The sequence below is a fragment of the Hippocampus zosterae genome, chromosome 13 (assembly GCF_025434085.1).
Source record: "Hippocampus zosterae strain Florida chromosome 13, ASM2543408v3, whole genome shotgun sequence".
Classification (NCBI taxonomy): Eukaryota; Metazoa; Chordata; class Actinopteri; order Syngnathiformes; family Syngnathidae; genus Hippocampus; species Hippocampus zosterae.
In genome coordinates this window covers 1,227,018-1,803,733 of record NC_067463.1, presented here as the reverse complement: position 1 = coordinate 1,803,733, position 576,716 = coordinate 1,227,018, and the positions used below count along the sequence as shown (strand labels likewise).

Genomic DNA, 576,716 nt, shown 5'->3' with positions numbered 1-576,716 from the left:
TTAGGCGTGACACTCATTTTGAGTTTTTATTGCTTTAAATGCACTTTCAGGCCTAGTTGAGCACATTTTGTGACTTTGAATATATCTTCATAGGAATGAGTTGTATAGACAAAATAATGGTGATTTAGGCTTCAGGAGGTCAACCTGAACTAAATACACGTTGAAATGTGTGCATAAGTCCTTTGGTTTAGGCGTGACACTCATTTTGAGTTTTTATTGCTTTAAATGCACTTTCAGGCCTAGTTGAGCACGTTTTGTGACTTTGAATGTACCTTCATAGGAATGAGTTGTGTAGTCAAATTAATGCTCATTTAGGCTTCAGGAGGTCAACCTGAACTAAATACTGTACATGTTGAAATGTGTGCATAAGTCCTTTGGTTTAGGCGTGACACTCATTTTCAGTTTTTATTGCTTTAAATGCACTTTCAGTCCGAGTTGAGCCCGTTTTTTTCCTTTGAATGTTCCTTCATAGGAATGAGTTGTGTAGTCAAATTAATGCTCATTTAGGCTTCAGGAGGTCAACCTGAACTAAATACATGTTGAAATGTGTGCATAAGGCCTTTGGTTTAGGCGTGGCACTCATTTTGAGTTTTTATTGCTTTAAATGCATTTTCAGGCCGAGTAGAGCACGTTTTTTTACTTTAAATGTATCTTCATAGGAATAAGTTGTGTAGTCAAATTAATGCTCATTTAGGCTTCAGGACGTCATCCTGAACTAAGTACATGTTGAAATGTGTGCATAAGTCCTTTGGTTTAGGCGTGACACTCATTTTCAGTTTTTATTGCTTTAAATGCACTTTCAGTCCGAGTTGAGCCCGTTTTTTTACTTTGAATGTATCTTCATAGGAATAAGTTGTGTAGTCAAATTAATGCTCATTTAGGCTTCAGAATGTCAACCTGAACTAAATACATGTTGAAATTTGTGCATAAGTCCTTTGGTTTAGGCGTGACACTCATTTTGAGTTTTTATTGCTTTAAATGCACTTTCAGTCCGAGTTGAGCCCGTTTTTTTACTTTGAATGTATCTTCATAGGAATAAGTTGTGTAGTCAAATTAATGCTCATTTAGGCTTCAGAATGTCAACCTGAACTAAATACATGTTGAAATGTGTGCATAAGTCCTTTGGTTTAGGCGTGACACTCATTTTCAGTTTTTATTGCTTTAAATGTACTTTCTGTCCGAGTTGAGCCCGTTTTTTTCCTTTGAATGTTCCTTCATAGGAATGAGTTGTGTAGTCAAATTAATGCTCATTTAGGCTTCAGGAGGTCAACCTGAATTAAATACATGTTGAAATGTGTGCATAAGTCCTTTGGTTTAGGCGTGACAATCATTTTGAGATTTTATTGCTTTAAATGCACTTTCAGGCCTAGTTGAGAACGTTTTGTGACTTTGAATATACCTTCATAGGAATGATTTGTATTGACAAAATAATGCTCATTTAGGCTTCAGGAGGTCAACCTGAACTAAATACATGTTGAAATGTGTGCATAAGTCCTTTGGTTTAGGCGTGACACTCATTTTCAGTTTTTATTGCTTTAAATGCACTTTCAGTCCGAGTTGAGCCCGTTTTTTTACTTTGAATGTTCCTTCATAGGAATGAGTTGTGTAGTCAAATTAATGCTCATTTAGGCTTCAGGAGGTCAACCTGAACTAAATACGTGTTGAAATGTGTGCATAAGTCCTTTGGTTTAGGCGTGGCACTCATTTTCAGTTTTTATTGCTTTAAATGCATTTTCAGGCCGAGTAGAGCACGTTTCTGAGTTTGAATGTATCTTCATAGGAATGAGTTGTGTGATCAAATTAATGGTGATTTAGGCTTCAGGAGGTCAACCTGAACTAAATACATGTTGAAATGTGTGCATAAGTCCTTTGGTTTAGGCGTGACACTCATTTTGAGTTTTTATTGCTTTAAATGCACTTTCAGGCCTAGTTGAGCACGTTTTGTGACTTTTAATGTACCTTCATAGGAATGAGTTGTGTAGTCAAATTAATGCTCATTTAGGCTTCAGGAGGTCAACCTGAACTAAATACATGTTGAAATGTGTGCATAATCCTTTGGTTTAGGCGTGACACTCATTTTCAGTTTTTATTGCTTTAAATGCACTTTCAGGCCGAGTTGAGCACGTTTTGTGACTTTGAATATATCTTCATAGGAATGAGTTGTGTAGTCAAATTAATGCTCATTTAGGCTTCAGGAGGTCAACCTGAACTAAATACATGTTGAAATGTGTGCATAAGTCCTTTGGTTTAGGCGTGACACTCATTTTGAGTTTTTATTGCTTTAAATGCACTTTCAGGCCTAGTTGAGCACGTTTTGTGACTTTGAATATATCTTCATAGGAATGAGTTGTGTAGTCAAATTAATGCTCATTTAGGCTTCAGGAGGTCAACCTGAACTAAATACATGTTGAAATGTGTGCATAATCCTTTGGTTTAGGCGTGACACTCATTTTCAGTTTTTATTGCTTTAAATGCACTTTCAGTCCGAGTTGAGCCCGTTTTTTTACTTTGAATGTATCTTCATAGGAATAAGTTGTGTAGTCAAATTAATGCTCATTTAGGCTTCAGAATGTCAACCTGAACTAAATACATGTTGAAATTTGTGCATAAGTCCTTTGGTTTAGGCGTGACACTCATTTTGAGTTTTTATTGCTTTAAATGCACTTTCAGGCCTAGTTGAGCACGTTTTGTGACTTTGAATATATCTTCATAGGAATGAGTTGTGTAGTCAAATTAATGCTCATTTAGGCTTCAGGAGGTCAACCTGAACTAAATACATGTTGAAATGTGTGCATAAGTCCTTTGGTTTAGGCGTGACACTCATTTTCAGTTTTTATTGCTTTAAATGCACTTTCAGTCCGAGTTGAGCCCGTTTTTTTACTTTGAATGTATCTTCATAGGAATAAGTTGTGTAGTCAAATTAATGCTCATTTAGGCTTCAGGACGTCATCCTGAACTAAGTACATGTTGAAATGTGTGCATAAGTCCTTTGGTTTAGGCGTGACACTCATTTTGAGTTTTTATTGCTTTAAATGCACTTTCAGGCCTAGTTGAGCACGTTTTGTGACTTTGAATGTACCTTCATAGGAATGAGTTGTGTAGTCAAATTAATGCTCATTTAGGCTTCAGGAGGTCAACCTGAACTAAATACATGTTGAAATGTGTGCATAAGTCCTTTGGTTTAGGCGTGACACTCATTTTCAGTTTTTATTGCTTTAAATGTACTTTCTGTCCGAGTTGAGCCCGTTTTTTTCCTTTGAATGTTCCTTCATAGGAATGAGTTGTGTAGTCAAATTAATGCTCATTTAGGCTTCAGGAGGTCAACCTGAACTAAATACATGTTGAAATGTGTGCATAAGGCCTTTGGTTTAGGCGTGACACTCATTTTGAGTTTTTATTGCTTTAAATGCATTTTCAGGCCGAGTAGAGCACGTTTTTTTACTTTGAATGTATCTTCATAGGAATAAGTTGTGTAGTCAAATTAATGCTCATTTAGGCTTCAGGACGTCAACCTGAACTAAATACATGTTGAAATGTGTGCATAAGTCCTTTGGTTTAGGCGTGACACTCATTTTCAGTTTTTATTGCTTTAAATGCACTTTCAGTCCGAGTTGAGCCCGTTTTTTTACTTTGAATGTTCCTTCATAGGAATGAGTTGTGTGATCAAATTAATGCTCATTTAGGCTTCAGAATGTCAACCTGAACTAAATACATGTTGAAATGTGTGCATAAGTCCTTTGGTTTAGGCGTGACACTCATTTTCAGTTTTTATTGCTTTAAATGCACTTTCAGTCCGAGTTGAGCCCGTTTTTTTACTTTGAATGTATCTTCATAGGAATAAGTTGTGTAGTCAAATTAATGCTCATTTAGGCTTCAGAATGTCAACCTGAACTAAATACATGTTGAAATTTGTGCATAAGTCCTTTGGTTTAGGCGTGACACTCATTTTGAGTTTTTATTGCTTTAAATGCACTTTCAGGCCTAGTTGAGCACGTTTTGTGACTTTGAATGTACCTTCATAGGAATGAGTTGTGTAGTCAAATTAATGCTCATTTAGGCTTCAGGAGGTCAACCTGAACTAAATACATGTTGAAATGTGTGCATAAGTCCTTTGGTTTAGGCGTGACACTCATTTTCAGTTTTTATTGCTTTAAATGTACTTTCTGTCCGAGTTGAGCCCGTTTTTTTCCTTTGAATGTTCCTTCATAGGAATGAGTTGTGTAGTCAAATTAATGCTCATTTAGGCTTCAGGAGGTCAACCTGAACTAAATACATGTTGAAATGTGTGCATAAGGCCTTTGGTTTAGGCGTGACACTCATTTTGAGTTTTTATTGCTTTAAATGCATTTTCAGGCCGAGTAGAGCACGTTTTTTTACTTTGAATGTATCTTCATAGGAATAAGTTGTGTAGTCAAATTAATGCTCATTTAGGCTTCAGGACGTCAACCTGAACTAAATACATGTTGAAATGTGTGCATAAGTCCTTTGGTTTAGGCGTGACACTCATTTTCAGTTTTTATTGCTTTAAATGCACTTTCAGTCCGAGTTGAGCCCGTTTTTTTACTTTGAATGTTCCTTCATAGGAATGAGTTGTGTGATCAAATTAATGCTCATTTAGGCTTCAGAATGTCAACCTGAACTAAATACATGTTGAAATGTGTGCATAAGTCCTTTGGTTTAGGCGTGACACTCATTTTCAGTTTTTATTGCTTTAAATGCACTTTCAGTCCGAGTTGAGCCCGTTTTTTTACTTTGAATGTTCCTTCATAGGAATGAGTTGTGTGATCAAATTAATGCTCATTTAGGCTTCAGAATGTCAACCTGAACTAAATACATGTTGAAATGTGTGCATAAGTCCTTTGGTTTAGGCGTGACACTCATTTTCAGTTTTTATTGCTTTAAATGCACTTTCAGTCCGAGTTGAGCCCGTTTTTTTACTTTGAATGTTCCTTCATAGGAATGAGTTGTGTGGTCAAATTAACGCTCATTTAGGCTTCAGGAGGTCAACCTGAACTAAATAAATGTTGAAATGTGTGCATAAGTCATTTGGTCTAGGCGTGACACTCATTATGAACCATTGATGAAAATAAGTTTTATTTTTAAAAAAGCCAAAAAATGTGAAAGGGACGAAATTACAAATGTCCTGTGTGTTTCACATAGAGTACATACAGGCCAGCGATCCCGCTCCCTCTCTTTCTCTGTGACACACACGCTTCCGAGCGCGCCAGCACGCAGCAAGCACACACACAAAAGCACGCACACACCTCACACAAACGTACGCACAGACGAGCACGTATCGTAAACAACACACCAACGATGATTTAGATCAAAGAAACACTCACACATGTATGGGCACACGATCACGCGCGCGCAAACACACACACACACAAACTCATGAGAGGCACACACATCCGCACACGCTACGCATGTAAACAACATTTGGACACTGATTGAAGATCAAAGACTAACCCACGTGGAAGACTGAAAGATGCACAGCCAATCACCTAGGCTTTGCATCTTTTCACCTCCCCCTGCTCTCACACCACGTGGGCTAGATCCACTCGGGCTGTCATTGGTGGACGTCGTCGGTGTCAGAACAAATCAAGTGCAAGCAAAAGTTAAAACCTCTGAGTAATTCGTCATTTTTATCCGAATACAGTACTTTTTTTGGGGGGGGGGGGGGGGGGGGGGTTGGGGGTGCGCACAACACACACACGCACACACACACGCACGCACCCACACAAACACACGCACACACCTACACACTCTCACACACGCACGCACACATACACTAGCACGCATCGGAAACAACACTTTAGACGTTGAAATGTGTGCAGACGTCCTTTGGTTTAGGCATGACACTCAATTTTAGTTTGTATTGATTCAAATGCATTTTCAGACAGAGCAGGGCACTTACTGACTTTGAATGTATCTTCATGGGAATGAGTTGTCTGATCAAATTAATGCTCATTTAGGCTTCAGGAGGTCAACCTAAACTAAATACATGTTGAAATGTGTGCATAAGTCCTTTGATTTAGGCGTGAAACTCATTTTGAGATTTTATTGCTTTAAATGCACTTTCAGGCAGAGTTGAGCACGTTTTGTGACTTTGAATGTACCTTCATAGGAATGAGTTGTATAGACAAAATAATGCTCATTTAGGCTTCAGAATGTCAACCTGAACTAAATACATGTTGAAATGTGTGCATAAGTCCTTTGGTTTAGGCGTGACACTCAATTTGAGTTTTTATTGCTTTAAATGCATTTTCAGGCCGAGTAGAGCACATTTTTTTACTTTAAATGTAGGTTTAGGTGTGACACTCATTTTGATTTTTTCTTGCTTTAAATGCATTTTCAGGCCGAGTAGAGCACGTTTTGTGACTTTGAATGTACCTTCATAGGAATGAGTTGTGTAGTCAAATTAATGCTCATTTAGGCTTCAGGAGGTCAACCTGAACTAAATACATGTTGAAATGTGTGCATAAGTCCTTTGGTTTAGGCGTGACACTCATTTTCAGTTTTTATTGCTTTAAATGCACTTTCAGTCCGAGTTGAGCCCGTTTTTTTACTTTGAATGTATCTTCATAGGAATAAGTTGTGTAGTCAAATTAATGCTCATTTAGGCTTCAGAATGTTAACCTGAACTAAATACATGTTGAAATGTGTGCATAAGTCCTTTGGTTTAGGCGTGACACTCATTTTGAGTTTTTATTGCTTTAAATGCACTTTCAGGCCTAGTTGAGCACGTTTTGTGACTTTGAATGTACCTTCATAGGAATGATTTGTGTAGTCAAATTAATGCTCATTTAGGCTTCAGGAGGTCAACCTGAACTAAATACATGTTGAAATGTGTGCATAAGTCCTTTGGTTTAGGCATGACACTCATTTTCAGTTTTTATTGCTTTAAATGCACTTTCAGTCCGAGTTGAGCCCGTTTTTTTACTTTGAATGTATCTTCATAGGAATAAGTTGTGTAGTCAAATTAATGCTCATTTAGGCTTCAGAATGTCAACCTGAACTAAATACATGTTGAAATGTGTGCATAAGTCCTTTGGTTTAGGCGTGACACTCATTTTGAGTTTTTATTGCTTTAAATGCACTTTCAGGCCTAGTTGAGCACATTTTGTGACTTTGAATATATCTTCATAGGAATGAGTTGTATAGACAAAATAATGGTGATTTAGGCTTCAGGAGGTCAACCTGAACTAAATACACGTTGAAATGTGTGCATAAGTCCTTTGGTTTAGGCGTGACACTCATTTTGAGTTTTTATTGCTTTAAATGCACTTTCAGGCCTAGTTGAGCACGTTTTGTGACTTTGAATGTACCTTCATAGGAATGAGTTGTGTAGTCAAATTAATGCTCATTTAGGCTTCAGGAGGTCAACCTGAACTAAATACATGTTGAAATGTGTGCATAAGTCCTTTGGTTTAGGCGTGACACTCATTTTCAGTTTTTATTGCTTTAAATGCACTTTCAGTCCGAGTTGAGCCCGTTTTTTTACTTTGAATGTATCTTCATAGGAATAAGTTGTGTAGTCAAATTAATGCTCATTTAGGCTTCAGAATGTCAACCTGAACTAAATACATGTTGAAATGTGTGCATAAGTCCTTTGGTTTAGGCGTGACACTCATTTTGAGTTTTTATTGCTTTAAATGCACTTTCAGGCCTAGTTGAGCACGTTTTGTGACTTTGAATGTACCTTCATAGGAATGAGTTGTGTAGTCAAATTAATGCTCATTTAGGCTTCAGGAGGTCAACCTGAACTAAATACATGTTGAAATGTGTGCATAAGTCCTTTGGTTTAGGCGTGACACTATTTTGAGTTTTTATTGCTTTAAATGCATTTTCAGGCCGAGTAGAGCACGTTTTTTTACTTTGAATGTATCTTCATAGGAATAAGTTGTGTAGTCAAATTAATGCTCATTTAGGCTTCAGGACGTCATCCTGAACTAAATACATGTTGAAATGTGTGCATAAGTCCTTTGGTTTAGGCGTGACACTCAATTTGAGTTTTTATTGCTTTAAATGCATTTTCAGGCCGATTGGAGCACATTTTTTTACTTTAAATGTAGGTTTAGGTGTGACACTCATTTTGATTTTTTCTTGCTTTAAATGCATTTTCAGGCCGAGTAGAGCACGTTTTGTGACTTTGAATGTACCTTCATAGGAATGAGTTGTGTAGTCAAATTAATGCTCATTTAGGCTTCAGGAGGTCAACCTGAACTAAATACATGTTGAAATGTGTGCATAAGTCCTTTGGTTTAGGCGTGACACTCATTTTCAGTTTTTATTGCTTTAAATGCACTTTCAGTCCGAGTTGAGCCCGTTTTTTTACTTTGAATGTATCTTCATAGGAATAAGTTGTGTAGTCAAATTAATGCTCATTTAGGCTTCAGAATGTCAACCTGAACTAAATACATGTTGAAATGTGTGCATAAGTCCTTTGGTTTAGGCGTGACACTCATTTTGAGTTTTTATTGCTTTAAATGCACTTTCAGGCCTAGTTGAGCACGTTTTGTGACTTTGAATGTACCTTCATAGGAATGAGTTGTGTAGTCAAATTAATGCTCATTTAGGCTTCAGGAGGTCAACCTGAACTAAATACATGTTGAAATGTGTGCATAAGTCCTTTGGTTTAGGCGTGACACTCATTTTCAGTTTTTATTGCTTTAAATGCACTTTCAGTCCGAGTTGAGCCCGTTTTTTTACTTTGAATGTATCTTCATAGGAATAAGTTGTGTAGTCAAATTAATGCTCATTTAGGCTTCAGAATGTCAACCTGAACTAAATACATGTTGAAATGTGTGCATAAGTCCTTTGGTTTAGGCGTGACACTCATTTTGAGTTTTTATTGCTTTAAATGCACTTTCAGGCCTAGTTGAGCACGTTTTGTGACTTTGAATGTACCTTCATAGGAATGAGTTGTGTAGTCAAATTAATGCTCATTTAGGCTTCAGGAGGTCAACCTGAACTAAATACATGTTGAAATGTGTGCATAAGTCCTTTGGTTTAGGCGTGACACTATTTTGAGTTTTTATTGCTTTAAATGCATTTTCAGGCCGAGTAGAGCACGTTTTTTTACTTTGAATGTATCTTCATAGGAATACGTTGTGTAGTCAAATTAATGCTCATTTAGGCTTCAGGACGTCATCCTGAACTAAATACATGTTGAAATGTGTGCATAAGTCCTTTGGTTTAGGCGTGACACTCATTTTCAGTTTTTATTGCTTTAAATGCACTTTCAGTCCGAGTTGAGCCCGTTTTTTTACTTTGAATGTTCCTTCATAGGAATGAGTTGTGTGGTCAAATTAACGCTCATTTAGGCTTCAGGAGGTCAACCTGAACTAAATAAATGTTGAAATGTGTGCATAAGTCATTTGGTCTAGGCGTGACACTCATTATGAACCATTGATGAAAATAAGTTTTATTTTTAAAAAAGCCAAAAAATGTGAAAGGGACGAAATTACAAATGTCCTGTGTGTTTCACATAGAGTACATACAGGCCAGCGATCCCGCTCCCTCTCTTTCTCTGTGACACACACGCTTCCGAGCGCGCCAGCACGCAGCAAGCACACACACAAAAGCACGCACACACCTCACACAAACGTACGCACAGACGAGCACGTATCGTAAACAACACACCAACGATGATTTAGATCAAAGAAACACTCACACATGTATGGGCACACGATCACGCGCGCGCAAACACACACACAAACTCATGAGAGGCACACACATCCGCACACGCTACGCATGTAAACAACATTTGGACACTGATTGAAGATCAAAGACTAACCCACGTGGAAGACTGAAAGATGCACAGCCAATCACCTAGGCTTTGCATCTTTTCACCTCCCCCTGCTCTCACACCACGTGGGCTAGATCCACTCGGGCTGTCATTGGTGGACGTCGTCGGTGTCAGAACAAATCAAGTGCAAGCAAAAGTTAAAACCTCTGAGTAATTCGTCATTTTTATCCGAATACAGTACTTTTTTTGGGGGGGGGGGTGCGCACAACACACACGCACACACACACGCACGCACCCACACAAACACGCACAAACACACGCACACACCTACACACTCTCACACACGCACGCACACATACACTAGCACGCATCGGAAACAACACTTTAGACGTTGAAATGTGTGCAGACGTCCTTTGGTTTAGGCATGACACTCAATTTTAGTTTTTATTGATTCAAATGCATTTTCAGACAGAGCAGGGCACTTACTGACTTTGAATGTATCTTCATGGGAATGAGTTGTGTGATCAAATTAATGCTCATTTAGGCTTCAGGAGGTCAACCTAAACTAAATACATGTTGAAATGTGTGCATAAGTCCTTTGATTTAGGCGTGAAACTCATTTTGAGATTTTATTGCTTTAAATGCACTTTCAGGCCTAGTTGAGCACGTTTTGTGACTTTGAATCTACCTTCATAGGAATGAGTTGTATAGACAAAATAATGCTCATTTAGGCTTCAGAATGTCAACCTGAACTAAATACATGTTGAAATGTGTGCATAAGTCCTTTGGTTTAGGCGTGACACTCAATTTGAGTTTTTATTGCTTTAAATGCATTTTCAGGCCGATTGGAGCACATTTTTTTACTTTAAATGTAGGTTTAGGTGTGACACTCATTTTGATTTTTTCTTGCTTTAAATGCATTTTCAGGCCGAGTAGAGCACGTTTTGTGACTTTGAATGTACCTTCATAGGAATGAGTTGTGTAGTCAAATTAATGCTCATTTAGGCTTCAGGAGGTCAACCTGAACTAAATACATGTTGAAATGTGTGCATAAGTCCTTTGGTTTAGGCGTGACACTCATTTTCAGTTTTTATTGCTTTAAATGCACTTTCAGTCCGAGTTGAGCCCGTTTTTTTACTTTGAATGTATCTTCATAGGAATAAGTTGTGTAGTCAAATTAATGCTCATTTAGGCTTCAGAATGTCAACCTGAACTAAATACATGTTGAAATGTGTGCATAAGTCCTTTGGTTTAGGCGTGACACTCATTTTGAGTTTTTATTGCTTTAAATGCACTTTCAGTCCGAGTTGAGCCCGTTTTTTTACTTTGAATGTATCTTCATAGGAATAAGTTGTGTAGTCAAATTAATGGTGATTTAGGCTTCAGGAGGTCAACCTGAACTAAATACATGTTGAAATGTGTGCATAAGTCCTTTGGTTTAGGCGTGACACTCATTTTCAGTTTTTATTGCTTTAAATGCACTTTCAGTCCGAGTTGAGCCCGTTTTTTTACTTTGAATGTATCTTCATAGGAATAAGTTGTGTAGTCAAATTAATGCTCATTTAGGCTTCAGAATGTCAACCTGAACTAAATACATGTTGAAATGTGTGCATAAGTCCTTTGGTTTAGGCGTGACACTCATTTTGAGTTTTTATTGCTTTAAATGCACTTTCAGGTCTAGTTGAGCACGTTTTGTGACTTTGAATGTACCTTCATAGGAATGAGTTGTGTAGTCGAATTAATGCTCATTTAGGCTTCAGGAGGTCAACCTGAACTAAATACATGTTGAAATGTGTGCATAAGTCCTTTGGTTTAGGCGTGACACTCATTTTGAGTTTTTATTGCTTTAAATGCACTTTCAGGCCTAGTTGAGCACGTTTTGTGACTTTGAATATATCTTCATAGGAATGAGTTGTATAGACAAAATAATGGTGATTTAGGCTTCAGGAGGTCAACCTGAACTAAATACATGTTGAAATGTGTGCATAAGTCCTTTGGTTTAGGCGTGACACTCATTTTGAGTTTTTATTGCTTTAAATGTACTTTCAGTCCGAGTTGAGCCCGTTTTTTTCCTTTGAATGTTCCTTCATAGGAATGAGTTGTGTAGTCAAATTAATGCTCATTTAGGCTTCAGGAGGTCAACCTGAACTAAATACATGTTGAAATGTGTGCATAAGTCCTTTGGTTTAGGCGTGACACTATTTTGAGTTTTTATTGCTTTAAATGCATTTTCAGGCCGAGTAGAGCACGTTTTTTTACTTTGAATGTATCTTCATAGGAATAAGTTGTGTAGTCAAATTAATGCTCATTTAGGCTTCAGAATGTCAACCTGAACTAAATACATGTTGAAATGTGTGCATAAGTCCTTTGGTTTAGGCGTGACACTCATTTTGAGTTTTTATTGCTTTAAATGCACTTTCAGGCCTAGTTGAGCACATTTTGTGACTTTGAATATATCTTAGTAGGAATGAGTTGTATAGACAAAATAATGGTGATTTAGGCTTCAGGAGGTCAACCTGAACTAAATACATGTTGAAATGTGTGCATAAGTCCTTTGGTTTAGGCGTGACACTCATTTTGAGTTTTTATTGCTATAAATGCACTTTCAGGCCTAGTTGAGCACGTTTTGTGACTTTGAATGTACCTTCATAGGAATGAGTTGTGTAGTCAAATTAATGCTCATTTAGGCTTCAGGAGGTCAACCTGAACTAAATACATGTTGAAATGTGTGCATAAGTCCTTTGGTTTAGGCGTGACACTATTTTGAGTTTTTATTGCTTTAAATGCATTTTCAGGCCGAGTAGAGCACGTTTTTTTACTTTGAATGTATCTTCATAGGAATAAGTTGTGTAGTCAAATTAATGCTCATTTAGGCTTCAGAATGTCAACCTGAACTACATGTTGAAATGTGTGCATAAGTCCTTTGGTTTAGGCGTGACACTCATTTTGAGTTTTTATTGCTTTAAATGCACTTTCAGGCCTAGTTGAGCACATTTTGTGACTTTGAATATATCTTAGTAGGAATGAGTTGTATAGACAAAATAATGGTGATTTAGGCTTCAGGAGGTCAACCTGAACTAAATACATGTTGAAATGTGTGCATAAGTCCTTTGGTTTAGGCGTGACACTCATTTTGAGTTTTTATTGCTTTAAATGCACTTTCAGGCCTAGTTGAGCACGTTTTGTGACTTTGAATGTACCTTCATAGGAATGAGTTGTGTAGTCAAATTAATGCTCATTTAGGCTTCAGGAGGTCAACCTGAACTAAATACATGTTGAAATGTGTGCATAAGTCCTTTGGTTTAGGCGTGACCCTCATTTTCAGTTTTTATTGCTTTAAATGCACTTTCAGTCCGAGTTGAGCCCGTTTTTTTACTTTGAATGTATCTTCATAGGAATAAGTTGTGTAGTCAAATTAATGCTCATTTAGGCTTCAGAATGTCAACCTGAACTAAATACATGTTGAAATGTGTGCATAAGTCCTTTGGTTTAGGCGTGACACTCATTTTGAGTTTTTATTGCTTTAAATGCACTTTCAGGCCTAGTTGAGCACATTTTGTGACTTTGAATATATCTTCATAGGAATGAGTTGTATAGACAAAATAATGCTCATTTAGGCTTCAGAATGTCAACCTGAATTAAATACATGTTGAAATGTGTGCATAAGTCCTTTGGTTTAGGCGTGACACTCATTTTCAGTTTTTATTGCTTTAAATGCACTTTCAGTCCGAGTTGAGCCCGTTTTTTTACTTTGAATGTATCTTCATAGGAATGAGTTGTGTAGTCAAATTAATGCTCATTTAGGCTTCAGGAGGTCAACCTGAACTAAATACATGTTGAAATGTGTGCTTAAGTTATTTGGTTTAGGCGTGACACTCATTTTGAGTTTTTATTGCTTTAAATGCACTTTCAGGCCTAGTTGAGCACGTTTTGTGACTTTGAATGTACCTTCATAGGAATGAGTTGTGTAGTCAAATTAATGCTCATTTAGGCTTCAGGAGGTCAACCTGAACTAAATACATGTTGAAATGTGTGCATAAGTCCTTTGGTTTAGGCGTGACACTATTTTGAGTTTTTATTGCTTTAAATGCATTTTCAGGCCGAGTAGAGCACGTTTTTTTACTTTGAATGTATCTTCATAGGAATAAGTTGTGTAGTCAAATTAATGCTCATTTAGGCTTCAGAATGTCAACCTGAACTAAATACATGTTGAAATGTGTGCATAAGTCCTTTGGTTTAGGCGTGACACTCATTTTGAGTTTTTATTGCTTTAAATGCACTTTCAGGCCTAGTTGAGCACATTTTGTGACTTTGAATATATCTTAGTAGGAATGAGTTGTATAGACAAAATAATGGTGATTTAGGCTTCAGGAGGTCAACCTGAACTAAATACATGTTGAAATGTGTGCATAAGTCCTTTGGTTTAGGCGTGACACTCATTTTGAGTTTTTATTGCTTTAAATGCACTTTCAGGCCTAGTTGAGCACGTTTTGTGACTTTGAATGTACCTTCATAGGAATGAGTTGTGTAGTCAAATTAATGCTCATTTAGGCTTCAGGAGGTCAACCTGAACTAAATACATGTTGAAATGTGTGCATAAGTCCTTTGGTTTAGGCGTGACACTATTTTGAGTTTTTATTGCTTTAAATGCATTTTCAGGCCGAGTAGAGCACGTTTTTTTACTTTGAATGTATCTTCATAGGAATAAGTTGTGTAGTCAAATTAATGCTCATTTAGGCTTCAGAATGTCAACCTGAACTAAATACATGTTGAAATGTGTGCATAAGTCCTTTGGTTTAGGCGTGACACTCATTTTGAGTTTTTATTGCTTTAAATGCACTTTCAGGCCTAGTTGAGCACGTTTTGTGACTTTGAATGTACCTTCATAGGAATGAGTTGTGTAGTCAAATTAATGCTCATTTAGGCTTCAGGAGGTCAACCTGAACTAAATACATGTTGAAATGTGTGCATAAGTCCTTTGGTTTAGGCGTGACCCTCATTTTCAGTTTTTATTGCTTTAAATGCACTTTCAGTCCGAGTTGAGCCCGTTTTTTTACTTTGAATGTATCTTCATAGGAATAAGTTGTGTAGTCAAATTAATGCTCATTTAGGCTTCAGAATGTCAACCTGAACTAAATACATGTTGAAATGTGTGCATAAGTCCTTTGGTTTAGGCGTGACACTCATTTTGAGTTTTTATTGCTTTAAATGCACTTTCAGGCCTAGTTGAGCACATTTTGTGACTTTGAATATATCTTCATAGGAATGAGTTGTATAGACAAAATAATGGTGATTTAGGCTTCAGGAGGTCAACCTGAACTAAATACATGTTGAAATGTGTGCATAAGTCCTTTGGTTTAGGCGTGACACTCATTTTGAGTTTTTATTGCTTTAAATGCACTTTCAGGCCTAGTTGAGCACGTTTTGTGACTTTGAATGTACCTTCATAGGAATGAGTTGTGTAGTCAAATTAATGCTCATTTAGGCTTCAGGAGGTCAACCTGAACTAAATACATGTTGAAATGTGTGCATAAGTCCTTTGGTTTAGGCGTGACACTCATTTTCAGTTTTTATTGCTTTAAATGCACTTTCAGTCCGAGTTGAGCCCGTTTTTTTCCTTTGAATGTTCCTTCATAGGAATGAGTTGTGTAGTCAAATTAATGCTCATTTAGGCTTCAGGAGGTCAACCTGAACTAAATACATGTTGAAATGTGTGCATAAGGCCTTTGGTTTAGGCGTGGCACTCATTTTGAGTTTTTATTGCTTTAAATGCATTTTCAGGCCGAGTAGAGCACGTTTTTTTACTTTGAATGTATCTTCATAGGAATAAGTTGTGTAGTCAAATTAATGCTCATTTAGGCTTCAGGACGTCATCCTGAACTAAGTACATGTTGAAATGTGTGCATAAGTCCTTTGGTTTAGGCGTGACACTCATTTTCAGTTTTTATTGCTTTAAATGCACTTTCAGTCCGAGTTGAGCCCGTTTTTTTACTTTGAATGTATCTTCATAGGAATAAGTTGTGTAGTCAAATTAATGCTCATTTAGGCTTCAGAATGTCAACCTGAACTAAATACATGTTGAAATGTGTGCATAAGTCCTTTGGTTTAGGCGTGACACTCATTTTGAGTTTTTATTGCTTTAAATGCACTTTCAGGCCTAGTTGAGCACGTTTTGTGACTTTGAATGTACCTTCATAGGAATGAGTTGTGTAGTCAAATTAATGCTCATTTAGGCTTCAGGAGGTCAACCTGAACTAAATACATGTTGAAATGTGTGCATAAGTCCTTTGGTTTAGGCGTGACACTCATTTTGAGTTTTTATTGCTTTAAATGCACTTTCAGGCCTAGTTGAGCACGTTTTGTGACTTTGAATGTACCTTCATAGGAATGATTTGTATTGACAAAATAATGCTCATTTAGGCTTCAGGAGGTCAACCTGAACTAAATACATGTTGAAATGTGTGCATAAGGCCTTTGGTTTAGGCGTGACACTCATTTTCAGTTTTTATTGCTTTAAATGTATTTTCAGGCCGAGTAGAGCACGTTTTTTTACTTTGAATGTATCTTCATAGGAATAAGTTGTGTAGTCAAATTAATGCTCATTTAGGCTTCAGGACGTCAACCTGAACTAAATACATGTTGAAATGTGTGCATAAGTCCTTTGGTTTAGGCGTGACACTCATTTTCAGTTTTTATTGCTTTAAATGCACTTTCAGTCCGAGTTGAGCCCGTTTTTTTACTTTGAATGTTCCTTCATAGGAATGAGTTGTGTGATCAAATTAATGCTCATTTAGGCTTCAGAATGTCAACCTGAACTAAATACATGTTGAAATGTGTGCATAAGTCCTTTGGTTTAGGCGTGACACTCATTTTCAGTTTTTATTGCTTTAAATGCACTTTCAGTCCGAGTTGAGCCCGTTTTTTTACTTTGAATGTTCCTTCATAGGAATGAGTTGTGTGATCAAATTAATGCTCATTTAGGATTCAAAATGTCAACCTGAACTAAATACATGTTGAAATGTGTGCATAAGTCCTTTGGTTTAGGCGTGACACTCATTTTCAGTTTTTATTGCTTTAAATGCACTTTCAGTCCGAGTTGAGCCCGTTTTTTAACTTTGAATGTTCCTTCATAGGAATGAGTTGTGTGGTCAAATTAACGCTCATTTAGGCTTCAGGAGGTCAACCTGAACTAAATAAATGTTGAAATGTGTGCATAAGTCATTTGGTCTTGGCGTGACACTCATTATGAACCATTGATGAAAATAAGTTTTATTTTTAAAAAAGCCAAAAAATGTGAAAGGGACGAAATTACAAATGTCCTGTGTGTTTCACATAGAGTACATACAGGCCAGCGATCCCGCTCCCTCTCTTTCTCTGTGACACACACGCTTCCGAGCGCGCCAGCACGCAGCAAGCACACACACAAAAGCACGCACACACCTCACACAAACGTACGCACAGACGAGCACGTATCGTAAACAACACACCAACGATGATTTAGATCAAAGAAACACTCACACATGTATGGGCACACGATCACGCGCGCGCAAACACACACACAAACTCATGAGAGGCACACACATCCGCACACGCTACGCATGTAAACAACATTTGGACACTGATTGAAGATCAAAGACTAACCCACGTGGAAGACTGAAAGATGCACAGCCAATCACCTAGGCTTTGCATCTTTTCACCTCCCCCTGCTCTCACACCACGTGGGCTAGATCCACTCGGGCTGTCATTGGTGGACGTCGTCGGTGTCAGAACAAATCAAGTGCAAGCAAAAGTTAAAACCTCTGAGTAATTCGTCATTTTTATCCGAATACAGTACTTTTTTTGGGGGGGGGGTGCGCACAACACACACGCACACACACACGCACGCACCCACACAAACACGCACAAACACACGCACACACCTACACACTCTCACACACGCACGCACACATACACTAGCACGCATCGGAAACAACACTTTAGACGTTGAAATGTGTGCAGACGTCCTTTGGTTTAGGCATGACACTCAATTTTAGTTTTTATTGATTCAAATGCATTTTCAGACAGAGCAGGGCACTTACTGACTTTGAATGTATCTTCATGGGAATGAGTTGTGTGATCAAATTAATGCTCATTTAGGCTTCAGGAGGTCAACCTAAACTAAATACATGTTGAAATGTGTGCATAAGTCCTTTGATTTAGGCGTGAAACTCATTTTGAGATTTTATTGCTTTAAATGCACTTTCAGGCCTAGTTGAGCACGTTTTGTGACTTTGAATGTACCTTCATAGGAATGAGTTGTATAGACAAAATAATGCTCATTTAGGCTTCAGAATGTCAACCTGAACTAAATACATGTTGAAATGTGTGCATAAGTCCTTTGGTTTAGGCGTGACACTCAATTTGAGTTTTTATTGCTTTAAATGCATTTTCAGGCCGATTGGAGCACATTTTTTTACTTTAAATGTAGGTTTAGGTGTGACACTCATTTTGATTTTTTCTTGCTTTAAATGCATTTTCAGGCCGAGTAGAGCACGTTTTGTGACTTTGAATGTACCTTCATAGGAATGAGTTGTGTAGTCAAATTAATGCTCATTTAGGCTTCAGGAGGTCAACCTGAACTAAATACATGTTGAAATGTGTGCATAAGTCCTTTGGTTTAGGCGTGACACTCATTTTCAGTTTTTATTGCTTTAAATGCACTTTCAGTCCGAGTTGAGCCCGTTTTTTTACTTTGAATGTATCTTCATAGGAATAAGTTGTGTAGTCAAATTAATGCTCATTTAGGCTTCAGAATGTCAACCTGAACTAAATACATGTTGAAATGTGTGCATAAGTCCTTTGGTTTAGGCGTGACACTCATTTTGAGTTTTTATTGCTTTAAATGCACTTTCAGGCCTAGTTGAGCACGTTTTGTGACTTTGAATGTACCTTCATAGGAATGAGTTGTGTAGTCAAATTAATGCTCATTTAGGCTTCAGGAGGTCAACCTGAACTAAATACATGTTGAAATGTGTGCATAAGTCCTTTGGTTTAGGCGTGACACTCATTTTCAGTTTTTATTGCTTTAAATGCACTTTCAGTCCGAGTTGAGCCCGTTTTTTTACTTTGAATGTATCTTCATAGGAATAAGTTGTGTAGTCAAATTAATGCTCATTTAGGCTTCAGAATGTCAACCTGAACTAAATACATGTTGAAATGTGTGCATAAGTCCTTTGGTTTAGGCGTGACACTCATTTTGAGTTTTTATTGCTTTAAATGCACTTTCAGGCCTAGTTGAGCACGTTTTGTGACTTTGAATGTACCTTCATAGGAATGAGTTGTGTAGTCAAATTAATGCTCATTTAGGCTTCAGGAGGTCAACCTGAACTAAATACATGTTGAAATGTGTGCATAAGTCCTTTGGTTTAGGCGTGACACTATTTTGAGTTTTTATTGCTTTAAATGCATTTTCAGGCCGAGTAGAGCACGTTTTTTTACTTTGAATGTATCTTCATAGGAATAAGTTGTGTAGTCAAATTAATGCTCATTTAGGCTTCAGGACGTCATCCTGAACTAAATACATGTTGAAATGTGTGCATAAGTCCTTTGGTTTAGGCGTGACACTCATTTTCAGTTTTTATTGCTTTAAATGCACTTTCAGTCCGAGTTGAGCCCGTTTTTTTACTTTGAATGTATCTTCATAGGAATAAGTTGTGTAGTCAAATTAATGGTGATTTAGGCTTCAGGAGGTCAACCTGAACTAAATACATGTTGAAATGTGTGCATAAGTCCTTTGGTTTAGGCGTGACACTCATTTTCAGTTTTTATTGCTTTAAATGCACTTTCAGTCCGAGTTGAGCCCGTTTTTTTACTTTGAATGTATCTTCATAGGAATAAGTTGTGTAGTCAAATTAATGCTCATTTAGGCTTCAGAATGTCAACCTGAACTAAATACATGTTGAAATGTGTGCATAAGTCCTTTGGTTTAGGCGTGACACTCATTTTGAGTTTTTATTGCTTTAAATGCACTTTCAGGTCTAGTTGAGCACGTTTTGTGACTTTGAATGTACCTTCATAGGAATGAGTTGTGTAGTCGAATTAATGCTCATTTAGGCTTCAGGAGGTCAACCTGAACTAAATACATGTTGAAATGTGTGCATAAGTCCTTTGGTTTAGGCGTGACACTCATTTTGAGTTTTTATTGCTTTAAATGCACTTTCAGGCCTAGTTGAGCACGTTTTGTGACTTTGAATATATCTTCATAGGAATGAGTTGTATAGACAAAATAATGGTGATTTAGGCTTCAGGAGGTCAACCTGAACTAAATACATGTTGAAATGTGTGCATAAGTCCTTTGGTTTAGGCGTGACACTCATTTTGAGTTTTTATTGCTTTAAATGTACTTTCAGTCCGAGTTGAGCCCGTTTTTTTCCTTTGAATGTTCCTTCATAGGAATGAGTTGTGTAGTCAAATTAATGCTCATTTAGGCTTCAGGAGGTCAACCTGAACTAAATACATGTTGAAATGTGTGCATAAGTCCTTTGGTTTAGGCGTGACACTATTTTGAGTTTTTATTGCTTTAAATGCACTTTCAGTCCGAGTTGAGCCCGTTTTTTTACTTTGAATGTATCTTCATAGGAATGAGTTGTGTAGTCAAATTAATGCTCATTTAGGCTTCAGGAGGTCAACCTGAACTAAATACATGTTGAAATGTGTGCTTAAGTTATTTGGTTTAGGCGTGACACTCATTTTGAGTTTTTATTGCTTTAAATGCACTTTCAGGCCTAGTTGAGCACGTTTTGTGACTTTGAATGTACCTTCATAGGAATGAGTTGTGTAGTCAAATTAATGCTCATTTAGGCTTCAGGAGGTCAACCTGAACTAAATACATGTTGAAATGTGTGCATAAGTCCTTTGGTTTAGGCGTGACACTATTTTGAGTTTTTATTGCTTTAAATGCATTTTCAGGCCGAGTAGAGCACGTTTTTTTACTTTGAATGTATCTTCATAGGAATAAGTTGTGTAGTCAAATTAATGCTCATTTAGGCTTCAGAATGTCAACCTGAACTAAATACATGTTGAAATGTGTGCATAAGTCCTTTGGTTTAGGCGTGACACTCATTTTGAGTTTTTATTGCTTTAAATGCACTTTCAGGCCTAGTTGAGCACATTTTGTGACTTTGAATATATCTTAGTAGGAATGAGTTGTATAGACAAAATAATGGTGATTTAGGCTTCAGGAGGTCAACCTGAACTAAATACATGTTGAAATGTGTGCATAAGTCCTTTGGTTTAGGCGTGACACTCATTTTGAGTTTTTATTGCTTTAAATGCACTTTCAGGCCTAGTTGAGCACGTTTTGTGACTTTGAATGTACCTTCATAGGAATGAGTTGTATAGACAAAATAATGCTCATTTAGGCTTCAGAATGTCAACCTGAACTAAATACATGTTGAAATGTGTGCATAAGTCCTTTGGTTTAGGCGTGACACTCAATTTGAGTTTTTATTGCTTTAAATGCATTTTCAGGCCGATTGGAGCACATTTTTTTACTTTAAATGTAGGTTTAGGTGTGACACTCATTTTGATTTTTTCTTGCTTTAAATGCATTTTCAGGCCGAGTAGAGCACGTTTTGTGACTTTGAATGTACCTTCATAGGAATGAGTTGTGTAGTCAAATTAATGCTCATTTAGGCTTCAGGAGGTCAACCTGAACTAAATACATGTTGAAATGTGTGCATAAGTCCTTTGGTTTAGGCGTGACACTCATTTTCAGTTTTTATTGCTTTAAATGCACTTTCAGTCCGAGTTGAGCCCGTTTTTTTACTTTGAATGTATCTTCATAGGAATAAGTTGTGTAGTCAAATTAATGCTCATTTAGGCTTCAGAATGTCAACCTGAACTAAATACATGTTGAAATGTGTGCATAAGTCCTTTGGTTTAGGCGTGACACTCATTTTGAGTTTTTATTGCTTTAAATGCACTTTCAGTCCGAGTTGAGCCCGTTTTTTTACTTTGAATGTATCTTCATAGGAATAATTTGTGTAGTCAAATTAATGCTCATTTAGGCTTCAGAATGTCAACCTGAACTAAATACATGTTGAAATGTGTGCATAAGTCCTTTGGTTTAGGCGTGACACTCATTTTGAGTTTTTATTGCTTTAAATGCACTTTCAGGCCTAGTTGAGCACGTTTTGTGACTTTGAATGTACCTTCATAGGAATGAGTTGTGTAGTCAAATTAATGCTCATTTAGGCTTCAGGAGGTCAACCTGAACTAAATACATGTTGAAATGTGTGCATAAGTCCTTTGGTTTAGGCGTGACACTCATTTTCAGTTTTTATTGCTTTAAATGCACTTTCAGTCCGAGTTGAGCCCGTTTTTTTACTTTGAATGTATCTTCATAGGAATAAGTTGTGTAGTCAAATTAATGCTCATTTAGGCTTCAGAATGTCAACCTGAACTAAATACATGTTGAAATGTGTGCATAAGTCCTTTGGTTTAGGCGTGACACTCATTTTGAGTTTTTATTGCTTTAAATGCACTTTCAGGCCTAGTTGAGCACGTTTTGTGACTTTGAATGTACCTTCATAGGAATGAGTTGTGTAGTCAAATTAATGCTCATTTAGGCTTCAGGAGGTCAACCTGAACTAAATACATGTTGAAATGTGTGCATAAGTCCTTTGGTTTAGGCGTGACACTCATTTTCAGTTTTTATTGCTTTAAATGCACTTTCAGTCCGAGTTGAGCCCGTTTTTTTCCTTTGAATGTTCCTTCATAGGAATGAGTTGTGTAGTCAAATTAATGCTCATTTAGGCTTCAGGAGGTCAACCTGAACTAAATACATGTTGAAATGTGTGCATAAGGCCTTTGGTTTAGGCGTGGCACTCATTTTGAGTTTTTATTGCTTTAAATGCATTTTCAGGCCGAGTAGAGCACGTTTTTTTACTTTGAATGTATCTTCATAGGAATAAGTTGTGTAGTCAAATTAATGCTCATTTAGGCTTCAGGACGTCATCCTGAACTAAGTACATGTTGAAATGTGTGCATAAGTCCTTTGGTTTAGGCGTGACACTCATTTTCAGTTTTTATTGCTTTAAATGCACTTTCAGTCCGAGTTGAGCCCGTTTTTTTACTTTGAATGTATCTTCATAGGAATAAGTTGTGTAGTCAAATTAATGCTCATTTAGGCTTCAGAATGTCAACCTGAACTAAATACATGTTGAAATGTGTGCATAAGTCCTTTGGTTTAGGCGTGACACTCATTTTGAGTTTTTATTGCTTTAAATGCACTTTCAGGCCTAGTTGAGCACGTTTTGTGACTTTGAATGTACCTTCATAGGAATGAGTTGTGTAGTCAAATTAATGCTCATTTAGGCTTCAGGAGGTCAACCTGAACTAAATACATGTTGAAATGTGTGCATAAGTCCTTTGGTTTAGGCGTGACACTCATTTTGAGTTTTTATTGCTTTAAATGCACTTTCAGGCCTAGTTGAGCACGTTTTGTGACTTTGAATGTACCTTCATAGGAATGATTTGTATTGACAAAATAATGCTCATTTAGGCTTCAGGAGGTCAACCTGAACTAAATACATGTTGAAATGTGTGCATAAGGCCTTTGGTTTAGGCGTGACACTCATTTTCAGTTTTTATTGCTTTAAATGTATTTTCAGGCCGAGTAGAGCACGTTTTTTTACTTTGAATGTATCTTCATAGGAATAAGTTGTGTAGTCAAATTAATGCTCATTTAGGCTTCAGGACGTCAACCTGAACTAAATACATGTTGAAATGTGTGCATAAGTCCTTTGGTTTAGGCGTGACACTCATTTTCAGTTTTTATTGCTTTAAATGCACTTTCAGTCCGAGTTGAGCCCGTTTTTTTACTTTGAATGTTCCTTCATAGGAATGAGTTGTGTGATCAAATTAATGCTCATTTAGGCTTCAGAATGTCAACCTGAACTAAATACATGTTGAAATGTGTGCATAAGTCCTTTGGTTTAGGCGTGACACTCATTTTCAGTTTTTATTGCTTTAAATGCACTTTCAGTCCGAGTTGAGCCCGTTTTTTTACTTTGAATGTTCCTTCATAGGAATGAGTTGTGTGATCAAATTAATGCTCATTTAGGATTCAAAATGTCAACCTGAACTAAATACATGTTGAAATGTGTGCATAAGTCCTTTGGTTTAGGCGTGACACTCATTTTCAGTTTTTATTGCTTTAAATGCACTTTCAGTCCGAGTTGAGCCCGTTTTTTAACTTTGAATGTTCCTTCATAGGAATGAGTTGTGTGGTCAAATTAACGCTCATTTAGGCTTCAGGAGGTCAACCTGAACTAAATAAATGTTGAAATGTGTGCATAAGTCATTTGGTCTTGGCGTGACACTCATTATGAACCATTGATGAAAATAAGTTTTATTTTTAAAAAAGCCAAAAAATGTGAAAGGGACGAAATTACAAATGTCCTGTGTGTTTCACATAGAGTACATACAGGCCAGCGATCCCGCTCCCTCTCTTTCTCTGTGACACACACGCTTCCGAGCGCGCCAGCACGCAGCAAGCACACACACAAAAGCACGCACACACCTCACACAAACGTACGCACAGACGAGCACGTATCGTAAACAACACACCAACGATGATTTAGATCAAAGAAACACTCACACATGTATGGGCACACGATCACGCGCGCGCAAACACACACACAAACTCATGAGAGGCACACACATCCGCACACGCTACGCATGTAAACAACATTTGGACACTGATTGAAGATCAAAGACTAACCCACGTGGAAGACTGAAAGATGCACAGCCAATCACCTAGGCTTTGCATCTTTTCACCTCCCCCTGCTCTCACACCACGTGGGCTAGATCCACTCGGGCTGTCATTGGTGGACGTCGTCGGTGTCAGAACAAATCAAGTGCAAGCAAAAGTTAAAACCTCTGAGTAATTCGTCATTTTTATCCGAATACAGTACTTTTTTTGGGGGGGGGGTGCGCACAACACACACGCACACACACACGCACGCACCCACACAAACACGCACAAACACACGCACACACCTACACACTCTCACACACGCACGCACACATACACTAGCACGCATCGGAAACAACACTTTAGACGTTGAAATGTGTGCAGACGTCCTTTGGTTTAGGCATGACACTCAATTTTAGTTTTTATTGATTCAAATGCATTTTCAGACAGAGCAGGGCACTTACTGACTTTGAATGTATCTTCATGGGAATGAGTTGTGTGATCAAATTAATGCTCATTTAGGCTTCAGGAGGTCAACCTAAACTAAATACATGTTGAAATGTGTGCATAAGTCCTTTGATTTAGGCGTGAAACTCATTTTGAGATTTTATTGCTTTAAATGCACTTTCAGGCCTAGTTGAGCACGTTTTGTGACTTTGAATGTACCTTCATAGGAATGAGTTGTATAGACAAAATAATGCTCATTTAGGCTTCAGAATGTCAACCTGAACTAAATACATGTTGAAATGTGTGCATAAGTCCTTTGGTTTAGGCGTGACACTCAATTTGAGTTTTTATTGCTTTAAATGCATTTTCAGGCCGATTGGAGCACATTTTTTTACTTTAAATGTAGGTTTAGGTGTGACACTCATTTTGATTTTTTCTTGCTTTAAATGCATTTTCAGGCCGAGTAGAGCACGTTTTGTGACTTTGAATGTACCTTCATAGGAATGAGTTGTGTAGTCAAATTAATGCTCATTTAGGCTTCAGGAGGTCAACCTGAACTAAATACATGTTGAAATGTGTGCATAAGTCCTTTGGTTTAGGCGTGACACTCATTTTCAGTTTTTATTGCTTTAAATGCACTTTCAGTCCGAGTTGAGCCCGTTTTTTTACTTTGAATGTATCTTCATAGGAATAAGTTGTGTAGTCAAATTAATGCTCATTTAGGCTTCAGAATGTCAACCTGAACTAAATACATGTTGAAATGTGTGCATAAGTCCTTTGGTTTAGGCGTGACACTCATTTTGAGTTTTTATTGCTTTAAATGCACTTTCAGGCCTAGTTGAGCACGTTTTGTGACTTTGAATGTACCTTCATAGGAATGAGTTGTGTAGTCAAATTAATGCTCATTTAGGCTTCAGGAGGTCAACCTGAACTAAATACATGTTGAAATGTGTGCATAAGTCCTTTGGTTTAGGCGTGACACTCATTTTCAGTTTTTATTGCTTTAAATGCACTTTCAGTCCGAGTTGAGCCCGTTTTTTTACTTTGAATGTATCTTCATAGGAATAAGTTGTGTAGTCAAATTAATGCTCATTTAGGCTTCAGAATGTCAACCTGAACTAAATACATGTTGAAATGTGTGCATAAGTCCTTTGGTTTAGGCGTGACACTCATTTTGAGTTTTTATTGCTTTAAATGCACTTTCAGGCCTAGTTGAGCACGTTTTGTGACTTTGAATGTACCTTCATAGGAATGAGTTGTGTAGTCAAATTAATGCTCATTTAGGCTTCAGGAGGTCAACCTGAACTAAATACATGTTGAAATGTGTGCATAAGTCCTTTGGTTTAGGCGTGACACTATTTTGAGTTTTTATTGCTTTAAATGCATTTTCAGGCCGAGTAGAGCACGTTTTTTTACTTTGAATGTATCTTCATAGGAATAAGTTGTGTAGTCAAATTAATGCTCATTTAGGCTTCAGGACGTCATCCTGAACTAAATACATGTTGAAATGTGTGCATAAGTCCTTTGGTTTAGGCGTGACACTCATTTTCAGTTTTTATTGCTTTAAATGCACTTTCAGTCCGAGTTGAGCCCGTTTTTTTACTTTGAATGTATCTTCATAGGAATAAGTTGTGTAGTCAAATTAATGGTGATTTAGGCTTCAGGAGGTCAACCTGAACTAAATACATGTTGAAATGTGTGCATAAGTCCTTTGGTTTAGGCGTGACACTCATTTTCAGTTTTTATTGCTTTAAATGCACTTTCAGTCCGAGTTGAGCCCGTTTTTTTACTTTGAATGTATCTTCATAGGAATAAGTTGTGTAGTCAAATTAATGCTCATTTAGGCTTCAGAATGTCAACCTGAACTAAATACATGTTGAAATGTGTGCATAAGTCCTTTGGTTTAGGCGTGACACTCATTTTGAGTTTTTATTGCTTTAAATGCACTTTCAGGTCTAGTTGAGCACGTTTTGTGACTTTGAATGTACCTTCATAGGAATGAGTTGTGTAGTCGAATTAATGCTCATTTAGGCTTCAGGAGGTCAACCTGAACTAAATACATGTTGAAATGTGTGCATAAGTCCTTTGGTTTAGGCGTGACACTCATTTTGAGTTTTTATTGCTTTAAATGCACTTTCAGGCCTAGTTGAGCACGTTTTGTGACTTTGAATATATCTTCATAGGAATGAGTTGTATAGACAAAATAATGGTGATTTAGGCTTCAGGAGGTCAACCTGAACTAAATACATGTTGAAATGTGTGCATAAGTCCTTTGGTTTAGGCGTGACACTCATTTTGAGTTTTTATTGCTTTAAATGTACTTTCAGTCCGAGTTGAGCCCGTTTTTTTCCTTTGAATGTTCCTTCATAGGAATGAGTTGTGTAGTCAAATTAATGCTCATTTAGGCTTCAGGAGGTCAACCTGAACTAAATACATGTTGAAATGTGTGCATAAGTCCTTTGGTTTAGGCGTGACACTATTTTGAGTTTTTATTGCTTTAAATGCATTTTCAGGCCGAGTAGAGCACGTTTTTTTACTTTGAATGTATCTTCATAGGAATAAGTTGTGTAGTCAAATTAATGCTCATTTAGGCTTCAGAATGTCAACCTGAACTAAATACATGTTGAAATGTGTGCATAAGTCCTTTGGTTTAGGCGTGACACTATTTTGAGTTTTTATTGCTTTAAATGCATTTTCAGGCCGAGTAGAGCACGTTTTTTTACTTTGAATGTATCTTCATAGGAATAAGTTGTGTAGTCAAATTAATGCTCATTTAGGCTTCAGAATGTCAACCTGAACTAAATACATGTTGAAATGTGTGCATAAGTCCTTTGGTTTAGGCGTGACACTCATTTTGAGTTTTTATTGCTTTAAATGCACTTTCAGGCCTAGTTGAGCACATTTTGTGACTTTGAATATATCTTAGTAGGAATGAGTTGTATAGACAAAATAATGGTGATTTAGGCTTCAGGAGGTCAACCTGAACTAAATACATGTTGAAATGTGTGCATAAGTCCTTTGGTTTAGGCGTGACACTCATTTTGAGTTTTTATTGCTTTAAATGCACTTTCAGGCCTAGTTGAGCACGTTTTGTGACTTTGAATGTACCTTCATAGGAATGAGTTGTGTAGTCAAATTAATGCTCATTTAGGCTTCAGGAGGTCAACCTGAACTAAATACATGTTGAAATGTGTGCATAAGTCCTTTGGTTTAGGCGTGACACTATTTTGAGTTTTTATTGCTTTAAATGCATTTTCAGGCCGAGTAGAGCACGTTTTTTTACTTTGAATGTATCTTCATAGGAATAAGTTGTGTAGTCAAATTAATGCTCATTTAGGCTTCAGAATGTCAACCTGAACTAAATACATGTTGAAATGTGTGCATAAGTCCTTTGGTTTAGGCGTGACACTCATTTTGAGTTTTTATTGCTTTAAATGCACTTTCAGGCCTAGTTGAGCACATTTTGTGACTTTGAATATATCTTAGTAGGAATGAGTTGTATAGACAAAATAATGGTGATTTAGGCTTCAGGAGGTCAACCTGAACTAAATACATGTTGAAATGTGTGCATAAGTCCTTTGGTTTAGGCGTGACACTCATTTTGAGTTTTTATTGCTTTAAATGCACTTTCAGGCCTAGTTGAGCACGTTTTGTGACTTTGAATGTACCTTCATAGGAATGAGTTGTGTAGTCAAATTAATGCTCATTTAGGCTTCAGGAGGTCAACCTGAACTAAATACATGTTGAAATGTGTGCATAAGTCCTTTGGTTTAGGCGTGACCCTCATTTTCAGTTTTTATTGCTTTAAATGCACTTTCAGTCCGAGTTGAGCCCGTTTTTTTACTTTGAATGTATCTTCATAGGAATAAGTTGTGTAGTCAAATTAATGCTCATTTAGGCTTCAGAATGTCAACCTGAACTAAATACATGTTGAAATGTGTGCATAAGTCCTTTGGTTTAGGCGTGACACTCATTTTGAGTTTTTATTGCTTTAAATGCACTTTCAGGCCTAGTTGAGCACATTTTGTGACTTTGAATATATCTTCATAGGAATGAGTTGTATAGACAAAATAATGCTCATTTAGGCTTCAGAATGTCAACCTGAATTAAATACATGTTGAAATGTGTGCATAAGTCCTTTGGTTTAGGCGTGACACTCATTTTCAGTTTTTATTGCTTTAAATGCACTTTCAGTCCGAGTTGAGCCCGTTTTTTTACTTTGAATGTATCTTCATAGGAATGAGTTGTGTAGTCAAATTAATGCTCATTTAGGCTTCAGGAGGTCAACCTGAACTAAATACATGTTGAAATGTGTGCTTAAGTTATTTGGTTTAGGCGTGACACTCATTTTGAGTTTTTATTGCTTTAAATGCACTTTCAGGCCTAGTTGAGCACGTTTTGTGACTTTGAATGTACCTTCATAGGAATGAGTTGTGTAGTCAAATTAATGCTCATTTAGGCTTCAGGAGGTCAACCTGAACTAAATACATGTTGAAATGTGTGCATAAGTCCTTTGGTTTAGGCGTGACACTATTTTGAGTTTTTATTGCTTTAAATGCATTTTCAGGCCGAGTAGAGCACGTTTTTTTACTTTGAATGTATCTTCATAGGAATAAGTTGTGTAGTCAAATTAATGCTCATTTAGGCTTCAGAATGTCAACCTGAACTAAATACATGTTGAAATGTGTGCATAAGTCCTTTGGTTTAGGCGTGACACTCATTTTGAGTTTTTATTGCTTTAAATGCACTTTCAGGCCTAGTTGAGCACATTTTGTGACTTTGAATATATCTTAGTAGGAATGAGTTGTATAGACAAAATAATGGTGATTTAGGCTTCAGGAGGTCAACCTGAACTAAATACATGTTGAAATGTGTGCATAAGTCCTTTGGTTTAGGCGTGACACTCATTTTGAGTTTTTATTGCTTTAAATGCACTTTCAGGCCTAGTTGAGCACGTTTTGTGACTTTGAATGTACCTTCATAGGAATGAGTTGTGTAGTCAAATTAATGCTCATTTAGGCTTCAGGAGGTCAACCTGAACTAAATACATGTTGAAATGTGTGCATAAGTCCTTTGGTTTAGGCGTGACACTATTTTGAGTTTTTATTGCTTTAAATGCATTTTCAGGCCGAGTAGAGCACGTTTTTTTACTTTGAATGTATCTTCATAGGAATAAGTTGTGTAGTCAAATTAATGCTCATTTAGGCTTCAGAATGTCAACCTGAACTAAATACATGTTGAAATGTGTGCATAAGTCCTTTGGTTTAGGCGTGACACTCATTTTGAGTTTTTATTGCTTTAAATGCACTTTCAGGCCTAGTTGAGCACATTTTGTGACTTTGAATATATCTTAGTAGGAATGAGTTGTATAGACAAAATAATGGTGATTTAGGCTTCAGGAGGTCAACCTAAACTAAATACATGTTGAAATGTGTGCATAAGTCCTTTGGTTTAGGCGTGACACTCATTTTGAGTTTTTATTGCTTTAAATGCACTTTCAGGCCTAGTTGAGCACGTTTTGTGACTTTGAATGTACCTTCATAGGAATGAGTTGTGTAGTCAAATTAATGCTCATTTAGGCTTCAGGAGGTCAACCTGAACTAAATACATGTTGAAATGTGTGCATAAGTCCTTTGGTTTAGGCGTGACCCTCATTTTCAGTTTTTATTGCTTTAAATGCACTTTCAGTCCGAGTTGAGCCCGTTTTTTTACTTTGAATGTATCTTCATAGGAATAAGTTGTGTAGTCAAATTAATGCTCATTTAGGCTTCAGAATGTCAACCTGAACTAAATACATGTTGAAATGTGTGCATAAGTCCTTTGGTTTAGGCGTGACACTCATTTTGAGTTTTTATTGCTTTAAATGCACTTTCAGGCCTAGTTGAGCACATTTTGTGACTTTGAATATATCTTCATAGGAATGAGTTGTATAGACAAAATAATGGTGATTTAGGCTTCAGGAGGTCAACCTGAACTAAATACATGTTGAAATGTGTGCATAAGTCCTTTGGTTTAGGCGTGACACTCATTTTGAGTTTTTATTGCTTTAAATGCACTTTCAGGCCTAGTTGAGCACGTTTTGTGACTTTGAATGTACCTTCATAGGAATGAGTTGTGTAGTCAAATTAATGCTCATTTAGGCTTCAGGAGGTCAACCTGAACTAAATACATGTTGAAATGTGTGCATAAGTCCTTTGGTTTAGGCGTGACACTCATTTTCAGTTTTTATTGCTTTAAATGCACTTTCAGTCCGAGTTGAGCCCGTTTTTTTCCTTTGAATGTTCCTTCATAGGAATGAGTTGTGTAGTCAAATTAATGCTCATTTAGGCTTCAGGAGGTCAACCTGAACTAAATACATGTTGAAATGTGTGCATAAGGCCTTTGGTTTAGGCGTGGCACTCATTTTGAGTTTTTATTGCTTTAAATGCATTTTCAGGCCGAGTAGAGCACGTTTTTTTACTTTGAATGTATCTTCATAGGAATAAGTTGTGTAGTCAAATTAATGCTCATTTAGGCTTCAGGACGTCATCCTGAACTAAGTACATGTTGAAATGTGTGCATAAGTCCTTTGGTTTAGGCGTGACACTCATTTTCAGTTTTTATTGCTTTAAATGCACTTTCAGTCCGAGTTGAGCCCGTTTTTTTACTTTGAATGTATCTTCATAGGAATAAGTTGTGTAGTCAAATTAATGCTCATTTAGGCTTCAGAATGTCAACCTGAACTAAATACATGTTGAAATGTGTGCATAAGTCCTTTGGTTTAGGCGTGACACTCATTTTGAGTTTTTATTGCTTTAAATGCACTTTCAGGTCTAGTTGAGCACGTTTTGTGACTTTGAATGTACCTTCATAGGAATGAGTTGTGTAGTCGAATTAATGCTCATTTAGGCTTCAGGAGGTCAACCTGAACTAAATACATGTTGAAATGTGTGCATAAGTCCTTTGGTTTAGGCGTGACACTCATTTTGAGTTTTTATTGCTTTAAATGCACTTTCAGGCCTAGTTGAGCACGTTTTGTGACTTTGAATATATCTTCATAGGAATGAGTTGTATAGACAAAATAATGGTGATTTAGGCTTCAGGAGGTCAACCTGAACTAAATACATGTTGAAATGTGTGCATAAGTCCTTTGGTTTAGGCGTGACACTCATTTTGAGTTTTTATTGCTTTAAATGTACTTTCAGTCCGAGTTGAGCCCGTTTTTTTCCTTTGAATGTTCCTTCATAGGAATGAGTTGTGTAGTCAAATTAATGCTCATTTAGGCTTCAGGAGGTCAACCTGAACTAAATACATGTTGAAATGTGTGCATAAGTCCTTTGGTTTAGGCGTGACACTATTTTGAGTTTTTATTGCTTTAAATGCATTTTCAGGCCGAGTAGAGCACGTTTTTTTACTTTGAATGTATCTTCATAGGAATAAGTTGTGTAGTCAAATTAATGCTCATTTAGGCTTCAGAATGTCAACCTGAACTAAATACATGTTGAAATGTGTGCATAAGTCCTTTGGTTTAGGCGTGACACTATTTTGAGTTTTTATTGCTTTAAATGCATTTTCAGGCCGAGTAGAGCACGTTTTTTTACTTTGAATGTATCTTCATAGGAATAAGTTGTGTAGTCAAATTAATGCTCATTTAGGCTTCAGAATGTCAACCTGAACTAAATACATGTTGAAATGTGTGCATAAGTCCTTTGGTTTAGGCGTGACACTCATTTTGAGTTTTTATTGCTTTAAATGCACTTTCAGGCCTAGTTGAGCACATTTTGTGACTTTGAATATATCTTAGTAGGAATGAGTTGTATAGACAAAATAATGGTGATTTAGGCTTCAGGAGGTCAACCTGAACTAAATACATGTTGAAATGTGTGCATAAGTCCTTTGGTTTAGGCGTGACACTCATTTTGAGTTTTTATTGCTTTAAATGCACTTTCAGGCCTAGTTGAGCACGTTTTGTGACTTTGAATGTACCTTCATAGGAATGAGTTGTGTAGTCAAATTAATGCTCATTTAGGCTTCAGGAGGTCAACCTGAACTAAATACATGTTGAAATGTGTGCATAAGTCCTTTGGTTTAGGCGTGACACTATTTTGAGTTTTTATTGCTTTAAATGCATTTTCAGGCCGAGTAGAGCACGTTTTTTTACTTTGAATGTATCTTCATAGGAATAAGTTGTGTAGTCAAATTAATGCTCATTTAGGCTTCAGAATGTCAACCTGAACTAAATACATGTTGAAATGTGTGCATAAGTCCTTTGGTTTAGGCGTGACACTCATTTTGAGTTTTTATTGCTTTAAATGCACTTTCAGGCCTAGTTGAGCACATTTTGTGACTTTGAATATATCTTAGTAGGAATGAGTTGTATAGACAAAATAATGGTGATTTAGGCTTCAGGAGGTCAACCTGAACTAAATACATGTTGAAATGTGTGCATAAGTCCTTTGGTTTAGGCGTGACACTCATTTTGAGTTTTTATTGCTTTAAATGCACTTTCAGGCCTAGTTGAGCACGTTTTGTGACTTTGAATGTACCTTCATAGGAATGAGTTGTGTAGTCAAATTAATGCTCATTTAGGCTTCAGGAGATCAACCTGAACTAAATACATGTTGAAATGTGTGCATAAGTCCTTTGGTTTAGGCGTGACCCTCATTTTCAGTTTTTATTGCTTTAAATGCACTTTCAGTCCGAGTTGAGCCCGTTTTTTTACTTTGAATGTATCTTCATAGGAATAAGTTGTGTAGTCAAATTAATGCTCATTTAGGCTTCAGAATGTCAACCTGAACTAAATACATGTTGAAATGTGTGCATAAGTCCTTTGGTTTAGGCGTGACACTCATTTTGAGTTTTTATTGCTTTAAATGCACTTTCAGGCCTAGTTGAGCACATTTTGTGACTTTGAATATATCTTCATAGGAATGAGTTGTATAGACAAAATAATGCTCATTTAGGCTTCAGAATGTCAACCTGAATTAAATACATGTTGAAATGTGTGCATAAGTCCTTTGGTTTAGGCGTGACACTCATTTTCAGTTTTTATTGCTTTAAATGCACTTTCAGTCCGAGTTGAGCCCGTTTTTTTACTTTGAATGTATCTTCATAGGAATGAGTTGTGTAGTCAAATTAATGCTCATTTAGGCTTCAGGAGGTCAACCTGAACTAAATACATGTTGAAATGTGTGCTTAAGTTATTTGGTTTAGGCGTGACACTCATTTTGAGTTTTTATTGCTTTAAATGCACTTTCAGGCCTAGTTGAGCACGTTTTGTGACTTTGAATATATCTTCATAGGAATGAGTTGTATAGACAAAATAATGGTGATTTAGGCTTCAGGAGGTCAACCTGAACTAAATACATGTTGAAATGTGTGCATAAGTCCTTTGGTTTAGGCGTGACACTCATTTTGAGTTTTTATTGCTTTAAATGTACTTTCAGTCCGAGTTGAGCCCGTTTTTTTCCTTTGAATGTTCCTTCATAGGAATGAGTTGTGTAGTCAAATTAATGCTCATTTAGGCTTCAGGAGGTCAACCTGAACTAAATACATGTTGAAATGTGTGCATAAGTCCTTTGGTTTAGGCGTGACACTATTTTGAGTTTTTATTGCTTTAAATGCATTTTCAGGCCGAGTAGAGCACGTTTTTTTACTTTGAATGTATCTTCATAGGAATAAGTTGTGTAGTCAAATTAATGCTCATTTAGGCTTCAGAATGTCAACCTGAACTAAATACATGTTGAAATGTGTGCATAAGTCCTTTGGTTTAGGCGTGACACTATTTTGAGTTTTTATTGCTTTAAATGCATTTTCAGGCCGAGTAGAGCACGTTTTTTTACTTTGAATGTATCTTCATAGGAATAAGTTGTGTAGTCAAATTAATGCTCATTTAGGCTTCAGAATGTCAACCTGAACTAAATACATGTTGAAATGTGTGCATAAGTCCTTTGGTTTAGGCGTGACACTCATTTTGAGTTTTTATTGCTTTAAATGCACTTTCAGGCCTAGTTGAGCACATTTTGTGACTTTGAATATATCTTAGTAGGAATGAGTTGTATAGACAAAATAATGGTGATTTAGGCTTCAGGAGGTCAACCTGAACTAAATACATGTTGAAATGTGTGCATAAGTCCTTTGGTTTAGGCGTGACACTCATTTTGAGTTTTTATTGCTTTAAATGCACTTTCAGGCCTAGTTGAGCACGTTTTGTGACTTTGAATGTACCTTCATAGGAATGAGTTGTGTAGTCAAATTAATGCTCATTTAGGCTTCAGGAGGTCAACCTGAACTAAATACATGTTGAAATGTGTGCATAAGTCCTTTGGTTTAGGCGTGACACTATTTTGAGTTTTTATTGCTTTAAATGCATTTTCAGGCCGAGTAGAGCACGTTTTTTTACTTTGAATGTATCTTCATAGGAATAAGTTGTGTAGTCAAATTAATGCTCATTTAGGCTTCAGAATGTCAACCTGAACTAAATACATGTTGAAATGTGTGCATAAGTCCTTTGGTTTAGGCGTGACACTCATTTTGAGTTTTTATTGCTTTAAATGCACTTTCAGGCCTAGTTGAGCACATTTTGTGACTTTGAATATATCTTAGTAGGAATGAGTTGTATAGACAAAATAATGGTGATTTAGGCTTCAGGAGGTCAACCTGAACTAAATACATGTTGAAATGTGTGCATAAGTCCTTTGGTTTAGGCGTGACACTCATTTTGAGTTTTTATTGCTTTAAATGCACTTTCAGGCCTAGTTGAGCACGTTTTGTGACTTTGAATGTACCTTCATAGGAATGAGTTGTGTAGTCAAATTAATGCTCATTTAGGCTTCAGGAGATCAACCTGAACTAAATACATGTTGAAATGTGTGCATAAGTCCTTTGGTTTAGGCGTGACCCTCATTTTCAGTTTTTATTGCTTTAAATGCACTTTCAGTCCGAGTTGAGCCCGTTTTTTTACTTTGAATGTATCTTCATAGGAATAAGTTGTGTAGTCAAATTAATGCTCATTTAGGCTTCAGAATGTCAACCTGAACTAAATACATGTTGAAATGTGTGCATAAGTCCTTTGGTTTAGGCGTGACACTCATTTTGAGTTTTTATTGCTTTAAATGCACTTTCAGGCCTAGTTGAGCACATTTTGTGACTTTGAATATATCTTCATAGGAATGAGTTGTATAGACAAAATAATGCTCATTTAGGCTTCAGAATGTCAACCTGAATTAAATACATGTTGAAATGTGTGCATAAGTCCTTTGGTTTAGGCGTGACACTCATTTTCAGTTTTTATTGCTTTAAATGCACTTTCAGTCCGAGTTGAGCCCGTTTTTTTACTTTGAATGTATCTTCATAGGAATGAGTTGTGTAGTCAAATTAATGCTCATTTAGGCTTCAGGAGGTCAACCTGAACTAAATACATGTTGAAATGTGTGCTTAAGTTATTTGGTTTAGGCGTGACACTCATTTTGAGTTTTTATTGCTTTAAATGCACTTTCAGGCCTAGTTGAGCACGTTTTGTGACTTTGAATGTACCTTCATAGGAATGAGTTGTGTAGTCAAATTAATGCTCATTTAGGCTTCAGGAGGTCAACCTGAACTAAATACATGTTGAAATGTGTGCATAAGTCCTTTGGTTTAGGCGTGACACTATTTTGAGTTTTTATTGCTTTAAATGCATTTTCAGGCCGAGTAGAGCACGTTTTTTTACTTTGAATGTATCTTCATAGGAATAAGTTGTGTAGTCAAATTAATGCTCATTTAGGCTTCAGAATGTCAACCTGAACTAAATACATGTTGAAATGTGTGCATAAGTCCTTTGGTTTAGGCGTGACACTCATTTTGAGTTTTTATTGCTTTAAATGCACTTTCAGGCCTAGTTGAGCACATTTTGTGACTTTGAATATATCTTAGTAGGAATGAGTTGTATAGACAAAATAATGGTGATTTAGGCTTCAGGAGGTCAACCTGAACTAAATACATGTTGAAATGTGTGCATAAGTCCTTTGGTTTAGGCGTGACACTCATTTTGAGTTTTTATTGCTTTAAATGCACTTTCAGGCCTAGTTGAGCACGTTTTGTGACTTTGAATGTACCTTCATAGGAATGAGTTGTGTAGTCAAATTAATGCTCATTTAGGCTTCAGGAGGTCAACCTGAACTAAATACATGTTGAAATGTGTGCATAAGTCCTTTGGTTTAGGCGTGACACTATTTTGAGTTTTTATTGCTTTAAATGCATTTTCAGGCCGAGTAGAGCACGTTTTTTTACTTTGAATGTATCTTCATAGGAATAAGTTGTGTAGTCAAATTAATGCTCATTTAGGCTTCAGAATGTCAACCTGAACTAAATACATGTTGAAATGTGTGCATAAGTCCTTTGGTTTAGGCGTGACACTCATTTTGAGTTTTTATTGCTTTAAATGCACTTTCAGGCCTAGTTGAGCACATTTTGTGACTTTGAATATATCTTAGTAGGAATGAGTTGTATAGACAAAATAATGGTGATTTAGGCTTCAGGAGGTCAACCTAAACTAAATACATGTTGAAATGTGTGCATAAGTCCTTTGGTTTAGGCGTGACACTCATTTTGAGTTTTTATTGCTTTAAATGCACTTTCAGGCCTAGTTGAGCACGTTTTGTGACTTTGAATGTACCTTCATAGGAATGAGTTGTGTAGTCAAATTAATGCTCATTTAGGCTTCAGGAGGTCAACCTGAACTAAATACATGTTGAAATGTGTGCATAAGTCCTTTGGTTTAGGCGTGACCCTCATTTTCAGTTTTTATTGCTTTAAATGCACTTTCAGTCCGAGTTGAGCCCGTTTTTTTACTTTGAATGTATCTTCATAGGAATAAGTTGTGTAGTCAAATTAATGCTCATTTAGGCTTCAGAATGTCAACCTGAACTAAATACATGTTGAAATGTGTGCATAAGTCCTTTGGTTTAGGCGTGACACTCATTTTGAGTTTTTATTGCTTTAAATGCACTTTCAGGCCTAGTTGAGCACATTTTGTGACTTTGAATATATCTTCATAGGAATGAGTTGTATAGACAAAATAATGGTGATTTAGGCTTCAGGAGGTCAACCTGAACTAAATACATGTTGAAATGTGTGCATAAGTCCTTTGGTTTAGGCGTGACACTCATTTTGAGTTTTTATTGCTTTAAATGCACTTTCAGGCCTAGTTGAGCACGTTTTGTGACTTTGAATGTACCTTCATAGGAATGAGTTGTGTAGTCAAATTAATGCTCATTTAGGCTTCAGGAGGTCAACCTGAACTAAATACATGTTGAAATGTGTGCATAAGTCCTTTGGTTTAGGCGTGACACTCATTTTCAGTTTTTATTGCTTTAAATGCACTTTCAGTCCGAGTTGAGCCCGTTTTTTTCCTTTGAATGTTCCTTCATAGGAATGAGTTGTGTAGTCAAATTAATGCTCATTTAGGCTTCAGGAGGTCAACCTGAACTAAATACATGTTGAAATGTGTGCATAAGGCCTTTGGTTTAGGCGTGGCACTCATTTTGAGTTTTTATTGCTTTAAATGCATTTTCAGGCCGAGTAGAGCACGTTTTTTTACTTTGAATGTATCTTCATAGGAATAAGTTGTGTAGTCAAATTAATGCTCATTTAGGCTTCAGGACGTCATCCTGAACTAAGTACATGTTGAAATGTGTGCATAAGTCCTTTGGTTTAGGCGTGACACTCATTTTCAGTTTTTATTGCTTTAAATGCACTTTCAGTCCGAGTTGAGCCCGTTTTTTTACTTTGAATGTATCTTCATAGGAATAAGTTGTGTAGTCAAATTAATGCTCATTTAGGCTTCAGAATGTCAACCTGAACTAAATACATGTTGAAATGTGTGCATAAGTCCTTTGGTTTAGGCGTGACACTCATTTTGAGTTTTTATTGCTTTAAATGCACTTTCAGGCCTAGTTGAGCACGTTTTGTGACTTTGAATGTACCTTCATAGGAATGAGTTGTGTAGTCAAATTAATGCTCATTTAGGCTTCAGGAGGTCAACCTGAACTAAATACATGTTGAAATGTGTGCATAAGTCCTTTGGTTTAGGCGTGACACTCATTTTGAGTTTTTATTGCTTTAAATGCACTTTCAGGCCTAGTTGAGCACGTTTTGTGACTTTGAATGTACCTTCATAGGAATGATTTGTATTGACAAAATAATGCTCATTTAGGCTTCAGGAGGTCAACCTGAACTAAATACATGTTGAAATGTGTGCATAAGTCCTTTGGTTTAGGCGTGACACTCATTTTCAGTTTTTATTGCTTTAAATGCACTTTCAGTCCGAGTTGAGCCCGTTTTTTTACTTTGAATGTTCCTTCATAGGAATGAGTTGTGTAGTCAAATTAATGCTCATTTAGGCTTCAGGAGGTCAACCTGAACTAAATACGTGTTGAAATGTGTGCATAAGTCCTTTGGTTTAGGCGTGACACTCATTTTCAGTTTTTATTGCTTTAAATGCATTTTCAGGCCGAGTAGAGCACGTTTCTGAGTTTGAATGTATCTTCATAGGAATGAGTTGTGTGATCAAAATAATGCTCATTTAGGCTTCAGGAGGTCAACCTGAACTAAATACATGTTGAAATGTGTGCATAAGTCCTTTGGTTTAGGCGTGACACTCATTTTGAGTTTTTATTGCTTTAAATGCACTTTCAGGCCTAGTTGAGCACGTTTTGTGACTTTTAATGTACCTTCATAGGAATGAGTTGTGTAGTCAAATTAATGCTCATTTAGGCTTCAGGAGGTCAACCTGAACTAAATACATGTTGAAATGTGTGCATAAGTCCTTTGGTTTAGGCGTGACACTCATTTTCAGTTTTTATTGCTTTAAATGTACTTTCAGTCCGAGTTGAGCCCGTTTTTTTCCTTTGAATGTTCCTTCATAGGAATGAGTTGTGTAGTCAAATTAATGCTCATTTAGGCTTCAGGAGGTCAACCTGAACTAAATACATGTTGAAATGTGTGCATAAGGCCTTTGGTTTAGGCGTGACACTCATTTTGAGTTTTTATTGCTTTAAATGCATTTTCAGGCCGAGTAGAGCACGTTTTTTTACTTTGAATGTATCTTCATAGGAATAAGTTGTGTAGTCAAATTAATGCTCATTTAGGCTTCAGAATGTCAACCTGAACTAAATACATGTTGAAATGTGTGCATAAGTCCTTTGGTTTAGGCGTGACACTCATTTTCAGTTTTTATTGCTTTAAATGCACTTTCAGTCCGAGTTGAGCCCGTTTTTTTACTTTGAATGTTCCTTCATAGGAATGAGTTGTGTGATCAAATTAATGCTCATTTAGGCTTCAGAATGTCAACCTGAACTAAATACATGTTGAAATGTGTGCATAAGTCCTTTGGTTTAGGCGTGACACTCATTTTCAGTTTTTATTGCTTTAAATGCACTTTCAGTCCGAGTTGAGCCCGTTTCTGAGTTTGAATGTATCTTCATAGGAATGAGTTGTGTGATCAAATTAACGGTGATTTAGGCTTCAGGAGGTCAACCTGAACTAAATAAATGTTGAAATGTGTGCATAAGTCATTTGGTCTAGGCGTGACACTCATTATGAACCATTGATGAAAATAAGTTTTATTTTTAAAAAAGCCAAAAAATGTGAAAGGGACGAAATTACAAATGTCCTGTGTGTTTCACATAGAGTACATACAGGCCAGCGATCCCGCTCCCTCTCTTTCTCTGTGACACACACGCTTCCGAGCGCGCCAGCACGCAGCAAGCACACACACAAAAGCACGCACACACCTCACACAAACGTACGCACAGACGAGCACGTATCGTAAACAACACACCAACGATGATTTAGATCAAAGAAACACTCACACATGTATGGGCACACGATCACGCGCGCGCAAACACACACACAAACTCATGAGAGGCACACACATCCGCACACGCTACGCATGTAAACAACATTTGGACACTGATTGAAGATCAAAGACTAACCCACGTGGAAGACTGAAAGATGCACATCCAATCACCTAGGCTTTGCATCTTTTCACCTCCCCCTGCTCTCACACCACGTGGGCTAGATCCACTCGGGCTGTCATTGGTGGACGTCGTCGGCGTCAGAACAAATCAAGTGCAAGCAAAAGTTAAAACCTCTGAGTAATTCGTCATTTTTATCCGAATACAGTACTTTTTTTGGGGGGGGGGGTGCGCACAACACACACACGCACACACACACGCACGCACCCACACAAACACACACAAACACACGCACACACCTACACACTCTCACACACGCACGCACACATACACTAGCACGCATCGGAAACAACACTTTAGACGTTGAAATGTGTGCAGACGTCCTTCGGTTTAGGCATGACACTCAATTTTAGTTTTTATTGATTCAAATGCATTTTCAGACAGAGCAGGGCACTTACTGACTTTGAATGTATCTTCATGGGAATGAGTTGTGTGATCAAATTAATGCTCATTTAGGCTTCAGGAGGTCAACCTAAACTAAATACATGTTGAAATGTGTGCATAAGGCCTTTGGTTTAGGCGTGACACTCATTTTGATTTTTTCTTGCTTTAAATGCATTTTCAGGCCGAGTAGAGCACGTTTTGTGACTTTGAATGTACCTTCATAGGAATGGGTTGTGTAGTCAAATTAATGCTCATTTAGGCTTCAGGAGGTCAACCTGAACTAAATACATGTTGAAATGTGTGCATAAGTCCTTTGGTTTAGGCGTGACACTCATTTTCAGTTTTTATTGCTTTAAATGCACTTTCAGTCCGAGTTGAGCCCGTTTTTTTACTTTGAATGTATCTTCATAGGAATAAGTTGTGTAGTCAAATTAATGCTCATTTAGGCTTCAGAATGTCAACCTGAACTAAATACATGTTGAAATGTGTGCATAAGTCCTTTGGTTTAGGCGTGACACTCATTTTGAGTTTTTATTGCTTTAAATGCACTTTCAGGCCTAGTTGAGCACGTTTTGTGACTTTGAATGTACCTTCATAGGAATGAGTTGTGTAGTCAAATTAATGCTCATTTAGGCTTCAGGAGGTCAACCTGAACTAAATACATGTTGAAATGTGTGTATAAGTCCTTTGGTTTAGGCGTGACACTCATTTTCAGTTTTTATTGCTTTAAATGCACTTTCAGTCCGAGTTGAGCCCGTTTTTTTACTTTGAATGTATCTTCATAGGAATAAGTTGTGTAGTCAAATTAATGCTCATTTAGGCTTCAGAATGTCAACCTGAACTAAATACATGTTGAAATGTGTGCATAAGTCCTTTGGTTTAGGCGTGACACTCATTTTGAGTTTTTATTGCTTTAAATGCACTTTCAGGCCTAGTTGAGCACGTTTTGTGACTTTGAATATATCTTCATAGGAATGAGTTGTGTAGTCAAATTAATGCTCATTTAGGCTTCAGGAGGTCAACCTGAACTAAATACATGTTGAAATGTGTGCATAAGTCCTTTGGTTTAGGCGTGACACTCATTTTCAGTTTTTATTGCTTTAAATGCACTTTCAGTCCGAGTTGAGCCCGTTTTTTTTACTTTGAATGTATCTTCATAGGAATAAGTTGTGTAGTCAAATTAATGCTCATTTAGGCTTCAGAATGTCAACCTGAACTAAATACATGTTGAAATTTGTGCATAAGTCCTTTGGTTTAGGCGTGACACTCATTTTGAGTTTTTATTGCTTTAAATGCACTTTCAGGCCTAGTTGAGCACGTTTTGTGACTTTGAATATATCTTCATAGGAATGAGTTGTGTAGTCAAATTAATGCTCATTTAGGCTTCAGGAGGTCAACCTGAACTAAATACATGTTGAAATGTGTGCATAAGTCCTTTGGTTTAGGCGTGACACTCATTTTCAGTTTTTATTGCTTTAAATGCACTTTCAGTCCGAGTTGAGCCCGTTTTTTTACTTTGAATGTATCTTCATAGGAATAAGTTGTGTAGTCAAATTAATGCTCATTTAGGCTTCAGAATGTCAACCTGAACTAAATACATGTTGAAATTTGTGCATAAGTCCTTTGGTTTAGGCGTGACACTCATTTTGAGTTTTTATTGCTTTAAATGCACTTTCAGGCCTAGTTGAGCACGTTTTGTGACTTTGAATGTACCTTCATAGGAATGAGTTGTGTAGTCAAATTAATGCTCATTTAGGCTTCAGGAGGTCAACCTGAACTAAATACATGTTGAAATGTGTGCATAAGTCCTTTGGTTTAGGCGTGACACTCATTTTCAGTTTTTATTGCTTTAAATGTACTTTCTGTCCGAGTTGAGCCCGTTTTTTTCCTTTGAATGTTCCTTCATAGGAATGAGTTGTGTAGTCAAATTAATGCTCATTTAGGCTTCAGGAGGTCAACCTGAACTAAATACATGTTGAAATGTGTGCATAAGGCCTTTGGTTTAGGCGTGACACTCATTTTGAGTTTTTATTGCTTTAAATGCATTTTCAGGCCGAGTAGAGCACGTTTTTTTACTTTGAATGTATCTTCATAGGAATAAGTTGTGTAGTCAAATTAATGCTCATTTAGGCTTCAGGACGTCAACCTGAACTAAATACATGTTGAAATGTGTGCATAAGTCCTTTGGTTTAGGCGTGACACTCATTTTCAGTTTTTATTGCTTTAAATGCACTTTCAGTCCGAGTTGAGCCCGTTTTTTTACTTTGAATGTTCCTTCATAGGAATGAGTTGTGTGGTCAAATTAACGCTCATTTAGGCTTCAGGAGGTCAACCTGAACTAAATAAATGTTGAAATGTGTGCATAAGTCATTTGGTCTAGGCGTGACACTCATTATGAACCATTGATGAAAATAAGTTTTATTTTTAAAAAAGCCAAAAAATGTGAAAGGGACGAAATTACAAATGTCCTGTGTGTTTCACATAGAGTACATACAGGCCAGCGATCCCGCTCCCTCTCTTTCTCTGTGACACACACGCTTCCGAGCGCGCCAGCACGCAGCAAGCACACACACAAAAGCACGCACACACCTCACACAAACGTACGCACAGACGAGCACGTATCGTAAACAACACACCAACGATGTTTTAGATCAAAGAAACACTCACACATGTATGGGCACACGATCACGCGCGCGCAAACACACACACACACAAACTCATGAGAGGCACACACATCCGCACACGCTACGCATGTAAACAACATTTGGACACTGATTGAAGATCAAAGACTAACCCACGTGGAAGACTGAAAGATGCACAGCCAATCACCTAGGCTTTGCATCTTTTCACCTCCCCCTGCTCTCACACCACGTGGGCTAGATCCACTCGGGCTGTCATTGGTGGACGTCGTCGGTGTCAGAACAAATCAAGTGCAAGCAAAAGTTAAAACCTCTGAGTAATTCGTCATTTTTATCCGAATACAGTACTTTTTTTGGGGGGGAGGGGGGTGCGCACAACACACACACACGCACACACACACACGCACGCACACACGCACGCACCCACACAAACACACGCACACACCTACACACTCTCACACACGCACGCACACATACACTAGCACGCATCGGAAACAACACTTTAGACGTTGAAATGTGTGCAGACGTCCTTTGGTTTAGGCATGACACTCAATTTTAGTTTGTATTGATTCAAATGCATTTTCAGACAGAGCAGGGCACTTACTGACTTTGAATGTATCTTCATGGGAATGAGTTGTCTGATCAAATTAATGCTCATTTAGGCTTCAGGAGGTCAACCTAAACTAAATACATGTTGAAATGTGTGCATAAGTCCTTTGATTTAGGCGTGAAACTCATTTTGAGATTTTATTGCTTTAAATGCACTTTCAGGCCTAGTTGAGCACGTTTTGTGACTTTGAATGTACCTTCATAGGAATGAGTTGTATAGACAAAATAATGCTCATTTAGGCTTCAGAATGTCAACCTGAACTAAATACATGTTGAAATGTGTGCATAAGTCCTTTGGTTTAGGCGTGACACTCAATTTGAGTTTTTATTGCTTTAAATGCATTTTCAGGCCGAGTAGAGCACATTTTTTTACTTTAAATGTAGGTTTAGGTGTGACACTCATTTTGATTTTTTCTTGCTTTAAATGCATTTTCAGGCCGAGTAGAGCACGTTTTGTGACTTTGAATGTACCTTCATAGGAATGAGTTGTGTAGTCAAATTAATGCTCATTTAGGCTTCAGGAGGTCAACCTGAACTAAATACATGTTGAAATGTGTGCATAAGTCCTTTGGTTTAGGCGTGACACTCATTTTGAGTTTTTATTGCTTTAAATGCACTTTCAGGCCTAGTTGAGCACGTTTTGTGACTTTGAATGTACCTTCATAGGAATGAGTTGTGTAGTCAAATTAATGCTCATTTAGGCTTCAGGAGGTCAACCTGAACTAAATACATGTTGAAATGTGTGCATAAGTCCTTTGGTTTAGGCATGACACTCATTTTCAGTTTTTATTGCTTTAAATGCACTTTCAGTCCGAGTTGAGCCCGTTTTTTTACTTTGAATGTATCTTCATAGGAATAAGTTGTGTAGTCAAATTAATGCTCATTTAGGCTTCAGAATGTCAACCTGAACTAAATACATGTTGAAATGTGTGCATAAGTCCTTTGGTTTAGGCGTGACACTCATTTTGAGTTTTTATTGCTTTAAATGCACTTTCAGGCCTAGTTGAGCACATTTTGTGACTTTGAATATATCTTCATAGGAATGAGTTGTATAGACAAAATAATGGTGATTTAGGCTTCAGGAGGTCAACCTGAACTAAATACATGTTGAAATGTGTGCATAAGTCCTTTGGTTTAGGCGTGACACTCATTTTGAGTTTTTATTGCTTTAAATGCACTTTCAGGCCTAGTTGAGCACGTTTTGTGACTTTGAATGTACCTTCATAGGAATGAGTTGTGTAGTCAAATTAATGCTCATTTAGGCTTCAGAATGTCAACCTGAACTAAATACATGTTGAAATGTGTGCATAAGTCCTTTGGTTTAGGCGTGACACTCATTTTGAGTTTTTATTGCTTTAAATGCACTTTCAGGCCTAGTTGAGCACGTTTTGTGACTTTGAATGTACCTTCATAGGAATGAGTTGTGTAGTCAAATTAATGCTCATTTAGGCTTCAGGAGGTCAACCTGAACTAAATACATGTTGAAATGTGTGCATAAGTCCTTTGGTTTAGGCGTGACACTCATTTTCAGTTTTTATTGCTTTAAATGTACTTTCAGTCCGAGTTGAGCCCGTTTTTTTCCTTTGAATGTTCCTTCATAGGAATGAGTTGTGTAGTCAAATTAATGCTCATTTAGGCTTCAGGAGGTCAACCTGAACTAAATACATGTTGAAATGTGTGCATAAGGCCTTTGGTTTAGGCGTGACACTCATTTTGAGTTTTTATTGCTTTAAATGTATTTTCAGGCCGAGTAGAGCACGTTTTTTTACTTTGAATGTATCTTCATAGGAATAAGTTGTGTAGTCAAATTAATGCTCATTTAGGCTTCAGGACGTCAACCTGAACTAAATACATGTTGAAATGTGTGCATAAGTCCTTTGGTTTAGGCGTGACACTCATTTTCAGTTTTTATTGCTTTAAATGCACTTTCAGTCCGAGTTGAGCCCGTTTTTTTACTTTGAATGTTCCTTCATAGGAATGAGTTGTGTGATCAAATTAATGCTCATTTAGGCTTCAGAATGTCAACCTGAACTAAATACATGTTGAAATGTGTGCATAAGTCCTTTGGTTTAGGCGTGACACTCATTTTCAGTTTTTATTGCTTTAAATGCACTTTCAGTCCGAGTTGAGCCCGTTTTTTTACTTTGAATGTTCCTTCATAGGAATGAGTTGTGTGATCAAATTAATGCTCATTTAGGATTCAAAATGTCAACCTGAACTAAATACATGTTGAAATGTGTGCATAAGTCCTTTGGTTTAGGCGTGACACTCATTTTCAGTTTTTATTGCTTTAAATGCACTTTCAGTCCGAGTTGAGCCCGTTTTTTTACTTTGAATGTTCCTTCATAGGAATGAGTTGTGTGGTCAAATTAACGCTCATTTAGGCTTCAGGAGGTCAACCTGAACTAAATAAATGTTGAAATGTGTGCATAAGTCATTTGGTCTAGGCGTGACACTCATTATGAACCATTGATGAAAATAAGTTTTATTTTTAAAAAAGCCAAAAAATGTGAAAGGGACGAAATTACAAATGTCCTGTGTGTTTCACATAGAGTACATACAGGCCAGCGATCCCGCTCCCTCTCTTTCTCTGTGACACACACGCTTCCGAGCGCGCCAGCACGCAGCAAGCACACACACAAAAGCACGCACACACCTCACACAAACGTACGCACAGACGAGCACGTATCGTAAACAACACACCAACGATGATTTAGATCAAAGAAACACTCACACATGTATGGGCACACGATCACGCGCGCGCAAACACACACACAAACTCATGAGAGGCACACACATCCGCACACGCTACGCATGTAAACAACATTTGGACACTGATTGAAGATCAAAGACTAACCCACGTGGAAGACTGAAAGATGCACAGCCAATCACCTAGGCATTGCATCTTTTCACCTCCCCCTGCTCTCACACCACGTGGGCTAGATCCACTCGGGCTGTCATTGGTGGACGTCGTCGGTGTCAGAACAAATCAAGTGCAAGCAAAAGTTAAAACCTCTGAGTAATTCCTCATTTTTATCCGAATACAGTACTTTTTTTTGGGGGGGGGGGGTGCGCACAACACACACGCACACACACACGCACGCACCCACACAAACACACACAAACACACGCACACACCTACACACTCTCACACACGCACGCACACATACACTAGCACGCATCGGAAACAACACTTTAGACGTTGAAATGTGTGCAGACGTCCTTTGGTTTAGGCATGACACTCAATTTTAGTTTTTATTGATTCAAATGCATTTTCAGACAGAGCAGGGCACTTACTGACTTTGAATGTATCTTCATGGGAATGAGTTGTGTGATCAAATTAATGCTCATTTAGGCTTCAGGAGGTCAACCTAAACTAAATACATGTTGAAATGTGTGCATAAGTCCTTTGATTTAGGCGTGAAACTCATTTTGAGATTTTATTGCTTTAAATGCACTTTCAGGCCTAGTTGAGCACGTTTTGTGACTTTGAATGTACCTTCATAGGAATGAGTTGTATAGACAAAATAATGCTCATTTAGGCTTCAGAATGTCAACCTGAACTAAATACATGTTGAAATGTGTGCATAAGTCCTTTGGTTTAGGCGTGACACTCAATTTGAGTTTTTATTGCTTTAAATGCATTTTCAGGCCGATTGGAGCACATTTTTTTACTTTAAATGTAGGTTTAGGTGTGACACTCATTTTGATTTTTTCTTGCTTTAAATGCATTTTCAGGCCGAGTAGAGCACGTTTTGTGACTTTGAATGTTCCTTCATAGGAATGAGTTGTGTAGTCAAATTAATGCTCATTTAGGCTTCAGGAGGTCAACCCGAACTAAATACATGTTGAAATGTGTGCATAAGTCCTTTGGTTTAGGCGTGACACTCATTTTCAGTTTTTATTGCTTTAAATGCACTTTCAGTCCGAGTTGAGCCCGTTTTTTTACTTTGAATGTATCTTCATAGGAATAAGTTGTGTAGTCAAATTAATGGTGATTTAGGCTTCAGGAGGTCAATCTGAACTAAATACATGTTGAAATGTGTGCATAAGTCCTTTGGTTTAGGCGTGACACTCATTTTCAGTTTTTATTGCTTTAAATGCACTTTCAGGCCTAGTTGAGCACGTTTTGTGACTTTGAATGTACCTTCATAGGAATGAGTTGTATAGACAAAATAATGGTGATTTAGGCTTCAGGAGGTCAACCTGAACTAAATACATGTTGAAATGTGTGCATAAGTCCTTTGGTTTAGGCGTGACACTATTTTGAGTTTTTATTGCTTTAAATGCATTTTCAGGCCGAGTAGAGCACGTTTTTTTACTTTGAATGTATCTTCATAGGAATAAGTTGTGTAGTCAAATTAATGCTCATTTAGGCTTCAGGAGGTCAACCCGAACTAAATACATGTTGAAATGTGTGCATAAGTCCTTTGGTTTAGGCGTGACACTCATTTTCAGTTTTTATTGCTTTAAATGCACTTTCAGTCCGAGTTGAGCCAGTTTTTTTACTTTGAATGTATCTTCATAGGAATAAGTTGTGTAGTCAAATTAATGCTCATTTAGGCTTCAGAATGTCAACCTGAACTAAATACATGTTGAAATGTGTGCATAAGTCCTTTGGTTTAGGCGTGACACTCATTTTGAGTTTTTATTGCTTTAAATGCACTTTCAGGCCTAGTTGAGCACGTTTTGTGACTTTGAATGTACCTTCATAGGAATGAGTTGTGTAGTCAAATTAATGCTCATTTAGGCTTCAGGAGGTCAACCTGAACTAAATACATGTTGAAATGTGTGCATAAGTCCTTTGGTTTAGGCGTGACACTCATTTTCAGTTTTTATTGCTTTAAATGCACTTTCAGTCCGAGTTGAGCCCGTTTTTTTACTTTGAATGTATCTTCATAGGAATAAGTTGTGTAGTCAAATTAATGCTCATTTAGGCTTCAGAATGTCAACCTGAACTAAATACAAGTTGAAATGTGTGCATAAGTCCTTTGGTTTAGGCGTGACACTCATTTTGAGTTTTTATTGCTTTAAATGCACTTTCAGGCCTAGTTGAGCACGTTTTGTGACTTTGAATGTACCTTCATAGGAATGAGTTGTGTAGTCAAATTAATGCTCATTTAGGCTTCAGGAGGTCAACCTGAACTAAATACATGTTGAAATGTGTGCATAAGTCCTTTGGTTTAGGCGTGACACTATTTTGAGTTTTTATTGCTTTAAATGCATTTTCAGGCCGAGTAGAGCACGTTTTTTTACTTTGAATGTATCTTCATAGGAATAAGTTGTGTAGTCAAATTAATGCTCATTTAGGCTTCAGGACGTCATCCTGAACTAAATACATGTTGAAATGTGTGCATAAGTCCTTTGGTTTAGGCGTCACACTCATTTTCAGTTTTTATTGCTTTAAATGCACTTTCAGTCCGAGTTGAGCCCGTTTTTTTACTTTGAATGTATCTTCATAGGAATAAGTTGTGTAGTCAAATTAATGGTGATTTAGGCTTCAGGAGGTCAACCTGAACTAAATACATGTTGAAATGTGTGCATAAGTCCTTTGGTTTAGGTGTGACACTCATTTTCAGTTTTTATTGCTTTAAATGCACTTTCAGTCCGAGTTGAGCCCGTTTTTTTACTTTGAATGTATCTTCATAGGAATAAGTTGTGTAGTCAAATTAATGCTCATTTAGGCTTCAGAATGTCAACCTGAACTAAATACATGTTGAAATGTGTGCATAAGTCCTTTGGTTTAGGCGTGACACTCATTTTGAGTTTTTATTGCTTTAAATGCACTTTCAGGTCTAGTTGAGCACGTTTTGTGACTTTGAATGTACCTTCATAGGAATGAGTTGTGTAGTCGAATTAATGCTCATTTAGGCTTCAGGAGGTCAACCTGAACTAAATACATGTTGAAATGTGTGCATAAGTCCTTTGGTTTAGGCGTGACACTCATTTTCAGTTTTTATTGCTTTAAATGTACTTTCAGTCCGAGTTGAGCCCGTTTTTTTCCTTTGAATGTTCCTTCATAGGAATGAGTTGTGTAGTCAAATTAATGCTAATTTAGGCTTCAGGATGTCAACCTGAACTAAATACATGTTGAAATGTGTGCATAAGTCCTTTGGTTTAGGCGTGACACTCATTTTGAGTTTTTATTGCTTTAAATGCACTTTCAGGCCTAGTTGAGCACATTTTGTGACTTTGAATATATCTTAGTAGGAATGAGTTGTATAGACAAAATAATGGTGATTTAGGCTTCAGGAGGTCAACCTGAACTAAATACATGTTGAAATGTGTGCATAAGTCCTTTGGTTTAGGCGTGACACTCATTTTGAGTTTTTATTGCTTTAAATGCACTTTCAGGCCTAGTTGAGCACGTTTTGTGACTTTGAATGTACCTTCATAGGAATGAGTTGTGTAGTCAAATTAATGCTCATTTAGGCTTCAGGAGGTCAACCTGAACTAAATACATGTTGAAATGTGTGCATAAGTCCTTTGGTTTAGGCGTGACACTATTTTGAGTTTTTATTGCTTTAAATGCATTTTCAGGCCGAGTAGAGCACGTTTTTTTACTTTGAATGTATCTTCATAGGAATAAGTTGTGTAGTCAAATTAATGCTCATTTAGGCTTCAGAATGTCAACCTGAACTAAATACATGTTGAAATGTGTGCATAAGTCCTTTGGTTTAGGCGTGACACTCATTTTGAGTTTTTATTGCTTTAAATGCACTTTCAGGCCTAGTTGAGCACATTTTGTGACTTTAAATATATCTTAGTAGGAATGAGTTGTATAGACAAAATAATGGTGATTTAGGCTTCAGGAGGTCAACCTGAACTAAATACATGTTGAAATGTGTGCATAAGTCCTTTGGTTTAGGCGTGACACTCATTTTGAGTTTTTATTGCTTTAAATGCACTTTCAGGCCTAGTTTAGCACGTTTTGTGACTTTGAATGTACCTTCATAGGAATGAGTTGTGTAGTCAAATTAATGCTCATTTAGGCTTCAGGAGGTCAACCTGAACTAAATACATGTTGAAATGTGTGCATAAGTCCTTTGGTTTAGGCGTGACACTCATTTTGAGTTTTTATTGCTTTAAATGCACTTTCAGGCCTAGTTGAGCACGTTTTGTGACTTTGAATGTACCTTCATAGGAATGATTTGTATTGACAAAATAATGCTCATTTAGGCTTCAGGAGGTCAACCTGAACTAAATACATGTTGAAATGTGTGCATAAGTCCTTTGGTTTAGGCGTGACACTCATTTTCAGTTTTTATTGCTTTAAATGCACTTTCAGTCCGAGTTGAGCCCGTTTTTTTACTTTGAATGTTCCTTCATAGGAATGAGTTGTGTAGTCAAATTAATGCTCATTTAGGCTTCAGGAGGTCAACCTGAACTAAATACGTGTTGAAATGTGTGCATAAGTCCTTTGGTTTAGGCGTGACACTCATTTTCAGTTTTTATTGCTTTAAATGCATTTTCAGGCCGAGTAGAGCACGTTTCTGAGTTTGAATGTATCTTCATAGGAATGAGTTGTGTGATCAAAATAATGCTCATTTAGGCTTCAGGAGGTCAACCTGAACTAAATACATGTTGAAATGTGTGCATAAGTCCTTTGGTTTAGGCGTGACACTCATTTTGAGTTTTTATTGCTTTAAATGTACTTTCAGTCCGAGTTGAGCCCGTTTTTTTCCTTTGAATGTTCCTTCATAGGAATGAGTTGTGTAGTCAAATTAATGCTCATTTAGGCTTCAGGAGGTCAACCTGAACTAAATACATGTTGAAATGTGTGCATAAGGCCTTTGGTTTAGGCGTGACACTCATTTTGAGTTTTTATTGCTTTAAATGCATTTTCAGGCCGAGTAGAGCACGTTTTTTTACTTTGAATGTATCTTCATAGGAATAAGTTGTGTAGTCAAATTAATGCTCATTTAGGCTTCAGAATGTCAACCTGAACTAAATACATGTTGAAATGTGTGCATAAGTCCTTTGGTTTAGGCGTGACACTCATTTTCAGTTTTTATTGCTTTAAATGCACTTTCAGTCCGAGTTGAGCCCGTTTTTTTACTTTGAATGTTCCTTCATAGGAATGAGTTGTGTGATCAAATTAATGCTCATTTAGGCTTCAGAATGTCAACCTGAACTAAATACATGTTGAAATGTGTGCATAAGTCCTTTGGTTTAGGCGTGACACTCATTTTCAGTTTTTATTGCTTTAAATGCACTTTCAGTCCGAGTTGAGCCCGTTTCTGAGTTTGAATGTATCTTCATAGGAATGAGTTGTGTGATCAAATTAACGGTGATTTAGGCTTCAGGAGGTCAACCTGAACTAAATAAATGTTGAAATGTGTGCATAAGTCATTTGGTCTAGGCGTGACACTCATTATGAACCATTGATGAAAATAAGTTTTATTTTTAAAAAAGCCAAAAAATGTGAAAGGGACGAAATTACAAATGTCCTGTGTGTTTCACATAGAGTACATACAGGCCAGCGATCCCGATCCCTCTCTTTCTCTGTGACACACACGCTTCCGAGCGCGCCAGCACGCAGCAAGCACACACACAAAAGCACGCACACACCTCACACAAACGTACGCACAGACGAGCACGTATCGTAAACAACACACCAACGATGATTTAGATCAAAGAAACACTCACACATGTATGGGCACACGATCACGCGCGCGCAAACACACACACAAACTCATGTGAGGCACACACATCCGCACACGCTACGCATGTAAACAACATTTGGACACTGATTGAAGATCAAAGACTAACCCACGTGGAAGACTGAAAGATGCACATCCAATCACCTAGGCTTTGCATCTTTTCACCTCCCCCTGCTCTCACACCACGTGGGCTAGATCCACTCGGGCTGTCATTGGTGGACGTCGTCGGCGTCAGAACAAATCAAGTGCAAGCAAAAGTTAAAACCTCTGAGTAATTCGTCATTTTTATCCGAATACAGTACTTTTTTGGGGGGGGGGGTGCGCACAACACACACACGCACACACACACGCACGCACCCACACAAACACACACAAACACACGCACACACCTACACACTCTCACACACGCACGCACACATACACTAGCACGCATCGGAAACAACACTTTAGACGTTGAAATGTGTGCAGACGTCCTTCGGTTTAGGCATGACACTCAATTTTAGTTTTTATTGATTCAAATGCATTTTCAGACAGAGCAGGGCACTTACTGACTTTGAATGTATCTTCATGGGAATGAGTTGTGTGATCAAATTAATGCTCATTTAGGCTTCAGGAGGTCAACCTAAACTAAATACATGTTGAAATGTGTGCATAAGGCCTTTGGTTTAGGCGTGACACTCATTTTGATTTTTTCTTGCTTTAAATGCATTTTCAGGCCGAGTAGAGCACGTTTTGTGACTTTGAATGTACCTTCATAGGAATGGGTTGTGTAGTCAAATTAATGCTCATTTAGGCTTCAGGAGGTCAACCTGAACTAAATACATGTTGAAATGTGTGCATAAGTCCTTTGGTTTAGGCGTGACACTCATTTTCAGTTTTTATTGCTTTAAATGCACTTTCAGTCCGAGTTGAGCCCGTTTTTTTACTTTGAATGTATCTTCATAGGAATAAGTTGTGTAGTCAAATTAATGCTCATTTAGGCTTCAGAATGTCAACCTGAACTAAATACATGTTGAAATGTGTGCATAAGTCCTTTGGTTTAGGCGTGACACTCATTTTGAGTTTTTATTGCTTTAAATGCACTTTCAGGCCTAGTTGAGCACGTTTTGTGACTTTGAATGTACCTTCATAGGAATGAGTTGTGTAGTCAAATTAATGCTCATTTAGGCTTCAGGAGGTCAACCTGAACTAAATACATGTTGAAATGTGTGTATAAGTCCTTTGGTTTAGGCGTGACACTCATTTTCAGTTTTTATTGCTTTAAATGCACTTTCAGTCCGAGTTGAGCCCGTTTTTTTACTTTGAATGTATCTTCATAGGAATAAGTTGTGTAGTCAAATTAATGCTCATTTAGGCTTCAGAATGTCAACCTGAACTAAATACATGTTGAAATGTGTGCATAAGTCCTTTGGTTTAGGCGTGACACTATTTTGAGTTTTTATTGCTTTAAATGCATTTTCAGGCCGAGTAGAGCACGTTTTTTTACTTTGAATGTATCTTCATAGGAATAAGTTGTGTAGTCAAATTAATGCTCATTTAGGCTTCAGAATGTCAACCTGAACTAAATACATGTTGAAATGTGTGCATAAGTCCTTTGGTTTAGGCGTGACACTCATTTTGAGTTTTTATTGCTTTAAATGCACTTTCAGGCCTAGTTGAGCACATTTTGTGACTTTGAATATATCTTAGTAGGAATGAGTTGTATAGACAAAATAATGGTGATTTAGGCTTCAGGAGGTCAACCTGAACTAAATACATGTTGAAATGTGTGCATAAGTCCTTTGGTTTAGGCGTGACACTCATTTTGAGTTTTTATTGCTTTAAATGCACTTTCAGGCCTAGTTGAGCACGTTTTGTGACTTTGAATGTACCTTCATAGGAATGAGTTGTGTAGTCAAATTAATGCTCATTTAGGCTTCAGGAGGTCAACCTGAACTAAATACATGTTGAAATGTGTGCATAAGTCCTTTGGTTTAGGCGTGACACTATTTTGAGTTTTTATTGCTTTAAATGCATTTTCAGGCCGAGTAGAGCACGTTTTTTTACTTTGAATGTATCTTCATAGGAATAAGTTGTGTAGTCAAATTAATGCTCATTTAGGCTTCAGAATGTCAACCTGAACTAAATACATGTTGAAATGTGTGCATAAGTCCTTTGGTTTAGGCGTGACACTCATTTTGAGTTTTTATTGCTTTAAATGCACTTTCAGGCCTAGTTGACCACATTTTGTGACTTTAAATATATCTTAGTAGGAATGAGTTGTATAGACAAAATAATGGTGATTTAGGCTTCAGGAGGTCAACCTGAACTAAATACATGTTGAAATGTGTGCATAAGTCCTTTGGTTTAGGCGTGACACTCATTTTGAGTTTTTATTGCTTTAAATGCACTTTCAGGCCTAGTTGAGCACGTTTTGTGACTTTGAATGTACCTTCATAGGAATGAGTTGTGTAGTCAAATTAATGCTCATTTAGGCTTCAGGAGGTCAACCTGAACTAAATACATGTAGAAATGTGTGCATAAGTCCTTTGGTTTAGGCGTGACACTCATTTTGAGTTTTTATTGCTTTAAATGCACTTTCAGGCCTAGTTGAGCACGTTTTGTGACTTTGAATGTACCTTCATAGGAATGATTTGTATTGACAAAATAATGCTCATTTAGGCTTCAGGAGGTCAACCTGAACTAAATACATGTTGAAATGTGTGCATAAGTCCTTTGGTTTAGGCGTGACACTCATTTTCAGTTTTTATTGCTTTAAATGCACTTTCAGTCCGAGTTGAGCCCGTTTTTTTACTTTGAATGTTCCTTCATAGGAATGAGTTGTGTAGTCAAATTAATGCTCATTTAGGCTTCAGGAGGTCAACCTGAACTAAATACGTGTTGAAATGTGTGCATAAGTCCTTTGGTTTAGGCGTGACACTCATTTTCAGTTTTTATTGCTTTAAATGCATTTTCAGGCCGAGTAGAGCACGTTTCTGAGTTTGAATGTATCTTCATAGGAATGAGTTGTGTGATCAAAATAATGCTCATTTAGGCTTCAGGAGGTCAACCTGAACTAAATACATGTTGAAATGTGTGCATAAGTCCTTTGGTTTAGGCGTGACACTCATTTTGAGTTTTTATTGCTTTAAATGCACTTTCAAGCCTAGTTGAGCACGTTTTGTGACTTTTAATGTACCTTCATAGGAATGAGTTGTGTAGTCAAATTAATGCTCATTTAGGCTTCAGGAGGTCAACCTGAACTAAATACATGTTGAAATGTGTGCATAAGTCCTTTGGTTTAGGCGTGACACTCATTTTCAGTTTTTATTGCTTTAAATGTACTTTCAGTCCGAGTTGAGCCCGTTTTTTTCCTTTGAATGTTCCTTCATAGGAATGAGTTGTGTAGTCAAATTAATGCTCATTTAGGCTTCAGGAGGTCAACCTGAACTAAATACATGTTGAAATGTGTGCATAAGGCCTTTGGTTTAGGCGTGACACTCATTTTGAGTTTTTATTGCTTTAAATGCATTTTCAGGCCGAGTAGAGCACGTTTTTTTACTTTGAATGTATCTTCATAGGAATAAGTTGTGTAGTCAAATTAATGCTCATTTAGGCTTCAGAATGTCAACCTGAACTAAATACATGTTGAAATGTGTGCATAAGTCCTTTGGTTTAGGCGTGACACTCATTTTCAGTTTTTATTGCTTTAAATGCACTTTCAGTCCGAGTTGAGCCCGTTTTTTTACTTTGAATGTTCCTTCATAGGAATGAGTTGTGTGATCAAATTAATGCTCATTTAGGCTTCAGAATGTCAACCTGAACTAAATACATGTTGAAATGTGTGCATAAGTCCTTTGGTTTAGGCGTGACACTCATTTTCAGTTTTTATTGCTTTAAATGCACTTTCAGTCCGAGTTGAGCCCGTTTCTGAGTTTGAATGTATCTTCATAGGAATGAGTTGTGTGATCAAATTAACGGTGATTTAGGCTTCAGGAGGTCAACCTGAACTAAATAAATGTTGAAATGTGTGCATAAGTCATTTGGTCTAGGCGTGACACTCATTATGAACCATTGATGAAAATAAGTTTTATTTTTAAAAAAGCCAAAAAATGTGAAAGGGACGAAATTACAAATGTCCTGTGTGTTTCACATAGAGTACATACAGGCCAGCGATCCCGATCCCTCTCTTTCTCTGTGACACACACGCTTCCGAGCGCGCCAGCACGCAGCAAGCACACACACAAAAGCACGCACACACCTCACACAAACGTACGCACAGACGAGCACGTATCGTAAACAACACACCAACGATGATTTAGATCAAAGAAACACTCACACATGTATGGGCACACGATCACGCGCGCGCAAACACACACACAAACTCATGAGAGGCACACACATCCGCACACGCTACGCATGTAAACAACATTTGGACACTGATTGAAGATCAAAGACTAACCCACGTGGAAGACTGAAAGATGCACATCCAATCACCTAGGCTTTGCATCTTTTCACCTCCCCCTGCTCTCACACCACGTGGGCTAGATCCACTCGGGCTGTCATTGGTGGACGTCGTCGGCGTCAGAACAAATCAAGTGCAAGCAAAAGTTAAAACCTCTGAGTAATTCGTCATTTTTATCCGAATACAGTACTTTTTTTTGGGGGGGGGGGTGCGCACAACACACACACGCACACACACACGCACGCACCCACACAAACACACACAAACACACGCACACACCTACACACTCTCACACACGCACGCACACATACACTAGCACGCATCGGAAACAACACTTTAGACGTTGAAATGTGTGCAGACGTCCTTCGGTTTAGGCATGACACTCAATTTTAGTTTTTATTGATTCAAATGCATTTTCAGACAGAGCAGGGCACTTACTGACTTTGAATGTATCTTCATGGGAATGAGTTGTGTGATCAAATTAATGCTCATTTAGGCTTCAGGAGGTCAACCTAAACTAAATACATGTTGAAATGTGTGCATAAGGCCTTTGGTTTAGGCGTGACACTCATTTTGATTTTTTCTTGCTTTAAATGCATTTTCAGGCCGAGTAGAGCACGTTTTGTGACTTTGAATGTACCTTCATAGGAATGGGTTGTGTAGTCAAATTAATGCTCATTTAGGCTTCAGGAGGTCAACCTGAACTAAATACATGTTGAAATGTGTGCATAAGTCCTTTGGTTTAGGCGTGACACTCATTTTCAGTTTTTATTGCTTTAAATGCACTTTCAGTCCGAGTTGAGCCCGTTTTTTTACTTTGAATGTATCTTCATAGGAATAAGTTGTGTAGTCAAATTAATGCTCATTTAGGCTTCAGAATGTCAACCTGAACTAAATACATGTTGAAATGTGTGCATAAGTCCTTTGGTTTAGGCGTGACACTCATTTTGAGTTTTTATTGCTTTAAATGCACTTTCAGGCCTAGTTGAGCACGTTTTGTGACTTTGAATGTACCTTCATAGGAATGAGTTGTGTAGTCAAATTAATGCTCATTTAGGCTTCAGGAGGTCAACCTGAACTAAATACATGTTGAAATGTGTGTATAAGTCCTTTGGTTTAGGCGTGACACTCATTTTCAGTTTTTATTGCTTTAAATGCACTTTCAGTCCGAGTTGAGCCCGTTTTTTTACTTTGAATGTATCTTCATAGGAATAAGTTGTGTAGTCAAATTAATGCTCATTTAGGCTTCAGAATGTCAACCTGAACTAAATACATGTTGAAATGTGTGCATAAGTCCTTTGGTTTAGGCGTGACACTCATTTTGAGTTTTTATTGCTTTAAATGCACTTTCAGGCCTAGTTGAGCACGTTTTGTGACTTTGAATATATCTTCATAGGAATGAGTTGTGTAGTCAAATTAATGCTCATTTAGGCTTCAGGAGGTCAACCTGAACTAAATACATGTTGAAATGTGTGCATAAGTCCTTTGGTTTAGGCGTGACACTCATTTTCAATTTTTATTGCTTTAAATGTACTTTCAGTCCGAGTTGAGCCCGTTTTTTTCCTTTGAATGTTCCTTCATAGGAATGAGTTGTGTAGTCAAATTAATGCTCATTTAGGCTTCAGGAGGTCAACCTGAACTAAATACATGTTGAAATGTGTGCATAAGGCCTTTGGTTTAGGCGTGACACTCATTTTGAGTTTTTATTGCTTTAAATGTATTTTCAGGCCGAGTAGAGCACGTTTTTTTACTTTGAATGTATCTTCATAGGAATAAGTTGTGTAGTCAAATTAATGCTCATTTAGGCTTCAGGATGTCAACCTGAACTAAATACATGTTGAAATGTGTGCATAAGTCCTTTGGTTTAGGCGTGACACTCATTTTCAGTTTTTATTGCTTTAAATGCACTTTCAGTCCGAGTTGAGCCCGTTTTTTTACTTTGAATGTTCCTTCATAGGAATGAGTTGTGTGATCAAATTAATGCTCATTTAGGCTTCAGAATGTCAACCTGAACTAAATACATGTTGAAATGTGTGCATAAGTCCTTTGGTTTAGGCGTGACACTCATTTTCAGTTTTTATTGCTTTAAATGCACTTTCAGTCCGAGTTGAGCCCGTTTTTTTACTTTGAATGTTCCTTCATAGGAATGAGTTGTGTGATCAAATTAATGCTCATTTAGGATTCAAAATGTCAACCTGAACTAAATACATGTTGAAATGTGTGCATAAGTCCTTTGGTTTAGGCGTGACACTCATTTTCAGTTTTTATTGCTTTAAATGCACTTTCAGTCCGAGTTGAGCCCGTTTTTTTACTTTGAATGTTCCTTCATAGGAATGAGTTGTGTGGTCAAATTAACGCTCATTTAGGCTTCAGGAGGTCAACCTGAACTAAATAAATGTTGAAATGTGTGCATAAGTCATTTGGTCTAGGCGTGACACTCATTATGAACCATTGATGAAAATAAGTTTTATTTTTAAAAAAGCCAAAAAATGTGAAAGGGACGAAATTACAAATGTCCTGTGTGTTTCACATAGAGTACATACAGGCCAGCGATCCCGCTCCCTCTCTTTCTCTGTGACACACACGCTTCCGAGCGCGCCAGCACGCAGCAAGCACACACACAAAAGCACGCACACACCTCACACAAACGTACGCACAGACGAGCACGTATCGTAAACAACACACCAACGATGATTTAGATCAAAGAAACACCCACACATGTATGGGCACACGATCACGCGCGCGCAAACACACACACAAACTCATGAGAGGCACACACATCCGCACACGCTACGCATGTAAACAACATTTGGACACTGATTGAAGATCAAAGACTAACCCACGTGGAAGACTGAAAGATGCACAGCCAATCACCTAGGCATTGCATCTTTTCACCTCCCCCTGCTCTCACACCACGTGGGCTAGATCCACTCGGGCTGTCATTGGTGGACGTCGTCGGTGTCAGAACAAATCAAGTGCAAGCAAAAGTTAAAACCTCTGAGTAATTCCTCATTTTTATCCGAATACAGTACTTTTTTTGGGGGGGGGGTGCGCACAACACACACGCACACACACACGCACGCACCCACACAAACACACACAAACACACGCACACACCTACACACTCTCACACACGCACGCACACATACACTAGCACGCATCGGAAACAACACTTTAGACGTTGAAATGTGTGCAGACGTCCTTTGGTTTAGGCATGACACTCAATTTTAGTTTTTATTGATTCAAATGCATTTTCAGACAGAGCAGGGCACTTACTGACTTTGAATGTATCTTCATGGGAATGAGTTGTGTGATCAAATTAATGCTCATTTAGGCTTCAGGAGGTCAACCTAAACTAAATACATGTTGAAATGTGTGCATAAGTCCTTTGATTTAGGCGTGAAACTCATTTTGAGATTTTATTGCTTTAAATGCACTTTCAGGCCTAGTTGAGCACGTTTTGTGACTTTGAATGTACCTTCATAGGAATGAGTTGTATAGACAAAATAATGCTCATTTAGGCTTCAGAATGTCAACCTGAACTAAATACATGTTGAAATGTGTGCATAAGTCCTTTGGTTTAGGCGTGACACTCAATTTGAGTTTTTATTGCTTTAAATGCATTTTCAGGCCGATTGGAGCACATTTTTTTACTTTAAATGTAGGTTTAGGTGTGACACTCATTTTGATTTTTTCTTGCTTTAAATGCATTTTCAGGCCGAGTAGAGCACGTTTTGTGACTTTGAATGTTCCTTCATAGGAATGAGTTGTGTAGTCAAATTAATGCTCATTTAGGCTTCAGGAGGTCAACCCGAACTAAATACATGTTGAAATGTGTGCATAAGTCCTTTGGTTTAGGCGTGACACTCATTTTCAGTTTTTATTGCTTTAAATGCACTTTCAGTCCGAGTTGAGCCCGTTTTTTTACTTTGAATGTATCTTCATAGGAATAAGTTGTGTAGTCAAATTAATGGTGATTTAGGCTTCAGGAGGTCAACCTGAACTAAATACATGTTGAAATGTGTGCATAAGTCCTTTGGTTTAGGCGTGACACTCATTTTCAGTTTTTATTGCTTTAAATGCACTTTCAGGCCTAGTTGAGCACGTTTTGTGACTTTGAATGTACCTTCATAGGAATGAGTTGTATAGACAAAATAATGGTGATTTAGGCTTCAGGAGGTCAACCTGAACTAAATACATGTTGAAATGTGTGCATAAGTCCTTTGGTTTAGGCGTGACACTATTTTGAGTTTTTATTGCTTTAAATGCATTTTCAGGCCGAGTAGAGCACGTTTTTTTACTTTGAATGTATCTTCATAGGAATAAGTTGTGTAGTCAAATTAATGCTCATTTAGGCTTCAGGAGGTCAACCCGAACTAAATACATGTTGAAATGTGTGCATAAGTCCTTTGGTTTAGGCGTGACACTCATTTTCAGTTTTTATTGCTTTAAATGCACTTTCAGTCCGAGTTGAGCCCGTTTTTTTACTTTGAATGTATCTTCATAGGAATAAGTTGTGTAGTCAAATTAATGCTCATTTAGGCTTCAGAATGTCAACCTGAACTAAATACATGTTGAAATGTGTGCATAAGTCCTTTGGTTTAGGCGTGACACTCATTTTGAGTTTTTATTGCTTTAAATGCACTTTCAGGCCTAGTTGAGCACGTTTTGTGACTTTGAATGTACCTTCATAGGAATGAGTTGTGTAGTCAAATTAATGCTCATTTAGGCTTCAGGAGGTCAACCTGAACTAAATACATGTTGAAATGTGTGCATAAGTCCTTTGGTTTAGGCGTGACACTCATTTTCAGTTTTTATTGCTTTAAATGCACTTTCAGGTCTAGTTGAGCACGTTTTGTGACTTTGAATGTACCTTCATAGGAATGAGTTGTGTAGTCGAATTAATGCTCATTTAGGCTTCAGGAGGTCAACCTGAACTAAATACATGTTGAAATGTGTGCATAAGTCCTTTGGTTTAGGCGTGACACTCATTTTCAGTTTTTATTGCTTTAAATGTACTTTCAGTCCGAGTTGAGCCCGTTTTTTTCCTTTGAATGTTCCTTCATAGGAATAAGTTGTGTAGTCAAATTAATGCTCATTTAGGCTTCAGAATGTCAACCTTAACTAAATACATGTTGAAATGTGTGCATAAGTCCTTTGGTTTAGGCGTGACACTCATTTTGAGTTTTTATTGCTTTAAATGCACTTTCAGGCCTAGTTGAGCACGTTTTGTGACTTTGAATATATCTTCATAGGAATGAGTTGTATAGACAAAATAATGGTGATTTAGGCTTCAGGAGGTCAACCTGAACTAAATACATGTTGAAATGTGTGCATAAGTCCTTTGGTTTAGGCGTGACACTCATTTTGAGTTTTTATTGCTTTAAATGTACTTTCAGTCCGAGTTGAGCCCGTTTTTTTCCTTTGAATGTTCCTTCATAGGAATGAGTTGTGTAGTCAAATTAATGCTCATTTAGGCTTCAGGAGGTCAACCTGAACTAAATACATGTTGAAATGTGTGCATAAGTCCTTTGGTTTAGGCGTGACACTATTTTGAGTTTTTATTGCTTTAAATGCATTTTCAGGCCGAGTAGAGCACGTTTTTTTACTTTGAATGTATCTTCATAGGAATAAGTTGTGTAGTCAAATTAATGCTCATTTAGGCTTCAGAATGTCAACCTGAACTAAATACATGTTGAAATGTGTGCATAAGTCCTTTGGTTTAGGCGTGACACTATTTTGAGTTTTTATTGCTTTAAATGCATTTTCAGGCCGAGTAGAGCACGTTTTTTTACTTTGAATGTATCTTCATAGGAATAAGTTGTGTAGTCAAATTAATGCTCATTTAGGCTTCAGAATGTCAACCTGAACTAAATACATGTTGAAATGTGTGCATAAGTCCTTTGGTTTAGGCGTGACACTCATTTTGAGTTTTTATTGCTTTAAATGCACTTTCAGGCCTAGTTGAGCACATTTTGTGACTTTGAATATATCTTAGTAGGAATGAGTTGTATAGACAAAATAATGGTGATTTAGGCTTCAGGAGGTCAACCTGAACTAAATACATGTTGAAATGTGTGCATAAGTCCTTTGGTTTAGGCGTGACACTCATTTTTAGTTTTTATTGCTTTAAATGCACTTTCAGGCCTAGTTGAGCACGTTTTGTGACTTTGAATGTACCTTCATAGGAATGAGTTGTGTAGTCAAATTAATGCTCATTTAGGCTTCAGGAGGTCAACCTGAACTAAATACATGTTGAAATGTGTGCATAAGTCCTTTGGTTTAGGCGTGACACTATTTTGAGTTTTTATTGCTTTAAATGCATTTTCAGGCCGAGTAGAGCACGTTTTTTTACTTTGAATGTATCTTCATAGGAATAAGTTGTGTAGTCAAATTAATGGTGATTTAGGCTTCAGGAGGTCAACCTGAACTAAATACATGTTGAAATGGGTGCATAAGTCCTTTGGTTTAGGCGTGACACTCATTTTCAGTTTTTATTGCTTTAAATGCACTTTCAGTCCGAGTTGAGCCCGTTTTTTTACTTTGAATGTATCTTCATAGGAATAAGTTGTGTAGTCAAATTAATGCTCATTTAGGCTTCAGAATGTCAACCTGAACTAAATACATGTTGAAATGTGTGCATAAGTCCTTTGGTTTAGGCGTGACACTCATTTTGAGTTTTTATTGCTTTAAATGCACTTTCAGGTCTAGTTGAGCACGTTTTGTGACTTTGAATGTACCTTCATAGGAATGAGTTGTGTAGTCGAATTAATGCTCATTTAGGCTTCAGGAGGTCAACCTGAACTAAATACATGTTGAAATGTGTGCATAAGTCCTTTGGTTTAGGCGTGACACTCATTTTCAGTTTTTATTGCTTTAAATGTACTTTCAGTCCGAGTTGAGCCCGTTTTTTTCCTTTGAATGTTCCTTCATAGGAATGAGTTGTGTAGTCAAATTAATGCTCATTTAGGCTTCAGGAGGTCAACCCGAACTAAATACATGTTGAAATGTGTGCATAAGGCCTTTGGTTTAGGCGTGACACTCATTTTGAGTTTTTATTGCTTTAATAAATGCATTTTCAGGCCGAGTAGAGCACGTTTTTTTACTTTGAATGTATCTTCATAGGAATAAGTTGTGTAGTCAAATTAATGCTCATTTAGGCTTCAGAATGTCAACCTTAACTAAATACATGTTGAAATGTGTGCATAAGTCCTTTGGTTTAGGCGTGACACTCATTTTGAGTTTTTATTGCTTTAAATGCACTTTCAGGCCTAGTTGAGCACGTTTTGTGACTTTGAATATATCTTCATAGGAATGAGTTGTATAGACAAAATAATGGTGATTTAGGCTTCAGGAGGTCAACCTGAACTAAATACATGTTGAAATGTGTGCATAAGTCCTTTGGTTTAGGCGTGACACTCATTTTGAGTTTTTATTGCTTTAAATGTACTTTCAGTCCGAGTTGAGCCCGTTTTTTTCCTTTGAATGTTCCTTCATAGGAATGAGTTGTGTAGTCAAATTAATGCTCATTTAGGCTTCAGGAGGTCAACCTGAACTAAATACATGTTGAAATGTGTGCATAAGTCCTTTGGTTTAGGCGTGACACTATTTTGAGTTTTTATTGCTTTAAATGCATTTTCAGGCCGAGTAGAGCACGTTTTTTTACTTTGAATGTATCTTCATAGGAATAAGTTGTGTAGTCAAATTAATGCTCATTTAGGCTTCAGAATGTCAACCTTTACTAAATACATGTTGAAATGTGTGCATAAGTCCTTTGGTTTAGGCGTGACACTCATTTTGAGTTTTTATTGCTTTAAATGCACTTTCAGGCCTAGTTGAGCACATTTTGTGACTTTGAATATATCTTAGTAGGAATGAGTTGTATAGACAAAATAATGGTGATTTAGGCTTCAGGAGGTCAACCTGAACTAAATACATGTTGAAATGTGTGCATAAGTCCTTTGGTTTAGGCGTGACACTCATTTTGAGTTTTTATTGCTTTAAATGCACTTTCAGGCCTAGTTGAGCACATTTTGTGACTTTGAATATATCTTAGTAGGAATGAGTTGTATAGACAAAATAATGGTGATTTAGGCTTCAGGAGGTCAACCTGAACTAAATACATGTTGAAATGTGTGCATAAGTCCTTTGGTTTAGGCGTGACACTCATTTTTAGTTTTTATTGCTTTAAATGCACTTTCAGGCCTAGTTGAGCACGTTTTGTGACTTTGAATGTACCTTCATAGGAATGAGTTGTGTAGTCAAATTAATGCTCATTTAGGCTTCAGGAGGTCAACCTGAACTAAATACATGTTGAAATGTGTGCATAAGTCCTTTGGTTTAGGCGTGACACTATTTTGAGTTTTTATTGCTTTAAATGCATTTTCAGGCCGAGTAGAGCACGTTTTTTTACTTTGAATGTATCTTCATAGGAATAAGTTGTGTAGTCAAATTAATGGTGATTTAGGCTTCAGGAGGTCAACCTGAACTAAATACATGTTGAAATGGGTGCATAAGTCCTTTGGTTTAGGCGTGACACTCATTTTCAGTTTTTATTGCTTTAAATGCACTTTCAGTCCGAGTTGAGCCCGTTTTTTTACTTTGAATGTATCTTCATAGGAATAAGTTGTGTAGTCAAATTAATGCTCATTTAGGCTTCAGAATGTCAACCTGAACTAAATACATGTTGAAATGTGTGCATAAGTCCTTTGGTTTAGGCGTGACACTCATTTTGAGTTTTTATTGCTTTAAATGCACTTTCAGGTCTAGTTGAGCACGTTTTGTGACTTTGAATGTACCTTCATAGGAATGAGTTGTGTAGTCGAATTAATGCTCATTTAGGCTTCAGGAGGTCAACCTGAACTAAATACATGTTGAAATGTGTGCATAAGTCCTTTAGGCGTGACACTCATTTTCAGTTTTTATTGCTTTAAATGTACTTTCAGTCCGAGTTGAGCCCGTTTTTTTCCTTTGAATGTTCCTTCATAGGAATGAGTTGTGTAGTCAAATTAATGCTCATTTAGGCTTCAGGAGGTCAACCCGAACTAAATACATGTTGAAATGTGTGCATAAGGCCTTTGGTTTAGGCGTGACACTCATTTTGAGTTTTTATTGCTTTAATAAATGCATTTTCAGGCCGAGTAGAGCACGTTTTTTTACTTTGAATGTATCTTCATAGGAATAAGTTGTGTAGTCAAATTAATGCTCATTTAGGCTTCAGAATGTCAACCTTAACTAAATACATGTTGAAATGTGTGCATAAGTCCTTTGGTTTAGGCGTGACACTCATTTTGAGTTTTTATTGCTTTAAATGCACTTTCAGGCCTAGTTGAGCACGTTTTGTGACTTTGAATATATCTTCATAGGAATGAGTTGTATAGACAAAATAATGGTGATTTAGGCTTCAGGAGGTCAACCTGAACTAAATACATGTTGAAATGTGTGCATAAGTCCTTTGGTTTAGGCGTGACACTCATTTTGAGTTTTTATTGCTTTAAATGTACTTTCAGTCCGAGTTGAGCCCGTTTTTTTCCTTTGAATGTTCCTTCATAGGAATGAGTTGTGTAGTCAAATTAATGCTCATTTAGGCTTCAGGAGGTCAACCTGAACTAAATACATGTTGAAATGTGTGCATAAGTCCTTTGGTTTAGGCGTGACACTATTTTGAGTTTTTATTGCTTTAAATGCATTTTCAGGCCGAGTAGAGCACGTTTTTTTACTTTGAATGTATCTTCATAGGAATAAGTTGTGTAGTCAAATTAATGCTCATTTAGGCTTCAGAATGTCAACCTGAACTAAATACATGTTGAAATGTGTGCATAAGTCCTTTGGTTTAGGCGTGACACTATTTTGAGTTTTTATTGCTTTAAATGCATTTTCAGGCCGAGTAGAGCACGTTTTTTTACTTTGAATGTATCTTCATAGGAATAAGTTGTGTAGTCAAATTAATGCTCATTTAGGCTTCAGAATGTCAACCTGAACTAAATACATGTTGAAATGTGTGCATAAGTCCTTTGGTTTAGGCGTGACACTATTTTGAGTTTTTATTGCTTTAAATGCATTTTCAGGCCGAGTAGAGCACGTTTTTTTTACTTTGAATGTATCTTCATAGGAATAAGTTGTGTAGTCAAATTAATGCTCATTTAGGCTTCAGAATGTCAACCTGAACTAAATACATGTTGAAATGTGTGCATAAGTCCTTTGGTTTAGGCGTGACACTCATTTTGAGTTTTTATTGCTTTAAATGCACTTTCAGGCCTAGTTGAGCACATTTTGTGACTTTGAATATATCTTAGTAGGAATGAGTTGTATAGACAAAATAATGGTGATTTAGGCTTCAGGAGGTCAACCTGAACTAAATACATGTTGAAATGTGTGCATAAGTCCTTTGGTTTAGGCGTGACACTCATTTTTAGTTTTTATTGCTTTAAATGCACTTTCAGGCCTAGTTGAGCACGTTTTGTGACTTTGAATGTACCTTCATAGGAATGAGTTGTGTAGTCAAATTAATGCTCATTTAGGCTTCAGGAGGTCAACCTGAACTAAATACATGTTGAAATGTGTGCATAAGTCCTTTGGTTTAGGCGTGACACTATTTTGAGTTTTTATTGCTTTAAATGCATTTTCAGGCCGAGTAGAGCACGTTTTTTTACTTTGAATGTATCTTCATAGGAATAAGTTGTGTAGTCAAATTAATGCTCATTTAGGCTTCAGAATGTCAACCTGAACTAAATACATGTTGAAATGTGTGCATAAGTCCTTTGGTTTAGGCGTGACACTCATTTTGAGTTTTTATTGCTTTAAATGCACTTTCAGGCCTAGTTGAGCACATTTTGTGACTTTAAATATATCTTAGTAGGAATGAGTTGTATAGACAAAATAATGGTGATTTAGGCTTCAGGAGGTCAACCTGAACTAAATACATGTTGAAATGTGTGCATAAGTCCTTTGGTTTAGGCGTGACACTCATTTTGAGTTTTTATTGCTTTAAATGCACTTTCAGGCCTACTTGAGCATGTTTTGTGACTTTGAATGTACCTTCATAGGAATGAGTTGTGTAGTCAAATTAATGCTCATTTAGGCTTCAGGAGGTCAGCCTAGTTGAGCACATTTTGTGACTTTAAATATATCTTAGTAGGAATGAGTTGTATAGACAAAATAATGGTGATTTAGGCTTCAGGAGGTCAACCTGAACTAAATACATGTTGAAATGTGTGCATAAGTCCTTTGGTTTAGGCGTGACACTCATTTTGAGTTTTTATTGCTTTAAATGCACTTTCAGGCCTAGTTGAGCATGTTTTGTGACTTTGAATGTACCTTCATAGGAATGAGTTGTGTAGTCAAATTAATGCTCATTTAGGCTTCAGGAGGTCAACCTGAACTAAATACATGTTGAAATGTGTGCATAAGTCCTTTGGTTTAGGCGTGACACTATTTTGAGTTTTTATTGCTTTAAATGCATTTTCAGGCCGAGTAGAGCACGTTTTTTTACTTTGAATGTATCTTCATAGGAATAAGTTGTGTAGTCAAATTAATGCTCATTTAGGCTTCAGGACGTCATCCTGAACTAAATACATGTTGAAATGTGTGCATAAGTCCTTTGGTTTAGGCGTGACACTCATTTTCAGTTTTTATTGCTTTAAATGCACTTTCAGTCCGAGTTGAGCCCGTTTTTTTACTTTGAATGTATCTTCATAGGAATAAGTTGTGTAGTCAAATTAATGGTGATTTAGGCTTCAGGAGGTCAACCTGAACTAAATACATGTTGAAATGTGTGCATAAGTCCTTTGGTTTAGGCGTGACACTCATTTTCAGTTTTTATTGCTTTAAATGCACTTTCAGTCCGAGTTGAGCCCGTTTTTTTACTTTGAATGTATCTTCATAGGAATAAGTTGTGTAGTCAAATTAATGCTCATTTAGGCTTCAGAATGTCAACCTGAACTAAATACATGTTGAAATGTGTGCATAAGTCCTTTGGTTTAGGCGTGACACTCATTTTGAGTTTTTATTGCTTTAAATGCACTTTCAGGTCTAGTTGAGCACGTTTTGTGACTTTGAATGTACCTTCATAGGAATGAGTTGTGTAGTCGAATTAATGCTCATTTAGGTTTCAGGAGGTCAACCTGAACTAAATACATGTTGAAATGTGTGCATAAGTCCTTTGGTTTAGGCGTGACACTCATTTTCAGTTTTTATTGCTTTAAATGTACTTTCAGTCCGAGTTGAGCCCGTTTTTTTCCTTTGAATGTTCCTTCATAGGAATGAGTTGTGTAGTCAAATTAATGCTCATTTAGGCTTCAGGAGGTCAACCCGAACTAAATACATGTTGAAATGTGTGCATAAGGCCTTTGGTTTAGGCGTGACACTATTTTGAGTTTTTATTGCTTTAAATGCATTTTCAGGCCGAGTAGAGCACGTTTTTTTACTTTGAATGTATCTTCATAGGAATAAGTTGTGTAGTCAAATTAATGCTCATTTAGGCTTCAGAATGTCAACCTGAACTAAATACATGTTGAAATGTGTGCATAAGTCCTTTGGTTTAGGCGTGACACTATTTTGAGTTTTTATTGCTTTAAATGCATTTTCAGGCCGAGTAGAGCACGTTTTTTTACTTTGAATGTATCTTCATAGGAATAAGTTGTGTAGTCAAATTAATGCTCATTTAGGCTTCAGAATGTCAACCTGAACTAAATACATGTTGAAATGTGTGCATAAGTCCTTTGGTTTAGGCGTGACACTCATTTTGAGTTTTTATTGCTTTAAATGCACTTTCAGGCCTAGTTGAGCACATTTTGTGACTTTGAATATATCTTAGTAGGAATGAGTTGTATAGACAAAATAATGGTGATTTAGGCTTCAGGAGGTCAACCTGAACTAAATACATGTTGAAATGTGTGCATAAGTCCTTTGGTTTAGACGTGACACTCATTTTGAGTTTTTATTGCTTTAAATGCACTTTCAGGCCTAGTTGAGCACGTTTTGTGACTTTGAATGTACCTTCATAGGAATGAGTTGTGTAGTCAAATTAATGCTCATTTAGGCTTCAGGAGGTCAACCTGAACTAAATACATGTTGAAATGTGTGCAGAAGTCCTTTGGTTTAGGCGTGACACTATTTTGAGTTTTTATTGCTTTAAATGCATTTTCAGGCCGAGTAGAGCACGTTTTTTTACTTTGAATGTATCTTCATAGGAATAAGTTGTGTAGTCAAATTAATGCTCATTTAGGCTTCAGAATGTCAACCTGAACTAAATACATGTTGAAATGTGTGCATAAGTCCTTTGGTTTAGGCGTGACACTCATTTTGAGTTTTTATTGCTTTAAATGCACTTTCAGGCCTAGTTGAGCACATTTTGTGACTTTGAATATATCTTAGTAGGAATGAGTTGTATAGACAAAATAATGGTGATTTAGGCTTCAGGAGGTCAACCTGAACTAAATACATGTTGAAATGTGTGCATAAGTCCTTTGGTTTAGACGTGACACTCATTTTGAGTTTTTATTGCTTTAAATGCACTTTCAGGCCTAGTTGAGCACGTTTTGTGACTTTGAATGTACCTTCATAGGAATGAGTTGTGTAGTCAAATTAATGCTCATTTAGGCTTCAGGAGGTCAACCTGAACTAAATACATGTTGAAATGTGTGCATAAGTCCTTTGGTTTAGGCGTGACACTATTTTGAGTTTTTATTGCTTTAAATGCATTTTCAGGCCGAGTAGAGCACGTTTTTTTACTTTGAATGTATCTTCATAGGAATAAGTTGTGTAGTCAAATTAATGCTCATTTAGGCTTCAGAATGTCAACCTGAACTAAATACATGTTGAAATGTGTGCATAAGTCCTTTGGTTTAGGCGTGACACTCATTTTGAGTTTTTATTGCTTTAAATGCACTTTCAGGCCTAGTTGAGCACATTTTGTGACTTTGAATATATCTTAGTAGGAATGAGTTGTATAGACAAAATAATGGTGATATAGGCTTCAGGAGGTCAACCTGAACTAAATACATGTTGAAATGTGTGCATAAGTCCTTTGGTTTAGGCGTGACACTCATTTTGAGTTTTTATTGCTTTAAATGCACTTTCAGGCCTAGTTGAGCACGTTTTGTGACTTTGAATGTACCTTCATAGGAATGAGTTGTGTAGTCAAATTAATGCTCATTTAGGCTTCAGGAGGTCAACCTGAACTAAATACATGTTGAAATGTGTGCATAAGTCCTTTGGTTTAGGCGTGACACTATTTTGAGTTTTTATTACTTTAAATGCATTTTCAGGCCGAGTAGAGCACGTTTTTTTACTTTGAATGTATCTTCATAGGAATAAGTTGTGTAGTCAAATTAATGCTCATTTAGGCTTCAGGACGTCATCCTGAACTAAATACATGTTGAAATGTGTGCATAAGTCCTTTGGTTTAGGCGTGACACTCATTTTCAGTTTTTATTGCTTTAAATGCACTTTCAGTCCGAGTTGAGCCCGTTTTTTTACTTTGAATGTATCTTCATAGGAATAAGTTGTGTAGTCAAATTAATGGTGATTTAGGCTTCAGGAGGTCAACCTGAACTAAATACATGTTGAAATGTGTGCATAAGTCCTTTGGTTTAGGCGTGACACTCATTTTCAGTTTTTATTGCTTTAAATGCACTTTCAGTCCGAGTTGAGCCAGTTTTTTTACTTTGAATGTATCTTCATAGGAATAAGTTGTGTAGTCAAATTAATGCTCATTTAGGCTTCAGAATGTCAACCTGAACTAAATACATGTTGAAATGTGTGCATAAGTCCTTTGGTTTAGGCGTGACACTCATTTTGAGTTTTTATTGCTTTAAATGCACTTTCAGGCCTAGTTGAGCATGTTTTGTGACTTTGAATGTACCTTCATAGGAATGAGTTGTGTAGTCAAATTAATGCTCATTTAGGCTTCAGGAGGTCAACCTGAACTAAATACATGTTGAAATGTGTGCATAAGTCCTTTGGTTTAGGCGTGACACTATTTTGAGTTTTTATTGCTTTAAATGCATTTTCAGGCCGAGTAGAGCACGTTTTTTTACTTTGAATGTATCTTCATAGGAATAAGTTGTGTAGTCAAATTAATGCTCATTTAGGCTTCAGGACGTCATCCTGAACTAAATACATGTTGAAATGTGTGCATAAGTCCTTTGGTTTAGGCGTGACACTCATTTTCAGTTTTTATTGCTTTAAATGCACTTTCAGTCCGAGTTGAGCCCGTTTTTTTACTTTGAATGTATCTTCATAGGAATAAGTTGTGTAGTCAAATTAATGGTGATTTAGGCTTCAGGAGGTCAACCTGAACTAAATACATGTTGAAATGTGTGCATAAGTCCTTTGGTTTAGGCGTGACACTCATTTTCAGTTTTTATTGCTTTAAATGCACTTTCAGTCCGAGTTGAGCCCGTTTTTTTACTTTGAATGTATCTTCATAGGAATAAGTTGTGTAGTCAAATTAATGCTCATTTAGGCTTCAGAATGTCAACCTGAACTAAATACATGTTGAAATGTGTGCATAAGTCCTTTGGTTTAGGCGTGACACTCATTTTGAGTTTTTATTGCTTTAAATGCACTTTCAGGTCTAGTTGAGCACGTTTTGTGACTTTGAATGTACCTTCATAGGAATGAGTTGTGTAGTCGAATTAATGCTCATTTAGGCTTCAGGAGGTCAACCTGAACTAAATACATGTTGAAATGTGTGCATAAGTCCTTTGGTTTAGGCGTGACACTCATTTTCAGTTTTTATTGCTTTAAATGTACTTTCAGTCCGAGTTGAGCCCGTTTTTTTCCTTTGAATGTTCCTTCATAGGAATGAGTTGTGTAGTCAAATTAATGCTCATTTAGGCTTCAGGAGGTCAACCCGAACTAAATACATGTTGAAATGTGTGCATAAGGCCTTTGGTTTAGGCGTGACACTATTTTGAGTTTTTATTGCTTTAAATGCATTTTCAGGCCGAGTAGAGCACGTTTTTTTACTTTGAATATATCTTCATAGGAATAAGTTGTGTAGTCAAATTAATGCTCATTTAGGCTTCAGAATGTCAACCTGAACTAAATACATGTTGAAATGTGTGCATAAGTCCTTTGGTTTAGGCGTGACACTATTTTGAGTTTTTATTGCTTTAAATGCATTTTCAGGCCGAGTAGAGCACGTTTTTTTACTTTGAATGTATCTTCATAGGAATAAGTTGTGTAGTCAAATTAATGCTCATTTAGGCTTCAGAATGTCAACCTGAACTAAATACATGTTGAAATGTGTGCATAAGTCCTTTGGTTTAGGCGTGACACTCATTTTGAGTTTTTATTGCTTTAAATGCACTTTCAGGCCTAGTTGAGCACATTTTGTGACTTTGAATATATCTTAGTAGGAATGAGTTGTATAGACAAAATAATGGTGATTTAGGCTTCAGGAGGTCAACCTGAACTAAATACATGTTGAAATGTGTGCATAAGTCCTTTGGTTTAGGCGTGACACTCATTTTGAGTTTTTATTGCTTTAATAAATGCATTTTCAGGCCGAGTAGAGCACGTTTTTTTACTTTGAATGTATCTTCATAGGAATAAGTTGTGTAGTCAAATTAATGCTCATTTAGGCTTCAGAATGTCAACCTTAACTAAATACATGTTGAAATGTGTGCATAAGTCCTTTGGTTTAGGCGTGACACTCATTTTGAGTTTTTATTGCTTTAAATGCACTTTCAGGCCTAGTTGAGCACGTTTTGTGACTTTGAATATATCTTCATAGGAATGAGTTGTATAGACAAAATAATGGTGATTTAGGCTTCAGGAGGTCAACCTGAACTAAATACATGTTGAAATGTGTGCATAAGTCCTTTGGTTTAGGCGTGACACTCATTTTGAGTTTTTATTGCTTTAAATGTACTTTCAGTCCGAGTTGAGCCCGTTTTTTTCCTTTGAATGTTCCTTCATAGGAATGAGTTGTGTAGTCAAATTAATGCTCATTTAGGCTTCAGGAGGTCAACCTGAACTAAATACATGTTGAAATGTGTGCATAAGTCCTTTGGTTTAGGCGTGACACTATTTTGAGTTTTTATTGCTTTAAATGCACTTTCAGGCCTAGTTGAGCACATTTTGTGACTTTAAATATATCTTAGTAGGAATGAGTTGTATAGACAAAATAATGGTGATTTAGGCTTCAGGAGGTCAACCTGAACTAAATACATGTTGAAATGTGTGCATAAGTCCTTTGGTTTAGGCGTGACACTCATTTTGAGTTTTTATTGCTTTAAATGCACTTTCAGGCCTAGTTGAGCATGTTTTGTGACTTTGAATGTACCTTCATAGGAATGAGTTGTGTAGTCAAATTAATGCTCATTTAGGCTTCAGGAGGTCAGCCTAGTTGAGCACATTTTGTGACTTTAAATATATCTTAGTAGGAATGAGTTGTATAGACAAAATAATGGTGATTTAGGCTTCAGGAGGTCAACCTGAACTAAATACATGTTGAAATGTGTGCATAAGTCCTTTGGTTTAGGCGTGACACTCATTTTGAGTTTTTATTGCTTTAAATGCACTTTCAGGCCTAGTTGAGCATGTTTTGTGACTTTGAATGTACCTTCATAGGAATGAGTTGTGTAGTCAAATTAATGCTCATTTAGGCTTCAGGAGGTCAACCTGAACTAAATACATGTTGAAATGTGTGCATAAGTCCTTTGGTTTAGGCGTGACACTATTTTGAGTTTTTATTGCTTTAAATGCATTTTCAGGCCGAGTAGAGCACGTTTTTTTACTTTGAATGTATCTTCATAGGAATAAGTTGTGTAGTCAAATTAATGCTCATTTAGGCTTCAGGACGTCATCCTGAACTAAATACATGTTGAAATGTGTGCATAAGTCCTTTGGTTTAGGCGTGACACTCATTTTCAGTTTTTATTGCTTTAAATGCACTTTCAGTCCGAGTTGAGCCCGTTTTTTTACTTTGAATGTATCTTCATAGGAATAAGTTGTGTAGTCAAATTAATGGTGATTTAGGCTTCAGGAGGTCAACCTGAACTAAATACATGTTGAAATGTGTGCATAAGTCCTTTGGTTTAGGCGTGACACTCATTTTCAGTTTTTATTGCTTTAAATGCACTTTCAGTCCGAGTTGAGCCCGTTTTTTTACTTTGAATGTATCTTCATAGGAATAAGTTGTGTAGTCAAATTAATGCTCATTTAGGCTTCAGAATGTCAACCTGAACTAAATACATGTTGAAATGTGTGCATAAGTCCTTTGGTTTAGGCGTGACACTCATTTTGAGTTTTTATTGCTTTAAATGCACTTTCAGGTCTAGTTGAGCACGTTTTGTGACTTTGAATGTACCTTCATAGGAATGAGTTGTGTAGTCGAATTAATGCTCATTTAGGCTTCAGGAGGTCAACCTGAACTAAATACATGTTGAAATGTGTGCATAAGTCCTTTGGTTTAGGCGTGACACTCATTTTCAGTTTTTATTGCTTTAAATGTACTTTCAGTCCGAGTTGAGCCCGTTTTTTTCCTTTGAATGTTCCTTCATAGGAATGAGTTGTGTAGTCAAATTAATGCTCATTTAGGCTTCAGGAGGTCAACCCGAACTAAATACATGTTGAAATGTGTGCATAAGGCCTTTGGTTTAGGCGTGACACTATTTTGAGTTTTTATTGCTTTAAATGCATTTTCAGGCCGAGTAGAGCACGTTTTTTTACTTTGAATGTATCTTCATAGGAATAAGTTGTGTAGTCAAATTAATGCTCATTTAGGCTTCAGAATGTCAACCTGAACTAAATACATGTTGAAATGTGTGCATAAGTCCTTTGGTTTAGGCGTGACACTATTTTGAGTTTTTATTGCTTTAAATGCATTTTCAGGCCGAGTAGAGCACGTTTTTTTACTTTGAATGTATCTTCATAGGAATAAGTTGTGTAGTCAAATTAATGCTCATTTAGGCTTCAGAATGTCAACCTGAACTAAATACATGTTGAAATGTGTGCATAAGTCCTTTGGTTTAGGCGTGACACTCATTTTGAGTTTTTATTGCTTTAAATGCACTTTCAGGCCTAGTTGAGCACATTTTGTGACTTTGAATATATCTTAGTAGGAATGAGTTGTATAGACAAAATAATGGTGATTTAGGCTTCAGGAGGTCAACCTGAACTAAATACATGTTGAAATGTGTGCATAAGTCCTTTGGTTTAGACGTGACACTCATTTTGAGTTTTTATTGCTTTAAATGCACTTTCAGGCCTAGTTGAGCACGTTTTGTGACTTTGAATGTACCTTCATAGGAATGAGTTGTGTAGTCAAATTAATGCTCATTTAGGCTTCAGGAGGTCAACCTGAACTAAATACATGTTGAAATGTGTGCAGAAGTCCTTTGGTTTAGGCGTGACACTATTTTGAGTTTTTATTGCTTTAAATGCATTTTCAGGCCGAGTAGAGCACGTTTTTTTACTTTGAATGTATCTTCATAGGAATAAGTTGTGTAGTCAAATTAATGCTCATTTAGGCTTCAGAATGTCAACCTGAACTAAATACATGTTGAAATGTGTGCATAAGTCCTTTGGTTTAGGCGTGACACTCATTTTGAGTTTTTATTGCTTTAAATGCACTTTCAGGCCTAGTTGAGCACATTTTGTGACTTTGAATATATCTTAGTAGGAATGAGTTGTATAGACAAAATAATGGTGATTTAGGCTTCAGGAGGTCAACCTGAACTAAATACATGTTGAAATGTGTGCATAAGTCCTTTGGTTTAGACGTGACACTCATTTTGAGTTTTTATTGCTTTAAATGCACTTTCAGGCCTAGTTGAGCACGTTTTGTGACTTTGAATGTACCTTCATAGGAATGAGTTGTGTAGTCAAATTAATGCTCATTTAGGCTTCAGGAGGTCAACCTGAACTAAATACATGTTGAAATGTGTGCATAAGTCCTTTGGTTTAGGCGTGACACTATTTTGAGTTTTTATTGCTTTAAATGCATTTTCAGGCCGAGTAGAGCACGTTTTTTTACTTTGAATGTATCTTCATAGGAATAAGTTGTGTAGTCAAATTAATGCTCATTTAGGCTTCAGAATGTCAACCTGAACTAAATACATGTTGAAATGTGTGCATAAGTCCTTTGGTTTAGGCGTGACACTCATTTTGAGTTTTTATTGCTTTAAATGCACTTTCAGGCCTAGTTGAGCACATTTTGTGACTTTGAATATATCTTAGTAGGAATGAGTTGTATAGACAAAATAATGGTGATATAGGCTTCAGGAGGTCAACCTGAACTAAGTACATGTTGAAATGTGTGCATAAGTCCTTTGGTTTAGGCGTGACACTCATTTTGAGTTTTTATTGCTTTAAATGCACTTTCAGGCCTAGTTGAGCACGTTTTGTGACTTTGAATGTACCTTCATAGGAATGAGTTGTGTAGTCAAATTAATGCTCATTTAGGCTTCAGGAGGTCAACCTGAACTAAATACATGTTGAAATGTGTGCATAAGTCCTTTGGTTTAGGCGTGACACTATTTTGAGTTTTTATTACTTTAAATGCATTTTCAGGCCGAGTAGAGCACGTTTTTTTACTTTGAATGTATCTTCATAGGAATAAGTTGTGTAGTCAAATTAATGCTCATTTAGGCTTCAGGACGTCATCCTGAACTAAATACATGTTGAAATGTGTGCATAAGTCCTTTGGTTTAGGCGTGACACTCATTTTCAGTTTTTATTGCTTTAAATGCACTTTCAGTCCGAGTTGAGCCCGTTTTTTTACTTTGAATGTATCTTCATAGGAATAAGTTGTGTAGTCAAATTAATGGTGATTTAGGCTTCAGGAGGTCAACCTGAACTAAATACATGTTGAAATGTGTGCATAAGTCCTTTGGTTTAGGCGTGACACTCATTTTCAGTTTTTATTGCTTTAAATGCACTTTCAGTCCGAGTTGAGCCAGTTTTTTTACTTTGAATGTATCTTCATAGGAATAAGTTGTGTAGTCAAATTAATGCTCATTTAGGCTTCAGAATGTCAACCTGAACTAAATACATGTTGAAATGTGTGCATAAGTCCTTTGGTTTAGGCGTGACACTCATTTTGAGTTTTTATTGCTTTAAATGCACTTTCAGGCCTAGTTGAGCACGTTTTGTGACTTTGAATGTACCTTCATAGGAACGAGTTGTGTAGTCGAATTAATGCTCATTTAGGCTTCAGGAGGTCAACCTGAACTAAATACATGTTGAAATGTGTGCATAAGTCCTTTGGTTTAGGCGTGACACTCATTTTCAGTTTTTATTGCTTTAAATGTACTTTCAGTCCGAGTTGAGCCCGTTTTTTTCCTTTGAATGTTCCTTCATAGGAATGAGTTGTGTAGTCAAATTAATGCTCATTTAGGCTTCAGGAGGTCAACCCGAACTAAATACATGTTGAAATGTGTGCATAAGGCCTTTGGTTTAGGCGTGACACTCATTTTGAGTTTTTATTGCTTTAAATGCATTTTCAGGCCGAGTAGAGCACGTTTTTTTACTTTGAATGTATCTTCATAGGAATAAGTTGTGTAGTCAAATTAATGCTCATTTAGGCTTCAGGAGGTCAACCTGAACTAAATACATGTTGAAATGTGTGCATAAGTCCTTTGGTTTAGGCGTGACACTCATTTTCAGTTTTTATTGCTTTAAATGCACTTTCAGTCCGAGTTGAGCCCGTTTTTTTACTTTGAATGTATCTTCATAGGAATAAGTTGTGTAGTCAAATTAATGCTCATTTAGGCTTCAGAATGTCAACCTGAACTAAATACATGTTGAAATGTGTGCATAAGTCCTTTGGTTTAGGCGTGACACTCATTTTGAGTTTTTATTGCTTTAAATGCACTTTCAGGCCTAGTTGAGCACGTTTTGTGACTTTGAATGTACCTTCATAGGAATGAGTTGTGTAGTCAAATTAATGCTCATTTAGGTTTCAGGAGGTCAACCTGAACTAAATACATGTTGAAATGTGTGCATAAGTCCTTTGGTTTAGGCGTGACACTCATTTTCAGTTTTTATTGCTTTAAATGCACTTTCAGTCCGAGTTGAGCCCGTTTTTTTACTTTGAATGTATCTTCATAGGAATAAGTTGTGTAGTCAAATTAATGCTCATTTAGGCTTCAGAATGTCAACCTTAACTAAATACATGTTGAAATGTGTGCATAAGTCCTTTGGTTTAGGCGTGACACTCATTTTGAGTTTTTATTGCTTTAAATGCACTTTCAGGCCTAGTTGAGCACGTTTTGTGACTTTGAATATATCTTCATAGGAATGAGTTGTATAGACAAAATAATGGTGAGTTAGGCTTCAGGAGGTCAACCTGAACTAAATACATGTTAAAATGTGTCCATAAGTCCTTTGGTTTAGGCGTGACACTCATTTTCAGTTTTTATTGCTTTAAATGCACTTTCAGTCCGAGTTGAGCCCGTTTTTTTACTTTGAATGTATCTTCATAGGAATAAGTTGTGTAGTCAAATTAATGCTCATTTAGGCTTCAGAATGTCAACCTGAACTAAATACATGTTGAAATGTGTGCATAAGTCCTTTGGTTTAGACGTGACACTCATTTTCAGTTTTTATTGCTTTAAATGTACTTTCAGTCCGAGTTGAGCCCGTTTTTTTCCTTTGAATGTTCCTTCATAGGAATGAGTTGTGTAGTCAAATTAATGCTCATTTAGGCTTCAGGAGGTCAACCTGAACTAAATACATGTTGAAATGTGTGCATAAGGCCTTTGGTTTAGGCGTGGCACTCATTTTGAGTTTTTATTGCTTTAAATGCATTTTCAGGCCGAGTAGAGCACGTTTTTTTACTTTGAATGTATCTTCATAGGAATAAGTTGTGTAGTCAAATTAATGGTGATTTAGGCTTCAGGAGGTCAACCTGAACTAAATACATGTTGAAATGTGTGCATAAGTCCTTTGGTTTAGGCGTGACACTCATTTTCAGTTTTTATTGCTTTAAATGCACTTTCAGTCCGAGTTGAGCCCGTTTTTTTACTTTGAATGTATCTTCATAGGAATAAGTTGTGTAGTCAAATTAATGCTCATTTAGGCTTCAGAATGTCAACCTGAACTAAATACATGTTGAAATGTGTGCATAAGTCCTTTGGTTTAGGCGTGACACTCATTTTGAGTTTTTATTGCTTTAAATGCACTTTCAGGCCTAGTTGAGCACGTTTTGTGACTTTGAATGTACCTTCATAGGAATGAGTTGTGTAGTCGAATTAATGCTCATTTAGGCTTCAGGAGGTCAACCTGAACTAAATACATGTTGAAATGTGTGCATAAGTCCTTTGGTTTAGGCGTGACACTCATTTTCAGTTTTTATTGCTTTAAATGTACTTTCAGTCCGAGTTGAGCCCGTTTTTTTCCTTTGAATGTTCCTTCATAGGAATGAGTTGTGTAGTCAAATTAATGCTCATTTAGGCTTCAGGAGGTCAACCCGAACTAAATACATGTTGAAATGTGTGCATAAGGCCTTTGGTTTAGGCCTGACACTCATTTTGAGTTTTTATTGCTTTAAATGCACTTTCAGGCCTAGTTGAGCACGTTTTGTGACTTTGAATATATCTTCATAGGAATGAGTTGTATAGACAAAATAATGGTGAGTTAGGCTTCAGGAGGTCAACCTGAACTAAATACATGTTGAAATGTGTGCATAAGTCCTTTGGTTTAGGCGTGACACTCATTTTGAGTTTTTATTGCTTTAAATGCACTTTCAGGCCTAGTTGAGCACGTTTTGTGACTTTGAAGGTACCTTCATAGGAATGAGTTGTGTAGTCAAATTAATGCTCATTTAGGCTTCAGGAGGTCAACCTGAACTAAATACATGTTGAAATGTGTGCATAAGTCCTTTGGTTTAGGCGTGACACTCATTTTCAGTTTTTATTGCTTTAAATGCACTTTCAGTCCGAGTTGAGCCCGTTTTTTTACTTTGAATGTATCTTCATAGGAATAAGTTGTGTAGTCAAATTAATGCTCATTTAGGCTTCAGAATGTCAACCTGAACTAAATACATGTTGAAATGTGTGCATAAGTCCTTTGGTTTAGACGTGACACTCATTTTCAGTTTTTATTGCTTTAAATGTACTTTCAGTCCGAGTTGAGCCCGTTTTTTTCCTTTGAATGTTCCTTCATAGGAATGAGTTGTGTAGTCAAATTAATGCTCATTTAGGCTTCAGGAGGTCAACCTGAACTAAATACATGTTGAAATGTGTGCATAAGGCCTTTGGTTTAGGCGTGGCACTCATTTTGAGTTTTTATTGCTTTAAATGCATTTTCAGGCCGAGTAGAGCACGTTTTTTTACTTTGAATGTATCTTCATAGGAATAAGTTGTGTAGTCAAATTAATGCTCATTTAGGCTTCAGGACGTCATCCTGAACTAAATACATGTTGAAATGTGTGCATAAGTCCTTTGGTTTAGGCGTGACACTCATTTTCAGTTTTTATTGCTTTAAATGCACTTTCAGTCCGAGTTGAGCCCGTTTTTTTACTTTGAATGTATCTTCATAGGAATAAGTTGTGTAGTCAAATTAATGGTGATTTAGGCTTCAGGAGGTCAACCTGAACTAAATACATGTTGAAATGTGTGCATAAGTCCTTTGGTTTAGGCGTGACACTCATTTTCAGTTTTTATTGCTTTAAATGCACTTTCAGTCCGAGTTGAGCCCGTTTTTTTACTTTGAATGTATCTTCATAGGAATAAGTTGTGTAGTCAAATTAATGCTCATTTAGGCTTCAGAATATCAACCTGAACTAAATACATGTTGAAATGTGTGCATAAGTCCTTTGGTTTAGGCGTGACACTCATTTTGAGTTTTTATTGCTTTAAATGCACTTTCAGGCCTAGTTGAGCACGTTTTGTGACTTTGAATGTACCTTCATAGGAATGAGTTGTGTAGTCGAATTAATGCTCATTTAGGCTTCAGGAGGTCAACCTGAACTAAATACATGTTGAAATGTGTGCATAAGTCCTTTGGTTTAGGCGTGACACTCATTTTCAGTTTTTATTGCTTTAAATGTACTTTTAGTCCGAGTTGAGCCCGTTTTTTTCCTTTGAATGTTCCTTCATAGGAATGAGTTGTGTAGTCAAATTAATGCTCATTTAGGCTTCAGGAGGTCAACCCGAACTAAATACATGTTGAAATGTGTGCATAAGGCCTTTGGTTTAGGCGTGACACTCATTTTGAGTTTTTATTGCTTTAAATGCACTTTCAGGCCTAGTTGAGCACGTTTTGTGACTTTGAATATATCTTCATAGGAATGAGTTGTATAGACAAAATAATGGTGAGTTAGGCTTCAGGAGGTCAACCTGAACTAAATACATGTTGAAATGTGTGCATAAGTCCTTTGGTTTAGGCGTGACACTCATTTTCAGTTTTTATTGCTTTAAATGCACTTTCAGTCCGAGTTGAGCCCGTTTTTTTACTTTGAATGTATCTTCATAGGAATAAGTTGTGTAGTCAAATTAATGCTCATTTAGGCTTCAGAATGTCAACCTGAACTAAATACATGTTGAAATGTGTGCATAAGTCCTTTGGTTTAGGCGTGACACTCATTTTGAGTTTTTATTGCTTTAAATGCACTTTCAGGCCTAGTTGAGCACGTTTTGTGACTTTGAATATATCTTCATAGGAATGAGTTGTATAGACAAAATAATGGTGAGTTAGGCTTCAGGAGGTCAACCTGAACCAAATACATGTTGAAATGTGTGCATAAGTCCTTTGGTTTAGGCGTGACACTCATTTTGAGTTTTTATTGCTTTAAATGCACTTTCAGGCCTAGTTGAGCACGTTTTGTGACTTTGAAGGTACCTTCATAGGAATGAGTTGTGTAGTCAAATTAATGCTCATTTAGGCTTCAGGAGGTCAACCTGAACTAAATACATGTTGAAATGTGTGCATAAGTCCTTTGGTTTAGGCGTGACACTCATTTTCAGTTTTTATTGCTTTAAATGCACTTTCAGTCCGAGTTGAGCCCGTTTTTTTACTTTGAATGTATCTTCATAGGAATAAGTTGTGTAGTCAAATTAATGCTCATTTAGGCTTCAGAATGTCAACCTGAACTAAATACATGTTGAAATGTGTGCATAAGTCCTTTGGTTTAGGCGTGACACTCATTTTCAGTTTTTATTGCTTTAAATGTACTTTCAGTCCGAGTTGAGCCCGTTTTTTTCCTTTGAATGTTCCTTCATAGGAATGAGTTGTGTAGTCAAATTAATGCTCATTTAGGCTTCAGGATGTCAACCTGAACTAAATACATGTTGAAATGTGTGCATAAGGCCTTTGGTTTAGGCGTGGCACTCATTTTGAGTTTTTATTGCTTTAAATGCATTTTCAGGCCGAGTAGAGCACGTTTTTTTACTTTGAATGTATCTTCATAGGAATAAGTTGTGTAGTCAAATTAATGGTGATTTAGGCTTCAGGAGGTCAACCTGAACTAAATACATGTTGAAATGTGTGCATAAGTCCTTTGGTTTAGGCGTGACACTCATTTTGAGTTTTTATTGCTTTAAATGCACTTTCAGGCCTAGTTGAGCACGTTTTGTGACTTTGAAGGTACCTTCATAGGAATGAGTTGTGTAGTCAAATTAATGCTCATTTAGGCTTCAGGAGGTCAACCTGAACTAAATACATGTTGAAATGTGTGCATAAGTCCTTTGGTTTAGGCGTGACACTCATTTTCAGTTTTTATTGCTTTAAATGCACTTTCAGTCCGAGTTGAGCCCGTTTTTTTACTTTGAATGTATCTTCATAGGAATAAGTTGTGTAGTCAAATTAATGCTCATTTAGGCTTCAGAATGTCAACCTGAACTAAATACATGTTGAAATGTGTGCATAAGTCCTTTGGTTTAGGCGTGACACTCATTTTCAGTTTTTATTGCTTTAAATGTACTTTCAGTCCGAGTTGAGCCCGTTTTTTTCCTTTGAATGTTCCTTCATAGGAATGAGTTGTGTAGTCAAATTAATGCTCATTTAGGCTTCAGGAGGTCAACCTGAACTAAATACATGTTGAAATGTGTGCATAAGGCCTTTGGTTTAGGCGTGGCACTCATTTTGAGTTTTTATTGCTTTAAATGCATTTTCAGGCCGAGTAGAGCACGTTTTTTTACTTTGAATGTATCTTCATAGGAATAAGTTGTGTAGTCAAATTAATGCTCATTTAGGCTTCAGGACGTCATCCTGAACTAAATACATGTTGAAATGTGTGCATAAGTCCTTTGGTTTAGGCGTGACACTCATTTTCAGTTTTTATTGCTTTAAATGCACTTTCAGTCCGAGTTGAGCCCGTTTTTTTACTTTGAATGTATCTTCATAGGAATAAGTTGTGTAGTCAAATTAATGGTGATTTAGGCTTCAGGAGGTCAACCTGAACTAAATACATGTTGAAATGTGTGCATAAGTCCTTTGGTTTAGGCGTGACACTCATTTTCAGTTTTTATTGCTTTAAATGCACTTTCAGTCCGAGTTGAGCCCGTTTTTTTACTTTGAATGTATCTTCATAGGAATAAGTTGTGTAGTCAAATTAATGCTCATTTAGGCTTCAGAATGTCAACCTGAACTAAATACATGTTGAAATGTGTGCATAAGTCCTTTGGTTTAGGCGTGACACTCATTTTGAGTTTTTATTGCTTTAAATGCACTTTCAGGCCTAGTTGAGCACGTTTTGTGACTTTGAATGTACCTTCATAGGAATGAGTTGTGTAGTCGAATTAATGCTCATTTAGGCTTCAGGAGGTCAACCTGAACTAAATACATGTTGAAATGTGTGCATAAGTCCTTTGGTTTAGGCGTGACACTCATTTTCAGTTTTTATTGCTTTAAATGTACTTTTAGTCCGAGTTGAGCCCGTTTTTTTCCTTTGAATGTTCCTTCATAGGAATGAGTTGTGTAGTCAAATTAATGCTCATTTAGGCTTCAGGAGGTCAACCCGAACTAAATACATGTTGAAATGTGTGCATAAGGCCTTTGGTTTAGGCGTGACACTCATTTTGAGTTTTTATTGCTTTAAATGCACTTTCAGGCCTAGTTGAGCACGTTTTGTGACTTTGAATATATCTTCATAGGAATGAGTTGTATAGACAAAATAATGGTGAGTTAGGCTTCAGGAGGTCAACCTGAACTAAATACATGTTGAAATGTGTGCATAAGTCCTTTGGTTTAGGCGTGACACTCATTTTCAGTTTTTATTGCTTTAAATGCACTTTCAGTCCGAGTTGAGCCCGTTTTTTTACTTTGAATGTATCTTCATAGGAATAAGTTGTGTAGTCAAATTAATGCTCATTTAGGCTTCAGAATGTCAACCTGAACTAAATACATGTTGAAATGTGTGCATAAGTCCTTTGGTTTAGGCGTGACACTCATTTTGAGTTTTTATTGCTTTAAATGCACTTTCAGGCCTAGTTGAGCACGTTTTGTGACTTTGAATATATCTTCATAGGAATGAGTTGTATAGACAAAATAATGGTGAGTTAGGCTTCAGGAGGTCAACCTGAACTAAATACATGTTGAAATGTGTGCATAAGTCCTTTGGTTTAGGCGTGACACTCATTTTGAGTTTTTATTGCTTTAAATGCACTTTCAGGCCTAGTTGAGCACGTTTTGTGACTTTGAAGGTACCTTCATAGGAATGAGTTGTGTAGTCAAATTAATGCTCATTTAGGCTTCAGGAGGTCAACCTGAACTAAATACATGTTGAAATGTGTGCATAAGTCCTTTGGTTTAGGCGTGACACTCATTTTCAGTTTTTATTGCTTTAAATGCACTTTCAGTCCGAGTTGAGCCCGTTTTTTTACTTTGAATGTATCTTCATAGGAATAAGTTGTGTAGTCAAATTAATGCTCATTTAGGCTTCAGAATGTCAACCTGAACTAAATACATGTTGAAATGTGTGCATAAGTCCTTTGGTTTAGGCGTGACACTCATTTTCAGTTTTTATTGCTTTAAATGTACTTTCAGTCCGAGTTGAGCCCGTTTTTTTCCTTTGAATGTTCCTTCATAGGAATGAGTTGTGTAGTCAAATTAATGCTCATTTAGGCTTCAGGATGTCAACCTGAACTAAATACATGTTGAAATGTGTGCATAAGGCCTTTGGTTTAGGCGTGGCACTCATTTTGAGTTTTTATTGCTTTAAATGCATTTTCAGGCCGAGTAGAGCACGTTTTTTTACTTTGAATGTATCTTCATAGGAATAAGTTGTGTAGTCAAATTAATGGTGATTTAGGCTTCAGGAGGTCAACCTGAACTAAATACATGTTGAAATGTGTGCATAAGTCCTTTGGTTTAGGCGTGACACTCATTTTCAGTTTTTATTGCTTTAAATGCACTTTCAGTCCGAGTTGAGCCCGTTTTTTTACTTTGAATGTATCTTCATATGAATAAGTTGTGTAGTCAAATTAATGCTCATTTAGGCTTCAGAATGTCAACCTGAACTAAATACATGTTGAAATGTGTGCATAAGTCCTTTGGTTTAGGCGTGACACTCATTTTGAGTTTTTATTGCTTTAAATGCACTTTCAGGCCTAGTTGAGCACGTTTTGTGACTTTGAATGTACCTTCATAGGAATGAGTTGTGTAGTCGAATTAATGCTCATTTAGGCTTCAGGAGGTCAACCTGAACTAAATACATGTTGAAATGTGTGCATAAGTCCTTTGGTTTAGGCGTGACACTCATTTTCAGTTTTTATTGCTTTAAATGTACTTTCAGTCCGAGTTGAGCCCGTTTTTTTCCTTTGAATGTTCCTTCATAGGAATGAGTTGTGTAGTCAAATTAATGCTCATTTAGGCTTCAGGAGGTCAACCCGAACTAAATACATGTTGAAATGTGTGCATAAGGCCTTTGGTTTAGGCGTGACACTCATTTTGAGTTTTTATTGCTTTAAATGCACTTTCAGGCCTAGTTGAGCACGTTTTGTGACTTTGAATATATCTTCATAGGAATGAGTTGTATAGACAAAATAATGGTGAGTTAGGCTTCAGGAGGTCAACCTGAACTAAATACATGTTGAAATGTGTGCATAAGTCCTTTGGTTTAGGCGTGACACTCATTTTCAGTTTTTATTGCTTTAAATGCACTTTCAGTCCGAGTTGAGCCCGTTTTTTTACTTTGAATGTATCTTCATAGGAATAAGTTGTGTAGTCAAATTAATGCTCATTTAGGCTTCAGAATGTCAACCTGAACTAAATACATGTTGAAATGTGTGCATAAGTCCTTTGGTTTAGGCGTGACACTCATTTTGAGTTTTTATTGCTTTAAATGCACTTTCAGGCCTAGTTGAGCACGTTTTGTGACTTTGAATATATCTTCATAGGAATGAGTTGTATAGACAAAATAATGGTGAGTTAGGCTTCAGGAGGTCAACCTGAACTAAATACATGTTGAAATGTGTGCATAAGTCCTTTGGTTTAGGCGTGACACTCATTTTGAGTTTTTATTGCTTTAAATGCACTTTCAGGCCTAGTTGAGCACGTTTTGTGACTTTGAAGGTACCTTCATAGGAATGAGTTGTGTAGTCAAATTAATGCTCATTTAGGCTTCAGGAGGTCAACCTGAACTAAATACATGTTGAAATGTGTGCATAAGTCCTTTGGTTTAGGCGTGACACTCATTTTCAGTTTTTATTGCTTTAAATGCACTTTCAGTCCGAGTTGAGCCCGTTTTTTTACTTTGAATGTATCTTCATAGGAATAAGTTGTGTAGTCAAATTAATGCTCATTTAGGCTTCAGAATGTCAACCTGAACTAAATACATGTTGAAATGTGTGCATAAGTCCTTTGGTTTAGGCGTGACACTCATTTTCAGTTTTTATTGCTTTAAATGTACTTTCAGTCCGAGTTGAGCCCGTTTTTTTCCTTTGAATGTTCCTTCATAGGAATGAGTTGTGTAGTCAAATTAATGCTCATTTAGGCTTCAGGATGTCAACCTGAACTAAATACATGTTGAAATGTGTGCATAAGGCCTTTGGTTTAGGCGTGGCACTCATTTTGAGTTTTTATTGCTTTAAATGCATTTTCAGGCCGAGTAGAGCACGTTTTTTTACTTTGAATGTATCTTCATAGGAATAAGTTGTGTAGTCAAATTAATGGTGATTTAGGCTTCAGGAGGTCAACCTGAACTAAATACATGTTGAAATGTGTGCATAAGTCCTTTGGTTTAGGCGTGACACTCATTTTCAGTTTTTATTGCTTTAAATGCACTTTCAGTCCGAGTTGAGCCCGTTTTTTTACTTTGAATGTATCTTCATAGGAATAAGTTGTGTAGTCAAATTAATGCTCATTTAGGCTTCAGGAGGTCAACCTGAACTAAATACATGTTGAAATGTGTGCATAAGTCCTTTGGTTTAGGCGTGACACTCATTTTCAGTTTTTATTGCTTTAAATGCACTTTCAGTCCGAGTTGAGCCCGTTTTTTTCCTTTGAATGTTCCTTCATAGGAATGAGTTGTGTAGTCAAATTAATGCTCATTTAGGCTTCAGGAGGTCAACCCGAACTAAATACATGTTGAAATGTGTGCATAAGGCCTTTGGTTTAGGCGTGACACTCATTTTGAGTTTTTATTGCTTTAAATGCATTTTCAGGCCGAGTAGAGCATGTTTTTTTACTTTGAATGTATCTTCATAGGAATAAGTTGTGTAGTCAAATTAATGCTCATTTAGGCTTCAGGAGGTCAACCTGAACTAAATACATGTTGAAATGTGTGCATAAGTCCTTTGGTTTAGGCGTGACACTCATTTTCAGTTTTTATTGCTTTAAATGCACTTTCAGTCCGAGTTGAGCCCGTTTTTTTACTTTGAATGTATCTTCTTAGGAATAAGTTGTGTAGTCAAATTAATGCTCATTTAGGCTTCAGAATGTCAACCTGAACTAAATACATGTTGAAATGTGTGCATAAGTCCTTTGGTTTAGGCGTGACACTCATTTTGAGTTTTTATTGCTTTAAATGCACTTTCAGGCCTAGTTGAGCACGTTTTGTGACTTTGAATGTACCTTCATAGGAATGAGTTGTGTAGTCAAATTAATGCTCATTTAGGCTTCAGGAGGTCAACCTGAACTAAATACATGTAGAAATGTGTGCATAAGTCCTTTGGTTTAGGCGTGACACTCATTTTCAGTTTTTATTGCTTTAAATGCACTTTCAGTCCGAGTTGAGCCCGTTTTTTTACTTTGAATGTATCTTCATAGGAATAAGTTGTGTAGTCAAATTAATGCTCATTTAGGCTTCAGAATGTCAACCTGAACTAAATACATGTTGAAATGTGTGCATAAGGCCTTTGGTTTAGGCGTGACACTCATTTTCAGTTTTTATTGCTTTAAATGTACTTTCAGTCCGAGTTGAGCCCGTTTTTTTCCTTTGAATGTTCCTTCATAGGAATGAGTTGTGTAGTCAAATTAATGCTCATTTAGGCTTCAGGAGGTCAACCTGAACTAAAAACATGTTGAAATGTGTGCATAAGGCCTTTGGTTTAGGCGTGGCACTCATTTTGAGTTTTTATTGCTTTAAATGCATTTTCAGGCCGAGTAGAGCACGTTTTTTTACTTTGAATGTATCTTCATAGGAATAAGTTGTGTAGTCAAATTAATGCTCATTTAGGCTTCAGGACGTCATCCTGAACTAAATACATGTTGAAATGTGTGCATAAGTCCTTTGGTTTAGGCGTGACACTCATTTTCAGTTTTTATTGCTTTAAATGCACTTTCAGTCCGAGTTGAGCCCGTTTTTTTACTTTGAATGTATCTTCATAGGAATAAGTTGTGTAGTCAAATTAATGCTCATTTAGGCTTCAGGAGGTCAACCCGAACTAAATACATGTTGAAATGTGTGCATAAGGCCTTTGGTTTAGGCGTGACACTCATTTTGAGTTTTTATTGCTTTAAATGCATTTTCAGGCCGAGTAGAGCATGTTTTTTTACTTTGAATGTATCTTCATAGGAATAAGTTGTGTAGTCAAATTAATGCTCATTTCGGCTTCAGGAGGTCAACCTGAACTAAATACATGTTGAAATGTGTGCATAAGTCCTTTGGTTTAGGCGTGACACTCATTTTCAGTTTTTATTGCTTTAAATGCACTTTCAGTCCGAGTTGAGCCCGTTTTTTTACTTTGAATGTATCTTCATAGGAATAAGTTGTGTAGTCAAATTAATGCTCATTTAGGCTTCAGAATGTCAACCTGAACTAAATACATGTTGAAATGTGTGCATAAGTCCTTTGGTTTAGGCGTGACACTCATTTTCAGTTTTTATTGCTTTAAATGCACTTTCAGGCCTAGTTGAGCACGTTTTGTGACTTTGAATGTACCTTCATAGGAATAAGTTGTGTAGTCAAATTAATGCTCATTTAGGCTTCAGAATGTCAACCTGAACTAAATACATGTTGAAATGTGTGCATAAGTCCTTTGGTTTAGGCGTGACACTCATTTTCAGTTTTTATTGCTTTAAATGTACTTTCAGTCCGAGTTGAGCCCGTTTTTTTCCTTTGAATGTTCCTTCATAGGAATGAGTTGTGTAGTCAAATTAATGCTCATTTAGGCTTCAGGAGGTCAACCCGAACTAAATACATGTTGAAATGTGTGCATAAGGCCTTTGGTTTAGGCGTGACACTCATTTTGAGTTTTTATTGCTTTAAATGCATTTTCAGGCCGAGTAGAGCATGTTTTTTTACTTTGAATGTATCTTCATAGGAATAAGTTGTGTAGTCAAATTAATGCTCATTTCGGCTTCAGGAGGTCAACCTGAACTAAATACATGTTGAAATGTGTGCATAAGTCCTTTGGTTTAGGCGTGACACTCATTTTCAGTTTTTATTGCTTTAAATGCACTTTCAGTCCGAGTTGAGCCCGTTTTTTTACTTTGAATGTATCTTCATAGGAATAAGTTGTGTAGTCAAATTAATGCTCATTTAGGCTTCAGAATGTCAACCTGAACTAAATACATGTTGAAATGTGTGCATAAGTCCTTTGGTTTAGGCGTGACACTCATTTTCAGTTTTTATTGCTTTAAATGCACTTTCAGGCCTAGTTGAGCACGTTTTGTGACTTTGAATGTACCTTCATAGGAATGAGTTGTGTAGTCAAATTAATGCTCATTTAGGCTTCAGGAGGTCAACCTGAACTAAATACATGTTGAAATGTGTGCATAAGTCCTTTGGTTTAGGCGTGACACTCATTTTCAGTTTTTATTGCTTTAAATGCACTTTCAGTCCGAGTTGAGCCCGTTTTTTTACTTTGAATGTATCTTCATAGGAATAAGTTGTGTAGTCAAATTAATGGTGATTTAGGCTTCAGGAGGTCAACCTGAACTAAATACATGTTGAAATGTGTGCATAAGTCCTTTGGTTTAGGCGTGACACTCAATTTGAGTTTTTATTGCTTTAAATGCATTTTCAGGCCGAGTAGAGCATGTTTTTTTACTTTGAATGTATCTTCATAGGAATAAGTTGTGTAGTCAAATTAATGGTGATTTAGGCTTCAGGACGTCAACCTGAACTAAATGCATGTTGAAATGTGTGCATAAGTCCTTTGTTTTAGGCGTGACACTATTTTGAGTTTTTATTGCTTTAAATGCATTTTCAGGCCGAGTAGAGCACGTTTCTGACTTTGAATGTATCTTCATAGGAATGAGTTGTGTGATCAAATTAATGCTCATTTAGGCTTCAGAATGTCAACCTGAACTAAATACATGTTGAAATGTGTGCATAAGTCCTTTGGTTTAGGCGTGACACTCATTTTGAGTTTTTATTGCTTTAAATGCACTTTCAGGCCTAGTTGAGCACGTTTTGTGACTTTGAATGTACCTTCATAGGAATGAGTTGTGTAGTCAAATTAATGCTCATTTAGGCTTCAGGAGGTCAACCTGAACTAAATACATGTTGAAATGTGTGCATAAGTCCTTTGGTTTAGGCGTGACACTCATTTTCAGTTTTTATTGCTTTAAATGCACTTTCAGTCCGAGTTGAGCCCGTTTTTTTACTTTGAATGTATCTTCATAGGAATAAGTTGTGTAGTCAAATTAATGCTCATTTAGGCTTCAGAATGTCAACCTGAACTAAATACATGTTGAAATGTGTGCATAAGTCCTTTGGTTTAGGCGTGACACTCATTTTCAGTTTTTATTGCTTTAAATGTACTTTCAGTCCGAGTTGAGCCCGTTTTTTTCCTTTGAATGTTCCTTCATAGGAATGAGTTGTGTAGTCAAATTAATGCTCATTTAGGCTTCAGGAGGTCAACCTGAACTAAATACATGTTGAAATGTGTGCATAAGGCCTTTGGTTTAGGCGTGGCACTCATTTTGAGTTTTTATTGCTTTAAATGCATTTTCAGGCCGAGTAGAGCACGTTTTTTTACTTTGAATGTATCTTCATAGGAATAAGTTGTGTAGTCAAAATAATGCTCATTTAGGCTTCAGGACGTCATCCTGAACTAAATACATGTTGAAATGTCTGCATAAGTCCTTTGGTTTAGGCGTGACACTCATTTTCAGTTTTTATTGCTTTAAATGCACTTTCAGTCCGAGTTGAGCCCGTTTTTTTACTTTGAATGTATCTTCATAGGAATAAGTTGTGTAGTCAAATTAATGGTGATTTAGGCTTCAGGACGTCAACCTGAACTAAATACATGTTGAAATGTGTGCATAAGTCCTTTGGTTTAGGCGTGACACTCATTTTGAGTTTTTATTGCTTTAAATGCACTTTCAGGCCTAGTTGAGCACGTTTTGTGACTTTGAATATATCTTCATAGGAATGAGTTGTATAGACAAAATAATGGTGAGTTAGGCTTCAGGAGGTCAACCTGAACTAAATACATGTTGAAATGTGTGCATAAGTCCTTTGGTTTAGGCGTGACACTCATTTTGAGTTTTTATTGCTTTAAATGCACTTTCAGGCCTAGTTGAGCACGTTTTGTGACTTTGAAGGTACCTTCATAGGAATGAGTTGTGTAGTCAAATTAATGCTCATTTAGGCTTCAGGAGGTCAACCTGAACTAAATACATGTTGAAATGTGTGCATAAGTCCTTTGGTTTAGGCGTGACACTCATTTTCAGTTTTTATTGCTTTAAATGCACTTTCAGTCCGAGTTGAGCCCGTTTTTTTACTTTGAATGTATCTTCATAGGAATAAGTTGTGTAGTCAAATTAATGCTCATTTAGGCTTCAGAATGTCAACCTGAACTAAATACATGTTGAAATGTGTGCATAAGTCCTTTGGTTTAGGCGTGACACTCATTTTCAGTTTTTATTGCTTTAAATGTACTTTCAGTCCGAGTTGAGCCCGTTTTTTTCCTTTGAATGTTCCTTCATAGGAATGAGTTGTGTAGTCAAATTAATGCTCATTTAGGCTTCAGGATGTCAACCTGAACTAAATACATGTTGAAATGTGTGCATAAGGCCTTTGGTTTAGGCGTGGCACTCATTTTGAGTTTTTATTGCTTTAAATGCATTTTCAGGCCGAGTAGAGCACGTTTTTTTACTTTGAATGTATCTTCATAGGAATAAGTTGTGTAGTCAAATTAATGGTGATTTAGGCTTCAGGAGGTCAACCTGAACTAAATACATGTTGAAATGTGTGCATAAGTCCTTTGGTTTAGGCGTGACACTCATTTTCAGTTTTTATTGCTTTAAATGCACTTTCAGTCCGAGTTGAGCCCGTTTTTTTACTTTGAATGTATCTTCATAGGAATAAGTTGTGTAGTCAAATTAATGCTCATTTAGGCTTCAGGAGGTCAACCTGAACTAAATACATGTTGAAATGTGTGCATAAGTCCTTTGGTTTAGGCGTGACACTCATTTTCAGTTTTTATTGCTTTAAATGCACTTTCAGTCCGAGTTGAGCCCGTTTTTTTCCTTTGAATGTTCCTTCATAGGAATGAGTTGTGTAGTCAAATTAATGCTCATTTAGGCTTCAGGAGGTCAACCCGAACTAAATACATGTTGAAATGTGTGCATAAGGCCTTTGGTTTAGGCGTGACACTCATTTTGAGTTTTTATTGCTTTAAATGCATTTTCAGTCCGAGTTGAGCCCGTTTTTTTACTTTGAATGTATCTTCATAGGAATAAGTTGTGTAGTCAAATTAATGGTGATTTAGGCTTCAGGAGGTCAACCTGAACTAAATACATGTTGAAATGTGTGCATAAGTCCTTTGGTTTAGGCGTGACACTCAATTTGAGTTTTTATTGCTTTAAATGCATTTTCAGGCCGAGTAGAGCATGTTTTTTTACTTTGAATGTATCTTCATAGGAATAAGTTGTGTAGTCAAATTAATGGTGATTTAGGCTTCAGGACGTCAACCTGAACTAAATGCATGTTGAAATGTGTGCATAAGTCCTTTGTTTTAGGCGTGACACTATTTTGAGTTTTTATTGCTTTAAATGCATTTTCAGGCCGAGTAGAGCACGTTTCTGACTTTGAATGTATCTTCATAGGAATGAGTTGTGTGATCAAATTAATGCTCATTTAGGCTTCAGAATGTCAACCTGAACTAAATACATGTTGAAATGTGTGCATAAGTCCTTTGGTTTAGGCGTGACACTCATTTTGAGTTTTTATTGCTTTAAATGCACTTTCAGGCCTAGTTGAGCACGTTTTGTGACTTTGAATGTACCTTCATAGGAATGAGTTGTGTAGTCAAATTAATGCTCATTTAGGCTTCAGGAGGTCAACCTGAACTAAATACATGTTGAAATGTGTGCATAAGTCCTTTGGTTTAGGCGTGACACTCATTTTCAGTTTTTATTGCTTTAAATGCACTTTCAGTCCGAGTTGAGCCCGTTTTTTTACTTTGAATGTATCTTCATAGGAATAAGTTGTGTAGTCAAATTAATGCTCATTTAGGCTTCAGAATGTCAACCTGAACTAAATACATGTTGAAATGTGTGCATAAGTCCTTTGGTTTAGGCGTGACACTCATTTTCAGTTTTTATTGCTTTAAATGTACTTTCAGTCCGAGTTGAGCCCGTTTTTTTCCTTTGAATGTTCCTTCATAGGAATGAGTTGTGTAGTCAAATTAATGCTCATTTAGGCTTCAGGAGGTCAACCTGAACTAAATACATGTTGAAATGTGTGCATAAGGCCTTTGGTTTAGGCGTGGCACTCATTTTGAGTTTTTATTGCTTTAAATGCATTTTCAGGCCGAGTAGAGCACGTTTTTTTACTTTGAATGTATCTTCATAGGAATAAGTTGTGTAGTCAAAATAATGCTCATTTAGGCTTCAGGACGTCATCCTGAACTAAATACATGTTGAAATGTCTGCATAAGTCCTTTGGTTTAGGCGTGACACTCATTTTCAGTTTTTATTGCTTTAAATGCACTTTCAGTCCGAGTTGAGCCCGTTTTTTTACTTTGAATGTATCTTCATAGGAATAAGTTGTGTAGTCAAATTAATGGTGATTTAGGCTTCAGGACGTCAACCTGAACTAAATACATGTTGAAATGTGTGCATAAGTCCTTTGGTTTAGGCGTGACACTCATTTTGAGTTTTTATTGCTTTAAATGCACTTTCAGGCCTAGTTGAGCACGTTTTGTGACTTTGAATATATCTTCATAGGAATGAGTTGTATAGACAAAATAATGGTGAGTTAGGCTTCAGGAGGTCAACCTGAACTAAATACATGTTGAAATGTGTGCATAAGTCCTTTGGTTTAGGCGTGACACTCATTTTGAGTTTTTATTGCTTTAAATGCACTTTCAGGCCTAGTTGAGCACGTTTTGTGACTTTGAAGGTACCTTCATAGGAATGAGTTGTGTAGTCAAATTAATGCTCATTTAGGCTTCAGGAGGTCAACCTGAACTAAATACATGTTGAAATGTGTGCATAAGTCCTTTGGTTTAGGCGTGACACTCATTTTCAGTTTTTATTGCTTTAAATGCACTTTCAGTCCGAGTTGAGCCCGTTTTTTTACTTTGAATGTATCTTCATAGGAATAAGTTGTGTAGTCAAATTAATGCTCATTTAGGCTTCAGAATGTCAACCTGAACTAAATACATGTTGAAATGTGTGCATAAGTCCTTTGGTTTAGGCGTGACACTCATTTTCAGTTTTTATTGCTTTAAATGTACTTTCAGTCCGAGTTGAGCCCGTTTTTTTCCTTTGAATGTTCCTTCATAGGAATGAGTTGTGTAGTCAAATTAATGCTCATTTAGGCTTCAGGATGTCAACCTGAACTAAATACATGTTGAAATGTGTGCATAAGGCCTTTGGTTTAGGCGTGGCACTCATTTTGAGTTTTTATTGCTTTAAATGCATTTTCAGGCCGAGTAGAGCACGTTTTTTTACTTTGAATGTATCTTCATAGGAATAAGTTGTGTAGTCAAATTAATGGTGATTTAGGCTTCAGGAGGTCAACCTGAACTAAATACATGTTGAAATGTGTGCATAAGTCCTTTGGTTTAGGCGTGACACTCATTTTCAGTTTTTATTGCTTTAAATGCACTTTCAGTCCGAGTTGAGCCCGTTTTTTTACTTTGAATGTATCTTCATAGGAATAAGTTGTGTAGTCAAATTAATGCTCATTTAGGCTTCAGGAGGTCAACCTGAACTAAATACATGTTGAAATGTGTGCATAAGTCCTTTGGTTTAGGCGTGACACTCATTTTCAGTTTTTATTGCTTTAAATGCACTTTCAGTCCGAGTTGAGCCCGTTTTTTTCCTTTGAATGTTCCTTCATAGGAATGAGTTGTGTAGTCAAATTAATGCTCATTTAGGCTTCAGGAGGTCAACCCGAACTAAATACATGTTGAAATGTGTGCATAAGGCCTTTGGTTTAGGCGTGACACTCATTTTGAGTTTTTATTGCTTTAAATGCATTTTCAGGCCGAGTAGAGCATGTTTTTTTACTTTGAATGTATCTTCATAGGAATAAGTTGTGTAGTCAAATTAATGCTCATTTAGGCTTCAGGAGGTCAACCTGAACTAAATACATGTTGAAATGTGTGCATAAGTCCTTTGGTTTAGGCGTGACACTCATTTTCAGTTTTTATTGCTTTAAATGCACTTTCAGTCCGAGTTGAGCCCGTTTTTTTACTTTGAATGTATCTTCTTAGGAATAAGTTGTGTAGTCAAATTAATGCTCATTTAGGCTTCAGAATGTCAACCTGAACTAAATACATGTTGAAATGTGTGCATAAGTCCTTTGGTTTAGGCGTGACACTCATTTTGAGTTTTTATTGCTTTAAATGCACTTTCAGGCCTAGTTGAGCACGTTTTGTGACTTTGAATGTACCTTCATAGGAATGAGTTGTGTAGTCAAATTAATGCTCATTTAGGCTTCAGGAGGTCAACCTGAACTAAATACATGTAGAAATGTGTGCATAAGTCCTTTGGTTTAGGCGTGACACTCATTTTCAGTTTTTATTGCTTTAAATGCACTTTCAGTCCGAGTTGAGCCCGTTTTTTTACTTTGAATGTATCTTCATAGGAATAAGTTGTGTAGTCAAATTAATGCTCATTTAGGCTTCAGAATGTCAACCTGAACTAAATACATGTTGAAATGTGTGCATAAGGCCTTTGGTTTAGGCGTGACACTCATTTTCAGTTTTTATTGCTTTAAATGTACTTTCAGTCCGAGTTGAGCCCGTTTTTTTCCTTTGAATGTTCCTTCATAGGAATGAGTTGTGTAGTCAAATTAATGCTCATTTAGGCTTCAGGAGGTCAACCTGAACTAAAAACATGTTGAAATGTGTGCATAAGGCCTTTGGTTTAGGCGTGGCACTCATTTTGAGTTTTTATTGCTTTAAATGCATTTTCAGGCCGAGTAGAGCACGTTTTTTTACTTTGAATGTATCTTCATAGGAATAAGTTGTGTAGTCAAATTAATGCTCATTTAGGCTTCAGGACGTCATCCTGAACTAAATACATGTTGAAATGTGTGCATAAGTCCTTTGGTTTAGGCGTGACACTCATTTTCAGTTTTTATTGCTTTAAATGCACTTTCAGTCCGAGTTGAGCCCGTTTTTTTACTTTGAATGTATCTTCATAGGAATAAGTTGTGTAGTCAAATTAATGGTGATTTAGGCTTCAGGAGGTCAACCTGAACTAAATACATGTTGAAATGTGTGCATAAGTCCTTTGGTTTAGGCGTGACACTCATTTTCAGTTTTTATTGCTTTAAATGCACTTTCAGTCCGAGTTGAGCCCGTTTTTTTACTTTGAATGTATCTTCACAGGAATAAGTTGTGTAGTCAAATTAATGCTCATTTAGGCTTCAGAATGTCAACCTGAACTAAATACATGTTGAAATGTGTGCATAAGTCCTTTGGTTTAGGCGTGACACTCATTTTGAGTTTTTATTGCTTTAAATGCACTTTCAGGCCTAGTTGAGCACGTTTTGTGACTTTGAATGTACCTTCATAGGAATGAGTTGTGTAGTCGAATTAATGCTCAATTAGGCTTCAGGAGGTCAACCTGAACTAAATACATGTTGAAATGTGTGCATAAGTCCTTTGGTTTAGGCGTGACACTCATTTTCAGTTTTTATTGCTTTAAATGCACTTTCAGTCCGAGTTGAGCCCGTTTTTTTACTTTGAATGTATCTTCATAGGAATAAGTTGTGTAGTCAAATTAATGGTGATTTAGGCTTCAGGAGGTCAACCTGAACTAAATACATGTTGAAATGTGTGCATAAGTCCTTTGGTTTAGGCGTGACACTCAATTTGAGTTTTTATTGCTTTAAATGCATTTTCAGGCCGAGTAGAGCATGTTTTTTTACTTTGAATGTATCTTCATAGGAATAAGTTGTGTAGTCAAATTAATGGTGATTTAGGCTTCAGGACGTCAACCTGAACTAAATGCATGTTGAAATGTGTGCATAAGTCCTTTGTTTTAGGCGTGACACTATTTTGAGTTTTTATTGCTTTAAATGCATTTTCAGGCCGAGTAGAGCACGTTTCTGACTTTGAATGTATCTTCATAGGAATGAGTTGTGTGATCAAATTAATGCTCATTTAGGCTTCAGAATGTCAACCTGAACTAAATACATGTTGAAATGTGTGCATAAGTCCTTTGGTTTAGGCGTGACACTCATTTTGAGTTTTTATTGCTTTAAATGCACTTTCAGGCCTAGTTGAGCACGTTTTGTGACTTTGAATGTACCTTCATAGGAATGAGTTGTGTAGTCAAATTAATGCTCATTTAGGCTTCAGGAGGTCAACCTGAACTAAATACATGTTGAAATGTGTGCATAAGTCCTTTGGTTTAGGCGTGACACTCATTTTCAGTTTTTATTGCTTTAAATGCACTTTCAGTCCGAGTTGAGCCCGTTTTTTTACTTTGAATGTATCTTCATAGGAATAAGTTGTGTAGTCAAATTAATGCTCATTTAGGCTTCAGAATGTCAACCTGAACTAAATACATGTTGAAATGTGTGCATAAGTCCTTTGGTTTAGGCGTGACACTCATTTTCAGTTTTTATTGCTTTAAATGTACTTTCAGTCCGAGTTGAGCCCGTTTTTTTCCTTTGAATGTTCCTTCATAGGAATGAGTTGTGTAGTCAAATTAATGCTCATTTAGGCTTCAGGAGGTCAACCTGAACTAAATACATGTTGAAATGTGTGCATAAGGCCTTTGGTTTAGGCGTGGCACTCATTTTGAGTTTTTATTGCTTTAAATGCATTTTCAGGCCGAGTAGAGCACGTTTTTTTACTTTGAATGTATCTTCATAGGAATAAGTTGTGTAGTCAAAATAATGCTCATTTAGGCTTCAGGACGTCATCCTGAACTAAATACATGTTGAAATGTCTGCATAAGTCCTTTGGTTTAGGCGTGACACTCATTTTCAGTTTTTATTGCTTTAAATGCACTTTCAGTCCGAGTTGAGCCCGTTTTTTTACTTTGAATGTATCTTCATAGGAATAAGTTGTGTAGTCAAATTAATGGTGATTTAGGCTTCAGGAGGTCAACCTGAACTAAATACATGTTGAAATGTGTGCATAAGTCCTTTGGTTTAGGCGTGACACTCAATTTGAGTTTTTATTGCTTTAAATGCATTTTCAGGCCGAGTAGAGCATGTTTTTTTACTTTGAATGTATCTTCATAGGAATAAGTTGTGTAGTCAAATTAATGGTGATTTAGGCTTCAGGACGTCAACCTGAACTAAATGCATGTTGAAATGTGTGCATAAGTCCTTTGTTTTAGGCGTGACACTATTTTGAGTTTTTATTGCTTTAAATGCATTTTCAGGCCGAGTAGAGCACGTTTCTGACTTTGAATGTATCTTCATAGGAATGAGTTGTGTGATCAAATTAATGCTCATTTAGGCTTCAGAATGTCAACCTGAACTAAATACATGTTGAAATGTGTGCATAAGTCCTTTGGTTTAGGCGTGACACTCATTTTGAGTTTTTATTGCTTTAAATGCACTTTCAGGCCTAGTTGAGCACGTTTTGTGACTTTGAATGTACCTTCATAGGAATGAGTTGTGTAGTCAAATTAATGCTCATTTAGGCTTCAGGAGGTCAACCTGAACTAAATACATGTTGAAATGTGTGCATAAGTCCTTTGGTTTAGGCGTGACACTCATTTTCAGTTTTTATTGCTTTAAATGCACTTTCAGTCCGAGTTGAGCCCGTTTTTTTACTTTGAATGTATCTTCATAGGAATAAGTTGTGTAGTCAAATTAATGCTCATTTAGGCTTCAGAATGTCAACCTGAACTAAATACATGTTGAAATGTGTGCATAAGTCCTTTGGTTTAGGCGTGACACTCATTTTCAGTTTTTATTGCTTTAAATGTACTTTCAGTCCGAGTTGAGCCCGTTTTTTTCCTTTGAATGTTCCTTCATAGGAATGAGTTGTGTAGTCAAATTAATGCTCATTTAGGCTTCAGGAGGTCAACCTGAACTAAATACATGTTGAAATGTGTGCATAAGGCCTTTGGTTTAGGCGTGGCACTCATTTTGAGTTTTTATTGCTTTAAATGCATTTTCAGGCCGAGTAGAGCACGTTTTTTTACTTTGAATGTATCTTCATAGGAATAAGTTGTGTAGTCAAAATAATGCTCATTTAGGCTTCAGGACGTCATCCTGAACTAAATACATGTTGAAATGTCTGCATAAGTCCTTTGGTTTAGGCGTGACACTCATTTTCAGTTTTTATTGCTTTAAATGCACTTTCAGTCCGAGTTGAGCCCGTTTTTTTACTTTGAATGTATCTTCATAGGAATGAGTTGTGTAGTCAAATTAATGCTCATTTAGGCTTCAGGAGGTCAACCTGAACTAAATACATGTTGAAATGTGTGCATAAGGCCTTTGGTTTAGGCGTGGCACTCATTTTGAGTTTTTATTGCTTTAAATGCATTTTCAGGCCGAGTAGAGCACGTTTTTTTACTTTGAATGTATCTTCATAGGAATAAGTTGTGTAGTCAAAATAATGCTCATTTAGGCTTCAGGACGTCATCCTGAACTAAATACATGTTGAAATGTCTGCATAAGTCCTTTGGTTTAGGCGTGACACTCATTTTCAGTTTTTATTGCTTTAAATGCACTTTCAGTCCGAGTTGAGCCCGTTTTTTTACTTTGAATGTATCTTCATAGGAATAAGTTGTGTAGTCAAATTAATGCTCATTTAGGCTTCAGAATGTCAACCTGAACTAAATACATGTTGAAATGTGTGCATAAGTCCTTTGGTTTAGGCGTGACACTCATTTTCAGTTTTTATTGCTTTAAATGTACTTTCAGTCCGAGTTGAGCCCGTTTTTTTCCTTTGAATGTTCCTTCATAGGAATGAGTTGTGTAGTCAAATTAATGCTCATTTAGGCTTCAGGAGGTCAACCTGAACTAAATACATGTTGAAATGTGTGCATAAGGCCTTTGGTTTAGGCGTGGCACTCATTTTGAGTTTTTATTGCTTTAAATGCATTTTCAGGCCGAGTAGAGCACGTTTTTTTACTTTGAATGTATCTTCATAGGAATAAGTTGTGTAGTCAAAATAATGCTCATTTAGGCTTCAGGACGTCATCCTGAACTAAATACATGTTGAAATGTCTGCATAAGTCCTTTGGTTTAGGCGTGACACTCATTTTCAGTTTTTATTGCTTTAAATGCACTTTCAGTCCGAGTTGAGCCCGTTTTTTTACTTTGAATGTATCTTCATAGGAATAAGTTGTGTAGTCAAATTAATGGTGATTTAGGCTTCAGGAGGTCAACCTGAACTAAATACATGTTGAAATGTGTGCATAAGTCCTTTGGTTTAGGCGTGACACTCAATTTGAGTTTTTATTGCTTTAAATGCATTTTCAGGCCGAGTAGAGCATGTTTTTTTACTTTGAATGTATCTTCATAGGAATAAGTTGTGTAGTCAAATTAATGGTGATTTAGGCTTCAGGACGTCAACCTGAACTAAATGCATGTTGAAATGTGTGCATAAGTCCTTTGTTTTAGGCGTGACACTATTTTGAGTTTTTATTGCTTTAAATGCATTTTCAGGCCGAGTAGAGCACGTTTCTGACTTTGAATGTATCTTCATAGGAATGAGTTGTGTGATCAAATTAATGCTCATTTAGGCTTCAGAATGTCAACCTGAACTAAATACATGTTGAAATGTGTGCATAAGTCCTTTGGTTTAGGCGTGACACTCATTTTCAGTTTTTATTGCTTTAAATGCACTTTCAGGCCTAGTTGAGCACGTTTTGTGACTTTGAATGTACCTTCATAGGAATGAGTTGTGTAGTCAAATTAATGCTCATTTAGGCTTCAGAATGTCAACCTGAACTAAATACATGTTGAAATGTGTGCATAAGTCCTTTGGTTTAGGCGTGACACTCATTTTCAGTTTTTATTGCTTTAAATGTACTTTCAGTCCGAGTTGAGCCCGTTTTTTTCCTTTGAATGTTCCTTCATAGGAATGAGTTGTGTAGTCAAATTAATGCTCATTTAGGCTTCAGGAGGTCAACCTGAACTAAATACATGTTGAAATGTGTGCATAAGGCCTTTGGTTTAGGCGTGGCACTCATTTTGAGTTTTTATTGCTTTAAATGCATTTTCAGGCCGAGTAGAGCACGTTTTTTTACTTTGAATGTATCTTCATAGGAATAAGTTGTGTAGTCAAAATAATGCTCATTTAGGCTTCAGGACGTCATCCTGAACTAAATACATGTTGAAATGTCTGCATAAGTCCTTTGGTTTAGGCGTGACACTCATTTTCAGTTTTTATTGCTTTAAATGCACTTTCAGTCCGAGTTGAGCCCGTTTTTTTACTTTGAATGTATCTTCATAGGAATAAGTTGTGTAGTCAAATTAATGGTGATTTAGGCTTCAGGAGGTCAACCTGAACTAAATACATGTTGAAATGTGTGCATAAGTCCTTTGGTTTAGGCGTGACACTCAATTTGAGTTTTTATTGCTTTAAATGCATTTTCAGGCCGAGTAGAGCATGTTTTTTTACTTTGAATGTATCTTCATAGGAATAAGTTGTGTAGTCAAATTAATGGTGATTTAGGCTTCAGGACGTCAACCTGAACTAAATGCATGTTGAAATGTGTGCATAGGTCCTTTGTTTTAGGCGTGACACTATTTTGAGTTTTTATTGCTTTAAATGCATTTTCAGGCCGAGTAGAGCACGTTTCTGACTTTGAATGTATCTTCTTAGGAATGAGTTGTGTGGTCAAATTAATGCTCATTTAGGCTTCAGAATGTCAACCTGAACTAAATACATGTTGAAATGTGTGCACAAGTCCTTTGGTTTAGGCGTGACACTCATTTTGAGTTTTTATTGCTTTAAATGCACTTTCAGGCCTAGTTGAGCACGTTTTGTGACTTTGAATGTACCTTCATAGGAATGAGTTGTGTAGTCAAATTAATGCTCATTTAGGCTTCAGGAGGTCAACCTGAACTAAATACATGTTGAAATGTGTGCATAAGTCCTTTGGTTTAGGCGTGACACTCATTTTCAGTTTTTATTGCTTTAAATGCACTTTCAGTCCGAGTTGAGCCCGTTTTTTTACTTTGAATGTATCTTCATAGGAATAAGTTGTGTAGTCAAATTAATGCTCATTTAGGCTTCAGAATGTCAACCTGAACTAAATACATGTTGAAATGTGTGCATAAGTCCTTTGGTTTAGGCGTGACACTCATTTTCAGTTTTTATTGCTTTAAATGTACTTTCAGTCCGAGTTGAGCCCGTTTTTTTCCTTTGAATGTTCCTTCATAGGAATGAGTTGTGTAGTCAAATTAATGCTCATTTAGGCTTCAGGAGGTCAACCTGAACTAAATACATGTTGAAATGTGTGCATAAGGCCTTTGGTTTAGGCGTGGCACTCATTTTGAGTTTTTATTGCTTTAAATGCATTTTCAGGCCGAGTAGAGCACGTTTTTTTACTTTGAATATATCTTCATAGGAATAAGTTGTGTAGTCAAAATAATGCTCATTTAGGCTTCAGGACGTCATCCTGAACTAAATACATGTTGAAATGTCTGCATAAGTCCTTTGGTTTAGGCGTGACACTCATTTTCAGTTTTTATTGCTTTAAATGCACTTTCAGTCCGAGTTGAGCCCGTTTTTTTACTTTGAATGTATCTTCATAGGAATAAGTTGTGTAGTCAAATTAATGGTGATTTAGGCTTCAGGAGGTCAACCTGAACTAAATACATGTTGAAATGTGTGCATAAGTCCTTTGGTTTAGGCGTGACACTCATTTTCAGTTTTTATTGCTTTAAATGCACTTTCAGTCCGAGTTGAGCCCGTTTTTTTACTTTGAATGTATCTTCATAGGAATAAGTTGTGTAGTCAAATTAATGCTCATTTAGGCTTCAGAATGTCAACCTGAACTAAATACATGTTGAAATGTGTGCATAAGTCCTTTGGTTTAGGCGTGACACTCATTTTGAGTTTTTATTGCTTTAAATGCACTTTCAGGCCTAGTTGAGCACGTTTTGTGACTTTGAATGTACCTTCATAGGAATGAGTTGTGTAGTCGAATTAATGCTCATTTAGGCTTCAGGAGGTCAACCTGAACTAAATACATGTTGAAATGTGTGCATAAGTCCTTTGGTTTAGGCGTGACACTCATTTTCAGTTTTTATTGCTTTAAATGTACTTTCAGTCCGAGTTGAGCCCGTTTTTTTCCTTTGAATGTTCGTTCATAGGAATGAGTTGTGTAGTCAAATTAATGCTCATTTAGTCTTCAGGAGGTCAACCCGAACTAAATACATGTTGAAATGTGTGCATAAGGCCTTTGGTTTAGGCGTGACACTCATTTTGAGTTTTTATTGCTTTAAATGCATTTTCAGGCCGAGTAGAGCATGTTTTTTTTACTTTGAATGTATCTTCATAGGAATAAGTTGTGTAGTCAAATTAATGCTCATTTAGGCTTCAGGAGGTCAACCTGAACTAAATACATGTTGAAATGTGTGCATAAGTCCTTTGGTTTAGGCGTGACACTCATTTTCAGTTTTTATTGCTTTAAATGCACTTTCAGTCCGAGTTGAGCCCGTTTTTTTACTTTGAATGTATCTTCATAGGAATAAGTTGTGTAGTCAAATTAATGCTCATTTAGGCTTCAGAATGTCAACCTGAACTAAATACATGTTGAAATGTGTGCATAAGTCCTTTGGTTTAGGCGTGACACTCATTTTCAGTTTTTATTGCTTTAAATGCACTTTCAGGCATAGTTGAGCACGTTTTGTGACTTTGAATGTACCTTCATAGGAATGAGTTGTGTAGTCAAATTAATGCTCATTTAGGCTTCAGGAGGTCAACCTGAACTAAATACATGTTGAAATGTGTGCATAAGTCCTTTGGTTTAGGCGTGACACTCATTTTCAGTTTTTATTGCTTTAAATGCACTTTCAGTCCGAGTTGAGCCCGTTTTTTTACTTTGAATGTATCTTCATAGGAATAAGTTGTGTAGTCAAATTAATGGTGATTTAGGCTTCAGGAGGTCAACCTGAACTAAATACATGTTGAAATGTGTGCATAAGTCCTTTGGTTTAGGCGTGACACTCAATTTGAGTTTTTATTGCTTTAAATGCATTTTCAGGCCGAGTAGAGCATGTTTTTTTACTTTGAATGTATCTTCATAGGAATAAGTTGTGTAGTCAAATTAATGCTCATTTAGGCTTCAGGAGGTCAACCTGAACAAAATACATGTTGAAATGTGTGCATAAGTCCTTTGGTTTAGGCGTGACACTCATTTTCAGTTTTTATTGCTTTAAATGCACTTTCAGTCCGAGTTGAGCCCGTTTTTTTACTTTGAATGTATCTTCATAGGAATAAGTTGTGTAGTCAAATTAATGCTCATTTAGGCTTCAGAATGTCAACCTGAACTAAATACATGTTGAAATGTGTGCATAAGTCCTTTGGTTTAGGCGTGACACTCATTTTGAGTTTTTATTGCTTTAAATGCACTTTCAGGCCTAGTTGAGCACGTTTTGTGACTTTGAATGTACCTTCATAGGAATGAGTTGTGTAGTCAAATTAATGCTCATTTAGGCTTCAGGAGGTCAACCTGAACTAAATACATGTTGAAATGTGTGCATAAGTCCTTTGGTTTAGGCGTGACACTCATTTTCAGTTTTTATTGCTTTAAATGCACTTTCAGTCCGAGTTGAGCCCGTTTTTTTACTTTGAATGTATCTTCATAGGAATAAGTTGTGTAGTCAAATTAATGGTGATTTAGGCTTCAGGAGGTCAACCTGAACTAAATACATGTTGAAATGTGTGCATAAGTCCTTTGGTTTAGGCGTGACACTCAATTTGAGTTTTTATTGCTTTAAATGCATTTTCAGGCCGAGTAGAGCATGTTTTTTTACTTTGAATGTATCTTCATAGGAATAAGTTGTGTAGTCAAATTAATGGTGATTTAGGCTTCAGGACGTCAACCTGAACTAAATGCATGTTGAAATGTGTGCATAAGTCCTTTGTTTTAGGCGTGACACTATTTTGAGTTTTTATTGCTTTAAATGCATTTTCAGGCCGAGTAGAGCACGTTTCTGACTTTGAATGTATCTTCATAGGAATGAGTTGTGTGATCAAATTAATGCTCATTTAGGCTTCAGAATGTCAACCTGAACTAAATACATGTTGAAATGTGTGCATAAGTCCTTTGGTTTAGGCGTGACACTCATTTTGAGTTTTTATTGCTTTAAATGCACTTTCAGGCCTAGTTGAGCACGTTTTGTGACTTTGAATGTACCTTCATAGGAATGAGTTGTGTAGTCAAATTAATGCTCATTTAGGCTTCAGGAGGTCAACCTGAACTAAATACATGTTGAAATGTGTGCATAAGTCCTTTGGTTTAGGCGTGACACTCATTTTCAGTTTTTATTGCTTTAAATGCACTTTCAGTCCGAGTTGAGCCCGTTTTTTTACTTTGAATGTATCTTCATAGGAATAAGTTGTGTAGTCAAATTAATGCTCATTTAGGCTTCAGAATGTCAACCTGAACTAAATACATGTTGAAATGTGTGCATAAGTCCTTTGGTTTAGGCGTGACACTCATTTTCAGTTTTTATTGCTTTAAATGTACTTTCAGTCCGAGTTGAGCCCGTTTTTTTCCTTTGAATGTTCCTTCATAGGAATGAGTTGTGTAGTCAAATTAATGCTCATTTAGGCTTCAGGAGGTCAACCTGAACTAAATACATGTTGAAATGTGTGCATAAGGCCTTTGGTTTAGGCGTGGCACTCATTTTGAGTTTTTATTGCTTTAAATGCATTTTCAGGCCGAGTAGAGCACGTTTTTTTACTTTGAATGTATCTTCATAGGAATAAGTTGTGTAGTCAAAATAATGCTCATTTAGGCTTCAGGACGTCATCCTGAACTAAATACATGTTGAAATGTCTGCATAAGTCCTTTGGTTTAGGCGTGACACTCATTTTCAGTTTTTATTGCTTTAAATGCACTTTCAGTCCGAGTTGAGCCCGTTTTTTTACTTTGAATGTATCTTCATAGGAATAAGTTGTGTAGTCAAATTAATGGTGATTTAGGCTTCAGGACGTCAACCTGAACTAAATACATGTTGAAATGTGTGCATAAGTCCTTTGGTTTAGGCGTGACACTCATTTTGAGTTTTTATTGCTTTAAATGCACTTTCAGGCCTAGTTGAGCACGTTTTGTGACTTTGAATATATCTTCATAGGAATGAGTTGTATAGACAAAATAATGGTGAGTTAGGCTTCAGGAGGTCAACCTGAACTAAATACATGTTGAAATGTGTGCATAAGTCCTTTGGTTTAGGCGTGACACTCATTTTGAGTTTTTATTGCTTTAAATGCACTTTCAGGCCTAGTTGAGCACGTTTTGTGACTTTGAAGGTACCTTCATAGGAATGAGTTGTGTAGTCAAATTAATGCTCATTTAGGCTTCAGGAGGTCAACCTGAACTAAATACATGTTGAAATGTGTGCATAAGTCCTTTGGTTTAGGCGTGACACTCATTTTCAGTTTTTATTGCTTTAAATGCACTTTCAGTCCGAGTTGAGCCCGTTTTTTTACTTTGAATGTATCTTCATAGGAATAAGTTGTGTAGTCAAATTAATGCTCATTTAGGCTTCAGAATGTCAACCTGAACTAAATACATGTTGAAATGTGTGCATAAGTCCTTTGGTTTAGGCGTGACACTCATTTTCAGTTTTTATTGCTTTAAATGTACTTTCAGTCCGAGTTGAGCCCGTTTTTTTCCTTTGAATGTTCCTTCATAGGAATGAGTTGTGTAGTCAAATTAATGCTCATTTAGGCTTCAGGATGTCAACCTGAACTAAATACATGTTGAAATGTGTGCATAAGGCCTTTGGTTTAGGCGTGGCACTCATTTTGAGTTTTTATTGCTTTAAATGCATTTTCAGGCCGAGTAGAGCACGTTTTTTTACTTTGAATGTATCTTCATAGGAATAAGTTGTGTAGTCAAATTAATGGTGATTTAGGCTTCAGGAGGTCAACCTGAACTAAATACATGTTGAAATGTGTGCATAAGTCCTTTGGTTTAGGCGTGACACTCATTTTCAGTTTTTATTGCTTTAAATGCACTTTCAGTCCGAGTTGAGCCCGTTTTTTTACTTTGAATGTATCTTCATAGGAATAAGTTGTGTAGTCAAATTAATGCTCATTTAGGCTTCAGGAGGTCAACCTGAACTAAATACATGTTGAAATGTGTGCATAAGTCCTTTGGTTTAGGCGTGACACTCATTTTCAGTTTTTATTGCTTTAAATGCACTTTCAGTCCGAGTTGAGCCCGTTTTTTTCCTTTGAATGTTCCTTCATAGGAATGAGTTGTGTAGTCAAATTAATGCTCATTTAGGCTTCAGGAGGTCAACCCGAACTAAATACATGTTGAAATGTGTGCATAAGGCCTTTGGTTTAGGCGTGACACTCATTTTGAGTTTTTATTGCTTTAAATGCATTTTCAGGCCGAGTAGAGCATGTTTTTTTACTTTGAATGTATCTTCATAGGAATAAGTTGTGTAGTCAAATTAATGCTCATTTAGGCTTCAGGAGGTCAACCTGAACTAAATACATGTTGAAATGTGTGCATAAGTCCTTTGGTTTAGGCGTGACACTCATTTTCAGTTTTTATTGCTTTAAATGCACTTTCAGTCCGAGTTGAGCCCGTTTTTTTCCTTTGAATGTTCCTTCATAGGAATGAGTTGTGTAGTCAAATTAATGCTCATTTAGGCTTCAGGAGGTCAACCCGAACTAAATACATGTTGAAATGTGTGCATAAGGCCTTTGGTTTAGGCGTGACACTCATTTTGAGTTTTTATTGCTTTAAATGCATTTTCAGGCCGAGTAGAGCATGTTTTTTTACTTTGAATGTATCTTCATAGGAATAAGTTGTGTAGTCAAATTAATGCTCATTTAGGCTTCAGGAGGTCAACCTGAACTAAATACATGTTGAAATGTGTGCATAAGTCCTTTGGTTTAGGCGTGACACTCATTTTCAGTTTTTATTGCTTTAAATGCACTTTCAGTCCGAGTTGAGCCCGTTTTTTTACTTTGAATGTATCTTCTTAGGAATAAGTTGTGTAGTCAAATTAATGCTCATTTAGGCTTCAGAATGTCAACCTGAACTAAATACATGTTGAAATGTGTGCATAAGTCCTTTGGTTTAGGCGTGACACTCATTTTGAGTTTTTATTGCTTTAAATGCACTTTCAGGCCTAGTTGAGCACGTTTTGTGACTTTGAATGTACCTTCATAGGAATGAGTTGTGTAGTCAAATTAATGCTCATTTAGGCTTCAGGAGGTCAACCTGAACTAAATACATGTAGAAATGTGTGCATAAGTCCTTTGGTTTAGGCGTGACACTCATTTTCAGTTTTTATTGCTTTAAATGCACTTTCAGTCCGAGTTGAGCCCGTTTTTTTACTTTGAATGTATCTTCATAGGAATAAGTTGTGTAGTCAAATTAATGCTCATTTAGGCTTCAGAATGTCAACCTGAACTAAATACATGTTGAAATGTGTGCATAAGGCCTTTGGTTTAGGCGTGACACTCATTTTCAGTTTTTATTGCTTTAAATGTACTTTCAGTCCGAGTTGAGCCCGTTTTTTTCCTTTGAATGTTCCTTCATAGGAATGAGTTGTGTAGTCAAATTAATGCTCATTTAGGCTTCAGGAGGTCAACCTGAACTAAAAACATGTTGAAATGTGTGCATAAGGCCTTTGGTTTAGGCGTGGCACTCATTTTGAGTTTTTATTGCTTTAAATGCATTTTCAGGCCGAGTAGAGCACGTTTTTTTACTTTGAATGTATCTTCATAGGAATAAGTTGTGTAGTCAAATTAATGCTCATTTAGGCTTCAGGACGTCATCCTGAACTAAATACATGTTGAAATGTGTGCATAAGTCCTTTGGTTTAGGCGTGACACTCATTTTCAGTTTTTATTGCTTTAAATGCACTTTCAGTCCGAGTTGAGCCCGTTTTTTTACTTTGAATGTATCTTCATAGGAATAAGTTGTGTAGTCAAATTAATGGTGATTTAGGCTTCAGGAGGTCAACCTGAACTAAATACATGTTGAAATGTGTGCATAAGTCCTTTGGTTTAGGCGTGACACTCATTTTCAGTTTTTATTGCTTTAAATGCACTTTCAGTCCGAGTTGAGCCCGTTTTTTTACTTTGAATGTATCTTCACAGGAATAAGTTGTGTAGTCAAATTAATGCTCATTTAGGCTTCAGAATGTCAACCTGAACTAAATACATGTTGAAATGTGTGCATAAGTCCTTTGGTTTAGGCGTGACACTCATTTTGAGTTTTTATTGCTTTAAATGCACTTTCAGGCCTAGTTGAGCACGTTTTGTGACTTTGAATGTACCTTCATAGGAATGAGTTGTGTAGTCGAATTAATGCTCAATTAGGCTTCAGGAGGTCAACCTGAACTAAATACATGTTGAAATGTGTGCATAAGTCCTTTGGTTTAGGCGTGACACTCATTTTCAGTTTTTATTGCTTTAAATGCACTTTCAGTCCGAGTTGAGCCCGTTTTTTTACTTTGAATGTATCTTCATAGGAATAAGTTGTGTAGTCAAATTAATGGTGATTTAGGCTTCAGGAGGTCAACCTGAACTAAATACATGTTGAAATGTGTGCATAAGTCCTTTGGTTTAGGCGTGACACTCAATTTGAGTTTTTATTGCTTTAAATGCATTTTCAGGCCGAGTAGAGCATGTTTTTTTACTTTGAATGTATCTTCATAGGAATAAGTTGTGTAGTCAAATTAATGGTGATTTAGGCTTCAGGACGTCAACCTGAACTAAATGCATGTTGAAATGTGTGCATAAGTCCTTTGTTTTAGGCGTGACACTATTTTGAGTTTTTATTGCTTTAAATGCATTTTCAGGCCGAGTAGAGCACGTTTCTGACTTTGAATGTATCTTCATAGGAATGAGTTGTGTGATCAAATTAATGCTCATTTAGGCTTCAGAATGTCAACCTGAACTAAATACATGTTGAAATGTGTGCATAAGTCCTTTGGTTTAGGCGTGACACTCATTTTGAGTTTTTATTGCTTTAAATGCACTTTCAGGCCTAGTTGAGCACGTTTTGTGACTTTGAATGTACCTTCATAGGAATGAGTTGTGTAGTCAAATTAATGCTCATTTAGGCTTCAGGAGGTCAACCTGAACTAAATACATGTTGAAATGTGTGCATAAGTCCTTTGGTTTAGGCGTGACACTCATTTTCAGTTTTTATTGCTTTAAATGCACTTTCAGTCCGAGTTGAGCCCGTTTTTTTACTTTGAATGTATCTTCATAGGAATAAGTTGTGTAGTCAAATTAATGCTCATTTAGGCTTCAGAATGTCAACCTGAACTAAATACATGTTGAAATGTGTGCATAAGTCCTTTGGTTTAGGCGTGACACTCATTTTCAGTTTTTATTGCTTTAAATGTACTTTCAGTCCGAGTTGAGCCCGTTTTTTTCCTTTGAATGTTCCTTCATAGGAATGAGTTGTGTAGTCAAATTAATGCTCATTTAGGCTTCAGGAGGTCAACCTGAACTAAATACATGTTGAAATGTGTGCATAAGGCCTTTGGTTTAGGCGTGGCACTCATTTTGAGTTTTTATTGCTTTAAATGCATTTTCAGGCCGAGTAGAGCACGTTTTTTTACTTTGAATGTATCTTCATAGGAATAAGTTGTGTAGTCAAAATAATGCTCATTTAGGCTTCAGGACGTCATCCTGAACTAAATACATGTTGAAATGTCTGCATAAGTCCTTTGGTTTAGGCGTGACACTCATTTTCAGTTTTTATTGCTTTAAATGCACTTTCAGTCCGAGTTGAGCCCGTTTTTTTACTTTGAATGTATCTTCATAGGAATAAGTTGTGTAGTCAAATTAATGGTGATTTAGGCTTCAGGAGGTCAACCTGAACTAAATACATGTTGAAATGTGTGCATAAGTCCTTTGGTTTAGGCGTGACACTCAATTTGAGTTTTTATTGCTTTAAATGCATTTTCAGGCCGAGTAGAGCATGTTTTTTTACTTTGAATGTATCTTCATAGGAATAAGTTGTGTAGTCAAATTAATGGTGATTTAGGCTTCAGGACGTCAACCTGAACTAAATGCATGTTGAAATGTGTGCATAAGTCCTTTGTTTTAGGCGTGACACTATTTTGAGTTTTTATTGCTTTAAATGCATTTTCAGGCCGAGTAGAGCACGTTTCTGACTTTGAATGTATCTTCATAGGAATGAGTTGTGTGATCAAATTAATGCTCATTTAGGCTTCAGAATGTCAACCTGAACTAAATACATGTTGAAATGTGTGCATAAGTCCTTTGGTTTAGGCGTGACACTCATTTTGAGTTTTTATTGCTTTAAATGCACTTTCAGGCCTAGTTGAGCACGTTTTGTGACTTTGAATGTACCTTCATAGGAATGAGTTGTGTAGTCAAATTAATGCTCATTTAGGCTTCAGGAGGTCAACCTGAACTAAATACATGTTGAAATGTGTGCATAAGTCCTTTGGTTTAGGCGTGACACTCATTTTCAGTTTTTATTGCTTTAAATGCACTTTCAGTCCGAGTTGAGCCCGTTTTTTTACTTTGAATGTATCTTCATAGGAATAAGTTGTGTAGTCAAATTAATGCTCATTTAGGCTTCAGAATGTCAACCTGAACTAAATACATGTTGAAATGTGTGCATAAGTCCTTTGGTTTAGGCGTGACACTCATTTTCAGTTTTTATTGCTTTAAATGTACTTTCAGTCCGAGTTGAGCCCGTTTTTTTCCTTTGAATGTTCCTTCATAGGAATGAGTTGTGTAGTCAAATTAATGCTCATTTAGGCTTCAGGAGGTCAACCTGAACTAAATACATGTTGAAATGTGTGCATAAGGCCTTTGGTTTAGGCGTGGCACTCATTTTGAGTTTTTATTGCTTTAAATGCATTTTCAGGCCGAGTAGAGCACGTTTTTTTACTTTGAATGTATCTTCATAGGAATAAGTTGTGTAGTCAAAATAATGCTCATTTAGGCTTCAGGACGTCATCCTGAACTAAATACATGTTGAAATGTCTGCATAAGTCCTTTGGTTTAGGCGTGACACTCATTTTCAGTTTTTATTGCTTTAAATGCACTTTCAGTCCGAGTTGAGCCCGTTTTTTTACTTTGAATGTATCTTCATAGGAATGAGTTGTGTAGTCAAATTAATGCTCATTTAGGCTTCAGGAGGTCAACCTGAACTAAATACATGTTGAAATGTGTGCATAAGGCCTTTGGTTTAGGCGTGGCACTCATTTTGAGTTTTTATTGCTTTAAATGCATTTTCAGGCCGAGTAGAGCACGTTTTTTTACTTTGAATGTATCTTCATAGGAATAAGTTGTGTAGTCAAAATAATGCTCATTTAGGCTTCAGGACGTCATCCTGAACTAAATACATGTTGAAATGTCTGCATAAGTCCTTTGGTTTAGGCGTGACACTCATTTTCAGTTTTTATTGCTTTAAATGCACTTTCAGTCCGAGTTGAGCCCGTTTTTTTACTTTGAATGTATCTTCATAGGAATAAGTTGTGTAGTCAAATTAATGCTCATTTAGGCTTCAGAATGTCAACCTGAACTAAATACATGTTGAAATGTGTGCATAAGTCCTTTGGTTTAGGCGTGACACTCATTTTCAGTTTTTATTGCTTTAAATGTACTTTCAGTCCGAGTTGAGCCCGTTTTTTTCCTTTGAATGTTCCTTCATAGGAATGAGTTGTGTAGTCAAATTAATGCTCATTTAGGCTTCAGGAGGTCAACCTGAACTAAATACATGTTGAAATGTGTGCATAAGGCCTTTGGTTTAGGCGTGGCACTCATTTTGAGTTTTTATTGCTTTAAATGCATTTTCAGGCCGAGTAGAGCACGTTTTTTTACTTTGAATGTATCTTCATAGGAATAAGTTGTGTAGTCAAAATAATGCTCATTTAGGCTTCAGGACGTCATCCTGAACTAAATACATGTTGAAATGTCTGCATAAGTCCTTTGGTTTAGGCGTGACACTCATTTTCAGTTTTTATTGCTTTAAATGCACTTTCAGTCCGAGTTGAGCCCGTTTTTTTACTTTGAATGTATCTTCATAGGAATAAGTTGTGTAGTCAAATTAATGGTGATTTAGGCTTCAGGAGGTCAACCTGAACTAAATACATGTTGAAATGTGTGCATAAGTCCTTTGGTTTAGGCGTGACACTCAATTTGAGTTTTTATTGCTTTAAATGCATTTTCAGGCCGAGTAGAGCATGTTTTTTTACTTTGAATGTATCTTCATAGGAATAAGTTGTGTAGTCAAATTAATGGTGATTTAGGCTTCAGGACGTCAACCTGAACTAAATGCATGTTGAAATGTGTGCATAAGTCCTTTGTTTTAGGCGTGACACTATTTTGAGTTTTTATTGCTTTAAATGCATTTTCAGGCCGAGTAGAGCACGTTTCTGACTTTGAATGTATCTTCATAGGAATGAGTTGTGTGATCAAATTAATGCTCATTTAGGCTTCAGAATGTCAACCTGAACTAAATACATGTTGAAATGTGTGCATAAGTCCTTTGGTTTAGGCGTGACACTCATTTTCAGTTTTTATTGCTTTAAATGCACTTTCAGGCCTAGTTGAGCACGTTTTGTGACTTTGAATGTACCTTCATAGGAATGAGTTGTGTAGTCAAATTAATGCTCATTTAGGCTTCAGAATGTCAACCTGAACTAAATACATGTTGAAATGTGTGCATAAGTCCTTTGGTTTAGGCGTGACACTCATTTTCAGTTTTTATTGCTTTAAATGTACTTTCAGTCCGAGTTGAGCCCGTTTTTTTCCTTTGAATGTTCCTTCATAGGAATGAGTTGTGTAGTCAAATTAATGCTCATTTAGGCTTCAGGAGGTCAACCTGAACTAAATACATGTTGAAATGTGTGCATAAGGCCTTTGGTTTAGGCGTGGCACTCATTTTGAGTTTTTATTGCTTTAAATGCATTTTCAGGCCGAGTAGAGCACGTTTTTTTACTTTGAATGTATCTTCATAGGAATAAGTTGTGTAGTCAAAATAATGCTCATTTAGGCTTCAGGACGTCATCCTGAACTAAATACATGTTGAAATGTCTGCATAAGTCCTTTGGTTTAGGCGTGACACTCATTTTCAGTTTTTATTGCTTTAAATGCACTTTCAGTCCGAGTTGAGCCCGTTTTTTTACTTTGAATGTATCTTCATAGGAATAAGTTGTGTAGTCAAATTAATGGTGATTTAGGCTTCAGGAGGTCAACCTGAACTAAATACATGTTGAAATGTGTGCATAAGTCCTTTGGTTTAGGCGTGACACTCAATTTGAGTTTTTATTGCTTTAAATGCATTTTCAGGCCGAGTAGAGCATGTTTTTTTACTTTGAATGTATCTTCATAGGAATAAGTTGTGTAGTCAAATTAATGGTGATTTAGGCTTCAGGACGTCAACCTGAACTAAATGCATGTTGAAATGTGTGCATAGGTCCTTTGTTTTAGGCGTGACACTATTTTGAGTTTTTATTGCTTTAAATGCATTTTCAGGCCGAGTAGAGCACGTTTCTGACTTTGAATGTATCTTCTTAGGAATGAGTTGTGTGGTCAAATTAATGCTCATTTAGGCTTCAGAATGTCAACCTGAACTAAATACATGTTGAAATGTGTGCACAAGTCCTTTGGTTTAGGCGTGACACTCATTTTGAGTTTTTATTGCTTTAAATGCACTTTCAGGCCTAGTTGAGCACGTTTTGTGACTTTGAATGTACCTTCATAGGAATGAGTTGTGTAGTCAAATTAATGCTCATTTAGGCTTCAGGAGGTCAACCTGAACTAAATACATGTTGAAATGTGTGCATAAGTCCTTTGGTTTAGGCGTGACACTCATTTTCAGTTTTTATTGCTTTAAATGCACTTTCAGTCCGAGTTGAGCCCGTTTTTTTACTTTGAATGTATCTTCATAGGAATAAGTTGTGTAGTCAAATTAATGCTCATTTAGGCTTCAGAATGTCAACCTGAACTAAATACATGTTGAAATGTGTGCATAAGTCCTTTGGTTTAGGCGTGACACTCATTTTCAGTTTTTATTGCTTTAAATGTACTTTCAGTCCGAGTTGAGCCCGTTTTTTTCCTTTGAATGTTCCTTCATAGGAATGAGTTGTGTAGTCAAATTAATGCTCATTTAGGCTTCAGGAGGTCAACCTGAACTAAATACATGTTGAAATGTGTGCATAAGGCCTTTGGTTTAGGCGTGGCACTCATTTTGAGTTTTTATTGCTTTAAATGCATTTTCAGGCCGAGTAGAGCACGTTTTTTTACTTTGAATATATCTTCATAGGAATAAGTTGTGTAGTCAAAATAATGCTCATTTAGGCTTCAGGACGTCATCCTGAACTAAATACATGTTGAAATGTCTGCATAAGTCCTTTGGTTTAGGCGTGACACTCATTTTCAGTTTTTATTGCTTTAAATGCACTTTCAGTCCGAGTTGAGCCCGTTTTTTTACTTTGAATGTATCTTCATAGGAATAAGTTGTGTAGTCAAATTAATGGTGATTTAGGCTTCAGGAGGTCAACCTGAACTAAATACATGTTGAAATGTGTGCATAAGTCCTTTGGTTTAGGCGTGACACTCATTTTCAGTTTTTATTGCTTTAAATGCACTTTCAGTCCGAGTTGAGCCCGTTTTTTTACTTTGAATGTATCTTCATAGGAATAAGTTGTGTAGTCAAATTAATGCTCATTTAGGCTTCAGAATGTCAACCTGAACTAAATACATGTTGAAATGTGTGCATAAGTCCTTTGGTTTAGGCGTGACACTCATTTTGAGTTTTTATTGCTTTAAATGCACTTTCAGGCCTAGTTGAGCACGTTTTGTGACTTTGAATGTACCTTCATAGGAATGAGTTGTGTAGTCGAATTAATGCTCATTTAGGCTTCAGGAGGTCAACCTGAACTAAATACATGTTGAAATGTGTGCATAAGTCCTTTGGTTTAGGCGTGACACTCATTTTCAGTTTTTATTGCTTTAAATGTACTTTCAGTCCGAGTTGAGCCCGTTTTTTTCCTTTGAATGTTCGTTCATAGGAATGAGTTGTGTAGTCAAATTAATGCTCATTTAGTCTTCAGGAGGTCAACCCGAACTAAATACATGTTGAAATGTGTGCATAAGGCCTTTGGTTTAGGCGTGACACTCATTTTGAGTTTTTATTGCTTTAAATGCATTTTCAGGCCGAGTAGAGCATGTTTTTTTTACTTTGAATGTATCTTCATAGGAATAAGTTGTGTAGTCAAATTAATGCTCATTTAGGCTTCAGGAGGTCAACCTGAACTAAATACATGTTGAAATGTGTGCATAAGTCCTTTGGTTTAGGCGTGACACTCATTTTCAGTTTTTATTGCTTTAAATGCACTTTCAGTCCGAGTTGAGCCCGTTTTTTTACTTTGAATGTATCTTCATAGGAATAAGTTGTGTAGTCAAATTAATGCTCATTTAGGCTTCAGAATGTCAACCTGAACTAAATACATGTTGAAATGTGTGCATAAGTCCTTTGGTTTAGGCGTGACACTCATTTTCAGTTTTTATTGCTTTAAATGCACTTTCAGGCATAGTTGAGCACGTTTTGTGACTTTGAATGTACCTTCATAGGAATGAGTTGTGTAGTCAAATTAATGCTCATTTAGGCTTCAGGAGGTCAACCTGAACTAAATACATGTTGAAATGTGTGCATAAGTCCTTTGGTTTAGGCGTGACACTCATTTTCAGTTTTTATTGCTTTAAATGCACTTTCAGTCCGAGTTGAGCCCGTTTTTTTACTTTGAATGTATCTTCATAGGAATAAGTTGTGTAGTCAAATTAATGGTGATTTAGGCTTCAGGAGGTCAACCTGAACTAAATACATGTTGAAATGTGTGCATAAGTCCTTTGGTTTAGGCGTGACACTCAATTTGAGTTTTTATTGCTTTAAATGCATTTTCAGGCCGAGTAGAGCATGTTTTTTTACTTTGAATGTATCTTCATAGGAATAAGTTGTGTAGTCAAATTAATGCTCATTTAGGCTTCAGGAGGTCAACCTGAACAAAATACATGTTGAAATGTGTGCATAAGTCCTTTGGTTTAGGCGTGACACTCATTTTCAGTTTTTATTGCTTTAAATGCACTTTCAGTCCGAGTTGAGCCCGTTTTTTTACTTTGAATGTATCTTCATAGGAATAAGTTGTGTAGTCAAATTAATGCTCATTTAGGCTTCAGAATGTCAACCTGAACTAAATACATGTTGAAATGTGTGCATAAGTCCTTTGGTTTAGGCGTGACACTCATTTTGAGTTTTTATTGCTTTAAATGCACTTTCAGGCCTAGTTGAGCACGTTTTGTGACTTTGAATGTACCTTCATAGGAATGAGTTGTGTAGTCAAATTAATGCTCATTTAGGCTTCAGGAGGTCAACCTGAACTAAATACATGTTGAAATGTGTGCATAAGTCCTTTGGTTTAGGCGTGACACTCATTTTCAGTTTTTATTGCTTTAAATGCACTTTCAGTCCGAGTTGAGCCCGTTTTTTTACTTTGAATGTATCTTCATAGGAATAAGTTGTGTAGTCAAATTAATGGTGATTTAGGCTTCAGGAGGTCAACCTGAACTAAATACATGTTGAAATGTGTGCATAAGTCCTTTGGTTTAGGCGTGACACTCAATTTGAGTTTTTATTGCTTTAAATGCATTTTCAGGCCGAGTAGAGCATGTTTTTTTACTTTGAATGTATCTTCATAGGAATAAGTTGTGTAGTCAAATTAATGGTGATTTAGGCTTCAGGACGTCAACCTGAACTAAATGCATGTTGAAATGTGTGCATAAGTCCTTTGTTTTAGGCGTGACACTATTTTGAGTTTTTATTGCTTTAAATGCATTTTCAGGCCGAGTAGAGCACGTTTCTGACTTTGAATGTATCTTCATAGGAATGAGTTGTGTGATCAAATTAATGCTCATTTAGGCTTCAGAATGTCAACCTGAACTAAATACATGTTGAAATGTGTGCATAAGTCCTTTGGTTTAGGCGTGACACTCATTTTGAGTTTTTATTGCTTTAAATGCACTTTCAGGCCTAGTTGAGCACGTTTTGTGACTTTGAATGTACCTTCATAGGAATGAGTTGTGTAGTCAAATTAATGCTCATTTAGGCTTCAGGAGGTCAACCTGAACTAAATACATGTTGAAATGTGTGCATAAGTCCTTTGGTTTAGGCGTGACACTCATTTTCAGTTTTTATTGCTTTAAATGCACTTTCAGTCCGAGTTGAGCCCGTTTTTTTACTTTGAATGTATCTTCATAGGAATAAGTTGTGTAGTCAAATTAATGCTCATTTAGGCTTCAGAATGTCAACCTGAACTAAATACATGTTGAAATGTGTGCATAAGTCCTTTGGTTTAGGCGTGACACTCATTTTCAGTTTTTATTGCTTTAAATGTACTTTCAGTCCGAGTTGAGCCCGTTTTTTTCCTTTGAATGTTCCTTCATAGGAATGAGTTGTGTAGTCAAATTAATGCTCATTTAGGCTTCAGGAGGTCAACCTGAACTAAATACATGTTGAAATGTGTGCATAAGGCCTTTGGTTTAGGCGTGGCACTCATTTTGAGTTTTTATTGCTTTAAATGCATTTTCAGGCCGAGTAGAGCACGTTTTTTTACTTTGAATGTATCTTCATAGGAATAAGTTGTGTAGTCAAAATAATGCTCATTTAGGCTTCAGGACGTCATCCTGAACTAAATACATGTTGAAATGTCTGCATAAGTCCTTTGGTTTAGGCGTGACACTCATTTTCAGTTTTTATTGCTTTAAATGCACTTTCAGTCCGAGTTGAGCCCGTTTTTTTACTTTGAATGTATCTTCATAGGAATAAGTTGTGTAGTCAAATTAATGGTGATTTAGGCTTCAGGACGTCAACCTGAACTAAATACATGTTGAAATGTGTGCATAAGTCCTTTGGTTTAGGCGTGACACTCATTTTGAGTTTTTATTGCTTTAAATGCACTTTCAGGCCTAGTTGAGCACGTTTTGTGACTTTGAATATATCTTCATAGGAATGAGTTGTATAGACAAAATAATGGTGAGTTAGGCTTCAGGAGGTCAACCTGAACTAAATACATGTTGAAATGTGTGCATAAGTCCTTTGGTTTAGGCGTGACACTCATTTTGAGTTTTTATTGCTTTAAATGCACTTTCAGGCCTAGTTGAGCACGTTTTGTGACTTTGAAGGTACCTTCATAGGAATGAGTTGTGTAGTCAAATTAATGCTCATTTAGGCTTCAGGAGGTCAACCTGAACTAAATACATGTTGAAATGTGTGCATAAGTCCTTTGGTTTAGGCGTGACACTCATTTTCAGTTTTTATTGCTTTAAATGCACTTTCAGTCCGAGTTGAGCCCGTTTTTTTACTTTGAATGTATCTTCATAGGAATAAGTTGTGTAGTCAAATTAATGCTCATTTAGGCTTCAGAATGTCAACCTGAACTAAATACATGTTGAAATGTGTGCATAAGTCCTTTGGTTTAGGCGTGACACTCATTTTCAGTTTTTATTGCTTTAAATGTACTTTCAGTCCGAGTTGAGCCCGTTTTTTTCCTTTGAATGTTCCTTCATAGGAATGAGTTGTGTAGTCAAATTAATGCTCATTTAGGCTTCAGGATGTCAACCTGAACTAAATACATGTTGAAATGTGTGCATAAGGCCTTTGGTTTAGGCGTGGCACTCATTTTGAGTTTTTATTGCTTTAAATGCATTTTCAGGCCGAGTAGAGCACGTTTTTTTACTTTGAATGTATCTTCATAGGAATAAGTTGTGTAGTCAAATTAATGGTGATTTAGGCTTCAGGAGGTCAACCTGAACTAAATACATGTTGAAATGTGTGCATAAGTCCTTTGGTTTAGGCGTGACACTCATTTTCAGTTTTTATTGCTTTAAATGCACTTTCAGTCCGAGTTGAGCCCGTTTTTTTACTTTGAATGTATCTTCATAGGAATAAGTTGTGTAGTCAAATTAATGCTCATTTAGGCTTCAGGAGGTCAACCTGAACTAAATACATGTTGAAATGTGTGCATAAGTCCTTTGGTTTAGGCGTGACACTCATTTTCAGTTTTTATTGCTTTAAATGCACTTTCAGTCCGAGTTGAGCCCGTTTTTTTCCTTTGAATGTTCCTTCATAGGAATGAGTTGTGTAGTCAAATTAATGCTCATTTAGGCTTCAGGAGGTCAACCCGAACTAAATACATGTTGAAATGTGTGCATAAGGCCTTTGGTTTAGGCGTGACACTCATTTTGAGTTTTTATTGCTTTAAATGCATTTTCAGGCCGAGTAGAGCATGTTTTTTTACTTTGAATGTATCTTCATAGGAATAAGTTGTGTAGTCAAATTAATGCTCATTTAGGCTTCAGGAGGTCAACCTGAACTAAATACATGTTGAAATGTGTGCATAAGTCCTTTGGTTTAGGCGTGACACTCATTTTCAGTTTTTATTGCTTTAAATGCACTTTCAGGCCTAGTTGAGCACGTTTTGTGACTTTGAATGTACCTTCATAGGAATGAGTTGTGTAGTCAAATTAATGCTCATTTAGGCTTCAGGAGGTCAACCTGAACTAAATACATGTTGAAATGTGTGCATAAGTCCTTTGGTTTAGGCGTGACACTCATTTTCAGTTTTTATTGCTTTAAATGCACTTTCAGTCCGAGTTGAGCCCGTTTTTTTACTTTGAATGTATCTTCATAGGAATAAGTTGTGTAGTCAAATTAATGGTGATTTAGGCTTCAGGAGGTCAACCTGAACTAAATACATGTTGAAATGTGTGCATAAGTCCTTTGGTTTAGGCGTGACACTCAATTTGAGTTTTTATTGCTTTAAATGCATTTTCAGGCCGAGTAGAGCATGTTTTTTTACTTTGAATGTATCTTCATAGGAATGAGTTGTGTAGTCGAATTAATGCTCATTTAGGCTTCAGGAGGTCAACCTGAACTAAATACATGTTGAAATGTGTGCATAAGTCCTTTGGTTTAGGCGTGACACTCATTTTCAGTTTTTATTGCTTTAAATGTACTTTCAGTCCGAGTTGAGCCCGTTTTTTTCCTTTGAATGTTCGTTCATAGGAATGAGTTGTGTAGTCAAATTAATGCTCATTTAGTCTTCAGGAGGTCAACCCGAACTAAATACATGTTGAAATGTGTGCATAAGGCCTTTGGTTTAGGCGTGACACTCATTTTGAGTTTTTATTGCTTTAAATGCATTTTCAGGCCGAGTAGAGCATGTTTTTTTTACTTTGAATGTATCTTCATAGGAATAAGTTGTGTAGTCAAATTAATGCTCATTTAGGCTTCAGGAGGTCAACCTGAACTAAATACATGTTGAAATGTGTGCATAAGTCCTTTGGTTTAGGCGTGACACTCATTTTCAGTTTTTATTGCTTTAAATGCACTTTCAGTCCGAGTTGAGCCCGTTTTTTTACTTTGAATGTATCTTCATAGGAATAAGTTGTGTAGTCAAATTAATGCTCATTTAGGCTTCAGAATGTCAACCTGAACTAAATACATGTTGAAATGTGTGCATAAGTCCTTTGGTTTAGGCGTGACACTCATTTTCAGTTTTTATTGCTTTAAATGCACTTTCAGGCATAGTTGAGCACGTTTTGTGACTTTGAATGTACCTTCATAGGAATGAGTTGTGTAGTCAAATTAATGCTCATTTAGGCTTCAGGAGGTCAACCTGAACTAAATACATGTTGAAATGTGTGCATAAGTCCTTTGGTTTAGGCGTGACACTCATTTTCAGTTTTTATTGCTTTAAATGCACTTTCAGTCCGAGTTGAGCCCGTTTTTTTACTTTGAATGTATCTTCATAGGAATAAGTTGTGTAGTCAAATTAATGGTGATTTAGGCTTCAGGAGGTCAACCTGAACTAAATACATGTTGAAATGTGTGCATAAGTCCTTTGGTTTAGGCGTGACACTCAATTTGAGTTTTTATTGCTTTAAATGCATTTTCAGGCCGAGTAGAGCATGTTTTTTTACTTTGAATGTATCTTCATAGGAATAAGTTGTGTAGTCAAATTAATGCTCATTTAGGCTTCAGGAGGTCAACCTGAACAAAATACATGTTGAAATGTGTGCATAAGTCCTTTGGTTTAGGCGTGACACTCATTTTCAGTTTTTATTGCTTTAAATGCACTTTCAGTCCGAGTTGAGCCCGTTTTTTTACTTTGAATGTATCTTCATAGGAATAAGTTGTGTAGTCAAATTAATGGTGATTTAGGCTTCAGGAGGTCAACCTGAACTAAATACATGTTGAAATGTGTGCATAAGTCCTTTGGTTTAGGCGTGACACTCATTTTGAGTTTTTATTGCTTTAAATGCACTTTCAGGCCTAGTTGAGCACGTTTTGTGACTTTGAATGTACCTTCATAGGAATGAGTTGTGTAGTCAAATTAATGCTCATTTAGGCTTCAGGAGGTCAACCTGAACTAAATACATGTTGAAATGTGTGCATAAGTCCTTTGGTTTAGGCGTGACACTCATTTTCAGTTTTTATTGCTTTAAATGCACTTTCAGTCCGAGTTGAGCCCGTTTTTTTACTTTGAATGTATCTTCATAGGAATAAGTTGTGTAGTCAAATTAATGCTCATTTAGGCTTCAGAATGTCAACCTGAACTAAATACATGTTGAAATGTGTGCATAAGTCCTTTGGTTTAGGCGTGACACTCATTTTCAGTTTTTATTGCTTTAAATGTACTTTCAGTCCGAGTTGAGCCCGTTTTTTTCCTTTGAATGTTCCTTCATAGGAATGAGTTGTGTAGTCAAATTAATGCTCATTTAGGCTTCAGGAGGTCAACCTGAACTAAATACATGTTGAAATGTGTGCATAAGGCCTTTGGTTTAGGCGTGGCACTCATTTTGAGTTTTTATTGCTTTAAATGCATTTTCAGGCCGAGTAGAGCACGTTTTTTTACTTTGAATATATCTTCATAGGAATAAGTTGTGTAGTCAAAATAATGCTCATTTAGGCTTCAGGACGTCATCCTGAACTAAATACATGTTGAAATGTCTGCATAAGTCCTTTGGTTTAGGCGTGACACTCATTTTCAGTTTTTATTGCTTTAAATGCACTTTCAGTCCGAGTTGAGCCCGTTTTTTTACTTTGAATGTATCTTCATAGGAATAAGTTGTGTAGTCAAATTAATGGTGATTTAGGCTTCAGGAGGTCAACCTGAACTAAATACATGTTGAAATGTGTGCATAAGTCCTTTGGTTTAGGCGTGACACTCATTTTCAGTTTTTATTGCTTTAAATGCACTTTCAGTCCGAGTTGAGCCCGTTTTTTTACTTTGAATGTATCTTCATAGGAATAAGTTGTGTAGTCAAATTAATGCTCATTTAGGCTTCAGAATGTCAACCTGAACTAAATACATGTTGAAATGTGTGCATAAGTCCTTTGGTTTAGGCGTGACACTCATTTTGAGTTTTTATTGCTTTAAATGCACTTTCAGGCCTAGTTGAGCACGTTTTGTGACTTTGAATGTACCTTCATAGGAATGAGTTGTGTAGTCGAATTAATGCTCATTTAGGCTTCAGGAGGTCAACCTGAACTAAATACATGTTGAAATGTGTGCATAAGTCCTTTGGTTTAGGCGTGACACTCATTTTCAGTTTTTATTGCTTTAAATGTACTTTCAGTCCGAGTTGAGCCCGTTTTTTTCCTTTGAATGTTCGTTCATAGGAATGAGTTGTGTAGTCAAATTAATGCTCATTTAGTCTTCAGGAGGTCAACCCGAACTAAATACATGTTGAAATGTGTGCATAAGGCCTTTGGTTTAGGCGTGACACTCATTTTGAGTTTTTATTGCTTTAAATGCATTTTCAGGCCGAGTAGAGCATGTTTTTTTTACTTTGAATGTATCTTCATAGGAATAAGTTGTGTAGTCAAATTAATGCTCATTTAGGCTTCAGGAGGTCAACCTGAACTAAATACATGTTGAAATGTGTGCATAAGTCCTTTGGTTTAGGCGTGACACTCATTTTCAGTTTTTATTGCTTTAAATGCACTTTCAGTCCGAGTTGAGCCCGTTTTTTTACTTTGAATGTATCTTCATAGGAATAAGTTGTGTAGTCAAATTAATGCTCATTTAGGCTTCAGAATGTCAACCTGAACTAAATACATGTTGAAATGTGTGCATAAGTCCTTTGGTTTAGGCGTGACACTCATTTTCAGTTTTTATTGCTTTAAATGCACTTTCAGGCATAGTTGAGCACGTTTTGTGACTTTGAATGTACCTTCATAGGAATGAGTTGTGTAGTCAAATTAATGCTCATTTAGGCTTCAGGAGGTCAACCTGAACTAAATACATGTTGAAATGTGTGCATAAGTCCTTTGGTTTAGGCGTGACACTCATTTTCAGTTTTTATTGCTTTAAATGCACTTTCAGTCCGAGTTGAGCCCGTTTTTTTACTTTGAATGTATCTTCATAGGAATAAGTTGTGTAGTCAAATTAATGGTGATTTAGGCTTCAGGAGGTCAACCTGAACTAAATACATGTTGAAATGTGTGCATAAGTCCTTTGGTTTAGGCGTGACACTCAATTTGAGTTTTTATTGCTTTAAATGCATTTTCAGGCCGAGTAGAGCATGTTTTTTTACTTTGAATGTATCTTCATAGGAATAAGTTGTGTAGTCAAATTAATGCTCATTTAGGCTTCAGGAGGTCAACCTGAACAAAATACATGTTGAAATGTGTGCATAAGTCCTTTGGTTTAGGCGTGACACTCATTTTCAGTTTTTATTGCTTTAAATGCACTTTCAGTCCGAGTTGAGCCCGTTTTTTTACTTTGAATGTATCTTCATAGGAATAAGTTGTGTAGTCAAATTAATGCTCATTTAGGCTTCAGAATGTCAACCTGAACTAAATACATGTTGAAATGTGTGCATAAGTCCTTTGGTTTAGGCGTGACACTCATTTTGAGTTTTTATTGCTTTAAATGCACTTTCAGGCCTAGTTGAGCACGTTTTGTGACTTTGAATGTACCTTCATAGGAATGAGTTGTGTAGTCAAATTAATGCTCATTTAGGCTTCAGGAGGTCAACCTGAACTAAATACATGTTGAAATGTGTGCATAAGTCCTTTGGTTTAGGCGTGACACTCATTTTCAGTTTTTATTGCTTTAAATGCACTTTCAGTCCGAGTTGAGCCCGTTTTTTTACTTTGAATGTATCTTCATAGGAATAAGTTGTGTAGTCAAATTAATGGTGATTTAGGCTTCAGGAGGTCAACCTGAACTAAATACATGTTGAAATGTGTGCATAAGTCCTTTGGTTTAGGCGTGACACTCAATTTGAGTTTTTATTGCTTTAAATGCATTTTCAGGCCGAGTAGAGCATGTTTTTTTACTTTGAATGTATCTTCATAGGAATAAGTTGTGTAGTCAAATTAATGGTGATTTAGGCTTCAGGACGTCAACCTGAACTAAATGCATGTTGAAATGTGTGCATAAGTCCTTTGTTTTAGGCGTGACACTATTTTGAGTTTTTATTGCTTTAAATGCATTTTCAGGCCGAGTAGAGCACGTTTCTGACTTTGAATGTATCTTCATAGGAATGAGTTGTGTGATCAAATTAATGCTCATTTAGGCTTCAGAATGTCAACCTGAACTAAATACATGTTGAAATGTGTGCATAAGTCCTTTGGTTTAGGCGTGACACTCATTTTGAGTTTTTATTGCTTTAAATGCACTTTCAGGCCTAGTTGAGCACGTTTTGTGACTTTGAATGTACCTTCATAGGAATGAGTTGTGTAGTCAAATTAATGCTCATTTAGGCTTCAGGAGGTCAACCTGAACTAAATACATGTTGAAATGTGTGCATAAGTCCTTTGGTTTAGGCGTGACACTCATTTTCAGTTTTTATTGCTTTAAATGCACTTTCAGTCCGAGTTGAGCCCGTTTTTTTACTTTGAATGTATCTTCATAGGAATAAGTTGTGTAGTCAAATTAATGCTCATTTAGGCTTCAGAATGTCAACCTGAACTAAATACATGTTGAAATGTGTGCATAAGTCCTTTGGTTTAGGCGTGACACTCATTTTCAGTTTTTATTGCTTTAAATGTACTTTCAGTCCGAGTTGAGCCCGTTTTTTTCCTTTGAATGTTCCTTCATAGGAATGAGTTGTGTAGTCAAATTAATGCTCATTTAGGCTTCAGGAGGTCAACCTGAACTAAATACATGTTGAAATGTGTGCATAAGGCCTTTGGTTTAGGCGTGGCACTCATTTTGAGTTTTTATTGCTTTAAATGCATTTTCAGGCCGAGTAGAGCACGTTTTTTTACTTTGAATGTATCTTCATAGGAATAAGTTGTGTAGTCAAAATAATGCTCATTTAGGCTTCAGGACGTCATCCTGAACTAAATACATGTTGAAATGTCTGCATAAGTCCTTTGGTTTAGGCGTGACACTCATTTTCAGTTTTTATTGCTTTAAATGCACTTTCAGTCCGAGTTGAGCCCGTTTTTTTACTTTGAATGTATCTTCATAGGAATAAGTTGTGTAGTCAAATTAATGGTGATTTAGGCTTCAGGACGTCAACCTGAACTAAATACATGTTGAAATGTGTGCATAAGTCCTTTGGTTTAGGCGTGACACTCATTTTGAGTTTTTATTGCTTTAAATGCACTTTCAGGCCTAGTTGAGCACGTTTTGTGACTTTGAATATATCTTCATAGGAATGAGTTGTATAGACAAAATAATGGTGAGTTAGGCTTCAGGAGGTCAACCTGAACTAAATACATGTTGAAATGTGTGCATAAGTCCTTTGGTTTAGGCGTGACACTCATTTTGAGTTTTTATTGCTTTAAATGCACTTTCAGGCCTAGTTGAGCACGTTTTGTGACTTTGAAGGTACCTTCATAGGAATGAGTTGTGTAGTCAAATTAATGCTCATTTAGGCTTCAGGAGGTCAACCTGAACTAAATACATGTTGAAATGTGTGCATAAGTCCTTTGGTTTAGGCGTGACACTCATTTTCAGTTTTTATTGCTTTAAATGCACTTTCAGTCCGAGTTGAGCCCGTTTTTTTACTTTGAATGTATCTTCATAGGAATAAGTTGTGTAGTCAAATTAATGCTCATTTAGGCTTCAGAATGTCAACCTGAACTAAATACATGTTGAAATGTGTGCATAAGTCCTTTGGTTTAGGCGTGACACTCATTTTCAGTTTTTATTGCTTTAAATGTACTTTCAGTCCGAGTTGAGCCCGTTTTTTTCCTTTGAATGTTCCTTCATAGGAATGAGTTGTGTAGTCAAATTAATGCTCATTTAGGCTTCAGGATGTCAACCTGAACTAAATACATGTTGAAATGTGTGCATAAGGCCTTTGGTTTAGGCGTGGCACTCATTTTGAGTTTTTATTGCTTTAAATGCATTTTCAGGCCGAGTAGAGCACGTTTTTTTACTTTGAATGTATCTTCATAGGAATAAGTTGTGTAGTCAAATTAATGGTGATTTAGGCTTCAGGAGGTCAACCTGAACTAAATACATGTTGAAATGTGTGCATAAGTCCTTTGGTTTAGGCGTGACACTCATTTTCAGTTTTTATTGCTTTAAATGCACTTTCAGTCCGAGTTGAGCCCGTTTTTTTACTTTGAATGTATCTTCATAGGAATAAGTTGTGTAGTCAAATTAATGCTCATTTAGGCTTCAGGAGGTCAACCTGAACTAAATACATGTTGAAATGTGTGCATAAGTCCTTTGGTTTAGGCGTGACACTCATTTTCAGTTTTTATTGCTTTAAATGCACTTTCAGTCCGAGTTGAGCCCGTTTTTTTCCTTTGAATGTTCCTTCATAGGAATGAGTTGTGTAGTCAAATTAATGCTCATTTAGGCTTCAGGAGGTCAACCCGAACTAAATACATGTTGAAATGTGTGCATAAGGCCTTTGGTTTAGGCGTGACACTCATTTTGAGTTTTTATTGCTTTAAATGCATTTTCAGGCCGAGTAGAGCATGTTTTTTTACTTTGAATGTATCTTCATAGGAATAAGTTGTGTAGTCAAATTAATGCTCATTTAGGCTTCAGGAGGTCAACCTGAACTAAATACATGTTGAAATGTGTGCATAAGTCCTTTGGTTTAGGCGTGACACTCATTTTCAGTTTTTATTGCTTTAAATGCACTTTCAGGCCTAGTTGAGCACGTTTTGTGACTTTGAATGTACCTTCATAGGAATGAGTTGTGTAGTCAAATTAATGCTCATTTAGGCTTCAGGAGGTCAACCTGAACTAAATACATGTTGAAATGTGTGCATAAGTCCTTTGGTTTAGGCGTGACACTCATTTTCAGTTTTTATTGCTTTAAATGCACTTTCAGTCCGAGTTGAGCCCGTTTTTTTACTTTGAATGTATCTTCATAGGAATAAGTTGTGTAGTCAAATTAATGGTGATTTAGGCTTCAGGAGGTCAACCTGAACTAAATACATGTTGAAATGTGTGCATAAGTCCTTTGGTTTAGGCGTGACACTCAATTTGAGTTTTTATTGCTTTAAATGCATTTTCAGGCCGAGTAGAGCATGTTTTTTTACTTTGAATGTATCTTCATAGGAATAAGTTGTGTAGTCAAATTAATGGTGATTTAGGCTTCAGGACGTCAACCTGAACTAAATGCATGTTGAAATGTGTGCATAAGTCCTTTGTTTTAGGCGTGACACTATTTTGAGTTTTTATTGCTTTAAATGCATTTTCAGGCCGAGTAGAGCACGTTTCTGACTTTGAATGTATCTTCATAGGAATGAGTTGTGTGATCAAATTAATGCTCATTTAGGCTTCAGAATGTCAACCTGAACTAAATACATGTTGAAATGTGTGCATAAGTCCTTTGGTTTAGGCGTGACACTCATTTTGAGTTTTTATTGCTTTAAATGCACTTTCAGGCCTAGTTGAGCACGTTTTGTGACTTTGAATGTACCTTCATAGGAATGAGTTGTGTAGTCAAATTAATGCTCATTTAGGCTTCAGGAGGTCAACCTGAACTAAATACATGTTGAAATGTGTGCATAAGTCCTTTGGTTTAGGCGTGACACTCATTTTCAGTTTTTATTGCTTTAAATGCACTTTCAGTCCGAGTTGAGCCCGTTTTTTTACTTTGAATGTATCTTCATAGGAATAAGTTGTGTAGTCAAATTAATGCTCATTTAGGCTTCAGAATGTCAACCTGAACTAAATACATGTTGAAATGTGTGCATAAGTCCTTTGGTTTAGGCGTGACACTCATTTTCAGTTTTTATTGCTTTAAATGTACTTTCAGTCCGAGTTGAGCCCGTTTTTTTCCTTTGAATGTTCCTTCATAGGAATGAGTTGTGTAGTCAAATTAATGCTCATTTAGGCTTCAGGAGGTCAACCTGAACTAAATACATGTTGAAATGTGTGCATAAGGCCTTTGGTTTAGGCGTGGCACTCATTTTGAGTTTTTATTGCTTTAAATGCATTTTCAGGCCGAGTAGAGCACGTTTTTTTACTTTGAATGTATCTTCATAGGAATAAGTTGTGTAGTCAAAATAATGCTCATTTAGGCTTCAGGACGTCATCCTGAACTAAATACATGTTGAAATGTCTGCATAAGTCCTTTGGTTTAGGCGTGACACTCATTTTCAGTTTTTATTGCTTTAAATGCACTTTCAGTCCGAGTTGAGCCCGTTTTTTTACTTTGAATGTATCTTCATAGGAATAAGTTGTGTAGTCAAATTAATGGTGATTTAGGCTTCAGGACGTCAACCTGAACTAAATACATGTTGAAATGTGTGCATAAGTCCTTTGGTTTAGGCGTGACACTCATTTTGAGTTTTTATTGCTTTAAATGCACTTTCAGGCCTAGTTGAGCACGTTTTGTGACTTTGAATATATCTTCATAGGAATGAGTTGTATAGACAAAATAATGGTGAGTTAGGCTTCAGGAGGTCAACCTGAACTAAATACATGTTGAAATGTGTGCATAAGTCCTTTGGTTTAGGCGTGACACTCATTTTGAGTTTTTATTGCTTTAAATGCACTTTCAGGCCTAGTTGAGCACGTTTTGTGACTTTGAAGGTACCTTCATAGGAATGAGTTGTGTAGTCAAATTAATGCTCATTTAGGCTTCAGGAGGTCAACCTGAACTAAATACATGTTGAAATGTGTGCATAAGTCCTTTGGTTTAGGCGTGACACTCATTTTCAGTTTTTATTGCTTTAAATGCACTTTCAGTCCGAGTTGAGCCCGTTTTTTTACTTTGAATGTATCTTCATAGGAATAAGTTGTGTAGTCAAATTAATGCTCATTTAGGCTTCAGAATGTCAACCTGAACTAAATACATGTTGAAATGTGTGCATAAGTCCTTTGGTTTAGGCGTGACACTCATTTTCAGTTTTTATTGCTTTAAATGTACTTTCAGTCCGAGTTGAGCCCGTTTTTTTCCTTTGAATGTTCCTTCATAGGAATGAGTTGTGTAGTCAAATTAATGCTCATTTAGGCTTCAGGATGTCAACCTGAACTAAATACATGTTGAAATGTGTGCATAAGGCCTTTGGTTTAGGCGTGGCACTCATTTTGAGTTTTTATTGCTTTAAATGCATTTTCAGGCCGAGTAGAGCACGTTTTTTTACTTTGAATGTATCTTCATAGGAATAAGTTGTGTAGTCAAATTAATGGTGATTTAGGCTTCAGGAGGTCAACCTGAACTAAATACATGTTGAAATGTGTGCATAAGTCCTTTGGTTTAGGCGTGACACTCATTTTCAGTTTTTATTGCTTTAAATGCACTTTCAGTCCGAGTTGAGCCCGTTTTTTTACTTTGAATGTATCTTCATAGGAATAAGTTGTGTAGTCAAATTAATGCTCATTTAGGCTTCAGGAGGTCAACCTGAACTAAATACATGTTGAAATGTGTGCATAAGTCCTTTGGTTTAGGCGTGACACTCATTTTCAGTTTTTATTGCTTTAAATGCACTTTCAGTCCGAGTTGAGCCCGTTTTTTTCCTTTGAATGTTCCTTCATAGGAATGAGTTGTGTAGTCAAATTAATGCTCATTTAGGCTTCAGGAGGTCAACCCGAACTAAATACATGTTGAAATGTGTGCATAAGGCCTTTGGTTTAGGCGTGACACTCATTTTGAGTTTTTATTGCTTTAAATGCATTTTCAGGCCGAGTAGAGCATGTTTTTTTACTTTGAATGTATCTTCATAGGAATAAGTTGTGTAGTCAAATTAATGCTCATTTAGGCTTCAGGAGGTCAACCTGAACTAAATACATGTTGAAATGTGTGCATAAGTCCTTTGGTTTAGGCGTGACACTCATTTTCAGTTTTTATTGCTTTAAATGCACTTTCAGTCCGAGTTGAGCCCGTTTTTTTACTTTGAATGTATCTTCTTAGGAATAAGTTGTGTAGTCAAATTAATGCTCATTTAGGCTTCAGAATGTCAACCTGAACTAAATACATGTTGAAATGTGTGCATAAGTCCTTTGGTTTAGGCGTGACACTCATTTTGAGTTTTTATTGCTTTAAATGCACTTTCAGGCCTAGTTGAGCACGTTTTGTGACTTTGAATGTACCTTCATAGGAATGAGTTGTGTAGTCAAATTAATGCTCATTTAGGCTTCAGGAGGTCAACCTGAACTAAATACATGTAGAAATGTGTGCATAAGTCCTTTGGTTTAGGCGTGACACTCATTTTCAGTTTTTATTGCTTTAAATGCACTTTCAGTCCGAGTTGAGCCCGTTTTTTTACTTTGAATGTATCTTCATAGGAATAAGTTGTGTAGTCAAATTAATGCTCATTTAGGCTTCAGAATGTCAACCTGAACTAAATACATGTTGAAATGTGTGCATAAGGCCTTTGGTTTAGGCGTGACACTCATTTTCAGTTTTTATTGCTTTAAATGTACTTTCAGTCCGAGTTGAGCCCGTTTTTTTCCTTTGAATGTTCCTTCATAGGAATGAGTTGTGTAGTCAAATTAATGCTCATTTAGGCTTCAGGAGGTCAACCTGAACTAAAAACATGTTGAAATGTGTGCATAAGGCCTTTGGTTTAGGCGTGGCACTCATTTTGAGTTTTTATTGCTTTAAATGCATTTTCAGGCCGAGTAGAGCACGTTTTTTTACTTTGAATGTATCTTCATAGGAATAAGTTGTGTAGTCAAATTAATGCTCATTTAGGCTTCAGGACGTCATCCTGAACTAAATACATGTTGAAATGTGTGCATAAGTCCTTTGGTTTAGGCGTGACACTCATTTTCAGTTTTTATTGCTTTAAATGCACTTTCAGTCCGAGTTGAGCCCGTTTTTTTACTTTGAATGTATCTTCATAGGAATAAGTTGTGTAGTCAAATTAATGGTGATTTAGGCTTCAGGAGGTCAACCTGAACTAAATACATGTTGAAATGTGTGCATAAGTCCTTTGGTTTAGGCGTGACACTCATTTTCAGTTTTTATTGCTTTAAATGCACTTTCAGTCCGAGTTGAGCCCGTTTTTTTACTTTGAATGTATCTTCACAGGAATAAGTTGTGTAGTCAAATTAATGCTCATTTAGGCTTCAGAATGTCAACCTGAACTAAATACATGTTGAAATGTGTGCATAAGTCCTTTGGTTTAGGCGTGACACTCATTTTGAGTTTTTATTGCTTTAAATGCACTTTCAGGCCTAGTTGAGCACGTTTTGTGACTTTGAATGTACCTTCATAGGAATGAGTTGTGTAGTCGAATTAATGCTCAATTAGGCTTCAGGAGGTCAACCTGAACTAAATACATGTTGAAATGTGTGCATAAGTCCTTTGGTTTAGGCGTGACACTCATTTTCAGTTTTTATTGCTTTAAATGCACTTTCAGTCCGAGTTGAGCCCGTTTTTTTACTTTGAATGTATCTTCATAGGAATAAGTTGTGTAGTCAAATTAATGGTGATTTAGGCTTCAGGAGGTCAACCTGAACTAAATACATGTTGAAATGTGTGCATAAGTCCTTTGGTTTAGGCGTGACACTCAATTTGAGTTTTTATTGCTTTAAATGCATTTTCAGGCCGAGTAGAGCATGTTTTTTTACTTTGAATGTATCTTCATAGGAATAAGTTGTGTAGTCAAATTAATGGTGATTTAGGCTTCAGGACGTCAACCTGAACTAAATGCATGTTGAAATGTGTGCATAAGTCCTTTGTTTTAGGCGTGACACTATTTTGAGTTTTTATTGCTTTAAATGCATTTTCAGGCCGAGTAGAGCACGTTTCTGACTTTGAATGTATCTTCATAGGAATGAGTTGTGTGATCAAATTAATGCTCATTTAGGCTTCAGAATGTCAACCTGAACTAAATACATGTTGAAATGTGTGCATAAGTCCTTTGGTTTAGGCGTGACACTCATTTTGAGTTTTTATTGCTTTAAATGCACTTTCAGGCCTAGTTGAGCACGTTTTGTGACTTTGAATGTACCTTCATAGGAATGAGTTGTGTAGTCAAATTAATGCTCATTTAGGCTTCAGGAGGTCAACCTGAACTAAATACATGTTGAAATGTGTGCATAAGTCCTTTGGTTTAGGCGTGACACTCATTTTCAGTTTTTATTGCTTTAAATGCACTTTCAGTCCGAGTTGAGCCCGTTTTTTTACTTTGAATGTATCTTCATAGGAATAAGTTGTGTAGTCAAATTAATGCTCATTTAGGCTTCAGAATGTCAACCTGAACTAAATACATGTTGAAATGTGTGCATAAGTCCTTTGGTTTAGGCGTGACACTCATTTTCAGTTTTTATTGCTTTAAATGTACTTTCAGTCCGAGTTGAGCCCGTTTTTTTCCTTTGAATGTTCCTTCATAGGAATGAGTTGTGTAGTCAAATTAATGCTCATTTAGGCTTCAGGAGGTCAACCTGAACTAAATACATGTTGAAATGTGTGCATAAGGCCTTTGGTTTAGGCGTGGCACTCATTTTGAGTTTTTATTGCTTTAAATGCATTTTCAGGCCGAGTAGAGCACGTTTTTTTACTTTGAATGTATCTTCATAGGAATAAGTTGTGTAGTCAAAATAATGCTCATTTAGGCTTCAGGACGTCATCCTGAACTAAATACATGTTGAAATGTCTGCATAAGTCCTTTGGTTTAGGCGTGACACTCATTTTCAGTTTTTATTGCTTTAAATGCACTTTCAGTCCGAGTTGAGCCCGTTTTTTTACTTTGAATGTATCTTCATAGGAATAAGTTGTGTAGTCAAATTAATGGTGATTTAGGCTTCAGGAGGTCAACCTGAACTAAATACATGTTGAAATGTGTGCATAAGTCCTTTGGTTTAGGCGTGACACTCAATTTGAGTTTTTATTGCTTTAAATGCATTTTCAGGCCGAGTAGAGCATGTTTTTTTACTTTGAATGTATCTTCATAGGAATAAGTTGTGTAGTCAAATTAATGGTGATTTAGGCTTCAGGACGTCAACCTGAACTAAATGCATGTTGAAATGTGTGCATAAGTCCTTTGTTTTAGGCGTGACACTATTTTGAGTTTTTATTGCTTTAAATGCATTTTCAGGCCGAGTAGAGCACGTTTCTGACTTTGAATGTATCTTCATAGGAATGAGTTGTGTGATCAAATTAATGCTCATTTAGGCTTCAGAATGTCAACCTGAACTAAATACATGTTGAAATGTGTGCATAAGTCCTTTGGTTTAGGCGTGACACTCATTTTGAGTTTTTATTGCTTTAAATGCACTTTCAGGCCTAGTTGAGCACGTTTTGTGACTTTGAATGTACCTTCATAGGAATGAGTTGTGTAGTCAAATTAATGCTCATTTAGGCTTCAGGAGGTCAACCTGAACTAAATACATGTTGAAATGTGTGCATAAGTCCTTTGGTTTAGGCGTGACACTCATTTTCAGTTTTTATTGCTTTAAATGCACTTTCAGTCCGAGTTGAGCCCGTTTTTTTACTTTGAATGTATCTTCATAGGAATAAGTTGTGTAGTCAAATTAATGCTCATTTAGGCTTCAGAATGTCAACCTGAACTAAATACATGTTGAAATGTGTGCATAAGTCCTTTGGTTTAGGCGTGACACTCATTTTCAGTTTTTATTGCTTTAAATGTACTTTCAGTCCGAGTTGAGCCCGTTTTTTTCCTTTGAATGTTCCTTCATAGGAATGAGTTGTGTAGTCAAATTAATGCTCATTTAGGCTTCAGGAGGTCAACCTGAACTAAATACATGTTGAAATGTGTGCATAAGGCCTTTGGTTTAGGCGTGGCACTCATTTTGAGTTTTTATTGCTTTAAATGCATTTTCAGGCCGAGTAGAGCACGTTTTTTTACTTTGAATGTATCTTCATAGGAATAAGTTGTGTAGTCAAAATAATGCTCATTTAGGCTTCAGGACGTCATCCTGAACTAAATACATGTTGAAATGTCTGCATAAGTCCTTTGGTTTAGGCGTGACACTCATTTTCAGTTTTTATTGCTTTAAATGCACTTTCAGTCCGAGTTGAGCCCGTTTTTTTACTTTGAATGTATCTTCATAGGAATGAGTTGTGTAGTCAAATTAATGCTCATTTAGGCTTCAGGAGGTCAACCTGAACTAAATACATGTTGAAATGTGTGCATAAGGCCTTTGGTTTAGGCGTGGCACTCATTTTGAGTTTTTATTGCTTTAAATGCATTTTCAGGCCGAGTAGAGCACGTTTTTTTACTTTGAATGTATCTTCATAGGAATAAGTTGTGTAGTCAAAATAATGCTCATTTAGGCTTCAGGACGTCATCCTGAACTAAATACATGTTGAAATGTCTGCATAAGTCCTTTGGTTTAGGCGTGACACTCATTTTCAGTTTTTATTGCTTTAAATGCACTTTCAGTCCGAGTTGAGCCCGTTTTTTTACTTTGAATGTATCTTCATAGGAATAAGTTGTGTAGTCAAATTAATGCTCATTTAGGCTTCAGAATGTCAACCTGAACTAAATACATGTTGAAATGTGTGCATAAGTCCTTTGGTTTAGGCGTGACACTCATTTTCAGTTTTTATTGCTTTAAATGTACTTTCAGTCCGAGTTGAGCCCGTTTTTTTCCTTTGAATGTTCCTTCATAGGAATGAGTTGTGTAGTCAAATTAATGCTCATTTAGGCTTCAGGAGGTCAACCTGAACTAAATACATGTTGAAATGTGTGCATAAGGCCTTTGGTTTAGGCGTGGCACTCATTTTGAGTTTTTATTGCTTTAAATGCATTTTCAGGCCGAGTAGAGCACGTTTTTTTACTTTGAATGTATCTTCATAGGAATAAGTTGTGTAGTCAAAATAATGCTCATTTAGGCTTCAGGACGTCATCCTGAACTAAATACATGTTGAAATGTCTGCATAAGTCCTTTGGTTTAGGCGTGACACTCATTTTCAGTTTTTATTGCTTTAAATGCACTTTCAGTCCGAGTTGAGCCCGTTTTTTTACTTTGAATGTATCTTCATAGGAATAAGTTGTGTAGTCAAATTAATGGTGATTTAGGCTTCAGGAGGTCAACCTGAACTAAATACATGTTGAAATGTGTGCATAAGTCCTTTGGTTTAGGCGTGACACTCAATTTGAGTTTTTATTGCTTTAAATGCATTTTCAGGCCGAGTAGAGCATGTTTTTTTACTTTGAATGTATCTTCATAGGAATAAGTTGTGTAGTCAAATTAATGGTGATTTAGGCTTCAGGACGTCAACCTGAACTAAATGCATGTTGAAATGTGTGCATAAGTCCTTTGTTTTAGGCGTGACACTATTTTGAGTTTTTATTGCTTTAAATGCATTTTCAGGCCGAGTAGAGCACGTTTCTGACTTTGAATGTATCTTCATAGGAATGAGTTGTGTGATCAAATTAATGCTCATTTAGGCTTCAGAATGTCAACCTGAACTAAATACATGTTGAAATGTGTGCATAAGTCCTTTGGTTTAGGCGTGACACTCATTTTGAGTTTTTATTGCTTTAAATGCACTTTCAGGCCTAGTTGAGCACGTTTTGTGACTTTGAATGTACCTTCATAGGAATGAGTTGTGTAGTCAAATTAATGCTCATTTAGGCTTCAGGAGGTCAACCTGAACTAAATACATGTTGAAATGTGTGCATAAGTCCTTTGGTTTAGGCGTGACACTCATTTTCAGTTTTTATTGCTTTAAATGCACTTTCAGTCCGAGTTGAGCCCGTTTTTTTACTTTGAATGTATCTTCATAGGAATAAGTTGTGTAGTCAAATTAATGCTCATTTAGGCTTCAGAATGTCAACCTGAACTAAATACATGTTGAAATGTGTGCATAAGTCCTTTGGTTTAGGCGTGACACTCATTTTCAGTTTTTATTGCTTTAAATGTACTTTCAGTCCGAGTTGAGCCCGTTTTTTTCCTTTGAATGTTCCTTCATAGGAATGAGTTGTGTAGTCAAATTAATGCTCATTTAGGCTTCAGGAGGTCAACCTGAACTAAATACATGTTGAAATGTGTGCATAAGGCCTTTGGTTTAGGCGTGGCACTCATTTTGAGTTTTTATTGCTTTAAATGCATTTTCAGGCCGAGTAGAGCACGTTTTTTTACTTTGAATGTATCTTCATAGGAATAAGTTGTGTAGTCAAAATAATGCTCATTTAGGCTTCAGGACGTCATCCTGAACTAAATACATGTTGAAATGTCTGCATAAGTCCTTTGGTTTAGGCGTGACACTCATTTTCAGTTTTTATTGCTTTAAATGCACTTTCAGTCCGAGTTGAGCCCGTTTTTTTACTTTGAATGTATCTTCATAGGAATAAGTTGTGTAGTCAAATTAATGGTGATTTAGGCTTCAGGAGGTCAACCTGAACTAAATACATGTTGAAATGTGTGCATAAGTCCTTTGGTTTAGGCGTGACACTCAATTTGAGTTTTTATTGCTTTAAATGCATTTTCAGGCCGAGTAGAGCATGTTTTTTTACTTTGAATGTATCTTCATAGGAATAAGTTGTGTAGTCAAATTAATGGTGATTTAGGCTTCAGGACGTCAACCTGAACTAAATGCATGTTGAAATGTGTGCATAGGTCCTTTGTTTTAGGCGTGACACTATTTTGAGTTTTTATTGCTTTAAATGCATTTTCAGGCCGAGTAGAGCACGTTTCTGACTTTGAATGTATCTTCATAGGAATGAGTTGTGTGATCAAATTAATGCTCATTTAGGCTTCAGAATGTCAACCTGAACTAAATACATGTTGAAATGTGTGCATAAGTCCTTTGGTTTAGGCGTGACACTCATTTTGAGTTTTTATTGCTTTAAATGCACTTTCAGGCCTAGTTGAGCACGTTTTGTGACTTTGAATGTACCTTCATAGGAATGAGTTGTGTAGTCAAATTAATGCTCATTTAGGCTTCAGGAGGTCAACCTGAACTAAATACATGTTGAAATGTGTGCATAAGTCCTTTGGTTTAGGCGTGACACTCATTTTCAGTTTTTATTGCTTTAAATGCACTTTCAGTCCGAGTTGAGCCCGTTTTTTTACTTTGAATGTATCTTCATAGGAATAAGTTGTGTAGTCAAATTAATGCTCATTTAGGCTTCAGAATGTCAACCTGAACTAAATACATGTTGAAATGTGTGCATAAGTCCTTTGGTTTAGGCGTGACACTCATTTTCAGTTTTTATTGCTTTAAATGTACTTTCAGTCCGAGTTGAGCCCGTTTTTTTCCTTTGAATGTTCCTTCATAGGAATGAGTTGTGTAGTCAAATTAATGCTCATTTAGGCTTCAGGAGGTCAACCTGAACTAAATACATGTTGAAATGTGTGCATAAGGCCTTTGGTTTAGGCGTGGCACTCATTTTGAGTTTTTATTGCTTTAAATGCATTTTCAGGCCGAGTAGAGCACGTTTTTTTACTTTGAATATATCTTCATAGGAATAAGTTGTGTAGTCAAAATAATGCTCATTTAGGCTTCAGGACGTCATCCTGAACTAAATACATGTTGAAATGTCTGCATAAGTCCTTTGGTTTAGGCGTGACACTCATTTTCAGTTTTTATTGCTTTAAATGCACTTTCAGTCCGAGTTGAGCCCGTTTTTTTACTTTGAATGTATCTTCATAGGAATAAGTTGTGTAGTCAAATTAATGGTGATTTAGGCTTCAGGAGGTCAACCTGAACTAAATACATGTTGAAATGTGTGCATAAGTCCTTTGGTTTAGGCGTGACACTCATTTTCAGTTTTTATTGCTTTAAATGCACTTTCAGTCCGAGTTGAGCCCGTTTTTTTACTTTGAATGTATCTTCATAGGAATAAGTTGTGTAGTCAAATTAATGCTCATTTAGGCTTCAGAATGTCAACCTGAACTAAATACATGTTGAAATGTGTGCATAAGTCCTTTGGTTTAGGCGTGACACTCATTTTGAGTTTTTATTGCTTTAAATGCACTTTCAGGCCTAGTTGAGCACGTTTTGTGACTTTGAATGTACCTTCATAGGAATGAGTTGTGTAGTCGAATTAATGCTCATTTAGGCTTCAGGAGGTCAACCTGAACTAAATACATGTTGAAATGTGTGCATAAGTCCTTTGGTTTAGGCGTGACACTCATTTTCAGTTTTTATTGCTTTAAATGTACTTTCAGTCCGAGTTGAGCCCGTTTTTTTCCTTTGAATGTTCGTTCATAGGAATGAGTTGTGTAGTCAAATTAATGCTCATTTAGTCTTCAGGAGGTCAACCCGAACTAAATACATGTTGAAATGTGTGCATAAGGCCTTTGGTTTAGGCGTGACACTCATTTTGAGTTTTTATTGCTTTAAATGCATTTTCAGGCCGAGTAGAGCATGTTTTTTTTACTTTGAATGTATCTTCATAGGAATAAGTTGTGTAGTCAAATTAATGCTCATTTAGGCTTCAGGAGGTCAACCTGAACTAAATACATGTTGAAATGTGTGCATAAGTCCTTTGGTTTAGGCGTGACACTCATTTTCAGTTTTTATTGCTTTAAATGCACTTTCAGTCCGAGTTGAGCCCGTTTTTTTACTTTGAATGTATCTTCATAGGAATAAGTTGTGTAGTCAAATTAATGCTCATTTAGGCTTCAGAATGTCAACCTGAACTAAATACATGTTGAAATGTGTGCATAAGTCCTTTGGTTTAGGCGTGACACTCATTTTCAGTTTTTATTGCTTTAAATGCACTTTCAGGCATAGTTGAGCACGTTTTGTGACTTTGAATGTACCTTCATAGGAATGAGTTGTGTAGTCAAATTAATGCTCATTTAGGCTTCAGGAGGTCAACCTGAACTAAATACATGTTGAAATGTGTGCATAAGTCCTTTGGTTTAGGCGTGACACTCATTTTCAGTTTTTATTGCTTTAAATGCACTTTCAGTCCGAGTTGAGCCCGTTTTTTTACTTTGAATGTATCTTCATAGGAATAAGTTGTGTAGTCAAATTAATGGTGATTTAGGCTTCAGGAGGTCAACCTGAACTAAATACATGTTGAAATGTGTGCATAAGTCCTTTGGTTTAGGCGTGACACTCAATTTGAGTTTTTATTGCTTTAAATGCATTTTCAGGCCGAGTAGAGCATGTTTTTTTACTTTGAATGTATCTTCATAGGAATAAGTTGTGTAGTCAAATTAATGCTCATTTAGGCTTCAGGAGGTCAACCTGAACAAAATACATGTTGAAATGTGTGCATAAGTCCTTTGGTTTAGGCGTGACACTCATTTTCAGTTTTTATTGCTTTAAATGCACTTTCAGTCCGAGTTGAGCCCGTTTTTTTACTTTGAATGTATCTTCATAGGAATAAGTTGTGTAGTCAAATTAATGCTCATTTAGGCTTCAGAATGTCAACCTGAACTAAATACATGTTGAAATGTGTGCATAAGTCCTTTGGTTTAGGCGTGACACTCATTTTGAGTTTTTATTGCTTTAAATGCACTTTCAGGCCTAGTTGAGCACGTTTTGTGACTTTGAATGTACCTTCATAGGAATGAGTTGTGTAGTCAAATTAATGCTCATTTAGGCTTCAGGAGGTCAACCTGAACTAAATACATGTGGAAATGTGTGCATAAGTCCTTTGGTTTAGGCGTGACACTCATTTTCAGTTTTTATTGCTTTAAATGCACTTTCAGTCCGAGTTGAGCCCGTTTTTTTACTTTGAATGTATCTTCATAGGAATAAGTTGTGTAGTCAAATTAATGCTCATTTAGGCTTCAGAATGTCAACCTGAACTAAATACATGTTGAAATGTGTGCATAAGTCCTTTGGTTTAGGCGTGACACTCATTTTCAGTTTTTATTGCTTTAAATGTACTTTCAGTCCGAGTTGAGCCCGTTTTTTTCCTTTGAATGTTCCTTCATAGGAATGAGTTGTGTAGTCAAATTAATGCTCATTTAGGCTTCAGGAGGTCAACCTGAACTAAATACATGTTGAAATGTGTGCATAAGGCCTTTGGTTTAGGCGTGGCACTCATTTTGAGTTTTTATTGCTTTAAATGCATTTTCAGGCCGAGTAGAGCACGTTTTTTTACTTTGAATGTATCTTCATAGGAATAAGTTGTGTAGTCAAATTAATGCTCATTTAGGCTTCAGGACGTCATCCTGAACTAAATACATGTTGAAATGTGTGCATAAGTCCTTTGGTTTAGGCGTGACACTCATTTTCAGTTTTTATTGCTTTAAATGCACTTTCAGTCCGAGTTGAGCCCGTTTTTTTACTTTGAATGTATCTTCATAGGAATAAGTTGTGTAGTCAAATTAATGGTGATTTAGGCTTCAGGAGGTCAACCTGAACTAAATACATGTTGAAATGTGTGCATAAGTCCTTTGGTTTAGGCGTGACACTCATTTTCAGTTTTTATTGCTTTAAATGCACTTTCAGTCCGAGTTGAGCCCGTTTTTTTACTTTGAATGTATCTTCATAGGAATAAGTTGTGTAGTCAAATTAATGCTCATTTAGGCTTCAGAATGTCAACCTGAACTAAATACATGTTGAAATGTGTGCATAAGTCCTTTGGTTTAGGCGTGACACTCATTTTGAGTTTTTATTGCTTTAAATGCACTTTCAGGCCTAGTTGAGCACGTTTTGTGACTTTGAATGTACCTTCATAGGAATGAGTTATGTAGTCAAATTAATGCTCATTTAGGCTTCAGGAGGTCAACCTGAACTAAATACATGTTGAAATGTGTGCATAAGTCCTTTGGTTTAGGCGTGACACTCATTTTCAGTTTTTATTGCTTTAAATGCACTTTCAGTCCGAGTTGAGCCCGTTTTTTTACTTTGAATGTATCTTCATAGGAATAAGTTGTGTAGTCAAATTAATGCTCATTTAGGCTTCAGAATGTCACCCTGAACTAAATACATGTTGAAATGTGTGCATAAGTCCTTTGGTTTAGGCGTGACACTCATTTTCAGTTTTTATTGCTTTAAATGTACTTTCAGTCCGAGTTGAGCCCGTTTTTTTCCTTTGAATGTTCCTTCATAGGAATGAGTTGTGTAGTCAAATTAATGCTCATTTAGGCTTCAGGAGGTCAACCTGAACTAAATACATGTTGAAATGTGTGCATAAGGCCTTTGGTTTAGGCGTGGCACTCATTTTGAGTTTTTATTGCTTTAAATGCATTTTCAGGCCAAGTAGAGCACGTTTTTTTACTTTGAATGTATCTTCATAGGAATAAGTTGTGTAGTCAAATTAATGCTCATTTAGGCTTCAGGACGTCAACCTGAACTAAATACATGTTGAAATGTGTGCATAAGTCCTTTGGTTTAGGCGTGACACTCATTTTCAGTTTTTATTGCTTTAAATGCACTTTCAGTCCGAGTTGAGCCCGTTTTTTTACTTTGAATGTATCTTCATAGGAATAAGTTGTGTAGTCAAATTAATGGTGATTTAGGCTTCAGGAGGTCAACCTGAACTAAATACATGTTGAAATGTGTGCATAAGTCCTTTGGTTTAGGCGTGACACTCATTTTGAGTTTTTATTGCTTTAAATGCACTTTCAGGCCTAGTTGAGCACGTTTCGTGACTTTGAATGTTCCTTCATAGGAATGAGTTGTGTGGTCAAATTAACGCTCATTTGGGCTTCAGGAGGTCAACCTGAACTAAATACATGTTGAAATGTGTGAATAAGTCCTTTGGTTTAGGCGTGACACTCATTTTGAGTTTTTATTGCTTTAAATGCACTTTCAGGCCTAGTTGAGCACGTTTTGTGACTTTGAATATATCTTCATAGGAATGAGTTGTATAGACAAAATAATGGTGATTTAGGCTTCAGGAGGTCAACCTGAACTAAATACATGTTGAAATGTGTGCATAAGTCCTTTGGTTTAGGCGTGACACTCATTTTCAGTTTTTATTGCTTTAAATGTACTTTCAGTCCGAGTTGAGCCCGTTTTTTTCCTTTGAATGTTCCTTCATAGGAATGAGTTGTGTAGTCAAATTAATGCTCATTTAGGCTTCAGGAGGTCAACCCGAACTAAATACATGTTGAAATGTGTGCATAAGGCCTTTGGTTTAGGCGTGACACTCATTTTGAGTTTTTATTGCTTTAAATGCATTTTCAGGCCGAGTAGAGCACGTTTTTTTACTTTGAATGTATCTTCATAGGAATAAGTTGTGTAGTCAAATTAATGCTCATTTAGGCTTCAGGACGTCAACCTGAAATAAATACATGTTGAAATGTGTGCATAAGTCCTTTGGTTTAGGCGTGACACTCATTTTCAGTTTTTATTGCTTTAAATGCACTTTCAGTCCGAGTTCAGCCCGTTTTTTTACTTTGAATGTATCTTCATAGGAATAAGTTGTGTAGTCAGATTAATGGTGATTTAGGCTTCAGGAGATCAACCTGAACTAAATACATGTTGAAATGTGTGCATAAGTCCTTTGGTTTAGGCGTGACACTCAATTTGAGTTTTTATTGCTTTAAATGCATTTTCAGGCCGAGTAGAGCACATTTTTTTACTTTAAATGTAGGTTTAGGTGTGACACTCATTTTGATTTTTTCTTGCTTTAAATGCATTTTCAGGCCGAGTAGAGCACGTTTTGTGACTTTGAATGTACCTTCATAGGAATGAGTTGTGTAGTCCAATTAATGCTCATTTAGGCTTCAGGAGGTCAACCTGAACTAAATACATGTTGAAATGTGTGCATAAGTCCTTTGGTTTAGGCGTGACACTCATTTTCAGTTTTTATTGCTTTAAATGCATTTTCAGTCCGAGTTGAGCCCGTTTTTTTACTTTGAATGTATCTTCATAGGAATAAGTTGTGTAGTCACATTAATGCTCATTTAGGCTTCAGAATGTCAACCTGAACTAAATACATGTTGAAATGTGTGAATAAGTCCTTTGGTTTAGGCGTGACACTCATTTTGAGTTTTTATTGCTTTAAATGCACTTTCAGGCCTAGTTGAGCACGTTTTGTGACTTTGAATATATCTTCATAGGAATGAGTTGTATAGACAAAATAATGGTGATTTAGGCTTCAGGAGGTCAACCTGAACTAAATACATGTTGAAATGTGTGCATAAGTCCTTTGGTTTAGGCGTGACACTCATTTACAGTTTTTATTGCTTTAAATGTACTTTCAGTCCGAGTTGAGCCCGTTTTTTTCCTTTGAATGTTCCTTCATAGGAATGAGTTGTGTAGTCAAATTAATGCTCATTTAGGCTTCAGGAGGTCAACCCGAACTAAATACATGTTGAAATGTGTGCATAAGGCCTTTGGTTTAGGCGTGACACTCATTTTGAGTTTTTATTGCTTTAAATGCATTTTCAGGCCGAGTAGAGCACGTTTTTTTACTTTGAATGTATCTTCATAGGAATAAGTTGTGTAGTCAAATTAATGCTCATTTAGGCTTCAGGACGTCAACCTGAACTAAATACACGTTGAAATGTGTGCATAAGTCCTTTGGTTTAGGCGTGACACTCATTTTCAGTTTTTATTGCTTTAAATGCACTTTCAGTCCGAGTTGAGCCCGTTTTTTTACTTTGAATGTATCTTCATAGGAATAAGTTGTGTAGTCAAATTAATGGTGATTTAGGCTTCAGGAGGTCAACCTGAACTAAATACATGTTGAAATGTGTGCATAAGTCCTTTGGTTTAGGCGTGACACTCAATTTGAGTTTTTATTGCTTTAAATGCATTTTCAGGCCGAGTAGAGCACATTTTTTTACTTTAAATGTAGGTTTAGGTGTGACACTCATTTTGATTTTTTCTTGCTTTAAATGCATTTTCAGGCCGAGTAGAGCACGTTTTGTGACTTTGAATGTACCTTCATAGGAATGAGTTGTGTAGTCCAATTAATGCTCATTTAGGCTTCAGGAGGTCAACCTGAACTAAATACATGTTGAAATGTGTGCATAAGTCCTTTGGTTTAGGCGTGACACTCATTTTCAGTTTTTATTGCTTTAAATGCATTTTCAGTCCGAGTTGAGCCCGTTTTTTTACTTTGAATGTATCTTCATAGGAATAAGTTGTGTAGTCAAATTAATGCTCATTTAGGCTTCAGAATGTCAACCTGAACTAAATACATGTTGAAATGTGTGCATAAGTCCTTTGGTTTAGGCGTGACACTCATTTTGAGTTTTTATTGCTTTAAATGCACTTTCAGGCCTAGTTGAGCACGTTTTGTGACTTTGAATGTACCTTCATAGGAATGAGTTGTGTAGTCAAATTAATGCTCATTTAGGCTTCAGGAGGTCAACCTGAACTAAATACATGTTGAAATGTGTGCATAAGTCCTTTGGTTTAGGCGTGACACTCATTTTGAGTTTTTATTGCTTTAAATGCACTTTCAGTCCGAGTTGAGCCCGTTTTGTGACTTTGAATGTACCTTCATAGGAATGAGTTGTGTAGTCAAATTAATGCTCATTTAGGCTTCAGGAGGTCAACCTGAACTAAATACATGTTGAAATGTGTGCATAAGTCCTTTGGTTTAGGCGTGACACTCATTTTCAGTTTTTATTGCTTTAAATGCACTTTCAGTCCGAGTTGAGCCCGTTTTTTTACTTTGAATGTATCTTCATAGGAATAAGTTGTGTAGTCAAATTAATGCTCATTTAGGCTTCAGAATGTCAACCTGAACTAAATACATGTTGAAATGTGTGCATAAGTCCTTTGGTTTAGGCGTGACACTCAATTTGAGTTTTTATTGCTTTAAATGCATTTTCAGGCCGAGTAGAGCATGTTTTTTTACTTTGAATGTATCTTCATAGGAATAAGTTGTGTAGTCAAATTAATGCTCATTTAGGCTTCAGGAGGTCAACCTGAACAAAATACATGTTGAAATGTGTGCATAAGTCCTTTGGTTTAGGCGTGACACTCATTTTCAGTTTTTATTGCTTTAAATGCACTTTCAGTCCGAGTTGAGCCCGTTTTTTTACTTTGAATGTATCTTCATAGGAATAAGTTGTGTAGTCAAATTAATGCTCATTTAGGCTTCAGAATGTCAACCTGAACTAAATACATGTTGAAATGTGTGCATAAGTCCTTTGGTTTAGGCGTGACACTCATTTTGAGTTTTTATTGCTTTAAATGCACTTTCAGGCCTAGTTGAGCACGTTTTGTGACTTTGAATGTACCTTCATAGGAATGAGTTGTGTAGTCAAATTAATGCTCATTTAGGCTTCAGGAGGTCAACCTGAACTAAATACATGTTGAAATGTGTGCATAAGTCCTTTGGTTTAGGCGTGACACTCATTTTCAGTTTTTATTGCTTTAAATGCACTTTCAGTCCGAGTTGAGCCCGTTTTTTTACTTTGAATGTATCTTCATAGGAATAAGTTGTGTAGTCAAATTAATGCTCATTTAGGCTTCAGAATGTCAACCTGAACTAAATACATGTTGAAATGTGTGCATAAGTCCTTTGGTTTAGGCGTGACACTCATTTTCAGTTTTTATTGCTTTAAATGTACTTTCAGTCCGAGTTGAGCCCGTTTTTTTCCTTTGAATGTTCCTTCATAGGAATGAGTTGTGTAGTCAAATTAATGCTCATTTAGGCTTCAGGAGGTCAACCTGAACTAAATACATGTTGAAATGTGTGCATAAGGCCTTTGGTTTAGGCGTGGCACTCATTTTGAGTTTTTATTGCTTTAAATGCATTTTCAGGCCGAGTAGAGCACGTTTTTTTACTTTGAATGTATCTTCATAGGAATAAGTTGTGTAGTCAAATTAATGCTCATTTAGGCTTCAGGACGTCATCCTGAACTAAATACATGTTGAAATGTGTGCATAAGTCCTTTGGTTTAGGCGTGACACTCATTTTCAGTTTTTATTGCTTTAAATGCACTTTCAGTCCGAGTTGAGCCCGTTTTTTTACTTTGAATGTATCTTCATAGGAATAAGTTGTGTAGTCAAATTAATGGTGATTTAGGCTTCAGGAGGTCAACCTGAACTAAATACATGTTGAAATGTGTGCATAAGTCCTTTGGTTTAGGCGTGACACTCATTTTCAGTTTTTATTGCTTTAAATGCACTTTCAGTCCGAGTTGAGCCCGTTTTTTTACTTTGAATGTATCTTCATAGGAATAAGTTGTGTAGTCAAATTAATGCTCATTTAGGCTTCAGAATGTCAACCTGAACTAAATACATGTTGAAATGTGTGCATAAGTCCTTTGGTTTAGGCGTGACACTCATTTTGAGTTTTTATTGCTTTAAATGCACTTTCAGGCCTAGTTGAGCACGTTTAGTGACTTTGAATGTACCTTCATAGGAATGAGTTATGTAGTCAAATTAATGCTCATTTAGGCTTCAGGAGGTCAACCTGAACTAAATACATGTTGAAATGTGTGCATAAGTCCTTTGGTTTAGGCGTGACACTCATTTTCAGTTTTTATTGCTTTAAATGCACTTTCAGTCCGAGTTGAGCCCGTTTTTTTACTTTGAATGTATCTTCATAGGAATAAGTTGTGTAGTCAAATTAATGCTCATTTAGGCTTCAGAATGTCACCCTGAACTAAATACATGTTGAAATGTGTGCATAAGTCCTTTGGTTTAGGCGTGACACTCATTTTCAGTTTTTATTGCTTTAAATGTACTTTCAGTCCGAGTTGAGCCCGTTTTTTTCCTTTGAATGTTCCTTCATAGGAATGAGTTGTGTAGTCAAATTAATGCTCATTTAGGCTTCAGGAGGTCAACCTGAACTAAATACATGTTGAAATGTGTGCATAAGGCCTTTGGTTTAGGCGTGGCACTCATTTTGAGTTTTTATTGCTTTAAATGCATTTTCAGGCCGAGTAGAGCACGTTTTTTTACTTTGAATGTATCTTCATAGGAATAAGTTGTGTAGTCAAATTAATGCTCATTTAGGCTTCAGGACGTCAACCTGAACTAAATACATGTTGAAATGTGTGCATAAGTCCTTTGGTTTAGGCGTGACACTCATTTTCAGTTTTTATTGCTTTAAATGCACTTTCAGTCCGAGTTGAGCCCGTTTTTTTACTTTGAATGTATCTTCATAGGAATAAGTTGTGTAGTCAAATTAATGGTGATTTAGGCTTCAGGAGGTCAACCTGAACTAAATACATGTTGAAATGTGTGCATAAGTCCTTTGGTTTAGGCGTGACACTCATTTTGAGTTTTTATTGCTTTAAATGCACTTTCAGGCCTAGTTGAGCACGTTTCGTGACTTTGAATGTTCCTTCATAGGAATGAGTTGTGTGGTCAAATTAACGCTCATTTGGGCTTCAGGAGGTCAACCTGAACTAAATACATGTTGAAATGTGTGAATAAGTCCTTTGGTTTAGGCGTGACACTCATTTTGAGTTTTTATTGCTTTAAATGCACTTTCAGGCCTAGTTGAGCACGTTTTGTGACTTTGAATATATCTTCATAGGAATGAGTTGTATAGACAAAATAATGGTGATTTAGGCTTCAGGAGGTCAACCTGAACTAAATACATGTTGAAATGTGTGCATAAGTCCTTTGGTTTAGGCGTGACACTCATTTTCAGTTTTTATTGCTTTAAATGTACTTTCAGTCCGAGTTGAGCCCGTTTTTTTCCTTTGAATGTTCCTTCATAGGAATGAGTTGTGTAGTCAAATTAATGCTCATTTAGGCTTCAGGAGGTCAACCCGAACTAAATACATGTTGAAATGTGTGCATAAGGCCTTTGGTTTAGGCGTGACACTCATTTTGAGTTTTTATTGCTTTAAATGCATTTTCAGGCCGAGTAGAGCACGTTTTTTTACTTTGAATGTATCTTCATAGGAATAAGTTGTGTAGTCAAATTAATGCTCATTTAGGCTTCAGGACGTCAACCTGAAATAAATACATGTTGAAATGTGTGCATAAGTCCTTTGGTTTAGGCGTGACACTCATTTTCAGTTTTTATTGCTTTAAATGCACTTTCAGTCCGAGTTCAGCCCGTTTTTTTACTTTGAATGTATCTTCATAGGAATAAGTTGTGTAGTCAGATTAATGGTGATTTAGGCTTCAGGAGATCAACCTGAACTAAATACATGTTGAAATGTGTGCATAAGTCCTTTGGTTTAGGCGTGACACTCAATTTGAGTTTTTATTGCTTTAAATGCATTTTCAGGCCGAGTAGAGCACATTTTTTTACTTTAAATGTAGGTTTAGGTGTGACACTCATTTTGATTTTTTCTTGCTTTAAATGCATTTTCAGGCCGAGTAGAGCACGTTTTGTGACTTTGAATGTACCTTCATAGGAATGAGTTGTGTAGTCCAATTAATGCTCATTTAGGCTTCAGGAGGTCAACCTGAACTAAATACATGTTGAAATGTGTGCATAAGTCCTTTGGTTTAGGCGTGACACTCATTTTCAGTTTTTATTGCTTTAAATGCATTTTCAGTCCGAGTTGAGCCCGTTTTTTTACTTTGAATGTATCTTCATAGGAATAAGTTGTGTAGTCACATTAATGCTCATTTAGGCTTCAGAATGTCAACCTGAACTAAATACATGTTGAAATGTGTGAATAAGTCCTTTGGTTTAGGCGTGACACTCATTTTGAGTTTTTATTGCTTTAAATGCACTTTCAGGCCTAGTTGAGCACGTTTTGTGACTTTGAATATATCTTCATAGGAATGAGTTGTATAGACAAAATAATGGTGATTTAGGCTTCAGGAGGTCAACCTGAACTAAATACATGTTGAAATGTGTGCATAAGTCCTTTGGTTTAGGCGTGACACTCATTTACAGTTTTTATTGCTTTAAATGTACTTTCAGTCCGAGTTGAGCCCGTTTTTTTCCTTTGAATGTTCCTTCATAGGAATGAGTTGTGTAGTCAAATTAATGCTCATTTAGGCTTCAGGAGGTCAACCCGAACTAAATACATGTTGAAATGTGTGCATAAGGCCTTTGGTTTAGGCGTGACACTCATTTTGAGTTTTTATTGCTTTAAATGCATTTTCAGGCCGAGTAGAGCACGTTTTTTTACTTTGAATGTATCTTCATAGGAATAAGTTGTGTAGTCAAATTAATGCTCATTTAGGCTTCAGGACGTCAACCTGAACTAAATACACGTTGAAATGTGTGCATAAGTCCTTTGGTTTAGGCGTGACACTCATTTTCAGTTTTTATTGCTTTAAATGCACTTTCAGTCCGAGTTGAGCCCGTTTTTTTACTTTGAATGTATCTTCATAGGAATAAGTTGTGTAGTCAAATTAATGGTGATTTAGGCTTCAGGAGGTCAACCTGAACTAAATACATGTTGAAATGTGTGCATAAGTCCTTTGGTTTAGGCGTGACACTCAATTTGAGTTTTTATTGCTTTAAATGCATTTTCAGGCCGAGTAGAGCACATTTTTTTACTTTAAATGTAGGTTTAGGTGTGACACTCATTTTGATTTTTTCTTGCTTTAAATGCATTTTCAGGCCGAGTAGAGCACGTTTTGTGACTTTGAATGTACCTTCATAGGAATGAGTTGTGTAGTCCAATTAATGCTCATTTAGGCTTCAGGAGGTCAACCTGAACTAAATACATGTTGAAATGTGTGCATAAGTCCTTTGGTTTAGGCGTGACACTCATTTTCAGTTTTTATTGCTTTAAATGCATTTTCAGTCCGAGTTGAGCCCGTTTTTTTACTTTGAATGTATCTTCATAGGAATAAGTTGTGTAGTCAAATTAATGCTCATTTAGGCTTCAGAATGTCAACCTGAACTAAATACATGTTGAAATGTGTGCATAAGTCCTTTGGTTTAGGCGTGACACTCATTTTGAGTTTTTATTGCTTTAAATGCACTTTCAGGCCTAGTTGAGCACGTTTTGTGACTTTGAATGTACCTTCATAGGAATGAGTTGTGTAGTCAAATTAATGCTCATTTAGGCTTCAGGAGGTCAACCTGAACTAAATACATGTTGAAATGTGTGCATAAGTCCTTTGGTTTAGGCGTGACACTCATTTTGAGTTTTTATTGCTTTAAATGCACTTTCAGTCCGAGTTGAGCCCGTTTTGTGACTTTGAATGTACCTTCATAGGAATGAGTTGTGTAGTCAAATTAATGCTCATTTAGGCTTCAGGAGGTCAACCTGAACTAAATACATGTTGAAATGTGTGCATAAGTCCTTTGGTTTAGGCGTGACACTCATTTTCAGTTTTTATTGCTTTAAATGCACTTTCAGTCCGAGTTGAGCCCGTTTTTTTACTTTGAATGTATCTTCATAGGAATAAGTTGTGTAGTCAAATTAATGCTCATTTAGGCTTCAGAATGTCAACCTGAACTAAATACATGTTGAAATGTGTGCATAAGTCCTTTGGTTTAGGCGTGACACTCATTTTGAGTTTTTATTGCTTTAAATGCACTTTCAGGCCTAGTTGAGCACGTTTTGTGACTTTGAATGTACCTTCATAGGAATGAGTTGTGTAGTCAAATTAATGCTCATTTGGGCTTCAGGAGGTCAACCTGAACTAAATACATGTTGAAATGTGTGCATAAGTCCTTTGGTTTAGGCATGACACTCATTTTCAGTTTTTATTGCTTTAAAATGCACTTTCAGTCCGAGTTGAGCCCGTTTTTTTACTTTGAATGTATCTTCATAGGAATGAGTTGTGTAGTCAAATTAATGCTCATTTAGGCTTCAGAATGTCAACCTGAACTAAATACATGTTGAAATGTGTGCATAAGTCCTTTGGTTTAGGCGTGACACTCATTTTGAGTTTTTATTGCTTTAAATGCACTTTCAGGCCTAGTTGAGCACGTTTTGTGACTTTGAATATATCTTCATAGGAATGAGTTGTATAGTCAAATTAATGCTCATTTAGGCTTCAGGAGGTCAACCTGAACTAAATACATGTTGAAATGTGTGCATAAGTCCTTTGGTTTAGGCGTGACACTCATTTTCAGTTTTTATTGCTTTAAATGCACTTTCAGTCCGAGTTGAGCCCGTTTTTTTACTTTGAATGTATCTTCATAGGAATAAGTTGTGTAGTCAAATTAATGCTCATTTAGGCTTCAGAATGTCAACCTGAACTAAATACATGTTGAAATTTGTGCATAGGTCCTTTGGTTTAGGCGTGACACTCATTTTGAGTTTTTATTGCTTTAAATGCACTTTGAGCACGTTTTGTGACTTTGAATGTACCTTCATAGGAATGAGTTGTGTAGTCAAATTAATGCTCATTTAGGCTTCAGGAGGTCAACCTGAACTAAATACATGTTGAAATGTGTGCATAAGTCCTTTGGTTTAGGCGTGACACTCATTTTCAGTTTTTATTGCTTTAAATGCACTTTCAGTCCGAGTTGAGCACGTTTTTTAACTTTGAATGTATCTTCATAGGAATAAGTTGTGTAGTCAAATTAATGGTGATTTAGGCTTCAGGAGGTCAACCTGAACTAAATACATGTTGAAATGTGTGCATAAGGCCTTTGGTTTAGGCGTGGCACTCATTTTGAGTTTTTATTGCTTTAAATGCATTTTCAGGCCGAGTAGAGCACGTTTTTTTACTTTGAATGTATCTTCATAGGAATAAGTTGTGTAGTCAAATTAATGCTCATTTAGGCTTCAGGACGTCAACCTGAACTAAATACATGTTGAAATGTGTGCATAAGTCCTTTGGTTTAGGCGTGACACTCATTTTCAGTTTTTATTGCTTTAAATGCACTTTCAGTCCGAGTTGAGCCCGTTTTTTTACTTTGAATGTATCTTCATAGGAATAAGTTGTGTAGTCAAATTAATGGTGATTTAGGCTTCAGGAGGTCAACCTGAACTAAATACATGTTGAAATGTGTGCATAAGTCCTTTGGTTTAGGCGTGACACTCATTTTGAGTTTTTATTGCTTTAAATGCACTTTCAGGCCTAGTTGAGCACGTTTCGTGACTTTGAATGTTCCTTCATAGGAATGAGTTGTGTGGTCAAATTAACGCTCATTTGGGCTTCAGGAGGTCAACCTGAACTAAATACATGTTGAAATGTGTGAATAAGTCCTTTGGTTTAGGCGTGACACTCATTTTGAGTTTTTATTGCTTTAAATGCACTTTCAGGCCTAGTTGAGCACGTTTTGTGACTTTGAATATATCTTCATAGGAATGAGTTGTATAGACAAAATAATGGTGATTTAGGCTTCAGGAGGTCAACCTGAACTAAATACATGTTGAAATGTGTGCATAAGTCCTTTGGTTTAGGCGTGACACTCATTTTCAGTTTTTATTGCTTTAAATGTACTTTCAGTCCGAGTTGAGCCCGTTTTTTTCCTTTGAATGTTCCTTCATAGGAATGAGTTGTGTAGTCAAATTAATGCTCATTTAGGCTTCAGGAGGTCAACCCGAACTAAATACATGTTGAAATGTGTGCATAAGGCCTTTGGTTTAGGCGTGACACTCATTTTGAGTTTTTATTGCTTTAAATGCATTTTCAGGCCGAGTAGAGCACGTTTTTTTACTTTGAATGTATCTTCATAGGAATAAGTTGTGTAGTCAAATTAATGCTCATTTAGGCTTCAGGACGTCAACCTGAAATAAATACATGTTGAAATGTGTGCATAAGTCCTTTGGTTTAGGCGTGACACTCATTTTCAGTTTTTATTGCTTTAAATGCACTTTCAGTCCGAGTTCAGCCCGTTTTTTTACTTTGAATGTATCTTCATAGGAATAAGTTGTGTAGTCAGATTAATGGTGATTTAGGCTTCAGGAGATCAACCTGAACTAAATACATGTTGAAATGTGTGCATAAGTCCTTTGGTTTAGGCGTGACACTCAATTTGAGTTTTTATTGCTTTAAATGCATTTTCAGGCCGAGTAGAGCACATTTTTTTACTTTAAATGTAGGTTTAGGTGTGACACTCATTTTGATTTTTTCTTGCTTTAAATGCATTTTCAGGCCGAGTAGAGCACGTTTTGTGACTTTGAATGTACCTTCATAGGAATGAGTTGTGTAGTCCAATTAATGCTCATTTAGGCTTCAGGAGGTCAACCTGAACTAAATACATGTTGAAATGTGTGCATAAGTCCTTTGGTTTAGGCGTGACACTCATTTTCAGTTTTTATTGCTTTAAATGCATTTTCAGTCCGAGTTGAGCCCGTTTTTTTACTTTGAATGTATCTTCATAGGAATAAGTTGTGTAGTCACATTAATGCTCATTTAGGCTTCAGAATGTCAACCTGAACTAAATACATGTTGAAATGTGTGAATAAGTCCTTTGGTTTAGGCGTGACACTCATTTTGAGTTTTTATTGCTTTAAATGCACTTTCAGGCCTAGTTGAGCACGTTTTGTGACTTTGAATATATCTTCATAGGAATGAGTTGTATAGACAAAATAATGGTGATTTAGGCTTCAGGAGGTCAACCTGAACTAAATACATGTTGAAATGTGTGCATAAGTCCTTTGGTTTAGGCGTGACACTCATTTACAGTTTTTATTGCTTTAAATGTACTTTCAGTCCGAGTTGAGCCCGTTTTTTTCCTTTGAATGTTCCTTCATAGGAATGAGTTGTGTAGTCAAATTAATGCTCATTTAGGCTTCAGGAGGTCAACCCGAACTAAATACATGTTGAAATGTGTGCATAAGGCCTTTGGTTTAGGCGTGACACTCATTTTGAGTTTTTATTGCTTTAAATGCATTTTCAGGCCGAGTAGAGCACGTTTTTTTACTTTGAATGTATCTTCATAGGAATAAGTTGTGTAGTCAAATTAATGCTCATTTAGGCTTCAGGACGTCAACCTGAACTAAATACACGTTGAAATGTGTGCATAAGTCCTTTGGTTTAGGCGTGACACTCATTTTCAGTTTTTATTGCTTTAAATGCACTTTCAGTCCGAGTTGAGCCCGTTTTTTTACTTTGAATGTATCTTCATAGGAATAAGTTGTGTAGTCAAATTAATGGTGATTTAGGCTTCAGGAGGTCAACCTGAACTAAATACATGTTGAAATGTGTGCATAAGTCCTTTGGTTTAGGCGTGACACTCAATTTGAGTTTTTATTGCTTTAAATGCATTTTCAGGCCGAGTAGAGCACATTTTTTTACTTTAAATGTAGGTTTAGGTGTGACACTCATTTTGATTTTTTCTTGCTTTAAATGCATTTTCAGGCCGAGTAGAGCACGTTTTGTGACTTTGAATGTACCTTCATAGGAATGAGTTGTGTAGTCCAATTAATGCTCATTTAGGCTTCAGGAGGTCAACCTGAACTAAATACATGTTGAAATGTGTGCATAAGTCCTTTGGTTTAGGCGTGACACTCATTTTCAGTTTTTATTGCTTTAAATGCATTTTCAGTCCGAGTTGAGCCCGTTTTTTTACTTTGAATGTATCTTCATAGGAATAAGTTGTGTAGTCAAATTAATGCTCATTTAGGCTTCAGAATGTCAACCTGAACTAAATACATGTTGAAATGTGTGCATAAGTCCTTTGGTTTAGGCGTGACACTCATTTTGAGTTTTTATTGCTTTAAATGCACTTTCAGGCCTAGTTGAGCACGTTTTGTGACTTTGAATGTACCTTCATAGGAATGAGTTGTGTAGTCAAATTAATGCTCATTTAGGCTTCAGGAGGTCAACCTGAACTAAATACATGTTGAAATGTGTGCATAAGTCCTTTGGTTTAGGCGTGACACTCATTTTGAGTTTTTATTGCTTTAAATGCACTTTCAGTCCGAGTTGAGCCCGTTTTGTGACTTTGAATGTACCTTCATAGGAATGAGTTGTGTAGTCAAATTAATGCTCATTTAGGCTTCAGGAGGTCAACCTGAACTAAATACATGTTGAAATGTGTGCATAAGTCCTTTGGTTTAGGCGTGACACTCATTTTCAGTTTTTATTGCTTTAAATGCACTTTCAGTCCGAGTTGAGCCCGTTTTTTTACTTTGAATGTATCTTCATAGGAATAAGTTGTGTAGTCAAATTAATGCTCATTTAGGCTTCAGAATGTCAACCTGAACTAAATACATGTTGAAATGTGTGCATAAGTCCTTTGGTTTAGGCGTGACACTCATTTTGAGTTTTTATTGCTTTAAATGCACTTTCAGGCCTAGTTGAGCACGTTTTGTGACTTTGAATGTACCTTCATAGGAATGAGTTGTGTAGTCAAATTAATGCTCATTTGGGCTTCAGGAGGTCAACCTGAACTAAATACATGTTGAAATGTGTGCATAAGTCCTTTGGTTTAGGCATGACACTCATTTTCAGTTTTTATTGCTTTAAAATGCACTTTCAGTCCGAGTTGAGCCCGTTTTTTTACTTTGAATGTATCTTCATAGGAATGAGTTGTGTAGTCAAATTAATGCTCATTTAGGCTTCAGAATGTCAACCTGAACTAAATACATGTTGAAATGTGTGCATAAGTCCTTTGGTTTAGGCGTGACACTCATTTTGAGTTTTTATTGCTTTAAATGCACTTTCAGGCCTAGTTGAGCACGTTTTGTGACTTTGAATATATCTTCATAGGAATGAGTTGTATAGTCAAATTAATGCTCATTTAGGCTTCAGGAGGTCAACCTGAACTAAATACATGTTGAAATGTGTGCATAAGTCCTTTGGTTTAGGCGTGACACTCATTTTCAGTTTTTATTGCTTTAAATGCACTTTCAGTCCGAGTTGAGCCCGTTTTTTTACTTTGAATGTATCTTCATAGGAATAAGTTGTGTAGTCAAATTAATGCTCATTTAGGCTTCAGAATGTCAACCTGAACTAAATACATGTTGAAATTTGTGCATAGGTCCTTTGGTTTAGGCGTGACACTCATTTTGAGTTTTTATTGCTTTAAATGCACTTTGAGCACGTTTTGTGACTTTGAATGTACCTTCATAGGAATGAGTTGTGTAGTCAAATTAATGCTCATTTAGGCTTCAGGAGGTCAACCTGAACTAAATACATGTTGAAATGTGTGCATAAGTCCTTTGGTTTAGGCGTGACACTCATTTTCAGTTTTTATTGCTTTAAATGCACTTTCAGTCCGAGTTGAGCACGTTTTTTAACTTTGAATGTATCTTCATAGGAATAAGTTGTGTAGTCAAATTAATGGTGATTTAGGCTTCAGGAGGTCAACCTGAACTAAATACATGTTGAAATGTGTGCATAAGGCCTTTGGTTTAGGCGTGACACTCATTTTGAGTTTTTATTGCTTTAAATGCATTTTCAGGCCGAGTAGAGCACGTTTTTTTACTTTGAATGTATCTTCATAGGAATAAGTTGTGTAGTCAAATTAATGCTCATTTAGGCTTCAGTACGTCAACCTGAACTAAATACATGTTGAAATGTGTGCATAAGTCCTTTGGTTTAGGCGTGACACTCATTTTCAGTTTTTATTGCTTTAAATGCACTTTCAGTCCGAGTTGAGCCCGTTTTTTTCCTTTGAATGTTCCTTCATAGGAATGAGTTGTGTAGTCAAATTAATGCTCATTTAGGCTTCAAGAGGTCAACCTGAACTAAATACATGTTGAAATGTGTGCATAAGGCCTTTGGTTTAGGCGTGGCACTCATTTTGAGTTTTTATTGCTTTAAATGCATTTTCAGGCCGAGTAGAGCCCGTTTTTTTACTTTGAATGTTCCTTCATAGGAATGAGTTGTGTAGTCAAATTAATGCTCATTTAGGCTTCAGGCGGTCAACCTGAACTAAATACATGTTGAAATGTGTGCATAAGTCCTTTGGTTTAGGCGTGACACTCATTTTGAGTTTTTATTGCTTTAAATGCACTTTCAGGCCTAGTTGAGCACGTTTCGTGACTTTGAATGTTCCTTCATAGGAATGAGTTGTGTGGTCAAATTAACGCTCATTTGGGCTTCAGGAGGTCAACCTGAACTAAATAAATGTTGAAATGTGTGCATAAGTCATTTGGTCTAGGCGTGACACTCATTATGAACCATTGATGAAAATAAGTTTTATTTTTAAAAAAGCCAAAAAATGTGAAAGGGACGAAATTACAAATGTCCTGTGTGTTTCACATAGAGTACATACAGGCCAGCGATCCCGCTCCCTCTCTTTCTCTGTGACACACACGCTTCCGAGCGCGCCAGCACGCAGCAAGCACACACACAAAAGCACGCACACACCTCACACAAACGTACGCACAGACGAGCACGTATCGTAAACAACACACCAACGATGATTTAGATCAAAGAAACACTCACACATGTATGGGCACACGATCACGCGCGCGCAAACACACACACAAACTCATGAGAGGCACACACATCCGCACACGCTACGCATGTAAACAACATTTGGACACTGATTGAAGATCAAAGACTAACCCACGTGGAAGACTGAAAGATGCACAGCCAATCACCTAGGCTTTGCATCTTTTCACCTCCCCCTGCTCTCACACCACGTGGGCTAGATCCACTCGGGCTGTCATTGGTGGACGTCGTCGGTGTCAGAACAAATCAAGTGCAAGCAAAAGTTAAAACCTCTGAGTAATTCGTCATTTTTATCCGAATACAGTACTTTTTTTTGGGGGGGGGGGGGTGCGCACAACACACACACGCACACACACGCACGCACCCACACAAACACACACAAACACACGCACACACCTACACACTGTCACACACGCACGCACACATACACTAGCACGCATCGGAAACAACACTTTAGACGTTGAAATGTGTGCAGACGTCCTTTGGTTTAGGCATGACACTCAATTTTAGTTTTTATTGATTCAAATGCATTTTCAGACAGAGCAGGGCACTTACTGACTTTGAATGTATCTTCATGGGAATGAGTTGTGTGATCAAATTAATGCTCATTTAGGCTTCAGGAGGTCAACCTAAACTAAATACATGTTGAAATGTGTGCATAAGTCCTTTGATTTAGGCGTGAAACTCACTTTGAGATTTTATTGCTTTAAATGCACTTTCAGGCCTAGTTGAGCACGTTTTGTGACTTTGAATGTACCTTCATAGTAATGAGTTGTATAGACAAAATAATGCTCATTTAGGCTTCAGAATGTCAACCTGAATTAAATACATGTTGAAATGTGTGTATAAGTCCTTTGGTTTAGGCGTGACACTCAATTTGAGTTTTTATTGCTTTAAATGCATTTTCAGGCCGAGTAGAGCACATTTTTTTACTTTAAATGTAGGTTTAGGTGTGACACTCATTTTGATTTTTTCTTGCTTTAAATGCATTTTCAGGCCGAGTAGAGCACGTTTTGTGACTTTGAATGTACCTTCATAGGAATGAGTTGTGTAGTCAAATTAATGCTCATTTAGGCTTCAGGAGGTCAACCTGAACTAAATACATGTTGAAATGTGTGCATAAGTCCTTTGGTTTAGGCGTGACACTCATTTTCAGTTTTTATTGCTTTAAATGCACTTTCAGTCCGAGTTGAGCCCGTTTTTTTAATTTGAATGTATCTTCATAGGAATAAGTTGTGTAGTCAAATTAATGGTGATTTAGGCTTCAGGAGGTCAACCTGAACTAAATACATGTTGAAATGTGTGCATAAGTCCTTTGGTTTAGGCGTGACACTCATTTTCAGTTTTTATTGCTTTAAAATGCACTTTCAGTCCGAGTTGAGCCCGTTTTTTTACTTTGAATGTATCTTCATAGGAATAAGTTGTGTAGTCAAATTAATGCTCATTTAGGCTTCAGAATGTCAACCTGAACTAAATACATGTTGAAATGTGTGCATAAGTCCTTTGGTTTAGGCGTGACACTCATTTTGAGTTTTTATTGCTTTAAATGCACTTTCAGTCCGAGTTGAGCCCGTTTTGTGACTTTGAATGTACCTTCATAGGAATGAGTTGTGTAGTCAAATTAATGCTCATTTAGGCTTCAGGAGGTCAACCTGAACTAAATACATGTTGAAATGTGTGCATAAGTCCTTTGGTTTAGGCGTGACACTCATTTTCAGTTTTTATTGCTTTAAATGCACTTTCAGTCCGAGTTGAGCCCGTTTTTTTACTTTGAATGTATCTTCATAGGAATAAGTTGTGTAGTCAAATTAATGCTCATTTAGGCTTCAGAATGTCAACCTGAACTAAATACATGTTGAAATGTGTGCATAAGTCCTTTGGTTTAGGCGTGACACTCATTTTGAGTTTTTATTGCTTTAAATGCACTTTCAGGCCTAGTTGAGCACGTTTTGTGACTTTGAATGTACCTTCATAGGAATGAGTTGTGTAGTCAAATTAATGCTCATTTGGGCTTCAGGAGGTCAACCTGAACTAAATACATGTTGAAATGTGTGCATAAGTCCTTTGGTTTAGGCATGACACTCATTTTCAGTTTTTATTGCTTTAAAATGCACTTTCAGTCCGAGTTGAGCCCGTTTTTTTACTTTGAATGTATCTTCATAGGAATGAGTTGTGTAGTCAAATTAATGCTCATTTAGGCTTCAGAATGTCAACCTGAACTAAATACATGTTGAAATGTGTGCATAAGTCCTTTGGTTTAGGCGTGACACTCATTTTGAGTTTTTATTGCTTTAAATGCACTTTCAGGCCTAGTTGAGCACGTTTTGTGACTTTGAATATATCTTCATAGGAATGAGTTGTATAGTCAAATTAATGCTCATTTAGGCTTCAGGAGGTCAACCTGAACTAAATACATGTTGAAATGTGTGCATAAGTCCTTTGGTTTAGGCGTGACACTCATTTTCAGTTTTTATTGCTTTAAATGCACTTTCAGTCCGAGTTGAGCCCGTTTTTTTACTTTGAATGTATCTTCATAGGAATAAGTTGTGTAGTCAAATTAATGCTCATTTAGGCTTCAGAATGTCAACCTGAACTAAATACATGTTGAAATTTGTGCATAGGTCCTTTGGTTTAGGCGTGACACTCATTTTGAGTTTTTATTGCTTTAAATGCATTTTCAGGCCGAGTAGAGCACGTTTTTTTACTTTGAATGTATCTTCATAGGAATAAGTTGTGTAGTCAAATTAATGCTCATTTAGGCTTCAGGACGTCAACCTGAACTAAATACACGTTGAAATGTGTGCATAAGTCCTTTGGTTTAGGCGTGACACTCATTTTCAGTTTTTATTGCTTTAAATGCACTTTCAGTCCGAGTTGAGCCCGTTTTTTTACTTTGAATGTATCTTCATAGGAATAAGTTGTGTAGTCAAATTAATGGTGATTTAGGCTTCAGGAGGTCAACCTGAACTAAATACATGTTGAAATGTGTGCATAAGTCCTTTGGTTTAGGCGTGACACTCAATTTGAGTTTTTATTGCTTTAAATGCATTTTCAGGCCGAGTAGAGCACATTTTTTTACTTTAAATGTAGGTTTAGGTGTGACACTCATTTTGATTTTTTCTTGCTTTAAATGCATTTTCAGGCCGAGTAGAGCACGTTTTGTGACTTTGAATGTACCTTCATAGGAATGAGTTGTGTAGTCCAATTAATGCTCATTTAGGCTTCAGGAGGTCAACCTGAACTAAATACATGTTGAAATGTGTGCATAAGTCCTTTGGTTTAGGCGTGACACTCATTTTCAGTTTTTATTGCTTTAAATGCATTTTCAGTCCGAGTTGAGCCCGTTTTTTTACTTTGAATGTATCTTCATAGGAATAAGTTGTGTAGTCAAATTAATGCTCATTTAGGCTTCAGAATGTCAACCTGAACTAAATACATGTTGAAATGTGTGCATAAGTCCTTTGGTTTAGGCGTGACACTCATTTTGAGTTTTTATTGCTTTAAATGCACTTTCAGGCCTAGTTGAGCACGTTTTGTGACTTTGAATGTACCTTCATAGGAATGAGTTGTGTAGTCAAATTAATGCTCATTTAGGCTTCAGGAGGTCAACCTGAACTAAATACATGTTGAAATGTGTGCATAAGTCCTTTGGTTTAGGCGTGACACTCATTTTCAGTTTTTATTGCTTTAAAATGCACTTTCAGTCCGAGTTGAGCCCGTTTTTTTACTTTGAATGTATCTTCATAGGAATAAGTTGTGTAGTCAAATTAATGCTCATTTAGGCTTCAGAATGTCAACCTGAACTAAATACATGTTGAAATGTGTGCATAAGTCCTTTGGTTTAGGCGTGACACTCATTTTGAGTTTTTATTGCTTTAAATGCACTTTCAGTCCGAGTTGAGCCCGTTTTGTGACTTTGAATGTACCTTCATAGGAATGAGTTGTGTAGTCAAATTAATGCTCATTTAGGCTTCAGGAGGTCAACCTGAACTAAATACATGTTGAAATGTGTGCATAAGTCCTTTGGTTTAGGCGTGACACTCATTTTCAGTTTTTATTGCTTTAAATGCACTTTCAGTCCGAGTTGAGCCCGTTTTTTTACTTTGAATGTATCTTCATAGGAATAAGTTGTGTAGTCAAATTAATGCTCATTTAGGCTTCAGAATGTCAACCTGAACTAAATACATGTTGAAATGTGTGCATAAGTCCTTTGGTTTAGGCGTGACACTCATTTTGAGTTTTTATTGCTTTAAATGCACTTTCAGGCCTAGTTGAGCACGTTTTGTGACTTTGAATGTACCTTCATAGGAATGAGTTGTGTAGTCAAATTAATGCTCATTTGGGCTTCAGGAGGTCAACCTGAACTAAATACATGTTGAAATGTGTGCATAAGTCCTTTGGTTTAGGCATGACACTCATTTTCAGTTTTTATTGCTTTAAAATGCACTTTCAGTCCGAGTTGAGCCCGTTTTTTTACTTTGAATGTATCTTCATAGGAATGAGTTGTGTAGTCAAATTAATGCTCATTTAGGCTTCAGAATGTCAACCTGAACTAAATACATGTTGAAATGTGTGCATAAGTCCTTTGGTTTAGGCGTGACACTCATTTTGAGTTTTTATTGCTTTAAATGCACTTTCAGGCCTAGTTGAGCACGTTTTGTGACTTTGAATATATCTTCATAGGAATGAGTTGTATAGTCAAATTAATGCTCATTTAGGCTTCAGGAGGTCAACCTGAACTAAATACATGTTGAAATGTGTGCATAAGTCCTTTGGTTTAGGCGTGACACTCATTTTCAGTTTTTATTGCTTTAAATGCACTTTCAGTCCGAGTTGAGCCCGTTTTTTTACTTTGAATGTATCTTCATAGGAATAAGTTGTGTAGTCAAATGAATGCTCATTTAGGCTTCAGAATGTCAACCTGAACTAAATACATGTTGAAATTTGTGCATAGGTCCTTTGGTTTAGGCGTGACACTCATTTTGAGTTTTTATTGCTTTAAATGCACTTTGAGCACGTTTTGTGACTTTGAATGTACCTTCATAGGAATGAGTTGTGTAGTCAAATTAATGCTCATTTAGGCTTCAGGAGGTCAACCTGAACTAAATACATGTTGAAATGTGTGCATAAGTCCTTTGGTTTAGGCGTGACACTCATTTTCAGTTTTTATTGCTTTAAATGCACTTTCAGTCCGAGTTGAGCACGTTTTTTTACTTTGAATGTATCTTCATAGGAATAAGTTGTGTAGTCAAATTAATGGTGATTTAGGCTTCAGGAGGTCAACCTGAACTAAATACATGTTGAAATGTGTGCATAAGGCCTTTGGTTTAGGCGTGACACTCATTTTGAGTTTTTATTGCTTTAAATGCATTTTCAGGCCGAGTAGAGCACGTTTTTTTACTTTGAATGTATCTTCATAGGAATAAGTTGTGTAGTCAAATTAATGCTCATTTAGGCTTCAGGACGTCAACCTGAACTAAATACATGTTGAAATGTGTGCATAAGTCCTTTGGTTTAGGCGTGACACTCATTTTCAGTTTTTATTGCTTTAAATGCACTTTCAGTCCGAGTTGAGCCCGTTTTTTTCCTTTGAATGTTCCTTCATAGGAATGAGTTGTGTAGTCAAATTAATGCTCATTTAGGCTTCAGGAGGTCAACCTGAACTAAATACATGTTGAAATGTGTGCATAAGGCCTTTGGTTTAGGCGTGGCACTCATTTTGAGTTTTTATTGCTTTAAATGCATTTTCAGGCCGAGTAGAGCCCGTTTTTTTACTTTGAATGTTCCTTCATAGGAATGAGTTGTGTAGTCAAATTAATGCTCATTTAGGCTTCAGGCGGTCAACCTGAACTAAATACATGTTGAAATGTGTGCATAAGTCCTTTGGTTTAGGCGTGACACTCATTTTGAGTTTTTATTGCTTTAAATGCACTTTCAGGCCTAGTTGAGCACGTTTCGTGACTTTGAATGTTCCTTCATAGGAATGAGTTGTGTGGTCAAATTAACGCTCATTTGGGCTTCAGGAGGTCAACCTGAACTAAATAAATGTTGAAATGTGTGCATAAGTCATTTGGTCTAGGCGTGACACTCATTATGAACCATTGATGAAAATAAGTTTTATTTTTAAAAAAGCCAAAAAATGTGAAAGGGACGAAATTACAAATGTCCTGTGTGTTTCACATAGAGTACATACAGGCCAGCGATCCCGCTCCCTCTCTTTCTCTGTGACACACACGCTTCCGAGCGCGCCAGCACGCAGCAAGCACACACACAAAAGCACGCACACACCTCACACAAACGTACGCACAGACGAGCACGTATCGTAAACAACACACCAACGATGATTTAGATCAAAGAAACACTCACACATGTATGGGCACACGATCACGCGCGCGCAAACACACACACAAACTCATGAGAGGCACACACATCCGCACACGCTACGCATGTAAACAACATTTGGACACTGATTGAAGATCAAAGACTAACCCACGTGGAAGACTGAAAGATGCACAGCCAATCACCTAGGCTTTGCATCTTTTCACCTCCCCCTGCTCTCACACCACGTGGGCTAGATCCACTCGGGCTGTCATTGGTGGACGTCGTCGGTGTCAGAACAAATCAAGTGCAAGCAAAAGTTAAAACCTCTGAGTAATTCGTCATTTTTATCCGAATACAGTACTTTTTTTTGGGGGGGGGGGGTGCGCACAACACACACACGCACACACACGCACGCACCCACACAAACACACACAAACACACGCACACACCTACACACTGTCACACACGCACGCACACATACACTAGCACGCATCGGAAACAACACTTTAGACGTTGAAATGTGTGCAGACGTCCTTTGGTTTAGGCATGACACTCAATTTTAGTTTTTATTGATTCAAATGCATTTTCAGACAGAGCAGGGCACTTACTGACTTTGAATGTATCTTCATGGGAATGAGTTGTGTGATCAAATTAATGCTCATTTAGGCTTCAGGAGGTCAACCTAAACTAAATACATGTTGAAATGTGTGCATAAGTCCTTTGATTTAGGCGTGAAACTCACTTTGAGATTTTATTGCTTTAAATGCACTTTCAGGCCTAGTTGAGCACGTTTTGTGACTTTGAATGTACCTTCATAGTAATGAGTTGTATAGACAAAATAATGCTCATTTAGGCTTCAGAATGTCAACCTGAATTAAATACATGTTGAAATGTGTGTATAAGTCCTTTGGTTTAGGCGTGACACTCAATTTGAGTTTTTATTGCTTTAAATGCATTTTCAGGCCGAGTAGAGCACATTTTTTTACTTTAAATGTAGGTTTAGGTGTGACACTCATTTTGATTTTTTCTTGCTTTAAATGCATTTTCAGGCCGAGTAGAGCACGTTTTGTGACTTTGAATGTACCTTCATAGGAATGAGTTGTGTAGTCAAATTAATGCTCATTTAGGCTTCAGGAGGTCAACCTGAACTAAATACATGTTGAAATGTGTGCATAAGTCCTTTGGTTTAGGCGTGACACTCATTTTCAGTTTTTATTGCTTTAAATGCACTTTCAGTCCGAGTTGAGCCCGTTTTTTTACTTTGAATGTATCTTCATAGGAATAAGTTGTGTAGTCAAATTAATGGTGATTTAGGCTTCAGGAGGTCAACCTGAACTAAATACATGTTGAAATGTGTGCATAAGTCCTTTGGTTTAGGCGTGACACTCATTTTCAGTTTTTATTGCTTTAAAATGCACTTTCAGTCCGAGTTGAGCCCGTTTTTTTACTTTGAATGTATCTTCATAGGAATAAGTTGTGTAGTCAAATTAATGCTCATTTAGGCTTCAGAATGTCAACCTGAACTAAATACATGTTGAAATGTGTGCATAAGTCCTTTGGTTTAGGCGTGACACTCATTTTGAGTTTTTATTGCTTTAAATGCACTTTCAGTCCGAGTTGAGCCCGTTTTGTGACTTTGAATGTACCTTCATAGGAATGAGTTGTGTAGTCAAATTAATGCTCATTTAGGCTTCAGGAGGTCAACCTGAACTAAATACATGTTGAAATGTGTGCATAAGTCCTTTGGTTTAGGCGTGACACTCATTTTCAGTTTTTATTGCTTTAAATGCACTTTCAGTCCGAGTTGAGCCCGTTTTTTTACTTTGAATGTATCTTCATAGGAATAAGTTGTGTAGTCAAATTAATGCTCATTTAGGCTTCAGAATGTCAACCTGAACTAAATACATGTTGAAATGTGTGCATAAGTCCTTTGGTTTAGGCGTGACACTCATTTTGAGTTTTTATTGCTTTAAATGCACTTTCAGGCCTAGTTGAGCACGTTTTGTGACTTTGAATGTACCTTCATAGGAATGAGTTGTGTAGTCAAATTAATGCTCATTTGGGCTTCAGGAGGTCAACCTGAACTAAATACATGTTGAAATGTGTGCATAAGTCCTTTGGTTTAGGCATGACACTCATTTTCAGTTTTTATTGCTTTAAAATGCACTTTCAGTCCGAGTTGAGCCCGTTTTTTTACTTTGAATGTATCTTCATAGGAATGAGTTGTGTAGTCAAATTAATGCTCATTTAGGCTTCAGAATGTAGACCTGAACTAAATACATGTTGAAATGTGTGCATAAGTCCTTTGGTTTAGGCGTGACACTCATTTTGAGTTTTTATTGCTTTAAATGCACTTTCAGGCCTAGTTGAGCACGTTTTGTGACTTTGAATATATCTTCATAGGAATGAGTTGTATAGTCAAATTAATGCTCATTTAGGCTTCAGGAGGTCAACCTGAACTAAATACATGTTGAAATGTGTGCATAAGTCCTTTGGTTTAGGCGTGACACTCATTTTCAGTTTTTATTGCTTTAAATGCACTTTCAGTCCGAGTTGAGCCCGTTTTTTTACTTTGAATGTATCTTCATAGGAATAAGTTGTGTAGTCAAATTAATGCTCATTTAGGCTTCAGAATGTCAACCTGAACTAAATACATGTTGAAATTTGTGCATAGGTCCTTTGGTTTAGGCGTGACACTCATTTTGAGTTTTTATTGCTTTAAATGCACTTTGAGCACGTTTTGTGACTTTGAACGTACCTTCATAGGAATGAGTTGTGTAGTCAAATTAATGCTCATTTAGGCTTCAGGAGGTCAACCTGAACTAAATACATGTTGAAATGTGTGCATAAGTCCTTTGGTTTAGGCGTGACACTCATTTTCAGTTTTTATTGCTTTAAATGCACTTTCAGTCCGAGTTGAGCACGTTTTTTTACTTTGAATGTATCTGCATAGAAATAAGTTGTGTAGTCAAATTAATGGTGATTTAGGCTTCAGGAGGTCAACCTGAACTAAATACATGTTGAAATGTGTGCATAAGGCCTTTGGTTTAGGCGTGACACTCATTTTGAGTTTTTATTGCTTTAAATGCATTTTCAGGCCGAGTAGAGCACGTTTTTTTACTTTGAATGTATCTTCATAGGAATAAGTTGTGTAGTCAAATTAATGCTCATTTAGGCTTCAGGACGTCAACCTGAACTAAATACATGTTGAAATGTGTGCATAAGTCCTTTGGTTTAGGCGTGACACTCATTTTCAGTTTTTATTGCTTTAAATGCACTTTCAGTCCGAGTTGAGCCCGTTTTTTTCCTTTGAATGTTCCTTCATAGGAATGAGTTGTGTAGTCAAATTAATGCTCATTTAGGCTTCAGGAGGTCAACCTGAACTAAATACATGTTGAAATGTGTGCATAAGGCCTTTGGTTTAGGCGTGGCACTCATTTTGAGTTTTTATTGCTTTAAATGCATTTTCAGGCCGAGTAGAGCCCGTTTTTTTACTTTGAATGTTCCTTCATAGGAATGAGTTGTGTAGTCAAATTAATGCTCATTTAGGCTTCAGGCGGTCAACCTGAACTAAATACATGTTGAAATGTGTGCATAAGTCCTTTGGTTTAGGCGTGACACTCATTTTGAGTTTTTATTGCTTTAAATGCACTTTCAGGCCTAGTTGAGCACGTTTCGTGACTTTGAATGTTCCTTCATAGGAATGAGTTGTGTGGTCAAATTAACGCTCATTTGGGCTTCAGGAGGTCAACCTGAACTAAATAAATGTTGAAATGTGTGCATAAGTCATTTGGTCTAGGCGTGACACTCATTATGAACCATTGATGAAAATAAGTTTTATTTTTAAAAAAGCCAAAAAATGTGAAAGGGACGAAATTACAAATGTCCTGTGTGTTTCACATAGAGTACATACAGGCCAGCGATCCCGCTCCCTCTCTTTCTCTGTGACACACACGCTTCCGAGCGCGCCAGCACGCAGCAAGCACACACACAAAAGCACGCACACACCTCACACAAACGTACGCACAGACGAGCACGTATCGTAAACAACACACCAACGATGATTTAGATCAAAGAAACACTCACACATGTATGGGCACACGATCACGCGCGCGCAAACACACACACAAACTCATGAGAGGCACACACATCCGCACACGCTACGCATGTAAACAACATTTGGACACTGATTGAAGATCAAAGACTAACCCACGTGGAAGACTGAAAGATGCACAGCCAATCACCTAGGCTTTGCATCTTTTCACCTCCCCCTGCTCTCACACCACGTGGGCTAGATCCACTCGGGCTGTCATTGGTGGACGTCGTCGGTGTCAGAACAAATCAAGTGCAAGCAAAAGTTAAAACCTCTGAGTAATTCGTCATTTTTATCCGAATACAGTACTTTTTTTTGGGGGGGGGGGGTGCGCACAACACACACACGCACACACACGCACGCACCCACACAAACACACACAAACACACGCACACACCTACACACTGTCACACACGCACGCACACATACACTAGCACGCATCGGAAACAACACTTTAGACGTTGAAATGTGTGCAGACGTCCTTTGGTTTAGGCATGACACTCAATTTTAGTTTTTATTGATTCAAATGCATTTTCAGACAGAGCAGGGCACTTACTGACTTTGAATGTATCTTCATGGGAATGAGTTGTGTGATCAAATTAATGCTCATTTAGGCTTCAGGAGGTCAACCTAAACTAAATACATGTTGAAATGTGTGCATAAGTCCTTTGATTTAGGCGTGAAACTCACTTTGAGATTTTATTGCTTTAAATGCACTTTCAGGCCTAGTTGAGCACGTTTTGTGACTTTGAATGTACCTTCATAGTAATGAGTTGTATAGACAAAATAATGCTCATTTAGGCTTCAGAATGTCAACCTGAATTAAATACATGTTGAAATGTGTGTATAAGTCCTTTGGTTTAGGCGTGACACTCAATTTGAGTTTTTATTGCTTTAAATGCATTTTCAGGCCGAGTAGAGCACATTTTTTTACTTTAAATGTAGGTTTAGGTGTGACACTCATTTTGATTTGTTCTTGCTTTAAATGCATTTTCAGGCCGAGTAGAGCAAGTTTTGTGACTTTGAATGTACCTTCATAGGAATGAGTTGTGTAGTCAAATTAATGCTCATTTAGGCTTCAGGAGGTCAACCTGAACTAAATACATGTTGAAATGTGTGCATAAGTCCTTTGGTTTAGGCGTGACACTCATTTTCAGTTTTTATTGCTTTAAATGCACTTTCAGTCCGAGTTGAGCCCGTTTTTTTTACTTTGAATGTATCTTCATAGGAATAAGTTGTGTAGTCAAATTAATGCTCATTTAGGCTTCAGAATGTCAACCTGAACTAAATACATGTTGAAATGTGTGAATAAGTCCTTTGGTTTAGGCGTGACACTCATTTTGAGTTTTTATTGCTTTAAATGCACTTTCAGGCCTAGTTGAGCACGTTTTGTGACTTTGAATGTACCTTCATAGGAATGAGTTGTGTAGTCAAATTAATGCTCATTTAGGCTTCAGGAGGTCAACCTGAACTAAATACATGTTGAAATGTGTGCATAAGTCCTTTGGTTTAGGCGTGACACTCATTTTCAGTTTTTATTGCTTTAAATGTACTTTCAGTCCGAGTTGAGCCCGTTTTTTTCCTTTGAATGTTCCTTCATAGGAATGAGTTGTGTAGTCAAATTAATGCTCATTTAGGCTTCAGGAGGTCAACCTGAACTAAATACATGTTGAAATGTGTGCATAAGGCCTTTGGTTTAGGCGTGACACTCATTTTGAGTTTTTATTGCTTTAAATGCATTTTCAGGCCGAGTAGAGCACGTTTTTTTACTTTGAATGTATCTTCATAGGAATAAGTTGTGTAGTCAAATTAATGCTCATTTAGGCTTCAGGACGTCAACCTGAACTAAATACATGTTGAAATGTGTGCATAAGTCCTTTGGTTTAGGCGTGACACTCATTTTCAGTTTTTATTGCTTTAAATGCACTTTCAGTCCGAGTTGAGCCCGTTTTTTTACTTTGAATGTTCCTTCATAGGAATGAGTTGTGTGATCAAATTAATGCTCATTTAGGCTTCAGAATGTCAACCTGAACTAAATACATGTTGAAATGTGTGCATAAGTCCTTTGGTTTAGGCGTGACACTCATTTTCAGTTTTTATTGCTTTAAATGCACTTTCAGTCCGAGTTGAGCCCGTTTTTTTACTTTGAATGTTCCTTCATAGGAATGAGTTGTGTGATCAAATTAATGCTCATTTAGGCTTCAGAATGTCAACCTGAACTAAATACATGTTGAAATGTGTGCATAAGTCCTTTGGTTTAGGCGTGACACTCATTTTCAGTTTTTATTGCTTTAAATGCACTTTCAGTCCGAGTTGAGCCCGTTTTTTTACTTTGAATGTATCTTCATAGGAATAAGTTGTGTAGTCCAATTAATGCTCATTTAGGCTTCAGGAGGTCAACCTGAACTAAATACATGTTGAAATGTGTGCATAAGTCCTTTGGTTTAGGCGTGACACTCATTTTCAGTTTTTATTGCTTTAAATGCATTTTCAGTCCGAGTTGAGCCCGTTTTTTTACTTTGAATGTATCTTCATAGGAATAAGTTGTGTAGTCACATTAATGCTCATTTAGGCTTCAGAATGTCAACCTGAACTAAATACATGTTGAAATGTGTGAATAAGTCCTTTGGTTTAGGCGTGACACTCATTTTGAGTTTTTATTGCTTTAAATGCACTTTCAGGCCTAGTTGAGCACGTTTTGTGACTTTGAATATATCTTCATAGGAATGAGTTGTATAGACAAAATAATGGTGATTTAGGCTTCAGGAGGTCAACCTGAACTAAATACATGTTGAAATGTGTGCATAAGTCCTTTGGTTTAGGCGTGACACTCATTTACAGTTTTTATTGCTTTAAATGTACTTTCAGTCCGAGTTGAGCCCGTTTTTTTCCTTTGAATGTTCCTTCATAGGAATGAGTTGTGTAGTCAAATTAATGCTCATTTAGGCTTCAGGAGGTCAACCCGAACTAAATACATGTTGAAATGTGTGCATAAGGCCTTTGGTTTAGGCGTGACACTCATTTTGAGTTTTTATTGCTTTAAATGCATTTTCAGGCCGAGTAGAGCACGTTTTTTTACTTTGAATGTATCTTCATAGGAATAAGTTGTGTAGTCAAATTAATGCTCATTTAGGCTTCAGGACGTCAACCTGAACTAAATACACGTTGAAATGTGTGCATAAGTCCTTTGGTTTAGGCGTGACACTCATTTTCAGTTTTTATTGCTTTAAATGCACTTTCAGTCCGAGTTGAGCCCGTTTTTTTACTTTGAATGTATCTTCATAGGAATAAGTTGTGTAGTCAAATTAATGGTGATTTAGGCTTCAGGAGGTCAACCTGAACTAAATACATGTTGAAATGTGTGCATAAGTCCTTTGGTTTAGGCGTGACACTCAATTTGAGTTTTTATTGCTTTAAATGCATTTTCAGGCCGAGTAGAGCACATTTTTTTACTTTAAATGTAGGTTTAGGTGTGACACTCATTTTGATTTTTTCTTGCTTTAAATGCATTTTCAGGCCGAGTAGAGCACGTTTTGTGACTTTGAATGTACCTTCATAGGAATGAGTTGTGTAGTCCAATTAATGCTCATTTAGGCTTCAGGAGGTCAACCTGAACTAAATACATGTTGAAATGTGTGCATAAGTCCTTTGGTTTAGGCGTGACACTCATTTTCAGTTTTTATTGCTTTAAAATGCACTTTCAGTCCGAGTTGAGCCCGTTTTTTTACTTTGAATGTATCTTCATAGGAATAAGTTGTGTAGTCAAATTAATGCTCATTTAGGCTTCAGAATGTCAACCTGAACTAAATACATGTTGAAATGTGTGCATAAGTCCTTTGGTTTAGGCGTGACACTCATTTTGAGTTTTTATTGCTTTAAATGCACTTTCAGTCCGAGTTGAGCCCGTTTTGTGACTTTGAATGTACCTTCATAGGAATGAGTTGTGTAGTCAAATTAATGCTCATTTAGGCTTCAGGAGGTCAACCTGAACTAAATACATGTTGAAATGTGTGCATAAGTCCTTTGGTTTAGGCGTGACACTCATTTTCAGTTTTTATTGCTTTAAATGCACTTTCAGTCCGAGTTGAGCCCGTTTTTTTACTTTGAATGTATCTTCATAGGAATAAGTTGTGTAGTCAAATTAATGCTCATTTAGGCTTCAGAATGTCAACCTGAACTAAATACATGTTGAAATGTGTGCATAAGTCCTTTGGTTTAGGCGTGACACTCATTTTGAGTTTTTATTGCTTTAAATGCACTTTCAGGCCTAGTTGAGCACGTTTTGTGACTTTGAATGTACCTTCATAGGAATGAGTTGTGTAGTCAAATTAATGCTCATTTGGGCTTCAGGAGGTCAACCTGAACTAAATACATGTTGAAATGTGTGCATAAGTCCTTTGGTTTAGGCATGACACTCATTTTCAGTTTTTATTGCTTTAAAATGCACTTTCAGTCCGAGTTGAGCCCGTTTTTTTACTTTGAATGTATCTTCATAGGAATGAGTTGTGTAGTCAAATTAATGCTCATTTAGGCTTCAGAATGTCAACCTGAACTAAATACATGTTGAAATGTGTGCATAAGTCCTTTGGTTTAGGCGTGACACTCATTTTGAGTTTTTATTGCTTTAAATGCAATTCAGGCCTAGTTGAGCACGTTTTGTGACTTTGAATATATCTTCATAGGAATGAGTTGTATAGTCAAATTAATGCTCATTTAGGCTTCAGGAGGTCAACCTGAACTAAATACATGTTGAAATGTGTGCATAAGTCCTTTGGTTTAGGCGTGACACTCATTTTCAGTTTTTATTGCTTTAAATGCACTTTCAGTCCGAGTTGAGCCCGTTTTTTTACTTTGAATGTATCTTCATAGGAATAAGTTGTGTAGTCAAATTAATGCTCATTTAGGCTTCAGAATGTCAACCTGAACTAAATACATGTTGAAATTTGTGCATAGGTCCTTTGGTTTAGGCGTGACACTCATTTTGAGTTTTTATTGCTTTAAATGCACTTTGAGCACGTTTTGTGACTTTGAATGTACCTTCATAGGAATGAGTTGTGTAGTCAAATTAATGCTCATTTAGGCTTCAGGAGGTCAACCTGAACTAAATACATGTTGAAATGTGTGCATAAGTCCTTTGGTTTAGGCGTGACACTCATTTTCAGTTTTTATTGCTTTAAATGCACTTTCAGTCCGAGTTGAGCACGTTTTTTTACTTTGAATGTATCTTCATAGGAATAAGTTGTGTAGTCAAATTAATGGTGATTTAGGCTTCAGGAGGTCAACCTGAACTAAATACATGTTGAAATGTGTGCATAAGGCCTTTGGTTTAGGCGTGACACTCATTTTGAGTTTTTATTGCTTTAAATGCATTTTCAGGCCGAGTAGAGCACGTTTTTTTACTTTGAATGTATCTTCATAGGAATAAGTTGTGTAGTCAAATTAATGCTCATTTAGGCTTCAGGACGTCAACCTGAACTAAATACATGTTGAAATGTGTGCATAAGTCCTTTGGTTTAGGCGTGACACTCATTTTCAGTTTTTATTGCTTTAAATGCACTTTCAGTCCGAGTTGAGCCCGTTTTTTTCCTTTGAATGTTCCTTCATAGGAATGAGTTGTGTAGTCAAATTAATGCTCATTTAGGCTTCAGGAGGTCAACCTGAACTAAATACATGTTGAAATGTGTGCATAAGGCCTTTGGTTTAGGCGTGGCACTCATTTTGAGTTTTTATTGCTTTAAATGCATTTTCAGGCCGAGTAGAGCCCGTTTTTTTACTTTGAATGTTCCTTCATATGAATGAGTTGTGTAGTCAAATTAATGCTCATTTAGGCTTCAGGCGGTCAACCTGAACTAAATACATGTTGAAATGTGTGCATAAGTCCTTTGGTTTAGGCGTGACACTCATTTTGAGTTTTTATTGCTTTAAATGCACTTTCAGGCCTAGTTGAGCACGTTTCGTGACTTTGAATGTTCCTTCATAGGAATGAGTTGTGTGGTCAAATTAACGCTCATTTGGGCTTCAGGAGGTCAACCTGAACTAAATAAATGTTGAAATGTGTGCATAAGTCATTTGGTCTAGGCGTGACACTCATTATGAACCATTGATGAAAATAAGTTTTATTTTTAAAAAAGCCAAAAAATGTGAAAGGGACGAAATTACAAATGTCCTGTGTGTTTCACATAGAGTACATACAGGCCAGCGATCCCGCTCCCTCTCTTTCTCTGTGACACACACGCTTCCGAGCGCGCCAGCACGCAGCAAGCACACACACAAAAGCACGCACACACCTCACACAAACGTACGCACAGACGAGCACGTATCGTAAACAACACACCAACGATGATTTAGATCAAAGAAACACTCACACATGTATGGGCACACGATCACGCGCGCGCAAACACACACACAAACTCATGAGAGGCACACACATCCGCACACGCTACGCATGTAAACAACATTTGGACACTGATTGAAGATCAAAGACTAACCCACGTGGAAGACTGAAAGATGCACAGCCAATCACCTAGGCTTTGCATCTTTTCACCTCCCCCTGCTCTCACACCACGTGGGCTAGATCCACTCGGGCTGTCATTGGTGGACGTCGTCGGTGTCAGAACAAATCAAGTGCAAGCAAAAGTTAAAACCTCTGAGTAATTCGTCATTTTTATCCGAATACAGTACTTTTTTTTGGGGGGGGGGGTGCGCACAACACACACACGCACACACACGCACGCACCCACACAAACACACACAAACACACGCACACACCTACACACTGTCACACACGCACGCACACATACACTAGCACGCATCGGAAACAACACTTTAGACGTTGAAATGTGTGCAGACGTCCTTTGGTTTAGGCATGACACTCAATTTTAGTTTTTATTGATTCAAATGCATTTTCAGACAGAGCAGGGCACTTACTGACTTTGAATGTATCTTCATGGGAATGAGTTGTGTGATCAAATTAATGCTCATTTAGGCTTCAGGAGGTCAACCTAAACTAAATACATGTTGAAATGTGTGCATAAGTCCTTTGATTTAGGCGTGAAACTCACTTTGAGATTTTATTGCTTTAAATGCACTTTCAGGCCTAGTTGAGCACGTTTTGTGACTTTGAATGTACCTTCATAGTAATGAGTTGTATAGACAAAATAATGCTCATTTAGGCTTCAGAATGTCAACCTGAATTAAATACATGTTGAAATGTGTGTATAAGTCCTTTGGTTTAGGCGTGACACTCAATTTGAGTTTTTATTGCTTTAAATGCATTTTCAGGCCGAGTAGAGCACATTTTTTTACTTTAAATGTAGGTTTAGGTGTGACACTCATTTTGATTTTTTCTTGCTTTAAATGCATTTTCAGGCCGAGTAGAGCACGTTTTGTGACTTTGAATGTACCTTCATAGGAATGAGTTGTGTAGTCAAATTAATGCTCATTTAGGCTTCAGGAGGTCAACCTGAACTAAATACATGTTGAAATGTGTGCATAAGTCCTTTGGTTTAGGCGTGACACTCATTTTCAGTTTTTATTGCTTTAAATGCACTTTCAGTCCGAGTTGAGCCCGTTTTTTTACTTTGAATGTATCTTCATAGGAATAAGTTGTGTAGTCAAATTAATGCTGATTTAGGCTTCAGGAGGTCAACCTGAACTAAATACATGTTGAAATGTGTGCATAAGTCCTTTGGTTTAGGCGTGACACTCATTTTCAGTTTTTATTGCTTTAAAATGCACTTTCAGTCCGAGTTGAGCCCGTTTTTTTACTTTGAATGTATCTTCATAGGAATAAGTTGTGTAGTCAAATTAATGCTCATTTAGGCTTCAGAATGTCAACCTGAACTAAATACATGTTGAAATGTGTGCATAAGTCCTTTGGTTTAGGCGTGACACTCATTTTGAGTTTTTATTGCTTTAAATGCACTTTCAGTCCGAGTTGAGCCCGTTTTGTGACTTTGAATGTACCTTCATAGGAATGAGTTGTGTAGTCAAATTAATGCTCATTTAGGCTTCAGGAGGTCAACCTGAACTAAATACATGTTGAAATGTGTGCATAAGTCCTTTGGTTTAGGCGTGACACTCATTTTCAGTTTTTATTGCTTTAAATGCACTTTCAGTCCGAGTTGAGCCCGTTTTTTTACTTTGAATGTATCTTCATAGGAATAAGTTGTGTAGTCAAATTAATGCTCATTTAGGCTTCAGAATGTCAACCTGAACTAAATACATGTTGAAATGTGTGCATAAGTCCTTTGGTTTAGGCGTGACACTCATTTTGAGTTTTTATTGCTTTAAATGCACTTTCAGGCCTAGTTGAGCACGTTTTGTGACTTTGAATGTACCTTCATAGGAATGAGTTGTGTAGTCAAATTAATGCTCATTTGGGCTTCAGGAGGTCAACCTGAACTAAATACATGTTGAAATGTGTGCATAAGTCCTTTGGTTTAGGCATGACACTCATTTTCAGTTTTTATTGCTTTAAAATGCACTTTCAGTCCGAGTTGAGCCCGTTTTTTTACTTTGAATGTATCTTCATAGGAATGAGTTGTGTAGTCAAATTAATGCTCATTTAGGCTTCAGAATGTAGACCTGAACTAAATACATGTTGAAATGTGTGCATAAGTCCTTTGGTTTAGGCGTGACACTCATTTTGAGTTTTTATTGCTTTAAATGCACTTTCAGGCCTAGTTGAGCACGTTTTGTGACTTTGAATATATCTTCATAGGAATGAGTTGTATAGTCAAATTAATGCTCATTTAGGCTTCAGGAGGTCAACCTGAACTAAATACATGTTGAAATGTGTGCATAAGTCCTTTGGTTTAGGCGTGACACTCATTTTCAGTTTTTATTGCTTTAAATGCACTTTCAGTCCGAGTTGAGCCCGTTTTTTTACTTTGAATGTATCTTCATAGGAATAAGTTGTGTAGTCAAATTAATGCTCATTTAGGCTTCAGAATGTCAACCTGAACTAAATACATGTTGAAATTTGTGCATAGGTCCTTTGGTTTAGGCGTGACACTCATTTTGAGTTTTTATTGCTTTAAATGCACTTTGAGCACGTTTTGTGACTTTGAATGTACCTTCATAGGAATGAGTTGTGTAGTCAAATTAATGCTCATTTAGGCTTCAGGAGGTCAACCTGAACTAAATACATGTTGAAATGTGTGCATAAGTCCTTTGGTTTAGGCGTGACACTCATTTTCAGTTTTTATTGCTTTAAATGCACTTTCAGTCCGAGTTGAGCACGTTTTTTTACTTTGAATGTATCTTCATAGAAATAAGTTGTGTAGTCAAATTAATGGTGATTTAGGCTTCAGGAGGTCAACCTGAACTAAATACATGTTGAAATGTGTGCATAAGGCCTTTGGTTTAGGCGTGACACTCATTTTGAGTTTTTATTGCTTTAAATGCATTTTCAGGCCGAGTAGAGCACGTTTTTTTACTTTGAATGTATCTTCATAGGAATAAGTTGTGTAGTCAAATTAATGCTCATTTAGGCTTCAGGACGTCAACCTGAACTAAATACATGTTGAAATGTGTGCATAAGTCCTTTGGTTTAGGCGTGACACTCATTTTCAGTTTTTATTGCTTTAAATGCACTTTCAGTCCGAGTTGAGCCCGTTTTTTTCCTTTGAATGTTCCTTCATAGGAATGAGTTGTGTAGTCAAATTAATGCTCATTTAGGCTTCAGGAGGTCAACCTGAACTAAATACATGTTGAAATGTGTGCATAAGGCCTTTGGTTTAGGCGTGGCACTCATTTTGAGTTTTTATTGCTTTAAATGCATTTTCAGGCCGAGTAGAGCCCGTTTTTTTACTTTGAATGTTCCTTCATAGGAATGAGTTGTGTAGTCAAATTAATGCTCATTTAGGCTTCAGGCGGTCAACCTGAACTAAATACATGTTGAAATGTGTGCATAAGTCCTTTGGTTTAGGCGTGACACTCATTTTGAGTTTTTATTGCTTTAAATGCACTTTCAGGCCTAGTTGAGCACGTTTCGTGACTTTGAATGTTCCTTCATAGGAATGAGTTGTGTGGTCAAATTAACGCTCATTTGGGCTTCAGGAGGTCAACCTGAACTAAATAAATGTTGAAATGTGTGCATAAGTCATTTGGTCTAGGCGTGACACTCATTATGAACCATTGATGAAAATAAGTTTTATTTTTAAAAAAGCCAAAAAATGTGAAAGGGACGAAATTACAAATGTCCTGTGTGTTTCACATAGAGTACATACAGGCCAGCGATCCCGCTCCCTCTCTTTCTCTGTGACACACACGCTTCCGAGCGCGCCAGCACGCAGCAAGCACACACACAAAAGCACGCACACACCTCACACAAACGTACGCACAGACGAGCACGTATCGTAAACAACACACCAACGATGATTTAGATCAAAGAAACACTCACACATGTATGGGCACACGATCACGCGCGCGCAAACACACACACAAACTCATGAGAGGCACACACATCCGCACACGCTACGCATGTAAACAACATTTGGACACTGATTGAAGATCAAAGACTAACCCACGTGGAAGACTGAAAGATGCACAGCCAATCACCTAGGCTTTGCATCTTTTCACCTCCCCCTGCTCTCACACCACGTGGGCTAGATCCACTCGGGCTGTCATTGGTGGACGTCGTCGGTGTCAGAACAAATCAAGTGCAAGCAAAAGTTAAAACCTCTGAGTAATTCGTCATTTTTATCCGAATACAGTACTTTTTTTTGGGGGGGGGGGTGCGCACAACACACACACGCACACACACGCACGCACCCACACAAACACACACAAACACACGCACACACCTACACACTGTCACACACGCACGCACACATACACTAGCACGCATCGGAAACAACACTTTAGACGTTGAAATGTGTGCAGACGTCCTTTGGTTTAGGCATGACACTCAATTTTAGTTTTTATTGATTCAAATGCATTTTCAGACAGAGCAGGGCACTTACTGACTTTGAATGTATCTTCATGGGAATGAGTTGTGTGATCAAATTAATGCTCATTTAGGCTTCAGGAGGTCAACCTAAACTAAATACATGTTGAAATGTGTGCATAAGTCCTTTGATTTAGGCGTGAAACTCACTTTGAGATTTTATTGCTTTAAATGCACTTTCAGGCCTAGTTGAGCACGTTTTGTGACTTTGAATGTACCTTCATAGTAATGAGTTGTATAGACAAAATAATGCTCATTTAGGCTTCAGAATGTCAACCTGAATTAAATACATGTTGAAATGTGTGTATAAGTCCTTTGGTTTAGGCGTGACACTCAATTTGAGTTTTTATTGCTTTAAATGCATTTTCAGGCCGAGTAGAGCACATTTTTTTACTTTAAATGTAGGTTTAGGTGTGACACTCATTTTGATTTGTTCTTGCTTTAAATGCATTTTCAGGCCGAGTAGAGCACGTTTTGTGACTTTGAATGTACCTTCATAGGAATGAGTTGTGTAGTCAAATTAATGCTCATTTAGGCTTCAGGAGGTCAACCTGAACTAAATACATGTTGAAATGTGTGCATAAGTCCTTTGGTTTAGGCGTGACACTCATTTTCAGTTTTTATTGCTTTAAATGCACTTTCAGTCCGAGTTGAGCCCGTTTTTTTTACTTTGAATGTATCTTCATAGGAATAAGTTGTGTAGTCAAATTAATGCTCATTTAGGCTTCAGAATGTCAACCTGAACTAAATACATGTTGAAATGTGTGAATAAGTCCTTTGGTTTAGGCGTGACACTCATTTTGAGTTTTTATTGCTTTAAATGCACTTTCAGGCCTAGTTGAGCACGTTTTGTGACTTTGAATGTACCTTCATAGGAATGAGTTGTGTAGTCAAATTAATGCTCATTTAGGCTTCAGGAGGTCAACCTGAACTAAATACATGTTGAAATGTGTGCATAAGTCCTTTGGTTTAGGCGTGACACTCATTTTCAGTTTTTATTGCTTTAAATGTACTTTCAGTCCGAGTTGAGCCCGTTTTTTTCCTTTGAATGTTCCTTCATAGGAATGAGTTGTGTAGTCAAATTAATGCTCATTTAGGCTTCAGGAGGTCAACCTGAACTAAATACATGTTGAAATGTGTGCATAAGGCCTTTGGTTTAGGCGTGACACTCATTTTGAGTTTTTATTGCTTTAAATGCATTTTCAGGCCGAGTAGAGCACGTTTTTTTACTTTGAATGTATCTTCATAGGAATAAGTTGTGTAGTCAAATTAATGCTCATTTAGGCTTCAGGACGTCAACCTGAACTAAATACATGTTGAAATGTGTGCATAAGTCCTTTGGTTTAGGCGTGACACTCATTTTCAGTTTTTATTGCTTTAAATGCACTTTCAGTCCGAGTTGAGCCCGTTTTTTTACTTTGAATGTTCCTTCATAGGAATGAGTTGTGTGATCAAATTAATGCTCATTTAGGCTTCAGAATGTCAACCTGAACTAAATACATGTTGAAATGTGTGCATAAGTCCTTTGGTTTAGGCGTGACACTCATTTTCAGTTTTTATTGCTTTAAATGCACTTTCAGTCCGAGTTGAGCCCGTTTTTTTACTTTGAATGTTCCTTCATAGGAATAAGTTGTGTGATCAAATTAATGCTCATTTAGGCTTCAGAATGTCAACCTGAACTAAATACATGTTGAAATGTGTGCATAAGTCCTTTGGTTTAGGCGTGACACTCATTTTCAGTTTTTATTGCTTTAAATGCACTTTCAGTCCGAGTTGAGCCCGTTTTTTTACTTTGAATGTATCTTCATAGGAATAAGTTGTGTAGTCCAATTAATGCTCATTTAGGCTTCAGGAGGTCAACCTGAACTAAATACATGTTGAAATGTGTGCATAAGTCCTTTGGTTTAGGCGTGACACTCATTTTCAGTTTTTATTGCTTTAAATGCATTTTCAGTCCGAGTTGAGCCCGTTTTTTTACTTTGAATGTATCTTCATAGGAATAAGTTGTGTAGTCACATTAATGCTCATTTAGGCTTCAGAATGTCAACCTGAACTAAATACATGTTGAAATGTGTGAATAAGTCCTATGGTTTAGGCGTGACACTCATTTTGAGTTTTTATTGCTTTAAATGCACTTTCAGGCCTAGTTGAGCACGTTTTGTGACTTTGAATATATCTTCATAGGAATGAGTTGTATAGACAAAATAATGGTGATTTAGGCTTCAGGAGGTCAACCTGAACTAAATACATGTTGAAATGTGTGCATAAGTCCTTTGGTTTAGGCGTGACACTCATTTACAGTTTTTATTGCTTTAAATGTACTTTCAGTCCGAGTTGAGCCCGTTTTTTTCCTTTGAATGTTCCTTCATAGGAATGAGTTGTGTAGTCAAATTAATGCTCATTTAGGCTTCAGGAGGTCAACCCGAACTAAATACATGTTGAAATGTGTGCATAAGGCCTTTGGTTTAGGCGTGACACTCATTTTGAGTTTTTATTGCTTTAAATGCATTTTCAGGCCGAGTAGAGCACGTTTTTTTACTTTGAATGTATCTTCATAGGAATAAGTTGTGTAGTCAAATTAATGCTCATTTAGGCTTCAGGACGTCAACCTGAACTAAATACACGTTGAAATGTGTGCATAAGTCCTTTGGTTTAGGCGTGACACTCATTTTCAGTTTTTATTGCTTTAAATGCACTTTCAGTCCGAGTTGAGCCCGTTTTTTTACTTTGAATGTATCTTCATAGGAATAAGTTGTGTAGTCAAATTAATGGTGATTTAGGCTTCAGGAGGTCAACCTGAACTAAATACATGTTGAAATGTGTGCATAAGTCCTTTGGTTTAGGCGTGACACTCAATTTGAGTTTTTATTGCTTTAAATGCATTTTCAGGCCGAGTAGAGCACATTTTTTTACTTTAAATGTAGGTTTAGGTGTGACACTCATTTTGATTTTTTCTTGCTTTAAATGCATTTTCAGGCCGAGTAGAGCACGTTTTGTGACTTTGAATGTACCTTCATAGGAATGAGTTGTGTAGTCCAATTAATGCTCATTTAGGCTTCAGGAGGTCAACCTGAACTAAATACATGTTGAAATGTGTGCATAAGTCCTTTGGTTTAGGCGTGACACTCATTTTCAGTTTTTATTGCTTTAAATGCATTTTCAGTCCGAGTTGAGCCCGTTTTTTTACTTTGAATGTATCTTCATAGGAATAAGTTGTGTAGTCAAATTAATGCTCATTTAGGCTTCAGAATGTCAACCTGAACTAAATACATGTTGAAATGTGTGCATAAGTCCTTTGGTTTAGGCGTGACACTCATTTTGAGTTTTTATTGCTTTAAATGCACTTTCAGGCCTAGTTGAGCACGTTTTGTGACTTTGAATGTACCTTCATAGGAATGAGTTGTGTAGTCAAATTAATGCTCATTTAGGCTTCAGGAGGTCAACCTGAACTAAATACATGTTGAAATGTGTGCATAAGTCCTTTGGTTTAGGCGTGACACTCATTTTCAGTTTTTATTGCTTTAAAATGCACTTTCAGTCCGAGTTGAGCCCGTTTTTTTACTTTGAATGTATCTTCATAGGAATAAGTTGTGTAGTCAAATTAATGCTCATTTAGGCTTCAGAATGTCAACCTGAACTAAATACATGTTGAAATGTGTGCATAAGTCCTTTGGTTTAGGCGTGACACTCATTTTGAGTTTTTATTGCTTTAAATGCACTTTCAGTCCGAGTTGAGCCCGTTTTGTGACTTTGAATGTACCTTCATAGGAATGAGTTGTGTAGTCAAATTAATGCTCATTTAGGCTTCAGGAGGTCAACCTGAACTAAATACATGTTGAAATGTGTGCATAAGTCCTTTGGTTTAGGCGTGACACTCATTTTCAGTTTTTATTGCTTTAAATGCACTTTCAGTCCGAGTTGAGCCCGTTTTTTTACTTTGAATGTATCTTCATAGGAATAAGTTGTGTAGTCAAATTAATGCTCATTTAGGCTTCAGAATGTCAACCTGAACTAAATACATGTTGAAATGTGTGCATAAGTCCTTTGGTTTAGGCGTGACACTCATTTTGAGTTTTTATTGCTTTAAATGCACTTTCAGGCCTAGTTGAGCACGTTTTGTGACTTTGAATGTACCTTCATAGGAATGAGTTGTGTAGTCAAATTAATGCTCATTTGGGCTTCAGGAGGTCAACCTGAACTAAATACATGTTGAAATGTGTGCATAAGTCCTTTGGTTTAGGCATGACACTCATTTTCAGTTTTTATTGCTTTAAAATGCACTTTCAGTCCGAGTTGAGCCCGTTTTTTTACTTTGAATGTATCTTCATAGGAATGAGTTGTGTAGTCAAATTAATGCTCATTTAGGCTTCAGAATGTCAACCTGAACTAAATACATGTTGAAATGTGTGCATAAGGCCTTTGGTTTAGGCGTGACACTCATTTTGAGTTTTTATTGCTTTAAATGCACTTTCAGGCCTAGTTGAGCACGTTTTGTGACTTTGAATATATCTTCATAGGAATGAGTTGTATAGTCAAATTAATGCTCATTTAGGCTTCAGAATGTCAACCTGAACTAAATACATGTTGAAATTTGTGCATAAGTCCTTTGGTTTAGGCGTGACACTCATTTTGAGTTTTTATTGCTTTAAATGCACTTTGAGCACGTTTTGTGACTTTGAATGTACCTTCATAGGAATGAGTTGTGTAGTCAAATTAATGCTCATTTAGGCTTCAGGAGGTCAACCTGAACTAAATACATGTTGAAATGTGTGCATAAGTCCTTTGGTTTAGGCGTGACACTCATTTTCAGTTTTTATTGCTTTAAATGCACTTTCAGTCCGAGTTGAGCACGTTTTTTTACTTTGAATGTATCTTCATAGGAATAAGTTGTGTAGTCAAATTAATGGTGATTTAGGCTTCAGGAGGTCAACCTGAACTAAATACATGTTGAAATGTGTGCATAAGGCCTTTGGTTTAGGCGTGACACTCATTTTGAGTTTTTATTGCTTTAAATGCATTTTCAGGCCGAGTAGAGCACGTTTTTTTACTTTGAATGTATCTTCATAGGAATAAGTTGTGTATTCAAATTAATGCTCATTTAGGCTTCAGGACGTCAACCTGAACTAAATACATGTTGAAATGTGTGCATAAGTCCTTTGGTTTAGGCGTGACACTCATTTTCAGTTTTTATTGCTTTAAATGCACTTTCAGTCCGAGTTGAGCCCGTTTTTTTCCTTTGAATGTTCCTTCATAGGAATGAGTTGTGTAGTCAAATTAATGCTCATTTAGGCTTCAGGAGGTCAACCTGAACTAAATACATGTTGAAATGTGTGCATAAGGCCTTTGGTTTAGGCGTGGCACTCATTTTGAGTTTTTATTGCTTTAAATGCATTTTCAGGCCGAGTAGAGCCCGTTTTTTTACTTTGAATGTTCCTTCATAGGAATGAGTTGTGTAGTCAAATTAATGCTCATTTAGGCTTCAGGCGGTCAACCTGAACTAAATACATGTTGAAATGTGTGCATAAGTCCTTTGGTTTAGGCGTGACACTCATTTTGAGTTTTTATTGCTTTAAATGCACTTTCAGGCCTAGTTGAGCACGTTTCGTGACTTTGAATGTTCCTTCATAGGAATGAGTTGTGTGGTCAAATTAACGCTCATTTGGGCTTCAGGAGGTCAACCTGAACTAAATAAATGTTGAAATGTGTGCATAAGTCCTTTGGTTTAGGCGTGACACTCAATTTGAGTTTTTATTGCTTTAAATGCATTTTCAGGCCGAGTAGAGCACATTTTTTTACTTTAAATGTAGGTTTAGGTGTGACACTCATTTTGATTTTTTCTTGCTTTAAATGCATTTTCAGGCCGAGTAGAGCACGTTTTGTGACTTTGAATGTACCTTCATAGGAATGAGTTGTGTAGTCCAATTAATGCTCATTTAGGCTTCAGGAGGTCAACCTGAACTAAATACATGTTGAAATGTGTGCATAAGTCCTTTGGTTTAGGCGTGACACTCATTTTCAGTTTTTATTGCTTTAAATGCATTTTCAGTCCGAGTTGAGCCCGTTTTTTTACTTTGAATGTATCTTCATAGGAATAAGTTGTGTAGTCAAATTAATGCTCATTTAGGCTTCAGAATGTCAACCTGAACTAAATACATGTTGAAATGTGTGCATAAGTCCTTTGGTTTAGGCGTGACACTCATTTTGAGTTTTTATTGCTTTAAATGCACTTTCAGGCCTAGTTGAGCACGTTTTGTGACTTTGAATGTACCTTCATAGGAATGAGTTGTGTAGTCAAATTAATGCTCATTTAGGCTTCAGGAGGTCAACCTGAACTAAATACATGTTGAAATGTGTGCATAAGTCCTTTGGTTTAGGCGTGACACTCATTTTCAGTTTTTATTGCTTTAAAATGCACTTTCAGTCCGAGTTGAGCCCGTTTTTTTACTTTGAATGTATCTTCATAGGAATAAGTTGTGTAGTCAAATTAATGCTCATTTAGGCTTCAGAATGTCAACCTGAACTAAATACATGTTGAAATGTGTGCATAAGTCCTTTGGTTTAGGCGTGACACTCATTTTGAGTTTTTATTGCTTTAAATGCACTTTCAGTCCGAGTTGAGCCCGTTTTGTGACTTTGAATGTACCTTCATAGGAATGAGTTGTGTAGTCAAATTAATGCTCATTTAGGCTTCAGGAGGTCAACCTGAACTAAATACATGTTGAAATGTGTGCATAAGTCCTTTGGTTTAGGCGTGACACTCATTTTCAGTTTTTATTGCTTTAAATGCACTTTCAGTCCGAGTTGAGCCCGTTTTTTTACTTTGAATGTATCTTCATAGGAATAAGTTGTGTAGTCAAATTAATGCTCATTTAGGCTTCAGAATGTCAACCTGAACTAAATACATGTTGAAATGTGTGCATAAGTCCTTTGGTTTAGGCGTGACACTCATTTTGAGTTTTTATTGCTTTAAATGCACTTTCAGGCCTAGTTGAGCACGTTTTGTGACTTTGAATGTACCTTCATAGGAATGAGTTGTGTAGTCAAATTAATGCTCATTTGGGCTTCAGGAGGTCAACCTGAACTAAATACATGTTGAAATGTGTGCATAAGTCCTTTGGTTTAGGCATGACACTCATTTTCAGTTTTTATTGCTTTAAAATGCACTTTCAGTCCGAGTTGAGCCCGTTTTTTTACTTTGAATGTATCTTCATAGGAATGAGTTGTGTAGTCAAATTAATGCTCATTTAGGCTTCAGAATGTCAACCTGAACTAAATACATGTTGAAATGTGTGCATAAGTCCTTTGGTTTAGGCGTGACACTCATTTTGAGTTTTTATTGCTTTAAATGCACTTTCAGGCCTAGTTGAGCACGTTTTGTGACTTTGAATATATCTTCATAGGAATGAGTTGTATAGTCAAATTAATGCTCATTTAGGCTTCAGAATGTCAACCTGAACTAAATACATGTTGAAATTTGTGCATAAGTCCTTTGGTTTAGGCGTGACACTCATTTTGAGTTTTTATTGCTTTAAATGCACTTTGAGCACGTTTTGTGACTTTGAATGTACCTTCATAGGAATGAGTTGTGTAGTCAAATTAATGCTCATTTAGGCTTCAGGAGGTCAACCTGAACTAAATACATGTTGAAATGTGTGCATAAGTCCTTTGGTTTAGGCGTGACACTCATTTTCAGTTTTTATTGCTTTAAATGCACTTTCAGTCCGAGTTGAGCACGTTTTTTTACTTTGAATGTATCTTCATAGGAATAAGTTGTGTAGTCAAATTAATGGTGATTTAGGCTTCAGGAGGTCAACCTGAACTAAATACATGTTGAAATGTGTGCATAAGGCCTTTGGTTTAGGCGTGACACTCATTTTGAGTTTTTATTGCTTTAAATGCATTTTCAGGCCGAGTAGAGCACGTTTTTTTACTTTGAATGTATCTTCATAGGAATAAGTTGTGTATTCAAATTAATGCTCATTTAGGCTTCAGGACGTCAACCTGAACTAAATACATGTTGAAATGTGTGCATAAGTCCTTTGGTTTAGGCGTGACACTCATTTTCAGTTTTTATTGCTTTAAATGCACTTTCAGTCCGAGTTGAGCCCGTTTTTTTCCTTTGAATGTTCCTTCATAGGAATGAGTTGTGTAGTCAAATTAATGCTCATTTAGGCTTCAGGAGGTCAACCTGAACTAAATACATGTTGAAATGTGTGCATAAGGCCTTTGGTTTAGGCGTGGCACTCATTTTGAGTTTTTATTGCTTTAAATGCATTTTCAGGCCGAGTAGAGCCCGTTTTTTTACTTTGAATGTTCCTTCATAGGAATGAGTTGTGTAGTCAAATTAATGCTCATTTAGGCTTCAGGCGGTCAACCTGAACTAAATACATGTTGAAATGTGTGCATAAGTCCTTTGGTTTAGGCGTGACACTCATTTTGAGTTTTTATTGCTTTAAATGCACTTTCAGGCCTAGTTGAGCACGTTTCGTGACTTTGAATGTTCCTTCATAGGAATGAGTTGTGTGGTCAAATTAACGCTCATTTGGGCTTCAGGAGGTCAACCTGAACTAAATAAATGTTGAAATGTGTGCATAAGTCATTTGGTCTAGGCGTGACACTCATTATGAACCATTGATGAAAATAAGTTTTATTTTTAAAAAAGCCAAAAAATGTGAAAGGGACGAAATTACAAATGTCCTGTGTGTTTCACATAGAGTACATACAGGCCAGCGATCCCGCTCCCTCTCTTTCTCTGTGACACACACGCTTCCGAGCGCGCCAGCACGCAGCAAGCACACACACAAAAGCACGCACACACCTCACACAAACGTACGCACAGACGAGCACGTATCGTAAACAACACACCAACGATGATTTAGATCAAAGAAACACTCACACATGTATGGGCACACGATCACGCGCGCGCAAACACACACACAAACTCATGAGAGGCACACACATCCGCACACGCTACGCATGTAAACAACATTTGGACACTGAAGATCAAAGACTAACCCACGTGGAAGACTGAAAGATGCACAGCCAATCACCTAGGTTTTGCATCTTTTCACCTCCCCCTGCTCTCACACCACGTGGGCTAGATCCACTCGGGCTGTCATTGGTGGACGTCGTCGGTGTCAGAACAAATCAAGTGCAAGCAAAAGTTAAAACCTCTGAGTAATTCGTCATTTTTATCCGAATACAGTACTTTTTTTTGGGGGGGGGGGTGCGCACAACACACACACGCACACACACGCACGCACCCACACAAACACACACAAACACACGCACACACCTACACACTGTCACACACGCACGCACACATACACTAGCACGCATCGGAAACAACACTTTAGACGTTGAAATGTGTGCAGACGTCCTTTGGTTTAGGCATGACACTCAATTTTAGTTTTTATTGATTCAAATGCATTTTCAGACAGAGCAGGGCACTTACTGACTTTGAATGTATCTTCATGGGAATGAGTTGTGTGATCAAATTAATGCTCATTTAGGCTTCAGGAGGTCAACCTAAACTAAATACATGTTGAAATGTGTGCATAAGTCCTTTGATTTAGGCGTGAAACTCACTTTGAGATTTTATTGCTTTAAATGCACTTTCAGGCCTAGTTGAGCACGTTTTGTGACTTTGAATGTACCTTCATAGTAATGAGTTGTATAGACAAAATAATGCTCATTTAGGCTTCAGAATGTCAACCTGAATTAAATACATGTTGAAATGTGTGTATAAGTCCTTTGGTTTAGGCGTGACACTCAATTTGAGTTTTTATTGCTTTAAATGCATTTTCAGGCCGAGTAGAGCACATTTTTTTACTTTAAATGTAGGTTTAGGTGTGACACTCATTTTGATTTTTTCTTGCTTTAAATGCATTTTCAGGCCGAGTAGAGCACGTTTTGTGACTTTGAATGTACCTTCATAGGAATGAGTTGTGTAGTCAAATTAATGCTCATTTAGGCTTCAGGAGGTCAACCTGAACTAAATACATGTTGAAATGTGTGCATAAGTCCTTTGGTTTAGGCGTGACACTCATTTTCAGTTTTTATTGCTTTAAATGCACTTTCAGTCCGAGTTGAGCCCGTTTTTTTACTTTGAATGTATCTTCATAGGAATAAGTTGTGTAGTCAAATTAATGGTGATTTAGGCTTCAGGAGGTCAACCTGAACTAAATACATGTTGAAATGTGTGCATAAGTCCTTTGGTTTAGGCGTGACACTCATTTTCAGTTTTTATTGCTTTAAAATGCACTTTCAGTCCGAGTTGAGCCCGTTTTTTTACTTTGAATGTATCTTCATAGGAATAAGTTGTGTAGTCAAATTAATGCTCATTTAGGCTTCAGAATGTCAACCTGAACTAAATACATGTTGAAATGTGTGCATAAGTCCTTTGGTTTAGGCGTGACACTCATTTTGAGTTTTTATTGCTTTAAATGCACTTTCAGTCCGAGTTGAGCCCGTTTTGTGACTTTGAATGTACCTTCATAGGAATGAGTTGTGTAGTCAAATTAATGCTCATTTAGGCTTCAGGAGGTCAACCTGAACTAAATACATGTTGAAATGTGTGCATAAGTCCTTTGGTTTAGGCGTGACACTCATTTTCAGTTTTTATTGCTTTAAATGCACTTTCAGTCCGAGTTGAGCCCGTTTTTTTACTTTGAATGTATCTTCATAGGAATAAGTTGTGTAGTCAAATTAATGCTCATTTAGGCTTCAGAATGTCAACCTGAACTAAATACATGTTGAAATGTGTGCATAAGTCCTTTGGTTTAGGCGTGACACTCATTTTGAGTTTTTATTGCTTTAAATGCACTTTCAGGCCTAGTTGAGCACGTTTTGTGACTTTGAATGTACCTTCATAGGAATGAGTTGTGTAGTCAAATTAATGCTCATTTGGGCTTCAGGAGGTCAACCTGAACTAAATACATGTTGAAATGTGTGCATAAGTCCTTTGGTTTAGGCATGACACTCATTTTCAGTTTTTATTGCTTTAAAATGCACTTTCAGTCCGAGTTGAGCCCGTTTTTTTACTTTGAATGTATCTTCATAGGAATGAGTTGTGTAGTCAAATTAATGCTCATTTAGGCTTCAGAATGTCAACCTGAACTAAATACATGTTGAAATGTGTGCATAAGTCCTTTGGTTTAGGCGTGACACTCATTTTGAGTTTTTATTGCTTTAAATGCACTTTCAGGCCTAGTTGAGCACGTTTTGTGACTTTGAATATATCTTCATAGGAATGAGTTGTATAGTCAAATTAATGCTCATTTAGGCTTCAGGAGGTCAACCTGAACTAAATACATGTTGAAATGTGTGCATAAGTCCTTTGGTTTAGGCGTGACACTCATTTTCAGTTTTTATTGCTTTAAATGCACTTTCAGTCCGAGTTGAGCCCGTTTTTTTACTTTGAATGTATCTTCATAGGAATAAGTTGTGTAGTCAAATTAATGCTCATTTAGGCTTCAGAATGTCAACCTGAACTAAATACATGTTGAAATTTGTGCATAGGTCCTTTGGTTTAGGCGTGACACTCATTTTGAGTTTTTATTGCTTTAAATGCACTTTGAGCACGTTTTGTGACTTTGAATGTACCTTCATAGGAATGAGTTGTGTAGTCAAATTAATGCTCATTTAGGCTTCAGGAGGTCAACCTGAACTAAATACATGTTGAAATGTGTGCATAAGTCCTTTGGTTTAGGCGTGACACTCATTTTCAGTTTTTATTGCTTTAAATGCACTTTCAGTCCGAGTTGAGCACGTTTTTTTACTTTGAATGTATCTTCATAGGAATAAGTTGTGTAGTCAAATTAATGGTGATTTAGGCTTCAGGAGGTCAACCTGAACTAAATACATGTTGAAATGTGTGCATAAGGCCTTTGGTTTAGGCGTGACACTCATTTTGAGTTTTTATTGCTTTAAATGCATTTTCAGGCCGAGTAGAGCACGTTTTTTTACTTTGAATGTATCTTCATAGGAATAAGTTGTGTAGTCAAATTAATGCTCATTTAGGCTTCAGGACGTCAACCTGAACTAAATACATGTTGAAATGTGTGCATAAGTCCTTTGGTTTAGGCGTGACACTCATTTTCAGTTTTTATTGCTTTAAATGCACTTTCAGTCCGAGTTGAGCCCGTTTTTTTCCTTTGAATGTTCCTTCATAGGAATGAGTTGTGTAGTCAAATTAATGCTCATTTAGGCTTCAGGAGGTCAACCTGAACTAAATACATGTTGAAATGTGTGCATAAGGCCTTTGGTTTAGGCGTGGCACTCATTTTGAGTTTTTATTGCTTTAAATGCATTTTCAGGCCGAGTAGAGCCCGTTTTTTTACTTTGAATGTTCCTTCATAGGAATGAGTTGTGTAGTCAAATTAATGCTCATTTAGGCTTCAGGCGGTCAACCTGAACTAAATACATGTTGAAATGTGTGCATAAGTCCTTTGGTTTAGGCGTGACACTCATTTTGAGTTTTTATTGCTTTAAATGCACTTTCAGGCCTAGTTGAGCACGTTTCGTGACTTTGAATGTTCCTTCATAGGAATGAGTTGTGTGGTCAAATTAACGCTAATTTGGGCTTCAGGAGGTCAACCTGAACTAAATAAATGTTGAAATGTGTGCATAAGTCATTTGGTCTAGGCGTGACACTCATTATGAACCATTGATGAAAATAAGTTTTATTTTTAAAAAAGCCAAAAAATGTGAAAGGGACGAAATTACAAATGTCCTGTGTGTTTCACATAGAGTACATACAGGCCAGCGATCCCGCTCCCTCTCTTTCTCTGTGACACACACGCTTCCGAGCGCGCCAGCACGCAGCAAGCACACACACAAAAGCACGCACACACCTCACACAAACGTACGCACAGACCAGCACGTATCGTAAACAACACACCAACGATGATTTAGATCAAAGAAACACTCACACATGTATGGGCACACGATCACGCGCGCGCAAACACACACACAAACTCATGAGAGGCACACACATCCGCACACGCTACGCATGTAAACAACATTTGGACACTGATTGAAGATCAAAGACTAACCCACGTGGAAGACTGAAAGATGCACAGCCAATCACCTAGGCTTTGCATCTTTTCACCTCCCCCTGCTCTCACACCACGTGGGCTAGATCCACTCGGGCTGTCATTGGTGGACGTCGTCGGTGTCAGAACAAATCAAGTGCAAGCAAAAGTTAAAACCTCTGAGTAATTCGTCATTTTTATCCGAATACAGTACTTTTTTTTGGGGGGGGGGGTGCGCACAACACACACACGCACACACACGCACGCACCCACACAAACACACACAAACACACGCACACACCTACACACTGTCACACACGCACGCACACATACACTAGCACGCATCGGAAACAACACTTTAGACGTTGAAATGTGTGCAGACGTCCTTTGGTTTAGGCATGACACTCAATTTTAGTTTTTATTGATTCAAATGCATTTTCAGACAGAGCAGGGCACTTACTGACTTTGAATGTATCTTCATGGGAATGAGTTGTGTGATCAAATTAATGCTCATTTAGGCTTCAGGAGGTCAACCTAAACTAAATACATGTTGAAATGTGTGCATAAGTCCTTTGATTTAGGCGTGAAACTCACTTTGAGATTTTATTGCTTTAAATGCACTTTCAGGCCTAGTTGAGCACGTTTTGTGACTTTGAATGTACCTTCATAGTAATGAGTTGTATAGACAAAATAATGCTCATTTAGGCTTCAGAATGTCAACCTGAATTAAATACATGTTGAAATGTGTGTATAAGTCCTTTGGTTTAGGCGTGACACTCAATTTGAGTTTTTATTGCTTTAAATGCATTTTCAGGCCGAGTAGAGCACATTTTTTTACTTTAAATGTAGGTTTAGGTGTGACACTCATTTTGATTTGTTCTTGCTTTAAATGCATTTTCAGGCCGAGTAGAGCACGTTTTGTGACTTTGAATGTACCTTCATAGGAATGAGTTGTGTAGTCAAATTAATGCTCATTTAGGCTTCAGGAGGTCAACCTGAACTAAATACATGTTGAAATGTGTGCATAAGTCCTTTGGTTTAGGCGTGACACTCATTTTCAGTTTTTATTGCTTTAAATGCACTTTCAGTCCGAGTTGAGCCCGTTTTTTTTACTTTGAATGTATCTTCATAGGAATAAGTTGTGTAGTCAAATTAATGCTCATTTAGGCTTCAGAATGTCAACCTGAACTAAATACATGTTGAAATGTGTGAATAAGTCCTTTGGTTTAGGCGTGACACTCATTTTGAGTTTTTATTGCTTTAAATGCACTTTCAGGCCTAGTTGAGCACGTTTTGTGACTTTGAATGTACCTTCATAGGAATGAGTTGTGTAGTCAAATTAATGCTCATTTAGGCTTCAGGAGGTCAACCTGAACTAAATACATGTTGAAATGTGTGCATAAGTCCTTTGGTTTAGGCGTGACACTCATTTTCAGTTTTTATTGCTTTAAATGTACTTTCAGTCCGAGTTGAGCCCGTTTTTTTCCTTTGAATGTTCCTTCATAGGAATGAGTTGTGTAGTCAAATTAATGCTCATTTAGGCTTCAGGAGGTCAACCTGAACTAAATACATGTTGAAATGTGTGCATAAGGCCTTTGGTTTAGGCGTGACACTCATTTTGAGTTTTTATTGCTTTAAATGCATTTTCAGGCCGAGTAGAGCACGTTTTTTTACTTTGAATGTATCTTCATAGGAATAAGTTGTGTAGTCAAATTAATGCTCATTTAGGCTTCAGGACGTCAACCTGAACTAAATACATGTTGAAATGTGTGCATAAGTCCTTTGGTTTAGGCGTGACACTCATTTTCAGTTTTTATTGCTTTAAATGCACTTTCAGTCCGAGTTGAGCCCGTTTTTTTACTTTGAATGTTCCTTCATAGGAATGAGTTGTGTGATCAAATTAATGCTCATTTAGGCTTCAGAATGTCAACCTGAACTAAATACATGTTGAAATGTGTGCATAAGTCCTTTGGTTTAGGCGTGACACTCATTTTCAGTTTTTATTGCTTTAAATGCACTTTCAGTCCGAGTTGAGCCCGTTTTTTTACTTTGAATGTATCTTCATAGGAATAAGTTGTGTAGTCCAATTAATGCTCATTTAGGCTTCAGGACGTCAACCTGAACTAAATACATGTTGAAATGTGTGCATAAGTCCTTTGGTTTAGGCGTGACACTCATTTTCAGTTTTTATTGCTTTAAATGCATTTTCAGTCCGAGTTGAGCCCGTTTTTTTACTTTGAATGTATCTTCATAGGAATAAGTTGTGTAGTCACATTAATGCTCATTTAGGCTTCAGAATGTCAACCTGAACTAAATACATGTTGAAATGTGTGAATAAGTCCTTTGGTTTAGGCGTGACACTCATTTTGAGTTTTTATTGCTTTAAATGCACTTTCAGGCCTAGTTGAGCACGTTTTGTGACTTTGAATATATCTTCATAGGAATGAGTTGTATAGACAAAATAATGGTGATTTAGGCTTCAGGAGGTCAACCTGAACTAAATACATGTTGAAATGTGTGCATAAGTCCTTTGGTTTAGGCGTGACACTCATTTACAGTTTTTATTGCTTTAAATGTACTTTCAGTCCGAGTTGAGCCCGTTTTTTTCCTTTGAATGTTCCTTCATAGGAATGAGTTGTGTAGTCAAATTAATGCTCATTTAGGCTTCAGGAGGTCAACCCGAACTAAATACATGTTGAAATGTGTGCATAAGGCCTTTGGTTTAGGCGTGACACTCATTTTGAGTTTTTATTGCTTTAAATGCATTTTCAGGCCGAGTAGAGCACGTTTTTTTACTTTGAATGTATCTTCATAGGAATAAGTTGTGTAGTCAAATTAATGCTCATTTAGGCTTCAGGACGTCAACCTGAACTAAATACACGTTGAAATGTGTGCATAAGTCCTTTGGTTTAGGCGTGACACTCATTTTCAGTTTTTATTGCTTTAAATGCACTTTCAGTCCGAGTTGAGCCCGTTTTTTTACTTTGAATGTATCTTCATAGGAATAAGTTGTGTAGTCAAATTAATGGTGATTTAGGCTTCAGGAGGTCAACCTGAACTAAATACATGTTGAAATGTGTGCATAAGTCCTTTGGTTTAGGCGTGACACTCAATTTGAGTTTTTATTGCTTTAAATGCATTTTCAGGCCGAGTAGAGCACATTTTTTTACTTTAAATGTAGGTTTAGGTGTGACACTCATTTTGATTTTTTCTTGCTTTAAATGCATTTTCAGGCCGAGTAGAGCACGTTTTGTGACTTTGAATGTACCTTCATAGGAATGAGTTGTGTAGTCCAATTAATGCTCATTTAGGCTTCAGGAGGTCAACCTGAACTAAATACATGTTGAAATGTGTGCATAAGTCCTTTGGTTTAGGCGTGACACTCATTTTCAGTTTTTATTGCTTTAAATGCATTTTCAGTCCGAGTTGAGCCCGTTTTTTTACTTTGAATGTATCTTCATAGGAATAAGTTGTGTAGTCAAATTAATGCTCATTTAGGCTTCAGAATGTCAACCTGAACTAAATACATGTTGAAATGTGTGCATAAGTCCTTTGGTTTAGGCGTGACACTCATTTTGAGTTTTTATTGCTTTAAATGCACTTTCAGGCCTAGTTGAGCACGTTTTGTGACTTTGAATGTACCTTCATAGGAATGAGTTGTGTAGTCAAATTAATGCTCATTTAGGCTTCAGGAGGTCAACCTGAACTAAATACATGTTGAAATGTGTGCATAAGTCCTTTGGTTTAGGCGTGACACTCATTTTCAGTTTTTATTGCTTTAAAATGCACTTTCAGTCCGAGTTGAGCCCGTTTTTTTACTTTGAATGTATCTTCATAGGAATAAGTTGTGTAGTCAAATTAATGCTCATTTAGGCTTCAGAATGTCAACCTGAACTAAATACATGTTGAAATGTGTGCATAAGTCCTTTGGTTTAGGCGTGACACTCATTTTGAGTTTTTATTGCTTTAAATGCACTTTCAGTCCGAGTTGAGCCCGTTTTGTGACTTTGAATGTACCTTCATAGGAATGAGTTGTGTAGTCAAATTAATGCTCATTTAGGCTTCAGGAGGTCAACCTGAACTAAATACATGTTGAAATGTGTGCATAAGTCCTTTGGTTTAGGCGTGACACTCATTTTCAGTTTTTATTGCTTTAAATGCACTTTCAGTCCGAGTTGAGCCCGTTTTTTTACTTTGAATGTATCTTCATAGGAATGAGTTGTGTAGTCAAATTAATGCTCATTTAGGCTTCAGAATGTCAACCTGAACTAAATACATGTTGAAATGTGTGCATAAGTCCTTTGGTTTAGGCGTGACACTCATTTTGAGTTTTTATTGCTTTAAATGCACTTTCAGGCCTAGTTGAGCACGTTTTGTGACTTTGAATATATCTTCATAGGAATGAGTTGTATAGTCAAATTAATGATCATTTAGGCTTCAGAATGTCAACCTGAACTAAATACATGTTGAAATTTGTGCATAAGTCCTTTGGTTTAGGCGTGACACTCATTTTGAGTTTTTATTGCTTTAAATGCACTTTGAGCACGTTTTGTGACTTTGAATGTACCTTCATAGGAATGAGTTGTGTAGTCAAATTAATGCTCATTTAGGCTTCAGGAGGTCAACCTGAACTAAATACATGTTGAAATGTGTGCATAAGTCCTTTGGTTTAGGCGTGACACTCATTTTCAGTTTTTATTGCTTTAAATGCACTTTCAGTCCGAGTTGAGCACGTTTTTTTACTTTGAATGTATCTTCATAGGAATAAGTTGTGTAGTCAAATTAATGGTGATTTAGGCTTCAGGAGGTCAACCTGAACTAAATACATGTTGAAATGTGTGCATAAGGCCTTTGGTTTAGGCGTGACACTCATTTTGAGTTTTTATTGCTTTAAATGCATTTTCAGGCCGAGTAGAGCACGTTTTTTTACTTTGAATGTATCTTCATAGGAATAAGTTGTGTAGTCAAATTAATGCTCATTTAGGCTTCAGGACGTCAACCTGAACTAAATACATGTTGAAATGTGTGCATAAGTCCTTTGGTTTAGGCGTGACACTCATTTTCAGTTTTTATTGCTTTAAATGCACTTTCAGTCCGAGTTGAGCCCGTTTTTTTCCTTTGAATGTTCCTTCATAGGAATGAGTTGTGTAGTCAAATTAATGCTCATTTAGGCTTCAGGAGGTCAACCTGAACTAAATACATGTTGAAATGTGTGCATAAGGCCTTTGGTTTAGGCGTGGCACTCATTTTGAGTTTTTATTGCTTTAAATGCATTTTCAGGCCGAGTAGAGCCCGTTTTTTTACTTTGAATGTTCCTTCATAGGAATGAGTTGTGTAGTCAAATTAATGCTCATTTAGGCTTCAGGCGGTCAACCTGAACTAAATACATGTTGAAATGTGTGCATAAGTCCTTTGGTTTAGGCGTGACACTCATTTTGAGTTTTTATTGCTTTAAATGCACTTTCAGGCCTAGTTGAGCACGTTTCGTGACTTTGAATGTTCCTTCATAGGAATGAGTTGTGTGGTCAAATTAACGCTCATTTGGGCTTCAGGAGGTCAACCTGAACTAAATAAATGTTGAAATGTGTGCATAAGTCATTTGGTCTAGGCGTGACACTCATTATGAACCATTGATGAAAATAAGTTTTATTTTTAAAAAAGCCAAAAAATGTGAAAGGGACGAAATTACAAATGTCCTGTGTGTTTCACATAGAGTACATACAGGCCAGCGATCCCGCTCCCTCTCTTTCTCTGTGACACACACGCTTCCGAGCGCGCCAGCACGCAGCAAGCACACACACAAAAGCACGCACACACCTCACACAAACGTACGCACAGACGAGCACGTATCGTAAACAACACACCAACGATGATTTAGATCAAAGAAACACTCACACATGTATGGGCACACGATCACGCGCGCGCAAACACACACACAAACTCATGAGAGGCACACACATCCGCACACGCTACGCATGTAAACAACATTTGGACACTGATTGAAGATCAAAGACTAACCCACGTGGAAGACTGAAAGATGCACAGCCAATCACCTAGGCTTTGCATCTTTTCACCTCCCCCTGCTCTCACACCACGTGGGCTAGATCCACTCGGGCTGTCATTGGTGGACGTCGTCGGTGTCAGAACAAATCAAGTGCAAGCAAAAGTTAAAACCTCTGAGTAATTCGTCATTTTTATCCGAATACAGTACTTTTTTTTGGGGGGGGGGGTGCGCACAACACACACACGCACACACACGCACGCACCCACACAAACACACACAAACACACGCACACACCTACACACTGTCACACACGCACGCACACATACACTAGCACGCATCGGAAACAACACTTTAGACGTTGAAATGTGTGCAGACGTCCTTTGGTTTAGGCATGACACTCAATTTTAGTTTTTATTGATTCAAATGCATTTTCAGACAGAGCAGGGCACTTACTGACTTTGAATGTATCTTCATGGGAATGAGTTGTGTGATCAAATTAATGCTCATTTAGGCTTCAGGAGGTCAACCTAAACTAAATACATGTTGAAATGTGTGCATAAGTCCTTTGATTTAGGCGTGAAACTCACTTTGAGATTTTATTGCTTTAAATGCACTTTCAGGCCTAGTTGAGCACGTTTTGTGACTTTGAATGTACCTTCATAGTAATGAGTTGTATAGACAAAATAATGCTCATTTAGGCTTCAGAATGTCAACCTGAATTAAATACATGTTGAAATGTGTGTATAAGTCCTTTGGTTTAGGCGTGACACTCAATTTGAGTTTTTATTGCTTTAAATGCATTTTCAGGCCGAGTAGAGCACATTTTTTTACTTTAAATGTAGGTTTAGGTGTGACACTCATTTTGATTTGTTCTTGCTTTAAATGCATTTTCAGGCCGAGTAGAGCACGTTTTGTGACTTTGAATGTACCTTCATAGGAATGAGTTGTGTAGTCAAATTAATGCTCATTTAGGCTTCAGGAGGTCAACCTGAACTAAATACATGTTGAAATGTGTGCATAAGTCCTTTGGTTTAGGCGTGACACTCATTTTCAGTTTTTATTGCTTTAAATGCACTTTCAGTCCGAGTTGAGCCCGTTTTTTTTACTTTGAATGTATCTTCATAGGAATAAGTTGTGTAGTCAAATTAATGCTCATTTAGGCTTCAGAATGTCAACCTGAACTAAATACATGTTGAAATGTGTGAATAAGTCCTTTGGTTTAGGCGTGACACTCATTTTGAGTTTTTATTGCTTTAAATGCACTTTCAGTCCGAGTTGAGCCCGTTTTTTTACTTTGAATGTATCTTCATAGGAATAAGTTGTGTAGTCAAATTAATGGTGATTTAGGCTTCAGGAGGTCAACCTGAACTAAATACATGTTGAAATGTGTGCATAAGTCCTTTGGTTTAGGCGTGACACTCATTTTCAGTTTTTATTGCTTTAAAATGCACTTTCAGTCCGAGTTGAGCCCGTTTTTTTACTTTGAATGTATCTTCATAGGAATAAGTTGTGTAGTCAAATTAATGCTCATTTAGGCTTCAGAATGTCAACCTGAACTAAATACATGTTGAAATGTGTGCATAAGTCCTTTGGTTTAGGCGTGACACTCATTTTGAGTTTTTATTGCTTTAAATGCACTTTCAGTCCGAGTTGAGCCCGTTTTGTGACTTTGAATGTACCTTCATAGGAATGAGTTGTGTAGTCAAATTAATGCTCATTTAGGCTTCAGGAGGTCAACCTGAACTAAATACATGTTGAAATGTGTGCATAAGTCCTTTGGTTTAGGCGTGACACTCATTTTCAGTTTTTATTGCTTTAAATGCACTTTCAGTCCGAGTTGAGCCCGTTTTTTTACTTTGAATGTATCTTCATAGGAATAAGTTGTGTAGTCAAATTAATGCTCATTTAGGCTTCAGAATGTCAACCTGAACTAAATACATGTTGAAATGTGTGCATAAGTCCTTTGGTTTAGGCGTGACACTCATTTTGAGTTTTTATTGCTTTAAATGCACTTTCAGGCCTAGTTGAGCACGTTTTGTGACTTTGAATGTACCTTCATAGGAATGAGTTGTGTAGTCAAATTAATGCTCATTTGGGCTTCAGGAGGTCAACCTGAACTAAATACATGTTGAAATGTGTGCATAAGTCCTTTGGTTTAGGCATGACACTCATTTTCAGTTTTTATTGCTTTAAAATGCACTTTCAGTCCGAGTTGAGCCCGTTTTTTTACTTTGAATGTATCTTCATAGGAATGAGTTGTGTAGTCAAATTAATGCTCATTTAGGCTTCAGAATGTCAACCTGAACTAAATACATGTTGAAATGTGTGCATAAGTCCTTTGGTTTAGGCGTGACACTCATTTTGAGTTTTTATTGCTTTAAATGCACTTTCAGGCCTAGTTGAGCACGTTTTGTGACTTTGAATATATCTTCATAGGAATGAGTTGTATAGTCAAATTAATGCTCATTTAGGCTTCAGGAGGTCAACCTGAACTAAATACATGTTGAAATTTGTGCATAGGTCCTTTGGTTTAGGCGTGACACTCATTTTGAGTTTTTATTGCTTTAAATGCACTTTGAGCACGTTTTGTGACTTTGAATGTACCTTCATAGGAATGAGTTGTGTAGTCAAATTAATGCTCATTTAGGCTTCAGGAGGTCAACCTGAACTAAATACATGTTGAAATGTGTGCATAAGTCCTTTGGTTTAGGCGTGACACTCATTTTCAGTTTTTATTGCTTTAAATGCACTTTCAGTCCGAGTTGAGCACGTTTTTTTACTTTGAATGTATCTTCATAGGAATAAGTTGTGTAGTCAAATTAATGGTGATTTAGGCTTCAGGAGGTCAACCTGAACTAAATACATGTTGAAATGTGTGCATAAGGCCTTTGGTTTAGGCGTGACACTCATTTTGAGTTTTTATTGCTTTAAATGCATTTTCAGGCCGAGTAGAGCACGTTTTTTTACTTTGAATGTATCTTCATAGGAATAAGTTGTGTAGTCAAATTAATGCTCATTTAGGCTTCAGGACGTCAACCTGAACTAAATACATGTTGAAATGTGTGCATAAGTCCTTTGGTTTAGGCGTGACACTCATTTTCAGTTTTTATTGCTTTAAATGCACTTTCAGTCCGAGTTGAGCCCGTTTTTTTCCTTTGAATGTTCCTTCATAGGAATGAGTTGTGTAGTCAAATTAATGCTCATTTAGGCTTCAGGAGGTCAACCTGAACTAAATACATGTTGAAATGTGTGCATAAGGCCTTTGGTTTAGGCGTGGCACTCATTTTGAGTTTTTATTGCTTTTAATGCATTTTCAGGCCGAGTAGAGCCCGTTTTTTTACTTTGAATGTTCCTTCATAGGAATGAGTTGTGTAGTCAAATTAATGCTCATTTAGGCTTCAGGCGGTCAACCTGAACTAAATACATGTTGAAATGTGTGCATAAGTCCTTTGGTTTAGGCGTGACACTCATTTTGAGTTTTTATTGCTTTAAATGCACTTTCAGGCCTAGTTGAGCACGTTTCGTGACTTTGAATGTTCCTTCATAGGAATGAGTTGTGTGGTCAAATTAACGCTCATTTGGGCTTCAGGAGGTCAACCTGAACTAAATAAATGTTGAAATGTGTGCATAAGTCATTTGGTCTAGGCGTGACACTCATTATGAACCATTGATGAAAATAAGTTTTATTTTTAAAAAAGCCAAAAAATGTGAAAGGGACGAAATTACAAATGTCCTGTGTGTTTCACATAGAGTACATACAGGCCAGCGATCCCGCTCCCTCTCTTTCTCTGTGACACACACGCTTCCGAGCGCGCCAGCACGCAGCAAGCACACACACAAAAGCACGCACACACCTCACACAAACGTACGCACAGACGAGCACGTATCGTAAACAACACACCAACGATGATTTAGATCAAAGAAACACTCACACATGTATGGGCACACGATCACGCGCGCGCAAACACACACACAAACTCATGAGAGGCACACACATCCGCACACGCTACGCATGTAAACAACATTTGGACACTGATTGAAGATCAAAGACTAACCCACGTGGAAGACTGAAAGATGCACAGCCAATCACCTAGGCTTTGCATCTTTTCACCTCCCCCTGCTCTCACACCACGTGGGCTAGATCCACTCGGGCTGTCATTGGTGGACGTCGTCGGTGTCAGAACAAATCAAGTGCAAGCAAAAGTTAAAACCTCTGAGTAATTCGTCATTTTTATCCGAATACAGTACTTTTTTTGGGGGGGGGGGTGCGCACAACACACACACGCACACACACGCACGCACCCACACAAACACACACAAACACACGCACACACCTACACACTGTCACACACGCACGCACACATACACTAGCACGCATCGGAAACAACACTTTAGACGTTGAAATGTGTGCAGACGTCCTTTGGTTTAGGCATGACACTCAATTTTAGTTTTTATTGATTCAAATGCATTTTCAGACAGAGCAGGGCACTTACTGACTTTGAATGTATCTTCATGGGAATGAGTTGTGTGATCAAATTAATGCTCATTTAGGCTTCAGGAGGTCAACCTAAACTAAATACATGTTGAAATGTGTGCATAAGTCCTTTGATTTAGGCGTGAAACTCACTTTGAGATTTTATTGCTTTAAATGCACTTTCAGGCCTAGTTGAGCACGTTTTGTGACTTTGAATGTACCTTCATAGTAATGAGTTGTATAGACAAAATAATGCTCATTTAGGCTTCAGAATGTCAACCTGAATTAAATACATGTTGAAATGTGTGTATAAGTCCTTTGGTTTAGGCGTGACACTCAATTTGAGTTTTTATTGCTTTAAATGCATTTTCAGGCCGAGTAGAGCACATTTTTTTACTTTAAATGTAGGTTTAGGTGTGACACTCATTTTGATTTTTTCTTGCTTTAAATGCATTTTCAGGCCGAGTAGAGCACGTTTTGTGACTTTGAATGTACCTTCATAGGAATGAGTTGTGTAGTCAAATTAATGCTCATTTAGGCTTCAGGAGGTCAACCTGAACTAAATACATGTTGAAATGTGTGCATAAGTCCTTTGGTTTAGGCGTGACACTCATTTTCAGTTTTTATTGCTTTAAATGCACTTTCAGTCCGAGTTGAGCCCGTTTTTTTACTTTGAATGTATCTTCATAGGAATAAGTTGTGTAGTCAAATTAATGCTCATTTAGGCTTCAGAATGTCAACCTGAACTAAATACATGTTGAAATGTGTGAATAAGTCCTTTGGTTTAGGCGTGACACTCATTTTGAGTTTTTATTGCTTTAAATGCACTTTCAGGCCTAGTTGAGCACGTTTTGTGACTTTGAATGTACCTTCATAGGAATGAGTTGTGTAGTCAAATTAATGCTCATTTAGGCTTCAGGAGGTCAACCTGAACTAAATACATGTTGAAATGTGTGCATAAGTCCTTTGGTTTAGGCGTGACACTCATTTTCAGTTTTTATTGCTTTAAATGTACTTTCAGTCCGAGTTGAGCCCGTTTTTTTCCTTTGAATGTTCCTTCATAGGAATGAGTTGTGTAGTCAAATTAATGCTCATTTAGGCTTCAGGAGGTCAACCTGAACTAAATACATGTTGAAATGTGTGCATAAGGCCTTTGGTTTAGGCGTGACACTCATTTTGAGTTTTTATTGCTTTAAATGCATTTTCAGGCCGAGTAGAGCACGTTTTTTTACTTTGAATGTATCTTCATAGGAATAAGTTGTGTAGTCAAATTAATGCTCATTTAGGCTTCAGGACGTCAACCTGAACTAAATACATGTTGAAATGTGTGCATAAGTCCTTTGGTTTAGGCGTGACACTCATTTTCAGTTTTTATTGCTTTAAATGCACTTTCAGTCCGAGTTGAGCCCGTTTTTTTACTTTGAATGTTCCTTCATAGGAATGAGTTGTGTAGTCAAATTAATGCTCATTTAGGCTTCAGGAGGTCAACCCGAACTAAATACATGTTGAAATGTGTGCATAAGGCCTTTGGTTTAGGCGTGACACTCATTTTGAGTTTTTATTGCTTTAAATGCATTTTCAGGCCGAGTAGAGCACGTTTTTTTACTTTGAATGTATCTTCATAGGAATAAGTTGTGTAGTCAAATTAATGCTCATTTAGGCTTCAGGAGGTCAACCTGAACTAAATACATGTTGAAATGTGTGCATAAGTCCTTTGGTTTAGGCGTGACACTCATTTTCAGTTTTTATTGCTTTAAATGCACTTTCAGTCCGAGTTGAGCCCGTTTTTTTACTTTGAATGTATCTTCATAGGAATAAGTTGTGTAGTCAAATTAATGCTCATTTAGGCTTCAGAATGTCAACCTGAACTAAATACATGTCGAAATGTGTGCATAAGTCCTTTGGTTTAGGCGTGACACTCATTTTGAGTTTTTATTGCTTTAAATGCACTTTCAGGCCTAGTTGAGCACGTTTTGTGACTTTGAATGTACCTTCATAGGAATGAGTTGTGTAGTCAAATTAATGCTCATTTAGGCTTCAGGAGGTCAACCTAAACTAAATACATGTTGAAATGTGTGCATAAGTCCTTTGATTTAGGCGTGAAACTCATTTTGAGATTTTATTTCTTTAAATGCACTTTCAGGCCTAGTTGAGCACGTTTTGTGACTTTGAATGTACCTTCATAGGAATGAGTTGTATAGACAAAATAATGCTCATTTAGGCTTCAGAATGTCAACCTGAATTAAATACATGTTGAAATGTGTGTATAAGTCCTTTGGTTTAGGCGTGACACTCAATTTGAGTTTTTATTGCTTTAAATGCATTTTCAGGCAGAGTAGAGCACATTTTTTTACTTTAAATGTAGGTTTAGGCGTGACACTCATTTTCAGTTTTTATTGCTTTAAATGTACTTTCAGTCCGAGTTGAGCCCGTTTTTTTCCTTTGAATGTTCCTTCATAGGAATGAGTTGTGTAGTCAAATTAATGCTCATTTAGGCTTCAGGAGGTCAACCTGAACTAAATACATGTTGAAATGTGTGCATAAGGCCTTTGGTTTAGGCGTGGCACTCATTTTGAGTTTTTATTGCTTTAAATGCATTTTCAGGCCGAGTAGAGCACGTTTTTTTACTTTGAATGTATCTCCATAGGAATAAGTTGTGTAGTCAAATTAATGCTCATTTAGGCTTCAGGACGTCAACCTGAACTAAATACATGTTGAAATGTGTGCATAAGTCCTTTGGTTTAGGCGTGACACTCATTTTCAGTTTTTATTGCTTTAAATGCACTTTCAGTCCGAGTTGAGCCCGTTTTTTTACTTTGAATGTATCTTCATAGGAATAAGTTGTGTAGTCAAATTAATGGTGATTTAGGCTTCAGGAGGTCAACCTGAACTAAATACATGTTGAAATGTGTGCATAAGTCCTTTGGTTTAGGCGTGACACTCATTTTGAGTTTTTATTGCTTTAAATGCACTTTCAGGCCTAGTTGAGCACGTTTTGTGACTTTGAATGTTCCTTCATAGGAATGAGTTGTGTGGTCAAATTAACGCTCATTTGGGCTTCAGGAGGTCAACCTGAACTAAATAAATGTTGAAATGTGTGCATAAGTCATTTGGTCTAGGCGTGACACTCATTATGAACCATTGATGAAAATAAGTTTTATTTTTAAAAAAGCCAAAAAATGTGAAAGGGACGAAATTACAAATGTCCTGTGTGTTTCACATAGAGTACATACAGGCCAGCGATCCCGCTCCCTCTCTTTCTCTGTGACACACACGCTTCCGAGCGCGCCAGCACGCAGCAAGCACACACACATAAGCACGCACACACCTCACACAAACGTACGCACAGACCAGCACGTATCGTAAACAACACACCAACGATGATTTAGATCAAAGAAACACTCACACATGTATGGGCACACGATCACGCGCGCGCAAACACACACACAAACTCATGAGAGGCACACACATCCGCACACGCTACGCATGTAAACAACATTTGGACACTGATTGAAGATCAAAGACTAACCCACGTGGAAGACTGAAAGATGCACAGCCAATCACCTAGGCTTTGCATCTTTTCACCTCCCCCTGCTCTCACACCACGTGGGCTAGATCCACTCGGGCTGTCATTGGTGGACGTCGTCGGTGTGAGAACAAATCAAGTGCAAGCAAAAGTTAAAACCTCTGAGTAATTCGTCATTTTTATCCGAATACAGTACTTTTTTTTTGGGGGGGGGTGCGCACAACACACACACGCACACACACACGCACGCACCCACACAAACACACATAAACACACGCACACACCTACACACTCTCACACACGCACGCACACATACACTAGCACGCATCGGAAACAACACTTTAGACGTTGAAATGTGTGCAGACGTCCTTTGGTTTAGGCATGACACTCAATTTTAGTTTTTATTGATTCAAATGCATTTTCAGACAGAGCAGGGCACTTACTGACTTTGAATGTATCTTCATGGGAATGAGTTGTGTGATCAAATTAATGCTCATTTAGGCTTCAGGAGGTCAACCTAAACTAAATACATGTTGAAATGTGTGCATAAGTCCTTTGATTTAGGCGTGAAACTCATTTTGAGATTTTATTGCTTTAAATGCACTTTCAGGCCAAGTTGAGCACGTTTTGTGACTTTGAATGTACCTTCATAGTAATGAGTTGTATAGACAAAATAATGCTCATTTAGGCTTCAGAATGTCAACCTGAATTAAATACATGTTGAAATGTGTGTATAAGTCCTTTGGTTTAGGCGTGACACTCAATTTGAGTTTTTATTGCTTTAAATGCATTTTCAGGCCGAGTAGAGCACATTTTTTTAATTTAAATGTAGGTTTAGGTGTGACACTCATTTTGATTTTTTCTTGCTTTAAATGCATTTTCAGGCCGAGTAGAGCACGTTTTGTGACTTTGAATGTTCCTTCATAGGAATGAGTTGTGTAGTCAAATTAATGCTCATTTAGGCTTCAGGAGGTCAACCCGAACTAAATACATGTTGAAATGTGTGCATAAGGCCTTTGGTTTAGGCGTGACACTCATTTTGAGTTTTTATTGCTTTAAATGCATTTTCAGGCCGAGTAGAGCACGTTTTTTTACTTTGAATGTATCTTCATAGGAATAAGTTGTGTAGTCAAATTAATGCTCATTTAGGCTTCAGGACGTCAACCCGAACTAAATACATGTTGAAATGTGTGCATAAGGCCTTTGGTTTAGGCGTGACACTCATTTTCAGTTTTTATTGCTTTAAATGCACTTTCAGTCCGAGTTGAGCCCGTTTTTTTACTTTGAATGTATCTTCATAGGAATAAGTTGTGTAGTCAAATTAATGGTGATTTAGGCTTCAGGAGGTCAACCTGAACTAAATACATGTTGAAATGTGTGCATAAGTCCTTTGGTTTAGGCGTGACACTCATTTTCAGTTTTTATTGCTTTAAATGTACTTTCAGTCCGAGTTGAGCCCGTTTTTTTCCTTTGAATGTTCCTTCATAGGAATGAGTTGTGTAGTCAAATTAATGCTCATTTAGGCTTCAGGAGGTCAACCTGAACTAAATACATGTTGAAATGTGTGCATAAGTCCTTTGGTTTAGGCGTGACACTATTTTGAGTTTTTATTGCTTTAAATGCATTTTCAGGCCGAGTAGAGCACGTTTTTTTACTTTGAATGTATCTTCATAGGAATAAGTTGTGTAGTCAAATTAATGCTCATTTAGGCTTCAGGACGTCAACCTGAACTAAATACATGTTGAAATGTGTGCATAAGTCCTTTGGTTTAGGCGTGACACTCATTTTCAGTTTTTATTGCTTTAAATGCACTTTCAGTCCGAGTTGAGCCCGTTTTTTTACTTTGAATGTTCCTTCATAGGAATGAGTTGTGTGATCAAATTAATGCTCATTTAGGCTTCAGAATGTCAACCTGAACTAAATACATGTTGAAATGTGTGCATAAGTCCTTTGGTTTAGGCGTGACACTCATTTTCAGTTTTTATTGCTTTAAATGCACTTTCAGTCCGAGTTGAGCCCGTTTTTTTACTTTGAATGTATCTTCATAGGAATAAGTTGTGTAGTCCAATTAATGCTCATTTAGGCTTCAGGACGTCAACCTGAACTAAATACATGTTGAAATGTGTGCATAAGTCCTTTGGTTTAGGCGTGACACTCATTTTCAGTTTTTATTGCTTTAAATGCATTTTCAGTCCGAGTTGAGCCCGTTTTTTTACTTTGAATGTATCTTCATAGGAATAAGTTGTGTAGTCACATTAATGCTCATTTAGGCTTCAGAATGTCAACCTGAACTAAATACATGTTGAAATGTGTGAATAAGTCCTTTGGTTTAGGCGTGACACTCATTTTGAGTTTTTATTGCTTTAAATGCACTTTCAGGCCTAGTTGAGCACGTTTTGTGACTTTGAATATATCTTCATAGGAATGAGTTGTATAGACAAAATAATGGTGATTTAGGCTTCAGGAGGTCAACCTGAACTAAATACATGTTGAAATGTGTGCATAAGTCCTTTGGTTTAGGCGTGACACTCATTTTCAGTTTTTATTGCTTTAAATGCACTTTCAGTCCGAGTTGAGCCCGTTTTTTTACTTTGAATGTATCTTCATAGGAATAAGTTGTGTAGTCAAATTAATGCTCATTTAGGCTTCAGAATGTCAACCTGAACTAAATACATGTCGAAATGTGTGCATAAGTCCTTTGGTTTAGGCGTGACACTCATTTTGAGTTTTTATTGCTTTAAATGCACTTTCAAGCCTAGTTGAGCACGTTTTGTGACTTTGAATGTACCTTCATAGGAATGAGGTGTGTAGTCAAATTAATGCTCATTTAGGCTTCAGGAGGTCAACCTAAACTAAATACATGTTGAAATGTGTGCATAAGTCCTTTGATTTAGGCGTGAAACTCATTTTGAGATTTTATTTCTTTAAATGCACTTTCAGGCCTAGTTGAGCACGTTTTGTGACTTTGAATGTACCTTCATAGGAATGAGTTGTATAGACAAAATAATGCTCATTTAGGCTTCAGAATGTCAACCTGAATTAAATACATGTTGAAATGTGTGTATAAGTCCTTTGGTTTAGGCGTGACACTCAATTTGAATTTTTATTGCTTTAAATGCATTTTCAGGCAGAGTAGAGCACATTTTTTTACTTTAAATGTAGGTTTAGGCATGACACTCATTTTCAGTTTTTATTGCTTTAAATGTACTTTCAGTCCGAGTTGAGCCCGTTTTTTTCCTTTGAATGTTCCTTCATAGGAATGAGTTGTGTAGTCAAATTAATGCTCATTTAGGCTTCAGGAGGTCAACCTGAACTAAATACATGTTGAAATGTGTGCATAAGGCCTTTGGTTTAGGCGTGGCACTCATTTTGAGTTTTTATTGCTTTAAATGCATTTTCAGGCCGAGTAGAGCACGTTTTTTTACTTTGAATGTATCTTCATAGGAATAAGTTGTGTAGTCAAATTAATGCTCATTTAGGCTTCAGGACGTCAACCCGAACTAAATACATGTTGAAATGTGTGCATAAGGCCTTTGGTTTAGGCGTGACACTCATTTTGAGTTTTTATTGCTTTAAATGCATTTTCAGGCCGAGTAGAGCACGTTTTTTTACTTTGAATGTATCTTCATAGGAATAAGTTGTGTAGTCAAATTAATGCTCATTTAGGCTTCAGGACGTCAACCTGAACTAAATACATGTTGAAATGTGTGCATAAGTCCTTTGGTTTAGGCGTGACACTCATTTTGAGTTTTTATTGCTTTAAATGCACTTTCAGTCCGAGTTGAGCCCGTTTTTTTACTTTGAATGTATCTTCATAGGAATAAGTTGTGTAGTCAAATTAATGGTGATTTAGGCTTCAGGAGGTCAACCTGAACTAAATACATGTTGAAATGTGTGCATAAGTCCTTTGGTTTAGGCGTGACACTCATTTTGAGTTTTTATTGCTTTAAATGCACTTTCAGGCCTAGTTGAGCACGTTTTGTGACTTTGAATGTTCCTTCATAGGAATGAGTTGTGTGGTCAAATTAACGCTCATTTGGGCTTCAGGAGGTCAACCTGAACTAAATAAATGTTGAAATGTGTGCATAAGTCATTTGGTCTAGGCGTGACACTCATTATGAACCATTGATGAAAATAAGTTTTATTTTTAAAAAAGCCAAAAAATGTGAAAGGGACGAAATTACAAATGTCCTGTGTGTTTCACATAGAGTACATACAGGCCAGCGATCCCGCTCCCTCTCTTTCTCTGTGACACACACGCTTCCGAGCGCGCCAGCACGCAGCAAGCACACACACAAAAGCACGCACACACCTCACACAAACGTACGCACAGACCAGCACGTATCGTAAACAACACACCAACGATGATTTAGATCAAAGAAACACTCACACATGTATGGGCACACGATCACGCGCGCGCAAACACACACACAAACTCATGAGAGGCACACACATCCGCACACGCTACGCATGTAAACAACATTTGGACACTGATTGAAGATCAAAGACTAACCCACGTGGAAGACTGAAAGATGCACAGCCAATCACCTAGGCTTTGCATCTTTTCACCTCCCCCTGCTCTCACACCACGTGGGCTAGATCCACTCGGGCTGTCATTGGTGGACGTCGTCGGTGTGAGAACAAATCAAGTGCAAGCAAAAGTTAAAACCTCTGAGTAATTCGTCATTTTTATCCGAATACAGTACTTTTTTTTTGGGGGGGGGGGGTGCGCACAACACACACACGCACACACACACGCACGCACCCACACAAACACACACAAACACACGCACACACCTACACACTCTCACACACGCACGCACACATACACTAGCACGCATCGGAAACAACACTTTAGACGTTGAAATGTGTGCAGACGTCCTTTGGTTTAGGCATGACACTCAATTTTAGTTTTTATTGATTCAAATGCATTTTCAGACAGAGCAGGGCACTTACTGACTTTGAATGTATCTTCATGGGAATGAGTTGTGTGATCAAATTAATGCTCATTTAGGCTTCAGGAGGTCAACCTAAACTAAATACATGTTGAAATGTGTGCATAAGTCCTTTGATTTAGGCGTGAAACTCATTTTGAGATTTTATTGCTTTAAATGCACTTTCAGTCCGAGTTGAGCCCGTTTTTTTACTTTGAATGTATCTTCATAGGAATAAGTTGTGTAGTCAAATTAATGGTGATTTAGGCTTCAGGAGGTCAACCTGAACTAAATACACGTTGAAATGTGTGCATAAGTCCTTTGGTTTAGGCGTGACACTCATTTTCAGTTTTTATTGCTTTAAATGCACTTTCAGTCCGAGTTGAGCCCGTTTTTTTACTTTGAATGTATCTTCATAGGAATAAGTTGTGTAGTCAAATTAATGGTGATTTAGGCTTCAGGAGGTCAACCTGAACTAAATACACGTTGAAATGTGTGCATAAGTCCTTTGGTTTAGGCGTGACACTCATTTTCAGTTTTTATTGCTTTAAATGCACTTTCAGTCCGAGTTGAGCCCGTTTTTTTACTTTGAATGTATCTTCATAGGAATAAGTTGTGTAGTCAAATTAATGCTCATTTAGGCTTCAGAATGTCAACCTGAACTAAATACATGTTGAAATGTGTGCATAAGTCTTTTGGTTTAGGCGTGACACTCATTTTGAGTTTTTATTGCTTTAAATGCACTTTCAGGCCGAGTTGAGCACGTTTTGTGACTTTGAATGTACCTTCATAGGAATGAGTTGTGTAGTCGAATTAATGCTCATTTAGGCTTCAGGAGGTCAACCTGAACTAAATACATGTTGAAATGTGTGCATAAGTCCTTTGGTTTAGGCGTGACACTCATTTTCAGTTTTTATTGCTTTAAATGTACTTTCAGTCCGAGTTGAGCCCGTTTTTTTCCTTTGAATGTTCCTTCATAGGAATGAGTTGTGTAGTCAAATTAATGCTCATTTAGGCTTCAGGAGGTCAACCCGAACTAAATACATGTTGAAATGTGTGCATAAGGCCTTTGGTTTAGGCGTGACACTCATTTTGAGTTTTTATTGCTTTAAATGCATTTTCAGGCCGAGTAGAGCACGTTTTTTTACTTTGAATGTATCTTCATAGGAATAAGTTGTGTAGTCAAATTAATGCCCATTTAGGCTTCAGGAGGTCAACCTGAACTAAATACATGTTGAAATGTGTGCATAAGTCCTTTGGTTTAGGCGTGACACTCATTTTCAGTTTTTATTGCTTTAAATGCACTTTCAGTCCGAGTTGAGCCCGTTTTTTTACTTTGAATGTATCTTCATAGGAATAAGTTGTGTAGTCAAATTAATGCTCATTTAGGCTTCAGAATGTCAACCTGAACTAAATACATGTCGAAATGTGTGCATAAGTCCTTTGGTTTAGGCGTGACACTCATTTTGAGTTTTTATTGCTTTAAATGCACTTTCAAGCCTAGTTGAGCACGTTTTGTGACTTTGAATGTACCTTCATAGGAATGAGGTGTGTAGTCAAATTAATGCTCATTTAGGCTTCAGGAGGTCAACCTAAACTAAATACATGTTGAAATGTGTGCATAAGTCCTTTGATTTAGGCGTGAAACTCATTTTGAGATTTTATTTCTTTAAATGCACTTTCAGGCCTAGTTGAGCACGTTTTGTGACTTTGAATGTACCTTCATAGGAATGAGTTGTATAGACAAAATAATGCTCATTTAGGCTTCAGAATGTCAACCTGAATTAAATACATGTTGAAATGTGTGTATAAGTCCTTTGGTTTAGGCGTGACACTCAATTTGAGTTTTTATTGCTTTAAATGCATTTTCAGGCAGAGTAGAGCACATTTTTTTACTTTAAATGTAGGTTTAGGCATGACACTCATTTTCAGTTTTTATTGCTTTAAATGTACTTTCAGTCCGAGTTGAGCCCGTTTTTTTCCTTTGAATGTTCCTTCATAGGAATGAGTTGTGTAGTCAAATTAATGCTCATTTAGGCTTCAGGAGGTCAACCTGAACTAAATACATGTTGAAATGTGTGCATAAGGCCTTTGGTTTAGGCGTGGCACTCATTTTGAGTTTTTATTGCTTTAAATGCATTTTCAGGCCGAGTAGAGCACGTTTTTTTACTTTGAATGTATCTTCATAGGAATAAGTTGTGTAGTCAAATTAATGCTCATTTAGGCTTCAGGACGTCAACCCGAACTAAATACATGTTGAAATGTGTGCATAAGGCCTTTGGTTTAGGCGTGACACTCATTTTGAGTTTTTATTGCTTTAAATGCATTTTCAGGCCGAGTAGAGCACGTTTTTTTACTTTGAATGTATCTTCATAGGAATAAGTTGTGTAGTCAAATTAATGCTCATTTAGGCTTCAGGACGTCAACCTGAACTAAATACATGTTGAAATGTGTGCATAAGTCCTTTGGTTTAGGCGTGACACTCATTTTGAGTTTTTATTGCTTTAAATGTACTTTCAGTCCGAGTTGAGCCCGTTTTTTTCCTTTGAATGTTCCTTCATAGGAATGAGTTGTGTAGTCAAATTAATGCTCATTTAGGCTTCAGGAGGTCAACCTGAACTAAATACATGTTGAAATGTGTGCATAAGGCCTTTGGTTTAGGCGTGACACTCATTTTGAGTTTTTATTGCTTTAAATGCACTTTCAAGCCTAGTTGAGCACGTTTTGTGACTTTGAATGTACCTTCATAGGAATGAGGTGTGTAGTCAAATTAATGCTCATTTAGGCTTCAGGAGGTCAACCTGAACTAAATACATGTTGAAATGTGTGCATAAGTCCTTTGGTTTAGGCGTGACACTCATTTTGAGTTTTTATTGCTTTAAATGCACTTTCAGGCCTAGTTGAGCACGTTTTGTGACTTTGAATGTTCCTTCATAGGAATGAGTTGTGTGGTCAAATTAACGCTCATTTGGGCTTCAGGAGGTCAACCTGAACTAAATAAATGTTGAAATGTGTGCATAAGTCATTTGGTCTAGGCGTGACACTCATTATGAACCATTGATGAAAATAAGTTTTATTTTTAAAAAAGCCAAAAAATGTGAAAGGGACGAAATTACAAATGTCCTGTGTGTTTCACATAGAGTACATACAGGCCAGCGATCCCGCTCCCTCTCTTTCTCTGTGACACACACGCTTCCGAGCGCGCCAGCACGCAGCAAGCACACACACAAAAGCACGCACACACCTCACACAAACGTACGCACAGACCAGCACGTATCGTAAACAACACACCAACGATGATTTAGATCAAAGAAACACTCACACATGTATGGGCACACGATCACGCGCGCGCAAACACACACACAAACTCATGAGAGGCACACACATCCGCACACGCTACGCATGTAAACAACATTTGGACACTGATTGAAGATCAAAGACTAACCCACGTGGAAGACTGAAAGATGCACAGCCAATCACCTAGGCTTTGCATCTTTTCACCTCCCCCTGCTCTCACACCACGTGGGCTAGATCCACTCGGGCTGTCATTGGTGGACGTCGTCGGTGTGAGAACAAATCAAGTGCAAGCAAAAGTTAAAACCTCTGAGTAATTCGTCATTTTTATCCGAATACAGTACTTTTTTTTTGGGGGGGGGGGTGCGCACAACACACACACGCACACACACACGCACGCACCCACACAAACACACACAAACACACGCACACACCTACACACTCTCACACACGCACGCACACATACACTAGCACGCATCGGAAACAACACTTTAGACGTTGAAATGTGTGCAGACGTCCTTTGGTTTAGGCATGACACTCAATTTTAGTTTTTATTGATTCAAATGCATTTTCAGACAGAGCAGGGCACTTACTGACTTTGAATGTATCTTCATGGGAATGAGTTGTGTGATCAAATTAATGCTCATTTAGGCTTCAGGAGGTCAACCTAAACTAAATACATGTTGAAATGTGTGCATAAGTCCTTTGATTTAGGCGTGAAACTCATTTTGAGATTTTATTGCTTTAAATGCACTTTCAGTCCGAGTTGAGCCCGTTTTTTTACTTTGAATGTATCTTCATAGGAATAAGTTGTGTAGTCAAATTAATGGTGATTTAGGCTTCAGGAGGTCAACCTGAACTAAATACACGTTGAAATGTGTGCATAAGTCCTTTGGTTTAGGCGTGACACTCATTTTCAGTTTTTATTGCTTTAAATGCACTTTCAGTCCGAGTTGAGCCCGTTTTTTTACTTTGAATGTATCTTCATAGGAATAAGTTGTGTAGTCAAATTAATGGTGATTTAGGCTTCAGGAGGTCAACCTGAACTAAATACACGTTGAAATGTGTGCATAAGTCCTTTGGTTTAGGCGTGACACTCATTTTCAGTTTTTATTGCTTTAAATGCACTTTCAGTCCGAGTTGAGCCCGTTTTTTTACTTTGAATGTATCTTCATAGGAATAAGTTGTGTAGTCAAATTAATGCTCATTTAGGCTTCAGAATGTCAACCTGAACTAAATACATGTTGAAATGTGTGCATAAGTCTTTTGGTTTAGGCGTGACACTCATTTTGAGTTTTTATTGCTTTAAATGCACTTTCAGGCCGAGTTGAGCACGTTTTGTGACTTTGAATGTACCTTCATAGGAATGAGTTGTGTAGTCGAATTAATGCTCATTTAGGCTTCAGGAGGTCAACCTGAACTAAATACATGTTGAAATGTGTGCATAAGTCCTTTGGTTTAGGCGTGACACTCATTTTCAGTTTTTATTGCTTTAAATGTACTTTCAGTCCGAGTTGAGCCCGTTTTTTTCCTTTGAATGTTCCTTCATAGGAATGAGTTGTGTAGTCAAATTAATGCTCATTTAGGCTTCAGGAGGTCAACCCGAACTAAATACATGTTGAAATGTGTGCATAAGGCCTTTGGTTTAGGCGTGACACTCATTTTGAGTTTTTATTGCTTTAAATGCATTTTCAGGCCGAGTAGAGCACGTTTTTTTACTTTGAATGTATCTTCATAGGAATAAGTTGTGTAGTCAAATTAATGCCCATTTAGGCTTCAGGAGGTCAACCTGAACTAAATACATGTTGAAATGTGTGCATAAGTCCTTTGGTTTAGGCGTGACACTCATTTTCAGTTTTTATTGCTTTAAATGCACTTTCAGTCCGAGTTGAGCCCGTTTTTTTACTTTGAATGTATCTTCATAGGAATAAGTTGTGTAGTCAAATTAATGCTCATTTAGGCTTCAGAATGTCAACCTGAACTAAATACATGTCGAAATGTGTGCATAAGTCCTTTGGTTTAGGCGTGACACTCATTTTGAGTTTTTATTGCTTTAAATGCACTTTCAAGCCTAGTTGAGCACGTTTTGTGACTTTGAATGTACCTTCATAGGAATGAGGTGTGTAGTCAAATTAATGCTCATTTAGGCTTCAGGAGGTCAACCTAAACTAAATACATGTTGAAATGTGTGCATAAGTCCTTTGATTTAGGCGTGAAACTCATTTTGAGATTTTATTTCTTTAAATGCACTTTCAGGCCTAGTTGAGCACGTTTTGTGACTTTGAATGTACCTTCATAGGAATGAGTTGTATAGACAAAATAATGCTCATTTAGGCTTCAGAATGTCAACCTGAATTAAATACATGTTGAAATGTGTGTATAAGTCCTTTGGTTTAGGCGTGACACTCAATTTGAGTTTTTATTGCTTTAAATGCATTTTCAGGCAGAGTAGAGCACATTTTTTTACTTTAAATGTAGGTTTAGGCATGACACTCATTTTCAGTTTTTATTGCTTTAAATGTACTTTCAGTCCGAGTTGAGCCCGTTTTTTTCCTTTGAATGTTCCTTCATAGGAATGAGTTGTGTAGTCAAATTAATGCTCATTTAGGCTTCAGGAGGTCAACCTGAACTAAATACATGTTGAAATGTGTGCATAAGGCCTTTGGTTTAGGCGTGGCACTCATTTTGAGTTTTTATTGCTTTAAATGCATTTTCAGGCCGAGTAGAGCACGTTTTTTTACTTTGAATGTATCTTCATAGGAATAAGTTGTGTAGTCAAATTAATGCTCATTTAGGCTTCAGGACGTCAACCCGAACTAAATACATGTTGAAATGTGTGCATAAGGCCTTTGGTTTAGGCGTGACACTCATTTTGAGTTTTTATTGCTTTAAATGCATTTTCAGGCCGAGTAGAGCACGTTTTTTTACTTTGAATGTATCTTCATAGGAATAAGTTGTGTAGTCAAATTAATGCTCATTTAGGCTTCAGGACGTCAACCTGAACTAAATACATGTTGAAATGTGTGCATAAGTCCTTTGGTTTAGGCGTGACACTCATTTTGAGTTTTTATTGCTTTAAATGCACTTTCAGTCCGAGTTGAGCCCGTTTTTTTACTTTGAATGTATCTTCATAGGAATAAGTTGTGTAGTCAAATTAATGGTGATTTAGGCTTCAGGAGGTCAACCTGAACTAAATACATGTTGAAATGTGTGCATAAGTCCTTTGGTTTAGGCGTGACACTCATTTTGAGTTTTTATTGCTTTAAATGCACTTTCAGGCCTAGTTGAGCACGTTTTGTGACTTTGAATGTTCCTTCATAGGAATGAGTTGTGTGGTCAAATTAACGCTCATTTGGGCTTCAGGAGGTCAACCTGAACTAAATAAATGTTGAAATGTGTGCATAAGTCATTTGGTCTAGGCGTGACACTCATTATGAACCATTGATGAAAATAAGTTTTATTTTTAAAAAAGCCAAAAAATGTGAAAGGGACGAAATTACAAATGTCCTGTGTGTTTCACATAGAGTACATACAGGCCAGCGATCCCGCTCCCTCTCTTTCTCTGTGACACACACGCTTCCGAGCGCGCCAGCACGCAGCAAGCACACACACAAAAGCACGCACACACCTCACACAAACGTACGCACAGACCAGCACGTATCGTAAACAACACACCAACGATGATTTAGATCAAAGAAACACTCACACATGTATGGGCACACGATCACGCGCGCGCAAACACACACACAAACTCATGAGAGGCACACACATCCGCACACGCTACGCATGTAAACAACATTTGGACACTGATTGAAGATCAAAGACTAACCCACGTGGAAGACTGAAAGATGCACAGCCAATCACCTAGGCTTTGCATCTTTTCACCTCCCCCTGCTCTCACACCACGTGGGCTAGATCCACTCGGGCTGTCATTGGTGGACGTCGTCGGTGTGAGAACAAATCAAGTGCAAGCAAAAGTTAAAACCTCTGAGTAATTCGTCATTTTTATCCGAATACAGTACTTTTTTTTGGGGGGGGGGGGTGCGCACAACACACACACGCACACACACACGCACGCACCCACACAAACACACACAAACACACGCACACACCTACACACTCTCACACACGCACGCACACATACACTAGCACGCATCGGAAACAACACTTTAGACGTTGAAATGTGTGCAGACGTCCTTTGGTTTAGGCATGACACTCAATTTTAGTTTTTATTGATTCAAATGCATTTTCAGACAGAGCAGGGCACTTACTGACTTTGAATGTATCTTCATGGGAATGAGTTGTGTGATCAAATTAATGCTCATTTAGGCTTCAGGAGGTCAACCTAAACTAAATACATGTTGAAATGTGTGCATAAGTCCTTTGATTTAGGCGTGAAACTCATTTTGAGATTTTATTGCTTTAAATGCACTTTCAGGCCTAGTTGAGCACGTTTTGTGACTTTGAATGTACCTTCATAGTAATGAGTTGTATAGACAAAATAATGCTCATTTAGGCTTCAGAATGTCAACCTGAATTAAATACATGTTGAAATGTGTGTATAAGTCCTTTGGTTTAGGCGTGACACTCAATTTGAGTTTTTATTGCTTTAAATGCATTTTCAGGCCGAGTAGAGCACATTTTTTTACTTTAAATGTAGGTTTAGGTGTGACACTCATTTTGATTTTTTCTTGCTTTAAATGCATTTTCAGGCCGAGTAGAGCACGTTTTGTGACTTTGAATGTTCCTTCATAGGAATGAGTTGTGTAGTCAAATTAATGCTCATTTGGGCTTCAGGAGGTCAACCCGAACTAAATACATGTTGAAATGTGTGCATAAGTCCTTTGGTTTAGGCGTGACACTCATTTTCAGTTTTTATTGCTTTAAATGCACTTTCAGTCCGAGTTGAGCCCGTTTTTTTACTTTGAATGTATCTTCATAGGAATAAGTTGTGTAGTCAAATTAATGGTGATTTAGGCTTCAGGAGGTCAACCTGAACTAAATACATGTTGAAATGTGTGCATAAGTCCTTTGGTTTAGGCGTGACACTCATTTTCAGTTTTTATTGCTTTAAATGTACTTTCAGTCCGAGTTGAGCCCGTTTTTTTCCTTTGAATGTTCCTTCATAGGAATGAGTTGTGTAGTCAAATTAATGCTCATTTAGGCTTCAGGAGGTCAACCCGAACTAAATACATGTTGAAATGTGTGCATAAGGCCTTTGGTTTAGGCGTGACACTCATTTTGAGTTTTTATTGCTTTAAATGCATTTTCAGGCCGAGTAGAGCACGTTTTTTTACTTTGAATGTATCTTCATAGGAATAAGTTGTGTAGTCAAATTAATGCTCATTTAGGCTTCAGGAGGTCAACCTGAACTAAATACATGTTGAAATGTGTGCATAAGTCCTTTGGTTTAGGCGTGACACTCATTTTCAGTTTTTATTGCTTTAAATGCACTTTCAGTCCGAGTTGAGCCCGTTTTTTTACTTTGAATGTATCTTCATAGGAATAAGTTGTGTAGTCAAATTAATGCTCATTTAGGCTTCAGAATGTCAACCTGAACTAAATACATGTCGAAATGTGTGCATAAGTCCTTTGGTTTAGGCGTGACACTCATTTTGAGTTTTTATTGCTTTAAATGCACTTTCAGGCCTAGTTGAGCACGTTTTGTGACTTTGAATGTACCTTCATAGGAATGAGTTGTGTAGTCAAATTAATGCTCATTTAGGCTTCAGGAGGTCAACCTAAACTAAATACATGTTGAAATGTGTGCATAAGTCCTTTGATTTAGGCGTGAAACTCATTTTGAGATTTTATTTCTTTAAATGCACTTTCAGGCCTAGTTTAGCACGTTTTGTGACTTTGAATGTACCTTCATAGGAATGAGTTGTATAGACAAAATAATGCTCATTTAGGCTTCAGAATGTCAACCTGAATTAAATACATGTTGAAATGTGTGTATAAGTCCTTTGGTTTAGGCGTGACACTCAATTTGAGTTTTTATTGCTTTAAATGCATTTTCAGGCAGAGTAGAGCACATTTTTTTACTTTAAATGTAGGTTTAGGCGTGACACTCATTTTCAGTTTTTATTGCTTTAAATGTACTTTCAGTCCGAGTTGAGCCCGTTTTTTTCCTTTGAATGTTCCTTCATAGGAATAAGTTGTGTAGTCAAATTAATGCTCATTTAGGCTTCAGGAGGTCAACCTGAACTAAATACATGTTGAAATGTGTGCATAAGGCCTTTGGTTTAGGCGTGGCACTCATTTTGAGTTTTTATTGCTTTAAATGCATTTTCAGGCCGAGTAGAGCACGTTTTTTTACTTTGAATGTATCTTCATAGGAATAAGTTGTGTAGTCAAATTAATGCTCATTTAGGCTTCAGGACGTCAACCTGAACTAAATACATGTTGAAATGTGTGCATAAGTCCTTTGGTTTAGGCGTGACACTCATTTTCAGTTTTTATTGCTTTAAATGCACTTTCAGTCCGAGTTGAGCCCGTTTTTTTACTTTGAATGTATCTTCATAGGAATAAGTTGTGTAGTCAAATTAATGGTGATTTAGGCTTCAGGAGGTCAACCTGAACTAAATACATGTTGAAATGTGTGCATAAGTCCTTTGGTTTAGGCGTGACACTCATTTTGAGTTTTTATTGCTTTAAATGCACTTTCAGGCCTAGTTGAGCACGTTTTGTGACTTTGAATGTTCCTTCATAGAAATGAGTTGTGTGGTCAAATTAACGCTCATTTGGGCTTCAGGAGGTCAACCTGAACTAAATAAATGTTGAAATGTGTGCATAAGTCATTTGGTCTAGGCGTGACACTCATTATGAACCATTGATGAAAATAAGTTTTATTTTTAAAAAAGCCAAAAAATGTGAAAGGGACGAAATTACAAATGTCCTGTGTGTTTCACATAGAGTACATACAGGCCAGCGATCCCGCTCCCTCTCTTTCTCTGTGACACACACGCTTCCGAGCGCGCCAGCACGCAGCAAGCACACACACATAAGCACGCACACACCTCACACAAACGTACGCACAGACCAGCACGTATCGTAAACAACACACCAACGATGATTTAGATCAAAGAAACACTCACACATGTATGGGCACACGATCACGCGCGCGCAAACACACACACAAACTCATGAGAGGCACACACATCCGCACACGCTACGCATGTAAACAACATTTGGACACTGATTGAAGATCAAAGACTAACCCACGTGGAAGACTGAAAGATGCACAGCCAATCACCTAGGCTTTGCATCTTTTCACCTCCCCCTGCTCTCACACCACGTGGGCTAGATCCACTCGGGCTGTCATTGGTGGACGTCGTCGGTGTGAGAACAAATCAAGTGCAAGCAAAAGTTAAAACCTCTGAGTAATTCGTCATTTTTATCCGAATACAGTACTTTTTTTTGGGGGGGGGGTGCGCACAACACACACACGCACACACACGCACGCACCCACACAAACACACACAAACACACGCACACACCTACACACTCTCACACACGCACGCACACATACACTAGCACGCATCGGAAACAACACTTTAGACGTTGAAATGTGTGCAGACGTCCTTTGGTTTAGGCATGACACTCAATTTTAGTTTTTATTGATTCAAATGCATTTTCAGACAGAGCAGGGCACTTACTGACTTTGAATGTATCTTCATGGGAATGAGTTGTGTGATCAAATTAATGCTCATTTAGGCTTCAGGAGGTCAACCTAAACTAAATACATGTTGAAATGTGTGCATAAGTCCTTTGATTTAGGCGTGAAACTCATTTTGAGATTTTATTGCTTTAAATGCACTTTCAGGCCGAGTTGAGCACGTTTTGTGACTTTGAATGTACCTTCATAGTAATGAGTTGTATAGACAAAATAATGCTCATTTAGGCTTCAGAATGTCAACCTGAATTAAATACATGTTGAAATGTGTGTATAAGTCCTTTGGTTTAGGCGTGACACTCAATTTGAGTTTTTATTGCTTTAAATGCATTTTCAGGCCGAGTAGAGCACATTTTTTTACTTTAAATGTAGGTTTAGGTGTGACACTCATTTTGATTTTTTCTTGCTTTAAATGCATTTTCAGGCCGAGTAGAGCACGTTTTGTGACTTTGAATGTTCCTTCATAGGAATGAGTTGTGTAGTCAAATTAATGCTCATTTAGGCTTCAGGAGGTCAACCCGAACTAAATACATGTTGAAATGTGTGCATAAGTCCTTTGGTTTAGGCGTGACACTCATTTTCAGTTTTTATTGCTTTAAATGCACTTTCAGTCCGAGTTGAGCCCGTTTTTTTACTTTGAATGTATCTTCATAGGAATAAGTTGTGTAGTCAAATTAATGGTGATTTAGGCTTCAGGAGGTCAACCTGAACTAAATACATGTTGAAATGTGTGCATAAGTCCTTTGGTTTAGGCGTGACACTCATTTTCAGTTTTTATTGCTTTAAATGTACTTTCAGTCCGAGTTGAGCCCGTTTTTTTCCTTTGAATGTTCCTTCATAGGAATGAGTTGTGTAGTCAAATTAATGCTCATTTAGGCTTCAGGAGGTCAACCCGAACTAAATACATGTTGAAATGTGTGCATAAGGCCTTTGGTTTAGGCGTGACACTCATTTTGAGTTTTTATTGCTTTAAATGCATTTTCAGGCCGAGTAGAGCACGTTTTTTTACTTTGAATGTATCTTCATAGGAATAAGTTGTGTAGTCAAATTAATGCTCATTTAGGCTTCAGGAGGTCAACCTGAACTAAATACATGTTGAAATGTGTGCATAAGTCCTTTGGTTTAGGCGTGACACTCATTTTCAGTTTTTATTGCTTTAAATGCACTTTCAGTCCGAGTTGAGCCCGTTTTTTTACTTTGAATGTATCTTCATAGGAATAAGTTGTGTAGTCAAATTAATGCTCATTTAGGCTTCAGAATGTCAACCTGAACTAAATACATGTCGAAATGTGTGCATAAGTCCTTTGGTTTAGGCGTGACACTCATTTTGAGTTTTTATTGCTTTAAATGCACTTTCAGGCCTAGTTGAGCACGTTTTGTGACTTTGAATGTACCTTCATAGGAATGAGTTGTGTAGTCAAATTAATGCTCATTTAGGCTTCAGGAGGTCAACCTAAACTAAATACATGTTGAAATGTGTGCATAAGTCCTTTGATTTAGGCGTGAAACTCATTTTGAGATTTTATTTCTTTAAATGCACTTTCAGGCCTAGTTGAGCACGTTTTGTGACTTTGAATGTACCTTCATAGGAATGAGTTGTATAGACAAAATAATGCTCATTTAGGCTTCAGAATGTCAACCTGAATTAAATACATGTTGAAATGTGTGTATAAGTCCTTTGGTTTAGGCGTGACACTCAATTTGAGTTTTTATTGCTTTAAATGCATTTTCAGGCAGAGTAGAGCACATTTTTTTACTTTAAATGTAGGTTTAGGCGTGACACTCATTTTCAGTTTTTATTGCTTTAAATGTACTTTCAGTCCGAGTTGAGCCCGTTTTTTTCCTTTGAATGTTCCTTCATAGGAATGAGTTGTGTAGTCAAATTAATGCTCATTTAGGCTTCAGGAGGTCAACCTGAACTAAATACATGTTGAAATGTGTGCATAAGGCCTTTGGTTTAGGCGTGGCACTCATTTTGAGTTTTTATTGCTTTAAATGCATTTTCAGGCCGAGTAGAGCACGTTTTTTTACTTTGAATGTATCTTCATAGGAATAAGTTGTGTAGTCAAATTAATGCTCATTTAGGCTTCAGGACGTCAACCTGAACTAAATACATGTTGAAATGTGTGCATAAGTCCTTTGGTTTAGGCGTGACACTCATTTTCAGTTTTTATTGCTTTAAATGCACTTTCAGTCCGAGTTGAGCCCGTTTTTTTACTTTGAATGTATCTTCATAGGAATAAGTTGTGTAGTCAAATTAATGGTGATTTAGGCTTCAGGAGGTCAACCTGAACTAAATACATGTTGAAATGTGTGCATAAGTCCTTTGGTTTAGGCGTGACACTCATTTTGAGTTTTTATTGCTTTAAATGCACTTTCAGGCCTAGTTGAGCACGTTTTGTGACTTTGAATGTTCCTTCATAGGAATGAGTTGTGTGGTCAAATTAACGCTCATTTGGGCTTCAGGAGGTCAACCTGAACTAAATAAATGTTGAAATGTGTGCATAAGTCATTTGGTCTAGGCGTGACACTCATTATGAACCATTGATGAAAATAAGTTTTATTTTTAAAAAAGCCAAAAAATGTGAAAGGGACGAAATTACAAATGTCCTGTGTGTTTCACATAGAGTACATACAGGCCAGCGATCCCGCTCCCTCTCTTTCTCTGTGACACACACGCTTCCGAGCGCGCCAGCACGCAGCAAGCACACACACAAAAGCACGCACACACCTCACACAAACGTACGCACAGACGAGCACGTATCGTAAACAACACACCAACGATGATTTAGATCAAAGAAACACTCACACATGTATGGGCACACGATCACGCGCGCGCAAACACACACACAAACTCATGAGAGGCACACACATCCGCACACGCTACGCATGTAAACAACATTTGGACACTGATTGAAGATCAAAGACTAACCCACGTGGAAGACTGAAAGATGCACAGCCAATCACCTAGGCTTTGCATCTTTTCACCTCCCCCTGCTCTCACACCACGTGGGCTAGATCCACTCGGGCTGTCATTGGTGGACGTCGTCGGTGTGAGAACAAATCAAGTGCAAGCAAAAGTTAAAACCTCTGAGTAATTCGTCATTTTTATCCGAATACAGTACTTTTTTTTTGGGGGGGGGGGGGTGCGCACAACACACACACGCACACACACACACGCACGCACCCACACAAACACACATAAACACACGCACACACCTACACACTCTCACACACGCACGCACACATACACTAGCACGCATCGGAAACAACACTTTAGACGTTGAAATGTGTGCAGACGTCCTTTGGTTTAGGCATGACACTCAATTTTAGTTTTTATTGATTCAAATGCATTTTCAGACAGAGCAGGGCACTTACTGACTTTGAATGTATCTTCATGGGAATGAGTTGTGTGATCAAATTAATGCTCATTTAGGCTTCAGGAGGTCAACCTAAACTAAATACATGTTGAAATGTGTGCATAAGTCCTTTGATTTAGGCGTGAAACTCATTTTGAGATTTTATTGCTTTAAATGCACTTTCAGGCCTAGTTGAGCACGTTTTGTGACTTTGAATGTACCTTCATAGTAATGAGTTGTATAGACAAAATAATGCTCATTTAGGCTTCAGAATGTCAACCTGAATTAAATACATGTTGAAATGTGTGTATAAGTCCTTTGGTTTAGGCGTGACACTCAATTTGAGTTTTTATTGCTTTAAATGCATTTTCAGGCCGAGTAGAGCACATTTTTTTACTTTAAATGTAGGTTTAGGTGTGACACTCATTTTGATTTTTTCTTGCTTTAAATGCATTTTCAGGCCGAGTAGAGCACGTTTTGTGACTTTGAATGTTCCTTCATAGGAATGAGTTGTGTAGTCAAATTAATGCTCATTTAGGCTTCAGGAGGTCAACCCGAACTAAATACATGTTGAAATGTGTGCATAAGGCCTTTGGTTTAGGCGTGACACTCATTTTGAGTTTTTATTGCTTTAAATGCATTTTCAGGCCGAGTAGAGCACGTTTTTTTACTTTGAATGTATCTTCATAGGAATAAGTTGTGTAGTCAAATTAATGCTCATTTAGGCTTCAGGACGTCAACCCGAACTAAATACATGTTGAAATGTGTGCATAAGGCCTTTGGTTTAGGCGTGACACTCATTTTGAGTTTTTATTGCTTTAAATGCATTTTCAGGCCGAGTAGAGCACGTTTTTTTACTTTGAATGTATCTTCATAGGAATAAGTTGTGTAGTCAAATTAATGCTCATTTAGGCTTCAGGACGTCAACCTGAACTAAATACATGTTGAAATGTGTGCATAAGTCCTTTGGTTTAGGCGTGACACTCATTTTGAGTTTTTATTGCTTTAAATGCACTTTCAGTCCGAGTTGAGCCCGTTTTTTTACTTTGAATGTATCTTCATAGGAATAAGTTGTGTAGTCAAATTAATGGTGATTTAGGCTTCAGGAGGTCAACCTGAACTAAATACATGTTGAAATGTGTGCATAAGTCCTTTGGTTTAGGCGTGACACTCATTTTGAGTTTTTATTGCTTTAAATGCACTTTCAGGCCTAGTTGAGCACGTTTTGTGACTTTGAATGTTCCTTCATAGGAATGAGTTGTGTGGTCAAATTAACGCTCATTTGGGCTTCAGGAGGTCAACCTGAACTAAATACATGTTGAAATGTGTGCATAAGGCCTTTGGTTTAGGCGTGACACTCATTTTGAGTTTTTATTGCTTTAAATGCATTTTCAGGCCGAGTAGAGCACGTTTTTTTACTTTGAATGTATCTTCATAGGAATAAGTTGTGTAGTCAAATTAATGCTCATTTAGGCTTCAGGACGTCAACCTGAACTAAATACATGTTGAAATGTGTGCATAAGTCCTTTGGTTTAGGCGTGACACTCATTTTGAGTTTTTATTGCTTTAAATGCACTTTCAGTCCGAGTTGAGCCCGTTTTTTTACTTTGAATGTATCTTCATAGGAATAAGTTGTGTAGTCAAATTAATGGTGATTTAGGCTTCAGGAGGTCAACCTGAACTAAATACATGTTGAAATGTGTGCATAAGTCCTTTGGTTTAGGCGTGACACTCATTTTGAGTTTTTATTGCTTTAAATGCACTTTCAGGCCTAGTTGAGCACGTTTTGTGACTTTGAATGTTCCTTCATAGGAATGAGTTGTGTGGTCAAATTAACGCTCATTTGGGCTTCAGGAGGTCAACCTGAACTAAATAAATGTTGAAATGTGTGCATAAGTCATTTGGTCTAGGCGTGACACTCATTATGAACCATTGATGAAAATAAGTTTTATTTTTAAAAAAGCCAAAAAATGTGAAAGGGACGAAATTACAAATGTCCTGTGTGTTTCACATAGAGTACATACAGGCCAGCGATCCCGCTCCCTCTCTTTCTCTGTGACACACACGCTTCCGAGCGCGCCAGCACGCAGCAAGCACACACACAAAAGCACGCACACACCTCACACAAACGTACGCACAGACCAGCACGTATCGTAAACAACACACCAACGATGATTTAGATCAAAGAAACACTCACACATGTATGGGCACACGATCACGCGCGCGCAAACACACACACAAACTCATGAGAGGCACACACATCCGCACACGCTACGCATGTAAACAACATTTGGACACTGATTGAAGATCAAAGACTAACCCACGTGGAAGACTGAAAGATGCACAGCCAATCACCTAGGCTTTGCATCTTTTCACCTCCCCCTGCTCTCACACCACGTGGGCTAGATCCACTCGGGCTGTCATTGGTGGACGTCGAGGGTGTGAGAACAAATCAAGTGCAAGCAAAAGTTAAAACCTCTGAGTAATTCGTCATTTTTATCCGAATACAGTACTTTTTTTGGGGGGGGGGGGTGCGCACAACACACACACGCACACACACGCACGCACCCACACAAACACACACAAACACACGCACACACCTACACACTCTCACACACGCACGCACACATACACTAGCACGCATCGGAAACAACACTTTAGACGTTGAAATGTGTGCAGACGTCCTTTGGTTTAGGCATGACACTCAATTTTAGTTTTTATTGATTCAAATGCATTTTCAGACAGAGCAGGGCACTTACTGACTTTGAATGTATCTTCATGGGAATGAGTTGTGTGATCAAATTAATGCTCATTTAGGCTTCAGGAGGTCAACCTAAACTAAATACATGTTGAAATGTGTGCATAAGTCCTTTGATTTAGGCGTGAAACTCATTTTGAGATTTTATTGCTTTAAATGCACTTTCAGGCCTAGTTGAGCACGTTTTGTGACTTTGAATGTACCTTCATAGGAATGAGTTGTGTAGTCAAATTAATGCTCATTTAGGCTTCAGGAGGTCAACCTGAACTAAATACATGTTGAAATGTGTGCATAAGTCCTTTGGTTTAGGCGTGACACTCATTTTGAGTTTTTATTGCTTTAAATGCACTTTCAGGCCTAGTTGAGGACGTTTTGTGACTTTGAATATATCTTCATAGGAATGAGTTGTATAGACAAAATAATGGTGATTTAGGCTTCAGGAGGTCAACCTGAACTAAATACATGTTGAAATGTGTGCATAAGTCCTTTGGTTTAGGCGTGACACTCATTTTCAGTTTTTATTGCTTTAAATGCACTTTCAGTCCGAGTTGAGCCCGTTTTTTTACTTTGAATGTATCTTCATAGGAATAAGTTGTGTAGTCAAATTAATGCTCATTTAGGCTTCAGAATGTCAACCTGAACTAAATACATGTTGAAATGTGTGCATAAGTCCTTTGGTTTAGGCGTGACACTCATTTTGAGTTTTTATTGCTTTAAATGCACTTTCAGGCCTAGTTGAGCACGTTTTGTGACTTTGAATGTACCTTCATAGGAATGAGTTGTGTAGTCAAATTAATGCTCATTTAGGCTTCAGGAGGTCAACCTGAACTAAATACATGTTGAAATGTGTGCATAAGTCCTTTGGTTTAGGCGTGACACTCATTTTCAGTTTTTATTGCTTTAAATGTACTTTCAGTCCGAGTTGAGCCCGTTTTTTTCCTTTGAATGTTCGTTCCTTCATAGGAATGAGTTGTGTAGTCAAATTAATGCTCATTTAGGCTTCAGGAGGTCAACCTGAACTAAATACATGTTGAAATGTGTGCATAAGGCCTTTGGTTTAGGCGTGGCACTCATTTTTAGTTTTTATTGCTTTAAATGCACTTTCAGGCCTAGTTGAGCACGTTTTGTGACTTTGAATGTACCTTCATAGGAATGAGTTGTGTAGTCAAATTAATGCTCATTTAGGCTTCAGGAGGTCAACCTGAACTAAATACATGTTGAAATGTGTGCATAAGTCCTTTGGTTTAGGCGTGACACTCATTTTCAGTTTTTATTGCTTTAAATGTACTTTCAGTCCGAGTTGAGCCCGTTTTTTTCCTTTGAATGTATCTTCATAGGAATAAGTTGTGTAGTCAAATTAATGCTCATTTAGGCTTCAGAATGTCAACCTGAACTAAATACATGTTGAAATGTGTGCATAAGTCCTTTGGTTTAGGCGTGACACTCATTTTGAGTTTTTATTGCTTTAAATGCACTTTCAGGCCTAGTTGAGCACGTTTTGTGACTTTGAATGTACCTTCATAGGAATGAGTTGTGTAGTCAAATTAATGCTCATTTAGGCTTCAGGAGGTCAACCTGAACTAAATACATGTTGAAATGTGTGCATAAGTCCTTTGGTTTAGGCGTGACACTCATTTTCAGTTTTTATTGCTTTAAATGTACTTTCAGTCCGAGTTGAGCCCGTTTTTTTCCTTTGAATGTTCGTTCCTTCATAGGAATGAGTTGTGTAGTCAAATTAATGCTCATTTAGGCTTCAGGAGGTCAACCTGAACTAAATACATGTTGAAATGTGTGCATAAGGCCTTTGGTTTAGGCGTGGCACTCATTTTGAGTTTTTATTGCTTTAAATGCACTTTCAGGCCTAGTTGAGCACGTTTTGTGACTTTGAATGTACCTTCATAGGAATGAGTTGTGTAGTCAAATTAATGCTCATTTAGGCTTCAGGAGGTCAACCTGAACTAAATACATGTTGAAATGTGTGCATAAGTCCTTTGGTTTAGGCGTGACACTCATTTTCAGTTTTTATTGCTTTAAATGTACTTTCAGTCCGAGTTGAGCCCGTTTTTTTCCTTTGAATGTATCTTCATAGGAATAAGTTGTGTAGTCAAATTAATGCTCATTTAGGCTTCAGAATGTCAACCTGAACTAAATACATGTTGAAATGTGTGCATAAGTCCTTTGGTTTAGGCGTGACACTCATTTTGAGTTTTTATTGCTTTAAATGCACTTTCAGGCCTAGTTGAGGACGTTTTGTGACTTTGAATATATCTTCATAGGAATGAGTTGTATAGACAAAATAATGGTGATTTAGGCTTCAGGAGGTCAACCTGAACTAAATACATGTTGAAATGTGTGCATAAGTCCTTTGGTTTAGGCGTGACACTCATTTTCAGTTTTTATTGCTTTAAATGCACTTTCAGTCCGAGTTGAGCCCGTTTTTTTACTTTGAATGTATCTTCATAGGAATAAGTTGTGTAGTCAAATTAATGCTCATTTAGGCTTCAGAATGTCAACCTGAACTAAATACATGTTGAAATGTGTGCATAAGTCCTTTGGTTTAGGCGTGACACTCATTTTGAGTTTTTATTGCTTTAAATGCACTTTCAGGCCTAGTTGAGGACGTTTTGTGACTTTGAATATATCTTCATAGGAATGAGTTGTATAGACAAAATAATGGTGATTTAGGCTTCAGGAGGTCAACCTGAACTAAATACATGTTGAAATGTGTGCATAAGTCCTTTGGTTTAGGCGTGACACTCATTTTCAGTTTTTATTGCTTTAAATGCACTTTCAGGCCTAGTTGAGCACGTTTTGTGACTTTGAATGTACCTTCATAGGAATGAGTTGTGTAGTCAAATTAATGCTCATTTAGGCTTCAGGAGGTCAACCTGAACTAAATACATGTTGAAATGTGTGCATAAGTCCTTTGGTTTAGGCGTGACACTCATTTTCAGTTTTTATTGCTTTAAATGTACTTTCAGTCCGAGTTGAGCCCGTTTTTTTCCTTTGAATGTATCTTCATAGGAATAAGTTGTGTAGTCAAATTAATGCTCATTTAGGCTTCAGAATGTCAACCTGAACTAAATACATGTTGAAATGTGTGCATAAGTCCTTTGGTTTAGGCGTGACACTCATTTTGAGTTTTTATTGCTTTAAATGCACTTTCAGGCCTAGTTGAGCACGTTTTGTGACTTTGAATGTACCTTCATAGGAATGAGTTGTGTAGTCAAATTAATGCTCATTTAGGCTTCAGGAGGTCAACCTGAACTAAATACATGTTGAAATGTGTGCATAAGTCCTTTGGTTTAGGCGTGACACTCATTTTCAGTTTTTATTGCTTTAAATGTACTTTCAGTCCGAGTTGAGCCCGTTTTTTTCCTTTGAATGTTCGTTCCTTCATAGGAATGAGTTGTGTAGTCAAATTAATGCTCATTTAGGCTTCAGGAGGTCAACCCGAACTAAATACATGTTGAAATGTGTGCATAAGGCCTTTGGTTTAGGCGTGACACTCATTTTGAGTTTTTATTGCTTTAAATGCACTTTCAGGCCTAGTTGAGTACGTTTTGTGACTTTGAATGTACCTTCATAGGAATGAGTTGTGTAGTCAAATTAATGCTCATTTAGGCTTCAGGAGGTCAACCTGAACTAAATACATGTTGAAATGTGTGCATAAGGCCTTTGGTTTAGGCGTGGCACTCATTTTGAGTTTTTATTGCTTTAAATGCACTTTCAGGCCTAGTTGAGCACGTTTTGTGACTTTGAATGTCCCTTCATAGGAATGAGTTGTGTAGTCAAATTAATGCTCATTTAGGCTTCAGGAGGTCAACCTGAACTAAATACATGTTGAAATGTGTGCATAAGGCCTTTGGTTTAGGCGTGGCACTCATTTTGAGTTTTTATTGCTTTAAATGCATTTTCAGGCCGAGTAGAGCATGTTTTTTTACTTTGAATGTATCTTCATAGGAATAAGTTGTGTAGTCAAATTAATGCTCATTTAGGCTTCAGGACGTCAACCTGAACTAAATACATGTTGAAATGTGTGCATAAGTCCTTTGGTTTAGGCGTGACACTCATTTTCAGTTTTTATTGCTTTAAATGCACTTTCAGTCCGAGGTGAGCCCGTTTTTTTACTTTGAATGTATCTTCATAGGAATAAGTTGTGTAGTCAAATTAATGCTGATTTAGGCTTCAGGAGGTCAACCTGAACTAAATACGTGTTGAAATGTGTGCATAAGTCCTTTGGTTTAGGCGTGACACTCATTTTCAGTTTTTATTGCTTTAAATGCACTTTCAGTCCGAGTTGATCCCGTTTTTTTACTTTGAATGTATCTTCATAGGAATAAGTTGTGTAGTCAAATTAATGGTGATTTAGGCTTCAGGAGGTCAACCTGAATTAAATACATGTTGAAATGTGTGTATAAGTCCTTTGGTTTAGGCGTGACACTCAATTTGAGTTTTTATTGCTTTAAATGCATTTTCAGGCCGAGTAGAGCACATTTTTTTACTTTAAATGTAGGTTTAGGTGTGACACTCATTTTGATTTTTTCTTGCTTTAAATGCATTTTCAGGCCGAGTAGAGCACGTTTTGTGACTTTGAATGTACCTTCATAGGAATGAGTTGTGTAGTCAAATTAATGCTCATTTAGGCTTCAGGAGGTCAACCTGAACTAAATACATGTTGAAATGTGTGCATAAGTCCTTTGGTTTAGGCGTGACACTCATTTTCAGTTTTTATTGCTTTAAATGCACTTTCAGTCCGAGTTGAGCCCGTTTTTTTACTTTGAATGTATCTTCATAGGAATAAGTTGTGTAGTCAAATTAATGCTCATTTAGGCTTCAGAATGTCAACCTGAACTAAATACATGTTGAAATGTGTGCATAAGTCCTTTGGTTTAGGCGTGACACTCATTTTGAGTTTTTATTGCTTTAAATGCACTTTCAGGCCTAGTTGAGCACGTTTTGTGACTTTGAATGTACCTTCATAGGAATGAGTTGTGTAGTCAAATTAATGCTCATTTAGGCTTCAGGAGGTCAACCTGAACTAAATACATGTTGAAATGTGTGCATAAGTCCTTTGGTTTAGGCGTGACACTCATTTTCAGTTTTTATTGCTTTAAATGCACTTTCAGTCGGAGTTGAGCCCGTTTTTTAACTTTGAATGTATCTTCATAGGAATAAGTTGTGTAGTCAAATTAATGCTCATTTAGGCTTCAGAATGTCAACCTGAACTAAATACATGTTGAAATGTGTGCATAAGTCCTTTGGTTTAGGCGTGACACTCATTTTGAGTTTTTATTGCTTTAAATGCACTTTCAGGCCTAGTTGAGCACGTTTTGTGACTTTGAATATATCTTCATAGGAATGAGTTGTATAGACAAAATAATGGTGATTTAGGCTTCAGGAGGTCAACCTGAACTAAATACATGTTGAAATGTGTGCATAAGTCCTTTGGTTTAGGCGTGACACTCATTTTCAGTTTTTATTGCTTTAAATGCACTTTCAGTCGGAGTTGAGCCCGTTTTTTAACTTTGAATGTATCTTCATAGGAATAAGTTGTGTAGTCAAATTAATGGTGATTTAGGCTTCAGGAGGTCAACCTGAACTAAATACATGTTGAAATGTGTGCATAAGTCCTTTGGTTTAGGCGTGACACTCATTTTCAGTTTTTATTGCTTTAAATGCACTTTCAGTCCGAGTTGAGCCCGTTTTTTTACTTTGAATGTATCTTCATAGGAATAAGTTGTGTAATCAAATTAATGCTCATTTAGGCTTCAGAATGTCAACCTGAACTAAATACATGTTGAAATGTGTGCATAAGTCCTTTGGTTTAGGCGTGACACTCATTTTGAGTTTTTATTGCTTTAAATGCACTTTCAGGCCTAGTTGAGCACGTTTTGTGACTTTGAATGTACCTTCATAGGAATGAGTTGTGTAGTCAAATTAATGCTCATTTAGGCTTCAGGATGTCAACCTGAATTAAATACATGTTGAAATGTGTGCATAAGTCCTTTGGTTTAGGCGTGACACTCATTTTCAGTTTTTATTGCTTTAAATGTACTTTCAGTCCGAGTTGAGCCCGTTTTTTTCCTTTGAATGTTCCTTCATAGGAATGAGTTGTGTAGTCAAATTAATGCTCATTTAGGCTTCAGGAGGTCAACCCGAACTAAATACATGTTGAAATGTGTGCATAAGGCCTTTGGTTTAGGCGTGACACTCATTTTGAGTTTTTATTGCTTTAAATGCATTTTCAGGCCGAGTAGAGCACGTTTTTTTACTTTGAATGTATCTTCATAGGAATAAGTTGTGTAGTCAAATTAATGCTCATTTAGGCTTCAGGACGTCAACCTGAACTAAATACATGTTGAAATGTGTGCATAAGTCCTTTGGTTTAGGTGTGACACTCATTTTCAGTTTTTATTGCTTTAAATGCACTTTCAGTCCGAGTTGAGCCCGTTTTTTAACTTTGAATGTATCTTCATAGGAATAAGTTGTGTAGTAAAATTAATGGTGATTTAGGCTTCAGGAGGTCAACCTGAACTAAATACATGTTGAAATGTGTGCATAAGTCCTTTGGTTTAGGCGTGACACTCATTTTGAGTTTTTATTGCTTTAAATGCACTTTCAGGCCTAGTTGAGCACGTTTTGTGACTTTGAATGTACCTTCATAGGAATGAGTTGTGTAGTCAAATTAATGCTCATTTAGGCTTCAGGAGGTCAACCTGAATTAAATACATGTTGAAATGTGTGCATAAGTCCTTTGGTTTAGGCGTGACACTCGTTTTCAGTTTTTATTGCTTTAAATGCACTTTCAGTCCGAGTTGAGCCCGTTTTTTTACTTTGAATGTTCCTTCATAGGAATGAGTTGTGTAGTCAAATTAATGCTCATTTAGGCTTCAGGAGGTCAACCTGAACTAAATACATGTTGAAATGTGTGCATAAGTCCTTTGGTTTAGGCGTGACACTCATTTTCAGTTTTTATTGCTTTAAATGTACTTTCAGTCCGAGTTGAGCCCGTTTTTTTCCTTTGAATGTTCCTTCATAGGAATGAGTTGTGTAGTCAAATTAATGCTCATTTAGGCTTCAGGAGGTCAACCTGAACTAAATACATGTTGAAATGTGTGCATAAGGCCTTTGGTTTAGGCGTGACACTCATTTTGAGTTTTTATTGCTTTAAATGTATTTTCAGGCCGAGTAGAGCACGTTTTTTTACTTTGAATGTATCTTCATAGGAATAAGTTGTGTAGTCAAATTAATGCTCATTTAGGCTTCAGGACGTCAACCTGAACTAAATACATGTTGAAATGTGTGCATAAGTCCTTTGGTTTAGGCGTGACACTCATTTTCAGTTTTTATTGCTTTAAATGCACTTTCAGTCCGAGTTGAGCCCGTTTTTTTACTTTGAATGTTCCTTCATAGGAATGAGTTGTGTGATCAAATTAATGCTCATTTAGGCTTCAGAATGTCAACCTGAACTAAATACATGTTGAAATGTGTGCATAAGTCCTTTGGTTTAGGCGTGACACTCATTTTCAGTTTTTATTGCTTTAAATGCACTTTCAGTCCGAGTTGAGCCCGTTTTTTTACTTTGAATGTTCCTTCATAGGAATGAGTTGTGTGATCAAATTAATGCTCATTTAGGATTCAACATGTCAACCTGAACTAAATACATGTTGAAATGTGTGCATAAGTCCTTTGGTTTAGGCGTGACACTCATTTTCAGTTTTTATTGCTTTAAATGCACTTTCAGTCCGAGTTGAGCCCGTTTTTTTACTTTGAATGTTCCTTCATAGGAATGAGTTGTGTGGTCAAATTAACGCTCATTTAGGCTTCAGGAGGTCAACCTGAACTAAATAAATGTTGTAATGTGTGCATAAGTCATTTGGTCTAGGCGTGACACTCATTATGAACCATTGATGAAAATAAGTTTTATTTTTAAAAAAGCCAAAAAATGTGAAAGGGACGAAATTACAAATGTCCTGTGTGTTTCACATAGAGTACATACAGGCCAGCGATCCCGCTCCCTCTCTTTCTCTGTGACACACACGCTTCCGAGCGCGCCAGCACGCAGCAAGCACACACACAAAAGCACGCACACACCTCACACAAACGTACGCACAGACGAGCACGTATCGTAAACAACACACCAACGATGATTTAGATCAAAGAAACACTCACACATGTATGGGCACACGATCACGCGCGCGCAAACACACACACAAACTCATGAGAGGCACACACATCCGCACACGCTACGCATGTAAACAACATTTGGACACTGATTGAAGATCAAAGACTAACCCACGTGGAAGACTGAAAGATGCACAGCCAATCACCTAGGCTTTGCATCTTTTCACCTCCCCCTGCTCTCACACCACGTGGGCTAGATCCACTCGGGCTGTCATTGGTGGACGTCGTCGGTGTCAGAACAAATCAAGTGCAAGCAAAAGTTAAAACCTCTGAGTAATTCGTCATTTTTATCCGAATACAGTACTTTTTTTGGGGGGGGGGGTGCGCACAACACACACGCACACACACACGCACGCACCCACACAAACACACACAAACACACGCACACACCTACACACTCTCACACACGCACGCACACATACACTAGCACGCATCGGAAACAACACTTTAGACGTTGAAATGTGTGCAGACGTCCTTTGGTTTAGGCATGACACTCAATTTTAGTTTTTATTGATTCAAATGCATTTTCAGACAGAGCAGGGCACTTACTGACTTTGAATGTATCTTCATGGGAATGAGTTGTGTGATCAAATTAATGCTCATTTAGGCTTCAGGAGGTCAACCTAAACTAAATACAGGTTGAAATGTGTGCATAAGTCCTTTGATTTAGGCGTGAAACTCATTTTGAGATTTTATTGCTTTAAATGCACTTTCAGGCCTAGTTGAGCACGTTTTGTGACTTTGAATGTACCTTCATAGGAATGAGTTGTATAGACAAAATAATGCTCATTTAGGCTTCAGAATGTCAACCTGAACTAAATACATGTTGAAATGTGTGCATAAGTCCTTTGGTTTAGGCGTGACACTCAATTTGAGTTTTTATTGCTTTAAATGCATTTTCAGGCCGATTGGAGCACATTTTTTTACTTTAAATGTAGGTTTAGGTGTGACACTCATTTTGATTTTTTCTTGCTTTAAATGCATTTTCAGGCCGAGTAGAGCACGTTTTGTGACTTTGAATGTACCTTCATAGGAATGAGTTGTTTAGTCAAATTAATGCTCATTTAGGCTTCAGGAGGTCAACCTGAACTAAATACATGTTGAAATGTGTGCATAAGTCCTTTGGTTTAGGCGTGACACTCATTTTCAGTTTTTATTGCTTTAAATGCACTTTCAGTCCGAGTTGAGCCCGTTTTTTTACTTTGAATGTATCTTCATAGGAATAAGTTGTGTAGTCAAATTAATGCTCATTTAGGCTTCAGAATGTCAACCTGAACTAAATACATGTTGAAATGTGTGCATAAGTCCTTTGGTTTAGGCGTGACACTCATTTTGAGTTTTTATTGCTTTAAATGCACTTTCAGGCCTAGTTGAGCACGTTTTGTGACTTTGAATGTACCTTCATAGGAATGAGTTGTGTAGTCAAATTAATGCTCATTTAGGCTTCAGGAGGTCAACCTGAACTAAATACATGTTGAAATGTGTGCATAAGTCCTTTGGTTTAGGCGTGACACTCATTTTCAGTTTTTATTGCTTTAAATGCACTTTCAGTCCGAGTTGAGCCCGTTTTTTTACTTTGAATGTATCTTCATAGGAATAAGTTGTGTAGTCAAATTAATGCTCATTTAGGCTTCAGAATGTCAACCTGAACTAAATACATGTTGAAATGTGTGCATAAGTCCTTTGGTTTAGGCGTGACAGTCATTTTGAGTTTTTATTGCTTTAAATGCACTTTCAGGCCTAGTTGAGCACGTTTTGTGACTTTGAATGTACCTTCATAGGAATGAGTTGTGTAGTCAAATTAATGCTCATTTAGGCTTCAGGAGGTCAACCTGAACTAAATACATGTTGAAATTTGTGCATAAGTCCTTTGGTTTAGGCGTGACACTCATTTTCAGTTTTTATTGCTTTAAATGCACTTTCAGTCCGAGTTGAGCCCGTTTTTTTACTTTGAATGTATCTTCATAGGAATAAGTTGTGTAGTCAAATTAATGCTCATTTAGGCTTCAGAATGTCAACCTGAACTAAATACATGTTGAAATGTGTGCATAAGTCCTTTGGTTTAGGCGTGACACTCATTTTCAGTTTTTATTGCTTTAAATGCACTTTCAGTCCGAGTTGAGCCCGTTTTTTTACTTTGAATGTATCTTCATAGGAATAAGTTGTGTAGTCAAATTAATGGTGATTTAGGCTTCAGGAGGTCAACCTGAACTAAATACATGTTGAAATGTGTGCATAAGTCCTTTGGTTTAGGCGTGACACTCATTTTCAGTTTTTATTGCTTTAAATGCACTTTCAGTCCGAGTTGAGCCCGTTTTTTTACTTTGAATGTTCCTTCATAGGAATGAGTTGTGTGGTCAAATTAACGCTCATTTAGGCTTCAGGAGGTCAACCTGAACTAAATAAATGTTGAAATGTGTGCATAAGTCATTTGGTCTAGGCGTGACACTCATTATGAACCATTGATGAAAATAAGTTTTATTTTTAAAAAAGCCAAAAAATGTGAAAGGGACGAAATTACAAATGTCCTGTGTGTTTCACATAGAGTACATACAGGCCAGCGATCCCGCTCCCTCTCTTTCTCTGTGACACACACGCTTCCGAGCGCGCCAGCACGCAGCAAGCACACACACAAAAGCACGCACACACCTCACACAAACGTACGCACAGACGAGCACGTATCGTAAACAACACACCAACGATGATTTAGATCAAAGAAACACTCACACATGTATGGGCACACGATCACGCGCGCGCAAACACACACACAAACTCATGAGAGGCACACACATCCGCACACGCTACGCATGTAAACAACATTTGGACACTGATTGAAGATCAAAGACTAACCCACGTGGAAGACTGAAAGATGCACAGCCAATCACCTAGGCTTTGCATCTTTTCACCTCCCCCTGCTCTCACACCACGTGGGCTAGATCCACTCGGGCTGTCATTGGTGGACGTCGTCGGTGTCAGAACAAATCAAGTGCAAGCAAAAGTTAAAACCTCTGAGTAATTCGTCATTTTTATCCGAATACAGTACTTTTTTTGGGGGGGGGGGTGCGCACAACACACACGCACACACACACGCACGCACCCACACAAACACACACAAACACACGCACACACCTACACACTCTCACACACGCACGAACACATACACTAGCACGCATCGGAAACAACACTTTAGACGTTGAAATGTGTGCAGACGTCCTTTGGTTTAGGCATGACACTCAATTTTAGTTTTTATTGATTCAAATGCATTTTCAGACAGAGCAGGGCACTTACTGACTTTGAATGTATCTTCATGGGAATGAGTTGTGTGATCAAATTAATGCTCATTTAGGCTTCAGGAGGTCAACCTAAACTAAATACATGTTGAAATGTGTGCATAAGTCCTTTGATTTAGGCGTGAAACTCATTTTGAGATTTTATTGCTTTAAATGCACTTTCAGGCCTAGTTGAGCACGTTTTGTGACTTTGAATGTACCTTCATAGGAATGAGTTGTATAGACAAAATAATGCTCATTTAGGCTTCAGAATGTCAACCTGAACTAAATACATGTTGAAATGTGTGCATAAGTCCTTTGGTTTAGGCGTGACACTCAATTTGAGTTTTTATTGCTTTAAATGCATTTTCAGGCCGATTGGAGCACATTTTTTTACTTTAAATGTAGGTTTAGGTGTGACACTCATTTTGATTTTTTCTTGCTTTAAATGCATTTTCAGGCCGAGTAGAGCACGTTTTGTGACTTTGAATGTACCTTCATAGGAATGAGTTGTTTAGTCAAATTAATGCTCATTTAGGCTTCAGGAGGTCAACCTGAACTAAATACATGTTGAAATGTGTGCATAAGTCCTTTGGTTTAGGCGTGACACTCATTTTCAGTTTTTATTGCTTTAAATGCACTTTCAGTCCGAGTTGAGCCCGTTTTTTTACTTTGAATGTATCTTCATAGGAATAAGTTGTGTAGTCAAATTAATGCTCATTTAGGCTTCAGAATGTCAACCTGAACTAAATACATGTTGAAATGTGTGCATAAGTCCTTTGGTTTAGGCGTGACACTCATTTTGAGTTTTTATTGCTTTAAATGCACTTTCAGGCCTAGTTGAGCACGTTTTGTGACTTTGAATGTACCTTCATAGGAATGAGTTGTGTAGTCAAATTAATGCTCATTTAGGCTTCAGGAGGTCAACCTGAACTAAATACATGTTGAAATGTGTGCATAAGTCCTTTGGTTTAGGCGTGACACTCATTTTCAGTTTTTATTGCTTTAAATGCACTTTCAGTCCGAGTTGAGCCCGTTTTTTTACTTTGAATGTATCTTCATAGGAATAAGTTGTGTAGTCAAATTAATGCTCATTTAGGCTTCAGAATGTCAACCTGAACTAAATACATGTTGAAATGTGTGCATAAGTCCTTTGGTTTAGGCGTGACACTCATTTTGAGTTTTTATTGCTTTAAATGCACTTTCAGGCCTAGTTGAGCACGTTTTGTGACTTTGAATGTACCTTCATAGGAATGAGTTGTGTAGTCAAATTAATGCTCATTTAGGCTTCAGGAGGTCAATCTGAACTAAATACATGTTGAAATGTGTGCATAAGTCCTTTGGTTTAGGCGTGACACTATTTTGAGTTTTTATTGCTTTAAATGCATTTTCAGGCCGAGTAGAGCACGTTTTTTTACTTTGAATGTATCTTCATAGGAATAAGTTGTGTAGTCAAATTAATGCTCATTTAGGCTTCAGGACGTCATCCTGAACTAAATACATGTTGAAATGTGTGCATAAGTCCTTTGGTTTAGGCGTGACACTCATTTTCAGTTTTTATTGCTTTAAATGCACTTTCAGTCCGAGTTGAGCCCGTTTTTTTACTTTGAATGTATCTTCATAGGAATAAGTTGTGTAGTCAAATTAATGGTGATTTAGGCTTCAGGAGGTCAACCTGAACTAAATACATGTTGAAATGTGTGCATAAGTCCTTTGGTTTAGGCGTGACACTCATTTTCAGTTTTTATTGCTTTAAATGCACTTTCAGTCCGAGTTGAGCCCGTTTTTTTACTTTGAATGTATCTTCATAGGAATAAGTTGTGTAGTCAAATTAATGCTCATTTAGGCTTCAGAATGTCAACCTGAACTAAATACATGTTGAAATGTGTGCATAAGTCCTTTGGTTTAGGCGTGACACTCATTTTGAGTTTTTATTGCTTTAAATGCACTTTCAGGTCTAGTTGAGCACGTTTTGTGACTTTGAATGTACCTTCATAGGAATGAGTTGTGTAGTCGAATTAATGCTCATTTAGGCTTCAGGAGGTCAACCTGAACTAAATACATGTTGAAATGTGTGCATAAGTCCTTTGGTTTAGGCGTGACACTCATTTTCAGTTTTTATTGCTTTAAATGTACTTTCAGTCCGAGTTGAGCCCGTTTTTTTCCTTTGAATGTTCCTTCATAGGAATGAGTTGTGTAGTCAAATTAATGCTCATTTAGGCTTCAGGAGGTCAACCCGAACTAAATACATGTTGAAATGTGTGCATAAGGCCTTTGGTTTAGGCGTGACACTTATTTTGAGTTTTTATTGCTTTAATAAATGCATTTTCAGGCCGAGTAGAGCACGTTTTTTTACTTTGAATGTATCTTCATAGGAATAAGTTGTGTAGTCAAATTAATGCTCATTTAGGCTTCAGAATGTCAACCTTAACTAAATACATGTTGAAATGTGTGCATAAGTCCTTTGGTTTAGGCGTGACACTCATTTTGAGTTTTTATTGCTTTAAATGCACTTTCAGGCCTAGTTGAGCACGTTTTGTGACTTTGAATATATCTTCATAGGAATGAGTTGTATAGACAAAATAATGGTGATTTAGGCTTCAGGAGGTCAACCTGAACTAAATACATGTTGAAATGTGTGCATAAGTCCTTTGGTTTAGGCGTGACACTCATTTTGAGTTTTTATTGCTTTAAATGTACTTTCAGTCCGAGTTGAGCCCGTTTTTTTCCTTTGAATGTTCCTTCATAGGAATGAGTTGTGTAGTCAAATTAATGCTCATTTAGGCTTCAGGAGGTCAACCTGAACTAAATACATGTTGATATGTGTGCATAAGTCCTTTGGTTTAGGCGTGACACTATTTTGAGTTTTTATTGCTTTAAATGCATTTTCAGGCCGAGTAGAGCCCGTTTTTTTCCTTTGAATGTTCCTTCATAGGAATGAGTTGTGTAGTCAAATTAATGCTCATTTAGGCTTCAGGAGGTCAACCTGAACTAAATACATGTTGAAATGTGTGCATAAGTCCTTTGGTTTAGGCGTGACACTATTTTGAGTTTATATTGCTTTAAATGCATTTTCAGGCCGAGTAGAGCACGTTTTTTTACTTTGAATGTATCTTCATAGGAATAAGTTGTGTAGTCAAATTAATGCTCATTTAGGCTTCAGAATGTCAACCTGAACTAAATACATGTTGAAATGTGTGCATAAGTCCTTTGGTTTAGGCGTGACACTATTTTGAGTTTTTATTGCTTTAAATGCATTTTCAGGCCGAGTAGAGCACGTTTTTTTACTTTGAATGTATCTTCATAGGAATAAGTTGTGTAGTCAAATTAATGCTCATTTAGGCTTCAGAATGTCAACCTGAACTAAATACATGTTGAAATGTGTGCATAAGTCCTTTGGTTTAGGCGTGACACTCATTTTGAGTTTTTATTGCTTTAAATGCACTTTCAGGCCTAGTTGAGCACATTTTGTGACTTTGAATATATCTTAGTAGGAATGAGTTGTATAGACAAAATAATGGTGATTTAGGCTTCAGGAGGTCAACCTGAACTAAATACATGTTGAAATGTGTGCATAAGTCCTTTGGTTTAGACGTGACACTCATTTTGAGTTTTTATTGCTTTAAATGCACTTTCAGGCCTAGTTGAGCACGTTTTGTGACTTTGAATGTACCTTCATAGGAATGAGTTGTGTAGTCAAATTAATGCTCATTTAGGCTTCAGGAGGTCAACCTGAACTAAATACATGTTGAAATGTGTGCATAAGTCCTTTGGTTTAGGCGTGACACTATTTTGAGTTTTTATTGCTTTAAATGCATTTTCAGGCCGAGTAGAGCACGTTTTTTTACTTTGAATGTATCTTCATAGGAATAAGTTGTGTAGTCAAATTAATGCTCATTTAGGCTTCAGAATGTCAACCTGAACTAAATACATGTTGAAATGTGTGCATAAGTCCTTTGGTTTAGGCGTGACACTCATTTTGAGTTTTTATTGCTTTAAATGCACTTTCAGGCCTAGTTGAGCACATTTTGTGACTTTGAATATATCTTAGTAGGAATGAGTTGTATAGACAAAATAATGGTGATATAGGCTTCAGGAGGTCAACCTGAACTAAATACATGTTGAAATGTGTGCATAAGTCCTTTGGTTTAGGCGTGACACTCATTTTGAGTTTTTATTGCTTTAAATGCACTTTCAGGCCTAGTTGAGCACGTTTTGTGACTTTGAATGTACCTTCATAGGAATGAGTTGTGTAGTCAAATTAATGCTCATTTAGGCTTCAGGAGGTCAACCTGAACTAAATACATGTTGAAATGTGTGCATAAGTCCTTTGGTTTAGGCGTGACACTATTTTGAGTTTTTATTGCTTTAAATGCATTTTCAGGCCGAGTAGAGCACGTTTTTTTACTTTGAATGTATCTTCATAGGAATAAGTTGTGTAGTCAAATTAATGCTCATTTAGGCTTCAGGACGTCATCCTGAACTAAATACATGTTGAAATGTGTGCATAAGTCCTTTGGTTTAGGCGTGACACTCATTTTCAGTTTTTATTGCTTTAAATGCACTTTCAGTCCGAGTTGAGCCCGTTTTTTTACTTTGAATGTATCTTCATAGGAATAAGTTGTGTAGTCAAATTAATGGTGATTTAGGCTTCAGGAGGTCAACCTGAACTAAATACATGTTGAAATGTGTGCATAAGTCCTTTGGTTTAGGCGTGACACTCATTTTCAGTTTTTATTGCTTTAAATGCACTTTCAGTCCGAGTTGAGCCAGTTTTTTTACTTTGAATGTATCTTCATAGGAATAAGTTGTGTAGTCAAATTAATGCTCATTTAGGCTTCAGAATGTCAACCTGAACTAAATACATGTTGAAATGTGTGCATAAGTCCTTTGGTTTAGGCGTGACACTCATTTTGAGTTTTTATTGCTTTAAATGCACTTTCAGGCCTAGTTGAGCACGTTTTGTGACTTTGAATGTACCTTCATAGGAATGAGTTGTGTAGTCAAATTAATGCTCATTTAGGCTTCAGGAGGTCAACCTGAACTAAATACATGTTGAAATGTGTGCATAAGTCCTTTGGTTTAGGCGTGACACTCATTTTCAGTTTTTATTGCTTTAAATGCACTTTCAGTCCGAGTTGAGCCCGTTTTTTTACTTTGAATGTATATTCATAGGAATAAGTTGTGTAGTCAAATTAATGCTCATTTAGGCTTCAGAATGTCAACCTGAACTAAATACATGTTGAAATGTGTGCATAAGTCCTTTGGTTTAGGCGTGACACTCATTTTCAGTTTTTATTGCTTTAAATGTACTTTCAGTCCGAGTTGAGCCCGTTTTTTTCCTTTGAATGTTCCTTCATAGGAATGAGTTGTGTAGTCAAATTAATGCTCATTTAGGCTTCAGGACGTCAACCTGAACTAAATACATGTTGAAATGTGTGCATAAGTCCTTTGGTTTAGGCGTGACACTCATTTTCAGTTTTTATTGCTTTAAATGCACTTTCAGTCCGAGTTGAGCCCGTTTTTTTACTTTGAATGTATCTTCATAGGAATAAGTTGTGTAGTCAAATTAATGGTGATTTAGGCTTCAGGAGGTCAACCTGAACTAAATACATGTTGAAATGTGTGCATAAGTCCTTTGGTTTAGGCGTGACACTCATTTTGAGTTTTTATTGCTTTAAATGCACTTTCAGGCCTAGTTGAGCACGTTTCGTGACTTTGAATGTTCCTTCATAGGAATGAGTTGTGTGGTCAAATTAACGCTCATTTGGGCTTCAGGAGGTCAACCTGAACTAAATACATGTTGAAATGTGTGAATAAGTCCTTTGGTTTAGGCGTGACACTCATTTTGAGTTTTTATTGCTTTAAATGCACTTTCAGGCCTAGTTGAGCACGTTTTGTGACTTTGAATATATCTTCATAGGAATGAGTTGTATAGACAAAATAATGGTGATTTAGGCTTCAGGAGGTCAACCTGAACTAAATACATGTTGAAATGTGTGCATAAGTCCTTTGGTTTAGGCGTGACACTCATTTTCAGTTTTTATTGCTTTAAATGTACTTTCAGTCCGAGTTGAGCCCGTTTTTTTCCTTTGAATGTTCCTTCATAGGAATGAGTTGTGTAGTCAAATTAATGCTCATTTAGGCTTCAGGAGGTCAACCCGAACTAAATACATGTTGAAATGTGTGCATAAGGCCTTTGGTTTAGGCGTGACACTCATTTTGAGTTTTTATTGCTTTAAATGCATTTTCAGGCCGAGTAGAGCACGTTTTTTTACTTTGAATGTATCTTCATAGGAATAAGTTGTGTAGTCAAATTAATGCTCATTTAGGCTTCAGGACGTCAACCTGAAATAAATACATGTTGAAATGTGTGCATAAGTCCTTTGGTTTAGGCGTGACACTCATTTTCAGTTTTTATTGCTTTAAATGCACTTTCAGTCCGAGTTGAGCCCGTTTTTTTACTTTGAATGTATCTTCATAGGAATAAGTTGTGTAGTCAGATTAATGGTGATTTAGGCTTCAGGAGGTCAACCTGAACTAAATACATGTTGAAATGTGTGCATAAGTCCTTTGGTTTAGGCGTGACACTCATTTTCAGTTTTTATTGCTTTAAATGCACTTTCAGTCCGAGTTGAGCCCGTTTTTTTACTTTGAATGTATCTTCATAGGAATAAGTTGTGTAGTCAAATTAATGCTCATTTAGGCTTCAGAATGTCAACCTGAACTAAATACATGTTGAAATGTGTGCATAAGTCCTTTGGTTTAGGCGTGACACTCATTTTGAGTTTTTATTGCTTTAAATGCACTTTCAGGCCGAGTAGAGCACGTTTTTTTACTTTGAATGTATCTTCATAGGAATAAGTTGTGTAGTCAAATTAATGCTCATTTAGGCTTCAGGACGTCAACCTGAACTAAATACATGTTGAAATGTGTGCATAAGTCCTTTGGTTTAGGCGTGACACTCATTTTCAGTTTTTATTGCTTTAAATGCACTTTCAGTCCGAGTTGAGCCCGTTTTTTTACTTTGAATGTATCTTCATAGGAATAAGTTGTGTAGTCAAATTAATGCTCATTTAGGCTTCAGAATGTCAACCTGAACTAAATACATGTTGAAATGTGTGCATAAGTCCTTTGGTTTAGGCGTGACACTCATTTTGAGTTTTTATTGCTTTAAATGCACTTTCAGGCCTAGTTGAGCACGTTTTGTGACTTTGAATGTACCTTCATAGGAATGAGTTGTGTAGTCAAATTAATGCTCATTTAGGCTTCAGGAGGTCAACCTGAACTAAATACATGTTGAAATGTGTGCATAAGTCCTTTGGTTTAGGCGTGACACTCATTTTCAGTTTTTATTGCTTTAAATGCACTTTCAGTCCGAGTTGAGCCCGTTTTTTTACTTTGAATGTATCTTCATAGGAATAAGTTGTGTAGTCAAATTAATGCTCATTTAGGCTTCAGAATGTCAACCTGAACTAAATACATGTTGAAATGTGTGCATAAGTCCTTTGGTTTAGGCGTGACACTCATTTTCAGTTTTTATTGCTTTAAATGTACTTTCAGTCCGAGTTGAGCCCGTTTTTTTCCTTTGAATGTTCCTTCATAGGAATGAGTTGTGTAGTCAAATTAATGCTCATTTAGGCTTCAGGAGGTCAACCTGAACTAAATACATGTTGAAATGTGTGCATAAGGCCTTTGGTTTAGGCGTGGCACTCATTTTGAGTTTTTATTGCTTTAAATGCATTTTCAGGCCGAGTAGAGCCCGTTTTTTTACTTTGAATGTATCTTCATAGGAATAAGTTGTGTAGTCAAATTAATGGTGATTTAGGCTTCAGGAGGTCAACCTGAACTAAATACATGTTGAAATGTGTGCATAAGTCCTTTGGTTTAGGCGTGACACTCATTTTGAGTTTTTATTGCTTTAAATGCACTTTCAGGCCTAGTTGAGCACGTTTCGTGACTTTGAATGTTCCTTCATAGGAATGAGTTGTGTGGTCAAATTAACGCTCATTTGGGCTTCAGGAGGTCAACCTGAACTAAATACATGTTGAAATGTGTGCATAAGGCCTTTGGTTTAGGCGTGACACTCATTTTGAGTTTTTATTGCTTTAAATGCATTTTCAGGCCTAGTTGAGCACGTTTTGTGACTTTGAATATATCTTCATAGGAATGAGTTGTATAGACAAAATAATGGTGATTTAGGCTTCAGGAGGTCAACCTGAACTAAATACATGTTGAAATGTGTGCATAAGTCCTTTGGTTTAGGCGTGACACTCATTTTCAGTTTTTATTGCTTTAAATGTACTTTCAGTCCGAGTTGAGCCCGTTTTTTTCCTTTGAATGTTCCTTCATAGGAATGAGTTGTGTAGTCAAATTAATGCTCATTTAGGCTTCAGGAGGTCAACCCGAACTAAATACATGTTGAAATGTGTGCATAAGGCCTTTGGTTTAGGCGTGACACTCATTTTGAGTTTTTATTGCTTTAAATGCATTTTCAGGCCGAGTAGAGCACGTTTTTTTACTTTGAATGTATCTTCATAGGAATAAGTTGTGTAGTCAAATTAATGCTCATTTAGGCTTCAGGACGTCAACCTGAAATAAATACATGTTGAAATGTGTGCATAAGTCCTTTGGTTTAGGCGTGACACTCATTTTCAGTTTTTATTGCTTTAAATGCACTTTCAGTCCGAGTTGAGCCCGTTTTTTTACTTTGAATGTATCTTCATAGGAATAAGTTGTGTAGTCAGATTAATGGTGATTTAGGCTTCAGGAGGTCAACCTGAACTAAATACATGTTGAAATGTGTGCATAAGTCCTTTGGTTTAGGCGTGACACTCAATTTGAGTTTTTATTGCTTTAAATGCATTTTCAGGCCGAGTAGAGCACATTTTTTTACTTTAAATGTAGGTTTAGGTGTGACACTCATTTTGATTTTTTCTTGCTTTAAATGCATTTTCAGGCCGAGTAGAGCACGTTTTGTGACTTTGAATGTACCTTCATAGGAATGAGTTGTGTAGTCCAATTAATGCTCATTTAGGCTTCAGGAGGTCAACCTGAACTAAATACATGTTGAAATGTGTGCATAAGTCCTTTGGTTTAGGCGTGACACTCATTTTCAGTTTTTATTGCTTTAAATGCATTTTCAGTCCGAGTTGAGCCCGTTTTTTTACTTTGAATGTATCTTCATAGGAATAAGTTGTGTAGTCACATTAATGCTCATTTAGGCTTCAGAATGTCAACCTGAACTAAATACATGTTGAAATGTGTGAATAAGTCCTTTGGTTTAGGCGTGACACTCATTTTGAGTTTTTATTGCTTTAAATGCACTTTCAGGCCTAGTTGAGCACGTTTTGTGACTTTGAATATATCTTCATAGGAATGAGTTGTATAGACAAAATAATGGTGATTTAGGCTTCAAGAGGTCAACCTGAACTAAATACATGTTGAAATGTGTGCATAAGTCCTTTGGTTTAGGCGTGACACTCATTTACAGTTTTTATTGCTTTAAATGTACTTTCAGTCCGAGTTGAGCCCGTTTTTTTCCTTTGAATGTTCCTTCATAGGAATGAGTTGTGTAGTCAAATTAATGCTCATTTAGGCTTCAGGAGGTCAACCCGAACTAAATACATGTTGAAATGTGTGCATAAGGCCTTTGGTTTAGGCGTGACACTCATTTTGAGTTTTTATTGCTTTAAATGCATTTTCAGGCCGAGTAGAGCACGTTTTTTTACTTTGAATGTATCTTCATAGGAATAAGTTGTGTAGTCAAATTAATGCTCATTTAGGCTTCAGGACGTCAACCTGAACTAAATACACGTTGAAATGTGTGCATAAGTCCTTTGGTTTAGGCGTGACACTCATTTTCAGTTTTTATTGCTTTAAATGCACTTTCAGTCCGAGTTGAGCCCGTTTTTTTACTTTGAATGTATCTTCATAGGAATAAGTTGTGTAGTCAAATTAATGGTGATTTAGGCTTCAGGAGGTCAACCTGAACTAAATACATGTTGAAATGTGTGCATAAGTCCTTTGGTTTAGGCGTGACACTCAATTTGAGTTTTTATTGCTTTAAATGCATTTTCAGGCCGAGTAGAGCACATTTTTTTACTTTAAATGTAGGTTTAGGTGTGACACTCATTTTGATTTTTTCTTGCTTTAAATGCATTTTCAGGCCGAGTAGAGCACGTTTTGTGACTTTGAATGTACCTTCATAGGAATGAGTTGTGTAGTCCAATTAATGCTCATTTAGGCTTCAGGAGGTCAACCTGAACTAAATACATGTTGAAATGTGTGCATAAGTCCTTTGGTTTAGGCGTGACACTCATTTTCAGTTTTTATTGCTTTAAATGCATTTTCAGTCCGAGTTGAGCCCGTTTTTTTACTTTGAATGTATCTTCATAGGAATAAGTTGTGTAGTCAAATTAATGCTCATTTAGGCTTCAGAATGTCAACCTGAACTAAATACATGTTGAAATGTGTGCATAAGTCCTTTGGTTTAGGCGTGACACTCATTTTGAGTTTTTATTGCTTTAAATGCACTTTCAGGCCTAGTTGAGCACGTTTTGTGACTTTGAATGTACCTTCATAGGAATGAGTTGTGTAGTCAAATTAATGCTCATTTAGGCTTCAGGAGGTCAACCTGAACTAAATACATGTTGAAATGTGTGCATAAGTCCTTTGGTTTAGGCGTGACACTCATTTTCAGTTTTTATTGCTTTAAAATGCACTTTCAGTCCGAGTTGAGCCCGTTTTTTTACTTTGAATGTATCTTCATAGGAATAAGTTGTGTAGTCAAATTAATGCTCATTTAGGCTTCAGAATGTCAACCTGAACTAAATACATGTTGAAATGTGTGCATAAGTCCTTTGGTTTAGGCGTGACACTCATTTTGAGTTTTTATTGCTTTAAATGCACTTTCAGTCCGAGTTGAGCCCGTTTTGTGACTTTGAATGTACCTTCATAGGAATGAGTTGTGTAGTCAAATTAATGCTCATTTAGGCTTCAGGAGGTCAACCTGAACTAAATACATGTTGAAATGTGTGCATAAGTCCTTTGGTTTAGGCGTGACACTCATTTTCAGTTTTTATTGCTTTAAATGCACTTTCAGTCCGAGTTGAGCCCGTTTTTTTTACTTTGAATGTATCTTCATAGGAATAAGTTGTGTAGTCAAATTAATGCTCATTTAGGCTTCAGAATGTCAACCTGAACTAAATACATGTTGAAATGTGTGCATAAGTCCTTTGGTTTAGGCGTGACACTCATTTTGAGTTTTATTGCTTTAAATGCACTTTCAGGCCTAGTTGAGCACGTTTTGTGACTTTGAATGTACCTTCATAGGAATGAGTTGTGTAGTCAAATTAATGCTCATTTGGGCTTCAGGAGGTCAACCTGAACTAAATACATGTTGAAATGTGTGCATAAGTCCTTTGGTTTAGGCGTGACACTCATTTTCAGTTTTTATTGCTTTAAATGCACTTTCAGTCCGAGTTGAGCCCGTTTTTTTACTTTGAATGTATCTTCATAGGAATAAGTTGTGTAGTCAAATTAATGCTCATTTAGGCTTCAGAATGTCAACCTGAACTAAATACATGTTGAAATGTGTGCATAAGTCCTTTGGTTTAGGCGTGACACTCATTTTGAGTTTTTATTGCTTTAAATGCACTTTCAGGCCTAGTTGAGTACGTTTTGTGACTTTGAATGTATCTTCATAGGAATGAGTTGTGTAGTCAAATTAATGCTCATTTAGGCTTCAGGAGGTCAACCTGAACTAAATACATGTTGAAATGTGTGCATAAGTCCTTTGGTTTAGGCGTGACACTCATTTTCAGTTTTTATTGCTTTAAATGCACTTTCAGTCCGAGTTGAGCCGTTTTTTTACTTTGAATGTATCTTCATAGGAATAAGTTGTGTAGTCAAATTAATGCTCATTTAGGCTTCAGATGTCAACCTGAACTAAATACATGTTGAAATTTGTGCATAAGTCCTTTGGTTTAGGCGTGACACTCATTTTGAGTTTTTATGCTTTAAAATGCACTTTGAGCACGTTTTGTGACTTTGAATGTACCTTCATAGGAATGAGTTGTGTAGTCAAATTAATGCTCATTAGGCTTCAGGAGGTCAACCTGAACTAAATACATGTTGAAATGTGTGCATAAGTCCTTTGGTTTAGGCGTGACACTCATTTTCAGTTTTTATTGCTTTAAATGCACTTTCAGTCCGAGTTGAGCACGTTTTTTTACTTTGAATGTATCTTCATAGGAATAAGTTGTGTAGTCAAATTAATGGTGATTTAGGCTTCAGGAGGTCAACCTGAACTAAATACATGTTGAAATGTGTGCATAAGGCCTTTGGTTTAGGCGTGACACTCATTTTGAGTTTTTATTGCTTTAATTGCATTTTCAGGCCGAGTAGAGCACGTTTTTTTACTTTGAATGTATCTTCATAGGAATAAGTTGTGTAGTCAAATTAATGTTCATTTAGGCTTCAGGACGTCAACCTGAACTAAATACATGTTGAAATGTGTGCATAAGTCCTTTGGTTTAGGCGTGACACTCATTTTCAGTTTTTATTGCTTTAAATGCACTTTCAGTCCGAGTTGAGCCGTTTTTTTCCTTTGAATGTTCCTTCATAGGAATGAGTTGTGTAGTCAAATTAATGCTCATTTAGGCTTCAGGAGGTCAACCTGAACTAAATACATGTTGAAATGTGTGCATAAGGCCTTTGGTTTAGGCGTGGCACTCATTTTGAGTTTTTATTGCTTTAAATGCATTTTCAGGCCGAGTAGAGCCCGTTTTTTTACTTTGAATGTTCCTTCATAGGAATGAGTTGTGTAGTCAAATTAATGCTCATTTAGGCTTCAGGCGGTCAACCTGAACTAAATACATGTTGAAATGTGTGCATAAGTCCTTTGGTTTAGGCGTGACACTCATTTTGAGTTTTTATTGCTTTAAATGCACTTTCAGGCCTAGTTGAGCACGTTTCGTGACTTGAATGTTCCTTCATAGGAATGAGTTGTGTGGTCAAATTAACGCTCATTTGGGCTTCAGGAGGGTCAACCTGAACTAAATAAATGTTGAAATGTGTGCATAAGTCATTTGGTCTAGGCGTGGACACTCATTATGAACCATTGATGAAATAAGTTTTATTTTAAAAAAGCCAAAAAATGTGAAAGGGACGAAATTACAAATGTCCTGTGTGTTTCACATAGAGTACATACAGGCCAGCGATCCCGCTCCCTCTCTTTCTCTGTGACACACACGCTTCCGAGCGCGCCAGCACGCAGCAAGCACACACACAAAAGCACGCACACACCTCACACAAACGTACGCACAGACGAGCACGTATCGTAAACAACACACCAACGATGATTTAGATCAAAGAAACACTCACACATGTATGGGCACACGATCACGCGCGCGCAAACACACACACAAACTCATGAGAGGCACACACATCCGCACACGCTACGCATGTAAACAACATTTGGACACTGATTGAAGATCAAAGACTAACCCACGTGGAAGACTGAAAGATGCACAGCCAATCACCTAGGCTTTGCATCTTTTCACCTCCCCCTGCTCTCACACCACGTGGGCTAGATCCACTCGGGCTGTCATTGGTGGACGTCGTCGGTGTCAGAACAAATCAAGTGCAAGCAAAAGTTAAAACCTCTGAGTAATTCGTCATTTTTATCCGAATACAGTACTTTTTTTTGGGGGGGGGGGGGGGGTGCGCACAACACACACACGCACACACACGCACGCACCCACACAAACACACACAAACACACGCACACACCTACACACTGTCACACACGCACGCACACATACACTAGCACGCATCGGAAACAACACTTTAGACGTTGAAATGTGTGCAGACGTCCTTTGGTTTAGGCATGACACTCAATTTTAGTTTTTATTGATTCAAATGCATTTTCAGACAGAGCAGGGCACTTACTGACTTTGAATGTATCTTCATGGAATGAGTTGTGTGATCAAATTAATGCTCATTTAGGCTTCAGGAGGTCAACCTAAACTAAATACATGTTGTAATGTGTGCATAAGTCCTTTGATTTAGGCGTGAAACTCACTTTGAGATTTTATTGCTTTAAATGCACTTTCAGGCCTAGTTGAGCACGTTTTGTGACTTTGAATGTACCTTCATAGTAATGAGTTGTATAGACAAAATAATGCTCATTTAGGCTTCAGAATGTCAACCTGAATTAAATACATGTTGAAATGTGTGTATAAGTCCTTTGGTTTAGGCGTGACACTCAATTTGAGTTTTTATTGCTTTAAATGCATTTTCAGGCCGAGTAGAGCACATTTTTTTACTTTAAATGTAGTTTTATGTTTCACACTCATTTTGATTTTTTCTTGCTTTAAATGCATTTCAGGCCGAGTAGAGCACGTTTTGTGACTTTGAATGTACCTTCATAGGAATGAGTTGTGTAGTCAAATTAATGCTCATTTAGGCTTCAGGAGGTCAACCTGAACTAAATACATGTTGAATGTGTGCATAAGTCCTTTGGTTTAGGCGTGACACTCATTTTCAGTTTTTATTGCTTTAAATGCATTTTCAGGCCGAGTAGAGCACGGTTTTTTTTACTTTGAAATGTATCTTCATAGGAATAAGTTGTGTAGTCAAATTAATGCTCATTTAGGCTTCAGGACGTCAACCTGAACTAAATACATGTTGAAATGTGTGCATAAGTCCTTTGGTTTAGGCGTGACACTCATTTTCAGTTTTTATTGCTTTAAATGCACTTTCAGTCCGAGTTGAGCCCGTTTTTTTACTTTGAATGTATCTTCATAGGAATAAGTTGTGTAGTCAAATTAATGCTCATTTAGGCTTCAGAATGTCAACCTGAACTAAATACATGTTGAAATGTGTGCATAAGTCCTTTGGTTTAGGCGTGACACTCATTTTCAGTTTTTATTGCTTTAAATGTACTTTCAGTCCGAGTTGAGCCGTTTTTTTCCTTTGAATGTTCCTTCATAGGAATGAGTTGTGTAGTCAAATTAATGCTCATTTAGGCTTCAGGAGGTCAACCTGAAACTAAATACATGTTGAAATGTGTGCATAAGGCCTTTGGTTTAGGCGTGGCACTCATTTTGAGTTTTTATTGCTTTAAATGCATTTTCAGGCCGAGTAGAGCACGTTTTTTTACTTTGAATGTATCTTCATAGGAATAAGTTGTGTAGTCAAATAATGCTCATTTAGGCTTCAGGACGTCAACCTGAACTAAATACATGTTGAAATGTGTGCATAAGTCCTTTGGTTTAGGCGTGACACTCATTTTCAGTTTTTATTGCTTTAAATGCACTTTCAGTCCGAGTTGAGCCCGTTTTTTTACTTTGAATGTATCTTCATAGGAATAAGTTGTGTAGTCAAATTAATGGTGATTTAGGCTTCAGGAGGTCAACCTGAACTAAATACATGTTGAAATGTGTGCATAAGTCCTTTGGTTTAGGCGTGACACTCATTTGAGTTTTTATTGCTTTAAATGCACTTTCAGGCCTAGTTGAGCACGTTTCGTGACTTTGAATGTTCCTTCATAGGAATGAGTTGTGTGGTCAAATTAACGCTCATTTGGGCTTCTTTGGGCTTCAGGAGGTCAACCTGAACTAAATACATGTTGAAATGTGTGAATAAGTCCTTTGGTTTAGGCGTGACACTCATTTTGAGTTTTTATTGCTTTAAATGCACTTTCAGGCCTAGTTGAGCACGTTTTGTGACTTTGAATATATCTTCATAGGAATGAGTTGTATAGACAAAATAATGGTGATTTAGGCTTCAGGAGGTCAACCTGAACTAAATACATGTTGAAATGTGTGCATAAGTCCTTTGGTTTAGGCGTGACACTCATTTTCAGTTTTTATTGCTTTAAATGTACTTTCAGTCCGAATTGAGCCCGTTTTTTTCCTTTGAATGTTCCTTCATAGGAATGAGTTGTGTAGTCAAATTAATGCTCATTTAGGCTTCAGGAGGTCAACCCGAACTAAATACATGTTGAAATGTGTGCATAAGGCCTTTGGTTTAGGCGTGACACTCATTTTGAGTTTTTATTGCTTTAAATGCATTTTCAGGCCGAGTAGAGCACGTTTTTTTACTTTGAATGTATCTTCATAGGAATAAGTTGTGTAGTCAAATTAATGCTCATTTAGGCTTCAGGACGTCAACCTGAAATAAATACATGTTGAAATGTGTGCATAAGTCCTTTGGTTTAGGCGTGACACTCATTTTCAGTTTTTATTGCTTTAAATGCACTTTCAGTCCGAGTTGAGCCCGTTTTTTTACTTTGAATGTATCTTCATAGGAATAAGTTGTGTAGTCAGATTAATGGTGATTTAGGCTTCAGGAGGTCAACCTGAACTAAATACATGTTGAAATGTGTGCATAAGTCCTTTGGTTTAGGCGTGACACTCAATTTGAGTTTTTATTGCTTTAAATGCATTTTCAGGCCGAGTAGAGCACATTTTTTTACTTTAAATGTAGGTTTAGGTGTGACACTCATTTTGATTTTTTCTTGCTTTAAATGCATTTTCAGGCCGAGTAGAGCACGTTTTGTGACTTTGAATGTACCTTCATAGGAATGAGTTGTGTAGTCCAATTAATGCTCATTTAGGCTTCAGGAGGTCAACCTGAACTAAATACATGTTGAAATGTGTGCATAAGTCCTTTGGTTTAGGCGTGACACTCATTTTCAGTTTTTATTGCTTTAAATGCATTTTCAGTCCGAGTTGAGCCCGTTTTTTTACTTTGAATGTATCTTCATAGGAATAAGTTGTGTAGTCACATTAATGCTCATTTAGGCTTCAGAATGTCAACCTGAACTAAATACATGTTGAAATGTGTGAATAAGTCCTTTGGTTTAGGCGTGACACTCATTTTGAGTTTTTATTGCTTTAAATGCACTTTCAGGCCTAGTTGAGCACGTTTTGTGACTTTGAATATATCTTCATAGGAATGAGTTGTATAGACAAAATAATGGTGATTTAGGCTTCAAGAGGTCAACCTGAACTAAATACATGTTGAAATGTGTGCATAAGTCCTTTGGTTTAGGCGTGACACTCATTTACAGTTTTTATTGCTTTAAATGTACTTTCAGTCCGAGTTGAGCCCGTTTTTTTCCTTTGAATGTTCCTTCATAGGAATGAGTTGTGTAGTCAAATTAATGCTCATTTAGGCTTCAGGAGGTCAACCCGAACTAAATACATGTTGAAATGTGTGCATAAGGCCTTTGGTTTAGGCGTGACACTCATTTTGAGTTTTTATTGCTTTAAATGCATTTTCAGGCCGAGTAGAGCACGTTTTTTTACTTTGAATGTATCTTCATAGGAATAAGTTGTGTAGTCAAATTAATGCTCATTTAGGCTTCAGGACGTCAACCTGAACTAAATACACGTTGAAATGTGTGCATAAGTCCTTTGGTTTAGGCGTGACACTCATTTTCAGTTTTTATTGCTTTAAATGCACTTTCAGTCCGAGTTGAGCCCGTTTTTTTACTTTGAATGTATCTTCATAGGAATAAGTTGTGTAGTCAAATTAATGGTGATTTAGGCTTCAGGAGGTCAACCTGAACTAAATACATGTTGAAATGTGTGCATAAGTCCTTTGGTTTAGGCGTGACACTCAATTTGAGTTTTTATTGCTTTAAATGCATTTTCAGGCCGAGTAAAGCACATTTTTTTACTTTAAATGTAGGTTTAGGTGTGACACTCATTTTGATTTTTTCTTGCTTTAAATGCATTTTCAGGCCGAGTAGAGCACGTTTTGTGACTTTGAATGTACCTTCATAGGAATGAGTTGTGTAGTCCAATTAATGCTCATTTAGGCTTCAGGAGGTCAACCTGAACTAAATACATGTTGAAATGTGTGCATAAGTCCTTTGGTTTAGGCGTGACACTCATTTTCAGTTTTTATTGCTTTAAATGCATTTTCAGTCCGAGTTGAGCCCGTTTTTTTACTTTGAATGTATCTTCATAGGAATAAGTTGTGTAGTCAAATTAATGCTCATTTAGGCTTCAGAATGTCAACCTGAACTAAATACATGTTGAAATGTGTGCATAAGTCCTTTGGTTTAGGCGTGACACTCATTTTGAGTTTTTATTGCTTTAAATGCACTTTCAGGCCTAGTTGAGCACGTTTTGTGACTTTGAATGTACCTTCATAGGAATGAGTTGTGTAGTCAAATTAATGCTCATTTAGGCTTCAGGAGGTCAACCTGAACTAAATACATGTTGGAATGTGTGCATAAGTCCTTTGGTTTAGGCGTGACACTCATTTTCAGTTTTTATTGCTTTAAAATGCACTTTCAGTCCGAGTTGAGCCCGTTTTTTTACTTTGAATGTATCTTCATAGGAATAAGTTGTGTAGTCAAATTAATGCTCATTTAGGCTTCAGAATGTCAACCTGAACTAAATACATGTTGAAATGTGTGCATAAGTCCTTTGGTTTAGGCGTGACACTCATTTTGAGTTTTTATTGCTTTAAATGCACTTTCAGTCCGAGTTGAGCCCGTTTTGTGACTTTGAATGTACCTTCATAGGAATGAGTTGTGTAGTCAAATTAATGCTCATTTAGGCTTCAGGAGGTCAACCTGAACTAAATACATGTTGAAATGTGTGCATAAGTCCTTTGGTTTAGGCGTGACACTCATTTTCAGTTTTTATTGCTTTAAATGCACTTTCAGTCCGAGTTGAGCCCGTTTTTTTACTTTGAATGTATCTTCATAGGAATAAGTTGTGTAGTCAAATTAATGCTCATTTAGGCTTCAGAATGTCAACCTGAACTAAATACATGTTGAAATGTGTGCATAAGTCCTTTGGTTTAGGCGTGACACTCATTTTGAGTTTTTATTGCTTTAAATGCACTTTCAGGCCTAGTTGAGCACGTTTTGTGACTTTGAATGTACCTTCATAGGAATGAGTTGTGTAGTCAAATTAATGCTCATTTGGGCTTCAGGAGGTCAACCTGAACTAAATACATGTTGAAATGTGTGCATAAGTCCTTTGGTTTAGGCATGACACTCATTTTCAGTTTTTATTGCTTTAAAATGCACTTTCAGTCCGAGTTGAGCCCGTTTTTTTACTTTGAATGTATCTTCATAGGAATAAGTTGTGTAGTCAAATTAATGCTCATTTAGGCTTCAGAATGTCAACCTGAACTAAATACATGTTGAAATGTGTGCATAAGTCCTTTGGTTTAGGCGTGACACTCATTTTGAGTTTTTATTGCTTTAAATGCACTTTCAGGCCTAGTTGAGCACGTTTTGTGACTTTGAATATATCTTCATAGGAATGAGTTGTATAGTCAAATTAATGCTCATTTAGGCTTCAGGAGGTCAACCTGAACTAAATACATGTTGAAATGTGTGCATAAGTCCTTTGGTTTAGGCGTGACACTCATTTTCAGTTTTTATTGCTTTAAATGCACTTTCAGTCCGAGTTGAGCCCGTTTTTTTACTTTGAATGTATCTTCATAGGAATAAGTTGTGTAGTCAAATTAATGCTCATTTAGGCTTCAGAATGTCAACCTGAACTAAATACATGTTGAAATTTGTGCATAAGTCCTTTGGTTTAGGCGTGACACTCATTTTGAGTTTTTATTGCTTTAAATGCACTTTGAGCACGTTTTGTGACTTTGAATGTACCTTCATAGGAATGAGTTGTGTAGTCAAATTAATGCTCATTTAGGCTTCAGGAGGTCAACCTGAACTAAATACATGTTGAAATGTGTGCATAAGTCCTTTGGTTTAGGCGTGACACTCATTTTCAGTTTTTATTGCTTTAAATGCACTTTCAGTCCGAGTTGAGCACGTTTTTTTACTTTGAATGTATCTTCATAGGAATAAGTTGTGTAGTCAAATTAATGGTGATTTAGGCTTCAGGAGGTCAACCTGAACTAAATACATGTTGAAATGTGTGCATAAGGCCTTTGGTTTAGGCGTGACACTCATTTTGAGTTTTTATTGCTTTAATTGCATTTTCAGGCCGAGTAGAGCACGTTTTTTTACTTTGAATGTATCTTCATAGGAATAAGTTGTGTAGTCAAATTAATGTTCATTTAGGCTTCAGGACGTCAACCTGAACTAAATACATGTTGAAATGTGTGCATAAGTCCTTTGGTTTAGGCGTGACACTCATTTTCAGTTTTTATTGCTTTAAATGCACTTTCAGTCCGAGTTGAGCCCGTTTTTTTCCTTTGAATGTTCCTTCATAGGAATGAGTTGTGTAGTCAAATTAATGCTCATTTAGGCTTCAGGAGGTCAACCTGAACTAAATACATGTTGAAATGTGTGCATAAGGCCTTTGGTTTAGGCGTGGCACTCATTTTGAGTTTTTATTGCTTTAAATGCATTTTCAGGCCGAGTAGAGCCCGTTTTTTTACTTTGAATGTTCCTTCATAGGAATGAGTTGTGTAGTCAAATTAATGCTCATTTAGGCTTCAGGCGGTCAACCTGAACTAAATACATGTTGAAATGTGTGCATAAGTCCTTTGGTTTAGGCGTGACACTCATTTTGAGTTTTTATTGCTTTAAATGCACTTTCAGGCCTAGTTGAGCACGTTTCGTGACTTTGAATGTTCCTTCATAGGAATGAGTTGTGTGGTCAAATTAACGCTCATTTGGGCTTCAGGAGGTCAACCTGAACTAAATAAATGTTGAAATGTGTGCATAAGTCATTTGGTCTAGGCGTGACACTCATTATGAACCATTGATGAAAATAAGTTTTATTTTTAAAAAAGCCAAAAAATGTGAAAGGGACGAAATTACAAATGTCCTGTGTGTTTCACATAGAGTACATACAGGCCAGCGATCCCGCTCCCTCTCTTTCTCTGTGACACACACGCTTCCGAGCGCGCCAGCACGCAGCAAGCACACACACAAAAGCACGCACACACCTCACACAAACGTACGCACAGACCAGCACGTATCGTAAACAACACACCAACGATGATTTAGATCAAAGAAACACTCACACATGTATGGGCACACGATCACGCGCGCGCAAACACACACACAAACTCATGAGAGGCACACACATCCGCACACGCTACGCATGTAAACAACATTTGGACACTGATTGAAGATCAAAGACTAACCCACGTGGAAGACTGAAAGATGCACAGCCAATCACCTAGGCTTTGCATCTTTTCACCTCCCCCTGCTCTCACACCACGTGGGCTAGATCCACTCGGGCTGTCATTGGTGGACGTCGTCGGTGTCAGAACAAATCAAGTGCAAGCAAAAGTTAAAACCTCTGAGTAATTCGTCATTTTTATCCGAATACAGTACTTTTTTTTGGGGGGGGGGGGTGCGCACAACACACACACGCACACACACGCACGCACCCACACAAACACACACAAACACACGCACACACCTACACACTGTCACACACGCACGCACACATACACTAGCACGCATCGGAAACAACACTTTAGACGTTGAAATGTGTGCAGACGTCCTTTGGTTTAGGCATGACACTCAATTTTAGTTTTTATTGATTCAAATGCATTTTCAGACAGAGCAGGGCACTTACTGACTTTGAATGTATCTTCATGGGAATGAGTTGTGTGATCAAATTAATGCTCATTTAGGCTTCAGGAGGTCAACCTAAACTAAATACATGTTGTAATGTGTGCATAAGTCCTTTGATTTAGGCGTGAAACTCACTTTGAGATTTTATTGCTTTAAATGCACTTTCAGGCCTAGTTGAGCACGTTTTGTGACTTTGAATGTACCTTCATAGTAATGAGTTGTATAGACAAAATAATGCTCATTTAGGCTTCAGAATGTCAACCTGAATTAAATACATGTTGAAATGTGTGTATAAGTCCTTTGGTTTAGGCGTGACACTCAATTTGAGTTTTTATTGCTTTAAATGCATTTTCAGGCCGAGTAGAGCACATTTTTTTACTTTAAATGTAGTTTTATGTTTCACACTCATTTTGATTTTTTCTTGCTTTAAATGCATTTTCAGGCCGAGTAGAGCACGTTTTGTGACTTTGAATGTACCTTCATAGGAATGAGTTGTGTAGTCAAATTAATGCTCATTTAGGCTTCAGGAGGTCAACCTGAACTAAATACATGTTGAAATGTGTGCATAAGTCCTTTGGTTTAGGCGTGACACTCATTTTCAGTTTTTATTGCTTTAAATGCACTTTCAGTCCGAGTTTAGCCCGTTTTTTTACTTTGAATGTATCTTCATAGGAATAAGTTGTGTAGTCAAATTAATGCTCATTTAGGCTTCAGAATGTCAACCTGAACTAAATACATGTTGAAATGTGTGAATAAGTCCTTTGGTTTAGGCGTGACACTCATTTTGAGTTTTTATTGCTTTAAATGCACTTTCAGGCCTAGTTGAGCACGTTTTGTGACTTTGAATGTACCTTCATAGGAATGAGTTGTGTAGTCAAATTAATGCTCATTTAGGCTTCAGGAGGTCAACCTGAACTAAATACATGTTGAAATGTGTGCATAAGTCCTTTGGTTTAGGCGTGACACTCATTTTCAGTTTTTATTGCTTTAAATGTACTTTCAGTCCGAGTTGAGCCCGTTTTTTTCCTTTGAATGTTCCTTCATAGGAATGAGTTGTGTAGTCAAATTAATGCTCATTTAGGCTTCAGGAGGTCAACCTGAACTAAATACATGTTGAAATGTGTGCATAAGGCCTTTGGTTTAGGCGTGACACTCATTTTGAGTTTTTATTGCTTTAAATGCATTTTCAGGCCGAGTAGAGCACGTTTTTTTACTTTGAATGTATCTTCATAGGAATAAGTTGTGTAGTCAAATTAATGCTCATTTAGGCTTCAGGACGTCAACCTGAACTAAATACATGTTGAAATGTGTGCATAAGTCCTTTGGTTTAGGCGTGACACTCATTTTCAGTTTTTATTGCTTTAAATGCACTTTCAGTCCGAGTTGAGCCCGTTTTTTTACTTTGAATGTTCCTTCATAGGAATGAGTTGTGTGATCAAATTAATGCTCATTTAGGCTTCAGAATGTCAACCTGAACTAAATACATGTTGAAATGTGTGCATAAGTCCTTTGGTTTAGGCGTGACACTCATTTTCAGTTTTTATTGCTTTAAATGCACTTTCAGTCCGAGTTGAGCCCGTTTTTTTACTTTGAATGTTCCTTCATAGGAATGAGTTGTGTGATCAAATTAATGCTCATTTAGGCTTCAGAATGTCAACCTGAACTAAATACATGTTGAAATGTGTGCATAAGTCCTTTGGTTTAGGCGTGACACTCATTTTCAGTTTTTATTGCTTTAAATGCACTTTCAGTCCGAGTTGAGCCCGTTTTTTTACTTTGAATGTTCCTTCATAGGAATGAGTTGTGTGGTCAAATTAACGCTCATTTAGGCTTCAGGAGGTCAACCTGAACTAAATAAATGTTGAAATGTGTGCATAAGTCATTTGGTCTAGGCATGACACTCATTATGAACCATTGATGAAAATAAGTTTTATTTTTAAAAAAACCAAAAAATGTGAAAGGGACGAAATTACAAATGTCCTGTGTGTTTCACATAGAGTACATACAGGCCAGCGATCCCGCTCCCTCTCTTTCTCTGTGACACACACGCTTCCGAGCGCGCCAGCACGCAGCAAGCACACACACAAAAGCACGCACACGCCTCACACAAACGTACGCACAGACGAGCACGTATCGTAAACAACACACCAACGATGATTTAGATCAAAGAAACACTCACACATGTATGGGCACACGATCACGCGCGCGCAAACACACACACAAACTCATGAGAGGCACACACATCCGCACACGCTACGCATGTAAACAACATTTGGACACTGATTGAAGATCAAAGACTAACCCACGTGGAAGACTGAAAGATGCACAGCCAATCACCTAGGCTTTGCATCTTTTCACCTCCCCCTGCTCTCACACCACGTGGGCTAGATCCGCTCGGGCTGTCATTGGTGGACGTCGTCGGTGTCAGAACAAATCAAGTGCAAGCAAAAGTTAAAACCTCTGAGTAATTCGTCATTTTTATCCGAATACAGTACTTTTTTTTGGGGGGGGGTGCGCACAACACACACACGCACACACACACGCACGCACCCACACAAACACACACCTACACACTCTCACACACGCACGCACACATACACTAGCACGCATCGGAAACAACACTTTAGACGTTGAAATGTGTGCAGACGTCCTTTGGTTTAGGCATGACACTCAATTTTAGTTTTTATTGATTCAAATGCATTTTCAGACAGAGCAGGGCACTTACTGACTTTGAATGTATCTTCATGGGAATGAGTTGTGTGATCAAATTAATGCTCATTTAGGCTTCAGGAGGTCAACCTAAACTAAATACATGTTGAAATGTGTGCATAAGTCCTTTGATTTAGGCGTGAAACTCATTTTGAGATTTTATTGCTTTAAATGCACTTTCAGGCCTAGTTGAGCACGTTTTGTGACTTTGAATGTACCTTCATAGGAATGAGTTGTATAGACAAAATAATGCTCATTTAGGCTTCAGAATGTCAACCTGAACTAAATACATGTTGAAATGTGTGCATAAGTCCTTTGGTTTAGGCGTGACACTCAATTTGAGTTTTTATTGCTTTAAATGCATTTTCAGGCCGAGTAGAGCACATTTTTTTACTTTAAATGTAGGTTTAGGTGTGACACTCATTTTGATTTTTTCTTGCTTTAAATGCATTTTCAGGCCGAGTAGAGCACGTTTTGTGACTTTGAATGTACCTTCATAGGAATGAGTTGTGTAGTCAAATTAATGCTCATTTAGGCTTCAGGAGGTCAACCTGAACTAAATACATGTTGAAATGTGTGCATAAGTCCTTTGGTTTAGGCGTGACACTCATTTTCAGTTTTTATTGCTTTAAATGCACTTTCAGTCCGAGTTGAGCCCGTTTTTTTACTTTGAATGTATCTTCATAGGAATAAGTTGTGTAGTCAAATTAATGCTCATTTATTCTTCAGAATGTCAACCTGAACTAAATACATGTTGAAATGTGTGCATAAGTCCTTTGGTTTAGGCGTGACACTCATTTTGAGTTTTTATTGCTTTAAATGCACTTTCAGGCCTAGTTGAGCACGTTTTGTGACTTTGAATGTACCTTCATAGGAATGAGTTGTGTAGTCAAATTAATGCTCATTTAGGCTTCAGGAGGTCAACCTGAACTAAATACATGTTGAAATGTGTGCATAAGTCCTTTGGTTTAGGCGTGACACTCATTTTCAGTTTTTATTGCTTTAAATGCACTTTCAGTCCGAGTTGAGCCCGTTTTTTTACTTTGAATGTATCTTCATAGGAATAAGTTGTGTAGTCAAATTAATGCTCATTTAGGCTTCAGAATGTCAACCTGAACTAAATACATGTTGAAATGTGTGCATAAGTCCTTTGGTTTAGGCGTGACACTCATTTTGAGTTTTTATTGCATTAAATGCACTTTCAGGCCTAGTTGAGCACATTTTGTGACTTTGAATATATCTTCATAGGAATGAGTTGTATAGACAAAATATTGGTGATTTAGGCTTCAGGAGGTCAACCTGAACTAAATACATGTTGAAATGTGTGCATAAGGCCTTTGGTTTAGGCGTGACACTCATTTTGAGTTTTTATTGCTTTAAATGTACTTTCAGTCCGAGTTGAGCCCGTTTTTTTCCTTTGAATGTTCCTTCATAGGAATGAGTTGTGTAGTCAAATTAATGCTCATTTGGGCTTCAGGAGGTCAACCTGAACTAAATACATGTTGAAATGTGTGCATAAGTCCTTTGGTTTAGGCGTGACACTCATTTTCAGTTTTTATTGCTTTAAATGCACTTTCAGTCCGAGTTGAGCCCGTTTTTTTACTTTGAATGTATCTTCATAGGAATAAGTTGTGTAGTCAAATTAATGCTCATTTAGGCTTCAGAATGTCAACCTGAACTAAATACATGTTGAAATGTGTGCATAAGTCTTTTGGTTTAGGCGTGACACTCATTTTGAGTTTTTATTGCTTTAAATGCACTTTCAGGCCTAGTTGAGCACGTTTTGTGACTTTGAATGTACCTTCATAGGAATGAGTTGTGTAGTCGAATTAATGCTCATTTAGGCTTCAGGAGGTCAACCTGAACTAAATACATGTTGAAATGTGTGCATAAGTCCTTTGGTTTAGGCGTGACACTCATTTTCAGTTTTTATTGCTTTAAATGTACTTTCAGTCCGAGTTGAGCCCGTTTTTTTCCTTTGAATGTTCCTTCATAGGAATGAGTTGTGTAGTCAAATTAATGCTCATTTAGGCTTCAGGAGGTCAACCCGAACTAAATACATGTTGAAATGTGTGCATAAGGCCTTTGGTTTAGGCGTGACACTCATTTTGAGTTTTTATTGCTTTAAATGCATTTTCAGGCCGAGTAGAGCACGTTTTTTTACTTTGAATGTATCTTCATAGGAATAAGTTGTGTAGTCAAATTAATGCTCATTTAGGCTTCAGGAGGTCAACCTGAACTAAATACATGTTGAAATGTGTGCATAAGTCCTTTGGTTTAGGCGTGACACTCATTTTCAGTTTTTATTGCTTTAAATGCACTTTCAGTCCGAGTTGAGCCCGTTTTTTTACTTTGAATGTATCTTCATAGGAATAAGTTGTGTAGTCAAATTAATGCTCATTTAGGCTTCAGAATGTCAACCTGAACTAAATACATGTCGAAATGTGTGCATAAGTCCTTTGGTTTAGGCGTGACACTCATTTTGAGTTTTTATTGCTTTAAATGCACTTTCAGGCCTAGTTGAGCACGTTTTGTGACTTTGAATGTACCTTCATAGGAATGAGTTGTGTAGTCAAATTAATGCTCATTTAGGCTTCAGGAGGTCAACCTAAACTAAATACATGTTGAAATGTGTGCATAAGTCCTTTGATTTAGGCGTGAAACTCATTTTGAGATTTTATTTCTTTAAATGCACTTTCAGGCCTAGTTGAGCACGTTTTGTGACTTTGAATGTACCTTCATAGGAATGAGTTGTATAGACAAAATAATGCTCATTTAGGCTTCAGAATGTCAACCTGAATTAAATACATGTTGAAATGTGTGTATAAGTCCTTTGGTTTAGGCGTGACACTCAATTTGAGTTTTTATTGCTTTAAATGCATTTTCAGGCAGAGTAGAGCACATTTTTTTACTTTAAATGTAGGTTTAGGCGTGACACTCATTTTCAGTTTTTATTGCTTTAAATGTACTTTCAGTCCGAGTTGAGCCCGTTTTTTTCCTTTGAATGTTCCTTCATAGGAATGAGTTGTGTAGTCAAATTAATGCTCATTTAGGCTTCAGGAGGTCAACCTGAACTAAATACATGTTGAAATGTGTGCATAAGGCCTTTGGTTTAGGCGTGGCACTCATTTTGAGTTTTTATTGCTTTAAATGCATTTTCAGGCCGAGTAGAGCACGTTTTTTTACTTTGAATGTATCTTCATAGGAATAAGTTGTGTAGTCAAATTAATGCTCATTTAGGCTTCAGGACGTCAACCTGAACTAAATACATGTTGAAATGTGTGCATAAGTCCTTTGGTTTAGGCGTGACACTCATTTTCAGTTTTTATTGCTTTAAATGCACTTTCAGTCCGAGTTGAGCCCGTTTTTTTACTTTGAATGTATCTTCATAGGAATAAGTTGTGTAGTCAAATTAATGGTGATTTAGGCTTCAGGAGGTCAACCTGAACTAAATACATGTTGAAATGTGTGCATAAGTCCTTTGGTTTAGGCGTGACACTCATTTTGAGTTTTTATTGCTTTAAATGCACTTTCAGGCCTAGTTGAGCACGTTTTGTGACTTTGAATGTTCCTTCATAGGAATGAGTTGTGTGGTCAAATTAACGCTCATTTGGGCTTCAGGAGGTCAACCTGAACTAAATAAATGTTGAAATGTGTGCATAAGTCATTTGGTCTAGGCGTGACACTCATTATGAACCATTGATGAAAATAAGTTTTATTTTTAAAAAAGCCAAAAAATGTGAAAGGGACGAAATTACAAATGTCCTGTGTGTTTCACATAGAGTACATACAGGCCAGCGATCCCGCTCCCTCTCTTTCTCTGTGACACACACGCTTCCGAGCGCGCCAGCACGCAGCAAGCACACACACATAAGCACGCACACACCTCACACAAACGTACGCACAGACCAGCACGTATCGTAAACAACACACCAACGATGATTTAGATCAAAGAAACACTCACACATGTATGGGCACACGATCACGCGCGCGCAAACACACACACAAACTCATGAGAGGCACACACATCCGCACACGCTACGCATGTAAACAACATTTGGACACTGATTGAAGATCAAAGACTAACCCACGTGGAAGACTGAAAGATGCACAGCCAATCACCTAGGCTTTGCATCTTTTCACCTCCCCCTGCTCTCACACCACGTGGGCTAGATCCACTCGGGCTGTCATTGGTGGACGTCGTCGGTGTGAGAACAAATCAAGTGCAAGCAAAAGTTAAAACCTCTGAGTAATTCGTCATTTTTATCCGAATACAGTACTTTTTTTTGGGGGGGGGGTGCGCACAACACACACACGCACACACACACGCACGCACCCACACAAACACACATAAACACACGCACACACCTACACACTCTCACACACGCACGCACACATACACTAGCACGCATCGGAAACAACACTTTAGACGTTGAAATGTGTGCAGACGTCCTTTGGTTTAGGCATGACACTCAATTTTAGTTTTTATTGATTCAAATGCATTTTCAGACAGAGCAGGGCACTTACTGACTTTGAATGTATCTTCATGGGAATGAGTTGTGTGATCAAATTAATGCTCATTTAGGCTTCAGGAGGTCAACCTAAACTAAATACATGTTGAAATGTGTGCATAAGTCCTTTGATTTAGGCGTGAAACTCATTTTGAGATTTTATTGCTTTAAATGCACTTTCAGGCCAAGTTGAGCACGTTTTGTGACTTTGAATGTACCTTCATAGTAATGAGTTCTATAGACAAAATAATGCTCATTTAGGCTTCAGAATGTCAACCTGAATTAAATACATGTTGAAATGTGTGTATAAGTCCTTTGGTTTAGGCGTGACACTCAATTTGAGTTTTTATTGCTTTAAATGCATTTTCAGGCCGAGTAGAGCACATTTTTTTAATTTAAATGTAGGTTTAGGTGTGACACTCATTTTGATTTTTTCTTGCTTTAAATGCATTTTCAGGCCGAGTAGAGCACGTTTTGTGACTTTGAATGTTCCTTCATAGGAATGAGTTGTGTAGTCAAATTAATGCTCATTTAGGCTTCAGGAGGTCAACCCGAACTAAATACATGTTGAAATGTGTGCATAAGGCCTTTGGTTTAGGCGTGACACTCATTTTGAGTTTTTATTGCTTTAAATGCATTTTCAGGCCGAGTAGAGCACGTTTTTTTACTTTGAATGTATCTTCATAGGAATAAGTTGTGTATTCAAATTAATGCTCATTTAGGCTTCAGGACGTCAACCCGAACTAAATACATGTTGAAATGTGTGCATAAGGCCTTTGGTTTAGGCGTGACACTCATTTTGAGTTTTTATTGCTTTAAATGCATTGTCAGGCCGAGTAGAGCACGTTTTTTTACTTTGAATGTATCTTCATAGGAATAAGTTGTGTAGTCAAATTAATGCTCATTTAGGCTTCAGGACGTCAACCTGAACTAAATACATGTTGAAATGTGTGCATAAGTCCTTTGGTTTAGGCGTGACACTCATTTTGAGTTTTTATTGCTTTAAATGCACTTTCAGTCCGAGTTGAGCCCGTTTTTTTACTTTGAATGTATCTTCATAGGAATAAGTTGTGTAGTCAAATTAATGGTGATTTAGGCTTCAGGAGGTCAACCTGAACTAAATACATGTTGAAATGTGTGCATAAGTCCTTTGGTTTAGGCGTGACACTCATTTTGAGTTTTTATTGCTTTAAATGCACTTTCAGGCCTAGTTGAGCACGTTTTGTGACTTTGAATGTTCCTTCATAGGAATGAGTTGTTTGGTCAAATTAACGCTCATTTGGGCTTCAGGAGGTCAACCTGAACTAAATAAATGTTGAAATGTGTGCATAAGTCATTTGGTCTAGGCGTGACACTCATTATGAACCATTGATGAAAATAAGTTTTATTTTAAAAAAAGCCAAAAAATGTGAAAGGGACGAAATTACAAATGTCCTGTGTGTTTCACATAGAGTACATACAGGCCAGCGATCCCGCTCCCTCTCTTTCTCTGTGACACACACGCTTCCGAGCGCGCCAGCACGCAGCAAGCACACACACAAAAGCACGCACACACCTCACACAAACGTACGCACAGACCAGCACGTATCGTAATCAACACACCAACGATGATTTAGATCAAAGAAACACTCACACATGTATGGGCACACGATCACGCGCGCGCAAACACACACACAAACTCATGAGAGGCACACACATCCGCACACGCTACGCATGTAAACAACATTTGGACACTGATTGAAGATCAAAGACTAACCCACGTGGAAGACTGAAAGATGCACAGCCAATCACCTAGGCTTTGCATCTTTTCACCTCCCCCTGCTCTCACACCACGTGGGCTAGATCCACTCGGGCTGTCATTGGTGGACGTCGTCGGTGTGAGAACAAATCAAGTGCAAGCAAAAGTTAAAACCTCTGAGTAATTCGTCATTTTTATCCGAATACAGTACTTTTTTTTGGGGGGGGGGGTGCGCACAACACACACACGCACACACACACGCACGCACCCACACAAACACACACAAACACACGCACACACCTACACACTCTCACACACGCACGCACACATACACTAGCACGCATCGGAAACAACACTTTAGACGTTGAAATGTGTGCAGACGTCCTTTGGTTTAGGCATGACACTCAATTTTAGTTTTTATTGATTCAAATGCATTTTCAGACAGAGCAGGGCACTTACTGACTTTGAATGTATCTTCATGGGAATGAGTTGTGTGATCAAATTAATGCTCATTTAGGCTTCAGGAGGTCAACCTAAACTAAATACATGTTGAAATGTGTGCATAAGTCCTTTGATTTAGGCGTGAAACTCATTTTGAGATTTTATTGCTTTAAATGCACTTTCAGGCCGAGTTGAGCACGTTTTGTGACTTTGAATGTACCTTCATAGTAATGAGTTGTATAGACAAAATAATGCTCATTTAGGCTTCAGAATGTCAACCTGAATTAAATACATGTTGAAATGTGTGTATAAGTCCTTTGGTTTAGGCGTGACACTCAATTTGAGTTTTTATTGCTTTAAATGCATTTTCAGGCCGAGTAGAGCACATTTTTTTACTTTAAATGTAGGTTTAGGTGTGACACTCATTTTGATTTTTTCTTGCTTTAAATGCATTTTCAGGCCGAGTAGAGCACGTTTTGTGACTTTGAATGTTCCTTCATAGGAATGAGTTGTGTAGTCAAATTAATGCTCATTTAGGCTTCAGGAGGTCAACCCGAACTAAATACATGTTGAAATGTGTGCATAAGTCCTTTGGTTTAGGCGTGACACTCATTTTCAGTTTTTATTGCTTTAAATGCACTTTCAGTCCGAGTTGAGCCCGTTTTTTTACTTTGAATGTATCTTCATAGGAATAAGTTGTGTAGTCAAATTAATGGTGATTTAGGCTTCAGGAGGTCAACCTGAACTAAATACATGTTGAAATGTGTGCATAAGTCCTTTGGTTTAGGCGTGACACTCATTTTCAGTTTTTATTGCTTTAAATGTACTTTCAGTCCGAGTTGAGCCCGTTTTTTTCCTTTGAATGTTCCTTCATAGGAATGAGTTGTGTAGTCAAATTAATGCTCATTTAGGCTTCAGGAGGTCAACCCGAACTAAATACATGTTGAAATGTGTGCATAAGGCCTTTGGTTTAGGCGTGACACTCATTTTGAGTTTTTATTGCTTTAAATGCATTTTCAGGCCGAGTAGAGCACGTTTTTTTACTTTGAATGTATCTTCATAGGAATAAGTTGTGTAGTCAAATTAATGCTCATTTAGGCTTCAGGAGGTCAACCTGAACTAAATACATGTTGAAATGTGTGCATAAGTCCTTTGGTTTAGGCGTGACACTCATTTTCAGTTTTTATTGCTTTAAATGCACTTTCAGTCCGAGTTGAGCCCGTTTTTTTACTTTGAATGTATCTTCATAGGAATAAGTTGTGTAGTCAAATTAATGCTCATTTAGGCTTCAGGACGTCAACCCGAACTAAATACATGTTGAAATGTGTGCATAAGGCCTTTGGTTTAGGCGTGACACTCAATTTGAGTTTTTATTGCTTTAAATGCATTTTCAGGCCGAGTAGAGCACATTTTTTTACTTTAAATGTAGGTTTAGGTGTGACACTCATTTTGATTTTTTCTTGCTTTAAATGCATTTTCAGGCCGAGTAGAGCACGTTTTGTGACTTTGAATGTTCCTTCATAGGAATGAGTTGTGTAGTCAAATTAATGCTCATTTAGGCTTCAGGAGGTCAACCCGAACTAAATACATGTTGAAATGTGTGCATAAGTCCTTTGGTTTAGGCGTGACACTCATTTTCAGTTTTTATTGCTTTAAATGCACTTTCAGTCCGAGTTGAGCCCGTTTTTTTACTTTGAATGTATCTTCATAGGAATAAGTTGTGTAGTCAAATTAATGGTGATTTAGGCTTCAGGAGGTCAACCTGAACTAAATACACGTTGAAATGTGTGCATAAGTCCTTTGGTTTAGGCGTGACACTCATTTTCAGTTTTTATTGCTTTAAATGCACTTTCAGTCCGAGTTGAGCCCGTTTTTTTACTTTGAATGTATCTTCATAGGAATAAGTTGTGTAGTCAAATTAATGCTCATTTAGGCTTCAGGACGTCAACCCGAACTAAATACATGTTGAAATGTGTGCATAAGGCCTTTGGTTTAGGCGTGACACTCATTTTGAGTTTTTATTGCTTTAAATGCATTTTCAGGCCGAGTAGAGCACGTTTTTTTACTTTGAATGTATCTTCATAGGAATAAGTTGTGTAGTCAAATTAATGCTCATTTAGGCTTCAGGACGTCAACCTGAACTAAATACATGTTGAAATGTGTGCATAAGTCCTTTGGTTTAGGCGTGACACTCATTTTGAGTTTTTATTGCTTTAAATGCACTTTCAGTCCGAGTTGAGCCCGTTTTTTTACTTTGAATGTATCTTCATAGGAATAAGTTGTGTAGTCAAATTAATGGTGATTTAGGCTTCAGGAGGTCAACCTGAACTAAATACATGTTGAAATGTGTGCATAAGTCCTTTGGTTTAGGCGTGACACTCATTTTGAGTTTTTATTGCTTTAAATGCACTTTCAGGCCTAGTTGAGCACGTTTTGTGACTTTGAATGTTCCTTCATAGGAATGAGTTGTGTGGTCAAATTAACGCTCATTTGGGCTTCAGGAGGTCAACCTGAACTAAATAAATGTTGAAATGTGTGCATAAGTCATTTGGTCTAGGCGTGACACTCATTATGAACCATTGATGAAAATAAGTTTTATTTTTAAAAAAGCCAAAAAATGTGAAAGGGACGAAATTACAAATGTCCTGTGTGTTTCACATAGAGTACATACAAGCCAGCGATCCCGCTCCCTCTCTTTCTCTGTGACACACACGCTTCCGAGCGCGCCAGCACGCAGCAAGCACACACACAAAAGCACGCACACACCTCACACAAACGTACGCACAGACCAGCACGTATCGTAAACAACACACCAACGATGATTTAGATCAAAGAAACACTCACACATGTATGGGCACACGATCACGCGCGCGCAAACACACACACAAACTCATGAGAGGCACACACATCCGCACACGCTACGCATGTAAACAACATTTGGACACTGATTGAAGATCAAAGACTAACCCACGTGGAAGACTGAAAGATGCACAGCCAATCACCTAGGCTTTGCATCTTTTCACCTCCCCCTGCTCTCACACCACGTGGGCTAGATCCACTCGGGCTGTCATTGGTGGACGTCGTCGGTGTGAGAACAAATCAAGTGCAAGCAAAAGTTAAAACCTCTGAGTAATTCGTCATTTTTATCCGAATACAGTACTTTTTTTGGGGGGGGGGGGGTGCGCACAACACACACACGCACACACACACGCACGCACCCACACAAACACACACAAACACACGCACACACCTACACACTCTCACACACGCACGCACACATACACTAGCACGCATCGGAAACAACACTTTAGACGTTGAAATGTGTGCAGACGTCCTTTGGTTTAGGCATGACACTCAATTTTAGTTTTTATTGATTCAAATGCATTTTCAGACAGAGCAGGGCACTTACTGACTTTGAATGTATCTTCATGGGAATGAGTTGTGTGATCAAATTAATGCTCATTTAGGCTTCAGGAGGTCAACCTAAACTAAATACATGTTGAAATGTGTGCATAAGTCCTTTGATTTAGGCGTGAAACTCATTTTGAGATTTTATTGCTTTAAATGCACTTTCAGGCCTAGTTGAGCACGTTTTGTGACTTTGAATGTACCTTCATAGTAATGAGTTGTATAGACAAAATAATGCTCATTTAGGCTTCAGAATGTCAACCTGAATTAAATACATGTTGAAATGTGTGTATAAGTCCTTTGGTTTAGGCGTGACACTCAATTTGAGTTTTTATTGCTTTAAATGCATTTTCAGGCCGAGTAGAGCACATTTTTTTACTTTAAATGTAGGTTTAGGTGTGACACTCATTTTGATTTTTTCTTGCTTTAAATGCATTTTCAGGCCGAGTAGAGCACGTTTTGTGACTTTGAATGTTCCTTCATAGGAATGAGTTGTGTAGTCAAATTAATGCTCATTTAGGCTTCAGGAGGTCAACCCGAACTAAATACATGTTGAAATGTGTGCATAAGTCCTTTGGTTTAGGCGTGACACTCATTTTCAGTTTTTATTGCTTTAAATGCACTTTCAGTCCGAGTTGAGCCCGTTTTTTTACTTTGAATGTATCTTCATAGGAATAAGTTGTGTAGTCAAATTAATGGTGATTTAGGCTTCAGGAGGTCAACCTGAACTAAATACATGTTGAAATGTGTGCATAAGTCCTTTGGTTTAGGCGTGACACTCATTTTCAGTTTTTATTGCTTTAAATGTACTTTCAGTCCGAGTTGAGCCCGTTTTTTTCCTTTGAATGTTCCTTCATAGGAATGAGTTGTGTAGTCAAATTAATGCTCATTTAGGCTTCAGGAGGTCAACCCGAACTAAATACATGTTGAAATGTGTGCATAAGGCCTTTGGTTTAGGCGTGACACTCATTTTGAGTTTTTATTGCTTTAAATGCATTTTCAGGCCGAGTAGAGCACGTTTTTTTACTTTGAATGTATCTTCATAGGAATAAGTTGTGTAGTCAAATTAATGCTCATTTAGGCTTCAGGAGGTCAACCTGAACTAAATACATGTTGAAATGTGTGCATAAGTCCTTTGGTTTAGGCGTGACACTCATTTTCAGTTTTTATTGCTTTAAATGCACTTTCAGTCCGAGTTGAGCCCGTTTTTTTACTTTGAATGTATCTTCATAGGAATAAGTTGTGTAGTCAAATTAATGCTCATTTAGGCTTCAGAATGTCAACCTGAACTAAATACATGTCGAAATGTGTGCATAAGTCCTTTGGTTTAGGCGTGACACTCATTTTGAGTTTTTATTGCTTTAAATGCACTTTCAGGCCTAGTTGAGCAAGTTTTGTGACTTTGAATGTACCTTCATAGGAATGAGTGGTGTAGTCAAATTAATGCTCATTTAGGCTTCAGGAGGTCAACCTAAACTAAATACATGTTGAAATGTGTGCATAAGTCCTTTGATTTAGGCGTGAAACTCATTTTGAGATTTTATTTCTTTAAATGCACTTTCAGGCCTAGTTGAGCACGTTTTGTGACTTTGAATGTACCTTCATAGGAATGAGTTGTATAGACAAAATAATGCTCATTTAGGCTTCAGAATGTCAACCTGAATTAAATACATGTTGAAATGTGTGTATAAGTCCTTTGGTTTAGGCGTGACACTCAATTTGAGTTTTTATTGCTTTAAATGCATTTTCAGGCAGAGTAGAGCACATTTTTTTACTTTAAATGTAGGTTTAGGCGTGACACTCATTTTCAGTTTTTATTGCTTTAAATGTACTTTCAGTCCGAGTTGAGCCCGTTTTTTTCCTTTGAATGTTCCTTCATAGGAATGAGTTGTGTAGTCAAATTAATGCTCATTTAGGCTTCAGGAGGTCAACCTGAACTAAATACATGTTGAAATGTGTGCATAAGGCCTTTGGTTTAGGCGTGGCACTCATTTTGAGTTTTTATTGCTTTAAATGCATTTTCAGGCCGAGTAGAGCACGTTTTTTTTACTTTGAATGTATCTTCATAGGAATAAGTTGTGTAGTCAAATTAATGCTCATTTAGGCTTCAGGACGTCAACCTGAACTAAATACATGTTGAAATGTGTGCATAAGTCCTTTGGTTTAGGCGTGACACTCATTTTCAGTTTTTATTGCTTTAAATGCACTTTCAGTCCGAGTTGAGCCCGTTTTTTTACTTTGAATGTATCTTCATAGGAATAAGTTGTGTAGTCAAATTAATGGTGATTTAGGCTTCAGGAGGTCAACCTGAACTAAATACATGTTGAAATGTGTGCATAAGTCCTTTGGTTTAGGCGTGACACTCATTTTGAGTTTTTATTGCTTTAAATGCACTTTCAGGCCTAGTTGAGCACGTTTTGTGACTTTGAATGTTCCTTCATAGGAATGAGTTGTGTGGTCAAATTAACGCTCATTTGGGCTTCAGGAGGTCAACCTGAACTAAATAAATGTTGAAATGTGTGCATAAGTCATTTGGTCTAGGCGTGACACTCATTATGAACCATTGATGAAAATAAGTTTTATTTTTAAAAAAGCCAAAAAATGTGAAAGGGACGAAATTACAAATGTCCTGTGTGTTTCACATAGAGTACATACAGGCCAGCGATCCCGCTCCCTCTCTTTCTCTGTGACACACACGCTTCCGAGCGCGCCAGCACGCAGCAAGCACACACACATAAGCACACACACACCTCACACAAACGTACGCACAGACCAGCACGTATCGTAAACAACACACCAACGATGATTTAGATCAAAGAAACACTCACACATGTATGGGCACACGATCACGCGCGCGCAAACACACACACAAACTCATGAGAGGCACACACATCCGCACACGCTACGCATGTAAACAACATTTGGACACTGATTGAAGATCAAAGACTAACCCACGTGGAAGACTGAAAGATGCACAGCCAATCACCTAGGCTTTGCATCTTTTCACCTCCCCCTGCTCTCACACCACGTGGGCTAGATCCACTCGGGCTGTCATTGGTGGACGTCGTCGGTGTGAGAACAAATCAAGTGCAAGCAAAAGTTAAAACCTCTGAGTAATTCGTCATTTTTATCCGAATACAGTACTTTTTTTTGGGGGGGGGGTGCGCACAACACACACACGCACACACACACGCACGCACCCACACAAACACACATAAACACACGCACACACCTACACACTCTCACACACGCACGCACACATACACTAGCACGCATCGGAAACAACACTTTAGACGTTGAAATGTGTGCAGACGTCCTTTGGTTTAGGCATGACACTCAATTTTAGTTTTTATTGATTCAAATGCATTTTCAGACAGAGCAGGGCACTTACTGACTTTGAATGTATCTTCATGGGAATGAGTTGTGTGATCAAATTAATGCTCATTTAGGCTTCAGGAGGTCAACCTAAACTAAATACATGTTGAAATGTGTGCATAAGTCCTTTGATTTAGGCGTGAAACTCATTTTGAGATTTTATTGCTTTAAATGCACTTTCCGGCCTAGTTGAGCACGTTTTGTGACTTTGAATGTACCTTCATAGTAATGAGTTGTATAGACAAAATAATGCTCATTTAGGCTTCAGAATGTCAACCTGAATTAAATACATGTTGAAATGTGTGTATAAGTCCTTTGGTTTAGGCGTGACACTCAATTTGAGTTTTTATTGCTTTAAATGCATTTTCAGGCCGAGTAGAGCACATTTTTTTACTTTAAATGTAGGTTTAGGTGTGACACTCATTTTGATTTTTTCTTGCTTTAAATGCATTTTCAGGCCGAGTAGAGCACGTTTTGTGACTTTGAATGTTCCTTCATAGGAATGAGTTGTGTAGTCAAATTAATGCTCATTTAGGCTTCAGGAGGTCAACCCGAACTAAATACATGTTGAAATGTGTGCATAAGGCCTTTGGTTTAGGCGTGACACTCATTTTGAGTTTTTATTGCTTTAAATGCATTTTCAGGCCCAGTAGAGCACGTTTTTTTACTTTGAATGTATCTTCATAGGAATAAGTTGTGTAGTCAAATTAATGCTCATTTAGGCTTCAGGACGTCAACCCGAACTAAATACATGTTGAAATGTGTGCATAAGGCCTTTGGTTTAGGCGTGACACTCATTTTGAGTTTTTATTGCTTTAAATGCATTTTCAGGCCGAGTAGAGCACGTTTTTTTACTTTGAATGTATCTTCATAGGAATAAGTTGTGTAGTCAAATTAATGCTCATTTAGGCTTCAGGACGTCAACCTGAACTAAATACATGTTGAAATGTGTGCATAAGTCCTTTGGTTTAGGCGTGACACTCATTTTGAGTTTTTATTGCTTTAAATGCACTTTCAGTCCGAGTTGAGCCCGTTTTTTTACTTTGAATGTATCTTCATAGGAATAAGTTGTGTAGTCAAATTAATGGTGATTTAGGCTTCAGGAGGTCAACCTGAACTAAATACATGTTGAAATGTGTGCATAAGTCCTTTGGTTTAGGCGTGACACTCATTTTGAGTTTTTATTGCTTTAAATGCACTTTCAGGCCTAGTTGAGCACGTTTTGTGACTTTGAATGTTCCTTCATAGGAATGAGTTGTGTGGTCAAATTAACGCTCATTTGGGCTTCAGGAGGTCAACCTGAACTAAATACATGTTGAAATGTGTGCATAAGGCCTTTGGTTTAGGCGTGACACTCATTTTGAGTTTTTATTGCTTTAAATGCATTTTCAGGCCGAGTAGAGCACGTTTTTTTACTTTGAATGTATCTTCATAGGAATAAGTTGTGTAGTCAAATTAATGCTCATTTAGGCTTCAGGACGTCAACCTGAACTAAATACATGTTGAAATGTGTGCATAAGTCCTTTGGTTTAGGCGTGACACTCATTTTGAGTTTTTATTGCTTTAAATGCACTTTCAGTCCGAGTTGAGCCCGTTTTTTTACTTTGAATGTATCTTCATAGGAATAAGTTGTGTAGTCAAATTAATGGTGATTTAGGCTTCAGGAGGTCAACCTGAACTAAATACATGTTGAAATGTGTGCATAAGTCCTTTGGTTTAGGCGTGACACTCATTTTGAGTTTTTATTGCTTTAAATGCACTTTCAGGCCTAGTTGAGCACGTTTTGTGACTTTGAATGTTCCTTCATAGGAATGAGTTGTGTGGTCAAATTAACGCTCATTTGGGCTTCAGGAGGTCAACCTGAACTAAATAAATGTTGAAATGTGTGCATAAGTCATTTGGTCTAGGCGTGACACTCATTATGAACCATTGATGAAAATAAGTTTTATTTTTAAAAAAGCCAAAAAATGTGAAAGGGACGAAATTACAAATGTCCTGTGTGTTTCACATAAAGTACATACAGGCCAGCGATCCCGCTCCCTCTCTTTCTCTGTGACACACACGCTTCCGAGCGCGCCAGCACGCAGCAAGCACACACACAAAAGCACGCACACACCTCACACAAACGTACGCACAGACCAGCACGTATCGTAAACAACACACCAACGATGATTTAGATCAAAGAAACACTCACACATGTATGGGCACACGATCACGCGCGCGCAAACACACACACAAACTCATGAGAGGCACACACATCCGCACACGCTACGCATGTAAACAACATTTGGACACTGATTGAAGATCAAAGACTAACCCACGTGGAAGACTGAAAGATGCACAGCCAATCACCTAGGCTTTGCATCTTTTCACCTCCCCCTGCTCTCACACCACGTGGGCTAGATCCACTCGGGCTGTCATTGGTGGACGTCGTCGGTGTGAGAACAAATCAAGTGCAAGCAAAAGTTAAAACCTCTGAGTAATTCGTCATTTTTATCCGAATACAGTACTTTTTTTGGGGGGGGGGTGCGCACAACACACACACGCACACACACACGCACGCACCCACACAAACACACACAAACACACGCACACACCTACACACTCTCACACACGCACGCACACATACACTAGCACGCATCGGAAACAACACTTTAGACGTTGAAATGTGTGCAGACGTCCTTTGGTTTAGGCATGACACTCAATTTTAGTTTTTATTGATTCAAATGCATTTTCAGACAGAGCAGGGCACTTACTGACTTTGAATGTATCTTCATGGGAATGAGTTGTGTGATCAAATTAATGCTCATTTAGGCTTCAGGAGGTCAACCTAAACTAAATACATGTTGAAATGTGTGCATAAGTCCTTTGATTTAGGCGTGAAACTCATTTTGAGATTTTATTGCTTTAAATGCACTTTCAGGCCTAGTTGAGCACGTTTTGTGACTTTGAATGTACCTTCATAGGAATGAGTTGTGTAGTCAAATTAATGCTCATTTAGGCTTCAGGAGGTCAACCTGAACTAAATACATGTTGAAATGTGTGCATAAGTCCTTTGGTTTAGGCGTGACACTCATTTTGAGTTTTTATTGCTTTAAATGCACTTTCAGGCCTAGTTGAGGACGTTTTGTGACTTTGAATATATCTTCATAGGAATGAGTTGTATAGACAAAATAATGGTGATTTAGGCTTCAGGAGGTCAACCTGAACTAAATACATGTTGAAATGTGTGCATAAGTCCTTTGGTTTAGGCGTGACACTCATTTTCAGTTTTTATTGCTTTAAATGCACTTTCAGTCCGAGTTGAGCCCGTTTTTTTACTTTGAATGTATCTTCATAGGAATAAGTTGTGTAGTCAAATTAATGCTCATTTAGCCTTCAGAATGTCAACCTGAACTAAATACATGTTGAAATGTGTGCATAAGTCCTTTGGTTTAGGCGTGACACTCATTTTGAGTTTTTATTGCTTTAAATGCACTTTCAGGCCTAGTTGAGCACGTTTTGTGACTTTGAATGTACCTTCATAGGAATGAGTTGTGTAGTCAAATTAATGCTCATTTAGGCTTCAGGAGGTCAACCTGAACTAAATACATGTTGAAATGTGTGCATAAGTCCTTTGGTTTAGGCGTGACACTCATTTTCAGTTTTTATTGCTTTAAATGTACTTTCAGTCCGAGTTGAGCCCGTTTTTTTCCTTTGAATGTTCGTTCCTTCATAGGAATGAGTTGTGTAGTCAAATTAATGCTCATTTAGGCTTCAGGAGGTCAACCTGAACTAAATACATGTTGAAATGTGTGCATAAGGCCTTTGGTTTAGGCGTGGCACTCATTTTGAGTTTTTATTGCTTTAAATGCACTTTCAGGCCTAGTTGAGCACGTTTTGTGACTTTGAATGTACCTTCATAGGAATGAGTTGTGTAGTCAAATTAATGCTCATTTAGGCTTCAGGAGGTCAACCTGAACTAAATACATGTTGAAATGTGTGCATAAGTCCTTTGGTTTAGGCGTGACACTCATTTTGAGTTTTTATTGCTTTAAATGCACTTTCAGGCCTAGTTGAGCACGTTTTGTGACTTTGAATGTTCCTTCATAGGAATGAGTTGTGTGGTCAAATTAACGCTCATTTGGGCTTCAGGAGGTCAACCTGAACTAAATAAATGTTGAAATGTGTGCATAAGTCATTTGGTCTAGGCGTGACACTCATTATGAACCATTGATGAAAATAAGTTTTATTTTTAAAAAAGCCAAAAAATGTGAAAGGGACGAAATTACAAATGTCCTGTGTGTTTCACATAAAGTACATACAGGCCAGCGATCCCGCTCCCTCTCTTTCTCTGTGACACACACGCTTCCGAGCGCGCCAGCACGCAGCAAGCACACACACAAAAGCACGCACACACCTCACACAAACGTACGCACAGACCAGCACGTATCGTAAACAACACACCAACGATGATTTAGATCAAAGAAACACTCACACATGTATGGGCACACGATCACGCGCGCGCAAACACACACACAAACTCATGAGAGGCACACACATCCGCACACGCTACGCATGTAAACAACATTTGGACACTGATTGAAGATCAAAGACTAACCCACGTGGAAGACTGAAAGATGCACAGCCAATCACCTAGGCTTTGCATCTTTTCACCTCCCCCTGCTCTCACACCACGTGGGCTAGATCCACTCGGGCTGTCATTGGTGGACGTCGTCGGTGTGAGAACAAATCAAGTGCAAGCAAAAGTTAAAACCTCTGAGTAATTCGTCATTTTTATCCGAATACAGTACTTTTTTTGGGGGGGGGGGTGCGCACAACACACACACGCACACACACACGCACGCACCCACACAAACACACACAAACACACGCACACACCTACACACTCTCACACACGCACGCACACATACACTAGCACGCATCGGAAACAACACTTTAGACGTTGAAATGTGTGCAGACGTCCTTTGGTTTAGGCATGACACTCAATTTTAGTTTTTATTGATTCAAATGCATTTTCAGACAGAGCAGGGCACTTACTGACTTTGAATGTATCTTCATGGGAATGAGTTGTGTGATCAAATTAATGCTCATTTAGGCTTCAGGAGGTCAACCTAAACTAAATACATGTTGAAATGTGTGCATAAGTCCTTTGATTTAGGCGTGAAACTCATTTTGAGATTTTATTGCTTTAAATGCACTTTCAGGCCTAGTTGAGCACGTTTTGTGACTTTGAATGTACCTTCATAGGAATGAGTTGTGTAGTCAAATTAATGCTCATTTAGGCTTCAGGAGGTCAACCTGAACTAAATACATGTTGAAATGTGTGCATAAGTCCTTTGGTTTAGGCGTGACACTCATTTTGAGTTTTTATTGCTTTAAATGCACTTTCAGGCCTAGTTGAGGACGTTTTGTGACTTTGAATATATCTTCATAGGAATGAGTTGTATAGACAAAATAATGGTGATTTAGGCTTCAGGAGGTCAACCTGAACTAAATACATGTTGAAATGTGTGCATAAGTCCTTTGGTTTAGGCGTGACACTCATTTTCAGTTTTTATTGCTTTAAATGCACTTTCAGTCCGAGTTGAGCCCGTTTTTTTACTTTGAATGTATCTTCATAGGAATAAGTTGTGTAGTCAAATTAATGCTCATTTAGCCTTCAGAATGTCAACCAGAACTACATACATGTTGAAATGTGTGCATAAGTCCTTTGGTTTAGGCGTGACACTCATTTTGAGTTTTTATTGCTTTAAATGCACTTTCAGGCCTAGTTGAGCACGTTTTGTGACTTTGAATGTACCTTCATAGGAATGAGTTGTGTAGTCAAATTAATGCTCATTTAGGCTTCAGGAGGTCAACCTGAACTAAATACATGTTGAAATGTGTGCATAAGTCCTTTGGTTTAGGCGTGACACTCATTTTCAGTTTTTATTGCTTTAAATGTACTTTCAGTCCGAGTTGAGCCCGTTTTTTTCCTTTGAATGTTCGTTCCTTCATAGGAATGAGTTGTGTAGTCAAATTAATGCTCATTTAGGCTTCAGGAGGTCAACCTGAACTAAATACATGTTGAAATGTGTGCATAAGGCCTTTGGTTTAGGCGTGGCACTCATTTTGAGTTTTTATTGCTTTAAATGCACTTTCAGGCCTAGTTGAGCACGTTTTGTGACTTTGAATGTACCTTCATAGGAATGAGTTGTGTAGTCAAATTAATGCTCATTTAGGCTTCAGGAGGTCAACCTGACCTAAATACATGTTGAAATGTGTGCATAAGTCCTTTGGTTTAGGCGTGACACTCATTTTCAGTTTTTATTGCTTTAAATGTACTTTCAGTCCGAGTTGAGCCCGTTTTTTTCCTTTGAATGTATCTTCATAGGAATAAGTTGTGTAGTCAAATTAATGCTCATTTAGGCTTCAGAATGTCAACCTGAACTAAATACATGTTGAAATGTGTGCATAAGTCCTTTGGTTTAGGCGTGACACTCATTTTGAGTTTTTATTGCTTTAAATGCACTTTCAGGCCTAGTTGAGCACGTTTTGTGACTTTGAATGTACCTTCATAGGAATGAGTTGTGTAGTCAAATTAATGCTCATTTAGGCTTCAGGAGGTCAACCTGAACTAAATACATGTTGAAATGTGTGCATAAGTCCTTTGGTTTAGGCGTGACACTCATTTTCAGTTTTTATTGCTTTAAATGTACTTTCAGTCCGAGTTGAGCCCGTTTTTTTCCTTTGAATGTTCGTTCCTTCATAGGAATGAGTTGTGTAGTCAAATTAATGCTCATTTAGGCTTCAGGAGGTCAACCTGAACTAAATACATGTTGAAATGTGTGCATAAGGCCTTTGGTTTAGGCGTGGCACTCATTTTGAGTTTTTATTGCTTTAAATGCACTTTCAGGCCTAGTTGAGCACGTTTTGTGACTTTGAATGTACCTTCATAGGAATGAGTTGTGTAGTCAAATTAATGCTCATTTAGGCTTCAGGAGGTCAACCTGAACTAAATACATGTTGAAATGTGTGCATAAGTCCTTTGGTTTAGGCGTGACACTCATTTTCAGTTTTTATTGCTTTAAATGTACTTTCAGTCCGAGTTGAGCCCGTTTTTTTCCTTTGAATGTATCTTGATAGGAATAAGTTGTGTAGTCAAATTAATGCTCATTTAGGCTTCAGAATGTCAACCTGAACTAAATACATGTTGAAATGTGTGCATAAGTCCTTTGGTTTAGGCGTGACACTCATTTTGAGTTTTTATTGCTTTAAATGCACTTTCAGGCCTAGTTGAGGACGTTTTGTGACTTTGAATATATCTTCATAGGAATGAGTTGTATAGACAAAATAATGGTGATTTAGGCTTCAGGAGGTCAACCTGAACTAAATACATGTTGAAATGTGTGCATAAGTCCTTTGGTTTAGGCGTGACACTCATTTTCAGTTTTTATTGCTTTAAATGCACTTTCAGTCCGAGTTGAGCCCGTTTTTTTACTTTGAATGTATCTTCATAGGAATAAGTTGTGTAGTCAAATTAATGCTCATTTAGGCTTCAGAATGTCAACCTGAACTAAATACATGTTGAAATGTGTGCATAAGTCCTTTGGTTTAGGCGTGACACTCATTTTGAGTTTTTATTGCTTTAAATGCACTTTCAGGCCTAGTTGAGGACGTTTTGTGACTTTGAATATATCTTCATAGGAATGAGTTGTATAGACAAAATAATGGTGATTTAGGCTTCAGGAGGTCAACCTGAACTAAATACATGTTGAAATGTGTGCATAAGTCCTTTGGTTTAGGCGTGACACTCATTTTCAGTTTTTATTGCTTTAAATGCACTTTCAGGCCTAGTTGAGCACGTTTTGTGACTTTGAATGTACCTTCATAGGAATGAGTTGTGTAGTCAAATTAATGCTCATTTAGGCTTCAGGAGGTCAACCTGAACTAAATACATGTTGAAATGTGTGCATAAGTCCTTTGGTTTAGGCGTGACACTCATTTTCAGTTTTTATTGCTTTAAATGTACTTTCAGTCCGAGTTGAGCCCGTTTTTTTCCTTTGAATGTATCTTCATAGGAATAAGTTGTGTAGTCAAATTAATGCTCATTTAGGCTTCAGAATGTCAACCTGAACTAAATACATGTTGAAATGTGTGCATAAGTCCTTTGGTTTAGGCGTGACACTCATTTTGAGTTTTTATTGCTTTAAATGCACTTTCAGGCCTAGTTGAGCACGTTTTGTGACTTTGAATGTACCTTCATAGGAATGAGTTGTGTAGTCAAATTAATGCTCATTTAGGCTTCAGGAGGTCAACCTGAACTAAATACATGTTGAAATGTGTGCATAAGTCCTTTGGTTTAGGCGTGACACTCATTTTCAGTTTTTATTGCTTTAAATGTACTTTCAGTCCGAGTTGAGCCCGTTTTTTTCCTTTGAATGTTCGTTCCTTCATAGGAATGAGTTGTGTAGTCAAATTAATGCTCATTTAGGCTTCAGGAGGTCAACCTGAACTAAATACATGTTGAAATGTGTGCATAAGGCCTTTGGTTTAGGCGTGGCACTCATTTTGAGTTTTTATTGCTTTAAATGCACTTTCAGGCCTAGTTGAGCACGTTTTGTGACTTTGAATGTCCCTTCATAGGAATGAGTTGTGTAGTCAAATTAATGCTCATTTAGGCTTCAGGAGGTCAACCTGAACTAAATACATGTTGAAATGTGTGCATAAGGCCTTTGGTTTAGGCGTGGCACTCATTTTGAGTTTTTATTGCTTTAAATGCATTTTCAGGCCGAGTAGAGCATGTTTTTTTACTTTGAATGTATCTTCATAGGAATAAGTTGTGTAGTCAAATTAATGCTCATTTAGGCTTCAGGACGTCAACCTGAACTAAATACATGTTGAAATGTGTGCATAAGTCCTTTGGTTTAGGCGTGACACTCATTTTCAGTTTTTATTGCTTTAAATGCACTTTCAGTCCGAGGTGAGCCCGTTTTTTTACTTTGAATGTATCTTCATAGGAATAAGTTGTGTAGTCAAATTAATGCTGATTTAGGCTTCAGGAGGTCAACCTGAACTAAATACGTGTTGAAATGTGTGCATAAGTCCTTTGGTTTAGGCGTGACACTCATTTTCAGTTTTTATTGCTTTAAATGCACTTTCAGTCCGAGTTGATCCCGTTTTTTTACTTTGAATGTATCTTCATAGGAATAAGTTGTGTAGTCAAATTAATGGTGATTTAGGCTTCAGGAGGTCAACCTGAATTAAATACATGTTGAAATGTGTGTATAAGTCCTTTGGTTTAGGCGTGACACTCAATTTGAGTTTTTATTGCTTTAAATGCATTTTCAGGCCGAGTAGAGCACATTTTTTTACTTTAAATGTAGGTTTAGGTGTGACACTCATTTTGATTTTTTCTTGCTTTAAATGCATTTTCAGGCCGAGTAGAGCACGTTTTGTGACTTTGAATGTACCTTCATAGGAATGAGTTGTGTAGTCAAATTAATGCTCATTTAGGCTTCAGGAGGTCAACCTGAACTAAATACATGTTGAAATGTGTGCATAAGTCCTTTGGTTTAGGCGTGACACTCATTTTCAGTTTTTATTGCTTTAAATGCACTTTCAGTCCGAGTTGAGCCCGTTTTTTTACTTTGAATGTATCTTCATAGGAATAAGTTGTGTAGTCAAATTAATGCTCATTTAGGCTTCAGAATGTCAACCTGAACTAAATACATGTTGAAATGTGTGCATAAGTCCTTTGGTTTAGGCGTGACACTCATTTTGAGTTTTTATTGCTTTAAATGCACTTTCAGGCCTAGTTGAGCACGTTTTGTGACTTTGAATGTACCTTCATAGGAATGAGTTGTGTAGTCAAATTAATGCTCATTTAGGCTTCAGGAGGTCAACCTGAACTAAATACATGTTGAAATGTGTGCATAAGTCCTTTGGTTTAGGCGTGACACTCATTTTCAGTTTTTATTGCTTTAAATGCACTTTCAGTCGGAGTTGAGCCCGTTTTTTAACTTTGAATGTATCTTCATAGGAATAAGTTGTGTAGTCAAATTAATGCTCATTTAGGCTTCAGAATGTCAACCTGAACTAAATACATGTTGAAATGTGTGCATAAGTCCTTTGGTTTAGGCGTGACACTCATTTTGAGTTTTTATTGCTTTAAATGCACTTTCAGGCCTAGTTGAGCACGTTTTGTGACTTTGAATATATCTTCATAGGAATGAGTTGTATAGACAAAATAATGGTGATTTAGGCTTCAGGAGGTCAACCTGAACTAAATACATGTTGAAATGTGTGCATGAGTCCTTTGGTTTAGGCGTGACACTCATTTTCAGTTTTTATTGCTTTAAATGCACTTTCAGTCGGAGTTGAGCCCGTTTTTTAACTTTGAATGTATCTTCATAGGAATAAGTTGTGTAGTCAAATTAATGGTGATTTAGGCTTCAGGAGGTCAACCTGAACTAAATACATGTTGAAATGTGTGCATAAGTCCTTTGGTTTAGGCGTGACACTCATTTTCAGTTTTTATTGCTTTAAATGCACTTTCAGTCCGAGTTGAGCCCGTTTTTTTACTTTGAATGTATCTTCATAGGAATAAGTTGTGTAATCAAATTAATGCTCATTTAGGCTTCAGAATGTCAACCTGAACTAAATACATGTTGAAATGTGTGCATAAGTCCTTTGGTTTAGGCGTGACACTCATTTTGAGTTTTTATTGCTTTAAATGCACTTTCAGGCCTAGTTGAGCACGTTTTGTGACTTTGAATGTACCTTCATAGGAATGAGTTGTGTAGTCAAATTAATGCTCATTTAGGCTTCAGGATGTCAACCTGAATTAAATACATGTTGAAATGTGTGCATAAGTCCTTTGGTTTAGGCGTGACACTCATTTTCAGTTTTTATTGCTTTAAATGTACTTTCAGTCCGAGTTGAGCCCGTTTTTTTCCTTTGAATGTTCCTTCATAGGAATGAGTTGTGTAGTCAAATTAATGCTCATTTAGGCTTCAGGAGGTCAACCCGAACTAAATACATGTTGAAATGTGTGCATAAGGCCTTTGGTTTAGGCGTGACACTCATTTTGAGTTTTTATTGCTTTAAATGCATTTTCAGGCCGAGTAGAGCACGTTTTTTTACTTTGAATGTATCTTCATAGGAATAAGTTGTGTAGTCAAATTAATGCTCATTTAGGCTTCAGGACGTCAACCTGAACTAAATACATGTTGAAATGTGTGCATAAGTCCTTTGGTTTAGGCGTGACACTCATTTTCAGTTTTTATTGCTTTAAATGCACTTTCAGTCCGAGTTGAGCCCGTTTTTTAACTTTGAATGTATCTTCATAGGAATAAGTTGTGTAGTAAAATTAATGGTGATTTAGGCTTCAGGAGGTCAACCTGAACTAAATACATGTTGAAATGTGTGCATAAGTCCTTTGGTTTAGGCGTGACACTCATTTTGAGTTTTTATTGCTTTAAATGCACTTTCAGGCCTAGTTGAGCACGTTTTGTGACTTTGAATGTACCTTCATAGGAATGAGTTGTGTAGTCAAATTAATGCTCATTTAGGCTTCAGGAGGTCAACCTGAATTAAATACATGTTGAAATGTGTGCATAAGTCCTTTGGTTTAGGCGTGACACTCATTTTCAGTTTTTATTGCTTTAAATGCACTTTCAGTCCGAGTTGAGCCCGTTTTTTTACTTTGAATGTTCCTTCATAGGAATGAGTTGTGTAGTCAAATTAATGCTCATTTAGGCTTCAGGAGGTCAACCTGAACTAAATACGTGTTGAAATGTGTGCATAAGTCCTTTGGTTTAGGCGTGACACTCATTTTCAGTTTTTATTGCTTTAAATGCACTTTCAGTTCGAGTTGAGCCCGTTTTTTTACTTTGAATGTTCCTTCATAGGAATGAGTTGTGTAGTCAAATTAATGCTCATTTAGGCTTCAGGAGGTCAACCTGAACTAAATACATGTTGAAATGTGTGTATAAGTCCTTTGGTTTAGGTGTGACACTTATTTTCAGATTTTATTGCTTTAAATGCACTTTCAGTCCGAGTTGAGCCCGTTTTTTTACTTTGAATGTTCCTTCATAGGAATGAGTTGTGTAGTCAAATTAATGCTCATTTAGGCTTCAGGAGGTCAACCTGAACTAAATACATGTTGAAATGTGTGCATAAGTCCTTTGGTTTAGGCGTGACACTCATTTTGAGTTTTTATTGCTTTAAATGCATTTTCAGGCCGAGTAGAGCACGTTTCTGAGTTTGAATGTATCTTGATAGGAATGAGTTGTGTGATCAAATTAATGGTGATTTAGGCTTCAGGAGGTCAACCTGAACTAAATACATGTTGAAATGTGTGCATAAGTCCTTTGGTTTAGGCGTGACACTCATTTTGAGTTTTTATTGCTTTAAATGCACTTTCAGGCCTAGTTGAGCACGTTTTGTGACTTTGAATGTACCTTCATAGGAATGAGTTGTGTAGTCAAATAAATGCTCATTTAGGCTTCAGGAGGTCAAGCTGAACTAAATACATGTTGAAATGTTTGCATAAGTCCTTTGGTTTAGGTGTGACACTCAATTTGAGTTTTTATTGCTTTAAATGCATTTTCACGCCGAGTAGAGCACGTATTTGACTTTGAATGTACCTTCATAGGAATGAGTTGTGTAGTCAAATTAATGGTGATTTAGGCTTCAGGACGTCAACCTGAACTAAATGCATGTTGAAATGTGTGCATAAGTCCTTTGTTTTAGGCGTGACACTATTTTGAGTTTTTATTGCTTTAAATGCATTTTCAGGCCGAGTAGAGCACGTTTCTGACTTTGAATGTATCTTCATAGGAATGAGTTGTGTGATCAAATTAATGCTCATTTAGGCTTCAGAATGTCAACCTGAACTAAATACATGTTGAAATGTGTGCATAAGTCCTTTGGTTTAGGCGTGACACTCATTTTGAGTTTTTATTGCTTTAAATGCACTTTCAGGCCTAGTTGAGCACGTTTTGTGACTTTGAATGTACCTTCATAGGAATGAGTTGTGTAGTCAAATTAATGCTCATTTAGGCTTCAGGAGGTCAACCTGAACTAATGTTAAGGAATTATTCCGCTAGAAGTAGTAGTAGAACATTGTTGAATTTCATCTTGGTATGAGAACTATTGACACTAGTCTCTCTCCTGAACATCTGCTGAAGTAGTTAAAAAGGATGTACTTTGAAGTTTAGAGCCCATCTCCCTTTGGTTAATTAACAGCCCCCCAAGGGTTTTTATTGCCTCCACTTCCTCATAAAAGTCCCTGAAGGCTCTCAAGTGCCCTCAAAGAGGAACCCTAATCTCAAGATCTGTGACCAGCAGCAGTGGTCTATACTTTGTCATCATATCAAAATCGAACTTTGCTTGATCTTCCTTATTTCTGCTTTTTACTTGGTTATGGTGTTGTTCCTTCCTGTTGGTTGTGTTTGTTCAGACACTGAAAGAAACAATGTACAAATGCGGTTGAAGGTATATACTGCTCAATGTTATTACAATCAACTTTAGTGCCCTCGGCCCCCACCACTTCTGGGGCCCCCCTCCGCGGGACATGTTTTAGAGGAGCTGTTATCTTTGTTCCTGCCATCGCACCAAATGGGGGGTAGTGGTGGTCTGGTCTCACCTCACCGCTCCTGGCTTCCTCCGGCCACACCGGGTCAGATGACATGTTACTTTCTTTGTTTCGGGATTTGCATGGGAGGCGTACCTCCCCGCCTCTCATTATCATATTGTCTCTATATAATCTCATGAATGTGTTTCTTCGGGGCTTCCTGATGAAATCTGAGACTCACAGGAGCCCGAATCGATTCGTGTTGCGTTGCGATAAACTGAAGAAAAGACTACGTGGTGTTGGGTCTTCTTCCACCTTATAGAGAGATAAAAGAATCTGTAACCAAGGAAGGGCCAAGAGCAAATTGACAGCTCCCATTCCTCAACAAATGGCGTCACGAACAGGGTCTCTCTGGAAAAAGACCGACACCGGTTTCAGGACCTTCAGACTCAGGCAGTAACCAAGGAGCGCTCCACTATAACCAGGTAAGACACACCTGTTCCTGTTATTACGGGCAAAGTGTCAAGATTCGGCTTATGTCCAATAAGGACCGATCAAATCAAACTGCTCTGAACCTGAATGTGTTGAACCAAGTATAGTGATTGGGTCTTGTAGGTGGCAAATAACAAATTGATAATGAGTTTGTAGGCAATTAAAAAAAATTAGTGGTTAATTGCTAAGGCAGGTCCAGGTAATTTTTATTATTCTGGATGCTGATAAATTGTAGGACTGACGGCTGGAGATCGCGGTCTGAGTAGACAGCTGAGCAGAGACCATACTGAGTTTGTTTAGGCAATTAAAAAATTAGTGGTTAATTGCTGAGGCAGGTCCAGGTAATTTTTATTATTCTGGATGCTGATAAATTGTAGGACTGACGAATGGAGATCGCGGTCTGAGTTCATAGGCATTTAAAAAATTAGTGGTTAATTGCTGAGGCAGGTCCAGGTAATTTTTATTATTCTGGATGCTGATAAATTGTAGGACTGACGAATGGAGATCGCGGTCTGAGTAGACAGCTGAGCAGAGACCATACTGAGTTTGTTTAGGCAATTAAAAAATTAGTGGTTAATTGCTGAGGCAGGTCCAGGTAATTTTTATTATTCTGGATGCTGATAAATTGTAGGACTGACGAATGGAGATCGCGGTCTGAGTTCGAAGGCATTTAAAAAATTAGTGGTTAATTGCTGAGGCAGGTCCAGGTAATTTTTATTATTCTGGATGCTGATAAATTGTAGGACTGACGAATGGAGATTGCGGTCTGAGTTCGAAGGCATTTAAAAAATTAGTGGTTAATTGCTGAGGCAGGTCCAGGTAATTTTTATTATTCTGGATGCTGATAAATTGTAGGACTGACGAATGGAGATCGCGGTCTGAGTTCGAAGGCATTTAAAAAATTAGTGGTTAATTGCTGAGGCAGGTCCAGGTAATTTTTATTATTCTGGATGCTGATAAATTGTAGGACTGACGAATGGAGATCGCGGTCTGAGTAAACAGCTGTATATTTAGGGCAAGTTAGGGACAGCTCCATTGTTACAATTGGAGAATTACGTGACGTCACACGGTCCATAAGGGAGTATATTGGACGGTGAGTATGATAAAAACATGGTGAACTGTAAGGTGGACGGAACGCCTGAAGGCAAGAAAACGGTTGAAATACCGTCTGGTGGTAAGTAGGAAAGAAAGGAAGGCGAATGCATTGCGCAGAGAGAGAAAAGGGCGAATGCACTGCGCAGAGGGGAAGTAAAGCGAGAAAATAAGGTCTTAAGAATAAATTGTAAGAATAAGACAATAGTTTGAAATATAAAAAGAAAAAACTAAGTGTATTCAATTCGAGCTATAATAATAATATAATAATAATAATAATACATTTTATTTGTGGGGTCTTTCTATGAACTCAAGGACACCTTACAACAAGCAGTTAAAATCACGAATACAATGTTAAGATCAACATCAAATAAAATAAGAAAAAAATACAACAACAGAAAGAATAATGGCTCTATGGTCTGAGTGAATAGGCTTGTCCAAACAGATGTGTTTTGAGGCGGAATTTAAAATGTGTTAATGAGTCTGTATTACGAAGGTCAGCGGGGAGTGTGTTCCAGAGCTGGGGAGCAGATCGACTGAAGGCTCTGTTTCCCATGGTGACAAGACGAGCAGGGGAGGCAGAGAAAAGAAGAGAGGAGTAGGAACGAAAAGAGCGGACAAGTGTAGGAATGTGGATGAGGTCAGATAGGTATGGAGGGGCTAGGTTATGGATGGCTTTGAATGTGAGGAGTGAGAAAAGAGCGGAGCCGGTGGATGTTTCTAAGATGATAATATGATGTGGTTGATATGCGAGGGGAAAAGAGAGGGTCAAGTTGACAAGTAGAGGTTCTTCTATATATTGCATTTCATGGGCAGTTTGACCACTGCCTTCGACATTGGAAAAAGAAAAAAAAGAATATATAACCAAAGTAACTCGACAAAGTTATGATAAACAAGGCAGCGAGGATGCCTCCTTCACCGCATGAGGTGACGAGCGCTGAAATTATGGCCTCACTACTAGCGCCGAGTGGTCACTTGTACATAGACAAGGCAGAAGAAATTGGAGCGGAAGGTCAATCTGCAGGCAGAGAGACCTGAGCTCACCACACACACGAAAACGTGTCTATATTCATCACAATCGCAGACACTGTTGTGAGGGTTACAGATATTGAGTGAATTAAAAAAAAAAAATTTTATAAACGTCTTAACAGAGGGGCACTTTAATCATTGTGTAGGCTCCACAGGCAAGTCTGTAAGCACAAACCTACAGGAAGGGGGGTAAGGCATACTGGCCATTTGACTGGCCCCCACCTGAATCCCTTGTGTGCCAAGCTTCCCCCTGATCTGCCCAGGGTGGTTCATAAACGATTGGTAAAAGTAGAAAAATGTATGCAAATTACACAGGATAATGAGAGCATGAGTGTTTGGGATGCAACCACTTTTGTAACTAAGGAGACTGAATTGACGAGGCAAATGTTGCTGGATTTGCCTAAAATTGACTATGACATACAGTTGTGGGCGATAGACTGGCTTAAGAGTAAGTATTTACCCAAAGAGATTATGGACCTTTTAGAGGGAATAGCCTCTTGCAAATTGACTAGGTTGAATGATAGAAAATCAGACGCGCTGAGTTCCATTTATCCAACAACATTGGGTCCTTCACAACAACTGGCGTTTGAATTGCTATCTGAGGTACACCCAATGACTTATTAGGTTAATTGTATGGATGCTTGGGTGACTGTCACAGGACAGGACCCCAATAGTCATCCATTGAATCAGGCTTTGTTCAGGCAAGCAGTGCTGGGGGGTTGTCCGTCTGATGTGCAGAAAATGATGACTAACTCTCCCACTCTCCCCACTTCAGATGACGTGAATTGGCGAACTCATTTCCTGTATTATGTGCAACAATCTCGAATGAGAGCCGAGGAAGAGACTGAGAAAACATCCAAGCTACAAAACGACTTTTTGAATTCACAAATACAAGAGGCTAAGAGAGCCTCCAGTAATGCATGCAAAAAAGAGAAACTTGGGAGATCTAATCAAATGTCAATCAGTGTCTCTCAACAGGCTCCACCACGGCTGATCACACCCACACCGCAGCTCCAAGCCACACCTCAACATTACGGCCTGCCCACAAGGCAGGGCCCAGACGCATGGCTGGGGGGAGGTCTGAGACGGGAAGGTGGGCGTGGACGAGGAAGTCACGGGAGCCAAGCTGGCTGTTTCATTTGTGGTGATGTGAATCATCGGACAAGGAAATGCCCGCACCGCCGGCACCCACCTGTTCATCAATCAGGCTATGATCAACAAGCTCTGACTTCTCCTCCGCAAAATCAACAACAATGACAGGATACGGCACCTCCAAATGGACAATACCCATCTGCTCCATGGGTACCCGAATCCCCAACAATAGGGATCACTGCTGGCCTCACTGAAAGACTGTCATGAACTTGAACATGCTGGACTACGCTCGCTCCCAATGCAGGCTGATACAAGACTGACTATTGCTAAAGTCAGCCGATGACCCACCACTGAACTCTGTCTTCCAACAGTATCGGCTTTGGTCTCCTTAGACTTCCTCCATATGACCTTACCATCCGCTGATCGGTCCTTCCCACTGCACAATGCTTTTGACAAACTAGAGATTGAAATTTATCGCCTGGCCTGGTTGGGTGAAACACAAGGCAATTTATTTAATGTTCCATCCTCCTCAATTATTGTAGGTCCTGAAGGGTGTGGCAGCCAGAGTGGACCTGTCAGAGGATCTCATCTCATTGACTGGTATCTAGGCCTGACATGGCCGCGCCGCTCATACTTTTTGCTGTCTACTCAAATATCCAAAAATTCTCATTCATACACCTTTTTGTAATCGATTTAGCTAAGGTTTTTTCCATATACCACTTTCAGAATCGTATAGGGAATTTTCTCATTCTCTCACCTTGGAGTTAAATTTTACTACACTCGGTTGCCCCACGTATTCGATTTTGTCTTCTGGAATTTTTATTCAAGTGCTTAAACACCTAATCTACTCTTTCCGACCTACGGATGGCGTTGTACATATTCGGCATGGTAATGTTCTTATCGATGCATCATCTAAGATTTGCTGTTTGGAAGCCGCAAGGTGGCTCCTTTGACGTTTGGCTTTTTGCGGTTTCAAACTATCGCATGTGAAAATTACATTTTCACATGCGATTTTACATTATATTTTTGGGGAGACTGAACACATCAGAAGGTACAGCGATGCCGGTTTCTTTTGTGCAGCCTGGTCTAGCTGATTTACTTAGATGTTTCTGAAAAAGAAGGTTCTGTTTCTGTAGTTCTTTTTCAGAAAAGAGAGGGGAACGTGAATGGCAGGAACGTGAACAACAGGGAAGTAAAAGACTAATTTTGATGAATTTTGACATACGTCAGCAGGCAATTGGACCCAATTGAACGAAAATATTCAGCATGCATCAGATATGCGGCAGCATGAGGCAAATGTTTACAATAAAAAATTTCAAAAACTGCCACAGGAACATCGATTCAACATAGTGAAGAAAAAACAAAGAAACAAAAAACTTAGAGAGGCTCTGCTAAAACCAAAAGAAGTAGTTATTAAATGCAGGGCACATATTAGAAGGACTTTCCCACGTAAAAGACAAAATGAAAAAAATGACAAAGCAGACTAGATGACTAAAGAGACAGTAGAAGACGACTTGATCTTTAGTGATGGAAGTGGAATCAAAAATGGGAAATTGTATGTTTTCCAAACTAACAACCTTATTTCAGACCAAGAGAGGGTATCCCGGAGGAGAAGAACTAACCGGGTGGCCAGGGATGAGACTGGTTTGTATCGGCATGAAATTGATGGACGTCCAGTCCTGTTGGAAACTAAATTGAAGACTCCAATTCGGGAGGCATGGGGTTTTTCATCTGCAATTCAAGGTAAGCTCGAACCAACGTATCAGAGGCTTATATCAAAAACTCAGATGGTGATGACCTGAGAGAAATCGGATGGGGATGAGGCGCTACCACTTGCGCTTTCACCATGAGGTCCACCGTGAAGTCCACCACGGGTCTCACACCTTTTAAGATGGGACGTGACCAGGAGTTCCCCGCTCCATGGCAATCCATGGACCCGGGGGCTCTTCAACAAACGATTCCCCATGAATCAGACAAGGAGTCATTGAGTGTTCTCGTCTCCTATTTTCAGGAGCGGACGAGACTCCTGGGTGACCACCCCGAGACCACAGACGTATCCCGAGCATGTGTATCTGGGGGTCCTACCGCGGAAGGGGCACCAGCCGAGATGAATGGGACCACGCAGAGTGACAGATAGGACCCATCATGCTGTCTACCGAGAAGGAATGCGTCAGCCCCAAGAAGCGTCTCCAACTTCAAAGTGACATTCGCAAGGACGACTGGACGTGATACCAAGACAAAGTTCTCAGGGGGCCCAGAACTAATAACATATCTTCCTGATTATACTGGTTATTTTGGTCTCTATTTTTCTACTAATGTGGGCACTGGTGGCAGGCTTCGCTGAAGTGCTTTGCACAAGACAGAATTGGTTGTTCCGCTTTGACGACGGAGTTTGACACCGAAGTTTTGTGATCACAATATTAATTGTGATCAAGAGAGGGATTGTTAAGGAATTATTCCGCTAGAAGTAGTAGTAGAACATTGTTGAATTTCATCTTGGTATGAGAACTATTGACACTAGTCTCTCTCCTGAACATCTGCTGAAGTAGTTAAAAAGGATGTACTTTGAAGTTTAGAGCCCATCTCCCTTTGGTTAATTAACAGCCCCCCAAGGGTTTTTATTGCCTCCACTTCCTCATAAAAGTCCCTGAAGGCTCTCAAGTGCCCTCAAAGAGGAACCCTAATCTCAAGATCTGTGACCAGCAGCAGTGGTCTATACTTTGTCATCATATCAAAATCGAACTTTGCTTGATCTTCCTTATTTCTGCTTTTTACTTGGTTATGGTGTTGTTCCTTCCTGTTGGTTGTGTTTGTTCAGACACTGAAAGAAACAATGTACAAATGCGGTTGAAGGTATATACTGCTCAATGTTATTACAATCAACTTTAGTGCCCTCGGCCCCCACCACTTCTGGGGCCCCCCTCCGCGGGACATGTTTTAGAGGAGCTGTTATCTCCGGTATCTTTGTTCCTGCCATCGCACCAAATGGGGGGTAGTGGTGGTCTGGTCTCACCTCACCGCTCCTGGCTTCCTCCGGCCACACCGGGTCAGATGACATGTTACTTTCTTTGTTTCGGGATTTGCATGGGAGGCGTACCTCCCCGCCTCTCATTATCATATTGTCTCTATATAATCTCATGAATGTGTTTCTTCGGGGCTTCCTGATGAAATCTGAGACTCACAGGAGCCCGAATCGATTCGTGTTGCGTTGCGATAAACTGAAGAAAAGACTACGTGGTGTTGGGTCTTCTTCCACCTTATAGAGAGATAAAAGAATCTGTAACCAAGGAAGGGCCAAGAGCAAATTGACAGCTCCCATTCCTCAACAACTAAATACATGTTGAAATGTGTGCATAAGTCCTTTGGTTTAGGCGTGACACTCATTTTCAGTGTTTATTGCTTTAAATGCACTTTCAGTCCGAGTTGAGCCCGTTTTTTTACTTTGAATGTATCTTCATAGGAATAAGTTGTGTAGTCAAATTAATGCTCATTTAGGCTTCAGAATGTCAACCTGAACTAAATACATGTTGAAATGTGTGCATAAGTCCTTTGGTTTAGGCGTGACACTCATTTTGAGTTTTTATTGCTTTAAATGCACTTTCAGTCCGAGTTGAGCCCGTTTTTTTACTTTGAATGTTCCTTCATAGGAATGAGTTGTGTAGTCAAATTAATGCTCATTTAGGCTTCAGGAGGTCAACCTGAACTAAATACGTGTTGAAATGTGTGCATAAGTCCTTTGGTTTAGGCGTGACACTCATTTTCAGTTTTTATTGCTTTAAATGCACTTTCAGTTCGAGTTGAGCCCGTTTTTTTACTTTGAATGTTCCTTCATAGGAATGAGTTGTGTAGTCAAATTAATGCTCATTTAGGCTTCAGGAGGTCAACCTGAACTAAATACATGTTGAAATGTGTGCATAAGGCCTTTGGTTTAGGCGTGGCACTCATTTTGAGTTTTTATTGCTTTAAATGCACTTTCAGGCCTAGTTGAGCACGTTTTGTGACTTTGAATGTACCTTCATAGGAATGAGTTGTGTAGTCAAATTAATGCTCATTTAGGCTTCAGGAGGTCAACCTGAACTAAATACATGTTGAAATGTGTGCATAAGTCCTTTGGTTTAGGCGTGACACTCATTTTCAGTTTTTATTGCTTTAAATGCACTTTCAGTCCCAGTTGAGCCCGTTTTTTTACTTTGAATGTATCTTCATAGGAATAAGTTGTGTAGTCAAATTAATGCTCATTTAGGCTTCAGAATGTCAACCTGAACTAAATACATGTTGAAATGTGTGCATAAGTCCTTTGGTTTAGGCGTGACACTCATTTTGAGTTTTTATTGCTTTAAATGCACTTTCAGTTCGAGTTGAGCCCGTTTTTTTACTTTGAATGTTCCTTCATAGGAACGAGTTGTGTAGTCAAATTAATGCTCATTTAGGCTTCAGGAGGTCAACCTGAACTAAATACATGTTGAAATGTGTGCATAAGGCCTTTGGTTTAGGCGTGGCACTCATTTTGAGTTTTTATTGCTTTAAATGCACTTTCAGGCCTAGTTGAGCACGTTTTGTGACTTTGAATGTACCTTCATAGGAATGAGTTGTGTAGTCAAATTAATGCTCATTTAGGCTTCAGGAGGTCAACCTGAACTAAATACATGTTGAAATGTGTGCATAAGTCCTTTGGTTTAGGCGTGACACTCATTTTCAGTTTTTATTGCTTTAAATGCACTTTCAGGCCTAGTTGAGCACGTTTTGTGACTTTGAATGTACCTTCATAGGAATGAGTTGTGTAGTCAAATAAATGCTCATTTAGGCTTCAGGAGGTCAAGCTGAACTAAATACATGTTGAAATGTGTGCATAAGTCCTTTGGTTTAGGCGTGACACTCATTTTCAGTTTTTATTGCTTTAAATGCACTTTCAGTCCGAGTTGAGCCCGTTTTTTTACTTTGAATGTATCTTCATAGGAATAAGTTGTGTAGTCAAATTAATGCTCATTTAGGCTTCAGAATGTCAACCTGAACTAAATACATGTTGAAATGTGTGCATAAGTCCTTTGGTTTAGGCGTGACACTCATTTTGAGTTTTTATTGCTTTAAATGCACTTTCAGGCCTAGTTGAGCACGTTTTGTGACTTTGAATGTACCTTCATAGGAATGAGTTGTGTAGTCAAATTAATGCTCATTTAGGCTTCAGGAGGTCAACCTGAACTAAATACATGTTGAAATGTGTGTGTGTGAATAGTGTTCCAACACTATTCACCCCGGCCAAGAGGCCTATTCCCCGGCCCGCACCCCGCCATTGAGACTGCATGGGAATTATTATTTTTTTATCTCTCAACCTGTCCAAGAGGCCTGCTGCCCGCCGCAATCGCCGCCGGGCCGGCCCGCACCCTGCCATTGAGACTGAACGGGAATTATTATTTTTTTATCTCTCAACCTGTCCAAGAGGCCTGCTGCCCGCCGCACTCGCCGCCGGGCCGGCCCGCACCCCGCCATTGAGACTGAACGGGGATTATTATTTTTTTTAACTCGGCCTCCGGGCCGGGGCGGGCTTCGCCCCCGGTACCTCCAGCCGCTTCTATTTACGAGCGCCGCGTTCCAACATATTCACCCCGGCCAAGAGGCCTCTTCCCCGGCCACACTCGTCCGCCGGGCCGGCCCGCACCCCGCCATTGAGACTGCACGGGAATTATTATTTTTTTATCTCTCAACCTGTCCAAGAGGCCTGCTGCCCGCCGCACTCGCCGCCGGGCCGGCCCGCACCCCGCCATTGAGACTGAACGGGGATTATTATTTTTTTTAACTCGGCCTCCGGGCCGGGGCGGGCTTCGCCCCCGGTACCTCCAGCCGCTTCTATTTACGCGCGCCGCGTTCCAACATATTCACCCCGGCCAAGAGGCCTCTTCCCCGGCCACACTCGTCCGCCGGGCCGGCCCGCACCCCGCCATTGAGACTGCACGGGAATTATTATTTTTATATCTCTCAACCTGTCCAAGAGGCCTGCTGCCCGCCGCAATCGCCGCCGGGCCGGCCCGCACCCTGCCATTGAGACTGAACGGGGATTATTTATTTTTTTAACTTGGCCGCCGGGCCGGGGCGGGCATCGCCCCCGGTACCTCCAGCCGCTACTATTTCCGCGGGCCGTGTTCCAACACTATTCACCCCGGCCAAGAGGCCTATTCCCCGGCCCGCACCCCGCCATTGAGACTGCACGGGAATTATTATTTTTTTATCTCTCAACCTGTCCAAGAGGCCTGCTGCCCGCCGCACTCGCCGCCGGGCCTGCCCGCACCCCGCCATTGAGACTGAACGGGGATTATTATTTTTTTTAACTCGGCCTCCGGGCCAGGGCGGGCTTCGCCCCCGGTACCTCCAGCCGCTTCTATTTACGCGCGCCGCGTTCCAACATATTCACCCCGGCCAAGAGGCCTATTCCCCGGCCCGCACCCCGCCATTGAGACTGCATGGGAATTATTATTTTTTTATCTCTCAACCTGTCCAAGAGGCCTGCTGCCCGCCGCAATCGCCGCCGGGCCGGCCCGCACCCTGCCATTGAGACTGAACGGGAATTATTATTTTTTTATCTCTCAACCTGTCCAAGAGGCCTGCTCCCGCCGCACTCTCCGCCGGGCCGGCCCGCACCCTGCAATTGAGACTGAACGGGGATTATTTATTTTTTTAACTTGGCCGCCGGGCCGGGGCGGGCATCGCCCCCGGTACCTCCAGCCGCTACTATTTCCGCGGGCCGTGTTCCAACACTATTCACCCCGGCCAAGAGGCCTATTCCCCGGCCCGCACCCCGCCATTGAGACTGCATGGGAATTATTATTTTTTTATCTCTCAACCTGTCCAAGAGGCCTGCTGCCCGCCGCAATCGCCGCCGGGCCGGCCCGCACCCTGCCATTGTGACTGAACGGGGATTATTTATTTTTTTAACTTGGCCGCCGGGCCGGGGCGGGCATCGCCCCCGGTACCTCCAGCCGCTACTATTTCCGCGGGCCGTGTTCCAACACTATTCACCCCGGCCAAGAGGCCTATTCCCCGGCCCGCACCCCGCCATTGAGACTGCACGGGAATTATTATTTTTTTATCTCTCAACCTGTCCAAGAGGCCTGCTGCCCGCCGCAATCGCCGCCGGGCCGGCCCGCACCCTGCCATTGAGACTGAACGGGGATTATTTATTTTTTTAACTTGGCCGCCGGCCCGGGGCGGGCATCGCCCCCGGTACCTCCAGCCGCTACTATTTCCGCGGGCCGTGTTCCAACACTATTCACCCCGGCCAAGAGGCCTATTCCCCGGCCCGCACCCCGCCATTGAGACTGCATGGGAATTATTATTTTTTTATCTCTCAACCTGTCCAAGAGGCCTGCTGCCCGCCGCAATCGCCGCCGGGCCGGCCCGCACCCCGCCATTGAGGCTGCACGGGAATTATTATTTTTTTATCTCTCAACCTGTCCAAGAGGCCTGCTGCCCGCCGCAATCGCCGCCGGGCCGGCCCGCACCCTGCCATTGAGACTGAACGGGAATTATTATTTTTTTATTTCTCAACCTGTCCAAGAGGCCTGCTGCCCGCCGCACTCGCCGCCGGGCCGGCCCGCACCCCGCCATTGAGACTGAACGGGGATTATTATTTTTTTTAACTCGGCCTCCGGGCCGGGGCGGGCTTCGCCCCCGGTACCTCCAGCCGCTTCTATTTACGCGCGCCGCGTTCCAACATATTCACCCCGGCCAAGAGGCCTCTTCCCCGGCCACACTCGTCCGCCGGGCCGGCCCGCACCCCGCCATTGAGACTGCACGGGAATTATTATTTTTTTATCTCTCAACCTGTCCAAGAGGCCTGCTGCCCGCCGCACTCGCCGCCGGGCCGGCCCGCACCCCGCCATTGAGACTGAACGGGGATTATTATTTTTTTTAACTCGGCCTCCGGGCAGGGGCGGGCTTCGCCCCCGGTACCTCCAGCCGCTTCTATTTACGCGCGCCGCGTTCCAACATATTCACCCCGGCCAAGAGGCCTCTTCCCCGGCCACACTCGTCCGCCGGGCCGGCCCGCACCCCGCCATTGAGACTGCACGGGAATTATTATTTTTTTATCTCTCAACCTGTCCAAGAGGCCTGCTGCCCGCCGCACTCGCCGCCGGGCCGGCCCGCACCCCGCCATTGAGACTGAACGGGGATTATTATTTTTTTTAACTCGGCCTCCGGGCCGGGGCGGGCTTCGCCCCCGGTACCTCCAGCCGCTTCTATTTACGCGCGCCGCGTTCCAACATATTCACCCCGGCCAAGAGGCCTCTTCCCCGGCCACACTCGTCCGCCGGGCCGGCCCGCACCCCGCCATTGAGACTGCACGGGAATTATTATTTTTATATCTCTCAACCTGTCCAAGAGGCCTGCTGCCCACCGCAATCGCCGCCGGGCCGGCCCGCACCCTGCCATTGAGACTGAACGGGGATTATTTATTTTTTTAACTTGGCCGCCGGCCGGGGCGGGCATCGCCCCCGGTACCTCCAGCCGCTACTATTTCCGCGGGCCGTGTTCCAACACTATTCACCCCGGCCAAGAGGCCTATTCCCCGGCCCGCACCCCGCCATTGAGACTGCATGGGAATTATTATTTTTTTATCTCTCAACCTGTCCAAGAGGCCTGCTGCCCGCCGCAATCGCCGCCGGGCCGGCCCGCACCCTGCCATTGAGACTGAACGGGATTATTTATTTTTTTAACTTGGCCGCCGGGCCGGGGCGGGCATCGCCCCCTGTACCTCCAGCCGCTACTATTTCCGCGGGCCGTGTTCCAACACTATTCACCCCGGCCAAGAGGCCTATTCCCCGGCCCGCACCCCGCCATTGAGACTGCATGGGAATTATTATTTTTTTATCTCTCAACCTGTCCAAGAGGCCTGCTGCCCGCCGATATCGCCGCCGGGCCGGCCCGCACCCTGCCATTGAGACTGAACGGGGATTATTTATTTTTTTAACTTGGCCGCCGGCCCGGGGCGGGCATCGCCCCCGGTACCTCCAGCCGCTACTATTTCCGCGGGCCGTGTTCCAACACTATTCACCCCGGCCAAGAGGCCTATTCCCCGGCCCGCACCCCGCCATTGAGACTGCATGGGAATTATTATTTTTTTATCTCTCAACCTGTCCAAGAGGCCTGCTGCCCGCCGCAATCGCCGCCGGGCCGGCCCGCACCCCGCCATTGAGGCTGCACGGGAATTATTATTTTTTTATCTCTCAACCTGTCCAAGAGGCCTGCTGCCCGCCGCAATCGCCGCCGGGCCGGCCCGCACCCTGCCATTGAGACTGAACGGGAATTATTATTTTTTTATTTCTCAACCTGTCCAAGAGGCCTGCTGCCCGCCGCACTCGCCGCCGGGCCGGCCCGCACCCCGCCATTGAGACTGAACGGGGATTATTATTTTTTTTAACTCGGCCTCCGGGCCGGGGCGGGCTTCGCCCCCGGTACCTCCAGCCGCTTCTATTTACGCGCGCCGCGTTCCAACATATTCACCCCGGCCAAGAGGCCTCTTCCCCGGCCACACTCGTCCGCCGGGCCGGCCCGCACCCCGCCATTGAGACTGCACGGGAATTATTATTTTTTTATCTCTCAACCTGTCCAAGAGGCCTGCTGCCCGCCGCACTCGCCGCCGGGCCGGCCCGCACCCCGCCATTGAGACTGAACGGGGATTATTATTTTTTTTAACTCGGCCTCCGGGCAGGGGCGGGCTTCGCCCCCGGTACCTCCAGCCGCTTCTATTTACGCGCGCCGCGTTCCAACATATTCACCCCGGCCAAGAGGCCTCTTCCCCGGCCACACTCGTCCGCCGGGCCGGCCCGCACCCCGCCATTGAGACTGCACGGGAATTATTATTTTTTTATCTCTCAACCTGTCCAAGAGGCCTGCTGCCCGCCGCACTCGCCGCCGGGCCGGCCCGCACCCCGCCATTGAGACTGAACGGGGATTATTATTTTTTTTAACTCGGCCTCCGGGCCGGGGCGGGCTTCGCCCCCGGTACCTCCAGCCGCTTCTATTTACGCGCGCCGCGTTCCAACATATTCACCCCGGCCAAGAGGCCTCTTCCCCGGCCACACTCGTCCGCCGGGCCGGCCCGCACCCCGCCATTGAGACTGCACGGGAATTATTATTTTTATATCTCTCAACCTGTCCAAGAGGCCTGCTGCCCACCGCAATCGCCGCCGGGCCGGCCCGCACCCTGCCATTGAGACTGAACGGGGATTATTTATTTTTTTAACTTGGCCGCCGGCCGGGGCGGGCATCGCCCCCGGTACCTCCAGCCGCTACTATTTCCGCGGGCCGTGTTCCAACACTATTCACCCCGGCCAAGAGGCCTATTCCCCGGCCCGCACCCCGCCATTGAGACTGCATGGGAATTATTATTTTTTTATCTCTCAACCTGTCCAAGAGGCCTGCTGCCCGCCGCAATCGCCGCCGGGCCGGCCCGCACCCTGCCATTGAGACTGAACGGGATTATTTATTTTTTTAACTTGGCCGCCGGGCCGGGGCGGGCATCGCCCCCTGTACCTCCAGCCGCTACTATTTCCGCGGGCCGTGTTCCAACACTATTCACCCCGGCCAAGAGGCCTATTCCCCGGCCCGCACCCCGCCATTGAGACTGCATGGGAATTATTATTTTTTTATCTCTCAACCTGTCCAAGAGGCCTGCTGCCCGCCGATATCGCCGCCGGGCCGGCCCGCACCCTGCCATTGAGACTGAACGGGGATTATTTATTTTTTTAACTTGGCCGCCGGGCCGGGGCGGGCATCGCCCCCGGTACCTCCAGCCGCTACTATTTCCGCGGGCCGTGTTCCAACACTATTCACCCCGGCCAAGAGGCCTATTTCCCGGCCCGCACCCCGCCATTGAGACTGCACGGGAATTATTATTTTTTTATCTCTCAACCTGTCCAAGAGGCCTGCTGCCCGCCGCACTCGCCGCCGGGCCGGCCCGCACCCCGCCATTGAGACTGAACGGGGATTATTATTTTTTTTAACTCGGCCTCCGGGCCGGGGCGGGCTTCGCCCCCGGTACCTCCAGCCGCTTCTATTTACGCGCGCCGCGTTCCAACATATTCACCCCTGCCAAGAGGCCTATTCCCCGGCCCGCACCCCGCAATTGAGACTGCATGGGAATTATTATTTTTTTATCTCTCAACCTGTCCAAGAGGCCTGCTGCCCGCCGCAATCGGCGCCGGGCCGGCCCGCACCCTGCCATTGAGACTGAACGGGAATTATTATTTTTTTATCTCTCAACCTGTCCAAGAGGCCTGCTGCCCGCCGCACTCGCCGCCGGCCCGCACCCTGCCATTGAGACTGAACGGGGATTATTTATTTTTTTAACTTGGCCGCCGGCCCGGGGCGGGCATCGCCCCCGGTACCTCCAGCCGCTACTATTTCCGCGGGCCGTGTTCCAACACTATTCACCCCGGCCAAGAGGCCTATTCCCCGGCCCGCACCCCGCCATTGAGACTGCATGGGAATTATTATTTTTTTATCTCTCAACCTGTCCAAGAGGCCTGCTGCCCGCCGCAATCGCCGCCGGGCCGGCCCGCACCCCGCCATTGAGACTGAACGGGGATTATTATTTTTTTTAACTCGGCCGCCGGGCCGGGGCGGGCTTCGCCCCCGGTACCTCCAGCCGCTTCTATTTACGCGCGCCGCGTTCCAACATATTCACCCCGGCCAAGAGGCCTCTTGCCCGGCCACACTCGTCCGCCGGGCCGGCCCGCACCCCGCCATTGAGACTGCACGGGAATTATTATTTTTTTATCTCTCAACCTGTCCAAGAGGCCTGCTGCCCGCCGCACTCACCGCCGGGCCGGCCCGCACCCCGCCATTGAGACTGAACGGGGATTATTTTTTTTTTTAACTCGGCCTCCGGGCCGGGGCGGGCTTCGCCCCCGGTACCTCCAGCCGCTTCTATTTACGCGCGCCGCGTTCCAACATATTCACCCCGGCCAAGAGGCCTCTTCCCCGGCCACACTCGTCCGCCGGGCCGGCCCGCACCCCGCCATTGAGACTGCACGGGAATTATTATTTTTATATCTCTCAACCTGTCCAAGAGGCCTGCTGCCCGCCGCAATCGCCGCCGGGCCGGCCCGCACCCTGCCATTGAGACTGAACGGGGATTATTTATTTTTTTAACTTGGCCGCCGGGCCGGGGCGGGCATCGCCCCCGGTACCTCCAGCCGCTACTATTTCCGCGGGCCGTGTTCCAACACTATTCACCCCGGCCAAGAGGCCTATTCCCCGGCCCGCACCCCGCCATTGAGACTGCACGGGAATTATTATTTTTTTATCTCTCAACCTGTCCAAGAGGCCTGCTGCCCGCCGCACTCGCCGCCGGGCCGGCCCGCACCCCACCATTGAGACTGAACGGGGATTATTTTTTTTTTTAACTCGGCCTCCGGGCCGGGGCGGGCTTCGCCCCCCGTACCTCCAGCCGCTTCTATTTACGCGCTCCGCGTTCCAACATATTCACCCCGGCCAAGAGGCCTGCTGCCCACCGCAATCGCCGCCGGGCCGGCCCGCACCCTGTCATTGAGACTGAACGGGAATTATTATTTTTTTATCTCTCAACCTGTCCAAGAGGCCTGCTGCCCGCCGCACTCGCCGCCGGGCCGGCCCGCACCCTACCATTGAGACTGAACGGGATTATTTATTTTTTTAACTTGGCCGCCGGCCCGGGGCGGGCATCGCCCCCGGTACCTCCAGCCGCTTCTATTTACGCGCGCCGCGTTCCAACATATTCACCCCGGCCAAGAGGCCTATTCCCCGGCCCGCACCCCGCCATTGAGACTGCATGGGAATTATTATTTTTTTATCTCTCAACCTGTCCAAGAGGCCTGCTGCCCGCCGCAATCGCCGCCGGGCCGGCCCGCACCCTGCCATTGAGACTGAACGGGAATTATTATTTTTTTATCTCTCAACCTGTCCAAGAGGCCTGCTGCCCGCCGCACTCGCCGCCGGGCCGGCCCGCACCCTGCCATTGAGACTGAACGGGGATTATTTACTTTTTTAACTTGGCCGCCGGGCCGGGGCGGGCATCGCCCCCGGTACCTCCAGCCGCTACTATTTCCGCGGGCCGTGTTCCAACACTATTCACCCCGGCCAAGAGGCCTATTCCCCGGCCCGCACCCCGCCATTGAGACTGCACGGGAATTATTATTTTTTTATCTCTCAACCTGTCCAAGAGGCCTGCTGCCCGCCGCACTCGCCGCCGGGCCGGCCCGCACCCCGCCATTGAGACTGAACGGGGATTATTATTTTTTTTAACTCGGCCTCTGGCCGGGGCGGGCTTCGCCCCCGGTACCTCCAGCCGCTTCTATTTACGCGCGCCGCGTTCCAACATATTCACCCCGGCCAAGAGGCCTATTCCCTGGCCCGCACCCCGCCATTGAGACTGCATGGGAATTATTATTTTTTTATCTCTCAACCTGTCCAAGAGGCCTGCTGCCCGCCGCAATCGCCGCCGGGCCGGCCCGCACCCTGCCATTGAGACTGAACGGGGATTATTTATTTTTTTAACTTGGCCGCCGGGCCGGGGCGGGCATCGCCCCCGGTACCTCCAGCCGCTACTATTTCCGCGGGCCGTGTTCCAACACTATTCACCCCGGCCAAGAGGCCTATTCCCCGGCCCGCACCCCGCCATTGAGACTGCACGGGAATTATTATTTTTTTATCTCTCAACCTGTCCAAGAGGCCTGCTGCCCGCCGCAATCGCCGCCGGGCCGGCCCGCACCCTGCCATTGAGACTGAACGGGGATTATTTATTTTTTTAACTTGGCCGCCGGCCCGGGGCGGGCATCGCCCCCGGTACCTCCAGCCGCTACTATTTCCGCGGGCCGTGTTCCAACACTATTCACCCCGGCCAAGAGGCCTATTCCCCGGCCCGCACCCCGCCATTGAGACTGCATGGGAATTATTATTTTTTTATCTCTCAACCTGTCCAAGAGGCCTGCTGCCCGCCGCAATCGCCGCCGGGCCCGCCCGCACCCTGCCATTGAGACTGAACGGGGATTATTTATTTTTTTAACTTGGCCGCCGGGCCGGGGCGGGAATCGCCCCCGGTACCTCCAGCCGCTACTATTTCCGCGGGCCGTGTTCCAACACTGTTCACCCCGGCCAAGAGGCCTATTCCCCGGCCCGCACCCCGCCATTGAGACTGCACGGGAATTATTATTTTTTTATCTCTCAACCTGTCCAAGAGGCCTGCTGCCCGCCGCAATCGCCGCCGGGCCGGCCCGCACCCTGCCATTGAGACTGAACGGGGATTATTTATTTTTTTAACTTGGCCGCCGGGCCGGGGCGGGCATCGCCCCCGGTACCTCCAGCCGCTACTATTTCCGCGGGCCGTGTTCCAACACTATTCACCCCGGCCAAGAGACCTATTCCCCGGCCCGCACCCCGCCATTGAGACTGCATGGGAATTATTATTTTTTTATCTCTCAACCTGTCCAAGAGGCCTGCTGCCCGCCGCAATCGCCGCCGGGCCGGCCCGCACCCTGCCATTGAGACTGAACGGGAATTATTATTTTTTTATCTCTCAACCTGTCCAAGAGGCCTGCTGCCCGCCGCACTCGCCGCCGGGCCGGCCCGCACCCCGCCATTGAGACTGAACGGGGATTATTATTTTTTTTAACTCGGCCTCCGGGCCGGGGCGGGCTTCGCCCCCGGTACCTCCAGCCGCTTCTATTTACGAGCGCCGCGTTCCAACATATTCACCCCGGCCAAGAGGCCTCTTCCCCTGCCACACTCGTCCGCCGGGCCGGCCCGCACCCCGCCATTGAGACTGCACGGGAATTATTATTTTTTTATCTCTCAACCTGTCCAAGAGGCCTGCTGCCCGCCACACTCGCCGCCGGGCCGGCCCGCACCCCGCCATTGAGACTGAACGGGGATTATTATTTTTTTTAACTCGGCCTCCGGGCCGGGGCGGGCTTCGCCCCCGGTACCTCCAGCCGCTTCTATTTACGCGCGCCGCGTTCCAACATATTCACCCCGGCCAAGAGGCCTATTCCCCGGCCCGCACCCCGCCATTGAGACTGCATGGGAATTATTATTTTTTTATCTCTCAACCTGTCCAAGAGGCCTGCTGCCCGCCGCAATCGCCGCCGGGCCGGCCCGCACCCTGCCATTGAGACTGAACGGGAATTATTATTTTTTTATCTCTCAACCTGTCCAAGAGGCCTGCTGCCCGCCGCACTCGCCGCCGGGCCGGCCCGCACCCTGCCATTGAGACTGAACGGGGATTATTTATTTTTTTAACTTGGCCGCCGGCCCGGGGCGGGCATCGCCCCCGGTACCTCCAGCCGCTACTATTTCCGCGGGCCGTGTTCCAACACTATTCACCCCGGCCAAGAGGCCTATTCCCCGGCCCGCACCCCGCCATTGAGACTGCATGGGAATTATTATTTTTTTATCTCTCAACCTGTCCAAGAGGCCTGCTGCCCGCCGCAATCGCCGCCGGGCCGGCCCGCACCCCGCCATTGAGACTGAACGGGGATTATTATTTTTTTTAACTCGGCCGCCGGGCCGGGGCGGGCTTCGCCCCCGATACCTCCAGCCGCTTCTATTTACCCGCGCCGCGTTCCAACATATTCACCCCGGCCAAGAGGCCTCTTGCCCGGCCACACTCGTCCGCCGGGCCGGCCCGCACCCCGCCATTGAGACTGCACGGGAATTATTATTTTTTTATCTCTCAACCTGTCCAAGAGGCCTGCTGCCCGCCGCTCTCACCGCCGGGCCGGCCCGCACCCCGCCATTGAGACTGAACGGGGATTATTATTTATTTTTATTATTTTTATTTCTCAGTTTCCCTTGCCATCTCAGTTTCCCTTGCCATCTCAGTTTCCCTTGATCTCAGTTTCCCTTGCCCGGACGCGGGTCACCGGGGTCCCCCTCTGGAGCCAGGCCTGGAGGTGGGGCTCGTTGGCAGGCGCCTGGTGGCCGGGCTTACACCCATGGGGCCCGGCCGGGCACAGCCCGAAGAGGCAACGTGGGTCCCCCTTCCCATGGGCTCACCACCCATGAGAGGGGCCAAAGGGGTCGGGTGCAATGTGAGCTGGGCGGCAGCCAAAGGCGGGGACCCTGGCGGTCCGATCCTCGGCTGCAGAAGCTAGCTCTTGGGACATGGAATGTCACCTCTCTGGCAGGGAAGGAGCCCGGGCTGGTGTGTGAGGCAGAGAATTTCCGACTGGATATAGTCGGACTTGCCTCCACACACAGCCTGGGTTCTGGTACCAGTTCTCTCGAGAGGGGTTGGACTCTCTTCCACTCTGGAGTTGCTCACGGTGAGAGGCGCAGAGCAGGTGTGGACATACTCATTTCCCCCCGGCTCAGTGCCTGTACATTGGGGTTCACACCAGTAGACGAGAGGGTTGCCTCCCTCCGCCTTCGGGTGGGTGGACGGGTCCTGACTGTTGTTTGTGCATATGCACCAAACAGCAGCTCAGCATACCCACCCTTTTTGGAGTCCTTGGAGGGTGTGCTGGAGAGTACTCCTGCTGGGGACTCCATTGTTCTGCTGGGGGACTTCAATGCTCACGTGGGCAATGACAGTGATACCTGGAGGGGCGTGATTGGGAGGAACGGCCCCCCTGATCAAAACCCGAGTGGTGTTTTGTTATTGGACTTCTGTGCTCGTCACGGATTGTCCATAACGAACACCTTGTTCAAACATAAGGGTGTCCATATGTGCACTTGGCACCAGGACACCCTAGGCCGCAGTTCGATGATCGACTTTGTAGTTGTATCATCGGATTTGCGGCCGCATGCTCTGGACACTCGGGTGAAGAGAGGGGCGGAGCTGTCAACTGATCACCACCTGGTGGTGAGTAGGCTCCGATGGTGGGGGAAGATGCCGGTCCGTCCTGGTAGACCCAAACGTATTGTGAGGGTTTGTTGGGAGCGTCTGGCGGAATCCCCTGTCAGAAGGAGTTTCAACTCCCACCTCCGACAGAGCTTTTCCCATGTTCCGGGGGACACGGGGGACATTGAGTCCGAGTGGACCATGTTCCGTGCCTCTATTGTTGAGGCGGCCAATCTGAGTTGTGGCCGTAAGGTGGTTGGTGCCTGTCGTGGCGGCAATCCCCGTACTCGCTGGTGGACACCAGCAGTAAGGGATGCCGTCAAGCTGAAGAAGGAGTCCTATCGAGCCTTTATGGCCTGTGGGACCCCAGAGGCAGCTGACGGGTATCGACTGGCCAAGCGGACCGCGGTTTCGGTGGTCGCCGAGGCAAAAACCCGAGCGTGGGAAGAGTTCGGTGAGGCCATGGAAGCCGACTTCCGGACGGCTTCGAGGAAATTCTGGTCCACCATCCGACGTCTCAGGAGGGGGAAGCAGTGCACCACTAACACTGTGTACAGTGGGGATGGGGCGCTGCTGACTTCGACTCGGGACGTTGTGAACCGGTGGGCAGAGTACTTCGAAGACCTCCTCAACTCCACCAACACGCCTTCGTTGGAGGAAGCAGAGCCTGGGGACTCTGAGGTGGGCTCTCCTATCTCTGTGGTTGAAGTCACCGATGTGGTTAAAAAGCTCCTCGGTGGCAAGGCCCCAGGGGAGGATGAGATCCGCCCGGAGTTCCTCAAGGCTCTGGATGTTGTGGGGCTGTCCTGGTTGACACGCCTCTGCAACATCGCGTGGTCAACAGGGAGAGTGCCTCTGGATTGGCAGACCGGGGTGGTAGTCCCTCTTTTTAAAAAGGGGGACCGGAGGGTGTGTTCCAACTACAGAGGGATCACACTCCTCAGCCTCCCTGGTAAGGTCTATTCAGGGGTGCTGGAGAGGAGGGTCCGTCAGGAAGTCGAGCCTCAGATTGAGGAGGAGCAGTGTGGTTTTCGTCCCGGCCGTGGAACAGTGGACCAGCTCTACACCCTTAGCAGGGTCCTTGAGGGTATGTGGGAATTCGCCCAACCAGTCTACATGTGTTTCGTGGACTTGGAGAAGGCGTTTGACCGTGTCCCTCGGGGAGTTCTGTGGGGGGTGCTTCGTGGGTATGGGGTACCGAACCCCCTGATACGGGCTGTTCGGTCACTATACCACCGATGTCAGAGTTTGGTTCGCATTGCCGGCAGTAAGTCGGAATCGTTTCCAGTGAGGGTAGGACTCCGCCAAGGCTGCCCTTTGTCGCCGATTCTGTTCCTAACCTTTATGGACAGAATTTCTAGGCGCAGCTGAAGCGTTGAGGGGGTCCGTTTTGGGGGCCTCAGTATTACATCCCTGCTTTTTGCAGATGATGTGGTGCTGTTAGCTCCTTCAAACGGGGCTCTCCAACTCTCACTGGAGCGTTTCGCAGCCGAGTGTGAAGCGGTTGGGATGAAAATCAGCACCTCCAAATCTGAAACCATGGTCCTCAGTCGGAAAAGGGTGGAGTGCCCCCTCCGGGTCGGGGAGGAGATCTTACCCCAAGTGGAGGAGTTCAAGTATCTTGGGGTCTTGTTCACGAGTGGGGGTAGGAGGGAGCGGGAGATCGACAGGCGGATCGGTGCAGCGTCTGCTGTGATGCGGACGTTGTATCGGTCTGTCGTGGTGAAGAAGGTGCTGAGCCAAAGGGCGAAGCTCTCAATTTACCGGTCGATCTACGTCCCAACCCTCACCTATGGTCACGAGCTATGGGTCGTGACCGAAAGAACGAGATCCCGGATACAAGCGGCTGAAATGAGTTTTCTCCGCAGGGTGTCCGGGCTCTCCCTTAGAGATAAGGTGAGAAGCTCAGTCATCCGGGAGGGGCTCAGAGTCGAGCCGCTTCTCCTCCACATCGAGAGGAGCCAGATGAGGTGGCTTGGGCATCTGATTCGGATGCCTCCTGAGCACCTCCCCGGTGAGGTGTTCCGGTCATGTCCCACCGGGAGGAGACCCCGAGGAAGACCCAGGACACGCTGGAGAGACTATGTCACCCAGCTTGCCTGGGAACGACTCGGGATCCCCCGGGGAGAGCTGGAAGAAGTAGCTAGGGAGAGGGAAGTCTGGGCTTCCCTGCTAAAGCTGTTGCCCCCGCGACCCGGCCCCGGATAAGCGGTAGATGATGGATGGAACTCGGCCTCCGGGCCGGGGCGGGCTTCGCCCCCGGTACCTCCAGCCGCTTCTATTTACGCGCGCCGCGTTCCAACATATTCACCCCGGCCAAGAGGCCTCTTCCCCGGCCACACTCGTCCGCCGGGCCGGCCCGCACCCCGCCATTGAGACTGCACGGGAATTATTATTTTTATATCTCTCAACCTGTCCAAGAGGCCTGCTGCCCGCCGCAATCGCCGCCGGGCCGGCCCGCACCCTGCCATTGAGACTGAACGGGGATTATTTATTTTTTTAACTTGGCCGCCGGGCCGGGGCGGGCATCGCCCCCGGTACCTCCAGCCGCTACTATTTCCGCGGGCCGTGTTCCAACACTATTCACCCCGGCCAAGAGGCCTATTCCCCGGCCCGCACCCCGCCATTGAGACTGCACGGGAATTATTATTTTTTTATCTCTCAACCTGTCCAAGAGGCCTGCTGCCCGCCGCACTCGCCGCCGGGCCGGCCCGCACCCCACCATTGAGACTGAACGGGGATTATTATTTTTTTTAACTCGGCCTCCGGGCCGGGGCGGGCTTCGCCCCCGGTACCTCCAGCCGCTTCTATTTACGCGCGCCGCGTTCCAACATATTCACCCCGGCCAAGAGGCCTATTCCCCGGCCCGCACCCCGCCATTGAGACTGCATGGGAATTATTATTTTTTTATCTCTCAACCTGTCCAAGAGGCCTGCTGCCCGCCGCAATCGCCGCCGGGCCGGCCCGCACCCTGTCATTGAGACTGAACGGGAATTATTATTTTTTTATCTCTCAACCTGTCCAAGAGGCCTGCTGCCCGCCGCACTCGCCGCCGGGCCGGCCCGCACCCTACCATTGAGACTGAACGGGATTATTTATTTTTTTAACTTGGCCGCCGGCCCGGGGCGGGCATCGCCCCCGGTACCTCCAGCCGCTACTATTTCCGCGGGCCGTGTTCCAACACTATTCACCCCGGCCAAGAGGCCTATTCCCCGGCCCGCACCCCGCCATTGAGACTGCACGGGAATTATTATTTTTTTATCTCTCAACCTGTCCAAGAGGCCTGCTGCCCGCCGCAATCGCCGCCGGGCCGGCCCGCACCCTGCCATTGAGACTGAACGGGGATTATTTATTTTTTTAACTTGGCCGCCGGGCCGGGGCGGGCATCGCCCCCGGTACCTCCAGCCGCTACTATTTCTGCGGGCCGTGTTCCAACACTATTCACCCCGGCCAAGAGGCCTATTCCCCGGCCCGCACCCCGCCATTGAGACTGCACGGGAATTATTATTTTTTTTATCTCTCAACCTGTCCAAGAGGCCTGCTGCCCGCCGCACTCGCCTCCGGGCCGGCCCGCACCCCGCCATTGAGACTGAACGGGGATTATTATTTTTTTTAACTCGGCCTCCGGGCCGGGGCGGGCTTCGCCCCCGGTACCTCCAGCCGCTTCTATTTACGCGCGCCGCGTTCCAACATATTCACCCCGGCCAAGAGGCCTATTCCCCGGCCCGCACCCCGCCATTGAGACTGCATGGGAATTATTATTTTTTTATCTCTCAACCTGTCCAAGAGGCCTGCTGCCCGCCGCAATCGCCGCCGGGCCGGCCCGCACCCTGCCATTGAGACTGAACGGGAATTATTATTTTTTTATCTCTCAACCTGTCCAAGAGGCCTGCTGCCCGCCGCACTCGCCGCCGGGCCGGCCCGCACCCTGCCATTGAGACTGAACGGGGATTATTTATTTTTTTAACTTGGCCGCCGGGCCGGGGCGGGCATCGCCCCCGGTACCTCCAGCCGCTACTATTTCCGCGGGCCGTGTTCCAACACTATTCACCCCGGCCAAGAGGCCTATTCCCCGGCCCGCACCCCGCCATTGAGACTGCACGGGAATTATTATTTTTTTATCTCTCAACCTGTCCAAGAGGCCTGCTGCCCGCCGCACTCGCCGCCGGGCCGGCCCGCACCCCGCCATTGAGACTGAACGGGGATTATTATTTTTTTTAACTCGGCCTCTGGCCGGGGCGGGCTTCGCCCCCGGTACCTCCAGCCGCTTCTATTTACGCGCGCCGCGTTCCAACATATTCACCCCGGCCAAGAGGCCTATTCCCCGGCCCGCACCCCGCCATTGAGACTGCATGGGAATTATTATTTTTTTATCTCTCAACCTGTCCAAGAGGCCTGCTGCCCGCCGCCGGGCCGGCCCGCACCCTGCCATTGAGACTGAACGGGGATTATTTATTTTTTTAACTTGGCCGCCGGGCCGGGGCGGGCATCGCCCCCGGTACCTCCAGCCGCTACTATTTCCGCGGGCCGTGTTCCAACACTATTCACCCCGGCCAAGAGGCCTATTCCCCGGCCCGCACCCCGCCATTGAGACTGCACGGGAATTATTATTTTTTTATCTCTCAACCTGTCCAAGAGGCCTGCTGCCCGCCGCAATCGCCGCCGGGCCGGCCCGCACCCTGCCATTGAGACTGAACGGGGATTATTTATTTTTTTAACTTGGCCGCCGGCCCGGGGCGGGCATCGCCCCCGGTACCTCCAGCCGCTACTATTTCCGCGGGCCGTGTTCCAACACTATTCACCCCGGCCAAGAGGCCTATTCCCCGGCCCGCACCCCGCCATTGAGACTGCATGGGAATTATTATTTTTTTATCTCTCAACCTGTCCAAGAGGCCTGCTGCCCGCCGCAATCGCCGCCGGGCCCGCCCGCACCCTGCCATTGAGACTGAACGGGGATTATTTATTTTTTTAACTTGGCCGCCGGGCCGGGGCGGGAATCGCCCCCGGTACCTCCAGCCGCTACTATTTCTGCGGGCCGTGTTCCAACACTATTCACCCCGGCCAAGAGGCCTATTCCCCGGCCCGCACCCCGCCATTGAGACTGCACGGGAATTATTATTTTTTTATCTCTCAACCTGTCCAAGAGGCCTGCTGCCCGCCGCACTCGCCGCCGGGCCGGCCCGCACCCTGCCATTGAGACTGAACGGGGATTATTTATTTTTTTAACTTGGCCGCCGGGCCGGGGCGGGCATCGCCCCCGGTACCTCCAGCCGCTACTATTTCCGCGGGCCGTGTTCCAACACTATTCACCCCGGCCAAGAGGCCTATTCCCCGGCCCGCACCCCGCCATTGAGACTGCATGGGAATTATTATTTTTTTATCTCTCAACCTGTCCAAGAGGCCTGCTGCCCGCCGCAATCGCCGCCGGGCCGGCCCGCACCCTGCCATTGAGACTGAACGGGAATTATTATTTTTTTATCTCTCAACCTGTCCAAGAGGCCTGCTGCCCGCCGCACTCGCCGCCGGGCCGGCCCGCACCCCGCCATTGAGACTGAACGGGGATTATTATTTTTTTTAACTCGGCCTCTGGCCGGGGCGGGCTTCGCCCCCGGTACCTCCAGCCGCTTCTATTTACGCGCGCCGCGTTCCAACATATTCACCCCGGCCAAGAGGCCTATTCCCCGGCCCGCACCCCGCCATTGAGACTGCATGGGAATTATTATTTTTTTATCTCTCAACCTGTCCAAGAGGCCTGCTGCCCGCCGCCGGGCCGGCCCGCACCCTGCCATTGAGACTGAACGGGGATTATTTATTTTTTTAACTTGGCCGCCGGGCCGGGGCGGGCATCGCCCCCGGTACCTCCAGCCGCTACTATTTCCGCGGGCCGTGTTCCAACACTATTCACCCCGGCCAAGAGGCCTATTCCCCGGCCCGCACCCCGCCATTGAGACTGCACGGGAATTATTATTTTTTTATCTCTCAACCTGTCCAAGAGGCCTGCTGCCCGCCGCATTCGCCGCCGGGCCGGCCCGCACCCTGCCATTGAGACTGAACGGGGATTATTTATTTTTTTAACTTGGCCGCCGGCCCGGGGCGGGCATCGCCCCCGGTACCTCCAGCCGCTACTATTTCCGCGGGCCGTGTTCCAACACTATTCACCCCGGCCAAGAGGCCTATTCCCCGGCCCGCACCCCGCCATTGAGACTGCATGGGAATTATTATTTTTTTATCTCTCAACCTGTCCAAGAGGCCTGCTGCCCGCCGCAATCGCCGCCGGGCCCGCCCGCACCCTGCCATTGAGACTGAACGGGGATTATTTATTTTTTTAACTTGGCCGCCGGGCCGGGGCGGGAATCGCCCCCGGTACCTCCAGCCGCTACTATTTCCGCGGGCCGTGTTCCAACACTATTCACCCCGGCCAAGAGGCCTATTCCCCGGCCCGCACCCCGCCATTGAGACTGCACGGGAATTATTATTTTTTTATCTCTCAACCTGTCCAAGAGGCCTGCTGCCCGCCGCACTCGCCGCCGGGCCGGCCCGCACCCTGCCATTGAGACTGAACGGGGATTATTTATTTTTTTAACTTGGCCGCCGGGCCGGGGCGGGCATCGCCCCCGGTACCTCCAGCCGCTACTATTTCCGCGGGCCGTGTTCCAACACTATTCACCCCGGCCAAGAGGCCTATTCCCCGGCCCGCACCCCGCCATTGAGACTGCATGGGAATTATTATTTTTTTATCTCTCAACCTGTCCAAGAGGCCTGCTGCCCGCCGCAATCGCCGCCGGGCCGGCCCGCACCCTGCCATTGAGACTGAACGTGAATTATTATTTTTTTATCTCTCAACCTGTCCAAGAGGCCTGCTGCCCGCCGCACTCGCCGCCGGGCCGGCCCGCACCCCGCCATTGAGACTGAACGGGGATTATTATTTTTTTTAACTCGGCCTCCGGGCCGGGGCGGGCTTCGTCCCCGGTACCTCCAGCCGCTTCTATTTACGAGCGCCGCGTTCCAACATATTCACCCCGGCCAAGAGGCCTCTTCCCCGGCCACACTCGTCCGCCGGGCCGGCCCGCACCCCGCCATTGAGACTGCACGGGAATTATTATTTTTTTATCTCTCAACCTGTCCAAGAGGCCTGCTGCCCGCCGCACTCGCCGCCGGGCCGGCCCGCACCCCGCCATTGAGACTGAACGGGGATTATTATTTTTTTTAACTCGGCCTCCGGGCCGGGGCGGGCTTCGCCCCCGGTACCTCCAGCCGCTTCTATTTACGCGCGCCGCGTTCCAACATATTCACCCCGGCCAAGAGGCCTCTTCCCCGGCCACACTCGTCCGCCGGGCCGGCCCGCACCCCGCCATTGAGACTGCACGGGAATTATTATTTTTATATCTCTCAACCTGTCCAAGAGGCCTGCTGCCCGCCGCAATCGCCGCCGGGCCGGCCCGCACCCTGCCATTGAGACTGAACGGGGATTATTTATTTTTTTAACTTGGCCGCCGGGCCGGGGCGGGCATCGCCCCCGGTACCTCCAGCCGCTACTATTTCCGCGGGCCGTGTTCCAACACTATTCACCCCGGCCAAGAGGCCTATTCCCCGGCCCGCACCCCGCCATTGAGACTGCATGGGAATTATTATTTTTTTATCTCTCAACCTGTCCAAGAGGCCTGCTGCCCGCCGCAATCGCCGCCGGGCCGGCCCGCACCCTGCCATTGAGACTGAACGGGGATTATTTATTTTTTTAACTTGGCCGCCGGGCCGGGGCGGGCATCGCCCCCGGTACCTCCAGCCGCTACTATTTCCGCGGGCCGTGTTCCAACACTATTCACCCCGGCCAAGAGGCCTATTCCCCGGCCCGCACCCCGCCATTGAGACTGCACGGGAATTATTATTTTTTTATCTCTCAACCTGTCCAAGAGGCCTGCTGCCCGCCGCACTCGCCGCCGGGCCAGCCCGCACCCCGCCATTGAGACTGAACGGGGATTATTATTTTTTTTAACTCGGCCTCCGGGCCGGGGCGGGCTTCGCCCCCGGTACCTCCAGCCGCTTCTATTTACGCGCGCCGCGTTCCAACATATTCACCCCGGCCAAGAGGCCTATTCCCCGGCCCGCACCCAGCCATTGAGACTGCATGGGAATTATTATTTTTTTATCTCTCAACCTGTCCAAGAGGCCTGCTGCCCGCCGCAATCGCCGCCGGGCCGGCCCGCACCCTGCCATTGAGACTGAACGGGGATTATTTATTTTTTTAACTTGGCCGACGGGCCGGGGCGGGCATCGCCCCCGGTACCTCCAGCCGCTACTATTTCCGCGGGCCGTGTTCCAACACTATTCACCCCGGCCAAGAGGCCTATTCCCCGGCCCGCACCCCGCCATTGAGACTGCATGGGAATTATTATTTTTTTATCTCTCAACCTGTCCAAGAGGCCTGCTGCCCGCCGCAATCACCGCCGGGCCGGCCCGCACCCTGCCATTGAGACTGAACGGGGATTATTTATTTTTTTAACTTGGCCGCCGGGCCGGGGCGGGCATCGCCCCCGGTACCTCCAGCCGCTACTATTTCCGCGGGCCGTGTTCCAACACTATTCACCCCGGCCAAGGGGCCTATTCCCCGGCCCGCACCCCGCCATTGAGACTGCACGGGAATTATTATTTTTTTATCTCTCAACCTGTCCAAGAGGCCTGCTGCCCGCCGCACTCGCCGCCGGGCCGGCCCGCACCCCGCCATTGAGCCTGAACGGGGATTATTATTTTTTTTAACTCGGCCTCCGGGCCGGGGCGGGCTTCGCCCCCGGTACCTCCAGCCGCTTCTATTTACGCGCGCCGCGTTCCAACATATTCACCCCGGCCAAGAGGCCTCTTCCCCGGCCACACTCGTCCGCCGGGCCGGCCCGCACCCCGCCATTGAGACTGCACGGGAATTATTATTTTTATATCTCTCAACCTGTCCAAGAGGCCTGCTGCCCGCCGCAATCGCCGCCGGGCCGGCCCGCACCCTGCCATTGAGACTGAACGGGGATTATTTATTTTTTTAACTTGGCCGCCGGCCCGGGGCGGGCATCGCCCCCGGTACCTCCAGCCGCTACTATTTCCGCGGGCCGTGTTCCAACACTATTCACCCCGGCCAAGAGGCCTATTCCCCGGCCCGCACCCCGCCATTGAGACTGCATGGGAATTATTATTTTTTTATCTCTCAACCTGTCCAAGAGGCCTGCTGCCCGCCGCAATCGCCGCCGGGCCGGCCCGCACCCTGCCATTGAGACTGAACGGGGATTATTTATTTTTTTTAACTTGGCCGCCGGGCCGGGGCGGGCATCGCCCCCGGTACCTCCAGCCGCTACTATTTCCGCGGGCCGTGTTCCAACACTATTCACCCCGGCCAAGAGGCCTATTCCCCGGCCCGCACCCCGCCATTGAGACTGCACGGGAATTATTATTTTTTTATCTCTCAACCTGTCCAAGAGGCCTGCTGCCCGCCGCACTCGCCGCCGGGCCGGCCCGCACCCCGCCATTGAGACTGAACGGGGATTATTATTTTTTTTAACTCGGCCGCCGGGCCGGGGCGGGCTTCGCCCCCGGTACCTCCAGCCGCTTCTATTTACGCGCGCCGCATTCCAACATATTCACCCCGGCCAAGAGGCCTCTTCCCCGGCCACACTCGTCCGCCGGGCCGGCCCGCACCCCGCCATTGAGACTGCACGGGAATTATTATTTTTTTATCTCTCAACCTGTCCAAGAGGCCTGCTGCCCGCCGCACTCGCCGCCGGGCCGGCCCGCACCCCGCCATTGAGACCGAACGGGGATTATTATTTTTTTTAACTCGGCCTCCGGGCCGGGGCGGGCTTCGCCCCCGGTACCTCCAGCCGCTTCTATTTACGCGCGCCGCGTTCCAACATATTCACCCCGGCAAAGAGGCCTCTTCCCCGGCCACACTCGTCCGCCGGGCCGGCCCGCACCCCGCCATTGAGACTGCACGGGAATTATTATTTTTTTATCTCTCAACCTGTCCAAGAGGCCTGCTGCCCGCCGCAATCGCCGCCGGGCCGGCCCGCACCCTGCCATTGAGACTGAACGGGGATTATTTATTTTTTTAACTTGGCCGCCGGCCCGGGACGGGCATCGCCCCCGGTACCTCCAGCCGCTACTATTTCCGCGGGCCGTGTTCCAACACTATTCACCCCGGCCAAGAGGCCTATTCCCCGGCCCGCACCCCGCCATTGAGACTGCATGGGAATTATTATTTTTTTATCTCTCAACCTGTCCAAGAGGCCTGCTGCCCGCCGCAATCGCCGCCGGGCCGGCCCGCACCCTGCCATTGAGACTGAAGGGGATTATTTATTTTTTTAACTTGGCCGCCGGGCCGGGGCGGGCATCGCCCCCGGTACCTCCAGCCGCTACTATTTCCGCGGGCCGTGTTCCAACACTATTCACCCCGGCCAAGAGGCCTATTCCCCGGCCCGCACCCCGCCATTGAGACTCCATGGGAATTATTATTTTTTTATCTCTCAACCTGTCCAAGAGGCCTGCTGCCCGCCGCAATCGCCGCCGGGCCGGCCCGCACCCTGCCATTGAGACTGAACGGGGATTATTTATTTTTTTAACTTGGCCGCCGGGCCGGGGCGGGCATCGCCCCCGGTACCTCCAGCCGCTACTATTTCCGCGGGCCGTGTTCCAACACTATTCACCCCGGCCAAGAGGCCTATTCCCCGGCCCGCACCCCGCCATTGAGACTGCACGGGAATTATTATTTTTTTATCTCTCAACCTGTCCAAGAGGCCTGCTGCCCGCCGCACTCGCCGCCGGGCCGGCCCGCACCCCGCCATTGAGACTGAACGGGGATTATTTTTTTTTTTAACTCGGCCTCCGGCCGGGGCGGGCTTCGCCCCCGGTACCTCCAGCCGCTTCTATTTACGCGCGCCGCGTTCCAACATATTCACCCCGGCCAAGAGGCCTATTCCCCGGCCCGCACCCCGCCATTGAGACTGCATGGGAATTATTATTTTTTTATCTCTCAACCTGTCCAAGAGGCCTGCTGCCCGCCGCAATCGCCGCCGGGCCGGCCTGCACCCTGGCATTGAGACTGAACGGGGATTATTTATTTTTTTAACTTGGCCGCCGGGCCGGGGCGGGAATCGCCCCCGGTACCTCCAGCCGCTACTATTTCCGCTGGCCGTGTTCCAACACTATTCACCCCGGCCAAGAGGCCTATTCCCCGGCCCGCACCCCGCCATTGAGACTGCACGGGAATTATTATTTTTTTATCTCTCAACCTGTCCAAGAGGCCTGCTGCCCGCCGCACTCGCCGCCGGGCCGGCCCGCACCCTACCATTGAGACTGAACGGGGATTATTTATTTTTTTAACTTGGCCGCCGGCCCGGGGCGGGCATCGCCCCCGGTACCTCCAGCCGCTACTATTTCCGCGGGCCGTGTTCCAACACTATTCACCCCGGCCAAGAGGCCTATTCCCCGGCCCGCACCCCGCCATTGAGACTGCACGGGAATTATTATTTTTTTTATCTCTCAACCTGTCCAAGAGGCCTGCTGCCCGCCGCACTCGCCGCCGGGCCGGCCCACACCCCGCCATTGAGACTGAACGCTGATTATTATTTTTTTTAACTCGGCCTCCGGGCCGGGGCGGGCTTCGCCCCCGGTACCTCCAGCCGCTTCTATTTACGCGCGCCGCGTTCCAACATATTCACCCCGGCCAAGAGGCCTATTCCCCGGCCCGCACCCCGCCATTGAGACTGCATGGGAATTATTATTTTTTTATCTCTCAACCTGTCCAAGAGGCCTGCTGCCCGCCGCAATCGCCGCCGGGCCGGCCCGCACCCTGCCATTGAGACTGAACGGGAATTATTATTTTTTTATCTCTCAACCTGTCCAAGAGGCCTGCTGCCCGCCGCACTCGCCGCCGGGCCGGCCCGCACCCTGCCATTGAGACTGAACGGGGATTATTTATTTTTTTAACTTGGCCGCCGGGCCGGGGCGGGCATCGCCCCCGGTACCTCCAGCCGCTACTATTTCCGCGGGCCGTGTTCCAACACTATTCACCCCGGCCAAGAGGCCTATTCCCCGGCCCGCACCCCGCCATTGAGACTGCACGGGAATTATTATTTTTTTATCTCTCAACCTGTCCAAGAGGCCTGCTGCCCGCCGCACTCGCCGCCGGGCCGGCCCGCACCCCGCCATTGAGACTGAACGGGGATTATTATTTTTTTTAACTCGGCCTCTGGCCGGGGCGGGCTTCGCCCCCGGTACCTCCAGCCGCTTCTATTTACGAGCGCCGCGTTCCAACATATTCACCCCGGCCAAGAGGCCTCTTCCCCGGCCACACTCGTCCGCCGGGCCGGCCCGCACCCCGCCATTGAGACTGAACGGGGATTATTTATTTTTTTAACTTGGCCGCCGGGCCGGGGCGGGCATCGCCCCCGGTACCTCCAGCCGCTACTATTTCCGCGGGCCGTGTTCCAACACTATTCACCCCGGCCAAGAGGCCTATTCCCCGGCCCGCACCCCGCCATTGAGACTGCATGGGAATTATTATTTTTTTATCTCTCAACCTGTCCAAGAGGCCTGCTGCCCGCCGCAATCGCCGCCGGGCCGGCCCGCACCCTGCCATTGAGACTGAACGGGAATTATTATTTTTTTATCTCTCAACCTGTCCAAGAGGCCTGCTGCCCGCCGCACTCGCCGCCGGGCCGGCCCGCACCCCGCCATTGAGACTGAACGGGGATTATTATTTTTTTTAACTCGGCCTCCGGGCCGGGGCGGGCTTCGCCCCCGGTACCTCCAGCCGCTTCTATTTACGAGCGCCGCGTTCCAACATATTCACCCCGGCCAAGAGGCCTCTTCCCCGGCCACACTCGTCCGCCGGGCCGGCCCGCACCCCGCCATTGAGACTGCACGGGAATTATTATTTTTTTATCTCTCAACCTGTCCAAGAGGCCTGCTGCCCGCCGCACTCGCCGCCGGGCCGGCCCGCACCCTGCCATTGAGACTGAACGGGGATTATTTATTTTTTTAACTTGGCCGCCGGGCCGGGGCGGGCATCGCCCCCGGTACCTCCAGCCGCTACTATTTCCGCGGGCCGTGTTCCAACACTATTCACCCCGGCCAAGAGGCCTATTCCCCGGCCCGCACCCCGCCATTGAGACTGCATGGGAATTATTATTTTTTTATCTCTCAACCTGTCCAAGAGGCCTGCTGCCCGCCGCAATCGCCGCCGGGCCGGCCCGCACCCTGCCATTGAGACTGAACGGGAATTATTATTTTTTTATCTCTCAACCTGTCCAAGAGGCCTGCTGCCCGCCGCACTCGCCGCCGGGCCGGCCCACACCCCGCCATTGAGACTGAACGGGGATTATTATTTTTTTTAACTCGGCCTCCGGGCCGGGGCGGGCTTCGCCCCCGGTACCTCCAGCCGCTTCTATTTACGAGCGCCGCGTTCCAACATATTCACCCCGGCCAAGAGGCCTCTTCCCCGGCCACACTCGTCCGCCGGGCCGGCCCGCACCCCGCCATTGAGACTGCACGGGAATTATTATTTTTTTATCTCTCAACCTGTCCAAGAGGCCTACTGCCCGCCGCACTCGCCGCCGGGCCGGCCCGCACCCCGCCATTGAGACTGAACGGGGATTATTATTTTTTTTAACTCGGCCTCCGGGCCGGGGCGGGCTTCGCCCCCGGTACCTCCAGCCGCTTCTATTTACGCGCGCCGCGTTCCAACATATTCACCCCGGCCAAGAGGCCTCTTCCCCGGCCACACTCGTCCGCCGGGCCGGCCCGCACCCCGCCATTGAGACTGCACGGGAATTATTATTTTTATATCTCTCAACCTGTCCAAGAGGCCTGCTGCCCGCCGCAATCGCCGCCGGGCCGGCCCGCACCCTGCCATTGAGACTGAACGGGGATTATTTATTTTTTTAACTTGGCCGCCGGGCCGGGGCGGGCATCGCCCCCGGTACCTCCAGCCGCTACTATTTCCGCGGGCCGTGTTCCAACACTATTCACCCCGGCCAAGAGGCCTATTCCCCGGCCCGCACCCCGCCATTGAGACTGCATGGGAATTATTATTTTTTTATCTCTCAACCTGTCCAAGAGGCCTGCTGCCCGCCGCAATCGCCGCCGGGCCGGCCCGCACCCTGCCATTGAGACTGAACGGGGATTATTTATTTTTTTAACTTGGCCGCCGGGCCGGGGCGGGCATCGCCCCCGGTACCTCCAGCCGCTACTATTTCCGCGGGCCGTATTTCCAACACTATTCACCCCGGCCAAGAGGCCTATTCCCCGGCCCGCACCCCGCCATTGAGACTGCACGGGAATTATTATTTTTTTATCTCTCAACCTGTCCAAGAGGCCTGCTGCCCGCCGCACTCGCCGCCGGGCCAGCCCGCACCCCGCCATTGAGACTGAACGGGGATTATTATTTTTTTTAACTCGGCCTCCGGGCCGGGGCGGGCTTCGCCCCCGGTACCTCCAGCCGCTTCTATTTACGCGCTCCGCGTTCCAACATATTCACCCCGGCCAAGAGGCCTATTCCCCGGCCCGCACCCCGCCATTGAGACTGCATGGGAATTATTATTTTTTTATCTCTCAACCTGTCCAAGAGGCCTGCTGCCCGCCGCAATCGCCGCCGGGCCGGCCCGCACCCTGCCATTGAGACTGAACGGGGATTATTTATTTTTTTAACTTGGCCGACGGGCCGGGGCGGGCATCGCCCCCGGTACCTCCAGCCGCTACTATTTCCGCGGGCCGTGTTCCAACACTATTCACCCCGGCCAAGAGGCCTATTCCCCGGCCCGCACCCCGCCATTGAGACTGCACGGGAATTATTATTTTTTTATCTCTCAACCTGTCCAAGAGGCCTGCTGCCCGCCGCAATCGCCGCCGGGCCGGCCCGCACCCTGCCATTGAGACTGAACGGGGATTATTTATTTTTTTAACTTGGCCGCCGGGCCGGGGCGGGCATCGACCCCGGTACCTCCAGCCGCTACTATTTCCGCGGGCCGTGTTCCAACACTATTCACCCCGGCCAAGAGGCCTATTCCCCGGCCCGCACCCCGCCATTGAGACTGCACGGGAATTATTATTTTTTTATCTCTCAACCTGTCCAAGAGGCCTGCTGCCCGCCGCACTCGCCGCCGGGCCGGCCCGCACCCTGCCATTGAGACTGAACGGGGATTATTTATTTTTTTAACTTGGCCGCCGGGCCGGGGCGGGCATCGCCCCCGGTACCTCCAGCCGCTACTATTTCCGCGGGCCGTGTTCCAACACTATTCACCCCGGCCAAGAGGCCTATTCCCCGGCCCGCACCCCGCCATTGAGACTGCATGGGAATTATTATTTTTTTATCTCTCAACCTGTCCAAGAGGCCTGCTGCCCGCCGCAATCGCCGCCGGGCCGGCCCGCACCCCGCCATTGAGACTGAACGGGGATTATTTATTTTTTTAACTCGGCCGACGGGCCGGGGCGGGCATCGCCCCCGGTACCTCCAGCCGCTTCTATTTACGCGCGCCGCGTTCCAACATATTCACCCCGGCCAAGAGGCCTCTTCCCCGGCCACACTCGTCCGCCGGGCCGGCCCGCACCCCGCCATTGAGACTGCACGGGAATTATTATTTTTTTATCTCTCAACCTGTCCAAGAGGCCTGCTGCCCGCCGCACTCGCCGCCGGGCCGGCCCGCACCCCGCCATTGAGACTGAACGGGGATTATTATTTTTTTTAACTCGGCCTCCGGGCCGGGGCGGGCTTCGCCCCCGGTACCTCCAGCCGCTTCTATTTACGCGCGCCGCGTTCCAACATATTCACCCCGGCCAAGAGGCCTCTTCCCCGGCCACACTCGTCCGCCGGGCCGGCCCGCACCCCGCCATTGAGACTGCACGGGAATTATTATTTTTTTATCTCTCAACCTGTCCAAGAGGCCTGCTGCCCGCCGCACTCGCCGCCGGGCCGGCCCGCACCCCGCCATTGAGACTGAACGGGATTATTATTTTTTTTAACTCGGCCTCCGGGCCGGGGCGGGCTTCGCCCCCGGTACCTCCAGCCGCTTCTATTTACGCGCGCCGCGTTCCAACATATTCATCCCGGCCAAGAGGCCTCTTCCCCGGCCACACTCGTCCGCCGGGCCGGCCCGCACCCCGCCATTGAGACTGCACGGGAATTATTATTTTTATATCTCTCAACCCTTCCGAGAGGCCTGCTGCCCGCCGCAATCGCCGCCGGGCCGGCCCGCACCCTGCCATTGAGACTGAACGGGGATTATTTATTTTTTTAACTTGGCCGCCGGCCGGGGCGGGCATCGCCCCCGGTACCTCCAGCCGCTACTATTTCCGCGGGCCGTGTTCCAACACTATTCACCCCGGCCAAGAGGCCTATTCCCCGGCCCGCACCCCGCCATTGAGACTGCATGGGAATTATTATTTTTTTATCTCTCAACCTGTCCAAGAGGCCTGCTTCCCGCCGCAATCGCCGCCGGGCCGACCCGCACCCTGTCATTGAGACTGAACGGGAATTATTATTTTTTTATCTCTCAACCTGTCCAAGAGGCCTGCTGCCCGCCGCACTCGCCGCCGGGCCGGCCCGCACCCTACCATTGAGACTGAATGGGATTATTTATTTTTTTAACTTGGCCGCCGGCCCGGGGCGGGCATCGCCCCCGGTACCTCCAGCCGCTACTATTTCCGCGGGCCGTGTTCCAACACTATTCACCCCGGCCAAGAGGCCTATTCCCCGGCCCGCACCCCGCCATTGAGACTGCACGGGAATTATTATTTTTTTTATCTCTCAACCTGTCCAAGAGGCCTGCTGCCCGCCGCACTCGCCGCCGGGCCGGCCCGCACCCCGCCATTGAGACTGAACGGGGATTATTATTTTTTTTAACTCGGCCTCCGGGCCGGGGCGGGCTTCGCCCCCGGTACCTCCAGCCGCTTCTATTTACGCGCACCGCGTTCCAACATATTCACCCCGGCCAAGAGGCCTATTACCCGGCCCGCACCCCGCCATTGAGACTGCATGGGAATTATTATTTTTTTATCTCTCAACCTGTCCAAGAGGCCTGCTGCCCGCCGCAATCGCCGCCGGGCCGGCCCGCACCCTGCCATTGAGACTGAACGGGAATTATTATTTTTTTATCTCTCAACCTGTCCAAGAGGCCTGCTGCCCGCCGCACTCGCCGCCGGGCCGGCCCGCACCCTGCCATTGAGACTGAACGGGGATTATTTATTTTTTTAACTTGGCCGCCGGGCCGGGGCGGGCATCGCCCCCGGTACCTCCAGCCGCTACTATTTCCGCGGGCCGTGTTCCAACACTATTCACCCCGGCCAAGAGGCCTATTCCCCGGCCCGCACCCCGCCATTGAGACTGCACGGGAATTATTATTTTTTTATCTCTCAACCTGTCCAAGAGGCCTGCTGCCCGCCGCACTCGCCGCCGGGCCGGCCCGCACCCCGCCATTGAGACTGAACGGGGATTATTATTTTTTTTAACTCGGCCTCTGGCCGGGGCGGGCTTCGCCCCCGGTACCTCCAGCCGCTTCTATTTACGCGCGCCGCGTTCCAACATATTCACCCCGGCCAAGAGGCCTATTCCCCGGCCCGCACCCCGCCATTGAGACTGCATGGGAATTCTTATTTTTTTATCTCTCAACCTGTCCAAGAGGCCTGCTGCCCGCCGCAATCGCCGCCGGGCCGGCCCGCACCCTGCCATTGAGACTGAACGGGGATTATTTATTTTTTTAACTTGGCCGCCGGGCCGGGGCGGGCATCGCCCCCGGTACCTCCAGCCGCTACTATTTCCGCGGGCCGTGTTCCAACACTATTCACCCCGGCCAAGAGGCCTATTCCCCGGCCCGCACCCCGCCATTGAGACTGCACGGGAATTATTATTTTTTTATCTCTCAACCTGTCCAAGAGGCCTGCTGCCCGCCGCAATCGCCGCCGGGCCGGCCCGCACCCTGCCATTGAGACTGAACGGGGATTATTTATTTTTTTAACTTGGCCGCCGGCCCGGGGCGGGCATCGCCCCCGGTACCTCCAGCCGCTACTATTTCCGCGGGCCGTGTTCCAACACTATTCACCCCGGCCAAGAGGCCTATTCCCCGGCCCGCACCCCGCCATTGAGACTGCATGGGAATTATTATTTTTTTATCTCTCAACCTGTCCAAGAGGCCTGCTGCCCGCCGCAATCGCCGCCGGGCCCGCCCGCACCCTGCCATTGAGACTGAACGGGGATTATTTATTTTTTTAACTTGGCCGCCGGGCCGGGGCGGGAATCGCCCCCGGTACCTCCAGCCGCTACTATTTCCGCGGGCCGTGTTCCAACACTATTCACCCCGGCCAAGAGGCCTATTCCCCGGCCCGCACCCCGCCATTGAGACTGCACGGGAATTATTATTTTTTTATCTCTCAACCTGTCCAAGAGGCCTGCTGCCCGCCGCACTCGCCGCCGGGCCGGCCCGCACCCTGCCATTGAGACTGAACGGGGATTATTTATTTTTTTAACTTGGCCGCCGGGCCGGGGCGGGCATCGCCCCCGGTACCTCCAGCCGCTACTATTTCCGCGGGCCGTGTTCCAACACTATTCACCCCGGCCAAGAGGCCTATTCCCCGGCCCGCACCCCGCCATTGAGACTGCATGGGAATTATTATTTTTTTATCTCTCAACCTGTCCAAGAGGCCTGCTGCCCGCCGCAATCGCCGCCGGGCCGGCCCGCACCCTGCCATTGAGACTGAACGGGAATTATTATTTTTTTATCTCTCAACCTGTCCAAGAGGCCTGCTGCCCGCCGCACTCGCCGCCGGGCCGGCCCGCACCCTGCCATTGAGACTGAACGGGGATTATTTATTTTTTTAACTTGGCCGCCGGGCCGGGGCGGGCATCGCCCCCGGTACCTCCAGCCGCTACTATTTCCGCGGGCCGTGTTCCAACACTATTCACCCCGGCCAAGAGGCCTATTCCCCGGCCCGCACCCCGCCATTGAGACTGCATGGGAATTATTATTTTTTTATCTCTCAACCTGTCCAAGAGGCCTGCTGCCCGCCGCAATCGCCGCCGGGCCGGCCCGCACCCTGCCATTGAGACTGAACGGGAATTATTATTTTTTTATCTCTCAACCTGTCCAAGAGGCCTGCTGCCCGCCGCACTCGCCGCCGGGCCAGCCCGCACCCCGCCATTGAGACTGAACGGGGATTATTATTTTTTTTAACTCGGCCTCCGGGCCGGGGCGGGCTTCGCCCCCGGTACCTCCAGCCGCTTTTATTTACGAGCGCCGCGTTCCAACATATTCACCCCGGCCAAGAGGCCTCTTCCCCGGCCACACTCGTCCGCCGGGCCGGCCCGCACCCCGCCATTGAGACTGCACGGGAATTATTATTTTTTTATCTCTCAACCTGTCCAAGAGGCCTGCTGCCCGCCGCACTCGCCGCCGGGCCGGCCCGCACCCCGCCATTGAGACTGAACGGGGATTATTATTTTTTTTAACTCGGCCTCCGGGCCGGGGCGGGCTTCGCCCCCGGTACCTCCAGCCGCTTCTATTTACGCGCGCCGCGTTCCAACATATTCACCCCGGCCAAGAGGCCTCTTCCCCGGCCACACTCGTCCGCCGGGCCGGCCCGCACCCCGCCATTGAGACTGCACGGGAATTATTATTTTTATATCTCTCAACCTGTCCAAGAGGCCTGCTGCCCGCCGCAATCGCCGCCGGGCCGGCCCGCACCCTGCCATTGAGACTGAACGGGGATTATTTATTTTTTTAACTTGGCCGCCGGGCCGGGGCGGGCATCGCCCCCGGTACCTCCAGCCGCTACTATTTCCGCGGGCCGTGTTCCAACACTATTCACCCCGGCCAAGAGGCCTATTCCCCGGCCCGCACCCCGCCATTGAGACTGCATGGGAATTATTATTTTTTTATCTCTCAACCTGTCCAAGAGGCCTGCTGCCCGCCGCAATCGCCGCCGGGCCGGCCCGCACCCTGCCATTGAGACTGAACGGGGATTATTTATTTTTTTAACTTGGCCGCCGGGCCGGGGCGGGCATCGCCCCCGGTACCTCCAGCCGCTACTATTTCCGCGGGCCGTGTTCCAACACTATTCACCCCGGCCAAGAGGCCTATTCCCCGGCCCGCACCCCGCCATTGAGACTGCACGGGAATTATTATTTTTTTATCTTTCAACCTGTCCAAGAGGCCTGCTGCCCGCCGCACTCGCCGCCGGGCCAGCCCGCACCCCGCCATTGAGACTGAACGGGGATTATTATTTTTTTTAACTCGGCCTCCGGGCCGGGGCGGGCTTCGCCCCCGGTACCTCCAGCCGCTTCTATTTACGCGCGCCGCGTTCCAACATATTCACCCCGGCCAAGAGGCCTATTCCCCGGCCCGCACCCAGCCATTGAGACTGCATGGGAATTATTATTTTTTTATCTCTCAACCTGTCCAAGAGGCCTGCTGCCCGCCGCAATCGCCGCCGGGCCGGCCCGCACCCTGCCATTGAGACTGAACGGGGATTATTTATTTTTTTAACTTGGCCGACGGGCCGGGGCGGGCATCGCCCCCGGTACCTCCAGCCGCTACTATTTCCGCGGGCCGTGTTCCAACACTATTCACCCCGGCCAAGAGGCCTATTCCCCGGCCCGCACCCCGCCATTGAGACTGCATGGGAATTATTATTTTTTTATCTCTCAACCTGTCCAAGAGGCCTGCTGCCCGCCGCAATCGCCGCCGGGCCGGCCCGCACCCTGCCATTGAGACTGAACGGGGATTATTTATTTTTTTAACTTGGCCGCCGGGCCGGGGCGGGCATCGCCCCCGGTACCTCCAGCCGCTACTATTTCCGCGGGCCGTGTTCCAACACTATTCACCCCGGCCAAGGGGCCTATTCCCCGGCCCGCACCCCGCCATTGAGACTGCACGGGAATTATTATTTTTTTATCTCTCAACCTGTCCAAGAGGCCTGCTGCCCGCCGCACTCGCCGCCGGGCCGGCCCGCACCCCGCCATTGAGCCTGAACGGGGATTATTATTTTTTTTAACTCGGCCTCCGGGCCGGGGCGGGCTTCGCCCCCGGTACCTCCAGCCGCTTCTATTTACGCGCGCCGCGTTCCAACATATTCACCCCGGCCAAGAGGCCTCTTCCCCGGCCACACTCGTCCGCCGGGCCGGCCCGCACCCCGCCATTGAGACTGCACGGGAATTATTATTTTTATATCTCTCAACCTGTCCAAGAGGCCTGCTGCCCGCCGCAATCGCCGCCGGGCCGGCCCGCACCCTGCCATTGAGACTGAACGGGGATTATTTATTTTTTTAACTTGGCCGCCGGCCCGGGGCGGGCATCGCCCCCGGTACCTCCAGCCGCTACTATTTCCGCGGGCCGTGTTCCAACACTATTCACCCCGGCCAAGAGGCCTATTCCCCGGCCCGCACCCCGCCATTGAGACTGCATGGGAATTATTATTTTTTTATCTCTCAACCTGTCCAAGAGGCCTGCTGCCCGCCGCAATCGCCGCCGGGCCGGCCCGCACCCTGCCATTGAGACTGAACGGGGATTATTTATTTTTTTTAACTTGGCCGCCGGGCCGGGGCGGGCATCGCCCCCGGTACCTCCAGCCGCTACTATTTCCGCGGGCCGTGTTCCAACACTATTCACCCCGGCCAAGAGGCCTATTCCCCGGCCCGCACCCCGCCATTGAGACTGCACGGGAATTATTATTTTTTTATCTCTCAACCTGTCCAAGAGGCCTGCTGCCCGCCGCACTCGCCGCCGGGCCGGCCCGCACCCCGCCATTGAGACTGAACGGGGATTATTATTTTTTTTAACTCGCCCGCCGGACCGGGGCGGGCTTCGCCCCCGGTACCTCCAGCCGCTTCTATTTACGCGCGCCGCGTTCCAACATATTCACCCCGGCCAAGAGGCCTCTTCCCCGGCCACACTCGTCCGCCGGGCCGGCCCGCACCCCGCCATTGAGACTGCACGGGAATTATTATTTTTTTATCTCTCAACCTGTCCAAGAGGCCTGCTGCCCGCCGCACTCGCCGCCGGGCCGGCCCGCACCCCGCCATTGAGACTGAACGGGGATTATTATTTTTTTTAACTCGGCCTCCGGGCCGGGGCGGGCTTCGCCCCCGGTACCTCCAGCCGCTTCTATTTACGCGCGCCGCGTTCCAACATATTCACCCCGGCAAAGAGGCCTCTTCCCCGGCCACACTCGTCCGCCGGGCCGGCCCGCACCCCGCCATTGAGACTGCACGGGAATTATTATTTTTTTATCTCTCAACCTGTCCAAGAGGCCTGCTGCCCGCCGCAATCGCCGCCGGGCCGGCCCGCACCCTGCCATTGAGACTGAACGGGGATTATTTATTTTTTTAACTTGGCCGCCGGCCCGGGACGGGCATCGCCCCCGGTACCTCCAGCCGCTACTATTTCCGCGGGCCGTGTTCCAACACTATTCACCCCGGCCAAGAGGCCTATTCCCCGGCCCGCACCCCGCCATTGAGACTGCATGGGAATTATTATTTTTTTATCTCTCAACCTGTCCAAGAGGCCTGCTGCCCGCCGCAATCGCCGCCGGGCCGGCCCGCACCCTGCCATTGAGACTGAAGGGGATTATTTATTTTTTTAACTTGGCCGCCGGGCCGGGGCGGCCATCGCCCCCGGTACCTCCAGCCGCTACTATTTCCGCGGGCCGTGTTCCAACACTATTCACCCCGGCCAAGAGGCCTATTCCCCGGCCCGCACCCCGCCATTGAGACTCCATGGGAATTATTATTTTTTTATCTCTCAACCTGTCCAAGAGGCCTGCTGCCCGCCGCAATCGCCGCCGGGCCGGCCCGCACCCTGCCATTGAGACTGAACGGGGATTATTTATTTTTTTAACTTGGCCGCCGGGCCGGGGCGGGCATCGCCCCCGGTACCTCCAGCCGCTACTATTTCCGCGGGCCGTGTTCCAACACTATTCACCCCGGCCAAGAGGCCTATTCCCCGGCCCGCACCCCGCCATTGAGACTGCACGGGAATTATTATTTTTTTATCTCTCAACCTGTCCAAGAGGCCTGCTGCCCGCCGCACTCGCCGCCGGGCCGGCCCGCACCCTGCCATTGAGACTGAACGGGGATTATTATTTTTTTTAACTCGGCCTCCGGCCGGGGCGGGCTTCGCCCCCGGTACCTCCAGCCGCTTCTATTTACGCGCGCCGCATTCCAACATATTCACCCCGGCCAAGAGGCCTATTCCCCGGCCCGCACCCCGCCATTGAGACTGCATGGGAATTATTATTTTTTTATCTCTCAACCTGTCCAAGAGGCCTGCTGCCCGCCGCAATCGCCGCCGGGCCGGCCTGCACCCTGCCATTGAGACTGAACGGGGATTATTTATTTTTTTAACTTGGCCGCCGGGCCGGGGCGGGAATCGCCCCCGGTACCTCCAGCCGCTACTATTTCCGCTGGCCGTGTTCCAACACTATTCACCCCGGCCAAGAGGCCTATTCCCCGGCCCGCACCCCGCCATTGAGACTGCACGGGAATTATTATTTTTTTATCTCTCAACCTGTCCAAGAGGCCTGCTGCCCCGCCGCACTCGCCGCCGGGCCGGCCCGCACCCTACCATTGAGACTGAACGGGGATTATTTATTTTTTTAACTTGGCCGCCGGCCCGGGGCGGGCATCGCCCCCGGTACCTCCAGCCGCTACTATTTCCGCGGGCCGTGTTCCAACACTATTCACCCCGGCCAAGAGGCCTATTCCCCGGCCCGCACCCCGCCATTGAGACTGCACGGGAATTATTATTTTTTTTATCTCTCAACCTGTCCAAGAGGCCTGCTGCCCGCCGCACTCGCCGCCGGGCCGGCCCGCACCCCGCCATTGAGACTGAACGCTGATTATTATTTTTTTTAACTCGGCCTCCGGGCCGGGGCGGGCTTCGCCCCCGGTACCTCCAGCCGCTTCTATTTACGCGCGCCGCGTTCCAACATATTCACCCCGGCCAAGAGGCCTATTCCCCGGCCCGCACCCCGCCATTGAGACTGCATGGGAATTATTATTTTTTTATCTCTCAACCTGTCCAAGAGGCCTGCTGCCCGCCGCAATCGCCGCCGGGCCGGCCCGCACCCTGCCATTGAGACTGAACGGGAATTATTATTTTTTTATCTCTCAACCTGTCCAAGAGGCCTGCTGCCCGCCGCACTCGCCGCCGGGCCGGCCCGCACCCCGCCATTGAGACTGAACGGGGATTATTATTTTTTTTAACTCGGCCTCTGGCCAGGGCGGGCTTCGCCCCCGGTACCTCCAGCCGCTTCTATTTACGAGCGCCGCGTTCCAACATATTCACCCCGGCCAAGAGGCCTCTTCCCCGGCCACACTCGTCCGCCGGGCCGGCCCGCACCCCGCCATTGAGACTGAACGGGGATTATTTATTTTTTTAACTTGGCCGCCGGGCCGGGGCGGGCATCGCCCCCGGTACCTCCAGCCGCTACTATTTCCGCGGGCCGTGTTCCAACACTATTCACCCCGGCCAAGAGGCCTATTCCCCGGCCCGCACCCCGCCATTGAGACTGCATGGGAATTATTATTTTTTTATCTCTCAACCTGTCCAAGAGGCCTGCTGCCCGCCGCAATCGCCGCCGGGCCGGCCCGCACCCTGCCATTGAGACTGAACGGGAATTATTATTTTTTTATCTCTCAACCTGTCCAAGAGGCCTGCTGCCCGCCGCACTCGCCGCCGGGCCGGCCCGCACCCCGCCATTGAGACTGAACGGGGATTATCATTTTTTTTAACTCGGCCTCCGGGCCGGGGCGGGCTTCGCCCCCGGTACCTCCAGCCGCTTCTATTTACGAGCGCCGCGTTCCAACATATTCACCCCGGCCAAGAGGCCTCTTCCCCGGCCACACTCGTCCGCCGGGCCGGCCCGCACGCCGCCATTGAGACTGCACGGGAATTATTATTTTTTTATCTCTCAACCTGTCCAAGAGGCCTGCTGCCCGCCGCACTCGCCGCCGGGCCGGCCCGCACCCCGCCATTGAGACTGAACGGGGATTATTATTTTTTTTAACTCGGCCTCCGGGCCGGGGCGGGCTTCGCCCCCGGTACCTCCAGCCGCTTCTATTTACGCGCGCCGCGTTCCAACATATTCACCCCGGCCAAGAGGCCTCTTCCCCGGCCACACTCGTCCGCCGGGCCGGCCCGCACCCCGCCATTGAGACTGCACGGGAATTATTATTTTTATATCTCTCAACCTGTCCAAGAGGCCTGCTGCCCGCCGCAATCGCCGCCGGGCCGGCCCGCACCCTGCCATTGAGACTGAACGGGGATTATTTATTTTTTTAACTTGGCCGCCGGGCCGGGGCGGGCATCGCCCCCGGTACCTCCAGCCGCTACTATTTCCGCGGGCCGTGTTCCAACACTATTCACCCCGGCCAAGAGGCCTATTCCCCGGCCAGCACCCCGCCATTGAGACTGCATGGGAATTATTATTTTTTTATCTCTCAACCTGTCCAAGAGGCCTGCTGCCCGCCGCAATCGCCGCCGGGCCGGCCCGCACCCTGCCATTGAGACTGAACGGGGATTATTTATTTTTTTAACTTGGCCGCCGGGCCGGGGCGGGCATCGCCCCCGGTACCTCCAGCCGCTACTATTTCCGCGGGCCGTATTTCCAACACTATTCACCCCGGCCAAGAGGCCTATTCCCCGGCCCGCACCCCGCCATTGAGACTGCACGGGAATTATTATTTTTTTATCTCTCAACCTGTCCAAGAGGCCTGCTGCCCGCCGCACTCGCCGCCGGGCCAGCCCGCACCCCGCCATTGAGACTGAACGGGGATTATTATTTTTTTTAACTCGGCCTCCGGGCCGGGGCGGGCTTCGCCCCCGGTACCTCCAGCCGCTTCTATTTACGCGCGCCGCGTTCCAACATATTCACCCCGGCCAAGAGGCCTATTCCCCGGCCCGCACCCCGCCATTGAGACTGCATGGGAATTATTATTTTTTTATCTCTCAACCTGTCCAAGAGGCCTGCTGCCCGCCGCAATCGCCGCCGGGCCGGCCCGCACCCTGCCATTGAGACTGAACGGGGATTATTTATTTTTTTAACTTGGCCGACGGGCCGGGGCGGGCATCGCCCCCGGTACCTCCAGCCGCTACTATTTCCGCGGGCCGTGTTCCAACACTATTCACCCCGGCCAAGAGGCCTATTCCCCGGCCCGCACCCCGCCATTGAGACTGCACGGGAATTATTATTTTTTTATCTCTCAACCTGTCCAAGAGGCCTGCTGCCCGCCGCACTCGCCGCCGGGCCGGCCCGCACCCTGCCATTGAGACTGAACGGGGATTATTATTTTTTTTAACTCGGCCTCCGGCCGGGGCGGGCTTCGCCCCCGGTACCTCCAGCCGCTTCTATTTACGCGCGCCGCATTCCAACATATTCACCCCGGCCAAGAGGCCTATTCCCCGGCCCGCACCCCGCCATTGAGACTGCATGGGAATTATTATTTTTTTATCTCTCAACCTGTCCAAGAGGCCTGCTGCCCGCCGCAATCGCCGCCGGGCCGGCCTGCACCCTGCCATTGAGACTGAACGGGGATTATTTATTTTTTTAACTTGGCCGCCGGGCCGGGGCGGGAATCGCCCCCGGTACCTCCAGCCGCTACTATTTCCGCTGGCCGTGTTCCAACACTATTCACCCCGGCCAAGAGGCCTATTCCCCGGCCCGCACCCCGCCATTGAGACTGCACGGGAATTATTATTTTTTTATCTCTCAACCTGTCCAAGAGGCCTGCTGCCCGCCGCACTCGCCGCCGGGCCGGCCCGCACCCTACCATTGAGACTGAACGGGGATTATTTATTTTTTTAACTTGGCCGCCGGCCCGGGGCGGGCATCGCCCCCGGTACCTCCAGCCGCTACTATTTCCGCGGGCCGTGTTCCAACACTATTCACCCCGGCCAAGAGGCCTATTCCCCGGCCCGCACCCCGCCATTGAGACTGCACGGGAATTATTATTTTTTTTATCTCTCAACCTGTCCAAGAGGCCTGCTGCCCGCCGCACTCGCCGCCGGGCCGGCCCGCACCCCGCCATTGAGACTGAACGCTGATTATTATTTTTTTTAACTCGGCCTCCGGGCCGGGGCGGGCTTCGCCCCCGGTACCTCCAGCCGCTTCTATTTACGCGCGCCGCGTTCCAACATATTCACCCCGGCCAAGAGGCCTATTCCCCGGCCCGCACCCCGCCATTGAGACTGCATGGGAATTATTATTTTTTTATCTCTCAACCTGTCCAAGAGGCCTGCTGCCCGCCGCAATCGCCGCCGGGCCGGCCCGCACCCTGCCATTGAGACTGAACGGGAATTATTATTTTTTTATCTCTCAACCTGTCCAAGAGGCCTGCTGCCCGCCGCACTCGCCGCCGGGCCGGCCCGCACCCCGCCATTGAGACTGAACGGGGATTATTATTTTTTTTAACTCGGCCTCTGGCCAGGGCGGGCTTCGCCCCCGGTACCTCCAGCCGCTTCTATTTACGAGCGCCGCGTTCCAACATATTCACCCCGGCCAAGAGGCCTCTTCCCCGGCCACACTCGTCCGCCGGGCCGGCCCGCACCCCGCCATTGAGACTGAACGGGGATTATTTATTTTTTTAACTTGGCCGCCGGGCCGGGGCGGGCATCGCCCCCGGTACCTCCAGCCGCTACTATTTCCGCGGGCCGTGTTCCAACACTATTCACCCCGGCCAAGAGGCCTATTCCCCGGCCCGCACCCCGCCATTGAGACTGCATGGGAATTATTATTTTTTTATCTCTCAACCTGTCCAAGAGGCCTGCTGCCCGCCGCAATCGCCGCCGGGCCGGCCCGCACCCTGCCATTGAGACTGAACGGGAATTATTATTTTTTTATCTCTCAACCTGTCCAAGAGGCCTGCTGCCCGCCGCACTCGCCGCCGGGCCGGCCCGCACCCCGCCATTGAGACTGAACGGGGATTATCATTTTTTTTAACTCGGCCTCCGGGCCGGGGCGGGCTTCGCCCCCGGTACCTCCAGCCGCTTCTATTTACGAGCGCCGCGTTCCAACATATTCACCCCGGCCAAGAGGCCTCTTCCCCGGCCACACTCGTCCGCCGGGCCGGCCCGCACCCCGCCATTGAGACTGCACGGGAATTATTATTTTTTTATCTCTCAACCTGTCCAAGAGGCCTGCTGCCCGCCGCACTCGCCGCCGGGCCGGCCCGCACCCCGCCATTGAGACTGAACGGGGATTATTATTTTTTTTAACTCGGCCTCCGGGCCGGGGCGGGCTTCGCCCCCGGTACCTCCAGCCGCTTCTATTTACGCGCGCCGCGTTCCAACATATTCACCCCGGCCAAGAGGCCTCTTCCCCGGCCACACTCGTCCGCCGGGCCGGCCCGCACCCCGCCATTGAGACTGCACGGGAATTATTATTTTTATATCTCTCAACCTGTCCAAGAGGCCTGCTGCCCGCCGCAATCGCCGCCGGGCCGGCCCGCACCCTGCCATTGAGACTGAACGGGGATTATTTATTTTTTTAACTTGGCCGCCGGGCCGGGGCGGGCATCGCCCCCGGTACCTCCAGCCGCTACTATTTCCGCGGGCCGTGTTCCAACACTATTCACCCCGGCCAAGAGGCCTATTCCCCGGCCAGCACCCCGCCATTGAGACTGCATGGGAATTATTATTTTTTTATCTCTCAACCTGTCCAAGAGGCCTGCTGCCCGCCGCAATCGCCGCCGGGCCGGCCCGCACCCTGCCATTGAGACTGAACGGGGATTATTTATTTTTTTAACTTGGCCGCCGGGCCGGGGCGGGCATCGCCCCCGGTACCTCCAGCCGCTACTATTTCCGCGGGCCGTATTTCCAACACTATTCACCCCGGCCAAGAGGCCTATTCCCCGGCCCGCACCCCGCCATTGAGACTGCACGGGAATTATTATTTTTTTATCTCTCAACCTGTCCAAGAGGCCTGCTGCCCGCCGCACTCGCCGCCGGGCCAGCCCGCACCCCGCCATTGAGACTGAACGGGGATTATTATTTTTTTTAACTCGGCCTCCGGGCCGGGGCGGGCTTCGCCCCCGGTACCTCCAGCCGCTTCTATTTACGCGCGCCGCGTTCCAACATATTCACCCCGGCCAAGAGGCCTATTCCCCGGCCCGCACCCCGCCATTGAGACTGCATGGGAATTATTATTTTTTTATCTCTCAACCTGTCCAAGAGGCCTGCTGCCCGCCGCAATCGCCGCCGGGCCGGCCCGCACCCTGCCATTGAGACTGAACGGGGATTATTTATTTTTTTAACTTGGCCGACGGGCCGGGGCGGGCATCGCCCCCGGTACCTCCAGCCGCTACTATTTCCGCGGGCCGTGTTCCAACACTATTCACCCCGGCCAAGAGGCCTATTCCCCGGCCCGCACCCCGCCATTGAGACTGCATGGAAATTATTATTTTTTTATCTCTCAACCTGTCCAAGAGGCCTGCTGCCCGCCGCAATCGCCGCCGGGCCGGCCCGCACCCTGCCATTGAGACTGAACGGGGATTATTTATTTTTTTAACTTGGCCGCCGGGCCGGGGCGGGCATCGACCCCGGTACCTCCAGCCGCTACTATTTCCGCGGGCCGTGTTCCAACACTATTCACCCCGGCCAAGAGGCCTATTCCCCGGCCCGCACCCCGCCATTGAGACTGCACGGGAATTATTATTTTTTTATCTCTCAACCTGTCCAAGAGGCCTGCTGCCCGCCGCAATCGCCGCCGGGCCGGCCCGCACCCTGCCATTGAGACTGAACGGGAATTATTATTTTTTTATTTCTCAACCTGTCCAAGAGGCCTGCTGCCCGCCGCACTCGCCGCCGGGCCGGCCCGCACCCCGCCATTGAGACTGAACGGGGATTATTATTTTTTTTAACTCGGCCTCCGGGCCGGGGCGGGCTTCGCCCCCGGTACCTCCAGCCGCTTCTATTTACGCGCGCCGCGTTCCAACATATTCACCCCGGCCAAGAGGCCTCTTCCCCGGCCACACTCGTCCGCCGGGCCGGCCCGCACCCCGCCATTGAGACTGCACGGGAATTATTATTTTTTTATCTCTCAACCTGTCCAAGAGGCCTGCTGCCCGCCGCACTCGCCGCCGGGCCGGCCCGCACCCCGCCATTGAGACTGAACGGGGATTATTATTTTTTTTAACTCGGCCTCCGGGCCGGGGCGGGCTTCGCCCCCGGTACCTCCAGCCGCTTCTATTTACGCGCGCCGCGTTCCAACATATTCACCCCGGCCAAGAGGCCTCTTCCCCGGCCACACTCGTCCACCGGGCCGGCCCGCACCCCGCCATTGAGACTGCACGGGAATTATTATTTTTTTATCTCTCAACCTGTCCAAGAGGCCTGCTGCCCGCCGCACTCGCCGCCGGGCCGGCCCGCACCCCGCCATTGAGACTGAACGGGATTATTATTTTTTTTAACTCGGCCTCCGGGCCGGGGCGGGCTTCGCCCCCGGTACCTCCAGCCGCTTCTATTTACGCGCGCCGCGTTCCAACATATTCATCCCGGCCAAGAGGCCTCTTCCCCGGCCACACTCGTCCGCCGGGCCGGCCCGCACCCCGCCATTGAGACTGCACGGGAATTATTATTTTTATATCTCTCAACCTGTCCGAGAGGCCTGCTGCCCGCCGCAATCGCCGCCGGGCCGGCCCGCACCCTGCCATTGAGACTGAACGGGGATTATTTATTTTTTTAACTTGGCCGCCGGCCCGGGGCGGGCATCGCCCCCGGTACCTCCAGCCGCTACTATTTCCGCGGGCCGTGTTCCAACACTATTCACCCCGGCCAAGAGGCCTATTCCCCGGCCCGCACCCCGCCATTGAGACTGCACGGGAATTATTATTTTTTTTATCTCTCAACCTGTCCAAGAGGCCTGCTGCCCGCCGCACTCGCCGCCGGGCCGGCCCGCACCCCGCCATTGAGACTGAACGGGGATTATTATTTTTTTTAACTCGGCCTCCGGGCCGGGGCGGGCTTCGCCCCCGGTACCTCCAGCCGCTTCTATTTACGCGCGCCGCGTTCCAACATATTCACCCCGGCCAAGAGGCCTATTCCCCGGCCCGCACCCCGCCATTGAGACTGCATGGGAATTATTATTTTTTTATCTCTCAACCTGTCCAAGAGGCCTGCTGCCCGCCGCAATCGCCGCCGGGCCGGCCCGCACCCTGCCATTGAGACTGAACGGGAATTATTATTTTTTTATCTCTCAACCTGTCCAAGAGGCCTGCTGCCCGCCGCACTCGCCGCCGGGCCGGCCCGCACCCTGCCATTGAGACTGAACGGGGATTATTTATTTTTTTAACTTGGCCGCCGGGCCGGGGCGGGCATCGCCCCCGGTACCTCCAGCCGCTACTATTTCCGCGGGCCGTGTTCCAACACTATTCACCCCGGCCAAGAGGCCTATTCCCCGGCCCGCACCCTGCCATTGAGACTGCACGGGAATTATTATTTTTTTATCTCTCAACCTGTCCAAGAGGCCTGCTGCCCGCCGCACTCGCCGCCGGGCCGGCCCGCACCCCGCCATTGAGACTGAACGGGGATTATTATTTTTTTTAACTCGGCCTCTGGCCGGGGCGGGCTTCGCCCCCGGTACCTCCAGCCGCTTCTATTTACGCGCGCCGCGTTCCAACATATTCACCCCGGCCAAGAGGCCTATTCCCCGGCCCGCACCCCGCCATTGAGACTGCATGGGAATTCTTATTTTTTTATCTCTCAACCTGTCCAAGAGGCCTGCTGCCCGCCGCAATCGCCGCCGGGCCGGCCCGCACCCTGCCATTGAGACTGAACGGGGATTATTTATTTTTTTAACTTGGCCGCCGGGCCGGGGCGGGCATCGCCCCCGGTACCTCCAGCCGCTACTATTTCCGCGGGCCGTGTTCCAACACTATTCACCCCGGCCAAGAGGCCTATTCCCCGGCCCGCACCCCGCCATTGAGACTGCACGGGAATTATTATTTTTTTATCTCTCAACCTGTCCAAGAGGCCTGCTGCCCGCCGCAATCGCCGCCGGGCCGGCCCGCACCCTGCCATTGAGACTGAACGGGGATTATTTATTTTTTTTAACTTGGCCGCCGGGCCGGGGCGGGCATCGCCCCCGGTACCTCCAGCCGCTACTATTTCCGCGGGCCGTGTTCCAACACTATTCACCCCGGCCAAGAGGCCTATTCCCCGGCCCGCACCCCGCCATTGAGACTGCACGGGAATTATTATTTTTTTATCTCTCAACCTGTCCAAGAGGCCTGCTGCCCGCCGCACTCGCCGCCGGGCCGGCCCGCACCCCGCCATTGAGACTGAACGGGGATTATTATTTTTTTTAACTCGGCCGCCGGGCCGGGGCGGGCTTCGCCCCCGGTACCTCCAGCCGCTTCTATTTACGCGCGCCGCGTTCCAACATATTCACCCCGGCCAAGAGGCCTCTTCCCCGGCCACACTCGTCCGCCGGGCCGGCCCGCACCCCGCCATTGAGACTGCACGGGAATTATTATTTTTTTATCTCTCAACCTGTCCAAGAGGCCTGCTGCCCGCCGCACTCGCCGCCGGGCCGGCCCGCACCCCGCCATTGAGACTGAACGGGGATTATTATTTTTTTTAACTCGGCCTCCGGGCCGGGGCGGGCTTCGCCCCCGGTACCTCCAGCCGCTTCTATTTACGCGCGCCGCGTTCCAACATATTCACCCCGGCAAAGAGGCCTCTTCCCCGGCCACACTCGTCCGGCGGGCCGGCCCGCACCCCGCCATTGAGACTGCACGGGAATTATTATTTTTTTATCTCTCAACCTGTCCAAGAGGCCTGCTGCCCGCCGCAATCGCCGCCGGGCCGGCCCGCACCCTGCCATTGAGACTGAACGGGGATTATTTATTTTTTTAACTTGGCCGCCGGCCCGGGACGGGCATCGCCCCCGGTACCTCCAGCCGCTACTATTTCCGCGGGCCGTGTTCCAACACTATTCACCCCGGCCAAGAGGCCTATTCCCCGGCCCGCACCCCGCCATTGAGACTGCATGGGAATTATTATTTTTTTATCTCTCAACCTGTCCAAGAGGCCTGCTGCCCGCCGCAATCGCCGCCGGGCCGGCCCGCACCCTGCCATTGAGACTGAAGGGGATTATTTATTTTTTTAACTTGGCCGCCGGGCCGGGGCGGGCATCGCCCCCGGTACCTCCAGCCGCTACTATTTCCGCGGGCCGTGTTCCAACACTATTCACCCCGGCCAAGAGGCCTATTCCCCGGCCCGCACCCCGCCATTGAGACTCCATGGGAATTATTATTTTTTTATCTCTCAACCTGTCCAAGAGGCCTGCTGCCCGCCGCAATCGCCGCCGGGCCGGCCCGCACCCTGCCATTGAGACTGAACGGGGATTATTTATTTTTTTAACTTGGCCGCCGGGCCGGGGCGGGCATCGCCCCCGGTACCTCCAGCCGCTACTATTTCCGCGGGCCGTGTTCCAACACTATTCACCCCGGCCAAGAGGCCTATTCCCCGGCCCGCACCCCGCCATTGAGACTGCACGGGAATTATTATTTTTTTATCTCTCAACCTGTCCAAGAGGCCTGCTGCCCGCCGCACTCGCCGCCGGGCCGGCCCGCACCCTGCCATTGAGACTGAACGGGGATTATTATTTTTTTTAACTCGGCCTCCGGCCGGGGCGGGCTTCGCCCCCGGTACCTCCAGCCGCTTCTATTTACGCGCGCCGCGTTCCAACATATTCACCCCGGCCAAGAGGCCTATTCCCCGGCCCGCACCCCGCCATTGAGACTGCATGGGAATTATTATTTTTTTATCTCTCAACCTGTCCAAGAGGCCTGCTGCCCGCCGCAATCGCCGCCGGGCCGGCCCGCACCCTGCCATTGAGACTGAACGGGGATTATTTATTTTTTTAACTTGGCCGCCGGGCCGGGGCGGGAATCGCCCCCGGTACCTCCAGCCGCTACTATTTCCGCGGGCCGTGTTCCAACACTATTCACCCCGGCCAAGAGGCCTATTCCCCGGCCCGCACCCCGCCATTGAGACTGCACGGGAATTATTATTTTTTTATCTCTCAACCTGTCCAAGAGGCCTGCTGCCCGCCGCACTCGCCGCCGGGCCGGCCCGCACCCTACCATTGAGACTGAACGGGGATTATTTATTTTTTTAACTCGGCCTCCGGGCCGGGGCGGGCTTCGCCCCCGGTACCTCCAGCCGCTTCTATTTACGCGCGCCGCGTTCCAACATATTCACCCCGGCCAAGAGGCCTATTCCCCGGCCCGCACCCCGCCATTGAGACTGCATGGGAATTATTATTTTTTTATCTCTCAACCTGTCCAAGAGGCCTGCTGCCCGCCGCAATCGCCGCCGGGCCGGCCCGCACCCTGCCATTGAGACTGAACGGGAATTATTATTTTTTTATCTCTCAACCTGTCCAAGAGGCCTGCTGCCCGCCGCACTCGCCGCCGGGCCGGCCCGCACCCTGCCATTGAGACTGAACGGGGATTATTTATTTTTTTAACTTGGCCGCCGGGCCGGGGCGGGCATCGCCCCCGGTACCTCCAGCCGCTACTATTTCCGCGGGCCGTGTTCCAACACTATTCACCCCGGCCAAGAGGCCTATTCCCCGGCCCGCACCCCGCCATTGAGACTGCACGGGAATTATTATTTTTTTATCTCTCAACCTGTCCAAGAGGCCTGCTGCCCGCCGCACTCGCCGCCGGGCCGGCCCGCACCCTGCCATTGAGACTGAACGGGGATTATTTATTTTTTTAACTTGGCCGCCGGCCCGGGGCGGGCATCGCCCCCGGTACCTCCAGCCGCTACTATTTCCGCGGGCCGTGTTCCAACACTATTCACCCCGGCCAAGAGGCCTATTCCCCGGCCCGCACCCCGCCATTGGGAATTATTATTTTTTTATCTCTCAACCTGTCCAAGAGGCCTGCTGCCCGCCGCACTCGCCGCCGGGCCGGCCCACACCCCGCCATTGAGACTGAACGGGGATTATTATTTTTTTTAACTCGGCCTCCGGGCCGGGGCGGGCTTCGCCCCCGGTACCTCCAGCCGCTTCTATTTACGCGCGCCGCGTTCCAACATATTCACCCCGGCCAAGAGGCCTCTTCCCCGGCCACACTCGTCCGCCGGGCCGGCCCGCACCCCGCCATTGAGACTGCACGGGAATTATTATTTTTATATCTCTCAACCTGTCCAAGAGGCCTGCTGCCCGCCGCAATCGCCGCCGGGCCGGCCCGCACCCTGCCATTGAGACTGAACGGGGATTATTTATTTTTTTTTTTACTTGGCCGCCGGGCCGGGGCGGGCATCGCCCCCGGTACCTCCAGCCGCTACTATTTCCGCGGGCCGTGTTCCAACACTATTCACCCCGGCCAAGAGGCCTATTCCCCGGCCCGCACCCCGCCATTGAGACTGCATGGTAATTATTATTTTTTTATCTCTCAACCTGTCCAAGAGGCCTGCTGCCCGCCGCAATCGCCGCCGGGCCGGCCCGCACCCTGCCATTGAGACTGAACGGGGATTATTTATTTTTTTAACTTGGCCGCCGGGCCGGGGCGGGCATCGCCCCCGGTACCTCCAGCCGCTACTATTTCCGCGGGCCGTGTTCCAACACTATTCACCCCGGCCAAGAGGCCTATTCCCCGGCCCGCACCCCGCCATTGAGACTGCACGGGAATTATTATTTTTTTATCTCTCAACCTGTCCAAGAGGCCTGCTGCCCGCCGCACTCGCCGCCGGGCCGGCCCGCACCCCGCCATTGAGACTGAACGGGGATTATTATTTTTTTTAACTCGGCCTCCGGGCCTGGGCGGGCTTCGCCCCCGGTACCTCCAGCCGCTTCGATTTACGCGCGCCGCGTTCCAACATATTCACCCTGGCCAAGAGGCCTATTCCCCGGCCCGCACCCCGCCATTGAGACTGCATGGGAATTATTATTTTTTTTATCTCTCAACCTGTCCAAGAGGCCTGCTGCCCGCCGCAATCGCCGCCGGGCCGGCCCGCACCCTGCCATTGAGACTGAACGGGATTATTTATTTTTTTAACTTGGCCGCCGGGCCGGGGCGGGCATCGCCCCCGGTACCTCCAGCCGCTACTATTTCCGCGGGCCGTGTTCCAACACTATTCACCCCGGCCAAGAGGCCTATTCCCCGGCCCGCACCCCGCCATTGAGACTGCACGGGAATTATTATTTTTTTATCTCTCAACCTGTCCAAGAGGCCTGCTGCCCGCCGCAATTGCCGCCGGGCCGGCCCGCACCCTGCCATTGAGACTGAACGGGAATTATTATTTTTTTATCTCTCAACCTGTCCAAGAGGCCTGCTGCCCGCCGCAATCGCCGCCGGGCCGGCCCGCACCCTGCCATTGAGACTGAACGGGGATTATTTATTTTTTTAACTTGGCCGCCGGCCCGGGGCGGGCATCGCCCCCGGTACCTCCAGCCGCTACTATTTCCGCGGGCCGTGTTCCAACACTATTCACCCCGGCCAAGAGGCCTATTCCCCGGCGAGCACCCCGCCATTGAGACTGCACGGGAATTATTATTTTTTTATCTCTCAACCTGTCCAAGAGGCCTGCTGCCCGCCGCACTCGCCGCCGGGCCGGCCCGCACCCCGCCATTGAGACTGAACGGGGATTATTATTTTTTTTAACTCGGCCTCCGGGCCGGGGCGGGCTTCGCCCCCGGTACCTCCAGCCGCTTCTATTTACGCGCGCCGCGTTCCAACATATTCACCCCGGCCAAGAGGCCTCTTCCCCGGCCACACTCGTCCGCCGGGCCGGCCCGCACCCCGCCATTGAGACTGCACGGGAATTATTATTTTTATATCTCTCAACCTGTCCAAGAGGCCTGCTGCCCGCCGCAATCGCCGCCGGGCCGGCCCGCACCCTGCCATTGAGACTGAACGGGGATTATTTATTTTTTTAACTTGGCCGCCGGGCCGGGGCGGGCATCGCCCCCGGTACCTCCAGCCGCTACTATTTCCGCGGGCCGTGTTCCAACACTATTCACCCCGGCCAAGAGGCCTATTCCCCGGCCCGCACCCCGCCATTGAGACTGCATGGGAATTATTATTTTTTTATCTCTCAACCTGTCCAAGAGGCCTGCTACCCACCGCAATCGCCGCCGGGCCGGCCCGCACCCTGCCATTGAGACTGAACGGGGATTATTTATTTTTTTAACTTGGCCGCCGGGCCGGGGCGGGCATCGCCCCCGGTACCTCCAGCCGCTACTATTTCCGCGGGCCGTGTTCCAACACTATTCACCCCGGCCAAGAGGCCTATTCCCCGGCCCGCACCCCGCCATTGAGACTGCACGGGAATTATTATTTTTTTATCTCTCAACCTGTCCAAGAGGCCTGCTGCCCGCCGCACTCGCCGCCGGGCCGGCCCGCACCCCGCCATTGAGACTGAACGGGGATTATTTTTTTTTTTAACTCGGCCTCCGGGCCTGGGCGGGCTTCGCCCCCGGTACCTCCAGCCGCTTCTATTTACGCGCGCCACGTTCCAACATATTCACCCCGGCCAAGAGGCCTATTCCCCGGCCCGCACCCCGCCATTGAGACTGCACGGGAATTATTATTTTTTTATCTCTCAACCTGTCCAAGAGGCCTGCTGCCCGCCGCACTCGCCGCCGGGCCGGCCCGCACCCCGCCATTGAGACTGAACGGGATTATTTATTTTTTTAACTTGGCCGCCGGGCCGGGGCGGGCATCGCCCCCGGTACCTCCAGCCGCTACTATTTCCGCGGGCCGTGTTCCAACACTATTCACCCCGGCCAAGAGGCCTATTCCCCGGCCCGCACCCCGCCATTGAGACTGCACGGGAATTATTATTTTTTTATCTCTCAACCTGTCCAAGAGGCCTGCTGCCCGCCGCACTCGCCGCCGGGCCGGCCCGCACCCCGCCATTGAGACTGTACGGGGATTATTATTTTTTTTCACTCGGCCGCCGGGCCGGGGCGGGCTTCGCCCCCGGTACCTCCAGCCGCTTCTATTTACGCGCGCCGCGTTCCAACATATTCACCCCGGCCAAGAGGCCTCTTCCCCGGCCACACTCGTCCGCCGGGCCGGCCCGCACCCCGCCATTGAGACTGCACGGGAATTATTATTTTTTTATCTCTCAACCTGTCCAAGAGGCCTGCTGCCCGCCGCACTCGCCGCCGGGCCGGCCCGCACCCCGCCATTGAGACTGTACGGGGATTATTATTTTTTTTCACTCGGCCGCCGGGCCGGGGCGGGCTTCGCCCCCGGTACCTCCAGCCGCTTCTATTTACGCGCGCCGCGTTCCAACATATTCACCCCGGCCAAGAGGCCTCTTCCCCGGCCACACTCGTCCGCCGGGCCGGCCCGCACCCCGCCATTGAGACTGCACGGGAATTATTATTTTTATATCTCTCAACCTGTCCAAGAGGCCTGCTGCCCGCCGCAATCGCCGCCGGGCCGGCCCGCACCCTGCCATTGAGACTGAACGGGGATTATTTATTTTTTTTTTTACTTGGCCGCCGGGCCGGGGCGGGCATCGCCCCCGGTACCTCCAGCCGCTACTATTTCCGCGGGCCGTGTTCCAACACTATTCACCCCGGCCAAGAGGCCTATTCCCCGGCCCGCACCCCGCCATTGAGACTGCATGGGAATTATTATTTTTTTATCTCTCAACCTGTCCAAGAGGCCTGCTGCCCGCCGCAATCGCCGCCGGGCCGGCCCGCACCCTGCCATTGAGACTGAACGGGGATTATTTATTTTTTTAACTTGGCCGCCGGGCCGGGGCGGGCATCGCCCCCGGTACCTCCAGCCGCTACTATTTCCGCGGGCCGTGTTCCAACACTATTCACCCCGGCCAAGAGGCCTATTCCCCGGCCCGCACCCCGCCATTGAGACTGCACGGGAATTATTATTTTTTTATCTCTCAACCTGTCCAAGAGGCCTGCTGCCCGCCGCACTCGCCGCCGGGCCGGCCCGCACCCCGCCATTGAGAATGAACGGGGATTATTATTTTTTTTAACTCGGCCTCCGGGCCTGGGCGGGCTTCGCCCCCGGTACCTCCAGCCGCTTCGATTTACGCGCGCCGCGTTCCAACATATTCACCCTGGCCAAGAGGCCTATTCCCCGGCCCGCACCCCGCCATTGAGACTGCATGGGAATTATTATTTTTTTTATCTCTCAACCTGTCCAAGAGGCCTGCTGCCCGCCGCAATCGCCGCCGGGCCGGCCCGCACCCTGCCATTGAGACTGAACGGGATTATTTATTTTTTTAACTTGGCCGCCGGGCCGGGGCGGGCATCGCCCCCGGTACCTCCAGCCGCTACTATTTCCGCGGGCCGTGTTCCAACACTATTCACCCCGGCCAAGAGGCCTATTCCCCGGCCCGCACCCCGCCATTGAGACTGCACGGGAATTATTATTTTTTTATCTCTCAACCTGTCCAAGAGGCCTGCTGCCCGCCGCAATTGCCGCCGGGCCGGCCCGCACCCTGCCATTGAGACTGAACGGGAATTATTATTTTTTTATCTCTCAACCTGTCCAAGAGGCCTGCTGCCCGCCGCAATCGCCGCCGGGCCGGCCCGCACCCTGCCATTGAGACTGAACGGGGATTATTTATTTTTTTAACTTGGCCGCCGGCCCGGGGCGGGCATCGCCCCCGGTACCTCCAGCCGCTACTATTTCCGCGGGCCGTGTTCCAACACTATTCACCCCGGCCAAGAGGCCTATTCCCCGGCGAGCACCCCGCCATTGAGACTGCACGGGAATTATTATTTTTTTATCTCTCAACCTGTCCAAGAGGCCTGCTGCCCGCCGCACTCGCCGCCGGGCCGGCCCGCACCCCGCCATTGAGACTGAACGGGGATTATTATTTTTTTTAACTCGGCCTCCGGGCCGGGGCGGGCTTCGCCCCCGGTACCTCCAGCCGCTTCTATTTACGCGCGCCGCGTTCCAACATATTCACCCCGGCCAAGAGGCCTCTTCCCCGGCCACACTCGTCCGCCGGGCCGGCCCGCACCCCGCCATTGAGACTGCACGGGAATTATTATTTTTATATCTCTCAACCTGTCCAAGAGGCCTGCTGCCCGCCGCAATCGCCGCCGGGCCGGCCCGCACCCTGCCATTGAGACTGAACGGGGATTATTTATTTTTTTAACTTGGCCGCCGGGCCGGGGCGGGCATCGCCCCCGGTACCTCCAGCCGCTACTATTTCCGCGGGCCGTGTTCCAACACTATTCACCCCGGCCAAGAGGCCTATTCCCCGGCCCGCACCCCGCCATTGAGACTGCATGGGAATTATTATTTTTTTATCTCTCAACCTGTCCAAGAGGCCTGCTACCCACCGCAATCGCCGCCGGGCCGGCCCGCACCCTGCCATTGAGACTGAACGGGGATTATTTATTTTTTTAACTTGGCCGCCGGGCCGGGGCGGGCATCGCCCCCGGTACCTCCAGCCGCTACTATTTCCGCGGGCCGTGTTCCAACACTATTCACCCCGGCCAAGAGGCCTATTCCCCGGCCCGCACCCCGCCATTGAGACTGCACGGGAATTATTATTTTTTTATCTCTCAACCTGTCCAAGAGGCCTGCTGCCCGCCGCACTCGCCGCCGGGCCGGCCCGCACCCCGCCATTGAGACTGAACGGGGATTATTTTTTTTTTTAACTCGGCCTCCGGGCCTGGGCGGGCTTCGCCCCCGGTACCTCCAGCCGCTTCTATTTACGCGCGCCACGTTCCAACATATTCACCCCGGCCAAGAGGCCTATTCCCCGGCCCGCACCCCGCCATTGAGACTGCATGGGAATTATTATTTTTTTATCTCTCAACCTGTCCAAGAGGCCTGCTGCCCGCCGCAATCGCCGCCGGGCCGGCCCGCACCCTGCCATTGAGACTGAACGGGATTATTTATTTTTTTAACTTGGCCGCCGGGCCGGGGCGGGCATCGCCCCCGGTACCTCCAGCCGCTACTATTTCCGCGGGCCGTGTTCCAACACTATTCACCCCGGCCAAGAGGCCTATTCCCCGGCCCGCACCCCGCCATTGAGACTGCACGGGAATTATTATTTTTTTATCTCTCAACCTGTCCAAGAGGCCTGCTGCCCGCCGCACTCGCCGCCGGGCCGGCCCGCACCCCGCCATTGAGACTGAACGGGGATTATTATTTTTTTTAACTCGGCCTCCGGGCCGGGGCGGGCTTCGCCCCCGGTACCTCCAGCCGCTTCTATTTACGCGCGCCGCGTTCCAACATATTCACCCCGGCCAAGAGGCCTATTCCCCGGCCCGCACCCCGCCATTGAGACTGCACGGGAATTATTATTTTTTTATCTCTCAACCTGTCCAAGAGGCCTGCTGCCCGCCGCACTCGCCGCCGGGCCGGCCCGCACCCCGCCATTGAGACTGAACGGGGATTATTATTTTTTTTAACTTGGCCTCCGGGCCGGGGCGGGCTTCGCCCCCGGTACCTCCAGCCGCTTCTATTTACGCGCGCCGCGTTCCAACATATTCACCCCGGCCAAGAGGCCTATTCCCCGGCCCGCACCCCGCCATTGAGACTGCATGGGAATTATTATTTTTTTATCTCTCAACCTGTCCAAGAGGCCTGCTGCCCGCCGCAATTGCCGCCGGGCCGGCCCGCACCCTGCCATTGAGACTGAACGGGAATTATTATTTTTTTATCTCTCAACCTGTCCAAGAGACCTGCTGCCCGCCGCAATCGCCGCCGGGCCGGCCCGCACCCTGCCATTGAGACTGAACGGGGATTATTTATTTTTTTAACTTGGCCGCCGGCCCGGGGCGGGCATCGCCCCCGGTACCTCCAGCCGCTACTATTTCCGCGGGCCGTGTTCCAACACTATTCACCCCGGCCAAGAGGCCTATTCCCCGGCCCGCACCCCGCCATTGGGAATTATTATTTTTTTATCTCTCAACCTGTCCAAGAGGCCTGCTGCCCGCCGCACTCGCCGCCGGGCCGGCCCGCACCCCGCCATTGAGACTGAACGGGGATTATTATTTTTTTTAACTCGGCCTCCGGGCCGGGGCGGGCTTCGCCCCCGGTACCTCCAGCCGCTTCTATTTACGCGCGCCGCGTTCCAACATATTCACCCCGGCCAAGAGGCCTCTTCCCCGGCCACACTCGTCCGCCGGGCCGGCCCGCACCCCGCCATTGAGACTGCACGGGAATTATTATTTTTATATCTCTCAACCTGTCCAAGAGGCCTGCTGCCCGCCGCAATCGCCGCCGGGCCGGCCCGCACCCTGCCATTGAGACTGAACGGGGATTATTTTTTTTTTTTTTACTTGGCCGCCGGGCCGGGGCGGGCATCGCCCCCGGTACCTCCAGCCGCTACTATTTCCGCGGGCCGTGTTCCAACACTATTCACCCCGGCCAAGAGGCCTATTCCCCGGCCCGCACCCCGCCATTGAGACTGCATGGGAATTATTATTTTTTTATCTCTCAACCTGTCCAAGAGGCCTGCTGCCCGCCGCAATCGCCGCCGGGCCGGCCCGCACCCTGCCATTGAGACTGAACGGGGATTATTTATATTTTTAACTTGGCCGCCGGGCCGGGGCGGGCATCGCCCCCGGTACCTCCAGCCGCTACTATTTCCGCGGGCCGTGTTCCAACACTATTCACCCCGGCCAAGAGGCCTATTCCCCGGCCCGCACCCCGCCATTGAGACTGCACGGGAATTATTATTTTTTTATCTCTCAACCTGTCCAAGAGGCCTGCTGCCCGCCGCATTCGCCGCCGGGCCGGCCCGCACCCCGCCATTGAGACTGAACGGGGATTATTATTTTTTTTAACTCGGCCTCCGGGCCAGGGCGGGCTTCGCCCCCGGTACCTCCAGCCGCTTCGATTTACGCACGCCGCGTTCCAACATATTCACCCCGGCCAAGAGGCCTATTCCCCGGCCCGCACCCCGCCATTGAGACTGCATGGGAATTATTATTTTTTTATCTCTCAACCTGTCCAAGAGGCCTGCTGCCCGCCGCAATCGCCGCCGGGCCGGCCCGCACCCTGCCATTGAGACTGAACGGGATTATTTATTTTTTTAACTTGGCCGCCGGGCCGGGGCGGGCATCGCCCCCGGTACCTCCAGCCGCTACTATTTCCGCGGGCCGTGTTCCAACACTATTCACCCCGGCCAAGAGGCCTATTCCCCGGCCCGCACCCCGCCATTGAGACTGCACGGGAATTATTATTTTTTTATCTCTCAACCTGTCCAAGAGGCCTGCTGCCCGCCGCACTCGCCGCCGGGCCGGCCCGCACCCCGCCATTGAGACTGAACGGGGATTATTATTTTTTTTAACTCGGCCTCCGGGCCGGGGCGGGCTTCGCCCCCGGTACCTCCAGCCGCTTCTATTTACGCGCGCCGCGTTCCAACATATTCACCCCGGCCAAGAGGCCTATTCCCCGGCCCGCACCCCACCATTGAGACTGCACGGGAATTATTATTTTTTTATCTCTCAACCTGTCCAAGAGGCCTGCTGCCCGCCGCACTCGCCGCCGGGCCGGCCCGCACCCCGCCATTGAGACTGAACGGGATTATTATTTTTTTTAACTCGGCCTCCGGGCCGGGGCGGGCTTCGCCCCCGGTACCTCCAGCCGCTTCTATTTACGCGCGCCGCGTTCCAACATATTCACCCCGGCCAAGAGGCCTATTCCCCGGCCCGCACCCCGCCATTGAGAATGCATGGGAATTATTATTTTTTTATCTCTCAACCTGTCCAAGAGGCCTGCTGCCCGCCGCAATTGCCGCCGGGCCGGCCCGCACCCTGCCATTGAGACTGAACGGGAATTATTATTTTTTTATCTCTCAACCTGTCCAAGAGGCCTGCTGCCCGCCGCACTCGCCGCCGGGCCGGCCCGCACCCTGCCATTGAGACTGAACGGGGATTATTTATTTTTTTAACTTGGCCGCCGGGCCGGGGCGGGCATCGCCCCCGGTACCTCCAGCCGCTACTATTTCCGCGGGCCGTGTTCCAACACTATTCACCCCGGCCAAGAGGCCTATTCCCCGGCCCGCACCCCGCCATTGAGACTGCATGGGAATTATTATTTTTTTATCTCTCAACCTGTCCAAGAGGCCTGCTGCCCGCCGCAATCGCCGCCGGGCCGGCCCGCACCCTGCCATTGAGACTGAACGGGGATTATTTATTTTTTTAACTTGGCCGCCGGGCCGGGGCGGGCATCGCCCCCGGTACCTCCAGCCGCTACTATTTCCGCGGGCCGTGTTCCAACACTATTCACCCCGGCCAAGAGGCCTATTCCCCGGCCCGCACCCCGCCATTGAGACTGCATGGGAATTATTATTTTTTTATCTCTCAACCTGTCCAAGAGGCCTGCTGCCCGCCGCACTCGCCGCCGGGCCGGCCCGCACCCCGCCATTGAGACTGAACGGGGATTATTATTTTTTTTAACTCGGCCTCCGGGCCGGGGCGGGCTTCGCCCCCGGTACCTCCAGCCGCTTCTATTTACGCGCGCCGCGTTCCAACATATTCACCCCGGCCAAGAGGCCTATTCCCCGGCCCGCACCCCGCCATTGAGACTGCATGGGAATTATTATTTTTTTATCTCTCAACCTGTCCAAGAGGCCTGCTGCCCGCCGCAATCGCCGCCGGGCCGGCCCGCACCCTGCCATTGAGACTGAACGGGAATTATTATTTTTTTATCTCTCAACCTGTCCAAGAGGCCTGCTGCCCGCCGCACTCGCCGCCGGGCCGGCCCGCACCCTGCCATTGAGACTGAACGGGGATTATTTATTTTTTTAACTTGGCCGCCGGGCCGGGGCGGGCATCGCCCCCGGTACCTCCAGCCGCTACTATTTCCGCGGGCCGTGTTCCAACACTATTCACCCCGGCCAAGAGGCCTATTCCCCGGCCCGCACCCCGCCATTGAGACTGCATGGGAATTATTATTTTTTTATCTCTCAACCTGTCCAAGAGGCCTGCTGCCCGCCGCACTCGCCGCCGGGCCGGCCCGCACCCCGCCATTGAGACTGAACGGGGATTATTATTTTTTTTAACTCGGCCTCCGGGCCGGGGCGGGCTTCGCCCCCGGTACCTCCAGCCGCTTCTATTTACGCGCGCCGCGTTCCAACATATTCACCCCGGCCAAGAGGCCTATTCCCCGGCCCGCACCCCGCCATTGAGACTGCATGGGAATTATTATTTTTTTATCTCTCAACCTGTCCAAGAGGCCTGCTGCCCGCCGCAATCGCCGCCGGGCCGGCCCGCACCCTGCCATTGAGACTGAACGGGAATTATTATTTTTTTATCTCTCAACCTGTCCAAGAGGCCTGCTGCCCGCCGCACTCGCCGCCGGGCCGGCCCGCACCCTGCCATTGAGACTTAACGGGGATTATTTATTTTTTTAACTTGGCCGCCGGCCCGGGGCGGGCATCGCCCCCGGTACCTCCAGCCGCTACTATTTCCGCGGGCCGTGTTCCAACACTATTCACCCCGGCCAAGAGGCCTATTCCCCGGCCCGCACCCCGCCATTGAGACTGCACGGGAATTATTATTTTTATATCTCTCAACCTGTCCAAGAGGCCTGCTGCCCGCCGCAATCGCCGCCGGGCCGGCCCGCACCCTGCCATTGAGACTGAACGGGGATTATTTATTTTTTTAACTTGGCCGCCGGGCCGGGGCGGGCATCGCCCCCGGTACATCCAGCCGCTACTATTTCCGCGGGCCGTGTTCCAACACTATTCACCCCGGCCAAGAGGCCTATTCCCCGGCCCGCACCCCGCCATTGAGACTGCACGGGAATTATTATTTTTTTATCTCTCAACCTGTCCAAGAGGCCTGCTGCCCGCCGCAATTGCCGCCGGGCCGGCCCGCACCCTGCCATTGAGACTGAACGGGAATTATTATTTTTTTATCTCTCAACCTGTCCAAGAGGCCTGCTGCCCGCCGCAATCGCCGCCGGGCCGGCCCGCACCCTGCCATTGAGACTGAACGGGGATTATTTATTTTTTTAACTTGGCCGCCGGGCCGGGGCGGGCATCGCCCCCGGTACCTCCAGCCGCTACTATTTCCGTGGGCCGTGTTCCAACACTATTCACCCCGGCCAAGAGGCCTATTCCCCGGCCCGCACCCCGCCATTGAGACTGCACGGGAATTATTATTTTTTTATCTCTCAACCTGTCCAAGAGGCCTGCTGCCCGCCGCACTCGCCGCCGGGCCGGCCCGCACCCCGCCATTGAGACTGAACGGGGATTATTATTTTTTTTAACTCGGCCTCCGGGCCGGGGCGGGCTTCGCCCCCGGTACCTCCAGCCGCTTCTATTTACGCGCGCCGCGTTCCAACATATTCACCCCGGCCAAGAGGCCTATTCCCCGGCCACACTCGTCCGCCGGGCCGGCCCGCACCCCGCCGTTGAGACTGCACGGGAATTATTATTTTTATATCTCTCAACCTGTCCAAGAGGCCTGCTGCCCGCCGCAATCGCCGCCGGGCCGGCCCGCACCCTGCCATTGAGACTGAACGGGGATTATTTATTTTTTTAACTTGGCCGCCGGCCCGGGGCGGGCATCGCCCCCGGTACCTCCAGCCGCTACTATTTCCGCGGGCCGTGTTCCAACACTATTCACCCCGGCCAAGAGGCCTATTCCCCGGCCCGCACCCCGCCATTGAGACTGCATGGGAATTATTATTTTTTAATCTCTCAACCTGTCCAAGAGGCCTGCTGCCCGCCGCAATCGCCGCCGGGCCGGCCCGCACCCTGCCATTGAGACTGAACGGGATTATTTATTTTTTTAACTTGGCCGCCGGGCCGGGGCGGGCATCGCCCCCGGTACCTCCAGCCGCTACTATTTCCGCGGGCCGTGTTCCAACACTATTCACCCCGGCCAAGAGGCCTATTCCCCGGCCCGCACCCCGCCATTGAGACTGCACGGGAATTATTATTTTTTTATCTCTCAACCTGTCCAAGAGGCCTGCTGCCCGCCGCAATCGCCGCCGGGCCGGCCCGCACCCTGCCATTGAGACTGAACGGGGATTATTTATTTTTTTAACTTGGCCGCCGGGCCGGGGCGGGCATCGCCCCCGGTACCTCCAGACGCTACTATTTCCGCGGGCCGTGTTCCAACACTATTCACCCCGGCCAAGAGGCCTATTCCCCGGCCCGCACCCCGCCATTGAGACTGCACGGGAATTATTATTTTTTTATCTCTCAACCTGTCCAAGAGGCCTGCTGCCCGCCGCACTCGCCGCCGGGCCGGCCCGCACCCCGCCATTGAGACTGAACGGGGATTATTATTTTTTTTAACTCGGCCTCCGGGCCGGGGCGGGCTTCGCCCCCGGTACCTCCAGCCGCTTCTATTTACGCGCGCCGCGTTCCAACATATTCACCCCGGCCAAGAGGCCTATTACCCGGCCACACTCGTCCGCCGGGCCGGCCCGCACCCCGCCGTTGAGACTGCACGGGAATTATTATTTTTATATCTCTCAACCTGTCCAAGAGACCTGCGGCCCGCCGCAATCGCCGCCGGGCCGGCCCGCACCCTGCCATTGAGACTGAACGGGGATTATTTATTTTTTTAACTTGGCCGCCGGCCCGGGGCGGGTCTCGCCCCCGGTACCTCCAGCCGCTACTATTTCCGCGGGCCGTGTTCCAACACTATTCACCCCGGCCAAGAGGCCTATTCCCCGGCCCGCACCCCGCCATTGAGACTGCACGGGAATTATTATTTTTTTATCTCTCAACCTGTCCAAGAGGCCTGCTGCCCGCCGCACTCGCCGCCGGGCCGGCCCGCACCCCGCCATTGAGACTGTACGGGGATTATTATTTTTTTTCACTCGGCCGCCGGGCCGGGGCGGGCTTCGCCCCCGGTACCTCCAGCCGCTTCTATTTACGCGCGCCGCGTTCCAACATATTCACCCCGGCCAAGAGGCCTCTTCCCCGGCCACACTCGTCCGCCGGGCCGGCCCGCACCCCGCCATTGAGACTGCACGGGAATTATTATTTTTTTATCTCTCAACCTGTCCAAGAGGCCTGCTGCCCGCCGCACTCGCCGCCGGGCCGGCCCGCACCCCGCCATTGAGACTGAACGGGGATTATTATTTTTTTTAACTCGGCCTCCGGGCCGGGGCGGGCTTCGCCCCCGGTACCTCCAGCCGCTTCTATTTACGCGCGCCGCGTTCCAACATATTCACCCCGGCCAAGAGGCCTCTTCCCCGGCCACACTCGTCCGCCGGGCCGGCCCGCACCCCGCCATTGAGACTGCACGGGAATTATTATTTTTTTATCTCTCAACCTGTCCAAGAGGCCTGCTGCCCGCCGCACTCGCCGCCGGGCCGGCCCGCACCCCGCCATTGAGACTGAACGGGGATTATTATTTTTTTTAACTCGGCCTCCGGGCCTGGGCGGGCTTCGCCCCCGGTACCTCCAGCCGCTTCGATTTACGCGCGCCGCGTTCCAACATATTCACCCCGGCCAAGAGGCCTATTCCCCGGCCCGCACCCCGCCATTGAGACTGCATGGGAATTATTATTTTTTTATCTCTCAACCTGTCCAAGAGGCCTGCTGCCCGCCGCAATCGCCGCCGGGCCGGCCCGCACCCTGCCATTGAGACTGAACGGGATTATTTATTTTTTTAACTTGGCCGCCGGGCCGGGGCGGGCATCGCCCCCGGTACCTCCAGCCGCTACTATTTCCGCGGGCCGTGTTCCAACACTATTCACCCCGGCCAAGAGGCCTATTCCCCGGCCCGCACCCCGCCATTGAGACTGCACGGGAATTATTATTTTTTTATCTCTCAACCTGTCCAAGAGGCCTGCTGCCCGCCGCACTCGCCGCCGGGCCGGCCCGCACCCCGCCATTGAGACTGTACGGGGATTATTATTTTTTTTAACTCGGCCGCCGGGCCGGGGCGGGCTTCGCCCCCGGTACCTCCAGCCGCTTCTATTTACGCGCGCCGCGTTCCAACATATTCACCCCGGCCAAGAGGCCTCTTCCCCGGCCACACTCGTCCGCCGGGCCGGCCCGCACCCCGCCATTGAGACTGCACGGGAATTATTATTTTTTTATCTCTCAACCTGTCCAAGAGGCCTGCTGCCCGCCGCACTCGCCACCGGGCCGGCCCGCACCCCGCCATTGAGACTGAACGGGGATTATTATTTTTTTTAACTCGGCCTCCGGGCCGGGGCGGGCTTCGCCCCCGGTACCTCCAGCCGCTTCTATTTACGCGCGCCGCGTTCCAACATATTCACCCCGGCCAAGAGGCCTCTTCCTCGGCCACACTCGTCCGCCGGGCCGGCCCGCACCCCGCCATTGAGACTGCACGGGAATTATTATTTTTATATCTCTCAACCTGTCCAAGAGGCCTGCTGCCCGCCGCAATCGCCGCCGGGCCGGCCCGCACCCTGCCATTGAGACTGAACGGGGATTATTTATTTTTTTTACTTGGCCGCCGGGCCGGGGCGGGCATCGCCCCCGGTACCTCCAGCCGCTACTATTTCCGCGGGCCGTGTTCCAACACTATTCACCCCGGCCAAGAGGCCTATTCCCCGGCCCGCACCCCGCCATTGAGACTGCACGGGAATTATTATTTTTTTATCTCTCAACCTGTCCAAGAGGCCTGCTGCCCGCCGCACTCGCCGCCGGGCCGGCCCGCACCCCGCCATTGAGACTGAACGGGGATTATTATTTTTTTTAACTCGGCCTCCGGGCCTGGGCGGGCTTCGCCCCCGGTACCTCCAGCCGCTTCGATTTACGCGCGCCGCGTTCCAACATATTCACCCCGGCCAAGAGGCCTATTCCCCGGCCCGCACCCCGCCATTGAGACTGCATGGGAATTATTATTTTTTTATCTCTCAACCTGTCCAAGAGGCCTGCTGCCCGCCGCAATCGCCGCCGGGCCGGCCCGCACCCTGCCATTGAGACTGAACGGGATTATTTATTTTTTTAACTTGGCCGCCGGGCCGGGGCGGGCATCGCCCCCGGTACCTCCAGCCGCTACTATTTCCGCGGGCCGTGTTCCAACACTATTCACCCCGGCCAAGAGGCCTATTCCCCGGCCCGCACCCCGCCATTGAGACTGCAAGGGAATTATTATTTTTTTATCTCTCAACCTGTCCAAGAGGCCTGCTGCCCGCCGCACTCGCCGCCGGGCCGGCCCGCACCCCGCCATTGAGACTGAACGGGGATTATTATTTTTTTTAACTCGGCCTCCGGGCCGGGGCGGGCTTCGCCCCCGGTACCTCCAGCCGCTTCTATTTACGCGCGCCGCGTTCCAACATATTCACCCCGGCCAAGAGGCCTATTCCCCGGCCCGCACCCCACCATTGAGACTGCACGGGAATTATTATTTTTTTATCTCTCAACCTGTCCAAGAGGCCTGCTGCCCGCCGCACTCGCCGCCGGGCCGGCCCGCACCCCGCCATTGAGACTGAACGGGATTATTATTTTTTTTAACTCGGCCTCCGGGCCGGGGCGGGCTTCGCCCCCGGTACCTCCAGCCGCTTCTATTTACGCGCGCCGCGTTCCAACATATTCACCCCGGCCAAGAGGCCTATTCCCCGGCCCGCACCCCGCCATTGAGAATGCATGGGAATTATTTTTTTTTTTATCTCTCAACCTGTCCAAGAGGCCTGCTGCCCGCCGCAATTGCCGCCGGGCCGGCCCGCACCCTGCCATTGAGACTGAACGGGAATTATTATTTTTTTATCTCTCAACCTGTCCAAGAGGCCTGCTGCCCGCCGCACTCGCCGCCGGGCCGGCCCGCACCCTGCCATTGAGACTGAACGGGGATTATTTATTTTTTTAACTTGGCCGCCGGGCCGGGGCGGGCATCGCCCCCGGTACCTCCAGCCGCTACTATTTCCGCGGGCCGTGTTCCAACACTATTCACCCCGGCCAAGAGGCCTATTCCCCGGCCCGCACCCCGCCATTGAGACTGCATGGGAATTATTATTTTTTTATCTCTCAACCTGTCCAAGAGGCCTGCTGCCCGCCGCAATCGCCGCCGGGCCGGCCCGCACCCTGCCATTGAGACTGAACGGGGATTATTTATTTTTTTAACTTGGCCGCCGGGCCGGGGCGGGCATCGCCCCCGGTACCTCCAGCCGCTACTATTTCCGCGGGCCGTGTTCCAACACTATTCACCCCGGCCAAGAGGCCTATTCCCCGGCCCGCACCCCGCCATTGAGACTGCATGGGAATTATTATTTTTTTATCTCTCAACCTGTCCAAGAGGCCTGCTGCCCGCCGCACTCGCCGCCGGGCCGGCCCGCACCCCGCCATTGAGACTGAACGGGGATTATTATTTTTTTTAACTCGGCCTCCGGGCCGGGGCGGGCTTCGCCCCCGGTACCTCCAGCCGCTTCTATTTACGCGCGCCGCGTTCCAACATATTCACCCCGGCCAAGAGGCCTATTCCCCGGCCCGCACCCCGCCATTGAGACTGCATGGGAATTATTATTTTTTTATCTCTCAACCTGTCCAAGAGGCCTGCTGCCCGCCGCAATCGCCGCCGGGCCGGCCCGCACCCTGCCATTGAGACTGAACGGGAATTATTATTTTTTTATCTCTCAACCTGTCCAAGAGGCCTGCTGCCCGCCGCACTCGCCGCCGGGCCGGCCCGCACCCTGCCATTGAGACTGAACGGGGATTATTTATTTTTTTAACTTGGCCGCCGGGCCGGGGCGGGCATCGCCCCCGGTACCTCCAGCCGCTACTATTTCCGCGGGCCGTGTTCCAACACTATTCACCCCGGCCAAGAGGCCTATTCCCCGGCCCGCACCCCGCCATTGAGACTGCATGGGAATTATTATTTTTTTATCTCTCAACCTGTCCAAGAGGCCTGCTGCCCGCCGCACTCGCCGCCGGGCCGGCCCGCACCCCGCCATTGAGACTGAACGGGGATTATTATTTTTTTTAACTCGGCCTCCGGGCCGGGGCGGGCTTCGCCCCCGGTACCTCCAGCCGCTTCTATTTACGCGCGCCGCGTTCCAACATATTCACCCCGGCCAAGAGGCCTATTCCCCGGCCCGCACCCCGCCATTGAGACTGCATGGGAATTATTATTTTTTTATCTCTCAACCTGTCCAAGAGGCCTGCTGCCCGCCGCAATCGCCGCCGGGCCGGCCCGCACCCTGCCATTGAGACTGAACGGGAATTATTATTTTTTTATCTCTCAACCTGTCCAAGAGGCCTGCTGCCCGCCGCACTCGCCGCCGGGCCGGCCCGCACCCTGCCATTGAGACTGAACGGGGATTATTTATTTTTTTAACTTGGCCGCCGGCCCGGGGCGGGCATCGCCCCCGGTACCTCCAGCCGCTACTATTTCCGCGGGCCGTGTTCCAACACTATTCACCCCGGCCAAGAGGCCTATTCCCCGGCCCGCACCCCGCCATTGAGACTGCATGGGAATTATTATTTTTTTATCTCTCAACCTGTCCAAGAGGCCTGCTGCCCGCCGCAATCGCCGCCGGGCCGGCCCGCACCCTGCCATTGAGACTGAACGGGAATTATTATTTTTTTATCTCTCAACCTGTCCAAGAGGCCTGCTGCCCGCCGCACTCGCCGCCGGGCCGGCCCGCACCCTGCCATTGAGACTGAACGGGGATTATTTATTTTTTTAACTTGGCCGCCGGCCCGGGGCGGGCATCGCCCCCGGTGCCTCCAGCCGCTACTATTTCCGCGGGCCGTGTTCCAACATATTCACCCCGGCCAAGAGGCCTATTCCCCGGCCACACTCGTCCGCCGGGCCGGCCCGCACCCCGCCGTTGAGACTGCACGGGAATTATTATTTTTATATCTCTCAACCTGTCCAAGAGGCCTGCTGCCCGCCGCAATCGCCGCCGGGCCGGCCCGCACCCTGCCATTGAGACTGAACGGGGATTATTTATTTTTTTAACTTGGCCGCCGGCCCGGGGCGGGCATCGCCCCCGGTACCTCCAGCCGCTACTATTTCCGCGGGCCGTGTTCCAACACTATTCACCCCGGCCAAGAGGCCTATTCCCCGGCCCGCACCCCGCCATTGAGACTGCATGGGAATTATTATTTTTTAATCTCTCAACCTGTCCAAGAGGCCTGCTGCCCGCCGCAATCGCCGCCGGGCCGGCCCGCACCCTGCCATTGAGACTGAACGGGATTATTTATTTTTTTAACTTGGCCGCCGGGCCGGGGCGGGCATCGCCCCCGGTACCTCCAGCCGCTACTATTTCCGCGGGCCGTGTTCCAACACTATTCACCCCGGCCAAGAGGCCTATTCCCCGGCCCGCACCCCGCCATTGAGACTGCACGGGAATTATTATTTTTTTATCTCTCAACCTGTCCAAGAGGCCTGCTGCCCGCCGCACTCGCCGCCGGGCCGGCCCGCACCCCGCCATTGAGACTGAACGGGGATTATTATTTTTTTTAACTCGGCCTCCGGGCCGGGGCGGGCTTCGCCCCCGGTACCTCCAGCCGCTTCTATTTACGCGCGCCGCGTTCCAACATATTCACCCCGGCCAAGAGGCCTATTACCCGGCCACACTCGTCCGCCGGGCCGGCCCGCACCCCGCCGTTGAGACTGCACGGGAATTATTATTTTTATATCTCTCAACCTGTCCAAGAGACCTGCGGCCCGCCGCAATCGCCGCCGGGCCGGCCCGCACCCTGCCATTGAGACTGAACGGGGATTATTTATTTTTTTAACTTGGCCGCCGGCCCGGGGCGGGCATCGCCCCCGGTACCTCCAGCCGCTACTATTTCCGCGGGCCGTGTTCCAACACTATTCACCCCGGCCAAGAGGCCTATTCCCCGGCCCGCACCCCGCCATTGAGACTGCATGGGAATTATTATTTTTTTATCTCTCAACCTGTCCAAGAGGCCTGCTGCCCGCCGCAATCGCCGCCGGGCCGGCCCGCACCCTGCCATTGAGACTGAACGGGGATTATTTATTTTTTTAACTTGGCCGCCGGGCCGGGGCGGGCATCGCCCCCGGTACCTCCAGCCGCTACTATTTCCGCGGGCCGTGTTCCAACACTATTCACCCCGGCCAAGAGGCCTATTCCCCGGCCCGCACCCCGCCATTGAGACTGCACGGGAATTATTATTTTTTTATCTCTCAACCTGTCCAAGAGGCCTGCTGCCCGCCGCACTCGCCGCCGGGCCGGCCCGCACCCCGCCATTGAGACTGTACGGGATTATTATTTTTTTTAACTCGGCCTCCGGGCCTGGGCGGGCTTCGCCCCCGGTACCTCCAGCCGCTTCTATTTACGCGCGCCGCGTTCCAACATATTCACCCCGGCCAAGAGGCCTCTTCCCCGGCCACACTCGTCCGCCGGGCCGGCCCGCACCCCGCCATTGAGACTGCACGGGAATTATTATTTTTTTATCTCTCAACCTGTCCAAGAGGCCTGCTGCCCGCCGCACTCGCCGCCGGGCCGGCCCGCACCCCGCCATTGAGACTGAACGGGGATTATTATTTTTTTTAACTCGGCCTCCGGGCCGGGGCGGGCTTCGCCCCCGGTACCTCCAGCCGCTTCTATTTACGCGCGCCGCGTTCCAACATATTCACCCCGGCCAAGAGGCCTCTTCCTCGGCCACACTCGTCCGCCGGGCCGGCCCGCACCCCGCCATTGAGACTGCACGGGAATTATTATTTTTATATCTCTCAACCTGTCCAAGAGGCCTGCTGCCTGCCGCAATCGCCGCCGGGCCGGCCCGCACCCTGCCATTGAGACTGAACGGGGATTATTTATTTTTTTAACTTGGCTGCCGGGCCGGGGGGGGGCATCGCCCCCGGTACCTCCAGCCGTTACTATTTCCGCGGGCCGTGTTCCAACACTATTCACCCCGGCCAAGAGGCCTATTCCCCGGCCCGCACCCCGCAATTGAGACTGCATGGGAATTATTATTTTTTTATCTCTCAACCTGTCCAAGAGGCCTGCTGCCCGCCGCAATCGCCGCCGGGCCGGCCCGCACCCTGCCATTGAGACTGAACGGGGATTATTTATTTTTTTAACTTGGCCGCCGGGCCGGGGCGGGCATCGCCCCCGGTACCTCCAGCCGCTACTATTTCCGCGGGCCGTGTTCCAACACTATTCACCCCGGCCAAGAGGCCTATTCCCCGGCCCGCACCCCGCCATTGAGACTGCACGGGAATTATTATTTTTTTATCTCTCAACCTGTCCAAGAGGCCTGCTGCCCGCCGCACTCGCCGCCGGGCCGGCCCGCACCCCGCCATTGAGACTGAACGGGGATTTTTTTTTTTTTTAACTCGGCCTCCGGGCCGGGGCGGGCTTCGCCCCCGGTACCTCCAGCCGCTTCTATTTACGCGCGCCGCGTTCCAACATATTCACCCCGGCCAAGAGGCCTATTCCCCGGCCCGCACCCCGCCATTGAGACTGCATGGGAATTATTATTTTTTTATCTCTCAACCTGTCCAAGAGGCCTGCTGCCCGCCGCAATCGCCGCCGGGCCGGCCCGCACCCTGCCATTGAGACTGAACGGGAATATTTATTTTTTTAACTTGGCCGCCGGGCCGGGGCGGGCATCGCCCCCGGTACCTCCAGCCGCTACTATTTCCGCGGGCCGTGTTCCAACACTATTCACCCCGGCCAAGAGGCCTATTCCCCGGCCCGCACCCCGCCATTGAGACTGCACTGGAATTATTATTTTTTTATCTCTCAACCTGTCCAAGAGGCCTGCTGCCCGCCGCACTCGCCGCCGGGCCGGCCCGCACCCCGCCATTGAGACTGAACGGGGATTATTATTTTTTTTAACTCGGCCTCCGGGCCGGGGCGGGCTTCGCCCCCGGTACCTCCAGCCGCTTCTATTTACGCGCGCCGCGTTCCAACATATTCACCCCGGCCAAGAGGCCTATTCCCCGGCCCGCACCCCGCCATTGAGACTGCACGGGAATTATTATTTTTTTATCTCTCAACCTGTCCAAGAGCCCTGCTGCCCGCCGCACTCGCCGCCGGGCCGGCCCGCACCCCGCCATTGAGACTGAACGGGGATTATTATTTTTTTTAACTCGGCCTCCGGGCCGGGGCGGGCTTCGCCCCCGGTACCTCCAGCCGCTTCTATTTACGCGCGCCGCGTTCCAACATATTCACCCCGGCCAAGAGGCCTATTCCCCGGCCCGCACCCCGCCATTGAGACTGCACGGGAATTATTATTTTTTTATCTCTCAACCTGTCCAAGAGGCCTGCTGCCCGCCGCACTCGCCGCCGGGCCGGCCCGCACCCCGCCATTGAGACTGAACGGGGATTATTATTTTTTTTAACTCGCCCGCCGGACCGGGGCGGGCTTCGCCCCCGGTACCTCCAGCCGCTTCTATTTACGCGCGCCGCGTTCCAACATATTCACCCCGGCCAAGAGGCCTCTTCCCCGGCCACACTCGTCCGCCGGGCCGGCCCGCACCCCGCCATTGAGACTGCACGGGAATTATTATTTTTTTATCTCTCAACCTGTCCAAGAGGCCTGCTGCCCGCCGCACTCGCCGCCGGGCCGGCCCGCACCCCGCCATTGAGACTGAACGGGGATTATTTTTTTTTTAACTCGGCCTCCGGGCCGGGGCGGGCTTCGCCCCCGGTACCTCCAGCCGCTTCTATTTACGCGCGCCGCGTTCCAACATATTCACCCCGGCCAAGAGGCCTATTCCCCGGCCCGCACCCCGCCATTGAGACTGCATGGGAATTATTATTTTTTTATCTCTCAACCTGTCCAAGAGGCCTGCTGCCCGCCGCAATCGCCGCCGGGCCGGCCCGCACCCGCCATTGAGACTGAACGGGATTATTTATTTTTTTAACTTGGCCGCCGGGCCGGGGCGGGCATCGCCCCCGGTACCTCCAGCCGCTACTATTTCCGCGGGCCGTGTTCCAACACTATTCACCCCGGCCAAGAGGCCTATTCCCCGGCCCGCACCCGGCCATTGAGACTGCACTGGAATTATTATTTTTTTATCTCTCAACCTGTCCAAGAGGCCTGCTGCCCGCCGCACTCGCCGCCGGGCCGGCCCGCACCCCGCCATTGAGACTGAACGGGGATTATTATTTTTTTTAACTCGGCCTCCGGGCCGGGGCGGGCTTCGCCCCCGGTACCTCCAGCCGCTTCTATTTACGCGCGCCGCGTTCCAACATATTCACCCCGGCCAAGAGGCCTATTCCCCGGCCCGCACCCCGCCATTGAGACTGCACGGGAATTATTATTTTTTTATCTCTCAACCTGTCCAAGAGGCCTGCTGCCCGCCGCACTCGCCGCCGGGCCGGCCCGCACCCCGCCATTGAGACTGAACGGGGATTATTATTTTTTTTAACTCGGCCTCCGGGCCGGGGCGGGCTTCGCCCCCGGTACCTCCAGCCGCTTCTATTTACGCGCGCCGCGTTCCAACATATTCACCCCGGCCAAGAGGCCTATTCCCCGGCCCGCACCCCGCCATTGAGACTGCATGGGAATTATTATTTTTTTATCTCTCAACCTGTCCAAGAGGCCTGCTGCCCGCCGCAATTGCCGCCGGGCCGGCCCGCACCCTGCCATTGAGACTGAACGGGAATTATTATTTTTTTATCTCTCAACCTGTCCAAGAGGCCTGCTGCCCGCCGCAATCGCCGCCGGGCCGGCCCGCACCCTGCCATTGAGACTGAACGGGGATTATTTATTTTTTTAACTTGGCCGCCGGGCCGGGGCGGGCATCGCCCCCGGTACCTCCAGCCGCTACTATTTCCGCGGGCCGTGTTCCAACACTATTCACCCCGGCCAAGAGGCCTATTCCCCGGCCCGCACCCCGCCATTGAGACTGCACGGGAATTATTATTTTTTTATGTCTCAACCTGTCCAAGAGGCCTGCTGCCCGCCGCAATCGCCGCCGGGCCGGCCCGCACCCTGCCATTGAGACTGAACGGGATTATTTATTTTTTTAACTTGGCCGCCGGGCCGGGGCGGGCATCGCCCCCGGTACCTCCAGCCGCTACTATTTCCGCGGGCCGTGTTCCAACACTATTCACCCCGGCCAAGAGGCCTATTCCCCGGCCCGCACCCCGCCATTGAGACTGCACTGGAATTATTATTTTTTTATCTCTCAACCTGTCCAAGAGGCCTGCTGCCCGCCGCACTCGCCGCCGGGCCGGCCCGCACCCCGCCATTGAGACTGAACGGGGATTATTATTTTTTTTAACTCGGCCTCCGGGCCGGGGCGGGCTTCGCCCCCGGTACCTCCAGCCGCTTCTATTTACGCGCGCCGCGTTCCAACATATTCACCCCGGCCAAGAGGCCTATTCCCCGGCCCGCACCCCGCCATTGAGACTGCATGGGAATTATTATTTTTTTATCTCTCAACCTGTCCAAGAGGCCTGCTGCCCGCCGCAATTGCCGCCGGGCCGGCCCGCACCCTGCCATTGAGACTGAACGGGAATTATTATTTTTTTATCTCTCAACCTGTCCAAGAGGCCTGCTGCCCGCCGCAATCGCCGCCGGGCCGGCCCGCACCCTGCCATTGAGACTGAACGGGGATTATTTATTTTTTTAACTTGGCCGCCGGGCCGGGGCGGGCATCGCCCCCGGTACCTCCAGCCGCTACTATTTCCGCGGGCCGTGTTCCAACACTATTCACCCCGGCCAAGAGGCCTATTCCCCGGCCCGCACCCCGCCATTGAGACTGCACGGGAATTATTATTTTTTTATGTCTCAACCTGTCCAAGAGGCCTGCTGCCCGCCGCAATCGCCGCCGGGCCGGCCCGCACCCTGCCATTGAGACTGAACGGGATTATTTATTTTTTTAACTTGGCCGCCGGGCCGGGGCGGGCATCGACCCGGTACCTCCAGCCGCTACTATTTCCGCGGGCCGTGTTCCAACACTATTCACCCCGGCCAAGAGGCCTATTCCCCGGCCCGCACCCCGCCATTGAGACTGCACTGGAATTATTATTTTTTTATCTCTCAACCTGTCCAAGAGGCCTGCTGCCCGCCGCACTCGCCGCCGGGCCGGCCCGCACCCCGCCATTGAGACTGAACGGGGATTATTATTTTTTTTAACTCGGCCTCCGGGCCGGGGCGGGCTTCGCCCCCGGTACCTCCAGCCGCTTCTATTTACGCGCGCCGCGTTCCAACATATTCACCCCGGCCAAGAGGCCTATTCCCCGGCCCGCACCCCGCCATTGAGACTGCACGGGAATTATTATTTTTTTATCTCTCAACCTGTCCAAGAGGCCTGCTGCCCGCCGCACTCGCCGCCGGGCCGGCCCGCACCCCGCCATTGAGACTGAACGGGGATTATTATTTTTTTTAACTCGGCCTCCGGGCCTGGGCGGGCTTCGCCCCCGGTACCTCCAGCCGCTTCGATTTACGCGCGCCGCGTTCCAACATATTCACCCCGGCCAAGAGGCCTATTCCCCGGCCCGCACCCCGCCATTGAGACTGCATGGGAATTATTATTTTTTTATCTCTCAACCTGTCCAAGAGGCCTGCTGCCCGCCGCAATCGCCGCCGGGCCGGCCCGCACCCTGCCATTGAGACTGAACGGGATTATTTATTTTTTTAACTTGGCCGCCGGGCCGGGGCGGGCATCGCCCCCGGTACCTCCAGTCGCTACTATTTCCGCGGGCCGTGTTCCAACACTATTCACCCCGGCCAAGAGGCCTATTCCCCGGCCCGCACCCCGCCATTGAGACTGCATGGGAATTATTATTTTTTTATCTCTCAACCTGTCCAAGAGGCCTACTGCCCGCCGCAATTGCCGCCGGGCCGGCCCGCACCCTGCCATTGAGACTGAACGGGAATTATTATTTTTTTATCTCTCAACCTGTCCAAGAGGCCTGCTGCCCGCCGCAATCGCCGCCGGGCCGGCCCGCACCCTGCCATTGAGACTGAACGGGATTATTTATTTTTTTAACTTGGCCGCCGGGCCGGGGCGGGCATCGCCCCCGGTACCTCCAGCCGCTACTATTTCCGCGGGCCGTGTTCCAACACTATTCACCCCGGCCAAGAGGCCTATTCCCCGGCCCGCACCCCGCCATTGAGACTGCACGGGAATTATTATTTTTTTATCTCTCAACCTGTCCAAGAGGCCTGCTGCCCGCCGCACTCGCCGCCGGGCCGGCCCGCACCCCGCCATTGAGACTGAACGGGGATTATTATTTTTTTTAACTCGGCCTCCGGGCCGGGGCGGGCTTCGCCCCCGGTACCTCCAGCCGCTTCTATTTACGCGCGCCGCGTTCCAACATATTCACCCCGGCCAAGAGGCCTATTCCCCGGCCCGCACCCCGCCATTGAGACTGCATGGGAATTATTATTTTTTTATCTCTCAACCTGTCCAAGAGGCCTGCTGCCCGCCGCAATTGCCGCCGGGCCGGCCCGCACCCTGCCATTGAGACTGAACGGGAATTATTATTTTTTTATCTCTCAACCTGTCCAAGAGGCCTGCTGCCCGCCGCAATCGCCGCCGGGCCGGCCCGCACCCTGCCATTGAGACTGATCGGGATTATTTATTTTTTTAACTTGGCCGCCGGGCCGGGGCGGGCATCGCCCCCGGTACCTCCAGCCGCTACTATTTCCGCGGGCCGTGTTCCAACACTATTCACCCCGGCCAAGAGGCCTATTCCCCGGCCCGCACCCCGCCATTGAGACTGCACGGGAATTATTATTTTTTTATCTCTCAACCTGTCCAAGAGGCCTGCTGCCCGCCGCACTCGCCGCCGGGCCGGCCCGCACCCCGCCATTGAGACTGAACGGGGATTATTATTTTTTTTAACTCGGCCTCTGGGCCGGGGCGGGCTTCGCCCCCGGTACCTCCAGCCGCTTCTATTTACGCGCGCCGCGTTCCAACATATTCACCCCGGCCAAGAGGCCTATTCCCCGGCCCGCACCCCGTCATTGAGACTGCACGGGAATTATTATTTTTTTATCTCTCAACCTGTCCAAGAGGCCTGCTGCCCGCCGCACTCGCCGCCGGGCCGGCCCGCACCCCGCCATTGAGACTGAACGGGGATTATTATTTTTTTTAACTCGGCCTCCGGGCCGGGGCGGGCTTCGCCCCCGGTACCTCCAGCCGCTTCTATTTACGCGCGCCGCGTTCCAACATATTCACCCCGGCCAAGAGGCCTATTCCCCGGCCCGCACCCCGCCATTGAGACTGCATGGGAATTATTATTTTTTTATCTCTCAACCTGTCCAAGAGGCCTGCTGCCCGCCGCAATTGCCGCCGGGCCGGCCCGCACCCTGCCATTGAGACTGAACGGGAATTATTATTTTTTTATCTCTCAACCTGTCCAAGAGGCCTGCTGCCCGCCGCACTCGCCGCCGGGCCGGCCCGCACCCTGCCATTGAGACTGAACGGGGATTATTTATTTTTTTAACTTGGCCGCCGGCCCGGGGCGGGCATCGCCCCCGGTACCTCCAGCCGCTACTATTTCCGCGGGCCGTGTTCCAACACTATTCACCCCGGCCAAGAGGCCTATTCCCCGGCCCGCACCCCGCCATTGAGACTGCATGGGAATTATTATTTTTTTATCTCTCAACCTGTCCAAGAGGCCTGCTGCCCGCCGCAATCGCCGCCGGGCCGGCCCGCACCCTGCCATTGAGACTGAACGGGGATTATTTATTTTTTTAACTTGGCCGCCGGGCCGGGGCGGGCATCGCCCCCGGTACCTCCAGCCGCTACTATTTCCGCGGGCCGTGTTCCAACACTATTCACCCCGGCCAAGAGGCCTATTCCCCGGCCCGCACCCCGCCATTGAGACTGCACGGGAATTATTATTTTTTTATCTCTCAACCTGTCCAAGAGGCCTGCTGCCCGCCACACTCGCTGCCGGGCCGGCCCGCACCCCGCCATTGAGACTGAACGGGGATTATTTTTTTTTTTAACTCGGCCTCCGGGCCGGGGCGGGCTTCGCCCCCGGTACCTCCAGCCGCTTCTATTTACGCGCGCCGCGTTCCAACATATTCACCCCCCAAGAGGCCTATTCCCCGGCCCGCACCCCGCCATTGAGACTGCACGGGAATTATTATTTTTTTATCTCTCAACCTGTCCAGGAGGCCTGCTGCCCGCCGCAATCGCCGCCGGGCCGGCCCGCACCCTGCCATTGAGACTGAACGGGAATTATTATTTTTTTATTTCTCAACCTGTCCAAGAGGCCTGCTGCCCGCCGCACTCGCCGCCGGGCCGGCCCGCACCCCGCCATTGAGACTGAACGGGGATTATTATTTTTTTTAACTCGGCCTCCGGGCCGGGGCGGGCTTCGCCCCCGGTACCTCCAGCCGCTTCTATTTACGCGAGCCGCGTTCCAACATATTCACCCCGGCCAAGAGGCCTCTTCCCCGGCCACACTCGTCCGCCGGGCCGGCCCGCACCCCGCCATTGAGACTGCACGGGAATTATTATTTTTTTATCTCTCAACCTGTCCAAGAGGCCTGCTGCCCGCCGCACTCGCCGCCGGGCCGGCCCGCACCCCGCCATTGAGACTGAACGGGGATTATTATTTTTTTTAACTCGGCCTCCGGGCCGGGGCGGGCTTCGCCCCCGGTACCTCCAGCCGCTTCTATTTACGCGCGCCGCGTTCCAACATATTCACCCCGGCCAAGAGGCCTCTTCCCCGGCCACACTCGTCCGCCGGGCCGGCCCGCACCCCGCCATTGAGACTGCACGGGAATTATTATTTTTATATCTCTCAACCTGTCCAAGAGGCCTGCTGCCCGCCGCAATCGCCGCCGGGCCGGCCCGCACCCTGCCATTGAGACTGAACGGGGATTATTTATTTTTTTAACTTGGCCGCCGGCCCGGGGCGGGCTTCGCCCCCGGTACCTCCAGCCGCTTCTATTTACGCGCGCCGCGTTCCAACATATTCACCCCGGCCAAGAGGCCTATTCCCCGGCCCGCACCCTGCCATTGAGACTGCATGGGAATTATTATTTTTTTATCTCTCAACCTGTCCAAGAGGCCTTCTGCCCGCCGCAATCGCCGCCGGGCCGGCCCGCACCCTGCCATTGAGACTGAACGGGAATTATTATTTTTTTATCTCTCAACCTGTCCAAGAGGCCTGCTGCCCGCCGCACTCGCCGCCGGGCCGGCCCGCACCCTGCCATTGAGACTGAACGGGGATTATTTATTTTTTTAACTTGGCCGCCGGCCCGGGGCGGGCATCGCCCCCGGTACCTCCAGCCGCTACTATTTCCGCGGGCCGTGTTCCAACACTATTCACCCCGGCCAAGAGGCCTATTCCCCGGCCCGCACCCCGCCATTGAGACTGCAAGGGAATTATTATTTTTTTATCTCTCAACCTGTCCAAGAGGCCTGCTGCCCGCCGCAATCGCCGCCGGGCCGGCCCGCACCCTGCCATTGAGGCTGAACGGGGATTATTTATTTTTTTAACTTGGCCGCCGGGCCGGGGCGGGCATCGCCCCCGGTACCTCCAGCCGCTACTATTTCCGCGGGCCGTGTTCCAACACTATTCACCCCGGCCAAGAGGCCTATTCCCCGGCCCGCACCCCGCCATTGAGACTGCACGGGAATTATTATTTTTTTATCTCTCAACCTGTCCAAGAGGCCTGCTGCCCGCCGCACTCGCCGCCGGGCCGGCCCGCACCCCGCCATTGAGACTGAACGGGGATTATTATTTTTTTTAACTCGGCCTCCGGGCCGGGGCGGGCTTCGCCCCCGGTACCTCCAGCCGCTTCTATTTACGCGCGCCGCGTTCCAACATATTCACCCCGGCCAAGAGGCCTATTCCCCGGCCCGCACCCCGCCATTGAGACTGCATGGGAATTATTATTTTTTTATCTCTCAACCTGTCCAAGAGGCCTGCTGCCCGCCGCAATCGCCGCCGGGCCGGCCCGTACCCTACCATTGAGACTGAACGGGATTATTTATTTTTTTAACTTGGCCGCCGGGCCGGGGCGGGCATCGCCCCCGGTACCTCCAGCCGCTACTATTTCCGCGGGCCGTGTTCCAACACTATTCACCCCGGCCAAGAGGCCTATTCCCCGGCCCGCACCCCGCCATTGAGACTGCACGGGAATTATTATTTTTTTATCTCTCAACCTGTCCAAGAGGCCTGCTGCCCGCCGCACTCGCCGCCGGGCCGGCCCGCACCCCGCCATTGAGACTGAACGGGGATTATTATTTTTTTTAACTCGGCCTCCGGGCCGGGGCGGGCTTCGCCCCCGGTACCTCCAGCCGCTTCTATTTACGCGCGCCGCGTTCCAACATATTCACCCCGGCCAAGAGGCCTATTCCCCGGCCCGCACCCCGCCATTGAGACTGCACGGGAATTATTATTTTTTTATCTCTCAACCTGTCCAAGAGGCCTGCTGCCCGCCGCACTCGCCGCCGGGCCCGCCCGCACCCCGCCATTGAGACTGAACGGGGATTATTATTTTTTTTAACTCGGCCTCCGGGCCGGGGCGGGCTTCGCCCCCGGTACCTCCAGCCGCTTCTATTTACGCGCGCCGCGTACCAACATATTCACCCCGGCCAAGAGGCCTATTCCCCGGCCCGCACCCCGCCATTGAGACTGCATGGGAATTATTATTTTTTTATCTCTCAACCTGTCCAAGAGGCCTGCTGCCCGCCGCAATCGCCGCCGGGCCGGCCCGCACCCTGCCATTGAGACTGAACGGGATTATTTATTTTTTTAACTTGGCCGCCGGGCCGGGGCGGGCATCGCCCCCGGTACCTCCAGCCGCTACTATTTCCGCGGGCCGTGTTCCAACATATTCACCCCGGCCAAGAGGCCTATTCCCCGGCCCGCACCCCGCCATTGAGACTGCACGGGAATTATTATTTTTTTATCTCTCAACCTGTCCAAGAGGCCTGCTGCCCGCCGCACTCGCCGCCGGGCCGGCCCGCACCCCGCCATTGAGACTGAACGGGGATTATTTTTTTTTTTTAACTCGGCCTCCGGGCCGGGGCGGGCTTCGCCCCCGGTACCTCCAGCCGCTTCTATTTACGCGCGCCGCGTTCCAACATATTCACCCCGGCCAAGAGGCCTATTCCCCGGCCCGCACCCCGCCATTGAGACTGCACGGGAATTATTATTTTTTTATCTCTCAACCTGTCCAAGAGGCCTGCTGCCCGCCGCACTCGCCGCCGGGCCCGCCCGCACCCCGCCATTGAGACTGAACGGGGATTATTTTTTTTTTTAACTCGGCCTCCGGGCCGGGGCGGGCTTCGCCCCCGGTACCTCCAGCCGCTTCTATTTACGCGCGCCGCGTACCAACATATTCACCCCGGCCAAGAGGCCTATTCCCCGGCCCGCACCCCGCCATTGAGACTGCATGGGAATTATTATTTTTTTATCTCTCAACCTGTCCAAGAGGCCTGCTGCCCGCCGCAATCGCCGCCGGGCCGGCCCGCACCCTGCCATTGAGACTGAACGGGATTATTTATTTTTTTAACTTGGCCGCCGGGCCGGGGCGGGCATCGCCCCCGGTACCTCCAGCCGCTACTATTTCCGCGGGCCGTGTTCCAACACTATTCACCCCGGCCAAGAGGCCTATTCCCCGGCCCGCACCCCGCCATTGAGACTGCACGGGAATTATTATTTTTTTATCTCTCAACCTGTCCAAGAGGCCTGCTGCCCGCCGCACTCGCCGCCGGGCCGGCCCGCACCCCGCCATTGAGACTGAACGGGGATTATTATTTTTTTTAACTCGGCCTCTGGGCCGGGGCGGGCTTCGCCCCCGGTACCTCCAGCCGCTTCTATTTACGCGCGCCGCGTTCCAACATATTCACCCCGGCCAAGAGGCCTATTCCCCGGCCTGCACCCCGCCATTGAGACTGCACGGGAATTATTATTTTTTTATCTCTCAACCTGTCCAAGAGGCCTGCTGCCCGCCGCACTCGCCGCCGGTCCGGCCCGCACCCCGCCATTGAGACTGAACGGGGATTATTATTTTTTTTAACTCGGCCTCCGGGCCGGGGCGGGCTTCGCCCCCGGTACCTCCAGCCGCTTCTATTTACGCGCGCCGCGTTCCAACATATTCACCCCGGCCAAGAGGCCTATTCCCCGGCCCGCACCCCGCCATTGAGACTGCATGGGAATTATTATTTTTTTATCTCTCAACCTGTCCAAGAGGCCTGCTGCCCGCCGCAATTGCCGCCGGGCCGGCCCGCACCCTGCCATTGAGACTGAACGGGAATTATTATTTTTTTATCTCTCAACCTGTCCAAGAGGCCTGCTGCCCGCCGCACTCGCCGCCGGGCCGGCCCGCACCCTGCCATTGAGACTGAACGGGGATTATTTATTTTTTTAACTTGGCCGCCGGCCCGGGGCGGGCATCGCCCCCGGTACCTCCAGCCGCTACTATTTCCGCGGGCCGTGTTCCAACACTATTCACCCCGGCCAAGAGGCCTATTCCCCGGCCCGCACCCCGCCATTGAGACTGCATGGGAATTATTATTTTTTTATCTCTCAACCTGTCCAAGAGGCCTGCTGCCCGCCGCAATCGCCGCCGGGCCGGCCCGCACCCTGCCATTGAGACTGAACAGGCATTATTTATTTTTTTAACTTGGCCGCCGGGCCGGGGCGGGCATCGCCCCCGGTACCTCCAGCCGCTACTATTTCCGCGGGCCGTGTTCCAACACTATTCACCCCGGCCAAGAGGCCTATTCCCCGGCCCGCACCCCGCCATTGAGACTGCACGGGAATTATTATTTTTTTATCTCTCAACCTGTCCAAGAGGCCTGCTGCCCGCTGCACTCGCTGCCGGGCCGGCCCGCACCCCGCCATTGAGACTGAACGGGGATTATTATTTTTTTTAACTCGGCCTCCGGGCCGGGGCGGGCTTCGCCCCCGGTACCTCCAGCCGCTTGTATTTACGCGCGCCGCGTTCCAACATATTCACCCCGGCCAAGAGGCCTATTCCCCGGCCCGCACCCCGCCATTGAGACTGCACGGGAATTATTATTTTTTTATCTCTCAACCTGTCCAAGAGGCCTGCTGCCCGCCGCACTCGCCGCCGGCCGGCCCGCACCCCGCCATTGAGACTGAACGGGGATTTTTTTTTTTTTTTAACTCGGCCTCCGGGCCGGGGCGGGCTTCGCCCCCGGTACCTCCAGCCGCTTCTATTTACGCGCGCCGCGTTCCAACATATTCACCCCGGCCAAGAGGCCTATTCCCCGGCCCGCACCCCGCCATTGAGACTGCACGGGAATTATTATTTTTTTATCTCTCAACCTGTCCAAGAGGCCTGCTGCCCGCCGCAATCGCCGCCGGGCCGGCCCGCACCCTGCCATTGAGACTGAACGGGAATTATTATTTTTTTATTTCTCAACCTGTCCAAGAGGCCTGCTGCCCGCCGCACTCGCCGCCGGGCCGGCCCGCACCCCGCCATTGAGACTGAACGGGGATTATTATTTTTTTTTCTCTCAACCTGTCCAAGAGGCCTGCTGCCCGCCGCACTCGCCGCCGGGCCGGCCCGCACCCCGCCATTGAGACTGAACGGGGATTATTATTTTTTTTAACTCGGCCTCCGGGCCGGGGCGGGCTTCGCCCCCGGTACCTCCAGCCGCTTCTATTTACGCGCGCCGCGTTCCAACATATTCACCCCGGCCAAGAGGCCTCTTCCCCGGCCACACTCGTCCGCCGGGCCGGCCCGCACCCCGCCATTGAGACTGCACGGGAATTATTATTTTTATATCTCTCAACCTGTCCAAGAGGCCTGCTGCCCGCCGCAATCGCCGCCGGGCCGGCCCGCACCCTGCCATTGAGACTGAACGGGGATTATTTATTTTTTTAACTTGGCCGCCGGCCCGGGGCGGGCTTCGCCCCCGGTACCTCCAGCCGCTTCTATTTACGCGCGCCGCGTTCCAACATATTCACCCCGGCCAAGAGGCCTATTCCCCGGCCCGCACCCCGCCATTGAGACTGCATGGGAATTATTATTTTTTTATCTCTCAACCTGTCCAAGAGGCCTTCTGCCCGCCGCAATCGCCGCCGGGCCGGCCCGCACCCTGCCATTGAGACTGAACGGGAATTATTATTTTTTTATCTCTCAACCTGTCCAAGAGGCCTGCTGCCCGCCGCACTCGCCGCCGGGCCGGCCCGCACCCTGCCATTGAGACTGAACGGGGATTATTTATTTTTTTAACTTGGCCGCCGGCCCGGGGCAGGCATCGCCCCCGGTACCTCCAGCCGCTACTATTTCCGCGGGCCGTGTTCCAACACTATTCACCCCGGCCAAGAGGCCTATTCCCCGGCCCGCACCCCGCCATTGAGACTGCACGGGAATTATTATTTTTTTATCTCTCAACCTGTCCAAGAGGCCTGCTGCCAGCCGCAATCGCCGCCGGGCCGGCCCGCACCCTGCCATTGAGGCTGAACGGGGATTATTTATTTTTTTAACTTGGCCGCCGGGCCGGGGCGGGCATCGCCCCCGGTACCTCCAGCCGCTACTATTTCCGCGGGCCGTGTTCCAACACTATTCACCCCGGCCAAGAGGCCTATTCCCCGGCCCGCACCCCGCCATTGAGACTGCACGGGAATTATTATTTTTTTATCTCTCAACCTGTCCAAGAGGCCTGCTGCCCGCCGCACTCGCCGCCGGGCAGGCCCGCACCCCGCCATTGAGACTGAACGGGGATTATTATTTTTTTTAACTCGGCCTCCGGGCCCGGGCGGGCTTCGCCCCCGGTACCTCCAGCCGCTTCTATTTACGCGCGCCGCGTTCCAACATATTCACCCCGGCCAAGAGGCCTATTCCCCGGCCCGCACCCCGCCATTGAGACTGCACGGGAATTATTATTTTTTTATCTCTCAACCTGTCCAAGAGGCCTGCTGCCCGCCGCACTCGCCGCCGGGCCGGCCCGCACCCCGCCATTGAGACTGAACGGGGATTATTATTTTTTTTAACTCGGCCTCCGGGCCGGGGCGGGCTTCGCCCCCGGTACCTCCAGCCGCTTCTATTTACGCGCGCCGCGTTCCAACATATTCACCCCGGCCAAGAGGCCTATTCCCCGGCCCGCACCCCGCCATTGAGACTGCATGGGAATTATTATTTTTTTATCTCTCAACCTGTCCAAGAGGCCTTCTGCCCGCCGCAATCGCCGCCGGGCCGGCCCGCACCCTGCCATTGAGACTGAACGGGAATTATTATTTTTTTATCTCTCAACCTGTCCAAGAGGCCTGCTGCCCGCCGCACTCGCCGCCGGGCCGGCCCGCACCCTGCCATTGAGACTGAACGGGGATTATTTATTTTTTTAACTTGGCCGCCGGCCCGGGGCGGGCATCGCCCCCGGTACCTCCAGCCGCTACTATTTCCGCGGGCCGTGTTCCAACACTATTCACCCCGGCCAAGAGGCCTATTCCCCGGCCCGCACCCCGCCATTGAGACTGCACGGGAATTATTATTTTTTTATCTCTCAACCTGTCCAAGAGGCCTGCTGCCCGCCGCAATCGCCGCCGGGCCGGCCCGCACCCTGCCATTGAGGCTGAACGGGGATTATTTATTTTTTTAACTTGGCTGCCGGGCCGGGGCGGGCATCGCCCCCGGTACCTCCAGCCGCTACTATTTCCGCGGGCCGTGTTCCAACACTATTCACCCCGGCCAAGAGGCCTATTCCCCGGCCCGCACCCCGCCATTGAGACTGCACGGGAATTATTATTTTTTTATCTCTCAACCTGTCCAAGAGGCCTGCTGCCCGCCGCACTCGCCGCCGGGCAGGCCCGCACCCCGCCATTGAGACTGAACGGGGATTATTATTTTTTTTAACTCGGCCTCCGGGCCCGGGCGGGCTTCGCCCCCGGTACCTCCAGCCGCTTCTATTTACGCGCGCCGCGTTCCAACATATTCACCCCGGCCAAGAGGCCTATTCCCCGGCCCGCACCCCGCCATTGAGACTGCACGGGAATTATTATTTTTTTATCTCTCAACCTGTCCAAGAGGCCTGCTGCCCGCCGCACTCGCCGACGGGCCGGCCCGCACCCCGCCATTGAGACTGAACGGGGATTATTATTTTTTTTAACTCGGCCTCCGGGCCGGGGCGGGCTTCGCCCCCGGTACCTCCAGCCGCTTCTATTTACGCGCGCCGCGTTCCAACATATTCACCCCGGCCAAGAGGCCTATTCCCCGGCCCGCACCCCGCCATTGAGACTGCATGGGAATTATTATTTTTTTATCTCTGAACCTGTCCAAGAGGCCTGCTGCCCGCCGCAATCGCCGCCGGGCCGGCCCGTACCCTGCCATTGAGACTGAACGGGATTATTTATTTTTTTAACTTGGCCGCCGGGCCGGGGCGGGCATCGCCCCCGGTACCTCCAGCCGCTACTATTTCCGCGGGCCGTGTTCCAACACTATTCACCCCGGCCAAGAGGCCTATTCCCCGGCGCGCACCCCGCCATTGAGACTGCACGGGAATTATTATTTTTTTATCTCTCAACCTGTCCAAGAGGCCTGCTGCCCGCCGCAATCGCCGCCGGGCCGGCCCGTACCCTACCATTGAGACTGAACGGGATTATTTATTTTTTTAACTTGGCCGCCGGGCCGGGGCGGGCATCGCCCCCGGTACCTCCAGCCGCTACTATTTCCGCGGGCCGTGTTCCAACACTATTCACCCCGGCCAAGAGGCCTATTCCCCGGCCCGCACCCCGCCATTGAGACTGCATGGGAATTATTATTTTTTTATCTCTCAACCTGTCCAAGAGGCCTGCTGCCCGCCGCAATCGCCGCCGGGCCGGCCCGTACCCTACCATTGAGACTGAACGGGATTATTTATTTTTTTAACTTGGCCGCCGGGCCGGGGCGGGCATCGCCCCCGGTACCTCCAGCCGCTACTATTTCCGCGGGCCGTGTTCCAACACTATTCACCCCGGCCAAGAGGCCTATTCCCCGGCCCGCACCCCGCCATTGAGACTGCACGGGAATTATTATTTTTTTATCTCTCAACCTGTCCAAGAGGCCTGCTGCCCGCCGCACTCGCCGCCGGGCCCGCCCGCACCCCGCCATTGAGACTGAACGGGGATTATTATTTTTTTTAACTCGGCCTCCGGGCCGGGGCGGGCTTCGCCCCCGGTACCTCCAGCCGCTTCTATTTACGCGCGCCGCGTACCAACATATTCACCCCGGCCAAGAGGCCTATTCCCCGGCCCGCACCCCGCCATTGAGACTGCATGGGAATTATTATTTTTTTATCTCTCAACCTGTCCAAGAGGCCTGCTGCCCGCCGCAATCGCCGCCGGGCCGGCCCGCACCCTGCCATTGAGACTGAACGGGGATTATTTATTTTTTTAACTTGGCCGCCGGGCCGGGGCGGGCATCGCCCCCGGTACCTCCAGCCGCTACTATTTCCGCGGGCCGTGTTCCAACACTATTCACCCCGGCCAAGAGGCCTATTCCCCGGCCCGCACCCCGCCATTGAGACTGCACGGGAATTATTATTTTTTTATCTCTCAACCTGTCCAAGAGGCCTGCTGCCCGCCGCACTCGCTGCCGGGCCGGCCCGCACCCCGCCATTGAGACTGAACGGGGATTATTATTTTTTTTAACTCGGCCTCCGGGCCGGGGCGGGCTTCGCCCCCGGTACCTCCAGCCGCTTGTATTTACGCGCGCCGCGTTCCAACATATTCACCCCGGCCAAGAGGCCTATTCCCCGGCCCGCACCCCGCCATTGAGACTGCACGGGAATTATTATTTTTTTATCTCTCAACCTGTCCAAGAGGCCTGCTGCCCGCCGCACTCGCCGCCGGGCCGGCCCGCACCCCGCCATTGAGATTGAACGGGGATTATTTTTTTTTTTAACTCGGCCTCCGGGCCGGGGCGGGCTTCGCCCCCGGTACCTCCAGCCGCTTCTATTTACGCGCGCCGCGTTCCAACATATTCACCCCCCAAGAGGCCTATTCCCCGGCCCGCACCCCGCCATTGAGACTGCACGGGAATTATTATTTTTTTATCTCTCAACCTGTCCAGGAGGCCTGCTGCCCGCCGCAATCGCCGCCGGGCCGGCCCGCACCCTGCCATTGAGACTGAACGGGAATTATTATTTTTTTATTTCTCAACCTGTCCAAGAGGCCTGCTGCCCGCCGCACTCGCCGCCGGGCCGGCCCGCACCCCGCCAATGAGACTGAACGGGGATTGTTATTTTTTTTAACTCGGCCTCCGGGCCGGGGCGGGCTTCGCCCCCGGTACCTCCAGCCGCTTCTATTTACGCGAGCCGCGTTCCAACATATTCACCCCGGCCAAGAGGCCTCTTCCCCGGCCACACTCGTCCGCCGGGCCGGCCCGCACCCCGCCATTGAGACTGCACGGGAATTATTATTTTTTTATCTCTCAACCTGTCCAAGAGGCCTGCTGCCCGCCGCACTCGCCGCCGGGCCGGCCCGCACCCCGCCATTGAGACTGAACGGGGATTATTATTTTTTTTAACTCGGCCTCCGGGCCGGGGCGGGCTTCGCCCCCGGTACCTCCAGCCGCTTCTATTTACGCGCGCCGCGTTCCAACATATTCACCCCGGCCAAGAGGCCTCTTCCCCGGCCACACTCGTCCGCCGGGCCGGCCCGCACCCCGCCATTGAGACTGCACGGGAATTATTATTTTTATATCTCTCAACCTGTCCAAGAGGCCTGCTGCCCGCCGCAATCGCCGCCGGGCCGGCCCGCACCCTGCCATTGAGACTGAACGGGGATTATTTATTTTTTTAACTTGGCCGCCGGCCCGGGGCGGGCTTCGCCCCCGGTACCTCCAGCCGCTTCTATTTACGCGCGCCGCGTTCCAACATATTCACCCCGGCCAAGAGGCCTATTCCCCGGCCCGCACCCCGCCATTGAGACTGCATGGGAATTATTATTTTTTTATCTCTCAACCTGTCCAAGAGGCCTTCTGCCCGCCGCAATCGCCGCCGGGCCGGCCCGCACCCTGCCATTGAGACTGAACGGGAATTATTATTTTTTTATCTCTCAACCTGTCCAAGAGGCCTGCTGCCCGCCGCACTCGCCGCCGGGCCGGCCCGCACCCTGCCATTGAGACTGAACGGGGATTATTTATTTTTTTAACTTGGCCGCCGGCCCGGGGCGGGCATCGCCCCCGGTACCTCCAGCCGCTACTATTTCCGCGGGCCGTGTTCCAACACTATTCACCCCGGCCAAGAGGCCTATTCCCCGGCCCGCACCCCGCCATTGAGACTGCACGGGAATTATTATTTTTTTATCTCTCAACCTGTCCAAGAGGCCTGCTGCCCGCCGCAATCGCCGCCGGGCCGGCCCGCACCCTGCCATTGAGGCTGAACGGGGATTATTTATTTTTTTAACTTGGCCGCCGGGCCGGGGCGGGCATCGCCCCCGGTACCTCCAGCCGCTACTATTTCCGCGGGCCGTGTTCCAACACTATTCACCCCGGCCAAGAGGCCTATTCCCCGGCCCGCACCCCGCCATTGAGACTGCACGGGAATTATTATTTTTTTATCTCTCAACCTGTCCAAGAGGCCTGCTGCCCGCCGCACTCGCCGCCGGGCCGGCCCGCACCCCGCCATTGAGACTGAACGGGGATTATTATTTTTTTTAACTCGGCCTCCGGGCCCGGGCGGGCTTCGCCCCCGGTACCTCCAGCCGCTTCTATTTACGCGCGCCGCGTTCCAACATATTCACCCCGGCCAAGAGGCCTATTCCCCGGCCCGCACCCCGCCATTGAGACTGCACGGGAATTATTATTTTTTTATCTCTCAACCTGTCCAAGAGGCCTGCTGCCCGCCGCACTCGCCGCCGGGCCGGCCCGCACCCCGCCATTGAGACTGAACGGGGATTATTTTTTTTTTTAACTCGGCCTCCGGGCCGGGGCGGGCTTCGCCCCCGGTACCTCCAGCCGCTTCTATTTACGCGCGCCGCGTTCCAACATATTCACCCCGGCCAAGAGGCCTATTCCCCGGCCCGCACCCCGCCATTGAGACTGCATGGGAATTATTATTTTTTTATCTCTCAACCTGTCCAAGAGGCCTGCTGCCCGCCGCAATCGCCGCCGGGCCGGCCCGTACCCTACCATTGAGACTGAACGGGATTATTTATTTTTTTAACTTGGCCGCCGGGCCGGGGCGGGCATCGCCCCCGGTACCTCCAGCCGCTACTATTTCCGCGGGCCGTGTTCCAACACTATTCACCCCGGCCAAGAGGCCTATTCCCCGGCCCGCACCCCGCCATTGAGACTGCACGGGAATTATTATTTTTTTATCTCTCAACCTGTCCAAGAGGCCTGCTGCCCGCCGCACTCGCCGCCGGGCCGGCCCGCACCCCGCCATTGAGACTGAACGGGGATTATTATTTTTTTTAACTCGGCCTCCGGGCCGGGGCGGGCTTCGCCCCCGGTACCTCCAGCCGCTTCTATTTACGCGCGCCGCGTTCCAACATATTCACCCCGGCCAAGAGGCCTATTCCCCGGCCCGCACCCCGCCATTGAGACTGCACGGGAATTATTATTTTTTTATCTCTCAACCTGTCCAAGAGGCCTGCTGCCCGCCGCACTCGCCGCCGGGCCCGCCCGCACCCCGCCATTGAGACTGAACGGGGATTATTTTTTTTTTTAACTCGGCCTCCGGGCCGGGGCGGGCTTCGCCCCCGGTACCTCCAGCCGCTTCTATTTACGCGCGCCGCGTACCAACATATTCACCCCGGCCAAGAGGCCTATTCCCCGGCCCGCACCCCGCCATTGAGACTGCATGGGAATTATTATTTTTTTATCTCTCAACCTGTCCAAGAGGCCTGCTGCCCGCCGCAATCGCCGCCGGGCCGGCCCGCACCCTGCCATTGAGACTGAACGGGATTATTTATTTTTTTAACTTGGCCGCCGGGCCGGGGCGGGCATCGCCCCCGGTACCTCCAGCCGCTACTATTTCCGCGGGCCGTGTTCCAACACTATTCACCCCGGCCAAGAGGCCTATTCCCCGGCCCGCACCCCGCCATTGAGACTGCACGGGAATTATTATTTTTTTATCTCTCAACCTGTCCAAGAGGCCTGCTGCCCGCCGCACTCGCCGCCGGGCCGGCCCGCACCCCGCCATTGAGACTGAACGGGGATTATTATTTTTTTTAACTCGGCCTCTGGGCCGGGGCGGGCTTCGCCCCCGGTACCTCCAGCCGCTTCTATTTACGCGCGCCGCGTTCCAACATATTCACCCCGGCCAAGAGGCCTATTCCCCGGCCCGCACCCCGCCATTGAGACTGCACGGGAATTATTATTTTTTTATCTCTCAACCTGTCCAAGAGGCCTGCTGCCCGCCGCACTCGCCGCCGGGCCGGCCCGCACCCCGCCATTGAGACTGAACGGGGATTATTATTTTTTTTTAACTCGGCCTCCGGGCCGGGGCGGGCTTCGCCCCCGGTACCTCCAGCCGCTTCTATTTACGCGCGCCGCGTTCCAACATATTCACCCCGGCCAAGAGGCCTATTCCCCGGCCCGCACCCCGCCATTGAGACTGCACGGGAATTATTATTTTTTTATCTCTCAACCTGTCCAAGAGGCCTGCTGCCCGCCGCACTCGCCGCCGGGCCCGCCCGCACCCCGCCATTGAGACTGAACGGGGATTATTATTTTTTTTAACTCGGCCTCCGGGCCGGGGCGGGCTTCGCCCCCGGTACCTCCAGCCGCTTCTATTTACGCGCGCCGCGTACCAACATATTCACCCCGGCCAAGAGGCCTATTCCCCGGCCCGCACCCCGCCATTGAGACTGCATGGGAATTATTATTTTTTTATCTCTCAACCTGTCCAAGAGGCCTGCTGCCCGCCGCAATCGCCGCCGGGCCGGCCCGCACCCTGCCATTGAGACTGAACGGGATTATTTATTTTTTTAACTTGGCCGCCGGGCCGGGGCGGGCATCGCCCCCGGTACCTCCAGCCGCTACTATTTCCGCGGGCCGTGTTCCAACACTATTCACCCCGGCCAAGAGGCCTATTCCCCGGCCCGCACCCCGCCATTGAGACTGCACGGGAATTATTATTTTTTTATCTCTCAACCTGTCCAAGAGGCCTGCTGCCCGCCGCACTCGCCGCCGGGCCGGCCCGCACCCCGCCATTGAGACTGAACGGGGATTATTATTTTTTTTAACTCGGCCTCTGGGCCGGGGCGGGCTTCGCCCCCGGTACCTCCAGCCGCTTCTATTTACGCGCGCCGCGTTCCAACATATTCACCCCGGCCAAGAGGCCTATTCCCCGGCCTGCACCCCGCCATTGAGACTGCACGGGAATTATTATTTTTTTATCTCTCAACCTGTCCAAGAGGCCTGCTGCCCGCCGCACTCGCCGCCGGTCCGGCCCGCACCCCGCCATTGAGACTGAACGGGGATTATTATTTTTTTTAACTCGGCCTCCGGGCCGGGGCGGGCTTCGCCCCCGGTACCTCCAGCCGCTTCTATTTACGCGCGCCGCGTTCCAACATATTCACCCCGGCCAAGAGGCCTATTCCCCGGCCCGCACCCCGCCATTGAGACTGCATGGGAATTATTATTTTTTTATCTCTCAACCTGTCCAAGAGGCCTGCTGCCCGCCGCAATTGCCGCCGGGCCGGCCCGCACCCTGCCATTGAGACTGAACGGGAATTATTATTTTTTTATCTCTCAACCTGTCCAAGAGGCCTGCTGCCCGCCGCACTCGCCGCCGGGCCGGCCCGCACCCTGCCATTGAGACTGAACGGGGATTATTTATTTTTTTAACTTGGCCGCCGGCCCGGGGCGGGCATCGCCCCCGGTACCTCCAGCCGCTACTATTTCCGCGGGCCGTGTTCCAACACTATTCACCCCGGCCAAGAGGCCTATTCCCCGGCCCGCACCCCGCCATTGAGACTGCATGGGAATTATTATTTTTTTATCTCTCAACCTGTCCAAGAGGCCTGCTGCCCGCCGCAATCGCCGCCGGGCCGGCCCGCACCCTGCCATTGAGACTGAACGGGCATTATTTATTTTTTTAACTTGGCCGCCGGGCCGGGGCGGGCATCGCCCCCGGTACCTCCAGCCGCTACTATTTCCGCGGGCCGTGTTCCAACACTATTCACCCCGGCCAAGAGGCCTATTCCCCGGCCCGCACCCCGCCATTGAGACTGCACGGGAATTATTATTTTTTTATCTCTCAACCTGTCCAAGAGGCCTGCTGCCCGCTGCACTCGCTGCCGGGCCGGCCCGCACCCCGCCATTGAGACTGAACGGGGATTATTATTTTTTTTAACTCGGCCTCCGGGCCGGGGCGGGCTTCGCCCCCGGTACCTCCAGCCGCTTGTATTTACGCGCGCCGCGTTCCAACATATTCACCCCGGCCAAGAGGCCTATTCCCCGGCCCGCACCCCGCCATTGAGACTGCACGGGAATTATTATTTTTTTATCTCTCAACCTGTCCAAGAGGCCTGCTGCCCGCCGCACTCGCCGCCGGGCCGGCCCGCACCCCGCCATTGAGACTGAACGGGGATTTTTTTTTTTTTTTAACTCGGCCTCCGGGCCGGGGCGGGCTTCGCCCCCGGTACCTCCAGCCGCTTCTATTTACGCGCGCCGCGTTCCAACATATTCACCCCGGCCAAGAGGCCTATTCCCCGGCCCGCACCCCGCCATTGAGACTGCACGGGAATTATTATTTTTTTATCTCTCAACCTGTCCAAGAGGCCTGCTGCCCGCCGCAATCGCCGCCGGGCCGGCCCGCACCCTGCCATTGAGACTGAACGGGAATTATTATTTTTTTATTTCTCAACCTGTCCAAGAGGCCTGCTGCCCGCCGCACTCGCCGCCGGGCCGGCCCGCACCCCGCCATTGAGACTGAACGGGGATTATTATTTTTTTTTCTCTCAACCTGTCCAAGAGGCCTGCTGCCCGCCGCACTCGCCGCCGGGCCGGCCCGCACCCCGCCATTGAGACTGAACGGGGATTATTATTTTTTTTAACTCGGCCTCCGGGCCGGGGCGGGCTTCGCCCCCGGTACCTCCAGCCGCTTCTATTTACGCGCGCCGCGTTCCAACATATTCACCCCGGCCAAGAGGCCTCTTCCCCGGCCACACTCGTCCGCCGGGCCGGCCCGCACCCCGCCATTGAGACTGCACGGGAATTATTATTTTTATATCTCTCAACCTGTCCAAGAGGCCTGCTGCCCGCCGCAATCGCCGCCGGGCCGGCCCGCACCCTGCCATTGAGACTGAACGGGATTATTTATTTTTTTAACTTGGCCGCCGGCCCGGGGCGGGCTTCGCCCCCGGTACCTCCAGCCGCTTCTATTTACGCGCGCCGCGTTCCAACATATTCACCCCGGCCAAGAGGCCTATTCCCCGGCCCGCACCCCGCCATTGAGACTGCATGGGAATTATTATTTTTTTATCTCTCAACCTGTCCAAGAGGCCTTCTGCCCGCCGCAATCGCCGCCGGGCCGGCCCGCACCCTGCCATTGAGACTGAACGGGAATTATTATTTTTTTATCTCTCAACCTGTCCAAGAGGCCTGCTGCCCGCCGCACTCGCCGCCGGGCCGGCCCGCACCCTGCCATTGAGACTGAACGGGGATTATTTATTTTTTTAACTTGGCCGCCGGCCCGGGGCAGGCATCGCCCCCGGTACCTCCAGCCGCTACTATTTCCGCGGGCCGTGTTCCAACACTATTCACCCCGGCCAAGAGGCCTATTCCCCGGCCCGCACCCCGCCATTGAGACTGCACGGGAATTATTATTTTTTTATCTCTCAACCTGTCCAAGAGGCCTGCTGCCCGCCGCAATCGCCGCCGGGCCGGCCCGCACCCTGCCATTGAGGCTGAACGGGGATTATTTATTTTTTTAACTTGGCCGCCGGGCCGGGGCGGGCATCGCCCCCGGTACCTCCAGCCGCTACTATTTCCGCGGGCCGTGTTCCAACACTATTCACCCCGGCCAAGAGGCCTATTCCCCGGCCCGCACCCCGCCATTGAGACTGCACGGGAATTATTATTTTTTTATCTCTCAACCTGTCCAAGAGGCCTGCTGCCCGCCGCACTCGCCGCCGGGCAGGCCCGCACCCCGCCATTGAGACTGAACGGGGATTATTATTTTTTTTAACTCGGCCTCCGGGCCCGGGCGGGCTTCGCCCCCGGTACCTCCAGCCGCTTCTATTTACGCGCGCCGCGTTCCAACATATTCACCCCGGCCAAGAGGCCTATTCCCCGGCCCGCACCCCGCCATTGAGACTGCACGGGAATTATTATTTTTTTATCTCTCAACCTGTCCAAGAGGCCTGCTGCCCGCCGCACTCGCCGCCGGGCCGGCCCGCACCCCGCCATTGAGACTGAACGGGGATTATTATTTTTTTTAACTCGGCCTCCGGGCCGGGGCGGGCTTCGCCCCCGGTACCTCCAGCCGCTTCTATTTACGCGCGCCGCGTTCCAACATATTCACCCCGGCCAAGAGGCCTATTCCCCGGCCCGCACCCCGCCATTGAGACTGCATGGGAATTATTATTTTTTTATCTCTCAACCTGTCCAAGAGGCCTTCTGCCCGCCGCAATCGCCGCCGGGCCGGCCCGCACCCTGCCATTGAGACTGAACGGGAATTATTATTTTTTTATCTCTCAACCTGTCCAAGAGGCCTGCTGCCCGCCGCACTCGCCGCCGGGCCGGCCCGCACCCTGCCATTGAGACTGAACGGGGATTATTTATTTTTTTAACTTGGCCGCCGGCCCGGGGCGGGCATCGCCCCCGGTACCTCCAGCCGCTACTATTTCCGCGGGCCGTGTTCCAACACTATTCACCCCGGCCAAGAGGCCTATTCCCCGGCCCGCACCCCGCCATTGAGACTGCACGGGAATTATTATTTTTTTATCTCTCAACCTGTCCAAGAGGCCTGCTGCCCGCCGCAATCGCCGCCGGGCCGGCCCGCACCCTGCCATTGAGGCTGAACGGGGATTATTTATTTTTTTAACTTGGCCGCCGGGCCGGGGCGGGCATCGCCCCCGGTACCTCCAGCCGCTACTATTTCCGCGGGCCGTGTTCCAACACTATTCACCCCGGCCAAGAGGCCTATTCCCCGGCCAGCACCCCGCCATTGAGACTGCACGGGAATTATTATTTTTTTATCTCTCAACCTGTCCAAGAGGCCTGCTGCCCGCCGCACTCGCCGCCGGGCAGGCCCGCACCCCGCCATTGAGACTGAACGGGGATTATTATTTTTTTTAACTCGGCCTCCGGGCCCGGGCGGGCTTCGCCCCCGGTACCTCCAGCCGCTTCTATTTACGCGCGCCGCGTTCCAACATATTCACCCCGGCCAAGAGGCCTATTCCCCGGCCCGCACCCCGCCATTGAGACTGCACGGGAATTATTATTTTTTTATCTCTCAACCTGTCCAAGAGGCCTGCTGCCCGCCGCACTCGCCGACGGGCCGGCCCGCACCCCGCCATTGAGACTGAACGGGGATTATTATTTTTTTTAACTCGGCCTCCGGGCCGGGGCGGGCTTCGCCCCCGGTACCTCCAGCCGCTTCTATTTACGCGCGCCGCGTTCCAACATATTCACCCCGGCCAAGAGGCCTATTCCCCGGCCCGCACCCCGCCATTGAGACTGCACGGGAATTATTATTTTTTTATCTCTCAACCTGTCCAAGAGGCCTGCTGCCCGCCGCAATCGCCGCCGGGCCGGCCCGTACCCTACCATTGAGACTGAACGGGATTATTTATTTTTTTAACTTGGCCGCCGGGCCGGGGCGGGCATCGCCCCCGGTACCTCCAGCCGCTACTATTTCCGCGGGCCGTGTTCCAACACTATTCACCCCGGCCAAGAGGCCTATTCCCCGGCCCGCACCCCGCCATTGAGACTGCATGGGAATTATTATTTTTTTATCTCTCAACCTGTCCAAGAGGCCTGCTGCCCGCCGCAATCGCCGCCGGGCCGGCCCGTACCCTACCATTGAGACTGAACGGGATTATTTATTTTTTTAACTTGGCCGCCGGGCCGGGGCGGGCATCGCCCCCGGTACCTCCAGCCGCTACTATTTCCGCGGGCCGTGTTCCAACACTATTCACCCCGGCCAAGAGGCCTATTCCCCGGCCCGCACCCCGCCATTGAGACTGCACGGGAATTATTATTTTTTTATCTCTCAACCTGTCCAAGAGGCCTGCTGCCCGCCGCACTCGCCGCCGGGCCCGCCCGCACCCCGCCATTGAGACTGAACGGGGATTATTATTTTTTTTAACTCGGCCTCCGGGCCGGGGCGGGCTTCGCCCCCGGTACCTCCAGCCGCTTCTATTTACGCGCGCCGCGTACCAACATATTCACCCCGGCCAAGAGGCCTATTCCCCGGCCCGCACCCCGCCATTGAGACTGCACGGGAATTATTATTTTTTTATCTCTCAACCTGTCCAAGAGGCCTGCTGCCCGCCGCACTCGCCGCCGGGCCGGCCCGCACCCCGCCATTGAGACTGAACGGGGATTATTATTTTTTTTAACTCGGCCTCCGGGCCGGGGCGGGCTTCGCCCCCGGTACCTCCAGCCGCTTCTATTTACGCGCGCCGCGTTCCAACATATTCACCCCGGCCAAGAGGCCTCTTCCCCGGCCACACTCGTCCGCCGGGCCGGCCCGCACCCCGCCATTGAGACTGCACGGGAATTATTATTTTTATATCTCTCAACCTGTCCAAGAGGCCTGCTGCCCGCCGCAATCGCCGCCGGGCCGGCCCGCACCCTGCCATTGAGACTGAACGGGGATTATTTATTTTTTTAACTTGGCCGCCGGCCCGGGGCGGGCTTCGCCCCCGGTACCTCCAGCCGCTTCTATTTACGCGCGCCGCGTTCCAACATATTCACCCCGGCCAAGAGGCCTATTCCCCGGCCCGCACCCCGCCATTGAGACTGCATGGGAATTATTATTTTTTTATCTCTCAACCTGTCCAAGAGGCCTTCTGCCCGCCGCAATCGCCGCCGGGCCGGCCCGCACCCTGCCATTGAGACTGAACGGGAATTATTATTTTTTTATCTCTCAACCTGTCCAAGAGGCCTGCTGCCCGCCGCACTCGCCGCCGGGCCGGCCCGCACCCTGCCATTGAGACTGAACGGGGATTATTTATTTTTTTAACTTGGCCGCCGGCCCGGGGCGGGCATCGCCCCCGGTACCTCCAGCCGCTACTATTTCCGCGGGCCGTGTTCCAACACTATTCACCCCGGCCAAGAGGCCTATTCCCCGGCCCGCACCCCGCCATTGAGACTGCACGGGAATTATTATTTTTTTATCTCTCAACCTGTCCAAGAGGCCTGCTGCCCGCCGCAATCGCCGCCGGGCCGGCCCGCACCCTGCCATTGAGGCTGAACGGGGATTATTTATTTTTTTAACTTGGCCGCCGGGCCGGGGCGGGCATCGCCCCCGGTACCTCCAGCCGCTACTATTTCCGCGGGCCGTGTTCCAACACTATTCACCCCGGCCAAGAGGCCTATTCCCCGGCCCGCACCCCGCCATTGAGACTGCACGGGAATTATTATTTTTTTATCTCTCAACCTGTCCAAGAGGCCTGCTGCCCGCCGCACTCGCCGCCGGGCCGGCCCGCACCCCGCCATTGAGACTGAACGGGGATTATTATTTTTTTTAACTCGGCCTCCGGGCCCGGGCGGGCTTCGCCCCCGGTACCTCCAGCCGCTTCTATTTACGCGCGCCGCGTTCCAACATATTCACCCCGGCCAAGAGGCCTATTCCCCGGCCCGCACCCCGCCATTGAGACTGCACGGGAATTATTATTTTTTTATCTCTCAACCTGTCCAAGAGGCCTGCTGCCCGCCGCACTCGCCGCCGGGCCGGCCCGCACCCCGCCATTGAGACTGAACGGGGATTATTTTTTTTTTTAACTCGGCCTCCGGGCCGGGGCGGGCTTCGCCCCCGGTACCTCCAGCCGCTTCTATTTACGCGCGCCGCGTTCCAACATATTCACCCCGGCCAAGAGGCCTATTCCCCGGCCCGCACCCCGCCATTGAGACTGCATGGGAATTATTATTTTTTTATCTCTCAACCTGTCCAAGAGGCCTGCTGCCCGCCGCAATCGCCGCCGGGCCGGCCCGTACCCTACCATTGAGACTGAACGGGATTATTTATTTTTTTAACTTGGCCGCCGGGCCGGGGCGGGCATCGCCCCCGGTACCTCCAGCCGCTACTATTTCCGCGGGCCGTGTTCCAACACTATTCACCCCGGCCAAGAGGCCTATTCCCCGGCCCTCACCCCGCCATTGAGACTGCACGGGAATTATTATTTTTTTATCTCTCAACCTGTCCAAGAGGCCTGCTGCCCGCCGCACTCGCCGCCGGGCCGGCCCGCACCCCGCCATTGAGACTGAACGGGGATTATTATTTTTTTTTAACTCGGCCTCCGGGCCGGGGCGGGCTTCGCCCCCGGTACCTCCAGCCGCTTCTATTTACGCGCGCCGCGTTCCAACATATTCACCCCGGCCAAGAGGCCTATTCCCCGGCCCGCACCCCGCCATTGAGACTGCACGGGAATTATTATTTTTTTATCTCTCAACCTGTCCAAGAGGCCTGCTGCCCGCCGCACTCGCCGCCGGGCCCGCCCGCACCCCGCCATTGAGACTGAACGGGGATTATTATTTTTTTTAACTCGGCCTCCGGGCCGGGGCGGGCTTCGCCCCCGGTACCTCCAGCCGCTTCTATTTACGCGCGCCGCGTACCAACATATTCACCCCGGCCAAGAGGCCTATTCCCCGGCCCGCACCCCGCCATTGAGACTGCATGGGAATTATTATTTTTTTATCTCTCAACCTGTCCAAGAGGCCTGCTGCCCGCCGCAATCGCCGCCGGGCCGGCCCGCACCCTGCCATTGAGACTGAACGGGATTATTTATTTTTTTAACTTGGCCGCCGGGCCGGGGCGGGCATCGCCCCCGGTACCTCCAGCCGCTACTATTTCCGCGGGCCGTGTTCCAACACTATTCACCCCGGCCAAGAGGCCTATTCCCCGGCCCGCACCCCGCCATTGAGACTGCACGGGAATTATTATTTTTTTATCTCTCAACCTGTCCAAGAGGCCTGCTGCCCGCCGCACTCGCCGCCGGGCCGGCCCGCACCCCGCCATTGAGACTGAACGGGGATTATTATTTTTTTTAACTCGGCCTCTGGGCCGGGGCGGGCTTCGCCCCCCGGTACCTCCAGCCGCTTCTATTTACGCGCGCCGCGTTCCAACATATTCACCCCGGCCAAGAGGCCTATTCCCCGGCCCGCACCCCGCCATTGAGACTGCACGGGAATTATTATTTTTTTATCTCTCAACCTGTCCAAGAGGCCTGCTGCCCGCCGCACTCGCCGCCGGGCCGGCCCGCACCCCGCCATTGAGACTGAACGGGGATTATTATTTTTTTTTAACTCGGCCTCCGGGCCGGGGCGGGCTTCGCCCCCGGTACCTCCAGCCGCTTCTATTTACGCGCGCCGCGTTCCAACATATTCACCCCGGCCAAGAGGCCTATTCCCCGGCCCGCACCCCGCCATTGAGACTGCACGGGAATTATTATTTTTTTATCTCTCAACCTGTCCAAGAGGCCTGCTGCCCGCCGCACTCGCCGCCGGGCCCGCCCGCACCCCGCCATTGAGACTGAACGGGGATTATTATTTTTTTTAACTCGGCCTCCGGGCCGGGGCGGGCTTCGCCCCCGGTACCTCCAGCCGCTTCTATTTACGCGCGCCGCGTACCAACATATTCACCCCGGCCAAGAGGCCTATTCCCCGGCCCGCACCCCGCCATTGAGACTGCATGGGAATTATTATTTTTTTATCTCTCAACCTGTCCAAGAGGCCTGCTGCCCGCCGCAATCGCCGCCGGGCCGGCCCGCACCCTGCCATTGAGACTGAACGGGATTATTTATTTTTTTAACTTGGCCGCCGGGCCGGGGCGGGCATCGCCCCCGGTACCTCCAGCCGCTACTATTTCCGCGGGCCGTGTTCCAACACTATTCACCCCGGCCAAGAGGCCTATTCCCCGGCCCGCACCCCGCCATTGAGACTGCACGGGAATTATTATTTTTTTATCTCTCAACCTGTCCAAGAGGCCTGCTGCCCGCCGCACTCGCCGCCGGGCCGGCCCGCACCCCGCCATTGAGACTGAACGGGGATTATTATTTTTTTTAACTCGGCCTCTGGGCCGGGGCGGGCTTCGCCCCCGGTACCTCCAGCCGCTTCTATTTACGCGCGCCGCGTTCCAACATATTCACCCCGGCCAAGAGGCCTATTCCCCGGCCTGCACCCCGCCATTGAGACTGCACGGGAATTATTATTTTTTTATCTCTCAACCTGTCCAAGAGGCCTGCTGCCCGCCGCACTCGCCGCCGGTCCGGCCCGCACCCCGCCATTGAGACTGAACGGGGATTATTATTTTTTTTAACTCGGCCTCCGGGCCGGGGCGGGCTTCGCCCCCGGTACCTCCAGCCGCTTCTATTTACGCGCGCCGCGTTCCAACATATTCACCCCGGCCAAGAGGCCTATTCCCCGGCCCGCACCCCGCCATTGAGACTGCATGGGAATTATTATTTTTTTATCTCTCAACCTGTCCAAGAGGCCTGCTGCCCGCCGCAATTGCCGCCGGGCCGGCCCGCACCCTGTCATTGAGACTGAACGGGAATTATTATTTTTTTATCTCTCAACCTGTCCAAGAGGCCTGCTGCCCGCCGCACTCGCCGCCGGGCCGGCCCGCACCCTGCCATTGAGACTGAACGGGGATTATTTATTTTTTTAACTTGGCCGCCGGCCCGGGGCGGGCATCGCCCCCGGTACCTCCAGCCGCTACTATTTCCGCGGGCCGTGTTCCAACACTATTCACCCCGGCCAAGAGGCCTATTCCCCGGCCCGCACCCCGCCATTGAGACTGCATGGGAATTATTATTTTTTTATCTCTCAACCTGTCCAAGAGGCCTGCTGCCCGCCGCAATCGCCGCCGGGCCGGCCCGCACCCTGCCATTGAGACTGAACGGGCATTATTTATTTTTTTAACTTGGCCGCCGGGCCGGGGCGGGCATCGCCCCCGGTACCTCCAGCCGCTACTATTTCCGCGGGCCGTGTTCCAACACTATTCACCCCGGCCAAGAGGCCTATTCCCCGGCCCGCACCCCGCCATTGAGACTGCACGGGAATTATTATTTTTTTATCTCTCAACCTGTCCAAGAGGCCTGCTGCCCGCCGCAATCGCCGCCGGGCCGGCCCGCACCCTGCCATTGAGGCTGAACGGGGATTATTTATTTTTTTAACTTGGCCGCCGGGCCGGGGCGGGCATCGCCCCCGGTACCTCCAGCCGCTACTATTTCCGCGGGCCGTGTTCCAACACTATTCACCCCGGCCAAGAGGCCTATTCCCCGGCCAGCACCCCGCCATTGAGACTGCACGGGAATTATTATTTTTTTATCTCTCAACCTGTCCAAGAGGCCTGCTGCCCGCCGCACTCGCCGCCGGGCAGGCCCGCACCCCGCCATTGAGACTGAACGGGGATTATTATTTTTTTTAACTCGGCCTCCGGGCCCGGGCGGGCTTCGCCCCCGGTACCTCCAGCCGCTTCTATTTACGCGCGCCGCGTTCCAACATATTCACCCCGGCCAAGAGGCCTATTCCCCGGCCCGCACCCCGCCATTGAGACTGCACGGGAATTATTATTTTTTTATCTCTCAACCTGTCCAAGAGGCCTGCTGCCCGCCGCACTCGCCGCCGGGCCCGCCCGCACCCCGCCATTGAGACTGAACGGGGATTATTATTTTTTTTAACTCGGCCTCCGGGCCGGGGCGGGCTTCGCCCCCGGTACCTCCAGCCGCTTCTATTTACGCGCGCCGCGTACCAACATATTCACCCCGGCCAAGAGGCCTATTCCCCGGCCCGCACCCCGCCATTGAGACTGCATGGGAATTATTATTTTTTTATCTCTCAACCTGTCCAAGAGGCCTGCTGCCCGCCGCAATCGCCGCCGGGCCGGCCCGCACCCTGCCATTGAGACTGAACGGGATTATTTATTTTTTTAACTTGGCCGCCGGGCCGGGGCGGGCATCGCCCCCGGTACCTCCAGCCGCTACTATTTCCGCGGGCCGTGTTCCAACACTATTCACCCCGGCCAAGAGGCCTATTCCCCGGCCCGCACCCCGCCATTGAGACTGCACGGGAATTATTATTTTTTTATCTCTCAACCTGTCCAAGAGGCCTGCTGCCCGCCGCACTCGCCGCCGGGCCGGCCCGCACCCCGCCATTGAGACTGAACGGGGATTATTATTTTTTTTAACTCGGCCTCTGGGCCGGGGCGGGCTTCGCCCCCGGTACCTCCAGCCGCTTCTATTTACGCGCGCCGCGTTCCAACATATTCACCCCGGCCAAGAGGCCTATTCCCCGGCCTGCACCCCGCCATTGAGACTGCACGGGAATTATTATTTTTTTATCTCTCAACCTGTCCAAGAGGCCTGCTGCCCGCCGCACTCGCCGCCGGTCCGGCCCGCACCCCGCCATTGAGACTGAACGGGGATTATTATTTTTTTTAACTCGGCCTCCGGGCCGGGGCGGGCTTCGCCCCCGGTACCTCCAGCCGCTTCTATTTACGCGCGCCGCGTTCCAACATATTCACCCCGGCCAAGAGGCCTATTCCCCGGCCCGCACCCCGCCATTGAGACTGCATGGGAATTATTATTTTTTTATCTCTCAACCTGTCCAAGAGGCCTGCTGCCCGCCGCAATTGCCGCCGGGCCGGCCCGCACCCTGCCATTGAGACTGAACGGGAATTATTATTTTTTTATCTCTCAACCTGTCCAAGAGGCCTGCTGCCCGCCGCACTCGCCGCCGGGCCGGCCCGCACCCTGCCATTGAGACTGAACGGGGATTATTTATTTTTTTAACTTGGCCGCCGGCCCGGGGCGGGCATCGCCCCCGGTACCTCCAGCCGCTACTATTTCCGCGGGCCGTGTTCCAACACTATTCACCCCGGCCAAGAGGCCTATTCCCCGGCCCGCACCCCGCCATTGAGACTGCATGGGAATTATTATTTTTTTATCTCTCAACCTGTCCAAGAGGCCTGCTGCCCGCCGCAATCGCCGCCGGGCCGGCCCGCACCCTGCCATTGAGACTGAACGGGCATTATTTATTTTTTTAACTTGGCCGCCGGGCCGGGGCGGGCATCGCCCCCGGTACCTCCAGCCGCTACTATTTCCGCGGGCCGTGTTCCAACACTATTCACCCCGGCCAAGAGGCCTATTCCCCGGCCCGCACCCCGCCATTGAGACTGCACGGGAATTATTATTTTTTTATCTCTCAACCTGTCCAAGAGGCCTGCTGCCCGCCGCAATCGCCGCCGGGCCGGCCCGCACCCTGCCATTGAGGCTGAACGGGGATTATTTATTTTTTTAACTTGGCCGCCGGGCCGGGGCGGGCATCGCCCCCGGTACCTCCAGCCGCTACTATTTCCGCGGGCCGTGTTCCAACACTATTCACCCCGGCCAAGAGGCCTATTCCCCGGCCAGCACCCCGCCATTGAGACTGCACGGGAATTATTATTTTTTTATCTCTCAACCTGTCCAAGAGGCCTGCTGCCCGCCGCACTCGCCGCCGGGCAGGCCCGCACCCCGCCATTGAGACTGAACGGGGATTATTATTTTTTTTAACTCGGCCTCCGGGCCCGGGCGGGCTTCGCCCCCGGTACCTCCAGCCGCTTCTATTTACGCGCGCCGCGTTCCAACATATTCACCCCGGCCAAGAGGCCTATTCCCCGGCCCGCACCCCGCCATTGAGACTGCACGGGAATTATTATTTTTTTATCTCTCAACCTGTCCAAGAGGCCTGCTGCCCGCCGCACTCGCCGACGGGCCGGCCCGCACCCCGCCATTGAGACTGAACGGGGATTATTATTTTTTTTAACTCGGCCTCCGGGCCGGGGCGGGCTTCGCCCCCGGTACCTCCAGCCGCTTCTATTTACGCGCGCCGCGTTCCAACATATTCACCCCGGCCAAGAGGCCTATTCCCCGGCCCGCACCCCGCCATTGAGACTGCATGGGAATTATTATTTTTTTATCTCTGAACCTGTCCAAGAGGCCTGCTGCCCGCCGCAATCGCCGCCGGGCCGGCCCGTACCCTGCCATTGAGACTGAACGGGATTATTTATTTTTTTAACTTGGCCGCCGGGCCGGGGCGGGCATCGCCCCCGGTACCTCCAGCCGCTACTATTTCCGCGGGCCGTGTTCCAACACTATTCACCCCGGCCAAGAGGCCTATTCCCCGGCCTGCACCCCGCCATTGAGACTGCACGGGAATTATTATTTTTTTATCTCTCAACCTGTCCAAGAGGCCTGCTGCCCGCCGCACTCGCCGCCGGTCCGGCCCGCACCCCGCCATTGAGACTGAACGGGGATTATTATTTTTTTTAACTCGGGCTCCGGGCCGGGGCGGGCTTCGCCCCCGGTACCTCCAGCCGCTTCTATTTACGCGCGCCGCGTTCCAACATATTCACCCCGGCCAAGAGGCCTATTCCCCGGCCCGCACCCCGCCATTGAGACTGCATGGGAATTATTATTTTTTTATCTCTCAACCTGTCCAAGAGGCCTGCTGCCCGCCGCAATTGCCGCCGGGCCGGCCCGCACCCTGCCATTGAGACTGAACGGGAATTATTATTTTTTTATCTCTCAACCTGTCCAAGAGGCCTGCTGCCCGCCGCACTCGCCGCCGGGCCGGCCCGCACCCTGCCATTGAGACTGAACGGGGATTATTTATTTTTTTAACTTGGCCGCCGGCCCGGGGCGGGCATCGCCCCCAGTACCTCCAGCCGCTACTATTTCCGCGGGCCGTGTTCCAACACTATTCACCCCGGCCAAGAGGCCTATTCCCCGGCCCGCACCCCGCCATTGAGACTGCATGGGAATTATTATTTTTTTATCTCTCAACCTGTCCAAGAGGCCTGCTGCCCGCCGCAATCGCCGCCGGGCCGGCCCGCACCCTGCCATTGAGACTGAACGGGCATTATTTATTTTTTTAACTTGGCCGCCGGGCCGGGGCGGGCATCGCCCCCGGTACCTCCAGCCGCTACTATTTCCGCGGGCCGTGTTCCAACACTATTCACCCCGGCCAAGAGGCCTATTCCCCGGCCCGCACCCCGCCATTGAGACTGCACGGGAATTATTATTTTTTTATCTCTCAACCTGTCCAAGAGGCCTGCTGCCCGCCGCAATCGCCGCCGGGCCGGCCCGCACCCTGCCATTGAGGCTGAACGGGGATTATTTATTTTTTTAACTTGGCCGCCGGGCCGGGGCGGGCATCGCCCCCGGTACCTCCAGCCGCTACTATTTCCGCGGGCCGTGTTCCAACACTATTCACCCCGGCCAAGAGGCCTATTCCCCGGCCAGCACCCCGCCATTGAGACTGCACGGGAATTATTATTTTTTTATCTCTCAACCTGTCCAAGAGGCCTGCTGCCCGCCGCACTCGCCGCCGGGCAGGCCCGCACCCCGCCATTGAGACTGAACGGGGATTATTATTTTTTTTAACTCGGCCTCCGGGCCCGGGCGGGCTTCGCCCCCGGTACCTCCAGCCGCTTCTATTTACGCGCGCCGCGTTCCAACATATTCACCCCGGCCAAGAGGCCTATTCCCCGGCCCGCACCCCGCCATTGAGACTGCACGGGAATTATTATTTTTTTATCTCTCAACCTGTCCAAGAGGCCTGCTGCCCGCCGCACTCGCCGACGGGCCGGCCCGCACCCCGCCATTGAGACTGAACGGGGATTATTATTTTTTTTAACTCGGCCTCCGGGCCGGGGCGGGCTTCGCCCCCGGTACCTCCAGCCGCTTCTATTTACGCGCGCCGCGTTCCAACATATTCACCCCGGCCAAGAGGCCTATTCCCCGGCCCGCACCCCGCCATTGAGACTGCATGGGAATTATTATTTTTTTATCTCTGAACCTGTCCAAGAGGCCTGCTGCCCGCCGCAATCGCCGCCGGGCCGGCCCGTACCCTGCCATTGAGACTGAACGGGATTATTTATTTTTTTAACTTGGCCGCCGGGCCGGGGCGGGCATCGCCCCCGGTACCTCCAGCCGCTACTATTTCCGCGGGCCGTGTTCCAACACTATTCACCCCGGCCAAGAGGCCTATTCCCCGGCCCGCACCCCGCCATTGAGACTGCACGGGAATTATTATTTTTTTATCTCTCAACCTGTCCAAGAGGCCTGCTGCCCGCCGCAATCGCCGCCGGGCCGGCCCGCACCCTGCCATTGAGGCTGAACGGGGATTATTTATTTTTTTAACTTGGCCGCCGGGCCGGGGCGGGCATCGCCCCCGGTACCTCCAGCCGCTACTATTTCCGCGGGCCGTGTTCCAACACTATTCACCCCGGCCAAGAGGCCTATTCCCCGGCCCGCACCCCGCCATTGAGACTGCACGGGAATTATTATTTTTTTATCTCTCAACCTGTCCAAGAGGCCTGCTGCCCGCCGCACTCGCCGCCGGGCCGGCCCGCACCCCGCCATTGAGACTGAACGGGGATTATTATTTTTTTTAACTCGGCCTCTGGGCCGGGGCGGGCTTCGCCCCCGGTACCTCCAGCCGCTTCTATTTACGCGCGCCGCGTTCCAACATATTCACCCCGGCCAAGAGGCCTATTCCCCGGCCTGCACACCGCCATTGAGACTGCACGGGAATTATTATTTTTTTATCTCTCAACCTGTCCAAGAGGCCTGCTGCCCGCCGCACTCGCCGCCGGTCCGGCCCGCACCCCGCCATTGAGACTGAACGGGGATTATTATTTTTTTTAACTCGGCCTCCGGGCCGGGGCGGGCTTCGCCCCCGGTACCTCCAGCCGCTTCTATTTACGCGCGCCGCGTTCCAACATATTCACCCCGGCCAAGAGGCCTATTCCCCGGCCCGCACCCCGCCATTGAGACTGCATGGGAATTATTATTTTTTTATCTCTCAACCTGTCCAAGAGGCCTGCTGCCCGCCGCAATTGCCGCCGGGCCGGCCCGCACCCTGCCATTGAGACTGAACGGGAATTATTATTTTTTTATCTCTCAACCTGTCCAAGAGGCCTGCTGCCCGCCGCACTCGCCGCCGGGCCGGCCCGCACCCTGCCATTGAGACTGAACGGGGATTATTTATTTTTTTAACTTGGCCGCCGGCCCGGGGCGGGCATCGCCCCCGGTACCTCCAGCCGCTACTATTTCCGCGGGCCGTGTTCCAACACTATTCACCCCGGCCAAGAGGCCTATTCCCCGGCCCGCACCCCGCCATTGAGACTGCATGGGAATTATTATTTTTTTATCTCTCAACCTGTCCAAGAGGCCTGCTGCCCGCCGCAATCGCCGCCGGGCCGGCCCGCACCCTGCCATTGAGACTGAACGGGCATTATTTATTTTTTTAACTTGGCCGCCGGGCCGGGGCGGGCATCGCCCCCGGTACCTCCAGCCGCTACTATTTCCGCGGGCCGTGTTCCAACACTATTCACCCCGGCCAAGAGGCCTATTCCCCGGCCCGCACCCCGCCATTGAGACTGCACGGGAATTATTATTTTTTTATCTCTCAACCTGTCCAAGAGGCCTGCTGCCCGCTGCACTCGCTGCCGGGCCGGCCCGCACCCCGCCATTGAGACTGAACGGGGATTATTATTTTTTTTAACTCGGCCTCCGGGCCGGGGCGGGCTTCGCCCCCGGTACCTCCAGCCGCTTGTATTTACGCGCGCCGCGTTCCAACATATTCACCCCGGCCAAGAGGCCTATTCCCCGGCCCGCACCCCGCCATTGAGACTGCACGGGAATTATTATTTTTTTATCTCTCAACCTGTCCAAGAGGCCTGCTGCCCGCCGCACTCGCCGCCGGGCCGGCCCGCACCCCGCCATTGAGACTGAACGGGGATTTTTTTTTTTTTTTAACTCGGCCTCCGGGCCGGGGCGGGCTTCGCCCCCGGTACCTCCAGCCGCTTCTATTTACGCGCGCCGCGTTCCAACATATTCACCCCGGCCAAGAGGCCTATTCCCCGGCCCGCACCCCGCCATTGAGACTGCACGGGAATTATTATTTTTTTATCTCTCAACCTGTCCAAGAGGCCTGCTGCCCGCCGCAATCGCCGCCGGGCCGGCCCGCACCCTGCCATTGAGACTGAACGGGAATTATTATTTTTTTATCTCTCAACCTGTCCAAGAGGCCTGCTGCCCGCCGCACTCGCCGCCGGGCCGGCCCGCACCCTGCCATTGAGACTGAACGGGGATTATTTATTTTTTTAACTTGGCCGCCGGCCCGGGGCGGGCATCGCCCCCGGTACCTCCAGCCGCTACTATTTCCGCGGGCCGTGTTCCAACACTATTCACCCCGGCCAAGAGGCCTATTCCCCGGCCCGCACCCCGCCATTGAGACTGCACGGGAATTATTATTTTTTTATCTCTCAACCTGTCCAAGAGGCCTGCTGCCCGCCGCAATCGCCGCCGGGCCGGCCCGCACCCTGCCATTGAGGCTGAACGGGGATTATTTATTTTTTTAACTTGGCCGCCGGGCCGGGGCGGGCATCGCCCCCGGTACCTCCAGCCGCTACTATTTCCGCGGGCCGTGTTCCAACACTATTCACCCCGGCCAAGAGGCCTATTCCCCGGCCCGCACCCCGCCATTGAGACTGCACGGGAATTATTATTTTTTTATCTCTCAACCTGTCCAAGAGGCCTGCTGCCCGCCGCACTCGCCGCCGGGCCGGCCCGCACCCCGCCATTGAGACTGAACGGGGATTATTATTTTTTTTAACTCGGCCTCCGGGCCCGGGCGGGCTTCGCCCCCGGTACCTCCAGCCGCTTCTATTTACGCGCGCCGCGTTCCAACATATTCACCCCGGCCAAGAGGCCTATTCCCCGGCCCGCACCCCGCCATTGAGACTGCACGGGAATTATTATTTTTTTATCTCTCAACCTGTCCAAGAGGCCTGCTGCCCGCCGCACTCGCCGCCGGGCCGGCCCGCACCCCGCCATTGAGACTGAACGGGGATTATTTTTTTTTTTAACTCGGCCTCCGGGCCGGGGCGGGCTTCGCCCCCGGTACCTCCAGCCGCTTCTATTTACGCGCGCCGCGTTCCAACATATTCACCCCGGCCAAGAGGCCTATTCCCCGGCCCGCACCCCGCCATTGAGACTGCATGGGAATTATTATTTTTTTATCTCTCAACCTGTCCAAGAGGCCTGCTGCCCGCCGCAATCGCCGCCGGGCCGGCCCGTACCCTACCATTGAGACTGAACGGGATTATTTATTTTTTTAACTTGGCCGCCGGGCCGGGGCGGGCATCGCCCCCGGTACCTCCAGCCGCTACTATTTCCGCGGGCCGTGTTCCAACACTATTCACCCCGGCCAAGAGGCCTATTCCCCGGCCCGCACCCCGCCATTGAGACTGCACGGGAATTATTATTTTTTTATCTCTCAACCTGTCCAAGAGGCCTGCTGCCCGCCGCACTCGCCGCCGGGCCGGCCCGCACCCCGCCATTGAGACTGAACGGGGATTATTATTTTTTTTTAACTCGGCCTCCGGGCCGGGGCGGGCTTCGCCCCCGGTACCTCCAGCCGCTTCTATTTACGCGCGCCGCGTTCCAACATATTCACCACGGCCAAGAGGCCTATTCCCCGGCCCGCACCCCGCCATTGAGACTGCATGGGAATTATTATTTTTTTATCTCTCAACCTGTCCAAGAGGCCTGCTGCCCGCCGCAATCGCCGCCGGGCCGGCCCGCACCCCGCCATTGAGACTGAACGGGATTATTTATTTTTTTAACTTGGCCGCCGGGCCGGGGCGGGCATCGCCCCCGGTACCTCCAGCCGCTACTATTTCCGCGGGCCGTGTTCCAACACTATTCACCCCGGCCAAGAGGCCTATTCCCCGGCCCGCACCCCGCCATTGAGACTGCACGGGAATTATTATTTTTTTATCTCTCAACCTGTCCAAGAGGCCTGCTGCCCGCCGCACTCGCCGCCGGGCCGGCCCGCACCCCGCCATTGAGACTGAACGGGGATTATTATTTTTTTTAACTCGGCCTCTGGGCCGGGGCGGGCTTCGCCCCCCGGTACCTCCAGCCGCTTCTATTTACGCGCGCCGCGTTCCAACATATTCACCCCGGCCAAGAGGCCTATTCCCCGGCCCGCACCCCGCCATTGAGACTGCACGGGAATTATTATTTTTTTATCTCTCAACCTGTCCAAGAGGCCTGCTGCCCGCCGCACTCGCCGCCGGGCCGGCCCGCACCCCGCCATTGAGACTGAACGGGGATTATTATTTTTTTTTAACTCGGCCTCCGGGCCGGGGCGGGCTTCGCCCCCGGTACCTCCAGCCGCTTCTATTTACGCGCGCCGCGTTCCAACATATTCACCCCGGCCAAGAGGCCTATTCCCCGGCCCGCACCCCGCCATTGAGACTGCACGGGAATTATTATTTTTTTATCTCTCAACCTGTCCAAGAGGCCTGCTGCCCGCCGCACTCGCCGCCGGGCCCGCCCGCACCCCGCCATTGAGACTGAACGGGGATTATTATTTTTTTTAACTCGGCCTCCGGGCCGGGGCGGGCTTCGCCCCCGGTACCTCCAGCCGCTTCTATTTACGCGCGCCGCGTACCAACATATTCACCCCGGCCAAGAGGCCTATTCCCCGGCCCGCACCCCGCCATTGAGACTGCATGGGAATTATTATTTTTTTATCTCTCAACCTGTCCAAGAGGCCTGCTGCCCGCCGCAATCGCCGCCGGGCCGGCCCGCACCCTGCCATTGAGACTGAACGGGATTATTTATTTTTTTAACTTGGCCGCCGGGCCGGGGCGGGCATCGCCCCCGGTACCTCCAGCCGCTACTATTTCCGCGGGCCGTGTTCCAACACTATTCACCCCGGCCAAGAGGCCTATTCCCCGGCCCGCACCCCGCCATTGAGACTGCACGGGAATTATTATTTTTTTATCTCTCAACCTGTCCAAGAGGCCTGCTGCCCGCCGCACTCGCCGCCGGGCCGGCCCGCACCCCGCCATTGAGACTGAACGGGGATTATTATTTTTTTTAACTCGGCCTCTGGGCCGGGGCGGGCTTCGCCCCCGGTACCTCCAGCCGCTTCTATTTACGCGCGCCGCGTTCCAACATATTCACCCCGGCCAAGAGGCCTATTCCCCGGCCTGCACCCCGCCATTGAGACTGCACGGGAATTATTATTTTTTTATCTCTCAACCTGTCCAAGAGGCCTGCTGCCCGCCGCACTCGCCGCCGGTCCGGCCCGCACCCCGCCATTGAGACTGAACGGGGATTATTATTTTTTTTAACTCGGCCTCCGGGCCGGGGCGGGCTTCGCCCCCGGTACCTCCAGCCGCTTCTATTTACGCGCGCCGCGTTCCAACATATTCACCCCGGCCAAGAGGCCTATTCCCCGGCCCGCACCCCGCCATTGAGACTGCATGGGAATTATTATTTTTTTATCTCTCAACCTGTCCAAGAGGCCTGCTGCCCGCCGCAATTGCCGCCGGGCCGGCCCGCACCCTGCCATTGAGACTGAACGGGAATTATTATTTTTTTATCTCTCAACCTGTCCAAGAGGCCTGCTGCCCGCCGCACTCGCCGCCGGGCCGGCCCGCACCCTGCCATTGAGACTGAACGGGGATTATTTATTTTTTTAACTTGGCCGCCGGCCCGGGGCGGGCATCGCCCCCGGTACCTCCAGCCGCTACTATTTCCGCGGGCCGTGTTCCAACACTATTCACCCCGGCCAAGAGGCCTATTCCCCGGCCCGCACCCCGCCATTGAGACTGCATGGGAATTATTATTTTTTTATCTCTCAACCTGTCCAAGAGGCCTGCTGCCCGCCGCAATCGCCGCCGGGCCGGCCCGCACCCTGCCATTGAGACTGAACGGGCATTATTTATTTTTTTAACTTGGCCGCCGGGCCGGGGCGGGCATCGCCCCCGGTACCTCCAGCCGCTACTATTTCCGCGGGCCGTGTTCCAACACTATTCACCCCGGCCAAGAGGCCTATTCCCCGGCCCGCACCCCGCCATTGAGACTGCACGGGAATTATTATTTTTTTATCTCTCAACCTGTCCAAGAGGCCTGCTGCCCGCCGCAATCGCCGCCGGGCCGGCCCGCACCCTGCCATTGAGGCTGAACGGGGATTATTTATTTTTTTAACTTGGCCGCCGGGCCGGGGCGGGCATCGCCCCCGGTACCTCCAGCCGCTACTATTTCCGCGGGCCGTGTTCCAACACTATTCACCCCGGCCAAGAGGCCTATTCCCCGGCCAGCACCCCGCCATTGAGACTGCACGGGAATTATTATTTTTTTATCTCTCAACCTGTCCAAGAGGCCTGCTGCCCGCCGCACTCGCCGCCGGGCAGGCCCGCACCCCGCCATTGAGACTGAACGGGGATTATTATTTTTTTTAACTCGGCCTCCGGGCCCGGGCGGGCTTCGCCCCCGGTACCTCCAGCCGCTTCTATTTACGCGCGCCGCGTTCCAACATATTCACCCCGGCCAAGAGGCCTATTCCCCGGCCCGCACCCCGCCATTGAGACTGCACGGGAATTATTATTTTTTTATCTCTCAACCTGTCCAAGAGGCCTGCTGCCCGCCGCACTCGCCGCCGGGCCCGCCCGCACCCCGCCATTGAGACTGAACGGGGATTATTATTTTTTTTAACTCGGCCTCCGGGCCGGGGCGGGCTTCGCCCCCGGTACCTCCAGCCGCTTCTATTTACGCGCGCCGCGTACCAACATATTCACCCCGGCCAAGAGGCCTATTCCCCGGCCCGCACCCCGCCATTGAGACTGCATGGGAATTATTATTTTTTTATCTCTCAACCTGTCCAAGAGGCCTGCTGCCCGCCGCAATCGCCGCCGGGCCGGCCCGCACCCTGCCATTGAGACTGAACGGGATTATTTATTTTTTTAACTTGGCCGCCGGGCCGGGGCGGGCATCGCCCCCGGTACCTCCAGCCGCTACTATTTCCGCGGGCCGTGTTCCAACACTATTCACCCCGGCCAAGAGGCCTATTCCCCGGCCCGCACCCCGCCATTGAGACTGCACGGGAATTATTATTTTTTTATCTCTCAACCTGTCCAAGAGGCCTGCTGCCCGCCGCACTCGCCGCCGGGCCGGCCCGCACCCCGCCATTGAGACTGAACGGGGATTATTATTTTTTTTAACTCGGCCTCTGGGCCGGGGCGGGCTTCGCCCCCGGTACCTCCAGCCGCTTCTATTTACGCGCGCCGCGTTCCAACATATTCACCCCGGCCAAGAGGCCTATTCCCCGGCCTGCACCCCGCCATTGAGACTGCACGGGAATTATTATTTTTTTATCTCTCAACCTGTCCAAGAGGCCTGCTGCCCGCCGCACTCGCCGCCGGTCCGGCCCGCACCCCGCCATTGAGACTGAACGGGGATTATTATTTTTTTTAACTCGGCCTCCGGGCCGGGGCGGGCTTCGCCCCCGGTACCTCCAGCCGCTTCTATTTACGCGCGCCGCGTTCCAACATATTCACCCCGGCCAAGAGGCCTATTCCCCGGCCCGCACCCCGCCATTGAGACTGCATGGGAATTATTATTTTTTTATCTCTCAACCTGTCCAAGAGGCCTGCTGCCCGCCGCAATTGCCGCCGGGCCGGCCCGCACCCTGCCATTGAGACTGAACGGGAATTATTATTTTTTTATCTCTCAACCTGTCCAAGAGGCCTGCTGCCCGCCGCACTCGCCGCCGGGCCGGCCCGCACCCTGCCATTGAGACTGAACGGGGATTATTTATTTTTTTAACTTGGCCGCCGGCCCGGGGCGGGCATCGCCCCCGGTACCTCCAGCCGCTACTATTTCCGCGGGCCGTGTTCCAACACTATTCACCCCGGCCAAGAGGCCTATTCCCCGGCCCGCACCCCGCCATTGAGACTGCATGGGAATTATTATTTTTTTATCTCTCAACCTGTCCAAGAGGCCTGCTGCCCGCCGCAATCGCCGCCGGGCCGGCCCGCACCCTGCCATTGAGACTGAACGGGCATTATTTATTTTTTTAACTTGGCCGCCGGGCCGGGGCGGGCATCGCCCCCGGTACCTCCAGCCGCTACTATTTCCGCGGGCCGTGTTCCAACACTATTCACCCCGGCCAAGAGGCCTATTCCCCGGCCCGCACCCCGCCATTGAGACTGCACGGGAATTATTATTTTTTTATCTCTCAACCTGTCCAAGAGGCCTGCTGCCCGCCGCAATCGCCGCCGGGCCGGCCCGCACCCTGCCATTGAGGCTGAACGGGGATTATTTATTTTTTTAACTTGGCCGCCGGGCCGGGGCGGGCATCGCCCCCGGTACCTCCAGCCGCTACTATTTCCGCGGGCCGTGTTCCAACACTATTCACCCCGGCCAAGAGGCCTATTCCCCGGCCAGCACCCCGCCATTGAGACTGCACGGGAATTATTATTTTTTTATCTCTCAACCTGTCCAAGAGGCCTGCTGCCCGCCGCACTCGCCGCCGGGCAGGCCCGCACCCCGCCATTGAGACTGAACGGGGATTATTATTTTTTTTAACTCGGCCTCCGGGCCCGGGCGGGCTTCGCCCCCGGTACCTCCAGCCGCTTCTATTTACGCGCGCCGCGTTCCAACATATTCACCCCGGCCAAGAGGCCTATTCCCCGGCCCGCACCCCGCCATTGAGACTGCACGGGAATTATTATTTTTTTATCTCTCAACCTGTCCAAGAGGCCTGCTGCCCGCCGCACTCGCCGCCGGGCCCGCCCGCACCCCGCCATTGAGACTGAACGGGGATTATTATTTTTTTTAACTCGGCCTCCGGGCCGGGGCGGGCTTCGCCCCCGGTACCTCCAGCCGCTTCTATTTACGCGCGCCGCGTACCAACATATTCACCCCGGCCAAGAGGCCTATTCCCCGGCCCGCACCCCGCCATTGAGACTGCATGGGAATTATTATTTTTTTATCTCTCAACCTGTCCAAGAGGCCTGCTGCCCGCCGCAATCGCCGCCGGGCCGGCCCGCACCCTGCCATTAAGACTGAACGGGATTATTTATTTTTTTAACTTGGCCGCCGGGCCGGGGCGGGCATCGCCCCCGGTACCTCCAGCCGCTACTATTTCCGCGGGCCGTGTTCCAACACTATTCACCCCGGCCAAGAGGCCTATTCCCCGGCCCGCACCCCGCCATTGAGACTGCACGGGAATTATTATTTTTTTATCTCTCAACCTGTCCAAGAGGCCTGCTGCCCGCCGCACTCGCCGCCGGGCCGGCCCGCACCCCGCCATTGAGACTGAACGGGGATTATTATTTTTTTTAACTCGGCCTCTGGGCCGGGGCGGGCTTCGCCCCCGGTACCTCCAGCCGCTTCTATTTACGCGCGCCGCGTTCCAACATATTCACCCCGGCCAAGAGGCCTATTCCCCGGCCTGCACCCCGCCATTGAGACTGCACGGGAATTATTATTTTTTTATCTCTCAACCTGTCCAAGAGGCCTGCTGCCCGCCGCACTCGCCGCCGGTCCGGCCCGCACCCCGCCATTGAGACTGAACGGGGATTATTATTTTTTTTAACTCGGCCTCCGGGCCGGGGCGGGCTTCGCCCCCGGTACCTCCAGCCGCTTCTATTTACGCGCGCCGCGTTCCAACATATTCACCCCGGCCAAGAGGCCTATTCCCCGGCCCGCACCCCGCCATTGAGACTGCATGGGAATTATTATTTTTTTATCTCTCAACCTGTCCAAGAGGCCTGCTGCCCGCCGCAATTGCCGCCGGGCCGGCCCGCACCCTGCCATTGAGACTGAACGGGAATTATTATTTTTTTATCTCTCAACCTGTCCAAGAGGCCTGCTGCCCGCCGCACTCGCCGCCGGGCCGGCCCGCACCCTGCCATTGAGACTGAACGGGGATTATTTATTTTTTTAACTTGGCCGCCGGCCCGGGGCGGGCATCGCCCCCGGTACCTCCAGCCGCTACTATTTCCGCGGGCCGTGTTCCAACACTATTCACCCCGGCCAAGAGGCCTATTCCCCGGCCCGCACCCCGCCATTGAGACTGCATGGGAATTATTATTTTTTTATCTCTCAACCTGTCCAAGAGGCCTGCTGCCCGCCGCAATCGCCGCCGGGCCGGCCCGCACCCTGCCATTGAGACTGAACGGGCATTATTTATTTTTTTAACTTGGCCGCCGGGCCGGGGCGGGCATCGCCCCCGGTACCTCCAGCCGCTACTATTTCCGCGGGCCGTGTTCCAACACTATTCACCCCGGCCAAGAGGCCTATTCCCCGGCCCGCACCCCGCCATTGAGACTGCACGGGAATTATTATTTTTTTATCTCTCAACCTGTCCAAGAGGCCTGCTGCCCGCCGCAATCGCCGCCGGGCCGGCCCGCACCCTGCCATTGAGGCTGAACGGGGATTATTTATTTTTTTAACTTGGCCGCCGGGCCGGGGCGGGCATCGCCCCCGGTACCTCCAGCCGCTACTATTTCCGCGGGCCGTGTTCCAACACTATTCACCCCGGCCAAGAGGCCTATTCCCCGGCCAGCACCCCGCCATTGAGACTGCACGGGAATTATTATTTTTTTATCTCTCAACCTGTCCAAGAGGCCTGCTGCCCGCCGCACTCGCCGCCGGGCAGGCCCGCACCCCGCCATTGAGACTGAACGGGGATTATTATTTTTTTTAACTCGGCCTCCGGGCCCGGGCGGGCTTCGCCCCCGGTACCTCCAGCCGCTTCTATTTACGCGCGCCGCGTTCCAACATATTCACCCCGGCCAAGAGGCCTATTCCCCGGCCCGCACCCCGCCATTGAGACTGCACGGGAATTATTATTTTTTTATCTCTCAACCTGTCCAAGAGGCCTGCTGCCCGCCGCACTCGCCGACGGGCCGGCCCGCACCCCGCCATTGAGACTGAACGGGGATTATTATTTTTTTTAACTCGGCCTCCGGGCCGGGGCGGGCTTCGCCCCCGGTACCTCCAGCCGCTTCTATTTACGCGCGCCGCGTTCCAACATATTCACCCCGGCCAAGAGGCCTATTCCCCGGCCCGCACCCCGCCATTGAGACTGCATGGGAATTATTATTTTTTTATCTCTGAACCTGTCCAAGAGGCCTGCTGCCCGCCGCAATCGCCGCCGGGCCGGCCCGTACCCTGCCATTGAGACTGAACGGGATTATTTATTTTTTTAACTTGGCCGCCGGGCCGGGGCGGGCATCGCCCCCGGTACCTCCAGCCGCTACTATTTCCGCGGGCCGTGTTCCAACACTATTCACCCCGGCCAAGAGGCCTATTCCCCGGCCCGCACCCCGCCATTGAGACTGCACGGGAATTATTATTTTTTTATCTCTCAACCTGTCCAAGAGGCCTGCTGCCCGCCGCAATCGCCGCCGGGCCGGCCCGCACCCTGCCATTGAGGCTGAACGGGGATTATTTATTTTTTTAACTTGGCCGCCGGGCCGGGGCGGGCATCGCCCCCGGTACCTCCAGCCGCTACTATTTCCGCGGGCCGTGTTCCAACACTATTCACCCCGGCCAAGAGGCCTATTCCCCGGCCCGCACCCCGCCATTGAGACTGCACGGGAATTATTATTTTTTTATCTCTCAACCTGTCCAAGAGGCCTGCTGCCCGCCGCACTCGCCGCCGGGCCGGCCCGCACCCCGCCATTGAGACTGAACGGGGATTATTATTTTTTTTAACTCGGCCTCTGGGCCGGGGCGGGCTTCGCCCCCGGTACCTCCAGCCGCTTCTATTTACGCGCGCCGCGTTCCAACATATTCACCCCGGCCAAGAGGCCTATTCCCCGGCCTGCACACCGCCATTGAGACTGCACGGGAATTATTATTTTTTTATCTCTCAACCTGTCCAAGAGGCCTGCTGCCCGCTGCACTCGCCGCCGGTCCGGCCCGCACCCCGCCATTGAGACTGAACGGGGATTATTATTTTTTTTAACTCGGCCTCCGGGCCGGGGCGGGCTTCGCCCCCGGTACCTCCAGCCGCTTCTATTTACGCGCGCCGCGTTCCAACATATTCACCCCGGCCAAGAGGCCTATTCCCCGGCCCGCACCCCGCCATTGAGACTGCATGGGAATTATTATTTTTTTATCTCTCAACCTGTCCAAGAGGCCTGCTGCCCGCCGCAATTGCCGCCGGGCCGGCCCGCACCCTGCCATTGAGACTGAACGGGAATTATTATTTTTTTATCTCTCAACCTGTCCAAGAGGCCTGCTGCCCGCCGCACTCGCCGCCGGGCCGGCCCGCACCCTGCCATTGAGACTGAACGGGGATTATTTATTTTTTTAACTTGGCCGCCGGCCCGGGGCGGGCATCGCCCCCGGTACCTCCAGCCGCTACTATTTCCGCGGGCCGTGTTCCAACACTATTCACCCCGGCCAAGAGGCCTATTCCCCGGCCCGCACCCCGCCATTGAGACTGCATGGGAATTATTATTTTTTTATCTCTCAACCTGTCCAAGAGGCCTGCTGCCCGCCGCAATCGCCGCCGGGCCGGCCCGCACCCTGCCATTGAGACTGAACGGGCATTATTTATTTTTTTAACTTGGCCGCCGGGCCGGGGCGGGCATCGCCCCCGGTACCTCCAGCCGCTACTATTTCCGCGGGCCGTGTTCCAACACTATTCACCCCGGCCAAGAGGCCTATTCCCCGGCCCGCACCCCGCCATTGAGACTGCACGGGAATTATTATTTTTTTATCTCTCAACCTGTCCAAGAGGCCTGCTGCCCGCTGCACTCGCTGCCGGGCCGGCCCGCACCCCGCCATTGAGACTGAACGGGGATTATTATTTTTTTTAACTCGGCCTCCGGGCCGGGGCGGGCTTCGCCCCCGGTACCTCCAGCCGCTTGTATTTACGCGCGCCGCGTTCCAACATATTCACCCCGGCCAAGAGGCCTATTCCCCGGCCCGCACCCCGCCATTGAGACTGCACGGGAATTATTATTTTTTTATCTCTCAACCTGTCCAAGAGGCCTGCTGCCCGCCGCACTCGCCGCCGGGCCGGCCCGCACCCCGCCATTGAGACTGAACGGGGATTTTTTTTTTTTTTTAACTCGGCCTCCGGGCCGGGGCGGGCTTCGCCCCCGGTACCTCCAGCCGCTTCTATTTACGCGCGCCGCGTTCCAACATATTCACCCCGGCCAAGAGGCCTATTCCCCGGCCCGCACCCCGCCATTGAGACTGCACGGGAATTATTATTTTTTTATCTCTCAACCTGTCCAAGAGGCCTGCTGCCCGCCGCAATCGCCGCCGGGCCGGCCCGCACCCTGCCATTGAGACTGAACGGGAATTATTATTTTTTTATTTCTCAACCTGTCCAAGAGGCCTGCTGCCCGCCGCACTCGCCGCCGGGCCGGCCCGCACCCCGCCATTGAGACTGAACGGGGATTATTATTTTTTTTTCTCTCAACCTGTCCAAGAGGCCTGCTGCCCGCCGCACTCGCCGCCGGGCCGGCCCGCACCCCGCCATTGAGACTGAACGGGGATTATTATTTTTTTTAACTCGGCCTCCGGGCCGGGGCGGGCTTCGCCCCCGGTACCTCCAGCCGCTTCTATTTACGCGCGCCGCGTTCCAACATATTCACCCCGGCCAAGAGGCCTCTTCCCCGGCCACACTCGTCCGCCGGGCCGGCCCGCACCCCGCCATTGAGACTGCACGGGAATTATTATTTTTATATCCCTCAACCTGTCCAAGAGGCCTGCTGCCCGCCGCAATCGCCGCCGGGCCGGCCCGCACCCTGCCATTGAGACTGAACGGGGATTATTTATTTTTTTAACTTGGCCGCCGGCCCGGGGCGGGCTTCGCCCCCGGTACCTCCAGCCGCTTCTATTTACGCGCGCCGCGTTCCAACATATTCACCCCGGCCAAGAGGCCTATTCCCCGGCCCGCACCCCGCCATTGAGACTGCATGGGAATTATTATTTTTTTATCTCTCAACCTGTCCAAGAGGCCTTCTGCCCGCCGCAATCGCCGCCGGGCCGGCCCGCACCCTGCCATTGAGACTGAACGGGAATTATTATTTTTTTATCTCTCAACCAGTCCAAGAGGCCTGCTGCCCGCCGCACTCGCCGCCGGGCCGGCCCGCACCCCGCCATTGAGACTGAACGGGGATTATTATTTTTTTTAACTCGGCCTCCGGGCCGGGCCGGGCTTCGCCCCCGGTACCTCCAGCCGCTTCTATTTACGCGCGCCGCGTTCCAACATATTCACACCGGCCAAGAGGCCTATTCCCCGGCCCGCACCCCGCCATTGAGACTGCATGGGAATTATTATTTTTTTATCTCTCAACCTGTCCAAGAGGCCTGCTGCCCGCCGCAATTGCCGCCGGGCCGGCCCGCACCCTGCCATTGAGACTGAACGGGAATTATTATTTTTTTATCTCTCAACCTGTCCAAGAGGCCTGCTGCCCGCCGCACTCGCCGCCGGGCCGGCCCGCACCCTGCCATTGAGACTAAACGGGGATTATTTATTTTTTTAACTTGGCCGCCGGCCCGGGGCGGGCATCGCCCCCGGTACCTCCAGCCGCTACTATTTCCGCGGGCCGTGTTCCAACACTATTCACCCCGGCCAAGAGGCCTATTCCCCGGCCCGCACCCCGCCATTGAGACTGCATGGGAATTATTATTTTTTTATCTCTCAACCTGTCCAAGAGGCCTGCTGCCCGCCGCAATCGCCGCCGGGCCGGCCCGCACCCTGCCATTGAGACTGAACGGGGATTATTTATTTTTTTAACTTGGCCGCCGGGCCGGGGCGGGCATCGCCCCCGGTACCTCCAGCCGCTACTATTTCCGCGGGCCGTGTTCCAACACTATTCACCCCGGCCAAGAGGCCTATTCCCCGGCCCGCACCCCGCCATTGAGACTGCACGGGAATTATTATTTTTTTATCTCTCAACCTGTCCAAGAGGCCTGCTGCCCGCTGCACTCGCTGCCGGGCCGGCCCGCACCCCGCCATTGAGACTGAACGGGGATTATTATTTTTTTTAACTCGGCCTCCGGGCCGGGGCGGGCTTCGCCCCCGGTACCTCCAGCCGCTTGTATTTACGCGCGCCGCGTTCCAACATATTCACCCCGGCCAAGAGGCCTATTCCCCGGCCCGCACCCCGCCATTGAGACTGCACGGGAATTATTATTTTTTTATCTCTCAACCTGTCCAAGAGGCCTGCTGCCCGCCGCACTCGCCGCCGGGCCGGCCCGCACCCCGCCATTGAGACTGAACGGGGATTATTTTTTTTTTTAACTCGGCCTCCGGGCCGGGGCGGGCTTCGCCCCCGGTACCTCCAGCCGCTTCTATTTACGCGCGCCGCGTTCCAACATATTCACCCCGGCCAAGAGGCCTATTCCCCGGCCCGCACCCCGCCATTGAGACTGCACGGGAATTATTATTTTTTTATCTCTCAACCTGTCCAAGAGGCCTGCTGCCCGCCGCAATCGCCGCCGGGCCGGCCCGCACCCTGCCATTGAGACTGAACGGGAATTATTATTTTTTTATTTCTCAACCTGTCCAAGAGGCCTGCTGCCCGCCGCACTCGCCGCCGGGCCGGCCCGCACCCCGCCATTGAGACTGAACGGGGATTATTATTTTTTTTAACTCGGCCTCCGGGCCGGGGCGGGCTTCGCCCCCGGTACCTCCAGCCGCTTCTATTTACGCGCGCCGCGTTCCAACATATTCACCCCGGCCAAGAGGCCTCTTCCCCGGCCACACTCGTCCGCCGGGCCGGCCCGCACCCCGCCATTGAGACTGCACGGGAATTATTATTTTTTTATCTCTCAACCTGTCCAAGAGGCCTGCTGCCCGCCGCACTCGCCGCCGGGCCGGCCCGCACCCCGCCATTGAGACTGAACGGGGATTATTATTTTTTTTAACTCGGCCTCCGGGCCGGGGCGGGCTTCGCCCCCGGTACCTCCAGCCGCTTCTATTTACGCGCGCCGCGTTCCAACATATTCACCCCGGCCAAGAGGCCTCTTCCCCGGCCACACTCGTCCGCCGGGCCGGCCCGCACCCCGCCATTGAGACTGCACGGGAATTATTATTTTTATATCTCTCAACCTGTCCAAGAGGCCTGCTGCCCGCCGCAATCGCCGCCGGGCCGGCCCGCACCCTGCCATTGAGACTGAACGGGGATTATTTATTTTTTTTAACTTGGCCGCCGGCCCGGGGCGGGCTTCGCCCCCGGTACCTCCAGCCGCTTCTATTTACGCGCGCCGCGTTCCAACATATTCACCCCGGCCAAGAGGCCTATTCCCCGGCCCGCACCCCGCCATTGAGACTGCATGGGAATTATTATTTTTTTATCTCTCAACCTGTCCAAGAGGCCTTCTGCCCGCCGCAATCGCCGCCGGGCCGGCCCGCACCCTGCCATTGAGACTGAACGGGAATTATTATTTTTTTATCTCTCAACCTGTCCAAGAGGCCTGCTGCCCGCCGCACTCGCCGCCGGGCCGGCCCGCACCCTGCCATTGAGACTGAACGGGGATTATTTATTTTTTTAACTTGGCCGCCGGCCCGGGGCGGGCATCGCCCCCGGTACCTCCAGCCGCTACTATTTCCGCGGGCCGTGTTCCAACACTATTCACCCCGGCCAAGAGGCCTATTCCCCGGCCCGCACCCCGCCATTGAGACTGCACGGGAATTATTATTTTTTTATCTCTCAACCTGTCCAAGAGGCCTGCTGCCCGCCGCAATCGCCGCCGGGCCGGCCCGCACCCTGCCATTGAGGCTGAACGGGGATTATTTATTTTTTTAACTTGGCCGCCGGGCCGGGGCGGGCATCGCCCCCGGTACCTCCAGCCGCTACTATTTCCGCGGGCCGTGTTCCAACACTATTCACCCCGGCCAAGAGGCCTATTCCCCGGCCCGCACCCCGCCATTGAGACTGCACGGGAATTATTATTTTTTTATCTCTCAACCTGTCCAAGAGGCCTGCTGCCCGCCGCACTCGCCGCCGGGCAGGCCCGCACCCCGCCATTGAGACTGAACGGGGATTATTATTTTTTTTAACTCGGCCTCCGGGCCCGGGCGGGCTTCGCCCCCGGTACCTCCAGCCGCTTCTATTTACGCGCGCCGCGTTCCAACATATTCACCCCGGCCAAGAGGCCTATTCCCCGGCCCGCACCCCGCCATTGAGACTGCACGGGAATTATTATTTTTTTATCTCTCAACCTGTCCAAGAGGCCTGCTGCCCGCCGCACTCGCCGCCGGGCCGGCCCGCACCCCGCCATTGAGACTGAACGGGGATTATTTTTTTTTTTAACTCGGCCTCCGGGCCGGGGCGGGCTTCGCCCCCGGTACCTCCAGCCGCTTCTATTTACGCGCGCCGCGTTCCAACATATTCACCCCGGCCAAGAGGCCTATTCCCCGGCCCGCACCCCGCCATTGAGACTGCATGGGAATTATTATTTTTTTATCTCTCAACCTGTCCAAGAGGCCTGCTGCCCGCCGCAATCGCCGCCGGGCCGGCCCGTACCCTGCCATTGAGACTGAACGGGATTATTTATTTTTTTAACTTGGCCGCCGGGCCGGGGCGGGCATCGCCCCCGGTACCTCCAGCCGCTACTATTTCCGCGGGCCGTGTTCCAACACTATTCACCCCGGCCAAGAGGCCTATTCCCCGGCCCGCACCCCGCCATTGAGACTGCACGGGAATTATTATTTTTTTATCTCTCAACCTGTCCAAGAGGCCTGCTGCCCGCCGCACTCGCCGCCGGCCGGCCCGCACCCCGCCATTGAGACTGAACGGGGATTATTATTTTTTTTAACTCGGCCTCCGGGCCGGGGCGGGCTTCGCCCCCGGTACCTCCAGCCGCTTCTATTTACGCGCGCCGCGTTCCAACATATTCACCCCGGCCAAGAGGCCTATTCCCCGGCCCGCACCCCGCCATTGAGACTGCACGGGAATTATTATTTTTTTATCTCTCAACCTGTCCAAGAGGCCTGCTGCCCGCCGCACTCGCCGCCGGGCCGGCCCGCACCCCGCCATTGAGACTGAACGGGGATTATTATTTTTTTTAACTCGGCCTCCGGGCCGGGGCGGGCTTCGCCCCCGGTACCTCCAGCCGCTTCTATTTACGCGCGCCGCGTTCCAACATATTCACCCCGGCCAAGAGGCCTATTCCCCGGCCCGCACCCCGCCATTGAGACTGCATGGGAATTATTATTTTTTTATCTCTCAACCTGTCCAAGAGGCCTGCTGCCCGCCGCAATTGCCGCCGGGCTGGCCCGCACCCTGCCATTGAGACTGAACGGGAATTATTATTTTTTTATCTCTCAACCTGTCCAAGAGGCCTGCTGCCCGCCGCAATCGCCGCCGGGCCGGCCCGCACCCTGCCATTGAGACTGAACGGGGATTATTTATTTTTTGAACTCGGCCTCCGGGCCGGGGCGGGCTTCGCCCCCGGTACCTCCAGCCGCTTCTATTTACGCGCGCCGCGTTCCAACATATTCACCCCGGCCAAGAGGCCTATTCCCCGGCCCGCACCCCGCCATTGAGACTGCATGGGAATTATTATTTTTTTATCTCTCAACCTGTCCAAGAGGCCTGCTGCCCGCCGCAATTGCCGCCGGGCCGGCCCGCACCCTGCCATTGAGACTGAACGGGAATTATTATTTTTTTATCTCTCAACCTGTCCAAGAGGCCTGCTGCCCGCCGCACTCGCCGCCGGGCCGGCCCGCACCCTGCCATTGAGACTAAACGGGGATTATTTATTTTTTTAACTTGGCCGCCGGCCCGGGGCGGGCATCGCCCCCGGTACCTCCAGCCGCTACTATTTCCGCGGGCCGTGTTCCAACACTATTCACCCCGGCCAAGAGGCCTATTCCCCGGCCCGCACCCCGCCATTGAGACTGCATGGGAATTATTATTTTTTTATCTCTCAACCTGTCCAAGAGGCCTGCTGCCCGCCGCAATCGCCGCCGGGCCGGCCCGCACCCTGCCATTGAGACTGAACGGGGATTATTTATTTTTTTAACTTGGCCGCCGGGCCGGGGCGGGCATCGCCCCCGGTACCTCCAGCCGCTACTATTTCCGCGGGCCGTGTTCCAACACTATTCACCCCGGCCAAGAGGCCTATTCCCCGGCCCGCACCCCGCCATTGAGACTGCACGGGAATTATTATTTTTTTATCTCTCAACCTGTCCAAGAGGCCTGCTGCCCGCTGCACTCGCTGCCGGGCCGGCCCGCACCCCGCCATTGAGACTGAACGGGGATTATTATTTTTTTTAACTCGGCCTCCGGGCCGGGGCGGGCTTCGCCCCCGGTACCTCCAGCCGCTTGTATTTACGCGCGCCGCGTTCCAACATATTCACCCCGGCCAAGAGGCCTATTCCCCGGCCCGCACCCCGCCATTGAGACTGCACGGGAATTATTATTTTTTTATCTCTCAACCTGTCCAAGAGGCCTGCTGCCCGCCGCACTCGCCGCCGGGCCGGCCCGCACCCCGCCATTGAGACTGAACGGGGATTTTTTTTTTTTTTAACTCGGCCTCCGGGCCGGGGCGGGCTTCGCCCCCGGTACCTCCAGCCGCTTCTATTTACGCGCGCCGCGTTCCAACATATTCACCCCGGCCAAGAGGCCTATTCCCCGGCCCGCACCCCGCCATTGAGACTGCACGGGAATTATTATTTTTTTATCTCTCAACCTGTCCAAGAGGCCTGCTGCCCGCCGCAATCGCCGCCGGGCCGGCCCGCACCCTGCCATTGAGACTGAACGGGAATTATTATTTTTTTATTTCTCAACCTGTCCAAGAGGCCTGCTGCCCGCCGCACTCGCCGCCGGGCCGGCCCGCACCCCGCCATTGAGACTGAACGGGGATTATTATTTTTTTTAACTCGGCCTCCGGGCCGGGGCGGGCTTCGCCCCCGGTACCTCCAGCCGCTTCTATTTACGCGCGCCGCGTTCCAACATATTCACCCCGGCCAAGAGGCCTCTTCCCCGGCCACACTCGTCCGCCGGGCCGGCCCGCACCCCGCCATTGAGACTGCACGGGAATTATTATTTTTTTATCTCTCAACCTGTCCAAGAGGCCTGCTGCCCGCCACACTCGCCGCCGGGCCGGCCCGCACCCCGCCATTGAGACTGAACGGGGATTATTATTTTTTTTAACTCGGCCTCCGGGCCGGGGCGGGCTTCGCCCCCGGTACCTCCAGCCGCTTCTATTTACGCGCGCCGCGTTCCAACATATTCACCCCGGCCAAGAGGCCTCTTCCCCGGCCACACTCGTCCGCCGGGCCGGCCCGCACCCCGCCATTGAGACTGCACGGGAATTATTATTTTTATATCTCTCAACCTGTCCAAGAGGCCTGCTGCCCGCCGCAATCGCCGCCGGGCCGGCCCGCACCCTGCCATTGAGACTGAACGGGGATTATTTATTTTTTTAACTTGGCCGCCGGCCCGGGACGGGCTTCGCCCCCGGTACCTCCAGCCGCTTCTATTTACGCGCGCCGCGTTCCAACATATTCACCCCGGCCAAGAGGCCTATTCCCCGGCCCGCACCCCGCCATTGAGACTGCATGGGAATTATTATTTTTTTATCTCTCAACCTGTCCAAGAGGCCTTCTGCCCGCCGCAATCGCCGCCGGGCCGGCCCGCACCCTGCCATTGAGACTGAACGGGAATTATTATTTTTTTATCTCTCAACCTGTCCAAGAGGCCTGCTGCCCGCCGCACTCGCCGCCGGGCCGGCCCGCACCCTGCCATTGAGACTGAACGGGGATTATTTATTTTTTTAACTTGGCCGCCGGCCCGGGGCGGGCATCGCCCCCGGTACCTCCAGCCGCTACTATTTCCGCGGGCCGTGTTCCAACACTATTCACCCCGGCCAAGAGGCCTATTCCCCGGCCCGCACCCCGCCATTGAGACTGCACGGGAATTATTATTTTTTTATCTCTCAACCTGTCCAAGAGGCCTGCTGCCCGCCGCACTCGCCGCCGGGCAGGCCCGCACCCCGCCATTGAGACTGAACGGGGATTATTATTTTTTTTAACTCGGCCTCCGGGCCCGGGCGGGCTTCGCCCCCGGTACCTCCAGCCGCTTCTATTTACGCGCGCCGCGTTCCAACATATTCACCCCGGCCAAGAGGCCTATTCCCCGGCCCGCACCCCGCCATTGAGACTGCACGGGAATTATTATTTTTTTATCTCTCAACCTGTCCAAGAGGCCTGCTGCCCGCCGCACTCGCCGCCGGGCCGGCCCGCACCCCGCCATTGAGACTGAACGGGGATTATTATTTTTTTTAACTCGGCCTCCGGGCCGGGGCGGGCTTCGCCCCCGGTACCTCCAGCCGCTTCTATTTACGCGCGCCGCGTTCCAACATATTCACCCCGGCCAAGAGGCCTATTCCCCGGCCCGCACCCCGCCATTGAGACTGCATGGGAATTATTATTTTTTTTATCTCTCAACCTGTCCAAGAGGCCTGCTGCCCGCCGCAATCGCCGCCGGGCCGGCCCGTACCCTGCCATTGAGACTGAACGGGATTATTTATTTTTTTAACTTGGCCGCCGGGCCGGGGCGGGCATCGCCCCCGGTACCTCCAGCCGCTACTATTTCCGCGGGCCGTGTTCCAACACTATTCACCCCGGCCAAGAGGCCTATTCCCCGGCCCGCACCCCGCCATTGAGACTGCACGGGAATTATTATTTTTTTATCTCTCAACCTGTCCAAGAGGCCTGCTGCCCGCCGCACTCGCCGCCGGCCGGCCCGCACCCCGCCATTGAGACTGAACGGGGATTATTATTTTTTTTAACTCGGCCTCCGGGCCGGGGCGGGCTTCGCCCCCGGTACCTCCAGCCGCTTCTATTTACGCGCGCCGCGTTCCAACATATTCACCCCGGCCAAGAGGCCTATTCCCCGGCCCGCACCCCGCCATTGAGACTGCACGGGAATTATTATTTTTTTATCTCTCAACCTGTCCAAGAGGCCTGCTGCCCGCCGCACTCGCCGCCGGGCCGGCCCGCACCCCGCCATTGAGACTGAACGGGGATTATTATTTTTTTTAACTCGGCCTCCGGGCCGGGGCGGGCTTCGCCCCCGGTACCTCCAGCCGCTTCTATTTACGCGCGCCGCGTTCCAACATATTCACCCCGGCCAAGAGGCCTATTCCCCGGCCCGCACCCCGCCATTGAGACTGCATGGGAATTATTATTTTTTTATCTCTCAACCTGTCCAAGAGGCCTGCTGCCCGCCGCAATTGCCGCCGGGCTGGCCCGCACCCTGCCATTGAGACTGAACGGGAATTATTATTTTTTTATCTCTCAACCTGTCCAAGAGGCCTGCTGCCCGCCGCAATCGCCGCCGGGCCGGCCCGCACCCTGCCATTGAGACTGAACGGGGATTATTTATTTTTTGAACTTGGCCGCCGGGCCGGGGCGGGCATCGCCCCCGGTACCTCCAGCCGCTACTATTTCCGCGGGCCGTGTTCCAACACTATTCACCCCGGCCAAGAGGCCTATTCCCCGGCCCGCACCCCGCCATTGAGACTGCATGGGAATTATTATTTTTTTATCTCTCAACCTGTCCAAGAGGCCTTCTGCCCGCCGCAATCGCCGCCGGGCCGGCCCGCACCCTGCCATTGAGACTGAACGGGAATTATTATTTTTTTATCTCTCAACCAGTCCAAGAGGCCTGCTGCCCGCCGCACTCGCCGCCGGGCCGGCCCGCACCCCGCCATTGAGACTGAACGGGGATTATTATTTTTTTTAACTCGGCCTCCGGGCCGGGGCGGGCTTCGCCCCCGGTACCTCCAGCCGCTTCTATTTACGCGCGCCGCGTTCCAACATATTCACCCCGGCCAAGAGGCCTATTCCCCGGCCCGCACCCCGCCATTGAGACTGCATGGGAATTATTATTTTTTTATCTCTCAACCTGTCCAAGAGGCCTGCTGCCCGCCGCAATTGCCGCCGGGCCGGCCCGCACCCTGCCATTGAGACTGAACGGGAATTATTATTTTTTTATCTCTCAACCTGTCCAAGAGGCCTGCTGCCCGCCGCACTCGCCGCCGGGCCGGCCCGCACCCTGCCATTGAGACTAAACGGGGATTATTTATTTTTTTAACTTGGCCGCCGGCCCGGGGCGGGCATCGCCCCCGGTACCTCCAGCCGCTACTATTTCCGCGGGCCGTGTTCCAACACTATTCACCCCGGCCAAGAGGCCTATTCCCCGGCCCGCACCCCGCCATTGAGACTGCATGGGAATTATTATTTTTTTATCTCTCAACCTGTCCAAGAGGCCTGCTGCCCGCCGCAATCGCCGCCGGGCCGGCCCGCACCCTGCCATTGAGACTGAACGGGGATTATTTATTTTTTTAACTTGGCCGCCGGGCCGGGGCGGGCATCGCCCCCGGTACCTCCAGCCGCTACTATTTCCGCGGGCCGTGTTCCAACACTATTCACCCCGGCCAAGAGGCCTATTCCCCGGCCCGCACCCCGCCATTGAGACTGCACGGGAATTATTATTTTTTTATCTCTCAACCTGTCCAAGAGGCCTGCTGCCCGCTGCACTCGCTGCCGGGCCGGCCCGCACCCCGCCATTGAGACTGAACGGGGATTATTATTTTTTTTAACTCGGCCTCCGGGCCGGGGCGGGCTTCGCCCCCGGTACCTCCAGCCGCTTGTATTTACGCGCGCCGCGTTCCAACATATTCACCCCGGCCAAGAGGCCTATTCCCCGGCCCGCACCCCGCCATTGAGACTGCACGGGAATTATTATTTTTTTATCTCTCAACCTGTCCAAGAGGCCTGCTGCCCGCCGCACTCGCCGCCGGGCCGGCCCGCACCCCGCCATTGAGACTGAACGGGGATTATTTTTTTTTTTAACTCGGCCTCCGGGCCGGGGCGGGCTTCGCCCCCGGTACCTCCAGCCGCTTCTATTTACGCGCGCCGCGTTCCAACATATTCACCCCGGCCAAGAGGCCTATTCCCCGGCCCGCACCCCGCCATTGAGACTGCACGGGAATTATTATTTTTTTATCTCTCAACCTGTCCAAGAGGCCTGCTGCCCGCCGCAATCGCCGCCGGGCCGGCCCGCACCCTGCCATTGAGACTGAACGGGAATTATTATTTTTTTATTTCTCAACCTGTCCAAGAGGCCTGCTGCCCGCCGCACTCGCCGCCGGGCCGGCCCGCACCCCGCCATTGAGACTGAACGGGGATTATTATTTTTTTTAACTCGGCCTCCGGGCCGGGGCGGGCTTCGCCCCCGGTACCTCCAGCCGCTTCTATTTACGCGCGCCGCGTTCCAACATATTCACCCCGGCCAAGAGGCCTCTTCCCCGGCCACACTCGTCCGCCGGGCCGGCCCGCACCCCGCCATTGAGACTGCACGGGAATTATTATTTTTTTATCTCTCAACCTGTCCAAGAGGCCTGCTGCCCGCCACACTCGCCGCCGGGCCGGCCCGCACCCCGCCATTGAGACTGAACGGGGATTATTATTTTTTTTAACTCGGCCTCCGGGCCGGGGCGGGCTTCGCCCCCGGTACCTCCAGCCGCTTCTATTTACGCGCGCCGCGTTCCAACATATTCACCCCGGCCAAGAGGCCTCTTCCCCGGCCACACTCGTCCGCCGGGCCGGCCCGCACCCCGCCATTGAGACTGCACGGGAATTATTATTTTTATATCTCTCAACCTGTCCAAGAGGCCTGCTGCCCGCCGCAATCGCCGCCGGGCCGGCCCGCACCCTGCCATTGAGACTGAACGGGGATTATTTATTTTTTTAACTTGGCCGCCGGCCCGGGACGGGCTTCGCCCCCGGTACCTCCAGCCGCTTCTATTTACGCGCGCCGCGTTCCAACATATTCACCCCGGCCAAGAGGCCTATTCCCCGGCCCGCACCCCGCCATTGAGACTGCATGGGAATTATTATTTTTTTATCTCTCAACCTGTCCAAGAGGCCTTCTGCCCGCCGCAATCGCCGCCGGGCCGGCCCGCACCCTGCCATTGAGACTGAACGGGAATTATTATTTTTTTATCTCTCAACCTGTCCAAGAGGCCTGCTGCCCGCCGCACTCGCCGCCGGGCCGGCCCGCACCCTGCCATTGAGACTGAACGGGGATTATTTATTTTTTTAACTTGGCCGCCGGCCCGGGGCGGGCATCGCCCCCGGTACCTCCAGCCGCTACTATTTCCGCGGGCCGTGTTCCAACACTATTCACCCCGGCCAAGAGGCCTATTCCCCGGCCCGCACCCCGCCATTGAGACTGCACGGGAATTATTATTTTTTTATCTCTCAACCTGTCCAAGAGGCCTGCTGCCCGCCGCACTCGCCGCCGGGCAGGCCCGCACCCCGCCATTGAGACTGAACGGGGATTATTATTTTTTTTAACTCGGCCTCCGGGCCCGGGCGGGCTTCGCCCCCGGTACCTCCAGCCGCTTCTATTTACGCGCGCCGCGTTCCAACATATTCACCCCGGCCAAGAGGCCTATTCCCCGGCCCGCACCCCGCCATTGAGACTGCACGGGAATTATTATTTTTTTATCTCTCAACCTGTCCAAGAGGCCTGCTGCCCGCCGCACTCGCCGCCGGGCCGGCCCGCACCCCGCCATTGAGACTGAACGGGGATTATTATTTTTTTTAACTCGGCCTCCGGGCCGGGGCGGGCTTCGCCCCCGGTACCTCCAGCCGCTTCTATTTACGCGCGCCGCGTTCCAACATATTCACCCCGGCCAAGAGGCCTATTCCCCGGCCCGCACCCCGCCATTGAGACTGCATGGGAATTATTATTTTTTTATCTCTCAACCTGTCCAAGAGGCCTGCTGCCCGCCGCAATCGCCGCCGGGCCGGCCCGTACCCTGCCATTGAGACTGAACGGGATTATTTATTTTTTTAACTTGGCCGCCGGGCCGGGGCGGGCATCGCCCCCGGTACCTCCAGCCGCTACTATTTCCGCGGGCCGTGTTCCAACACTATTCACCCCGGCCAAGAGGCCTATTCCCCGGCCCGCACCCCGCCATTGAGACTGCACGGGAATTATTATTTTTTTATCTCTCAACCTGTCCAAGAGGCCTGCTGCCCGCCGCACTCGCCGCCGGCCGGCCCGCACCCCGCCATTGAGACTGAACGGGGATTATTATTTTTTTTAACTCGGCCTCCGGGCCGGGGCGGGCTTCGCCCCCGGTACCTCCAGCCGCTTCTATTTACGCGCGCCGCGTTCCAACATATTCACCCCGGCCAAGAGGCCTATTCCCCGGCCCGCACCCCGCCATTGAGACTGCATGGGAATTATTATTTTTTTATCTCTCAACCTGTCCAAGAGGCCTGCTGCCCGCCGCAATTGCCGCCGGGCTGGCCCGCACCCTGCCATTGAGACTGAACGGGAATTATTATTTTTTTATCCCTCAACCTGTCCAAGAGGCCTGCTGCCCGCCGCAATCGCCGCCGGGCCGGCCCGCACCCTGCCATTGAGACTGAACGGGGATTATTTATTTTTTTAACTTGGCCGCCGGGCCGGGGCGGGCATCGCCCCCGGTACCTCCAGCCGCTACTATTTCCGCGGGCCGTGTTCCAACACTATTCACCCCGGCCAAGAGGCCTATTCCCCGGCCCGCACCCCGCCATTGAGACTGCACGGGAATTATTATTTTTTTTATCTCTCAACCTGTCCAAGAGGCCTGCTGCCCGCCGCACTCGCCGCCGGGCCGGCCCGCACCCCGCCATTGAGACTGAACGGGGATTATTATTTTTTTTAACTCGGCCTCCGGGCCGGGGCGGGCTTCGCCCCCGGTACCTCCAGCCGCTTCTATTTACGCGCGCCGCGTTCCAACATATTCACCCCGGCCAAGAGGCCTATTCCCCGGCCCGCACCCCGCCATTGAGACTGCACGGGAATTATTATTTTTTTATCTCTCAACCTGTCCAAGAGGCCTGCTGCCCGCCGCACTCGCCGCCGGGCCCGCCCGCACCCCGCCATTGAGACTGAACGGGGATTATTATTTTTTTTAACTCGGCCTCCGGGCCGGGGCGGGCTTCGCCCCCGGTACCTCCAGCCGCTTCTATTTACGCGCGCCGCGTACCAACATATTCACCCCGGCCAAGAGGCCTATTCCCCGGCCCGCACCCCGCCATTGAGACTGCATGGGAATTATTATTTTTTTATCTCTCAACCTGTCCAAGAGGCCTGCTGCCCGCCGCAATCGCCGCCGGGCCGGCCCGCACCCCGCCATTGAAACTGAACGGGGATTATTATTTTTTTTAACTCGGCCTCCGGGCCGGGGCGGGCTTCGCCCCCGGTACCTCCAGCCGCTTCTATTTACGCGCGCCGCGTTCCAACATATTCACCCCGGCCAAGAGGCCTATTCCCCGGCCACACTCGTCCGCCGGGCCGGCCCGCACCCCGCCGTTGAGACTGCACGGGAATTATTATTTTTATATCTCTCAACCTGTCCAAGAGGCCTGCTGCCCACCGCACTCGCCGCCGGGCCGGCCCGCACCCTGCCATTGAGACTGAACGGGGATTATTTATTTTTTTAACTTGGCCGCCGGCCCGGGGCGGGCATCGCCCCCGGTACCTCCAGCCGCTACTATTTCCGCGGGCCGTGTTCCAACACTATTCACCCCGGCCAAGAGGCCTATTCCCCGGCCCGCACCCCGCCATTGAGACTGCACGGGAATTATTATTTTTTTATCTCTCAACCTGTCCAAGAGGCCTGCTGCCCGCCGCAATCGCCGCCGGGCCGGCCCGCACCCTGCCATTGAGACTGAACGGGAATTATTATTTTTTTATCTCTCAACCTGTCCAAGAGGCCTGCTGCCCGCCGCACTCGCCGCCGGGCCGGCCCGCACCCTGCCATTGAGACTGAACGGGGATTATTTATTTTTTTAACTTGGCCGCCGGCCCGGGGCGGGCATCGCCCCCGGTACCTCCAGCCGCTACTATTTCCGCGGGCCGTGTTCCAACACTATTCACCCCGGCCAAGAGGCCTATTCCCCGGCCCGCACCCCGCCATTGAGACTGCATGGGAATTATTATTTTTTTATCTCTCAACCTGTCCAAGAGGCCTGCTGCCCGCCGCAATCGCCGCCGGGCCGGCCCGCACCCTGCCATTGAGACTGAACGGGATTATTTATTTTTTTAACTTGGCCGCCGGGCCGGGGCGGGAATCGCCCCCGGTACCTCCAGCCGCTACTATTTCCGCGGGCCGTGTTCCAACACTATTCACCCCGGCCAAGAGGCCTATTCCCCGGCCCGCACCCCGCCATTGAGACTGCACGGGAATTATTATTTTTTTATCTCTCAACCTGTCCAAGAGGCCTGCTGCCCGCCGCACTCGCCGCCGGGCCGGCCCGCACCCCGCCATTGAGACTGAACGGGGATTATTATTTTTTTTAACTCGGCCTCTGGGCCGGGGCGGGCTTCGCCCCCGGTACCTCCAGCCGCTTCTATTTACGCGCGCCGCGTTCCAACATATTCACCCCGGCCAAGAGGCCTATTCCCCGGCCTGCACCCCGCCATTGAGACTGCACGGGAATTATTATTTTTTTATCTCTCAACCTGTCCAAGAGGCCTGCTGCCCGCCGCACTCGCCGCCGGTCCGGCCCGCACCCCGCCATTGAGACTGAACGGGGATTATTATTTTTTTTAACTCGGCCTCCGGGCCGGGGCGGGCTTCGCCCCCGGTACCTCCAGCCGCTTCTATTTACGCGCGCCGCGTTCCAACATATTCACCCCGGCCAAGAGGCCTATTCCCCGGCCCGCACCCCGCCATTGAGACTGCATGGGAATTATTATTTTTTTATCTCTCAACCTGTCCAAGAGGCCTGCTGCCCGCCGCAATTGCCGCCGGGCCGGCCCGCACCCTGCCATTGAGACTGAACGGGAATTATTATTTTTTTATCTCTCAACCTGTCCAAGAGGCCTGCTGCCCGCCGCACTCGCCGCCGGGCCGGCCCGCACCCTGCCATTGAGACTGAACGGGGATTATTTATTTTTTTAACTTGGCCGCCGGCCCGGGGCGGGCATCGCCCCCGGTACCTCCAGCCGCTACTATTTCCGCGGGCCGTGTTCCAACACTATTCACCCCGGCCAAGAGGCCTATTCCCCGGCCCGCACCCCGCCATTGAGACTGCATGGGAATTATTATTTTTTTATCTCTCAACCTGTCCAAGAGGCCTGCTGCCCGCCGCAATCGCCGCCGGGCCGGCCCGCACCCTGCCATTGAGACTGAACGGGCATTATTTATTTTTTTAACTTGGCCGCCGGGCCGGGGCGGGCATCGCCCCCGGTACCTCCAGCCGCTACTATTTCCGCGGGCCGTGTTCCAACACTATTCACCCCGGCCAAGAGGCCTATTCCCCGGCCCGCACCCCGCCATTGAGACTGCACGGGAATTATTATTTTTTTATCTCTCAACCTGTCCAAGAGGCCTGCTGCCCGCCGCAATCGCCGCCGGGCCGGCCCGCACCCTGCCATTGAGGCTGAACGGGGATTATTTATTTTTTTAACTTGGCCGCCGGGCCGGGGCGGGCATCGCCCCCGGTACCTCCAGCCGCTACTATTTCCGCGGGCCGTGTTCCAACACTATTCACCCCGGCCAAGAGGCCTATTCCCCGGCCAGCACCCCGCCATTGAGACTGCACGGGAATTATTATTTTTTTATCTCTCAACCTGTCCAAGAGGCCTGCTGCCCGCCGCACTCGCCGCCGGGCAGGCCCGCACCCCGCCATTGAGACTGAACGGGGATTATTATTTTTTTTAACTCGGCCTCCGGGCCCGGGCGGGCTTCGCCCCCGGTACCTCCAGCCGCTTCTATTTACGCGCGCCGCGTTCCAACATATTCACCCCGGCCAAGAGGCCTATTCCCCGGCCCGCACCCCGCCATTGAGACTGCACGGGAATTATTATTTTTTATCTCTCAACCTGTCCAAGAGGCCTGCTGCCCGCCGCACTCGCCGACGGGCCGGCCCGCACCCCGCCATTGAGACTGAACGGGGATTATTATTTTTTTTAACTCGGCCTCCGGGCCGGGGCGGGCTTCGCCCCCGGTACCTCCAGCCGCTTCTATTTACGCGCGCCGCGTTCCAACATATTCACCCCGGCCAAGAGGCCTATTCCCCGGCCCGCACCCCGCCATTGAGACTGCATGGGAATTATTATTTTTTTATCTCTGAACCTGTCCAAGAGGCCTGCTGCCCGCCGCAATCGCCGCCGGGCCGGCCCGTACCCTGCCATTGAGACTGAACGGGATTATTTATTTTTTTAACTTGGCCGCCGGGCCGGGGCGGGCATCGCCCCCGGTACCTCCAGCCGCTACTATTTCCGCGGGCCGTGTTCCAACACTATTCACCCCGGCCAAGAGGCCTATTCCCCGGCCCGCACCCCGCCATTGAGACTGCACGGGAATTATTATTTTTTTATCTCTCAACCTGTCCAAGAGGCCTGCTGCCCGCCGCAATCGCCGCCGGGCCGGCCCGCACCCTGCCATTGAGGCTGAACGGGGATTATTTATTTTTTTAACTTGGCCGCCGGGCCGGGGCGGGCATCGCCCCCGGTACCTCCAGCCGCTACTATTTCCGCGGGCCGTGTTCCAACACTATTCACCCCGGCCAAGAGGCCTATTCCCCGGCCCGCACCCCGCCATTGAGACTGCACGGGAATTATTATTTTTTTATCTCTCAACCTGTCCAAGAGGCCTGCTGCCCGCCGCACTCGCCGCCGGTCCGGCCCGCACCCCGCCATTGAGACTGAACGGGGATTATTATTTTTTTTAACTCGGCCTCCGGGCCGGGGCGGGCTTCGCCCCCGGTACCTCCAGCCGCTTCTATTTACGCGCGCCGCGTTCCAACATATTCACCCCGGCCAAGAGGCCTATTCCCCGGCCCGCACCCCGCCATTGAGACTGCATGGGAATTATTATTTTTTTATCTCTCAACCTGTCCAAGAGGCCTGCTGCCCGCCGCAATTGCCGCCGGGCCGGCCCGCACCCTGCCATTGAGACTGAACGGGAATTATTATTTTTTTATCTCTCAACCTGTCCAAGAGGCCTGCTGCCCGCCGCACTCGCCGCCGGGCCGGCCCGCACCCTGCCATTGAGACTGAACGGGGATTATTTATTTTTTTAACTTGGCCGCCGGCCCGGGGCGGGCATCGCCCCCGGTACCTCCAGCCGCTACTATTTCCGCGGGCCGTGTTCCAACACTATTCACCCCGGCCAAGAGGCCTATTCCCCGGCCCGCACCCCGCCATTGAGACTGCATGGGAATTATTATTTTTTTATCTCTCAACCTGTCCAAGAGGCCTGCTGCCCGCCGCAATCGCCGCCGGGCCGGCCCGCACCCTGCCATTGAGACTGAACGGGCATTATTTATTTTTTTAACTTGGCCGCCGGGCCGGGGCGGGCATCGCCCCCGGTACCTCCAGCCGCTACTATTTCCGCGGGCCGTGTTCCAACACTATTCACCCCGGCCAAGAGGCCTATTCCCCGGCCCGCACCCCGCCATTGAGACTGCACGGGAATTATTATTTTTTTATCTCTCAACCTGTCCAAGAGGCCTGCTGCCCGCTGCACTCGCTGCCGGGCCGGCCCGCACCCCGCCATTGAGACTGAACGGGGATTATTATTTTTTTTAACTCGGCCTCCGGGCCGGGGCGGGCTTCGCCCCCGGTACCTCCAGCCGCTTGTATTTACGCGCGCCGCGTTCCAACATATTCACCCCGGCCAAGAGGCCTATTCCCCGGCCCGCACCCCGCCATTGAGACTGCACGGGAATTATTATTTTTTTATCTCTCAACCTGTCCAAGAGGCCTGCTGCCCGCCGCACTCGCCGCCGGGCCGGCCCGCACCCCGCCATTGAGACTGAACGGGGATTTTTTTTTTTTTTTAACTCGGCCTCCGGGCCGGGGCGGGCTTCGCCCCCGGTACCTCCAGCCGCTTCTATTTACGCGCGCCGCGTTCCAACATATTCACCCCGGCCAAGAGGCCTATTCCCCGGCCCGCACCCCGCCATTGAGACTGCACGGGAATTATTATTTTTTTATCTCTCAACCTGTCCAAGAGGCCTGCTGCCCGCCGCAATCGCCGCCGGGCCGGCCCGCACCCTGCCATTGAGACTGAACGGGAATTATTATTTTTTTATTTCTCAACCTGTCCAAGAGGCCTGCTGCCCGCCGCACTCGCCGCCGGGCCGGCCCGCACCCCGCCATTGAGACTGAACGGGGATTATTATTTTTTTTTCTCTCAACCTGTCCAAGAGGCCTGCTGCCCGCCGCACTCGCCGCCGGGCCGGCCCGCACCCCGCCATTGAGACTGAACGGGGATTATTATTTTTTTTAACTCGGCCTCCGGGCCGGGGCGGGCTTCGCCCCCGGTACCTCCAGCCGCTTCTATTTACGCGCGCCGCGTTCCAACATATTCACCCCGGCCAAGAGGCCTCTTCCCCGGCCACACTCGTCCGCCGGGCCGGCCCGCACCCCGCCATTGAGACTGCACGGGAATTATTATTTTTATATCCCTCAACCTGTCCAAGAGGCCTGCTGCCCGCCGCAATCGCCGCCGGGCCGGCCCGCACCCTGCCATTGAGACTGAACGGGGATTATTTATTTTTTTAACTTGGCCGCCGGCCCGGGGCGGGCTTCGCCCCCGGTACCTCCAGCCGCTTCTATTTACGCGCGCCGCGTTCCAACATATTCACCCCGGCCAAGAGGCCTATTCCCCGGCCCGCACCCCGCCATTGAGACTGCATGGGAATTATTATTTTTTTATCTCTCAACCTGTCCAAGAGGCCTTCTGCCCGCCGCAATCGCCGCCGGGCCGGCCCGCACCCTGCCATTGAGACTGAACGGGAATTATTATTTTTTTATCTCTCAACCTGTCCAAGAGGCCTGCTGCCCGCCGCACTCGCCGCCGGGCCGGCCCGCACCCTGCCATTGAGACTGAACGGGGATTATTTATTTTTTTAACTTGGCCGCCGGCCCGGGGCAGGCATCGCCCCCGGTACCTCCAGCCGCTACTATTTCCGCGGGCCGTGTTCCAACACTATTCACCCCGGCCAAGAGGCCTATTCCCCGGCCCGCACCCCGCCATTGAGACTGCACGGGAATTATTATTTTTTTATCTCTCAACCTGTCCAAGAGGCCTGCTGCCCGCCGCAATCGCCGCCGGGCCGGCCCGCACCCTGCCATTGAGGCTGAACGGGGATTATTTATTTTTTTAACTTGGCCGCCGGGCCGGGGCGGGCATCGCCCCCGGTACCTCCAGCCGCTACTATTTCCGCGGGCCGTGTTCCAACACTATTCACCCCGGCCAAGAGGCCTATTCCCCGGCCCGCACCCCGCCATTGAGACTGCACGGGAATTATTATTTTTTTATCTCTCAACCTGTCCAAGAGGCCTGCTGCCCGCCGCACTCGCCGCCGGGCAGGCCCGCACCCCGCCATTGAGACTGAACGGGGATTATTATTTTTTTTAACTCGGCCTCCGGGCCCGGGCGGGCTTCGCCCCCGGTACCTCCAGCCGCTTCTATTTACGCGCGCCGCGTTCCAACATATTCACCCCGGCCAAGAGGCCTATTCCCCGGCCCGCACCCCGCCATTGAGACTGCACGGGAATTATTATTTTTTTATCTCTCAACCTGTCCAAGAGGCCTGCTGCCCGCCGCACTCGCCGCCGGGCCGGCCCGCACCCCGCCATTGAGACTGAACGGGGATTATTATTTTTTTTAATTCGGCCTCCGGGCCGGGGCGGGCTTCGCCCCCGGTACCTCCAGCCGCTTCTATTTACGCGCGCCGCGTTCCAACATATTCACCCCGGCCAAGAGGCCTATTCCCCGGCCCGCACCCCGCCATTGAGACTGCATGGGAATTATTATTTTTTTATCTCTCAACCTGTCCAAGAGGCCTTCTGCCCGCCGCAATCGCCGCCGGGCCGGCCCGCACCCTGCCATTGAGACTGAACGGGAATTATTATTTTTTTATCTCTCAACCTGTCCAAGAGGCCTGCTGCCCGCCGCACTCGCCGCCGGGCCGGCCCGCACCCTGCCATTGAGACTGAACGGGGATTATTTATTTTTTTAACTTGGCCGCCGGCCCGGGGCGGGCATCGCCCCCGGTACCTCCAGCCGCTACTATTTACGCGCGCCGCGTTCCAACATATTCACCCCGGCCAAGAGGCCTATTCCCCGGCCCGCACCCCGCCATTGAGACTGCATGGGAATTATTATTTTTTTATCTCTCAACCTGTCCAAGAGGCCTTCTGCCCGCCGCAATCGCCGCCGGGCCGGCCCGCACCCTGCCATTGAGACTGAACGGGAATTATTATTTTTTTATCTCTCAACCTGTCCAAGAGGCCTGCTGCCCGCCGCACTCGCCGCCGGGCCGGCCCGCACCCTGCCATTGAGACTGAACGGGGATTATTTATTTTTTTAACTTGGCCGCCGGCCCGGGGCGGGCATCGCCCCCGGTACCTCCAGCCGCTACTATTTCCGCGGGCCGTGTTCCAACACTATTCACCCCGGCCAAGAGGCCTATTCCCCGGCCCGCACCCCGCCATTGAGACTGCACGGGAATTATTATTTTTTTATCTCTCAACCTGTCCAAGAGGCCTGCTGCCCGCCGCAATCGCCGCCGGGCCGGCCCGCACCCTGCCATTGAGGCTGAACGGGGATTATTTATTTTTTTAACTTGGCCGCCGGGCCGGGGCGGGCATCGCCCCCGGTACCTCCAGCCGCTACTATTTCCGCGGGCCGTGTTCCAACACTATTCACCCCGGCCAAGAGGCCTATTCCCCGGCCAGCACCCCGCCATTGAGACTGCACGGGAATTATTATTTTTTTATCTCTCAACCTGTCCAAGAGGCCTGCTGCCCGCCGCACTCGCCGCCGGGCAGGCCCGCACCCCGCCATTGAGACTGAACGGGGATTATTATTTTTTTTAACTCGGCCTCCGGGCCCGGGCGGGCTTCGCCCCCGGTACCTCCAGCCGCTTCTATTTACGCGCGCCGCGTTCCAACATATTCACCCCGGCCAAGAGGCCTATTCCCCGGCCCGCACCCCGCCATTGAGACTGCACGGGAATTATTATTTTTTTATCTCTCAACCTGTCCAAGAGGCCTGCTGCCCGCCGCAATCGCCGCCGGGCCGGCCCGCACCCTGCCATTGAGGCTGAACGGGGATTATTTATTTTTTTAACTTGGCCGCCGGGCCGGGGCGGGCATCGCCCCCGGTACCTCCAGCCGCTACTATTTCCGCGGGCCGTGTTCCAACACTATTCACCCCGGCCAAGAGGCCTATTCCCCGGCCCGCACCCCGCCATTGAGACTGCACGGGAATTATTATTTTTTTATCTCTCAACCTGTCCAAGAGGCCTGCTGCCCGCCGCACTCGCCGCCGGGCAGGCCCGCACCCCGCCATTGAGACTGAACGGGGATTATTATTTTTTTTAACTCGGCCTCCGGGCCCGGGCGGGCTTCGCCCCCGGTACCTCCAGCCGCTTCTATTTACGCGCGCCGCGTTCCAACATATTCACCCCGGCCAAGAGGCCTATTCCCCGGCCCGCACCCCGCCATTGAGACTGCACGGGAATTATTATTTTTTTATCTCTCAACCTGTCCAAGAGGCCTGCTGCCCGCCGCACTCGCCGCCGGGCCGGCCCGCACCCCGCCATTGAGACTGAACGGGGATTATTATTTTTTTTAACTCGGCCTCCGGGCCGGGGCGGGCTTCGCCCCCGGTACCTCCAGCCGCTTCTATTTACGCGCGCCGCGTTCCAACATATTCACCCCGGCCAAGAGGCCTATTCCCCGGCCCGCACCCCGCCATTGAGACTGCATGGGAATTATTATTTTTTTATCTCTCAACCTGTCCAAGAGGCCTTCTGCCCGCCGCAATCGCCGCCGGGCCGGCCCGCACCCTGCCATTGAGACTGAACGGGAATTATTATTTTTTTATCTCTCAACCTGTCCAAGAGGCCTGCTGCCCGCCGCACTCGCCGCCGGGCCGGCCCGCACCCTGCCATTGAGACTGAACGGGGATTATTTATTTTTTTAACTTGGCCGCCGGCCCGGGGCGGGCATCGCCCCCGGTACCTCCAGCCGCTACTATTTACGCGCGCCGCGTTCCAACATATTCACCCCGGCCAAGAGGCCTATTCCCCGGCCCGCACCCCGCCATTGAGACTGCATGGGAATTATTATTTTTTTATCTCTCAACCTGTCCAAGAGGCCTTCTGCCCGCCGCAATCGCCGCCGGGCCGGCCCGCACCCTGCCATTGAGACTGAACGGGAATTATTATTTTTTTATCTCTCAACCTGTCCAAGAGGCCTGCTGCCCGCCGCACTCGCCGCCGGGCCGGCCCGCACCCTGCCATTGAGACTGAACGGGGATTATTTATTTTTTTAACTTGGCCGCCGGCCCGGGGCGGGCATCGCCCCCGGTACCTCCAGCCGCTACTATTTCCGCGGGCCGTGTTCCAACACTATTCACCCCGGCCAAGAGGCCTATTCCCCGGCCCGCACCCCGCCATTGAGACTGCACGGGAATTATTATTTTTTTATCTCTCAACCTGTCCAAGAGGCCTGCTGCCCGCCGCAATCGCCGCCGGGCCGGCCCGCACCCTGCCATTGAGGCTGAACGGGGATTATTTATTTTTTTAACTTGGCCGCCGGGCCGGGGCGGGCATCGCCCCCGGTACCTCCAGCCGCTACTATTTCCGCGGGCCGTGTTCCAACACTATTCACCCCGGCCAAGAGGCCTATTCCCCGGCCAGCACCCCGCCATTGAGACTGCACGGGAATTATTATTTTTTTATCTCTCAACCTGTCCAAGAGGCCTGCTGCCCGCCGCACTCGCCGCCGGGCAGGCCCGCACCCCGCCATTGAGACTGAACGGGGATTATTATTTTTTTTAACTCGGCCTCCGGGCCCGGGCGGGCTTCGCCCCCGGTACCTCCAGCCGCTTCTATTTACGCGCGCCGCGTTCCAACATATTCACCCCGGCCAAGAGGCCTATTCCCCGGCCCGCACCCCGCCATTGAGACTGCACGGGAATTATTATTTTTTTATCTCTCAACCTGTCCAAGAGGCCTGCTGCCCGCCGCACTCGCCGCCGGGCCGGCCCGCACCCCGCCATTGAGACTGAACGGGGATTATTATTTTTTTTAACTCGGCCTCCGGGCCGGGGCGGGCTTCGCCCCCGGTACCTCCAGCCGCTTCTATTTACGCGCGCCGCGTTCCAACATATTCACCCCGGCCAAGAGGCCTATTCCCCGGCCCGCACCCCGCCATTGAGACTGCATGGGAATTATTATTTTTTTATCTCTCAACCTGTCCAAGAGGCCTTCTGCCCGCCGCAATCGCCGCCGGGCCGGCCCGCACCCTGCCATTGAGACTGAACGGGAATTATTATTTTTTTATCTCTCAACCTGTCCAAGAGGCCTGCTGCCCGCCGCACTCGCCGCCGGGCCGGCCCGCACCCTGCCATTGAGACTGAACGGGGATTATTTATTTTTTTAACTTGGCCGCCGGCCCGGGGCGGGCATCGCCCCCGGTACCTCCAGCCGCTACTATTTCCGCGGGCCGTGTTCCAACACTATTCACCCCGGCCAAGAGGCCTATTCCCCGGCCCGCACCCCGCCATTGAGACTGCACGGGAATTATTATTTTTTTATCTCTCAACCTGTCCAAGAGGCCTGCTGCCCGCCGCAATCGCCGCCGGGCCGGCCCGCACCCTGCCATTGAGGCTGAACGGGGATTATTTATTTTTTTAACTTGGCCGCCGGGCCGGGGTGGGCATCGCCCCCGGTACCTCCAGCCGCTACTATTTCCGCGGGCCGTGTTCCAACACTATTCACCCCGGCCAAGAGGCCTATTCCCCGGCCAGCACCCCGCCATTGAGACTGCACGGGAATTATTATTTTTTTATCTCTCAACCTGTCCAAGAGGCCTGCTGCCCGCCGCACTCGCCGCCGGGCAGGCCCGCACCCCGCCATTGAGACTGAACGGGGATTATTATTTTTTTTAACTCGGCCTCCGGGCCCGGGCGGGCTTCGCCCCCGGTACCTCCAGCCGCTTCTATTTACGCGCGCCGCGTTCCAACATATTCACCCCGGCCAAGAGGCCTATTCCCCGGCCCGCACCCCGCCATTGAGACTGCACGGGAATTATTATTTTTTTATCTCTCAACCTGTCCAAGAGGCCTGCTGCCCGCCGCACTCGCCGACGGGCCGGCCCGCACCCCGCCATTGAGACTGAACGGGGATTATTATTTTTTTTAACTCGGCCTCCGGGCCGGGGCGGGCTTCGCCCCCGGTACCTCCAGCCGCTTCTATTTACGCGCGCCGCGTTCCAACATATTCACCCCGGCCAAGAGGCCTATTCCCCGGCCCGCACCCCGCCATTGAGACTGCATGGGAATTATTATTTTTTTATCTCTGAACCTGTCCAAGAGGCCTGCTGCCCGCCGCAATCGCCGCCGGGCCGGCCCGTACCCTGCCATTGAGACTGAACGGGATTATTTATTTTTTTAACTTGGCCGCCGGGCCGGGGCGGGCATCGCCCCCGGTACCTCCAGCCGCTACTATTTCCGCGGGCCGTGTTCCAACACTATTCACCCCGGCCAAGAGGCCTATTCCCCGGCCCGCACCCCGCCATTGAGACTGCACGGGAATTATTATTTTTTTATCTCTCAACCTGTCCAAGAGGCCTGCTGCCCGCCGCAATCGCCGCCGGGCCGGCCCGTACCCTACCATTGAGACTGAACGGGATTATTTATTTTTTTAACTTGGCCGCCGGGCCGGGGCGGGCATCGCCCCCGGTACCTCCAGCCGCTACTATTTCCGCGGGCCGTGTTCCAACACTATTCACCCCGGCCAAGAGGCCTATTCCCCGGCCCGCACCCCGCCATTGAGACTGCATGGGAATTATTATTTTTTTATCTCTCAACCTGTCCAAGAGGCCTGCTGCCCGCCGCAATCGCCGCCGGGCCGGCCCGTACCCTACCATTGAGACTGAACGGGATTATTTATTTTTTTAACTTGGCCGCCGGGCCGGGGCGGGCATCGCCCCCGGTACCTCCAGCCGCTACTATTTCCGCGGGCCGTGTTCCAACACTATTCACCCCGGCCAAGAGGCCTATTCCCCGGCCCGCACCCCGCCATTGAGACTGCACGGGAATTATTATTTTTTTATCTCTCAACCTGTCCAAGAGGCCTGCTGCCCGCCGCACTCGCCGCCGGGCCCGCCCGCACCCCGCCATTGAGACTGAACGGGGATTATTATTTTTTTTAACTCGGCCTCCGGGCCGGGGCGGGCTTCGCCCCCGGTACCTCCAGCCGCTTCTATTTACGCGCGCCGCGTACCAACATATTCACCCCGGCCAAGAGGCCTATTCCCCGGCCCGCACCCCGCCATTGAGACTGCATGGGAATTATTATTTTTTTATCTCTCAACCTGTCCAAGAGGCCTGCTGCCCGCCGCAATCGCCGCCGGGCCGGCCCGCACCCTGCCATTGAGACTGAACGGGATTATTTATTTTTTTAACTTGGCCGCCGGGCCGGGGCGGGCATCGCCCCCGGTACCTCCAGCCGCTACTATTTCCGCGGGCCGTGTTCCAACACTATTCACCCCGGCCAAGAGGCCTATTCCCCGGCCCGCACCCCGCCATTGAGACTGCACGGGAATTATTATTTTTTTATCTCTCAACCTGTCCAAGAGGCCTGCTGCCCGCCGCACTCGCCGCCGGGCCGGCCCGCACCCCGCCATTGAGACTAAACGGGGATTATTATTTTTTTTAACTCGGCCTCTGGGCCGGGGCGGGCTTCGCCCCCGGTACCTCCAGCCGCTTCTATTTACGCGCGCCGCGTTCCAACATATTCACCCCGGCCAAGAGGCCTATTCCCCGGCCCGCACCCCGCCATTGAGACTGCACGGGAATTATTATTTTTTTATCTCTCAACCTGTCCAAGAGGCCTGCTGCCCGCCGCACTCGCCGCCGGGCCGGCCCGCACCCCGCCATTGAGACTGAACGGGGATTATTATTTTTTTTAACTCGGCCTCCGGGCCGGGGCGGGCTTCGCCCCCGGTACCTCCAGCCGCTTCTATTTACGCGCGCCGCGTTCCAACATATTCACCCCGGCCAAGAGGCCTATTCCCCGGCCCGCACCCCGCCATTGAGACTGCATGGGAATTATTATTTTTTTATCTCTCAACCTGTCCAAGAGGCCTGCTGCCCGCCGCAATTGCCGCCGGGCCGGCCCGCACCCTGCCATTGAGACTGAACGGGAATTATTATTTTTTTATCTCTCAACCTGTCCAAGAGGCCTGCTGCCCGCCGCACTCGCCGCCGGGCCGGCCCGCACCCTGCCATTGAGACTGAACGGGGATTATTTATTTTTTTAACTTGGCCGCCGGCCCGGGGCGGGCATCGCCCCCGGTACCTCCAGCCGCTACTATTTCCGCGGGCCGTGTTCCAACACTATTCACCCCGGCCAAGAGGCCTATTCCCCGGCCCGCACCCCGCCATTGAGACTGCATGGGAATTATTATTTTTTTATCTCTCAACCTGTCCAAGAGGCCTGCTGCCCGCCGCAATCGCCGCCGGGCCGGCCCGCACCCTGCCATTGAGACTGAACGGGGATTATTTATTTTTTTAACTTGGCCGCCGGGCCGGGGCGGGCATCGCCCCCGGTACCTCCAGCCGCTACTATTTCCGCGGGCCGTGTTCCAACACTATTCACCCCGGCCAAGAGGCCTATTCCCCGGCCCGCACCCCGCCATTGAGACTGCACGGGAATTATTATTTTTTTATCTCTCAACCTGTCCAAGAGGCCTGCTGCCCGCTGCACTCGCTGCCGGGCCGGCCCGCACCCCGCCATTGAGACTGAACGGGGATTATTATTTTTTTTAACTCGGCCTCCGGGCCGGGGCGGGCTTCGCCCCCGGTACCTCCAGCCGCTTGTATTTACGCGCGCCGCGTTCCAACATATTCACCCCGGCCAAGAGGCCTATTCCCCGGCCCGCACCCCGCCATTGAGACTGCACGGGAATTATTATTTTTTTATCTCTCAAACTGTCCAAGAGGCCTGCTGCCCGCCGCACTCGCCGCCGGGCCGGCCCGCACCCCGCCATTGAGACTGAACGGGGATTATTTTTTTTTTTAACTCGGCCTCCGGGCCGGGGCGGGCTTCGCCCCCGGTACCTCCAGCCGCTTCTATTTACGCGCGCCGCGTTCCAACATATTCACCCCGGCCAAGAGGCCTATTCCCCGGCCCGCACCCCGCCATTGAGACTGCACGGGAATTATTATTTTTTTATCTCTCAACCTGTCCAAGAGGCCTGCTGCCCGCCGCAATCGCCGCCGGGCCGGCCCGCACCCTGCCATTGAGACTGAACGGGAATTATTATTTTTTTATTTCTCAACCTGTCCAAGAGGCCTGCTGCCCGCCGCACTCGCCGCCGGGCCGGCCCGCACCCCGCCATTGAGACTGAACGGGGATTATTATTTTTTTTAACTCGGCCTCCGGGCCGGGGCGGGCTTCGCCCCCGGTACCTCCAGCCGCTTCTATTTACGCGCGCCGCGTTCCAACATATTCACCCCGGCCAAGAGGCCTCTTCCCCGGCCACACTCGTCCGCCGGGCCGGCCCGCACCCCGCCATTGAGACTGCACGGGAATTATTATTTTTATATCTCTCAACCTGTCCAAGAGGCCTGCTGCCCGCCGCAATCGCCGCCGGGCCGGCCCGCACCCTGCCATTGAGACTGAACGGGGATTATTTATTTTTTTAACTTGGCCGCCGGCCCGGGGCGGGCTTCGCCCCCGGTACCTCCAGCCGCTTCTATTTACGCGCGCCGCGTTCCAACATATTCACCCCGGCCAAGAGGCCTATTCCCCGGCCCGCACCCCGCCATTGAGACTGCATGGGAATTATTATTTTTTTATCTCTCAACCTGTCCAAGAGGCCTTCTGCCCGCCGCAATCGCCGCCGGGCCGGCCCGCACCCTGCCATTGAGACTGAACGGGAATTATTATTTTTTTATCTCTCAACCAGTCCAAGAGGCCTGCTGCCCGCCGCACTCGCCGCCGGGCCGGCCCGCACCCCGCCATTGAGACTGAACGGGGATTATTATTTTTTTTAACTCGGCCTCCGGGCCGGGGCGGGCTTCGCCCCCGGTACCTCCAGCCGCTTCTATTTACGCGCGCCGCGTTCCAACATATTCACACCGGCCAAGAGGCCTATTCCCCGGCCCGCACCCCGCCATTGAGACTGCATGGGAATTATTATTTTTTTATCTCTCAACCTGTCCAAGAGGCCTGCTGCCCGCCGCAATTGCCGCCGGGCCGGCCCGCACCCTGCCATTGAGACTGAACGGGAATTATTATTTTTTTATCTCTCAACCTGTCCAAGAGGCCTGCTGCCCGCCGCACTCGCCGCCGGGCCGGCCCGCACCCTGCCATTGAGACTAAACGGGGATTATTTATTTTTTTAACTTGGCCGCCGGCCCGGGGCGGGCATCGCCCCCGGTACCTCCAGCCGCTACTATTTCCGCGGGCCGTGTTCCAACACTATTCACCCCGGCCAAGAGGCCTATTCCCCGGCCCGCACCCCGCCATTGAGACTGCATGGGAATTATTATTTTTTTATCTCTCAACCTGTCCAAGAGGCCTGCTGCCCGCCGCAATCGCCGCCGGGCCGGCCCGCACCCTGCCATTGAGACTGAACGGGGATTATTTATTTTTTTAACTTGGCCGCCGGGCCGGGGCGGGCATCGCCCCCGGTACCTCCAGCCGCTACTATTTCCGCGGGCCGTGTTCCAACACTATTCACCCCGGCCAAGAGGCCTATTCCCCGGCCCGCACCCCGCCATTGAGACTGCACGGGAATTATTATTTTTTTATCTCTCAACCTGTCCAAGAGGCCTGCTGCCCGCTGCACTCGCTGCCGGGCCGGCCCGCACCCCGCCATTGAGACTGAACGGGGATTATTATTTTTTTTAACTCGGCCTCCGGGCCGGGGCGGGCTTCGCCCCCGGTACCTCCAGCCGCTTGTATTTACGCGCGCCGCGTTCCAACATATTCACCCCGGCCAAGAGGCCTATTCCCCGGCCCGCACCCCGCCATTGAGACTGCACGGGAATTATTATTTTTTTATCTCTCAACCTGTCCAAGAGGCCTGCTGCCCGCCGCACTCGCCGCCGGGCCGGCCCGCACCCCGCCATTGAGACTGAACGGGGATTATTTTTTTTTTTAACTCGGCCTCCGGGCCGGGGCGGGCTTCGCCCCCGGTACCTCCAGCCGCTTCTATTTACGCGCGCCGCGTTCCAACATATTCACCCCGGCCAAGAGGCCTATTCCCCGGCCCGCACCCCGCCATTGAGACTGCACGGGAATTATTATTTTTTTATCTCTCAACCTGTCCAAGAGGCCTGCTGCCCGCCGCAATCGCCGCCGGGCCGGCCCGCACCCTGCCATTGAGACTGAACGGGAATTATTATTTTTTTATTTCTCAACCTGTCCAAGAGGCCTGCTGCCCGCCGCACTCGCCGCCGGGCCGGCCCGCACCCCGCCATTGAGACTGAACGGGGATTATTATTTTTTTTAACTCGGCCTCCGGGCCGGGGCGGGCTTCGCCCCCGGTACCTCCAGCCGCTTCTATTTACGCGCGCCGCGTTCCAACATATTCACCCCGGCCAAGAGGCCTCTTCCCCGGCCACACTCGTCCGCCGGGCCGGCCCGCACCCCGCCATTGAGACTGCACGGGAATTATTATTTTTTTATCTCTCAACCTGTCCAAGAGGCCTGCTGCCCGCCGCACTCGCCGCCGGGCCGGCCCGCACCCCGCCATTGAGACTGAACGGGGATTATTATTTTTTTTAACTCGGCCTCCGGGCCGGGGCGGGCTTCGCCCCCGGTACCTCCAGCCGCTTCTATTTACGCGCGCCGCGTTCCAACATATTCACCCCGGCCAAGAGGCCTCTTCCCCGGCCACACTCGTCCGCCGGGCCGGCCCGCACCCCGCCATTGAGACTGCACGGGAATTATTATTTTTATATCTCTCAACCTGTCCAAGAGGCCTGCTGCCCGCCGCAATCGCCGCCGGGCCGGCCCGCACCCTGCCATTGAGACTGAACGGGGATTATTTATTTTTTTTAACTTGGCCGCCGGCCCGGGGCGGGCTTCGCCCCCGGTACCTCCAGCCGCTTCTATTTACGCGCGCCGCGTTCCAACATATTCACCCCGGCCAAGAGGCCTATTCCCCGGCCCGCACCCCGCCATTGAGACTGCATGGGAATTATTATTTTTTTATCTCTCAACCTGTCCAAGAGGCCTTCTGCCCGCCGCAATCGCCGCCGGGCCGGCCCGCACCCTGCCATTGAGACTGAACGGGAATTATTATTTTTTTATCTCTCAACCTGTCCAAGAGGCCTGCTGCCCGCCGCACTCGCCGCCGGGCCGGCCCGCACCCTGCCATTGAGACTGAACGGGGATTATTTATTTTTTTAACTTGGCTGCCGGCCCGGGGCGGGCATCGCCCCCGGTACCTCCAGCCGCTACTATTTCCGCGGGCCGTGTTCCAACACTATTCACCCCGGCCAAGAGGCCTATTCCCCGGCCCGCACCCCGCCATTGAGACTGCACGGGAATTATTATTTTTTTATCTCTCAACCTGTCCAAGAGGCCTGCTGCCCGCCGCAATCGCCGCCGGGCCGGCCCGCACCCTGCCATTGAGGCTGAACGGGGATTATTTATTTTTTTAACTTGGCCGCCAGGCCGGGGCGGGCATCGCCCCCGGTACCTCCAGCCGCTACTATTTCCGCGGGCCGTGTTCCAACACTATTCACCCCGGCCAAGAGGCCTATTCCCCGGCCCGCACCCCGCCATTGAGACTGCACGGGAATTATTATTTTTTTATCTCTCAACCTGTCCAAGAGGCCTGCTGCCCGCCGCACTCGCCGCCGGGCAGGCCCGCACCCCGCCATTGAGACTGAACGGGATTATTATTTTTTTTAACTCGGCCTCCGGGCCCGGGCGGGCTTCGCCCCCGGTACCTCCAGCCGCTTCTATTTACGCGCGCCGCGTTCCAACATATTCACCCCGGCCAAGAGGCCTATTCCCCGGCCCGCACCCCGCCATTGAGACTGCACGGGAATTATTATTTTTTTATCTCTCAACCTGTCCAAGAGGCCTGCTGCCCGCCGCACTCGCCGCCGGGCCGGCCCGCACCCCGCCATTGAGACTGAACGGGGATTATTATTTTTTTTAACTCGGCCTCCGGGCCGGGGCGGGCTTCGCCCCCGGTACCTCCAGCCGCTTCTATTTACGCGCGCCGCGTTCCAACATATTCACCCCGGCCAAGAGGCCTATTCCCCGGCCCGCACCCCGCCATTGAGACTGCATGGGAATTATTATTTTTTTATCTCTCAACCTGTCCAAGAGGCCTGCTGCCCGCCGCAATCGCCGCCGGGCCGGCCCGTACCCTGCCATTGAGACTGAACGGGATTATTTATTTTTTTAACTTGGCCGCCGGGCCGGGGCGGGCATCGCCCCCGGTACCTCCAGCCGCTACTATTTCCGCGGGCCGTGTTCCAACACTATTCACCCCGGCCAAGAGGCCTATTCCCCGGCCCGCACCCCGCCATTGAGACTGCACGGGAATTATTATTTTTTTATCTCTCAACCTGTCCAAGAGGCCTGCTGCCCGCCGCACTCGCCGCCGGCCGGCCCGCACCCCGCCATTGAGACTGAACGGGGATTATTATTTTTTTTAACTCGGCCTCCGGGCCGGGGCGGGCTTCGCCCCCGGTACCTCCAGCCGCTTCTATTTACGCGCGCCGCGTTCCAACATATTCACCCCGGCCAAGAGGCCTATTCCCCGGCCCGCACCCCGCCATTGAGACTGCACGGGAATTATTATTTTTTTATCTCTCAACCTGTCCAAGAGGCCTGCTGCCCGCCGCACTCGCCGCCGGGCCGGCCCGCACCCCGCCATTGAGACTGAACGGGGATTATTATTTTTTTTAACTCGGCCTCCGGGCCGGGGCGGGCTTCGCCCCCGGTACCTCCAGCCGCTTCTATTTACGCGCGCCGCGTTCCAACATATTCACCCCGGCCAAGAGGCCTATTCCCCGGCCCGCACCCCGCCATTGAGACTGCATGGGAATTATTATTTTTTTATCTCTCAACCTGTCCAAGAGGCCTGCTGCCCGCCGCAATTGCCGCCGGGCTGGCCCGCACCCTGCCATTGAGACTGAACGGGAATTATTATTTTTTTATCTCTCAACCTGTCCAAGAGGCCTGCTGCCCGCCGCAATCGCCGCCGGGCCGGCCCGCACCCTGCCATTGAGACTGAACGGGGATTATTTATTTTTTGAACTTGGCCGCCGGGCCGGGGCGGGCATCGCCCCCGGTACCTCCAGCCGCTACTATTTCCGCGGGCCGTGTTCCAACACTATTCACCCCGGCCAAGAGGCCTATTCCCCGGCCCGCACCCCGCCATTGAGACTGCATGGGAATTATTATTTTTTTATCTCTCAACCTGTCCAAGAGGCCTTCTGCCCGCCGCAATCGCCGCCGGGCCGGCCCGCACCCTGCCATTGAGACTGAACGGGAATTATTATTTTTTTATCTCTCAACCAGTCCAAGAGGCCTGCTGCCCGCCGCACTCGCCGCCGGGCCGGCCCGCACCCCGCCATTGAGACTGAACGGGGATTATTATTTTTTTTAACTCGGCCTCCGGGCCGGGGCGGGCTTCGCCCCCGGTACCTCCAGCCGCTTCTATTTACGCGCGCCGCGTTCCAACATATTCACCCCGGCCAAGAGGCCTATTCCCCGGCCCGCACCCCGCCATTGAGACTGCATGGGAATTATTATTTTTTTATCTCTCAACCTGTCCAAGAGGCCTGCTGCCCGCCGCAATTGCCGCCGGGCCGGCCCGCACCCTGCCATTGAGACTGAACGGGAATTATTATTTTTTTATCTCTCAACCTGTCCAAGAGGCCTGCTGCCCGCCGCACTCGCCGCCGGGCCGGCCCGCACCCTGCCATTGAGACTAAACGGGGATTATTTATTTTTTTAACTTGGCCGCCGGCCCGGGGCGGGCATCGCCCCCGGTACCTCCAGCCGCTACTATTTCCGCGGGCCGTGTTCCAACACTATTCACCCCGGCCAAGAGGCCTATTCCCCGGCCCGCACCCCGCCATTGAGACTGCATGGGAATTATTATTTTTTTATCTCTCAACCTGTCCAAGAGGCCTGCTGCCCGCCGCAATCGCCGCCGGGCCGGCCCGCACCCTGCCATTGAGACTGAACGGGGATTATTTATTTTTTTAACTTGGCCGCCGGGCCGGGGCGGGCATCGCCCCCGGTACCTCCAGCCGCTACTATTTCCGCGGGCCGTGTTCCAACACTATTCACCCCGGCCAAGAGGCCTATTCCCCGGCCCGCACCCCGCCATTGAGACTGCACGGGAATTATTATTTTTTTATCTCTCAACCTGTCCAAGAGGCCTGCTGCCCGCTGCACTCGCTGCCGGGCCGGCCCGCACCCCGCCATTGAGACTGAACGGGGATTATTATTTTTTTTAACTCGGCCTCCGGGCCGGGGCGGGCTTCGCCCCCGGTACCTCCAGCCGCTTGTATTTACGCGCGCCGCGTTCCAACATATTCACCCCGGCCAAGAGGCCTATTCCCCGGCCCGCACCCCGCCATTGAGACTGCACGGGAATTATTATTTTTTTATCTCTCAACCTGTCCAAGAGGCCTGCTGCCCGCCGCACTCGCCGCCGGGCCGGCCCGCACCCCGCCATTGAGACTGAACGGGGATTATTTTTTTTTTTAACTCGGCCTCCGGGCCGGGGCGGGCTTCGCCCCCGGTACCTCCAGCCGCTTCTATTTACGCGCGCCGCGTTCCAACATATTCACCCCGGCCAAGAGGCCTATTCCCCGGCCCGCACCCCGCCATTGAGACTGCACGGGAATTATTATTTTTTTATCTCTCAACCTGTCCAAGAGGCCTGCTGCCCGCCGCAATCGCCGCCGGGCCGGCCCGCACCCTGCCATTGAGACTGAACGGGAATTATTATTTTTTTATTTCTCAACCTGTCCAAGAGGCCTGCTGCCCGCCGCACTCGCCGCCGGGCCGGCCCGCACCCCGCCATTGAGACTGAACGGGGATTATTATTTTTTTTAACTCGGCCTCCGGGCCGGGGCGGGCTTCGCCCCCGGTACCTCCAGCCGCTTCTATTTACGCGCGCCGCGTTCCAACATATTCACCCCGGCCAAGAGGCCTCTTCCCCGGCCACACTCGTCCGCCGGGCCGGCCCGCACCCCGCCATTGAGACTGCACGGGAATTATTATTTTTTTATCTCTCAACCTGTCCAAGAGGCCTGCTGCCCGCCACACTCGCCGCCGGGCCGGCCCGCACCCCGCCATTGAGACTGAACGGGGATTATTTTTTTTTTTAACTCGGCCTCCGGGCCGGGGCGGGCTTCGCCCCCGGTACCTCCAGCCGCTTCTATTTACGCGCGCCGCGTTCCAACATATTCACCCCGGCCAAGAGGCCTCTTCCCCGGCCACACTCGTCCGCCGGGCCGGCCCGCACCCCGCCATTGAGACTGCACGGGAATTATTATTTTTATATCTCTCAACCTGTCCAAGAGGCCTGCTGCCCGCCGCAATCGCCGCCGGGCCGGCCCGCACCCTGCCATTGAGACTGAACGGGGATTATTTATTTTTTTAACTTGGCCGCCGGCCCGGGACGGGCTTCGCCCCCGGTACCTCCAGCCGCTTCTATTTACGCGCGCCGCGTTCCAACATATTCACCCCGGCCAAGAGGCCTATTCCCCGGCCCGCACCCCGCCATTGAGACTGCATGGGAATTATTATTTTTTTATCTCTCAACCTGTCCAAGAGGCCTTCTGCCCGCCGCAATCGCCGCCGGGCCGGCCCGCACCCTGCCATTGAGACTGAACGGGAATTATTATTTTTTTATCTCTCAACCTGTCCAAGAGGCCTGCTGCCCGCCGCACTCGCCGCCGGGCCGGCCCGCACCCTGCCATTGAGACTGAACGGGGATTATTTATTTTTTTAACTTGGCCGCCGGCCCGGGGCGGGCATCGCCCCCGGTACCTCCAGCCGCTACTATTTCCGCGGGCCGTGTTCCAACACTATTCACCCCGGCCAAGAGGCCTATTCCCCGGCCCGCACCCCGCCATTGAGACTGCACGGGAATTATTATTTTTTTATCTCTCAACCTGTCCAAGAGGCCTGCTGCCCGCCGCACTCGCCGCCGGGCAGGCCCGCACCCCGCCATTGAGACTGAACGGGGATTATTATTTTTTTTAACTCGGCCTCCGGGCCCGGGCGGGCTTCGCCCCCGGTACCTCCAGCCGCTTCTATTTACGCGCGCCGCGTTCCAACATATTCACCCCGGCCAAGAGGCCTATTCCCCGGCCCGCACCCCGCCATTGAGACTGCACGGGAATTATTATTTTTTTATCTCTCAACCTGTCCAAGAGGCCTGCTGCCCGCCGCACTCGCCGCCGGGCCGGCCCGCACCCCGCCATTGAGACTGAACGGGGATTATTATTTTTTTTAACTCGGCCTCCGGGCCGGGGCGGGCTTCGCCCCCGGTACCTCCAGCCGCTTCTATTTACGCGCGCCGCGTTCCAACATATTCACCCCGGCCAAGAGGCCTATTCCCCGGCCCGCACCCCGCCATTGAGACTGCATGGGAATTATTATTTTTTTATCTCTCAACCTGTCCAAGAGGCCTGCTGCCCGCCGCAATCGCCGCCGGGCCGGCCCGTACCCTGCCATTGAGACTGAACGGGATTATTTATTTTTTTAACTTGGCCGCCGGGCCGGGGCGGGCATCGCCCCCGGTACCTCCAGCCGCTACTATTTCCGCGGGCCGTGTTCCAACACTATTCACCCCGGCCAAGAGGCCTATTCCCCGGCCCGCACCCCGCCATTGAGACTGCACGGGAATTATTATTTTTTTATCTCTCAACCTGTCCAAGAGGCCTGCTGCCCGCCGCACTCGCCGCCGGCCGGCCCGCACCCCGCCATTGAGACTGAACGGGGATTATTATTTTTTTTAACTCGGCCTCCGGGCCGGGGCGGGCTTCGCCCCCGGTACCTCCAGCCGCTTCTATTTACGCGCGCCGCGTTCCAACATATTCACCCCGGCCAAGAGGCCTATTCCCCGGCCCGCACCCCGCCATTGAGACTGCACGGGAATTATTATTTTTTTATCTCTCAACCTGTCCAAGAGGCCTGCTGCCCGCCGCACTCGCCGCCGGGCCGGCCCGCACCCCGCCATTGAGACTGAACGGGGATTATTATTTTTTTTAACTCGGCCTCCGGGCCGGGGCGGGCTTCGCCCCCGGTACCTCCAGCCGCTTCTATTTACGCGCGCCGCGTTCCAACATATTCACCCCGGCCAAGAGGCCTATTCCCCGGCCCGCACCCCGCCATTGAGACTGCACGGGAATTATTATTTTTTTATCTCTCAACCTGTCCAAGAGGCCTGCTGCCCGCCGCACTCGCCGACGGGCCGGCCCGCACCCCGCCATTGAGACTGAACGGGGATTATTATTTTTTTTAACTCGGCCTCCGGGCCGGGGCGGGCTTCGCCCCCGGTACCTCCAGCCGCTTCTATTTACGCGCGCCGCGTTCCAACATATTCACCCCGGCCAAGAGGCCTATTCCCCGGCCCGCACCCCGCCATTGAGACTGCATGGGAATTATTATTTTTTTATCTCTGAACCTGTCCAAGAGGCCTGCTGCCCGCCGCAATCGCCGCCGGGCCGGCCCGTACCCTGCCATTGAGACTGAACGGGATTATTTATTTTTTTAACTTGGCCGCCGGGCCGGGGCGGGCATCGCCCCCGGTACCTCCAGCCGCTACTATTTCCGCGGGCCGTGTTCCAACACTATTCACCCCGGCCAAGAGGCCTATTCCCCGGCCCGCACCCCGCCATTGAGACTGCACGGGAATTATTATTTTTTTATCTCTCAACCTGTCCAAGAGGCCTGCTGCCCGCCGCAATCGCCGCCGGGCCGGCCCGCACCCTGCCATTGAGGCTGAACGGGGATTATTTATTTTTTTAACTTGGCCGCCGGGCCGGGGCGGGCATCGCCCCCGGTACCTCCAGCCGCTACTATTTCCGCGGGCCGTGTTCCAACACTATTCACCCCGGCCAAGAGGCCTATTCCCCGGCCCGCACCCCGCCATTGAGACTGCACGGGAATTATTATTTTTTTATCTCTCAACCTGTCCAAGAGGCCTGCTGCCCGCCGCACTCGCCGCCGGGCCGGCCCGCACCCCGCCATTGAGACTGAACGGGGATTATTATTTTTTTTAACTCGGCCTCTGGGCCGGGGCGGGCTTCGCCCCCGGTACCTCCAGCCGCTTCTATTTACGCGCGCCGCGTTCCAACATATTCACCCCGGCCAAGAGGCCTATTCCCCGGCCTGCACACCGCCATTGAGACTGCACGGGAATTATTATTTTTTTATCTCTCAACCTGTCCAAGAGGCCTGCTGCCCGCCGCACTCGCCGCCGGTCCGGCCCGCACCCCGCCATTGAGACTGAACGGGGATTATTATTTTTTTTAACTCGGCCTCCGGGCCGGGGCGGGCTTCGCCCCCGGTACCTCCAGCCGCTTCTATTTACGCGCGCCGCGTTCCAACATATTCACCCCGGCCAAGAGGCCTATTCCCCGGCCCGCACCCCGCCATTGAGACTGCATGGGAATTATTATTTTTTTATCTCTCAACCTGTCCAAGAGGCCTGCTGCCCGCCGCAATTGCCGCCGGGCCGGCCCGCACCCTGCCATTGAGACTGAACGGGAATTATTATTTTTTTATCTCTCAACCTGTCCAAGAGGCCTGCTGCCCGCCGCACTCGCCGCCGGGCCGGCCCGCACCCTGCCATTGAGACTGAACGGGGATTATTTATTTTTTTAACTTGGCCGCCGGCCCGGGGCGGGCATCGCCCCCGGTACCTCCAGCCGCTACTATTTCCGCGGGCCGTGTTCCAACACTATTCACCCCGGCCAAGAGGCCTATTCCCCGGCCCGCACCCCGCCATTGAGACTGCATGGGAATTATTATTTTTTTATCTCTCAACCTGTCCAAGAGGCCTGCTGCCCGCCGCAATCGCCGCCGGGCCGGCCCGCACCCTGCCATTGAGACTGAACGGGCATTATTTATTTTTTTAACTTGGCCGCCGGGCCGGGGCGGGCATCGCCCCCGGTACCTCCAGCCGCTACTATTTCCGCGGGCCGTGTTCCAACACTATTCACCCCGGCCAAGAGGCCTATTCCCCGGCCCGCACCCCGCCATTGAGACTGCACGGGAATTATTATTTTTTTATCTCTCAACCTGTCCAAGAGGCCTGCTGCCCGCTGCACTCGCTGCCGGGCCGGCCCGCACCCCGCCATTGAGACTGAACGGGGATTTTTTTTTTTTTTTAACTCGGCCTCCGGGCCGGGGCGGGCTTCGCCCCCGGTACCTCCAGCCGCTTCTATTTACGCGCGCCGCGTTCCAACATATTCACCCCGGCCAAGAGGCCTATTCCCCGGCCCGCACCCCGCCATTGAGACTGCATGGGAATTATTATTTTTTTATCTCTCAACCTGTCCAAGAGGCCTGCTGCCCGCCGCAATCGCCGCCGGGCCGGCCCGCACCCTGCCATTGAGACTGAACGGGAATTATTATTTTTTTATTTCTCAACCTGTCCAAGAGGCCTGCTGCCCGCCGCACTCGCCGCCGGGCCGGCCCGCACCCCGCCATTGAGACTGAACGGGGATTATTATTTTTTTTTCTCTCAACCTGTCCAAGAGGCCTGCTGCCCGCCGCACTCGCCGCCGGGCCGGCCCGCACCCCGCCATTGAGACTGAACGGGGATTATTATTTTTTTTAACTCGGCCTCCGGGCCGGGGCGGGCTTCGCCCCCGGTACCTCCAGCCGCTTCTATTTACGCGCGCCGCGTTCCAACATATTCACCCCGGCCAAGAGGCCTCTTCCCCGGCCACACTCGTCCGCCGGGCCGGCCCGCACCCCGCCATTGAGACTGCACGGGAATTATTATTTTTATATCCCTCAACCTGTCCAAGAGGCCTGCTGCCCGCCGCAATCGCCGCCGGGCCGGCCCGCACCCTGCCATTGAGACTGAACGGGGATTATTTATTTTTTTAACTTGGCCGCCGGCCCGGGGCGGGCTTCGCCCCCGGTACCTCCAGCCGCTTCTATTTACGCGCGCCGCGTTCCAACATATTCACCCCGGCCAAGAGGCCTATTCCCCGGCCCGCACCCCGCCATTGAGACTGCATGGGAATTATTATTTTTTTATCTCTCAACCTGTCCAAGAGGCCTTCTGCCCGCCGCAATCGCCGCCGGGCCGGCCCGCACCCTGCCATTGAGACTGAACGGGAATTATTATTTTTTTATCTCTCAACCTGTCCAAGAGGCCTGCTGCCCGCCGCACTCGCCGCCGGGCCGGCCCGCACCCTGCCATTGAGACTGAACGGGGATTATTTATTTTTTTAACTTGGCCGCCGGCCCGGGGCAGGCATCGCCCCCGGTACCTCCAGCCGCTACTATTTCCGCGGGCCGTGTTCCAACACTATTCACCCCGGCCAAGAGGCCTATTCCCCGGCCCGCACCCCGCCATTGAGACTGCACGGGAATTATTATTTTTTTATCTCTCAACCTGTCCAAGAGGCCTGCTGCCCGCCGCAATCGCCGCCGGGCCGGCCCGCACCCTGCCATTGAGGCTGAACGGGGATTATTTATTTTTTTAACTTGGCCGCCGGGCCGGGGCGGGCATCGCCCCCGGTACCTCCAGCCGCTACTATTTCCGCGGGCCGTGTTCCAACACTATTCACCCCGGCCAAGAGGCCTATTCCCCGGCCCGCACCCCGCCATTGAGACTGCACGGGAATTATTATTTTTTTATCTCTCAACCTGTCCAAGAGGCCTGCTGCCCGCCGCACTCGCCGCCGGGCAGGCCCGCACCCCGCCATTGAGACTGAACGGGGATTATTATTTTTTTTAACTCGGCCTCCGGGCCCGGGCGGGCTTCGCCCCCGGTACCTCCAGCCGCTTCTATTTACGCGCGCCGCGTTCCAACATATTCACCCCGGCCAAGAGGCCTATTCCCCGGCCCGCACCCCGCCATTGAGACTGCACGGGAATTATTATTTTTTTATCTCTCAACCTGTCCAAGAGGCCTGCTGCCCGCCGCACTCGCCGCCGGGCCGGCCCGCACCCCGCCATTGAGACTGAACGGGGATTATTATTTTTTTTAACTCGGCCTCCGGGCCGGGGCGGGCTTCGCCCCCGGTACCTCCAGCCGCTTCTATTTACGCGCGCCGCGTTCCAACATATTCACCCCGGCCAAGAGGCCTATTCCCCGGCCCGCACCCCGCCATTGAGACTGCATGGGAATTATTATTTTTTTATCTCTCAACCTGTCCAAGAGGCCTTCTGCCCGCCGCAATCGCCGCCGGGCCGGCCCGCACCCTGCCATTGAGACTGAACGGGAATTATTATTTTTTTATCTCTCAACCTGTCCAAGAGGCCTGCTGCCCGCCGCACTCGCCGCCGGGCCGGCCCGCACCCTGCCATTGAGACTGAACGGGGATTATTTATTTTTTTAACTTGGCCGCCGGCCCGGGGCGGGCATCGCCCCCGGTACCTCCAGCCGCTACTATTTCCGCGGGCCGTGTTCCAACACTATTCACCCCGGCCAAGAGGCCTATTCCCCGGCCCGCACCCCGCCATTGAGACTGCACGGGAATTATTATTTTTTTATCTCTCAACCTGTCCAAGAGGCCTGCTGCCCGCCGCAATCGCCGCCGGGCCGGCCCGCACCCTGCCATTGAGGCTGAACGGGGATTATTTATTTTTTTAACTTGGCCGCCGGGCCGGGGCGGGCATCGCCCCCGGTACCTCCAGCCGCTACTATTTCCGCGGGCCGTGTTCCAACACTATTCACCCCGGCCAAGAGGCCTATTCCCCGGCCAGCACCCCGCCATTGAGACTGCACGGGAATTATTATTTTTTTATCTCTCAACCTGTCCAAGAGGCCTGCTGCCCGCCGCACTCGCCGCCGGGCAGGCCCGCACCCCGCCATTGAGACTGAACGGGGATTATTATTTTTTTTAACTCGGCCTCCGGGCCCGGGCGGGCTTCGCCCCCGGTACCTCCAGCCGCTTCTATTTACGCGCGCCGCGTTCCAACATATTCACCCCGGCCAAGAGGCCTATTCCCCGGCCCGCACCCCGCCATTGAGACTGCACGGGAATTATTATTTTTTTATCTCTCAACCTGTCCAAGAGGCCTGCTGCCCGCCGCACTCGCCGCCGGGCCGGCCCGCACCCCGCCATTGAGACTGAACGGGGATTATTATTTTTTTTAACTCGGCCTCCGGGCCGGGGCGGGCTTCGCCCCCGGTACCTCCAGCCGCTTCTATTTACGCGCGCCGCGTTCCAACATATTCACCCCGGCCAAGAGGCCTATTCCCCGGCCCGCACCCCGCCATTGAGACTGCATGGGAATTATTATTTTTTTATCTCTCAACCTGTCCAAGAGGCCTTCTGCCCGCCGCAATCGCCGCCGGGCCGGCCCGCACCCTGCCATTGAGACTGAACGGGAATTATTATTTTTTTATCTCTCAACCTGTCCAAGAGGCCTGCTGCCCGCCGCACTCGCCGCCGGGCCGGCCCGCACCCTGCCATTGAGACTGAACGGGGATTATTTATTTTTTTAACTTGGCCGCCGGCCCGGGGCGGGCATCGCCCCCGGTACCTCCAGCCGCTACTATTTCCGCGGGCCGTGTTCCAACACTATTCACCCCGGCCAAGAGGCCTATTCCCCGGCCCGCACCCCGCCATTGAGACTGCACGGGAATTATTATTTTTTTATCTCTCAACCTGTCCAAGAGGCCTGCTGCCCGCCGCAATCGCCGCCGGGCCGGCCCGCACCCTGCCATTGAGGCTGAACGGGGATTATTTATTTTTTTAACTTGGCCGCCGGGCCGGGGTGGGCATCGCCCCCGGTACCTCCAGCCGCTACTATTTCCGCGGGCCGTGTTCCAACACTATTCACCCCGGCCAAGAGGCCTATTCCCCGGCCAGCACCCCGCCATTGAGACTGCACGGGAATTATTATTTTTTTATCTCTCAACCTGTCCAAGAGGCCTGCTGCCCGCCGCACTCGCCGCCGGGCAGGCCCGCACCCCGCCATTGAGACTGAACGGGGATTATTATTTTTTTTAACTCGGCCTCCGGGCCCGGGCGGGCTTCGCCCCCGGTACCTCCAGCCGCTTCTATTTACGCGCGCCGCGTTCCAACATATTCACCCCGGCCAAGAGGCCTATTCCCCGGCCCGCACCCCGCCATTGAGACTGCACGGGAATTATTATTTTTTTATCTCTCAACCTGTCCAAGAGGCCTGCTGCCCGCCGCACTCGCCGACGGGCCGGCCCGCACCCCGCCATTGAGACTGAACGGGGATTATTATTTTTTTTAACTCGGCCTCCGGGCCGGGGCGGGCTTCGCCCCCGGTACCTCCAGCCGCTTCTATTTACGCGCGCCGCGTTCCAACATATTCACCCCGGCCAAGAGGCCTATTCCCCGGCCCGCACCCCGCCATTGAGACTGCATGGGAATTATTATTTTTTTATCTCTGAACCTGTCCAAGAGGCCTGCTGCCCGCCGCAATCGCCGCCGGGCCGGCCCGTACCCTGCCATTGAGACTGAACGGGATTATTTATTTTTTTAACTTGGCCGCCGGGCCGGGGCGGGCATCGCCCCCGGTACCTCCAGCCGCTACTATTTCCGCGGGCCGTGTTCCAACACTATTCACCCCGGCCAAGAGGCCTATTCCCCGGCCCGCACCCCGCCATTGAGACTGCACGGGAATTATTATTTTTTTATCTCTCAACCTGTCCAAGAGGCCTGCTGCCCGCCGCAATCGCCGCCGGGCCGGCCCGTACCCTACCATTGAGACTGAACGGGATTATTTATTTTTTTAACTTGGCCGCCGGGCCGGGGCGGGCATCGCCCCCGGTACCTCCAGCCGCTACTATTTCCGCGGGCCGTGTTCCAACACTATTCACCCCGGCCAAGAGGCCTATTCCCCGGCCCGCACCCCGCCATTGAGACTGCATGGGAATTATTATTTTTTTATCTCTCAACCTGTCCAAGAGGCCTGCTGCCCGCCGCAATCGCCGCCGGGCCGGCCCGTACCCTACCATTGAGACTGAACGGGATTATTTATTTTTTTAACTTGGCCGCCGGGCCGGGGCGGGCATCGCCCCCGGTACCTCCAGCCGCTACTATTTCCGCGGGCCGTGTTCCAACACTATTCACCCCGGCCAAGAGGCCTATTCCCCGGCCCGCACCCCGCCATTGAGACTGCACGGGAATTATTATTTTTTTATCTCTCAACCTGTCCAAGAGGCCTGCTGCCCGCCGCACTCGCCGCCGGGCCCGCCCGCACCCCGCCATTGAGACTGAACGGGGATTATTATTTTTTTTAACTCGGCCTCCGGGCCGGGGCGGGCTTCGCCCCCGGTACCTCCAGCCGCTTCTATTTACGCGCGCCGCGTACCAACATATTCACCCCGGCCAAGAGGCCTATTCCCCGGCCCGCACCCCGCCATTGAGACTGCATGGGAATTATTATTTTTTTATCTCTCAACCTGTCCAAGAGGCCTGCTGCCCGCCGCAATCGCCGCCGGGCCGGCCCGCACCCTGCCATTGAGACTGAACGGGATTATTTATTTTTTTAACTTGGCCGCCGGGCCGGGGCGGGCATCGCCCCCGGTACCTCCAGCCGCTACTATTTCCGCGGGCCGTGTTCCAACACTATTCACCCCGGCCAAGAGGCCTATTCCCCGGCCCGCACCCCGCCATTGAGACTGCACGGGAATTATTATTTTTTTATCTCTCAACCTGTCCAAGAGGCCTGCTGCCCGCCGCACTCGCCGCCGGGCCGGCCCGCACCCCGCCATTGAGACTAAACGGGGATTATTATTTTTTTTAACTCGGCCTCTGGGCCGGGGCGGGCTTCGCCCCCGGTACCTCCAGCCGCTTCTATTTACGCGCGCCGCGTTCCAACATATTCACCCCGGCCAAGAGGCCTATTCCCCGGCCCGCACCCCGCCATTGAGACTGCACGGGAATTATTATTTTTTTATCTCTCAACCTGTCCAAGAGGCCTGCTGCCCGCCGCACTCGCCGCCGGGCCGGCCCGCACCCCGCCATTGAGACTGAACGGGGATTATTATTTTTTTTAACTCGGCCTCCGGGCCGGGGCGGGCTTCGCCCCCGGTACCTCCAGCCGCTTCTATTTACGCGCGCCGCGTTCCAACATATTCACCCCGGCCAAGAGGCCTATTCCCCGGCCCGCACCCCGCCATTGAGACTGCATGGGAATTATTATTTTTTTATCTCTCAACCTGTCCAAGAGGCCTGCTGCCCGCCGCAATTGCCGCCGGGCCGGCCCGCACCCTGCCATTGAGACTGAACGGGAATTATTATTTTTTTATCTCTCAACCTGTCCAAGAGGCCTGCTGCCCGCCGCACTCGCCGCCGGGCCGGCCCGCACCCTGCCATTGAGACTGAACGGGGATTATTTATTTTTTTAACTTGGCCGCCGGCCCGGGGCGGGCATCGCCCCCGGTACCTCCAGCCGCTACTATTTCCGCGGGCCGTGTTCCAACACTATTCACCCCGGCCAAGAGGCCTATTCCCCGGCCCGCACCCCGCCATTGAGACTGCATGGGAATTATTATTTTTTTATCTCTCAACCTGTCCAAGAGGCCTGCTGCCCGCCGCAATCGCCGCCGGGCCGGCCCGCACCCTGCCATTGAGACTGAACGGGGATTATTTATTTTTTTAACTTGGCCGCCGGGCCGGGGCGGGCATCGCCCCCGGTACCTCCAGCCGCTACTATTTCCGCGGGCCGTGTTCCAACACTATTCACCCCGGCCAAGAGGCCTATTCCCCGGCCCGCACCCCGCCATTGAGACTGCACGGGAATTATTATTTTTTTATCTCTCAACCTGTCCAAGAGGCCTGCTGCCCGCTGCACTCGCTGCCGGGCCGGCCCGCACCCCGCCATTGAGACTGAACGGGGATTATTATTTTTTTTAACTCGGCCTCCGGGCCGGGGCGGGCTTCGCCCCCGGTACCTCCAGCCGCTTGTATTTACGCGCGCCGCGTTCCAACATATTCACCCCGGCCAAGAGGCCTATTCCCCGGCCCGCACCCCGCCATTGAGACTGCACGGGAATTATTATTTTTTTATCTCTCAAACTGTCCAAGAGGCCTGCTGCCCGCCGCACTCGCCGCCGGGCCGGCCCGCACCCCGCCATTGAGACTGAACGGGGATTATTTTTTTTTTTAACTCGGCCTCCGGGCCGGGGCGGGCTTCGCCCCCGGTACCTCCAGCCGCTTCTATTTACGCGCGCCGCGTTCCAACATATTCACCCCGGCCAAGAGGCCTATTCCCCGGCCCGCACCCCGCCATTGAGACTGCACGGGAATTATTATTTTTTTATCTCTCAACCTGTCCAAGAGGCCTGCTGCCCGCCGCAATCGCCGCCGGGCCGGCCCGCACCCTGCCATTGAGACTGAACGGGAATTATTATTTTTTTATTTCTCAACCTGTCCAAGAGGCCTGCTGCCCGCCGCACTCGCCGCCGGGCCGGCCCGCACCCCGCCATTGAGACTGAACGGGGATTATTATTTTTTTTAACTCGGCCTCCGGGCCGGGGCGGGCTTCGCCCCCGGTACCTCCAGCCGCTTCTATTTACGCGCGCCGCGTTCCAACATATTCACCCCGGCCAAGAGGCCTCTTCCCCGGCCACACTCGTCCGCCGGGCCGGCCCGCACCCCGCCATTGAGACTGCACGGGAATTATTATTTTTTTATCTCTCAACCTGTCCAAGAGGCCTGCTGCCCGCCGCACTCGCCGCCGGGCCGGCCCGCACCCCGCCATTGAGACTGAACGGGGATTATTATTTTTTTTAACTCGGCCTCCGGGCCGGGGCGGGCTTCGCCCCCGGTACCTCCAGCCGCTTCTATTTACGCGCGCCGCGTTCCAACATATTCACCCCGGCCAAGAGGCCTCTTCCCCGGCCACACTCGTCCGCCGGGCCGGCCCGCACCCCGCCATTGAGACTGCACGGGAATTATTATTTTTATATCTCTCAACCTGTCCAAGAGGCCTGCTGCCCGCCGCAATCGCCGCCGGGCCGGCCCGCACCCTGCCATTGAGACTGAACGGGGATTATTTATTTTTTTAACTTGGCCGCCGGCCCGGGGCGGGCTTCGCCCCCGGTACCTCCAGCCGCTTCTATTTACGCGCGCCGCGTTCCAACATATTCACCCCGGCCAAGAGGCCTATTCCCCGGCCCGCACCCCGCCATTGAGACTGCATGGGAATTATTATTTTTTTATCTCTCAACCTGTCCAAGAGGCCTTCTGCCCGCCGCAATCGCCGCCGGGCCGGCCCGCACCCTGCCATTGAGACTGAACGGGAATTATTATTTTTTTATCTCTCAACCAGTCCAAGAGGCCTGCTGCCCGCCGCACTCGCCGCCGGGCCGGCCCGCACCCCGCCATTGAGACTGAACGGGGATTATTATTTTTTTTAACTCGGCCTCCGGGCCGGGGCGGGCTTCGCCCCCGGTACCTCCAGCCGCTTCTATTTACGCGCGCCGCGTTCCAACATATTCACACCGGCCAAGAGGCCTATTCCCCGGCCCGCACCCCGCCATTGAGACTGCATGGGAATTATTATTTTTTTATCTCTCAACCTGTCCAAGAGGCCTGCTGCCCGCCGCAATTGCCGCCGGGCCGGCCCGCACCCTGCCATTGAGACTGAACGGGAATTATTATTTTTTTATCTCTCAACCTGTCCAAGAGGCCTGCTGCCCGCCGCACTCGCCGCCGGGCCGGCCCGCACCCTGCCATTGAGACTAAACGGGGATTATTTATTTTTTTAACTTGGCCGCCGGCCCGGGGCGGGCATCGCCCCCGGTACCTCCAGCCGCTACTATTTCCGCGGGCCGTGTTCCAACACTATTCACCCCGGCCAAGAGGCCTATTCCCCGGCCCGCACCCCGCCATTGAGACTGCATGGGAATTATTATTTTTTTATCTCTCAACCTGTCCAAGAGGCCTGCTGCCCGCCGCAATCGCCGCCGGGCCGGCCCGCACCCTGCCATTGAGACTGAACGGGGATTATTTATTTTTTTAACTTGGCCGCCGGGCCGGGGCGGGCATCGCCCCCGGTACCTCCAGCCGCTACTATTTCCGCGGGCCGTGTTCCAACACTATTCACCCCGGCCAAGAGGCCTATTCCCCGGCCCGCACCCCGCCATTGAGACTGCACGGGAATTATTATTTTTTTATCTCTCAACCTGTCCAAGAGGCCTGCTGCCCGCTGCACTCGCTGCCGGGCCGGCCCGCACCCCGCCATTGAGACTGAACGGGGATTATTATTTTTTTTAACTCGGCCTCCGGGCCGGGGCGGGCTTCGCCCCCGGTACCTCCAGCCGCTTGTATTTACGCGCGCCGCGTTCCAACATATTCACCCCGGCCAAGAGGCCTATTCCCCGGCCCGCACCCCGCCATTGAGACTGCACGGGAATTATTATTTTTTTATCTCTCAACCTGTCCAAGAGGCCTGCTGCCCGCCGCACTCGCCGCCGGGCCGGCCCGCACCCCGCCATTGAGACTGAACGGGGATTATTTTTTTTTTTAACTCGGCCTCCGGGCCGGGGCGGGCTTCGCCCCCGGTACCTCCAGCCGCTTCTATTTACGCGCGCCGCGTTCCAACATATTCACCCCGGCCAAGAGGCCTATTCCCCGGCCCGCACCCCGCCATTGAGACTGCACGGGAATTATTATTTTTTTATCTCTCAACCTGTCCAAGAGGCCTGCTGCCCGCCGCAATCGCCGCCGGGCCGGCCCGCACCCTGCCATTGAGACTGAACGGGAATTATTATTTTTTTATTTCTCAACCTGTCCAAGAGGCCTGCTGCCCGCCGCACTCGCCGCCGGGCCGGCCCGCACCCCGCCATTGAGACTGAACGGGGATTATTATTTTTTTTAACTCGGCCTCCGGGCCGGGGCGGGCTTCGCCCCCGGTACCTCCAGCCGCTTCTATTTACGCGCGCCGCGTTCCAACATATTCACCCCGGCCAAGAGGCCTCTTCCCCGGCCACACTCGTCCGCCGGGCCGGCCCGCACCCCGCCATTGAGACTGCACGGGAATTATTATTTTTTTATCTCTCAACCTGTCCAAGAGGCCTGCTGCCCGCCGCACTCGCCGCCGGGCCGGCCCGCACCCCGCCATTGAGACTGAACGGGGATTATTATTTTTTTTAACTCGGCCTCCGGGCCGGGGCGGGCTTCGCCCCCGGTACCTCCAGCCGCTTCTATTTACGCGCGCCGCGTTCCAACATATTCACCCCGGCCAAGAGGCCTCTTCCCCGGCCACACTCGTCCGCCGGGCCGGCCCGCACCCCGCCATTGAGACTGCACGGGAATTATTATTTTTATATCTCTCAACCTGTCCAAGAGGCCTGCTGCCCGCCGCAATCGCCGCCGGGCCGGCCCGCACCCTGCCATTGAGACTGAACGGGGATTATTTATTTTTTTTAACTTGGCCGCCGGCCCGGGGCGGGCTTCGCCCCCGGTACCTCCAGCCGCTTCTATTTACGCGCGCCGCGTTCCAACATATTCACCCCGGCCAAGAGGCCTATTCCCCGGCCCGCACCCCGCCATTGAGACTGCATGGGAATTATTATTTTTTTATCTCTCAACCTGTCCAAGAGGCCTTCTGCCCGCCGCAATCGCCGCCGGGCCGGCCCGCACCCTGCCATTGAGACTGAACGGGAATTATTATTTTTTTATCTCTCAACCTGTCCAAGAGGCCTGCTGCCCGCCGCACTCGCCGCCGGGCCGGCCCGCACCCTGCCATTGAGACTGAACGGGGATTATTTATTTTTTTAACTTGGCTGCCGGCCCGGGGCGGGCATCGCCCCCGGTACCTCCAGCCGCTACTATTTCCGCGGGCCGTGTTCCAACACTATTCACCCCGGCCAAGAGGCCTATTCCCCGGCCCGCACCCCGCCATTGAGACTGCACGGGAATTATTATTTTTTTATCTCTCAACCTGTCCAAGAGGCCTGCTGCCCGCCGCAATCGCCGCCGGGCCGGCCCGCACCCTGCCATTGAGGCTGAACGGGGATTATTTATTTTTTTAACTTGGCCGCCAGGCCGGGGCGGGCATCGCCCCCGGTACCTCCAGCCGCTACTATTTCCGCGGGCCGTGTTCCAACACTATTCACCCCGGCCAAGAGGCCTATTCCCCGGCCCGCACCCCGCCATTGAGACTGCACGGGAATTATTATTTTTTTATCTCTCAACCTGTCCAAGAGGCCTGCTGCCCGCCGCACTCGCCGCCGGGCAGGCCCGCACCCCGCCATTGAGACTGAACGGGGATTATTATTTTTTTTAACTCGGCCTCCGGGCCCGGGCGGGCTTCGCCCCCGGTACCTCCAGCCGCTTCTATTTACGCGCGCCGCGTTCCAACATATTCACCCCGGCCAAGAGGCCTATTCCCCGGCCCGCACCCCGCCATTGAGACTGCACGGGAATTATTATTTTTTTATCTCTCAACCTGTCCAAGAGGCCTGCTGCCCGCCGCACTCGCCGCCGGGCCGGCCCGCACCCCGCCATTGAGACTGAACGGGGATTATTATTTTTTTTAACTCGGCCTCCGGGCCGGGGCGGGCTTCGCCCCCGGTACCTCCAGCCGCTTCTATTTACGCGCGCCGCGTTCCAACATATTCACCCCGGCCAAGAGGCCTATTCCCCGGCCCGCACCCCGCCATTGAGACTGCATGGGAATTATTATTTTTTTATCTCTCAACCTGTCCAAGAGGCCTGCTGCCCGCCGCAATCGCCGCCGGGCCGGCCCGTACCCTGCCATTGAGACTGAACGGGATTATTTATTTTTTTAACTTGGCCGCCGGGCCGGGGCGGGCATCGCCCCCGGTACCTCCAGCCGCTACTATTTCCGCGGGCCGTGTTCCAACACTATTCACCCCGGCCAAGAGGCCTATTCCCCGGCCCGCACCCCGCCATTGAGACTGCACGGGAATTATTATTTTTTTATCTCTCAACCTGTCCAAGAGGCCTGCTGCCCGCCGCACTCGCCGCCGGCCGGCCCGCACCCCGCCATTGAGACTGAACGGGGATTATTATTTTTTTTAACTCGGCCTCCGGGCCGGGGCGGGCTTCGCCCCCGGTACCTCCAGCCGCTTCTATTTACGCGCGCCGCGTTCCAACATATTCACCCCGGCCAAGAGGCCTATTCCCCGGCCCGCACCCCGCCATTGAGACTGCACGGGAATTATTATTTTTTTATCTCTCAACCTGTCCAAGAGGCCTGCTGCCCGCCGCACTCGCCGCCGGGCCGGCCCGCACCCCGCCATTGAGACTGAACGGGGATTATTATTTTTTTTAACTCGGCCTCCGGGCCGGGGCGGGCTTCGCCCCCGGTACCTCCAGCCGCTTCTATTTACGCGCGCCGCGTTCCAACATATTCACCCCGGCCAAGAGGCCTATTCCCCGGCCCGCACCCCGCCATTGAGACTGCATGGGAATTATTATTTTTTTATCTCTCAACCTGTCCAAGAGGCCTGCTGCCCGCCGCAATTGCCGCCGGGCTGGCCCGCACCCTGCCATTGAGACTGAACGGGAATTATTATTTTTTTATCTCTCAACCTGTCCAAGAGGCCTGCTGCCCGCCGCAATCGCCGCCGGGCCGGCCCGCACCCTGCCATTGAGACTGAACGGGGATTATTTATTTTTTGAACTTGGCCGCCGGGCCGGGGCGGGCATCGCCCCCGGTACCTCCAGCCGCTACTATTTCCGCGGGCCGTGTTCCAACACTATTCACCCCGGCCAAGAGGCCTATTCCCCGGCCTGCACCCCGCCATTGAGACTGCATGGGAATTATTATTTTTTTATCTCTCAACCTGTCCAAGAGGCCTTCTGCCCGCCGCAATCGCCGCCGGGCCGGCCCGCACCCTGCCATTGAGACTGAACGGGAATTATTATTTTTTTATCTCTCAACCAGTCCAAGAGGCCTGCTGCCCGCCGCACTCGCCGCCGGGCCGGCCCGCACCCCGCCATTGAGACTGAACGGGGATTATTATTTTTTTTAACTCGGCCTCCGGGCCGGGGCGGGCTTCGCCCCCGGTACCTCCAGCCGCTTCTATTTACGCGCGCCGCGTTCCAACATATTCACCCCGGCCAAGAGGCCTATTCCCCGGCCCGCACCCCGCCATTGAGACTGCATGGGAATTATTATTTTTTTATCTCTCAACCTGTCCAAGAGGCCTGCTGCCCGCCGCAATTGCCGCCGGGCCGGCCCGCACCCTGCCATTGAGACTGAACGGGAATTATTATTTTTTTATCTCTCAACCTGTCCAAGAGGCCTGCTGCCCGCCGCACTCGCCGCCGGGCCGGCCCGCACCCTGCCATTGAGACTAAACGGGGATTATTTATTTTTTTAACTTGGCCGCCGGCCCGGGGCGGGCATCGCCCCCGGTACCTCCAGCCGCTACTATTTCCGCGGGCCGTGTTCCAACACTATTCACCCCGGCCAAGAGGCCTATTCCCCGGCCCGCACCCCGCCATTGAGACTGCATGGGAATTATTATTTTTTTATCTCTCAACCTGTCCAAGAGGCCTGCTGCCCGCCGCAATCGCCGCCGGGCCGGCCCGCACCCTGCCATTGAGACTGAACGGGGATTATTTATTTTTTTAACTTGGCCGCCGGGCCGGGGCGGGCATCGCCCCCGGTACCTCCAGCCGCTACTATTTCCGCGGGCCGTGTTCCAACACTATTCACCCCGGCCAAGAGGCCTATTCCCCGGCCCGCACCCCGCCATTGAGACTGCACGGGAATTATTATTTTTTTATCTCTCAACCTGTCCAAGAGGCCTGCTGCCCGCTGCACTCGCTGCCGGGCCGGCCCGCACCCCGCCATTGAGACTGAACGGGGATTATTATTTTTTTTAACTCGGCCTCCGGGCCGGGGCGGGCTTCGCCCCCGGTACCTCCAGCCGCTTGTATTTACGCGCGCCGCGTTCCAACATATTCACCCCGGCCAAGAGGCCTATTCCCCGGCCCGCACCCCGCCATTGAGACTGCACGGGAATTATTATTTTTTTATCTCTCAACCTGTCCAAGAGGCCTGCTGCCCGCCGCACTCGCCGCCGGGCCGGCCCGCACCCCGCCATTGAGACTGAACGGGGATTATTTTTTTTTTTAACTCGGCCTCCGGGCCGGGGCGGGCTTCGCCCCCGGTACCTCCAGCCGCTTCTATTTACGCGCGCCGCGTTCCAACATATTCACCCCGGCCAAGAGGCCTCTTCCCCGGCCACACTCGTCCGCCGGGCCGGCCCACACCCCGCCATTGAGACTGCACGGGAATTATTATTTTTATATCTCTCAACCTGTCCAAGAGGCCTGCTGCCCGCCGCAATCGCCGCCGGGCCGGCCCGCACCCTGCCATTGAGACTGAACGGGGATTATTTATTTTTTTAACTTGGCCGCCGGCCCGGGACGGGCTTCGCCCCCGGTACCTCCAGCCGCTTCTATTTACGCGCGCCGCGTTCCAACATATTCACCCCGGCCAAGAGGCCTATTCCCCGGCCCGCACCCCGCCATTGAGACTGCATGGGAATTATTATTTTTTTATCTCTCAACCTGTCCAAGAGGCCTTCTGCCCGCCGCAATCGCCGCCGGGCCGGCCCGCACCCTGCCATTGAGACTGAACGGGAATTATTATTTTTTTATCTCTCAACCTGTCCAAGAGGCCTGCTGCCCGCCGCACTCGCCGCCGGGCCGGCCCGCACCCTGCCATTGAGACTGAACGGGGATTATTTATTTTTTTAACTTGGCCGCCGGCCCGGGGCGGGCATCGCCCCCGGTACCTCCAGCCGCTACTATTTCCGCGGGCCGTGTTCCAACACTATTCACCCCGGCCAAGAGGCCTATTCCCCGGCCCGCACCCCGCCATTGAGACTGCACGGGAATTATTATTTTTTTATCTCTCAACCTGTCCAAGAGGCCTGCTGCCCGCCGCACTCGCCGCCGGGCAGGCCCGCACCCCGCCATTGAGACTGAACGGGGATTATTATTTTTTTTAACTCGGCCTCCGGGCCCGGGCGGGCTTCGCCCCCGGTACCTCCAGCCGCTTCTATTTACGCGCGCCGCGTTCCAACATATTCACCCCGGCCAAGAGGCCTATTCCCCGGCCCGCACCCCGCCATTGAGACTGCACGGGAATTATTATTTTTTTATCTCTCAACCTGTCCAAGAGGCCTGCTGCCCGCCGCACTCGCCGCCGGGCCGGCCCGCACCCCGCCATTGAGACTGAACGGGGATTATTATTTTTTTTAACTCGGCCTCCGGGCCGGGGCGGGCTTCGCCCCCGGTACCTCCAGCCGCTTCTATTTACGCGCGCCGCGTTCCAACATATTCACCCCGGCCAAGAGGCCTATTCCCCGGCCCGCACCCCGCCATTGAGACTGCATGGGAATTATTATTTTTTTATCTCTCAACCTGTCCAAGAGGCCTGCTGCCCGCCGCAATCGCCGCCGGGCCGGCCCGTACCCTGCCATTGAGACTGAACGGGATTATTTATTTTTTTAACTTGGCCGCCGGGCCGGGGCGGGCATCGCCCCCGGTACCTCCAGCCGCTACTATTTCCGCGGGCCGTGTTCCAACACTATTCACCCCGGCCAAGAGGCCTATTCCCCGGCCCGCACCCCGCCATTGAGACTGCACGGGAATTATTATTTTTTTATCTCTCAACCTGTCCAAGAGGCCTGCTGCCCGCCGCACTCGCCGCCGGCCGGCCCGCACCCCGCCATTGAGACTGAACGGGGATTATTATTTTTTTTAACTCGGCCTCCGGGCCGGGGCGGGCTTCGCCCCCGGTACCTCCAGCCGCTTCTATTTACGCGCGCCGCGTTCCAACATATTCACCCCGGCCAAGAGGCCTATTCCCCGGCCCGCACCCCGCCATTGAGACTGCACGGGAATTATTATTTTTTTATCTCTCAACCTGTCCAAGAGGCCTGCTGCCCGCCGCACTCGCCGCCGGGCCGGCCCGCACCCCGCCATTGAGACTGAACGGGGATTATTATTTTTTTTAACTCGGCCTCCGGGCCGGGGCGGGCTTCGCCCCCGGTACCTCCAGCCGCTTCTATTTACGCGCGCCGCGTTCCAACATATTCACCCCGGCCAAGAGGCCTATTCCCCGGCCCGCACCCCGCCATTGAGACTGCATGGGAATTATTATTTTTTTATCTCTCAACCTGTCCAAGAGGCCTGCTGCCCGCCGCAATTGCCGCCGGGCTGGCCCGCACCCTGCCATTGAGACTGAACGGGAATTATTATTTTTTTATCTCTCAACCTGTCCAAGAGGCCTGCTGCCCGCCGCAATCGCCGCCGGGCCGGCCCGCACCCTGCCATTGAGACTGAACGGGGATTATTTATTTTTTGAACTTGGCCGCCGGGCCGGGGCGGGCATCGCCCCCGGTACCTCCAGCCGCTACTATTTCCGCGGGCCGTGTTCCAACACTATTCACCCCGGCCAAGAGGCCTATTCCCCGGCCCGCACCCCGCCATTGAGACTGCATGGGAATTATTATTTTTTTATCTCTCAACCTGTCCAAGAGGCCTTCTGCCCGCCGCAATCGCCGCCGGGCCGGCCCGCACCCTGCCATTGAGACTGAACGGGAATTATTATTTTTTTATCTCTCAACCAGTCCAAGAGGCCTGCTGCCCGCCGCACTCGCCGCCGGGCCGGCCCGCACCCCGCCATTGAGACTGAACGGGGATTATTATTTTTTTTAACTCGGCCTCCGGGCCGGGGCGGGCTTCGCCCCCGGTACCTCCAGCCGCTTCTATTTACGCGCGCCGCGTTCCAACATATTCACCCCGGCCAAGAGGCCTATTCCCCGGCCCGCACCCCGCCATTGAGACTGCATGGGAATTATTATTTTTTTATCTCTCAACCTGTCCAAGAGGCCTGCTGCCCGCCGCAATTGCCGCCGGGCCGGCCCGCACCCTGCCATTGAGACTGAACGGGAATTATTATTTTTTTATCTCTCAACCTGTCCAAGAGGCCTGCTGCCCGCCGCACTCGCCGCCGGGCCGGCCCGCACCCTGCCATTGAGACTAAACGGGGATTATTTATTTTTTTAACTTGGCCGCCGGCCCGGGGCGGGCATCGCCCCCGGTACCTCCAGCCGCTACTATTTCCGCGGGCCGTGTTCCAACACTATTCACCCCGGCCAAGAGGCCTATTCCCCGGCCCGCACCCCGCCATTGAGACTGCATGGGAATTATTATTTTTTTATCTCTCAACCTGTCCAAGAGGCCTGCTGCCCGCCGCAATCGCCGCCGGGCCGGCCCGCACCCTGCCATTGAGACTGAACGGGGATTATTTATTTTTTTAACTTGGCCGCCGGGCCGGGGCGGGCATCGCCCCCGGTACCTCCAGCCGCTACTATTTCCGCGGGCCGTGTTCCAACACTATTCACCCCGGCCAAGAGGCCTATTCCCCGGCCCGCACCCCGCCATTGAGACTGCACGGGAATTATTATTTTTTTATCTCTCAACCTGTCCAAGAGGCCTGCTGCCCGCTGCACTCGCTGCCGGGCCGGCCCGCACCCCGCCATTGAGACTGAACGGGGATTATTATTTTTTTTAACTCGGCCTCCGGGCCGGGGCGGGCTTCGCCCCCGGTACCTCCAGCCGCTTGTATTTACGCGCGCCGCGTTCCAACATATTCACCCCGGCCAAGAGGCCTATTCCCCGGCCCGCACCCCGCCATTGAGACTGCACGGGAATTATTATTTTTTTATCTCTCAACCTGTCCAAGAGGCCTGCTGCCCGCCGCACTCGCCGCCGGGCCGGCCCGCACCCCGCCATTGAGACTGAACGGGGATTATTTTTTTTTTTAACTCGGCCTCCGGGCCGGGGCGGGCTTCGCCCCCGGTACTTCCAGCCGCTTCTATTTACGCGCGCCGCGTTCCAACATATTCACCCCGGCCAAGAGGCCTATTCCCCGGCCCGCACCCCGCCATTGAGACTGCACGGGAATTATTATTTTTTTATCTCTCAACCTGTCCAAGAGGCCTGCTGCCCGCCGCAATCGCCGCCGGGCCGGCCCGCACCCTGCCATTGAGACTGAACGGGAATTATTATTTTTTTATTTCTCAACCTGTCCAAGAGGCCTGCTGCCCGCCGCACTCGCCGCCGGGCCGGCCCGCACCCCGCCATTGAGACTGAACGGGGATTATTATTTTTTTTAACTCGGCCTCCGGGCCGGGGCGGGCTTCGCCCCCGGTACCTCCAGCCGCTTCTATTTACGCGCGCCGCGTTCCAACATATTCACCCCGGCCAAGAGGCCTCTTCCCCGGCCACACTCGTCCGCCGGGCCGGCCCGCACCCCGCCATTGAGACTGCACGGGAATTATTATTTTTTTATCTCTCAACCTGTCCAAGAGGCCTGCTGCCCGCCACACTCGCCGCCGGGCCGGCCCGCACCCCGCCATTGAGACTGAACGGGGATTATTATTTTTTTTAACTCGGCCTCCGGGCCGGGGCGGGCTTCGCCCCCGGTACCTCCAGCCGCTTCTATTTACGCGCGCCGCGTTCCAACATATTCACCCCGGCCAAGAGGCCTCTTCCCCGGCCACACTCGTCCGCCGGGCCGGCCCGCACCCCGCCATTGAGACTGCACGGGAATTATTATTTTTATATCTCTCAACCTGTCCAAGAGGCCTGCTGCCCGCCGCAATCGCCGCCGGGCCGGCCCGCACCCTGCCATTGAGACTGAACGGGGATTATTTATTTTTTTAACTTGGCCGCCGGCCCGGGACGGGCTTCGCCCCCGGTACCTCCAGCCGCTTCTATTTACGCGCGCCGCGTTCCAACATATTCACCCCGGCCAAGAGGCCTATTCCCCGGCCCGCACCCCGCCATTGAGACTGCATGGGAATTATTATTTTTTTATCTCTCAACCTGTCCAAGAGGCCTTCTGCCCGCCGCAATCGCCGCCGGGCCGGCCCGCACCCTGCCATTGAGACTGAACGGGAATTATTATTTTTTTATCTCTCAACCTGTCCAAGAGGCCTGCTGCCCGCCGCACTCGCCGCCGGGCCGGCCCGCACCCTGCCATTGAGACTGAACGGGGATTATTTATTTTTTTAACTTGGCCGCCGGCCCGGGGCGGGCATCGCCCCCGGTACCTCCAGCCGCTACTATTTCCGCGGGCCGTGTTCCAACACTATTCACCCCGGCCAAGAGGCCTATTCCCCGGCCCGCACCCCGCCATTGAGACTGCACGGGAATTATTATTTTTTTATCTCTCAACCTGTCCAAGAGGCCTGCTGCCCGCCGCACTCGCCGCCGGGCAGGCCCGCACCCCGCCATTGAGACTGAACGGGGATTATTATTTTTTTTAACTCGGCCTCCGGGCCCGGGCGGGCTTCGCCCCCGGTACCTCCAGCCGCTTCTATTTACGCGCGCCGCGTTCCAACATATTCACCCCGGCCAAGAGGCCTATTCCCCGGCCCGCACCCCGCCATTGAGACTGCACGGGAATTATTATTTTTTTATCTCTCAACCTGTCCAAGAGGCCTGCTGCCCGCCGCACTCGCCGCCGGGCCGGCCCGCACCCCGCCATTGAGACTGAACGGGGATTATTATTTTTTTTAACTCGGCCTCCGGGCCGGGGCGGGCTTCGCCCCCGGTACCTCCAGCCGCTTCTATTTACGCGCGCCGCGTTCCAACATATTCACCCCGGCCAAGAGGCCTATTCCCCGGCCCGCACCCCGCCATTGAGACTGCATGGGAATTATTATTTTTTTATCTCTCAACCTGTCCAAGAGGCCTGCTGCCCGCCGCAATCGCCGCCGGGCCGGCCCGTACCCTGCCATTGAGACTGAACGGGATTATTTATTTTTTTAACTTGGCCGCCGGGCCGGGGCGGGCATCGCCCCCGGTACCTCCAGCCGCTACTATTTCCGCGGGCCGTGTTCCAACACTATTCACCCCGGCCAAGAGGCCTATTCCCCGGCCCGCACCCCGCCATTGAGACTGCACGGGAATTATTATTTTTTTATCTCTCAACCTGTCCAAGAGGCCTGCTGCCCGCCGCACTCGCCGCCGGCCGGCCCGCACCCCGCCATTGAGACTGAACGGGGATTATTATTTTTTTTAACTCGGCCTCCGGGCCGGGGCGGGCTTCGCCCCCGGTACCTCCAGCCGCTTCTATTTACGCGCGCCGCGTTCCAACATATTCACCCCGGCCAAGAGGCCTATTCCCCGGCCCGCACCCCGCCATTGAGACTGCACGGGAATTATTATTTTTTTATCTCTCAACCTGTCCAAGAGGCCTGCTGCCCGCCGCACTCGCCGCCGGGCCGGCCCGCACCCCGCCATTGAGACTGAACGGGGATTATTATTTTTTTTAACTCGGCCTCCGGGCCGGGGCGGGCTTCGCCCCCGGTACCTCCAGCCGCTTCTATTTACGCGCGCCGCGTTCCAACATATTCACCCCGGCCAAGAGGCCTATTCCCCGGCCCGCACCCCGCCATTGAGACTGCATGGGAATTATTATTTTTTTATCTCTCAACCTGTCCAAGAGGCCTGCTGCCCGCCGCAATTGCCGCCGGGCTGGCCCGCACCCTGCCATTGAGACTGAACGGGAATTATTATTTTTTTATCTCTCAACCTGTCCAAGAGGCCTGCTGCCCGCCGCAATCGCCGCCGGGCCGGCCCGCACCCTGCCATTGAGACTGAACGGGGATTATTTATTTTTTTAACTTGGCCGCCGGGCCGGGGCGGGCATCGCCCCCGGTACCTCCAGCCGCTACTATTTCCGCGGGCCGTGTTCCAACACTATTCACCCCGGCCAAGAGGCCTATTCCCCGGCCCGCACCCCGCCATTGAGACTGCACGGGAATTATTATTTTTTTTATCTCTCAACCTGTCCAAGAGGCCTGCTGCCCGCCGCACTCGCCGCCGGGCCGGCCCGCACCCCGCCATTGAGACTGAACGGGGATTATTATTTTTTTTAACTCGGCCTCCGGGCCGGGGCGGGCTTCGCCCCCGGTACCTCCAGCCGCTTCTATTTACGCGCGCCGCGTTCCAACATATTCACCCCGGCCAAGAGGCCTATTCCCCGGCCCGCACCCCGCCATTGAGACTGCACGGGAATTATTATTTTTTTATCTCTCAACCTGTCCAAGAGGCCTGCTGCCCGCCGCACTCGCCGCCGGGCCCGCCCGCACCCCGCCATTGAGACTGAACGGGGATTATTATTTTTTTTAACTCGGCCTCCGGGCCGGGGCGGGCTTCGCCCCCGGTACCTCCAGCCGCTTCTATTTACGCGCGCCGCGTACCAACATATTCACCCCGGCCAAGAGGCCTATTCCCCGGCCCGCACCCCGCCATTGAGACTGCATGGGAATTATTATTTTTTTATCTCTCAACCTGTCCAAGAGGCCTGCTGCCCGCCGCAATCGCCGCCGGGCCGGCCCGCACCCCGCCATTGAAACTGAACGGGGATTATTATTTTTTTTAACTCGGCCTCCGGGCCGGGGCGGGCTTCGCCCCCGGTACCTCCAGCCGCTTCTATTTACGCGCGCCGCGTTCCAACATATTCACCCCGGCCAAGAGGCCTATTCCCCGGCCACACTCGTCCGCCGGGCCGGCCCGCACCCCGCCGTTGAGACTGCACGGGAATTATTATTTTTATATCTCTCAACCTGTCCAAGAGGCCTGCTGCCCACCGCACTCGCCGCCGGGCCGGCCCGCACCCTGCCATTGAGACTGAACGGGGATTATTTATTTTTTTAACTTGGCCGCCGGCCCGGGGCGGGCATCGCCCCCGGTACCTCCAGCCGCTACTATTTCCGCGGGCCGTGTTCCAACACTATTCACCCCGGCCAAGAGGCCTATTCCCCGGCCCGCACCCCGCCATTGAGACTGCACGGGAATTATTATTTTTTTATCTCTCAACCTGTCCAAGAGGCCTGCTGCCCGCCGCAATCGCCGCCGGGCCGGCCCGCACCCTGCCATTGAGACTGAACGGGGATTATTTATTTTTTTAACTTGGCCGCCGGGCCGGGGCGGGCATCGCCCCCGGTACCTCCAGCCGCTACTATTTCCGCGGGCCGTGTTCCAACACTATTCACCCCGGCCAAGAGGCCTATTCCCCGGCCCGCACCCCGCCATTGAGACTGCACGGGAATTATTATTTTTTTATCTCTCAACCTGTCCAAGAGGCCTGCTGCCCGCCGCAATCGCCGCCGGGCCGGCCCGCACCCTGCCATTGAGACTGAACGGGAATTATTTATTTTTTTAACTTGGCCGCCGGGCCGGGGCGGGCATCGCCCCCGGTACCTCCAGCCGCTACTATTTCCGCGGGCCGTGTTCCAACACTATTCACCCCGGCCAAGAGGCCTATTCCCCGGCCCGCACCCCGCCATTGAGACTGCACGGGAATTATTATTTTTTTATCTCTCAACCTGTCCAAGAGGCCTGCTGCCCGCCGCACTCGCTGCCGGGCCGGCCCGCACCCCGCCATTGAGACTGAACGGGGATTATTATTTTTTTTAACTCGGCCTCCGGGCCGGGGCGGGCTTCGCCCCCGGTACCTCCAGCCGCTTGTATTTACGCGCGCCGCGTTCCAACATATTCACCCCGGCCAAGAGGCCTATTCCCCGGCCACACTCGTCCGCCGGGCCGGCCCGCACCCCGCCGTTGAGACTGCACGGGAATTATTATTTTTATATCTCTCAACCTGTCCAAGAGGCCTGCTGCCCACCGCACTCGCCGCCGGGCCGGCCCGCACCCTGCCATTGAGACTGAACGGGGATTATTTATTTTTTTAACTTGGCCGCCGGCCCGGGGCGGGCATCGCCCCCGGTACCTCCAGCCGCTACTATTTCCGCGGGCCGTGTTCCAACACTATTCACCCCGGCCAAGAGGCCTATTCCCCGGCCCGCACCCCGCCATTGAGACTGCACGGGAATTATTATTTTTTTATCTCTCAACCTGTCCAAGAGGCCTGCTGCCCGCCGCAATCGCCGCCGGGCCGGCCCGCACCCTGCCATTGAGACTGAACGGGGATTATTTATTTTTTTAACTTGGCCGCCGGGCCGGGGCGGGCATCGCCCCCGGTACCTCCAGCCGCTACTATTTCCGCGGGCCGTGTTCCAACACTATTCACCCCGGCCAAGAGGCCTATTCCCCGGCCCGCACCCCGCCATTGAGACTGCACGGGAATTATTATTTTTTTATCTCTCAACCTGTCCAAGAGGCCTGCTGCCCGCCGCACTCGCCGCCGGGCCGGCCCGCACCCCGCCATTGAGACTGAACGGGGATTATTATTTTTTTTAACTCGGCCTCCGGGCCGGGGCGGGCTTCGCCCCCGGTACCTCCAGCCGCTTCTATTTACGCGCGCCGCGTTCCAACATATTCACCCCGGCCAAGAGGCCTATTCCCCGGCCCGCACCCCGCCATTGAGACTGCACGGGAATTATTATTTTTTTATCTCTCAACCTGTCCAAGAGGCCTGCTGCCCGCCGCACTCGCCGCCGGGCCGGCCCGCACCCCGCCATTGAGACTGAACGGGGATTATTATTTTTTTTAACTCGGCCTCCGGGCCTGGGCGGGCTTCGCCCCCGGTACCTCCAGCCGCTTCGATTTACGCGCGCCGCGTTCCAACATATTCACCCCGGCCAAGAGGCCTATTCCCCGGCCCGCACCCCGCCATTGAGACTGCATGGGAATTATTATTTTTTTATCTCTCAACCTGTCCAAGAGGCCTGCTGCCCGCCGCAATCGCCGCCGGGCCGGCCCGCACCCTGCCATTGAGACTGAACGGGATTATTTATTTTTTTAACTTGGCCGCCGGGCCGGGGCGGGCATCGCCCCCGGTACCTCCAGTCGCTACTATTTCCGCGGGCCGTGTTCCAACACTATTCACCCCGGCCAAGAGGCCTATTCCCCGGCCCGCACCCCGCCATTGAGACTGCATGGGAATTATTATTTTTTTATCTCTCAACCTGTCCAAGAGGCCTACTGCCCGCCGCAATTGCCGCCGGGCCGGCCCGCACCCTGCCATTGAGACTGAACGGGAATTATTATTTTTTTATCTCTCAACCTGTCCAAGAGGCCTGCTGCCCGCCGCAATCGCCGCCGGGCCGGCCCGCACCCTGCCATTGAGACTGAACGGGATTATTTATTTTTTTAACTTGGCCGCCGGGCCGGGGCGGGCATCGCCCCCGGTACCTCCAGCCGCTACTATTTCCGCGGGCCGTGTTCCAACACTATTCACCCCGGCCAAGAGGCCTATTCCCCGGCCCGCACCCCGCCATTGAGACTGCACGGGAATTATTATTTTTTTATCTCTCAACCTGTCCAAGAGGCCTGCTGCCCGCCGCACTCGCCGCCGGGCCGGCCCGCACCCCGCCATTGAGACTGAACGGGGATTATTATTTTTTTTAACTCGGCCTCCGGGCCGGGGCGGGCTTCGCCCCCGGTACCTCCAGCCGCTTCTATTTACGCGCGCCGCGTTCCAACATATTCACCCCGGCCAAGAGGCCTATTCCCCGGCCCGCACCCCGCCATTGAGACTGCATGGGAATTATTATTTTTTTATCTCTCAACCTGTCCAAGAGGCCTGCTGCCCGCCGCAATTGCCGCCGGGCCGGCCCGCACCCTGCCATTGAGACTGAACGGGAATTATTATTTTTTTATCTCTCAACCTGTCCAAGAGGCCTGCTGCCCGCCGCAATCGCCGCCGGGCCGGCCCGCACCCTGCCATTGAGACTGATCGGGATTATTTATTTTTTTAACTTGGCCGCCGGGCCGGGGCGGGCATCGCCCCCGGTACCTCCAGCCGCTACTATTTCCGCGGGCCGTGTTCCAACACTATTCACCCCGGCCAAGAGGCCTATTCCCCGGCCCGCACCCCGCCATTGAGACTGCACGGGAATTATTATTTTTTTATCTCTCAACCTGTCCAAGAGGCCTGCTGCCCGCCGCACTCGCCGCCGGGCCGGCCCGCACCCCGCCATTGAGACTGAACGGGGATTATTATTTTTTTTAACTCGGCCTCTGGGCCGGGGCGGGCTTCACCCCCGGTACCTCCAGCCGCTTCTATTTACGCGCGCCGCGTTCCAACATATTCACCCCGGCCAAGAGGCCTATTCCCCGGCCCGCACCCCGTCATTGAGACTGCACGGGAATTATTATTTTTTTATCTCTCAACCTGTCCAAGAGGCCTGCTGCCCGCCGCACTCGCCGCCGGGCCGGCCCGCACCCCGCCATTGAGACTGAACGGGGATTATTATTTTTTTTAACTCGGCCTCCGGGCCGGGGCGGGCTTCGCCCCCGGTACCTCCAGCCGCTTCTATTTACGCGCGCCGCGTTCCAACATATTCACCCCGGCCAAGAGGCCTATTCCCCGGCCCGCACCCCGCCATTGAGACTGCATGGGAATTATTATTTTTTTATCTCTCAACCTGTCCAAGAGGCCTGCTGCCCGCCGCAATTGCCGCCGGGCCGGCCCGCACCCTGCCATTGAGACTGAACGGGAATTATTATTTTTTTATCTCTCAACCTGTCCAAGAGGCCTGCTGCCCGCCGCACTCGCCGCCGGGCCGGCCCGCACCCTGCCATTGAGACTGAACGGGGATTATTTATTTTTTTAACTTGGCCGCCGGCCCGGGGCGGGCATCGCCCCCGGTACCTCCAGCCGCTACTATTTCCGCGGGCCGTGTTCCAACACTATTCACCCCGGCCAAGAGGCCTATTCCCCGGCCCGCACCCCGCCATTGAGACTGCATGGGAATTATTATTTTTTTATCTCTCAACCTGTCCAAGAGGCCTGCTGCCCGCCGCAATCGCCGCCGGGCCGGCCCGCACCCTGCCATTGAGACTGAACGGGGATTATTTATTTTTTTAACTTGGCCGCCGGGCCGGGGCGGGCATCGCCCCCGGTACCTCCAGCCGCTACTATTTCCGCGGGCCGTGTTCCAACACTATTCACCCCGGCCAAGAGGCCTATTCCCCGGCCCGCACCCCGCCATTGAGACTGCACGGGAATTATTATTTTTTTATCTCTCAACCTGTCCAAGAGGCCTGCTGCCCGCCGCACTCGCTGCCGGGCCGGCCCGCACCCCGCCATTGAGACTGAACGGGGATTATTATTTTTTTTAACTCGGCCTCCGGGCCGGGGCGGGCTTCGCCCCCGGTACCTCCAGCCGCTTGTATTTACGCGCGCCGCGTTCCAACATATTCACCCCGGCCAAGAGGCCTATTCCCCGGCCCGCACCCCGCCATTGAGACTGCACGGGAATTATTATTTTTTTATCTCTCAACCTGTCCAAGAGGCCTGCTGCCCGCCGCACTCGCCGCCGGGCCGGCCCGCACCCCGCCATTGAGATTGAACGGGGATTATTTTTTTTTTTAACTCGGCCTCCGGGCCGGGGCGGGCTTCGCCCCCGGTACCTCCAGCCGCTTCTATTTACGCGCGCCGCGTTCCAACATATTCACCCCCCAAGAGGCCTATTCCCCGGCCCGCACCCCGCCATTGAGACTGCACGGGAATTATTATTTTTTTATCTCTCAACCTGTCCAGGAGGCCTGCTGCCCGCCGCAATCGCCGCCGGGCCGGCCCGCACCCTGCCATTGAGACTGAACGGGAATTATTATTTTTTTATTTCTCAACCTGTCCAAGAGGCCTGCTGCCCGCCGCACTCGCCGCCGGGCCGGCCCGCACCCCGCCATTGAGACTGAACGGGGATTATTATTTTTTTTAACTCGGCCTCCGGGCCGGGGCGGGCTTCGCCCCCGGTACCTCCAGCCGCTTCTATTTACGCGAGCCGCGTTCCAACATATTCACCCCGGCCAAGAGGCCTCTTCCCCGGCCACACTCGTCCGCCGGGCCGGCCCGCACCCCGCCATTGAGACTGCACGGGAATTATTATTTTTTTATCTCTCAACCTGTCCAAGAGGCCTGCTGCCCGCCGCACTCGCCGCCGGGCCGGCCCGCACCCCGCCATTGAGACTGAACGGGGATTATTATTTTTTTTAACTCGGCCTCCGGGCCGGGGCGGGCTTCGCCCCCGGTACCTCCAGCCGCTTCTATTTACGCGCGCCGCGTTCCAACATATTCACCCCGGCCAAGAGGCCTCTTCCCCGGCCACACTCGTCCGCCGGGCCGGCCCGCACCCCGCCATTGAGACTGCACGGGAATTATTATTTTTATATCTCTCAACCTGTCCAAGAGGCCTGCTGCCCGCCGCAATCGCCGCCGGGCCGGCCCGCACCCTGCCATTGAGACTGAACGGGGATTATTTATTTTTTTAACTTGGCCGCCGGCCCGGGGCGGGCTTCGCCCCCGGTACCTCCAGCCGCTTCTATTTACGCGCGCCGCGTTCCAACATATTCACCCCGGCCAAGAGGCCTATTCCCCGGCCCGCACCCCGCCATTGAGACTGCATGGGAATTATTATTTTTTTATCTCTCAACCTGTCCAAGAGGCCTTCTGCCCGCCGCAATCGCCGCCGGGCCGGCCCGCACCCTGCCATTGAGACTGAACGGGAATTATTATTTTTTTATCTCTCAACCTGTCCAAGAGGCCTGCTGCCCGCCGCACTCGCCGCCGGGCCGGCCCGCACCCTGCCATTGAGACTGAACGGGGATTATTTATTTTTTTAACTTGGCCGCCGGCCCGGGGCGGGCATCGCCCCCGGTACCTCCAGCCGCTACTATTTCCGCGGGCCGTGTTCCAACACTATTCACCCCGGCCAAGAGGCCTATTCCCCGGCCCGCACCCCGCCATTGAGACTGCACGGGAATTATTATTTTTTTATCTCTCAACCTGTCCAAGAGGCCTGCTGCCCGCCGCAATCGCCGCCGGGCCGGCCCGCACCCTGCCATTGAGGCTGAACGGGGATTATTTATTTTTTTAACTTGGCCGCCGGGCCGGGGCGGGCATCGCCCCCGGTACCTCCAGCCGCTACTATTTCCGCGGGCCGTGTTCCAACACTATTCACCCCGGCCAAGAGGCCTATTCCCCGGCCCGCACCCCGCCATTGAGACTGCACGGGAATTATTATTTTTTTATCTCTCAACCTGTCCAAGAGGCCTGCTGCCCGCCGCACTCGCCGCCGGGCCGGCCCGCACCCCGCCATTGAGACTGAACGGGGATTATTATTTTTTTTAACTCGGCCTCCGGGCCCGGGCGGGCTTCGCCCCCGGTACCTCCAGCCGCTTCTATTTACGCGCGCCGCGTTCCAACATATTCACCCCGGCCAAGAGGCCTATTCCCCGGCCCGCACCCCGCCATTGAGACTGCACGGGAATTATTATTTTTTTATCTCTCAACCTGTCCAAGAGGCCTGCTGCCCGCCGCACTCGCCGCCGGGCCGGCCCGCACCCCGCCATTGAGACTGAACGGGGATTATTTTTTTTTTTAACTCGGCCTCCGGGCCGGGGCGGGCTTCGCCCCCGGTACCTCCAGCCGCTTCTATTTACGCGCGCCGCGTTCCAACATATTCACCCCGGCCAAGAGGCCTATTCCCCGGCCCGCACCCCGCCATTGAGACTGCATGGGAATTATTATTTTTTTATCTCTCAACCTGTCCAAGAGGCCTGCTGCCCGCCGCAATCGCCGCTGGGCCGGCCCGTACCCTACCATTGAGACTGAACGGGATTATTTATTTTTTTAACTTGGCCGCCGGGCCGGGGCGGGCATCGCCCCCGGTACCTCCAGCCGCTACTATTTCCGCGGGCCGTGTTCCAACACTATTCACCCCGGCCAAGAGGCCTATTCCCCGGCCCGCACCCCGCCATTGAGACTGCACGGGAATTATTATTTTTTTATCTCTCAACCTGTCCAAGAGGCCTGCTGCCCGCCGCACTCGCCGCCGGGCCGGCCCGCACCCCGCCATTGAGACTGAACGGGGATTATTATTTTTTTTAACTCGGCCTCCGGGCCGGGGCGGGCTTCGCCCCCGGTACCTCCAGCCGCTTCTATTTACGCGCGCCGCGTTCCAACATATTCACCCCGGCCAAGAGGCCTATTCCCCGGCCCGCACCCCGCCATTGAGACTGCACGGGAATTATTATTTTTTTATCTCTCAACCTGTCCAAGAGGCCTGCTGCCCGCCGCACTCGCCGCCGGGCCCGCCCGCACCCCGCCATTGAGACTGAACGGGGATTATTATTTTTTTTAACTCGGCCTCCGGGCCGGGGCGGGCTTCGCCCCCGGTACCTCCAGCCGCTTCTATTTACGCGCGCCGCGTACCAACATATTCACCCCGGCCAAGAGGCCTATTCCCCGGCCCGCACCCCGCCATTGAGACTGCATGGGAATTATTATTTTTTTATCTCTCAACCTGTCCAAGAGGCCTGCTGCCCGCCGCAATCGCCGCCGGGCCGGCCCGCACCCTGCCATTGAGACTGAACGGGATTATTTATTTTTTTAACTTGGCCGCCGGGCCGGGGCGGGCATCGCCCCCGGTACCTCCAGCCGCTACTATTTCCGCGGGCCGTGTTCCAACATATTCACCCCGGCCAAGAGGCCTATTCCCCGGCCCGCACCCCGCCATTGAGACTGCACGGGAATTATTATTTTTTTATCTCTCAACCTGTCCAAGAGGCCTGCTGCCCGCCGCACTCGCCGCCGGGCCGGCCCGCACCCCGCCATTGAGACTGAACGGGGATTATTTTTTTTTTTTAACTCGGCCTCCGGGCCGGGGCGGGCTTCGCCCCCGGTACCTCCAGCCGCTTCTATTTACGCGCGCCGCGTTCCAACATATTCACCCCGGCCAAGAGGCCTATTCCCCGGCCCGCACCCCGCCATTGAGACTGCACGGGAATTATTATTTTTTTATCTCTCAACCTGTCCAAGAGGCCTGCTGCCCGCCGCACTCGCCGCCGGGCCCGCCCGCACCCCGCCATTGAGACTGAACGGGGATTATTATTTTTTTTAACTCGGCCTCCGGGCCGGGGCGGGCTTCGCCCCCGGTACCTCCAGCCGCTTCTATTTACGCGCGCCGCGTACCAACATATTCACCCCGGCCAAGAGGCCTATTCCCCGGCCCGCACCCCGCCATTGAGACTGCATGGGAATTATTATTTTTTTATCTCTCAACCTGTCCAAGAGGCCTGCTGCCCGCCGCAATCGCCGCCGGGCCGGCCCGCACCCTGCCATTGAGACTGAACGGGATTATTTATTTTTTTAACTTGGCCGCCGGGCCGGGGCGGGCATCGCCCCCGGTACCTCCAGCCGCTACTATTTCCGCGGGCCGTGTTCCAACACTATTCACCCCGGCCAAGAGGCCTATTCCCCGGCCCGCACCCCGCCATTGAGACTGCACGGGAATTATTATTTTTTTATCTCTCAACCTGTCCAAGAGGCCTGCTGCCCGCCGCACTCGCCGCCGGGCCGGCCCGCACCCCGCCATTGAGACTGAACGGGGATTATTATTTTTTTTAACTCGGCCTCTGGGCCGGGGCGGGCTTCGCCCCCGGTACCTCCAGCCGCTTCTATTTACGTGCGCCGCGTTCCAACATATTCACCCCGGCCAAGAGGCCTATTCCCCGGCCTGCACCCCGCCATTGAGACTGCACGGGAATTATTATTTTTTTATCTCTCAACCTGTCCAAGAGGCCTGCTGCCCGCCGCACTCGCCGCCGGTCCGGCCCGCACCCCGCCATTGAGACTGAACGGGGATTATTATTTTTTTTAACTCGGCCTCCGGGCCGGGGCGGGCTTCGCCCCCGGTACCTCCAGCCGCTTCTATTTACGCGCGCCGCGTTCCAACATATTCACCCCGGCCAAGAGGCCTATTCCCCGGCCCGCACCCCGCCATTGAGACTGCATGGGAATTATTATTTTTTTATCTCTCAACCTGTCCAAGAGGCCTGCTGCCCGCCGCAATTGCCGCCGGGCCGGCCCGCACCCTGCCATTGAGACTGAACGGGAATTATTATTTTTTTATCTCTCAACCTGTCCAAGAGGCCTGCTGCCCGCCGCACTCGCCGCCGGGCCGGCCCGCACCCTGCCATTGAGACTGAACGGGGATTATTTATTTTTTTAACTTGGCCGCCGGCCCGGGGCGGGCATCGCCCCCGGTACCTCCAGCCGCTACTATTTCCGCGGGCCGTGTTCCAACACTATTCACCCCGGCCAAGAGGCCTATTCCCCGGCCCGCACCCCGCCATTGAGACTGCATGGGAATTATTATTTTTTTATCTCTCAACCTGTCCAAGAGGCCTGCTGCCCGCCGCAATCGCCGCCGGGCCGGCCCGCACCCTGCCATTGAGACTGAACGGGCATTATTTATTTTTTTAACTTGGCCGCCGGGCCGGGGCGGGCATCGCCCCCGGTACCTCCAGCCGCTACTATTTCCGCGGGCCGTGTTCCAACACTATTCACCCCGGCCAAGAGGCCTATTCCCCGGCCCGCACCCCGCCATTGAGACTGCACGGGAATTATTATTTTTTTATCTCTCAACCTGTCCAAGAGGCCTGCTGCCCGCTGCACTCGCTGCCGGGCCGGCCCGCACCCCGCCATTGAGACTGAACGGGGATTATTATTTTTTTTAACTCGGCCTCCGGGCCGGGGCGGGCTTCGCCCCCGGTACCTCCAGCCGCTTGTATTTACGCGCGCCGCGTTCCAACATATTCACCCCGGCCAAGAGGCCTATTCCCCGGCCCGCACCCCGCCATTGAGACTGCACGGGAATTATTATTTTTTTATCTCTCAACCTGTCCAAGAGGCCTGCTGCCCGCCGCACTCGCCGCCGGCCGGCCCGCACCCCGCCATTGAGACTGAACGGGGATTTTTTTTTTTTTTTAACTCGGCCTCCGGGCCGGGGCGGGCTTCGCCCCCGGTACCTCCAGCCGCTTCTATTTACGCGCGCCGCGTTCCAACATATTCACCCCGGCCAAGAGGCCTATTCCCCGGCCCGCACCCCGCCATTGAGACTGCACGGGAATTATTATTTTTTTATCTCTCAACCTGTCCAAGAGGCCTGCTGCCCGCCGCAATCGCCGCCGGGCCGGCCCGCACCCTGCCATTGAGACTGAACGGGAATTATTATTTTTTTATTTCTCAACCTGTCCAAGAGGCCTGCTGCCCGCCGCACTCGCCGCCGGGCCGGCCCGCACCCCGCCATTGAGACTGAACGGGGATTATTATTTTTTTTTCTCTCAACCTGTCCAAGAGGCCTGCTGCCCGCCGCACTCGCCGCCGGGCCGGCCCGCACCCCGCCATTGAGACTGAACGGGGATTATTATTTTTTTTAACTCGGCCTCCGGGCCGGGGCGGGCTTCGCCCCCGGTACCTCCAGCCGCTTCTATTTACGCGCGCCGCGTTCCAACATATTCACCCCGGCCAAGAGGCCTCTTCCCCGGCCACACTCGTCCGCCGGGCCGGCCCGCACCCCGCCATTGAGACTGCACGGGAATTATTATTTTTATATCTCTCAACCTGTCCAAGAGGCCTGCTGCCCGCCGCAATCGCCGCCGGGCCGGCCCGCACCCTGCCATTGAGACTGAACGGGGATTATTTATTTTTTTAACTTGGCCGCCGGCCCGGGGCGGGCTTCGCCCCCGGTACCTCCAGCCGCTTCTATTTACGCGCGCCGCGTTCCAACATATTCACCCCGGCCAAGAGGCCTATTCCCCGGCCCGCACCCCGCCATTGAGACTGCATGGGAATTATTATTTTTTTATCTCTCAACCTGTCCAAGAGGCCTTCTGCCCGCCGCAATCGCCGCCGGGCCGGCCCGCACCCTGCCATTGAGACTGAACGGGAATTATTATTTTTTTATCTCTCAACCTGTCCAAGAGGCCTGCTGCCCGCCGCACTCGCCGCCGGGCCGGCCCGCACCCTGCCATTGAGACTGAACGGGGATTATTTATTTTTTTAACTTGGCCGCCGGCCCGGGGCAGGCATCGCCCCCGGTACCTCCAGCCGCTACTATTTCCGCGGGCCGTGTTCCAACACTATTCACCCCGGCCAAGAGGCCTATTCCCCGGCCCGCACCCCGCCATTGAGACTGCACGGGAATTATTATTTTTTTATCTCTCAACCTGTCCAAGAGGCCTGCTGCCCGCCGCAATCGCCGCCGGGCCGGCCCGCACCCTGCCATTGAGGCTGAACGGGGATTATTTATTTTTTTAACTTGGCCGCCGGGCCGGGGCGGGCATCGCCCCCGGTACCTCCAGCCGCTACTATTTCCGCGGGCCGTGTTCCAACACTATTCACCCCGGCCAAGAGGCCTATTCCCCGGCCCGCACCCCGCCATTGAGACTGCACGGGAATTATTATTTTTTTATCTCTCAACCTGTCCAAGAGGCCTGCTGCCCGCCGCACTCGCCGCCGGGCAGGCCCGCACCCCGCCATTGAGACTGAACGGGGATTATTATTTTTTTTAACTCGGCCTCCGGGCCCGGGCGGGCTTCGCCCCCGGTACCTCCAGCCGCTTCTATTTACGCGCGCCGCGTTCCAACATATTCACCCCGGCCAAGAGGCCTATTCCCCGGCCCGCACCCCGCCATTGAGACTGCACGGGAATTATTATTTTTTTATCTCTCAACCTGTCCAAGAGGCCTGCTGCCCGCCGCACTCGCCGCCGGGCCGGCCCGCACCCCGCCATTGAGACTGAACGGGGATTATTATTTTTTTTAACTCGGCCTCCGGGCCGGGGCGGGCTTCGCCCCCGGTACCTCCAGCCGCTTCTATTTACGCGCGCCGCGTTCCAACATATTCACCCCGGCCAAGAGGCCTATTCCCCGGCCCGCACCCCGCCATTGAGACTGCATGGGAATTATTATTTTTTTATCTCTCAACCTGTCCAAGAGGCCTTCTGCCCGCCGCAATCGCCGCCGGGCCGGCCCGCACCCTGCCATTGAGACTGAACGGGAATTATTATTTTTTTATCTCTCAACCTGTCCAAGAGGCCTGCTGCCCGCCGCACTCGCCGCCGGGCCGGCCCGCACCCTGCCATTGAGACTGAACGGGGATTATTTATTTTTTTAACTTGGCCGCCGGCCCGGGGCGGGCATCGCCCCCGGTACCTCCAGCCGCTACTATTTCCGCGGGCCGTGTTCCAACACTATTCACCCCGGCCAAGAGGCCTATTCCCCGGCCCGCACCCCGCCATTGAGACTGCACGGGAATTATTATTTTTTTATCTCTCAACCTGTCCAAGAGGCCTGCTGCCCGCCGCAATCGCCGCCGGGCCGGCCCGCACCCTGCCATTGAGGCTGAACGGGGATTATTTATTTTTTTAACTTGGCTGCCGGGCCGGGGCGGGCATCGCCCCCGGTACCTCCAGCCGCTACTATTTCCGCGGGCCGTGTTCCAACACTATTCACCCCGGCCAAGAGGCCTATTCCCCGGCCCGCACCCCGCCATTGAGACTGCACGGGAATTATTATTTTTTTATCTCTCAACCTGTCCAAGAGGCCTGCTGCCCGCCGCACTCGCCGCCGGGCAGGCCCGCACCCCGCCATTGAGACTGAACGGGGATTATTATTTTTTTTAACTCGGCCTCCGGGCCCGGGCGGGCTTCGCCCCCGGTACCTCCAGCCGCTTCTATTTACGCGCGCCGCGTTCCAACATATTCACCCCGGCCAAGAGGCCTATTCCCCGGCCCGCACCCCGCCATTGAGACTGCACGGGAATTATTATTTTTTTATCTCTCAACCTGTCCAAGAGGCCTGCTGCCCGCCGCACTCGCCGACGGGCCGGCCCGCACCCCGCCATTGAGACTGAACGGGGATTATTATTTTTTTTAACTCGGCCTCCGGGCCGGGGCGGGCTTCGCCCCCGGTACCTCCAGCCGCTTCTATTTACGCGCGCCGCGTTCCAACATATTCACCCCGGCCAGGAGGCCTATTCCCCGGCCCGCACCCCGCCATTGAGACTGCATGGGAATTATTATTTTTTTATCTCTGAACCTGTCCAAGAGGCCTGCTGCCCGCCGCAATCGCCGCCGGGCCGGCCCGTACCCTGCCATTGAGACTGAACGGGATTATTTATTTTTTTAACTTGGCCGCCGGGCCGGGGCGGGCATCGCCCCCGGTACCTCCAGCCGCTACTATTTCCGCGGGCCGTGTTCCAACACTATTCACCCCGGCCAAGAGGCCTATTCCCCGGCGCGCACCCCGCCATTGAGACTGCACGGGAATTATTATTTTTTTATCTCTCAACCTGTCCAAGAGGCCTGCTGCCCGCCGCAATCGCCGCCGGGCCGGCCCGTACCCTACCATTGAGACTGAACGGGATTATTTATTTTTTTAACTTGGCCGCCGGGCCGGGGCGGGCATCGCCCCCGGTACCTCCAGCCGCTACTATTTCCGCGGGCCGTGTTCCAACACTATTCACCCCGGCCAAGAGGCCTATTCCCCGGCCCGCACCCCGCCATTGAGACTGCATGGGAATTATTATTTTTTTATCTCTCAACCTGTCCAAGAGGCCTGCTGCCCGCCGCAATCGCCGCCGGGCCGGCCCGTACCCTACCATTGAGACTGAACGGGATTATTTATTTTTTTAACTTGGCCGCCGGGCCGGGGCGGGCATCGCCCCCGGTACCTCCAGCCGCTACTATTTCCGCGGGCCGTGTTCCAACACTATTCACCCCGGCCAAGAGGCCTATTCCCCGGCCCGCACCCCGCCATTGAGACTGCACGGGAATTATTATTTTTTTATCTCTCAACCTGTCCAAGAGGCCTGCTGCCCGCCGCACTCGCCGCCGGGCCCGCCCGCACCCCGCCATTGAGACTGAACGGGGATTATTATTTTTTTTAACTCGGCCTCCGGGCCGGGGCGGGCTTCGCCCCCGGTACCTCCAGCCGCTTCAATTTACGCGCGCCGCGTACCAACATATTCACCCCGGCCAAGAGGCCTATTCCCCGGCCCGCACCCCGCCATTGAGACTGCATGGGAATTATTATTTTTTTATCTCTCAACCTGTCCAAGAGGCCTGCTGCCCGCCGCAATCGCCGCCGGGCCGGCCCGCACCCTGCCATTGAGACTGAACGGGATTATTTATTTTTTTAACTTGGCCGCCGGGCCGGGGCGGGCATCGCCCCCGGTACCTCCAGCCGCTACTATTTCCGCGGGCCGTGTTCCAACACTATTCACCCCGGCCAAGAGGCCTATTCCCCGGCCCGCACCCCGCCATTGAGACTGCATGGGAATTATTATTTTTTTATCTCTCAACCTGTCCAAGAGGCCTGCTGCCCGCCGCAATCGCCGCCGGGCCGGCCCGCACCCTGCCATTGAGACTGAACGGGGATTATTTATTTTTTTAACTTGGCCGCCGGGCCGGGGCGGGCATCGCCCCCGGTACCTCCAGCCGCTACTATTTCCGCGGGCCGTGTTCCAACACTATTCACCCCGGCCAAGAGGCCTATTCCCCGGCCCGCACCCCGCCATTGAGACTGCACGGGAATTATTATTTTTTTATCTCTCAACCTGTCCAAGAGGCCTGCTGCCCGCCGCACTCGCTGCCGGGCCGGCCCGCACCCCGCCATTGAGACTGAACGGGGATTATTATTTTTTTTAACTCGGCCTCCGGGCCGGGGCGGGCTTCGCCCCCGGTACCTCCAGCCGCTTGTATTTACGCGCGCCGCGTTCCAACATATTCACCCCGGCCAAGAGGCCTATTCCCCGGCCCGCACCCCGCCATTGAGACTGCACGGGAATTATTATTTTTTTATCTCTCAACCTGTCCAAGAGGCCTGCTGCCCGCCGCACTCGCCGCCGGGCCGGCCCGCACCCCGCCATTGAGATTGAACGGGGATTATTTTTTTTTTTAACTCGGCCTCCGGGCCGGGGCGGGCTTCGCCCCCGGTACCTCCAGCCGCTTCTATTTACGCGCGCCGCGTTCCAACATATTCACCCCCCAAGAGGCCTATTCCCCGGCCCGCACCCCGCCATTGAGACTGCATGGGAATTATTATTTTTTTATCTCTCAACCTGTCCAAGAGGCCTGCTGCCCGCCGCAATTGCCGCCGGGCCGGCCCGCACCCTGCCATTGAGACTGAACGGGAATTATTATTTTTTTATCTCTCAACCTGTCCAAGAGGCCTGCTGCCCGCCGCACTCGCCGCCGGGCCGGCCCGCACCCTGCCATTGAGACTGAACGGGGATTATTTATTTTTTTAACTTGGCCGCCGGCCCGGGGCGGGCATCGCCCCCGGTACCTCCAGCCGCTACTATTTCCGCGGGCCGTGTTCCAACACTATTCACCCCGGCCAAGAGGCCTATTCCCCGGCGCGCACCCCGCCATTGAGACTGCACGGGAATTATTATTTTTTTATCTCTCAACCTGTCCAAGAGGCCTGCTGCCCGCCGCAATCGCCGCCGGGCCGGCCCGTACCCTACCATTGAGACTGAACGGGATTATTTATTTTTTTAACTTGGCCGCCGGGCCGGGGCGGGCATCGCCCCCGGTACCTCCAGCCGCTACTATTTCCGCGGGCCGTGTTCCAACACTATTCACCCCGGCCAAGAGGCCTATTCCCCGGCCCGCACCCCGCCATTGAGACTGCATGGGAATTATTATTTTTTTATCTCTCAACCTGTCCAAGAGGCCTGCTGCCCGCCGCAATCGCCGCCGGGCCGGCCCGTACCCTACCATTGAGACTGAACGGGATTATTTATTTTTTTAACTCGGCCTCCGGGCCGGGGCGGGCTTCGCCCCCGGTACCTCCAGCCGCTTGTATTTACGCGCGCCGCGTTCCAACATATTCACCCCGGCCAAGAGGCCTATTCCCCGGCCCGCACCCCGCCATTGAGACTGCACGGGAATTATTATTTTTTTATCTCTCAACCTGTCCAAGAGGCCTGCTGCCCGCCGCACTCGCCGCCGGCCGGCCCGCACCCCGCCATTGAGACTGAACGGGGATTTTTTTTTTTTTTTAACTCGGCCTCCGGGCCGGGGCGGGCTTCGCCCCCGGTACCTCCAGCCGCTTCTATTTACGCGCGCCGCGTTCCAACATATTCACCCCGGCCAAGAGGCCTATTCCCCGGCCCGCACCCCGCCATTGAGACTGCACGGGAATTATTATTTTTTTATCTCTCAACCTGTCCAAGAGGCCTGCTGCCCGCCGCAATCGCCGCCGGGCCGGCCCGCACCCTGCCATTGAGACTGAACGGGAATTATTATTTTTTTATTTCTCAACCTGTCCAAGAGGCCTGCTGCCCGCCGCACTCGCCGCCGGGCCGGCCCGCACCCCGCCATTGAGACTGAACGGGGATTATTATTTTTTTTTCTCTCAACCTGTCCAAGAGGCCTGCTGCCCGCCGCACTCGCCGCCGGGCCGGCCCGCACCCCGCCATTGAGACTGAACGGGGATTATTATTTTTTTTAACTCGGCCTCCGGGCCGGGGCGGGCTTCGCCCCCGGTACCTCCAGCCGCTTCTATTTACGCGCGCCGCGTTCCAACATATTCACCCCGGCCAAGAGGCCTCTTCCCCGGCCACACTCGTCCGCCGGGCCGGCCCGCACCCCGCCATTGAGACTGCACGGGAATTATTATTTTTATATCTCTCAACCTGTCCAAGAGGCCTGCTGCCCGCCGCAATCGCCGCCGGGCCGGCCCGCACCCTGCCATTGAGACTGAACGGGGATTATTTATTTTTTTAACTTGGCCGCCGGCCCGGGGCGGGCTTCGCCCCCGGTACCTCCAGCCGCTTCTATTTACGCGCGCCGCGTTCCAACATATTCACCCCGGCCAAGAGGCCTATTCCCCGGCCCGCACCCCGCCATTGAGACTGCATGGGAATTATTATTTTTTTATCTCTCAACCTGTCCAAGAGGCCTTCTGCCCGCCGCAATCGCCGCCGGGCCGGCCCGCACCCTGCCATTGAGACTGAACGGGAATTATTATTTTTTTATCTCTCAACCTGTCCAAGAGGCCTGCTGCCCGCCGCACTCGCCGCCGGGCCGGCCCGCACCCTGCCATTGAGACTGAACGGGGATTATTTATTTTTTTAACTTGGCCGCCGGCCCGGGGCAGGCATCGCCCCCGGTACCTCCAGCCGCTACTATTTCCGCGGGCCGTGTTCCAACACTATTCACCCCGGCCAAGAGGCCTATTCCCCGGCCCGCACCCCGCCATTGAGACTGCACGGGAATTATTATTTTTTTATCTCTCAACCTGTCCAAGAGGCCTGCTGCCCGCCGCAATCGCCGCCGGGCCGGCCCGCACCCTGCCATTGAGGCTGAACGGGGATTATTTATTTTTTTAACTTGGCCGCCGGGCCGGGGCGGGCATCGCCCCCGGTACCTCCAGCCGCTACTATTTCCGCGGGCCGTGTTCCAACACTATTCACCCCGGCCAAGAGGCCTATTCCCCGGCCCGCACCCCGCCATTGAGACTGCACGGGAATTATTATTTTTTTATCTCTCAACCTGTCCAAGAGGCCTGCTGCCCGCCGCACTCGCCGCCGGGCAGGCCCGCACCCCGCCATTGAGACTGAACGGGGATTATTATTTTTTTTAACTCGGCCTCCGGGCCCGGGCGGGCTTCGCACCCGGTACCTCCAGCCGCTTCTATTTACGCGCGCCGCGTTCCAACATATTCACCCCGGCCAAGAGGCCTATTCCCCGGCCCGCACCCCGCCATTGAGACTGCACGGGAATTATTATTTTTTTATCTCTCAACCTGTCCAAGAGGCCTGCTGCCCGCCGCACTCGCCGCCGGGCCGGCCCGCACCCCGCCATTGAGACTGAACGGGGATTATTATTTTTTTTAACTCGGCCTCCGGGCCGGGGCGGGCTTCGCCCCCGGTACCTCCAGCCGCTTCTATTTACGCGCGCCGCGTTCCAACATATTCACCCCGGCCAAGAGGCCTATTCCCCGGCCCGCACCCCGCCATTGAGACTGCATGGGAATTATTATTTTTTTATCTCTCAACCTGTCCAAGAGGCCTTCTGCCCGCCGCAATCGCCGCCGGGCCGGCCCGCACCCTGCCATTGAGACTGAACGGGAATTATTATTTTTTTATCTCTCAACCTGTCCAAGAGGCCTGCTGCCCGCCGCACTCGCCGCCGGGCCGGCCCGCACCCTGCCATTGAGACTGAACGGGGATTATTTATTTTTTTAACTTGGCCGCCGGCCCGGGGCGGGCATCGCCCCCGGTACCTCCAGCCGCTACTATTTCCGCGGGCCGTGTTCCAACACTATTCACCCCGGCCAAGAGGCCTATTCCCCGGCCCGCACCCCGCCATTGAGACTGCACGGGAATTATTATTTTTTTATCTCTCAACCTGTCCAAGAGGCCTGCTGCCCGCCGCAATCGCCGCCGGGCCGGCCCGCACCCTGCCATTGAGGCTGAACGGGGATTATTTATTTTTTTAACTTGGCTGCCGGGCCGGGGCGGGCATCGCCCCCGGTACCTCCAGCCGCTACTATTTCCGCGGGCCGTGTTCCAACACTATTCACCCCGGCCAAGAGGCCTATTCCCCGGCCCGCACCCCGCCATTGAGACTGCACGGGAATTATTATTTTTTTATCTCTCAACCTGTCCAAGAGGCCTGCTGCCCGCCGCACTCGCCGCCGGGCAGGCCCGCACCCCGCCATTGAGACTGAACGGGGATTATTATTTTTTTTAACTCGGCCTCCGGGCCCGGGCGGGCTTCGCCCCCGGTACCTCCAGCCGCTTCTATTTACGCGCGCCGCGTTCCAACATATTCACCCCGGCCAAGAGGCCTATTCCCCGGCCCGCACCCCGCCATTGAGACTGCACGGGAATTATTATTTTTTTATCTCTCAACCTGTCCAAGAGGCCTGCTGCCCGCCGCACTCGCCGACGGGCCGGCCCGCACCCCGCCATTGAGACTGAACGGGGATTATTATTTTTTTTAACTCGGCCTCCGGGCCGGGGCGGGCTTCGCCCCCGGTACCTCCAGCCGCTTCTATTTACGCGCGCCGCGTTCCAACATATTCACCCCGGCCAGGAGGCCTATTCCCCGGCCCGCACCCCGCCATTGAGACTGCATGGGAATTATTATTTTTTTATCTCTGAACCTGTCCAAGAGGCCTGCTGCCCGCCGCAATCGCCGCCGGGCCGGCCCGTACCCTGCCATTGAGACTGAACGGGATTATTTATTTTTTTAACTTGGCCGCCGGGCCGGGGCGGGCATCGCCCCCGGTACCTCCAGCCGCTACTATTTCCGCGGGCCGTGTTCCAACACTATTCACCCCGGCCAAGAGGCCTATTCCCCGGCGCGCACCCCGCCATTGAGACTGCACGGGAATTATTATTTTTTTATCTCTCAACCTGTCCAAGAGGCCTGCTGCCCGCCGCAATCGCCGCCGGGCCGGCCCGTACCCTACCATTGAGACTGAACGGGATTATTTATTTTTTTAACTTGGCCGCCGGGCCGGGGCGGGCATCGCCCCCGGTACCTCCAGCCGCTACTATTTCCGCGGGCCGTGTTCCAACACTATTCACCCCGGCCAAGAGGCCTATTCCCCGGCCCGCACCCCGCCATTGAGACTGCATGGGAATTATTATTTTTTTATCTCTCAACCTGTCCAAGAGGCCTGCTGCCCGCCGCAATCGCCGCCGGGCCGGCCCGTACCCTACCATTGAGACTGAACGGGATTATTTATTTTTTTAACTTGGCCGCCGGGCCGGGGCGGGCATCGCCCCCGGTACCTCCAGCCGCTACTATTTCCGCGGGCCGTGTTCCAACACTATTCACCCCGGCCAAGAGGCCTATTCCCCGGCCCGCACCCCGCCATTGAGACTGCACGGGAATTATTATTTTTTTATCTCTCAACCTGTCCAAGAGGCCTGCTGCCCGCCGCACTCGCCGCCGGGCCCGCCCGCACCCCGCCATTGAGACTGAACGGGGATTATTATTTTTTTTAACTCGGCCTCCGGGCCGGGGCGGGCTTCGCCCCCGGTACCTCCAGCCGCTTCAATTTACGCGCGCCGCGTACCAACATATTCACCCCGGCCAAGAGGCCTATTCCCCGGCCCGCACCCCGCCATTGAGACTGCATGGGAATTATTATTTTTTTATCTCTCAACCTGTCCAAGAGGCCTGCTGCCCGCCGCAATCGCCGCCGGGCCGGCCCGCACCCTGCCATTGAGACTGAACGGGATTATTTATTTTTTTAACTTGGCCGCCGGGCCGGGGCGGGCATCGCCCCCGGTACCTCCAGCCGCTACTATTTCCGCGGGCCGTGTTCCAACACTATTCACCCCGGCCAAGAGGCCTATTCCCCGGCCCGCACCCCGCCATTGAGACTGCATGGGAATTATTATTTTTTTATCTCTCAACCTGTCCAAGAGGCCTGCTGCCCGCCGCAATCGCCGCCGGGCCGGCCCGCACCCTGCCATTGAGACTGAACGGGGATTATTTATTTTTTTAACTTGGCCGCCGGGCCGGGGCGGGCATCGCCCCCGGTACCTCCAGCCGCTACTATTTCCGCGGGCCGTGTTCCAACACTATTCACCCCGGCCAAGAGGCCTATTCCCCGGCCCGCACCCCGCCATTGAGACTGCACGGGAATTATTATTTTTTTATCTCTCAACCTGTCCAAGAGGCCTGCTGCCCGCCGCACTCGCTGCCGGGCCGGCCCGCACCCCGCCATTGAGACTGAACGGGGATTATTATTTTTTTTAACTCGGCCTCCGGGCCGGGGCGGGCTTCGCCCCCGGTACCTCCAGCCGCTTGTATTTACGCGCGCCGCGTTCCAACATATTCACCCCGGCCAAGAGGCCTATTCCCCGGCCCGCACCCCGCCATTGAGACTGCACGGGAATTATTATTTTTTTATCTCTCAACCTGTCCAAGAGGCCTGCTGCCCGCCGCACTCGCCGCCGGGCCGGCCCGCACCCCGCCATTGAGATTGAACGGGGATTATTTTTTTTTTTAACTCGGCCTCCGGGCCGGGGCGGGCTTCGCCCCCGGTACCTCCAGCCGCTTCTATTTACGCGCGCCGCGTTCCAACATATTCACCCCCCAAGAGGCCTATTCCCCGGCCCGCACCCCGCCATTGAGACTGCATGGGAATTATTATTTTTTTATCTCTCAACCTGTCCAAGAGGCCTGCTGCCCGCCGCAATTGCCGCCGGGCCGGCCCGCACCCTGCCATTGAGACTGAACGGGAATTATTATTTTTTTATCTCTCAACCTGTCCAAGAGGCCTGCTGCCCGCCGCACTCGCCGCCGGGCCGGCCCGCACCCTGCCATTGAGACTGAACGGGGATTATTTATTTTTTTAACTTGGCCGCCGGCCCGGGGCGGGCATCGCCCCCGGTACCTCCAGCCGCTACTATTTCCGCGGGCCGTGTTCCAACACTATTCACCCCGGCCAAGAGGCCTATTCCCCGGCGCGCACCCCGCCATTGAGACTGCACGGGAATTATTATTTTTTTATCTCTCAACCTGTCCAAGAGGCCTGCTGCCCGCCGCAATCGCCGCCGGGCCGGCCCGTACCCTACCATTGAGACTGAACGGGATTATTTATTTTTTTAACTTGGCCGCCGGGCCGGTCCGGGCATCGCCCCCGGTACCTCCAGCCGCTACTATTTCCGCGGGCCGTGTTCCAACACTATTCACCCCGGCCAAGAGGCCTATTCCCCGGCCCGCACCCCGCCATTGAGACTGCATGGGAATTATTATTTTTTTATCTCTCAACCTGTCCAAGAGGCCTGCTGCCCGCCGCAATCGCCGCCGGGCCGGCCCGTACCCTACCATTGAGACTGAACGGGATTATTTATTTTTTTAACTTGGCCGCCGGGCCGGGGCGGGCATCGCCCCCGGTACCTCCAGCCGCTACTATTTCCGCGGGCCGTGTTCCAACACTATTCACCCCGGCCAAGAGGCCTATTCCCCGGCCCGCACCCCGCCATTGAGACTGCACGGGAATTATTATTTTTTTATCTCTCAACCTGTCCAAGAGGCCTGCTGCCCGCCGCACTCGCCGCCGGGCCCGCCCGCACCCCGCCATTGAGACTGAACGGGGATTATTATTTTTTTTAACTCGGCCTCCGGGCCGGGGCGGGCTTCGCCCCCGGTACCTCCAGCCGCTTCAATTTACGCGCGCCGCGTACCAACATATTCACCCCGGCCAAGAGGCCTATTCCCCGGCCCGCACCCCGCCATTGAGACTGCATGGGAATTATTATTTTTTTATCTCTCAACCTGTCCAAGAGGCCTGCTGCCCGCCGCAATCGCCGCCGGGCCGGCCCGCACCCTGCCATTGAGACTGAACGGGATTATTTATTTTTTTAACTTGGCCGCCGGGCCGGGGCGGGCATCGCCCCCGGTACCTCCAGCCGCTACTATTTCCGCGGGCCGTGTTCCAACACTATTCACCCCGGCCAAGAGGCCTATTCCCCGGCCCGCACCCCGCCATTGAGACTGCATGGGAATTATTATTTTTTTATCTCTCAACCTGTCCAAGAGGCCTGCTGCCCGCCGCAATCGCCGCCGGGCCGGCCCGCACCCTGCCATTGAGACTGAACGGGGATTATTTATTTTTTTAACTTGGCCGCCGGGCCGGGGCGGGCATCGCCCCCGGTACCTCCAGCCGCTACTATTTCCGCGGGCCGTGTTCCAACACTATTCACCCCGGCCAAGAGGCCTATTCCCCGGCCCGCACCCCGCCATTGAGACTGCACGGGAATTATTATTTTTTTATCTCTCAACCTGTCCAAGAGGCCTGCTGCCCGCCGCACTCGCTGCCGGGCCGGCCCGCACCCCGCCATTGAGACTGAACGGGGATTATTATTTTTTTTAACTCGGCCTCCGGGCCGGGGCGGGCTTCGCCCCCGGTACCTCCAGCCGCTTCTATTTACGCGCGCCGCGTTCCAACATATTCACCCCCCAAGAGGCCTATTCCCCGGCCCGCACCCCGCCATTGAGACTGCACGGGAATTATTATTTTTTTATCTCTCAACCTGTCCAGGAGGCCTGCTGCCCGCCGCAATCGCCGCCGGGCCGGCCCGCACCCTGCCATTGAGACTGAACGGGATTATTTATTTTTTTAACTTGGCCGCCGGGCCGGGGCGGGCATCGCCCCCGGTACCTCCAGCCGCTACTATTTCCGCGGGCCGTGTTCCAACACTATTCACCCCGGCCAAGAGGCCTATTCCCCGGCCCGCACCCCGCCATTGAGACTGCATGGGAATTATTATTTTTTTATCTCTCAACCTGTCCAAGAGGCCTGCTGCCCGCCGCAATCGCCGCCGGGCCGGCCCGCACCCTGCCATTGAGACTGAACGGGATTATTTATTTTTTTAACTTGGCCGCCGGGCCGGGGCGGGCATCGCCCCCGGTACCTCCAGCCGCTACTATTTCCGCGGGCCGTGTTCCAACACTATTCACCCCGGCCAAGAGGCCTATTCCCCGGCCCGCACCCCGCCATTGAGACTGCATGGGAATTATTATTTTTTTATCTCTCAACCTGTCCAAGAGGCCTGCTGCCCGCCGCAATCGCCGCCGGGCCGGCCCGCACCCTGCCATTGAGACTGAACGGGGATTATTTATTTTTTTAACTTGGCCGCCGGGCCGGGGCGGGCATCGCCCCCGGTACCTCCAGCCGCTACTATTTCCGCGGGCCGTGTTCCAACACTATTCACCCCGGCCAAGAGGCCTATTCCCCGGCCCGCACCCCGCCATTGAGACTGCACGGGAATTATTATTTTTTTATCTCTCAACCTGTCCAAGAGGCCTGCTGCCCGCCGCACTCGCTGCCGGGCCGGCCCGCACCCCGCCATTGAGACTGAACGGGGATTATTATTTTTTTTAACTCGGCCTCCGGGCCGGGGCGGGCTTCGCCCCCGGTACCTCCAGCCGCTTGTATTTACGCGCGCCGCGTTCCAACATATTCACCCCGGCCAAGAGGCCTATTCCCCGGCCCGCACCCCGCCATTGAGACTGCACGGGAATTATTATTTTTTTATCTCTCAACCTGTCCAAGAGGCCTGCTGCCCGCCGCACTCGCCGCCGGGCCGGCCCGCACCCCGCCATTGAGATTGAACGGGGATTATTTTTTTTTTTAACTCGGCCTCCGGGCCGGGGCGGGCTTCGCCCCCGGTACCTCCAGCCGCTTCTATTTACGCGCGCCGCGTTCCAACATATTCACCCCCCAAGAGGCCTATTCCCCGGCCCGCACCCCGCCATTGAGACTGCATGGGAATTATTATTTTTTTATCTCTCAACCTGTCCAAGAGGCCTGCTGCCCGCCGCAATTGCCGCCGGGCCGGCCCGCACCCTGCCATTGAGACTGAACGGGAATTATTATTTTTTTATCTCTCAACCTGTCCAAGAGGCCTGCTGCCCGCCGCACTCGCCGCCGGGCCGGCCCGCACCCTGCCATTGAGACTGAACGGGGATTATTTATTTTTTTAACTTGGCCGCCGGCCCGGGGCGGGCATCGCCCCCGGTACCTCCAGCCGCTACTATTTCCGCGGGCCGTGTTCCAACACTATTCACCCCGGCCAAGAGGCCTATTCCCCGGCGCGCACCCCGCCATTGAGACTGCACGGGAATTATTATTTTTTTATCTCTCAACCTGTCCAAGAGGCCTGCTGCCCGCCGCAATCGCCGCCGGGCCGGCCCGTACCCTACCATTGAGACTGAACGGGATTATTTATTTTTTTAACTTGGCCGCCGGGCCGGGGCGGGCATCGCCCCCGGTACCTCCAGCCGCTACTATTTCCGCGGGCCGTGTTCCAACACTATTCACCCCGGCCAAGAGGCCTATTCCCCGGCCCGCACCCCGCCATTGAGACTGCATGGGAATTATTATTTTTTTATCTCTCAACCTGTCCAAGAGGCCTGCTGCCCGCCGCAATCGCCGCCGGGCCGGCCCGTACCCTACCATTGAGACTGAACGGGATTATTTATTTTTTTAACTTGGCCGCCGGGCCGGGGCGGGCATCGCCCCCGGTACCTCCAGCCGCTACTATTTCCGCGGGCCGTGTTCCAACACTATTCACCCCGGCCAAGAGGCCTATTCCCCGGCCCGCACCCCGCCATTGAGACTGCACGGGAATTATTATTTTTTTATCTCTCAACCTGTCCAAGAGGCCTGCTGCCCGCCGCACTCGCCGCCGGGCCCGCCCGCACCCCGCCATTGAGACTGAACGGGGATTATTATTTTTTTTAACTCGGCCTCCGGGCCGGGGCGGGCTTCGCCCCCGGTACCTCCAGCCGCTTCAATTTACGCGCGCCGCGTACCAACATATTCACCCCGGCCAAGAGGCCTATTCCCCGGCCCGCACCCCGCCATTGAGACTGCATGGGAATTATTATTTTTTTATCTCTCAACCTGTCCAAGAGGCCTGCTGCCCGCCGCAATCGCCGCCGGGCCGGCCCGCACCCTGCCATTGAGACTGAACGGGATTATTTATTTTTTTAACTTGGCCGCCGGGCCGGGGCGGGCATCGCCCCCGGTACCTCCAGCCGCTACTATTTCCGCGGGCCGTGTTCCAACACTATTCACCCCGGCCAAGAGGCCTATTCCCCGGCCCGCACCCCGCCATTGAGACTGCATGGGAATTATTATTTTTTTATCTCTCAACCTGTCCAAGAGGCCTGCTGCCCGCCGCAATCGCCGCCGGGCCGGCCCGCACCCTGCCATTGAGACTGAACGGGGATTATTTATTTTTTTAACTTGGCCGCCGGGCCGGGGCGGGCATCGCCCCCGGTACCTCCAGCCGCTACTATTTCCGCGGGCCGTGTTCCAACACTATTCACCCCGGCCAAGAGGCCTATTCCCCGGCCCGCACCCCGCCATTGAGACTGCACGGGAATTATTATTTTTTTATCTCTCAACCTGTCCAAGAGGCCTGCTGCCCGCCGCACTCGCTGCCGGGCCGGCCCGCACCCCGCCATTGAGACTGAACGGGGATTATTATTTTTTTTAACTCGGCCTCCGGGCCGGGGCGGGCTTCGCCCCCGGTACCTCCAGCCGCTTGTATTTACGCGCGCCGCGTTCCAACATATTCACCCCGGCCAAGAGGCCTATTCCCCGGCCCGCACCCCGCCATTGAGACTGCACGGGAATTATTATTTTTTTATCTCTCAACCTGTCCAAGAGGCCTGCTGCCCGCCGCACTCGCCGCCGGGCCGGCCCGCACCCCGCCATTGAGATTGAACGGGGATTATTTTTTTTTTTAACTCGGCCTCCGGGCCGGGGCGGGCTTCGCCCCCGGTACCTCCAGCCGCTTCTATTTACGCGCGCCGCGTTCCAACATATTCACCCCCCAAGAGGCCTATTCCCCGGCCCGCACCCCGCCATTGAGACTGCACGGGAATTATTATTTTTTTATCTCTCAACCTGTCCAGGAGGCCTGCTGCCCGCCGCAATCGCCGCCGGGCCGGCCCGCACCCTGCCATTGAGACTGAACGGGAATTATTATTTTTTTATTTCTCAACCTGTCCAAGAGGCCTGCTGCCCGCCGCACTCGCCGCCGGGCCGGCCCGCACCCCGCCAATGAGACTGAACGGGGATTGTTATTTTTTTTAACTCGGCCTCCGGGCCGGGGCGGGCTTCGCCCCCGGTACCTCCAGCCGCTTCTATTTACGCGAGCCGCGTTCCAACATATTCACCCCGGCCAAGAGGCCTCTTCCCCGGCCACACTCGTCCGCCGGGCCGGCCCGCACCCCGCCATTGAGACTGCACGGGAATTATTATTTTTTTATCTCTCAACCTGTCCAAGAGGCCTGCTGCCCGCCGCACTCGCCGCCGGGCCGGCCCGCACCCCGCCATTGAGACTGAACGGGGATTATTATTTTTTTTAACTCGGCCTCCGGGCCGGGGCGGGCTTCGCCCCCGGTACCTCCAGCCGCTTCTATTTACGCGCGCCGCGTTCCAACATATTCAACCCGGCCAAGAGGCCTCTTCCCCGGCCACACTCGTCCGCCGGGCCGGCCCGCACCCCGCCATTGAGACTGCACGGGAATTATTATTTTTATATCTCTCAACCTGTCCAAGAGGCCTGCTGCCCGCCGCAATCGCCGCCGGGCCGGCCCGCACCCTGCCATTGAGACTGAACGGGGATTATTTATTTTTTTAACTTGGCCGCCGGCCCGGGGCGGGCTTCGCCCCCGGTACCTCCAGCCGCTTCTATTTACGCGCGCCGCGTTCCAACATATTCACCCCGGCCAAGAGGCCTATTCCCCGGCCCGCACCCCGCCATTGAGACTGCATGGGAATTATTATTTTTTTATCTCTCAACCTGTCCAAGAGGCCTTCTGCCCGCCGCAATCGCCGCCGGGCCGGCCCGCACCCTGCCATTGAGACTGAACGGGAATTATTATTTTTTTATCTCTCAACCTGTCCAAGAGGCCTGCTGCCCGCCGCACTCGCCGCCGGGCCGGCCCGCACCCTGCCATTGAGACTGAACGGGGATTATTTATTTTTTTAACTTGGCCGCCGGCCCGGGGCGGGCATCGCCCCCGGTACCTCCAGCCGCTACTATTTCCGCGGGCCGTGTTCCAACACTATTCACCCCGGCCAAGAGGCCTATTCCCCGGCCCGCACCCCGCCATTGAGACTGCACGGGAATTATTATTTTTTTATCTCTCAACCTGTCCAAGAGGCCTGCTGCCCGCCGCAATCGCCGCCGGGCCGGCCCGCACCCTGCCATTGAGGCTGAACGGGATTATTTATTTTTTTAACTTGGCCGCCGGGCCGGGGCGGGCATCGCCCCCGGTACCTCCAGCCGCTACTATTTCCGCGGGCCGTGTTCCAACACTATTCACCCCGGCCAAGAGGCCTATTCCCCGGCCCGCACCCCGCCATTGAGACTGCACGGGAATTATTATTTTTTTATCTCTCAACCTGTCCAAGAGGCCTGCTGCCCGCCGCACTCGCCGCCGGGCCGGCCCGCACCCCGCCATTGAGACTGAACGGGGATTATTATTTTTTTTAACTCGGCCTCCGGGCCCGGGCGGGCTTCGCCCCCGGTACCTCCAGCCGCTTCTATTTACGCGCGCCGCGTTCCAACATATTCACCCCGGCCAAGAGGCCTATTCCCCGGCCCGCACCCCGCCATTGAGACTGCACGGGAATTATTATTTTTTTATCTCTCAACCTGTCCAAGAGGCCTGCTGCCCGCCGCACTCGCCGCCGGGCCGGCCCGCACCCCGCCATTGAGACTGAACGGGGATTATTTTTTTTTTTAACTCGGCCTCCGGGCCGGGGCGGGCTTCGCCCCCGGTACCTCCAGCCGCTTCTATTTACGCGCGCCGCGTTCCAACATATTCACCCCGGCCAAGAGGCCTATTCCCCGGCCCGCACCCCGCCATTGAGACTGCATGGGAATTATTATTTTTTTATCTCTCAACCTGTCCAAGAGGCCTGCTGCCCGCCGCAATCGCCGCCGGGCCGGCCCGTACCCTACCATTGAGACTGAACGGGATTATTTATTTTTTTAACTTGGCCGCCGGGCCGGGGCGGGCATCGCCCCCGGTACCTCCAGCCGCTACTATTTCCGCGGGCCGTGTTCCAACACTATTCACCCCGGCCAAGAGGCCTATTCCCCGGCCCGCACTCCGCCATTGAGACTGCACGGGAATTATTATTTTTTTATCTCTCAACCTGTCCAAGAGGCCTGCTGCCCGCCGCACTCGCCGCCGGGCCGGCCCGCACCCCGCCATTGAGACTGAACGGGGATTATTATTTTTTTTAACTCGGCCTCCGGGCCGGGGCGGGCTTCGCCCCCGGTACCTCCAGCCGCTTCTATTTACGCGCGCCGCGTTCCAACATATTCACCCCGGCCAAGAGGCCTATTCCCCGGCCCGCACCCCGCCATTGAGACTGCACGGGAATTATTATTTTTTTATCTCTCAACCTGTCCAAGAGGCCTGCTGCCCGCCGCACTCGCCGCCGGGCCCGCCCGCACCCCGCCATTGAGACTGAACGGGGATTATTATTTTTTTTAACTCGGCCTCCGGGCCGGGGCGGGCTTCGCCCCCGGTACCTCCAGCCGCTTCTATTTACGCGCGCCGCGTACCAACATATTCACCCCGGCCAAGAGGCCTATTCCCCGGCCCGCACCCCGCCATTGAGACTGCATGGGAATTATTATTTTTTTATCTCTCAACCTGTCCAAGAGGCCTGCTGCCCGCCGCAATCGCCGCCGGGCCGGCCCGCACCCTGCCATTGAGACTGAACGGGATTATTTATTTTTTTAACTTGGCCGCCGGGCCGGGGCGGGCATCGCCCCCGGTACCTCCAGCCGCTACTATTTCCGCGGGCCGTGTTCCAACACTATTCACCCCGGCCAAGAGGCCTATTCCCCGGCCCGCACCCCGCCATTGAGACTGCACGGGAATTATTATTTTTTTATCTCTCAACCTGTCCAAGAGGCCTGCTGCCCGCCGCACTCGCCGCCGGGCCGGCCCGCACCCCGCCATTGAGACTGAACGGGGATTATTATTTTTTTTAACTCGGCCTCTGGGCCGGGGCGGGCTTCGCCCCCGGTACCTCCAGCCGCTTCTATTTACGCGCGCCGCGTTCCAACATATTCACCCCGGCCAAGAGGCCTATTCCCCGGCCCGCACCCCGCCATTGAGACTGCACGGGAATTATTATTTTTTTATCTCTCAACCTGTCCAAGAGGCCTGCTGCCCGCCGCACTCGCCGCCGGGCCGGCCCGCACCCCGCCATTGAGACTGAACGGGGATTATTATTTTTTTTTAACTCGGCCTCCGGGCCGGGGCGGGCTTCGCCCCCGGTACCTCCAGCCGCTTCTATTTACGCGCGCCGCGTTCCAACATATTCACCCCGGCCAAGAGGCCTATTCCCCGGCCCGCACCCCGCCATTGAGACTGCACGGGAATTATTATTTTTTTATCTCTCAACCTGTCCAAGAGGCCTGCTGCCCGCCGCACTCGCCGCCGGGCCCGCCCGCACCCCGCCATTGAGACTGAACGGGGATTATTATTTTTTTTAACTCGGCCTCCGGGCCGGGGCGGGCTTCGCCCCCGGTACCTCCAGCCGCTTCTATTTACGCGCGCCGCGTACCAACATATTCACCCCGGCCAAGAGGCCTATTCCCCGGCCCGCACCCCGCCATTGAGACTGCATGGGAATTATTATTTTTTTATCTCTCAACCTGTCCAAGAGGCCTGCTGCCCGCCGCAATCGCCGCCGGGCCGGCCCGCACCCTGCCATTGAGACTGAACGGGATTATTTATTTTTTTAACTTGGCCGCCGGGCCGGGGCGGGCATCGCCCCCGGTACCTCCAGCCGCTACTATTTCCGCGGGCCGTGTTCCAACACTATTCACCCCGGCCAAGAGGCCTATTCCCCGGCCCGCACCCCGCCATTGAGACTGCACGGGAATTATTATTTTTTTATCTCTCAACCTGTCCAAGAGGCCTGCTGCCCGCCGCACTCGCCGCCGGGCCGGCCCGCACCCCGCCATTGAGACTGAACGGGATTATTATTTTTTTTAACTCGGCCTCTGGGCCGGGGCGGGCTTTGCCCCCGGTACCTCCAGCCGCTTCTATTTACGCGCGCCGCGTTCCAACATATTCACCCCGGCCAAGAGGCCTATTCCCCGGCCTGCACCCCGCCATTGAGACTGCACGGGAATTATTATTTTTTTATCTCTCAACCTGTCCAAGAGGCCTGCTGCCCGCCGCACTCGCCGCCGGTCCGGCCCGCACCCCGCCATTGAGACTGAACGGGGATTATTATTTTTTTTAACTCGGCCTCCGGGCCGGGGCGGGCTTCGCCCCCGGTACCTCCAGCCGCTTCTATTTACGCGCGCCGCGTTCCAACATATTCACCCCGGCCAAGAGGCCTATTCCCCGGCCCGCACCCCGCCATTGAGACTGCATGGGAATTATTATTTTTTTATCTCTCAACCTGTCCAAGAGGCCTGCTGCCCGCCGCAATTGCCGCCGGGCCGGCCCGCACCCTGCCATTGAGACTGAACGGGAATTATTATTTTTTTATCTCTCAACCTGTCCAAGAGGCCTGCTGCCCGCCGCACTCGCCGCCGGGCCGGCCCGCACCCTGCCATTGAGACTGAACGGGGATTATTTATTTTTTTAACTTGGCCGCCGGCCCGGGGCGGGCATCGCCCCCGGTACCTCCAGCCGCTACTATTTCCGCGGGCCGTGTTCCAACACTATTCACCCCGGCCAAGAGGCCTATTCCCCGGCCCGCACCCCGCCATTGAGACTGCATGGGAATTATTATTTTTTTATCTCTCAACCTGTCCAAGAGGCCTGCTGCCCGCCGCAATCGCCGCCGGGCCGGCCCGCACCCTGCCATTGAGACTGAACGGGCATTATTTATTTTTTTAACTTGGCCGCCGGGCCGGGGCGGGCATCGCCCCCGGTACCTCCAGCCGCTACTATTTCCGCGGGCCGTGTTCCAACACTATTCACCCCGGCCAAGAGGCCTATTCCCCGGCCCGCACCCCGCCATTGAGACTGCACGGGAATTATTATTTTTTTATCTCTCAACCTGTCCAAGAGGCCTGCTGCCCGCTGCACTCGCTGCCGGGCCGGCCCGCACCCCGCCATTGAGACTGAACGGGGATTATTATTTTTTTTAACTCGGCCTCCGGGCCGGGGCGGGCTTCGCCCCCGGTACCTCCAGCCGCTTGTATTTACGCGCGCCGCGTTCCAACATATTCACCCCGGCCAAGAGGCCTATTCCCCGGCCCGCACCCCGCCATTGAGACTGCACGGGAATTATTATTTTTTTATCTCTCAACCTGTCCAAGAGGCCTGCTGCCCGCCGCACTCGCCGCCGGGCCGGCCCGCACCCCGCCATTGAGACTGAACGGGGATTTTTTTTTTTTTTTAACTCGGCCTCCGGGCCGGGGCGGGCTTCGCCCCCGGTACCTCCAGCCGCTTCTATTTACGCGCGCCGCGTTCCAACATATTCACCCCGGCCAAGAGGCCTATTCCCCGGCCCGCACCCCGCCATTGAGACTGCACGGGAATTATTATTTTTTTATCTCTCAACCTGTCCAAGAGGCCTGCTGCCCGCCGCAATCGCCGCCGGGCCGGCCCGCACCCTGCCATTGAGACTGAACGGGAATTATTATTTTTTTATTTCTCAACCTGTCCAAGAGGCCTGCTGCCCGCCGCACTCGCCGCCGGGCCGGCCCGCACCCCGCCATTGAGACTGAACGGGGATTATTATTTTTTTTTCTCTCAACCTGTCCAAGAGGCCTGCTGCCCGCCGCACTCGCCGCCGGGCCGGCCCGCACCCGCCATTGAGACTGAACGGGGATTATTATTTTTTTTAACTCGGCCTCCGGGCCGGGGCGGGCTTCGCCCCCGGTACCTCCAGCCGCTTCTATTTACGCGCGCCGCGTTCCAACATATTCACCCCGGCCAAGAGGCCTCTTCCCCGGCCACACTCGTCCGCCGGGCCGGCCCGCACCCCGCCATTGAGACTGCACGGGAATTATTATTTTTATATCTCTCAACCTGTCCAAGAGGCCTGCTGCCCGCCGCAATCGCCGCCGGGCCGGCCCGCACCCTGCCATTGAGACTGAACGGGGATTATTTATTTTTTTAACTTGGCCGCCGGCCCGGGGCGGGCTTCGCCCCCGGTACCTCCAGCCGCTTCTATTTACGCGCGCCGCGTTCCAACATATTCACCCCGGCCAAGAGGCCTATTCCCCGGCCCGCACCCCGCCATTGAGACTGCATGGGAATTATTATTTTTTTATCTCTCAACCTGTCCAAGAGGCCTTCTGCCCGCCGCAATCGCCGCCGGGCCGGCCCGCACCCTGCCATTGAGACTGAACGGGAATTATTATTTTTTTATCTCTCAACCTGTCCAAGAGGCCTGCTGCCCGCCGCACTCGCCGCCGGGCCGGCCCGCACCCTGCCATTGAGACTGAACGGGGATTATTTATTTTTTTAACTTGGCCGCCGGCCCGGGGCAGGCATCGCCCCCGGTACCTCCAGCCGCTACTATTTCCGCGGGCCGTGTTCCAACACTATTCACCCCGGCCAAGAGGCCTATTCCCCGGCCCGCACCCCGCCATTGAGACTGCACGGGAATTATTATTTTTTTATCTCTCAACCTGTCCAAGAGGCCTGCTGCCCGCCGCAATCGCCGCCGGGCCGGCCCGCACCCTGCCATTGAGGCTGAACGGGGATTATTTATTTTTTTAACTTGGCCGCCGGGCCGGGGCGGGCATCGCCCCCGGTACCTCCAGCCGCTACTATTTCCGCGGGCCGTGTTCCAACACTATTCACCCCGGCCAAGAGGCCTATTCCCCGGCCCGCACCCCGCCATTGAGACTGCACGGGAATTATTATTTTTTTATCTCTCAACCTGTCCAAGAGGCCTGCTGCCCGCCGCACTCGCCGCCGGGCAGGCCCGCACCCCGCCATTGAGACTGAACGGGGATTATTATTTTTTTTAACTCGGCCTCCGGGCCCGGGCGGGCTTCGCCCCCGGTACCTCCAGCCGCTTCTATTTACGCGCGCCGCGTTCCAACATATTCACCCCGGCCAAGAGGCCTATTCCCCGGCCCGCACCCCGCCATTGAGACTGCACGGGAATTATTATTTTTTTATCTCTCAACCTGTCCAAGAGGCCTGCTGCACGCCGCACTCGCCGCCGGGCCGGCCCGCACCCCGCCATTGAGACTGAACGGGGATTATTATTTTTTTTAACTCGGCCTCCGGGCCGGGGCGGGCTTCGCCCCCGGTACCTCCAGCCGCTTCTATTTACGCGCGCCGCGTTCCAACATATTCACCCCGGCCAAGAGGCCTATTCCCCGGCCCGCACCCCGCCATTGAGACTGCATGGGAATTATTATTTTTTTATCTCTCAACCTGTCCAAGAGGCCTTCTGCCCGCCGCAATCGCCGCCGGGCCGGCCCGCACCCTGCCATTGAGACTGAACGGGAATTATTATTTTTTTATCTCTCAACCTGTCCAAGAGGCCTGCTGCCCGCCGCACTCGCCGCCGGGCCGGCCCGCACCCTGCCATTGAGACTGAACGGGGATTATTTATTTTTTTAACTTGGCCGCCGGCCCGGGGCGGGCATCGCCCCCGGTACCTCCAGCCGCTACTATTTCCGCGGGCCGTGTTCCAACACTATTCACCCCGGCCAAGAGGCCTATTCCCCGGCCCGCACCCCGCCATTGAGACTGCACGGGAATTATTATTTTTTTATCTCTCAACCTGTCCAAGAGGCCTGCTGCCCGCCGCAATCGCCGCCGGCCCGGCCCGCACCCTGCCATTGAGGCTGAACGGGGATTATTTATTTTTTTAACTTGGCCGCCGGGCCGGGGCGGGCATCGCCCCCGGTACCTCCAGCCGCTACTATTTCCGCGGGCCGTGTTCCAACACTATTCACCCCGGCCAAGAGGCCTATTCCCCGGCCAGCACCCCGCCATTGAGACTGCACGGGAATTATTATTTTTTTATCTCTCAACCTGTCCAAGAGGCCTGCTGCCCGCCGCACTCGCCGCCGGGCAGGCCCGCACCCCGCCATTGAGACTGAACGGGGATTATTATTTTTTTTAACTCGGCCTCCGGGCCCGGGCGGGCTTCGCCCCCGGTACCTCCAGCCGCTACTATTTCCGCGGGCCGTGTTCCAACACTATTCACCCCGGCCAAGAGGCCTATTCCCCGGCCCGCACCCCGCCATTGAGACTGCACGGGAATTATTATTTTTTTATCTCTCAACCTGTCCAAGAGGCCTGCTGCCCGCTGCACTCGCTGCCGGGCCGGCCCGCACCCCGCCATTGAGACTGAACGGGGATTATTATTTTTTTTAACTCGGCCTCCGGGCCGGGGCGGGCTTCGCCCCCGGTACCTCCAGCCGCTTCTATTTACGCGCGCCGCGTTCCAACATATTCACCCCGGCCAAGAGGCCTATTCCCCGGCCCGCACCCCGCCATTGAGACTGCACGGGAATTATTATTTTTTTATCTCTCAACCTGTCCAAGAGGCCTGCTGCCCGCCGCAATCGCCGCCGGGCCGGCCCGCACCCTGCCATTGAGACTGAACGGGAATTATTATTTTTTTATTTCTCAACCTGTCCAAGAGGCCTGCTGCCCGCCGCACTCGCCGCCGGGCCGGCCCGCACCCCGCCATTGAGACTGAACGGGGATTATTATTTTTTTTTCTCTCAACCTGTCCAAGAGGCCTGCTGCCCGCCGCACTCGCCGCCGGGCCGGCCCGCACCCCGCCATTGAGACTGAACGGGGATTATTATTTTTTTTAACTCGGCCTCCGGGCCGGGGCGGGCTTCGCCCCCGGTACCTCCAGCCGCTTCTATTTACGCGCGCCGCGTTCCAACATATTCACCCCGGCCAAGAGGCCTCTTCCCCGGCCACACTTGTCCGCCGGGCCGGCCCGCACCCCGCCATTGAGACTGCACGGGAATTATTATTTTTATATCTCTCAACCTGTCCAAGAGGCCTGCTGCCCGCCGCAATCGCCGCCGGGCCGGCCCGCACCCTGCCATTGAGACTGAACGGGGATTATTTATTTTTTTAACTTGGCCGCCTGCCCGGGGCGGGCTTCGCCCCCGGTACCTCCAGCCGCTTCTATTTACGCGCGCCGCGTTCCAACATATTCACCCCGGCCAAGAGGCCTATTCCCCGGCCCGCACCCCGCCATTGAGACTGCATGGGAATTATTATTTTTTTATCTCTCAACCTGTCCAAGAGGCCTTCTGCCCGCCGCAATCGCCGCCGGGCCGGCCCGCACCCTGCCATTGAGACTGAACGGGAATTATTATTTTTTTATCTCTCAACCTGTCCAAGAGGCCTGCTGCCCGCCGCACTCGCCGCCGGGCCGGCCCGCACCCTGCCATTGAGACTGAACGGGGATTATTTATTTTTTTAACTTGGCCGCCGGCCCGGGGCAGGCATCGCCCCCGGTACCTCCAGCCGCTACTATTTCCGCGGGCCGTGTTCCAACACTATTCACCCCGGCCAAGAGGCCTATTCCCCGGCCCGCACCCCGCCATTGAGACTGCACGGGAATTATTATTTTTTTATCTCTCAACCTGTCCAAGAGGCCTGCTGCCCGCCGCAATCGCCGCCGGGCCGGCCCGCACCCTGCCATTGAGGCTGAACGGGGATTATTTATTTTTTTAACTTGGCCGCCGGGCCGGGGCGGGCATCGCCCCCGGTACCTCCAGCCGCTACTATTTCCGCGGGCCGTGTTCCAACACTATTCACCCCGGCCAAGAGGCCTATTCCCCGGCCCGCACCCCGCCATTGAGACTGCACGGGAATTATTATTTTTTTATCTCTCAACCTGTCCAAGAGGCCTGCTGCCCGCCGCACTCGCCGCCGGGCAGGCCCGCACCCCGCCATTGAGACTGAACGGGGATTATTATTTTTTTTAACTCGGCCTCCGGGCCCGGGCGGGCTTCGCCCCCGGTACCTCCAGCCGCTTCTATTTACGCGCGCCGCGTTCCAACATATTCACCCCGGCCAAGAGGCCTATTCCCCGGCCCGCACCCCGCCATTGAGACTGCACGGGAATTATTATTTTTTTATCTCTCAACCTGTCCAAGAGGCCTGCTGCCCGCCGCACTCGCCGCCGGGCCGGCCCGCACCCCGCCATTGAGACTGAACGGGGATTATTATTTTTTTTAACTCGGCCTCCGGGCCGGGGCGGGCTTCGCCCCCGGTACCTCCAGCCGCTTCTATTTACGCGCGCCGCGTTCCAACATATTCACCCCGGCCAAGAGGCCTATTCCCCGGCCCGCACCCCGCCATTGAGACTGCATGGGAATTATTATTTTTTTATCTCTCAACCTGTCCAAGAGGCCTTCTGCCCGCCGCAATCGCCGCCGGGCCGGCCCGCACCCTGCCATTGAGACTGAACGGGAATTATTATTTTTTTATCTCTCAACCTGTCCAAGAGGCCTGCTGCCCGCCGCACTCGCCGCCGGGCCGGCCCGCACCCTGCCATTGAGACTGAACGGGGATTATTTATTTTTTTAACTTGGCCGCCGGCCCGGGGCGGGCATCGCCCCCGGTACCTCCAGCCGCTACTATTTCCGCGGGCCGTGTTCCAACACTATTCACCCCGGCCAAGAGGCCTATTCCCCGGCCCGCACCCCGCCATTGAGACTGCACGGGAATTATTATTTTTTTATCTCTCAACCTGTCCAAGAGGCCTGCTGCCCGCCGCAATCGCCGCCGGGCCGGCCCGCACCCTGCCATTGAGGCTGAACGGGGATTATTTATTTTTTTAACTTGGCTGCCGGGCCGGGGCGGGCATCGCCCCCGGTACCTCCAGCCGCTACTATTTCCGCGGGCCGTGTTCCAACACTATTCACCCCGGCCAAGAGGCCTATTCCCCGGCCCGCACCCCGCCATTGAGACTGCACGGGAATTATTATTTTTTTATCTCTCAACCTGTCCAAGAGGCCTGCTGCCCGCCGCACTCGCCGCCGGGCAGGCCCGCACCCCGCCATTGAGACTGAACGGGGATTATTATTTTTTTTAACTCGGCCTCCGGGCCCGGGCGGGCTTCGCCCCCGGTACCTCCAGCCGCTTCTATTTACGCGCGCCGCGTTCCAACATATTCACCCCGGCCAAGAGGCCTATTCCCCGGCCCGCACCCCGCCATTGAGACTGCACGGGAATTATTATTTTTTTATCTCTCAACCTGTCCAAGAGGCCTGCTGCCCGCCGCACTCGCCGACGGGCCGGCCCGCACCCCGCCATTGAGACTGAACGGGGATTATTATTTTTTTTAACTCGGCCTCCGGGCCGGGGCGGGCTTCGCCCCCGGTACCTCCAGCCGCTTCTATTTACGCGCGCCGCGTTCCAACATATTCACCCCGGCCAAGAGGCCTATTCCCCGGCCCGCACCCCGCCATTGAGACTGCATGGGAATTATTATTTTTTTATCTCTGAACCTGTCCAAGAGGCCTGCTGCCCGCCGCAATCGCCGCCGGGCCGGCCCGTACCCTGCCATTGAGACTGAACGGGATTATTTATTTTTTTAACTTGGCCGCCGGGCCGGGGCGGGCATCGCCCCCGGTACCTCCAGCCGCTACTATTTCCGCGGGCCGTGTTCCAACACTATTCACCCCGGCCAAGAGGCCTATTCCCCGGCGCGCACCCCGCCATTGAGACTGCACGGGAATTATTATTTTTTTATCTCTCAACCTGTCCAAGAGGCCTGCTGCCCGCCGCAATCGCCGCCGGGCCGGCCCGTACCCTACCATTGAGACTGAACGGGATTATTTATTTTTTTAACTTGGCCGCCGGGCCGGGGCGGGCATCGCCCCCGGTACCTCCAGCCGCTACTATTTCCGCGGGCCGTGTTCCAACACTATTCACCCCGGCCAAGAGGCCTATTCCCCGGCCCGCACCCCGCCATTGAGACTGCATGGGAATTATTATTTTTTTATCTCTCAACCTGTCCAAGAGGCCTGCTGCCCGCCGCAATCGCCGCCGGGCCGGCCCGTACCCTACCATTGAGACTGAACGGGATTATTTATTTTTTTAACTTGGCCGCCGGGCCGGGGCGGGCATCGCCCCCGGTACCTCCAGCCGCTACTATTTCCGCGGGCCGTGTTCCAACACTATTCACCCCGGCCAAGAGGCCTATTCCCCGGCCCGCACCCCGCCATTGAGACTGCACGGGAATTATTATTTTTTTATCTCTCAACCTGTCCAAGAGGCCTGCTGCCCGCCGCACTCGCCGCCGGGCCCTCCCGCACCCCGCCATTGAGACTGAACGGGGATTATTATTTTTTTTAACTCGGCCTCCGGGCCGGGGCGGGCTTCGCCCCCGGTACCTCCAGCCGCTTCAATTTACGCGCGCCGCGTACCAACATATTCACCCCGGCCAAGAGGCCTATTCCCCGGCCCGCACCCCGCCATTGAGACTGCACGGGAATTATTATTTTTTTATCTCTCAACCTGTCCAAGAGGCCTGCTGCCCGCCGCAATCGCCGCCGGGCCGGCCCGTACCCTACCATTGAGACTGAACGGGATTATTTATTTTTTTAACTTGGCCGCCGGGCCGGGGCGGGCATCGCCCCCGGTACCTCCAGCCGCTACTATTTCCGCGGGCCGTGTTCCAACACTATTCACCCCGGCCAAGAGGCCTATTCCCCGGCCCGCACCCCGCCATTGAGACTGCATGGGAATTATTATTTTTTTATCTCTCAACCTGTCCAAGAGGCCTGCTGCCCGCCGCAATCGCCGCCGGGCCGGCCCGTACCCTACCATTGAGACTGAACGGGATTATTTATTTTTTTAACTTGGCCGCCGGGCCGGGGCGGGCATCGCCCCCGGTACCTCCAGCCGCTACTATTTCCGCGGGCCGTGTTCCAACACTATTCACCCCGGCCAAGAGGCCTATTCCCCGGCCCGCACCCCGCCATTGAGACTGCACGGGAATTATTATTTTTTTATCTCTCAACCTGTCCAAGAGGCCTGCTGCCCGCCGCACTCGCCGCCGGGCCCTCCCGCACCCCGCCATTGAGACTGAACGGGGATTATTTTTTTTTTTTAACTCGGCCTCCGGGCCGGGGCGGGCTTCGCCCCCGGTACCTCCAGCCGCTTCTATTTACGCGCGCCGCGTTCCAACATATTCACCCCGGCCAAGAGGCCTATTCCCCGGCCCGCACCCCGCCATTGAGACTGCACGGGAATTATTATTTTTTTATCTCTCAACCTGTCCAAGAGGCCTGCTGCCCGCCGCACTCGCCGCCGGGCCCGCCCGCACCCCGCCATTGAGACTGAACGGGGATTATTATTTTTTTTAACTCGGCCTCCGGGCCGGGGCGGGCTTCGCCCCCGGTACCTCCAGCCGCTTCTATTTACGCGCGCCGCGTACCAACATATTCACCCCGGCCAAGAGGCCTATTCCCCGGCCCGCACCCCGCCATTGAGACTGCATGGGAATTATTATTTTTTTATCTCTCAACCTGTCCAAGAGGCCTGCTGCCCGCCGCAATCGCCGCCGGGCCGGCCCGCACCCTGCCATTGAGACTGAACGGGATTATTTATTTTTTTAACTTGGCCGCCGGGCCGGGGCGGGCATCGCCCCCGGTACCTCCAGCCGCTACTATTTCCGCGGGCCGTGTTCCAACACTATTCACCCCGGCCAAGAGGCCTATTCCCCGGCCCGCACCCCGCCATTGAGACTGCACGGGAATTATTATTTTTTTATCTCTCAACCTGTCCAAGAGGCCTGCTGCCCGCCGCACTCGCCGCCGGGCCGGCCCGCACCCCGCCATTGAGACTGAACGGGGATTATTATTTTTTTTAACTCGGCCTCTGGGCCGGGGCGGGCTTCGCCCCCGGTACCTCCAGCCGCTTCTATTTACGTGCGCCGCGTTCCAACATATTCACCCCGGCCAAGAGGCCTATTCCCCGGCCTGCACCCCGCCATTGAGACTGCACGGGAATTATTATTTTTTTATCTCTCAACCTGTCCAAGAGGCCTGCTGCCCGCCGCACTCGCCGCCGGTCCGGCCCGCACCCCGCCATTGAGACTGAACGGGGATTATTATTTTTTTTAACTCGGCCTCCGGGCCGGGGCGGGCTTCGCCCCCGGTACCTCCAGCCGCTTCTATTTACGCGCGCCGCGTTCCAACATATTCACCCCGGCCAAGAGGCCTATTCCCCGGCCCGCACCCCGCCATTGAGACTGCATGGGAATTATTATTTTTTTATCTCTCAACCTGTCCAAGAGGCCTGCTGCCCGCCGCAATTGCCGCCGGGCCGGCCCGCACCCTGCCATTGAGACTGAACGGGAATTATTATTTTTTTATCTCTCAACCTGTCCAAGAGGCCTGCTGCCCGCCGCACTCGCCGCCGGGCCGGCCCGCACCCTGCCATTGAGACTGAACGGGGATTATTTATTTTTTTAACTTGGCCGCCGGCCCGGGGCGGGCATCGCCCCCGGTACCTCCAGCCGCTACTATTTCCGCGGGCCGTGTTCCAACACTATTCACCCCGGCCAAGAGGCCTATTCCCCGGCCCGCACCCCGCCATTGAGACTGCATGGGAATTATTATTTTTTTATCTCTCAACCTGTCCAAGAGGCCTGCTGCCCGCCGCAATCGCCGCCGGGCCGGCCCGCACCCTGCCATTGAGACTGAACGGGCATTATTTATTTTTTTAACTTGGCCGCCGGGCCGGGGCGGGCATCGCCCCCGGTACCTCCAGCCGCTACTATTTCCGCGGGCCGTGTTCCAACACTATTCACCCCGGCCAAGAGGCCTATTCCCCGGCCCGCACCCCGCCATTGAGACTGCACGGGAATTATTATTTTTTTATCTCTCAACCTGTCCAAGAGGCCTGCTGCCCGCTGCACTCGCTGCCGGGCCGGCCCGCACCCCGCCATTGAGACTGAACGGGGATTATTATTTTTTTTAACTCGGCCTCCGGGCCGGGGCGGGCTTCGCCCCCGGTACCTCCAGCCGCTTGTATTTACGCGCGCCGCGTTCCAACATATTCACCCCGGCCAAGAGGCCTATTCCCCGGCCCGCACCCCGCCATTGAGACTGCACGGGAATTATTATTTTTTTATCTCTCAACCTGTCCAAGAGGCCTGCTGCCCGCCGCACTCGCCGCCGGCCGGCCCGCACCCCGCCATTGAGACTGAACGGGGATTTTTTTTTTTTTTTAACTCGGCCTCCGGGCCGGGGCGGGCTTCGCCCCCGGTACCTCCAGCCGCTTCTATTTACGCGCGCCGCGTTCCAACATATTCACCCCGGCCAAGAGGCCTATTCCCCGGCCCGCACCCCGCCATTGAGACTGCACGGGAATTATTATTTTTTTATCTCTCAACCTGTCCAAGAGGCCTGCTGCCCGCCGCAATCGCCGCCGGGCCGGCCCGCACCCTGCCATTGAGACTGAACGGGAATTATTATTTTTTTATTTCTCAACCTGTCCAAGAGGCCTGCTGCCCGCCGCACTCGCCGCCGGGCCGGCCCGCACCCCGCCATTGAGACTGAACGGGGATTATTATTTTTTTTTCTCTCAACCTGTCCAAGAGGCCTGCTGCCCGCCGCACTCGCCGCCGGGCCGGCCCGCACCCCGCCATTGAGACTGAACGGGGATTATTATTTTTTTTAACTCGGCCTCCGGGCCGGGGCGGGCTTCGCCCCCGGTACCTCCAGCCGCTTCTATTTACGCGCGCCGCGTTCCAACATATTCACCCCGGCCAAGAGGCCTCTTCCCCGGCCACACTCGTCCGCCGGGCCGGCCCGCACCCCGCCATTGAGACTGCACGGGAATTATTATTTTTATATCTCTCAACCTGTCCAAGAGGCCTGCTGCCCGCCGCAATCGCCGCCGGGCCGGCCCGCACCCTGCCATTGAGACTGAACGGGGATTATTTATTTTTTTAACTTGGCCGCCGGCCCGGGGCGGGCTTCGCCCCCGGTACCTCCAGCCGCTTCTATTTACGCGCGCCGCGTTCCAACATATTCACCCCGGCCAAGAGGCCTATTCCCCGGCCCGCACCCCGCCATTGAGACTGCATGGGAATTATTATTTTTTTATCTCTCAACCTGTCCAAGAGGCCTTCTGCCCGCCGCAATCGCCGCCGGGCCGGCCCGCACCCTGCCATTGAGACTGAACGGGAATTATTATTTTTTTATCTCTCAACCTGTCCAAGAGGCCTGCTGCCCGCCGCACTCGCCGCCGGGCCGGCCCGCACCCTGCCATTGAGACTGAACGGGGATTATTTATTTTTTTAACTTGGCCGCCGGCCCGGGGCAGGCATCGCCCCCGGTACCTCCAGCCGCTACTATTTCCGCGGGCCGTGTTCCAACACTATTCACCCCGGCCAAGAGGCCTATTCCCCGGCCCGCACCCCGCCATTGAGACTGCACGGGAATTATTATTTTTTTATCTCTCAACCTGTCCAAGAGGCCTGCTGCCCGCCGCAATCGCCGCCGGGCCGGCCCGCACCCTGCCATTGAGGCTGAACGGGGATTATTTATTTTTTTAACTTGGCCGCCGGGCCGGGGCGGGCATCGCCCCCGGTACCTCCAGCCGCTACTATTTCCGCGGGCCGTGTTCCAACACTATTCACCCCGGCCAAGAGGCCTATTCCCCGGCCCGCACCCCGCCATTGAGACTGCACGGGAATTATTATTTTTTTATCTCTCAACCTGTCCAAGAGGCCTGCTGCCCGCCGCACTCGCCGCCGGGCAGGCCCGCACCCCGCCATTGAGACTGAACGGGGATTATTATTTTTTTTAACTCGGCCTCCGGGCCCGGGCGGGCTTCGCCCCCGGTACCTCCAGCCGCTTCTATTTACGCGCGCCGCGTTCCAACATATTCACCCCGGCCAAGAGGCCTATTCCCCGGCCCGCACCCCGCCATTGAGACTGCACGGGAATTATTATTTTTTTATCTCTCAACCTGTCCAAGAGGCCTGCTGCCCGCCGCACTCGCCGCCGGGCCGGCCCGCACCCCGCCATTGAGACTGAACGGGGATTATTATTTTTTTTAACTCGGCCTCCGGGCCGGGGCGGGCTTCGCCCCCGGTACCTCCAGCCGCTTCTATTTACGCGCGCCGCGTTCCAACATATTCACCCCGGCCAAGAGGCCTATTCCCCGGCCCGCACCCCGCCATTGAGACTGCATGGGAATTATTATTTTTTTATCTCTCAACCTGTCCAAGAGGCCTTCTGCCCGCCGCAATCGCCGCCGGGCCGGCCCGCACCCTGCCATTGAGACTGAACGGGAATTATTATTTTTTTATCTCTCAACCTGTCCAAGAGGCCTGCTGCCCGCCGCACTCGCCGCCGGGCCGGCCCGCACCCTGCCATTGAGACTGAACGGGGATTATTTATTTTTTTAACTTGGCCGCCGGCCCGGGGCGGGCATCGCCCCCGGTACCTCCAGCCGCTACTATTTCCGCGGGCCGTGTTCCAACACTATTCACCCCGGCCAAGAGGCCTATTCCCCGGCCCGCACCCCGCCATTGAGACTGCACGGGAATTATTATTTTTTTATCTCTCAACCTGTCCAAGAGGCCTGCTGCCCGCCGCAATCGCCGCCGGGCCGGCCCGCACCCTGCCATTGAGGCTGAACGGGGATTATTTATTTTTTTAACTTGGCTGCCGGGCCGGGGCGGGCATCGCCCCCGGTACCTCCAGCCGCTACTATTTCCGCGGGCCGTGTTCCAACACTATTCACCCCGGCCAAGAGGCCTATTCCCCGGCCCGCACCCCGCCATTGAGACTGCACGGGAATTATTATTTTTTTATCTCTCAACCTGTCCAAGAGGCCTGCTGCCCGCCGCACTCGCCGCCGGGCAGGCCCGCACCCCGCCATTGAGACTGAACGGGGATTATTATTTTTTTTAACTCGGCCTCCGGGCCCGGGCGGGCTTCGCCCCCGGTACCTCCAGCCGCTTCTATTTACGCGCGCCGCGTTCCAACATATTCACCCCGGCCAAGAGGCCTATTCCCCGGCCCGCACCCCGCCATTGAGACTGCACGGGAATTATTATTTTTTTATCTCTCAACCTGTCCAAGAGGCCTGCTGCCCGCCGCACTCGCCGACGGGCCGGCCCGCACCCCGCCATTGAGACTGAACGGGGATTATTATTTTTTTTAACTCGGCCTCCGGGCCGGGGCGGGCTTCGCCCCCGGTACCTCCAGCCGCTTCTATTTACGCGCGCCGCGTTCCAACATATTCACCCCGGCCAGGAGGCCTATTCCCCGGCCCGCACCCCGCCATTGAGACTGCATGGGAATTATTATTTTTTTATCTCTGAACCTGTCCAAGAGGCCTGCTGCCCGCCGCAATCGCCGCCGGGCCGGCCCGTACCCTGCCATTGAGACTGAACGGGATTATTTATTTTTTTAACTTGGCCGCCGGGCCGGGGCGGGCATCGCCCCCGGTACCTCCAGCCGCTACTATTTCCGCGGGCCGTGTTCCAACACTATTCACCCCGGCCAAGAGGCCTATTCCCCGGCGCGCACCCCGCCATTGAGACTGCACGGGAATTATTATTTTTTTATCTCTCAACCTGTCCAAGAGGCCTGCTGCCCGCCGCAATCGCCGCCGGGCCGGCCCGTACCCTACCATTGAGACTGAACGGGATTATTTATTTTTTTAACTTGGCCGCCGGGCCGGGGCGGGCATCGCCCCCGGTACCTCCAGCCGCTACTATTTCCGCGGGCCGTGTTCCAACACTATTCACCCCGGCCAAGAGGCCTATTCCCCGGCCCGCACCCCGCCATTGAGACTGCATGGGAATTATTATTTTTTTATCTCTCAACCTGTCCAAGAGGCCTGCTGCCCGCCGCAATCGCCGCCGGGCCGGCCCGTACCCTACCATTGAGACTGAACGGGATTATTTATTTTTTTAACTTGGCCGCCGGGCCGGGGCGGGCATCGCCCCCGGTACCTCCAGCCGCTACTATTTCCGCGGGCCGTGTTCCAACACTATTCACCCCGGCCAAGAGGCCTATTCCCCGGCCCGCACCCCGCCATTGAGACTGCACGGGAATTATTATTTTTTTATCTCTCAACCTGTCCAAGAGGCCTGCTGCCCGCCGCACTCGCCGCCGGGCCCGCCCGCACCCCGCCATTGAGACTGAACGGGGATTATTATTTTTTTTAACTCGGCCTCCGGGCCGGGGCGGGCTTCGCCCCCGGTACCTCCAGCCGCTTCAATTTACGCGCGCCGCGTACCAACATATTCACCCCGGCCAAGAGGCCTATTCCCCGGCCCGCACCCCGCCATTGAGACTGCATGGGAATTATTATTTTTTTATCTCTCAACCTGTCCAAGAGGCCTGCTGCCCGCCGCAATCGCCGCCGGGCCGGCCCGCACCCTGCCATTGAGACTGAACGGGATTATTTATTTTTTTAACTTGGCCGCCGGGCCGGGGCGGGCATCGCCCCCGGTACCTCCAGCCGCTACTATTTCCGCGGGCCGTGTTCCAACACTATTCACCCCGGCCAAGAGGCCTATTCCCCGGCCCGCACCCCGCCATTGAGACTGCATGGGAATTATTATTTTTTTATCTCTCAACCTGTCCAAGAGGCCTGCTGCCCGCCGCAATCGCCGCCGGGCCGGCCCGCACCCTGCCATTGAGACTGAACGGGGATTATTTATTTTTTTAACTTGGCCGCCGGGCCGGGGCGGGCATCGCCCCCGGTACCTCCAGCCGCTACTATTTCCGCGGGCCGTGTTCCAACACTATTCACCCCGGCCAAGAGGCCTATTCCCCGGCCCGCACCCCGCCATTGAGACTGCACGGGAATTATTATTTTTTTATCTCTCAACCTGTCCAAGAGGCCTGCTGCCCGCCGCACTCGCTGCCGGGCCGGCCCGCACCCCGCCATTGAGACTGAACGGGGATTATTATTTTTTTTAACTCGGCCTCCGGGCCGGGGCGGGCTTCGCCCCCGGTACCTCCAGCCGCTTGTATTTACGCGCGCCGCGTTCCAACATATTCACCCCGGCCAAGAGGCCTATTCCCCGGCCCGCACCCCGCCATTGAGACTGCACGGGAATTATTATTTTTTTATCTCTCAACCTGTCCAAGAGGCCTGCTGCCCGCCGCACTCGCCGCCGGGCCGGCCCGCACCCCGCCATTGAGATTGAACGGGGATTATTTATTTTTTTAACTCGGCCTCCGGGCCGGGGCGGGCTTCGCCCCCGGTACCTCCAGCCGCTTCTATTTACGCGCGCCGCGTTCCAACATATTCACCCCCCAAGAGGCCTATTCCCCGGCCCGCACCCCGCCATTGAGACTGCATGGGAATTATTATTTTTTTATCTCTCAACCTGTCCAAGAGGCCTGCTGCCCGCCGCAATTGCCGCCGGGCCGGCCCGCACCCTGCCATTGAGACTGAACGGGAATTATTATTTTTTTATCTCTCAACCTGTCCAAGAGGCCTGCTGCCCGCCGCACTCGCCGCCGGGCCGGCCCGCACCCTGCCATTGAGACTGAACGGGGATTATTTATTTTTTTAACTTGGCCGCCGGCCCGGGGCGGGCATCGCCCCCGGTACCTCCAGCCGCTACTATTTCCGCGGGCCGTGTTCCAACACTATTCACCCCGGCCAAGAGGCCTATTCCCCGGCGCGCACCCCGCCATTGAGACTGCACGGGAATTATTATTTTTTTATCTCTCAACCTGTCCAAGAGGCCTGCTGCCCGCCGCAATCGCCGCCGGGCCGGCCCGTACCCTACCATTGAGACTGAACGGGATTATTTATTTTTTTAACTTGGCCGCCGGGCCGGGGCGGGCATCGCCCCCGGTACCTCCAGCCGCTACTATTTCCGCGGGCCGTGTTCCAACACTATTCACCCCGGCCAAGAGGCCTATTCCCCGGCCCGCACCCCGCCATTGAGACTGCATGGGAATTATTATTTTTTTATCTCTCAACCTGTCCAAGAGGCCTGCTGCCCGCCGCAATCGCCGCCGGGCCGGCCCGTACCCTACCATTGAGACTGAACGGGATTATTTATTTTTTTAACTCGGCCTCCGGGCCGGGGCGGGCTTCGCCCCCGGTACCTCCAGCCGCTTGTATTTACGCGCGCCGCGTTCCAACATATTCACCCCGGCCAAGAGGCCTATTCCCCGGCCCGCACCCCGCCATTGAGACTGCACGGGAATTATTATTTTTTTATCTCTCAACCTGTCCAAGAGGCCTGCTGCCCGCCGCACTCGCCGCCGGCCGGCCCGCACCCCGCCATTGAGACTGAACGGGGATTTTTTTTTTTTTTTAACTCGGCCTCCGGGCCGGGGCGGGCTTCGCGCGCTTCTATTTACGCGCGCCGCGTTCCAACATATTCACCCCGGCCAAGAGGCCTATTCCCCGGCCCGCACCCCGCCATTGAGACTGCACGGGAATTATTATTTTTTTATCTCTCAACCTGTCCAAGAGGCCTGCTGCCCGCCGCAATCGCCGCCGGGCCGGCCCGCACCCTGCCATTGAGACTGAACGGGAATTATTATTTTTTTATTTCTCAACCTGTCCAAGAGGCCTGCTGCCCGCCGCACTCGCCGCCGGGCCGGCCCGCACCCCGCCATTGAGACTGAACGGGGATTATTATTTTTTTTTCTCTCAACCTGTCCAAGAGGCCTGCTGCCCGCCGCACTCGCCGCCGGGCCGGCCCGCACCCCGCCATTGAGACTGAACGGGGATTATTATTTTTTTTAACTCGGCCTCCGGGCCGGGGCGGGCTTCGCCCCCGGTACCTCCAGCCGCTTCTATTTACGCGCGCCGCGTTCCAACATATTCACCCCGGCCAAGAGGCCTCTTCCCCGGCCACACTCGTCCGCCGGGCCGGCCCGCACCCCGCCATTGAGACTGCACGGGAATTATTATTTTTATATCTCTCAACCTGTCCAAGAGGCCTGCTGCCCGCCGCAATCGCCGCCGGGCCGGCCCGCACCCTGCCATTGAGACTGAACGGGGATTATTTATTTTTTTAACTTGGCCGCCGGCCCGGGGCGGGCTTCGCCCCCGGTACCTCCAGCCGCTTCTATTTACGCGCGCCGCGTTCCAACATATTCACCCCGGCCAAGAGGCCTATTCCCCGGCCCGCACCCCGCCATTGAGACTGCATGGGAATTATTATTTTTTTATCTCTCAACCTGTCCAAGAGGCCTTCTGCCCGCCGCAATCGCCGCCGGGCCGGCCCGCACCCTGCCATTGAGACTGAACGGGAATTATTATTTTTTTATCTCTCAACCTGTCCAAGAGGCCTGCTGCCCGCCGCACTCGCCGCCGGGCCGGCCCGCACCCTGCCATTGAGACTGAACGGGGATTATTTATTTTTTTAACTTGGCCGCCGGCCCGGGGCAGGCATCGCCCCCGGTACCTCCAGCCGCTACTATTTCCGCGGGCCGTGTTCCAACACTATTCACCCCGGCCAAGAGGCCTATTCCCCGGCCCGCACCCCGCCATTGAGACTGCACGGGAATTATTATTTTTTTATCTCTCAACCTGTCCAAGAGGCCTGCTGCCCGCCGCAATCGCCGCCGGGCCGGCCCGCACCCTGCCATTGAGGCTGAACGGGGATTATTTATTTTTTTAACTTGGCCGCCGGGCCGGGGCGGGCATCGCCCCCGGTACCTCCAGCCGCTACTATTTCCGCGGGCCGTGTTCCAACACTATTCACCCCGGCCAAGAGGCCTATTCCCCGGCCCGCACCCCGCCATTGAGACTGCACGGGAATTATTATTTTTTTATCTCTCAACCTGTCCAAGAGGCCTGCTGCCCGCCGCACTCGCCGCCGGGCAGGCCCGCACCCCGCCATTGAGACTGAACGGGGATTATTATTTTTTTTAACTCGGCCTCCGGGCCCGGGCGGGCTTCGCACCCGGTACCTCCAGCCGCTTCTATTTACGCGCGCCGCGTTCCAACATATTCACCCCGGCCAAGAGGCCTATTCCCCGGCCCGCACCCCGCCATTGAGACTGCACGGGAATTATTATTTTTTTATCTCTCAACCTGTCCAAGAGGCCTGCTGCCCGCCGCACTCGCCGCCGGGCCGGCCCGCACCCCGCCATTGAGACTGAACGGGGATTATTATTTTTTTTAACTCGGCCTCCGGGCCGGGGCGGGCTTCGCCCCCGGTACCTCCAGCCGCTTCTATTTACGCGCGCCGCGTTCCAACATATTCACCCCGGCCAAGAGGCCTATTCCCCGGCCCGCACCCCGCCATTGAGACTGCATGGGAATTATTATTTTTTTATCTCTCAACCTGTCCAAGAGGCCTTCTGCCCGCCGCAATCGCCGCCGGGCCGGCCCGCACCCTGCCATTGAGACTGAACGGGAATTATTATTTTTTTATCTCTCAACCTGTCCAAGAGGCCTGCTGCCCGCCGCACTCGCCGCCGGGCCGGCCCGCACCCTGCCATTGAGACTGAACGGGGATTATTTATTTTTTTAACTTGGCCGCCGGCCCGGGGCGGGCATCGCCCCCGGTACCTCCAGCCGCTACTATTTCCGCGGGCCGTGTTCCAACACTATTCACCCCGGCCAAGAGGCCTATTCCCCGGCCCGCACCCCGCCATTGAGACTGCACGGGAATTATTATTTTTTTATCTCTCAACCTGTCCAAGAGGCCTGCTGCCCGCCGCAATCGCCGCCGGGCCGGCCCGCACCCTGCCATTGAGGCTGAACGGGGATTATTTATTTTTTTAACTTGGCTGCCGGGCCGGGGCGGGCATCGCCCCCGGTACCTCCAGCCGCTACTATTTCCGCGGGCCGTGTTCCAACACTATTCACCCCGGCCAAGAGGCCTATTCCCCGGCCCGCACCCCGCCATTGAGACTGCACGGGAATTATTATTTTTTTATCTCTCAACCTGTCCAAGAGGCCTGCTGCCCGCCGCACTCGCCGCCGGGCAGGCCCGCACCCCGCCATTGAGACTGAACGGGGATTATTATTTTTTTTAACTCGGCCTCCGGGCCCGGGCGGGCTTCGCCCCCGGTACCTCCAGCCGCTTCTATTTACGCGCGCCGCGTTCCAACATATTCACCCCGGCCAAGAGGCCTATTCCCCGGCCCGCACCCCGCCATTGAGACTGCACGGGAATTATTATTTTTTTATCTCTCAACCTGTCCAAGAGGCCTGCTGCCCGCCGCACTCGCCGACGGGCCGGCCCGCACCCCGCCATTGAGACTGAACGGGGATTATTATTTTTTTTAACTCGGCCTCCGGGCCGGGGCGGGCTTCGCCCCCGGTACCTCCAGCCGCTTCTATTTACGCGCGCCGCGTTCCAACATATTCACCCCGGCCAGGAGGCCTATTCCCCGGCCCGCACCCCGCCATTGAGACTGCATGGGAATTATTATTTTTTTATCTCTGAACCTGTCCAAGAGGCCTGCTGCCCGCCGCAATCGCCGCCGGGCCGGCCCGTACCCTGCCATTGAGACTGAACGGGATTATTTATTTTTTTAACTTGGCCGCCGGGCCGGGGCGGGCATCGCCCCCGGTACCTCCAGCCGCTACTATTTCCGCGGGCCGTGTTCCAACACTATTCACCCCGGCCAAGAGGCCTATTCCCCGGCGCGCACCCCGCCATTGAGACTGCACGGGAATTATTATTTTTTTATCTCTCAACCTGTCCAAGAGGCCTGCTGCCCGCCGCAATCGCCGCCGGGCCGGCCCGTACCCTACCATTGAGACTGAACGGGATTATTTATTTTTTTAACTTGGCCGCCGGGCCGGGGCGGGCATCGCCCCCGGTACCTCCAGCCGCTACTATTTCCGCGGGCCGTGTTCCAACACTATTCACCCCGGCCAAGAGGCCTATTCCCCGGCCCGCACCCCGCCATTGAGACTGCATGGGAATTATTATTTTTTTATCTCTCAACCTGTCCAAGAGGCCTGCTGCCCGCCGCAATCGCCGCCGGGCCGGCCCGTACCCTACCATTGAGACTGAACGGGATTATTTATTTTTTTAACTTGGCCGCCGGGCCGGGGCGGGCATCGCCCCCGGTACCTCCAGCCGCTACTATTTCCGCGGGCCGTGTTCCAACACTATTCACCCCGGCCAAGAGGCCTATTCCCCGGCCCGCACCCCGCCATTGAGACTGCACGGGAATTATTATTTTTTTATCTCTCAACCTGTCCAAGAGGCCTGCTGCCCGCCGCACTCGCCGCCGGGCCCGCCCGCACCCCGCCATTGAGACTGAACGGGGATTATTATTTTTTTTAACTCGGCCTCCGGGCCGGGGCGGGCTTCGCCCCCGGTACCTCCAGCCGCTTCAATTTACGCGCGCCGCGTACCAACATATTCACCCCGGCCAAGAGGCCTATTCCCCGGCCCGCACCCCGCCATTGAGACTGCATGGGAATTATTATTTTTTTATCTCTCAACCTGTCCAAGAGGCCTGCTGCCCGCCGCAATCGCCGCCGGGCCGGCCCGCACCCTGCCATTGAGACTGAACGGGATTATTTATTTTTTTAACTTGGCCGCCGGGCCGGGGCGGGCATCGCCCCCGGTACCTCCAGCCGCTACTATTTCCGCGGGCCGTGTTCCAACACTATTCACCCCGGCCAAGAGGCCTATTCCCCGGCCCGCACCCCGCCATTGAGACTGCATGGGAATTATTATTTTTTTATCTCTCAACCTGTCCAAGAGGCCTGCTGCCCGCCGCAATCGCCGCCGGGCCGGCCCGCACCCTGCCATTGAGACTGAACGGGGATTATTTATTTTTTTAACTTGGCCGCCGGGCCGGGGCGGGCATCGCCCCCGGTACCTCCAGCCGCTACTATTTCCGCGGGCCGTGTTCCAACACTATTCACCCCGGCCAAGAGGCCTATTCCCCGGCCCGCACCCCGCCATTGAGACTGCACGGGAATTATTATTTTTTTATCTCTCAACCTGTCCAAGAGGCCTGCTGCCCGCCGCACTCGCTGCCGGGCCGGCCCGCACCCCGCCATTGAGACTGAACGGGGATTATTATTTTTTTTAACTCGGCCTCCGGGCCGGGGCGGGCTTCGCCCCCGGTACCTCCAGCCGCTTGTATTTACGCGCGCCGCGTTCCAACATATTCACCCCGGCCAAGAGGCCTATTCCCCGGCCCGCACCCCGCCATTGAGACTGCACGGGAATTATTATTTTTTTATCTCTCAACCTGTCCAAGAGGCCTGCTGCCCGCCGCACTCGCCGCCGGGCCGGCCCGCACCCCGCCATTGAGATTGAACGGGGATTATTTTTTTTTTTAACTCGGCCTCCGGGCCGGGGCGGGCTTCGCCCCCGGTACCTCCAGCCGCTTCTATTTACGCGCGCCGCGTTCCAACATATTCACCCCCCAAGAGGCCTATTCCCCGGCCCGCACCCCGCCATTGAGACTGCATGGGAATTATTATTTTTTTATCTCTCAACCTGTCCAAGAGGCCTGCTGCCCGCCGCAATTGCCGCCGGGCCGGCCCGCACCCTGCCATTGAGACTGAACGGGAATTATTATTTTTTTATCTCTCAACCTGTCCAAGAGGCCTGCTGCCCGCCGCACTCGCCGCCGGGCCGGCCCGCACCCTGCCATTGAGACTGAACGGGGATTATTTATTTTTTTAACTTGGCCGCCGGCCCGGGGCGGGCATCGCCCCCGGTACCTCCAGCCGCTACTATTTCCGCGGGCCGTGTTCCAACACTATTCACCCCGGCCAAGAGGCCTATTCCCCGGCGCGCACCCCGCCATTGAGACTGCACGGGAATTATTATTTTTTTATCTCTCAACCTGTCCAAGAGGCCTGCTGCCCGCCGCAATCGCCGCCGGGCCGGCCCGTACCCTACCATTGAGACTGAACGGGATTATTTATTTTTTTAACTTGGCCGCCGGGCCGGGGCGGGCATCGCCCCCGGTACCTCCAGCCGCTACTATTTCCGCGGGCCGTGTTCCAACACTATTCACCCCGGCCAAGAGGCCTATTCCCCGGCCCGCACCCCGCCATTGAGACTGCATGGGAATTATTATTTTTTTATCTCTCAACCTGTCCAAGAGGCCTGCTGCCCGCCGCAATCGCCGCCGGGCCGGCCCGTACCCTACCATTGAGACTGAACGGGATTATTTATTTTTTTAACTTGGCCGCCGGGCCGGGGCGGGCATCGCCCCCGGTACCTCCAGCCGCTACTATTTCCGCGGGCCGTGTTCCAACACTATTCACCCCGGCCAAGAGGCCTATTCCCCGGCCCGCACCCCGCCATTGAGACTGCACGGGAATTATTATTTTTTTATCTCTCAACCTGTCCAAGAGGCCTGCTGCCCGCCGCACTCGCCGCCGGGCCCGCCCGCACCCCGCCATTGAGACTGAACGGGGATTATTATTTTTTTTAACTCGGCCTCCGGGCCGGGGCGGGCTTCGCCCCCGGTACCTCCAGCCGCTTCAATTTACGCGCGCCGCGTACCAACATATTCACCCCGGCCAAGAGGCCTATTCCCCGGCCCGCACCCCGCCATTGAGACTGCATGGGAATTATTATTTTTTTATCTCTCAACCTGTCCAAGAGGCCTGCTGCCCGCCGCAATCGCCGCCGGGCCGGCCCGCACCCTGCCATTGAGACTGAACGGGATTATTTATTTTTTTAACTTGGCCGCCGGGCCGGGGCGGGCATCGCCCCCGGTACCTCCAGCCGCTACTATTTCCGCGGGCCGTGTTCCAACACTATTCACCCCGGCCAAGAGGCCTATTCCCCGGCCCGCACCCCGCCATTGAGACTGCATGGGAATTATTATTTTTTTATCTCTCAACCTGTCCAAGAGGCCTGCTGCCCGCCGCAATCGCCGCCGGGCCGGCCCGCACCCTGCCATTGAGACTGAACGGGGATTATTTATTTTTTTAACTTGGCCGCCGGGCCGGGGCGGGCATCGCCCCCGGTACCTCCAGCCGCTACTATTTCCGCGGGCCGTGTTCCAACACTATTCACCCCGGCCAAGAGGCCTATTCCCCGGCCCGCACCCCGCCATTGAGACTGCACGGGAATTATTATTTTTTTATCTCTCAACCTGTCCAAGAGGCCTGCTGCCCGCCGCACTCGCTGCCGGGCCGGCCCGCACCCCGCCATTGAGACTGAACGGGGATTATTATTTTTTTTAACTCGGCCTCCGGGCCGGGGCGGGCTTCGCCCCCGGTACCTCCAGCCGCTTCTATTTACGCGCGCCGCGTTCCAACATATTCACCCCCCAAGAGGCCTATTCCCCGGCCCGCACCCCGCCATTGAGACTGCACGGGAATTATTATTTTTTTATCTCTCAACCTGTCCAGGAGGCCTGCTGCCCGCCGCAATCGCCGCCGGGCCGGCCCGCACCCTGCCATTGAGACTGAACGGGATTATTTATTTTTTTAACTTGGCCGCCGGGCCGGGGCGGGCATCGCCCCCGGTACCTCCAGCCGCTACTATTTCCGCGGGCCGTGTTCCAACACTATTCACCCCGGCCAAGAGGCCTATTCCCCGGCCCGCACCCCGCCATTGAGACTGCATGGGAATTATTATTTTTTTATCTCTCAACCTGTCCAAGAGGCCTGCTGCCCGCCGCAATCGCCGCCGGGCCGGCCCGCACCCTGCCATTGAGACTGAACGGGATTATTTATTTTTTTAACTTGGCCGCCGGGCCGGGGCGGGCATCGCCCCCGGTACCTCCAGCCGCTACTATTTCCGCGGGCCGTGTTCCAACACTATTCACCCCGGCCAAGAGGCCTATTCCCCGGCCCGCACCCCGCCATTGAGACTGCATGGGAATTATTATTTTTTTATCTCTCAACCTGTCCAAGAGGCCTGCTGCCCGCCGCAATCGCCGCCGGGCCGGCCCGCACCCTGCCATTGAGACTGAACGGGGATTATTTATTTTTTTAACTTGGCCGCCGGGCCGGGGCGGGCATCGCCCCCGGTACCTCCAGCCGCTACTATTTCCGCGGGCCGTGTTCCAACACTATTCACCCCGGCCAAGAGGCCTATTCCCCGGCCCGCACCCCGCCATTGAGACTGCACGGGAATTATTATTTTTTTATCTCTCAACCTGTCCAAGAGGCCTGCTGCCCGCCGCACTCGCTGCCGGGCCGGCCCGCACCCCGCCATTGAGACTGAACGGGGATTATTATTTTTTTTAACTCGGCCTCCGGGCCGGGGCGGGCTTCGCCCCCGGTACCTCCAGCCGCTTGTATTTACGCGCGCCGCGTTCCAACATATTCACCCCGGCCAAGAGGCCTATTCCCCGGCCCGCACCCCGCCATTGAGACTGCACGGGAATTATTATTTTTTTATCTCTCAACCTGTCCAAGAGGCCTGCTGCCCGCCGCACTCGCCGCCGGGCCGGCCCGCACCCCGCCATTGAGATTGAACGGGGATTATTTTTTTTTTTAACTCGGCCTCCGGGCCGGGGCGGGCTTCGCCCCCGGTACCTCCAGCCGCTTCTATTTACGCGCGCCGCGTTCCAACATATTCACCCCCCAAGAGGCCTATTCCCCGGCCCGCACCCCGCCATTGAGACTGCATGGGAATTATTATTTTTTTATCTCTCAACCTGTCCAAGAGGCCTGCTGCCCGCCGCAATTGCCGCCGGGCCGGCCCGCACCCTGCCATTGAGACTGAACGGGAATTATTATTTTTTTATCTCTCAACCTGTCCAAGAGGCCTGCTGCCCGCCGCACTCGCCGCCGGGCCGGCCCGCACCCTGCCATTGAGACTGAACGGGGATTATTTATTTTTTTAACTTGGCCGCCGGCCCGGGGCGGGCATCGCCCCCGGTACCTCCAGCCGCTACTATTTCCGCGGGCCGTGTTCCAACACTATTCACCCCGGCCAAGAGGCCTATTCCCCGGCGCGCACCCCGCCATTGAGACTGCACGGGAATTATTATTTTTTTATCTCTCAACCTGTCCAAGAGGCCTGCTGCCCGCCGCAATCGCCGCCGGGCCGGCCCGTACCCTACCATTGAGACTGAACGGGATTATTTATTTTTTTAACTTGGCCGCCGGGCCGGGGCGGGCATCGCCCCCGGTACCTCCAGCCGCTACTATTTCCGCGGGCCGTGTTCCAACACTATTCACCCCGGCCAAGAGGCCTATTCCCCGGCCCGCACCCCGCCATTGAGACTGCATGGGAATTATTATTTTTTTATCTCTCAACCTGTCCAAGAGGCCTGCTGCCCGCCGCAATCGCCGCCGGGCCGGCCCGTACCCTACCATTGAGACTGAACGGGATTATTTATTTTTTTAACTTGGCCGCCGGGCCGGGGCGGGCATCGCCCCCGGTACCTCCAGCCGCTACTATTTCCGCGGGCCGTGTTCCAACACTATTCACCCCGGCCAAGAGGCCTATTCCCCGGCCCGCACCCCGCCATTGAGACTGCACGGGAATTATTATTTTTTTATCTCTCAACCTGTCCAAGAGGCCTGCTGCCCGCCGCACTCGCCGCCGGGCCCGCCCGCACCCCGCCATTGAGACTGAACGGGGATTATTATTTTTTTTAACTCGGCCTCCGGGCCGGGGCGGGCTTCGCCCCCGGTACCTCCAGCCGCTTCAATTTACGCGCGCCGCGTACCAACATATTCACCCCGGCCAAGAGGCCTATTCCCCGGCCCGCACCCCGCCATTGAGACTGCATGGGAATTATTATTTTTTTATCTCTCAACCTGTCCAAGAGGCCTGCTGCCCGCCGCAATCGCCGCCGGGGTGGCCCGCACCCTGCCATTGAGACTGAACGGGATTATTTATTTTTTTAACTTGGCCGCCGGGCCGGGGCGGGCATCGCCCCCGGTACCTCCAGCCGCTACTATTTCCGCGGGCCGTGTTCCAACACTATTCACCCCGGCCAAGAGGCCTATTCCCCGGCCCGCACCCCGCCATTGAGACTGCATGGGAATTATTATTTTTTTATCTCTCAACCTGTCCAAGAGGCCTGCTGCCCGCCGCAATCGCCGCCGGGCCGGCCCGCACCCTGCCATTGAGACTGAACGGGGATTATTTATTTTTTTAACTTGGCCGCCGGGCCGGGGCGGGCATCGCCCCCGGTACCTCCAGCCGCTACTATTTCCGCGGGCCGTGTTCCAACACTATTCACCCCGGCCAAGAGGCCTATTCCCCGGCCCGCACCCCGCCATTGAGACTGCACGGGAATTATTATTTTTTTATCTCTCAACCTGTCCAAGAGGCCTGCTGCCCGCCGCACTCGCTGCCGGGCCGGCCCGCACCCCGCCATTGAGACTGAACGGGGATTATTATTTTTTTTAACTCGGCCTCCGGGCCGGGGCGGGCTTCGCCCCCGGTACCTCCAGCCGCTTGTATTTACGCGCGCCGCGTTCCAACATATTCACCCCGGCCAAGAGGCCTATTCCCCGGCCCGCACCCCGCCATTGAGACTGCACGGGAATTATTATTTTTTTATCTCTCAACCTGTCCAAGAGGCCTGCTGCCCGCCGCACTCGCCGCCGGGCCGGCCCGCACCCCGCCATTGAGATTGAACGGGGATTATTTTTTTTTTTAACTCGGCCTCCGGGCCGGGGCGGGCTTCGCCCCCGGTACCTCCAGCCGCTTCTATTTACGCGCGCCGCGTTCCAACATATTCACCCCCCAAGAGGCCTATTCCCCGGCCCGCACCCCGCCATTGAGACTGCACGGGAATTATTATTTTTTTATCTCTCAACCTGTCCAGGAGGCCTGCTGCCCGCCGCAATCGCCGCCGGGCCGGCCCGCACCCTGCCATTGAGACTGAACGGGAATTATTATTTTTTTATTTCTCAACCTGTCCAAGAGGCCTGCTGCCCGCCGCACTCGCCGCCGGGCCGGCCCGCACCCCGCCAATGAGACTGAACGGGGATTGTTATTTTTTTTAACTCGGCCTCCGGGCCGGGGCGGGCTTCGCCCCCGGTACCTCCAGCCGCTTCTATTTACGCGAGCCGCGTTCCAACATATTCACCCCGGCCAAGAGGCCTCTTCCCCGGCCACACTCGTCCGCCGGGCCGGCCCGCACCCCGCCATTGAGACTGCACGGGAATTATTATTTTTTTATCTCTCAACCTGTCCAAGAGGCCTGCTGCCCGCCGCACTCGCCGCCGGGCCGGCCCGCACCCCGCCATTGAGACTGAACGGGGATTATTATTTTTTTTAACTCGGCCTCCGGGCCGGGGCGGGCTTCGCCCCCGGTACCTCCAGCCGCTTCTATTTACGCGCGCCGCGTTCCAACATATTCAACCCGGCCAAGAGGCCTCTTCCCCGGCCACACTCGTCCGCCGGGCCGGCCCGCACCCCGCCATTGAGACTGCACGGGAATTATTATTTTTATATCTCTCAACCTGTCCAAGAGGCCTGCTGCCCGCCGCAATCGCCGCCGGGCCGGCCCGCACCCTGCCATTGAGACTGAACGGGGATTATTTATTTTTTTAACTTGGCCGCCGGCCCGGGGCGGGCTTCGCCCCCGGTACCTCCAGCCGCTTCTATTTACGCGCGCCGCGTTCCAACATATTCACCCCGGCCAAGAGGCCTATTCCCCGGCCCGCACCCCGCCATTGAGACTGCATGGGAATTATTATTTTTTTATCTCTCAACCTGTCCAAGAGGCCTTCTGCCCGCCGCAATCGCCGCCGGGCCGGCCCGCACCCTGCCATTGAGACTGAACGGGAATTATTATTTTTTTATCTCTCAACCTGTCCAAGAGGCCTGCTGCCCGCCGCACTCGCCGCCGGGCCGGCCCGCACCCTGCCATTGAGACTGAACGGGGATTATTTATTTTTTTAACTTGGCCGCCGGCCCGGGGCGGGCATCGCCCCCGGTACCTCCAGCCGCTACTATTTCCGCGGGCCGTGTTCCAACACTATTCACCCCGGCCAAGAGGCCTATTCCCCGGCCCGCACCCCGCCATTGAGACTGCACGGGAATTATTATTTTTTTATCTCTCAACCTGTCCAAGAGGCCTGCTGCCCGCCGCAATCGCCGCCGGGCCGGCCCGCACCCTGCCATTGAGGCTGAACGGGATTATTTATTTTTTTAACTTGGCCGCCGGGCCGGGGCGGGCATCGCCCCCGGTACCTCCAGCCGCTACTATTTCCGCGGGCCGTGTTCCAACACTATTCACCCCGGCCAAGAGGCCTATTCCCCGGCCCGCACCCCGCCATTGAGACTGCACGGGAATTATTATTTTTTTATCTCTCAACCTGTCCAAGAGGCCTGCTGCCCGCCGCACTCGCCGCCGGGCCGGCCCGCACCCCGCCATTGAGACTGAACGGGGATTATTATTTTTTTTAACTCGGCCTCCGGGCCCGGGCGGGCTTCGCCCCCGGTACCTCCAGCCGCTTCTATTTACGCGCGCCGCGTTCCAACATATTCACCCCGGCCAAGAGGCCTATTCCCCGGCCCGCACCCCGCCATTGAGACTGCACGGGAATTATTATTTTTTTATCTCTCAACCTGTCCAAGAGGCCTGCTGCCCGCCGCACTCGCCGCCGGGCCGGCCCGCACCCCGCCATTGAGACTGAACGGGGATTATTTTTTTTTTTAACTCGGCCTCCGGGCCGGGGCGGGCTTCGCCCCCGGTACCTCCAGCCGCTTCTATTTACGCGCGCCGCGTTCCAACATATTCACCCCGGCCAAGAGGCCTATTCCCCGGCCCGCACCCCGCCATTGAGACTGCATGGGAATTATTATTTTTTTATCTCTCAACCTGTCCAAGAGGCCTGCTGCCCGCCGCAATCGCCGCCGGGCCGGCCCGTACCCTACCATTGAGACTGAACGGGATTATTTATTTTTTTAACTTGGCCGCCGGGCCGGGGCGGGCATCGCCCCCGGTACCTCCAGCCGCTACTATTTCCGCGGGCCGTGTTCCAACACTATTCACCCCGGCCAAGAGGCCTATTCCCCGGCCCGCACTCCGCCATTGAGACTGCACGGGAATTATTATTTTTTTATCTCTCAACCTGTCCAAGAGGCCTGCTGCCCGCCGCACTCGCCGCCGGGCCGGCCCGCACCCCGCCATTGAGACTGAACGGGGATTATTATTTTTTTTAACTCGGCCTCCGGGCCGGGGCGGGCTTCGCCCCCGGTACCTCCAGCCGCTTCTATTTACGCGCGCCGCGTTCCAACATATTCACCCCGGCCAAGAGGCCTATTCCCCGGCCCGCACCCCGCCATTGAGACTGCACGGGAATTATTATTTTTTTATCTCTCAACCTGTCCAAGAGGCCTGCTGCCCGCCGCACTCGCCGCCGGGCCCGCCCGCACCCCGCCATTGAGACTGAACGGGGATTATTATTTTTTTTAACTCGGCCTCCGGGCCGGGGCGGGCTTCGCCCCCGGTACCTCCAGCCGCTTCTATTTACGCGCGCCGCGTACCAACATATTCACCCCGGCCAAGAGGCCTATTCCCCGGCCCGCACCCCGCCATTGAGACTGCATGGGAATTATTATTTTTTTATCTCTCAACCTGTCCAAGAGGCCTGCTGCCCGCCGCAATCGCCGCCGGGCCGGCCCGCACCCTGCCATTGAGACTGAACGGGATTATTTATTTTTTTAACTTGGCCGCCGGGCCGGGGCGGGCATCGCCCCCGGTACCTCCAGCCGCTACTATTTCCGCGGGCCGTGTTCCAACACTATTCACCCCGGCCAAGAGGCCTATTCCCCGGCCCGCACCCCGCCATTGAGACTGCACGGGAATTATTATTTTTTTATCTCTCAACCTGTCCAAGAGGCCTGCTGCCCGCCGCACTCGCCGCCGGGCCGGCCCGCACCCCGCCATTGAGACTGAACGGGGATTATTATTTTTTTTAACTCGGCCTCTGGGCCGGGGCGGGCTTCGCCCCCGGTACCTCCAGCCGCTTCTATTTACGCGCGCCGCGTTCCAACATATTCACCCCGGCCAAGAGGCCTATTCCCCGGCCCGCACCCCGCCATTGAGACTGCACGGGAATTATTATTTTTTTATCTCTCAACCTGTCCAAGAGGCCTGCTGCCCGCCGCACTCGCCGCCGGGCCGGCCCGCACCCCGCCATTGAGACTGAACGGGGATTATTATTTTTTTTTAACTCGGCCTCCGGGCCGGGGCGGGCTTCGCCCCCGGTACCTCCAGCCGCTTCTATTTACGCGCGCCGCGTTCCAACATATTCACCCCGGCCAAGAGGCCTATTCCCCGGCCCGCACCCCGCCATTGAGACTGCACGGGAATTATTATTTTTTTATCTCTCAACCTGTCCAAGAGGCCTGCTGCCCGCCGCACTCGCCGCCGGGCCCGCCCGCACCCCGCCATTGAGACTGAACGGGGATTATTATTTTTTTTAACTCGGCCTCCGGGCCGGGGCGGGCTTCGCCCCCGGTACCTCCAGCCGCTTCTATTTACGCGCGCCGCGTACCAACATATTCACCCCGGCCAAGAGGCCTATTCCCCGGCCCGCACCCCGCCATTGAGACTGCATGGGAATTATTATTTTTTTATCTCTCAACCTGTCCAAGAGGCCTGCTGCCCGCCGCAATCGCCGCCGGGCCGGCCCGCACCCTGCCATTGAGACTGAACGGGATTATTTATTTTTTTAACTTGGCCGCCGGGCCGGGGCGGGCATCGCCCCCGGTACCTCCAGCCGCTACTATTTCCGCGGGCCGTGTTCCAACACTATTCACCCCGGCCAAGAGGCCTATTCCCCGGCCCGCACCCCGCCATTGAGACTGCACGGGAATTATTATTTTTTTATCTCTCAACCTGTCCAAGAGGCCTGCTGCCCGCCGCACTCGCCGCCGGGCCGGCCCGCACCCCGCCATTGAGACTGAACGGGATTATTATTTTTTTTAACTCGGCCTCTGGGCCGGGGCGGGCTTTGCCCCCGGTACCTCCAGCCGCTTCTATTTACGCGCGCCGCGTTCCAACATATTCACCCCGGCCAAGAGGCCTATTCCCCGGCCTGCACCCCGCCATTGAGACTGCACGGGAATTATTATTTTTTTATCTCTCAACCTGTCCAAGAGGCCTGCTGCCCGCCGCACTCGCCGCCGGTCCGGCCCGCACCCCGCCATTGAGACTGAACGGGGATTATTATTTTTTTTAACTCGGCCTCCGGGCCGGGGCGGGCTTCGCCCCCGGTACCTCCAGCCGCTTCTATTTACGCGCGCCGCGTTCCAACATATTCACCCCGGCCAAGAGGCCTATTCCCCGGCCCGCACCCCGCCATTGAGACTGCATGGGAATTATTATTTTTTTATCTCTCAACCTGTCCAAGAGGCCTGCTGCCCGCCGCAATTGCCGCCGGGCCGGCCCGCACCCTGCCATTGAGACTGAACGGGAATTATTATTTTTTTATCTCTCAACCTGTCCAAGAGGCCTGCTGCCCGCCGCACTCGCCGCCGGGCCGGCCCGCACCCTGCCATTGAGACTGAACGGGGATTATTTATTTTTTTAACTTGGCCGCCGGCCCGGGGCGGGCATCGCCCCCGGTACCTCCAGCCGCTACTATTTCCGCGGGCCGTGTTCCAACACTATTCACCCCGGCCAAGAGGCCTATTCCCCGGCCCGCACCCCGCCATTGAGACTGCATGGGAATTATTATTTTTTTATCTCTCAACCTGTCCAAGAGGCCTGCTGCCCGCCGCAATCGCCGCCGGGCCGGCCCGCACCCTGCCATTGAGACTGAACGGGCATTATTTATTTTTTTAACTTGGCCGCCGGGCCGGGGCGGGCATCGCCCCCGGTACCTCCAGCCGCTACTATTTCCGCGGGCCGTGTTCCAACACTATTCACCCCGGCCAAGAGGCCTATTCCCCGGCCCGCACCCCGCCATTGAGACTGCACGGGAATTATTATTTTTTTATCTCTCAACCTGTCCAAGAGGCCTGCTGCCCGCTGCACTCGCTGCCGGGCCGGCCCGCACCCCGCCATTGAGACTGAACGGGGATTATTATTTTTTTTAACTCGGCCTCCGGGCCGGGGCGGGCTTCGCCCCCGGTACCTCCAGCCGCTTGTATTTACGCGCGCCGCGTTCCAACATATTCACCCCGGCCAAGAGGCCTATTCCCCGGCCCGCACCCCGCCATTGAGACTGCACGGGAATTATTATTTTTTTATCTCTCAACCTGTCCAAGAGGCCTGCTGCCCGCCGCACTCGCCGCCGGGCCGGCCCGCACCCCGCCATTGAGACTGAACGGGGATTTTTTTTTTTTTTTAACTCGGCCTCCGGGCCGGGGCGGGCTTCGCCCCCGGTACCTCCAGCCGCTTCTATTTACGCGCGCCGCGTTCCAACATATTCACCCCGGCCAAGAGGCCTATTCCCCGGCCCGCACCCCGCCATTGAGACTGCACGGGAATTATTATTTTTTTATCTCTCAACCTGTCCAAGAGGCCTGCTGCCCGCCGCAATCGCCGCCGGGCCGGCCCGCACCCTGCCATTGAGACTGAACGGGAATTATTATTTTTTTATTTCTCAACCTGTCCAAGAGGCCTGCTGCCCGCCGCACTCGCCGCCGGGCCGGCCCGCACCCCGCCATTGAGACTGAACGGGGATTATTATTTTTTTTTCTCTCAACCTGTCCAAGAGGCCTGCTGCCCGCCGCACTCGCCGCCGGGCCGGCCCGCACCCGCCATTGAGACTGAACGGGGATTATTATTTTTTTTAACTCGGCCTCCGGGCCGGGGCGGGCTTCGCCCCCGGTACCTCCAGCCGCTTCTATTTACGCGCGCCGCGTTCCAACATATTCACCCCGGCCAAGAGGCCTCTTCCCCGGCCACACTCGTCCGCCGGGCCGGCCCGCACCCCGCCATTGAGACTGCACGGGAATTATTATTTTTATATCTCTCAACCTGTCCAAGAGGCCTGCTGCCCGCCGCAATCGCCGCCGGGCCGGCCCGCACCCTGCCATTGAGACTGAACGGGGATTATTTATTTTTTTAACTTGGCCGCCGGCCCGGGGCGGGCTTCGCCCCCGGTACCTCCAGCCGCTTCTATTTACGCGCGCCGCGTTCCAACATATTCACCCCGGCCAAGAGGCCTATTCCCCGGCCCGCACCCCGCCATTGAGACTGCATGGGAATTATTATTTTTTTATCTCTCAACCTGTCCAAGAGGCCTTCTGCCCGCCGCAATCGCCGCCGGGCCGGCCCGCACCCTGCCATTGAGACTGAACGGGAATTATTATTTTTTTATCTCTCAACCTGTCCAAGAGGCCTGCTGCCCGCCGCACTCGCCGCCGGGCCGGCCCGCACCCTGCCATTGAGACTGAACGGGGATTATTTATTTTTTTAACTTGGCCGCCGGCCCGGGGCAGGCATCGCCCCCGGTACCTCCAGCCGCTACTATTTCCGCGGGCCGTGTTCCAACACTATTCACCCCGGCCAAGAGGCCTATTCCCCGGCCCGCACCCCGCCATTGAGACTGCACGGGAATTATTATTTTTTTATCTCTCAACCTGTCCAAGAGGCCTGCTGCCCGCCGCAATCGCCGCCGGGCCGGCCCGCACCCTGCCATTGAGGCTGAACGGGGATTATTTATTTTTTTAACTTGGCCGCCGGGCCGGGGCGGGCATCGCCCCCGGTACCTCCAGCCGCTACTATTTCCGCGGGCCGTGTTCCAACACTATTCACCCCGGCCAAGAGGCCTATTCCCCGGCCCGCACCCCGCCATTGAGACTGCACGGGAATTATTATTTTTTTATCTCTCAACCTGTCCAAGAGGCCTGCTGCCCGCCGCACTCGCCGCCGGGCAGGCCCGCACCCCGCCATTGAGACTGAACGGGGATTATTATTTTTTTTAACTCGGCCTCCGGGCCCGGGCGGGCTTCGCCCCCGGTACCTCCAGCCGCTTCTATTTACGCGCGCCGCGTTCCAACATATTCACCCCGGCCAAGAGGCCTATTCCCCGGCCCGCACCCCGCCATTGAGACTGCACGGGAATTATTATTTTTTTATCTCTCAACCTGTCCAAGAGGCCTGCTGCACGCCGCACTCGCCGCCGGGCCGGCCCGCACCCCGCCATTGAGACTGAACGGGGATTATTATTTTTTTTAACTCGGCCTCCGGGCCGGGGCGGGCTTCGCCCCCGGTACCTCCAGCCGCTTCTATTTACGCGCGCCGCGTTCCAACATATTCACCCCGGCCAAGAGGCCTATTCCCCGGCCCGCACCCCGCCATTGAGACTGCATGGGAATTATTATTTTTTTATCTCTCAACCTGTCCAAGAGGCCTTCTGCCCGCCGCAATCGCCGCCGGGCCGGCCCGCACCCTGCCATTGAGACTGAACGGGAATTATTATTTTTTTATCTCTCAACCTGTCCAAGAGGCCTGCTGCCCGCCGCAATCGCCGCCGGGCCGGCCCGCACCCTGCCATTGAGACTGAACGGGCATTATTTATTTTTTTAACTTGGCCGCCGGGCCGGGGCGGGCATCGCCCCCGGTACCTCCAGCCGCTACTATTTCCGCGGGCCGTGTTCCAACACTATTCACCCCGGCCAAGAGGCCTATTCCCCGGCCCGCACCCCGCCATTGAGACTGCATGGGAATTATTATTTTTTTATCTCTCAACCTGTCCAAGAGGCCTGCTGCCCGCCGCAATCGCCGCCGGGCCGGCCCGCACCCTGCCATTGAGACTGAACGGGCATTATTTATTTTTTTAACTTGGCCGCCGGGCCGGGGCGGGCATCGCCCCCGGTACCTCCAGCCGCTACTATTTCCGCGGGCCGTGTTCCAACACTATTCACCCCGGCCAAGAGGCCTATTCCCCGGCCCGCACCCCGCCATTGAGACTGCACGGGAATTATTATTTTTTTATCTCTCAACCTGTCCAAGAGGCCTGCTGCCCGCTGCACTCGCTGCCGGGCCGGCCCGCACCCCGCCATTGAGACTGAACGGGGATTATTATTTTTTTTAACTCGGCCTCCGGGCCGGGGCGGGCTTCGCCCCCGGTACCTCCAGCCGCTTGTATTTACGCGCGCCGCGTTCCAACATATTCACCCCGGCCAAGAGGCCTATTCCCCGGCCCGCACCCCGCCATTGAGACTGCACGGGAATTATTATTTTTTTATCTCTCAACCTGTCCAAGAGGCCTGCTGCCCGCCGCACTCGCCGCCGGGCCGGCCCGCACCCCGCCATTGAGACTGAACGGGGATTTTTTTTTTTTTTTAACTCGGCCTCCGGGCCGGGGCGGGCTTCGCCCCCGGTACCTCCAGCCGCTTCTATTTACGCGCGCCGCGTTCCAACATATTCACCCCGGCCAAGAGGCCTATTCCCCGGCCCGCACCCCGCCATTGAGACTGCACGGGAATTATTATTTTTTTATCTCTCAACCTGTCCAAGAGGCCTGCTGCCCGCCGCAATCGCCGCCGGGCCGGCCCGCACCCTGCCATTGAGACTGAACGGGAATTATTATTTTTTTATTTCTCAACCTGTCCAAGAGGCCTGCTGCCCGCCGCACTCGCCGCCGGGCCGGCCCGCACCCCGCCATTGAGACTGAACGGGGATTATTATTTTTTTTTCTCTCAACCTGTCCAAGAGGCCTGCTGCCCGCCGCACTCGCCGCCGGGCCGGCCCGCACCCGCCATTGAGACTGAACGGGGATTATTATTTTTTTTAACTCGGCCTCCGGGCCGGGGCGGGCTTCGCCCCCGGTACCTCCAGCCGCTTCTATTTACGCGCGCCGCGTTCCAACATATTCACCCCGGCCAAGAGGCCTCTTCCCCGGCCACACTCGTCCGCCGGGCCGGCCCGCACCCCGCCATTGAGACTGCACGGGAATTATTATTTTTATATCTCTCAACCTGTCCAAGAGGCCTGCTGCCCGCCGCAATCGCCGCCGGGCCGGCCCGCACCCTGCCATTGAGACTGAACGGGGATTATTTATTTTTTTAACTTGGCCGCCGGCCCGGGGCGGGCTTCGCCCCCGGTACCTCCAGCCGCTTCTATTTACGCGCGCCGCGTTCCAACATATTCACCCCGGCCAAGAGGCCTATTCCCCGGCCCGCACCCCGCCATTGAGACTGCATGGGAATTATTATTTTTTTATCTCTCAACCTGTCCAAGAGGCCTTCTGCCCGCCGCAATCGCCGCCGGGCCGGCCCGCACCCTGCCATTGAGACTGAACGGGAATTATTATTTTTTTATCTCTCAACCTGTCCAAGAGGCCTGCTGCCCGCCGCACTCGCCGCCGGGCCGGCCCGCACCCTGCCATTGAGACTGAACGGGGATTATTTATTTTTTTAACTTGGCCGCCGGCCCGGGGCAGGCATCGCCCCCGGTACCTCCAGCCGCTACTATTTCCGCGGGCCGTGTTCCAACACTATTCACCCCGGCCAAGAGGCCTATTCCCCGGCCCGCACCCCGCCATTGAGACTGCACGGGAATTATTATTTTTTTATCTCTCAACCTGTCCAAGAGGCCTGCTGCCCGCCGCAATCGCCGCCGGGCCGGCCCGCACCCTGCCATTGAGGCTGAACGGGGATTATTTATTTTTTTAACTTGGCCGCCGGGCCGGGGCGGGCATCGCCCCCGGTACCTCCAGCCGCTACTATTTCCGCGGGCCGTGTTCCAACACTATTCACCCCGGCCAAGAGGCCTATTCCCCGGCCCGCACCCCGCCATTGAGACTGCACGGGAATTATTATTTTTTTATCTCTCAACCTGTCCAAGAGGCCTGCTGCCCGCCGCACTCGCCGCCGGGCAGGCCCGCACCCCGCCATTGAGACTGAACGGGGATTATTATTTTTTTTAACTCGGCCTCCGGGCCCGGGCGGGCTTCGCCCCCGGTACCTCCAGCCGCTTCTATTTACGCGCGCCGCGTTCCAACATATTCACCCCGGCCAAGAGGCCTATTCCCCGGCCCGCACCCCGCCATTGAGACTGCACGGGAATTATTATTTTTTTATCTCTCAACCTGTCCAAGAGGCCTGCTGCACGCCGCACTCGCCGCCGGGCCGGCCCGCACCCCGCCATTGAGACTGAACGGGGATTATTATTTTTTTTAACTCGGCCTCCGGGCCGGGGCGGGCTTCGCCCCCGGTACCTCCAGCCGCTTCTATTTACGCGCGCCGCGTTCCAACATATTCACCCCGGCCAAGAGGCCTATTCCCCGGCCCGCACCCCGCCATTGAGACTGCATGGGAATTATTATTTTTTTATCTCTCAACCTGTCCAAGAGGCCTTCTGCCCGCCGCAATCGCCGCCGGGCCGGCCCGCACCCTGCCATTGAGACTGAACGGGAATTATTATTTTTTTATCTCTCAACCTGTCCAAGAGGCCTGCTGCCCGCCGCACTCGCCGCCGGGCCGGCCCGCACCCTGCCATTGAGACTGAACGGGGATTATTTATTTTTTTAACTTGGCCGCCGGCCCGGGGCGGGCATCGCCCCCGGTACCTCCAGCCGCTACTATTTCCGCGGGCCGTGTTCCAACACTATTCACCCCGGCCAAGAGGCCTATTCCCCGGCCCGCACCCCGCCATTGAGACTGCACGGGAATTATTATTTTTTTATCTCTCAACCTGTCCAAGAGGCCTGCTGCCCGCCGCAATCGCCGCCGGCCCGGCCCGCACCCTGCCATTGAGGCTGAACGGGGATTATTTATTTTTTTAACTTGGCCGCCGGGCCGGGGCGGGCATCGCCCCCGGTACCTCCAGCCGCTACTATTTCCGCGGGCCGTGTTCCAACACTATTCACCCCGGCCAAGAGGCCTATTCCCCGGCCAGCACCCCGCCATTGAGACTGCACGGGAATTATTATTTTTTTATCTCTCAACCTGTCCAAGAGGCCTGCTGCCCGCCGCACTCGCCGCCGGGCAGGCCCGCACCCCGCCATTGAGACTGAACGGGGATTATTATTTTTTTTAACTCGGCCTCCGGGCCCGGGCGGGCTTCGCCCCCGGTACCTCCAGCCGCTACTATTTCCGCGGGCCGTGTTCCAACACTATTCACCCCGGCCAAGAGGCCTATTCCCCGGCCCGCACCCCGCCATTGAGACTGCACGGGAATTATTATTTTTTTATCTCTCAACCTGTCCAAGAGGCCTGCTGCCCGCTGCACTCGCTGCCGGGCCGGCCCGCACCCCGCCATTGAGACTGAACGGGGATTATTATTTTTTTTAACTCGGCCTCCGGGCCGGGGCGGGCTTCGCCCCCGGTACCTCCAGCCGCTTCTATTTACGCGCGCCGCGTTCCAACATATTCACCCCGGCCAAGAGGCCTATTCCCCGGCCCGCACCCCGCCATTGAGACTGCACGGGAATTATTATTTTTTTATCTCTCAACCTGTCCAAGAGGCCTGCTGCCCGCCGCAATCGCCGCCGGGCCGGCCCGCACCCTGCCATTGAGACTGAACGGGAATTATTATTTTTTTATTTCTCAACCTGTCCAAGAGGCCTGCTGCCCGCCGCACTCGCCGCCGGGCCGGCCCGCACCCCGCCATTGAGACTGAACGGGGATTATTATTTTTTTTTCTCTCAACCTGTCCAAGAGGCCTGCTGCCCGCCGCACTCGCCGCCGGGCCGGCCCGCACCCCGCCATTGAGACTGAACGGGGATTATTATTTTTTTTAACTCGGCCTCCGGGCCGGGGCGGGCTTCGCCCCCGGTACCTCCAGCCGCTTCTATTTACGCGCGCCGCGTTCCAACATATTCACCCCGGCCAAGAGGCCTCTTCCCCGGCCACACTTGTCCGCCGGGCCGGCCCGCACCCCGCCATTGAGACTGCACGGGAATTATTATTTTTATATCTCTCAACCTGTCCAAGAGGCCTGCTGCCCGCCGCAATCGCCGCCGGGCCGGCCCGCACCCTGCCATTGAGACTGAACGGGGATTATTTATTTTTTTAACTTGGCCGCCGGCCCGGGGCGGGCTTCGCCCCCGGTACCTCCAGCCGCTTCTATTTACGCGCGCCGCGTTCCAACATATTCACCCCGGCCAAGAGGCCTATTCCCCGGCCCGCACCCCGCCATTGAGACTGCATGGGAATTATTATTTTTTTATCTCTCAACCTGTCCAAGAGGCCTTCTGCCCGCCGCAATCGCCGCCGGGCCGGCCCGCACCCTGCCATTGAGACTGAACGGGAATTATTATTTTTTTATCTCTCAACCTGTCCAAGAGGCCTGCTGCCCGCCGCACTCGCCGCCGGGCCGGCCCGCACCCTGCCATTGAGACTGAACGGGGATTATTTATTTTTTTAACTTGGCCGCCGGCCCGGGGCAGGCATCGCCCCCGGTACCTCCAGCCGCTACTATTTCCGCGGGCCGTGTTCCAACACTATTCACCCCGGCCAAGAGGCCTATTCCCCGGCCCGCACCCCGCCATTGAGACTGCACGGGAATTATTATTTTTTTATCTCTCAACCTGTCCAAGAGGCCTGCTGCCCGCCGCAATCGCCGCCGGGCCGGCCCGCACCCTGCCATTGAGGCTGAACGGGGATTATTTATTTTTTTAACTTGGCCGCCGGGCCGGGGCGGGCATCGCCCCCGGTACCTCCAGCCGCTACTATTTCCGCGGGCCGTGTTCCAACACTATTCACCCCGGCCAAGAGGCCTATTCCCCGGCCCGCACCCCGCCATTGAGACTGCACGGGAATTATTATTTTTTTATCTCTCAACCTGTCCAAGAGGCCTGCTGCCCGCCGCACTCGCCGCCGGGCAGGCCCGCACCCCGCCATTGAGACTGAACGGGGATTATTATTTTTTTTAACTCGGCCTCCGGGCCCGGGCGGGCTTCGCCCCCGGTACCTCCAGCCGCTTCTATTTACGCGCGCCGCGTTCCAACATATTCACCCCGGCCAAGAGGCCTATTCCCCGGCCCGCACCCCGCCATTGAGACTGCACGGGAATTATTATTTTTTTATCTCTCAACCTGTCCAAGAGGCCTGCTGCCCGCCGCACTCGCCGCCGGGCCGGCCCGCACCCCGCCATTGAGACTGAACGGGGATTATTATTTTTTTTAACTCGGCCTCCGGGCCGGGGCGGGCTTCGCCCCCGGTACCTCCAGCCGCTTCTATTTACGCGCGCCGCGTTCCAACATATTCACCCCGGCCAAGAGGCCTATTCCCCGGCCCGCACCCCGCCATTGAGACTGCATGGGAATTATTATTTTTTTATCTCTCAACCTGTCCAAGAGGCCTTCTGCCCGCCGCAATCGCCGCCGGGCCGGCCCGCACCCTGCCATTGAGACTGAACGGGAATTATTATTTTTTTATCTCTCAACCTGTCCAAGAGGCCTGCTGCCCGCCGCACTCGCCGCCGGGCCGGCCCGCACCCTGCCATTGAGACTGAACGGGGATTATTTATTTTTTTAACTTGGCCGCCGGCCCGGGGCGGGCATCGCCCCCGGTACCTCCAGCCGCTACTATTTCCGCGGGCCGTGTTCCAACACTATTCACCCCGGCCAAGAGGCCTATTCCCCGGCCCGCACCCCGCCATTGAGACTGCACGGGAATTATTATTTTTTTATCTCTCAACCTGTCCAAGAGGCCTGCTGCCCGCCGCAATCGCCGCCGGGCCGGCCCGCACCCTGCCATTGAGGCTGAACGGGGATTATTTATTTTTTTAACTTGGCTGCCGGGCCGGGGCGGGCATCGCCCCCGGTACCTCCAGCCGCTACTATTTCCGCGGGCCGTGTTCCAACACTATTCACCCCGGCCAAGAGGCCTATTCCCCGGCCCGCACCCCGCCATTGAGACTGCACGGGAATTATTATTTTTTTATCTCTCAACCTGTCCAAGAGGCCTGCTGCCCGCCGCACTCGCCGCCGGGCAGGCCCGCACCCCGCCATTGAGACTGAACGGGGATTATTATTTTTTTTAACTCGGCCTCCGGGCCCGGGCGGGCTTCGCCCCCGGTACCTCCAGCCGCTTCTATTTACGCGCGCCGCGTTCCAACATATTCACCCCGGCCAAGAGGCCTATTCCCCGGCCCGCACCCCGCCATTGAGACTGCACGGGAATTATTATTTTTTTATCTCTCAACCTGTCCAAGAGGCCTGCTGCCCGCCGCACTCGCCGACGGGCCGGCCCGCACCCCGCCATTGAGACTGAACGGGGATTATTATTTTTTTTAACTCGGCCTCCGGGCCGGGGCGGGCTTCGCCCCCGGTACCTCCAGCCGCTTCTATTTACGCGCGCCGCGTTCCAACATATTCACCCCGGCCAAGAGGCCTATTCCCCGGCCCGCACCCCGCCATTGAGACTGCATGGGAATTATTATTTTTTTATCTCTGAACCTGTCCAAGAGGCCTGCTGCCCGCCGCAATCGCCGCCGGGCCGGCCCGTACCCTGCCATTGAGACTGAACGGGATTATTTATTTTTTTAACTTGGCCGCCGGGCCGGGGCGGGCATCGCCCCCGGTACCTCCAGCCGCTACTATTTCCGCGGGCCGTGTTCCAACACTATTCACCCCGGCCAAGAGGCCTATTCCCCGGCGCGCACCCCGCCATTGAGACTGCACGGGAATTATTATTTTTTTATCTCTCAACCTGTCCAAGAGGCCTGCTGCCCGCCGCAATCGCCGCCGGGCCGGCCCGTACCCTACCATTGAGACTGAACGGGATTATTTATTTTTTTAACTTGGCCGCCGGGCCGGGGCGGGCATCGCCCCCGGTACCTCCAGCCGCTACTATTTCCGCGGGCCGTGTTCCAACACTATTCACCCCGGCCAAGAGGCCTATTCCCCGGCCCGCACCCCGCCATTGAGACTGCATGGGAATTATTATTTTTTTATCTCTCAACCTGTCCAAGAGGCCTGCTGCCCGCCGCAATCGCCGCCGGGCCGGCCCGTACCCTACCATTGAGACTGAACGGGATTATTTATTTTTTTAACTTGGCCGCCGGGCCGGGGCGGGCATCGCCCCCGGTACCTCCAGCCGCTACTATTTCCGCGGGCCGTGTTCCAACACTATTCACCCCGGCCAAGAGGCCTATTCCCCGGCCCGCACCCCGCCATTGAGACTGCACGGGAATTATTATTTTTTTATCTCTCAACCTGTCCAAGAGGCCTGCTGCCCGCCGCACTCGCCGCCGGGCCCTCCCGCACCCCGCCATTGAGACTGAACGGGGATTATTATTTTTTTTAACTCGGCCTCCGGGCCGGGGCGGGCTTCGCCCCCGGTACCTCCAGCCGCTTCAATTTACGCGCGCCGCGTACCAACATATTCACCCCGGCCAAGAGGCCTATTCCCCGGCCCGCACCCCGCCATTGAGACTGCATGGGAATTATTATTTTTTTATCTCTCAACCTGTCCAAGAGGCCTGCTGCCCGCCGCAATCGCCGCCGGGCCGGCCCGCACCCTGCCATTGAGACTGAACGGGATTATTTATTTTTTTAACTTGGCCGCCGGGCCGGGGCGGGCATCGCCCCCGGTACCTCCAGCCGCTACTATTTCCGCGGGCCGTGTTCCAACACTATTCACCCCGGCCAAGAGGCCTATTCCCCGGCCCGCACCCCGCCATTGAGACTGCATGGGAATTATTATTTTTTTATCTCTCAACCTGTCCAAGAGGCCTGCTGCCCGCCGCAATCGCCGCCGGGCCGGCCCGCACCCTGCCATTGAGACTGAACGGGGATTATTTATTTTTTTAACTTGGCCGCCGGGCCGGGGCGGGCATCGCCCCCGGTACCTCCAGCCGCTACTATTTCCGCGGGCCGTGTTCCAACACTATTCACCCCGGCCAAGAGGCCTATTCCCCGGCCCGCACCCCGCCATTGAGACTGCACGGGAATTATTATTTTTTTATCTCTCAACCTGTCCAAGAGGCCTGCTGCCCGCCGCACTCGCTGCCGGGCCGGCCCGCACCCCGCCATTGAGACTGAACGGGGATTATTATTTTTTTTAACTCGGCCTCCGGGCCGGGGCGGGCTTCGCCCCCGGTACCTCCAGCCGCTTGTATTTACGCGCGCCGCGTTCCAACATATTCACCCCGGCCAAGAGGCCTATTCCCCGGCCCGCACCCCGCCATTGAGACTGCACGGGAATTATTATTTTTTTATCTCTCAACCTGTCCAAGAGGCCTGCTGCCCGCCGCACTCGCCGCCGGGCCGGCCCGCACCCCGCCATTGAGATTGAACGGGGATTATTTTTTTTTTTAACTCGGCCTCCGGGCCGGGGCGGGCTTCGCCCCCGGTACCTCCAGCCGCTTCTATTTACGCGCGCCGCGTTCCAACATATTCACCCCCCAAGAGGCCTATTCCCCGGCCCGCACCCCGCCATTGAGACTGCATGGGAATTATTATTTTTTTATCTCTCAACCTGTCCAAGAGGCCTGCTGCCCGCCGCAATTGCCGCCGGGCCGGCCCGCACCCTGCCATTGAGACTGAACGGGAATTATAATTTTTTTATCTCTCAACCTGTCCAAGAGGCCTGCTGCCCGCCGCACTCGCCGCCGGGCCGGCCCGCACCCTGCCATTGAGACTGAACGGGGATTATTTATTTTTTTAACTTGGCCGCCGGCCCGGGGCGGGCATCGCCCCCGGTACCTCCAGCCGCTACTATTTCCGCGGGCCGTGTTCCAACACTATTCACCCCGGCCAAGAGGCCTATTCCCCGGCGCGCACCCCGCCATTGAGACTGCACGGGAATTATTATTTTTTTATCTCTCAACCTGTCCAAGAGGCCTGCTGCCCGCCGCAATCGCCGCCGGGCCGGCCCGTACCCTACCATTGAGACTGAACGGGATTATTTATTTTTTTAACTTGGCCGCCGGGCCGGGGCGGGCATCGCCCCCGGTACCTCCAGCCGCTACTATTTCCGCGGGCCGTGTTCCAACACTATTCACCCCGGCCAAGAGGCCTATTCCCCGGCCCGCACCCCGCCATTGAGACTGCATGGGAATTATTATTTTTTTATCTCTCAACCTGTCCAAGAGGCCTGCTGCCCGCCGCAATCGCCGCCGGGCCGGCCCGTACCCTACCATTGAGACTGAACGGGATTATTTATTTTTTTAACTTGGCCGCCGGGCCGGGGCGGGCATCGCCCCCGGTACCTCCAGCCGCTACTATTTCCGCGGGCCGTGTTCCAACACTATTCACCCCGGCCAAGAGGCCTATTCCCCGGCCCGCACCCCGCCATTGAGACTGCACGGGAATTATTATTTTTTTATCTCTCAACCTGTCCAAGAGGCCTGCTGCCCGCCGCACTCGCCGCCGGGCCCGCCCGCACCCCGCCATTGAGACTGAACGGGGATTATTATGTTTTTTAACTCGGCCTCCGGGCCGGGGCGGGCTTCGCCCCCGGTACCTCCAGCCGCTTCAATTTACGCGCGCCGCGTACCAACATATTCACCCCGGCCAAGAGGCCTATTCCCCGGCCCGCACCCCGCCATTGAGACTGCATGGGAATTATTATTTTTTTATCTCTCAACCTGTCCAAGAGGCCTGCTGCCCGCCGCAATCGCCGCCGGGCCGGCCCGCACCCTGCCATTGAGACTGAACGGGATTATTTATTTTTTTAACTTGGCCGCCGGGCCGGGGCGGGCATCGCCCCCGGTACCTCCAGCCGCTACTATTTCCGCGGGCCGTGTTCCAACACTATTCACCCCGGCCAAGAGGCCTATTCCCCGGCCCGCACCCCGCCATTGAGACTGCATGGGAATTATTATTTTTTTATCTCTCAACCTGTCCAAGAGGCCTGCTGCCCGCCGCAATCGCCGCCGGGCCGGCCCGCACCCTGCCATTGAGACTGAACGGGGATTATTTATTTTTTTAACTTGGCCGCCGGGCCGGGGCGGGCATCGCCCCCGGTACCTCCAGCCGCTACTATTTCCGCGGGCCGTGTTCCAACACTATTCACCCCGGCCAAGAGGCCTATTCCCCGGCCCGCACCCCGCCATTGAGACTGCACGGGAATTATTATTTTTTTATCTCTCAACCTGTCCAAGAGGCCTGCTGCCCGCCGCACTCGCTGCCGGGCCGGCCCGCACCCCGCCATTGAGACTGAACGGGGATTATTATTTTTTTTAACTCGGCCTCCGGGCCGGGGCGGGCTTCGCCCCCGGTACCTCCAGCCGCTTGTATTTACGCGCGCCGCGTTCCAACATATTCACCCCGGCCAAGAGGCCTATTCCCCGGCCCGCACCCCGCCATTGAGACTGCACGGGAATTATTATTTTTTTATCTCTCAACCTGTCCAAGAGGCCTGCTGCCCGCCGCACTCGCCGCCGGGCCGGCCCGCACCCCGCCATTGAGATTGAACGGGGATTATTTTTTTTTTTAACTCGGCCTCCGGGCCGGGGCGGGCTTCGCCCCCGGTACCTCCAGCCGCTTCTATTTACGCGCGCCGCGTTCCAACATATTCACCCCCCAAGAGGCCTATTCCCCGGCCCGCACCCCGCCATTGAGACTGCACGGGAATTATTATTTTTTTATCTCTCAACCTGTCCAGGAGGCCTGCTGCCCGCCGCAATCGCCGCCGGGCCGGCCCGCACCCTGCCATTGAGACTGAACGGGAATTATTATTTTTTTATTTCTCAACCTGTCCAAGAGGCCTGCTGCCCGCCGCACTCGCCGCCGGGCCGGCCCGCACCCCGCCAATGAGACTGAACGGGGATTGTTATTTTTTTTAACTCGGCCTCCGGGCCGGGGCGGGCTTCGCCCCCGGTACCTCCAGCCGCTTCTATTTACGCGAGCCGCGTTCCAACATATTCACCCCGGCCAAGAGGCCTCTTCCCCGGCCACACTCGTCCGCCGGGCCGGCCCGCACCCCGCCATTGAGACTGCACGGGAATTATTATTTTTTTATCTCTCAACCTGTCCAAGAGGCCTGCTGCCCGCCGCACTCGCCGCCGGGCCGGCCCGCACCCCGCCATTGAGACTGAACGGGGATTATTATTTTTTTTAACTCGGCCTCCGGGCCGGGGCGGGCTTCGCCCCCGGTACCTCCAGCCGCTTCTATTTACGCGCGCCGCGTTCCAACATATTCACCCCGGCCAAGAGGCCTCTTCCCCGGCCACACTCGTCCGCCGGGCCGGCCCGCACCCCGCCATTGAGACTGCACGGGAATTATTATTTTTATATCTCTCAACCTGTCCAAGAGGCCTGCTGCCCGCCGCAATCGCCGCCGGGCCGGCCCGCACCCTGCCATTGAGACTGAACGGGGATTATTTATTTTTTTAACTTGGCCGCCGGCCCGGGGCGGGCTTCGCCCCCGGTACCTCCAGCCGCTTCTATTTACGCGCGCCGCGTTCCAACATATTCACCCCGGCCAAGAGGCCTATTCCCCGGCCCGCACCCCGCCATTGAGACTGCATGGGAATTATTATTTTTTTATCTCTCAACCTGTCCAAGAGGCCTTCTGCCCGCCGCAATCGCCGCCGGGCCGGCCCGCACCCTGCCATTGAGACTGAACGGGAATTATTATTTTTTTATCTCTCAACCTGTCCAAGAGGCCTGCTGCCCGCCGCACTCGCCGCCGGGCCGGCCCGCACCCTGCCATTGAGACTGAACGGGGATTATTTATTTTTTTAACTTGGCCGCCGGCCCGGGGCGGGCATCGCCCCCGGTACCTCCAGCCGCTACTATTTCCGCGGGCCGTGTTCCAACACTATTCACCCCGGCCAAGAGGCCTATTCCCCGGCCCGCACCCCGCCATTGAGACTGCACGGGAATTATTATTTTTTTATCTCTCAACCTGTCCAAGAGGCCTGCTGCCCGCCGCAATCGCCGCCGGGCCGGCCCGCACCCTGCCATTGAGGCTGAACGGGATTATTTATTTTTTTAACTTGGCCGCCGGGCCGGGGCGGGCATCGCCCCCGGTACCTCCAGCCGCTACTATTTCCGCGGGCCGTGTTCCAACACTATTCACCCCGGCCAAGAGGCCTATTCCCCGGCCCGCACCCCGCCATTGAGACTGCACGGGAATTATTATTTTTTTATCTCTCAACCTGTCCAAGAGGCCTGCTGCCCGCCGCACTCGCCGCCGGGCCGGCCCGCACCCCGCCATTGAGACTGAACGGGGATTATTATTTTTTTTAACTCGGCCTCCGGGCCCGGGCGGGCTTCGCCCCCGGTACCTCCAGCCGCTTCTATTTACGCGCGCCGCGTTCCAACATATTCACCCCGGCCAAGAGGCCTATTCCCCGGCCCGCACCCCGCCATTGAGACTGCACGGGAATTATTATTTTTTTATCTCTCAACCTGTCCAAGAGGCCTGCTGCCCGCCGCACTCGCCGCCGGGCCGGCCCGCACCCCGCCATTGAGACTGAACGGGGATTATTTTTTTTTTTAACTCGGCCTCCGGGCCGGGGCGGGCTTCGCCCCCGGTACCTCCAGCCGCTTCTATTTACGCGCGCCGCGTTCCAACATATTCACCCCGGCCAAGAGGCCTATTCCCCGGCCCGCACCCCGCCATTGAGACTGCATGGGAATTATTATTTTTTTATCTCTCAACCTGTCCAAGAGGCCTGCTGCCCGCCGCAATCGCCGCCGGGCCGGCCCGTACCCTACCATTGAGACTGAACGGGATTATTTATTTTTTTAACTTGGCCGCCGGGCCGGGGCGGGCATCGCCCCCGGTACCTCCAGCCGCTACTATTTCCGCGGGCCGTGTTCCAACACTATTCACCCCGGCCAAGAGGCCTATTCCCCGGCCCGCACTCCGCCATTGAGACTGCACGGGAATTATTATTTTTTTATCTCTCAACCTGTCCAAGAGGCCTGCTGCCCGCCGCACTCGCCGCCGGGCCGGCCCGCACCCCGCCATTGAGACTGAACGGGGATTATTATTTTTTTTAACTCGGCCTCCGGGCCGGGGCGGGCTTCGCCCCCGGTACCTCCAGCCGCTTCTATTTACGCGCGCCGCGTTCCAACATATTCACCCCGGCCAAGAGGCCTATTCCCCGGCCCGCACCCCGCCATTGAGACTGCACGGGAATTATTATTTTTTTATCTCTCAACCTGTCCAAGAGGCCTGCTGCCCGCCGCACTCGCCGCCGGGCCCGCCCGCACCCCGCCATTGAGACTGAACGGGGATTATTATTTTTTTTAACTCGGCCTCCGGGCCGGGGCGGGCTTCGCCCCCGGTACCTCCAGCCGCTTCTATTTACGCGCGCCGCGTACCAACATATTCACCCCGGCCAAGAGGCCTATTCCCCGGCCCGCACCCCGCCATTGAGACTGCATGGGAATTATTATTTTTTTATCTCTCAACCTGTCCAAGAGGCCTGCTGCCCGCCGCAATCGCCGCCGGGCCGGCCCGCACCCTGCCATTGAGACTGAACGGGATTATTTATTTTTTTAACTTGGCCGCCGGGCCGGGGCGGGCATCGCCCCCGGTACCTCCAGCCGCTACTATTTCCGCGGGCCGTGTTCCAACACTATTCACCCCGGCCAAGAGGCCTATTCCCCGGCCCGCACCCCGCCATTGAGACTGCACGGGAATTATTATTTTTTTATCTCTTAACCTGTCCAAGAGGCCTGCTGCCCGCCGCACTCGCCGCCGGGCCGGCCCGCACCCCGCCATTGAGACTGAACGGGGATTATTATTTTTTTTAACTCGGCCTCTGGGCCGGGGCGGGCTTCGCCCCCGGTACCTCCAGCCGCTTCTATTTACGCGCGCCGCGTTCCAACATATTCACCCCGGCCAAGAGGCCTATTCCCCGGCCCGCACCCCGCCATTGAGACTGCACGGGAATTATTATTTTTTTATCTCTCAACCTGTCCAAGAGGCCTGCTGCCCGCCGCACTCGCCGCCGGGCCGGCCCGCACCCCGCCATTGAGACTGAACGGGGATTATTATTTTTTTTTAACTCGGCCTCCGGGCCGGGGCGGGCTTCGCCCCCGGTACCTCCAGCCGCTTCTATTTACGCGCGCCGCGTTCCAACATATTCACCCCGGCCAAGAGGCCTATTCCCCGGCCCGCACCCCGCCATTGAGACTGCACGGGAATTATTATTTTTTTATCTCTCAACCTGTCCAAGAGGCCTGCTGCCCGCCGCACTCGCCGCCGGGCCCGCCCGCACCCCGCCATTGAGACTGAACGGGGATTATTATTTTTTTTAACTCGGCCTCCGGGCCGGGGCGGGCTTCGCCCCCGGTACCTCCAGCCGCTTCTATTTACGCGCGCCGCGTACCAACATATTCACCCCGGCCAAGAGGCCTATTCCCCGGCCCGCACCCCGCCATTGAGACTGCATGGGAATTATTATTTTTTTATCTCTCAACCTGTCCAAGAGGCCTGCTGCCCGCCGCAATCGCCGCCGGGCCGGCCCGCACCCTGCCATTGAGACTGAACGGGATTATTTATTTTTTTAACTTGGCCGCCGGGCCGGGGCGGGCATCGCCCCCGGTACCTCCAGCCGCTACTATTTCCGCGGGCCGTGTTCCAACACTATTCACCCCGGCCAAGAGGCCTATTCCCCGGCCCGCACCCCGCCATTGAGACTGCACGGGAATTATTATTTTTTTATCTCTCAACCTGTCCAAGAGGCCTGCTGCCCGCCGCACTCGCCGCCGGGCCGGCCCGCACCCCGCCATTGAGACTGAACGGGGATTATTATTTTTTTTAACTCGGCCTCTGGGCCGGGGCGGGCTTCGCCCCCGGTACCTCCAGCCGCTTCTATTTACGCGCGCCGCGTTCCAACATATTCACCCCGGCCAAGAGGCCTATTCCCCGGCCTGCACCCCGCCATTGAGACTGCACGGGAATTATTATTTTTTTATCTCTCAACCTGTCCAAGAGGCCTGCTGCCCGCCGCACTCGCCGCCGGTCCGGCCCGCACCCCGCCATTGAGACTGAACGGGGATTATTATTTTTTTTAACTCGGCCTCCGGGCCGGGGCGGGCTTCGCCCCCGGTACCTCCAGCCGCTTCTATTTACGCGCGCCGCGTTCCAACATATTCACCCCGGCCAAGAGGCCTATTCCCCGGCCCGCACCCCGCCATTGAGACTGCATGGGAATTATTATTTTTTTATCTCTCAACCTGTCCAAGAGGCCTGCTGCCCGCCGCAATTGCCGCCGGGCCGGCCCGCACCCTGCCATTGAGACTGAACGGGAATTATTATTTTTTTATCTCTCAACCTGTCCAAGAGGCCTGCTGCCCGCCGCACTCGCCGCCGGGCCGGCCCGCACCCTGCCATTGAGACTGAACGGGGATTATTTATTTTTTTAACTTGGCCGCCGGCCCGGGGCGGGCATCGCCCCCGGTACCTCCAGCCGCTACTATTTCCGCGGGCCGTGTTCCAACACTATTCACCCCGGCCAAGAGGCCTATTCCCCGGCCCGCACCCCGCCATTGAGACTGCATGGGAATTATTATTTTTTTATCTCTCAACCTGTCCAAGAGGCCTGCTGCCCGCCGCAATCGCCGCCGGGCCGGCCCGCACCCTGCCATTGAGACTGAACGGGCATTATTTATTTTTTTAACTTGGCCGCCGGGCCGGGGCGGGCATCGCCCCCGGTACCTCCAGCCGCTACTATTTCCGCGGGCCGTGTTCCAACACTATTCACCCCGGCCAAGAGGCCTATTCCCCGGCCCGCACCCCGCCATTGAGACTGCACGGGAATTATTATTTTTTTATCTCTCAACCTGTCCAAGAGGCCTGCTGCCCGCTGCACTCGCTGCCGGGCCGGCCCGCACCCCGCCATTGAGACTGAACGGGGATTATTATTTTTTTTAACTCGGCCTCCGGGCCGGGGCGGGCTTCGCCCCCGGTACCTCCAGCCGCTTGTATTTACGCGCGCCGCGTTCCAACATATTCACCCCGGCCAAGAGGCCTATTCCCCGGCCCGCACCCCGCCATTGAGACTGCACGGGAATTATTATTTTTTTATCTCTCAACCTGTCCAAGAGGCCTGCTGCCCGCCGCACTCGCCGCCGGGCCGGCCCGCACCCCGCCATTGAGACTGAACGGGGATTTTTTTTTTTTTTTAACTCGGCCTCCGGGCCGGGGCGGGCTTCGCCCCCGGTACCTCCAGCCGCTTCTATTTACGCGCGCCGCGTTCCAACATATTCACCCCGGCCAAGAGGCCTATTCCCCGGCCCGCACCCCGCCATTGAGACTGCACGGGAATTATTATTTTTTTATCTCTCAACCTGTCCAAGAGGCCTGCTGCCCGCCGCAATCGCCGCCGGGCCGGCCCGCACCCTGCCATTGAGACTGAACGGGAATTATTATTTTTTTATTTCTCAACCTGTCCAAGAGGCCTGCTGCCCGCCGCACTCGCCGCCGGGCCGGCCCGCACCCCGCCATTGAGACTGAACGGGGATTATTATTTTTTTTTCTCTCAACCTGTCCAAGAGGCCTGCTGCCCGCCGCACTCGCCGCCGGGCCGGCCCGCACCCGCCATTGAGACTGAACGGGGATTATTATTTTTTTTAACTCGGCCTCCGGGCCGGGGCGGGCTTCGCCCCCGGTACCTCCAGCCGCTTCTATTTACGCGCGCCGCGTTCCAACATATTCACCCCGGCCAAGAGGCCTCTTCCCCGGCCACACTCGTCCGCCGGGCCGGCCCGCACCCCGCCATTGAGACTGCACGGGAATTATTATTTTTATATCTCTCAACCTGTCCAAGAGGCCTGCTGCCCGCCGCAATCGCCGCCGGGCCGGCCCGCACCCTGCCATTGAGACTGAACGGGGATTATTTATTTTTTTAACTTGGCCGCCGGCCCGGGGCGGGCTTCGCCCCCGGTACCTCCAGCCGCTTCTATTTACGCGCGCCGCGTTCCAACATATTCACCCCGGCCAAGAGGCCTATTCCCCGGCCCGCACCCCGCCATTGAGACTGCATGGGAATTATTATTTTTTTATCTCTCAACCTGTCCAAGAGGCCTTCTGCCCGCCGCAATCGCCGCCGGGCCGGCCCGCACCCTGCCATTGAGACTGAACGGGAATTATTATTTTTTTATCTCTCAACCTGTCCAAGAGGCCTGCTGCCCGCCGCACTCGCCGCCGGGCCGGCCCGCACCCTGCCATTGAGACTGAACGGGGATTATTTATTTTTTTAACTTGGCCGCCGGCCCGGGGCAGGCATCGCCCCCGGTACCTCCAGCCGCTACTATTTCCGCGGGCCGTGTTCCAACACTATTCACCCCGGCCAAGAGGCCTATTCCCCGGCCCGCACCCCGCCATTGAGACTGCACGGGAATTATTATTTTTTTATCTCTCAACCTGTCCAAGAGGCCTGCTGCCCGCCGCAATCGCCGCCGGGCCGGCCCGCACCCTGCCATTGAGGCTGAACGGGGATTATTTATTTTTTTAACTTGGCCGCCGGGCCGGGGCGGGCATCGCCCCCGGTACCTCCAGCCGCTACTATTTCCGCGGGCCGTGTTCCAACACTATTCACCCCGGCCAAGAGGCCTATTCCCCGGCCCGCACCCCGCCATTGAGACTGCACGGGAATTATTATTTTTTTATCTCTCAACCTGTCCAAGAGGCCTGCTGCCCGCCGCACTCGCCGCCGGGCAGGCCCGCACCCCGCCATTGAGACTGAACGGGGATTATTATTTTTTTTAACTCGGCCTCCGGGCCCGGGCGGGCTTCGCCCCCGGTACCTCCAGCCGCTTCTATTTACGCGCGCCGCGTTCCAACATATTCACCCCGGCCAAGAGGCCTATTCCCCGGCCCGCACCCCGCCATTGAGACTGCACGGGAATTATTATTTTTTTATCTCTCAACCTGTCCAAGAGGCCTGCTGCACGCCGCACTCGCCGCCGGGCCGGCCCGCACCCCGCCATTGAGACTGAACGGGGATTATTATTTTTTTTAACTCGGCCTCCGGGCCGGGGCGGGCTTCGCCCCCGGTACCTCCAGCCGCTTCTATTTACGCGCGCCGCGTTCCAACATATTCACCCCGGCCAAGAGGCCTATTCCCCGGCCCGCACCCCGCCATTGAGACTGCATGGGAATTATTATTTTTTTATCTCTCAACCTGTCCAAGAGGCCTTCTGCCCGCCGCAATCGCCGCCGGGCCGGCCCGCACCCTGCCATTGAGACTGAACGGGAATTATTATTTTTTTATCTCTCAACCTGTCCAAGAGGCCTGCTGCCCGCCGCACTCGCCGCCGGGCCGGCCCGCACCCTGCCATTGAGACTGAACGGGGATTATTTATTTTTTTAACTTGGCCGCCGGCCCGGGGCGGGCATCGCCCCCGGTACCTCCAGCCGCTACTATTTCCGCGGGCCGTGTTCCAACACTATTCACCCCGGCCAAGAGGCCTATTCCCCGGCCCGCACCCCGCCATTGAGACTGCACGGGAATTATTATTTTTTTATCTCTCAACCTGTCCAAGAGGCCTGCTGCCCGCCGCAATCGCCGCCGGCCCGGCCCGCACCCTGCCATTGAGGCTGAACGGGGATTATTTATTTTTTTAACTTGGCCGCCGGGCCGGGGCGGGCATCGCCCCCGGTACCTCCAGCCGCTACTATTTCCGCGGGCCGTGTTCCAACACTATTCACCCCGGCCAAGAGGCCTATTCCCCGGCCAGCACCCCGCCATTGAGACTGCACGGGAATTATTATTTTTTTATCTCTCAACCTGTCCAAGAGGCCTGCTGCCCGCCGCACTCGCCGCCGGGCAGGCCCGCACCCCGCCATTGAGACTGAACGGGGATTATTATTTTTTTTAACTCGGCCTCCGGGCCCGGGCGGGCTTCGCCCCCGGTACCTCCAGCCGCTACTATTTCCGCGGGCCGTGTTCCAACACTATTCACCCCGGCCAAGAGGCCTATTCCCCGGCCCGCACCCCGCCATTGAGACTGCACGGGAATTATTATTTTTTTATCTCTCAACCTGTCCAAGAGGCCTGCTGCCCGCTGCACTCGCTGCCGGGCCGGCCCGCACCCCGCCATTGAGACTGAACGGGGATTATTATTTTTTTTAACTCGGCCTCCGGGCCGGGGCGGGCTTCGCCCCCGGTACCTCCAGCCGCTTCTATTTACGCGCGCCGCGTTCCAACATATTCACCCCGGCCAAGAGGCCTATTCCCCGGCCCGCACCCCGCCATTGAGACTGCACGGGAATTATTATTTTTTTATCTCTCAACCTGTCCAAGAGGCCTGCTGCCCGCCGCAATCGCCGCCGGGCCGGCCCGCACCCTGCCATTGAGACTGAACGGGAATTATTATTTTTTTATTTCTCAACCTGTCCAAGAGGCCTGCTGCCCGCCGCACTCGCCGCCGGGCCGGCCCGCACCCCGCCATTGAGACTGAACGGGGATTATTATTTTTTTTTCTCTCAACCTGTCCAAGAGGCCTGCTGCCCGCCGCACTCGCCGCCGGGCCGGCCCGCACCCCGCCATTGAGACTGAACGGGGATTATTATTTTTTTTAACTCGGCCTCCGGGCCGGGGCGGGCTTCGCCCCCGGTACCTCCAGCCGCTTCTATTTACGCGCGCCGCGTTCCAACATATTCACCCCGGCCAAGAGGCCTCTTCCCCGGCCACACTTGTCCGCCGGGCCGGCCCGCACCCCGCCATTGAGACTGCACGGGAATTATTATTTTTATATCTCTCAACCTGTCCAAGAGGCCTGCTGCCCGCCGCAATCGCCGCCGGGCCGGCCCGCACCCTGCCATTGAGACTGAACGGGGATTATTTATTTTTTTAACTTGGCCGCCGGCCCGGGGCGGGCTTCGCCCCCGGTACCTCCAGCCGCTTCTATTTACGCGCGCCGCGTTCCAACATATTCACCCCGGCCAAGAGGCCTATTCCCCGGCCCGCACCCCGCCATTGAGACTGCATGGGAATTATTATTTTTTTATCTCTCAACCTGTCCAAGAGGCCTTCTGCCCGCCGCAATCGCCGCCGGGCCGGCCCGCACCCTGCCATTGAGACTGAACGGGAATTATTATTTTTTTATCTCTCAACCTGTCCAAGAGGCCTGCTGCCCGCCGCACTCGCCGCCGGGCCGGCCCGCACCCTGCCATTGAGACTGAACGGGGATTATTTATTTTTTTAACTTGGCCGCCGGCCCGGGGCAGGCATCGCCCCCGGTACCTCCAGCCGCTACTATTTCCGCGGGCCGTGTTCCAACACTATTCACCCCGGCCAAGAGGCCTATTCCCCGGCCCGCACCCCGCCATTGAGACTGCACGGGAATTATTATTTTTTTATCTCTCAACCTGTCCAAGAGGCCTGCTGCCCGCCGCAATCGCCGCCGGGCCGGCCCGCACCCTGCCATTGAGGCTGAACGGGGATTATTTATTTTTTTAACTTGGCCGCCGGGCCGGGGCGGGCATCGCCCCCGGTACCTCCAGCCGCTACTATTTCCGCGGGCCGTGTTCCAACACTATTCACCCCGGCCAAGAGGCCTATTCCCCGGCCCGCACCCCGCCATTGAGACTGCACGGGAATTATTATTTTTTTATCTCTCAACCTGTCCAAGAGGCCTGCTGCCCGCCGCACTCGCCGCCGGGCAGGCCCGCACCCCGCCATTGAGACTGAACGGGGATTATTATTTTTTTTAACTCGGCCTCCGGGCCCGGGCGGGCTTCGCCCCCGGTACCTCCAGCCGCTTCTATTTACGCGCGCCGCGTTCCAACATATTCACCCCGGCCAAGAGGCCTATTCCCCGGCCCGCACCCCGCCATTGAGACTGCACGGGAATTATTATTTTTTTATCTCTCAACCTGTCCAAGAGGCCTGCTGCCCGCCGCACTCGCCGCCGGGCCGGCCCGCACCCCGCCATTGAGACTGAACGGGGATTATTATTTTTTTTAACTCGGCCTCCGGGCCGGGGCGGGCTTCGCCCCCGGTACCTCCAGCCGCTTCTATTTACGCGCGCCGCGTTCCAACATATTCACCCCGGCCAAGAGGCCTATTCCCCGGCCCGCACCCCGCCATTGAGACTGCATGGGAATTATTATTTTTTTATCTCTCAACCTGTCCAAGAGGCCTTCTGCCCGCCGCAATCGCCGCCGGGCCGGCCCGCACCCTGCCATTGAGACTGAACGGGAATTATTATTTTTTTATCTCTCAACCTGTCCAAGAGGCCTGCTGCCCGCCGCACTCGCCGCCGGGCCGGCCCGCACCCTGCCATTGAGACTGAACGGGGATTATTTATTTTTTTAACTTGGCCGCCGGCCCGGGGCGGGCATCGCCCCCGGTACCTCCAGCCGCTACTATTTCCGCGGGCCGTGTTCCAACACTATTCACCCCGGCCAAGAGGCCTATTCCCCGGCCCGCACCCCGCCATTGAGACTGCACGGGAATTATTATTTTTTTATCTCTCAACCTGTCCAAGAGGCCTGCTGCCCGCCGCAATCGCCGCCGGGCCGGCCCGCACCCTGCCATTGAGGCTGAACGGGGATTATTTATTTTTTTAACTTGGCTGCCGGGCCGGGGCGGGCATCGCCCCCGGTACCTCCAGCCGCTACTATTTCCGCGGGCCGTGTTCCAACACTATTCACCCCGGCCAAGAGGCCTATTCCCCGGCCCGCACCCCGCCATTGAGACTGCACGGGAATTATTATTTTTTTATCTCTCAACCTGTCCAAGAGGCCTGCTGCCCGCCGCACTCGCCGCCGGGCAGGCCCGCACCCCGCCATTGAGACTGAACGGGGATTATTATTTTTTTTAACTCGGCCTCCAGGCCCGGGCGGGCTTCGCCCCCGGTACCTCCAGCCGCTTCTATTTACGCGCGCCGCGTTCCAACATATTCACCCCGGCCAAGAGGCCTATTCCCCGGCCCGCACCCCGCCATTGAGACTGCACGGGAATTATTATTTTTTTATCTCTCAACCTGTCCAAGAGGCCTGCTGCCCGCCGCACTCGCCGACGGGCCGGCCCGCACCCCGCCATTGAGACTGAACGGGGATTATTATTTTTTTTAACTCGGCCTCCGGGCCGGGGCGGGCTTCGCCCCCGGTACCTCCAGCCGCTTCTATTTACGCGCGCCGCGTTCCAACATATTCACCCCGGCCAAGAGGCCTATTCCCCGGCCCGCACCCCGCCATTGAGACTGCATGGGAATTATTATTTTTTTATCTCTGAACCTGTCCAAGAGGCCTGCTGCCCGCCGCAATCGCCGCCGGGCCGGCCCGTACCCTGCCATTGAGACTGAACGGGATTATTTATTTTTTTAACTTGGCCGCCGGGCCGGGGCGGGCATCGCCCCCGGTACCTCCAGCCGCTACTATTTCCGCGGGCCGTGTTCCAACACTATTCACCCCGGCCAAGAGGCCTATTCCCCGGCGCGCACCCCGCCATTGAGACTGCACGGGAATTATTATTTTTTTATCTCTCAACCTGTCCAAGAGGCCTGCTGCCCGCCGCAATCGCCGCCGGGCCGGCCCGTACCCTACCATTGAGACTGAACGGGATTATTTATTTTTTTAACTTGGCCGCCGGGCCGGGGCGGGCATCGCCCCCGGTACCTCCAGCCGCTACTATTTCCGCGGGCCGTGTTCCAACACTATTCACCCCGGCCAAGAGGCCTATTCCCCGGCCCGCACCCCGCCATTGAGACTGCATGGGAATTATTATTTTTTTATCTCTCAACCTGTCCAAGAGGCCTGCTGCCCGCCGCAATCGCCGCCGGGCCGGCCCGTACCCTACCATTGAGACTGAACGGGATTATTTATTTTTTTAACTTGGCCGCCGGGCCGGGGCGGGCATCGCCCCCGGTACCTCCAGCCGCTACTATTTCCGCGGGCCGTGTTCCAACACTATTCACCCCGGCCAAGAGGCCTATTCCCCGGCCCGCACCCCGCCATTGAGACTGCACGGGAATTATTATTTTTTTATCTCTCAACCTGTCCAAGAGGCCTGCTGCCCGCCGCACTCGCCGCCGGGCCCGCCCGCACCCCGCCATTGAGACTGAACGGGGATTATTATTTTTTTTAACTCGGCCTCCGGGCCGGGGCGGGCTTCGCCCCCGGTACCTCCAGCCGCTTCAATTTACGCGCGCCGCGTACCAACATATTCACCCCGGCCAAGAGGCCTATTCCCCGGCCCGCACCCCGCCATTGAGACTGCATGGGAATTATTATTTTTTTATCTCTCAACCTGTCCAAGAGGCCTGCTGCCCGCCGCAATCGCCGCCGGGCCGGCCCGCACCCTGCCATTGAGACTGAACGGGATTATTTATTTTTTTAACTTGGCCGCCGGGCCGGGGCGGGCATCGCCCCCGGTACCTCCAGCCGCTACTATTTCCGCGGGCCGTGTTCCAACACTATTCACCCCGGCCAAGAGGCCTATTCCCCGGCCCGCACCCCGCCATTGAGACTGCATGGGAATTATTATTTTTTTATCTCTCAACCTGTCCAAGAGGCCTGCTGCCCGCCGCAATCGCCGCCGGGCCGGCCCGCACCCTGCCATTGAGACTGAACGGGGATTATTTATTTTTTTAACTTGGCCGCCGGGCCGGGGCGGGCATCGCCCCCGGTACCTCCAGCCGCTACTATTTCCGCGGGCCGTGTTCCAACACTATTCACCCCGGCCAAGAGGCCTATTCCCCGGCCCGCACCCCGCCATTGAGACTGCACGGGAATTATTATTTTTTTATCTCTCAACCTGTCCAAGAGGCCTGCTGCCCGCCGCACTCGCTGCCGGGCCGGCCCGCACCCCGCCATTGAGACTGAACGGGGATTATTATTTTTTTTAACTCGGCCTCCGGGCCGGGGCGGGCTTCGCCCCCGGTACCTCCAGCCGCTTGTATTTACGCGCGCCGCGTTCCAACATATTCACCCCGGCCAAGAGGCCTATTCCCCGGCCCGCACCCCGCCATTGAGACTGCACGGGAATTATTATTTTTTTATCTCTCAACCTGTCCAAGAGGCCTGCTGCCCGCCGCACTCGCCGCCGGGCCGGCCCGCACCCCGCCATTGAGATTGAACGGGGATTATTTTTTTTTTTAACTCGGCCTCCGGGCCGGGGCGGGCTTCGCCCCCGGTACCTCCAGCCGCTTCTATTTACGCGCGCCGCGTTCCAACATATTCACCCCCCAAGAGGCCTATTCCCCGGCCCGCACCCCGCCATTGAGACTGCACGGGAATTATTATTTTTTTATCTCTCAACCTGTCCAGGAGGCCTGCTGCCCGCCGCAATCGCCGCCGGGCCGGCCCGCACCCTGCCATTGAGACTGAACGGGAATTATTATTTTTTTATTTCTCAACCTGTCCAAGAGGCCTGCTGCCCGCCGCACTCGCCGCCGGGCCGGCCCGCACCCCGCCAATGAGACTGAACGGGGATTGTTATTTTTTTTAACTCGGCCTCCGGGCCGGGGCGGGCTTCGCCCCCGGTACCTCCAGCCGCTTCTATTTACGCGAGCCGCGTTCCAACATATTCACCCCGGCCAAGAGGCCTCTTCCCCGGCCACACTCGTCCGCCGGGCCGGCCCGCACCCCGCCATTGAGACTGCACGGGAATTATTATTTTTTTATCTCTCAACCTGTCCAAGAGGCCTGCTGCCCGCCGCACTCGCCGCCGGGCCGGCCCGCACCCCGCCATTGAGACTGAACGGGGATTATTATTTTTTTTAACTCGGCCTCCGGGACGGGGCGGGCTTCGCCCCCGGTACCTCCAGCCGCTTCTATTTACGCGCGCCGCGTTCCAACATATTCACCCCGGCCAAGAGGCCTCTTCCCCGGCCACACTCGTCCGCCGGGCCGGCCCGCACCCCGCCATTGAGACTGCACGGGAATTATTATTTTTATATCTCTCAACCTGTCCAAGAGGCCTGCTGCCCGCCGCAATCGCCGCCGGGCCGGCCCGCACCCTGCCATTGAGACTGAACGGGGATTATTTATTTTTTTAACTTGGCCGCCGGCCCGGGGCGGGCTTCGCCCCCGGTACCTCCAGCCGCTTCTATTTACGCGCGCCGCGTTCCAACATATTCACCCCGGCCAAGAGGCCTATTCCCCGGCCCGCACCCCGCCATTGAGACTGCATGGGAATTATTATTTTTTTATCTCTCAACCTGTCCAAGAGGCCTTCTGCCCGCCGCAATCGCCGCCGGGCCGGCCCGCACCCTGCCATTGAGACTGAACGGGAATTATTATTTTTTTATCTCTCAACCTGTCCAAGAGGCCTGCTGCCCGCCGCACTCGCCGCCGGGCCGGCCCGCACCCTGCCATTGAGACTGAACGGGGATTATTTATTTTTTTAACTTGGCCGCCGGCCCGGGGCGGGCATCGCCCCCGGTACCTCCAGCCGCTACTATTTCCGCGGGCCGTGTTCCAACACTATTCACCCCGGCCAAGAGGCCTATTCCCCGGCCCGCACCCCGCCATTGAGACTGCACGGGAATTATTATTTTTTTATCTCTCAACCTGTCCAAGAGGCCTGCTGCCCGCCGCAATCGCCGCCGGGCCGGCCCGCACCCTGCCATTGAGGCTGAACGGGATTATTTATTTTTTTAACTTGGCCGCCGGGCCGGGGCGGGCATCGCCCCCGGTACCTCCAGCCGCTACTATTTCCGCGGGCCGTGTTCCAACACTATTCACCCCGGCCAAGAGGCCTATTCCCCGGCCCGCACCCCGCCATTGAGACTGCACGGGAATTATTATTTTTTTATCTCTCAACCTGTCCAAGAGGCCTGCTGCCCGCCGCACTCGCCGCCGGGCCGGCCCGCACCCCGCCATTGAGACTGAACGGGGATTATTATTTTTTTTAACTCGGCCTCCGGGCCCGGGCGGGCTTCGCCCCCGGTACCTCCAGCCGCTTCTATTTACGCGCGCCGCGTTCCAACATATTCACCCCGGCCAAGAGGCCTATTCCCCGGCCCGCACCCCGCCATTGAGACTGCACGGGAATTATTATTTTTTTATCTCTCAACCTGTCCAAGAGGCCTGCTGCCCGCCGCACTCGCCGCCGGGCCGGCCCGCACCCCGCCATTGAGACTGAACGGGGATTATTTTTTTTTTTAACTCGGCCTCCGGGCCGGGGCGGGCTTCGCCCCCGGTACCTCCAGCCGCTTCTATTTACGCGCGCCGCGTTCCAACATATTCACCCCGGCCAAGAGGCCTATTCCCCGGCCCGCACCCCGCCATTGAGACTGCATGGGAATTATTATTTTTTTATCTCTCAACCTGTCCAAGAGGCCTGCTGCCCGCCGCAATCGCCGCCGGGCCGGCCCGTACCCTACCATTGAGACTGAACGGGATTATTTATTTTTTTAACTTGGCCGCCGGGCCGGGGCGGGCATCGCCCCCGGTACCTCCAGCCGCTACTATTTCCGCGGGCCGTGTTCCAACACTATTCACCCCGGCCAAGAGGCCTATTCCCCGGCCCGCACCCCGCCATTGAGACTGCACGGGAATTATTATTTTTTTATCTCTCAACCTGTCCAAGAGGCCTGCTGCCCGCCGCACTCGCCGCCGGGCCGGCCCGCACCCCGCCATTGAGACTGAACGGGGATTATTATTTTTTTTAACTCGGCCTCCGGGCCGGGGCGGGCTTCGCCCCCGGTACCTCCAGCCGCTTCTATTTACGCGCGCCGCGTTCCAACATATTCACCCCGGCCAAGAGGCCTATTCCCCGGCCCGCACCCCGCCATTGAGACTGCACGGGAATTATTATTTTTTTATCTCTCAACCTGTCCAAGAGGCCTGCTGCCCGCCGCACTCGCCGCCGGGCCCGCCCGCACCCCGCCATTGAGACTGAACGGGGATTATTATTTTTTTTAACTCGGCCTCCGGGCCGGGGCGGGCTTCGCCCCCGGTACCTCCAGCCGCTTCTATTTACGCGCGCCGCGTACCAACATATTCACCCCGGCCAAGAGGCCTATTCCCCGGCCCGCACCCCGCCATTGAGACTGCATGGGAATTATTATTTTTTTATCTCTCAACCTGTCCAAGAGGCCTGCTGCCCGCCGCAATCGCCGCCGGGCCGGCCCGCACCCTGCCATTGAGACTGAACGGGATTATTTATTTTTTTAACTTGGCCGCCGGGCCGGGGCGGGCATCGCCCCCGGTACCTCCAGCCGCTACTATTTCCGCGGGCCGTGTTCCAACACTATTCACCCCGGCCAAGAGGCCTATTCCCCGGCCCGCACCCCGCCATTGAGACTGCACGGGAATTATTATTTTTTTATCTCTCAACCTGTCCAAGAGGCCTGCTGCCCGCCGCACTCGCCGCCGGGCCGGCCCGCACCCCGCCATTGAGACTGAACGGGGATTATTATTTTTTTTAACTCGGCCTCTGGGCCGGGGCGGGCTTCGCCCCCGGTACCTCCAGCCGCTTCTATTTACGCGCGCCGCGTTCCAACATATTCACCCCGGCCAAGAGGCCTATTCCCCGGCCCGCACCCCGCCATTGAGACTGCACGGGAATTATTATTTTTTTATCTCTCAACCTGTCCAAGAGGCCTGCTGCCCGCCGCACTCGCCGCCGGGCCGGCCCGCACCCCGCCATTGAGACTGAACGGGGATTATTATTTTTTTTTAACTCGGCCTCCGGGCCGGGGCGGGCTTCGCCCCCGGTACCTCCAGCCGCTTCTATTTACGCGCGCCGCGTTCCAACATATTCACCCCGGCCAAGAGGCCTATTCCCCGGCCCGCACCCCGCCATTGAGACTGCACGGGAATTATTATTTTTTTATCTCTCAACCTGTCCAAGAGGCCTGCTGCCCGCCGCACTCGCCGCCGGGCCCGCCCGCACCCCGCCATTGAGACTGAACGGGGATTATTATTTTTTTTAACTCGGCCTCCGGGCCGGGGCGGGCTTCGCCCCCGGTACCTCCAGCCGCTTCTATTTACGCGCGCCGCGTACCAACATATTCACCCCGGCCAAGAGGCCTATTCCCCGGCCCGCACCCCGCCATTGAGACTGCATGGGAATTATTATTTTTTTATCTCTCAACCTGTCCAAGAGGCCTGCTGCCCGCCGCAATCGCCGCCGGGCCGGCCCGCACCCTGCCATTGAGACTGAACGGGATTATTTATTTTTTTAACTTGGCCGCCGGGCCGGGGCGGGCATCGCCCCCGGTACCTCCAGCCGCTACTATTTCCGCGGGCCGTGTTCCAACACTATTCACCCCGGCCAAGAGGCCTATTCCCCGGCCCGCACCCCGCCATTGAGACTGCACGGGAATTATTATTTTTTTATCTCTCAACCTGTCCAAGAGGCCTGCTGCCCGCCGCACTCGCCGCCGGGCCGGCCCGCACCCCGCCATTGAGACTGAACGGGGATTATTATTTTTTTTAACTCGGCCTCTGGGCCGGGGCGGGCTTCGCCCCCGGTACCTCCAGCCGCTTCTATTTACGCGCGCCGCGTTCCCCGGCCAAGAGGCCTATTCCCCGGCCTGCACCCCGCCATTGAGACTGCACGGGAATTATTATTTTTTTATCTCTCAACCTGTCCAAGAGGCCTGCTGCCCGCCGCACTCGCCGCCGGTCCGGCCCGCACCCCGCCATTGAGACTGAACGGGGATTATTATTTTTTTTAACTCGGCCTCCGGGCCGGGGCGGGCTTCGCCCCCGGTACCTCCAGCCGCTTCTATTTACGCGCGCCGCGTTCCAACATATTCACCCCGGCCAAGAGGCCTATTCCCCGGCCCGCACCCCGCCATTGAGACTGCATGGGAATTATTATTTTTTTATCTCTCAACCTGTCCAAGAGGCCTGCTGCCCGCCGCAATTGCCGCCGGGCCGGCCCGCACCCTGCCATTGAGACTGAACGGGAATTATTATTTTTTTATCTCTCAACCTGTCCAAGAGGCCTGCTGCCCGCCGCACTCGCCGCCGGGCCGGCCCGCACCCTGCCATTGAGACTGAACGGGGATTATTTATTTTTTTAACTTGGCCGCCGGCCCGGGGCGGGCATCGCCCCCGGTACCTCCAGCCGCTACTATTTCCGCGGGCCGTGTTCCAACACTATTCACCCCGGCCAAGAGGCCTATTCCCCGGCCCGCACCCCGCCATTGAGACTGCATGGGAATTATTATTTTTTTATCTCTCAACCTGTCCAAGAGGCCTGCTGCCCGCCGCAATCGCCGCCGGGCCGGCCCGCACCCTGCCATTGAGACTGAACGGGCATTATTTATTTTTTTAACTTGGCCGCCGGGCCGGGGCGGGCATCGCCCCCGGTACCTCCAGCCGCTACTATTTCCGCGGGCCGTGTTCCAACACTATTCACCCCGGCCAAGAGGCCTATTCCCCGGCCCGCACCCCGCCATTGAGACTGCACGGGAATTATTATTTTTTTATCTCTCAACCTGTCCAAGAGGCCTGCTGCCCGCTGCACTCGCTGCCGGGCCGGCCCGCACCCCGCCATTGAGACTGAACGGGGATTATTATTTTTTTTAACTCGGCCTCCGGGCCGGGGCGGGCTTCGCCCCCGGTACCTCCAGCCGCTTGTATTTACGCGCGCCGCGTTCCAACATATTCACCCCGGCCAAGAGGCCTATTCCCCGGCCCGCACCCCGCCATTGAGACTGCACGGGAATTATTATTTTTTTATCTCTCAACCTGTCCAAGAGGCCTGCTGCCCGCCGCACTCGCCGCCGGGCCGGCCCGCACCCCGCCATTGAGACTGAACGGGGATTTTTTTTTTTTTTTAACTCGGCCTCCGGGCCGGGGCGGGCTTCGCCCCCGGTACCTCCAACCGCTTCTATTTACGCGCGCCGCGTTCCAACATATTCACCCCGGCCAAGAGGCCTATTCCCCGGCCCGCACCCCGCCATTGAGACTGCACGGGAATTATTATTTTTTTATCTCTCAACCTGTCCAAGAGGCCTGCTGCCCGCCGCAATCGCCGCCGGGCCGGCCCGCACCCTGCCATTGAGACTGAACGGGAATTATTATTTTTTTATTTCTCAACCTGTCCAAGAGGCCTGCTGCCCGCCGCACTCGCCGCCGGGCCGGCCCGCACCCCGCCATTGAGACTGAACGGGGATTATTATTTTTTTTTCTCTCAACCTGTCCAAGAGGCCTGCTGCCCGCCGCACTCGCCGCCGGGCCGGCCCGCACCCGCCATTGAGACTGAACGGGGATTATTATTTTTTTTAACTCGGCCTCCGGGCCGGGGCGGGCTTCGCCCCCGGTACCTCCAGCCGCTTCTATTTACGCGCGCCGCGTTCCAACATATTCACCCCGGCCAAGAGGCCTCTTCCCCGGCCACACTCGTCCGCCGGGCCGGCCCGCACCCCGCCATTGAGACTGCACGGGAATTATTATTTTTATATCTCTCAACCTGTCCAAGAGGCCTGCTGCCCGCCGCAATCGCCGCCGGGCCGGCCCGCACCCTGCCATTGAGACTGAACGGGGATTATTTATTTTTTTAACTTGGCCGCCGGCCCGGGGCGGGCATCGCCCCCGGTACCTCCAGCCGCTACTATTTCCGCGGGCCGTGTTCCAACACTATTCACCCCGGCCAAGAGGCCTATTCCCCGGCCCGCACCCCGCCATTGAGACTGCACGGGAATTATTATTTTTTTATCTCTCAACCTGTCCAAGAGGCCTGCTGCCCGCCGCAATCGCCGCCGGGCCGGCCCGCACCCTGCCATTGAGGCTGAACGGGGATTATTTATTTTTTTAACTTGGCCGCCGGGCCGGGGCGGGCATCGCCCCCGGTACCTCCAGCCGCTACTATTTCCGCGGGCCGTGTTCCAACACTATTCACCCCGGCCAAGAGGCCTATTCCCCGGCCAGCACCCCGCCATTGAGACTGCACGGGAATTATTATTTTTTTATCTCTCAACCTGTCCAAGAGGCCTGCTGCCCGCCGCACTCGCCGCCGGGCAGGCCCGCACCCCGCCATTGAGACTGAACGGGGATTATTATTTTTTTTAACTCGGCCTCCGGGCCCGGGCGGGCTTCGCCCCCGGTACCTCCAGCCGCTTCTATTTACGCGCGCCGCGTTCCAACATATTCACCCCGGCCAAGAGGCCTATTCCCCGGCCCGCACCCCGCCATTGAGACTGCACGGGAATTATTATTTTTTTATCTCTCAACCTGTCCAAGAGGCCTGCTGCCCGCCGCACTCGCCGACGGGCCGGCCCGCACCCCGCCATTGAGACTGAACGGGGATTATTATT

The 576,716-nt window shown here is 48.5% G+C and overlaps 1 long non-coding RNA gene across 1 annotated transcript; it reads left to right on the top strand.

Annotated features, from left to right (window-relative positions):
- Nucleotides 1-294,196: 294,196 nt before the first annotated feature.
- Nucleotides 294,197-296,610, top strand: LOC127613035 (uncharacterized). Its single transcript, XR_007966048.1, has 2 exons — nucleotides 294,197-294,860; nucleotides 295,115-296,610. It is a non-coding gene; the product is annotated as an uncharacterized LOC127613035 (long non-coding RNA).
- The last annotated feature ends 280,106 nt before the right edge of the window (nucleotides 296,611-576,716 follow it).